Source organism: Drosophila suzukii, chromosome 2R (genome assembly GCF_043229965.1).
Source record: "Drosophila suzukii chromosome 2R, CBGP_Dsuzu_IsoJpt1.0, whole genome shotgun sequence".
NCBI lineage: Eukaryota > Metazoa > Arthropoda > Insecta > Diptera > Drosophilidae > Drosophila > Drosophila suzukii.
Window position 1 is genome coordinate 7,901,947 of NC_092081.1, and position 550,890 is coordinate 8,452,836.

The window sequence follows — 550,890 nt, forward strand, 5'->3', positions numbered from 1 at the left end:
CGAAACAGAAGCCAGAGGCGCGGGTAAAAAAAATGGTGAGAACGGAAGTAACAACAAAATTTAACCTATTAGAAATTGTAAATAATCTAGATTTAGTCCAGGGTCTCGAAGAAGTCCTGCGGATCGACAAACATCGATGGGCTGCTGTTTCCGCTCAAAATTTCCGCTGCCTCCTCCTGGCGGGCGGCTTCTGCTTCCGCTTCTTCCGCCTCCTCCTCCGCTGCCGCTGCGGCAGCCGCTGCCGCCGATGAAGATGAGCTGACCCCGCTCCTGCGACGACCCCGTCGCACTGGTCCCGCCGTTCCAACGCTCCCGCCGCCCACCGATGCCACTGCCGCCGACCGCAGCTGACTGCCCGTCATCACGGGATCGTAGGTCCGCGACGAGGGGGCATCGGTGCTGCTGGACAGTGAGGATTTGCGACGACGTTTGTTCCGTCGCCGTCGGCGACGTTTGCTCGTCTGGACGGCCACGGCAGCCGTCGAGGTGGAGGGCCCAGATCCGGTTGCGGCGCCGGCGCTGCCCAACGGTTCCGTGAGCACACTGGTTCGCGGCAGGGTCAGCGTGGTCTCGAACATCTTCAGCAGCGTCGGCGAACTGGGTCAATTTTGCGGGAACACGTCGTCGATTGTAATGAAAGCGTCCTCGCCCAGCGAGTGCTGGCCAATCACCTTGATCAGCTCGGCGGCGTGGGCCACCAGATACTCCAGCGGCGGACGGCGCTCGCAGTTGAGTGACTCTGTAAAATGCATCATTAGATTCTCTACTTTGAGAAGGGAGGTAAGGTTATCCAAGGACCTACCCAATATGGCCGAGTTGAGCGTGGTGGAGACGTTCTCACGCCGCGAGGGACACAACAGCCAGCCCAGCGGACTGGACCAGGGATTTGAGTAGGCAATCAAGCTAAATGCATCCTGCAAGTAATAATAAATTAAACATCTATCCTAAAAGTGTCCTATTTGATCCCAGTTTACAGACAGAACTTTTCAGCTCACCTGGGGATCTAGAATCTAGACTATACCTCTAACATTTGACGCTCCTCTTCAGTCATGCGGTTCTCCTCCTCCAGCTGCTGACCCATGCTGGACAGCTCCTTGCCGAACTCCAGGATCTTCTCAATCACACGGCCACAGCTGCGCGATGAGGGGGAAACGTCTACATCTGCAAGTGCTGGGGATTACGGATCTTCCCGGACAGGCCATCAATAGATACCTACCCATTTCCTCGTCGATGGCATCTAGAGAGTTGCGCACTGCGCTGGCATTGCCATTGGAGTTGGAGCAGGAGTCGCCGCCGTTCGAGTGGCTCTGGCAGGGCTCCATTTCCACGTCCATGCTGTTGCTGTCATGGTCCACGCACTTGTTGGAGTTGTCATCAACCAACATGCTGGAAAAATAAGTTATTAGATGGTTTTCCTGGCTCTGAAGCTAAATAATTTAAGTATCCTTCACATACTTCTTGATATCTGGCTTGTCGCCGCCCTGTGGCTTTATCACAGCTGGAATCGCAGTGTTGTTCTGTTGTTGTTGAGTCTGATTAAGGTTCACGTTGCCGTTTCCATTGCCGCTCTTGCTGTGCTTGAACGCCTTGGTGGACTGGATCACGGACGTCTGGTTCGTGGGCATGGTCTGGGTGGTGGCGGTGACTTTGTTGTTGACATTCTATAAAGAAACCATTTTAATATACTTATTTCTTTCATTTGTACAATGACTAGACCCACCTCAATGTCAGCTCCATTGATCATTTCTATAAACTGGCGGCACTTCAGGGCGAACCAGAGGTTTTTATTTTTCTCCAAAAGTCCGGGAAAAGAACGAAGTGTGTGCTCGATGGCCTGACTCATCTTTCCGGTCAATATGAGTTTGATGATCTCTGCAAGTATTTCGGATTATTGGTTAGATGGACTATTCAGAGGATGAAAAGGTGTGCACGAACTTTGACGTATCTTGATGGATGCCAAGTCCTCGTCGAAGGACTGATTTGTATAGCCATTGAAGGCCTCGGCGGTCTTGCTGAAGGCATTATGCACTAAATAGGTGGAAACCAGGCTAGAATATTTAAAATATAAATAAAATTAGTTGTAGTTATGGTTGAGGATTCAGTAACACTTACCGATTCATCAGGTTCTCTGGAGTCTCCAGCAGATGTGGATATCTGTCGATCTTGCGCAGCACATTTGAGCGCATCTCCTTCATCATATCGACAATCTTGTCGAACTTAAATGGTTCCTGACCAAAGTTGGCATCCACTTCCTCACCAGGAGTCTGTAGGCCCACAGTCGGGTATAACTTGGTCTAGAGAATAAGCACACAAGGAGTTAAAAGATGAAGTAGGATACAAAACCGATTAGAAACTGACTGGCAAATCCCTAAATGCGATCCCCAAATCCACTCCGTTCTTGGTGTAGAAGCACGTGTTGTTCACAAAGTTAACGCAGCATCCAATCACATCGCCGGTGGTGAAAGTGGGCCCGTAGGTCTGGCCATTCCCGGAGGAGCTGAACGAGTTGCCATCGTCGCCGTGGTAGCCGTATGACTGCTTGTCCCAACCTACTTGAAGGGGGTGTGCCGGTCATTAGGAATCATAGGGCATCTCGCCGAGCAGCACAACGCAACACAAACCTGGCAGGCGGTTCATCCGGAACTGCTGGGCGGTCAGGCCGATGCCCATGTATCCATTGCGTCCCTTGGAGATTATCCGCACCTCGAAGTAGTAGAGTCCGCAGGAGGACGGGATCGGATAGGCAGTGCGCACGGAGGCGGCATCACTGTGCTGTTTGCCAACTCCTAAAAAAGTATTAGGTGTCAGTACTTTCAAGATCTTGATTTTCTTAAATATGCTAAACTTATTTCTTTACACCACTTTTTAAAAAAGGTGGTATAAATATTATATCACCATTAGTAGTAAAAATATATATTCTATACCATATACTAACTCAAAAATTAAACACAAATTTAAAAACTAAAATATTAGAATTTTAATAAGCTCACTACTTTAAGTTAACATCTGTATACTTGACACAATCTTACAGGTTAATAAATATTGTTCTAGACAAGGTTTTAAATATATTGTGTAGAATGCATTAAATAAACATATTTCCATATCCAGAATATATTTATATATATTAAAATAATGTGTTATAAAATTTAACGATAAGATAGAAATATATATATTTCTACCATATTGTCTTGGTTACACCAACAAAATAAAAATATATTGTGTATATTATTTATAAACCCTCTATAGGCAAGTCTACACTGTTAACATACATTTTACATGTTATTCTACACTGTCAGGATACAGCTGTTGCTGTTAACTGTTTTACAGCCACGCGAATAAGCGTGGGAGAAGTGAGTAGTGAAAAACAAAAACCACCAGCACACAGCTGAGAGCACCTGTCTGTGCCTGTGTGGGTGAGACAGAGAGAGAGAGAGAGAGGAGCGGTAGAGCCCAAAAACTGCAGATGCACCTTTAACGCTCTTCTTCTTCCTAGCGATTTGTGTTACATCTCTGAAGATAAATAGATATGTATGTGTGTACTTTTGACTGATGGAAGTACAAATAAATCTAGGGTACTCAATGATTTGGTTACAGAAAATATTGTGTATCCAAGTTTAAGAGATAGTAAATTATATGCTTAGGTATTTGGCCTAATTAAAAAGGGTTCAATAAGATTCACCCTTAGGTAAAGTTTATCTGCGCAGCTTTATGAACTTTGAAATAAATCACATCACCGAAATAGTTTACTCTTAGGCTGCTTTGGCATTGAGGTGTGTTTTAAGATTGCAGTTATAATACAGGTACAAAAAATCCCAAGGATAAAAAAAAAGTTGTTCAACTTAAAACCAACCTATACCAAATTAAATAACAATTGAAAGAGTATGAAGTACTTGATTTTTCTGGGCACCTTTATAACTCTTGAAATAAAGCATTACTCTTGAATAACTTAATATCAGACTGTTCTAACATAATTATGTGCTTTGGATTTAAAAAAATCAAAGCGAGACAGCATATAATTTTTATAGAGGTTAAAGTTAAACAAATAGGGACTACTTATGCGAAGATGAAAGCATTTTTTTCAAATTTCATAGCACATACAAAATTTCATAACTATCAGAGAGATGTGATAATAGATTTTTTAAGTATACTTAGCAAATCTTAGATCTTATATGTCATCTTAAAGACTTTGTATTCTTAATAAACATTTATGGATTCTAAGTAAAAGTTGGAAACCTAAAGGCAGGACTTCTCCAGATCTTATTGATTAGCACCTTAGGAAGAGTTCAAACTTCGGATACGACTCACCCTTGTAGGTGACCCTTAGGTTGTTCTGCGACAGTCCGATGGACAAGCACTTGTCATGGGGACTCCAGCATCGTGGCAATGGAGTCTCGCTCTCGTTGACATTGGGATAGAGCAGCCGCAGAGGATCCACTCCCTGGTGCTGTGGCGAATTGGAGCTGGCTGCCGGGGTCGAGTGCTGGCGACGACCTCCGACCCTCGGAGACGAAGTCTGGGTGCTGCTGCGGGGGGCGTGACTGGGGAACATGTCGTTGCTGAAGTGACTGCCGTTGTTGCTGTAAAAATGGCGAGTGCGACGCGATGAACCGCTGCTATTGTTGTTATTATTATTATTATGGTTGCTATTATTGTTGTTATTATTATTGTTGCTCCGCGAAGCACGTGAAGCGGCGGAGTAGCGGGGCAGCACGGCCACCGAGTGCAGCCGCTGGGCACCGGAAACGGAAGCGACCTCCCCGGCTCTATCGACCCGGTCGTCTACCACCTCCTCCTCTTCATCCACCTCCTCGTCGTCGTCTTCGTAGTCGTCGATGCGCTCCACGGCGTTGGCGTCTATGGTTTCGGCTATGGCGTTGGCGTCTATGATCACTGCCGCCGGCTGATGATGCACCTGCTCCTGTTCCTGCTGCTGCTGTTCGCTGAGATCTGGCTGCGATTCGGAATCCTGGTCCTCCAAATCTTCGAGGAGCAGCGGTGGCGGTGGCTCGGCTTCTGGCTGGTTTTCCTCCTCTCTAACTTCAGCCTCATTCGGCTCTTGGTTGACTTCCTGTCCTGGTAATTGTAGGGGTTGGTCTTCCAGTGGTGCTTGTGGGGGATTTCCGTCCCGATTCGGCGAGTCTTGATGCCGGATTAAGCCCTCTATGTGAAGCAACTCCTGGTTGGCTTCAGGCTGCGGATCCTGCACTGGTGGTGGCTGCTGTTCCTGCAACTCCTGATCTTGATATTGCTGATCTTGATGCTGATGCTGCTCCGGATTCTCTCGCTGATCCTGGTCCTGCAAGGCCGGATGTGGCTGCTGATCCTGCTCCTCCTGATCCCGCTCTTCCCGCTGCGGTGCCGTCGATGGAGTCGTGGGTGGCGGTGCAGTCTGGTGGAAAGTAGGAGTGGGTGAGTGATCATGCGGTGAATTCTCGCGAGCCTCCATTTCGGATGGATTCAATGGGGGATTTGGGTGATCATGGGAAATGGGGTTATGAGGTTCAGAGGGGGCGGGTGTAGGCGTGGGCGAGTGAGAGTGCGAACGAGAGAGAGACTGAGACGAAGAAGAGGAGGGGGCGGCCTCGGCCTCTGCCTCAGCTCCCATGGCTCCCGATTGAGAGAGCTGGTGAGAGCTGCTGCTGGCGCTGCTGTTGTTGCTATTGCTGTTGCTCTCCGAGGAGAGTGGTGGGGCCTCTTCGACGTTCTCCATGTTATGGTTGTTGGTGTTGTTCTTGTTGCAAAAGGAGGGCTGAGAGGAGAGACATTCAGCTAGGGATTAGAGAGAGTGAGCCAGTACCGAGTGAGTGGAAGAGAGAGAGAGCGAGCAGATGAAATGCAGATGCAGATGCTGTGTGTTGTGTGTATACATGAGGTGGTGGCGAAGGGAGGGGGAGGATAACTAGCAAACACACAAACAACAACCTCCAAAATGCAATGTCCTTTGTCCGTTACACTGTCCACCTCTCCTCACTCTCTCTCTGTTTCTCGCTATTGCACTCTCGTTTGCTCTCACTGACCCAAAATACAAACAACAACAACAACAGCAACAGCAGTTTACAGTTGCGACGCGCAGCTGCAGCACCAAAAAGAAAAACAACAACAACTACTACAGCTACAAAACTGCATGCACGAAAATGCAAAAAATCAATAACCAAACGAAATTAGCCAATGCTTTTAGCACTCTTAAACATTGCTAGCAAATTAGTTTTTATTATTCTGCATTGGTAAATGCCTTTTACGTCGTTCTTTTCTGAAGTTTTCTTTGTTTTCCCTCTAACCAACGAGTCACTGTCCGCACACAAGCACTCGACACACACACAAGCACACACTGGGCAGCACTCTCTCTCTCGCACTCACGCATATATATGCATGCAGCACACACACACACACTGGCAGCCCCCACACGCACAGAGAAGAAAATTATCTTTTTTATTAGCTGGGCCAAATGATCTTTGTTGGGGTTTTAATTCAGCTGATGAATTCGATTTGGCTGGCATTCAATGTTGTTAAACGGATCTACGGTTGCTTTTTCCTTATATTTACCTTCGAGCAGTTGCAATGCGCTGTTAAATCTACGTTTTTTTGACTTTATGTATAGAGCTGGAACACAAAACGATGTTTGTTCGAAACTATCGATGCCTTAAAAGTCTTCATCGATACTTTTCTCTGCAGTAATCGATTGTGCAAATCGATTTTTCTATTTAGGCGCCAAGTTTAAAATTTGATAAGCGATGATACTTTATATTTTAATAAAAAACCGTAACAATTAAAAATTATATATGAAATTGTTAAGGGTGTAAGAATAAATCTTATAAATCTAAAAAAAATATATCATACAGAAGGGCTGCCAACTGGGTTTTGGAGGGATGTCCATGCTTTTCGAGTCCGAAAAAGGTACTAATGCGCGGCAGGTTTTTGTATTATATAGCACTTCTGACGGTTATTTTAAAATTCTTTCCATTCCCTTTCATGAAACATTAATATCGAAATCAAAGGGTTCAAATATAGAAATTATGGTAAGTAGCATGTTTAAAATGGGCGCCACATTTTGAATGTTCGATAACATTTTCTTATCGCAAATATAGAAACCCGGTTCGCTCTATCACTTTAGCTGCCTCTTTTTCATCTCTCTCTCTCTGTCTGTGCGTGTTTGTCTCCTTCTCTTTCTATTGATCGTACTCGTGGCCTTTCTCTTTCTCCCCCGCACCAATATAATTTTACGTCCCTCTTGACCATAAAACCCATTTTGTAAACAACAAACAACCTCGGTTGCGATAGCCAACGACAAATGGAAAATTTCCAAGTGTATAATACAGCCAAATATTTTTGCGCCTTGGGTTTTACTTCGTAACCAGGCAAGATTTTTCCAAAGACTGTACTTGCAACCCACAAAAACCTGTTGAGGATATGGCATTGTAAATAAGAATACTGAATGGAATTTGTCTCAAACGACGTATGAACACGTTGCACATTGGTTATTAAGAACTATCATAATACTATTTTCCTGATGATCTTATGTTCCTTATGGTACTACACTCCATTATGATCCGATATCCTATTATGATATTCCAAGTTGGGTTCCTTTGCTGTGAACTGACTTTTGTCTTCTGAGTTAGCGATCTGCCCTTTCGACTTCCCAAACCCACTGAATCCAACTGTGTGACCCATTGAGAGGAAATCTGCATTGGTGTGCGAATTTCCGATAGACGCACCCACACAGTCTCACGAATTCACTCGCTCTTCTCCCAATTGGAGGCTCGTTTTGTGTACGTGAACGGGAGAGCGTTGCGATCTATAGTAGTGTGCGTTTTTCCCAGGCACTCACAAATACCAATTCACTCTGCTTCGCTCTCTTGATTTCTCTGTCTCGCCATCGGTGTGCTCGTAACTTCGATTGTGTTGGTGTTTCGCCACTGAATACCAACACCATTAAATATTTAAATGCGCTCTCGTTCTCTGTTTATGTTTGGAGCCGGTGAAGCGATCAGCTGGTGCAGATTAGCTGTTTGGGGTCAGGTCCTAATAGGATTCGCATTCTTTGGACAGTTTTAGCAGACTCAAAAGGGAAAAAAATAAGCAAAACTGTACTTTTCTATGAGGCACTTCTAGAAGCATTTCGTCACAAAGTCCATAGTTGGGTGAGGCCACAATCCGGTTTGAAGAGGCCCCAGTCCAGTCCAAACAAATATGGAGACCTTGCACGAGGTCTCTTATTTCCCCTCCCCATCCCCGCTTCCACCATCTAAGAATTGTTTATTAATCTACACACCACACAACGTACTATATATGAACATGCGCGATAAGGCAGCCCGTTCTCTGTCTCTATCGCTCACCCAGATCGAACCGATCCAGCTGGGTATAAAAGGCGGCAGCTCTCGCAGTCAGTATTCAGTGAGCAACAAGAGAGCTAGCCATCAACAGCTACCAGATATACTATATCCAAGTGCCTAACTATCCAAGTACTTCAAGATGCGTTTGGGACAGACCGTACCTAACTTCCAGGCCGACACCACCAAGGGGCCCATCAGCTTCCACGAGTGGCAGGGCAACTCGTAAGTGCCATCGTACCACTCTCCCCTATTGATACTCATCCAGATCTCCCTCCGTTCCCAGGTGGGTGGTGCTCTTCTCCCACCCCGCCGACTTCACCCCCGTCTGCACCACAGAGCTGGGCAGGATCGCGGTGCACCAGCCCGAGTTCGCCAAGCGGAACACCAAGTGCCTGGCGCACTCCGTGGACGCACTCAACTCGCACGTGGACTGGGTGAACGACATCAAGAGCTACTGCCTGGACATTCCCGGGGACTTCCCCTACCCGATCATCGCCGACCCCACCCGTGACCTGGCCGTCAGCCTGGGCATGCTCGACGAGGAGCAGAAGAAGGACCCCGAGGTGCGCAAGACCATCCGCGCCCTGTTCATCATCAGCCCGGACCACAAGGTGCGCCTCTCCATGTTCTACCCCATGTCCACTGGCCGCAACGTCGAGTGAGTGCCTCATGTTCCTTATTTTGTATCCTAACTAACGATCTTGCAATCCTTCAGTGAGATCCTCAGGACCATCGACTCTCTGCAACTGACTGATCGCCTCAAGGTGGTGGCCACTCCGGCCAACTGGACTGTGAGTAATTCTGTCTAGTAAACCCAAGTAAATCCCTATTAATTGTGAATCTCCAACAGCCTGGCACCAAGGTCATGATCCTGCCCACTGTCACCGACGAGGAGGCCCACAAACTCTTCCCCAAGGGATTCGACAAGGTCTCCATGCCCTCGGGAGTGAACTACGTGCGCACCACCGAGAACTATTAAACCCCAGAAGCTATTTACATTCTCAGCTTGTATTCCCCCACATTGTGCCATAAAATAGTAAACTACATGTAATAAAGATTATTTTTAACAAACCAACTACCTTAACAGATTTTTAATTTAGCTCACACTTTTCTGTTAGCCTAATCAATTTCAGAACAGCTCTGACTGACTGACATATATGTACAATCTACATACGCACAGAGGATTTCCTTTCTTAGTGACTTAATTTCGTAATTTGTTCACGCTCTTCATTCCTTTTGAGAATTTTAATGACAATGATAACTAAGCGCACAAATATAGAAAAACCGTTTCTAAAATAGTTGCATGTGGATTATAACAACCCACCAACAAAACTTATAACCGACATTGCACTTCCTATTGCATAACAATTTAATAAATTAGCAAAAAGTTATATTTTTATAAAAACAGCCTTACTATAATACTATTTAGAAAACCTAAAAACAACTAAAAATGTTTTGCATGGAATGGACCCCGATCCTTTCTCCCCTTTTCTCCATCCTGTATTCTGTATCCTGAATCCGTTTTCCGTTTTGTGGAGCGGTCATTGTGTGGGCTTCTAGAAATCTGTGCATTTTATGACAATTTGTCTGGGGACTTAAACGCTACCATGGCTCCTCCACCCAGGACCCTTATCATTCAGAAACACAGTGCCCGCACCACTGGCCACATCCAATTTGTAACAGAATTAAACCCGTAATACATAAACAACACTAATAAGAGCTAATACAATTTGAATCATTGCTTACTGTCATTCTCATCTAGGTATTATATGACCCTTGTGATTCTTTAGAAGCGTTTATTTATTTCTGTTAACAGTTTTGAATTCCAAAAATAGCAAGAACCTCGTCTATCAGATACCTGTTTCTCTATTTACCGATATAAAAGTAAATATGCCTTTAGATGGCGCCAGGTTCATGAATCACCTACATCTGCAGGCGGCGACAGCACTAACCATATAAGACCCTCTAACTTTAATACCTAAATTCAAAATATATATACACTTTTTAGAATGATTTTTAATCAAATTAGTAGAACGGGCATGCCGTATCCTAACTTTCCAAAAATATAGACAGATATACTGATAAACAAGCAGACATTGATTGATCCTGATCGAGAATGTACATATATACTTTATAAGACGGTAGATCTTAGTCGTTTGAAACTGCGTGTAAAACTTAACTTCGGTTAAATACGAAATGCATAATGGCTTTGGTAAAACTAATCTTTATTGCATAGTAAAATGTTGTACTTTATGGTAATGTAAATACAAAATAAACAAGATGATAAAAAATGATAAAGTCAGCACTCTAATAGTTCTCGGTGGTGCGCACGTAGTTCACTCCAGAGGGCATGGAGACCTTGTCGAATCCCTTGGGGAAGAGTTTGTGGGCCTCCTCGTCGGTGACAGTGGGCAGGATCATGACCTTGGTGCCAGGCTGTTGGAGATTCACAATTAATAGGGATTTACTTGGGCTTACTAGACAGAATTACTTACAGTCCAGTTGGCCGGAGTGGCCACCACCTTGAGGCGATCAGTCAGTTGCAGAGAGTCGATGGTCCTCAGGATCTCACTGAAGGATTGCAAGATCGTTAGTTAGGATACAAATTAAGAAACATCCTTGATGAGACACTCACTCGACGTTGCGGCCCGTGGACATGGGGTAGAACATGGAGAGGCGCACCTTGTGGTCCGGGCTGATGATGAACAGGGCGCGGATGGTCTTGCCCACCTCGGGGTCCTTCTTCTGCTCCTCGTCGAGCATGCCCAGGCTGACGGCCAGGTCCCGGGTGGGGTCGGCGATGATCGGGTAGGGGAAGTCCCCGGGAATGTCCAGGCAGTAGCTCTTGATGTCGTTCACCCAGTCCACGTGCGAGTTGAGTGCGTCCACGGAGTGCGCCAGGCACTTGGTGTTCCGCTTGGCGAACTCGGGCTGGTGCACCGCGATCCTGCCCAGCTCAGTGGTGCAGACGGGGGTGAAGTCGGCGGGGTGGGAGAAGAGCACAACCCACCTGGGAAGGAATGAACATCTGGATGAGATTTAATTGGGGAAAGGGGTACGATGGCACTTACGAGTTGCCCTGCCACTCGTGGAAGCTGATGGGCCCCTTGGTGGTGTCGGCCTGGAAGTTAGGTACGGTCTGTCCCAAACGCATCTTGAAGTTTTTAGATAGTTTGTCACTTGGGTATAGTAAATCTGGTAGCTGTGGATAGCTCGCTCACTTGTTGCTCACTGAATACTGACTGCGAGAGCTGCCGCCTTTTATACCCAGTTGGATCGGTTCGATTTGGGGAGCGATAGAGACGGAGAACGGGCTGCCTTATCGCGCAAGTTCATATATAGTGTGTAGTGGGATGTGTAGAATCTACACTGTAGATTAATAAACAATTCTTAGATGGTGGGAGCGGGGATGGGAAGGGGAAGTAAGAGACCTCGTGCGAGGTCTCCATATTTGTTTGGACTGGACTGGGGCCTCTACAAACCGGATTGTGGCCTCACCCAACTGTGGACTTTGTGACGAAATGCTTCTAGAAGTGCCTCATAGAAAAGTACAGTTTCGCTTATTTGTTTCCCTTTTGAGTCTGCTAAAACTGTCCAAAGAATGCGAATCCTATTAGGACCTGACCCCAAACAGATGATCTGCACCAGCTGATCGCTTCACCGGCTCCAAACATAAACAGAGAGCACTTAAATGTTCAATGGTGTTGGTTTTCAGTGGCGAAACACCAACACATTCGAAGTTACGAGCTCACCGATAGCGTGGCGGAGAAATCAAGAGAGCGAAGCAGAGTGAATTAGTATTCGTGAGTGCCTGTAAAAAACGCACACTACTATAGATCGCAACGCTCTCTCGTTCACGTACACAAAACGAGCCTCCAATTGGGAGAGAAGAGCGAGTGAAATCGTGAGACTGTGTGCGTGGGTCTATCGGAAATTCGCACACCAATGCAGATTTCCTCTCAATGGGTCACACAGATGGATTCAGTGGGTTTGGGAAGTTGCATAGGCAAATCGCTAATTCAGAAGGCAAAAGGCAGTTCACACCAAAGGAACCCAACAAAAAGATCATAATGGAACATAGGATCATAGGAATGGATTTAAATATGCAATGTGCAACGTGTGAGAATTCCAGATACAGTGCGAGTTTTTCTATTGTTTTTCCTGTGTTACAAGTACAGTCATTGCATTTGGTAGAAAAATCTTAGTTAGTTATAAAGTGAAACCCAAAACGTGAGATCATTTTGTGATACTATACACATTTTGTGGTAATTTTCCATGTCTCGTCGCCTATCGTTTCCTCGGTTGTTTTCGTACAACAAATTCAAATTTGTAGTCAAGTGGGAGCAAGGTTGTGTTGGTGCGGGGGAGAGTGACAGAGAGAGAGAGGCCTTGCGCAAATGACCTGAATTCCTAATAGAGTGTGATGGAGGGAATGTGGAGGTAGAGAGAGAGAGAGAGTCAGAGAGTAGAAAACAAAGAGCGAACCGGGTCTGATCAACGGGCATGACATCGATAGACCGGAACCCAATCGCATTCACACGATAGAGCGGCATCTATCGAATGGGTTATTTTTATTTTCTTAAAAATATCAATCTGGCATCTTAATTAAATTTAAGGTATTCACCACACTCGTAGGATAAACGTTTATTGTATTTACTCTGTTCAAAAACGATTTAAGTTCGATGTTAACAACCTCCAACATTTCGCTGTGAAGTATGCAACGATTTTTGCAAACTGATGGCCGAGGCTTTTTTGTGCTAATCCATATATTTATAGATTAAAATACTTCGTTACGCTTATTGAAAACACCTTTAAGTCATTTCCAAATATACCAAAAATATTAAATAAAGTTTCACCGCTTTAAATTTATAGAAAATTGATTTGGCGATTAGATTTAGTAAATATTAAATATCTCGTACATATGTCAATAAAAAACCAATAAAATCGTCTTATTAAATGGGATATATTTTAACTATCTTTATTTTTCTATTTACGACCTAATAAACTAATACTATCTAAAGCGGAATACAAATTATTCATCCATATCAGCGTACCAAAACGTACGATAACGAATATCTTTAAATTTCGTTCGACGAGTTCGAGCGATAGAGACTTTTACTAAGTCATTCTCTTCCTGCCCAAGATCTGGTAGATTCCAAGTGCCGCGGAGAGGGTTCCAATGGCTCCGATTTGGAGGGTTGACATCTTACCACCCCACAAGTAACCACTGGGCAGAATGCTGACGGCGTGGACCAGATCGAGGGAGATGCGCGCAAAGGAGACCACATCCTGTCGGTTCATCTGGTTGCGATTCAGGGAAAAATTCCTTAATGTCCTCACGAGGTTCAAGTACACGGAAAGCACACAGAATATTGAGTTTGCATAGCTCCATCTCGCCCTGTTTTTCACATCCAAAACCCTGTGCTCGGCCAGCCAGCAGATGGTCTCGATGGGGTAGAAAAGTAGGTCCACCGCGTTGGACATCACCCCCAGTACGGCGGTGATGCGATCCGGTTCACAGTCACCCAATCCATACTCCAGGGTGTACTGGATCACAGGAAGATCGCCGATCAGGCGTAGGGTGGCCTGGGCTCCCGAGATCTTTGAGCTGACGGTGGCACATCGTTGCGACAGGTCTGGGTTCCGCTTGGCCTGGTATCCCGCTACCAACTTGGCACCCTGGCACAACGCCTCCATCAGGACATCCCGACCGGCGTAGGAATCGATGAGACCACAGACTTCGTTTATGAACTTGGTCATAGTTACTTAAATTTATTAGACTTTTGTATTGCTTTATGGGAGGCGTCAACTTAAACTAAAGTGCAGTACTTGCAGCGGATTATATAGCCCAACTCTCGACCGATCTCGATAACAGTACGCGGCTTTTGAAATTCGATTGCACTGAGTTCTGAGAGCGATATCGCCGATCTAACCCGGTTCGCTCTCGGCCTCCCAGTCTTTCTGCTGCCCCACTCTGTCTCTTTTCCATCTTTCTAGCGCGTGCCCTCTCCATCTCGCTCTCGCCTACAACAACACAATCTTGCTTCCCGCTCGCATGCAAAATCTACTTTGTTATTGACAAACAAATATAGAAGACCATGGAAAATTACCTCAAAATGTGTATAATAAACTGATGTTTTTGCGTTGTAATAAACCCAAAGAATTTCCAACAAATACATAGACTTTACTTGTACCTTGTAAAGAAATTACAGGGGAAACGCAATGAAGACGATTCTCCTTTAAACAATCTAAGCAATCTTTATATCCAATATTTTTAATTGATAATCCATAATTGTGATCTGATTCCAACTTTGGCTCCTTTCCTGCTCACTGTCTTTTGGCTTCTGATTTAGCGATTTGCCTATGCGATTTCCCAAGCCCACTAGATCCATCCATGTGACCCAGTGAGAGGAAATCTGCATTAGTGTGCGAATTTCCGATAGACCCACCCACACAGTCTCACGAATTCACTCGCTCTTCTCTCCCAATTGGAGGCTCGTTCTGTGTACGTGAACGGGAGAGCACTGCGATCTATAGTAGTGTGCGATTTTTACAGGCACTCACAAATACCACCACAGTGTTCGAGGCTCTCTCGCTCTCATTATTTCAGTGCTCTTTGGAAAGTGATCAGCTGTTGGATCAGCTGTTTGGGGGTCATCTCCTGAGAAGAACAACTAGTCCTGTCTTATTTAAAACTAGGGAGATATTCATATAAGGAAAAACAGAAAATAAAACTGTACTTTTCCGAAGGCAAACTTCTAGAATTTCATATCAAAGTCCGGAATATCACGAGGCTGACTACATGGCAACACACAAAAATAGAGGCGTACAAAACATGGAGGCCTTGTTCGACCGGCTATACCTAATATACATTTGCGCCTACGTATGTATGCTTGGATGTTCCTATGAGTATACACAATGTCGATAAGCGTTCTCCGTCTCAATCGCTCTCACTGATCACCTCCAAGCAAGTGGGTATAAAAGGCAGCGATCTCCCTCGATCGGTATTCAGTTAGCACCAAGCGAGCAAACTATCGACATCGAAGTCTACAGAGTTTTATCCAAGTTCAAAATAATTAACCTACGTCAAAATGAGTTCCAATTCTCTGTTCGAAACCGACGAAGATCTCGCCCAGGCCAACAAGTTGTCCAGGAAAGTTAAGGAATCCCCCTTTATGCTGGTGGGGATTGCTGGATTCGTCGCCGCTGGTCTGGTTGGAGCCTACAAATACCGGAACCGGGGAACCATGAGCACCAGCGTTTTCTTGATGCAATTGCGAGTCGCTGCTCAGGGAACGGTAGTCGGGTGTTTGACCGCCGGATTGGCCTACACCATGGCCAAGGAGTATCTGCTCCACGAAGAAACCAAGAGCGATACCAAGCCACCCAAGTAAATAAGTGAGATCATGTTGAAAAAATCTGATATCGGGGTGTTGACCACCAACCGTACTGTAAGTATATCGTTCAATAATCTCTTAATGATCGGGTACTAATTATATTTCCCCAACAGGCTTGCACAAAAACCATTCAGTCTCCTCCGAAGAAAGTATCACAACCAAACACCCTAGAGATTAGGGAAAATCTGCATTTGGAGGTGACCTATGTACAAGCGCACCACCAAGAAGTATTAGCCACCCGATTCTACCTCCATTACTCATTTATTTTCTTCACCTATTTTTCATAAAATCGTAGTTTTAAGCAATAAAAATTGTTTTACCAAAGAATCAACATCTATGATTTTTTCACTGTGCTATTTTCGACATTTCAGCTAAAATTACTAAGCCAACAATTCTTAAAACTTATAGAAATAGGTATTTTTAAATTATTTCCAAATTCGCAGAATCTTAAAAAATATATTTTCGAAACAACAAGAACTCAAGAATTACAATCTGAAAAAAATTTACAAATTCTTAAGACTTGGTTACAGGTTTAGTTGCTGATTAAAGTAATTTTACAATCAAAATAAAATGATCTAATATTAACATAGGGCGAACGCAACATTTTTAAAGGAAGAAGTATACAAAAAAATTTTGGAAGTTAAATTTGATAATCTTATGCTGAAAATATCAAATTAACTAGCACACGAAATATAAACGTAATTTTTAATGATTTCATATGAATATGTGATGATATTATATGATATGTATTATATTAATATTGTGTTTGTTTAGCGTATCTCTTTAGATTTCATCTTTCGTGTACCTTTTGCGTGTTGTTATTGGAAAAATAATAGGTATACAAATATTTCATGTCTAAAAATAAAATTTGTAAGAAATTTTAAACATTATATAGTAATTGTGTATAGTAATTTCATCAACTAATAAAATGGTAGAAAATTTAAAAAGTTAATATCATAAATAGTATCTATATTTTACTTTCTTATTATAATTTTCTAATTCCTCAAAGGAAGAGCTTTAAAAAGGAAAGGTTTAAGTGGGTCTTAAGGATTATGATTAAAAATGACAAAAGAATTCGGTTTTACCAAATGGTAAAATAACCTTTATTATATATTGTTACGAACTAATTTATGGCACAAAGTGGAATCGGAATTCAAGTTTTTAAATGCAAATAGCTTCAGGGGTTTAATAGTTCTCGGTGGTGCGGACGTAGTTCACTCCAGAGGGCATGGAGACCTTGTCGAATCCCTTGGGGAAGAGTTTGTGGGCCTCCTCGTCGGTGACAGTGGGCAGGATCATGACCTTGGTGCCGGGCTATTGGGGGATCACAATTAATAGGGGTTCACTTGGGTTTGCAAGGCAAAAATACTCACAGTCCAGTTGGCTGGAGTGGCCACCACCTTGAGGCGATCAGTCAGCTGCAGCGAGTCGATGGTCCTCAGGATCTCACTGAAGGATTGCAAGATCGTTAGTTAGGATACAAATTAAGAAACATCCTCGATGAGGCACTTACTCGACGTTGCGGCCCGTGGACATGGGGTAGAACATGGAGAGGCGCACCTTGTGGTCCGGGCTGATGATGAACAGGGCGCGGATGGTCTTGCCCACCTCGGGGTCCTTCTTCTGCTCCTCGTCGAGCATGCCCAGGCTGACGGCCAGGTCCCGGGTGGGGTCGGCGATGATCGGGTAGGGGAAGTCCCCGGGAATGTCCAGGCAGTAGCTCTTGATGTCGTTCACCCAGTCCACGTGCGAGTTGAGTGCGTCCACGGAGTGCGCCAGGCACTTGGTGTTCCGCTTGGCGAACTCGGGCTGGTGCACCGCGATCCTGCCCAGCTCAGTGGTGCAGACGGGGGTGAAGTCGGCGGGGTGGGAGAAGAGCACCACCCACCTGGGAAGGGAGGGAGATATGGATAAGATTTAATTGGGGAAAGGGTTACGATGGCCCTTACGAGTTGCCCTGCCACTCGTGGAAGCTGATGGGCCCCTTGGTGGTGTCGGCCTGGAAGTTAGGTACGGTCTGTCCCAAACGCATCTTGAAGTACTTGGATAATTTGTCCCTTGGGTATAGTAAATCTGGTAGCTGTGGATAGCTCGCTCACTTGTTGCTCACTGAATACTGACTGCGAGAGCTGCCGCTTTTTATACCCAGTTGGATCGGATCGATCTGGGGGAGCGATAGAGACGGAGAACGGCCTGCCTTATCGCGCATGTTTATATATAGTAGGTAGTGGGGTGTGTAGATTAATAATCAATTCTTAGATGGTGGGAGCGGCGATGGGGAGGGGAAATAAGAGACCTCGTGCAAGGTCTCCATATTTGTTTGGACTGGACTGGGGCCTCTACAAACCGGATTGTGGCCTCACCCAACTGTGGACTTTGTGACGAAATGCTTCTAGAAGTGCCTCTTAGAAAAGTACAGTTTTTCTTATTTGTTTCCCTTTTGAGTCTGCTAGAACTGTCCAAAGAACGCGAATCCTATTAGGACCTGACCCCAAACAGCTGATCCGCTCCAGCTGATGGTTCACCGGCTCCAAACATAAACAGAGAACGAGAGAGCATTTAAATGTTTAATGGTGTTGGTATTCAGTGGCGAAGCACCAACACAACCGAAGTTGCGAGCACACCGATAGTGGGAAAGAGACATCAAGAGAGTGAAGCAGAGTGAATTAGGATTCGTGAGTGCCTGTAAAAAACGCACACTACTATAGATCACAATGCTCTCTCGTTCACGTACACAAAACGAGCCTCCAATTGGGAGAGAAGAGCGACTGAATTGGTGAGACTGTGTGGGTGGGTCTATCGGAAATTGGCACACCAACGCAGATTTCCTCTCACTGGGTCACATGGATGGATCTAGTGAGTTTGGGAAGTCGCATGGACAGATCGCTACTCAGAAGCCAAAAGACAGTACGCCGGAAAGGAACTCTATTAGCAATAAGATCATTATGGAACATACTATCATAATAATGAATTTTATCATGCTGTGCAACGTGTGTAAAGGTCGTTTGAAGGAGAATTCCAGTCGGCATTGTTGTTTACATTGCCAGTTTGTCTATAGATTTTTGTGTGTTATAGGTACAGTCTTCCCTTCCAGTGAAAAAATATCGGTTGCTTACAACGTGAAACCCTAGACCCAAAAACATTTGGTTATATTATACACATTCTGTGGTAATTTTCCATTTGCCGTTCGTTATCATTTTCAAGGTTGTTTCTTGTTTACAAAATGGTTTTTCTGGTCAAGAGGAACGCATGATAGAGAGAGTATTCGAGAGAAAAACAGAAAAAGAGAAAGAAACTATAGAAAACATGGAGCGAACCGGGCTGTAACGTCTGCTCTTAGATCACCGATTGACCGCTAGATCTAACACGTTGTCGAAACATTCAAAATGAGGAGGGAGTCTATCGGATAGTAAGGGAACTAAATATAATTGAATCTATTTTTTCATATTTTATATTTACAAAGCAAAAACGTTTGCTTTGACTCAGGGCACCATTTTAAAATTACAAAAAAAAATTTCCCATATCAATTTTCTATAATCAAAGAAGCTCCAAAGTAGGGTGATGACTGTATTTGACAATATATGGACTTTTATAACAACTATTTTTTTAATTTGTTGAATATTATGAAAATTTTTATAATTTTTGAAATTTTTAAAGGAGAACGATAAATATCTTCTAACGTACATGCGCAGGATGACTTTGCCTTAAAGTATGCTATACAAAATTATTTTACATGTACTTGAACAACGTTTTTGTGGAGTATATCTTAAGGCGCAAACATAACCCTTATGCAATTCAAATTCTTTCGCTTACAATTATTTAAAAAAATGTAAATCCTTGAATATAGTTCATTTTTCGAAAGTATCCCTATTTGCGCATCCTTGACTGTCCAATGAGCTTTTGCGCCTGAAAGCTAACGCTCGAAGTCAGCTTGCGAACAGCTGATTTTGATAAGCACCGCCTTCGCCCACGCCGCGTGTTTTCCTTCTTTTGCTTTTGCTTTCGTTCTTCCGCTTTGCTTTTGCTTTGCTTTTGCCTTGCTTTTGCTTTTGGCGCTCCGGTTCAGTTCAAATTTAGCGATGCGCGCGTGCGGTTGTTCAGCGCTTAAAGAAATAACGGTGAACGGTCTTCGAACTTGGGTCCTATTTATCTGTCTTATTGCCTCGGTGTTTTTGGGTCTAGGGACCGTAATTCGGCGTATTCTCGTATTCTGACAAAGTGCACACCTTTTTCGGAGGAGAAGGTAAAACTTTTTCCGCGAAAACTTTCCCCCATGTTTACCCTTGTGGTTCGTTCGTGTGTGTTTGCCAACTAATCCCAACATGTGAGACTGTGAACAAATCATCTTTAACACTATATTCCCACACCACCAAAAATCACAAACCCCGACCAAAGTGATCTGATCGCCGTCGAAAAAGTTTCTTCTCTGACCAGTGGTAATGCTAAATGCAGTAACGGCTGCCACGATAAAGTTATTTTTTTGAAGAGGGGGTACCAAAAGTTGCCAACCAACAACTGTCCTCATAAAATATGCCAAGACAATTACATCCAGCCAGAACCAACTGCTTTAAGCCCTCTGGCACCCGCCGGCCATCAAAGTGTTAAAGTGCTATAAAAAAGGTACGAAAAAATACTCCCTCGACGACCATTGAATAATGCATTCAATTACGAGTGTCACCAAAAAATAAAAAACAAACAAACAAACAAGAATTTATGCACACGTGCTATGTAGGTGCAAATGTGTATATTCATACGTGGTCTTGTTTATTTTGGACTCGCAATTAATATTTAAGGGGTGCTTTTATAATTAATGCTGATTGTAATTAAAGGTTTGTTAAAAATGTATGTAATGCTCATTGTAAGGCAGGCAATTAGGGTTAAGTGTAATCCCTTAAAATATAATTAGGGTTAATTAATGAAGTAAATGTATTATTAAATATATTAATAAACATCCCTGCTGAACCTGTTTAATGCTTCTATTTGGCTTAATTTCTATTTATTTTGGAAAGTAATGGAAATGTTATCAAATATAATTCTGAAAAGGTTGGTAAAATAGCGAGTAACAAATTAATTCATGTATAAAATTAAATTTTTGTTAAATTAATTTAGTCATGAGACTTTATCCCAAATCGCTAAGTTCAGTAACTTTTTAAAAAAAATTCCAAATATTATGTGATTGAATGTTGAGTTCAAATCCTTCGACTTAAAATATCACAAATTAAGGTATATAAAGGATCAGAGAAAGCAATGCTTAAGCAATCCTAATAATATGTTTTTTAAGGGTTCCATTAAAAGGGTTTCAGCTGTACTTACCCTGATATAAATAAGCCATTGAAATATAATCAACAGCTTATCCGATTTAATTTAGGGACACAAAAGGTGACACCATAAAGCAGGCAAATCGCATTTAAATTGAAAGTCAGCCTCGGGACCCGAAAACCGTTAGACAGATCAGACCGCCATAAGCCTTAAATATTTATAAAACGATTAAGCAAACTTTGTATTTTATTTTGAGTTTTCGAAAAGCTCCATTTGCACCCTCTTTGACGGTGTTTTGTTTTTATATTTGTTTTTTTCGTGAACCAGCACTTCATGAAATGTTAATTTTAATTAAGCGTTGCTGCGCAGCTGAGAAAAGAAGTTGGAAAATAAAAAGCGGGATTAAAGCGATGGGGAAAATGGCGAAAAAAAATAAAAATCGGGTAGTATGTGGGAGTTATGGGAGGTACCTTGATAAAAGACAACCGAAAAATAAAACAATAAGTCTGCTGTGGATGATGAGCAGGTGTGTGTGTGTGAAAATGTAAGGGACAGGAAATGCGAATTTCCCTCACTGGAGAAAAGCGGGTCAAGTTTTTGTTATAAAATATTCCAAGTGTCACAGAAAAATAAACCAACGAAAATCATAATAACGAGTGGATGTTAAAAGGGGGTCGGACAGACCGCGGATGCGGCTTGTTTAGCAGCTCGGGGGTCCTTTAGTTAATACTTGTGCATCAACAACAACAATAAAAGTTACAACAACAACAAAAGTTACAGCAAAAACAACAACAACAAAGACAACTGGCGACGACTTCTTGGGGGACATTGTTTAGGCCGAAGAATAATAAAGACTTGGGAAAACAAAGACGGCAAGAAAAGCCTCCCTCGCCTACAGTGTTGATGATGAGAAACCTGAAAGTACACTTTGAAAACCTATACATAATCAAGAAAATATATACGATTTTTCCGAATCATATATGGAACTTCCTTTTGACTAAATTTGGCATAAAAGACATGAGTTATTTCTCATTTTTGGATTTTTTGTAACTTTAATTTTTATCAAATACTTAAAAAAATAATTTTTCCTAGCCAAATATTAACAGCTTTATAAGGTAAACACAGAAATCCTATTAAAATTAACTTCCACATCGTATTATAAAGATTTTAAATTTCACTTTTATGGAAAAGATACCGACTTCTTAGGCAAAATATAAAAGATTCACCTTAATAACAGATTGGTTAATTAAATAATAAAAATTGGTATCATAAAATACAATTTAATACTAAAAAATTTAATACTACATAAAAAATACTAAAATGTAATACTAACACTATTTTAGCAAACCGAGTTGAAAGGATTTAACATTTTGGAAAATTGTGTAAATATGTTAAAGTAGTACATATTTAAATATAAATTAATCGTAAAATGTATTAAAAATTATTTGTTTTACTTTATTAAGTTGGAAAAAATATTATTTTTTGAGTGTAAGAAGGAGAGGTTGAGGTCCCCGAACGGGACACGCGAGAGCGAAAGGCTTAGGAGCACAGGTCTGGGCAATTATTGTTGATGAATACACCCACACAGACCGATATGAAGTAGGTCTTCCAGCCCTAACCTCAAACCCCTTATGGGGTTGCACGCAAAGTGTAGCTTTTCCTTTTTTGGAAAATAATGGAAAACGTCTCTCCTTCCTGTGCATGGAAAACAATAATTTGTTATCTGTCCGCTCGGAGATCCTCTCACTTTTGGGCCTACAGTCTATAAATCACAAGAAACCGAAAAATATCCATCTATGCGTGGGCTAGCAAATCGTTTTGTGTGCCGGCAAAAAGATAATTAAGACATTATGGCATATCTTATGCCATGGCACATATAACAATGGGAAGGCCTCGCTTAATGTGGTGGCATTTCATAAATAATGATTAGAAATTAAATGGGTTCTGCATGGCGCAGGAAGCTTCTCCATTTACCACCAAAAACAAATTACCAAACTAACGAGCCAAATGGGAGGAAATCAATATTAGGCCAGAATAGATTATTTTCAGCAGCAAGGTATTTAAAATATTTATGTATGCATTTGTCTCAATTAAAACTTGTTTCGGTCGGAATTAAATTAAATTGTAGTTGTTTATGAATAATATGATAAATAATAAAACAAAGCTGGCAAAATGTAGTTTTCTTTTGCCATGAGGTAGGATTTTAAATTGAAGAATCATTGGGATAACAAATTGCAAGCTTGGCACTTTATGTGAATGGATAATAAATTGGTGATTAAATATTTTAAATGGTAAAAGGCAAACATAAAAAAAGATATAACTTGTTTATTTATTTCCCGGTTCAAAGGAATATTATGACTTAAGGAGTTTAAAAGAGTTTTTAAAGAGTTTAAGATACTAAAACTGTTCATGCAGTGAAGAAGTGTATTCCGTAATCATATTATAATGTTTTAAGTTGACAAGTCCTTATTAAAATATGTTTTGGAGTAATCCTTAGGGACTTCTCCTGGCTGTCCATTAATTTACGCTTGTGAGGACTGAAACTTGAATGCCGAGACAGAACACTATAAATCTAATTGAAAAACTAATTTGCCAGCGAGCAGCTGAATGATGGGGAAATTCCAGTGCCAGCTTGTATAAATTTGTTAATTTCGCCTGCGCTAATTTGCTGTAACTAATTAAAAAACACTTTAAGTGAAATATTTGCCAGTCGCATAAATATGCCAAATTGTGAAGACAGAGATACACGGCGGAGCAAATCTAATTAATGTGCGAAACAAACGGGCGGGAAATTTATATAGCGCTTTTGCGGATGGCAAAGGACACCTGGAACCTGGCCCCTGATTTTGTACCCTCCTTCATTTTCATCCTGGCGGCAATAATTGCGTACATTTTTCACAAACAGACAACAACGAGTGGGGCACTTCAAGTGCCTTCAAGTGCCTCCAATCTGTGTCCTGTGTGTGTTTTGTCTGTCTGAGCGATGATTTGATTCGGCTGCCTGTTGGTACATTCGTACCTCTGAAGCCCCAGCATCTATATATTTTATATATACACTATAGCATAGTGTTCTATGGGCCCTATACCATCCTCACTCATGTGTCCAACTGTCTGTTTGCTTATCTGTTTGTTTGTTTGCTCGTCCTTGGCGCTTGTTTGAATTGAATTTGTTGCCCTTTGACGTGAATTGGACTGCTGACGGGCGGGATTTATGGGTCAGGCTGAAAAGGCTTTCAAAAACGCCAAATCAATGCGGTCAAATCGGAGACTTGTAATACAAATTACTTGCAGAAGAGATTCATGTCGATGCTTTGGGCTGTATGGCAATCCAATTGAGAGAAATGATTGATTACTTTCCTTATTAAAGTTCTTAGTTTAACGATCTTTCATTGGATCATTAAAATTTAAAATAAAAAGAAAGCAACCACTTATTTTTTAGTTGCGTTTCCCTGAAGAATTCGCGTTTTCTTTACTATTATGTCGGATCACCTTAAGTAAACAATACAATAAAAAAGAAATCGAGAATTTTTTAGGGGATTGCGAACTAAAAAATACGGTGTTTTTTTTTCTACAACTGCCAAAAAGTTTATGTACCCTAAGCCTTTTAGAACAAGATAATCGAAAGCTATCATATTAAAAACTCCTTAGGGCTTTTCAAATAATAAAACCCTCGGAAAGATCTTTATATATCACTTTAATATTAAAAGTATTTTGATAAAGTTGTTTTCTTAGTATTATTATTTACATTTAAACACTACTTTTAAACACCTTTATAAGTGCTTTAAAGCTGCTTGTTACTTATGCCTAAAAGTATGCTATGAAAAATACCACAACGCCGTTCGGTATTTATTAATAGAACTTTCGGCTTAAAATAAATGATGGCATACTTTTAAACACCCTAAAAGTGCTTTTTAGTTGTTCAACATTTTTGCGACTCCCCCGCAATGTGAACGAAGCACTCAAGTACAACCCTAGAAATGTTGGATACCTTTTTTGTACTTGCCTTTATTGATTTCCTGTTTTCCCATTTGGTGTGCATATTTCCAGAGCCATGTCCGAACTGAGATCGATACACCTGCACGCACCTGTCGCGAGACCGTTGTAATGCTAATAAATTCTCGGGTGCCATTGGTTTAATTAAAGAACCGTCAGAGCCGGACTCCGCGGAGGGTCCTCGACCAGGCTGTGCGGCCTTTGCGGGCTGACCAATTTGAAGAGGTGGGCGGAAAGGTGGAAAGGTAAGGGCATTGTTCGACCAGGAGCATACTCGTCAATCTGTGGACGCGCCTACGCTCGCCGCGGCCCAATCGGGCCACTGGCGGCTATCTGCTGACGGGCACAAGTGCGCCGCGCGAGGATGAGTTCGTCGCAGGACGAAGGCATCTCCAGGATCAGGGCAAGGATAAGGAGCAGCAGCAGCAGCTGGGACGGCGGGCATACACACCTGCCGATGAGTGTTTAATTAATGTGACAGACTTTAGTGATATTCGCGGCGAGGCTGTGGCCCAGACCATCACCGAGCTGAGAGTGCCCACCATAACGACCACAAACATCAGCAACATCAACAGCAACATCCACAGCAACAGCAACAGCAACAGCAGCAACATCAACAGCAGCAACATCAACAGCAACGGCAGCAACATCAATAGCATTAGCAACAATAGCAACATGTCGCGCCTTATACAACCACGATATCGTTTTAGGGATCTATTGCTGGGCGATTTCTCATTCAACGATGACGGCGAAAGGTAAGTGAATTTGTCCATTACATTCACATTGCGCATACGCCCCATTGCCCAGTGCAGCACTTAACGTGTCACCATTTTGCTGACTGCCTCCTAAAAATAGATTCCTAATTACGCCCGCCAACTGCAATTGGCAAAATGATTTTCTCCTTCACCGGGCGATCGATTAATCGATTTTCATTACGATGGGGGTATAACGTCCAGACCTGTCTTCAGAGTTATTCAAACGAAGCTAATCGAAATTAAAGAAAAAGGGACAAACGCTTGTCCCTTTTAATTTACTTAAATGGTGGAAATTTATTATGGTAAGTGCTACACAAACCAGAAGGGTCTTTAAATCATTTTTAAATTGTCCGTTTAGGTGTCTAAAAGTATGCAGTGAATATTAGATGAAGTTTTGAGCTTAAACAAAATTGTTGCCTACTTTTCGACACCTCAAATTTAATTTCAAAGTGATTTTAAAACCCTGGTGTTTTGTGTGGCACCCCCGTAAATCTCGTTCTAAAAACTAGAGTTATTTCATCATTTTAATCAAAACTCAAACACGCACAGCAGTGATATTTTTTTAACCTTTCACCTCTCCCCCAATGCAATTGTTTTATCAAAATCCAGTATCTCACATGAAAACCTGTCTAAAAAGGAGAAACCCTAAAACCAATCAATATCCGCAGCTCTTGCCATTCTGTTTGAGTGTCCATTCAGTGCCACGAAAATTGCAAAAAAACACCGAAAATGGAAGGGAACTGAAATAATTTGATTTGGCCATTGTTTGCTCTAACCATAAAACAAAAAAACCATATCAGTATTTTACATATTCAGCTGGCGAAAATCTTTATGGGTTTTTAATTATTTATTTGTGGCGGAGCAGCGTTGCCCAAAATCGCAGTTAATTCAGTTGTATTCCAATGGCTGAGCACAGCATATCTACGATATTTTTTGTGGCTCTATGCCTGATTCCAATGGGTATAAGTGCTAAAGAAAACGTGTGTGCTGTTTGATATTTATAGAATTTAAAAGAGTGAATAGAACTTAAAATATTTTCAGAACCGCAAGACGAATACAACTTTCTTAAGCATGGAACTAAAATACAATAGGTCATACGTGGAATACTTTGGTTTGGCTCCTGGGGAATCTCAAATGCTGATGATAAACGTAACAAGAGTGGTGAAAACAGCATTCATGGATAATCGCATTGAAAACGAGGCCACTAACAGGACCGTATTCAATATCAAGAATTTTGCCGTCTGCAATTTTCTAAATAACCGCCTGCTCCCAAAGCTTTACTCTGCGTTCTATGAGGAACTTGTGGGTAATTTCACCGCCTTCAAGTGTCCCATTTCACCGGGTGTGTACTACTTAAAAAATAATATCAGAGAAGTCGTTGTGCCTTTTTTTCATCCACCTGGCAAGTTTCGTTTAATTGTACTGTTAAAGACGGAAATAGAAGGATCTTCTGTTGTGGAGCTCTTCTGGCGATATCGTGTTATAAGTCTATAAATTTGTTTTGATATTAATATTAGAGGCACTAAAGTTCTGTAATGGAGCTATACGGATGACAAAATAAAAATTATATTTCCATTTAAAATGTTTGGTAAACTAAAAATGTTTTTTTTTAATGTTTCCCCTTAATTAAACGGTTTAATCTGACAATTAATAGCTCGTTATTGGGTTGAAGTCAAAAGAAATGGGAAAACGATTTGTTCGGTTAGTTTGAAAATGATTTTCAATTTTTATGGTTGTTTGTGGGCCTTCCTGTGGACAGGGGTCTTCGTCTTAGCTGCAGATCAGGAGGTAGTATCAAGGTAGTTAAAAATATACTAATTCATGGATATACCACAGCAACCGCCTGTTTTTAGGAGGGGAGGATCCAAATTCATCATGGAATCTCTTCTCACCAGTTGTGATAACAACTTTGTGGACAATTTTCGAAAAGTTCCCAACACAGTGGATATCTACACCTTTCGCGTAGTGAAACTGGCTTCAGCCTTTACCATCAATATAGCTGTGAGGGTCCTGAAAACGAAGAGAGTAATGTACAAAGTGGATAACCTAGATGGGTGTCAATTCCTAATGAATCCCCTGATGAATCGCGTTTTTGGCTCTGTGTACAAGCGGTTAATCGTCAATGGCTCTTTCTTTAGCTGCCCAATAAAGCCGGGTGTGTATTACCTCAGAAACGAGGGCTCGGTGGACATGTTGCCCAGTTTTCACCCTCCCGGAAGATATCAGATCACCATGCGCATCAGGATGCACGAAAGTAAAGCACCCTTCGTGATGGAGATGCTATGGATATATAATGTAGTTCGAATAAAGTAAATCGAGGACAATGTATAGTTCAATGGTCTATGAAAGTCCTAAAATAAACACCAAACTTATGTTAATTTTTTCACTAACTTATGGACCTAGTTCAAAATAATGTATATTTGTTTGAGGCTTCAATATTATGAAATGATATTTCAGAAATAGGTTATAATGTTTTTTAAAAGAGGAAAACAATGGAATATCTTTAAAAAAAACTGTGATATTATGTTCATATTCAAAATAAAGATACAAATATTTTCAAAATATAAATGCATTCATAAAAGTACTTAAGAAATAAAAAACTTGGGTACTTAATTTGTATATATTTTGAAAAAACAAAATGTGTTTGGTCGCAAAAGCTTTTTTCCGATAGCGTTATAACGTAATCTTCCACCTGAATGATTGGGTTTGTGGTAAATTAATAGCTCATCAGTCGAATTGTGGTTGTGGAAATAAAATCATTTAAGAAGTTGTGGTTCCATGGCATTCAGTAAAGAGGTATTTTCAGTTAAAATGCTATTTGAAAGTACTATCCTTTCAGCTGCAAGTGCAAGAAAATTTTAAATAAATATTAAGGTTCAGCATATAGAATTTTAATTTATTTTTTTTTCTGTCCAAAAGTCTGTTCCTATAATTTGGTTTTAATTATTTGTTATTAATGATTGTGTTTTAAGTCAATTAATAGCTCATCATGCGAAATTTTGGCTTAGGTAATAAAGCCATTTAGTCAGTTGTGATACTATGGCTTTCAGTGGTGGTTCTGTTTTTTATATCGGCCTGTTTTGCATTCTATCTGTGATAGCAAAAGAGAAGGTAAAATCAGTTGTTAGACAAAAGTAATAATTTAATAAAATATATAAAACTTTCACAGCCCTTGGTCTTTCAAAAGGGCAACATAGAGTTTATCCTAGAATCCCTGGAGACGAATTGTGATCATGATTATGTGGAGTACTTCCAAAAGGTGCCCAACACCAAGCTTCTATATACTTTTCGGGTGGTGAAATTGGCCCCTGCTTTTACCATCAATATAACAATGAAAGTGCTCAAAACTCAGAGAGTTTTGTACAAGATGGAGGATATCAAGGGCTGTGACTTTCTGAACAACCCAGTGCTGTTCAAAGTGTTTGGCGAGACCTACAAACACCTGGTGGTCAATGGCAGTTACTTTAAGTGCCCCATCAAGCCGAAGGTTTACTATCTGAAAAATGAGGGCACCGTGTCAATGATTCCCACCGTTCATCCACCTGGTCGCTTTCAACTAACGACGAGGATAAAAATGGCAGAAAGTCGACAGCCATTCGTTATGGAAATGTTGTGGAAATACAAAATTGTACGCATCAAATAAAGTCATTTGGCATTTTTGGCTGTGTAAACGATTTTTGTCTATCTAATGATATGTTGTTACTAACTTACTTGTAATTAGTCATTATGGAAAAGGGTTATTTTGGTTGTTGGTTCGCACTTAATCGATTTCCGCGACCTAATGACAAATATTGATTTTTTTAAACATATTTTTGTATTGCTTAAATATGCAAAATTTTAATATTAAGAAGTTATTAATATATCCTTGAATGTAAATATGTTTTTATGATTTATTTGGAAGAAGATCTTCTATGAGTTTAACTTTTATTTAAACATTTCTCTCAGTTTTTCTATAATTTGGAAGTAAGAAATGTTTAAATCTCATTAAGTTAACTTTATTAAGTAATTTTCCAGCTGAATGATTGCTTTCAATTAATAGCTCATCAGTCGAATTGTTATCGAAATAACAATATAACCATTTGGTCAGTTGTGGCTCAATGGCGGTCAGTGGGAGTTATCTTTTTATCCTCTGGCTTACTTTTTGCATACTCTCTGTAGTGGCAAAAGATAAGGTATTCCCGATTTCACAAAAAATTAATTAATTACTTTAAGTAATTACTTAAAATTCCCACAGCCAGTTGTCTTACAATGGGGCAATACTAAATTTATTTTCGAATCACTGGAGACGAACTGTGATCACGACTATGTGGAGTACTTTCATAAGGTGCCCAACACGACTTTTCTATATACTTTTCGAGGGGTAAAATTAGTCTCGGCCTTTAATATTGATGTCGTTCTGAAAGTGGTAAAAACGAGTGTCAACGAGTTTTTTACAAGGCAGAAAACATGTGGGGCTGTGACCTTCTGAAAAACCCACTGCTTTTCAAATTTTTTGGCAAGTACTACGAGCATCTGGTAGTCAATGGCAGTTACTTTAAGTGCCCCATTGAGCCAAAGGTTTATTATCTAAAGAACGAGCCCTCCTTGTCAATGTTTCCCATCATCCATCTACCTGGACGCTTTCAGCTGTCGATGCGAATCAAAATTCCAAATAGTTCCTGTCCTTTCATTATGGAAACATTGTGGAAATATAATGTTGTGCGCATCAAATAAAGAACTTTAAAATATTTAACTAGTTTTTAGGCTCCGTTGCAAGGGTTCCATAATGCCCTTTTATACTGTTTTAAAGTGCAGCATTTATTATACCCGTTACTCGTAGAGTAAAAGGGTATACTAGATTCGTCGGAAAGTATGTAACAGGCAGAAGGAAGCGTTTCCGACCCCACAAAGTATATATATTCTTGATCAGGATCACTAGCCGAGTCGATCTAGCCATGTCCGTCTGTCCGTCTGTCCGTCTGTCCGTCTGTCCATCTGTCCGTCTGTCCGTCTGTCCGTCTGTCCGTCTGTCCGTCTGTCTGTCCGTCCGGATGAACGCTGAGATCTCGGAAACTATGGGAGCTAGGCTATTGAGATTTGGCGTGCAGATTCCTGAGCTTCTTACGCAGCGCAAGTTTGTTTCAGCAATGTGCCACGCCCACTCCAACGCCCACAAACCGCCCAAAACTGTAGCTCCTACAGTTTTGATGCTAGAATAAAAATTTTAACTGAAATGTATTGTTCTCATCAATACCTATCGATTGACCCAAAAAAAAGTTTGCCACGCCCACTTTAACGCCCACAAACCGCAAAAACCTGTGACGCCCACAATTTTTATGCTAGATAAAAAATTTTAACTGAAATGTATTGGTCTCGTCGATACCTATCGATTGATTAAAAAAAAATTTGCCACGCCCACTCTAACGCCCACAACGCTTAAATCTGTGTACCGCCGGTAGGTGGCGCATTTTAATCTCGCTTTGCTGCTTGCATATCTCCATTTAGCTGAGTAACGGGTATCTGATAGTCGAGGTACTCGACTATAGCGTTCTTCCTTGTTTTTATTAAAAAGTTAACAACCCTGACTGGCCTTTTTCCTCAATTGCTGTATCAAGTAATCGTTCATCAATGATTGGATTTGTGGTCACTTAATAGCTCATCAGTCAAATTGTTGTTAAATAAAATAAAATATTGTGGTCAGTTGGTCTCCATGGCTTTTAGTGGACGTTGTTTTCGTACTTTTTGGCTGTTTTGCATACTGCCAGTAGCAGCAATAGATAAGGTAATCTAAGCTTTAAAATACTTTATACATTTAAAAAATATTTATAATATATTTACAATCCCCCCAGCCAATGATATTTAAAAAAGGCAACATAGAGTTTATCCTGGAATCCCTGGAGACAAATTGTGATCACGATTATGTGGAGTACTTCCGAAAGGTGCCCAACACAAAGCTTCTGTACACCTTTCGAGTGGTAAAATTAGCACCTGCTTTCACCATCGACATCACAGTGAAAGTGCTGAAAACCCAGAGAATTTTCTACAAGATGGAAAACATTAAGGGCTGTGACTTTCTGAACAATCCAGTGCTTTTCAAAGTGTTTGGCGAGACCTACCAGCACCTGGTGGTCAATGGCAGTTACTTCAAGTGCCCCATCAAGCCCAAGGTATACTATCTGAAGAACGAGGGTTCGGTGTCCCTGATACCCGGTATTCATCCACCTGGCCGCTTTCAGCTCTCGATGCGTGTGAAAATGGCGGAAAGTCGTCATCCGTTCGTTATGGAAATGTTGTGGAAGTATAAAATTGTGCGCATCAAATAAAGAGATTTGCTTTTTCGGGTGTGTGCGGGGTGTGCAAATTACCCAAGTTGTTAGTTAGCAGTCATTACTTCCCAAGTTCTGCATACGAGACATTGCTCATTCGCCGCGTTGGCCGCACTCGTTGCTCATACGCAACGTGGTTCACACTCACTCACTCCCAAAGGTGCCATAAGCTGCGAGATGGCAGTGTGTGCTTTGCGGCACTCGCAAAATCATAACTCGCAATGGCAATGCCTTCTTCGCATTTAATGTAGCGTAAACTTTTAATTTTTTATAAGCCCAGCCGCCTCCATTGCCAATTTCGCTGGGCTCTTCCCTGCTCAGCTGACTGCGACGTGCGCAAGTGGCCGTGGCTGTTGCCTTTTATAATGCCACGTAGTCCCAGGCACTTGGCCCGGCCCATAGCACATGGCCCATGGCCCACGGCCCAGTCGGCCCAGTCGACCAGGGGTTCTTCAGTGTGTCACGGATGCCTGCACGTCCCGCTTGGTCAGGATTCCCTACCTGAAATCGGTTATAAACGGATTGTCAAGCTCCAGCGGCTGTTGGATTGTACTACGATGTTTGGGTTTATTACATATGCTACAGATACAATCCTGAGCCCTAAAAGCCTCTGCTTCGGTGTCACAAAATCCACAGAAGTGTTGGCATATCTAAAATGTTGTATTTGCATTTTATGAACTTTTAATAAGAAAGCTGCCTTTAAAAGAAGTAGCATTTGGCTTATAGCAATTTTAATAATTTAAATAAATATTTTTATTTAAATATTTATTGTTATATTAGGCTTTACAGCTTGTTATTAAATTTTAAATTAATTAGGGAACATTTATTTGTATATATTTTTAACGATGAAGATTTTATTTAAATAAAAAGTAATACCCTAAATTATTTTAAATATTTTCTTAAGCCAGATAACGATGATAATTGCAAAAATATTTAGATTGTCAATATTTTGCAATTGAATTTGTAATTGTATTTGAATTTTTCAATTTTTTATGTTCGCTTGAATAATTTATTTAATCATATTTTGTAACTGAATAAGTGATATCAATATGTAATGTGTTTAAAACATGGTTAGAGCATATCTGATTTGGTTCTTCACCCCTGGAATACCAAGTTCCTTAAAGCCTCCCAAAGAATTCCCTTCTGGTCCTGGCTTAAAGGCTTTGCGACACTGTGTATACCTTTTTGGCGAAACCCTTTTTTATGTGAAATATTTAATAAGTACGCGGGAATTACGCTTTGTTTTGTGAACGTTGACGACGACGGCATTGCGAGATCATGATTTATGGGTCCTTAAACACAACACTTTATGGCCTAATCCGTCCTTCAAGGCAGGGTCCAAACCCCAGAATACCTAATTGCTCCTCCAAATGGCCGTGGAATTCGTGATTTTAATGGCCACACGTTCGAGTGCAGAAAGTTGGCAATTTGTTGGTGCTCGTTAACAGATGAAATTGTCCGCATTCCGCGACAAATATAACATTTCCGACCTGCTAATAAAGGTCAGAGTTCGGGCCACTTGAAGTTATCCCACACAATCCACTTTGGCTTTATTAGCAAACAAATTCCCGAGAAAAATTCCTGGCACTGTGCGCACTTGAAATGATTTGGAAAATGCGCAGACAATTTTTTACTGCGTAACATGAGTAAAATGTTCAATTAGGCCAACTAGGGGTTTGTTTATCTTTTCTAAAAAAGGGTTTCCTCCGAAAGACTTTCTCATTATGTCTAAGTGGCGAAATGGCCAAAACATGAAAGAAGAAAATCAAGGGTAGAAGCTTTTTTCTGGCTGAGTTAAGGCAAATTACTTGTTTTCGCACGTTTAACACAATTTTTCCGCCAGAATGAAAAATCTGTGCACCTGATAGGTGGGCCCTGAATTCACTTGCTTTTTTTCCGCAACTAAAGTGCAGCTTTGGCCTTCGTGAAAATACTTCAGCGTATCCATTAGTGCTGATTATGCTGCTTACGAGGGGGGAATGTGTACTCGAAAAAAAGGAAATACTAAAGGGCCCGTTTGTGAAATACAATTTCTGACATTTTCCATTTACATCCGTACATCTTTCGGACACATACTTTCCGTGAGCCGACACACTTGTGTGGTTTACCATAATAACTTATGTAAATCGCTTCCTTCTCAGGGCGTTTTTCCATTTTCCACTAACATTCAACTGCAGCGCTGCCTGCAAATTATTATTATTATTCTACCAGGTACTTAGTAAAATGAGGGGTATATTGTTTTGCGCTCATTAGCAGAACTTATTGGAAGACTGTAACTTAAACTTACATATTTTTTAAAGAACAAATTGAATACCAATTACCACTTAATTTAAACAAATTTTTTTTAATAAAGTTTACACCATGCAATTTCTTACTTCATGTTACTCTTTTGAAAATTACAAATTGATTATTTAGTATTTATTTATAGTATTAAAGCTAAACACATTAAAATAGAAAACCCTGTTTTTAGCATTTTATGAATTCTATTTGGATTAGTTTTAAATATTGGGTTGTATTTTGTACACTTAACTTAACCTTATTTAACCTATCAATAATTTAATAATCTATTGAGTTATAATATTTGATCCTTGTAAACATTTTTTTAGAGGTTCCATATGCGTTCATTGTTTCTCAAATTTTGATAATATGAAAGCTAAGCGGCAGTATGTATATCATACAAATTGGGTAATATTTCGTATAAAACGTTTATATCTTTTAGATATAATAATAGGTATTATATATCTATGCTTTTATATTGAATATTATTTTTAGAGGATCTAAGTAAATCAAAATTCTTTCGTCAAATTGTATTTAAATACAGGGTAATCTGTAGTCTAATTTGTTGGGTACCTTCCTTGCTCATATTTTGCGGCTCCTTTTATGACAAGTCGGACAGGTGCCTCTCATATCCCGACGTTAATCCTGTAGTAGGTCCCCTGGCTGACGAAGGAGGTGGAGCTGGCTGCCTTAATCCATACGGCTATAATTATAATAGCATTGTGTATAACGCACCCACAGGCTGTTGCCATTGCGCTCTCAATAATGGATATGTCTGGGGCTACGGGAACATGCCGCAACCAAGGGTCCTTCGACGTACTCCTGCGGCATTAATGCTTGCAAAATGGTGTGCATTATGCATACAGTTCTAAATTTAGGTCCCCTGGTGTTCCGCTTTCAAGATTGGTGGTTGGTTTCAACCTGACGGCTTCAGTGATTTAATCCGTTGAGTAAATATAGCGCTTTGGTTCCTGATTTTCGGTGCGGAGCAAAAGCCACAAATTATTGAATTACGTTTAGGTTTAAGTTCTAACAAGAGATGTAGTGCATTGAAAAAATAGTTAGTCCAAAAAAAGGGGTTTTTAAAAAAGATATTTTCTTATAGTTGCTTTTAGATTTTCTTAATTTCTCAAGTGCTTAGAGGTACTTATTTTTATGATATGCCATAAACTTACAAATAAGCGTAGGTACTTTAGAACCAATGCAATATATAGTATATAATTGGTCCTTATAAATCGTTGTGCCTTTTAAGCAATTTTTGTTGCATCCGGCACCATAATTCTCGGCCATTAAATTAGTTTTATAAATACCATTTCACCGTACTGAGGCATTCAAAGCGGCTATCCTGCTTCCGTTTCTATTTTCCCCAACTTTGGCAACGTCACTGACTATTTTTACACCTGGCAACAAAAAAAGTGAATGAAAGGCCGCACTTTATTCGAGGTGAACCGACCTGAACCCTCACATTTTCGCATCGGACCGAAGGGCAAAAGAGCAATATAAACAGCGTTTGTGTTCATCAATGAATGAACACTCGTAAATAAATAATTATGTGTTCCACAACTATAGGCGGTGGCCCAGGATCGATGGAGGTCAGCCAAGGCGAATTCGAGTCGAACAATTGCGATGGCAACCGAAGTGCAGCCGTTTTATTACCACTTTTGTGCTGAAAGCAAAGAGCCCAAGTCAATGTGTGAATGTCTGTGAGGGTTCGAGGGTTCGTGGGTCCTGAGGGGAAGGTTCAAGGAGTTCCACCAAAAGAAAAAGTTCCAAAATCAATCAACGTGCGAAAAAGGCAATTTGTGGCTACCAGTGAGAGGCAAGGCATCCCGTTTAAAGAGTCTGTTTAAATAGGACAAAGACTTACATACCCTACTGTTTAAGAAATTTTAAATTTAAATATATATTTTTAAAGATACGGTAACATGAATGAATGATTTTAAGATATAAGTAAATAAGTTAATAGAAGAATACAAATTTTTATATTTGCCAGTGATTTAATATAGGACATAAACTCTTTTAAAGTACTGGTCCTTAAAATATTATACATTTTGGTATACTTTTTTACAAAGTATTATTTTTAAAATAATATAAAGTTCGGTATACTTAGGTAAACATTTTTAGGTCAATAGGACGAGTTTGAACACTTTCAATACAATACTAACGTATATTAAAAAAGGGAATTTCATTATAACTTCAAGGACCCTTATATCTAATTATAACTAAGTACATTTCATCTTTTATTTGATTTTAAATTATTGTATTTTCTATCTAATCATAACTAGGTACATTTCATCTTTTATTTGATTTTTAATTAATAATATTTGTATTTTTATCCACTGTTCAAATTGAATTAATTTATCATAATTATGTATACTTAATTCCAGAACTTATTATGTTCTACATTATTAAAGTAATCTATTCCTTTCTTTTTTTATAATTTATATTAAATAGTCTTTAAAAATAATATAAATCCATCTACTTATACTAAAAAGGAAAAAAAATCCGTATTTATAGTTAAGTTTTAAAAAGGAAACCATTAAATGACTTAAAAATATAATAGTTTATTGAGAAATGAAATAAAATGTCACTCAAACTGACACTTTATGTTAGCATTGCCAAAATTCACATGACCCTGACGTAATGGAGGGTATGGTCATGCCTGAAAATTCTATTATAAGTAAAGTTTCCTCGCTGCTTCCTGTGAGATGCGTTGGTGTGGGTGAAAAGGTGTTTGTGTCTGGTCCTTGACTGCGAGTGTGTGTGTGTGAGGGAGATGTACGTGTTTTTTTGTGTTGACAACTTATTTTTTTTGGTACTGGCAAATGTGGCGTAAAACATGAGCAACGCTTGACTTTTTGGGATTTGTCCAGGACCTCGTCCACTTTTTTTTTCAGCTTTTCTTCCCAACACAATAAATATTTTAGCTCGCCTGTTGGTCAATGATGCATTTAATAGCGTTCGCTTGAGAAAATGTTCGCTTTTTCGGATTTCCACGCTGTTTACCTGTGACAATGAACAATAAAGAATTTTTCAATTTCCTGCCGAAAAAGTTCATTGTGTGGGGAGATATAAATACAAATATACGTATTGAATGGCTGCAGGACCTCTGCTAATGTTTAAATTTAATTAGCAATTGAGCCATGCATGACTGCGACTGATGACAAACGACTGACGACTGAGATGTTTTTAAATTTAACTTTTACGTGGGCTGAAAAAAAAGGTAAAAGGTAGACCGCGATCTGAAACCCACAAAGGCGGATATCCTTTCCTGGATGAAATCGCATCGAATCGAAACGAAACAGTACCGCATCGAGTCAAGCCAAGTGGAAGTGAAGGATACTGCGGCCCGGCCTACTGAATCGAAATCCACCGACTGATTGTCGGATTGAATCAGGATTCGGGCCAGCAGACAGGACAATCCTGACGGCCCTAAACCGATTTCAGCGGCCTACGACTTATGCAAATTTTCAAGGGATTTCGGGCTAACTCTGCCATTTTGCGGAAAAACAATAGGGAAAACAATGGGGCGCCAGCGAATTGGAAAAATATATATTCAACGCACCTGATGCGTTATTAAATTTCTCGATTTGCTGGATTTACGGGATGGGATTTTGGCAAATAATAAAATAAACAAAGAGTTAAGTGCTTTTTTTCTCGTGAAAATACTTTCATGAAATGTGATTGCACCATTTTAAGCTGTGCATTATTTATATCTTTTAGGTGGCTATTTAAATAATATATATTGCATAGACAATAACAATAGATAAAACCATTTGCAGATATATATGTGTTAACTATTCTAAGCAACAAAAGCGTTGTTTATTTCTTAAATCGATTTAAATTTGGAATACCAATAAATATTATGTCGCGACTCTATTGTTTTCACTTTCTGTCGCACATTATTTGTTTATAAAAAGGATTGTTTATTTTAAGCGGTAACCAGTTGGAACTTGGTGACTGTATTTATGGATTTATTATGAGAATTTATTATGCTGATTTATTGTTGACAATTGTTAAAAAGTGTATAAAGCGCAGATTATTTTTCGCAAAGTTACTAGATGACAAAATGCCCAACAATTAGGAAAGTCGTTAGCGGTTTTTATGGAGCTGCTTAAACCAAGAAGACAGCTTTTTGTCTTAGAGGGACCATTAAAAACATAAGCTAGGTAATAAAGTGCTCTATCTAATGGTAATTAGGGACATGTCCGTACCTTAAATTAGCTTGAAACAGCTTTAAAAATTGTCCTGTGTGAACTCACACAATAAATATATTTAAATCTTTTTTTAAAAACCCTATTTATTTTTAATTTGTATCCAAAGAATGCAATCTCCAGAATTTTATATCAAGTTTTGCAACATTAAAGGAGCATTCCTTAGTTGCCACCAACACACTATCTTGGAAATCAGGCTCTAATTACTTGGGAAAACAAAAACGAATGTTCTGTTCTCAGCTCATTTGCGGCAAATTGAAGGCATCGCTGGGCGGTTCAGATTCCAAACACTTTCAATTGTCTTCGAGTTCCTTCCACTTGAGCAATTAAAATTAAATGAAACGTTTTGAGTTTCGAGAGGAAAGCGAACTTGCAACGCAATTGCATTTAATTCGATTGCTTGGTAATGAGTGTGGGCAGAAAATCGAGAGGGTATGGTTAAAATGGGGACTTTTATTTAAAGAAATCCTTAACAAAAAATATTTTCAGCTTTACTCTAAGCCTATACTGATTTTTGTTTACCAAGAAAATATATTTAAGACCTGAGAAAAATATTCTTAAGCCGACTAGATACTAACACAAGTATGTGTACAAAATATTTATAAGGAGGTATTTGTTTTACATAAATATTTTATGATTGACTTTATAGCATGGTCGTCCCTAAGGCCTTTTAAAAATATATTGGGTTCTAGTGTTTGGTCCAGAATTTAAGTTTATTTGCTCTACCCTTTCTTTGCCCTTACCCACATGAATGTGTACTCCCCATTGGGAGCTATAAAGGTGCTACCAAAATAGCCATTGAAAGTGAAAGCAAACATTTGGCCAGCCGGCAAAAGTGTTGAACAAAATCGAGTAGGAGGTAAAAACAGAAGGAAAAAAGCAGTAAAGTAAATAGAGAAGAGTTTTCCTACGTTTTTCTTTATATATGCGCTGTGTTGTTGTACACTTGTGACAAAGTGCACTGCGGAACAACGGGTTTATTTACACTCTGGGCCCTCTCGAGGGAGGCGTTGGCAGTGGGCGTGGCAGGTTACGTACACAGAGAGAAACAACATGGCGATTTCCACTCGAGAAGCCTCTGTCGCCTGTCCTTCACTTTTGGGCCAATACAGACAGGTAAACGAACGCCTAGGACATCCTTTGGTCCATTACTCCTTCGCTGACCTCTTGACATCCACACAGCTTTCTTTCTTTCTTTCGTTCTCGTAACCCCCCCCCCCCCCATCTCTTTTGCAATTCTCTAATGGACCAGCGTTTTAGGTTTCAACAACAAGACACCGAAATGCATTGTCAGTCGTACTGTGCGAAACCCAAAACATTTCGAAAGGGAAACAAGGACCTCCTTCTCGAAAGGTTGACATTTGAAAACGGCACGCCCCCTCGAAGGTATCCCCCTGATGCCTGACCGGGCATATCCCTGGCTGACTCATACATCAATTACTGTCCAACCAAATGGCGTTCAATTAGCCCTCAAGCGGGCCTGCCACTTGCTACCCACCCAATCCCAAGGATCTCGGGACCAGCGACGAGTCTTATTCAAAATTCAACAAGGCAGGGTTGAGTGTGGGTACAGTGAAGACGTGCTATGATGTTCTATTAGTATTTGTTTAGGAAATTAAATTTTAAACTCTTTAGCTTAAAAATCCAGTATTATATCATTATGATATGATCATATACATACAAAGTACAAAAATATTTTACATTATACAAATACTATATTATAATAATATAATTTAAATAATGAATTGATGAGGTTTTAAAGTATGTGATATATATTGAGGAATCTTGGAATAAAAATGTCATACACATACAAAGTGTACAAAGTTTGTACACTATAATATTTTGTATTATATTATTTAATATAAATAATTACTTATTAAAATATGGTATTTATATTAAGGAACGCAGTGATGTAAATCAATTATTACACCATATACATACGAAATTCAAAAGTATTTTACATTATACAAATATTATATCATGTTTTATTGGGTTTCTTAATTTTAAAACATAAGGATTCAATGTGTTTATATTTTTTCTCATTGGTCATGTTATTATTGTAATTATTTTATTTAAAGCAAAGATAACAAAGAATTTATTTTAAGGTTAGTCTTATATAATTATTGAAAACATTTTATGGGTTTCTTTATTTTGTATTATAACGAACCAGTTAATATTGAATATATTTGTAGGGTACCAGCTTTAAGGTGGAATTTCGGGAAAGACCTGTTTCTGGACCACGTAAGCCTACCCGCAATATATATAAGGTGGTTCACCACAAATGGCTCGTGCTGTAGCTCGGTGTATCCTTTAACCAAGTTCCAGGCACGTTTCGTCCTTGCATAATTGAACAAGCTGGCTAGGGGTCTCCTTCCCATTTCCTTCTGCTCTGCGATTCTTTTTTATTTTGGTTTCGGTTTCTCAAACTGGCTGGGATTCGCAGATCACGAAAGAGAATGGCTATGTGGTTTGTGTTAGGGATTTTCAGGAAGCTTCAGTTAATTGATCTGACAAGGAATGCGCACTGCTCGGGGGCCTGACCAGAATTCAGACTAAATTCGATGTGTCAATCAAAATTTGTAACCAGAAAAGAGTCCCAAAAGTCGAAAGACATACACACATGAGCGAAAACAAATATTGACAGTCACAGCGGGCAAACAACAAGAATTTTTGGGCTGACATTTTGGCAATTGTCGCGATTCGCGGCAAAACTGCCATGGAATGTCAAAAAAAAACAAGCAAAAATGAAAAAGCACGAGCATAATAAAAAAGGAAAATACGTGAAATGTTACATAATTTATGCCAGACCTCAGTTCCTTTCTGTTCCATTCTTTTTTTAGCCCCAAAATCCGAGTATCTGTATTTCATTGGCAGCCAGTGCCCCTCACAGGACTCGCATAAATATGCAATTTAGTTTAGGCATTTGAATACTTCCTTTACCGTGCCGCTGCCTTTCAATCTTTTGATGAGTTACAGCCGCGCAGGCAGCAGCTGCGTTTTCCGCTTTTCCACGATTTTCACGTCCTGCGATTCATTGGCAGCCCGACACTAATGAAAAAAGCCAAATCGTGTCGAGTGCTGCGAGTTCGAAGCAATTGGAGATATTATGCAGGCTCTTTCCACCATCTGTAGTTGGTTTTCCTCTTGAAAATACTTTATAGCTAAAATTAAATATTTATTTTCATAGTGCTTCTCAGGCTTTCTTAGTTCTTTAAGCTTGGAAGAAAGTATATTTCCTGAAGTGAAAGTAGTATAATAAATATTGTGGCTTTAATCCGTATAGCACAACATTTGTTGACCTTTTTATTCATTGACGTTGTTTTGCTATTTATATACAATTTTTTTTCATGTAATTAATATCGACAAAAAGAATGAGCTTTTTATCGAAAATCAAATTTAGCCAAAATGTTTGTCTCATTTTATTCTTTGTAGAACATTCAATCAATTACTTTTTTATTAGTCAGTAGTTAAGAAAAAAGTTAATAAACGGTTGACACCACTTTTTTGTTTATTTTTATTTTAAATTAAATTCTTACTGCATTTAATATCACATCTAAAAGGTAGCTTTGAAATTGTATGTCAAAAGTAAGAGGCTTAAAGAGTTAAGGGGTAACAGAGTTGTGACACTTGGCCCACATAAAAAATACCTTTTGTATTGGTTTCTCGTTTGACTAAATTTATATTTACACCAAACTTTGCGTGCTAATAAATAAAAGTACAGTAACAAAAACACCCCTGTCAAAATACCGCCTACCCTTAAAGTTTCGATGTTTTTTTGTAAAGCCTTGCCAAATATATGCGTGTTTGCCTCTCCCTGAAAATTGTGTTAGACACGAAGTGGAATATGTATCTGCTAATAAGTATATATCTATCATTTGCATTTTTGTGAAATTTAAATAGACAGTGGGAGGAAAGCACAACCTGTCATCCGCCTGAAATGCAATCTCAGCCCGAAGTCCCTAGAGGTGGAAATCCAATGGATGCATTGCAATTCATGTACGAATATTTCATCTCTGCCGGATGTCTAAAGTTTCTCATTTCACATTTCTTTGGGGGCTATAAATATCACAAACATTTATTTGTTGACATTTATATATATTTTTTATATTTTACTTATTTTTTTTGGCACTGCGTACCAATTTATTTATATTAATGTCTCAAGTGATTTCGGTTGCCCATATCAACAGGGTCACATCTTATGTAAGCACAGTAGGGACAGACTTTGCCCCAAGATATGATCTGTTTGTGGGACTTTTCGGCTTTCCTTTTCAATTTTGATAAAGCGATTTGCAGGGTAAGACAAATTGAATGTGGATGGTAATACATACTTGAAATCTGCATATGAGATTATTTTATTAGGGATTAGTATTTGGCTTGAGTTCATCTTATCGTTTGAACAAAGGAAAACTGCACAATTAAGTTAATGGTTTATCAAAATTTAAAATAATTTACACCTAATAGCATTTTTAGATAATTTTAGTTAATAAGAGCAAGTTCTTTTACACGTTCTTTTAAAAATGCCAAAAAAGGTATTTGATTTTCTCTCATATTCCTTAATTTAAGGGATAATAAAATAAATGAATAATGAAATGATATTTCCTCAGTTTCAAAGTAAAACTTTTAACTATTTCCATACATTTCCTAAAACTAAGGCGTTGGGAATAAAATCAAGGATTGTTTGTTCTTGATATAATAATAGATAAAAATCAATGATTTTCTACCATATTCCCAATAGTTCAAATAATAAATTCATAATTAAATTATATTTCCTTTATTTATAAGAAAAATTTTAAACAATTTCTTTACATTTCTACTTAGACGTTGGGATTAAATTTAAGAAAATTTTGTTCTTGATGAGATAAAAGGTTGTTCAAAGTTATCTTCTAAAACTACTGATGAATGATTAAAATAAAAATCAGAGTTTCTAGGAGAGTAATAAAAATGTTTTTAAAATCAAATCAATAGGTATCTTCCAGTTGTTTCGCTACAATTTTTCAGCTTCCTGTCAAGAGCTGCCTCGAGCTGGTGTTCCCTGCTTTCCATTTTCTCCTGTTGGCCTGTTTTTGAGCGAAGTCTTGTCTGTGCTGGCCATCTCCACTCGCTTTCTATTCAAACAGAAAGCTGTTGAAATATTTTTGCATCATTGCCTGGCTATCTCTCTGTGTGTCCGGCCAGCCGGTCATTTTCCTGTTAGACTTTTGGATTTTTCTTGTTTCCCGAATTGTTTGGAGCTGACAGTCAGAGTAACCACAAACTAAATGATAGGCACAGGCTTTTCTATCTTTTCTATGTTTTTTTAAAATGTTTTTTCTAAGCCACAGCTAAAAGAACATCCGGAATTGCCAGGGAATGTGGCATGTAAATTCGTTTTGACATTTTAATTACGCTCACACCCACCGAAAAGCGGGCCTATGTAAGTGCGTACGTGCTAACGGGGCTGACACATTAATGCATTCCGGCAAGATTAAGCAATCAGAGAGCTCTTGAACTCTGGCATAATTGGAGCAACCTGACAGACGAACTGCCATCGGAGGAGGAGGTGGCCAAAACACTCAATTTGTGCCGTCAGCTAGTGCCTCGATGGCCTGGTTCACTTTCTTTCCACTTTCTTCTCCTTGACTCTGCATCCACTTGACTCTCATTTAGCGCCGAAACAAGTTACCCGCCAAAAGTTCCATCTTTCTTTTTGGTTCGGCCCCATTCCAACATTCTAATTTACTTTTATATTATGTTGTGTTGATTGCGTTGCCAGGCTGCGGATCCATTACAGGATGTGTTTGCCTCCTGCCTCCATTTTTTGCCCTTATCACAATGATTCTGCTGCCAACGACAAATTGCCGGAAATTGACAACAAATTTCCAGGACACACACGCACTTATATGGGCACACAAGATGCCCATTTACTAATTCTTGGGTCCAGTGTTTGTTGAGGTTTCACATGGCCTGCTCCTTGGCATATCAATGGGTTTTGCTCCAAATATTGACCGGAATGTGTAATCGAGTCAGGAGGGACAGCTTTGAACTTTGTCAAACCCTTTGAAAGTTTTTTGTGAGCCTCTCGATGGCTATAATGCCAACTATTCTAAATATGAATTGGGCCTAAATTCAATTTGGTACAAAGGCGTTTACGTGCCATTACAGGCTTTTCTCTAACACAATCAATTTTTGCATAATTTACACTTTTAGCCTAAGGGCATTAAAGTTGGCCATCATTAATTTTGGAAAATTAGATATGCCTTCCTAAAGGCTTTGTGAAACTTTTTTGAATAGCTAACTTGATTTGTTTTAAAAAGAAAAGGCAGCCTAAACATGATTTATCACTATGGAGGGCGGTTTACGTAGTGACGATGCACACTTTTTGAGTGTGTGAAGGCGACTACTATTCCGATTATAACGAGTGATACATCAATCAAAAGATATTGCAAAAACTAAAAGTATAATTTATATCACAACTTTGGTACCTTAAAATGCGATCGTCACTATTTTTTTACATCGTTAAGAGGTGGTTTTGTTTTATTACATCATAATATGTAGACCTTTTTTTATAACATTATTATAAAGCCTTTAACAATAATATATGGTTAGTTTAGTTTTTTCTCATTTTAAAGAAACATATAAGTCAAATACCTCATTTATAGGATTTTAAAATGGTACAAAATATTTATAGAATTTATAATCGAACGAAGGTTTAATATTATTTATTTATAAAAACCAACGTTTATTTTAAGTACTAAAGTAAAGTCATAGAATTTTCGTTTGGATTAAATAATAAACGATTTCTTAATAAAAATCAATTTTAATAGAGCCAGACGTAGAAATCCGTTTTAGCCTTAAGAATTTTTTTTTATTTATAAAAACCCACATTTATTTTAAGTACTAAAGTAAAGTCATAGCATTTTCGTTTGGATTAAATAATAAACGAATTCTTAATAAAAATCTATTTTAATAGAGCCAGACTTAGAAATCCCTTTTTAGCCTTAATAAATTTTCTATTGTTCAACCCAAGCGTTTCACTTTAAAGCTGGATTATATTGAATATTAAAGCGGATTGTAATGCATTTTCGATAGCAAACTAGCTGCAGTTGAAGTTTGGGATTTGCATACAGAATGAAGGATTCCAGAGCACCCACATCTATCCACTCAACCGCTGTCAGTTGCACTTTTGTTTTAGTCCATAGACCTTGGTTTATACATATATTAGTGGCGGGTCGCATAGAATTCGGGTTCATCAATCACTTATGGAAATCAATACGCTTTCCATTATACGGAACACAAAGTGGGCGAACCTATTGTGTTTTGATGTTTTTGAATTCCCAAATGAATTGATGACGGGGTCGATGGCGCCTGCACCTCATATTTTTTCCCTTTCGTTTCTTTTAGTATGATTGGTAGTGTTTAAATAGCTCCATTTCTATGTTTACTTGGCCAATACATGTGGTTAGCTAATACGTGTCTGAAATATAAAGCTAGAGTAAAATGTCTCAGGGGCTTTCCCTTCATATTAGTGGGAAATCACTATCTTAACAGCTCCTAACTCTACAGAACTTGAACAGTGCAAGTTGTTTTCAAACTTTTCCCACAGAGGGCGCTTTTCGGTTCGTGTTTGCCTCTCACTTTTGTAGACTTTTCTTTGGCTCTTCCATCTGACGTCATAAGGCCGCAACTGACGTCACAGAAAAGCTTCAATGTTTACAGGAAACGCATTAGAATGGAATGCATACATATGTCTGTGTTCCGTTTTCGCACGTGTCTTTGGCGCCAAATTTGTTGTTTGCCATTCTGTTTTGTTGCTCTCCTTCTACTGGGTTAACGGGAACCAGAAATCGTAACTCTCTATGCCGGAGAGAAATATGGTTTTGCTCTTAGTACTCCTTGTTTCTTATATAACACGTGTTTTGGACGGCCATTGAGGCCCACCAGCACTGATAAAAATAATTATTTATACCTAAATAATTTGTAATTAATAATAATTTTAATAAAATTTATGTTTAAATATTAAGTGTGCGATTAAAAAAGAAACTAAAGTAAATATATGTTTTTTTGATTTTTACTAAATAACTTAAAAAATAAATATTAATCTTGTGAGGGAAAAATATCACTCAAAAAGGCAGTGTTCGCTCCAAATACTCTTGGGATTTTTGAAATGGCTACATTAATCAAGAGGAACCAATAATATTTGTTCATTTTTCTTGCGACATTTAGATATAAGAAGTATATTTTAAGAAAAAAAAGTATTTTGTGCCATTGAGTTACTATCTAAAAACTATATTTTATTCATTTTAAAATTAAAACCTGGTTGAAGTATACTTTCAGAACTTCTACCGTTAAACAAATTATGGAACTCATTTATCAATAATGACCAAGTTAATCGTTTAAAGTTTATAATTATTATTACTTGTATAGTAGTTTGTATGAACTATTTAAGCAGCTGTTACAAAGTAATAAATACTATGGCAAGTAATAGTGTTTTTGTTGAATAGAGTTATAGAACTGGGAATCTTTAAGCCTAACAATCCTTTTCAAGTGATTTATTAAACGAAACATTATTTATTATGCAGATTTGACCGGTTGACAACTCTAGTTAACTGCGTCCAGCATTCGCTGTTGGTTAAGAGAGCTCTACTTTATCGAAGAGCAGATTTGAAGAGCGGGCTCGAAGGACCAAGACACGGATGCACGCACACTGGCGCACTCGGTGGGTGGTGGGAGGTCCTGCTCCTGGTGGTGCGTGACTTTGTACGCCTGCTGGAGCCAGTTACAAAAAGATTGGTAGCACTGCCTCAGTTCGTTTGTGCTGCCAGTTGGATGCAGAACGCCTCGAAGACCGAGCGATATATATATTCCAAATATCCAAAATCCGTGGAATCGAGCTGAAAACATATAGGCGGGTATGGTGTGCGCGAATTAATCAAAGTGTATTTGAACGGCACTATTATGCTGGCGGTTGTTCGAGGGGCCAAACCAAGGCCACCGCCCACGTGTCGGCCCGATTTGTTGTGTTAATTAGCGAAAAATGTCAGGGCAACAATGTAAAAAATAATATAAAAAGAACGGGGCTGCAAACAGTGAAAGTTATGGTGTGTCCTTGGGACACAAGGGAAAGTAATGATGAAATATATGAGAGCATGCTGGCATAAAAAACGAAATGAAACCTTTAAAAAAAATACTGCTCCCAAAATTGCGAATTCTTTGGGAATGTCTGGCTGCAAACGAGAACTTTGTAGCACACTTTTGTGCGCAGCGTTTGAAGGAACTTCATTTTCTTTTTTTTTTCTTTTCCTGTTGGCCCAAAATTGATCCGCCCCGTTGTCCCCTGGCTTTTTGTTTACCAAGCCCAGTGAATTATTTTCAAGTGAACATTTTTATTTATACCCACATGTTGGGGGAACTGTGATGTCTTGTTTGCTTATGTGAAAGGCCCCTGCAGGTATTTCGCCGTTGTTTGTTACCTTGAAAATCGCCTTGACACATTTCGTTTGGGCCATTGCAAATTGCTCCATGCCAAGGCTCATGGGATGCTGCAGTTTATTTTGCTTATCTGTTATCTACCCAACCCCTCGACAATATTTCTTTTGCCACACCCACCAGCCACCCAGCTCATACAGATTGTTGTCAGTTCGTGGCTGAAATTTTCAATTAGGTTTTATGACACATTCCGTCGATGCAGCCACACCCCCAGCCCCTTTTGCCCATTTACTCGAAATTGGCCAAGCAGCGCAAATTTGCATACCAATTAAGTTTATATATATTTACTTTAACTTTCATTAGGCCACTTGGCAATGCGCAGCCCTATTTTTGTGGCTTGTTTTGGTGAATGGCAATAAATGGAAAACAAAGTTTAATTAGGTTGGGAAAAGTAAGGGAACTGTTTTGGAACTTGTATAATTTAAGTAAGTTTTTTATATTTTAAATATGTATTCAAATATTGGCTTCCTTTAATTATAAAGACTCACCCAGCAAACATTTTCCTTTAAATTACAATAATCTAATGGTTTTATTCCTTTACATTATTTTTACCACAATTTATTATGATATTAGGGATTTTCATACATTTTCTTTTAAGAAATAATAACGAATAGGGGTGTATTCATTTAGATTACTTTAAGATAAGATGAAAGAGAAACCAAATACATTTAAAAAATTTAATTTCGTGTTGCATTAATCAAGATTTATTGGGATTTATTTACTGATTTATTGAACCGTTGAATTTAATGTAACATTGCAGATTTCCGTTTATTTTCCTTTTGATCTTGATACATCCTGCCCATATTATAATTAAATTATAATATAATACATTTTCAAACTTATTTATGTAGCTGACAAACGAATCAGCCTCAGCCATAAATTATCGAGAATAAAATAAAAGCCAAGCGGAAGGCCAAAAGTAAGCACAAAATCGAAAAGCCACAAAACCTAAAATAATAATGAACATAAAAATTACATAAAAAACAAACTCATATTGGCTTATGCAAAGGCAAGAAGGGACATAAATGGTAGAGTCGTAAAAGTCATTTAAAGAGGGCGGCACACATGGCGTATGAGTAATATTTTGCATTTAATTCTCCCAGTTATTTTCCCAAAGGCTGCAGCAGTGATCAGGAAAACAAAACGATATGAGAGAAAAGGAGCCCAGTTCAGTGACTTGGTAAGCTGGGAAAATACCTTAAAAAGCTGAAAGTGAAAGCTTAACAAAATTGAGAAAAACCACCAAAAAGGCAGGGAAAGTGGGGGAATGCGGTGAAAACTTTTGTGGCTACGTGGCTGGGACCTTTTCACCGCCTCCCAGGGGGCGGGGCCGGAAACAGGATGTAACAGGCTAGGCTAATCCCTGGGAAGAGAGAAAGGACTTTGGCCAAAGGCTGGCAAAAGGTCGAGTTAATCTACGGCTATGCCACACTGCAAATTGTGGCCCCTAGAAAAGGCAGCAGGAAAACAGAAAGGTTGGCTATCTGGGTTAGAACTTTTACTTTTACATACTTTTTCTATGAAATATATATCTTTGAATCATTCATCAGCCCCCGTAAAGCCATTGTCATGCATTCCAAATGAACAACTTTTCGAAAGCCAAACAATGTATCCCAAGTTATGCTAACAAAGTATCTGTGTTCTCCTTCGAGACCTCCTGCAGTTTAACCAATTTATAGTTTTTGCCCCATCTGGGATTAATTAAAGTTGGCCAATCTCCACTTGTTAGCCTGATGATGATGATTTTGTTTTGCCCACACTCAGATTGATGGCTTTTTCATTCACTTGGCACTTTGTCAATCCCTCAGTGGATGGATGACATTGCCAGTCTCCACTCGTATAATTGACTAATGAGCCAGAGTTCAGGGTTCACTAGATGTTTTTGTGACATTATAGATGGCATTTTGGCTTTGCTAGACATTTGGCCATTTAATGATTGCTCGTTAAGTCAAGACTAAACGATAATCAGGCTTATTAGATTTGCCATTTAAATGGCACACTTTAATGCGCTTATCTAATGCTAATTTTACTTTTATTGATTATTAAAATATTTATAAATAGTTTTAAATCATTATAATTGTTATTTAAATGGCACTTTTTAAAGCGTTTATCTCACTTTAACGCAAATTTTTATTTCCATTGAATATTCTATTTGGTAAATTAGAAAAAAATAAAATCAAACGTCAGCTTATTTTTACACTTTCGAATTCTTTTATTTAAATTTGGATATATGCCAAAGTGTTATGGAATGGCGGAAACATAAAATATAAATCTTAAACCGTTTGCATTTTCCTTTGAATATTATCAAAATATACCATATTTTTATTTGAAAAGCTTTCAGCTGGCTTCCTTTTCCGTTTATTTTATTATACATTATACTGCTCACATATTTATATGATTTTCCTGGGTCCTATTATTCCTTAGGCAAAAAGGCTCCCAAAAAAGCATATAATCCAATCTCTTTCTGGGAAAACATTTCAACTTTTGCCTTAACTTTCACCCAAGGCATTTGTGGTTGACATTTGTTGTGGGCCCCCCAGAAAATCTTAATGCTTATTTTTATCTGATAAGTGATGACGGTTGCGGCAGGAAAAAATAGCCTGAGTGCCCAGACTGACTCGATTTCTGGTTGTTTGTTCTTGCTAAATGTATTACACGGGCAACTTATCACGCTGTATTAAGCCACCCTATATACATATTTATCCTCTGGTTCCTTTTTTCTGATTTGTCATTGGAATCTGGACACACGCCCACTCAGCTGGGGGCATCGTTTGTTTGTACATTATTTGTCTGTTATATGGCGAAGATATTTTCTCCGCATTTCTCAGATGCTTTTTTAGCAGTCGAGTGAAGTTATTTCCGTTACCATTTTCGTTTACTTCTCCTGACATTCCAAGCAAGTCAGTCTCAAAAAATGGTATTCAGCTTTAATATTAAAGATGTTTGAATTATCTATAAGTCCAAAAGTCAGTTTCGGTTAGTAAGTTTGATATACAAATGTTCAGCCGATTGCTCAAGTTGTTTCTCAACTTGTTCCCTATGCTGGCCAAAACTTTATCCCTTGAATGTGGAATACCAATTTCCGAATGGTTGCCAAACCCGTTAAGTCCTTCTTGGCTCGCAGTATCTATTTTGAAACGAAGAACAAACTTGTTTGACTTGCTAATTTTAAGCTTTTTTGGACAGGTGTGAAAACGAAGCGAGTGTGTGGTTCTTGGATAACTTTTCCTCTCATATCGAGATGCAAACAGAAAAGAAAGCTAGGCAAAGTCGGAATAAAAATTCAATTTTCCGGCCAAAAAAAGTTTAACATTTTTCCTGCAGCCACAAATCAATTTTAAACTTGGCCGAGGCAGCCGCCAAAAAAAAGAAAATAAAGAAAGAAATGGAAAAACAAAACTCTTTTATGGATGTGGGCCAAAAGTTAGGGAAAAATGTTATACCATACTGGAGATGGAAAGCGAAATGAAATGAAATGAAGAGAAAAGAAAATGGATGAAAAGCGGGCTGATGAAAGCAGTTAAGAAAACTTTTTGATAGTGCATGCCAAGCATTTATCTCCTTTAAATTTTAAGGAAGATGCATATTCATGAGAATAGATAAGCAAAGATATCAAAAGAGTTCAACTCGTATGTTAACATAAAATAACGACACAAGGAAAGTTAATCTGATGATTTTAGATAAATTTTAATTCAACTAAATGATTCTCATATTTAGTTTTCTAATCCAAACCAAGTTGTTAGTCTTCTTTATTATATAACAAGATAAATTATTGTTGTATAAATACTTAATAGAGTTATCAGCCTTGCAACCCATTTGACCTTCCTTCCTAAACCATTTGAATGCCAAAAAAGGTCATGCCTTGCGCAAAAACAGAGTTCAAAGCGCTGCTGATGAGGGTAAGATACTGCTGACAACTTTTGACCAGTTTTCTAGGAGGGGGAAAATTCATTTCACATGCAAATGGGGTAAAAAGAGTAGATCACACAAGCTCTTTTTGCTAGTCTTAGGAAAAATGTCAGCTCAGGATAATCCGCTCTTGCAAAGCGGTTTCACCTTCGCTTTAAAGGAATTTTCCTCGGCATATGGCAGGATATATTATAAGCTCATGAGTGGGCTTTGCTTTGTTTTTCCCCCATATAATTTATGGCCAACACATGCTAGGCTAACACATTTTTTATTGTGTCCGCTCGGCAAACAGCCTCCCACCAAACAATTCCCGCATGTTTACAGAACTTCTGTTTGTCAGCCATTTTGAAAGACATTTCCTTTTCGGCCCCAACAATAAATGTTCTCTGTGGTGATATAAAAAGGAAAGAACTATTGTCACATGTTTCACTTTTCCATGTTTTTTCTGCCTTTTTCCCCGTTTTCCGGGGTGAGAAAGTTCATTAATTGATAAGGCGGCAACTTTGCTCATGTGTGTCGGATATCAACCAGGGAATTGTTCTGGGGTCACCTCCAGTTAATAAAGGCCAAAAGCCTATTTTCAGACATATATTATGTATGTGCATATATATTGGTATGTGGGGTAGGAATACCAAGGTTCACAACTGTACGGAAGCTTTAACTTTAATTAGACTGTTTTTATTGCAACATTGTTGAGTACTGGTAGACGAGATACTGTAATGTTCGGCCAAAAAAACTCTGGTAACTTAAAACTTTTATAAAAGGTGCATAAAAGTATGCAAGTAAATAAAGAAAAAATTCAAGTTTATATATAGCATACATTTGGGCCTCGTTTAAGGGGATTTTAAATCTTAAGAATCATTAAAGGCGTTTAAAACATGAAATAAATAGTTTAGGATAGATTTAGTCATTTTTGCTGGTCATGTATAAAACTTTTTCATTTTATTGATGAAGATACTGTATTCTTTAGTCAAAAATTCTCTGGTAATTTAAAATCATTAAAAAAATCGCCTAGATGTATGCAAGAAAAAGAATAGAAAATTTATAAGCTTAAACGCAGCATACTTTTGGGCACAGTTTAAAGGGATTTGAAATCTTCACAATCATGAAATGATTTTGAAAATAAAATAAATAATGAAGGTTATAAGGTTTATAAAAACTTGTTCCTTTTATTGATGAAGTGTAACTTTCACATTTTTACTTTCCTTTAGCTTTGGCTGGTATCCAAAAGGTATGCGACATGAAATACATTTGTAATCATGACCTTACCAAGTGTCCCTTGAATATTTCTGTCCAACAAATATCGCTTGACTGTAGGCCATTAAATGTCTTAGTTATACAAAACTTTTGCTACCAAATCGCGTGCACCACTTAAGTTTTGGTTACAAGGAAGTGGGCGTGGCTCCAGTTTAGCACACTTTACATTTGTTAATTGTGGCACTTAGTTGGCCAAGTTATTGTGTCGCATGCAAATGGCCTTAGGGAGCTTTTCAACGCACTTTGGCCAAGAAATTCTTTAAATAACTGTTGGACAAAAAACATAAAACTCAAGTAGCCGAAAAGAGTAGAATAAAATGTTTGTTTATATGGCGAAAATATGGGGACCATCAAATGGGAGTTCCCCCAAAAAAAGAGGCAAGGGAAAATTTAATTTTGTCAATTTCTCGTTCGCGACGTCTGACAAAACTGCAGCTTTTTGTTTCGGGGTGTGCAAGGGTGTGTCTTTTTGTGAAATTTATTTTTCATTATGCTGATGAGAAGCGCTGTTCGCCACGCCTCAAACTCATTTCAGCTTGAAAAGGGTCTGAATACTGACATTTTTTTGGGAAGCATAATGAAGAAATGTGATTAATTACAAGGATTACCAGATAGCAAGAAAATTATTAACATTTATTTTTGTTATTACAATCTCGTAACATTTTTTGTTGCTTTAATACTCAGAAAACATTTTAGGATGTGCCTTAAAGTATGCATGTGAATAAATAGTGGTCTTCCTGGATGAATTAAACATATTCCTGCATTCTTTTAGTAACCTAAAATTACATTTAAAAGTTTGTTTTTCAAAATTCTAATGATTTGTTTGACACCAAGCATACATTTTTTGTAATATTTGATTTTATTTATCTATTTTTTGTGCCTTTCTTCACTTGTAATCCACGTATCACAAGAAAAGATCCAATAATAAAAGTTTTAACAGATTAGTTGAGATATATTTTGATTACTGAACAAATTCTTTTTTATTTTTTAGTGTTTTTCAAATGTTATTTTCAAAAATTTTGCAAGGGTATTTAAGCAAAGTATTTACGCTTTGAAGCTTGAATATATCATCTGTAGTTTGCAAATTCAACAAAAAAATTTTTCATTTTAACATGGAAAACTTGAACACCTGCTCATCTACAAGATGTCCAAGCCTTTTGTGAGCATTTCAAAAACTTCCTTGGAGATATTCAAGGATTTTGATTGATTGAAAAGCTGCCTGATTGATTGTCTTGGTATTTGAACCTTAAACTTTGCAAATTTTTGCGTGCTGCATGTCTGGTGCAGTCAATTAACCAGCCCAGCGAGTGTGAGGCAGATGAGAGGTCGTCGGGTCACCAATTTATCACTGTCACTTGGTTCCAGAAAAACGGCAATGTGGCTAGAGACGAGAGCGGGATCGAACGATAAAGAGCGAGGGACAGTCAATTGTTTGGGCTGATTGTGCTTAATGAAGTGTCGGATATGTCATGAGCAGAGACAATAAACAAGGCTTCGCAGTCCGCAGACGGTGTTCGATGCAGATGCATCTGTAAGATACAAAAAAAAAAAAAAAAAACCAAATGCCCGGGAAAAGTGAGATGTGAAAAGTGCAAAGTGTGCCAGGGAAAAATCCAGCTAAATTATGTAGGCCTGGTCGAAACCGGTGACCTGGTCAGAATCGTACACATATCCCGAATCCCGAATCGTCCCCCGGTGCCGGAAAATAGGAAATGAGCCAGAACCTCCAAGTGAGCTACACCGCGTTGGGCATGTCGGACGATAATCAAACCTGCAGCTACTCGATGCCCTCGGTGGCGTCGCCCACCCACAACCACCGCCTGCAGCGCAATGTCAACTTCAATGAGGACCTCAACGACCTGGCCGGCTACCCCCCGCAGCAGCTGCCCCCCGCCCCGGCGGTCCGGCGTTTCTCGAAGTCCATTTTCCAGCGACCGCGCTCCATGTCCGTTTGGAGTGACATCAGCCGCAGCAGCATGCGCCTGGATGAAAGGTGAGTGACGGCTGGAATTCGGCCTCGGGGGTAGGGGTTAGGGGTTAGGGGCTTGCGGTCACCTACACTGGGAAAATAATCCTCAAACTTAACTCAAGTCACAACATTACAAACAAGAAATTCGGCTAACCGAAATTTGTATAATCTTGCACCTATGACCCAGGTTAATATTGCTGACCAAATGATATTTCGGTTTATGTGTGGAACATTTTTTAAAGTGAAGTGCCCGCTTTGAATCTGTCTTTCAATTGCATAGAAAAACACACATGTCTAGGCATAGAAATAATTTTTAGAGCTATTGATCTTAACATGTGCCAACCCATTTAAATGGGATTAGGTTCCTTAGTCATGTTTAGGTAATGCTTAGGAAATATTATCAACATTGGGGCATTTTTCCTAAATCTAAAAAATTGCATATTAAAATTAACTATTTTTATACTAGAAATAATTAATTTTCATTCATCATTCACTATAATTCATCATTGATTATCATTCATAGTTGATTATCATTCATCATTCAATGTCATTCATCGTTTATTATCATTCATCGTTCATTATCATTAATCATTCATCAATCATCATTCATCAAATCATAAAATCATCAAATCATAAAATCATCAAATCATCAAATCATCAAATCATCAAATCATCAAATCATCAAATCATGAAATCATGAAATCATGAAATCATGAAATCATGAAATCATGAAATCATGAAATCATGAAATCATCAAATCATCAAATCACCAAATCATCAAATCATCAAATCATCAAATCGTAAAATCATCGAATCATCAAATCATAAAATCACCAAATCATCACATCATCAAATCATCAAATCACCAAATCATCAAATCATCAAATCATCAAATCATTAAATCATTAAATCATTAAATCATTAAATCATTAAATCATTAAATCATTAAATCATTAAATCATTAAATCATTAAATCATTAAATCATTAAATCATTAACTCATTAAATCATCAAATCATTAAATCATTAAATCATTAAATCATTAAATCATTAAATCATCAAATCATCAAATCATCAAGTCATCAAATCATCAAATCATCAAGACATCAAATCATCAAATCATCAAATCATCAAATCATCAAATCATCAAATCATCATATCATCAAATTATCAAATCATCAAATCTTCAAATCATCAAATCATCAAATCATCAAATCATCAAATCATCAAATCATCAAATCATCAAATCATCAAATCATCAAATCATCAAATCATCAAATCATCAAATCATCAAATCATCAAATCATCAAATCATAAAATCATCAAATCATAAAATCATCAAATTATTAAATCATCAAATCTTCAAAGTATTTAAATGACCCTCTCTTGCTTGAGCAATAATAATAATAATAATTCTTTTAGTTTTGATTTATTTACACATAAAAATCAACAAAAAGGAAATCGATTTTAAAGTGTTTCACAAAAAGCTTGTGGTTTATTTTTCTTTAAAATTTTTTTCCGATCGAAATTCCAGTCTTGTAAATTTTTGGAAAACAAGAGGAACACATAATATGTTTTTACCCAGTTAAAGGTTTTTTTAACTTTTTACATGGAAATGTTTTGCAAAACAACTCGTTCCATTTAAAATATTTTTCTTAACGTATGTTTTTAAGAAAACTGATATTGTTCCAATGTTTTCTCCGTGTGAATCAGAGGTTCGTAAGCCATTCGCGACATGTGGTGTGGTCGCCAGTTGCTTTTGTGTAGCCTTTCCTCAGGCAAATTTATGTGTTTTCTGTATTCTTAGGCTGATTGCGTGCGTTGGAATCTACATAAATATTTGCTTTTATCCGTCAAAAGGCCTGACAATGGGGATTATTCCCCGAGCGATTCCTATAGGGGTGCGTGACAGAGAACGAAGTGTTATAAGCCCAATCTGATTATAGCCAATCCATCAAGGACGCGAAATCGATTGAAAGTTGGCATTGGTTTAAGAAATACTTTTTACATAGCTTTATCACGATATAATAATTTCCTTCAGTGTTTAATACTTGATATAAAGTTAACTAAACTGATATATATATATTTGTATTTTTAAAAAAATTTACCAAAGCTAATTTACCAGAAAACACAGATTTTAATTAAATAAACAGATTGGCGAAAACACAAATGTGAATGTCCCCTGAGTGCGATTTAAGCTTTTTTAATTATCACAGATTTACAGATTTAACCGCATTAAATCGCGCTGTTCCATATTTGCCCATTTCATCTAAACACACAATTTCTGCATAATTGTTATCCATAAATCTCGCAAATATACGCAAATTAAATTTGGGCACCATGTGCCTGAGCCATTAAATTCAGCGCTTTAATGTCTGGGAAAAGCTTGAATCAACTTTGACACCCACGCAGAATCGTATACGCTTGGAAGGACCGCCTCGAGGTCAGTTTAATTTAGTTTTAGCACTTTGACTTTTATTATCCTGTTATACAGTGCTATCTGTGATTATTGTGTTCTCCCCCAAAAGCGGCTATAATGGGATTTGGATATGGGAGTGGGCAGGAGCAAGGATCTAGACTCTACTGGCTTAAGTGCTAATTTGAGATTAATGAAAATATAGATAACGATGTGGGCATCACTTTTGGAACAAAGGACTAAACGAGAAGTGTCTCTCTTTTCGAAGTGATACAAAAATTTATTACAACCAAAGACAGATGAAATCGGTATTGATGCACGGTTAAGATCCAATTGAGTTTGGTTAGTATGTAACCACATTGACCATATTCAAAGGCCATGCAACAATTCTTAAATTCTGTGGTCCGTTTATTTGTTATATAACGTGATTTTCGGAGTTATATAAAGTTTTCACAACCAAAGAAGGTTTTTGTAGTTATTTTCTTACAACTAAAGATGGTTGGAACTTGTATCGATGTTCAGGATCATGTATAAATTGTTTAATTATAAGGTCTGCATATTTGTCATTCAATATGGATTTTTGAGTAATCCAGAAATTTCTTACAACCAAATAAGTTTTTCACATTTATACAGAAATTTCTTACAACCAAATACGCTTGGAATTGTATTGATGTACGGTCAAATTCCAACTCAATTTGGTTACTTTATAACGACAGTTCTTTCGAATCTATGCAACAATGCTTTAATTCGGTGGTCAGTTTATTTGTTATTCAATGAGCTTTTCGGAGATGACCAGAATTTTTTTACAAACAACAGTTTTCGGAGTTATACAGGAATTTCTTTACAACTAAAGAGGGTTGGAATTTATATTGATGTACAAGTTCAAAAGGCTAAACTTTAATTATGTGGTCTGTATGTTTGTCAATTAATGTACTTTTTCGGAGTAGTTCAGAAATTTCTTACAGTATTTTTGGAGATATACTAAATTCTTACAGCTAAAATCGCTCGGAAATCATTTTGAAATAGTTTAAATTCCAACTGAATTTGGTTAGATTACAACTACATATCTTAGAATCCATGCAACGTTAGATTCTGTGGTCGGCATATTTGTTATTCAATGGGCTTCACTTTGGTTAGCAGGATGTGGCACGTAGCTGCCAGACGGAAATTTGGCTCAGAAATTTTTGAATGAATTATGAGTGGCATGATTGTGTGCGAAAGGAGTGGTGGTGGCCGTCATTCAAGTCAACAAGTCGGAGGGCCCGTGAGTTAGCTGTGCAAACTTTTGTGGCTTTCGCCTGCAGCACAGCCAATTTACGTCATCAGCCCGGTGTATGCCAATTAGTGTAAATAACTCAATTATGCTCGGTAGTGCCGTTCCCTTGACGGTGTGTGTAGATATCGACACCTCTCTGATTGGTGATTACACCCTCTGGGTGTCAGCCATCCTGGCAATTGGCTTGTCAGATCCTCTCTGGCTGGAAACACATTCACCAGTTTTAACCATTAATTAAGACCGTTCTTACAATGGTTTCTACCCTATTTAATGTGCGAGCGCGTAATTGAAATGAATGATTATCGCCCGGATAAAAGTGAAATGGGCCAATGGAATGCTAGATAGAGTTTAACGGCTTTTTAACGGTGTTTCGTGGCTGAGATCTCAACTATGCTCAATGTCTAGCCAAGACTCTTTGGTATCGTTTAAGCCATTTTATTGCTATAAGAACACTACACTTTACCTCTTCACCAAAAAAAACTCCTTACAATAGCCCATAAAAGTCGAGAGTGAAACGCCAACAGCACAAGCTCATATATCAGAAGCTATTGAAGAACATTAAGGGCTTTAGTTACAGGACACACCCACAAAACGTTAGTTTGCACTGAGAAAAAATATTGAAAAATAGTTTCATATCGGTTACTCCTATTGTTTCTAATGTATTTAAAACGTATGAATGTGAAATATACTTTTTATGTAATGAAGCTGTCTTATACGTATAAGACTTCTGGATAAAAAGTGGAAAAACTTTGTATATTTATAAAATTACCAGTAATTTGTCCAATAAATATACCATGATCCTTTAAGAAGCAATTCTAAAGCAAACATATTTTAAGAATTATCCAATAAAAGTATATAATATATTGGTATTTATCTGAAGTATTGTATTTTCTCTGAGTATTAAAATTTATTGTGGTTTCATAAATTCTTCTCTTTTGCTTTGCAGGTGAGTGAAAGTGTCTAAATTAACGTACGATTTTCTCCTTTGACTGCGGTAAGTAAAAGTAATAAGATATGTGGGCGGAGAATAGACTTTATCATGTGTAAACTTTGTTGTTTGTGAGCAGCCCAAGAAGTTGCTCCTTGACGGGCGTCCTATTAATAACATTTTATCTGGGGAAGAACGAACACCTTTGTCTCTGTTTGTTGTTCCATGGCGAATTCCTAGGAGGAATTTGTGAAATTTGCAAATGACTTCTCGCATTCCGAAGTGGTCTTTGCTTTTGTCGGCCGCATTTCATTTTTCCCTCCACGTACTCATAAAACAATCATAAAAAATGCCGCAAATCATCACTGACGAAGGCAGGACCGCCCCCTTGGGTTCTAGGCAGGTGTATATCTCCAGTTTTTCTGGCATCCCTAATGTTTTCGCATTGTTTATGTTATGTTTATGTCATGCCTCGTGTGCGTGCCTCCTAATTGTGTTTTACGTGCGAGTTGGATACCCCGCATTTGGGAATCTAAGGGATATATATGTATATGGTGCCACTCCCTATATAAGAACACACATTTCAGACCCGCTGATATCTCTGGCCTGTCTGATGTGTAACGATACGTCTGCAATTGGCAGTGGGTTTAATCTCCTTGGTCCCTTTGCAATTTCTGTTTTCCACAGCAGATGTGGGGGATTTTCTGTGAAAATATTTGTGTGACATGGCAATGAAAATATTGATACTGACATATTTTAATTGCTCCCCGGAAAAGAGAATTTCATCCAGAGTAATCAACCTCATTCTAAAAGAGCAGCTGAGAAATAAAAAAATTTTAAAGACTTAAAGAATTTAACAGAAGAGATTTTTGTAGTTTACTATGTTACTAAAAAATGTGAAAACTATGATGGAACTATAAGAGATCTTAAGTAATTTCTTGATACATATGACCAGAACAACAGGTATTTCCCAGTCGAAACGCAAGACTAAACCATATTTCAACTTATGTTTACAAATTTGGTCTGAATTTGAATTATGTCAGTGTTACCCAGAAAACCAACTGGACTAACTGCAGCATGGCTTTATATTTATGCCCTTTTAAAGATCGTAAAACTTACTAAGCTGCGCAGCTTTATTGCTGATGAATTTTGCGACAAATATGAATAATGCATTAAATTTCGCAGTTCATCTGATTATGAAGCAGACAAATGCCGTTGCCTCGAATTTATGGACTTGGCAATTGGGAAAACTAGTTCGCAATGCGTTTGCTGTGCAAGTAAACTCAATAAATCGAGAGCGCGTTGCCCTGCTCAACAACTTAATAACATTTTCCAAGCACACTCCATTCGAAAACCCCTCTCAGCAAGCGTTAAGCGATTCGCGCTATTCATAGCCACAAGGATAAAACCATTCAGAGGAAAATATGGTTAAAGTGCTTGGCAGCATACTTTCAGGCGGGCGTCATTGCGCACATTACGTATACGCCTCGTTGCGTCATAAGGTTTCATTAAAAAATTAATGCAACAAGTCCCCACGAATGGGTAATTTAGGCTTTGCCTAGATTTTTAAATTAATTTACCACATTTAGCTGCGTGTGCGTGTGTTAAATTCATTAATCCCAGTTCAACAGGAAGGCAACATAAATGGCCAACACCATTTGCTTTCACTGAAATTGCCAATTAGGCAGGAGGGCAGTTGCAACATCAGTGAAGGCCATCGGAGGTCAACTGGGGCCATAGAAAGGCCAGGAAAAGCTGGGAAAACCAGGGAAAAGCGAGAAAGGGCCAACGAAAATGTCAGTTGAATGCGATTTGTGCCTAAGGAATGCCCGCTCCTAGAAGTTGGCAATGGTTCGCACATGTTTCCCATTGGGTTTTCCCTCCTCCTCCCTCAATTTCCCCTGCTCCACCCTTTCTCTCTCTTTTAGATTTTCCTAACCAACCTTTCTCTTTGGTAAAAAACCATCAAATTTTCTCTTACTTTCTATACAACCACGTGTTCGTGCTGCTTATGCTTTCACCTTGTTATTCGCAGTTCAAGCTCACGGGACAGAGAGGTAAAATGCCTAGAAAGAGACAGAGAGAGAGGGAGAAGAAATGGGCGAGAGAAAGCTGTGGGGAAAGTGAGATAACGAGAGCTTCAAAGGACATTGTAAGAGTTGCTCCTTTAACGGTTAGACAGCTTTCATTGCATTTGATTCAGGGAAGCTTATTTTGGAGACTTTTGTTTTCTTTAAAAGAGCAACAGATGGCGCTGTATAGTAATGTTAAGGGACATGATAGTTTGATTATAAATGAAGACTTTTTTATTAACTAGCATACGACTAATCCATACCAACACATATCTCATAAATATATGACTTTATTAAGGGATTCTTCTTTTCTAACATTTCTACCCACCATTTGGGGTAATATCTTCCTTACCTATTTTATTCCATTCATAGCTGTCAAAATGCTTTACAAATTGCCTCCCCATTTACCAAACATGCATAAATATGTCCACATAACGATGACTATATCAACTACAGACGGCAATCGAAATAGCCGTACAGACTCTCAGCCATGCCGTTCGTCCCATTCCCAGGCAATAACATCCTTTGGCCAGGACAACTACGATTAAGATGCAAAGTGAATATTAGTATGTTAACACACTTTTGGCCCCTGTCACCAGGACCACTTTCCACTTGACTTGACTGGAGGCAGCTGCCTTGTTTTGTTGTCCCATCCTGGCTACTTGAGTCCCGTCCCTCTGACCTCATGTCCTTCGGCCTTTGGGTCCTTGGATCCTTGCGTCCTTACGTCCTGGCAAACTGTTTGGCTTGAGTGGCCATCCAGCTGCGTGCCCCTGTGTCTGGCATTCGTAATGAAATTCAGAGAAGAAATGCCTGTGCCAACCTTAAATGTCCTGTGTGCCCACCGACTTTGGTTGGAATTGATTTATTGGCTCAGCTTGGGCTCAGGCCAAGCACCTATTTGTTTTCTTTTCCGGATTACTAAATATCACTTATTTAAATATGATTTAGTGGTTAAGAAGGTGTTGCATAAGGCTAAGTAGTTTAAATGTCATTAGTGATCCATAAAGGCTTGCATAATAATAAATGTGGTTCGTCAGGTGATGAAACTTCTTTAAATATTTTATCAAATTTAACCAAAGGAACATAAGATAACAAAATAGTTAAGCAGATACGATGGGCTAAAAATTTTTATGAACTAAATGATTTAACAAGGTTTTCAAAATTTATTTTTTCTTCAATAATTTGTACTCAATACTTAAATTTAGATTCAATGAATGATTTAAAATTTGTTTTTTTCTTGATTTTTAACAAGTCATATATATATAATATTCAAAATCGAATGAAAAACTAGGTAAACTTACTGTTATTAAACATTTTGAATGTTATTTTACTTTAAAAAAAGTTATTTGAATGTTAAAATATAACATTAATTTGAAACTGGTATAAATTTGAAGTATAATTGAGTAATAGCTCATGTTTTTTAATTGAAATTAATAAAAAGTTCTAGTCTTTATAATGTCTTTTAATAGATCTGCTTGAAATGGAGGTAAGAAGGAACTGTTTCTTAATAATACTTGGCTTAAAAATTAAGAAATAGTTGGTCAAGTAGGACTTACATTTTGTATGACTTTCCTAGGCAGATATTAACGAATAATAACGAATAATTATTTCTTATTTTCATTTTGACCTCATAGATTCTTTAAGTGATTTCCAAGTGCTATTGAAGTTTGCCTTTTCTGACCAGGAATTTATGGTTTGCTGTTCTCATTTCAGTGGCTTAATGCTGAGCTTATTGCGGCTGCCACTCACCTGTTGCCGCTGGGCGTGAATTTAATTATGGCTCCATAAGTGATTTGTGGCGGGCCGCAAAGTTGAAATTCAAATCTCGAACTGAGTTCGGTGACGAATCGCAGCGAACTGAAGCCGTGTGCCAGTCGTAAACAAGCGATAATTGCACTTTGAGGTTGCACGACTGTCTATCTTTATTTCTATTTCCCATTTCCCCCGCCGACAAGTGCGAGTTATGTGGGAACCTGGCCCAAAAAAAAAAAACCAATCCAACTAACCAACTTAACATGGCCCAATTGTGGGCCGCTCTGTTAACTTGGTTAACTTGGTTAACAGAGAAGCTTTGAGCTTTTCTTTTGCACTCGGAAAATCCTCCCCAGTAACAGTAATGTTAGTTCAATCGGGATTGGGAAAATATATGTTAGTCGGTCGGCTTTGTCGGCTTTCCACGCTCGGCATTCAGTTCAGTTTGTTTTTATACTTTGCACATGAAACATGTGATTTCCCTCGAACGCTCGACGCCGAAGCCAGAGTTTTCTTTAGAGTTTTCCCCCCGCCTCCCAGCCGCAAGTGTGAGCGAGAGGGCGAGTGTTCGTGAGTGCGTTCGTGAGTTTCGTTCAATTGTTCGTGTCGTAACGTGTCGTGTCGTGTCGATGACATTTTCCCAAAAAAAGCGAGATTCTGTTTGGTAACGGAAATCGCCGGAGTGCTAATTAAATTTGCATCTGCCCTGGGTGGCAGTTAAATTTTTTAGTCATAGAGATTAGCAAATAAGTGTAATTAAATCGGTAAAGAAGAAAAACTCTGCCATAAATCGTAGCCAAACTAGTCTGCTGTGTTATTTTCCACATGGCCCTGCATAAATCATCAAGACGAAATGCAATAAATCAGCTAGTTCTGGTTAAATATTTAATTTCACACACCGAATGATATAAGTGGCAATAAAATTTCCGTGCGAATTTGTGCGCTGTCTGCGAATCCATGTGCATAAATAAATGAGGCTGTGACCAGCCAGTTGACCCGTGAGCCGTTATTTATCGTGGCATCCACCTGAGGACAACCGACCAACCCGAAAGTTTTCGCCTCCAATTTATTGCCAATGCCGCGCTCGCGCAATCCGCAGTCCTTTGGGCCTCATTCTTGGCCAGCGAAAAGAAGCAGATCCTCAATAAAAATCCTCAGACAAGGCACAAAATCATAAACCCCATAGAAACCCCGTACTACCTAAACCCAAATTTCATTGGGACCGGAAAAATGCCAAAGGTACGTTGGAACCACCGTGTAACATTCAAGTGTATTTCCGCTCTCGACTCAAGTGTGCATCCGCATCCGCATCCGTATCCGCATTCGTATCCGCATTCTGACTTAGATAAACTCGAATTCTTGTCCTTAGCAATTCCCGTTTTGCCTTACCGTTTTGTTTGTTCTACGTGGGTAATTTTTTATATCAATAAAAGTTTATCTGAACGTTCACCACACACAAAAGTAGTTTGCCCTCAGTATTTATCTGGGCTTGGTCGCGCACTCGGGAATCTTGAAAGTGATGGGGAAAGGTTTTAAATGGTGAAATAAAAATAAAGTAGTTTTTGGAAAGGGTTAGGAGTTGCAGAGCCGTTGGGGATGGTGTAGAATGCTTAACAAGTTGTCTTGATATTTGAAAAATACGACAGTATACACCATTGTGAATACAACGTGAAAAAAATGTGAGTGTTTCGCGGTTAGCAATTGCAAATGGAATAAAAACCACACTTTTATCATTTGAACGTTCGACAAATCATTTATATATTACAATAATTAATAAGTTTCAAGATTTGGTCCAAAAACCTTTTTTTAACATTTAAGTTGTAGCTTCAAATAACGCCCATATACTCGTATGATATGATATTAAATTATATATCGAATAATGTTTTGTAGACCTTTAATTACATTAGGTTTCAAATGTGAGTGTTTCGCGGTAAGCAATTGCAAATGAAATAAAAAACCACACTTGTAACAAATCATTCAAATAATACAATGATTAAATTGTTTCAAGATATGATCCAAAACAGTCTTTTAACATATAAAGTTGTTGCTTTAAATAACGTCCATATACTCGTATGACATGATATTAAAATATACAGTACATTAGGTTTCTTGTTAAAGAGAAATGAAAACTGGGTCCCTAAATAAATATGGAAGTATCTGTAAATACATACACTTTTTTTTACATTTTTTTAATCGACTTAAATAAAGCATTTCTCCGCAATATATCACCTTGTTTATCCAGCTAGCTGAACGGGATACGTTTGTATTTCGTATGTGAAAAATAGGTCAAAGTTATAACTAATTTGATTGTTGAAAATATAAAAAAAAATTTATGCCGTGTCGATTACAGTTTGGTATTTTTAGATGCCCGTAAAACGTTCTTCCGCTTAACTCTTTGTCTTTAAATTATTCTTGAACCTAATAGTCCCTAATTGACCTAAAGTTATAATTAGATAAAGGAAATCGTTTCAACTCCACTGGTTGAGCTTGCTGAAAAATATTGTGTGTTGTGTTGCCCTTTTCGTAAAGACAAAACCCCTGCTGAGGGGCCGATACCCAAAACCCCTTTGAATTCCTACTCTTGCCCCACCATTTGTGGTTTTGTACCGAGGTTTGTTGTTTCTGTTGCTTTGTTGCATTTGACATTATGCGCATTAAATGCGCTTGAAATGCTCCACTTCCTCCGGCTGCTGCGACTGCTCCTTCCTTCCACAAACACAAACTGACATTGACAGCGATAAGAGGTCGAGAAGGGGGAAAACCGGAAGTGTCGGTAAGGCGACAGAAGAGCCAGGAGCAGAAACAGGAGCAGGAGCCAGAAGAGCCAGGAGCCATGAGCCAGGAACCAGAAGACTGGAGCCTGCAGACAGAGGTAGACAGCTGCCAAAGCGCTTTGTAAATTATGTCGTTGAGGGGCTTCAGCTCGAGTGGGTTTTATGGGGAAAGTAACCAAAACCGGAATGAAAGCACTAACCGTATGGCAGGACATAAACATGTGTGTTCGAAAGTTTCCCCACTTTCCAAATGTTACAACCCCCCCACAAATGTGTTCTGCCTTTAATTAAATATGTACAAAACCTGGTGGTTGCCGCGGTGTAAAGTAATTTGAATTTAATATTCATGCTAATTTTAATATGAAAACGCAGTTCGCGGATTACAGTGCGTATACGTAATGCTTAGCCTGATTGCGGGTTTGCAGAGCACTTTAGATGGGGTTTAGATTTAAATGACATTAGTGCTGAGGTGTGCGGCTATGAATTTAAAAGCGAAAGTAACATCCGGCAGTGAAATCAGTTGAGTTCCAAAGGGCCATAGGAAATGAGGAAAGTTGGCATTTTATTCTATTTGTTGGTCAGTGGAGTGGCTTTTGCAATGGGACATCTTCAATTTCTTAAGGAATTCCTGGAAGCAGTGCACAAAGAACGAGCCTTTTCAACTATACTTCTGCTGCAAAGGGGTGTTCAAAGAAATGACTTACTTCAAGGACTGTATCCCTTAGTCTGGCCTATAATTCGTTTGAATGAAACTCAAAGCATTGAGTTGGTGAACCATTACAACAAGGAATTTCTGGCTGTGGTTTATATGGAATCCAAAGTGGACATAATGTTACTCTCAGCACTGGCAACCAACTTAAATCATATCAGAGAGGCGAGAATTGTGATTTATCTGGAGTTCAATACTTCTGAAGACCTTCTCGAAGAATTCTCGCAAGCGGTAACTAAGCAGAAGTTCCTCCATCTCTTGGTTATAGATAAAACATTGCAAGCTCGACGGCTTGTTCCCTTTCCTGAGCCCAAGTTCCAAGTGATTGATGAACTTCAGGAAGAAAACGAAATATTCCCACTTCGCTGGAACAACTTTATGGGTAAAGCAGCTGTGACAATGCCCGACTTGGTGACACCAAGAAGTTTCCTTACGACAGATCCAAAAACAGGTCGCACAAAAATCAGTGGCTGTAGTTACGAAATTATTAAGAACTTTGCAATCCGGTACAATATTACTTTGCAATTGCATAGGGCCCTGAATGATAGTATGCGTCAAACGGAACTCATAGAGAAGACCATTGGGGGAGAGATAGATCTGCCAATAACAGGGCAGTTGATCAACTTCAGACACCCCAACGGATCTAGGATTGAGCCTCTTTTGGGAATGACGGCTCTGTCAATTGTAGTGCCCTGTGGAAAAGAGTTGTCATTGCTTGAAAGGTTCCGTCTTATCTACGGATATGCATCGTCGATCATTTTTTTCGTATCTTATATCCTGTTGAGCACCATGGATGTTGTACTTCGGACCCTTGATGAAAGAATCAATCGAAATCCAACTCGTTTTAAGCTACTTAACGTAGTTTTTAACCTGCGGGTGCTCCGTTGTCTCCTGTCCATGTCGATTCCTCTGGGGAATCGCCTTAGATCCTTCATGGGACAGATTACAATGGTGATGAGCTTCACAGGCCTGATCCTGGCTACCATCATAGCCGCACAAACCAGCACTGTGCTGACCATGAAGCCCCAGTACCGACACATCATGAACTTTGAGGAACTGCGTGATAGTAAGATTACTGTGGTTTTCAACAACCTCAACTACAAAACAATAACATTGGCGATGGATGCCAAGTTTGTGTCAAGTTTTTTGCCTAATATCTTGGTAGTGAGTGGATGGGAACAAATGAAGATGATCAGTGATTTGAATTCAAGCTATGCCTATCAGACATATACGTACAAACACGACGCTTTCTCGATGCTTCAAAAGCACTCTACCCGAAAGGCTTTGTGCAGGTCCCCCAATTTGGACCTGGTCAGCGGACTCACCTATACGGCGGTCCTGCAGCAGAACTCTATTTACGCACTGGCTTTACGGGATTTTGCCCTTGATATCTGGAGTTCTGGACTTATAACTTACTGGGTCGACGTAGCGCTCGATGAACTTACGTCCACAATGCGGCATGTTCGATTCGGCAAGCTACCGATAGTTACAGGATATCAAGGCCTTAACCTCCGGGACCATCAAGGCGGTTGGCAAGTTATCGTAGCAGGTTGTACTCTATCGATTTGTGTTTTCATCGGAGAATTACTTGTTCATGGGATAGGCAGAAGGATGAGGAATATATAAATCTAAAAGAAAATGTAAACAAAAAAGTATTAAAAGAATATATTTTAACAATGCACAGTATATGCACATTATATAAAAATTTAGCATACACAAAATGTTTATAATCCCCACAAATACAAATACAATAAACAACTGTCAAAAATAAATCTTAGCATAGTCTTTACCAAGAAATAAATCTTCGGTCAATAAAATATAATCTTCTTAAAAACCTTTTTTAGCATTACCATGATATAACAATTAGTTCTTGCTGCCTTTGCTTTGTAGAAGGGGGTGAACATATACGAACTTGCATATAATATATCATATCGTAGGTCAAAGTGCGTATACGTAATGCCAGAATTGATTACGGGCTTGCAGAGCACTTTAGATGGGTGTCAGATTTAAAAAACATTAGTGCAAAGATCCACGGATATGGGTTTAAAAGTAAAACGAACTCCGCCAGTAAAGTCAGTTCAGAACCGAAAATCATGAGGAAAGTTAAACTCCTATTTTGGATAATAGTCAGTGGAGCAATGGCTTCAATGGAGCAACTTGAGTTTTTAAGCAATTTGCTTCCAGCCGTTCACAACGAACAATCGATATCTACTCTTCTGCTAATGCAAAGCAAAGTTCATGGAAAGGACCTTCTTCAAGGATTGTATCCCTTAGTCTGGCCTATAATACGTCTGGACGAAAATCAAAGAATTGAGTTGGTGAACCACTACAATAAGAACTTTCTGGCTATGGTGTACATGGAATCTGAAGAGGATATAATATTACTTCCAGCACTGGCCGGCAACTTTAATCATATGAGGGAGGTCAGGATTGTGATTTTTCTGGAGTTCAAATTATCTAAGAAGTTTATTGAAGACATATCTTATGAAGCAGAAAAGTATAAGTTTCTTAATATATTGATGATTGAAAAATCTATAAAAACTCTGCGACTTTATCCATTTCCCCAGCCAACCTTTCAAGTGATTGACAATCTGCTAGGAGAAAACAAAATCTTTCCCGTTCCCTGGCGCAACTTTATGGGTAAAATAGCTCTGACGGATGACGATTTGGTGCCACCACGAAGTTTTTACTTGATGGATCCCAAAACGGGTCGAAAAAGACACGCTGGCTTTGTTTATAAGTTTTTTAAGAATTTTGCCCGCAAGCACAATATCACATTGCAACAGCAGATATACCTGGACGAAAGTACCACCCAAGTAGAAATCATTGATAAGACAATTAGGAACGAGTTAGATCTTCCAATAACGGGCCAGATGATAAACTTAAGACACCCGAACGAAAGTAGGACAGAGGCCCTTCTGGGCTTCGTATCCATATCCATTGTAGTGCCCTGTGGACAGGAAGTGACAATGTTTGAAAAGTTTCGAATCTTGTTCGGATTTGCAAACCACATTACCTTTGTTGGATCTTACATTTTGCTAGGGATTGTGGATTTTGTCCTGAGAACACTATACGATCGATTGGAGCACCACCATTACCGTTTTCAATTTCAAAACTTGGTAGTTAATCTTCGCGTGCTGCAATGTATTTTGTCCCTGTCGATTCCAATGGGGAATCGTCTTCGATCCGTCATGGGGCAACTTACAATTGTGATGAGTTTCACAGGCGTTATATTGGCCACCATGCTAGGCGCCCAACTCAGCACTTTGTTGACCACGAGTCCCCAGTACCGACACGTCATGAACTTTGAAGAGCTGCACGAAAGTAACTTAACTGTGGTCACCAACCGCCTCATTTTCATGACGATTCAACAGCAGGTCGATCCGAAGATACTGTCAAAGTATCTGACAAATACCTGGATTGTAAGAAGCGAGGAGCAAGTGGATATGATCAAATCTTTTAATACGACCTATGCCTATCAGGCATTCACCCATGTTGGGGATCCTTTTACGAAGATGCAACAACACTCCGCTCGGAAGGTCTTTTGTATGAGCCCGAAACTCGATTTGGTCAATGGAATCTCCGTGTTTACCGTTCTGCCACAGAACTCCATTTACGCATTTGCCCTTCAGGATTATTCAAGCCGGGTCTGGAGTGCAGGACTTTTATCTTACTGGCTCGACGAAGCGATTCAAGAAGTATTGTCGTCAACAAGGACTATCCGATTTGAAAAGCTGCCATTTACGACAAGATTTATACCTCGGAATTTACAGGATTACACAGAATCTTGGAAAATACTTTTGTCCGGTTGGTCATTGGCCTTTTGTGTTTTCATCGCAGAAGTACTTCTGGAATATCTCAGGTGTAGATATCAATAGTTTATATGCTTCATTAGAGTTTTATCTTGCATAATTATATGCTTAAAAAGTTAATGAAGCAGAAATGTTATTTGTGTAATAATCTATGTCGTTTAAAAATGCTATTATTCTTTCTTTAATACACAAATTTTGATCGCTTTGCTGGAAATATTTTCCTTCTGCTGTATTTCTGTGGAACTTTATTTTATTTGCATATTTAAAAACACATTTAAAACATGAAATCAGGTATCTTAAGTACCAAGCACTCCATTACAGCACATTCTAATGTCTTGAATAAAAGCTTTAAACGTGAGTTCAAGGTGGGTTGCATCATTCCGCCGCCTTTGACTATCGGGCCCCTCATCAATGACAATAAAAACTCAGTCGTAAAGGGGGCACAAATGACATATGTGACGATATGCCAGGCATTTATGATATCCAGGCGAAGGGCCCCCAGTCAAGAAGTTACGACAACCAATGCCGGATTGAGTGTGGGAACCAAGCATAAAGTCGACATATGGGAACTGAAGTTCCCAATGGCCAACCTTGACCGCATTTAAGAATATCCCGATTCCCGGAACGCGACTATTAATTACGGAATAATAAATGCTTATGATACGATTGATGTTATTGATGAGTCCGGTTCGGGTGTGTCCAACTATTGGTCAACTACAATTAGGGAAAGTATAGATCGGAAGGGAAAACCCTCTTGAAAGTCAATCGATTGACGTCAGTAAACAAAAATTGGGCAGAGGAAAAAAAAACCAAAAAAAAAACACTGTGTAAGGTGACACAATCCCACAAAAGGGATACACACATGGGGCCACAGGGCGTATGCGTCACGTGAACCGTCGCTGTCGAAAGCCTCGGAAGGGGTTTAAGTTCTCAACTTACGCGCTGCCTTTATGCCCGACTTAACGGGTAAAAAATAAACGAAATCCCGCAGCTAAAGTTACGATTCTGCTCTTTTCGGCGTTTTATCATTTAATTAAAATTTAAATTGTAACAGCTAGCGGAAAAATCGGCGAAAAGCTGAAAGCACAGGCCAAACTTTGTACCCACAAGTATTCATATGTATGCGAAGAACTTTCTATGTGAATTATTTATATCGCATACAATTTGAATTTCTGCTATTTGCATTTGTCAGATTGTTATTTGCTGATTGACATTGTGTGCCGGTGAAGGTGTGTATTTGTGTGTGTGTGTTCCTGATTGGACTGTGTTTTCCCCAAGGGAAAGCCAGCGAAATGGACGCCTCGCATGTCAATCTTCATTCGACAGAGTGTTGAAAGCCACTGGTTAAGGGTTATGGAATCATTAGAACGAAAATCCATATATTTACATTAACTTTTTTCCAGAAAGAATTCCGTTGGGCATTGCATTCAATTGAAATCATGGCTAATTTCACTGGCAATGCAAAAATAATTAAACCAACGCTAAATTGCATTCGCATGCCATTAGTATTCATGTTTGTCGGTCAATTTGCTGTCAAAATATGCCAGACCAGCAGAAGTGGCTGGGTCAGGTCACTTAACCGCATTAAAACCGTCAGTCGGACAGCGGGCCAAAAACTCATTTGATGTGTGAATGCACTTAAAAAACACTGAAAAATTAATTGTCAGAGGATTTCACACAAGCAAAATATAGTTTAACCAGGAATTATTTTAAAAATTGAGAAACGAGTTTATTAGAATCGTTAAAAATTATTTATAATGAACAATTTGGAAAATTATTATAATATATATATATATATATTTCAATTTCACATGAGATGTTGAGTATTTTTTTTTGAATAAACAAGTATTTTTAAGTATATTTTGGGATGGTGAATAGTTCCAGTTCCCTCCGCTAGGTGCTGATCCTTAGACCAGATACTATGACCTTCAGTTCCAAAGAGATTCAGAATACTTTTCGCATAGTAAGATTTTCATTTTTGCGGTTGTTTATTTTAGTCTCCCTACCCACACTCTCGGGGCGATTCGTCACTACGTGGACTGCCGTCCACAAGGGCTTTACTAGAATTATGAAAACGAGTTCTATACTCAACTGCATTAGCATCGAAGTTTCTTTTTATTTGTACGTATTGTTTTTACTTTGATTTCTGATAAATTTGGGGCTTTCGATAACTGGACGAACAGTAGTACAGTCGCTTCACCATTTCATCCGCCTCATCCGTGGTCATGGCAAAGACCTGGAACACTCCCGACTCATAGAGTCTAGCTGACACCCCGGGCAGTTCCTTGTCCACATAGTAAACGAAGTTAGCCTCACGAAGGAATGGTTGTGCAGAAAAAGTGTGGATCCTACTAAACTCCTCCAAATTAACGCTCCAGGGGAAGCTGGCACCAGAAAAGAGACGTAAGTGGAGAAGCTTGTGGCTGGGATCGGCCTTGAAATTCATATTCCCCATGGTCTTGGCCACGATTTTGTGTAGGGTTTCGGCCAACTCTTCATTGCTTCTTCCGTTCACAATCATCACAGTGCCATTAGGCCATACCCAGCCTATCTGAGAGGACCCAGTTCGCACTTCAATCACACCAATACTGCTTTTGTAGACGGCATTCTCCCCTCTCATGGCAGCTACCTCAGGATACATATGTGTGTTCATTTGAAGGGTGCAAAACAGCCTACAGAACTTCAATTCGATGCTGAGGGACAAAGGATCGCTTTTAGGTTTGGTGGGACGTCTGAGTATCCTGATCTTCTGGAGGCACTGCTCCTGACGAACTGGTATGGGTATAAGCACCAACAATCTGCGCAAGTGCTCGACCGACTTGAAACCATATTGCTGTGTCCACTTATAGGCGAGTCGTTTCGATTGCGGATTCCTAAATTCCGACTTGTTTTGGTCAAGGATATCGTCTAAGTCCTCGAGGCGAATTGTGGCTATCCCGCTTCTGAAACCAGTGGCTCCTGGTTCTTTGGATGTTGTCTTGGTACTCTCGCTTATTAGAAGTTGCAGTTGTTGGAAGATGATTTTACTACATTGTTGGAGCCACTCCTTATTTGCTGCATCATCACGGGGCTTTGGCGGGATCGATTCGATACGTTCTGGCGTAGACTCGGTCAGTTGCTTTTCTTTAACTGGATCTACTGCAGTTGTCTTTGGAATGCCGAGTTTGGGAAGAGTTTTTGGGACCACTTCATAGTGCACTCGTTTTACGGACTTCGGCTCCACAGCATCAACTTGGCGATCTCCTACTTCGAATGCCACACGAGGCCTTTTTCTAACTACCTTTGGCTTTTTGGGGAGAGGAGGTGGCGGCTTTAACACCTTAAAAAGGACGTCATGAGTTTTCGGATAGTCCCTAGCTAAGGTCAGCAGCATATTGAATTCCTCAATGTCGCTGTAAGGGTTGTTGAGGCCCTCCGATTTGATCCAATCGTCCAAGGCCCTTTCTTCTTCCAGACCAATACTCAAGCGACTAAAGTCGAAAGGGAGATCGTTGCAAACACGAAGATGAGAGTTATCCTTAAACCATTTGCTATTTTCATCCCAGTCGAAAAGGCCGTCCGCAGCACTATTGTCTTGGGGTTCAGAGGCATTCGAGGAAGATGCCTCGGGCATATGGTATTCCTTGACTTTTGAGGGCGGAGATTTTGATTCCTCCTGACCTGCCATACAACTCAATGGCCACTCCGCTTCCGACGGCAGCACCGAACCCTCCTTCAGGCGTTCGTAATTCTTCCATATGTGCGATGACGACGGCAGATTAGGATCGAACAAATCCACATAGGACTCCACGGGTGGTTTGGGAGGATAGTTGTGGTCATTTTTCCACTCTCTATCGAAGAATGGTTTTGCCACTGACCCGCGTACTTCCGGCATCTGTTTCGCCTTCTTTTGGGTGGGTAATGGTTGGGCCTTGAATACTATAGATGATCCTGGTGGTGGCATTAGCTCCTCCACGGATCTAATATCCATGGGTTCAAAGTTCCCCTGGTTGCCCTGCAGACAAAACTTGTCGGGCGACGGTTGTAAGACCGGAGCCCTGAAATGGTTGTAAAACTTAATTACTTGCCTAATTTACTAAGGATGGCTTACCAGGACGAATGAAGATCAAAGGAGGTATCCGTTTGTAAGGGTTCAATTGGATCTTCTGTAGTCATCAGGGCCCTAAATAAAAAAAAAAGTTCTAGCTGCTCAGCCTGAAATTAAATGATCTGATCCGTTCCTACCTCTCAAAAGACTTGGAACTCTTTTTGTGCTTCTTCTTGGCCTTCTTGGACTTCTTGGTCTTGCGGCTTGTTGAGGGCACTTCGTCTGAGTTGATCATCTTAAGCATCTCATCTCTGCACAAGTATTTCATAAACTCCTCGTCTGACTCTGAATCATGCGATTCCCTATTCGACGGTTCACAAAATTCGACTTTCGACGGACGCGGCATCGTGAGAAAATAATATTTTATGCAGGACAGATCTTTACAGCTTGAAATTAGTTTTATTAATGCCAACTGTCGTACTGAATTGTCAGGCGGCAAATTTTCTAAAACTCTACGGGTTGCTTCGTTCGAAATTGTCGTTTGATAAAACTTTTGGAAATGAGTTTTAGTGGCTTTTAAAACGATCGATAGCACTATTGATTCTATCGATGGTTTTAAAATTTTGGAAACAAATTCAATACCGCTCAGCAAAATATTAAATTTTACATGATGTGTATGGTATTTTTATGGAATGAATAAGTATGTTTAGATATATAAGGTGTTTTCAATATAAATGTTCAGCATTGGACTTTGCTTGGACTTAACGATAGCTCGTATTATCGATGGTGCACAATATCAATATTTATGCTTATTTAAACATTAGATAATCTTTAATTTTGTATTAACCAAGACTTGGCAACATTTTTCCTCGCAGTGTGGGATGCAAAGGCCAACAGACTGGCAAAGATATGGGGAGAAGGGGGCCTGTTGGTTGGGGTGTGAAAAGTAAAGAACCGCAGGGCTGCCGTTGTTCCTGGAATTTGTTCCTCCCGCACACCGAGCTAGGAAAAAGTTCTGTTTAAGTCAAATATTGGCCTGGCCCGGCCACCTCCGCCGCCTCCACTTGGTGGAGGTCCTCGACCAGGGATGTTAAACGGGAAATGGCAACAGGACAATGCAGATGCAATAAAAAAATAAGAGAAAATATAATCGCTGAAAAAGGGGAAGTAGCAAAATAAAGCTGAATGACTTGCAGCCATTTCAGGAAAAAGCTTAAAGAGTCAAGTCGAAGTGGAAGGGTCTTCATCAATTATCCAAGCGTAGAATGCAATTGAAATTTTCTACTGGGGCGGATCAAGATTTTTATTATGCTTTATAACGTACAACACCATTTTCACTCCCCCTCCCCAGGCTGGAAAATCGTAAATTTACGGCTGACAGCTTTTCCAACCGAAGGAACGGGAAACGAGTCGGCTTATGTCAGGCCTGGCTAAGTGCATGACAATCACAGATAGTTGGTGGCATGAGGGACAGAGAAATGTCCTTTTTCGACCCGGTTTCGTTGTTGTTCTTGTTGTTGCAACAAAGGACCAAATAAACAAACAAATGGACAAACACACAGACAGACCAACAAACCGTTCGACATATTGCAGCCGAAGAAACAAGAGACAGTTTGATGGACAGCCTGTCAACGCGCAGTCGGTTCATATTTTACTATGGCATATAGTAGCCTGACTTTCGGATTAATGGTTTACAACAATTTGATTTTACGCCAAACACCGATAGGGCATGTATAGAGGGAAACTAAAATTGGATTTTTATTTTTGTTTTATTGATTGGTTAGAGATATGTGAACATCCTTACTCAACACGAAGAAATATTACTAATGAATAACAAGTTAAGAGCACTATCAAAAGTAGGCTATCCAGATTTACTACATTTTTCCAAGCCATTTGAAAAATTGCGTGAGGCAAGTCCTGTAAATATTTGACAAGATATGAGGGCGAATCCTTTCACAACCTTACAAAAGTGGTCATGCCTCTAAGGATACAGAGAATTATTGATCGCGGGTCAAGTTGTGGCAGTTGGCAAGGTGCGTTATCATGCAAATTAATTGCATTGCACGGCGAGGCGTATTATAAGATGGCCACTGTCACTGACACCGCATTCCAATTAAATCAACACATTGATTTAATTAAATTTCAACCGTTTTACGAACTCGAGCAACTCAGTTACCGCTTTTTTATCGTTTTTTTTTTGCCCTTTTATTGGGTTGTGGTCGAGTTCGGTGCGTGGTAGTTCAATTAAAAATACCATCGATATGCGAAACTGCATAATTTATGCAGAGGAGTCGCCAGGCACTCTTCATCTTCCAGAGCGAAGCTCTTAAATATATATTGTTGAGTGGGGATAAAGCCGCAGTATGGTAGGTGGCATGTAAAATGTTTTTTAAATTATTTAAGTTGTGGTATATCAGCAATTTTACAAGAGAAAGTTGCTTACATGGCATAAAAATAATTACCAGCATACTAGTGGTTTATAACACTTTTTCTTTGTTACCACAACAAAAGGCTCCACACTCGCACACTGACAAATGCCTTTCAAGTCCTCGCCAAGTGTTTTAATTACAAAAAGCGCGACAAGCGGCTAACAAGAAGCCATGCTCTACCCATACAATCCTAAGCCGCTTAATTTATTTACATGAGCCCCAAAACATGCTTGAGCCGCCTTAGCAGTTTGCGCCACCTAAATTTGGCTTAAATGGCTTCGAGCCACATGTTGACAGCCAAGATATAGGCCGAGAGTTCGCGCCCGGGGCCTTTGGCTCGTGTCAACAATTTATTTTTGTAATTCATGAATGAATAATTAGGAGCACACCATCTCAGCCTGTTGTGATTCACACGGACTTTAGCCGAAAAGTGGGATTTTAATTGTACAAATCCAATTTGAACCTATTAAGCAGTGAAACGTGGAAGTTAACTTTGATTAGTTATTATATTTCACATTTTAATATGGTAAAGATACCATAAATCTGTAAATCTTTTAGAAGGGCGCCTAAAAGTATGCAACAAAATATTTTGATTGCGGAATGCATTCAAAAAGGTGAAGTTTTTATTTAATACAGTATACTTTTATGCACTTTTTTTAAATAAATAACTGATTTAAATAACATATTGAGTTTGAAATCATTCACTACCTACAATTTTACGTAAGTGATAAAAGAATTTCTAATACTACAATTCAAGCGCTTGAAAAGAAAGCACACACACGAATACTCCACAAGTACCGAGCGTAAACACCTGACTTACACACAAACTACCTTTAGCTCATCATTTATTTAAGGAAAGTTTTCAGGAAATTTATTCCAACTTTTGCTCAACTATTTTTCCTGTAAATTTCCCTCTTTATTTGTATGACACGTGCAGCGATGAAATTTTATATTTAGACGAGATGGCAAACTTTTGGGCCACATAATGACTGTTGACAATTGCCAATAAGGGGGTGTGGGGTCCCAAGACCCCACCTTGAAGGACCCCACCATATTTTGGGCCTCGCTAAGTGCGATGAGTTTGCCATTTTATTGTATTAACAGCAACAGGCTGTCCAAACAGTGGGACGGGCAGTGTACACTTGAAGAAATCGCCTGGGGATCTAAGAAAGGGTCCCGCCAAACTAAATATCTTAGGGTCACATCCTTAATCACACTGCTCACAGTGCAGGACATGTTTTATTAGCAGAAACAGCAGGACAGCAAAACCGTCCACCAAATGAATTACCTTTCTCCAGTCCCCCTGAAACAAAAGGGAAATGTGTTTTGCTTGTATGAGGGGACAGAAACAACTTTCATTATTCCCGTAAATACCAAAAACCAGGGGTGGCCCACAGAGGGGTTTCAGATGGTGGGCAGAAGGGGGACTAGTGTTTGCTTAGCGACTAAGGCGGAATTCCTCCATTTATTCCGGGCCAAACGCAAATTGATTGTTTACTTAATTTCATCATCGATTTTGTCGCTCGGAAAGTTTTTAATCAACACAAGCCGGGTCCCTAGCCATGTAATTCATTGATCATCATCATCATGCAAATTGGCAAAAATTAATAACAATTATAATTTACAAGCAAAAGGCATTTTGTGGCCAGCTCTTGCGGTCACAGCTGGTCCTGTGACGTGCAAAGTGTAAATTTTCCCCCAATCCCCGAATAGTTAATTATTAATTTTGCCTCGGAACTTTGAGTTTTCACTTCAGACTGCAGCCAACTGGAAAATCATACGCTGCGTTGGCCATAAAGTGGGTGGAAGTTGTAATTTGTAATCGGAAAGGTTTCCTAATTGGCCCCAGGTACGGTGAGACCCCGGCTGAGAGTTCATCTAATTACCCGGAAATAATTTGAAAGCCTTCGCGAAATTCAGGGAATATTTAATGTGGACCGAAGCTGCTAATTCTGATTAAATAACTTTCCAATTCCTTAAAGCTGGCTCATTTAAAGCTCGGAGTGCTTAATATTTCATGAAAATAAATGATGGAAAACAAGGTACAGAGATGCTAAGTATGGGATCTACCAGTATCCAGAAATTATAGATAGAAGAAAGAAAAATAGAAAATTAAGTAACATCCGATTTCTCAATGTCGGGTTAGTGCTCTAGATTTTTATCCGCAGAGAAAGTTAACTTAAAGTTTAACTTTCAAAAAAGCCAATTTGGTTTTATCAATGTAAGGTTAATTTTACCTGTTATTAGAAAATCTAAGTAACATCCGATTTCTCAATGTCGGGTTTATCGGTCTAAATTTTTATCCGCAGAGAAAGTTAACTTCAAGTCTAATTTTCGGAAAAAATTTGGTTTTATCAATGTGAGGTAAACTTGACCTGGTATTACGACATTCAATGGGATAGAACTTGTCTTTGGCAATAATTTTTTTCGACCGTTAGTTTTAACTATAGCGTTTTCTCTAGTTAATATTTTATAATTAGAAATTACTTTTCTTTGAAACACCATTTTAATTCAATGAAAAAAGTTAAGAAGACATTGAGAAATCGGTTAAATTGGTAAAATTAATTAGTGTGGTAATTGAGCCATTTTAAAATAAATAACTAATTTATTTGACTGACATGTTTTCAACACATAGCCGCGATTTGTCGAAAAGGCTGTGCGCCTTGCCACTTTTACCTCCGAAAACTGCTCTCATATTGACTGTAGATCTCACGTGGTAATGCTAACTGACAGGTGGATAATTGAGCCAGAAAAGCAAGATAAATAAGTGAAAAAGAGAGAGCATGTGAAAGCTTTTAAGTGACAATTATGTGGCTGCTCTGGCCTGATGCGAAGTGACGTGCACAAAACTTTTGCATTAAATATTGCGGACCGAGGGCAAATTAATATTAATTGTAAGTGTTCCATTTCTCGCGCAGCCAGACAAAACAAAAGGCAGACTAAAATAAATTGAATTTATTACGGACGTGGATTGTCGGGGTCTAACCTGGATGAAAATTGAATTTGCCGCTGATTGAGTTTAGCACTTTCTTCGAATTCACATAGAGATGGAGGCATATATTTTATTAATAACCAGGCGTGGTGCTCTTGTGGATGATTTTTTATGCATTCCAGAAAATTCAAATTGCGTAATAATAATGAGGCGCGCTCCTCTCCTGGGGGAGTAGAAAACTCAGCGAATTCACAGGACAAAATTCAAATTGCAATTCGCCTTCTCTTTTGCTCTATAGCTTTCCTGTTTCTGTGTATTTTCCTGTTGGTCATAAATTCGTGTTCAATATTTAATGAGCTGAATGTTTTTGCGCTCACAGGAAGTGGTGGCAGTGGCAGCGGCATGGAGTGTGGCCTTTAATGCACGCCTTTAAATTGTTTATGGGGCGTATGAGTAATGTGCGCAACGCATTTGCCAGCTGATGTGTGGCGAATGCACTTGCCAGCGGCCAAATCAGCCATAAAACCCGCTCATACCTGCCAGGGCCACACACACGCAGGTCGACTGGCTTTCGTCCAAATTTTGGCCATCCCCTCCTCGCTCCCTGTCACATTAGCCAACTCATTTGCGCTGCATGTCGAGGGCATCAAGTCACTCAACCGGAGTGCAGAAGGCATTTCTAGTGGACAGGCAGGTAGGCAGGCAGGGATTTGGCTTCATTTTTGCCGCTTTAGTGTGTTGCAGTTAAAGGTGTTGCTGTCTTCCCTTTTTGGCACGTTTAATTTGAGTAAGTACACTATGGTATGCCCCACGTTGGCCGCCAGTACGTACGCCCCACGTTGGGCGCCATTTAGTACGTTCAGCTCCCTGCCCCACGTTGGCCGCCAGTCTTCATTGGCCTGTACAGAGGAAATCAATGAAAATACTGCATAACTTCATTTGTCCCCTGCCTTTTTCGAGTGGCATTCAAGGGGCACGTACCGACAACACAGCGGAATCGAAGCGAACAGAGCGCACACAAGGCGATTTCTCAATTTAAAGTCATTTTGCGTTTTCCCAGCGAACGCTGGCCAAGTGCTCCCTATCCTGTACTGCTGTACTGGTATACTGCTATGCTGTTATCCTGCATCCATTTTGCTGGCAAAGGACTCCTGCTCTATCCCTTGGTGACACATTTTTATCGTTGCCAGGCAACGCATTGCATTTTTATCCTCTGTATAAGTCGCACCCCGCTCCAGCTCACACCATCTTGTTTGCTAATCGCCCAACTGCAGCTGGGTTTCCTGCCCTGTTTCGCTTGGTTTCGTTATATATTCCCGGGGAGTCTCGAATTTCAGCAGATCCGCAATGTCGAGCGAAATGGTTTTCGATTGGATTTGACAAACGTATGCAAAGTGGGCACGATGTAGCAGCAAAGTGCCGTCAAAGTATTTGGGTTAGACACTCAGCTGTAATCGTATATCGCGTTGTGCGCTGGAGTTTGTCAATAAGATAATCAAACATCAAACATTGGAAAAAGAACACTTTGACAAAGTAGCAATAACCCAAAAGAGATAAGTTGCTGAGCTGGATATCTTTTTAAGCACAGCTCTTCAAGTATATTTATCTATAAGTATGCCGTTGACACGGGATATATTCGGGGTCTGCTCTGCAGAATTGTCTACTTTTTAAAATATCCATATCCAAATTTAATGAACGACACAGAAAACCTATTATCTCTTTCAATCAGTGCTTAACGAAATCACGAAGTCTCTGTGAAAAACTTGTTGCTGGGGGTATACATTTAAGTGAAAACTTTCAGACACGCTGAAAGGCAACATTCAAATCGAATCGATGGCTCTGCGACCCCCTCCCCCTTGCACATATTAATTAAAGTTTGTTAATGCATTGCCATGGCGAGCGAGTAAAAGTTACAACGAAAATTGAAAACTTTTCTCGCAATTGAAAGTTGTTTAAACATTCATAAGCTTTCCATTTTCCCATCTCCATGGGGGCATGGACTGGGGGAGGGGGGGCTCCCAGTGCGGTGGCAACTCGTATAAAAGTAACTAAACTAAACGCAACTGGAGCCAAATGGCCCGGTCAGTTGGCACTTAGCTAGTGCCGGGCCAATTATGAGCCAAGTTAGGTCAAAGGAGGGGAAAATTGGAGGGGGAAATTCTCCTGAATGGATGGCAGCCGGCGATCAATAGGACCCGTCGTCTTCGTGCCCTGTCAGTTAATGTGCTCAATTGAGTGCCGAAAATTTCGTAACCGAAAGCGTTAAATGCCAGCCAGTCAGCCAACAATGCAGGAGCATTTTGGCCAACTTAACACCGTTCGGGTTGTATTGTTGCAATGGATGCGGTGCGCTGTGGTGCTTTAATTACTCGAGACGCCCCAACTCGGGCTCCTTTGTGCATTTGGAACCCCGGCAAACGTGGCAGCAATTAAAGTAAGTGGCGCCATTCTCCTTTCAGGCTGCCGTGGCCATTTCTTTTGGCCGAGAACAGGTCCTGGTCGTCCTGCCCCGGCAGCATTAATTTCCGCTGACAAACACCCTCAGCATAGTTTCCACTTTGGTGAGATTTTTCATAATTGCCCCCCGCTCGAAAGCCGAGTTTTTCTTATTTATTCCGCAGCTTCTTTGGCATAATTTTGTGTGATCCTAAGGACTTGTATAATTATTACGGAGGCTTTTTTTAACTTTTTAAGAATAATCCCTAGTTTCATTTAACTTTAACTTTAAAAGATTTAAAACTTATTTAAAGAGATGTTCTTAAAACATTATGAAATATTTAAATACAGTGTTTTATGCTTTATAATCATTTTGTATGATCATTAGGACTTGTATAATTGTTACGGATACTTGTCTTTTTAATCCTTCCTATTTTGACACTTGTAAAATAAAGAAAAAACCCTATGCCCTTGTGACTTTTACTTTAATAACTTATTAAACTTAAAAAAAACATATTTTTGTTATTTAATTTGCCACCTCTTTAGCACTAAGCTATATTTTATTCATTTTTAAAAAAGGTACATTTCTATACTAATTTATTTATTTTTTTTAATTTTCTTTAAATTGGATATCATACTAATTACTCTTAAAAGGGAATGTCTGTAGTCTTTGTGAGGTTTATCTTCTTTTATTTGTACCAAGGGCAGGCAAGCCATGTGATTAATGAGTTCAGTATTTTTGTGCAGAGCTGAAAATAGTGTCAAATTTTGTGGGCCAAAAGCTAAGTAAAGCCAGGGATTTGTTTGCGGGAAATTCATGGTAATCCAGAAATAAACAACATTTAAGTAATGAACTCTTAAAGAATGATTTATGAAATGCAGAGCGTTTTAAAAATGAATCAAAGCACTTATAATTTAATTGGCTTAAAGCCCAGTCGTATCTTAAAGATGGTATCTTTGTGAATTTAAATCACTTTGAAACCTCAACTTTCGAAGGCACTCCCCTAATCCAATTTGAGACACTTCATTGGCACTTCCTCTGTATTTATTTCTTATTGAGTTTCAAAAGAAAATATTCAAAGTAAAAGCCAAGTTCGTAATTACTCACAGCACAGCAAACATCCATAGAGACAAATACGTGTAATTTGCCAGAATAATGTTGTGTAATTTTCGAATTCTGTTGGAAAATTGCCCAACCCCATGTGGGTGCTGTGCGGTGTGAAAATGCCAACACGGCAGAACAAATTCCGATTTAGGGACCAAAACAACAACATTGGTAACTACCGAGTGAAAACAATGGAAATGGGAAAATAAATTGAAATGAAATGATTTCTCTGTGGCTTCTCCAGCGACACTGGTCCTTGGTCCCTGGGCGGCTTTTGGTCCTTTGGATCTTAAGTTCCATCAGTCCCTTCAGTTTCCCTAGTTCCCTGCAGTTCCCTGCTCCATGTCCGTTTGGCATTTTGATCTTTAAAAATTGCTTTGAACTTTTGGCATAAAAAATCGTAGCCAGATAGCTGATGCGAAGAGCAGAAGCCCTAAGATAAACTTGTATGTACGTTCAGGGCTGATGGCGAAAGTTCCTTGGCTCTGGTGGGGTTTTTTAGGTGGGTTACTTGGGATGGTATAGTGGTCCAAGTTGAAAAGTTTGCCATATACCAAATGTGTAAACTGTCGAGGCAGCAGCAGCTGCTCTTGTCTGTGTGTGTATGTGTATGTGTGTGTCTTGGCCATAAATTGAATTTCCAAAATGGGGACAAAGCCAAGTCTCATGTTGCATGTGTGTCGCGCTTTTTGTCACTTGCAACTGCAACGAAACTAATAATCGAAGAAATTTCGTTAGTTCCACCATGTCAGCGCACACCTGGCGTATGAGCAATATTGATTTTTCTATATTTAGGCAGCTGGGATAGCCGGTCGTTTTGCAGCAGATTAAGCGCTTGACTCTCTGGCCAAAATGAATTAATTAAGCATATTATATACACTCACTCAGTTTGGCCAGCTTATAGAATGGTTAAATTTAATCAGCACCGAGTTGGGCAGAATTAAATTATTGTGGAGGAGACAAGTGGCCAGTGGGAAAATGGAAAATGGCAAGTGGCCGGGGTTAAGTGGCACAAAAGATGGCAAAATTGCTGCCTGGCACGCATTTCAACTTAAGAAATGGCCGACATCGGACTCTTCTCTCAACGGGTGTCCTTTCTGGCTGCCTGGCTCCTTTGCTCCTTTTCTCCTTTCATTATTTGCAAAATATCATGGCCATAATTTCGTTTGGCAAGCAAATGTTTCAGTTGGGCTCCCGGGAGGGCCAGCACACTTGAGTCGATGCGGATATTTAGTTTTTTTTCTCCTTTCTTGCCCCCAGCATCCATATATATTTCTCATTTGCAGCACGAACGGAGAAAACAATAAATATCAACTGGAGGAGTCCAAGAAAAGCAGCTTTAAACATATATATATACACACACGATATCAACCAGCAACTGACCAAATACACTTAATAACTAACTAATAAATAAACAAATACCTAATCCAACTGAGCGGACCAAAACGCGGAAACTAAATCTAAGCTGCAAAAAATATCAATGTGAGACTTGTGCTTGTAATACAAATCGAAGACCAAACAGTATCGGTTATACGGATCTAGTTTAGGAACATTTATAATTAGCCTAGCACTTAAGTGTACATATGACCAGAATGGAATACAAACTTGGTAAAAGCTTTAAACTAGACAACTAAGAACGGAGAGGGGCAAAACCAAACTCGAATTTTGCTGTCAATTCTCGTGTGTAAAGTGTAACTGAACGTGTAAACTGTAGACTGTGCTATAAACATATTCAACCTATTTATAAAAACACTAACTAACCATATACAATATATATATATATATCGTATTTTTGTCGAGCAAAAAGCATTTAGACCGGGCAGAAAAAAAAACAAAGACCGCTTTCAGGTAACTAACAACACATTAAACAATCTTTTCTGGGAGCTTTCATTGCTGTGCTTTGGTAGATCTGTCTATAAGTGTTCCTTATGCATTTATGTGGCCGTAACTGTGTGTGTGTGTGTATCTGTGCCCTTGCCTGTGTATCTATGAGTTCCTAGCACGTTATAGCCATCCTGCGAGAGTCCTTCTGCAAGATGAGCAACGTCGACTTTGAGCAGAACACGCCGAGTGGCAGTGGCAACGATAACAATGATAACAACAATAATAATAACCCCAACTGCAGCCGTTTAGCCAGCATTCGTAACTACAAGTTAGCTAATTGGTTTCCACAAGTAAGTTTTGTTTATCCTTTGATTTCTCACTCACCTTACCCCATTCATCCATTCGGTTTTCCCCTGCTCATCTTTGTTTGCTCGACAATTTTCACACCGCACCTGCAGATGGTTTTCATTCATGGCAAATCAAATTAAAATGTTCACTCTTTGGCATCAAATACACAATGACATAGAAGTAATACACCTGCACAAAGTAAAGGAAACGGAGTCCATTGTTGTCGCCGGATGTGGGGCAAAATACCCTGGAATGGCTTAAAAGGTTCCGGTGGAGAAACAAAAAGGCAACGAAACAGAAACTTTGTAAATAAAATAATAGAAAGCATAGTTATACAACATTCATACTTTAATTAAATGAAAAAACAGGAAACCACAGAACTTTACTTTTGTACACGAGTTTAAAAAAATGTTGAAGTTCCTAATTTAATTCTGGTGAGCTAGAGGAATTTATACGAAATACACAGTTCATTTAGCAAACTACTTCCATTACTCACTCATTTAAAGTTTAATGAAAGGTAAACATGATCAGAACCACTTGTTTTAACCTTGCACAGGGTAGTGTAATATTCGAATCCATGATATAATGCCTACTTTTTAGTCAACTATTGTGCAACCTTAGCCAATCCTTCCTCATCACCATCATCTTCATCACCCAACCAATCGTCATTGTGCACAGCTCCTTGGTTTGTGGCTCTGGATTTGGATGCATTGTCGTTGATTTTTCCATTATATATTTACTGAATACACATATATGTAAATGTTTGTTTGGTTCGGTTCAAGCTGTGCATGTGGCTTGGTTTTTTGCTTTGTGTCCTAGGTCCAGACAAACTCTTGTGCCTCGTATAATAAACTCTTAGAACCGGAGGATTTGCTTTGAATGCGGATTCGACGGTCTATGCCTTCAGTTTGTTGTAGTCGCCTTGCAGCCAGCATATTGTGTACAACGTCGACTTGGCCATAAGCGCCAGAGTCAGCTTTCGGTCCAAAGTAAACACGTTAAGAAAGACGACCTGTTTGGGATATAGGGCCAGCTTCAAGGTGAACATGGAGACCTGAAATAGGAGTTCAAAAAGCAAGTTTAGAGCGCTCTAATACAGAATGAGCTGACTTGGCAGGAAGTTTCATGGGTCAAACACTTGGAATTTAATTTTGCAGAACATTTCACAACCCAAGGAAGATTAGACTTTAAACAGAATGTCTTTAAACAAACAAAGTTAAACAAAGTTTACTAAATAATATAAAGAGATTCCAACAATACTGTTATAAAGATTATAGCCCTGCAGAAATGTCTTATATTCAGTGCTAGCAAAATTGAGATAGTTATTTTAGGGTTTGGTTTTCTGATTTCTGGTTTGTTTTGAATTTGGTTAAAACCAGTTCCTAAAGTTCCTAAATGCACTTAAATATAGATACAAAATTCCAAAGATTCTGTGTTAGAAATTATAGCCGTGCATGAATATAATGAACATAATAATCCAGAAAATGTTGTTTTTTGATTACTTGGAAATAAAATACTTCTAGTTCGATTTAGTTTTTTGAATGGTTTGATTATACTAGAAATTTACCCAAACTCTCCCCTAAAAGTATACCTATTCAAGTAAGAGCTTTTAATTTTCTTATTGAGGGGATTAAATTCTACTAAATGCTGAATAAGATAAAGTTCTAAAGTTCTGTGACCCCCAGATTACATATAAATCTACCTTTTGATTGGAAAATATTTTAAAAAAATATATATTTAAGTACTCACCAATCGATCCATGCGATTTGTCTCGCGTAAAATGCGCTGTGATTCAGCTCTATAGTTGGTGAAAATATCAGCAATGTCTGTTCCAATAAAAAGGTTGAATGCATCCAAAATGTAGCTGAGTATTACATACACTCTCATTGCCACACTTGAATCGATGGATTTCGGGGCAGCCAGTATCTGGAATATCTCGTAGCCGTAGGTAATTTGGAACCAACTTTTGCAGGCCAGAACGCACACCGAAATATATCCAAATTCAAAATTAACCTGGTCGCTTAGCAACAGAAGTTTTGAATAGAGTTTGAAGCAGTGCAGCGTTTTCTTTAAGCGATTTCTCTGTCTTGATCTGGTTAAAATCAGTGCCATTTGCTCATTTAAAAGCTTTTGAATGCGACTTATTTGCCAAAGAAAAACGTAAAGTACTAGAACAGCTGCCAAAAGCATATTGTAGACCAGCCAACAAGATACCAAATTCAGATAAAAATGAGATGGTAAAAGTCTCTTCAGATAAATCGGATAAAATAGATGGATGCGAAGCAGGGTTATCGAAACGAATGTGATTTTCATGTAAAATCGGTATTTCAAAAGAGATCCGCTTGGTTTTCCAGTAAAATATCTCTGCTCCATCTTGATTAGCCCATTGGCCAATTTTCTTATGCCCTGGGTTTTTTCCCAACAGAACTGCATGCAGAAAGCTGAAGTTCCACCCATGGTGAGAACAATTACACAAATCCTCACATTACCGGCGGTCATATAAAGCATCCATCCCAGAGCCAAAACACAGAGAATGTGGTGTATCAGGCAGTATATCTTCAGCTCCCAGGTGCCACTAAATCCATTCTTCTTCGTATTAAAATAGTAAGTATTTAGCCCATTGAGAGCCGTAAACTTTGTGATTAAACTATAAATTTGCGAGCTAGTTGGTCCCATCTTGAAAACTGGCTATTTGCATTCGGTCCCCGGTCACTTTATAGGCTTTTTAGGTCAGGCCAATTAGGTCCGTATATATAGTTTTGCCATTCATCACATGGGGAGCGATAAATAGGTCATTAGGGAGTCGTTAGTTGGCGCTGAAAAATTGTTCTCACATTATCGCTCATTTAACAGGATACGGGTAATCAATTAAAGGACATCAAAGTCATGGTTCACTTGAATGAAGAGTGTGTTACTTTCGAATATACACTTGATTAAAGTGACAGATGTACTTGTGACTCCAGTTGAAATGAAAATACCCTCCGCAAAGGCATTCAATAGATGAAAAGCCAGCGACAGATATGATTTTCAATATGGATAAATCAAATACAGAGTGGAGGCGGCCGAGAAAGCCCAATAACGTGGCACACAAAGACCTTTTGTGTGGCAAACTATAATAAAAGTATGGATGCATATATATAAAGGTCCTCGGGGGCAGCTCCTCGGTTGCTCCATGCTCTCCTGTTGGGCAATCAATACTGCTTTTTAATGAAGAAATAAAAGCGGAATGTCCACTTGTGTTGTTCGGACACTGTCGTAAAAATTGTCTACATTTTTATTACGTATCTTTTGCTGGTTGGGGCAAGTCAGGCCAGGCCAAGCACCGTGAAAAGATTGTATCCTGTCTGCCATCCGTCTGTGGGTTCCTCCCCGGGTGTGCCCTCTACATATATATCTATATATATATGGTATGTGTATAGTATATCTCCCACTCGCCAGGCTAATGGTCTCCAGGAATAAAGGCACGCACCAGCGCCTAAACGCGTGCTGAGCTGGAAAATATTCTCTTTTGTGGTTGGGAAAACCACCTAAGCCACCACCGTTCCGAATTTTCCACCAGCGACAAGTGTTTATTTTGGCATTTTTCAGGGGCTTTTTTGTTTTGTTTCCCTCCTCTTGTTTTTTTTTTAGCCTGGTCAGCGTTTGACAACGCACTCAACCCGATAGAAGAGCCTGGCGAAACCTCAATCCCTCAGCAGAGGGAGGTCCTTTGTTGGCCTAATGATTATTGCTTTTCCTTCGCTTTTTTCGATTCCTGCATCGGTATTGTTCGCCTTTCCGAAAATGTAGCACATTGTGCGCCTTCGCTTTTTTTTACGACTTTTTTCAATGGACGTGAAAATACTTTGTTGGGGGGGAGAAATCGGAAGCCTGTCCTCGGTCTGAAGGGGATTTTATGTTATTTAAATGATTTGCTAATTTGGAAGAGCTTATGGGTTCCCCACTAAAGCGCTTTATAAACAATCCTAATTGGGAGATCCTAAAGCTCTCGAAATTTAATAGAATATTAATCAAAATTATTTATTTCGACATTCTGAATAAATATAATAGTTTTATAGTAACAGTTTATTATTGTTATTAATAGCTTCTAGCAAAAACTTTTTTAAAATGTATTTATATATTTTTATATCACCTAGTTAGTATATCTCTTTGATGGCATACCGTCTTGCACTCTAAAAACAATCCTAATTAGGAGGTCCCAAAGCTCTAGAAATTTAATTGAAAATATTTATTTCGGCATTCAGAATTAAATATTATAATTTAATAGTCACAGCTTACTATAATTATTTATAGTTTCAAGCAAAAACTTTTTAAAAATGTAAATACATACAGGTCCTAAAGCTCTCGTAATTAAATTGAAATTATTTATTTCAACATACAGAATTAAATATTATAATTTAATAGTCACAGTTTATTATAATTATCTATAGTTTCTAGCAAAAACTTTTTAAAAATGTATATACATATTTTTAAACCACCTAATTAGCATATCTCTTTGATTTCATACCGTCTGGTTCTTCGAGTTCTCTTAGGTCTTCTAGTTTCTCTGGTAGATGGTAAACCACCTCTTGTTGTGGTCTGGTATTGCTCAGTTGTTCTTTTAATTTCAGCCTGTGTTGTTGCACAAGTGGTTAAACGTCCTGACTTGGCGGCTGTTTTTAGGTTTATGGGCTTGGGTTTGGGTTTGGGAGTAGGTTTGGGTTTCACTTTGGTCCTGCGATTTAGGCAATTCTCCTCACATTGCTTCTTTGAGTAACCGTCAATGCAATGAAGGGCCTCCTTGCATTTACCATCTCTAAGGACCCAGAGTGATCGCAGGGGATCGCACATTACTCGATGTCTAATTACCACCACACCCATAGTACAGTAGTTAACCCCTGAAATTGAGAGAGATATAGTACTTATACTCATATACAGTAAAATTCTTTACTTACCTGGTCGTTTTATTACAAGATGAGCCAAAACTATAGAAATTAAACCCAAAAAAACAACTGTGATGTTTCTCATAGTAATTTTAACTGACTGAATGGAGGTATATTTTCTTTCTGTTATTATAATAGGCATAACATTTCAATTGGTGAAGCTTTTAAATAACTTTTTATTTAATGTGGAGCAAATTTACTCTTAACTGCAATATAAAAGGCAATTTGGCATGGGAAATACACAGTTTTAGGCAGCTGAGTTTCCAAAGGCCCAGGGATTATTAATTGTTGGATTTTATTTTAATTTTCAGTGCCATGTGGATGAGTAAATGGGCAGTGACAAACGTCATTAGTACTAATAGGGGTATTGTCATACAAATACATCCGATTATGAACAGCCATTTATGACAAGGAACTTACTTTCTCTTTTATTTATTTTCCTTGGCTATCTTTTTGTGTAATTTGCTTTAGAGCTTCGTCATTCTGGGCTATAATAAATGTTTAGGATTATATGTGCAGCTGGGTGGCATTTAAATATTCTTTTTATTTAAGTTGATCCTTTAAAGAGAACATAATTGGACAAACAAAACTGAAATTCAACAGAAAGTAGATTTAATAAATTTAATAACTATACTGTTTAAGCTTAATGAATAGAAAGTGAGTGTCTGATAGTTGAAATTTATTAAAGCATGTATGTATTAGAAGCATTTTTGGATTTTAGAATTTTAAATTTAATTTTCCTATTTAAAGTACATACTTTTAATATTAGCCAAATCAAACGGTCTAGCAAAACCAGCTAATGATATTGCAGAGTTTTCGTTTATATCCCACTTCAGTGCCACCCACAGCCCCCTTATTTTCTGTTGGCTTTTATAATTAAGTTTCGGGTACGCAATCATTTAGAGTGTTTGGAGTATTGAGGCAGACGACGCGACAATGTCTCCAGACCAAAACAAATTTATGCAAATTTCGATTAATTTATTTTTGACACAAGCGGGAGCATTCATTCCACGAGGCTCATTAAGCAGGGAATTCGCTGGCTAATTGAACGGAAATCTCGGGCTGATGACAAGAGAATCGGTTGATTACCGGCAAATATGTATTTGCCAAACCAGCTGATTGCAGCCGATCAATCAATCAATTTGCCAACCGAATTTGCCTTGGCCTCGGGCCAATCCATAAGAAATCTCAAAATAATGAGCGGACCTACAGCTTTAAACTCTTTTGGAAATCGGGGCTTACCCACAGAACTTCCGCCATTTCCTGCCTTTTCCAAGGACATTGTGCCGCATTTTCGAAGGGACATTCTCTTGGCCAGAATGCGGTTCATATTTCAATTTCCGGAATGGTAGTAGCATTTCAGCTTTTTAGCTTTGAGTCCTCAGTTTGCGGACAGTTGCCAGTTTGTTGCTGCCTTCTGTCAGTTGGAAAGTTATCCACATTTTTTGTTCAAAAATGCCATTTCACTTGAAATTTGATTGATACTACGGAAGTTGGTTTGCGCCCTCGAGCGTGTGGCTCTTTATTTGATTTAGTTTTGCCATTAGTTTGCTTTTGTAATCTCGGGATTGTTGGGATTAAATGTGAGGTTTTTCCTTAAGCTGTTGGAATTATATGCTGCAGAGTGAAACTTAATTATTAATTTGTTCCTTTTGTTAGTTTAGTCATCTTGGGGATTTATTTTAATTTGATATCTTAAATCATTAAGAATTGTTGGATTTTCTATCTCTCAAAAAGTCATTAAATTAGTTTATTTTGAAAATTAAATAGTTGGAAATTTCAATTCATTTGGCACAAGGGCACTTTGCAAAATTATTCTATTATTCCTTGGCTTTTTGTTAATCAGCCCATAAATAATTCACCATGTATGCATTTATTTATGCCTTTGTCTGCTGTTTGTGTCCGCTTCAAGTATAGAAAGCTCCCTCAAACACCCACAAAAAACATAAATTATATCTGTAAATTCGCTGTGCTTTTACCATATGCCTCACAATAACTCATGCTTTTGATGACTATAAAAACTGCAATCGACCAACAACCAATATGAAATGCTTAACAAAATTACTAAAAATATTTGTGCAAACCCAAAAAAACCAAACAAAACCAACAATTAAAACGCCCTCGACAACAATAATCGAAAAATTGTGCACAATAACGTGGCGAAATTCGACGGAAAATCAACCCGCTAAAACAAACAAACATTGGAACTGCAATTGAAATTATTTCGGCAATCAACTCGTCATAACACCCAAAAAACACCCACCCAAAAAACACCCAAAAAACCGAACCACCACCCCCCGCAGAATGTCAATGTTCTTCTTTCGATTGCATAACCTGCAGCGCGCCGAGGAAAACAAGCGCAAGAAGCGCGTGGAGCAGCAGCGCCAGCAGCGGCAGCGGAGGGGGGCCAAGGTCTTCAAGTGTGTCAGCGACTCCACCGGCCACCTGACCCTGGCCCCCTCGCGCCTCTTCGAGCGCACGCCCATGAGTCCGTCGGACAGTCTGGACGAGATCGCGCTGCAGATCCCCAGGTGAGTGGTTAGCGGGGGACCCAAAGGGGTCAATCAATGCTTGTGGAGAAACGTCCTCTCTTAGGATTTGTAATATCATAACATGATGTTATGAACTCAATAGAACCACTTTCTTTTGCATATAGCAAAAAATAGTAATACAAACTTAATAATAATATTAATATTATTATTGTTGGATTTTAGCTTACTCATGTTTAGTAACAACATTCACTTCCTCAGCTGTTACCTGAGCTATGACATTCAACTGTTTGAACAATATTGTTATAAATACACCTAGTAAATAAGGCATTTATTTTAATCAACTGACTTTAATTTAGGTAATAATACTAACCAGTATTAACTATATATTTATATATATATTTATATATTTACTAACTATATATTTAAAGACAACAAATGGGTTTAAGTCCATATGGTATGCTGTATGACTTTGAATCTTTTTTTAGTCAATTGTATTTGTTATTCTATGTGTATGTGCAAGTCACATTGTGTTTTGTTCTAGTAGTGCCAATAATTATTGGCCTTAGGACCTACATTAACCAAGGTTGAAGAGGGTATGAGTATTACTAGTTATTGTTAGAGCCCTTTTCTTATGTGTGGAGCTTCCATGTAGAGAATTCTGACGATTTAATTTAGTAAGCTGGTGTAATTGAATGAGTTAGTTAAATAAGAAAAATACGTCAACCATCAAAAAAGTTATTCTTAGTACCAAGGATATTTGGAGTGGATGTACAACTACGGGGTCAAATTTCCCGTACGCATATTTAACTAAGAGGAGGCTTAAAACTCCCAATTTCCATACATTTCATGGGTTGTATACCTTTAGCTTAACATGAGGATGAGATTATTTAAATAGTTTATTTTTAGCATCTTTCTCAGGTGTTTAAAGTTCCAAAACGCCAAAAACGGTCACCCAAGTCTTTTAAAAAAAGAAAACAATGGGGGGATTCCGTGGCTAACCTCACCTTTTTGGTTTTGTCTGCTGCTGAGTGACATAGAAGAACCTTTGCAAACTTGGGGAGGATTTCGCTTGTGTGGTTTGGCCTGGGTGTAAATAAGCCAAATACAATTCTGCAAGTCACTTTGGATAAATGTGGTGATGTCAAGGGATGTCTTGAAATGAAACAACTTTTAGATTGGAAGGAACTATAATTGTAGAGCGATTTAGAATAATTAGAATCTTAAAATGAAATACCAATGTCTACAGTGGAAGAATCTGTACTTCCTTGATAGAAACACTCTGTAATAAGGTTTTTAGCAAATTTACGATTTATTGAAATTCAGAATTTCTTTCAAAATGACCCCAAAGCAGGCTGCCCCATTCGTTCTATCTCTTTCAATCTATCAACAACTTCAAAGTTTAAAATTTTAAGTCTTCAAAATTGCTCTATATCTATATTTTTAACCGGATTAGCTTGTTTTATACTCCCTGAAATGCGGATGCTTTGCGACAGACTTTCGGCCCTGACCGCGGGCGCTATGGTCGGTGTCTGGTACGCCAAGAATTTCCCCTGTGAAAAGTCCAAGGGGGGAGGGGACCACTCAAAGCCCAAGGACAAAGGCAAGGACAGGGCGATGGTCCAGGATAAAGGCAAGGAGTAGGGATAAGAAATAGCTAATCTGGGTGGAACTACTTAGGGCTCCACTTACCCGAAAATGATACGATACGTATGTGACAGTTCTCTTATCCAAATTTCTCCTCTAGTTACCCGTAAAAGTTCTAATAGGCAGAAGCAAAATTCAAATGTCGACGATGCAATCGGCATGAGAAGAGAAAGTTTGAAGTAAATGACCACTGACCGGATACGATAATGCTTCTGATAACGCCCCACCGGAAAAGCTCTATTGTTATCGATGCTTCTTAGGATTCAGAACCATGTTTTATTACGATTCCACCCAGTTGATTTACTCTATTCAAGAGGTGTTAGTCCCTTGGCAATTTAATAAAGATGCAAAAATGCGTATTAAATAAAAAAGAGATCTTTAAATTTCTCTTAAATTTGTGGGAACATTTAAAGTTTTAAAAAAATATCCATTTCAAGTGCAGAAGTCATGTTTTGTACTTACATTTTTCATACATTTGTACTTACTCCTGTGACCCTGTCCCCCCCAACTGATTCACATTTGGCCAAATCATGTCCTTTGTAGCATGCGGCGCCTTTGTTGTGCTGCATGCCACACAAATACACGCGAATTTCAATAAGAGTTGCCAACGGAGGTGGTATAATGGCACTTTAATTTCGCATTTTCACAGCCCAGGGACACACGTAATCCCGGCTAATTAAATTGCCCTTTGTAATCATTCAGTTAATTAAGTGTGCGCCGGGCCAAACCCAATAATTTAAATTGTATAGAAAGTGCTTCCAAGCAGGCTGTGAGATTTGGGTTAATGTGCTTTGGAATTTCAAGCTGGCATTTTTCAGTTATCCGTTTTGGCAACAGCAGTATACTTCCATGAATTTGAAAATTTTCTAAATTGTGTAAAATTTTTAAAGATCCGTTAGTAGTTTCTTTTGTTTGGCAATTACCATCTACACCATGCATTTGATGTGCGAGCGATTGACTTCGGTTTTTGCGGGCGTCTTGGTGGGTTTGTGGTACGGCAAAACCTTTCCAGAAGACACCAAGGCCAAGGATTCCAGCAAGGATAAAAAGAAATAGGTCAGATCCGACGATCCTAAGTTTCTAAAGTTCCAACTCACTAAAAAGAAAAACCCAGCAAGAATCAACATAGTTTAAGGTGGGTATTGGATAATTACAAACCTAATATACCATAATATAATATCTCCAATCTAGTAGTCGAGAGGAAAACCTTCAATCGAGTTCAACGACCTGTCAACCCGGTCGCTTTGACACAGCTCAGTAGTTATTCGGCTTTACAACCAGTATTATCAGACTTTTGACTTGCACAAAATTTTTACCGTGTTTGGTTTTCATCCGACACCTGCCAGCAATACCAATCCAAGTTTCGGTCAAAATTGTGGCAAATCCTGTCGAGCTTTTGGAGCCATGCCCTGCTGTAAGCGTACCGAGGCCCGGCGGGTGTGCCGGCCAATGCCGTCGCTCCTAGCCAGGCTCAACTGTACGCCTTGCAATCGCGTCCTGTTCTTCGTGATCGGGGTGGGACTGGGCGTGCTCTTCGTGCGCAACAAGGACGGCAAGAAGAAGTGAGGGTGTTCCACATGGGCCAGCGGCGTTACCAAGAACCCAATCCCGTCCAGTAGTTAATCGACATCGAGCCACCCGGAACCATCTGGAATCACTATGAAGTTCTCAAGCCTCAACACGGCCAGCAAAGACAAAGTACCATTCGATAAGTTTGTCCGCCGAAGAATTGATGAACAAGAAATTTCTCAGTCGATAAATTTATCAATAGAGCAATTTGTCAATCGAACAATTACCTACCATAGTTTCTACGGATTTCTTCGGTTGATCTATTCTCTATTTCTCTGTTAACTTATTAAATTAAAATATATAAATTTATGGCTGTACAGGAATTAACCGTTTAAAACTAATCGAATTTTTAATTGGGGTATCAATAGCGAATACCCATAGGGGTATTATCAAACTTGGGTGCTTAAGTATTGTGGTATGGACATCCGAGGACTAGAGTTGGAAAAATGTCAAATGTGGGTACCATGAATAGTTTTGGCTATCGATAGTGACAACCATGGATATCGATAATACCGATACAATTGTTTGTATAATGAAAACTGTATGTAAAAAAATGTTGAATCAATATTGTTGATCCTCAACGGCCATTGATTTGCTAACCTTACTTAAAGCCTAGCCTAAATATTTAAATATTAGATATCTGTATAGTTAAATACAAAATTGTAAATTGATTCATTATGGGCATTTCTATAACGCCGCCGTTTCTTAAAGTATATTAAGTAGTATGACCGTACTACCTAAAAATAGGCAATACATTTTTGTTCATCATGTTAACATTTTAATAAGTATATCAACAAACTTATAAGCCTCAATCGGTAATAACAATTTTTTGCGTAGTTTCCATTTTTGATACGGATGTTATAACAGAAGTCGCCAAAACCCCGATTGTAAAAGAGATTTGTGGATTTTGTATATTTTTCGCCACGTTATGTGCAAACATGAATGATTATCCATTATTTTATTAAGCCATTACTTCAGTCCAGTTCGAATTCCATTCCGATCCTAAGTCTTGATCTGGAAGTATTGGGGTATACACTAGATTGTAAATGAAGAAGCCGTCCATCAACGTGGCAGGGGACTGTCCAATAATAATTTTGTAGTACTTGAAATTTGGGGATTGTAGAAACGATTGGTGACTGGAATTTTGGGGTAAGGTATACTGCTCCTTGACATCTCCGGGGGATCTTGGGGATCCTTAGCGTTACTTGGCCTCCTTGCCCTTCTCCTTGCCCTTGTTCTCCTTTTCCTTCTTCTCCTTCTCCTTCCGCTCCTTCTCCGCCTTGTCCTTGTCGGCCTTGGCTTTCTCCTTGTCGGCCTTCTCCTTCTCCTTCTGCTTCTTCTCCCGCTCCTTGGCCTCCTTCTCCTTCTCCTTGGGCGACTTCGCCGCCTCCTCGGCAGCCTTCTGGGCCTCCTTCTTCAGCTGATCCCAGTATAACCCGATTCCCGCCCCGATCAAGAAGAAGAAGAATCGGTTGCAGGGCACGCAGTTCAACTTCTGCCACAAGGTGGGCGGCGGACGACAGGGGGGCGGTGGTGGAGGACAGCAGCGCGGGGGCGGGGGACAGGCGGGCTTGTCGCACATCTTCAACGGATTTGAAATCGGAGGATTCTTCGAAAAACGATTAAATTTTACGCCAAAAAAAACAACAGAAAAATGGTGTTAGCCGAATCGAAAATTTAGAGTAGTGAGGTCCGTGCTACTATCACATGGGAGCCGAGTTATTGACACTGATTTCGTAAACTACTTTCTGAAACTGCTTTTGAAAGTTTTTTCAAGTCATGCTTGTTTTAAAAAGTGAGCGGAACATACTCCCCCTTAAGTAAAAATAATAACATCTTTTAATAATAAATATAATAAATTTTAAAAATTCAAATTCATGCTGTATGTACATATATCTATATATACTCTAGACAAGTTTTCATATATTTTTTGACCACTGTTTTGACATAGACGCGTTTAAGGTTATGAGTTCCTATTCGCACACTGAGACTTTCACCCCTAATCAGCTATATCTATATAACAATATTTCCACCTATGATGTTCAGGTGATATTTTCAAGTGAATTTCGAGTCGAATTAAGTAATAAATATAGGGTGGTGGGTGGCCATATTTATACTTTTTAATGATTTCTGATTTATTTCCAAAATCTTTTTGGTAAAATCCAATATCTGCTTTTTTAGAGCACTCTAAAAGCATAACCGTTTATTACAAAATACATTTTTTTTAAGAAAGTCGCAAAATTATAGTAAAACCTTAGATTAATAAGATTCTAATTTTCGAATAAAATCAATTTTTCCAAAAAGTAAAGGCAATTTCGGTCTGTACTTCCAGGCTTATAATGTCATTTTAAAATACTTTTCAAAAACGATCACCACACTTTTCCTTCAAGGAAGCTAAAGCCTCATTTCTGTTACTCCTGGGCCAAAAATAATGGATAACTCTTGGTTTCTAACCTTTATTGTAGGCTGTATTGTGGGTTATTTAATAGGCAAGAACCATTAAAAAAGGTAAGAGCTTCCATGCATTTTCAAGTAGGCTTTTGCCCAACTTTCACTGTATTTCTTCTAGCCTTATAATTCTGATAGCCTTACAAGTTTTACATTAACTGAATTCGTTTGGAAAAAATGGATGTGGATTGGGTGATCACATTTCTAGTTGGCTGTTTGGTTGGATACATGGTGGCCAGGAATACCTAGGGGAGGATAAATCAATGGAGTGCTAAAGGAGGCCCACTACATACATTCGACGGCCAACCAAAGTACACCTGGGATTCTATGTACTTGAATATTTCTGCCTGCCTAAACTTCGAAATCTGGACTGGTTTCCAAATGTAAAATTCACTTGAATATTGGAATCAAGAATTGCAAATCCTTTTCGAATAACTCGCATCCAAATCAAAGAAGCAAAATGACTCACGTTATCTCCTTTGCCTTGGGCGTGATTATTGGAATGATGAGCTGCCGGAAGTGCTAGATCCCCCATTTATTGAACTGGAAGTGTTCTAAATTTATCGAGAAAAACTCCTGTTAAAATATAATCAATAAAAAACTAATATAATATGAGAAGTTAAAGAATCTATGTTTTAACTGTAATATATACTTAAATGCTGGCAAAAAATATATGATTATACTATCCAAGTAGTTGGCTATTCTAAAAAAGTCTGTTTCAAGATTATTCGATTTCAATTAAATTCACATTTACTTTGGCCAAACATTTGCGTAAAAATTATTATGGAGTGGATCTTAATCTTTATCATAGGCTGTCTTGTGGGTTTTCTAATATCAAAGAATACATAAGTGCGGCTTATATTAATATATCACAAAATAACAGTATCTAAGTTTGAATAAACTTCCTTTTTGAATGCGGGTAATACCTACATGATCTTTCGGGAGGTAAGTTACAAAAGTATCCACCCAAAAACTCAGATACAGTTATCTAAAAATATAATCAAATAACATATATAAAAAGTTAGCCAAAAAAATGCAGCTTTAACAACTGTAAATTTTTCAGTTTATTTTTTAACGACACCATATTTAAAAATTTTTTGGAAAAATTTTAAAAATAATTACACTAGTAGGCTTTGATTTTTCTTTTCTAAAGTTTTGGCCCGAAGTAAAATAATCATTCCTCATTCGGCAGTCTACTCGAAGTGTGTACACTTACGTGCACTAAAAACAAACAAAATTTCCCATTTCAAACCAAGAAGATCGGAGTTTTATAAGAAAATATGCAGCGGTTTATCACATTCATTGTTGGAGGAATCGTGGGTTTTCTAATTGCCAAGAATCACCGCGTAAGTCTCTGTAAATTTGCATTTTTCTTTAGTTCTACTAAAAATGACTTCTACAGTAAGCAAAAATGGCCTATGTCATCTGCTTTGGAATGGGCATGGTTTTTGGCATGTTCGTATGCCGACGTTGTGAGCCCTGATTGAGAAGACTCCATGGACTAATAGACCTTATGAAAGACCTGCAGGAATTCGAGATCTCAAGTGCACTCTTGTATAAAATGAATTTAGATTAAACAGCTCCTGATAATTTTCCTAATGTGTTTTTAACCAATCTGATGGCTTTTACCTCTATTTTTTCCAGGTAATTTATCACACTCATTTGTCAGTATAAATTGAATTATGAATTGTAAGTAAACCGCCTACCAATAATCAAACAATTCTGAATTTTAGTTTAAGTTTTCATTACCGAAATGAAATTGTTACACAAATTAGTTGTAACATTCATTCTATATTAATTAAGCTAACAACTTATAGTTTTCAGTCTCACTAAGTTTTTCTCACTAAAAAGTTCGAACTATTAAAAATTTCGTAGAGAAAATCCTTTTAACAGTTTTCACGCTGAGCTCGCCAGGGATTAAAGTCAAGTTCAATGCATTTATGACTTTGGTGAAAGTTTTGCCGCCATTCCTCTTAATGGCTGGAAAAACAAAGGCAGACGCAATAAATACATACGTCAGGAAGTGAGTTGGGTAAAGGTTGGGAAACTTAAGAAAAGACGGTAAACTTTTCATTTCCCCTATTTTTTGGGGCCCCAAAGATTTGGGGTAGTTGAGTTAAACTTTAACGGCAACCAATTTGCCATTTCATGTGTGTGGTGGGGGGCTTTGCTACCCTTTTGACCACCTTCACCTGGCCATTCATTATGATTGATTATTGCGCAAATCCGGGGATATATATGTATATGCATTCGACGTCGTCAGCCGCACAAAACGTTTAACAAATGAGAAGACAGACGACCTCCTGACACACAAATGAACTCGTTCACCATTTCAATCAGTCTTTGAGACCCCCAAAACCCCATCCACCAGATCTTTATATCCCCAGATCGAGCCGCAGCATCCGCATAAATAAATATTTTATGAACTCGGCACCAGCTCACCGGATCCATTTCCAGTTGGGTTAGGCTCGAGTGCGTCGCTCTGCATAACTTAGGGTCGGAATGTTTGTGGCAAGTCTTATCTTCGGAGCAAACAAAGGTAGAGCCCCCCTCCCCTTCTTGGTTTTCATCTGCGGTTAGGTAATTGGTTAAGGTGGCGCTCACAAGATTGACTCGCCTCCCAAATGAAACGGTTGCCTTCCGGAATGATTGATGCCCCTGCCAGGATGTGGATTCCCCTCCTCGCCGCCCAAAGGCTAAATTGCTTGGCCGTGCGGTTCGGAAACTTGGATTTATAACCCCTGCCAACAGGTGGGGGCAACTCACCCACCCACCTGGCCTTCAAATCGAACAGATTTCTTTTTTTCACTTTCATTCTATTGGTTGCCCTTTCCTAAGGCGTTTTTCCAGCATTCCAGCATGCTAATTTGTCAATAAAAAGTTTTAATTGAATTTTTGCTTAACATCCTGGTATTTAATTTATGCATTCTTCTGGCTAACAGTCGAATTTTGAATTCCTATTAACCAGTGGAAAAGCTACTGTTAGGGAAAAGCTTTCGCTTAACAGATATTTTCCCCCAACACTTTTCCGGATTTCCCCAAGCTTTTCTTTTCGCTCTCCTCGGCTCGACAAACATAAACAATAACGACTGCCGGCATCTCAGCTGTTTGGCGCCCTCGAACCTCGAAACCCACCACTGTGGTGAGTTCCCGCATTTCCGTTTCGCTTTCCGAGCCTGCGCCACTTCCTTTTGCCGAGCAATTTTCCCGAGCAGGACTTCAGTCCTTATCCCAGTGCCGAGGCGACCGTATCTAAGACAAACGCCTCTTGCGCTTCAACCGCGAGATATTTTCAAAACATAACGCTCGAAAATGCATTTCAAATCGAATTTCAAACAAAAGAATCGCATATAGAATAGAATTTGGAAAGCCTTTTGCTTGAAAATAAATGTGAATTTAAAAGTGCAACTGCAAGTGGAACTAAATACGTAGTGTCTTCTTAAAATTATATTTAAATTTACTGCATTCAAAAAAAAAAAAGGTTTTTATATAAAACATAACCAAATAACTCTTAAGAAATTAAAGTGGTTCAGATATATTTCATGAATATTTTAAGTAAAATAAATTCTAAAAAGCAATAATATATGTAAGCTAATTCATAAATATTAAAATCTAACAACTAAAGTGAGTTAAATAAAAATATTCTACAAAAATAAACTTTGATTTAACATAAATTAAAATATAAATTAATTACATAAATTAATAATACCAATTTAAAATCAATTTTAAACGGTATTATAAATAACCGGTTAAACCAATGAAAGCTACCAGCACTAACAATAACTTATCAACAATATTTATGATTACCAAGATATCAATTAATTGAAATAACAAAAAAAAAAAAACAAAATAAAATATATAACTGGCGATTAAAATAACAAAACTCATTTTTAAAATATATTAAAATATTCATAAAGTCAAAATCAAATTACGCAGCTTTAAGCCAGACACTTCTGTAATTAGACAAGTTAATGCTCCACCTAATCAGGCGCTTGCTGATGGGGATTATGAGTTTTAGTCCTGTTCCTGGCAGACTGCCATTCGGGTGTCACTGAAAATTTGCGGCAATTGAGTCAGAAGTCTGTCCCAACAAATCGACTTGGCTAGAGAAAGTTTTTGACAAACTTTCCACAAGTCGAAATCACTTATGATAACTCGACACACGCGCCACATGTTGTGGGGGGCTGACTTAGTCAAATGGGGAAGATTAATTGGATTCGATATTAGTAATCAAAGGGGCTGCCAAGAGACCAGAGAAGGGGATTTTAATTAGCAGACTTCGAAGTGTTGACAAGTCTCCACCAGCAGTCTGGCAACATGGCCGTGTAATTGAGTTATTCGCATGGATTTCAGCCATTTCTGCCATTTTAGCAATTTTATTATTATTAAATGGCTGCTGCGACAACAAGCTGTTAATGGCAGTCCATAAAATGGCATTTTCCCCAGTCTCAGTCTCTCTTTTTCTATGCCTGTGTGGGTGTGTATCTGTGAGCCTAAGCGGCGTCATGATTGTTTTAATGGCTACTTGAACGGAAATTAACTGACAGCTGCAGATAACCGAAATACCCACTCAACGCGAACCACACAATCTTAAAGCCCCATCGATTCCCGAAAAAAAAACGATTGCAGTCGGGCATGAAACATGCGTAGAGACTTTCCGCTTCGCACTTTTCCAACTTTTCCAAATATTTGCACATTCAAATGTCAAATAAGCTAATTTGGCCCATAATTCCCATTTCGTACACTCCGTGTTCTGTGAATTTCCATGTATGATAAACAGAAATGGCAACCAATTTGTCGTGAAACAGCCAAAAAAACAAAAAAACACAAATGCAAATTGCTTTTCGGCACGAAGAATATGAAAATTATGAAATATGTGCGACATTTCTATTTGCATACATTTGGCCAAGAAATTGGTGGGAGGTTGGGGGGAGTGGCGAAAGCAGCAGGGGGCGGAGAAACTGGTAAACAAAAGTCAATTGGGGCCAAAGGTAAAAATGTTTTCCATTAAAAAGGGCACTAATTGAAATTGTATTTCAATCTTTTAATAAATGATTTAATTAACCTTTGAAAGGGACATTTTCTCAATGTCATGTTAAGTATATAGTTTGTTACCTATCTGAGAAAATTAACATGAAGTTAGATCTGTTTTTTCAATTTTATGAATGACAAATATTTAGTCAGCTAAATCCTAATATTATATTAAGAAATTAAATTAAGAATAAATTAAACTTAAAGACAAGAGTTAACCTGACATTGAGAAATAAACCTAAGTTGCATATTTTCATGTCCAACTTTATTTTTTGTGTATATTATAATTTTGGATCTTCAAAGGAAACCTTGAGAAATTGATATATTGCTTTTTTTCCTCTTCATTTCTTTCTGATTGGCCGCTAATCTAGGCGCTTTCATTGATTCACTCCCTTATTTATTCACTTATGACTTCATTTTCGCAGTAGTTCATCAGAGCTCACTTAAGCCGCAGGACTTCACCTTTGGCCAGAATTTCTTTTAATGCGCTTTCCTTTTTTCTTTTGACCCGGCCATCAACACACTCACACCCACAAGCAGAAACCACAAAAGAGGGATCAAGTGAATTGTTAAAAGGAGGAGTGGAAAAACAACATGCTAAACGCTTTGTAATACGCTTTTGTTTGGCCCGAGAGCCATTAAGCTGGCCAAGTGATAAATTCGTTCTGCCTACTCAAGTTTTTTGCGCTGCTGCTGCTGCACAGAGAGAAATTTCTATGGTCCTTGCGTCCAATTCCCCCAGTTAACTCTCTTTTTATGATTTCTTCATGTATTAATCAAGATAAAGATAACATTTAAACCAAAAAAAAAAATATTTCTTTTAAAAAGTATCGATTTGAGAAATAAATTATTTAAAAATTTAAGCAATTTTTTCTTTAATCGGGAATTGTTTTTTTTTAAATAACAAATATAAGTAATATAGTTTCGATATTAAAAAACCCAATAAAAAAGAAGCTTGTCAAAATTGAGTATTATTCTAAATCTTATCGATGTTTTTTTATAAAAACCTATTAAAACTCAAAAACACCATATATCCTATTAAAATAAATAAAAATAGAAAATAGAAATAGAAAAATATTTAAAATTGAAATATTGAATCCCCATGGCATAATTTCGTTGTACCAAATTTTATTTTATCTTCCAACTTTATTAAAGTACTTAAGCGATTATTCTCTCTGTGTAGTGATGCTGGTCTTGTCTACCCGAGAAAAGGTCTCGTGCGGTTTGGGCCGAGTTTAGAGCATTGATTTATGAACGGGCTGCTGGGGCGGACATTAGCCTTTCTTCTTCTGGGCCAAGAATGTCCTGCGGCTCTTGGGTTGTTTGCTTGTTGCATGTAATGACGTCATTAGCAGCAAATTGCCCCCCATTTGGCGGCAATCGATTGCTTCCGCACGATTTAATATGCTAAGCGAGAAAGGGGGAAAGAAGCAACAGTTTGTCTCTTCGTCTTCATAGCTCCACTTCCGTTCTCTTGCCACTGTTATTCTTTCCTATTCTGTTTTCCTTCCGTTCCGACATGTCGTGCCCTACTGGTTGACGCCTACTTTTTAAACTGTTGCGCACTTTTGTTGGCCAGGAGCCAAGGCGTGCCACTGTCTGCTGCTCGAAGTCCTCCCCGTTCTCCATTTTGTGCCACAATGTCTGTGTCACTTTCACCCCGCTTTCACTGTCCCCGTGTTCTGATGGCGCGTGCCGACTTTCACGCGAAACGGAAAGCACACGCAATGGGAAAAACAACAATGGCGAAAACTAAAGTATTAATCAACAAGTTGTGGAAAATATGGCAGAATGCAGGGAATCGATGGGGCATACCCTGTAATCAATCAAAAGGGGGTCTAAAATATTTACTTAACATATTTGGGAAATGTATTCTATACATAGTATATCCTAAAAGTTGTATACTTTTATTTTTTATTTATTTTATTTTATTTTTTTTGTATATTTTATAATATTTAATATTTTTTATTAATTATTTTATTGAATCAATTATTTTGATGCATATGTTGTATATTTAGAAATAACTTAACCTATACTGATTTTATTTTTTAGCCTTTGTGTTTGTTTAATTATCACCAATGGAAATATCCTCTCTGTCTACAATTAATTAACTAAAATCTACATCTAAACTTAGTTAAAAAAAGTTCATGCTCAGTTAAATTTTCATTTATATTTTCAATTTTATTACAATTTGTATATTTCTAGTAAGGTAAACAGTGCTCTTTTCCCCTGACACTGAAAAGTAGATATAACTTCAGTACCTTGGGTACTTTAAGCCTCGTTTTCATCGTTCATATCTTAAACTTTCCAAGAACAGACAACTATTAATAAGCGAATATTCCATAAATGAAACCATTGCATAGGGATGAATAAACTCCCAAGCCATGAGCCTGGTTATTTGAATACCGTGAATGGGTCGATCGCGTGGGAAACGGCAATATGCTGCGGATGGCTTGAAACATTTGTAAGGCTAATTTGGCCAAATGCGAGTGCAACTTAGGTCTGCTCCGATGGGCAGCTGCTCAGAAGACATCAAAGCCATTTCCCTTTCCACTTCCAAGCCGATGGAATGTGCAGCATTAGAAGCGGGCTAGGATACATTTGATCCCATCATATTTTTTGGGGGATTTTGTGTGCAATCAAGATACGAGCCCATTAAAAGGCGACCTTCACTCAATTTAAGCGATTCAGACATCAAGTTTATTATGCTGCACATAAAGCCAGGACATAAACTGCCAGCAGAAATCATAAAAAGCAACGAGCGGGGTCAGGGAAAGGGAAACCAAAGGAGTTCCAAACCAAAAGAGTTCATGAACTGTGACGTCTTTGGACTTCCGTAGGAACAGCGGGCAGAACAGCCAGCAAAGGTCACCGGATTACCAATTTCTATTCGCTTGGCTCACCAAAATGAATAAAGATATTCTCGGTATGCAAATGCCAGGCAGCTCTGGCGAAACAAAGCCAAACTGTCTGGACAATGAAACAAAAGCGTGGCTCTGTGAAAATATTTAAATTTTATGCAGCCAAATTGATTTGTTTGTGAGCTGCCAGTTCAACGCTCCGAGTTTTTGCTCTAGCTACTCGAAGGACTAGCATACCATTCATCCAATGCCGAGTGCTAATGCAAATGTTTGCATACATTTAGGCAACACACACGATTTCGAATGCCAAAGGAACTTTTTCGGTCCTCCTGTCTGCCGTCAAGGATATTGGAGCAGAACAGACTGCTCTGATCTGAGCAATCGATAAACCTAATGAGCTGTGAGACAGACAGGCAGACGGAGTGTCGTCGTCACGGGCTTTGTTTTAAAATTAACCCTCATGCGGGAACCAAAAATAAACTCGAGCAGGAACACTCACAAAACTTCCTTGATGGCGGAAAAATCAGTGGAACAACGAAAAAATGGCTCATAAATGAATAAATTATTTCCTCCTGTTCGATTTTTTCATTTTTATAAAGTGGGTGGGCCTGCAGAAATCACTGGGGTCTTAAAATCACTTATAAAGGTGCTTAAAAGTATGCCGTGGAAAAAATAATGGTAAAAATCCAATGGACTTAAGGGTTCTTACAATATTGTTGCATACTTTTAGGCATTTCCATAAGTAATTTCAAAGCTTTAATGATTTCTGTACAAATTCGGTAAATTATACTAATGTGTTTACTATTTTGTTGCATACTTTTAGACACCTTTGTAAGTCATATTAAAGCTCTAATGATTAATGTAGCCCTTTGGTATATTGTATTGAGTAATTAAAGAGCCAACTCCAATCTATTATAGAAGAACAAAAGGTATAACCTTAATTTCTTATGAGTTTTTCTTTTATTTCCTCGACAGACTAGTGTTTACAACCCCATATTTGGTTACTGAACTTTATTTTTGGTTCCTTGGAATTACATGGCTAGGGTGCTATTTCTGTGCCTTGTTTCGCGGCCTTTAAGCCCAGAAATTGGGTTACTTGTCCCCCTGAGACCCACGCCGTTCGGGCCTTGAACTGGCGGCCATAAAAAGGTGTTAGTCGCGGGACAGGCCAATTACCGTAATTGCGGGGACCACGAAAAAGCGCCACATCACACAGGCATTACAGGCAGATACTTGGCCTAAACAGGGCGTATACTTGATGTGCCACAGACAGTCGGCACGCACGGGATTTCCAGAGAAGCACTTCGATTAATCACTTCGAACGCCTAAATAATTCACAGCGAGCCATTGCCATGCAAATTGCATTTGGAGACAGAATGAATAAAAGAATAAATGCATTTGAGAGTAGGAAAAGTGAATCAATCAGCGCCAAGGTGGGCGAAAGTGGGCGAAAGTGCAAGCGGTGAAAGTTCAAAGTTCAAATGAGGATGAGCTTGATAGAAGGGGATAAGAATTTCTCGTAGGTTTTTTTCAGAGATTTTTTAATTGAAGTCCCAGTCCAGCAAAGGCCATAAAGCAAGGTGGCAGATGGCTTAAGGTCAGTCCTCGGGTACTTTAAATAACTAATTGAAGCGAAATGCTGAGGGAAAAAAAGCTTAAAGAATGAGAGATTTATCAAGCAAAATGTCTTTTGAATCCCTTAAAGACTTGCCACTTGGCCCTGTCATTTGTCAATGTGTCACTTAGCCACACTTCTCGGGTCACGTCTAATGATTTGGCTTTGTGTCTGTCAGCGAATGTCAAAGGCGATAAATTTTATTGACTCTTTTGGGTTTCTTAAATCGCTCACGTAGAGCGTAACGACACTTTAACGGATTTGCTATGCCGCAGTTAACATGAATTTGCAATTAAAAAGCAATCAAAATGAATAAAAGCCCTGAATACCGCAGAGAACCTTAAATAATGTATGAATTTACAATTGAATTCCGGGATTAACAACGGGCTGTAGAGTTGGGAGGTTGGGTAATCATTCAAGTCGATTCATGCATTTTAATTAATTGCGTAAATTGAAACGGGAAGCTGAACATAATGTAAACAGTGGCCTTGGCGAGGGGGGGCTATGACGAAAGTAGTAATGCCCCGTGTGTGTCAAATAATAAAAAGTGTAAAAACAGGGCATAATGACAAAATGAGGGCACAACGCCTGCTTTATCGCCCACATCCGTTTCCGCCGGTGCCATTGCTTTTCAAGGCTATGGCCGTTAGGGCAATAAATTTATTAAATGGCCAAAGAACACACAATGGGCGGACGCAACAACACCCACATGGGCAGCAACAAAAAAATCATGTTAAACAAGCTATAAATAAGTGTGTGTGCCACAGAGTGTGTGTGTGTATATAATACTGTTCATGTCTTCTGTCCTCAATTGCGTGTTCAAACAAACAAAATTAATTGCCCAGCCAGGGCAATCAATTTTGATTAAAGTTGAAGTTGCTGCAGAAGGGCTGGAGTTAAAGTGCGATATTCTATTAGGGGTCCACCCAAAACATATCAGTATAACCATCCAGAGATCGAAAATGCAATGCAATTTCACAAAGTGATCGAAACGTGGAATTAAATAAAGTGCTTTGAGCCGCGGTCATTCGAGCCAATGGATCATCTATTATGCAACATGGCGGGCAACAGTCGCAATTCGTCCTACAATTGTCTATCCTCGTGGGACTCCTATGATCGAATACCCAGGTAAGTCCACGTTGCGTATACGCCGCCAAGGCCTCGAAAATCGCGTATACGCCGCGTGCTCCCTAACTCAATTCGAAATTCGATTCGAGCCATTAACAGGCCAAAGCTGTAGCAAGGCGTCGCTTCATAATCAAATCAGGTCTCAACTAAAAGCCTACACTCACAGAAATATTCTATATATTTAAAATGGTGTTTCGTAAAAGGAAATTTTTGAAAGTTGGCACTTGCTCACGTCAAGAAATACTCTACATTCACAGAAAAATGTAATATATAACCTAATGTTTCGTTAATGGAAAGTCCTGAAACTTAGCACTTCCATACCTCAACAAATATCCTACACTCACAGAAATATTTAGTATAAAACTATGGTTTAAATACGATTCAAACTTAATTATAATACATATTTTAATTTGTTTTGGTATTACTTTAATTTAATTTAATACAATCATTTGAGTACTACTTTAAGACTACAAATACTGGATTTCTCCCAGTGTACATCAGGATATTCTCAAGGCATTTCAGTAGCATTTCACAAAATCACTTTCCTATAAATATTTTAACAAACAAAGGACAACACTGCATTGGAAATGCCAAATGAGTGCCGGAAGCTCGTCAAACAAAATGCATTCTCATCTTGAGTAATTTCTAGAATTCCGCCCCCTTCTGAGCTGTCATCCCCCCACACACACACACACACACACACATAAATAAGTGTATATCCTGGCTAAGAGCTCTTAGCTTTTTACGAGAAGCAATCAATGCTGCGCTTCCTTAATGGACACTTCAACGGAGATATAGGGATATAGAGATACCTCATCAGGGGAGCAATAAACAAACAAAAACAAGGCCGTCTCCTGTTTTCTTCTTCTTTTTTTTTTTGAGCCCTCCCAAGGATGCAATTTGTAGCCACCTGAAACCACGCATGGGCTTGAATGGTGTCCTTTGTCCGCCAATCCTTTGTGTTGAAAAGGCCAAAAAAAAAGCCTTCTCATGGCTCCTCTTTGTGGCCTTTGATTTGCTTGGCTTCGCCGTTTTGCCTTCGACCTTCATTCTTGCCGGCACAATCTCATCAAGGAGTTGTAATCAAATCTCGACACGAACACAGAACACAGAAATCCGAGCCCACCACGCACACAAAATTAAATCAAATTTTCTTTAAAAAAAGCGGCAAATCAAAAATCAATAAAGGTAAAACAATCTAAGCACATCCAGCCGCGGGCTGCCCATTTGCCCATTTCCCATTTTAGCCCGGCTTTAAACTCAATATCTGTGGATAATCAAATGATGGCACAACAAAAACACATTAACGTGCCATTTGTCCCCGGCTCATCCTGGCCAAGGTAGTTCCCCCAGTTTCCCCCATGAAGTCCTGGTTGGGCTAAAGAATGGAATCAATTTAAGCAAAAGTTGGGGGGTTACTTTAAAAGTTCATAACTTTGCGGGTTCTCATAGGAAAATGTGAGATCCTGCGGGTATAAAACCAATTATATGAGGCTAAAAAGTTCACCCGAAAGATATGCAAACATATAAATGGTGTTATTAAAAATTCAAAAATTCTTGGCAAAAGAGAAAGCATATCTGTGGAAATTCTAGAAAACTAAGTTTACAAAATAATCTCACTTGAGTTTTTGGCTTAGCAAAATAAACATAAAACCAATATTTTTCGCTGAAGAATTTCAAATAACTATTTGCATAAACAAACACAAATGTATCTATAAGATAAGGACTTTGGAAATATTTAATTGTCATAATTTAGTTGGCAAGCCATTACTATAAATACCTTAATTTTAATGCATTAAGGAGGCACCCCATAACTTTTAGTCAACTATTAAATTTAAGTCCCAAATAAATAAACAGTAAGTTTCGAAAGAGTTCTTAGCAATAAAGTTGGTTTTATCTGGCACATCGATTTAAATGCTGAATAATTTTAGTGAACTACTTGAAAAAACAAATAATAATTTATCTATAAGATAGGAACTTTGGAAATATTTAATTATCATGATTTAGTTGGCAAGCCATTACTATAAATTTCAATTCATTTTAAAGCAATAAACAGCACCACATAATTTTTAACAACCATTTATTTTAAATGCCAAATAAATAAACAATAGGTTTCGATAAAGTTCTTAGCAATAAAGTTGATTTTATTCGGCACATTTAAATAATCCTTTATTTTCCGGCCTGACAAGTTTGGCATTTTTCCAATTCATTGGCATTCACTTTCAAAGCGGAATTTTGACCAGCCGTTTTGGCCTCCTGCAGCTCTCTGTTTTCACAATTCCACAATTATTTTGTTTATGGAAATATTTGCTATCAAACGAAATGCAAATATTTTGTAGTCTTGATTACACTTCAGCTTTGATAAATGAGATTTGGGAATTTTATTTGCATTTTGCGCAGCTATGCACTATTCAAACTAAAGACTTAAAGTGCAGAAAAATGGCCAACGAGTGATTGGTGAACCCTTCTTGGCCAGAACTTATGGCCATCTGGCCAGCGTTTGTGCCGCGTTCAATGGCCGGAAAAAAGCGAGAGAGGAATGAACCCGTCCGTCGCCGCAAACCGCAGAGAAGTGCGAAACATCCTTCGGGGGCAGGTCAGAGTTGATTGTATGCAGTGGCACGTTGGAGCTTCTGGCCGGGTCATAACTGATTGGTCACTAGCTGGGTGTGTGTGTGAGATGGCCAGGATGGTGTGGGACAAGCTCGTTAATTTCGCCACGCACTCGCAGTCATCGTCCTTGGTCCTCGAATGGGCCCCAAGGTGCCATTTCTGAGTCAACTCCGCTGCCGGGAGCCACTTGACCCCAACTATTCTTAACCCTGACCCCTGAATATGCAACGAAATCTTCCGAAATGAGCTGCCAAAACAAAGGACAACCCAGTTAATTGAATCTCCCACAGGTCTTCTTTGTCCACAATTTTAAGCTACTCCTTTGATTACTTTCAACCCAATGTCTCCGGGCAGTCAAGTGCAAAAAGATCCTGCACAAGTATTTGCTCAACACTTATGGTGCGGCTGACTTGAATATTCAGACTTTGAGACGCCAAATGCAAAACTCGAGCAGCACATAAAAATATATATATATATATGGTATATATGACACCCCGCATACACAATTGTGCAAAAAAAGCTTAAGCCACATATTTTGTTGCTCATACGCCATGTGTGCCCGAGTGGTTAAAACTCGTTATGCACTCGAGGCAGCAGTGTTGCAGCTGCAGTCAAGGGTTATCAAATATGAAGAGTACGAGGAAGATCAGCAGGCAGCTCAGGGAAACGAAGAGGGCATGCCCTATACCTAAGTTTGGAAATATATATAAGTAGAGATACAAATAAATCCTCCTTTGATCTAATTCAGTAAAACATCAATGGCTATGCTTCAGACACAGATAGATAGTCATTGATGGAAACCCATTCACGGCGCACTTTCCCGGGGAAAAGCCATTGGCAGACGCCATTCGTCCTTGAGAGAGGGGAGGGGGAGGAGGGAGAGGGCAAAGGGCGGACAGGATAGTCACGTGTGTGCAGGGCTGCCATGTGCCCCTGTCTTTTTTCCCCGCTCCACCTCATCCCTTCTGTACTTACCAGATACTTAGCTGCACGCACCAACTATAGACTTACACCGAAAGAAAAGCTTCTTTGAAAAATGACAAATTAAATTATTGATAAAATTGGCTATGAAAATACACATAGAGAAAATCAGCTGTACTAAGGAGCTTTACTACAGAAAACTTTAAAGTAAAGTGGGTATCCGCAATTCTGTAAAGAAAATTAAATTGATAATCTAATCTTTTTATACCAATATTTAATTAATATTTAACGTCTTAATATATTTAAAAATATCTTATACATTTATAAGCTTACTGTTTATTTTATTTGAAGGAAAAACAATCTTAAGGCTAAAATTTATAATCAAACTAATAAGTTGTTAGGCTAACCTAACCTAATGGGTTGTTGCTCAGCTTGACTTAATAAATAAAATATTATTTGCTTTGAAATGCTGCCTGTAATACCCTTAAATAATTTTTAATTTTTTTAATACCCTTTTATTATTTGCAAATCGACATCTTTATTTCCTATCTTAATATTCTTTAAAAACATGAAAAGCATTTTGTAACCATGTATTAAACTTTTTAAAGTATTTGAACAACATTGAGTAAAACACTTTTAAGCAGTGGTTTCTTAAGACTCTCAATTTAAAAAAACTTTACACATAAGTATCGATTTATTTTTCTCTTTAAATGTTTCATAATTTTTTTGAGTGTAATGTAATAAGGCACAGGGAAGTGTGCAGCCATCTGCGTCACTTAATGTGATAAGTAAGCGCATCAATTGTCAAGTGCAGCGAGTTGGGGTTCTGGAAACGGGGAAACGAGAACTCGATTGTCGGGGGGATAAAGGCGTGATGGGGAACAAGGGTCCTTTGCGAAAGGCTTTGTTCGACAACTCAATTTAGAAACTCAATCATCAGTGCCCCCTTTTTCGCATTTCTTTGCAGAGTTCGTGTGGAGTACTATGTGAACGAAAACACATTTAAAGAAAGACTGCAACTCTATTTCATTAAGAATCAGCGTTCAAGTAAGTACCCGCCAGCCAAGTGTTGTCTTTGAATCAACCAAAATGCTCGACTTAATTACAACAATCAACTAGGTAGTATTTAATTGAATTTGATTAGTGGCGGGATGGATGGGAAACCGGTGTATCGGTGTATCCTGTCAGGATACAAGCACAAACACATAGACAAACACACATAGATACAGATAGACAGACAGACAGACGGACCAACGAATGACATTACAAAAGGAGAATTCGATAATCTTGGGTAAATATTGATTTGGGAAGGAAATAATTGAACAGGTAAACAGGTTTCCTTAGGGCCAAAGGGAAAACCCACTCGACAAACATTCGTAGACAGTGTAATTCACTCAACTGACCCAAATTCTAACGCATTTGCTATTCCCTTATCAAAAAAAGGCCTGCGCATACGAATCGCCGATTTATTCTTTAAGTTACTGTCGTGTGTTCTCTACATAATACGTGTGATATTGGATAAAAATCCAACATTTATAACATGGTGAGTGACCCTCGTCTATCGTCTGAAACAGCTCTATGATTGATTATATATCCCAAATCCATTCAAATAGCCATGGCTGCGAAGTGGGCAACAAGACGGAGTTCATCATCTCGGCCAAACTGACGGAGGAGGAGTTCCAGGAGAACCCCATCATCAACTGGGACGCCATACTCTGGGTGAATCGGCCAACAGTGCTCTGGGTTCTCCAGCTACTTCTAGCCATGGTGTCGCTAACGCAATCCTTGGTTCTCACATATCTAGGCTATAAGGTATCTAGACCACCTAAATCTTGATTTCACCGGGACTTTAACTACTGTTTTATACTTTCAGGGCAACATCTGGCAACAGATACTCTCATTTCACTTTATACTAGAATTAGTAACGACAATACCCTTTGCACTTACGGTAGGTTCTTAAAGAGGTCCTTAAAGCGGATTTATCAGGTGGTTAACCATTTCAGATTGTTCATCCTCCGCTGCGGAATCTGTTCATTCCCATTTTCCTCAATTGCTGGCTGGCCAAGCGATCACTGGAGAATATGTTTGTAAGTTAAAATATTATAACTAAACCGATCTTGGGTTTACCTTATATTTTGAATCCTACAGAATGACCTCCATCGTGCCATGCAAAAGTCTCAGTCGGCGCTTTCCCAGCAGTTGACCATTCTATCAGCCACTTTGCTGTGTTTAGTCTTTACAAGGTATTGGGATCCCCATATATCATAAATTGTATCCCCTAATCTATATATCTCCTATCTCCTCCAGCGTTTGTGGCATCCAGCACTTTCAGCGCGCTGGTCATCGACATTTGAATCTCTTTCAGAGCACCTACTATGTGGTTGTGACCTTCTCCACAGTGGGATATGGTGACTTTGTGCCGGACATTTGGCCCTCGCAGCTCTATATGGTCATCATGATTTGTGTCGCCCTCATTGTGCTGCCCACGCAGGTGAGTTCTTCGAGGGATCCCATGGTTTTGATGCCTTTGGTTGCCCAAAGCCAAATAGTTCCGTTTAGAAGCCGTCTTATGACCGGGCAAAAAAGCCACATCAAATATTTATCCTTCATAAGCCGGGACGAACCTTATTCCCATTCATCATCTTCATCGAACTGGGGGGAGGGTCGACTTTGGTCATCAATCGATATTAATAAATAGAGGGGATGCTGCCGATGGAAATTGCTCACCATTTGCCCAGTGACCCCATCCCATGACCCGGCTGTCTGACTGACTGACTGCCATGTTCAACAATTTGCAAACAATTGTTTTATCAACAAAAACAAACGCTGAACAAGCAGCAGCAGCAGGAGAAGAGATTCCATGGAGAAATGCGAGATGGGATGGAATTGAAAAACCGAAATAAGGAAATCTAAATACCCTTAAGTGATAGTAAATAAAAATTAGGTATTATTTACTAAGAAGATAAAGGTTTAGAATTACAAAGAAGATAGATATTAAAAGCATTTAGGGCCGATTTCTCAATGTCAGGTTAAGGTTCAAGTCTGTTATCTGTCAGAAAATATTAACAGAAACTGGAATTGTTTGGGAAGACGGTGATTAACATAACTAATAGGGGCTAAAAAAGAACTTAAAACATTAAAATGTTGTTTTTATAATATTTCTAAAAACTATGTAATAAGTTTACAAGATATAGGTTTCTAGCAGATAGAGTATAAGAATACGACTGACCATTGGTCCCTTGGCCAAACGGCAAACAACAAGAGCATCCATCAACACAGTTTTTCTACCATTTTCTGGCATAGTTTGCCTTGTGGAATGGGTTTTTGTTCTCCCAGTACTAAAAGTACCAAGTGCATGTCAATATGCTGCAGAATTTATGACTTTCAGGACTCAGGACCCGCCCCTCAATAAAAACAACAAGTTGCATGCGTTTTTTGAACAAAATGTTGCAAAAATTCAGAGAAGTCACAGCACTTAAATTTAATTGAATTTATTCAATTCCAGCAATCGAATTTTCTCAACAGAAGCTATCAATAGGCAACTATGTATTTTTATTATGGTAAAAATACCTTAAACAATGTTTGATTTTAAGGCTTAACCAGTTAAGTTAAGGTTAAGATGCCAAAGGTTATTGGTGGAGTTTTATTTTAATGTTTGAAGGCTCACCTACTCAACCTATGTTTCGGTTTTATGGGGTCATTAAGCAGCAAGGTCAGAATAACCTTTAAGAATCTGCACATAAAAATATTTTTATAAGTGCCCTCTACTCAAACTCCAGGTCAGTTTTTATGGGATAGTTAAGCATAAAAGTATAACATGTGGTAAAAGGCTTAAGGCAAGTTTAATACCAAAGTATAAGAAAACCAAAGAGATATTAAAAAAAAAAATTATGTAAACGAGGCCACAAAAATAGTTTTAAGTATAGGGCTTAACTTTAATGCGAACCTTAAAGAAAAGGACCTTTCAGAACTTAATGTCAACATGAAACGCTTAAGAGATGATGTTTTCCCGTTGTGATTGATAGTTCTATTAGTTAATAACTTACCCTATTTTCTATATAGTTTGAACAGCTGGCCTTCACGTGGATGGAGCGCCAAAAGCTGGGCGGCAGCTACAGTTCCCATCGTGCCCAAAGTGAGAAGCACGTGGTGGTGTGCTCCACCACCCTGCACGCGGATACCATCATGGACTTCCTCAACGAGTTCTACGCCCATCCGCTCCTCCAGGACTTCTATGTGGTGCTGCTCAGTCCCATGGAACTGGACACCACGATGCGGATGATCCTGCAGGTGCCCATTTGGGCGCAGCGCGTCATCTACATTCAGGTGAGATTCTCCCCTTTAATCCGGCTTAGCTAAACACGAGTAAAACCCACTCTTTTTTAGGGATCCTGCCTGAAGGATGGCGACTTGGCACGCGCCAGGATGAATGAGGCGGAGGCGTGTTTCATCCTGGCGGCTAGAAACTATGCGGATAAGACAGCTGCCGACGAGCACACCATCCTGCGATCCTGGGCTGTCAAGGATTTTGCACCGAATGTACCGCAGTATGTGCAGATTTTCAGGTGAGTGAAAGAGAAATGTCCTTTGGTCCATTCCCGAATAATTCGTGCTTTTTTTTCCTCTGACATTTGCAAATGCCATCGCCAACCAATCGCACATCCTGCGGAATTTCCATTTCGCATTTCCGCTTTCCGCAGGCCCGAGCACAAGCTGCATGTGAAGTTCGCGGAGCACGTGGTCTGCGAGGACGAGTTCAAGTACGCCCTTTTGGCCAACAACTGCACCTGTCCCGGCGCCAGCACCCTGGTCACCCTGCTGCTCCACACATCCCGCGGACAGTACGTATACGCATGGTGGACATGCAAAAAGTTCTCTATCCGCCGTGCGTCATCGGCTCGCTTGGCTGGTCGGGTCAGGTCACAGCCGCCTGATTGCTCATTCAGACGTTCTTCCTCCGGCTTTTTGTGTGTATTTTTTATGATGTGGGGCGGCTAATTTAGTTAACTGGTGGTGGGCGATTAAAGCGTCCTAAGCTGGATGGTAATGCCATGATTCAGAGGTTACTTTTTGCTCATTGAAAGTTGTTTTCTTGTGACAAGTCGCAGAAGTAATGGGGTAAGAATATATAAAAATATATATAATATAATAATAGCTTTGGATATATGTGCATTACAACGAAGGTTAATTTAACTCCTGGTTAAACAATTTAATTTTAAGGTATGTGGAAGGTTATTAGTCTAATATTAATTAAAATACCAAATGCACGAATTAAAATTACAAACATATATAATATTATACTTCTTATATGAAGGGGTTATTTTGAATATATTTTATTATTACCTTTAAAAAAACGATTAATTATAGATAATAATATTATTCTCAATCTTACCAGGAAGTTAAATGTAATTTATTTAAAATAATAAACCAATCCATGATTAAGTATAGTTAACCTTAAATAGCATAGATCTTGGCGTAAAATTCATAGCATACTTATTGGCGTCATTATATTTGAAATTTTTTCGCATCCAATAATTAAATATTTAAAAAAATCAAATGCACATAAAAAGGTCTCTTAACTATTAAGACTTAATAGACAGAAAATCACTTTCTAAATGTAAAAGCAAATTAACCTAGGATAGGAAGAAAATACATTCAGTTTTAATGAGTTCACCGCAAACAACCGGATTAGTTCGCCTTCCTTTATCTCTGGCAGTTACATGACAGGAATTCAATTTAAAATTCCAGGTTTAATTAAAAGCATTTCGTGGACAGGCCAAAGAAAAACAAAAAACTTTAGCCGCCCTTGGCAAGTGTGAAAATTAGCGGGGGGTAGAGTTCCGGTAAAGGTGGTTTTGCGGAAACCTTCAATTAAATGCGGCTTTTCAGTTGTAGTTTCCATGGGCTGTGGTCGCGTGGCATGAAAAGCCGGGTTAATCAGATGTCAGCGAATAGCTAATTAGGGCAACAACTGAGCCGTGACCCCTGCATTTCACATGAGCCTAACCCGAGACACTTCTCTCTATGAATACCATCTACAGGGAGGGCCAGCAGAGTCCGGAGGAATGGCACCGGCTGTATGGCAAGTGCTCCGGAAACGAGATCTACCACATTGTCCTGGGCGACAGTCGATTCTTCGGGGAGTACGAGGGCAAGAGCTTCACCTACGCCAGCTTCCATTCGCACCGCAAGTGAGTGTGCCCCGAAATTCGTGTTCAATCCATTCAATTCCATTCCGTATTCCCCTCCCCGCAGATATGGAGTGGCTTTGGTGGGCGTTCGACCGGCGGAGCTGCCCGAATTCTACGAGGAGACCATCCTGCTGAATCCCGGACCCAGGCACATTATGAAAAAGGATGACACGTGCTATTACATGAGCATCACCAAGGAGGAGAATTCCGCCTTTGTCGTTAATCAAAATCAAACATCGGACCCAACGGCGGGGGCGAAAGAGGGAGGCGGGGCCGGGGGAGGTCCCTCCTCTTCTGCCTCCCCCCACCCCGCGGCAGCAACTGGTGGGTAGACCCTCTCTATAAGACCTTGAGTGTGCCAGTGTGTGTGTGTGTGTGTGAGGTTTACCAATTTAAAATTCAAGCGACTGAATGAACAAACTACCATATATATCCATTTACATACAAACATCAATATGATATATATAAATTATAAGCTTTCCTTATTTAGCAACAAGTTCTTGCTCCGTCTCTCTCTATCTATCTCTCTCTCTATCTTTCTTATAACATTTTTCCTTATTTCTGAGGCTGAGTTGAAAGTTTTCTTTGGTCGTTTTTCCCCCGACTTTTCAGTTCGTTTTTCGTTTGTCTGAATGAAAAGAAAACGCTTTAACGTTAATCATAATATTCGCCTTGCCCGATTTGGTTTTCTTTTCTGTGATTGTGAAACGTTTTACCTCAATCATTTTGTTTGGGTTCCACTTTGTTAATTAATATATTCCTACGAGGCAGTAACTTGACCGCTTTAATATCTTTACAACATTTATGTATATGAAAACTTATACAACGTTTGAGAAATAGAACGAAAAACACGCTTTAAGATCCTAGAGGCAATGTCCTTTAGATGAAACTTAGATCTCACTTAGGATTGGATAATTTTAGGTTAGATTATGTCTTAAACATCACAGACACACACTAACACAACACTTTAGTTTTACAACGCTACATTTAAACTCCATAACCGTTAAAATGAGTAGCCCACCGTTTCCGTTTCCGCTGTTGATCAATTTATCTCATATTTAAAGTCATAAGATCAGAAAGAATAAATGAAAATGGTTAAAATTATATGAATTTGATCAAGTTCGGAAACAAAAAAGGGACTGATAGGGAAACCTCACTTATAGTTTCATATAAACACACCACATAAACATTAGTTTGATCGTTTAATGTTATGTATGAATGTCGCCTAAGTACAACAATGAAAATAAAACTACATCATCAACTATGACAACAGCCAATCCAACTACAACAACAACAATAACAACAACAACAGTACAAGCAACAACAACAACAACAATTAGCACAACCTTCACATCATCAACATTACTATCAGCATCAACAACAACAGCAACAATAAATGCAACCTCAACCGCCGCAGCCGCACCACCACCAGTGCCGTCTGTTTGTGTGCGTGTGCCCCACAGTCCCAGTTACGATAGTGGTGGTGGCACCACTAATACCGGCACCACCCACTTGCAACCGTATCCGTATCCGCAATCGTATCCGCAAACGTATCCGCAATCGCATCCGCCAATGCAAACACCAGACAGTGGCGAGTTTGCATCACTATTTGTGCGTGAGTGTGACACCAGAAATACCGAAACCCCAAGCGAACATCTTAAAAACAAAAACTAAAAATCCCGCAAGTCAAGAAAAAACCCGCATCTTTGGAATCAAACCTAACAAAAAAAAAATTAAGCAAATCACAAATATTTCGTTCACGTTCTTTGCCTAACTCTATCACTCACCAAAATCCGATTCAGCTTCCCCCCATCCAAGCTATATCTTTCGCCGTTTCTCTCTCCCTGTCTCGATTTTGGAGCCTGAGCTGCTTTTATAACCCCCCACCCATATAGCTCACATTCTCCACTACCCATGTCAAAACACATTTTCGTCGCCATTAAAATCCGTTTCTGCATTCCTTTTTTCTCACATACACGAGTCGAATAAAAAACCCATACATGAACTCTAGGGTGGACCATAGAACAGCAAACAATTAATAACTATTCTGTCGATTTAAAAAAAACTGTTAGTTTATAAATAAAAATGTAAATATTGGTACCTTAATCTTTAATTAATCATTCATTAAATGAACGTTTGTTGTAATAATTAGTTTAACTTAATCGTAACTAAGGCTCAAAACTGAAAAACAATTTTGTATTACTCTGTTAAAAGAAATCAAAAAAATTTCCACAAGACATAAAATAATTTAATTGCATTTCAAAAACGTTAAAATGACTAAATCGATATTTGAAAATATAATACATACACATAAGCTTTTTGTAAATATAACTAGTTCCGTAACAAAAAAAAATGAGGGAACTGCAAAACCAAGGTCCACCCTAATGACCACACCCACCCTGGCCTTGCCTTTTCTCCTATTTTCTACTTTTGCCACTATGCTAAACTATTTTTGTTGTTTGCTTCATTTTTTACTTGGCTTGTTCTTCACGTTTCGTAGTTGTCTTTGCTCAGACATCACTTTTTCAACTTCCGCCCATCATTTTCTTCTTCCGCTTGTCTTTGCATTTCGTTCTGTTTGTCTTGGTATTTGTCTTAGTATTTGTACATCTGGATGTGTGAGCATGAGTTTTGGATGTCTAGAAATGGCTGTAAATAATATATCCACGTCACGCAACAATTCGTGTAAATTAGCTGCATAGAACTAGTTTAGCTTGATGTGCGTTCAAGTTAGGAACCGTCATCCCCTTAGCTCATCCCTTTTTTCCTTTTCCGGCGCCCCTGTAATTAAGTAAACAAAAACTATTGGCAGAAAGGGAAAGACAACATTTTGGCCAAGTTGCACCTTAATCACTTTGACGAAAGTTTCCCGGCCAGTGCAAGCTTGTCGAGGACTTTTAACGAGTTGTTTTCCCCAGGTTTGTCTTGTAGATTCTCCCCCTAAATTGAGACCCTCCCCCACCCCACTTTACCTATTTTTTGCCGTTTACTCTGTCACATTTTTGTCGCTCAGCTGAAATTAGTGGACATTTTATCCTGTATAGCAAGCGCCAAAGTAGATGTAATTAGAATGGATATTGATCGACAAGTCGGCCCCGACTAATTGCACTTTCCGCTCTCCCCCAAAAATTCAGCCAGCGATAATCCGACGGCTGTGATAATCTCGGACTCCAGGCAGAACCTCAAGGACACGACGGTGACCCAGACGGCGGCGACGATAACCACAACGACCTTGCCGCCTCCTCACCAAACGATGGGATCCCCAAGCATGGCGGGGGGATCTGGAGGTGGTGGAGGAGGGGGCCTGGGTTTGGGCAGTGCCCACAGCATGGGCACCTCGCTCAGTATAACCCCAGCCGCACTGACCACCACGGGCAACCACTTGGACGTGCCCTTCGCCAACAATCCCAACCTGCTCAGTCCGGATGTGCTCAACCAGCGCAGGGGTAAGTTGGGTATAGATAAAACATCTGAACTATCATTGCGTAAGAAATGCCGAAATTAGACAGACAGTCTCCACCAATTGTAAATCATCCCAGAAGGGACTTTCTCTTCAGACACTATTCTTTAACCTTTACTTTCTTGACCACCCTTATTTTAACTTGATATTTTTATACATAATTGTAATATATATACATCAATGTATTGTATATACATCAATGTAATGTATATACATCAATGTAATGTACATCACACGTTACATATACATTAATTTAATGTATATACATCAATGTAATTTACATCATTTATTAAATATACATCAATGTAATGTATATGCATCAATGAAATGTACATTATACATTATATATACATCAATGTATTTACATCAATGCAATGTATATACATCAATATAATGTATATACATGAATGTAATGTACATCACACATTATATATACATCAATGTAATGTATATACATTAATAAAATGTACATATATACATCAATGTAATGCACATACATCAATGTTATGTATATGTAATTTTAAAGTTTATCATTACAATAATTTATGTTTTTGAAAAATGTACTTTCTCAATATAATTAATCTAAAGCCTGAGAAATAAACATTTTTGACTAGAGACAATGTTTCAGTTAAATTTGACAGTCGGCCTAACGTAACTGACAACTAGAAGTTGGCCTTCTCTTCTGTAAAGATTTACGATTCTTAGACCCTTAACGGGACATCGAGAAACCGACCATAAAAAAACGTTAAAATTTCGTTATCATTTTTCTTTTAGTTTCTACTTCCAATATCATTCTTATATATAATTATTATCATCTTTTGATTAAAGTCTCCACTTTAAAATCGTTTCTCTGCCCAGGTAGTAGACGTCCCTCGATCCTGCCCGTGCCCGATATGTTCACCTCCTCCTCGTTCAGCATCGCCGGCAATGACGATGGCGAGGAGGGGGACGAGAGTGACGATGAGATCGACGACGAGATGCCCTGGCGATCGCCCTCCGAGAAGATTGCGTAAGTATAGCCCTAGAAATTCGCCTTCTTTCTCACTTTTCCGAGGCACCGTATCCACCCTTCCCCGTGTAGTGTCTTTATCTACATAGAGTTCGATCCTTAACCAGATTGTACCAAGTATATGTATCACTAACTGTTCTCCTTAGATTCTAAACTATTCCAAATTAAAAACTAACCTTGAATCTGTAAATCTCTGTACATAGACCATGCTAGTCTGTTCTCCGCAACCCAAAGTGATAGAAGTTATACTACTTGATCACTGAGGATCGCTGTGAGACCTAACTGAATGTTAACTGTATATGTTGTACTTAAGCACTAGACACCCGACCCTCTTTCCCTAATTGTAACCACCATCCTTTTGAACACATCCAACTAAAATCGAATATCGAAAACTTCGCCTCAGCTGCTTGGGCGGGCACTTTCCACAATCGCGAACCTATTCGCTCATCATGAGCTCCTCGGAGGAATCGTATCAGCGCGGTTGCAGCTTCTGCAATGCCACAGCTTCCGTTTCCGCTTCTGCTGCTTCCGCTGCTGCTGCTGCTACTGCTCCTTCTGCTGCTCCTGATTATCCAGGGGATTCTGCAGGTGAATCCTTGACAAATGCCGATTCGGTTGACTTTGCCACTGCCCTGCCATCCGAGGAGTATCTGCCGCAGTTGCGCAGGCGCGTGATGAAGAAGAGCTACAGCTGCGACAGTGAGTGCCGTTCGGTGCCCGGAATGGGAGCAGGAATGGGAACGGGTTTGGGACTGGGTGGTGGTACCCTGGCCAGATTGGCGGCTCGCAGGCGCCAGTTGCAGAGATGCTGCTCCTGCAGTTGCTCCACCACCACCACAACAAACACACCCAAAATGGCGGCAGCAGCAGCGGGAATGGCGACCGGAAGTGGGGCAACGGCATTCACGTCGAACAGTTCCGTAGAGACACGTCGACCGGTGCGTCCGGTTTGGGTCTACGACTACTCCTGGTAAGTCTCACCGATGGGTATGGGTGTGGGTGTGGGTATGAGAGGAAGGACATTCTGCGGACACACGCCATTTGTTGAAGAGTTCTTGTCTCTTGTTGTTGCTGTTCGTTCGTTGTTGTTGCTTTTGTTTGCCTGCCGCAGGACATCTTTTAATGACGTTGCCGCCGTTTACCTTGGACTAAACTCAAGAATCTCTGCCGCGACTATGGCTCTTGGATCTCGGATGCATCTGGTGCATCTGCATTTGCTTCTGCTTGTATCTCTTGGCTTTGTTTTGTTGTTTCTTATTTCAGCTTCAATTGTGTATTCATTTCTAAAGGGCTCCCCGGGAGCGCGAAAGTTTTCACCGGAGGAGGTGGAGAAGAAGGAGCAGCAGAGCTGCAGTGTCTTGGGGAAATCACACTTTAAGTTTTACCATTTTGTTAATTCGTAGTGAATGCTTTGGATCTGCTCGTAGTTTGCATTTCCCCCAACGCCCCCTTAAAACACAATTTCCCAACTCGTAGCTAAATCGTTTGAGTCCCAGCACAACCTGCTTGTTTCCCCAATTGTACACATCACCTGCAACCACCACCAACCACCCAACCACCTTGATAACCTGCAGCCCATCCAGCCTTGTCCACTGGAAGAACAAACATCTCACCCAGATTCATCTGCCATTCCAGCATTGTCAAGGGTTTTCCGCCCGTGTCACCCTTCATTGGCGTGAGTCCCACGCTCTGCTACCTGCTCAAAGAGAAGAAGCCCCTCTGCTGTCTGCAGCTGGCTCAGGTGAGAGGCACTTTGACAGGCTTTTGGCCAGACCATTTCATTAGGCGGAAAACCAATCTCTTTCGAAGGTCTGCGAGCACTGCAGCTATCGAAATGCCAAGGAGTACCAGTGGCAGAACAAGACGATCATTCTGGCAGCGGACTATGCCTCCAATGGTATATACAATTTCATCATTCCACTGAGAGCTCACTTCCGATCGAAGACCTCATTGAATCCTATTATACTGCTCCTGGAGAGGCGACCGGATGTGGCCTTTCTGGATGCTCTCTCCTACTTTCCTTTGGTGGGTTTGTTATACCATCTATATAGTTGGAGATTTCTGACTTATCTGGTGCTTAGGTCTACTGGATGCTGGGTTCCATCGACTGCCTGGATGATCTTCTAAGGGCCGGCATCACTTTGGCCGAGAGTGTGGTGGTGGTCAACAAGGAGCTCTCCAATTCCGCCGAGGAGGACTCCCTCTCGGACTGCAACACCATTGTGGCCGTGCAGAATATGTTCAAGTGAGTACTACTACAGCTAAGTAAACCCTACAAATTCCCTTACACATCAACCCCCCCCTCCCCAGATTCTTTCCCAGCATCAAGAGCATCACCGAGCTGTCGCAGAGTTCTAATATGAGGTTTATGCAGTTCCGGGCCCACGACAAGTACGCCCTTCATCTCAGCAAAATGGAGAAGGTCGGTAGCGCGTTAATCCCACGCCCCTGCTTTCAGCGGACATTTGGTTAATTTGCCGCTCACTTAATTGCAGCGCGAGAAGGAGCGCGGGTCGCACATCTCCTACATGTTCCGGCTGCCCTTCGCCGCGGGGGCGGTGTTCAGTGCCTCCATGTTGGACACCCTACTGTACCAGGCCTTTGTGAAGGACTATGTGATTACCTTTGTGCGCCTGCTGCTGGGAATTGACCAGGCCCCGGGCAGTGGGTTCCTAACCTCGGTGGGTTGTAATCAGTAGAAAACTAAGATCTAGTCTTATTATAACTCTATTGATGACAGATGCGCATCACCAAGGACGACATGTGGATACGCACCTATGGGCGGCTGTACCAGAAGCTCTGCTCCACCACCTGCGAAATACCCATTGGCATTTACCGCACGCAGGACACCTCGAATGCGGACACCTCTCATGTGAGTAACTCGCCGGTCGAGAGATGGGGACCCTTCTCGGCCTTCAGCAGACATTGTGTGCGCTTGCGTCCATCGGTGAGTCCAACGGCAGAACCGAACAAACAATCAAACAATAGCAAATCTTAAGATCCCAGGATCAAGCTTCAAGATCGACTCTGCAGGACACTCCCAGAGACATCTGTTTCTAACCCAACTAACACGCTCACTCACTCACTCGCCCACACTTAGCCTGACTATATCTCTCTGTTTCTCTATGTCTAACTCTATAACTTCCTAGCTCTACTCTAACTATAACTCTAACTCTATAGCCTTTTACTTGTCTCTTGCTCACTTGTTCGTATCTCGAGCTGCGATTAGGTACACACACACACCGAAACACAGCGAAAAGCAAAAATAACCAGAAATCGATAACTTTTTAACTTAAACTTCAGTTGCCAATTAACCAATTGAGTTACCCAGATTAAGACGAGGCCTAATCGAAGTTCCTATTGTTTTGTTTGGCTTTTGGTTTCACTATCCCTCGGTTGGTGTTATATTTTTGACTTTTGTTTTCTCAATCACACGCTTACGCTTTACTACTAACTGCATTGAGTCTCCAGTCTGTTCATCATACGAAGTTTTGCATATATTCGAATATTTTTAAGTGCATACGTTTACCTGTCTCCCTCCCTCTCTCTCTCTATTAATATATATATATATATCCAAGTATATATAATCCTATTCAATTTGTAGCCGTATATGGCCGAAATGGTAAAGATATAGCTTCATCTTATAAATATAAGCTTGATTGACGCCATTAGCAGAGAATTGCTCCCTATAAAGTAAACTCCTACATACCAAAATATATACCCACACTTTTTTTTACAAAGCATAGCGTGCTGATTCCCATTCTGATTACGACTCCCACTCCCATTGCAGTTTCGGTTCCTCATTTTGTTTACTTTTCCAGTAGCTATGACCTTGCTGCAATCGGGTTGCAAGATTACTACCCCTCTTCAGTTTTTGGATTAATTTTTGCCGTCACAGCATTCATCATCCGATAGGCATACAGATCAGACAGACGAACCATTAGCCAGAATTCTGTGAGCATATTAGATCAGGTCAATGAAATTTTACTCATACAAATTACACATACGCCCCGTTGTACCAATTGAACAATTGATTTGCGTTTGTATTGGACCTGACGCACACGCACGCAGTGAGTTCCCCGAAGCGAAAATGAAAACCGAAAAGAAACTATCCATGAAAAACTGAAAATACCAGCCACACCTCATACAATATCTCATATGCCTGCCCCATTCGCCTGGCCTCCAAGTTCGTTGTGTGTGTAACTGTGTGTAGTCTAGTCGTAGTTGTTGTTTTTGTCCCTATCCTTGGGAGTGGGTAGTGGTAGCTCCAATCCGGTTCCCTTTGGTCCTTTTTGCGTGACCTCTTGGCTGCTGCATGTTTGGCTTTTCCGGCTTTTATTTCAGTTTCAATTTTGTTTTGTTTCTGGTTCTGGTTCCGTTTCTATTTCCGTTTCCGTTGCTGTTTGCATGCCGCCTTTTAATTAGCTGATTGCATTTGCTTATCGTGCCCAGGCCTTGCAGTTGTGATTTCCTCTAACCCATTGAAAAACTCTCCCATTTACCCAAGGAACTCGTCCCTGCCCCAAAGCGCACGCTGATTGCTCATTAAAAATGCTTGCTTGATTTGAAAATCAATAAGAATCAGACGCGTGAAGGTGGGGCAGGACATTTTTGGGTTAATTGGATAAATAATTTAATTAGACTAGAACAACCTTAGAAAGTAGACAAAAAGTATTCCCAGCAGTCGAAACTTTTTTCTTCCCAGTTCCGGAATGAAAAACAAACGCCTAACGCTTGCCCAGCACCCTCTTTTCTAGAGTTTTTATCGTTTTTGGTTGAGAAACTTTTTGCTTTCTGGCTTCTTAAATCAATAAATCGCGAGTTTTAATTTCCTTTGAAGTTTTTTTTAATTTCACCGTTAGCGGAAGGGGGAAACGAACCTTTGCGTGTTTCCTTTCCACGGCATGCCTAAACAACCTAAATGTTAACAATTTTGCTAAGGCCACAACTCAATCACCATACCATACACACAGATACTCTCTCACGAACACCGAAAGCAATTTGCCATATCAATTAAAAACCAATTAAATATGTAAATCATTTTGTGTTTAACCAAACTCATCGAACTCGAATTTGCATACACCAAACAAATCATGGGCATGCCTCAGTACGACGAGGAGACCGGCACGCCCGACTCGACGAAGGACTCGACGGAAATGCTGCGCGGGGTCACCTACCGACCGCCGGGGTCGGCAACAGGTGGCGCCAGCAGCTTCCGGCCTCAGCCGCAGCGCCAGCGGTCGGTCAACTGCCTGGGCGGTTGCTCGGAGCGCAAGGGATCATCCGTAAGTAGCCCCGCCCCCTCGACGGCTTTCTCCATTTACCAGCAATCGTGGGTCTAAGATGGGGGGATTTTCAGGGTTAGGAGTAAAGTTCGGGTTAAGGTAGGTCCGTCTTGATTCCATTCAGGCTTTCGCAGCATGACGTTCTTTGTATGGTAGCATGATTCACCGCAACTAAAACAACTAAACCAGCAAGCGACGATGAAGTCCATCGGTCATTTCAGCACAACAATAACACTCAATCAGGATCAACTAGCATATAGATGTATATAACGGGCCTGTTTGGGTCTTACTTGCTTACTATTTTTTTGGTTAAGATTTGGTTAAAACTTCATGCAAAGCAAGTAACCTTAACAGGCTCGTAACTTACTGTGTATGATATACCGCTAGATATTGTGTAAAGAAAGAACCCAACTCTTTTAGTATTCCATCAACCTGGCTGACGAGGCGAGGGACAACCATGCTCAGCAGATCGAGCGAGCCGAGATTGCCAACCTGGTTAGAAGTCGGATGGAGTCCCTGAATCTGCCCACAATCGACTATGATGATGTTAGCGAGAAGCGCAACCACCTGTCCTATGTGATAATCAACCCGAGCTGTGATCTCAAACTGGAGGAGGGCGATCTCATGTGAGCTACTTAAAGTTCAACAAAAACATTCTATAATTTCAAATCAGCAAGAGTGTACTCTTAGTGTACACTAAGGGAAAAAATCAAGTTTCGTTCTTGAATGAAGTATTTTAGAAAATACCAATCTCGAGAACAGAAAATACTCGATTGCAGTTCAATTTTATAACCTTTCGGTGTACAATCAAGAATTATTCATTAAGTCTGGTCATAAAAACAAAAAATAGGTACGATTTATTAATACAGTTAGAAAGTTGCAGACATGATTTAAGGCGAATAATTCTTAAATCATTATACATACATGTATTGTAAATTTAAATTGGGTTTTAATTATATGCTAGCAAGAGAAATAAGTAATGAAATTAATATTATTAATATTATAAGTTTACTTACGACTTTCAGCTCACGGGCATAACCACTGTGTATTTTATGCGCCTTATATACCAAGCACTTTCAGAATAAACAGTTGGGAATTTTTAGAGTTGACAGATTTTTAAATCCAACGTGTGCTCAATGTAAGACCTTTTTCAGTGCCAACGGTATTAGTATAGTAAGATTAAATCGTTCTTAAATCAAGACTGTTCGTACTTGGCATGGTGTTTTTTCCCTGAGTGTACATTCTTGACACTTAGTTAGGGTTCCTACTCGGGCCCAGTGGCTAAGTCTACCGGTCCACCTTACTTCTTTTTCAATATTTTCCATATTTTTACCTTTTTTGTTTAGATACTTGGTAAGGCCGTCGCCGTTCTCGGCCCAAAAGACCTTCGAGCGACACAACTCGCGCCGCAAGTCGAACATCTCGTTCTGCTCGAACATCAACCTGGGCGCCACCTGCGGCCCCCAGATGCCGCAGATGAACATGAACATGGCCAACACCGCCGTCGGGGCTGGATCGCGTCGAGGATCGGGCATCGCCGGCTTGAACCCTATGCAAATGCAAAGCGTTCAGACCTTGGCCGGGTATGGATCATCCTCGCAGCGCTGTAGCCCCCCGATGCAGCAAATTAAATCGAATTCTCTTTCTCTACCCGACAGTCCGACGGTGGTTGGCAATCAGCGAGGACGGAGTAACTCATTGCGGGTTGGCTATTTATCCTTTTACACCCACACGCCCCAGACACACACCACCGATTTCCCTCTCTATGTTTGTTTGATTTGATTCGATTCACGTTTTCAAGTTTTCACGTTGGTTTGTTCAGCTTTTGTTGAGATACACCAAGAACACATAACTAAATCCCTTTGGAGGAGCTTTATACTGCGATTTTTATTCAAAGAATCCTTAGATATTAATCTTTCTGATCGCAGCATAAACTCATTCTTCGGATCTCTTAAGTTAGATCCTTCAAAATCTTCAGAAAACACCCCTAACTTTCTTCACACATTAGTCTAAGCTTGATTTTACTGTTGATTTCTTAACAAATTGGCTACAACAAACGAATGTGTTCACCCCGTTGCTTTTCCCCCCGTTGTGGGACCAAGCACTTGCACTCTCACACACTGAGCATCAAAATTCTGGGTACACGTTTCAAGATTCAGGCCGCAGAACACTCCACCAAACAGCACGGCAGCCACTGCAATTGCATCAATCAACAGCAGCAACCGCAAGAACAACTGCAACAATCAGCAACAACAATAAATCATAGTCATAACTCGCACCCAGAGGATAATCACTAAAGCAAGGAACTCATGATATAGTAGTCCGAATCAGATATCAAAATGCCGCATTTCGAGTTGAAGTCCATGTGTTTCTTCTTAATGTGTTAATTTAGTTATTTGAGTAACTTTTATAGTAATTGTACTAACAACAATAGCCAATTTGTATGTGTAAACGTAATTGAGTTTTGTTGGTATCATAGTTGTCTCGGTTTTGGGCCTACTAACCCCACACTTGGTGGATGTTCCCCATGCTTGCTCCTCTTGCAGATCGACAACGATATCCTGCTCCGTCGATCCTCGTCCCTGCGACAGGGCCTTCCCAGCGTGGGCGTCAGCCACGGCCGGAGAAAGTCGTCGCTGGAGGAGATCGGCATAAGTCACTTCACCACTCTCATGCAGGCAACGAACCACAGCAACCCCATCAAGATATCCCTCAACGGCAGCATCGGCATGGAGGTTGGTGTTGCATGATGATCCGGCTCCTTCCAATCCAGAAAACTAACCCTTCGATCAGAATCAAATCTCCTTGCAGGTGACCCCGCCCGAGGAGCCCACACCCATGCTGGGTGTGCCCTGTGTGCTCGGCGGCGGCGGTGGAGGTGGCATCAACCCATCCGGAGCAGGTTCCTCCACCGGCGGCATGCTGGGCGGCGGCTCCTCGCTGGCCATCAATACCGCTGACTTGGGACCCGGACCCAGTACCTCCTCGGGAGCCGGTAGTTCGTTGCAGCCACAGGATTCGCTGGGACAGCAGTCGTCGCAAGTGTCATCGCCACAGCATCTGCAGGGAACGATCGTATGATACAACCTGATGTGGGGGCGCCGACTCCGCTCCTCCATGTCGAAAAACAAATGGATATAGAACACGGCCAGCACACACAGACACACCCGTAGAGATAAGTTCTAGGCAGAGCGAAAGTATTAGGAACCCAACCAAATAAACCCACCCACCCCAAAAAATTAAGGCTGTCTGTGGTGTGTGCTCTCCCGATGAATCCATTTTGAGTCCCCTTAAGTTAGTTTCGTACGTTCAATAGATCAGTTCATCCCTAGGAAGTAACCAATAGATATTGTATATTGCATGTTTTGCAATTAGTTGTAAGCTATGAATATGTCGGCTTGGCACAAAGGAAGCTGCGTCAAATTGTGTTTTGGGAACAACAAATGTAGTTAAACTATTGGAAAGGTGGGACGATGAATTAGCAAACTGTATAACTGTATATATCTGATGCCTAGTTCTAAGCATATCCGAGGAGCCAGACGTAGCAAACTATCAAATAGATCGGGCTTAGGCGCTAAAATCCATGTATATACCTTAGGTATGACCATTTTGTTAAGCTTCAGCTCGGTTTAGCTTCCCCTTCCTTCGGGAGGAACTTCCTCTGACCCACGTAAACCCCATATAGATACATATATGAAGGTGCTATCGATGTCTTGTACTATACACACAATTATAGGAAAGGAAGATGGAGAAAAATAAACCAAGAAAGTGAAAAGGTTTTCATAACATAAATTGGAACGGGCTTTGGTATACTCTAATGCTTTACAAAAAACCAACAGAAATATGTATACATATATTTAAATAAATCAAAGAATTTGTATATAAACTATGTATATGTAAGAACCAAAAATGCATTCAAGAAAAACAAAACGAAAAACAAACTACTAGAATTTAATGAAAAAATTAATTCGAAAAACAACAGAATCTAGAAATAGAGCTAGAGTTTAGAGTTAACTACTTAAGGCTAGTTTGGGCCGCGGATGGAGTATCGGCAACTGTACCAAATTCTACGAGCTATATGAACCAGCGTTCGCAGCCAACACAACCCTGTAGCATAGTGTCAGGCAACGCAACCCACGTCCCCCTAACTCAATTCGATCCCAGCTATAGGCTCTTTAGGTAGTAGCTAAAGCAAACAATGTACCTACACAACCACATACCACACAAACATCCACACTCACTTAATAATGTTAGTTAAAGCACCTATGACAGTTTTATAAGGAAATTTTATTCAACGATGACGATGCAATGCATCCAGTGTCTCGAGAGAATACCTAGTTAAGCTTATGCCCAGCACCCTGAGAAACCTATTTATATAGATCTGTATACTTCTGTATCCGTATATCTGCAACCACATAAGCCACATAGATCGAATCGATGTCTCAATGTACAAAAGTAGTTAAATAAACCGCATAAGGCATTGGCTGCAGCATTAGAGATACGTTTAGTGCGGACTAGGGTATAAACTTGCTGTAATATTTATCGGTGCCATGCTCTTTAAGGCATGCCGAACAGAACTCACAATAAACTCAAACTATAGTTGGAAATAAATTAATCGCATTTTTGATTATAAGTAATGATTAAGTAAGTAATAATCATTGTCAAGTTGACTTCTTACATGGCAATAAATTGCTGATTGAGAGGAATTCAGTTTCTCAAAATCTTATAAGGAAAATGACAAATAAAAGTTGGCGTAGGATTTGACGATAGTCAAATTAACATCACAATAAGAAAACAAATGGGTCTTCCTTAAAACTGAAATACATGTACTATATGTTGTACCTTGAACCCTTATATGACATTGTCTTATCTTCCTTTATTGTCTTATGTTATTATTGTTTTTTAAGTACTGAATTACGTATTCTAGGATCTATTTATTCTTTTATTTCCAAAAAATGGTCGTAAATTTCAAGCTTTTATAGTTTTCGAGAACTCAGCGTTCATACGGACGGACGGACAGCCGTTAAAATGTGGTAAGTGTTCCGGATAAGTTCAAAGTTTATCGAATCGCAAATAATCTGGCATCCCTGATTCTGGCAACCCGAATGCGTCCACACTAAATGCCTGTCAAAAAATCTGACGAGGCATTGAATGCCAAATTCATTTTTTCACAACTGAAAATTGGTTTTCATTGAAAGTAAGCGCTTAAAAATTGCAATAAACCTTAATTAACCTATTCGTGGTCTTAAATAAATTGTTACGTGCTTTTCAGCAGCGGCAAGGAGCAGCGAGGCGGCGGATCAGAAAACTCACTTCGCAGACGCCTTTTTGCAACGCGTTTTGCGTTATTTGGTGGGCTTCTGGCTTTGGCAGATTGGCGAAGAAGACGGCGGTGGAGACTGCCGCCTCCTTAACTGGGACCCCATCACACCTGAGACAGGTGGTCTCAGGTGTGAAGGGGTCCCAGTCGAGGAGGGGCAATCTCCACCGCCCTCTCGTTCGACAAGTCGCCAAAGCTAAACGCACGCCATGGATTTCAACATCAGTGACGCCAACTTCCATTATTGGCCCAAAGAACTTGTTGAAGAAAAAGATTCCATTATGAAGGATAAGGTTAAACTGGTCCGTCCAGACCAGAATTCTCTAAGAGTACAGCGGGAGCGTATTGATGGGAATCCCAAGGCTATAGACAATCCTATGGCCCAGAAGGAGGAGGAAAGCAATCGACGGCGTAATCTTCGTTATGGATTGGAGTGGAAGGAGCGCAAGGCGGTCGCAAAAGGCTCTACATCCAGCTTTACCTAGAGCTGGTTCCTTTAAGCCCATGGCTCGTCGCAAATTCCCTACTATACTCAACAAATAAAGGGCATTGACATTTAATTAATAAATCAAATCAGTCGATACCCATATATGCTTATAACTTTTAAATGGTCCGATTTCTACCTTTTATAGTTTACAATATCTTTGCGATTATACGGACATACGGACATATAGGAATGGCTGATAGACTCGACTAGTAATCATGAATATATATACTTTATAGGGTCGGAAACGCTTCTTTCTACCTACCATTTACTCTACGATTAATGAGTATAATTACTCAATATATTAAGCTATTGAAGCAGTTGCGATTTAAAATGTATTGTCTAAAAAGCACTAGCCCCCAGCAATTAAAATCTGTCTAAGGCTTGTTTCTCTTTATTAATTATTCTTCGGTATTATTTATTCTTCTTTGAAATGGCACACAGGCACTCCTAGTTAGTTAATTAAATTAAGTTTAGTTTAATTCGATACCGTTCCGCGCTTTGGTTAACTTGCATTGTGTGTTGTGATGTGATGTGTATACGTATCGAAAAATAATTTCTGTTTGCATTAAGCGTAGACTTAGTAACCGGGCGCTGGGATGGTGCATCCGGTGGAGGCACTGGTGCACTTGCAGCTCTTACCGGATGGAGCCTGTCGGTTCACCAGGCAGAGCCGGGAGTCCGTGCATCCGCCGTTGTTGATCTGGCAGGCACTCTGGTACTGCGGACAGTGCTGCTCAACGACCGTCATGCCGTACATCTTGTGGCTGCCGAAGAAGGGCGGCTGGATGGGCTTCTGCCGCGATCCTAGGCTGTCAACGATCTCCACTTTTTTGCTAAACAAGACAATATATCAATTAGTAAAGCCTTTCCGGCGAAGACCATGTCCCAAACTCACGTGGTCCAGTCCGTCCAGTAGAACCGATCGTTTGTGTAGGTGATGCCAAAGGGATAGGACAGCTCGTTGGAGATGGTGCGGATCTGGCGGGACTGCGGCTCGATGCACTCAACCTTCTTGGTACCCGCATCCGCGTAGCACACCTCACCAGAATCATCCAGCACCACCAGGGAATTGGGCAGGGTTACGGCATCATTGCCCAGGAGAAGCTCGCGCCCAGTGCCGTCCAAGTTTGACATCTCGATCTTAGGCGAATCGCGGTTCCAATCCGACCAGTAAAGTTTCCTAGAAAGGTTAACAAACCATTAGTGAGATATTTTTAACCAAAAGTACGAAACTTACGCCCTGTTTGCATCCACGGCTATGCCACGTGGGTTCACCAGCTGCTTATTGATGATAACAGCCCGCAACGAAGGATCCTCCAGGCTGGCCACCTCAATGGTGTCCTTCGAGGAATCCGCCCAGTAAAGACGACGCGAGATCACATCAATGGCAATACCCTCGGGAGATTCAATGTCTAAGGATATCAAATAGTTAATAATTTCTGTAAAATATATGTATCTATCTTCCCATCATACCCGTGTCGATAAAGGTGCGAAGATCTGTACCATCGTATTTCGTGCTTACGATCTTCTTGGTCGAAATATCGCCCCAGTAGACTCGACCCTCCACACAATCCTTGTCCAGACCAATGGCCATTTGGGCCACCGAAATGGGACGCACATTACGTCCATTGAGGGGAACACGGGCGATCATCACGCCCTGGCTGACGATCAGGAAGTCCGAGTCCTGCTGTTGACGCTCCTGGCACAAGGATCCATTGCCATAGAAGCCTAAAATTGAGAAACATTTAAAAATTTAGTTTGTAATAATTATATATCAAATGTTTTTTTGATAGCAATCGTAGTATTCCCATCTTTTTCAGTCTATCCTAGGCCTTTCGTCTTGTCTACTCCCTATTTCTCTTCAAAATTTTCCATTTCCAGCTAAACCAGTCAGTAAGTTCATATCTATGGCTTACCCATACCCAGTCAATATAACCCTATATTTCATCAAGGGATGCGTCTGCTAACGAGGATGAGAAGGTCATTTGACGGGGGACTTAAGGTCAAATGCCGCTCCTTCAACCAACAGAACTTTAGCCCTAAAATTCCCGATGAGGCGGGTAAGCGTCCTACGCACTTTCAGTCCATGCGCGAATTCTTTATGCACCCGCTGACCTGGGATCGCAATAACGGATATTTCAATGTGGTGCTGGCTCTGTCTATTTTTGGATTCTGCTTCTTCAACTCGTGTGCCCCGTGTGAGCAGAAAAGGGGCGGCCTTGAGGAGCGCACAACCCGCCCACAGTGAAACCTGGCTATAACTCACCCTGATTGCAAACGCAGACGAGTCCCGAATTGGTCGATCGGCACTGGGCATTCATGTCGCACAAAGTTGGGTTGTTCAGGCAGTTCTGCTCCTCAATGCACACGTATCCATCGCCATGGTATCCAGCAATGCACTGGCACTCGAAGTTCTCAGGATCCCTGAAAATATAACAGCAGAAATATTACATTAACTTCTGTTTATTTTATTGGGGCATGAGAGTAAAGTGAATTCACCGAAAAGAATAGATAGAATATCGATTAAATTTCTAATGACCATCTTATATTTATTATAGCAAACTATCTATAGAAGCGACCTACCTATAACATAAGAAAAAGAACACACTGTAGATATACTTGCAAATGCTTTGAGCTCCGCGAATGAAAACAGTAGAACCAGCTTCGAAGTTAAGGATTTTTAGGACCTAAGTTATAAACAACAAAGAAAGCGCTCTTTTGGTCTTTAGATATCCCGCTATGATAAATATTGGTACACATGGTCATGGGGTATATCCTATGAAAAGTAATCCGAAGATTTAGTGTTCTATCATTAATTCGAATGGAACAATAGTTTATTGATCAGGGGTAAAATTTCTAGTATAAGAGTTCGTTTGATTGATTTAAATTGGAAATGCTATTTATGAAAAAGCTAATACTTCAGTCACAATCTATTGTCTAACTTACTCAGTGGGCTCGCAGGTGGCATGGATGCCGCAGTTGTTCACGACGTGGCAGGACAGGGGCTTGCTGGTGCATCCTGTGAGGGGGTCACCCTGGTATCCCTCCAAGCAGTCGCAGTACTGGACTCCCTGCGCCGAGTCCCACTTGCAGATGGAGTTCGCACCGCAGAAGACGATGCCGCATTTCCCAGCCGGCACACAGCGATCGTTGACGTCCCGCTCGAAGTCCCTTTGGCAGCGACAAACCCCATTATCGCAGAGGGCATTCTCACCACAATGCTCGGCGAACTGGCACTCGGGGGCCAACTGGCAGCGGAAGCCATCGCCTTCATAGCCCGCCTGGCACTGGCACTCGGGTTTACCCAGTTCCTCGTTAGCAACGCAGTCGGCATGGATGTCGCACATCTCAGGTCTCTGAAAGGGTTTCATATATGGTTTCAAGAAGGTCTCCCACACACAGGATATTCATGCAACTAACAATTTCACAGGAGTCATCGCTAATTGACTCGCAGTTGTATCCATCGCCTCTGAAACCCGGCTGGCAGGTGCAAATGTGTCGGAGCTCTTGGCCAAACCAATTGCAGGTGGCGTTGACATGACAATTTCTATCCACATCGCAGGGAACTGCAAGTTATGCAAACATGGGCTAATAAGCAAAACGTTTTTGTTATTCATATGAAGAATCTTACTCAGATCGGAGTTCCTTTCCGGATCATTTTCTTCGGAGTAGGTGCAGTGATCGCCATCCTCGGTGAGTTCGTATCCATAGGGGCATTGGCATGCTCCAAAAGCATCGCAGGAGGGATACACATCGTGCCTCTCGAGCAACAAGGGTTCGCAACGGCCGTTCTCCCAAACCTCCTCGTGTCCACAAATGTTAGAGCATTCGTAGCCATCGCCCTGGAATCCTTCGTGGCACGTGCAGCGTCCCACGTAGCAGTCGGCGTCCTTCGAACAGCGCTGTTTATGGAAATAGGGTTAGCTATAGTAATAAATTGAAAGTCAACTACAAACGAAACGCTACTAAATGCTCCGTAACCAAATATGTAGTCTACTTCTAAGAGAACGTTTCACCAAAGACAAAATCGAAAAAAAGGGAAGAAAATTTCTTTTCTTGCATATTCGAAAAGAAATGTTCTTGAAATCAAGAGGTTGTAATCTATTGAGTTTGCTTTTCGATATAACGCGATCTTGATAAAGAGATGGAAATAGTCTCGATTTTTCGAAACGATTTGAATATTTGAGAAGAAACGTTCTTGAAATCTTGAAAATTGTCTCGATTTCTCGAACCGATTTAGAGAATTTGAGTACTTGGTTTACTATCGAAATCCATAAAAATGTTGAATTTTTAATTTTAGACGAAAGAACAGGGAATATAATATCATGCAATGCTAATTAAAAATATATTCAGTTTATGTGACCGAAAAATTTCTCCTATTCTATGCATATATGACCTGAAATATACTTCTAAAAAATGCTTAGTTTTATTGGTAAACCTACGTAGCACTCGTCCTGGTGTTGGGGCACCTGCTCCTCAGGGTTTGAATTGGGGTCCGGTTGGGGATACTGCTTCCGTTCCCGCTCTCGTTCACGCTCCTGCTCCTGCTCCCACTGTCGTTGGCGTTCCCGTTCTTCTTCCTCTGCCTGTTCCTTGGCCCGCTGTTCTCGCTCCTGATCCTGTCCCTCCGTCTCTTCGGGATATTGGTTGGGATTGGGGTTTGACTCGGAGTTAGCTTCACCTTGGCCCTCGGCGGCGGGCGGATACTCGATGTTGTCGGCGGTGCTGTTGGACAGACACCGGTAGCCGTTGCCCTGGAAACCCTCGGTGCAGTAGCAGTTGAATCCGCCCTCTGTGTTGGCGCAGATGGCATTCTCGTCGCAGACATGGTGACCCGATGCGCACTCGTCGATGTCCAGACAGACCTCCAGGCCGTTCTCGTCCACCTGGGCGGCAAATCCGTGGTAGCAGTCGCACCGGAAGGTGTCCTCAATTGGAACGCACACGGAGTTGTCCACGCAGTCGGCGGTGCCATCGTTGCAGGCATTCGACTCGGGGGTCACGCCCACCTTGCTCATGGCGCCAATGCGCAGAGCCTCATCTCTTTCAACATAGTCCAGGTCCACCTTGGAGACCTTCTGCAGCACATTGGTGGCACTGGGGTCCGCCTCGTCATCACGTAGGCAGCTGCGGTACAGAATCCTTTGCTCCACCTGCGGTTAGTTGATATAAACATTTGGGAACTGTTTAAAAGGCTGGGAGACATTTAAAATCTTAAAAAATTATATTATGTGTTCATTCTATACACTTCTCAATCATTTTTCTTAGATATTTTATAATTTTTTTAGGACTCAAGGACTTGTTCTCACCTGAATTCCCAACACACGCTGTTCCCTCGTAATGTTCAGACTGAGCACCTGCACAGACTTGAGTTCCCCAGGCCTTTCGAATGTGTACTCCTCCACGTAGTCCGAAAGAACTAGTTCCTCTTCCGCCGCCACTGCAGGAACCTCCCCATAGATGTCGATCTTCACGGACAGCTGGTCCCAGTAGTTGAGGCCCTCGAACGTCTGGTTGACATGAAGACTCTCCCCGGAATCGAATTGCAAACGGGAAACGTGTGTGTAGACACCTCCGGTCAGTTGGTAGCCATTGGCCACTCCGCCCACCGACTTGGCGAACAACCAGGGCACGGTGGTCAGCAGGGGCAGGACCAGGCGGAGTTGGGCTCCCTGCTCGGTGGTCAGGGGATTGATGGTGGTGTAGGTGCGACCCTCACTGGTCACCACATACGACTGCAGCTTGGCCTCCTCGTTGACGGGCTGGTTGTTGAGATTTCCGCTCAGAGTTCCGGTCACTCGGATGGGTTGATCGTTGGCCAGACAGGACTGGCCATTGCCATAGAATCCTGATCCGCAGACGCAGCAGTATCCCTCGGCCTTGTCGTGGCACTCCGCCCTCTCGTGGCACTGGTGCCCGTGGGCCTGGCAGCTCTGGGCCAAGGCGGGTGACTCCGTGCGGGATTCGGCGTTGTCGGGAGTTCGCACATTCAGCTCGGGCGCAATGGGGGCCACTTCGAACAGCCAGACTCCGGGAACACCCAAATTGGTGCTCTCGCTCAAGAAACGGGCCTAGAAACGGGAAAACCAAAAATCGACTTAGATTATATGAATTTAAACAAAAATTATAAACATTTTTTAGCAAGTTGTTCAACAATTTTTAAGATTTAAGGGACATATATAAATTAAAACCCCTTTCCGATAGTTTCAACAAACGAGAACTGCTAACGCAGCAGCCCGTTGCAGTTGTAAAAAATTTGAGGTCTAAAAATTCAGTACGACATTTGGCATTAATGAAATTAATTTCAAGCTGTAGACATCTATCCTGCATAAAATATTATTTTCTCACGATGCCGCGTCCGTCGAAAGTCTAATTTTGTGATCCGTCGAATCGGGAATCGCATGATTCAGAGCCAGACGAAGAGTTTATGAAATATTTGTTCAGTGATGAGATGCTCAAGTTGATCAACTCAGACGAAGTGCCCTCAACAAGCCGCAAGACCAAGAAGTCCAAGAAGGCCAAGAAGAAGAGCAAAAAGAGTTCCAAGTCTTTCAACAGGTAGGAACGGAACCGATAATTTAATTTCAGGCTGAGCAGCTAGAACGTTTTCCATACTTATAACATGGGGTTTTTTTTAGGGCCCTGATGACTACAGAAGATCCAATTGAACCTCTACAAACGGATACATCCTTTGATCTTCATTCGTACTGGTAAGCCATCTTTACTAAATTAGGCAAATAATTAAGTTTCACAACCATTTCAGGGCTCCGGTCTTACAACCGTCGCCCGACAAGTTTTGTCTGCAGGGCAACCAGGGGAACTTTGAACCCATGGATATTAGATCCGTGGAGGAGCTAATGCCACCACCAGGATCATCTATAGTATTCAAGGCCCAACCATTACGGTGCCGGAAGTACGCGGGTCGGTGGCAAAACCATTCTTCGATATAGAGTGGAAAAATTACCCCAACTATCCTCCCAAACCGTCCGTGGAGTCCAATGTGGATTTGTTCGATCCCAATCTGCCGTCATCATCGCACATATGGAAGAATTACGAACGTCTAAAGGAGGGTTCGGTGCTGCCGTCGGAAGCGGAGTGGCCATTGAGTTGTATGGCAGGTCAGGAGGAATCAAAACCTCCGCCCACAAAATCCAAGGAATACCTGACGTCCGAGGCACCTTCCTCAAATGCCTCTGAACCCCAAGATAATAGTGCTGCGGACGGCCTTAGAAAAAGGCCTCGTGTGGCATTCGAAGTAGGAGCTCGCCAAGTTGATGCTGTGGAGCCAAAGTTCGTAAAACGAGTGCACTACGAAGTGGTCCCGAAAACTCTTCCCAAACTCGGCACTCCAAAGACAACTGCAGTAGATCTAGTTAAAGGAAAGCAACTGACCGAGGAGGAGTGGCTACAACAATGTAGTAAGATCATCTTCCAACATCTGCAACTTCTAATAAGCGAGAGTACCAAGACAACATCCAAAGAACCAGGAGCCACTGGTTTCAGAAGCGGGATAGCAACAATTCGCCTCGAGGACTTCGAGGATATCCTTGACCAAAACAAGTCGGAATTTAGGAATCCGCAATCCAAAGGTCTTGCCTCCAAGTGGGCACAGCAATATGGTTTCAAGCCGGTCGAGCACTTACGCAGATCGTTGGTGCTTATACCCATACCAGTTCGCCAGGAGCAGTGCCTCCAGAAGATCAGGATCCTCAGACGTCCCACCAAACCTAAAAGCGAGCTTTTGTCCCTGAGCATCGAATTGAAGTTCTGTAGGCTGTTTTGCACCCTTCAAATGAACACACATTTGTATCCTGAGGTAGCTGCCATGAGAGGGGAGAATGCCGTCTACAAAAGCTATATTGGTGTGATTGAAGTGCGAACTGGGGCCGCGCAAATAGGCTGGGTATGGCCTAATGGCACAGTGATGATTATGAACGGAAGAAGCAATGAAGAATTGGCCGAAACCCTACACAAAATCGTGGCCAAGACCATGGGGAATATGAACTTCCAGGCCGATCCCAGCCACAAGCTTCTTCATCTACGTCTCTTTTCCTGCGCCAACTTCCCCTGGAGCGTTAATTTGGAGGAGTTTAGTAGGATTCACACTCTTTCTGCACAACCATTTCTTCGTGAGGCGAACTTCGTCTACTATGTGAACAAGGAACTGCCCGGGGTGTCAGCTAGACTCTATGAGTCGGGAGTGTTCCAGGTCTTTGCCATGACCATGGATGAGGCGGATGAAATGGTGAAGCGACTGTACTACTGTTCGTCCAGTTATCGAAAACCCCAAATTTATCAGAAATCAAAGTAAAAACAATACTTACAAATAAAAAGAAACTTCGATGCTTATGCAGATAAGTATAGAATTCGTTTTCATAATTATAGTAAGGCCCCTGTGGACGGCAGTCCACGTAGTAACGAATCGCCCCGAGAGTGTGGGGAGGAAGATTAAAACAAACCGGCAGAAATGAAAATCTGTAACTATGCGAAAGGTATAGTGCATTTCTTTGGTACTAAAGGTCTTAGTAAGTAATATATAAGTCGATTGGTTCAGGTTAAAGTGGTAGGGAATCCGGAGAGGTAAAGCAAATCACTCAAAGTTGTAGAAAACACTTTGTTTTTATAGCAAAAAATTATAATCCCCTGTTCTGGACTATTACCAGTAATTCCCATTAAATTGTCTGTAAAGACATAACAGTTTTCACAATGTTATGTTAATTTCAAGAGCGAAAAATCTTTACACAGTCTATAATCACAGAACTCAGTGAAAATACGTCTGATTTTGTCAGCCGACAAATATGACCTGGTCATTGTCTCTAGTTAAATTGTTTTAATTCAGATAAAACCTAACATAATATTTAGAAACCGAATGTTTCCGGAAAATCAGTTTAACTCAACGACATATTAACATTAAAATTATAAATCGTCCCGTTTATAATAATTCACTTACGTTTTCCGATCCCGAACCGTTCAGGGAGTAGTAGCGTCCATCCTCAGCCACGAATCCCGCCTGGGCACGAATGTCGGGCAGACCCAGTCCAGCGGTCTCGCCCTGCAGCCAGTTAAGACCGCCATCCGGATAGATGAACTGCACAAAGGTCTTCTCTTCGTCGGCGATCAGGGCCACCTGGAAGGTGTTCAGACGGTCCGTCTTGGAGTCAAAGTAACCCACCTTGAGCCACGTGGCCACGATCACCCGACGGGCCTCGAACTCTGGCTGGCTACTGAAGGCGTAACGCACCAATCTGGTGGCTCTGTCGAGGATGTCCAGGTCCTTGGTCTCGAACAGGGAGATCGAGGTGCCCTCATCGCTGTACGAGGTGTCCACATTCGAGTAGAAGGCAGCTATCGAGGCGTAGTCCAGCGGAAAGGGCTGGTTCAGGTACTCGGGGAACTCTGAGTTGAAAGTAAGGATGCCATTGGTGTTGATCTGGGGAATAAGGAAATAAGCTGTCAATATTTTATATACATTATGGAACCTCTTAAAGATAAATTTTATCAAGCTTATTATTGTATTTAAATGAAAAGGCGGATACCATTGATACTGTCAATTTTTCCAAATCAAATAGGAAATGCAGCTTTATTATGTATAGATTTAATATTATTTTAATCTTGGTATCAAAAAAATCTGCAATAATAGAGCACTCTTAAGTTTTATCCTAATTAACAGATACTTTGGATACCAAATATATAGTTTCTATGGGATATAGCTTCTATAGAAATTCCATATTGGTATCAAAACCGATTTTATTTCATTCCCAAATATTTTTTTTAGGTGTATGGGAATAAGGAAGTTACACTTGGGATCGTTTGAAGTGGAAATACTTTGCCTACATATGGCGTGGCAATTAGTGCGCCCCGAGAAGTGCTAACGGGCCACTTAACTCCTAATGGGCCTTCGCCTGGCGGAAACAAAACAAAAACAAACCATTAACAGGGCGGCAAATGATCTGACGAAGGGATATGTTCTCGAGATGCATATAATAAGGGATCCGCTATCGGGCCTCCTAATTGAGTCCTCGGCCGACATCCGCCCATCGAATTTTCTAAATTTAGCAGCATCTCCAGCGATGCAACAGGCAATCTGAATAAACAACCCGGAATTGGAGCACAGGTGTTTGAAAAATGCCTTTCTTGTGGTTGCCGACAGGACGGAGCATAAATCATGTATTTTCTCTGGCACCACGGGTTCCATTCATCTCGGCGGGGGAACGCGCCATGTCTGGAAATTCCGGCACCTTGGCAGGTGATTTGTACGGATTTCCAACTCCACATGGATAATATACAAGCCGCAATGGATGCCAAATTGAGGTTGGGAAAGCAAACACCAAATACTTCATGCTTCGTTGGCCTAATTTACACACTTGAGGTGTTCCAGATTTGGACTAGTTTAAAGTATTTGGTAAATATTGGTCTAAATCGTTATTAAAAACAAACACGGAAGCTAACTTTGGCAAGCATTTCTTTATAGAATTGAATGTGTACTTCTGAAATACCACTATGTATATGTAAGAAAGGCGATTTTTGTTAGCATTGTCCATTGTAAGTCATTAAATTTAGAAGGATTAAATTTGAAATTTCAATATATTTTTTAATATATTTTCTTTCTACTAACACTATTTTTATCTTTTGCCTAAACATTTTGTTATTAAAAACAATTTTAAATTTGATATCTAAATTAATTTTGATCTTCAAACATATTGTTGATGCTCGAAGTAATACCCGTATCCTCCAAAAGATCAAACCAATTCCTTCAAATCTTAAATTTATAATCAATACATTGGCTTTATATGATTTTAGATCGAATCGACCGCCTTTCAATACAATCTATATACCTTGAAAATACATTTGTTTTGAATCAATAAAGAAGAGCCTGATTGTACTTAAGCGTTTTCTTATCAAAATAGGTATACTATGTAAACTCCAATACTGAAACCCTCTCAAAATCTGTACTGGGGTTACTCACACGATATTGTGGATTGATATGTGCCCAGTCTATTTATACGCCCGCCTTATGGTTTCGACACCAATTTGACCCGGGAGCTTTGGAACAGGCGACAGGCTCCTCTGATCTGTTCGGCCATTCCGTCAAGGAATGCCAATGAAATTTATGGATTTCTATGGCCATAGTGCCTATTCCGGCCCGTTTTGATTCTGTGCCGCGTGCTATTTCTCTACGTCAGACACATAAATTCAGTTAATTAACTAACAAAATGCAGAGCAGATAAAAAAGCGTTCAAAAATAGGCGACACTCGCAGAAGACTCTTCACTCGGAGAACTCATAACTTTGGCTGCCAAGTGCCGAAACCACTCAGACATTTGGATGCTGGGATGCTCAGAACTCAGAACTCTGGCATCTGGCAGTTGGCCAAGGCGGCAAAGCGACATCAATGGGTTCGGTTTTTGGTTCTTGGCTTTTAGTATTTGGTTTTTGGCCTAGGACCACCCCCATGTGGCTGCGGATATATGGCATGTTGGCGAGATTGGGACACCCGCGTGTGTGGAAATCGATGTGCGACCTGTCATGTCTTGTTTTGCCGAAAATTAATGTCGCCTATAAATACACGCGGCCCACAACAAAGCGGTCTGCCACAGAATTAGAAATATACTTGTCGAGAAACTATTAAATCGCTTTCTATTTGCATATTGATTGGGCCTTATCGACGCGAGCTTATCGCCTCGATGCGAAAATTCATTCAGTGCACAATCTTCGAGATACTTTGTAGCCGAGCCTGAACCCTGAACCAGTATAGTATTTAAGGGGGGCATATTACTCACATAGAGCTGATCGTACTGCTCGCCGTAGAAGTGAATGGGCTGCTCCAGTTGCAGCTCGAAGGTCTTGTTGTCGCCCTTGGGCAAATACTGGATGCTGCCCAGGGATCCCTCCTCGAACTCGTACAGCTCCGAGGGTTGCAGACTATCCAGGTAGTGCTCGAACTGGCCGCTCACGAGGATCGCCGAGCTGAGCAGCAGGCAGGCGAGGAATTTACTGCCGAAGCTCGGCATTATGGCGGGATATATGTAGTTCTTATTTATATCTTATTATATCTCCTCAATTCTTTGACTTTGACACGCGTGGATTTCACAATTTCGCCATAGGCATTTTCACACTAGACACAAAACCGAATTCCTAGAACACTTTTGCTTTCGCCACCTCAAGTTTGATCCAAAAATATAGGCGGTTTATAAATAAAATGTGGCACTATCTATTCAACGTGTTGTATATACATATATAATACAGAGGTGTATGCCGTGTGTATAGTTTGACAGATTTTTGGAACTGTCGCTCCAAGTGGCGGCCCAGCTCCTCTGCTTTTGCTTTTCTGACTTGCTGCTTTTCTTTTGCTTCCTAAGCACGCGAGCAGGGAAAACCGAACGAACCGCACGCCTTGCCAACAGATTCTCGACTGATTGGCCGTCGCCTCCGCAGTGGATTCTCCTCGACTCGGTGCTCATCCGTCCGTCACACTCGAGTATCTGTGTGAGCTGCTGGCCGGAGTGCGATGTGGTGTGCGTGTGTGTGTGGGTGAGTGCCGGAAAGTGAGAGTTTGTCTGGAGGCCCCAGATACTAGTATCCCCGAATAGGATCCACAAACTGCAGTCCCAGTCAGTTGATGCTCCATTATGACAGTTCTTTATTGATGTTTACCATCAACAACAATTATAGCCAAATAAAATAATCAGTTATCAATGGAGTGGTGGCTGACAAAGTCGTGGAGAAGATTCGGACCAATCCAGAAGAATTATCGACATACTGGTATTATTCAGAATCATGCTTATTAAAAAAAAATGAAAATTATACTTATTTTTGGGCAATTCTACAGAGCGATAGCAATATATCATTTTCTATATTCTACATATTGAGAATCATGAATTTCGTGGAAATCGTGGCGAACATGTATTTTGTCCAATTTTATTTTTTTATTTACATTTTTTTCGGTCATTATATTAAGTTTGTGATTAATGTTTAATTTTACCCGTTACTCGTAGAGTTAAAGGGTGTATATGATTCGTCGAAAAGTATCTAACAGGTAGAAGGAAGCGTTTTCGAGCCTTTGAAGTATATAGTATATGTTCTTTATCAGGACCCATAGTCAAGTCGATCTAGCCATGCTTGACTGCATATCTATATGTCCATATGAAAGATATGATTTCGAAGACAATAAAAGCTAGGAGAAATCGGACAATCCGTTAAAAAGTTATAAGCATAAAAATGAATCGACGCAAGGTGGCGCTGTGTACTCTTGGGAACAGTCGCTTTGCTGCTTGCATATCTCCTTATCGAGGCTATCGACTTTAGCGTTCTCTCTTGCTTTTGTATTATTATAAGGGAAATGGGAATTAAAAAAAAAAAACATTTCTGAAGGTAAACTGAACTACAATAGACAATTGTTACTTTTCTTTATTGTACAATTACACATAATTAATTCAATGAAATTAATTTATAGTAATATCCTGAGGGCATGCAGACTTTTAGTTCCTCTCGTAGCCAGGTTACTCAGTCGCCACTTCTTCTTCCTTAGAAGGAGCCTCGATGTGGGAGGTGAACGTGGTGGCCAGATTTGAAGTAGAGTTTGTCATCTCCTGATTCCTGTCTTGTGGATCCAATAACTTCTTAGTCGATCCGGTAAGAAGTCACGTAGTTGAAAAAGGAGGTCCGAAGGTCCGTCTTGTGGATCCAATAACTTTGGCGGCATAGCCAGTGGAACTGTACCTGAGCATTTTCGAACAGCTTCGGGTGGAGCTGGTTTCTTCAAGACCTTGGTTCTGCCTAGCTCACTGATGTTGTTCTGGTTAGGCTCGGCATTTTTCATTTTTCCACTGCCGACAATCCCTGTTTGGAGAACTGGTGCTCTTGATCTTGCTTGAGCACCGCCTGCAACTCACGGAGCTCGTCAGTGTTGCAGGTTTTGATGAGGTGGAGCAGCAGGCCTCTTCCAAAAGTAGTTCCTTCTCCACATGACAAAGATTGCGCAGTCGATTGGTTTCCTTCTCCTTCTGGAATATAGGATTATTTATTACCTTAAGATTATCGCGCTCCTGCTGTATGCTTAGAGAATATTGATTAGCACGTACCAATTTAACTCTATCCGTCATAATGGAGTCTTCCTTTTGGTTCCTTTGGTCGATAATTGAAGATGGTGATACTGTTGTTGAGATCCCTGGTGGGCTTTTGGGACCCCTTCAGCGGCGTCCCCTTCACACTTGAGACACCTGACACTGAGGTGTCAGGCCATCACATTCTCCTTTCCCTACAACGAGGCTTTTCACCGTCTCGACAAAGAAAAGCTATTGGATCCGGAAGACAAGGAACAGGACATGGCAAACTCTACGCCAACTCTGGCCACCACGTCCTCATCCCCAACCGAGGTTCCTGCTAACGAAGAAGAAATGACGAAAGTCAAGTCGGACACGATTGAGACGCCTGGCCATGAGGGCAACTAAAAGTCTAATCTGCATCTTTAATGCATGTTTTTGTGAAGGTGTCTCAAGTGTGGAGATGTCGCAGCCGAGGCAGTAGCAATCTCCGTAGCCGTCTTTTTCGCCAAGCTGCTAAAGCCAGAGGCCCACCACATAAAACAACAGTCATCGTTGCAAAAATGCGTCTGCGAACTGAATTTCCTGATCCGCCGCCACGCTGCTCGTAACACCTTTACTTAAGACCCCGATTATGTTAATTAAGGTTTATTGCAATATTTAAGCGCTTACTTTCAGTAGAAACCAATATCCAGTTGTGAAAAAATGAATTTGGCATTCAATGCCTCGTCATATTTTTTGACAGGCATTTAGTGTGGTCGCATTTGGGCTGCCCGGATCAGGGTGTCAAGATTTTTTAGCGAATCGATACACTTTTAACTTTTTCGGCAAAAGAAATGCCCTGGAATTTTATTTTTATTTTATTTGAAATTCGAAACAGAGTTTAGTCGAGAGTTTTAACGTTTCTTTTATAGAAAAATAGGATTTACAATAAATATAAATAAATATATAAATATTTTTAAAAATTTATTTTGTCCTTCTAAACGTTTAAGCCACATCACATTTGCATGAAAAAAGAGATTAGAAAAAATGGTAATCCTTACTGCCCACCTCAGCTACATATGTCTTTTGTAGATGCCGAAAAACCGATCACTAATGCTATCATATTTAGAATAATATATGACAGTGATTAATGTAATATTTATTTGTTTCCCAAATAAAAACATGCACAAGGAATTTAGTGGTTTTTCTTAATGAGTTTTTCAAAGACAGAGCGTATGGCCACCTCAGATGTCATAATCCCCACTCCCTAATCCAAATCCATTGATGCAACTAGTTAGTTTCGGACGTTTCAATTCTAGGGAACTAACTTGAGGCGGGCACGTGCCGCTCTGTTGCTCTTGCCCCCCAAAATTCCCCAACGCATGCCACCGTGAAGCGCCGCGAAAGAAGGGAGGAGCGGTTACCTTCTACACAGATATATCCGAGTCCACACGCATATCCACACCCATTCCTCAAGTCTGGTACCCCCACTCCAAGACTTTTTAAACAGTGGTGCCTGGTTGGATATTTCTGGATTTATTTAAGTATGTGACAACAAGATTACAGTCAATACCAAAATAGAAACTAATATGTATATTTATAAATATTATTTTTAAATACTTTTATTAATTGGTTAGTCCTTTAGGTGCCAAACAAAATATTAACTCTGATATATTAAAAACATTATTAATACATTTTAGTTTAAAAAAGGTATATACGAGTATAATAGTAAAATGTTGATGTTTGGCATTCAAATTTTATATTTTCGTTAATACTATACATAAGAAATAATGTTTTCGATATATTCATTTTAAAAAAACAAAAACAGAATATAATTAATATTTCTTTCTGGAGTTAATATCTTAAATTTAGTAAAAACCTAAAAAATTATATCAGGTTTGTGCTTAGCATAGGGATACTGAATACCAAGCTGATTTCGTATTTCAACAAACATCACTGTTCCACTCCACTCCCTTTCTTCGGACGGGGTGAGTGCGAGTCGAAAATAAACAAATGGTAAACTTCTGAGGCAGCGACGCAACGTCTGCGCCCTGACTGATGATCATCGGTTGCTGGCGAGGAATGGGGAGCTGGAACCCAAGATGCAACTGGAACCAAATACGAAGGACGGGGGGGACGGCAGTTGGACTATTTATGATGTATTTCTCGGTTAATTAGTTGCAGCTGAACGCAGCGGAATGGGTGTGGGAATGGAATTGGGATCGGGAACGCTTCCGCATGCATTTGCTAGACATCAGCCCAAAGACCAAAAGAAAGTGCGTGGCTCAGGGCCCTGGGTAATTTTTGCTATATTTGGATATTGCGCCGCTTGATCGGTGATGGATGCCTGGGCCTTTTCATCGTTTATCTTCGAGTGCAGCGGGCTAATGGAACTGCAATGCGTTTCCAGGAACTGGAGCGGAACAATGACGACGACGATGGTCATGATGACGCTGCGCCCGGGCAGACGGCTCGGCCAATTTCGGGTGGAGTAATTAAAAACGTAAATTAGGCTCCAAATTAAAAGCCATCAAATGTTACGCAAAATTAGACTCTCAAAACGACTAGTGAGTTATAAAAGCCATTGGCTTCTAGATCAAATTAACCCTGGCATTGCAGAAAATGTATGGATTTCTGCTGCTGCTCCAGACTGTTTGGGTCACGGGCAGAATTATTACACCGGAGTTGGACGAAGACTGTGAATTAAATGCTGTCGATACAATGGTAGTTTGTTGTACCCACTAACCGACTTCAAAAAATACAACGAGAATATTGAAAGTACATACAATTTTATAAATTATAAATAACCAATTTAAAAGTAGTATATGCAATTGTTGAAAATTCATAGTCAGACAAAGAAATCATCTTATAGAAGTTCAGATTCTCCACAACTTTTTATTGCAGCATGATTTCGCTGCGACCTGCACGACGAAAGTTCGCAATTCAGCGACTGCCAGATGGAATGGCACGAAAAGATCCAATACAAGACGGATGAAGAGGAACAGACGTACATGTTTGTGAGTTCAGTTCAGGAGGATAAACAAATAGTCAACTAATTGTGTGCTCAGTGCACCGCAGAGTGCAGTTTTAACAAAACAGAGTTCCTAGGCAGGGATCGACGTTCGCTGAATCTCGTCGAGGTAAAGGAACACTTGGAAAGCGATCTGGTCAACGATGCGGATGTGGAGCTTCTTTACGACACCTATGTCAAGTGCGACAAGCATGGTACGTTCAAGTTGCAGGAGGTATTTCTAAACTAAAGTAAGCCTTTCACAGCGCTCTCCCTTTTGCCGCGCAAGGCAGTTAAGCAGTTAGCCACACGCCTCTTCCGCCACGGCTGTCAACCGTATCCCGGTTTGGTGCTCGAGTGCGTGGCCAACGAGATGATCCTCCACTGCCCGACAAAGCGATTCCGTCAAACCGCCCAGTGCGAAGAGGTCCGCATCCATCTGAAGCAATGTATGCAGTACCTAAAGTACAAATCCTAGAATTTGATTAAAGACACGAACAGATCTTGCAGCTTACACTTTTATTGTCCTTCGATGTAAATTAACTATGTCTAAGGTGGGATACTTGGTTAACTAGCAATCTTGACCACATCGCCATCTATTTGCAGGGAGTCGGCGAGCTTGAGTTGCTTGTCGAAGCGTTTCTGGAACTTCTTGGCCTGCTTTTCGGTCAAGTCCTCGACGGAGAGATGCTTGGTGTACTTCTTGAGCAGCTTCTTCCGCAGCTTTTCCAGGAAAATACCATCAGTCTCCTTGGCAACGAGCTTGGTTAGCTGGGCAGGCCAATCAAAGTCGGTGGAAATGCCATTGGTGCTCTTCTCGGGAGCAGCATCCTCGGTGGCCTCCAGTTTGGCCTTCTTCTTGAGTGGCGCCTCCTCCTCAGCATCTTTCTGCTTCTGCTTCTTTTCCGCCTTCTTGGGTGGCGCCTCCGCCTCAGCATCCTTCTTCTGCTGCTCCTTTTCCGCCTTCTCCCTGGCCAGCTCCGCCTGCTTGGCCTCCTTCATCTTGTTCATCTCTTTTTCCAGGATGTCCCACACCTGGGTGGCCTGCTGGCGGGGAATCTTAATGCAGTTGGCCACAAAGTTCTCGAACTTGGCCCTCTTGCGCGGCACGTTGTCGACGCTCTGCAGCTTCTGGAAGGCCGATCTTACAGGCCCCGTAAGATTGTACTCGCTACTGTCGAGGATCGCACGGATAATGTCCATCCAGCTCTCCTGCTTTTGGGCATTCTTGTTGCGCGGCTCCTTGGCGGAGAAGCTGCCGTTTTGGCTGGCGTACTTCTGGGCCTCGGAGATGCACTTGGTGTGGGCCACGTACTCATCGCCGTAGAAGTCCTTCAGGCAGTCCATGCAGGACACGTTCTTCTCGTTCCCGCGACACCGCATCTGGTAGTGCTTCTCCACCGCCGGCTTCTTCACCGACTCGCCGCAGATGTTGCACGTGAAGAAGACCATGGTTCCTAAGTGGCTGGTGTCTTAGTTTTCGGGGAATCCTTGGGGTTTCGAAGGATTTCAGTTGAATTTAATGCCGGCGGAGGGCCAAACAAAACGCACGTGGGTAATAAAGTAACCGCACTCGGCAGAAATACCGAAGTGTTAGTGTTGGTCAACGACAATTCCAGGGATGCGAATTATTCAAAAAATGTTTTTACTTATTTAAAATTAGCAAAAGGTAAATACATTATTTATTTATTTATATAAAATTATTAAAAAGTTATCCAACTAAAAAATGTTGATATAATACTTATGATTTTTTGCTTTCAATTAATTCTTAGTTGTTCACGCCAAAAGCGAGTTTAATTTCAGGAGACAGTGTCGAGCGGCAGTTTTATCCAGATTTCTATATCTCGCGCGCTCGCACTGCCGTCCGCTCTCCCTCTCCATCTCTCCCCTAAGTCTCCGCTCTGCTCTGGAGCGCTTAAGTTAAGTTAGGCTTAAGCAGTTCTTGTTTCAAAGTGATACAATAAACATCTACGCCCGTCGCGTAAAAACCCCAAAGTACCCGCGTATTTTTATGCGTACCACTCGATCTTGGGGCTTCAATTATTTCAGCGATCAAGCCGCACCGCCCCAACATAGTAAATAGAAAACAAATTGAAATCTTTAAAATCTTTGTCTATTATAAAACTGTAATGTTTATTCAGGAGGGTTCAATTAACACCTTTAAAAGCTTTAGTTTTTGTTCATCTAAGTAGTGCCGAATCGTAAAAATGTAATGTGAGATTAGTTTACAGGGAAGAGTTAAGAGCTAGCAGGTCTATGAAAGAAATTTCTTTGAGCGGAATTCTGGTGAAAGTTGTATTAAAGCATTCCCCAAATATGTTAGCAGACACAATATTTAGTTTTTGATTTTTATGGTTAGTTAGTTAGTTATGATTGCTCGCAGGCAAAATCGAAAACAATTTTTTATATTTCTGAACTATCGCACCGTCGCCAAAGCTTGTGCGATGTATCATCACTAATGGCAACAGCTGTTCGCAGTCACGTTGCAGCGGCTGACGAAACCGAAGCTAATTGTTTGGGTTAAAACCCGGTTTCTCGTTTAATTATAAACTATAACTATATAAACTATAACAACGACCCGCGATTGCAAGCGCCGACGAAATACGTATGTATTTAGTGAGATCCACTCGGTCGCCCATCCAAAGAGCTCTGCGAACCCTGACGACGAGTAAACCGATGGCGGCCACAATAGCCTCCGCCAAGGATCCCCTGACAGGCCCCCGCTACGAGCGGGAACCGAATGTGCTGAAGAAGAAGCTGGCCTCCGTGGTGCCGGGCACCGTGAACCTGCAAGTCTTGGGCTCCGGCGCCAATGGAGCCCCTGCCGCTGTCTACTTGTTCACGGATCAGGCTCGTTACTTGTTCAACTGCGGCGAAGGAACCCAGAGATTGGCCCACGAGCACAAGACCCGTCTCTCCCGGCTGGAACAGATCTTTCTCACCCAAAACACCTGGGCATCCGCAGGAGGATTACCCGGTCTCACGCTGACCATTCAGGATGCCGGAGTGCGCGATCTGGGACTCCATGGACCACCTTATCTGGGCTCCATGTTGCAATCAATGCGACGCTTTGTGGTGCTGAAGAACCTCCAAGTGCGGCCCATCGACTGCTCCGAGGGCGCCTCCTTTGAAGATTCGATCCTCAAGGTGGACTCCCTGCCGCTGATTAGCTCAGAAGATCCAACGAGGAGTGTAATCAATTACATTTGTCAGCTGAAACCGCGTGCTGGCGCACTAAACCTGGTCAAGTGTGTGGAGAAGGGTGTGCCTCGTGGACCTCTCCTGGGAGAGCTCAAGAACGGAAAGGATATCACTTTGCCCGATGGAACAGTGGTGCTTTCAGCTGACGTCTCCGAGCCCAGTGAAACTGCTCTCTCCTTCGTTTTTCTGGATGTTCCCTCTGAGGACTATCTGCCGGGACTCCTCACACATGGCAAAAGGCTCAAGCAGTTGGGCGAAGAGAAGTTAACCGAAGTGGCCCTGGTGGTGCACTTCACGCCTTATCAAATGGCCTCTCGGCAGGAGTACAAGGATTTTGTGGAAGAGAATTTCACGCCTGACACCCACCACATCCATTTAAGTTCCCCATTGAATCAATTCTCCGGCTATGCAGCTGCCCATCGCATCCAACACCAATTGCATCAACTGGCCCCGCAGGTGTTCCCATTGCTGGGCGAGCAGCTACCGTGTCAGAGTCAGAGCCTTAGCCTTAACCTGAAGAAAACCAAGCTGAATGAGGCCGATGTTGAGGATAACGCGATTGCTAAGGACGCCGAGGAAGAGGAACAGGGTGTGGTAGCCATGACTAACTTTCATCTGAGGCCAAGAAAGGGTGGGTACTTTTATTTCATAAAATTCAGATCAGAATCAATACCAACGGAATTGTTTATATATTACCAAAGGTCTGGATCGCACCCTGGAGTCCAAGCTCACGCCGGAGGAGTACGTTAAGGAGACCCATGCCGTGCCCGGCTTTACAGAGCTCTTGGCCAAATATAAGGAAGATTATAGTTTCCCCAACAACTCTGCTCACAGCTTCCCGAAGATTATATTCCTGGGCACTGGCTCCTGCATTCCCAACAAGACACGCAACGTTAGCTCCATTCTGATAAAGACTGCGATCGATGCCTTCGTATTGTTGGACTGTGGAGAAGGCACCTATGGTCAGATTGTGCGGCTCTATGGACGCGACCAGGCGCAGCAGGTTCTTCGTCAACTGCAGGCTATTTATGTGTCACATTTGCATGCCGATCACCACATTGGATTGATTGGTCTGCTCCGGGAAAGAAGGCAACTGGAACCCAAGGCTGAGCCACTGATTTTGCTGGCGCCTCGGCAAATTGAACCATGGCTGGACTTTTACAATCGGCAGATAGAAACGATTGAGGATGCTTATACGCTAGTGGGCAACGGCGAACTTCTAGCTAGTCCCCTAGCCGGAGAGAAGGTTGAACCTCTGGGGATCACATCCATATCCACCTGCCTGGTGAGGCACTGCCCGAACTCATTCGGAATAAGCCTCACTCTGGCAGCAAAGTACAAAAATGAGCCCGTTAAGATTACCTACAGCGGCGACACCATGCCCTGCCAGGACCTGATCGATCTGGGCCGCGACTCCACAGTGCTCATCCACGAGGCCACCATGGAGGACGATCTGGAGGAGGAGGCTAAGTTGAAGACGCACAGTACCGTGTCGCAGGCTATTCAACAGGGCCGTAATATGGATGCTCGCCACACGATTCTTACCCACTTTTCGCAGCGATACGCGAAATGCCCGCGACTGCCGAGTGACGAAGATATGCAACGAGTGGTTATAGCCTTTGACAATATGGAAGTGACCCTGGAGGACTTACAGCACTACCACAAGCTCTACCCCGCTCTCCTGGCCATGTACGCCGAATATACGGAAGAACTGGAGCAGCGGGCGGTTAAACGCGAGTTGAAACAGGAGCGAAAGCGCAAATTGGCAGAAACGTGATCGCGATTGGTTCAACGGATGTGCAGGATTATTTATTCAATCAGCTACTGTTAAACTAATATTAGGGATGAGTACTAATTGTTAAGTTGTAGCTATGCCTTGGACTCATGAAATGTACCCAGAAGCAAAGCGAGAATATATAGATTTTATATATTTGTTAATACATGCCATGTTTGCATACCACTATGCATTTAAGCGGTAGCCTACATATGGCATTTTATTTTTTATAAAGACTTTTTTGGTCAACTACTCAATATTTTGGTGTTTATACTTTCAATTCCCCCGCAAGTCCAATAAAATACTACAATCCTCGAATGTTTTTTAGTTTCTTCTTTATTTACTAAATACGCTTGCAACAGTGTCTGTGTAATAAACGCTTTTGTAATGATTTTAAAATGGTTTCTGTTGGTTCGGACTCGACAATATCATCATAAATAATATTAATAATTATCAATAATAATTATCCACTTAGCCGACCCAACAAGGGGCACTTGAATCTTAGCACTTTTTTTTTCTCATTTCTTGATTTAATTTTTAGTCATTTAATTTTCAACTTTAAGGCACTTTAGTTCAACGGTCTCCACTTTCATCTTTTTTTTTTGTAATTGATTTTCTTTTTGGAAATTAGCTGTGACTAGTTAAAATTAGTAGGTAAACGACAAAGTATATATATGTATGATCTTAATTTAGGTCCTTCGATATTTGGTGTGTGTGTGTGTGTGTTTGGGTGAACGGGGTGTCGGAGTTGGGAGGGTGGAGGGGACAACTTCTGGTTAATATTTGCATCTCATAAATAAACGTAATTCCAACATTGATATAATTAATGCTCTGTTTAAAAATAAATAAATAGCTTTAAATTACGGCAAAACGAAAGCAGCAGAATTAGCGGGATAAGAATTATTCAACAACAACATAAAATAATCCAGTAAAACCAAGTCAGAATTAATCATAGAACTGCCTTCGCCCCGGCCACGCTGATTCCTCCTCACATTAGACTACAAATTCATTAAGATTAGAGACGAACGGCGATCCGGGGGCAGGATCCTCCGACCGATCTCCTCTAGGCCCGTTCCACGTAGTTGCCGGGGAATGTGCCGAAGCAGCCGGTCCTCTGGGAGGTGCCCACGAACCATCCGTCGTCGCACTTCTCCAGCACATGGACCACATCTCCCTCGAGCAGTTCCAGTTCGTCGGAGTTCTGGGGCCGGTACTTATACAGGGCGCGGTACCTAGAAGAAATATAAAATTAATAATATTTAAAACATATCCTTATCAAAGATATATTCAGTCGCCACAGAAATCTCTTAGGTTTTTAAATTCTTTAAAAAATGGTGCCTAAAAGTATGCAGTAAAAGTTATACATCCTCTTACTGCATTCTTCTGCTTTAGTGGAATTTTTCGTAGCATACTTTTAGACACTTTTGTGGGATTTTCATATTAATTGGCTCCTGTCTCTGTATAACTTACGCCAATGGCTCGGAACTGGTGTCCACGTGGAGGGCGTCCGTCTTGTGGAGCGTCCGCGTCTCCTTGAGGATTCCATTCGGTGGCTGGGCTCCATTTTGCGTGAGCGTGTTGAACTCATTGTTGATGTTTGTGCGCAGCACATCGAGATTAGGCCGCAGATTTGTGGTGCTTTGGGTGGTGATCACGGTTGTCCTGGCCGCAATATCCTCAGCACCAATATCCGTGAGTACCTGTAGTTAGAAATGGGTATGAGGTATATAATGGATAAGGTTTGTAAGTCGAAAGACTCACCTCCACGTAGGAGCACGGGAAGATGCCCTTCCTGTTGGCAATCTTGCCCTCGAACCAGTTTCCATCCACTCGGCGTGTCAGGGTGACCAATTCGCCCTTGTTCAAAGAGAGCTCGATGCCCGATTGGGCCTGGAAGTTGTATTTGGCACGGGCCTGGCCCTCCGATGGCCGCTTGGATGGGGTACGGGCGCCATCTCGACTGACAATCTGGAATGGGGTAACATTTGGATGAGGTTATCAATTAATGAGAGTACTATTACAATATTATAATAATTTAATTTATATTTTTTTGTTTAGTTTATTTTTTTGTGCGCTTGTTTTTTATTTCAGATCAAAAAAAGTTGATTCATTTGTTTGCTAGTTTTTTCCGGTATGTCTAGTCATTGGAAACCCTATATTTTCTAGTAGCAACAGCGTGAATGAATGTGTCATTGGTCTCTCAAAAGTGTTTGGTCTTTTGTTAGGATCTTATCACCAATCTTTATCCACCAAGATATTTTTTAACTTTTAAAATTCTATTTTGATCTTTTAGGATATTTAATTTAAAAATTCATAAGGTCCTTACTCATTAACAATCATAACATAATGATAATGAAGACGAAAATGTAACATAAAACAATCAGAGGTTTGATACTCCAGTCTTCCTGGTTTATATTTTAAGCACAGATAAAGAAAGTACCAGGGCTACCCCACAGTATCTTCAAGACTACCTTTATCCACTATCTGATCCACTCACCTCAACATAACTGGCTGGGAGCAGTCCAATCATAGCATTGTGTTCGCCCTCGTACCAATTGGCATCGATCTGTCGCCTGATGTAGATAGTGTCGCCCTTGCGGAAGGATAGCTCCCTGTAAGGAACCCGAATTTAGTATTGCTCAAGGAAAGTATTATATTTGAACACACTTGGAGCTCTGTCCCTGGAAGTTGAAGAGAGCCCGGGCCACCGTCTTGGGGCCCACCAGCGACTTGAGGGTCACGTCCGTGGGGAAGTCATCGTAGCGATTGAGGGCGATGGGCGACTTCTGCGACGGCGTGAAGTTGTCCGTGTGGCGGCGCGAGTTCATGTCCTGCAGCTCCTGTAGATACTTGCGACGGCGCTCCTCGTGGTAGAGCTTCTGCATGTGCTCCGCTTGGCGAATGGCTAGTTCCTCCTCCGGCACGTTCTGGCGCTGCTCATGCCTGATCGGGGTCTTGAAGTGGATGTTCACGTCTGTGGCATAGTAACGATTGGGAGACTCTGTTCAGATGAGAGGCACAAAGCGGGGTTTTCAGGCTCAAGCATAAGCGAAGCGGCTTTGGTTCCCCCAAGTAGCCCCATAATATTCTCAGTTCTAATGTTTCTTATCAACCAGGGAGATATTAATGATAACCAACCCATGGTTCGAGTTAGGAACCCAGTTTCTTCGAGTGTACTCGCTGTTTACCCTAGCAATAGCAAACTGTTGTCGCCATCGTAGTTTTCTGAGTCGTAAGACGATCTGACCGCAAATCGTCGTTACTGCCGACGCTTCTGTTACGAAACACTGGCTTATCTGAGAGTCGGGTGCGGCGTACATATCTGTCTGCCAATTGGTAGGCAAATAAACAGCCAACTCATAGCCCCCACCCACCTCAAAAAACCAGTGAAAATACCCCCTACCATTTTACAATCTCAAATTGAATTAAGTAGCTCTCTCAAATGGAGAATGAGCTGCAATTGAAGTTAATGCTCGTTAGCCTAACAACCTGATAATTGGGGTCTGAAGTAAAGGCAACAGCTCTACGGAAGAACTCTACTTGGCCAGCTGGTCTCGCGATAAGGCTGTTTCTTATATGAATGCGAATCTCTCGGAGTTACTTATTGCCTTAATATGCCCTGATTCCATTCCGTTCAATTGATGCCATAATGGAATTGCGCAGCAGGCGGCCAACTGATTAAGATGGAATATAACTTCAGCATCTATTGACCCCATTAGGGAAAATCTCAAGGGGAAAACCTCGGGGTAGGTGGATGTGGAAGTGGTTGTGGTGGGGCAGCTGCACAAATATTTTCACGGTAAATAAACCATGAACCGCGAAGCTTTGTCTTCGAACAACAACAATTAACAACAGTTTTGTACGTGCTGTTTACGCCAAGTGAAGAAATGGAAAGAGAGGTTTAATTGACACTCGGGGGATTGGGATTTTCACTTTCACTGATTCGCTGCGGCATATTTTCGCCAGCGTTTGAAAGTGCTTGCACAGAGAAAAATCGTAGTGCTATCAGATTGATAGTGTTATCTTCTCTTTTAAAGAGTTTTAGCCTTATTTTTAACTATCAAGGTAGTTCTACCTGTAGCACATTCTTGTCGACTTTTGTTGTTTTAATACATAATATATAACAATGATATCATTGTGATTCGCAGAACTAAAGGTTTCAAGGAAATCTTTACCAGGGGTTCGCCCAAATGGGATAGTAATGAACCATCAAGAACGCTTTTACTAATATGGTATCCCTTAAATGGAAAACCTTGCCTGTTTCTATCTTTCTTTTAGACACACATATACACACTTAGGCTTTCCAAGGCTTTTTCTTGCATTTCACGCTCAATTAACTTTTTAAACGTTTGTCTTTAGTGTCTTTTCTTTACTTCCTCGGTGAGCGCTCATTAGTCACAACAATCAATCAGAATCAGAATCCGAATCGAAGGCTAGGCCAATTTTCTGATAGAGCCGAGGAGAATCACAGAGAGCCCAAACAACAAAGCTTCGCGCCTCACTTGAGCCGGAGAAAGAGACGGGGAGAGAGGGTGTAGAAAGAGAGAGGGACTAATAACCGACTTTACCGTAGCACGCGTAGCGCTCAACTGAAACCGAAATCGAAATTGAATGGGGGCCCCAAGGCAGCTAAGCTATATGGAGACAGAGAGATAGAGACAGATGGGGAAAGAGAAGAGAAGAAAGAGAGGGAAGACCAGAAGACGAAGCTTCGCGTAGACTCTCTGCCAGAGATAGCGGCGTTCGTATTACTACAAGTTCCGTTTTCTTCGGCGCCGCCTCACGTTTAATTGTTGTTGTTGTTGGCGGTGGGGTGTGAGAATTGCTTGTTGGTGGCACAGTGGCTCAGGACAGTTAGAAATAGCTCAATATATCAAGACCCGGAGAACCCATATAACATTAAATTCGGATTGGGAATATCACACAGTTTTTAGAATTGGGTCTTTTTAACATTTTTGCCTGCGCACCTTATAAAAATTTTCCAAATGCTGTCGAATTCTAATACGAAATATTTGGTAGGTTGCCAGAGGAAAAAAAACATGTATCATCCCAAATATTTTGGTGGAAAGGTTATATTATATGCAAGTAAAATATTGTCAAGCCAAGAAATAGACCCTATGGGCATTACAATCATCTCCGATTAAACAGAAAATACTCCCCACTGTGGCTTCTTCATCTTGATCATAGTAAAATAAAAGCTTTTCCCTGCATTTACTGATACAGCTTCAAGCTTTTATCAAAGACTTTGGTGCTCCAACGTGAGGAGCGTAGCCAAAAACTGAACTCTCTTTTGGCCACCTCTCTTCAGCAATCTCGGGCGGCCCAGGTGATAACGAGTTTTTACCTTTTTTTGCAAAAGAAAAACCGTGAGAAAGTGCAAAACAGGAAGGTCGCTTAGTCAAATGAGAAAGTGCAAAGCGAATGGGGCGGTGGGAGCTGGAAAGGGGGTTCAATCGATCGCTTGACTTTCTTTTATCTCGCTGGGGCCTCTCATATAGCGCATTAACACTTGCGGTTGGGATATAATAATATATGATAAATTAATGTTAAAAAGGGGACAGGAATGATTACAAAAACATTTCATTTTATACATTTTGTTTCATATAAAAAAATTATTTTGACAAATGAAGGAAGAAAACTTGTATAGACTTGCAAAAACAACCTTGACAAGACAAAGTAAGAGCATTTTAAATTCTACTAAATAGGTATACTCATTTGATATGAAAGGTACTGTCCACAATGGAACTTTGTAAAGGTTTCGAAGCCTATAAAGCATATCCTAATCTGGTTTCCCTAGTTGTCCTCACTATTGGTTCAATACTAACTGCTTGGCCACTGATGTTGCAGCCTCTGGTATTTTTGCTGCTGCCGCTGTTGCAAGTGCTGCTGATGTTGCTGCTGCTGTTGCAGCAACTGCTGCTGCTGCTGCCAGAGGAGCAGTGGCATGGAAGCCCCAATGGCCCGCTGGTTGGCCAGATAGGCCTGCCTCTGGTCGGGCTGCGGAGTGAGGGGCAGTCCCACCACGTGGTAGCCACCTGCACCAGGAACACCCTGGTAGTTTGAGGGCGATGGAGGTCTCAGGGGAGCCGGTCTCTCGTAATTATATCCCCGGCGGTGCACCCACAGGATTTTTCCGCAGTTGGGTATATCGCAGCCATTGTTGTTATTATGGACATTGCTGTCAGCTCCACTGCTTTGCGGCCTTTGCCAGGGATTTTCATTAATCTCCGTGCTGCGCCACAGACTTTGCGGCTCCTGAAAACGCTCATCCTCCCGCTCCAAATCGTTGCAGCTGCGATGCAACTTCTGTCGCCAGTGGACCGCCTTGCTCTTGGAATAGCTGGAGGATTGGCTGCGGTGCGGCGCCAGCGTTTGATGGATCATATTTCCCCAATTGCGTAAGACATTTAATTGCGATTTTCACCGAGCGCCGCCCGAAAGACACGTTTTTTTGGCACGGAAAAGTGAAACTGACTAACGGCCGCGACAGGTAGTGTGTGTAGTTCCCAGTTTGTTTTGTTGACGGCATCGTCTTGGCCATGGCAACGCGAACGAACTGCAGGCCGGCAAGGTGAGCCACCCCCAGGAGAACACCAGTGTTACCACCCGAGCAGGCGGACAGGTGGGTGGGTTCCTGGTTCGGTGGTTAGGTGGCACGGTGGTGAACTAAGCGGGTCAGGCCCGTCCGCGTGGCCGGCATTCTCATTGGCGATATCGATTAATTTGGCCAACTAACACACGGCGCGCCTTCAAAGCGAAATTGCACCAATTGCGGAAATTGCCCGTCGTTGCGGTAGTAAAAATGCTTTTAACAAAGGTCAACGAATGACAATGACTCGGATACAAGGGGTACAGGGGGTGTTTAGAGGTCCTGTCTTACAGCCAAGCAGCTAACTAAAATTAATCCACTAACTAGTCTTAATGGGGTATAAAATGGGTTTATTTATAGTGCACATGGAACTATAAAATTGGTTTCGCAGGTAATAAAGTTCTTCTTCGGAGAATAAGGGTACCACTTCGATACACTAGAATTTTCTAAAAAGAACCATAACCTCAAGGTTTTTAAAGATTTGATACCTAACCAAAAAATAGCTTATTTTACAAATTAAAGTAGAATTGGAAAATACATGTGCAGGATTCTTTTACATAAGATATCGAAATGATCTTTCATAAAGAAAGTGATTATTTTTACCTAACTTGCAATCAAATACTTATTTGGGCAATAAGGGTATCAATTCCATATTCTGGAATTTCCTAAAAAGAAACATAGCCTCACAATTTTTAAAGATTAAGTACCTATCTTAGAAAGTACTTCTTGTGATCTTTCTTAAAAAAGCTGTTTTTTGCAAAAATAAAAGTAACACTGGGAAATACATGTGTTAGATCCTTTTAAATAAGAGATCGTAATGATCTTTCATTACAAAGAGTCATTAGTTTTACTCCTATACATGCTTTTAGACTTTTAAGCGCTCTTATAAGATAGAAATTTCGTCCCAACTTTTTAGTAAGATATTTGTCTTCCTTTTCTTAGTTTGGCTTTTAAGCGGCTTTGGGAACAATCCAGGGAGCACCTGCATCATCGTCACTCACCTGATCCGTCGACGGTGTCGGTGTTGTACGTGAAATCGTAGATAGAGTGACCCTTGACCGGCGGCTGGGGGGGAATGGGGGGCGCGTTCGGGTCGAGATCTGCGCCAACGATTTCAAATAAGAGACGAGTAAAGGGATAATTTCGAATAGTTAAGACCAATGAGGGAGTACCCAAAAGCAGCAGCTAGCTCTACGAGATCTACAAGATCAGGCGACCAACGAAGCATAGTCTATAGGAAAGGTGAATGGTTGCCCTGGCTTCTCCTGTTAAGAACCCCCAATCACTGCTGCCTAAAATTGATTTTTGTAAATCACCTTTAAAAGTCACCATGGCTGTCTTCTTGAGGCGCTCCAAGGTTCCATTATCCTTGCTCTTCTGATGGCCATTCTCTGCCCCATCGGGCACATATCGAGCCTTGGGTCGATGTTTATTCGGATCGAACTTCTGGTTGGCGAATATATCCTTCATGCAACTGGTTAGCTGGGAGCTCATCTGGTGGTTCTGCGATCTGGCCGGTCTAGGTGGCGAAGTGGAGCTGGCCCGCAAAGCTCTTTGAGGCTTCCTGGGCAGCTCCTTGGGTTTCGAGGGCTCCGGATGCCTGTGGGCCACCCAGTCGGCACTCAAGTGCGGCGATATGTCATGGACATCCCGCATATCCGGATGCGAGGTGGACAGATAGCTCTGGGTCTGTGGTTCCGGCGATTCGTAACGCATCCTCAGGCGCTCAAAACAGTGACTGTTGCTGCTCACACTCCTCGTGGGACTCGATCGAACGGGTAGGGATAATTCCCTTTTCAGGGCCGCCGTCTTGCTGATGATATCGATGTGGGGCATCAGTCTGTCCTGGGCGCTCCTCAGCCGCCTTCTTCCCCGCTCCGGTGAGGGCGTGGCTGCCCTGGACTCGAACTTGTGGGTCAATCGAGGCACCTCCTCCTTCGACACCGCCTCCGTAACGGTGTCCGGGGCGTCTTTGGATCCCGCATTCATTTCGGGATCGCTGCGCGCCCTCCGCAGCGAGCTAAGCCCAAAAAAATCACGCCGCTCGTTGGATGGCTCCCGGGATGGTTCCCCCGACTGTTGGATACTCTCGAAGTGCTGGCGCATCTTCCGCACCTCGCCGGTGTAGACCCTCTGCAGATAAGAGCTGGAGCAGGCGGAGACCTGGGATTGGGGCGACAGACTGCGCGATCGGTAGTAGGAGTCGGAGTAGAGCTCAAGACTGCCTTCTCCTTGATCCGGTGATCCGTTCCCAAAGCTGATAAGCTCGGTATCGTCGGGCGGACGGTCGGGCGGGCTGTGCAAGTGAAAATTTACCCTGGCCGCAGGACGTTCTCCGAAGACCCCACTCAAGTCTGTTAGGGAATTACTTAGCTCCTGGTGGTGATGCAGTTGCCTAGCCCTTTGACGTTCCTGCATATTCTGATTGATGAGTCGCATGACCTCCGCCTCATCCGGCGATGAATCCTCGCGAGCGTGGTAAATGGTCTTGGGCGGCTCATCAAACTGGCGCTCCTCGAAGTACTGGATCTTCTGGCTGATGTCTTCGGCTGGTTCGCGAGATTCCACCTTGGTTTCCGCCTTGGGAGGGGCCTTGCTTTTCACCTCTTGACTTGCAGAGGGCTTGGGTCTGGGTGGCACATCTGGTGGCTTGCACAGGGTCAACTCTGCATTCTTGGCTGCAATGGCTCCACGGGTTTCCCTAGCCACCACCACAGGCGATTGGCTGCGAGTGGCACGGGGCAAGGTCTGATTGGACTGCTGCTCGTCCTTCTTACGCTGAACTGACCCCAGTAACTGATCCTTGGAGATGGTAGAGTTGCAACGCACCTTCAGGCCATTTGGTCGGGAACCCTTCTCCACGGTGACCACATACTGCTCCTCGACGGCGGGTACCTGGCGATTTCCCGAGTAGATCTCGTTCAACTGCTGTGTGATTTTCTTGATCTGATCCTTGGACAGAGTGCTTACCAGATCGTTATCTAAATGCCGCTCCATCTCAGGTTCGGCTGAGGTCTGGTGCTCCAGACTACTGGCCAAATCGGCCACCGTGTTGCGCCTCCAGTGGCGATGCACTGGCTCCGCCTGGAGCTGCTGCTGCTGCCTGAGGAGATTCAGCTGCTCGAAGTTGTCGCGCAGATCCTCCACGGACTTCTTTTTGGCAACCAATGCCTGGTCCGCCTCTTGACGCCACTTGATGGAGTCCACGTCTTTGGAACGGAAGTGCAGATCCCTTTGTTTCTGATCATCTTGCAGTTTGCCGACTAAGTAGTGTAGTTCCTTCTCAGCTCTTTCATGGAGTCGCACGCGACGCCACTCATCAAAGTCCAGGAGCTCCGCATCCTTTCTCAGGGGATGGAAGCTGCTGGAGGAGGTGGCCCTCTCCAGCTGACCCACTCTCTCCAAGGTGCTGTAGAAGCGATTCAGCTCGGTGAAACGCTCGCAGTTGTTGCGATACCGACAGCTGGGACTATGACGCTCCAGGTGGGTCAAGGAGGTGGCACTGTGGGCCAGCTCCCCACATTGGTAGAGTCCATTCGAGGGAGCAGGAGTGGCCCTCCTCCGTTCATCTGCGCTGCTAAGACTACTAGCCCTGGCCAAAGACTGCTCCTTATCCTTGGAACGCAGACTATCGATGCGACGGCGAGAGGGGGATCGCACCTCCCTGCTGATCTGGGGCACCCTGACCTCCCTGGTGGGCGAAAAGCGACGCTCCTGCTGCCCCAATTGAGGCGATTGTGGACGAGCTATGTCCGTCACGGTCACCGGTTTCGGAGGACGCTGCTCCTTGCCCTCGTACTTCCACACTAGGTCCTCGATGCACGGCTGCTGTACTGTTTGACTCGCAAAATCGCACACATCCTCCGGACAGAAGCGGTACTCCTGCGGCAAGGACATGGCCTGCTTGGCATTGTACTCGTTCCAAAAGTTGGTCTTCTCCCGCACCGATTCGCTGTAGGAGTGCACGGTCACTGGGGGTGGTGGCGGTGGCTTGGAGTTGGCCTTTCCATTCTGACGCTTCCTGGGAACATGACCTTCGCTACGGCTGTTCTGGAGGGGAACCACTGCCTTTGATAAGGAACCCCTGGACTTGCTCACATACGTCTTGGGCGGAGCAATGGGCACAAACTCCTGACGCACCAACGAGTCAATGGAGAAGGTGGAGTTGCTCCTGGGCAAGCTGTCATTGGATCCATTCTTCGCCTGACCCTTTCCTGTCTTTGAGGATGACTTCCTCAGCGACCTAGTTCCACAATCCAAAAGGGTCTGGGGTCTTACTTGTGGAAAGCACATGGTCTGCCTTGTGGTTGTGCTCACTGTAGTGTGACGAAGTCTGGGCAAGGACTTGCTTCTCGAAGTGGCATACGAACGCACTGCCTCCCGTACTTCTTGAGGGGATTTCAGGGAGGGATCCCTCAGTATATTGGTGCTGGCCTCAAAGTTGGTGCGATTAGCTGGTAAGGTGTTCTCCAGACGCTTCTTCTCCTCGGCAAAGCTTCGCTCCTTGGAGATGCTCCTGCCAAAGGCCACGGGACTGCGGCTGGAGTGGCGAAGGGCCAGAAGACGGGCGGGTCGTCTACTGGGACTGGAGGACCTCAAGCGGGACTGGAGCTGCTGCTGCTGCTGCTGCGGCTGGACGCGGTGACGGGTGAGTCGGGTCTCCTTGGTGGCCGTTAGGGTTTGCAGAAGGGTGGACACCGCTCCAGCCGACTTTGATCGACAGATGGGCTCGCGACGGGAACAGCTCGAGGTGGCCACCTTCCTCAGGGTGATGGTGGATACCCCCGGAGTACTTCCATTTGGCGGCTGGAAGCACTGCTCATGACGAGACTTCGAGGCGGAACTCAAGACACGCACGGTGCTCTTCGTGCAGCTGGACTTCCGGTGGGGTGGCCTTGGTGCTGGGTCATCCGGTTGGGAGACTTGCTGCTTCTTGCTCAGGGGAATGAACGAGGGCAGAGTCTTCGACAACTGCGAGAACATCTTCACCGGTTTCTTCTCCCTTCTCCTGGTCAAAGATTGAGTTGGCGGTGGTGGTGGAGGAGGTGGTGGTGGCGGCGGTGGGTTCGGTTGATTTGGTGGTTTCTTCAATGGCTCCTCCTCCTCTATCAACTCCTTGGTGCTTACACGAATCTTTGTGAGCGTGGGAGTGATCTGTATGAATTCGAATTCCTCCACAATTTCTTGAGAAAGGCAATGAATCGTATTTGAATTGGTTTCTTTTTGGTTGGTGGTGCCTGTGACAGTGCCATAAACGGTGGTGCTCTTTTTAGTGGTGTCCGCCTCCTCGAGGGCGTTCAAATACAACTTCAGGTGAGCAGTGATAGTGGGTGGAAGGTATAAAACCAGGGCAACAGGTGGCAAAGAGTTTACAGTCTTACATAGTTTGAGTGTACGAAAGATAGACCTTGGAACCAACACCGTTTGCAGAATTAGTAAGTAGAATAGCCCAGCGACTTATGACTAAGTTAGATATTAGACTAGAGTTACGGGGAAGAGTAGCCCAACAATAGAAAGGGTTATCCACTCACCACGGGGCTTCTCGGGTGCTGGTTTGCGGAAGCCGAGCAGTGGAGGTTCTCCGCCTGCCTGGAGACTCTTGTAGGCCTGCTTTTGTTCAACGGGACTGAGGGGACTGCTCACGGGTACCTCCTTCTTTCGGAAGACCAGGTTTGAGTCGCTAGTATAGCCGGATTCCTTGGCCAAAGCTCTGGGGAGACAAGAACTTAATGGTACACTGATGTATAAAATTGTAGTTGGTTTTTGCTTACCTGGACAAGTTACCTTCAGTATACAAGGGCGATAGTTTCGATTGTTCTAGATTCTAGATCAAAGGAAAAGAGAAAATACGTTAGTCGGCATTTTCTATAATAGGAAACTTCAATTGATCGATTGGCTTCTATTAGTATTTCTTGTGCCTTTTGCAATGATCCCTGCCTGGCTTTCTCATCATCTCTGACAGACCGATGGATGTTCTGTCCGGGGAAACTTACTCCGATGCCGTCGAAATCATCGACGAACTCTATGATAATACGAGGGATGCGTGTATGCTCCCTAAGCCACTTTGCGAACGATATGGATAAGGCATTTTGGCAGGCGGTAAATGGTAGGCAAGAAGGGATATAATAGTAAGCAGATAGTTCGGAACGGATTAGTTCACGTTAGAAAACGGAAAACGGTCTCGAGTAACTCAATCGGAAGGTATAGGTATAAACTAAAACTAAATCTAGATTATATAGTAGAGATCATACCCCGTTAAAGATGTCCATCACTTCGTCCCACCACTAGAATTGTGAATAGAATAATTGCTGTGAGTTAGAATATTCGAGGCGATCTGAATGGCTGATTATGGGTGGTGAATGTAAACGTGAATGCTATATGACTAAAGACCCGGTAGGGTCTTCTATGCTATTATAATGGTGTTGTATGGGAAGCAGGGGCAGTAAGCTAATATTCAACAGTGCTGGGGGTTAGGCCAGTGAAATTGTTTCATGGGTTTAACGTTGATGGTTGTGAATTGTACCAAAATTATGAACATTTTGGTAACACTGATGAAACTTTTATGAGGATAGTACTGCTAGTACTTACCTCCTTCTTTTCCTTTTCGGAAACAGAAGAATGACCTGTCGTATAGTTCTCGATGCGACCTGGCTGATTTTTATACGAGTTCTGTGCTGACTTTATGGGATTTGGCATAGTACCATACAACCTGGGGATTAAGGGGTGATAACTAAGTAATGGTATTATAAAAATAAATCCAGGTAAGTACTAACTTTTCGTCCTGATTAAGGTTGCGCACATTGACAGCCGATGAGACGGACTGCATGCGATGCGGATTCTGGGTGCGGTACCTCACCGTGGAGTAGTCGGAATCGTAGTTGGGTTCTGGCTCTGAGACGTAGCCGTTGCTCTTGTACGAAGGACGGGCTGATGGATTGTAGAATTACCGATTAGTTGGTGTAAATATGCAGTCGGGTTAGCATCAAGCGGTTTCTCAAGCTCTACTACATAACAATCATTACTTTGTCTTGGTGGTGTACTGGCGGACATGATGTTAGCGTTGTTGGGTGAGTTGGGCCTTAGATTAGGTTAGTCTTGAAATTTAGTACAAGCTTCCAAATTTTCAATGAGCTCTAGACACGGGAGTATGAGAGAAATCATATGTAGGTAAACCAAATAATACAGCATGCATGTAAATCAAAAATAAAAGCTCTCTATTTTTTAGAGGTTAGAGAGGGTTCGAACCCATCTATACTTATGTACAGGCAAATGCGGGTAACTAAAGGGGAGAGGCTACTGGGGGATAGCATAGTTTATAGATCAAAGAATCACCTCTGGGACACTTGTAGCGAATCACGAAATCATCTTGAGGCGAAAGCGAATGGGGAAATGAGAAACGAGAGTTTTTGAAGAGACCATAACGATAAGTTGGAGATCAGATCAGACTGAAGCATTAGAGGGATTGGGAAATGGACATTTTTGGGGACTGGGAATGAGTTGGGATGGGAATGGAAATGGGTGTTCTTGGGAAGTTCGTAATGCTTCAGACCAAGGGGAAGGTGAGAGACATTTACCGCCGTTCTTCTGCTTGTGAATCGTCTGATACAGACGCTTGTACCACTCATGCTGATGCGGCTCCTGGACCTCCTGCATGTGGATAGGGATAAGGAACAATACTCGTATCAAATCTTCTCATAACCCCCGATATGCCCCAGTTTATTGGGGCTGCCTTTACCGATCTGAGGATGATGGGCATTCCATCGTTGGTCACCGGACCGATGCCGTCGTACTGCCTTCGCCCTAACTGTGCCATTTTCCGAGGACGATCGCTGCCCGTCTCCGGTTCGCTCATATACTCGTGCTTGACCTTGTAGACTGGAAACCGCAGATGAAGTTTGGTTAGTGATTTGGGGTTCTCTGGGGGACTCGGGGCACTGGTTTAGGCGGTTAGGGTTAAACGAAGGACACAAACATCACGGCCACATTCAGTGTTGTGCGTCGACATGAGCTCGCTTCACCTGGTCACTTGCCCTACCCACATCGGCTATACTTACTGACTTCATTGGGCCTGTAGGCCGGGCGACTGCCGTCGGACAGCTGGCGCCGCACAAACGGCCTCTGCAACTCCGAGTTGGAAGAAGAGCGCTCGAATGCTTTTCGGGGCGATAAACGACAGTTAGGCGTTAGCGAAATCGAAAGAGAAAGATAGGGGACGGAAAAGTATGTTCCAAAGGGGGGAATTGACAAGAAGGATGTAGCCGGTAACCCGTCCTCGTAATACCCAACACTCAAAGATAATTACTATATCATATGCAAAGTTCCGTACCATTTAAAAAAAATCATAGCTTGTTAATTAATAATAAGTTTATAAATGGATTTTTGGAAAACAAAGAAGATAAATATATTCCTCCAAAAAAAATATTTGCCTAGCAGTTATGGTCTAACCATAATATAACATAATACTCCATTCTCTATTTTATGGGTAAGCCTAATAAATAAGATATGTATATAATGTATTGTTTTAACTAGAATGTTATGGTATATTTCCTAACTGATGCTTATCTCAATGAAGTCATTTATGGGTACATATTAAGTATCCATAATAAGAGTGTGTATTAAAATAGCAGCCGGTAATTGATATTTGGTTATACCAAAATAGAACACTCAATATTTCGTATTATGACAAATAATACAACGTGAACCATAAAATGTGATCGTTTTGGTCGGTACTAAAAACTGTGGCCTTTCAAATTGTTATTAATGGGTAATACCATAGTAAGTATAGTGACTTCATATAGTAGTAGTTTAATGCCAAGACATTAACCTTATAAGAAGTATTATTTAATGGTCAATATTGTACGTATGTACATCTAATCATCCGCATGATAAAGTAATGGTAGCTCCTAAACATTCCTTACGTTTTGTTTAATTTTTAGTTTAACCTGCGGTCTAGAAAATAGGCATAAAGGCCACTAAAAGTTCCTTAAACTTAATGTATTTGAGTGTTAGACCAGAGATAGAGGAACCCGGCGAAATACTAAAAGGCAAGGACAGCTTTTTCTGGATATAATACTTCTGATCTTGTCGGAGACACTGGCACTGGGCGCCACGGGAGCAAAGTGTCCGGAGCAGTCGGTTTCGGCGTAGTCCGAGCTGGAATTCACGGAGTTGAGGGATGCTGGTGCCCCTCCGTTCTCCGCAGGTGTCCACGGCGGGATCGTGGTCGTCGTCTTCTGTTGTGGGGCCGTGTAGCGACGTGGCAGAGTGGGCGACTCGAAGCGGACCGGGCGGAACTCCTTGCGTCCGCTGAGCACCGGCGAGGGCTGGGGCGTCCAAACGGGCAGCGAGGGCGGCGGCGGGGGCGGGGGCGTGGCCGAGGTGGCGCCCGATTGATTTAGATCACCAGCGGAACCGTAAGGTGTCCACACGCCTGTCGAAAGTTCGTATTCAGAGGGTGAGCGAGTGTGGGCGTTGGGCTATGGGCTTTCTTGGGATATTTCATGGTGGCTGATGACATTTTCAGGGGCGCCGGCGAGTTCAGAGATTGAGTTTCCCGCCCCGACATTTACACTTGTCAACAAATTTATGCTCGCTGGCCATGCTCAAACCGCAGATCTCCTCGAAAATAGCTTCTTGGGCAGTCAACAAACCGAGCGAAGACAAATTGACAAACAAACACAGCGACGTGGAACAGCCATAATTAATACGACGGCGACCGAGGAAGCCGCCATTTGGCAGCCATTCAAAATTTGGCCAACACACATAGGCCCACTCACACAGCGGCGCTCACTGACGCTCCTCTCACACGGATGGGATGAGTCATCGCATTTGGCGCATGTTTAGCATTCACAAAAAGCACACACATTCAGAGAAATGGTATAATTTTATATTCCCGAACCGTTAAAGAACTGGGCGAGGTGAGATACTAGGGTTCCTAAATGGTAAATTACCATTTTTGTGTTAAACGAGAAATAGAAAATAATGAAAACCTCTTATCTTGGTACCAAAAAAATAAGATAGTATTCCAGTTCTTAACTTACATTGATAGTTATATCTTTATCTCACAAAAAATATTTCAGGAAAAGGTTTTATTAACTCAAATCTTTTCTTAATGCAATGGGATCTTTTTTAAAAAGTAACTAAGAATTAATTTAAAAGGCTCAAAAACTAATTTGAAAAATCATTAACAAGTCCCTTAAGAAATCGAAGACTTCATAAATAGATTACCTCGCAGTTCTCCAACCATTAATAGTACGAGTAGAATATTAATTCAATTTTTGCAGCTCTTAATGGCTCATAAAATTCGAAGCTAATCTTCCATTCTGATCAGTGGTTAACCAATTTAAATCGTAGAAAAACGTTTGCTAATCTTCTTTATAATGACAATAAATTGCCTTCAATTGTGACTTTCTTCTGCGAGCATAATCCTATTACTTGTCGACTGACCCCCGCGATGTCTGTGCAGCTTTGCATTGGGTCTAGCCAAAATCTTTCATTCTACAGATTTATTTGCCACCTGTAAAAAAACAAAAACCACAAACAAACACCCCGAGATCACAGATACATTGGCCGATTCAGATACAGATACAGATACAAATACAGATACAGATAGAGATAGAGATGCCCTAGGCGCATTGCCTTCGAGACATTGACACGTATTTGGCCGAGGAGCCTCTAGATTCGTTAGCGGATTTCTTGGGTTTCACGGGGGTGGTGATAGAGGGGTGGAAACTGTTAGGGGGCGGTGGTGAAGGTGGTGCTGATGATTCTTATGTGGGCGCGCTGACGTCTTTATTCAATCACCACTTAATTGAATTATACAATCGAATCAAAAAGAAATTTCTCCTTGCAAATGTCAATCAAACTTGCACACACCGCGATCCTCTGAGTCACTTGGATCTGTTTAGATATATCTGAGGGATTTACCTAAGGAGATGCACCGATACGATTACGGTTAAGGGATAGACCAACGATTTCGAGAGCGATTTGCTGATTGAGTTGCTGACTCCGCGCACGGCTCGAGGCGAACTGAATTTTGCGTGACTCGCCAGCGTCGAGCAGAGCTAAAAAGCCCGGGAATGGGGATGGATTCGGATTCGGAATCGGATTCAAATTCAGAGATTCCGAATGGGACTGGGAATGCCTATGGGCTGTGGGCAGGGGAAAACAAAAGCCAAACACACCCAGTTTTGGCTACGGTGGCCCCTCCGCCCAATACCCAAATAGCAGATCAATTACGATTCTCGCTGCTCGGTGCTCGATCAACCGGAGAAAGGAGACAGGGGACAGGGAAACCTCGGGGGGAGAACGCCAATTATGCGTGCAATGCGAAATGGAACGGAAGTGTGTGCGGCGGAGTACAGTGAAGCAGCTACAAAAGACTAACAAACTAACAAACCCCATAAAAAACAACTCTTCGGCAAAGCCAGACAAAAAGCAAAGCCAAAACAATGCCAACTCGATTGGTTTGGCTTGACTTGGCTTGGCACTTCCGGTGGCCACTGACGCTACTGCTGCCTTGCTTTGCTGCTTTAGAACAAATCAGACGGAAAATTCGAAAATTCGCTTGGAAAAATGTTAATAGTGGCACTTGAGAGCGCGACACACCCGCCAAGGAGCGCCCGCAGTCGAGCAGAAGCCGCATTTCGCTGGCTTTCGTTGTTCGAGGCAATTCATTTCAAATTTATCGATTTGCGAACAAGAAAAACATTGGAAAAACAACAGAAATGGGGACTCCACTGAGGGAAAATCTTCTGGAAAAGAGAATTTTAGTAGTAAGAATTTAAAGAACTGTGAAACTCCAAGATCCAATTAAATATGATATGGTTTTAATGAATAAGGGTTGGCCATTTATAAGAAATGTATCTAACTAGAAGTAAAAGTGTTTCGGATATTTAAATATTTTGAGATTGACATTTAGAATAATATCTTTGTAAATTCTCACCAAAGAACTTTATAATAAAATCTTTTTTAAAAAAACTAGTCAAGAAGTTACTATTTTAAATAAGGAGATATTGCTATAAATAAAATCTTTGTAAATTCACACCTTATAATAAAATTGTATTTAAAAAAATAGTCGAGAAGTTACTATTATAAAGCCCACAGAAACATAAAAATCTCCTAAGTAAAGACAAAAACTTTTCTCCCAGTGCACCTGCCATGAGGGAACCATTTAATTTTAACTCTGGATAGTTTGTAAAATGTTTTTCCAATAGCGGAACCCATATGCTCGCTGCGGCCTTGTAAAATCACACAAAAGGTGATGGAGAAAATAGTTCGGGGGGAGTGGCTGGGGGATCTGTGTGCAACCTGTCACAGATTGGAAAACGGGAGTTGGGATCGGGAGTTCCGAGTCAGAGTGCGACCTGTCAATTGGAAATGGAAAATGGGAATGGAAATGAGAATGGAAATGGGTGCGACTGGCTCTGGCAAATTAAGAGCATTTCCTGAGTTGATTTATGTGGAATTCAGGGGGAGTGCGTCTGCGTGTGGCTTGTGGAAAAGGCGGGAACTCCCCCATTTGGGATTATTTATGGAGTGCATATTTGCGGTTCAGCCGGAACTGATTGGAAAAGCTCTAGTTGGAAGCCGCATAATGGGCCATTCGATAAGAAGGGGGATTAATGATCATCTTTTGTAATACAAATACAAATCAAATCATAAAATTATCCCTTTTAACTATATTTACAATAACATACACACAAATTATAATCTCATTTCAGCCACTTTCGCAAAAATCTTTGTATTTATTTATCTTCCCACCTATTGACTCATGAATTCTTTTCCAATCTACATTATTAAGTTCATCTTTCAACAGATTGATAATCCCAGAAGGCAACGTCATCAAACAGAATTAAATCGCTATTTCTCGACCAGCAGCAAAGGCAAAGGAATCGTTTCGTTCAAGTTCAACTGAATTTATACCGATCTATAAATTATTTTCACTCACTAAAAGTCTTCAAATTTATATTTTCCATTCTTTGGCATGGGCAAAAAAAAAACAGAATATTGTACGAGCCGAAAAAAATACGAAAGGGGAAAATGTTAAAAATAACAACATACAAATTAATGCTTTAAATAAATGTGTAGGAGATCGAAATTGCCAAAGCATAGATAATGCCATCAGATGACGCCAATCTGGGAAAGAAAGTTTTGATGGATTTCCATGCGCCCCCGTAAATCCACAAAGGGGTTTTATGGCCCACGTTGGTTTCCGCTGAATGGAAAATGGAATGGTTTCAACGGACTTGGCCGAAATTGTTAGAAACAACATCAAATGGGTCGCCATGGCGACATGGCCGAGTACTCTGCTCTCGGTGTTGATCTTATTTAGCAGGCATTTTTATTTTTATTGGAGACTGTAAAAGGCGGCAGCCGCGTGGGCGACCAACACGAAATAGCGAACAACAATTGGGAACATTGCAAATATTGTAATAAATGTTCCACATTCTCTCGAGATCCCTCCGATTTTACGTCATTTCGTATATTTAGCAATGGCGCACCTCGTTTCCAGTTTTTGGATTTTCCAAAAAGCGTTTGCCTAAATCATGTGGAAATTTTCGTTGTGTGCACAATTAACATGAACTAATGTGAAATATTTGAAATAAACAATCGCAACTGCCAAAGGCTGAATCAAGTTCAGAAAAAAAAAATCATAGATGAAATGAAAGAGCTAACACAAAAAATAATCTATAAATACGAGCAATAAATTTGGATATGAATAAGTCGAAAGGTGGAAAGTTGACTGGGAAATCGCGTCGAAAGAGCCACTCAACTCGCCTGCCAGCGGATCATCAAAGACGGCCCACTGAAAACGTCATGTTGGCCATTTGTCACACTTTTGGTGGCTGCACATCCGCGGGATGCGAAACGCATCCGTCAGATACGAGATTTACCTGAGCCTGGTGGCGCGCGCGCCTTGAATTTGGGTGCAAACATCGTGCCTTGTGTGTGCTCTGCAAAAATCAAATTGCAAATGTGGCCAAAAAGGCGATTTAAAGTCGGGAATAACACTTCACTTCGGCTGCAGTTCGTGCAACTTTTGTATCTTTTCGATACTTTTCCACCGAGGTAGTGGCAACGAGCACAAAACAAATTCGTTTACAAAACACTCAACTAACCCTGCCCCATTTCTGCTGCCTTGGAAATATAGAAGCGACTTCTTTTTTCTCGTTTTCTGATTTCCGACTTCGGACTTTTCTATATTTTTCCTATTTTCTATTTTCTGACCCGTCTTCGCGTTGCTCACACGACTTTAACACGACGACGACTACGAAACGGTTGAATTTTCGATTTTCGGGCAGGTTGCTTGGACTTTCGGATCGCCGAAAAAATCTCAATTTGTGTGCGAGCGCAAGACAACAAATTTGTTGAACGTTCTCGTACTCAGATGAAAGATTCGTGCTTTTTTTCCGTTTCGCCCCAGTATAAACAACAGATTTTTTTTATGCTTTCGTAAACAGAGAAAGGAGAGAAGGCCCCCCCGAAAAAAAATAAAAGAGCGAGTGAAAACGAGAGATCTTCGACTCAAGTGGGTCATAAATTATGGACACAGGGCAGAGATAAAGATACATATGTAAAGATGTGTGGCAAGTGACCAAGGAGAAGCCTTCATGTCGTATACGCAATGTGCTGAAACCAAAAAAAAGGGCGAATTTCGTTGCCTACTTTCAGGCAGTTAGGTGAAATTGCCCATGTATAAACTGAATTTTGGCTAAAAATAAACTTAACATAATTACAGATATGTACATATCGAGAAGGGGTTAGACAATTAGACAGCAGGGGCGGGGCTGGGAAGGGGTTAGGGATTCTGGGGGCTCTTGACACACCATTCGCGTAGAGGAAGCCCTTGGCCAGCTGCAGCTCGCTGTCGATCTCCTTGAGAAGATCGCTCTCCGACCAGCTGCGCCGCTGCCTCTGCTGCTGCAGCTGCTGGGCGTTGAGGAGGAAGCGCGTCTGCTTGGGTGGGCGTGGTCGCAGCCGGACACCCATTCCCGCCATTCCCGCCTTTGGGTCCGCCTCCTCGGATGCGGTGGCTCTGTCTGAACGATAGCATTCGGTTAGATCTTCGCCAGCCAGCGGAGTCCGTTCGTCGCCCCGTCCCTGTTCCAATTTCAGCATGCACATTCGCTCGTACACAGAGAAAAAAGGGGTTAGCCTGTGTTGGGCATACCATTTTGTAAACCCCCTTTTCTAGCTAATATTGCTGTTATTTACTCATGGGCAGTCAAACCACAATTATTCGACTTCGTTCATTTCATCATTCATCATTAAGTAGAAATTTTGAAAGGTTTAAGATCTAACACTAAGAATGTCTTTTTAAGGGAGCTTTTTTTAAAGATATAATGGTACTCAAAATAAAAACTAAATTTAAGATTCATCATAAGTAGACGTCGAAATAACTATTTAAATTTCAGTTTTACCCCTTTCCTAGGACTAGAACTAGCTAAACAATTTTTGAGTAATACCGTAATTCAATTAATTATGAATCTATTTTAAAAATGTTTAAACAATCAAGTATTACTGGAAATAGGATATTAAAACAATGAATATTTATGACTCATAGAAGGAAATGCATGATGTTCAGTACTTTTGTATTACTTTATTGAGAAGTTAAAAAAAGTTTTTCAAAAAACCTTTTTTTAAATATAGTGCACTACATATATAGAGCACTTAAGTCTTTGAAAAGAAGTTTTTCTGGAAAAAAATTTGCATTTAAAAAAGTTTTTCAAAAAACTCTTCTTAAATATAGTGCACTACATATATAGAGGACTAAAGTCTTTGGAAATAAGTTTTACTGAAGAAAAATGTTCATTTAAATAAAACCGATATTTCTGAACCATTGAGTATTTATTAATTTTAAAAGTCGGTTTATTATTTAGAAAATGAATTTTCGAGACTGTAATGTACTGCCCACATTCACAATTGTTCAAAATATAATTTTGAAAAAATATAGTCCAATTTTTCTCTGTGTAGACGCTCTAGCTCAATTGCCCCCGATTCCGTAATTCTCTTTTTAAACAAACGGATCGTCTGTCGGACTGCACTTTGTGTCCATGCAATTGAATGGAATTAATTTAAAATTTCCGCTTAATCGCAATTTCGCTTGTCTTTTCCTTCGTGCTCGTTTCTTGAGCTTGATTGCAATTCTTAAGGGGGAAGATTCAGATAAGTCGGGGGGGGAAATAGGGTAGAAAGGGTGATTTTGCGATGCCGCGGATGGGTTAAGCCGATTTTAGCCCTCGGGCATTTGAGCACAGAGCCTTAAGCGAAAGCCAGCGGATTACAAGCCAAATGATATAGTATCTTAACCTAAGCTTAAGATTAGACAGATAAGCAGGGTGAGTTGGGGAAATATCAGACAGTAGGGGAACACTTTGAAAACAGAACTGAATATGGTTTCCAAGTTTTAATAGTCGAAGTACTTTACAAAACTTAAGGTACCCATTTAATTGGGTATTCTCTCTTAAAGCGTAATTGTTGTATACAAAACATTTCCCCAAAATGATGAGTCGATCGTTTATAGATCTTGCGTATATCGCCCAAACATTTTGTTTACGCCTGTCTGAATATTTCCCAACCGCACCGTCTGCAAATCTCTGTACACTACACACGAATATATGGATTAGTTTTGTTTTTCAAGCACATCGTCTCTCTCTTTCGGGACACATCACACAACTAGAAGGAAACACATGCGGAATATATATACAAATATTGGATGAATGCAACGAGAATACTCGAATCAAGTAAACAAGTTTTGGTTAATCAAATATATAATTTCGTTTATTAAACATTAAACAAACAACACTAAATATAATTTTCGGCTTCGTTTTATTGCTATTATATTAAGATTATTTCTTTCAATGTTTTGAACATTTAACAAAGTTTCACAAACGCAATTTGGACAAATCTTTTATAAAGTTTATTATTCAACATGAGCTGAGTGGGGGGATGCTGCATGCAACTGCAGGGGGGAAAGGTGGGTAGTAGGGTTCAGGGGTCAGGGGTCAAAGCTTTCGGTTTGTGGTTCAGGATGACCCTAGAAAGTGTTCGAGGCGGAGTGCTCGAAGTTTCGCCAGTACTTGTCGAACTCTTCGAAGATTTTCGATCGGAAGGGCGAGCTGGCGAAAAACTCGTTCAGGTTAGCACCAAATTTTCCCGGCTGGGGATCGCTGGAGCGATTTATCTGGTGGTTTGTGGTGTTCCTGGTTTCTGTGGCCTCGTCTGTGTGAAGGAAGTAGGAGGAATTCGCGCACAATGAACAATCAGAAGATAGAGAGAGATAGAGAGATGTACAAAAGAGAGAGATAGGACAACACCAAATATCTACGGTATATGCAGGTGAGTGTGTGTGAGCGAGATGGCCATAAACCAGATAGAGAATTACTTTCAACTTGATATTAACAGATGGAAATTTGGTATGGTGCTCTAAGAAAACATAATATTTCGGAAAAAACATTATATTGATACCTTTTAAGATCAAGTTGGAAAAATTTACCGTGAAAATATAATAAAATGTGGGATCATCTGAGGAAGTGTGTGTGAGAAATGAGGGATTACTAACTGAACTTGTTCCAGGCGGTCAGCAGGGAAAGACCCAGCAACAAAGCGGTGCCCAAGATGCCGCCGGCGGTGCTGGATGAGGGATTCGGAGGTTCAATGGCTGGTGCAGGGGACTGTACTTGGGATGGGATAGAGAATGGAGGGGAGGTGGAACCACAACCGGTAGGGGAACTGGGATTGGAGTCAGGCGATGAGCTGTGGTTACTGGTTAGTTCCAGGGGGATGTTATGACTCACGAGCCGCGTCGTTTGCGAGCGTACGCGATAAGGACGACCGCGCTTTCCCCCGGAAAACTGGCCGGGAAACTCACCCTGGACGGAAGGCGGCAGTCGGGACACCTTGTACGTCTTCACGATGCTGGTCTTCTTGGTGGCACTGCTGTGCGAATTGTCGTTGCCCTCCTCCCGGCGTTCCTGCTCCTCGTGCCGCTCCATTTGGCCGCCATCCGGCAGCTGCTCGCTGGTGGAGAACTTGGCGAACTCCCTCAGGTGACGCGGCAGCTGGCGGAGATTGGCCTCTGCCTGGCCCTCGAGTATGCGAACGGGTGGCGCCTCCACATCCGATTCCGGTTGGGATTGCCCAGCTGGCTGGGGCTGCGACTCCGCTCCACTCTCCCAATCGCTGTCCGCCGGCATGGCCAACTTGTGGCGACGCTCCTTCACCCTGTCCAGGAACTCATCGCTAATGGTCGCCCTGTCCACCGTGGAGTGATCCTGCTCATCCTCGATCTTTGATATGCGTATGATCTTGTGCTGACGCCTCTCCTCCCGCTCGGCCACCTTGTTCATCCACTCCTCGGCCATTTGCTGCCGGAATACCTCATCCTCGCTCAGGGTGGGCAACTTGGCGGTGGGTCTGTAGCTTTCCCGCCTCTGGGGAGCAGGCAACACCGGAGCCCGCTGCATCTCCTCCATCAGCCGACGGCGTTCCTGCTGCAGTCGCTCCACCTCGAACTTCAGCTCCTCCTCCTTGGACAGGATGTACTTCAGCTGCTGCTCGTGCAGCTCCCTGGGCAGCGAGGATCTCCTCTGCTGGCGATCGTAGGCGGGTGGTGGCACCTGTGGTGCGGGTGCAGCCTGTTGCAGTGGAGCAGCTGGTGCTGGACTCACGCCCCTCCTCGAGGTGGTGCTGATGTACCTGGGATTGGGATCCCGCTCGATCATGGAGTAACAACTGCCGTAGTGGGGACGCTGCTGCTGTTGCGCCTGGTTCAACATGGGAGCATGGGTCCTCCTGCCGCCATACGCATTGAAGGTATCATAGCTGTAGTGGCTGGAGCTGCTCAGGTCATTGGTGCTGGCCGAGAGCCGCGGAGCCCGGATGCCCTGGTGTGGTGTCCTCTGATTCTGTCGCTGATAGCAGATCTCCACCTCCCGGGCAAAAGGTCGAGCTATATTCTCCGAGTAACCCAAATCGTTGGCATACCGCGACCAGTCGTCCTGCACAGCCGTTGGATGATTGTAGTGACCCACTGTGGTGTGCGGACGTGGTGGTGGTGCCTCGTTCAGGTTGCACAGGGACTCGGCTCGTCGGGATCGGGGCTCCAGTTCGATGGGAATCTCGCGGGTATGCGGCGGGGTGGCCTCCATCTGCCGCGGCACCGAGGACATGCGCTCCTGTCGGGATCTGGCAGAGCGTTCTATCTCCTTCTCCAGCTCCTGCATGTGGGCATGCCGCCTCTGCTGCAGTTCCTCCAGCTTGGGATGCTGACCCGTTCGGGTGAGGCCACTCAGATCGTACAGGGAGGCGGACTTCTCCCGCTTCTCCCTGGTGGTCTGCAGTTCGGCGTGCATCTGCTGCGAAAGCCTATCGAAATCCTTAAACACGCGGTCTTGGTCCAGGCCATTCTGATTCCCCTCCCTCTCCTTCGGATCTCCAAAAGCATCTGCGGCGGCCTTGGCACGCTGCCGAAATTCCTCATACGTACCGTTGCCGCTTTGGTTCTCTTTCGATGGCTGGCTATTTTTAAGCGCCACGTCTCCATCAATGAAAGTGTTACCGTTTAATTTCGTTGCTGACATCATGGGCGGCGGGGGGATAGGCGGCACGGGCTGTTCCTTGGGCGGATCACCCTGCTCCTGCTTCTCATGGCTGGAGGTGCTTACATCGTAGATTACCTGACCATTCTCCAGGCGCTTCTTGGACTCATAGCTACTCGTCTCGATGTTGGAGTAGCGTTTGGTTTGAGTGACTGGATTTTGATGGCTGGGGAACTCAATATTGGAGAAACGCTTGCGCTGCTCCTCGAATATATCGCTCTTGTGCTGGGGGAACATCTTGGCCAGCTCGCTCTCCATGCTGTCCAGCGTGGGAAACTTGGACATGGTCTCTGGATTGATGGTACTGCTGCTCTGGCGGTGCTCTGCCGACTGCTGCTGGCCATCAAGATCAGCTGCTCGCCTTGGTTTATTTTCAAGCGATGACGATTCGATCTTCTGCTTTTGCTCGCTTGCGTCATCTCTCTTGGCGTTTTCATGAGCGGTCGCCTTGGCCGCCGTTTCGGCGCTCTTCAGCGGCACAGGCGGTGGGGGGAGGGGGGGCGCCGGCGGCGAGAGGCTCTTGCGCAACTCGCGCATCATTGCCGCCGTCCTGAGCATCTCGCTCTGCTGCTGCTCCTGCTCCCGCTGCTGCTGATCCTGCTCGAGAACCTGGGCCTTGGACAGCTCATGGTAGCCACGACGTTCCACGAACTTTTGATGGGCATCGAGCAGGTCATCCGGCTGGGTCTGGGCATCCAGGAGTTCGCGCTGACCAGGTGAGAGGCAAACGAGGAGCTGGGGATCCGACTGAGTGGGCAGTCCCAGCCAGGCGGAGGAGGAGGACTTGCCCTCGCTGGCGTTCAACTGCAACTCCTTGATGTGTGGCAACTGGGGCAGGGGATAGGGCATCTTGCCCTGACTGACTGGCGATTGATCTGCTATGTTCTGGGCCACGCTGGCTAACTCCTCGAGCACCTGTTCGCCATAGGGCATGGAGGCCAGCTGCTCGGTGCACAGGAGGCGCAGCTTCTTGATGGCATCCGTATCCGTATCCGAATCTGCAACTGAAAGCTCTGGCTCTGATTGGGGGGTGGGTGCAGCGGGTGGAGCGGGTGGAGCGGGTGATGGTGTTGGTGGTGGTGCAGGCTTTTGTCTGAGTGGCGGTGTGGGTGGCTGGGTGGTTGTGGGTGGTGGACTGGCCATGTGGATGGCCGTGCATTGGCTGTGCGTGGTGCTGTCGGAGCAGTGGGAGTCATTTGACTCCTGCCGCTTCAGCTGCTGGGGGGTCAGGTGGAACGAGGACAACTCGGATTGGGGACTGTAAGGCGGTATTGTGGCGGGGGGTGGGGGAACGGGCGGTGGCTGAGGCGACGGCGAACGCGGCGTTTCACCTTGCTCCTCCTCGCGGCGCGTCATCTCGATCAACTCGCGCACTTTGTCCATGTTGCGAACGAACTCCTCGCGCGTGGCCGCTAGCGGCGATGCTGTCCCGAAACTAACCGCCGATCCGCCAGATACATTTGTATCTTTTGCTAATTGCTCGCGTTCGTCGATCGTGGGCGTCGCTGTCGGCGTCGGCGTCGGCGTAGCGGCGCTCAGCAGCGAAGAAAGCGAACTAGCAATTGTCGGGTTAACAGGTGTGCTCTCGCGACTCTCCTCGGCCTCTACCCCATCCTCACCCTCTCTCTCCGTCTCCGTTTCCGTTCCCGCTTCCGTCTCACTTCTCTCCGCCGTCGTGGTGCTGGTGCTGCTCATCTCATCATCCGGCCGATGAATCAACCGACTGGCATCCGTATCCAAATCCACCAGTGCCCGCTCCGCCAGGGCGGCCGCCTGCTCCAGTTCCAGTTCCATGAGGTCGGAGACACTACTGGAGGCCGAGGAGCTGAGGTACACCAGTTCCGCATCCTCGGATTGCGGCGACAGGGCGCTCTGCAGACGGGTGCAGCTCTCCAGATCAGCTGACTCCTCCAATAGCTTCGTTTCCAACTTCAGAGGCGTGGGTGCCTCCTCCCGTCGCTTGTGCCGCCGACTAAAGTCCAACTGACTCCTGGGAAAGGTCTCGTTCAGCTTGGGCGTGCGATTCCCCGCCTGATCGCCACTGCCACCAGAGGAGGCGGAGGCCGTGGAGTTGCGGAAACTGGTCGCCTCGCCGTTCTCCTCCAGGATGCTGTCCAGATAGCGCGGATTGAGCAGCTGCGGCAGGAAGTGCGACTCCAGAGCGTTCCGTTTCTGGGCACGCTTCTGACGCAGCTGCTCCTGCTGCTCCACGCGACTAGTGGACGGCACCTGCGGATCAGACGGAGATCGCTCAGCTCCCAAGACTGCAGATCCCTCTGATTCCGAGTCCGCTTCGCAGACGAGCGGCGATTGCAGTGAGTTGAACTCCCCAGAGCTGCAATCACTGGTCAGTTCCAGCTCCTGGATTTGCACATCGCGGGAGAAGCGGGAAAACTGACCACCACTGGATACATTCTTGGGTGACTCCACCAAATAGCGGGGTGGTGGCGATAGGGTTCCGGCCAGAGCGCCGGAAGTACTGCTGATCTCCTCAAAGGTGGGCTTAGCCTTTCTTTCGCGGTCTTTATCGTTGGTTTCTACGTGTATCTGGTGGATAATCACTTTGGAGGTGGTCTGTTGGTTGGGCAATTGCTGGGAAAGAGGATTTTGAGCTTGGTAGATTTGCTTTTCCGGGATTTTCTCTAGGGATTTTGAAGCTATTTCAACATGTTGCTGCTGGTCCTTCTCCAGTACAGGTGCAACAACAACATGTTGCTGCTGTGATTCTTTTTGATCTTGTGTTGCAAGTTGTTCTGGTTGCTGTGCGTTTGTTACCAAGTCTCCTGGCTTTTGATGTCCTTGCACCGCAGCAACATGTTGCTGGTGTGCATTTTCTACAAATTCCATGGCTTTTTCAAGTTGCAACACATATTGCTCGGGTTCTTTGGGCTCCTGTTTTAAAGGTTCCTTTGCATAATCCACTTCATCTGACTTTTGGGTGACCTGTTGATCATCGTTTTCTAAATTAGTAGATTGTAGATTTTCTTCAACTGCATCGTGTTGCTGCTGTGCATCCTCTAATAACTGACTAGTTTCAGGAAGTTCCTGTTGAGTTAGGGGTTCCTTAGTCACCAGTTCTTCCGACTTCTTGGGTTTAACTACCTCCAATTGTTGCTCTTTGGATTCCACAACCTTGTGTTGCTCCGGTGATTCAGCTTTGCCATTTGCCTTGTCCTCTTCCCTCACCACACGATGAACTATGACCTTGGCTTGACGGGGGCTGCCGGGTGGCCTTCTTATAATGGTGGGTGGTGGACGCACTTGCTCTTCGGCTTTTCCATTGGCCGCCTGTTTATCCGCCTTTTCCTTGCGATGTTTTGAGTTTTTGGCACCCATTTCTGCGTCCAAATCTTCTTCTTTTTGGATGACTGTTGCTGGTTTCTCGGATGATTCTTCTTTTTTTTCCTCCTCGCTTTTCTCAAGAGTATTCGTCACCTTTTGGATGTTTTCGGCTGGCCCATTTGAAACGCTGCCAGAATTTCCATTATCATCTAAGGAGGATAAAGATGTGACTACTGATTCGATTTGTAAGTCCTCCTGCTGCTCCTCCTTCCGATCCTCCGCCCCCTCTGCCTTTAGATGATTGTTTGTATTTGGGTTTTGATTTTGAGTTTGATTTTGGTTTCGATTGCGTTTGTTGCGACTGCGATTGCGATTACGATTGCGGTTATTGGGCATCGTCTAAGGCACTTTCGCTCGATCCGAACAAATGCAGTTTCCTATATGGATTGAGATATGTGTGTGCGCGTTCGAGTGCTTCGTGTTTCGTGTTTCCTAATCAGCCAGAATCTACAGTACAACTAAGTTTTGTTTCGTTTTTTTCGCTTATTGTCGATGTCGCTTATTTCTAGTGCCCTCTGTGTGTGTCACTCGTCGCCAGAAACTCAACCAGAACTGAACGGAGAACCGACGACCGGCGGCATTTTGCTGCTCACGACGACAGCCGGCAAAAATACAAAAAAAAAATAAAGGAAATAAATAAAAAAAGAGCACTACGTGGGGAAAATCATATAAAACAGCGACGTCGCTGTCGCTGCTGGCGTCGCTGCCGCCCCGCCCACCGCACGCCGCCCACCGCCTGGCACGCGTCCGAAATCGTTATGTTTTGAGGTTTATTTTTTGCCGCCTTTGTCTCCGATTGTCGCGAATTGTTTTGGCCAAATTAAATTGCGTTTTGAATACAGAACTTTGGCTGCGAATATGGGGTGATTTGAATTTTTAAAAAATGTATCTTTTTTGATTTTAGAATCGCGTTTCCCGCTTCTCGTGGCGCTGGCAACCGACGGACAAGGAATGGCCCATGGGCTTTCCACGATCTCAGCCGGGAGCCAGCTCCCCACTCACACACTTTCACACACACACAGCCCCATTCGGGTTGCACAGTGGCAAGTATTTGAAAAATATACACACAGAAAGGAAAATCGGGAAAATTCATAACGATGCTCATTTTCATTTTCAAAATACATACAGAGAAAACAGAAAAAATAGAGAGAATGGGAAAAATAGAGAGTGTAAGAGTGTTCTGGGAGAAATGTGCAAAACCAAAACAGAATGCAGGGTATTGTAAAGACCCCATAAAAATACCCAAGAGACCGAAAAAACAACAATATGACTTCTAGGTCAATGCAATTTCCACAAGCCAAACAAACTCATAAACTGAAATCACGAGAAACGTATCCTACGTTTCGAAAATGTATTTGACGCATCCATAAATATTAGAATATTCTTTTGGAACACGTACATAATTTGTTTGTGGAATTTCAGCTAAAGCATATATGCTTTCGAAAATAAATTTTTGAAAATGTCACAAAGACATTTTTGTTTCTTGAATTTCAGTTGATAAATGCTCAAGAATGAAAGATGTCAGGTATTAAGGGAAAATACATTATTTAAAGGTCAGTTAAAATCAGAAAAACTATCATTAGGCAATTTAGGAATGTTAAATATTATATATTTGAAGTGTTTAATTTGGACAAAAGCTGCCTTGCAATATGCCCAAAAAAAACAAATGCAGGGCATTGAAGAAGAGAACTCAATACGGAAATAGTTTGCCACAGTTCGAGTTTGCCTATATCTTCTAACCAATGTGTGTGTGTGCAAGTGTATCTGATGAGTCTGCGCCGGCTGTGTATCTATATACAACTTATGGCATTTTCAAGATATTTTTCGTGCGTAATTTCTTTGATTTCTGTGGTCACAAGTCTCTGCCTGCTGCTCTGTACTCTTGAATAATTGAAGGAGCATATATCCACGCGTATAGGGTATATATATAGAACTTGCATGTATCATCCCAGTGGGCCATGCGGTTAGTAGTATTTCGCTTTTATTTTTAAAGGTACTTAATGGCTTTCAATTTCTCTTGTTCTGTCTGGCCTCTCCATCAACTTCCTCATCCCAGAAAAAAACTAAATTGAAGTGATTTCAGTGGGTCTGTCAGGTGCCAGACGATCCATACACGTGATGTGATGGGGTTTTTGAGCCCGGGCATTATGCAATTTCTGCACTGGGTGACAGTCACTGGGTTCCCAATTAGGAACCACTAAAACGATCACTTCCCCCAGACAGAACCCACACTTAATACTAATGTATGTATTCTCAATTGGTTTGGGTTTCCGTTTGACTTTCGTTTTGGGCCTCGTTAAGTTGCCCGAATCACTGACGTACACCCAAGTAGCCGCTATCTATATCTATGAGGAACCGTTGTAGTGGCTTCTATTTTTCTGTATTTCTTGCCCCGTAATTTCAACAAAATTGATTTCTCCGCCTCGTTTTATTTGCCCGTAGAACATCGCACATTTTAGTTATCTTTTCTGGGCTATCGCTGATAAATTTTGCATTTTTTGATAAAGAAAATGGTTTGCTTTCAATGGAATCGAGGTTGGTTGGCTTAATGCAGTGAGGTGAAGTATGCTTCTTGGAAATTGATTAAAGATGGGACTTTTATTGCTAAAAAAGCATAGAGGGGGTCATCAAAAGAAGTCTTTCATTAAGATTTAGTTCAAAAAGCTGGCATGGCAGAAGATCTAAGATTTGCTTTTCGCTTGGGAGATTCTTTGGAATGAATGAAGTATTCATTTTTCGTGGTTAAGATTTATGTATGAGTCAGAAATGTAATAGTTTTTTATATCTTTTTTTGTAATAAAAATATTTTACTGAGATTTTAATAAAAAGACAAAAAAGACTAATGTGTTTTTCTATTAGAACTACAATGATATCAATCTTTGAGATATGAAAGCATAATAATAATATCATATGATTAGATCATAGCTTTCAAAGTTTTCTAAAAGCCTAACTTGATTATTTCTTCGAGTTTTATAATAACATTTTAATGGGTAATTTGATTGAACTTAAACGTTTTTCCTCTCTAAATTTTCCTTTCACTGAGTTCTTTCCAATGCTTTTCGCCACACTCTCCATTCACTCAGCATTCACTATTTGTCATTTGTGTTTTTTCAGGGTATTCCGAGTGTTTGGCTGCCTGCCGATTTGTTGGCTTTGCACTTATGTTGTTTGGGGTATTTATGGGTATGGGTTCGAGATACATTCGTACTCTCGGCTACAGATACAGATACAGATACAGATACACTGGGCTCTTCGCCTTTGTTGTTATTGCTGCTAATTAGCATAGGTTTTTGAGAGTCTTGGTGCTGTTTGCTTATTTATTTGGGCAGCGCCGAGCGATTTGTTCTCCCATAACGAGCCGAGCACATGTCTGTTTTCCTCTCTCTCCCTACTTATTGTTTGTTTGCCTTTTACACAACACACACACATAGAGAGTATTAACACAAACAATCTGCTTAGTACATTAATTTATGAATCGCCCCACAAGAACATCGAACCCGCTCTGACGTCACGTTCTTACAATTTAATTCCCAATTAATCGCAAATCGTCGGCATCGGCGAAAAAGCGAAGAAGCGTTGCATCAAAGGCCGCGAACGTGAGCCAACTGAATTGCAAGTGCTACAAAGAAACCGCCGACGACCCCACTGTCTCCGCCGCACAGTGGGCCTCATTCTGTTATCTCCGCCACACATTCTAAAATCGTATAATGATCTCAGTGCCTCGCATCCAAGTGCCAAAGTTTGCGCGTAATTGCCAATGTTTTTCGCTAATAACAGTAGTTCTATTAGGTTGATATAAACAAACACACTAACACTGCCCTATTGCGTCAGTTTTCGCAGGTTTTCCCAGTCGCTTTTCCTTGGCCGAAGTTAACACACACACACAGAGGGAGTTAAATAAAGAAAAGCTAAACAAAAAACACAAACACTGGGGTCTATTTTTATTCGGCGACTCGAAAACCACAACTGGGGGTAAAAATCACTACAATTCCGGTTGCGAGTGTGTAGTGCAGTGTAATTTCCGATAGCTATACTATATCTATAGCTCTCGCTCTCGATCGACACAACGTCAAAGTCGAAGTTCTAGTGCCCAACTGAAGCCGAAGCTCCGAAAGCTCCCCCGTACACCTGGAAATACACGACACAAGTTGGGCTGTTGTAGATAAGTTTCTGTTCCGACGAAGCCTTCAACTTTTGCTGATTCTGATGGTCGGCCATCTCGCTCTCGCACTGGAATCGATTGCAAATCGGCTTCCGACAGCTTCTAATTTGCTGGGCTCTTGGTATCGGACATTAGAAATGTTTTGGCACTGCGCCAATCCGTCAACAGCTGGAAGCAGCTTTCGATTTCTGGAATAAACAGAGGGGTCTCGACTTGCGGAGCATTTGGGGAGTGCTATTCTGGCTGGCTGCCATGAAATCATAAGCAAAATATAAACCTGATTAGATGGGAAAGTTAAGGTTAAACGGGTTGTTTTGAGTGCTTTGATACCCCCTTACTTTCAAGGCAATGCAATTTGTTAAATGTTAATAGTAAAACAACTATAATGAGCTTTGTTTATGTTAGGTTTCCGGCAAGTTCTTCAGTTTTTACATTTGTTTACCTATCTTGATTGTCTTGCGGTGCTGGAATTTTTGAAGCTAGTTCAACTATTAAATACAAATATTTGGAATTTCAAAGTCATATAAACGGAAAAAAAGTGGTAGTAAAACCTAATGGAAACAATTTTAATGAATTAAATATTTAAATGTAATAAAACAAGTTTAAAGCAGAAAAATCTCAAGTGATTTTCATAACTAGCTCAACATTTTTAGAGATCTTTGTTACTTTGTAACAAATTTTTAAATTATAGTTCTCCATATTTCTTAGAGATTCTATGAAAACCGTATCATACATTAAATTGTAAAAGTATTGCATACTTTTTGGTGTTTTTCTGTGATTTTTAATCAACTCAGTTTTCATATTTGGATAAACACCTATGCTTTTAATTAATTTTCACCATTCACAAGTTGTTCATCACTGGGGTTTTTACTAATCTGTAACCACATATTGATCAAGATTTATTAGGACATCATTACCACATTTTCCACTACTCTCTAATCACTGATTTTCCTTTGTTGTGGCATGATGTTAACTTATCGTACAACATAGGCCGACACAAATCAGGAAAAGATAAGAACATTTCGCACAGCAAACTCAAAAATGTTTATCAGTATTTATTCAAGCATTTGCTTTATAATTTATTTGAGAACTTGGACCGCAGAGCAACCCACGAATTATATAACCGAAACGTTAGCAAACCAAAATTCTGAAGTCATTTCTTAGCAAAATAACAAATTCACGTTGATTGCATTGTCAAAAATTCCGTTTGTGCTGCTCTTTCAGACTCTGAATCACAATTCAATACTGAAATTCTGTTTATTGCCAAAAAGCCAGTCGGCTGCGTAAGCTGAGCGGCGGCAAAACGACTTTATAGATAGCCACAAACCGGCTGGCAAAATTATCATAATGAAATAATGGCCAAGCGACACAATGGTCAACGGTTTTGGAAAGGTTCGGTGGGGGTCGAACTGCGGGGGCGCTACCAGAAAAGTAAACCTGACGCCATTAGCAGACCGCTTTAAGTCGAGCTTTTGGAGGTAATCACTGGTCTAAATTAGCCGCAAATGAAAACAGAAACGGAGAGGCGGCTTTTAGTCGTTTTATGGTTTTTTAGCCATATTCATTCTCACTTTATGGCATTTTATTATTCTCTTAATTTTTACAGGTACCTTTATCATCACATTATATCATTTTACAAGAAAAGGTTGTTTATATATTAGCACTTTGAAATATTAATTAAGGTGATGAATTTGATTATTCAGAAGTTCTTAAAATATTTTTTGAGCTTACAAAATTGAAATATTTTCAAAGTAGTCCTATAAACATAAAATCCTTTCACCACAAATTACAAATATGTAAATATGTGGTGATACGAATGTTTGAACTTTACTTTAAAAACAATTTTGCATTCACCTAAAAGTATGCTTCACAAAATGTATTTAAAAATAATAAGGAAATGCAACAAATGCATTGTTGCTATGGATTAACAATAACCTATTCTTTTGTTATCAATAAATAGTTTGATTGTTGATGGAAATGAACAACAAATACAATAATTAAAAAATATAAATTAAGTTATTGTAAATTCCATAGACGTATAACCACAAACACATATAAACTCAAAGAGAACCGAGAAAATATTAATTTTAATCTTTCTTTCAGACCCCTTTGAACCTCTATTAGAAGGCGGAACCAAAAAACAAAAGCCCCTTAACCACAACAATCGATCGCAATCACTCATTTATGCCCCCTGGCTAAGCAAAGTGACAAAATCCATTAAAATTGATACCCCACAAACAAATTGAGTAGCCGCACAGGGGCAATTTGGCCTAGGTAACCAGATATAGCAATACCTACATACCACCCAAAATCTATGGATTGAGCTGGCCCAAAGGGCACCAATTGATTGAGGAGTGTTTCCCGAGCCAATGACCCCACTAGATTGAGTCACCACCGAATAATGACGTTGATTTCGTTAAATTGTGTACGAATTATAAGTGAGTTGTCTTGGGACAAAGAACAGCTGGTGGTTAAAAATTTAGGTGAGGCTCTCAACTAGGTCGCCTTTCTTTTATAATCGATTGAAGTAAACAAAGAGCTTGTCGCTCTAAAAGGTTCTTGGTAACAAAACCTATTGATTTCAGTTTATTTTTAGTCATGGCAAAGTACTCAAGAAGGCATTTCCGATTTAATGTGAAATAAAATTTTGGTGTAAAGAGCTCTACAACCTCTTTAAACTTTTTAATGGTCTCATGAATGGCCGAGCCAGCCTAAATAATATTTTTTTAAACATTTTCTAGTACGCGCCAGGCACCATCAGACTCTTTCCATCTCCCTCTTTTAGTGTCTTTTTATCGCTTCTAGCAATTGACAATAACTTTTGTTTGTGTTTTGGCTGGGCAAATAAAAAACCCAAACACACACACATGGGGTAATAACAAAAATTTTGACTTTTCGCCAGCTGAGGCTTATCAAAAATGTAGCCCAGCGGTAAACAAAAGCAGAATAAATAGTAGTAGTACATAGACAATGTTCGCTATTTGCCTTGGCTTTCTTTCGGTTCGGCGATAGAAGAATGCCGAATTGAGAATTATAATTAATCGTGAGCGAGCTCGGGGAGTGCCGGACAGCCAATTGAATTACGAATTCCACTCGGGCTGACCCACTGGGACCTAAATTAATTATAAAAAATATAATTTTCACTATTAAATCAAACCCGAATTCCGGGACATTCACAATACCGGCTTCATTTGCATGCACCACACACTCACAACACTGACATCCGGTCATTAGAGACTTAATTGAACTGTGACCAACTGGGGGAAAAAAGGGTTGCACTGTATAATTTAAAACAAATTATAAAGATATATATATGCACAGACAGATCTATATAAGGCGGTATTTGTGCCATTTTTGGGGTATGATTATCAACAGACGCACACAGGCAATGATTAACCCAAATTCGGTCTGCATTTGCCTATCAGCTGAATTTTAAATCGGAACCCGATAATCAAATAGAGCTCCATTCGATTGATTTAAATACGTAACGAAGACCAGAAGGTATGACTGGCTATACTGGGTCAATAGCGTCTTGGCCCAGTGACACGAAAAAAGGGCGCCAAACTCAAGCTCTGAACGGATTCGAATAGTGGGGCTTAGAATACGAATAAAACGGGCAACTCACTTTTTTGGCCTGATTGTATTACGTTCTTTTTTCGCACTCAACGGTAGTTGGTAGTTAATACATTTCACGCGCCCGTTCTAAATGTTTATGGTTTATCTTTTTTTTCGCCACTGAACTTGACTGATCGCCCCGCAAAAAAAAAGCTAGCAAAAATATATAGATTTTCGCTCGCGACAACTTGACTTGGCAAAACTTCTGTAGTAACTAAATCGCTTGGGGAATACGGTATCGTATCGTATAACACCGACACACCGAAGGCAAAAAGCACGCCAGCAGCGGGCAGAGCAAAAGCAGACCGAAAGCAGAGCAAGAGCAGAGCAAAAGCAGCGCAGCAGCAGCAGAGCAGAGAGCAAAAGTCGCCTGTTGATTAGAGACTTGTTGCTGTTTCTGCCTCAGCCTCTGCCGGCGTCTGCGTCTGCGCCGACGTCGACGTCGGCATCGAGTGGTGGGTGAGGACTACGGACTGAGGACTGGTCGCTGTTTGCACTGGTAGTTGTAGTTGTAGCCGGCTTAGAGCCGTGACTTGTTGATGTTTTGCCATGGCGATACCCAGTAATCGATGGCCCCAAGGGAGTATTGGTCTGGTAGTTCGAAGTGGAAGTGGGTTCAACAAAGATATTTATTTATAATCGAGGGTGCCACAGAGATTCTTTATAAAGGTGCCTTGTTTTAAAAAGATACCTTTGTGAATTATTTTAAAATCCTACGGATACCCAGTAATCGAGGGAAGTGGAAGTGGGCACAGCACAGAAATTCATTTATTATAAAGGGTGCCACAGAGGTTTCTTATAAAGGTGTCCCAAAGTATTCAACAATATACTTTAAAAATACATCTTTGTATCTTTTAAAACCCTACTGATTGCGGTTAAAGACTTGAAGGATGACTAAAATAAGGTATATATTTTTATCATCCAATATAATATCTGTCGTTATATTTGATAGGTTGATATTCATAGTTGTAGTACTTTAAATTCCCATATAAGTCTTATTTTTATAAACAATCCTAATATCATATTAATACTATTTTAAGAAAATATATACCAAATAAAGGTATCATATCAAGTTTCATCAAAATCATTCTATAAATATTCTTTTCTGCATCACACACAGAATATCAAGGGTACTCCAAGATCCGTACCCCTAAAGTTTTGTTGTTCTCGGTGACTTTGTCGTCGTTGCTCCCCCGATTTGCGTTCTGCGTTCGGCGGGCACGAACCACAGATCCGATATTTTTCAAATTTGTATGCATAAATTCACACACAAATGCACAGCGAGGGTCGGGGGGTCAGTTTGAGTGGGGGCGCAGCAGGGCAGGGGTGGCGGTAGCCAAGGGAAGGGGAAGGGGGGCCAGAAAGAACTCAGAGGCCTGGCCAGCAAACAGAACAAAAGAATCCAATCATTGTCAGTGCATTGTGCCGCCGCATGTGCGCATCTGGTTTAGGGCAGCGGCAGAAGCTGCGACTGAACTACAACTGGAATCGGAACTGGGACTCGTGTGGATGGGGCTATATCACTCACGCTATAGTCACTGCTGGACGGGCACAGACATATGTCTGGAGTGGAGGCAGTCGATGAATGACGATGACGACATAGCGGGTGGCAGTGCATGTGTCCATAGGGAGAGTTTTGAGTTCTCACTTTCTAGTCGATAAGCGAAATTTTTTCAGATTTCCAGAAAGCGATAAAAATATTTTTTGTTTTAATTACCAAACACTTTGATATCACCCCTAACCTCAGCTATAACTCATAAATGTAAACACGTAAATCATCGCCAATTTATATTTCATAGAAAATAATATTAGTATTTTACTAGTCATTAAAATAATATATTTTATCACTATATTATGACATTTTCTAAATATAATTGTGTGAAACAAACTTGTCAATTATTTTGACGACCATATAAGCTTATTTTTATTAATATATTTCTATAAATAACCTAAGTAGGTAATAATATCCACGTATTTTTGAAACTTTCCTATACCAATTAACCACTTCTGGATCGCCCCTCGCATTTTATGTTGACTTTTAGTTGGTTTTTTACGTTTTTGCCGGCTTAGGCAGTGACCACTCATTGAGCCCCCTTCTGTTAGGCGGGGGTCGTCCCTCCCCCGAATTCCCTTATTCCCGGGAACCCCCTCCACCACCATGTCACCCCCTCCCCCGCCTGTCACACTCCGCCGTAAACACATAATGCCAGCGTCATTGTCATCGGCGCGTCGTTCGCTTCGTCAAGCTCCAACAGATGGACATGGGCGCTGTCAGGGGGGTTAAATGAGGGAGAGGGGCTTGGAAGGGGGTGCTTCGAAGGGGGAAGGTCCCTGAAAGGGGTTCGCTTTGAAATGGTTCGGCGTGCACTGTTAGTTATTATTTTTCCAATACCATTTGCGAGGGAGTGAGCTGTTTTCTGCTCTGTTCTTTTCCCACTAAACTGTTTATGGTTTTGTTTTCGTTTATGCAGGGGCAGGTCTTATGAATAAGAGATATAAAACTTTCCATTTAGGGTAAAGCAATTATAAACTCTTGTACTAGAGTTGATATACAGAAAAAAACAAAATGCATTGTTTCTATTTCAAAGGTTTTGGAACTTAAAGAAACACTACTTAGAGAATGGTTTATGGAGCACAGTTAAAGGGTATATTTAAGTTCTTATTCTTGTATATATTTTATAACTAATCTTCAGAATTAATTTATCAAAACAAATTTTTTATACAATCTATTCTTTTTAAAGTTTTAAAAGATTACAGTATACTTGGTACATTAATGTGTTTTTTTTCATAAACCCCAATTTGTACTCTCCCGGGAGCCCCAAAAATGTAGAACATATGTATGCCCTGGTCCCTAAAAGTGTTCCGCAGTGATAAAAAGTCCCTAGAGAATATTTGTCATGAATTGTTGTTTGAATGGTTGGTCTGATTTGTGTGACATCAGCAATTAGGGGAGGAAATGTTACCGTATAATTGTTTATGAACTAGACTTTATTAGTTTAGCGTTGGTTGTCGTCGAGCCCATGATGTTTAATAAATTCAATTATTTTACACGGTGTTAGTGAAGGCAAGCAGGATGCGGTTAGCTATGGGACTTGCTGTAATAAAAGCCACCCCCTATGGCTCACCTGTTGTTCCATTTTCGACCACCTGTGGGTTTTCGAAGGGGGTTCCGCACTTCCGGCAAGTTTTCGCTTGATTTCCCGTCCCCGCGCTGAAAGTGAAATATGGCGAGTTCTGACCTCCGCGGAAAATACCTTCCTCTATACGAACTGCTCACCTGCTCAGGGCCAAAATCAAAGGACCTCGCTCCCGCTGAGCCTGGAGCACTTGGAGCAGTTGGGCGTCATTCAGCGGGACATCCTTCAGTCGCAGCGATGACTAAAGGGTTTGGATGGGGGGGTGGTATATAAAGAAATGGAAACCAAACACTTTGGATTACATCACAAATCACTTAAAGCACAATTTATTACGGCATAACACTTAGAGGCGAACAGCTAGGACTTATATTCTAATTTGTCGTACACTCTTGGCAACTTTGGGACCCGGAATCGCAGGCTCCTTGCTCCTTCGCAGCGAGCAGAATTTCAGCATGTCGACGGGCGGAGGCCACGAGTTCAACTGACCCGAGAGATCTCTGGTTTTTTTAGGGGGCGTCTGTCGAAGATCGAACCACAGATTGGGGGCTATACCAGATCGCAGATGCCGCGGTTTAGGAAAACTTCGAGGCACGTGTTGTCCACTCGATCGAAGAGCAAAGAGCCAAATCTTCTGGCCGTATAGTCCACGATCAGCACCATCTTGCAGTTGATGCACTTGTCGCGATAGTGAAATAGTAAGCCCACCGTGGGATGGACCACATGATCGGCGAATCCAGGGGCAGAGCGGTAGACCTGGTGATTGCCCATCTCCACAATGGCCCTGGCATTGACCACCACCTTGCTCCTTACGTAAGCGGGCAATACCTCCAGGGTCCTCCTGACCTTGGACTGGGTATACAGCAGCCTATTGAGCACATGGGCGGGGGCGTTGAAGGTGTCGTTGCTGTCCCGCCTGTGGAAGAAGACGTTGCGGAAGACAAAGCCCGCGGTGCGTCCCTCGTCGCACTGACGCAGGTAATCCGCCAGAGAGTTGTGCTTCAGCGGCATCATCACCTCGTCCAGGTCCACCACCGCTGCATACCGGAAGTTGTCCACCACATTGGCCCGATAGACGCAGTCATTGAACTGCGCCACTATGCCAGCGTAGTGGAGATCCCTCAGATGGGCCTGGACATTCCACTCGAAGACATCCGCCAGTCCGATCCGTTGGTAATGCTCCAGCACGCTACGCACCTCCTCGGTGGCCTCCACGTAGTAGAAGTAGAAGTGGGTGGCGCCCTGCAGGCGGTACATCTCCACGAACTCCACCAGGCGGAGCACATCGGAATAGTTCTCCTGCAAGGGACCCACGCACACGGAGATCGCGGGACGGGATCGGCTAAACAAGTTGGTCATGTTGCGGGGATAACTAGGGGAATACAATGAAAAAGAGTAATTTTATAGATTTATATTTACGTTATTATATGGTTTTTAAAATTAATTTCCTTATTAGGATGAACTACAACACGCAACAGAGTTATAAGAAAATGCTCATTAGAAAACCAAATTAGATGAACTTTAAAAGTACTCGTACATGATTGCAATAGATATGGATAGATTGGGTACATATGGAAGTTTAACTTCAGAAGGTATCTTGTCTTAGTTATTAAAACTTCGATTGTGGGAAGTTCGTGTCTTGGTGTACTTTACACATGATATGGTGTGTTTCTAACTAATCTAAATAATGGTAAACTTATATGACTCTGTTGGTTACTATGTAATATATACTTTTTACTTAAGTTTTTAAGAAATTGGATCTATGGTGAAATCGACTGAGCTTTTTATATACCCATGATATACACAGTGGAGTCATACCTGATCTGAATAAAGGTTGGACTTAGATGACTCAGTCGGTTGGAGGCGTAGGCCAAGGCCACCGCTTGGGGAAGTCGCAGGGGGGCGCGGCGGGAGGCGTGCAGCGGACACATGACGCTCCACGCCGCAAAGGTGTTGTTGTGCACATCGTGCATGGCCCCCGCCTCCTCGGCCACGATCTCCTGGCTGGTGAAGTCCGAGAAGCGCACGATGCAGTTCACCGAGGAGTCGCGCAAACGCTCCGGCAGAACGGCGAAGACACGAAGGGATCCTATGGTCATCTGCTCTTCATCGAAACGGACATTCCCTAAAAACATAAAAACATTGAGTTATCCGATTAAAATTATTAAAGCTATTTACTATGGGTCTGAAAAGTAATCAATAAGTTTTAAATAAAGTCTCCTACTATCTCTATCTCACCTTCCAACTCATATTCATACTCAAATTCAAAAAATAACATTCCAAACTCTAAGGCTATTCTATTTGGTGACCCCGATCTGTCATAAGTTTTCCGATATTCTTATCCCCGTTTCTTAGTCTTCCTAAACCCTAAGTTACCTTATATTTCCTATAACTATATGTTATATTTCGAGCTGAAGGCCTGTAGCTGCTATAGCTCATGATCACTGTTAGCATTTAGTTTACAATTACTTGTTAGCATTATATAAATAAATAAATAAATATGTTATATTTCTAGCTTACCATATGGACAAAGAAGCGGGCATAAGAATATAGGCTAGTTAATGATAAGTCAGGGTCACCAAATAAATAATTTTGAATACAGAAAGGAAACAAGATTAAACTAACATCGTAGGAACTGAAGGATCATATTAACGAGGCCCTCAGGACTGTCAAGCGCTTCTAGATAGCGGATAACATATTTTCCTGTCGTCTTTTACCATCTTACCTATAATATCCGTCCTCACATCGAAGTATGCCGAGTATATTTCATGTCTGAGCGAGCTGTTGCCTATCCTGCGCCAACTGTTGCTGTAGTCCCAGTGCGGATTGGGCCGCTCAAAGATCAACTGGCGCTGCGTTTTGGCCAGATCCTCGCGCAGCCGTTCGTTCTGCAAGAAAAGATGGCCCAAAGGATGAGTCAAGGGATCCCCAAAGGACAAAAAAAAGCTATTCCACCACACTCACAAGGCTCGAGCGCATGGATATGTAGACCAGGACGAGCATGGCGCTGGCCACCAGGGCGGATAGCGCGAAGTACACATGCTGGAAGCGGTTCTCCTGGACGACAAGCATTTCTCGAGTGGGGGACGCACAGCACTCGGGACTCCGCTCCTCAGGAATCGCCGACGGCAACTGAACTAAACCTGTTTATTTATTTTCTAGCTGCGCGCTGCGTTAACGCCGACCGAGAAGCCGACGTCTTGGGTCTCGGCTCTACGGATTCTCGGACTTGGGGTCTTTGCGGGCCAACCCAAGCGGCTCCTGTTGCTTATTTGCTTAGTGCTCTTGATGGCCGGCCATCGATTAGCGATAGCACGTGTGTGTAGTTGTTGTTGGTGATTTTCTGTGGGGGCGTCTCCCTACAGTGTCATCACCGCCGACTGCCACTACGAATGCCGCCCGTCCTCGGCATTCTTTGGCCACCACCCCAATGACCGACCCAGCCACAAGTTCACTTGGCGCCCCACAGTACGCAAATAATTATGGCTCACTCACACTGGGAGAAAAAGAACACGATTGGCCTTTGGTGATAAAGTGATAAATCAAAGCGTTTAATCCCTCAAGACAACTGGGAAACCACTTTTATCAAAAATAGATCTGTAAATTTTTTATATTATATTTGATATATAAAATGCTCGGTTCCTAGTATAATATAATATATTTTTTGACACCATTGAGTTTTTTTCTTCTAAGCTAAAAATTACTTCTTTTATTAATATTATTTTTCTGACTTAGGTACCTTATGGATTTGTAGGTATTCGTTGAATCTATCACTTTTAATTTGCAAGAATATGAGATGCAAATCTTAAGCAAAGCACAGATCCTTGGTATAATACAATATTTTTTAATAAAGATGAGTTTATTCCTTCCTTATTGTCATGAACCTGATTTTTAATATGGTATTCGGTGTGGCAGAACTCGTAGTTTGTATAAGTCTTGGGTTCGGTGGATTACATATATTACAAAGTATTAGCCAACTTAGAAGTCAAGACAGGTAAGGTACCTATAGTTTTAAGTTGGAACTAAATATTGGGTATTTTTCGTATCACTGCCTATAAAAACACATCCCTGATCTCATCTCATCACATAAACAAAAGAAATTAACTTCTATCGACCGTAACCCTTTGGTTGGCCCTATTTTCCAACGATTAAATGCATATTGAGGAGTTTTTCCGCCGTGCACTAACGAGGGGGTGGGGAAAGCGCTTTCCCGCTTTTCTCCAGGACGCGTATGCAACAAGTTAATCAACGCACGCCTCGCATCAAACTGGCGCCTCAGTCCACGAGCGCTGTCATCAAATGGCGGCACTCGCCGGCAGCGCAGCAACTGCGCATTAGCAGCGCGGCGGCAGAGCTTCGAGGGCCTTGTAAGAGTACTCCCTGCCCCCAAAAGTGGGCGGTGGGTGGCGTGGAATTGTGGGTGAAGGGTGGTGGGCGGTGGGTGAGGGACTTAATAAATTGTACGCTTGTCTCCCGATTGGAGTGTCCATGTCCATGTCTGCCGGTTCGAGTGAGTCAGAGCCGCTTTTCCATGCTATTTTTAAGTTAATACGGCCAACATCCTCCACTTTTATTATCGAGAATGAAAATATATCAATTATACATAGCCACATGCCAGCACACACAGAGGCGCTTTCCTTTTATTCGGACACATGTTTATGTATAATTGCCACATTTAATACATTCGTCTTGGGCAGGGGAATCGAAAGTGAACGCAGGCGTTGACCACTTGATGCTTCAGCTAAAATGATTTTGGCACGGTGGGACCAAATTTTTAATCTCATACGGAAATATCAAGATAATATCTTGACTTGCCAGAATTTTTCGATTTTTATGCATGGCTTAGAAAACCATTTGCTTATAACTAATTGCGTTTTCTTGAATCGACTTTTATGTAATGGATTTCATTTTTAGAGATTTCAAAAAGAGATTATATTTTAATTTACCAAGAATTGTATTACTTTTGATATTATTTATTGTTTAGTAAAGAAAACTATTTTTACAGATTAACATTTTTTTGTTGCTACTATTTTTGAACATATATATTTTTATTTAATTAATTATTAGGTGCTAATGAAGTGCTAATGTACATCTAACACAATTTCTCTCAAAAAATCGTTCAATAATGTGAAAGTTCAGAATGGTTGAACAATCGCCTAGGGTTTTACATTTAATCAAACATTAGGCAACACATTTAATTTTTGTCCATAAACCCTAACCCACTGTGCCTTTATATTTCGAATTTTTTCTTCACAACATTTTCACATGAAAACAACATGTTTATTTTGGTATGCATTTATTTTATTTCGTGCTACCCAAAGCGAAATATTAATTATTCAAACCATTAAGTACGCTAAGGAGCTCCGGATGTGTTTTTGACAGAGCCTATTTGTAGCTAATAGAATGGAATCTAATTTGTCACACTCACTTGTAGGAATTTATAACTGACGAGAAGGAAAATGTACACAAAGAAGACCAGAAATGCGAAATGCGTCACCTTTGGTCGCTGCCAGAAGGAAATCCGACGCATTTTCACCAACAGCGGGAAAATCACGGAACTAAAAAAACCGAACAACTATAATCCAAACGGAATGGAACTAAACTGAAGCATAGTGCGCCTGCCTGCCGATGAGTTCCCAGTCTTTATCAGCATGGTCCCATTGATAAGATGTGCTATCGCCGGAATTGATACGCACCTACAAACAAAGTTGTGTTGCTCAGGTAGCGAACACGCTCTCAGATAGTTTTTGGAGAGTTTTTATACCTATGTAGAAACCTATCCAGTGTTTTTTCTTTTACTAAACATATTTATAGATAAAACCTTTTAGTGAGGGAAAAACAAGACAATTATACCAAACAAAATTTACTTTCAGTCAACAAAGTGGTCATTAAGTTTATAAGGTTTATAAATAGTTTAAGCGTTTAATTAAGCAGGCGATGATATATTTCTTCAAAGAAATTATTTGTTTTGGATCCTTTGATGTTTATCTATCTATTATCTATTATGAAATTCATTTATAATAATATATTAGGTTTGACATCAAAGTATAAAGGAAAGTACTTCAGTTAACCTTATTACTTCAGTTTTTCATTTGAACTATTATTAATAAATTATTTTTTTATCTCACTAAGTAAAACAATTATAGCTTAAACAGTTTACAAACCCAATTGTGTTCTAAAATATCTCCCACATTTTTAAGAAACCCTCGTCCCTGCAGCTGCACCTTTAGCTCATCCTCAGCCCGCATACTGCCAGTAGTCAAATCATGTCCAATTGATGATCCCACAAGAGTCCTAAATGAAATTAAATGCAACCAGCATAACTGAACTACCAGTAGCTACCAAACTGACACGGGAGCTGGCATAAAACCACCCTAATGTTGATATACCCCTGCCCAAATAGAAATACAAATCCAAATCCAAGTGCTTTGTTATCAGTTCTTTGAGAAAACCTTTGGGTGAACACCTTTCAGGGGAGATTTTCGCCCAAGGACCAAAAGAAACCCCGCAGGAGCGTGAGAAAACGAACGAGAGAAATCTTGACTAATTACTATGCACTCAACTGGTAGCTCTAGATCAGTTCGGTTCCCATAAGGCAAAGTCGTTCGAACTGGGGGTGACATAACTCGATAACCCGGTAACCCTCCACTGGGAATCGGAATCCAGAGCCAAGAAGTAGAAGTAAAGCGATCTCGGGGACAGTGCTGACATACCAGCATAAAAATGAAAAAAACCATTTTCAATTCAATTCATTCCTTGAGCCTAACCCTCGTTTTATTATTGTTATGGCCCAACGGCACGCACCCGGTTCTGGGTTCCCAAGTATCCAAAATCGTACCCCCATCCAATATTTTTCATTCCCCCTCTGCGGGCACGCCTGCGTCATGCGAAAGTATTTCCAACAGTTAACGATGGTGGTGTTTTGGTGGTGGATTTTCAGCACAGTATAAAAGACCGATCGAATCGGCATTACGGCACAGTTCAGTCTGAAGTTTCAAAGAGCTACGACATCGGTCTCAAAGATCGCTGAGCCGCCACCATTTTTGTGTGGCGGCCTTAGCCCTTCATTAAAGTTCGTTCGTTAATTAAAAGCTATTTCACCATTGAAGACCCATGGAATTCTTAATGGAAAACTGTAAGTATTAAACTAGTGAGAGTGCTTAAATTATAAATAACATTAGCTTGTTTCCCTATTGCAGGAATACGAACAATAGTTTAACTGCTTGTCACCAAAAAATACTTAAAGCTCACATCAGTACATAACTTTGGTTGTGATAAAAGCAACAGGAAATAGATTAAAGATCGAACTCAAACTCAACAAGTTAAAAGAAAACCCATGAGTCACCAAAAAGTCAATATTATTTCCGACAGCACTAAAACAATATAGCAAACATGTGTAATTTCCAAAATTGGAAAAAGAGAAAAATTATGTGGAAATGAAGGTCTTAAAAATGTTCTTTAAAGTTAAGCAACAAAGAAGTGTCCACGGCAACAAGCGTTAACAGAAAAAAATGCAAGAAAAATATTCGAAGTATTATATAAAAATGATATATCAACATTTGAGAGCTACATCAACACCCAACACGACGCCCACCAATACTACTAGAACACAAAAATATGGAAATTTCTTATGGGTTACTAAGGATTGGAATTTCGTGCCAGAAAATCTACGAGCAGGGATATGTTCCTTTAACAAATAACTCAAAAAGGAATAAGTTCCAAAATAGGCATTTCATCATCATTATCAACTACCAACAAAAGAATATATCTTCCAAAAATCTTTATCGAACGTATCTACAGATTTAAAAATCAAGTTTAGTTTAAAATGTATTTGTGCCTTTTTAGTTTCCTTCTTTTTTTTTTGTTTTTGTTGACGTTTTTTGATAAATCAATTTGAAAGCTATAAATTTGTTGGTCTAACAATATCCTTGATAAAGGTTTCCATTTTAAATATTTCTAAAGTAAAAGAATAACCATTAGGAAAGTTTTCTCAATGTATATTGCCAATAGCAAAGCGTGTTTTTGTTGCAAAATGATTGTTTTATAAATGAGGTTCCCCGAGCTCTTACTTCCATCACTTCATTTCTGATTTGATTTTCATTTATCAAAACGTTATGTTCTGTGATTATTATTTTTTAAAGAGTTTGTTTACTTTTTTTTCGGTTTTTACTGCTATGTTTTTAGGATACTTGTGTGATTTTTTCGGTTTATTATTTTGAATTGGTAAGTATTTTACTTTTATTATTTTGCATTATTTTTTGTACGTATTCTTTTAGTTTAAAGTTTCTTTTTTTAGTTTTGTTTAGCGAAAACTTACGTTTATTAGTTATTTTCTTTATTATTAATTTGATAAATTATAGTCTTTTTGAAAATTTTACTTTTAAATTTCTATTTCGATTTTTAAGGTTTCCCGAGTTTTCAATTTTCAATTTTAATTTTATTTAATTTTCTGATTTTATTTATTTTGTGATTTTAGTACATTTCTTTTTACTTATATTTTTAATTTTAAGTACAGTGTTTTTTGATTTACTTGATAACTTTGGTATTTTTATTGTTTTGTATAAAAGATTTTATTTTTTCTGTTTCATAAACTTAAATATTTTTGTATCCCTTCAATTACTTGAATTTTTCTTTCACTCTTTATTTGTTTATAGATTTTATTTTATTTTTTTTTTTTGTTATAGATTTCATGAAGCCTGCATCATTTTTATTTATTTTTTTTTATTTAAAAACAAGTTAATATGATTGGTATTTTTATTGTGTTTTATAAAAGCTTTTTGCTTTGTTTTCTTAACTTTAATATTTGTTTAACTCTTTAGTTATGATTAAATATAAAATATTTTTTTTGCCCTTTAATTTTTTTAATATTTTTTAATAAATAATTTTTATAGAGACCTTTAAGGCTGATTTGTTCTTATATTTGTTTCTTCTTATTCTTTGTTTCTGTTCCGTTTCTTTTTTTATTTATTTCCTTTTGTACTTTATTTAATATTTTTTAATATATTTGTTTTTTATTTTAAAATTTTTTTCGTCTTTTCTGTTTGCTGTTTATAGTAATAAAATTTTGTTTATTCAAAAATGGTTTAATTTATGTTTATCAAAAAATAGTTTAGTTCAGTATTTACTATGTTTTTCTTAAAACTACATTTTATTATTGTGATTTCCCTAATTTGTATTTACTTTCGTTAATTTTTTTCTACTTATTATGTTTGTTTTTTATTTTAGTTAGATATGTATTTATTTCATATTTTTTAAATTGTTATATATTTTTTAATTTTTTATTCTTTTTAATATGATTTGTTCTACTTGATACCGATTTCTTTTGGGAACACCAGTTTCTTTTTTGTCATTTTCTTAAGTTCTTTATTAAGAGCTTAGGTTTCTCTTTTTTATGATTTTAAACTTATTTATTTATTTTTTTTAAATTATTTTAACTTAACTGTGTGTGTCTACTTGATTTTCGTATTTTTTTGTTTTTTAAAGTTTAATTAAACTTTTTAATATTCAGTTATTTTCACTTAATTTCTTTGTATCTTACTAAGTTTTACTATTTATTATTTGTTTATTTCTTCATATTATTTTCAAAATATTATTTTGGTATTTATTTATTGTTGTTTTATTTTATTTAATTAAATTTATAAGCCAGGCTCTGGGTCTCTCAAAAAGAAAGTTTATTGTATTAATAAAAGTAAATGTATTACCTCCTAGCTAAGAATGAATCACATGAACAATAAAATAACCTGTACTTCCAACTGAAAAATATTGCTTGTTTTCATAACCCTCACGAAAACAAACAAATCGTTTTGAGGATCTTTGAAAATTGTTTATTTGAGCAAAGCTGTGCCACACATAAATAGTTTCTTTGGAGACTTAGCTTACGAATTACACATAAATACGGACGGTAGGTTACACTAAGCCCGGCCACGCCCACCGGGTGGGCCTCCCGCCCAGCCGCTGCACTGCATCCGTTCCTGGATCGGGATGTGGATTTGGTTCTGGATCCTGGTCCAGTTACTGACCAGCCGAGCCGGAACTTCCCTCGGCGGCTGTCTGGGCAGCTGGTATGGGCATGCTCTGACCACCAGCACCACCACCACTGTTGCCTCCACCATTTCCGGCGGCACTCGCCGTGTTTCCTGTTCCATCCGACGGAGTGTCCGCGTCCCGTTCGAGCAGATAGCTGACGCCTAGAGGACGTGCTCGGCCACCATAGGAAGAGCTACAAGGGGCGACAAGAGGGCAAGCCTATCTTAATGCCGTGACCGATTCCGAGGCCGATTACGTGCGGAGAACATGTGTGGATACACTCAGTTACAAATAAATAGCCCTGAATTTCTGGGGTACTACCATTACAGTTTTGAGAAAACAATTATTTCGAGAAGTTGTATAACTATTTAGGAAATACCCTGAAAAATATCCCAAAAATCTTTCGATGGGATATTATAAAATTAAAGTTTTTATCATTTAAGTGTGTATACATATCTTTAGTTACCTCATTATTTTTAATGGATACAGAAAAAAAAAATTATAAAGGAAATTAAAAAGAATTCTGATAAAGTATTACAATGTTACTCGGATTTATAGGTATATCCATATAAGTGGATATAGCATGAATTTATGGTATTCATTTTAAGACGTAGTATACTTTAAAGAGACCAATTTTAAGAACGGGAATATGTATAATTAAAAAAAACAATTTCTGATAATGGTGAATTTTTCCATTTTATCGATCACGGTAAAGTGGACCATGACTTATAACTAGCTTCATATTTATCGCTAGCTTGAATACAAAAATGTAGAAGATTTTGTAGGGGTTTAGTATACTTTAAGGGTAAATAGTTTGGAGTATGAAACTAAATATTTAAAAAGTAACAAAATTCCTCAAATTAGTTTCTCAAAGTCAAGGCTATTTTATTTGTCTGAGTGCGCTGATGTTGCTGTTGCAGGGGCAGCACCCACTGCAACTTACCTCTGTGCATCCCGCTCCCTGTCCCGCTCCCGTTCCCGTTCCCGCTCCCGACTGCCGCCGCTGCCGCTTGAGCCGCTGCCACTGCCGCCGCTGCTGCTGCTGCTGCTTCCACCTGATCCGCTGCTGCTGCCGCTGTTGCCCCCCACCTTATCCTGATCCCCCAGATAGGTCCAGCTGCCGGGACCTCCCTCTGAGCCCAGGACATTCGTGTGGCCACCCACTCGCGAACTGTCGCTGCCAATGGCCGAGGAGGTGACCTTGGAGCCGCCGGCATAAGGACAATTTCCGGAGATTCGGCCGCAGGGTGAACTACTCATCGAGGAGGAGGGTCGGGAATAGGAGTATCCTCCGTATCCTCGACTCCTGTCACTTTCGTCCTCATCGGTAGCAAAGTAATAGCCACGTCCGGAGTTATCGAAGCCGGATTGACCCCTGATGATCCGTTTAAGGTTGTTGGCCCAGCGGAAGCGGAAGCGGTTGTCAACGGGGCGGATACGGGTTTTTCGGGCGGAAAATAGTGAGTGCAGTGGCAGTTTTTGGAGTGCATTACGGATTTTGTTTGGATTGGTTTGATTGGCCAGCCGTGGAGCATCCGCAGTGTCCACAGTGTTGTTGTGGTTGTTGTTGTGTGGTGTATTGTTCATGTTGTTGTTGTACATGTATGGTTGTTTGGGTGTTGTTCAGTTGTTTGTATGAAAGTAGAGAGTAAAAACGAAAAGAACTCAGAGATAGAAAGCCGACAATGCAGAGATAGCTGACAACATGGATATAAACAACATATAGACACAAAAGAGTGCGACGATACCTGTAGGTCTCATCCCAAGGGCGATAGTTGCGAAAATCATACCTGGAGTAGTAGCGATCGTACGGATCGTATCGCTCATAGCCGCCGGACCTGGAGCGATCGTAGTAGCGGTCTGAAAACAAAGTATAATCATTAAGGGATATATAATTCCAAAAATAAAAAACTTCATTTCATTGAAACATTTTTTTATGAAAATAATTTACTTTTAGAAAGGGATAACTAAACGTACCTCTTGAAGACCCCTCGCTATAGCGATCACCACCATAGTAACGATCCCTGTTGTCATAACCATAACCTCGCTCCCGATCATAGGATCCTCCATACCCGGATCCTCCATACCCAGATCCCCTTCTGTAATCTTCATAGCCACGCCCCTCGTACCGATCGTAGGTCCTAGGGGTATACCGATCGTCGTAATAACGAGATCGATCAGAGTACCGGTCGTAATCCCGATCCCTGCTGCTGCTGCCACGATCATCATAACCGGAATAGTACCAGGCACTGCTGCCGCGCATATCGTCGCCTGTTCGACTGGAATATCCGCCATAGTACCGATCCCTGTCCCGATCCTCGTAGCATCTCACGCAGCGCGACTGGCGGCTCTTTCCTCGGAGCACGGAGTCAAGGATTCCAACGCTCGTGGTGGCCAGCTGCTGATCCTTGGAGTTCACACTTGAACGAGCTTCAGGTCCTGTCACCGCTGACTGGACACAAACGAGCAGGGTCAGGCAGGATAACTGGAAAGAAAGATGATTTTAGCAAAAACTATAAATATTTCATAGTTAAATTTGTATTTAGTTAATCGTATCAGTTACTCACGAAAAATACTCTAAGGGTAACCACAGTTTTTTTAGGATTATCAAGAACATGATTCAAGTCTAAACAAGTCTAACCCACAGTTTTTTAGGATTATCAAGAACATGATTCAAGTTTTATACAATTATAAACAGTTGTGGATCATTTCTTTAATAATGTAAGGTTCTTTATCTCAATTAAAAGTAAAAGTGTGATTTATAATTTATGAATATATTACAATACTAATTGACTATGACTAACTGGTTATTGCATTTCATCTCCAGTCATTTCTAAAGCATTATATCATGAATAATTTTTATTCACGATGAATAGGGTGGTGATAGAGTGGTGATATCATTCTTTAGATGATTTAGAAAAAAGAGCACATAGTTCTAAAGGTTAATAATAGGTAATTGTATAAATAAATTGGGTCTTAGAATGTGAACCACTTTGGTTTATTTGACTTCAAACTCAGTGATCTAGTTCTAGCAATAGATAAGATCCCTTAAAAGCATTCAATTAAACATACATATATATGGTCCATAGGTGATATTCTATTCGCTGTATGAAAAGCGCGATCGTCATTACTTGATTGGCTTTAATTGCCGCTGAGTACGGGGCCTATCGCAATCGGCTAAGCCGGGGAATCAGCCAGCCAATACATATCTCACGGTTCAGGGGCCAACTGGGCCAAAACCCAGAGCCACCATGGCAGCCTCCGATCGTAATTGAGGCGCCCTCCGCCCACAGATGAACACCGGCAAAATGGACGACAACGCCGTGTGGCCAGTCGGCGTGAAATATGATCAGCTACCCCAGCGATTATGCAATGGGTTTTGGGCCAGGCCAGATGCTTCTGGCCCCAGCACCAAGTACTCGGGGTGGGCCTCATAGCATTGACATCATTTTGTGGGCCCCACTCATGGCTGCATGAATCAGTTTTGGATTCGGAATCGGAATCATAACTCCACTGGAATATGTTAAAGCCGAAAAAAAATCCGAGAATGACCAGCCCAAGCAGAGTTAATCATGGAAAATATTTTGCTAGCTGGCCGCCACGCTTTGTTAGCCAAGCATCAGGAACAACTTCCGGCCGGGTCGATGGTGTTGGCTTTGGCATGTGGGGAATGGATCGACGCGACTTGTCACTGACTCTGGCCAACTTCATTAGAATAATTATATTTCGAGCGAGTACCATATGAGTGGTGTAAATTGTTTTGCTGAGAACGGGTCGTTGCCATCAAAAACTTATGAATGGGGCCCTACTGGATTTGGTCTTTTTTTGGTACAGCCAAATTTACATAACATAATCGTAATATTTCGGTGGTTGCATAATGTGTTCTACGAATGTTACATAACACCATTTCGGGGTCACTTTTGCAGAGTCCCACGGGTAAACCAAGATGGGAACTAGGGAGGATGTGCTTCCATTCAAGACGGATTGTCCTTGCTTAACTTTTGTTTTACAAAATCTCTTTTGATGGGGAAATAATGGTTGTCAGAAATGGATTTATGTTCCATTCTACATAAGTCTTTTAAAAAGATCTTGGGGTAGTTCTTTGTTATGAACAATAAATTAAACGTAGTGCACGATCAGTGGTTTTATATGGGTTTCGTTCATTGAGAACGACTAATATTAAGATATTAATAAATAAGATAGATATAAATAAATATGATATTAATAAATAATTAAAGAAAACATTTATTATCTAAATATTTTCTCTACCACAGTGTCTGAAACTGATTTTTCTTAAGTCCTAATATTTTAAACATTTATTCTCGATATATATTGCCATAACACAGTGTGTAAAAGATGAAATTTTGTAAATCCTATTGTACATTTTTTATATGTGGCTTGACGGAATTTCTGAAGAGCCTAATTGACCGTTTAATTATAGGAATTTAAGCCATTACAAGATTCATAAATTTAATAAACTTTTTAAGGTTCTTGAAAAATATGTAAACTATTCCTAGCTCAGTCGAATGTAATTTTTTTAAGAGACAAAATATATTTAGTGGCTTTCTTTATTTTGAGGATAGACGATATCAAGAACATAAGTATATTTAATAAAAGGGGAATAATTATCATTAAATCAAATGGATTTTGTCTATTACTTTATAAAACGATTCACCTGAACTATTATACTACACAATTCGACATTAAATCCTGTTACTAAACAAAAAAGATTTAACGAATTTATTAAACATTTTTAAACTTTTTAAGGTTTAAAGGTTCTTAAAAGATATGTAAACTACTTATAGTTCAATCGAATTCCAAAGAACTTCACTAAATGTCATTTTTTAAATGAGACAATATATATTTTAGTTGGTTTCTTTATTTTGAAGATAGACGAATATCCAAAATTTAAGTAAAATTAATAAAAGGGGAATAATTATCTTTAAATCTAATGGATTTTGTCTATATCGTTATGTAAGGATTCACCTGAGCTATTATACTATTATTATACTAAGCAATCCGACTGTAAATTCTGTCGCTATACAAAATAGATTCATCAAATTTATCGAGTATAAACAAAATGCACAGATAAAAAATGTAATCTATGAGCACTAAATTTAATCCCAGGAAATTAAAAATGATTCTCTGAAGTATTCTGTTTGCATTCCTTTGCTTGTGTAGAATTCTTCGCCTCCAGAACTCACCAACATAATAGCACGCATGGTGACCCCGCTGCACTTGGCTCCACCGAATCGATCACAAATTTAGCACCTGGCACACGATGTGCCTCTCCAATTTTTGGGGGTAAGACCGAAGATATCCTGTTCACACTGTATCACAACGAGCCAAAGCTTCTCGAACTGGCGTCAGACCGCGAATGATCTGGCCGGAACGGATGGCTCCGTATTTATTTCAACTCTAACCCAAGCTTTGGGTTCTGCCCGAGCCGAGAGCACTGAACCGCGATCCCAGCCCCGGATCATCGTGGCTATTAGAGGTGGTTTTGGTTTTCGGTGGTTGTGCTGATGGCTGTGGTTCGCTGGCACTCGTGGCTAAGGTGTTGGCACCTGGTGAGTTTTTTGAATTTTTTTGGACTGGGCTGGGGCGTCGATTTGTCACTTGGTCTGCTCCAACACCTTGGTGGCTCTCGTTTCATGGTCAGTTTGGCTTTCGGAGAATGACAGGGAGGATGTGCCCGAAAAATGCCTTGATTGTCTCATCGAGAAGCGGGTTAATTATGCGTCTGTTGCGTAATGCCCAACAGAACACTCCTGTGAAATTATCGCGGATTATTCCGGCTTCTCGGGCGGTGACTCACTGAGACTTCAGACAAAAACTCAGCATGAGATTAGCATTTCCACTTCAAAATGGAACAAAACACTCTTCAGTGCTTACATAATCCAAGACCGTGACCATGAAAAGGCTTTCCACCTGAAGACGTTCCCAATTGAGATATCTTTTGGGGTTACCCAGAGACTGTGAATGCCCTTGTCCCTCAACCTTGTTAAAATAAATTTAATAAATATAAATGATTTCATTTATCAAAATCCAAATATAAAGTAAACTTCTTATTGTTATAAGTCATAATTTATGACTTAGATAATATTATAATTCAAATAATTATAATTTAAATAGATGAAAGACAAGACTAAATGCATATTTAGAAATGGTTAAGTCAAAACAAAATTTATACAATCTGAACTGCTATAAAAATTTATAATCTACCTTAAATTTAAATTCAAATATGGGGAAAGTAGTACAAATAAATAGGTAACTTAATTAAATGATCATTTTTAGAACCAGAATACTTGGTTGGATGTGCAAAATGACCCCTTACTACAAATCAATTTGCTGTAAAAGAATTTCCGCTATCAAAGCATGACAAATTACCTTACCAAAAAATATATACTCATGGTGGGGGGTTGAGCCGGAATACCACAGGTGGCGCTATGGATCACCTTCTTCGGCAGCCTGCTCACTGAACCCAAGGCAAAGGTCGTTGGCATCGTCCACCAAAATCATAACCAACCCATGAAAAAAACAACAACCAGGCGACAAGTTTAATTAAACGATTTAATTTAGTTTTTACAAAGCGCGCAACAGTCTGGCAGATTTGTTAGGCTCAGTTTGAGATACAGATTCGATATGGTACTCGAAATATATAGTTTCTTGGGCTCTGGAGATTGCATCTAGTTTGCTTCATGGAAGAACAATTTGTGATGTGTGTGGTGTGTACAGTGCGTTTCGTCTTTGTGTGTGGCTCTCTGGAGGGCGCAACAAGATCAACAATTAAGCTAATTCAACGATTCTGCTAAATACGAGTTATTGTCTCAAGTTGTACAAACTTTATAGCCTACAGTATGCGTGTTTGCATGTGTGAAAAAGTGGCAGTGTTCCTTACGATTTGGTTATACAGAAATAGTTAATTAAAGCAGGCCAACAAAAACCTTGATATAGGAAAGTAACTTAAGTAAGAATTATCACAAGTACCTTTATATTCTATCTAAAAAAAGTCAAAATTAATACGTAGTTGATGAAATTAAGAAGACAAAAACACTAGTTTTATGCTTTTTTAAACTAAAAATTCAAACTGGATCAATGAAATATATATATATATAGGTACAAAATAAGTAGCCTAGATATTTTAACTATATCACTGCTATCCTTTCACACACACTTGAATGTCCGCCGTAGATAGAAAAGCCAAGCGATTAGGGATACATGGGGGATAGTCGGGTATCACGATAGCATCTTGGCCGCATTAGCGGCTGCTATATCATCCCTGAAAGCCAGGAATCCAAGTTGGGCGTGCGAGGCCTCGTTTAAAGCCCTCGATCGTATGCACGCGCGGTACTGATCGGCTGTCAGCGAACTAGAACAGATCTATAAAATAACAAAAAAGATATAATTTGTATAAAATGAAGTTTAATAAATAAGACAATACCTTGGTGTGCCAGCGATGGAAGATTCCCGGATCGGTGGCCCTGATGATTTTGATCTTGGAGCGGACATACTTTCGGTAGAGCATCACATCCTCGCCGCCCCATCCAACGATCTCCTCCTCATCGAAGCCCCGTACCTGCAGGAAGTTCGAGCGGTACTGACACGTCATCCCGTAACCAAAGTCCCGCCAGAATCCCGTGTCCCTTGAGATGACCAGCTGTTCCTCATCACCAGGCAAAGGTTTGCCCTGCAGCGAGTATACCACATGTGGATTGTATAGACTAAAGACCACCGGGTAGTAGACCTATGTATTATATGAAAAATATTTATATATGTATTAAAACTATTTTTTTAGTCTTTCATAGTAAATTCATTTACCTTTTTGCCTGGAGCGGCATTCCAGCGACAGCGCTCAAGAAATCTGGTGGTGAACATAATGTCCACGTCGCACATGAAGAGTAGTACGTCCTCTCCTGAAGGTTGAATATGCTCCGCTCCCAGTCTCAAAGCTTTGGCTGTAAGTAATATAGCCTCGATTAATTACACACATTCTAAATCAAATAATATAATATATAATGTAATATATTTACGGTAGATTAATTTCAATAGACCAAAGCAAAAATATTCATTGTATTTTAATCTTGATTTTTTTTTTTTTTTTTGAATTTACCATTAAACATCTAATGACATATTACATGATTTTACTTACCCCTGCTAAAAGTCTCATTGAGAGCCAGAAACTGTGTCCTTTCTGATCGTCCTGCCAATCGTTTGGCTTGGGCTAACCCATTTGTACCAAAATACACCACAATGAGTTCCAATCGGCGATCTTCGAGCTTGGCAAACATCTGCAGGAAGCTGCGAAAACTGTGCAGACGTCCTGACAAGGGCAGTATCACATGGATAACGGGCGGACTGTGACTTGGATCGGCACTACCATTATTTGAATGGGATGACAACTCCGATAGCTGTACGGTTTGTAGGGGAGCAAAGGGTCGCATGACTAGGGCCCTTCTCACAGGACTCGCCTGGTGCTTAACACTCTGGAAATAAAGCTCGTACTGGGTGCCCGTGGTGGGCTCATTACGATATATGCCCTCGATAAAGTCATCCAGAGTGTATTTAATGACATCCGAGGGGTAACCTCCGGCAGAGCCAGCTCCCTTTGCTCGTACCCTTGCTGAATGGTTCCTATTCAGGCTCTCCAGGGCTTTGTTTACAGCTTCAATGAGATCCCGACGTCTATAGCCAATGGGTTTCTCCACCACCCGCTTGCCCAGACCCAAATCGATGGGATACACCCGGGTGAAGGTGAAGTGATTGTAGGGTATCAGCTCATATTCATTATTCAGCGGCAGTCCATGCAGTATTTCGGCGGCACCCACCTGCTTGCGAATATAACTACTGCAGTCGTAGTGGTGACCCAGTGGAGCGGTTGGTGGACCCACGGTGGTTTCTTGCAGCTGGAGACTCCCATTGGATGTCTTGGCAGCACTGCGATTATTTTGTAGAAACAAGATTTGAGTGCGTAGACCTAAGACTTCCTGTTTTAGCCGCTCAATTTCCGCCTCACGTTCACTTAGCGCATAACTAAATCCACTAGATTCACTGGGATTATTGGGTTCCGTTTCCCTCGCCGTAATTTCGTCGAATCCGCATTTTGTGAGCACTACTATAGAGGCGGCTGTCACCAGGGCGAACAGCAGCAGCAGTCGCAGCAGCAATTTGGAAACCAGCGAGTTATGCATTTTCCATAGTTTCCTTAGGGTTTTCTACCTAAAATGGGAATAATTCCAAAAGACGATAGGGATTTTATAATATTTTTGCAATTTTCTGAGGCGGTCTTAACAATCGGTTCTACTATATTATCGCTTAAGTTATTCAATAAATTATAATATTAGAGTCTTTAAAATATGATTTCCTTCGGAATTCTTCAAAAAAACGGTGGAACAATTCTTAAGGGTGCACATTTCTTTGATCTACCGGAATATTAATACATATATCTTCTATAAAAAGATTTAAGGTTCTAAACTAATTTTCATAAGATAGGTACATTGCTTTGATTTTTTGCACTTTGCTTTTGAGCTCTGAAATAACATCTGAATATCATATAATCACAGACAATAACGGATCCAAAATAATTTCGTGTAAACACAGAGCACAATTCACCATCTGTCATCTACCATCATTTTTAAAGGCGCTCTTTTTTATCATGGTTTTTATTTTTGAATCAAGGCGCCAAGTGTTCTTCCTCTTCGTGAACATGAGTCATAATTTTCCTGAGCTGGTAACACCAACATCGTCTTTCTCTTTGACCCCCATTACATCTTGACATTTAGGTAATGTAATGTAATCTTACATATGTAAATAGATCTACATTCACCTTACATGCTATTTTGACATACCCTGGTTTGAGTCTTCGCTTAAGTGCGGTTCCCTTTTTTAAGACTTGTGATATGTGCAAAGGAAAATACCTGTGATCTCTTGCTGGATACTTAATACATTTTCTTTTTTTTACTTGTTATTAAACCAGAATTTCTATATGTAAACTAACCTTAATATAACTTATAAACTAAAATTCCTTTTTTTTTCACAATTCAGGATTTTAACTATTTCCATGCATAGTATCGAAAAATGAAAACGGTCACACTTTGATCACAAGCTGATATTTATAAAAGAAATTATTGCGTTATTATAACGTAGCCTTTGAAAAGCCGAAATAACTAGCAGTATTCTAGAGGCATATTGTCGTGGTGAGTGCTAGGGCGTTGTTTTTCTGTTTTTGTACCCAAGTAAACAGAGTTGGTTGGCATTTGCGAGCGCAACAAGTTCCTCCATCGCCCAGAAGTAGTGTATGGTGTCGACTTTCGGAACCGAGTGAATCATTCCAACAAGCAGATAAGGTGGTCGCAGCCTTTTGTTTTCTGCAATTTCTAGTTGCTACCTATTTCTGGGTGTGCGTGTGACGAACATTGCATTTTGCTTAATAAAACAGCGAATTGGTTCCTTTTTCCCCCCACAGAAACTTTATAATGGAGAACAACGAAGCCCCCTCCCCCTCCGGATCCAACAACAATGAGTAAGTGGTGGAATTCCATCTAATAAGAGCACACAGGCAAGAGAATTCCGATGAGACTTGCTCCGGATATGACTATTCTTGAACCACTTGGACGACCTTACTGCAAATATAGGGATCTAAAGATTTACGCTGGCTCTATAAAGACAGCAGCGGAGAATTTCGAACCAGCGTCGCAACGCTGGAAGAAAATCCGAAAACCGGCCGCGTCATAATAGAGATGAGAGCGTGACTACTTTTTTCGGCACGACACGATACGCCTAAAAATTCTCAAAAACAATAATTCTTCAATTTTTTTCTAAACTGAGTTTTAGAAAAATCTTTAATTTTTTGTTAGAAGAATGCCATATCAATTCGTGATTTTTTTTTTTTAAGTTTTTAAAAACCTTTTAACCATTTTTAACGTTGGTTTCTTTTTGACTAGCGCAATATACTTTAAAAAATATATCACATTATAGCCGGGTGTTTAGCAAACTTAAACAAGTTCAAATGAATTTTAATTAATTATGCGAAGAAATCAAAAATTCGTTTCTATTTCACTTTAGGTTATTTTTTAAACCATTGTGTTGAACCAAACCCACAAAATTAACTTGGTACCACTGAAAATGCTTTACCGGAAGAAGTTCCTAAAATGAAAAACGGGTGAAGTTTGGTCATGCCACTATTTCCGGTGTTTGAATTGAACTAATTTAGCTGAAACCTAAGAAACTAAAGACTGTCAAATATGCTAATATTTTATTGTTATTTTTATAATGAAAGATCTTTGTAAAGAAAGAAAGTACTTACAGTATACATGTCGCATAAATCTTGAAAGTAAATTTGTATAGCCACACAAAGACACGCCTTCATAAAAGAAAGTAATAACGATAATTTCTTATCGGACAAGGGTTTCCCTACATATAAACGATATACGTATGTCCATCAAGACTCTTGCTTTTGTGCTCTGTATCTGAACGATCTATCTGCTGCTCTTCATAAGTGTAAGCATCCCCCACAAAAACACATAATATTGTACAGTTTTCCCATACTTCCGCCGCCGCCGAACGCGAATGACAACCACTACAACCAATTCGGGGATCATCAAATCAGCAACAACAATGCAAACAAGCGACTCCAGCAGACCCAGGCCAAGGTGGACGAGGTGGTGGGGATCATGCGGGTGAATGTGGAGAAGGTCCTGGAGCGGGACCAGAAGCTATCGGAGCTAGGAGAACGGGCGGACCAGCTGGAGCAGGGAGCCTCCCAGTTCGAGCAGCAGGCCGGCAAACTGAAGCGCAAGCAATGGTGGGCCAACATGAAGATGATGATCATCATGGGCGTCATCGCCGTCGTGCTGCTAATCATTGTGCTGGGTAAGTTTTCCTATTCTATACCGCTTTGGCTTTCTGGGGCTTTTGGTTGTGGTTTCTTCTCGATCAGGCTAAAGAGAAGTAGTATAGCTAGGTGGCTGGTTTGGTTTTGGTTATATTATTTCTAATATCGCACTTCGACGCCCTGCAAACGCCCTAATCTTGCTCAACTTGTGGTCGAGGTTCTCTACCAACTAATTCATGTGGCCCACAGCTAACCAATCCAATAACAGATACTCGTTCTCATACTGATGACAACCCGTTGTGAATTTCTGTTTACTTGCAGTGTCGCTTTTCAATTGATACAATTAAACACACACAGAAAAAAAACTAAAGCAAAGCCTACAAAAAAAGCAATACAGTAAGGTTAAGGTTCAGATTGATCGTTAAATATGATTGTGTACGTGTGTACCCGGCTCCTACCATATACACTTAAAATTGTATATTATATTTTATAAACGTCTTAAGCTAAGCAACTCTAAAACTCTGAAGGTAATTGTTGTTTCTGTGTCTGTACTAAGTGTTAATTATCATTATATTTGTTTAGTCTATATGTGGGAAGATTAGAACCTCGTTGTATAAGTGTGTAGATTTTACACGGTAGAAAGAAAATCATTCGCGTAGTTTGAATTTAAAACAAGTCAAGTAATGGATTCTTAAAAACCTATGGAAAGGGAGAAAATAATAATACCGATAGATTCCAATTTTGGTACCAAGTTTGAAAAGGATTAAAGTAAATTCATACGTTAAGAAATTATTGCAACTTCAATTTATTTTACAGTATGTTATTTTATAGTAAGTAATAGTATGAATTGTTTTATAAGGCAGGCGTTATCATTTTTTCATCAAAGAAAACATTTTTCAAAATGTAATCACTGTAAAATTTTCTTTACGCTGTGTGTTTAGAATTTGATAAGTAAATATTATTGTGACTCATATATTTTCAAGAAGTAAATATTTTTAGGGGGCCTAAAGATCGATGATTAGGAACTTCCTAAACATATGACATTTTGTTTGTAAACATCTAACTATGTGTTCTCCCCTTTTAGTGTCCGTTTGGCCAACTAGCAGTGACAGTAGTGGTGGAGGAACTAAGGCCATAGCCACCCAGGCACCGCAGCACTAAAGGCATCCAAGGAGTGAGGTAAACACACGGATACGAAACGGAAAAGGACCAAACAACCAGATCTGGGACGGAAACCTTTGTGGTCTTTCCGAACAGGAGAGGAAAATCAAAATGGAAACCTACTAAAAATTTCTTCTAGCATATATTCTATTTAAGAATGTAATTATTAAAACTTAATGTTACACCTAACACTTTTATGTATTGTAGCCGAGACCAGAAGTCCCTTTAAATGTGTATTGCATATGTACAATTATATATACGTGTACGTAATCCAATTGAAAATACATAATTCCACATACACTATAACCAGTCCAAGGAAGTCCGCATGACTTTTTACAAAACGTTTCACAGACAAAGCCATTTATTTACATTCAGCGACGATGGTTAAATTGCGATTATCGATTTTCCGGCAATCCGAATCGAATCAAGACGACTGAAGTCGCGCCACCCAGACAAACTTGTCCCATCGACACATCGAGACACTGAGCAACTGAGAGGAGGAAGTCTCTTTCCGCGTAAACAGTCCGTCCCAGCTGTTCCGATAGTCCGCGCATGCGTCCCGCTCACTCGGTTTCTTCTCGATAAAATAGGTACTTGAATATACCCTCAACGTCCGCGTCCCATCCCATCAGCTCCAGAAAAGACGCGGTCGTCCATACGTAGCCCATGTACAGGGCGAAGAAGTTGAGGTAGTACAGCTGACCGATTAGTATATAGTCCCCGTTTGAATCGTGGTGATAGAAATGGGGCCTTCGCAGGGAGGCGGCAAAGATTACCACGAACTGTGGGGCAAGAATTGGATCTACATTGTAATTTAGATTGGAGTGACAGATTAAGATGGATGTATTGTATTATTAAATCATTTTATTATCATTTAATCTACGTTAGTTCAAAATTTATTCTTTAGTTTCATCTTAAACTGTCAGAACTTTGAAAACATTAGTGTCATTACATTTTCAAGTCGCTTACCACATTCGAGATCATGGTGTATAGAAGCAGGGTAGGAAACTCAATGGCAACGCGCTTCATTTCGGCGCATACTATGATGCCAAAGCAAGTCAGCACGAAAATCCTCTCGCTCCACAGGATCACCTTGTTCCGGGTGGTCTGAGGTGAAACAGGTGAGTGTCGGTGACCACATTAAGTGCCTTACCTACGAAGAGGCCTCTTTGGTGCTTTATTGCCTTGTTTCCATATATTACACTGATGATCATCATGAGGAAGGTGAGGAAGACTGACAGGATGAGGCTTAGGTACGGGGCTCGTTTGGCGGGCTTCATGATCGACATGGTATTCACCTCGTACTGAAGATTGGAATAAAAATTAAGGTTCAAACGAATTATACAGGCTTCGACTATCCACTCACCGTCCAGAGGCCCGCCAAAACCCGTACCCACATAGGCTTTTTAACGATGAGGTGGTAGAAGAAACCGTAAAGCTGGATGGACAGGAAGCTGATGAAGAACTGGACCAGGCTGAGGTAGTAGCGTTCCGCCAGAAAGTCCTTTAGGGGCTTGCTGGAGGGCGGGATGATGGATTGGAAGCCCTATCAAAAGGCTGTAGAGGCACTAACGCGAATCACTACTCACATCTCCATGGCCACTGAGACCTGAATCTGCCCGATGACGAGCATAATAATGGTCACCTTGTATGTGGGTCCTATCAAACTCTTCCGGCGCGGTTGGGGGTTTTCACGCAACATATGTACAGACGCTCTAGGTCTGGAACTGTTTCTGGAGTGGCTTGTTTCGATTCACATCTAAATTTATGAAAAAAAACATCAAACTATCAGAAAAATAAATGCCAACTGTTCTGACCGCCATCGGGATCGCGATAAGTCGGAATTTACCTTTTGCTTGATTTTGCGGTTCGAATACTCCCTTGCAGCTTGTAAAAGGCCTGCAAAGGTAATACTATATGGCGGATATAGTATGTTGTGTAACTGGGTAACTGCCATTTTCAATTTTGTGACTTAATATTCTTAATAAACAATACTAAAAAGACCTGGATATCTGGGTTCTATAAAGTGCTTTCAGAATATTTTTAAATACCCCCTATTTTGTATACAGTATACAGCCGATTTAGGAGAAGTTATTGGGAAATTCATTCACTTGGGAAAGGTGATTCAGATAAGATCATGATAAAAATAATATAAGATTTAAAAAGAAATCAAAGTATAAAACCTCCTTACCCTTATATCACAATGGCCTTGACTTCTCCATTAAGTTTGAACGTAGTTGCCGTTGGTTTCTGTATTCCTTACCCAGACACAAAACCCGGGCCACGCCCACATCGCCATGGAGGACCGCCGACTGAGGATGCGGGCCTATAGAAAGGCCCGCCGGAAGTTCGCCTGTGTCGTTTATATGGTGACCATAGCCTGGATGGTTCTGGCTCTATTGCAGTGGCTCCTGGTCAGCCTAATGTGAGTGGGAAGATACTGTGGAGCTTTTTTATATCATCTCAACTTTCAGCTCAGATATAACCTTGGTCTTCATTAATCTGTACTGGATTAGTGTGATCTTCTTTGCCTTGGCCATGGTTATGGTCACACTGTTCATATTCTTCGAGAAGATCCGCTTCATCATTGGTCTCAACTGGCTGATCACCGTGCTGATAGTGAGTATTCCGTGAACAGATTCTGCCTGATCTCCCATTTCGATTCCATCGGCTAGGTGGAGTTCGTGATTATAGGTATATTCGCTCTGGTGGCCCGAACTCTTTGGCCAGATCTTATAATGTGGTTTTTCATCTGCGTGCTACTGGTCTTCCTGTTCGTTCTGCTGGGTTCTATAATACCAGTAAGGATTATGGTGATTTTTCTTCTGCTTCTTCTTGATATCTTTTCCCCAGCACGATCTCACATTGGACGTTGTAATCCTGTTTGTAATGGCCTTTATTTTTCTGATCGTCACCATCTTCTTTGTCATGATGCACATTCTGATCGCTATGCCCTATTCCTTTGTAGTATTCCAGATCTTCATCAGCGTTATCGTGCTGTTGGTAAGAAGTTTTAACGTTAAGGGTTACTTGTAGGTAGGGGTTAACCTATACTTTCGCCACCAGTTCGTGATGTACCATGCCCAGACGATCAACGGTGGACGCTTCGCCGAGATGCGACTCAACGATCACCTGCTGGCCTCTCTCATCCTCTTTCACGACTTCATCATCATCTTCCTGCTGACCTTCTATGCGCAGATTGTGTACCGTGTCGCCTCGAGAGCCTCGACAACCACGGGGTCTCCACTTTTTGGCACCTGGGCTGACACGACCCCGATTATTGAGAATATCGATGAAGAATTCGCGACAGAAGAAGACAGCGAAGTTGACGGTGAACCTTCTCGCGAACTATCACCCGACGAAGAAAGCGTTGTTTTCTTCTAATGGATGTGTATTACATCTCTGGGAATTTACTCATGGAGAGACTAATTGCCCGTCGACTTATAAGTTCAGGATTCAAGGGTCTGGCGTCCGGAGGGTATCAATAAACACGTTCAATAAAATAACAAGATTCTTATAAAACGTTAAGCCTGTGATTTTTCCCATTCTTTGGTATGGTTTTCAATCGGGAAAGCGGCTTTTAAATCTGAAAAGTTAAATATTTAAAAAAAAAAGTAGTTCCAAAACCATCGGGAATAAAAAAATATTTTATTTTAATGAACTAAATATGGATAAACCCAGGTAGCCCAGCTGATATTTTAGTTATCAACCACAATAAAACAAATTCACGTCAAGTTTAACTGGAACTTTGAAACTTTAATCACTCTGACATTGACTAAGTGTGGATATATGTAAGCCGGTAAGTTTTGGAGTTTTTTGTTTTTTTACTTGACCGCCAATCAGTTATCTTACAATTGGATATAGATATGGGCATAAATATTATACGGATATTACGTACGACGATTGATTGCATTATTGATTGTTTGCACAGCAGCGTTGGATGACTTGCCCTTCTCCCCAAACACACTTATGTACAATTAAACTGAGGTTACAAGTGATATACCTTAAAAATGTTGTTAAATATTTGCTTAACAGTAAAATTATATATGAGCTTGCAACTAAAATAATGCTTACATAAATAATGCTGATATAAATAACACATCGCTGGGTTCCGTATTTAAAACAATATTTTCTTAAAGTGCAAATTAAACTTCCTGTTTAGGGTTTAGGGATAGTCTTTTAGAAGAAATTACCTAGAAATGTTCCAATATTTTGGTTTATAAGTTCCTAATCAAATATAACTAAAGAAGCATATTTATAAGTTAATAGCAATAATAACCTAAGACTAAAGTGACTCCATGGATGAGGTGGCCGAGCAAACGGTGGCATCGGAGTCGCTTTCCCGTTCCCGCAGCCCCTCCTCCCCAATTCCATGGGCGGAGAGCATGGGCTGCGAGGAGGGGGAGGCGAAGGACAGCAGCAGTGGGGTCACCAGTTCATCCAGGCTGCTCAGGGGCGTGGGTGTGGGCGTGGCACCGCCGCTGAGACTGCTGCTCTTGGTCGAGGAGTTGTTGCCCAGGGATTGGGATTGCGAGGAGTAGCGCTCCAGGAGCAGCTGGCTGAAGGTCTTGGTCGGCCAGTCGGGATCATCCGGTGATTCGCGGGTGGGCGTGGCCAGGGGCGTCGGGAGGCGGCAGATGCTGCTGCTGAAGGAGGCGCTACTCTGGGCCAGACTCTCGAGGGGCTCCAGGAAGCGCTTGCCATGGTAAACGTTGCAGGTGGTGACGGGGGTCAGGAGGCTGTCCACGGACACGGTGACATCGCTTCTGGGCAGGGGCGTGGGCAAGGTCATTCCACACAGGGCAATGGGTCGGAAGAGGTTCGCTGGCGGGGAGTGGGTCAAGGAGTGCGAGGTGGAGCTGCAACTGCGACTGGGAGTGGACAGGGAGTGGTCGTGGTCGTGGTCATGTTCATGGTCGTTGGTGGGAATATTACTGGGCCTGCACAGAGACAGCAATTCAGATTCTGGAAATTTAAAAAGAATAACTGAAATGGTTAGGAGGAACTTTTAAAGTCTTGACCAGTGAAGTCACATTTACTGAATTTTATTCCTACCACATTCCATTAGAACTTTAAAAAGTGTTTTATCAAACCCCTAGACTTATAAAAATCTGAATTGCACTTTGAATTCAACTTTTAGTTGTAGGTATTTAAATTAACTACAACAACTCAATTTTTAATACAAACATATTTCAGTGTAATATCTAAATTGAAAATATTTTCATTATGGTACTATACACAATGTCAGTCATATTTACTTTAGGTATTTTTAATAATATCAAAAATACTAAAGTTATTACTAATTATATATTTACTAGGAAATATTCTAAAATATGAGGAATCTTTACTTTTTAGAAACACGTAAGCAATTTAAGAACCCAAGTCTTAACTCGCAGTTCTTAAAAATCAGTAATAGACATCACTAGTCTGAATACTTCTTGGGGTTTCTCATATGCAAACTAGCACTGGCAATACATCTAAAGGGACGACTACACTACCTGGGCTTCATACCTTCCGGCGACTCCTCGTTGTCCTCCTGGATGCTCGCCTGCTTCTCAGTCTTTCCCTGGACCGCCGCCGAAGTGGTGCGGCCATAGGAGTTGGTGGAGTTGGTCCGAGTTGCACCACTGCCTGCGTCCAGGGTCGTCTGCACCACCACGTCCATGTGCGAGTCCAGCGAGAACTGCTTGCCCGACATGAGGATGCCGCGCACTCGACGTCGCATCGATGGGGATTCCTGGTGCTGGAAGATCGTAAGTCCAAGTTCTGCGTGCCTGGCTAACCTACACTGACTTACCGCTATCCGAACACCCGCATAGGTCTTGGCCAGAAACTCATCCGCATCGAAGATGGCTGCAAATGACCCATTAACCACCTTTGGAGAAAGTGGAGAGTTCGAGAGCAGAAGACTCGAGCCAAAGGCTTCGTTTTTCTCCTTGGTTTCTGCGGGGTAACAAGATGGGATCAAAAAGATTAAGACCTTGGTTTTCTGGCAACATAATAAAATAAAAGCGAACTAAAAAATTATAGATATTTAAACCCTAAAACCATGAAATAAATAAAGTAACATCGATAGATGTTGTTAGATATTGTTCTATACATTCTTCAGAACATCATTTTCTCGTTTTTAAAATAATTATTCAAGTTCCCTAAGGAAATCCCATTCAAGTCTCTGTGAGCTCCCCTTACTTCTCAACGCCGACAGTCTTATCAAACCGAATATATTTATAAATAAATATAAAACAATATTATAACTCAAAAATTAAACAATACACGCAAAGCTCAACCGTATATTGGTCAAAACAACGATTTCCGGTGCATCTGGGTGCATAAACAAACTAAAAACATGAACGGAAACGGAAACAGGAACAGGAACGGGAACGGAAGTAGAAACGGTGACTACTTCAGGCGGTAGGACTTGCGTTTACCCTTGAGATAGACGCGGTTCGAGATGGTGATGTTCATCTCCTCCAGCACAATGGAGGCGACCTGCCGTATCTCCATCCAATCCTTGACGATATCATCGAGGGTTGTGTGCGTCGAGGTGATGGTGAACCGGATGACATACTGTCCCTTCAGCGACGAGGGGATGCAGTGCAGATTGCCGCGATGGTTCAACCTCTTCAGGAGCTTCTCGGTGATCTCGTTATCGCCCCGGATCCGAAAGACCACCAATCCCAGATGCCGCTTGGCGGGCAACTCGAACCGGTGATCGGCTAGGACGAGGGCCTCGAACTTCTGAGCCAGACGCACGCCCTCGCGGATGTGGCGCTGCAGTCCCTTGATCCCGTAGGATCGCAGGACGAACCACACTTTGAGGGCCCGGAAGCGACGACTCAGCGGAATCTGCCAGTGCATGAAGTCCACCGCCACGCCCGAGTTCTCGTGCTGCAGATACAGGGGCTCCACGTTGAAGGTCCTGTGCACCGCGGTGCTGTCGCGCACCCACAGCGCGGTGGCATCGAAGTGCACCATCAGCCACTTGGACGGGTTGAAGGCGATCGAGTCCGCCCGCTCGATGCCGCGCAGCCAGGTGCGGAACTCCGGGCAGATGAAGGCGCTGCCGGCGTAAGCCGCGTCCACGTGGAGCCACAGGTGGTGCTCAGCGCACACCAAGCCGATCTGGAGGAAGGTTTAAATATTATTGTATCTTAATAGAATAGAAAACCAAAACTGATATTAACACCTATTATTTAAATCAATAATTATTGTTTTATTAAATTCAAAAATATTTTTCCTTCAAGTTTTGATTATTGGACTAAACAAAAAAAAAATGGTCATCGAAATTGATACTAATTATTATTTTGTGCTTATTAATTGTCTATATTTTCATTTAAAATGAAAATTTTGATATTTTAAGGGTATTTAAAAATTATATTTTTAAGTATTTTTAAAGCCATTTAGCAATTAACTATAATTACGTAGTAAAATATTGAAATAAAAATTTTGTGTTGCAATAAAAAAATGTAAAATTTAATTTGGAAAAATATTCTTTAAATAATCTTTAGTTGTTCAGTTCGATGTTTTCATATTTAAATTTAAAAAAAAAACCTGAATGGTTAAAAAAAACGGAAAATATATTCAACGTTTTCTTATCAGTGTAATAAAACGTCTTCTTACTAATCTTCAATATTAACCTACCATTATATTCTTATGTTTCTATGTTTATAAATCTTTAAGGTTGTGATTTAATAATTTTAATCAGTCGCCTTTCCTAAATAATGCTAAATATCCCAAAGCCTGTATAACATTTTAATATGACCGATAGTATTTGTTTGAGTGGCCAGTTGATTAGGGACCTTGGACTATATCTTGCTCCCCGTAATTACTCCCCAAACACCCACCTCCTCCAGGTTGTCGAAGCTGCAGCTGCCGGTGGTGCCGAGTGTGGCGCAGACCTAAAAATAAACCACCGCAGGACACTTAAATGCTGACATGTATTAATTGGCTCCAGTGGGAGTCGCGAATCTGGGGTCTCCAGTCGGGAATCAAGAATCAGGAATCAGCTGGCTGCGGAAGGCGGGCCAATTAATTTTGACAGACTGCCACTCACCCAGAAGGGGACCAGGCCCTGCTTAATGTCATCCTCGATGGCCTCGCGCAACAGTTTGCCGCGCATCGCCAGGTCCTCATCCGCCTCGATGTACCGCATCCTCACGAGTCCTGCGGAAAAAGAACGGGAGTGTGGCTTAGGCCGTAAGCGGCTTAAACGATGAAGCAGCTATGGTCGAGGAAGCCGACCTTTAAGAAAGTATGGCTGTAAAATGGCTTCGGCATAAACTAAACTTTGTTACATAAAATATATAGATCTCAGGCTGAAGTCGGTGGTTAAGTAGATTATGAACTCGGAAATATACGATTCAAAGTTCTGCATAGAAATCGGAGGGAAAATTTGGGAAGGTCTATAAAATATGGGATCTTAAGTCTTTAGAGGGTATTAAGTATCTTAGATCCCGGAATCTAAGGGTATATTCTGGTATCTAAAAGAATTATAGGTACTACCCACTCTGGTATCTAAAAAGATATTAAATACTGTATATCCTAGTATTTTAATAGTTAACCAATATATAACCAATATGAACTAAATATGGTATTGAAAAAAGTATGAAGTACTCTATACCCTGGTATCTAAAAGGGAAACAAATACTTAATATCCTAGTATCTAAAAAGTCCTTAAGTAGTATATATTCAATAGATAGTATATAAGCCTGGTGTCGAAAAGAGTAACAAGCACCACACACCCTTTTATCTAAAAAAAAATATTAAATACTGTACCTAAAAAATTGTTAAGTAGTATATACTCAAAAGGTACTATTTATCCTGGTATTTAATAGGGTATCATGTACTCCAAATTCTGGTATCTGGAAGGATACTAAGTTGCCTATTGCCTGGATTCAAAAATATAATAAGCCATACACCTTGGTATCTAAAAGCATATTAAATACTGAATATCCTAGCATCTAAAAAGTCATTAAGTAGTATATACTAATTAAGTACTATATATCCTGGTATATAAAAACCCTTAAAAGGTTGGTTAGACCCACCAATAAGTGCCGCCTTCTCCACACTTGAGTGCGCCTGATCGGAGCAGTAGGCCACCAGCCGGGCGTTGATCTCCGCATCCTGGTAGCCAGGATGTCGCTCATGGAATCGCTGGATGGCACGAGTGCGTCCTGCCAGCAGGCAAACTAGCGTAGCCTCACTGGCCGTGGTCTGCAGCACTCCGCCGCCCTGGCTCTGGGAACTCAGGTGGAGAAAGGCATCCGGCAGACCGATCATCTTGCCCAGCCAGTTCATCACTATGATCTCCAGTTCAGTGCAGGCCGGTGAGCTGGCCCAGGTGAATCCCAGGCAGTTGATAGCATCCGCCAACATATCACCCAGTAAAGAGGGCATCGAGTTGAGGGCCGGAAAGTAGGCGTGCATGTGCGGCGACTGCCAGTGGGTTATGCCGGGCATCACGATCCTCTCCACATCCGCGAATATCTTTGGCCAGGGTTCTCCCTCGATGGGAGCCGATTCCGGCAGTAGTTGACGCATATAGCCGGGACTCACATCCGGAAAGACACGACGTTCCCGTATATTCTCCAGATAGTCCGCTATGTAGTCGACCATCTCTTTGCCTACAAATATTAAAATAGTTTCATCACATTACAGTGCTATATATTTCGACTACATAATATTTTTTAATTGCTCAAAATATTTGTATAATATCCTATCTAATATTTAAAAAAATGTTAAAAATTATCTTTCTTTCTCTAACTTTTTAGGAAGGTTCACTTTTCATTTACTTAAAAACCAGTCCGTATTTGAAAAAGGTGTTTAAAGTAAAATTAAACTTTAAAATCACTTTGCTAGTAGTAAGCTTTTTAAACATTTGAAAATAAATTCCATATTATATTAATTTTGAATGTATCTTTTAATAACAAAAACTAAATAATAATTTTGCTAGATTTTCTTTACGCTGGAAATACAAATACTATGTAATAATAAGCACCGAATAATTAGTATTGTCATGCATTACACAAAAACAGCCATGTAAGCTGGTGAGATGTCAATAAAAATTGATTTGAAAATATGATACTGGTTAGCCAGGATTTCCCCCCTGTGTCTGGGCCATGTGTTACTGGCCATCAAACGAAGACAAACGGCCGGGACAAATCCGCCCTGGGGCCAATCAAATATACGCCCCGTTGGATTGGATTTCCATCCGGTATTTACATACTTGCGTCTGCCGCTGTGCACTTTATGGCCCAGATTTGGCCAGCACTCACCCCTTTGGCGGTATTCCTTGAAGTCCATGCTGCAATCTCTGCTCTTAACCCTTGCTGACGTAAATACTGTGCAATTGTCGCACGCAATCAGGGCTTATAAATTTATTTGCTAGCGTTTCGTTTCGCAATGAGTTTGGCCTAATCCTGTTGGACTTCTCGCTAGGCCACCTCCATTTTTCGGGGACTTGGGCTAAATTGAAATACCAAATGGGAACGTCAACCGTCTGACCGCTGCGGGAAAAATAGGAAAAACAAATGGAAAACAATATAATGGAATAGAAACTTGGACACTTCCGATATTGTGGGGCTTCTGGTGATGGCTGGAAGGGAAAATGGTATAGAAAAGAATAGAAAATCGCTTGGAAAAGCGATGAGAAACGCTGCCAGCTGTGAAAACACAAGGGTGGACCTCGGCCACTGGAAGGGTTCACACTGGATGGGTCACCTAATTACGGCTGCGATAATATTTGTCCTATAACTAGGGCTTTTGGGATAGAGCCCTGCTTTTATACCAAAGTATAACCAATCCGATAAGGGATGTGTTGGCAAGTTGTCGGAACATGGAGCTCCCTAATTGGCCATCCCACTGGGAAAACACGATATGAGGGGGCTAACTCACGGGGGGATGCACTCGGATCGCAGCTGATCACCAACAAAATTCCGTTTAAATTGGAAAGTGCCCTCTAATTGTTTATGCTTGCTGACTCGCATAGCTTGATTATATTTTAAATACCGCAAATTAAATATATCACTCGATCTGCAGCGCGTGTGCATCGTTCATACCATATAGGTGTACCCATTTTCCAACTGCATTTTGTCATGCATTTAGAACGAAGAAAACATGAACTTGAAATCATCGATGGAAATGTCGGGCAATCAAATTAAAAATGTTGATAGTCGTTGAACCGCAACATTGTTGCTTTAGTTTGGGTTGTAGAGCAGGGAATTTGGAAAAATGTTAAATACCAATATTCTAGATAACCACAAGATATTTCTATTACATTTTCGAAACATCTACAATTATTTTAGGGCTGAAAGAACCGAATAATTACTTTACATTAACATAAAGTTCTAGCAGTTGTCAATTTGAAATAGATTTCTTTAAAAATAACTATTATATTACCAAGCGAGCACAATCACAACACAATAGAATTTTCCACGCACAGGACTCGAATCAAAGTCGAACTGAATCGAATTGTAGTTCAACAGGACCTATTTATACCCGGAAACTGTTGCTTTGCTGCTGCAGAACCAAAGGACATTGGGCCAAATGAAAATGCCATTAAACAGCAGGATGGCTATTTTCCTAAAAAGAGTGACGACAACAATAAGCTTATGAAAATGTGTGGGTGTTGCAGCAAGACTTTGGATACACTTTCGTTGTTTCTTTTCATCAGAAATTACAAGTAAGTTTAGTAATTAATTTGTAAAAATGTATTATTTTGTTTACGAATGTTGCCTTTCTTTCCGCCTTATAAATTCAAAACAATGCGGTCTATTATAAAATTAATTTAAATTAAACTTTTAAAATATGACTATCTAACCATATATAATATATTATATAAAACACCGATTTTATAAAAAACCGACTTTATACATACATTTTAAAAAGCATTGGTTTTATTATTATGACCTTAAATAAAATTATTCCTGATCGCCGCATAACAATTTGTTAAATATCAAAGATACCTTTTAATTATTACTATACATACATGTAATTCATCAATATAATAAAAAAAAACACAGATACTCAATTTCAAAGCTTTCCAGATATTCTATCTTTTAGTTACGGACATTCCCCTTCGAAGAAAGAGTGTATTTAAAACGGCAACAGGCGGTTGTGAAACAAAAGGACATCGAAAACAAAGCACAGAGTGAGGGAGGAGGAAAAGGCAACAGCCAATGGGAAGAAGTGTCCTTTGGTAGGAAAACATATTCGCTGACCAATCGTGGGCCAGCAAATGCAAACGGGATCAACAGGCTGTCCAGTGAATTCCTCCCTCACATCCTGAGTAATTCGCTTGTGGGCTTAATGATAAATACCACATCTGGCCAGATTAAAACAAAGTTCCCCAGGGAAAACGAAGAACATCAAGAGTCGCACAGGAAGAAATAAAAAACCGAAAATGCTGGAAACTTGTGTTAACTGAAAGCCCATCTTAAAACGCCCAAAAAATTACAACCTTAAATGAAATCAGGCCCTCATACCCCTCTCATTACACACTTGTTACAAGGGAATGTGGCAGTAGAGAGAAAAGAGAAGAAAGAAAGAAGGAAAGACAGAGAGAGAGAGCTCGAGGTCAATGAGCTTTGTACTCGTCTCGAGACTCTGAAAATTTCGACAAAATACCGCTACATTGAATGGCTTTTGCACGTCGCATGAATATGTATCTGTAGTTGTAAATATATCTGTATCCGCGAGTGTGTATTACCAAATATTGAGCAATAAGAATAAGAATTTCGGTTTCTTTTGGTCATGAGACAGACAGTTACAAAGCGGCTTTTGTTGCGCTCCCTCGCTCTTTATTTGTTGTTCTTTTTTTAATCTGCGGCTAAAAATACACTTTTTGTAAGCTTTTTAATTTACCTGTAAGCAACAGATAAATTCGTTTCAAAAGTGCATGTGCATACAAAAAGATACAATAAAAGATACAGATACAGTCTCATCTCTCTTTGTGCTTATCTCGTCTCTCTTTAGTGGCAGCGCTTACCTGTTGCGCTCTTAAAGCGATCGCCTGGCTTTCTCTCTCTTTGCGCTTTCTTTACTCTCTCTTACGCTCTTCCTCTCTCCCTATCTCTCTTGTCTTTCTCTCCGGGTTTTTTCGTGTGTTTTGATTCCTTCATTCTTGAGCGCTAAGAACGTTCGTTGACCTCGGAGAGTTGGGGCCTCCGCTTAGCGGTACTTCTCAACCTGTTTTTCCCCTCTCTCCAGCTCTCTCCCGCTCTCCACAGGGCGTGAGTATGTGTGTGTGTTTACCGTAGAAGTCTTCCTGTTTGCTCAGCGATTAAAGGTGCAACTGAGCGAACTGCGATCCGATGACGGGCCCCAAAGATACACAGATACTTGGAGAGTAACGTCACGGGTTTCGGGTCCCTGACTCTTTCGAGCCCTACTACGTGTATCACTCGGAGTAACAGTCGGACTCTCGGACATTCGGACATGACATCCCATCTCTGATGAAATGCACGCATGACTCCGCTGGCATGTGTATCTCTTACCAGTCGATACAGACCAACATCCATAAATCAAACTCATATTTCTAATTTATTTGTATCTCTAATTATACGTATCTTGAGTTTGCTATTAGAAGCTAAACTTAGTTATGTAGACAGGCTTTATCTTTCTTTCTCTATTTAATAGCTGATTAACTTATTTTAAAAAATTGTTGTAAAATCTGAAAAAGTAATTACAGATCTTTTGAGAAAGCTTAGAAAACCTAGTCTTTTCCGGTCCATATCATGGCTTTATAAGGTATGACAAACACCTTATATCTTCTTGAACATAATCTTATATATTAAGGCGAACTAGGCATGAAAATATTATTTCCGGCTTAAGAGAAGAAGATTTAAGCCCAATATGGGAATTCTGAATTAAGTTTTGGAATAGATACATATGTCAGCATTTGTTTTCTTTTGGTTATACTAGCTCTCAAGCAGGAAATCATTTATTTTACCTGGTACTAGGCCATCATAATGTTGTTCTTATCTAAATAAATATGTAATACATGTTTTGTAAGATGTTGTTTATGTACGAATCCCACTTAGGAAGTCGGGACTGTATCTTTTTGGTTGCTGCGCGGATATTTTTGGGCAGTGATCACGCATTTAATTAGCAGGAATTGTGGTGAGCGCCCCCCCTTTTGCAGGTGTGTTGGTGAGCGCGTGTGCTGAGGTGGGAACTTCTTGCAGCTCCTTTCTCCTTTCTCGGCTGAGCTTCTGTTTCTGTTTCTGTTTCGTTTTGGGTTTCTGCTTGTATTTCCCGCTCGCCTCCGCACACAGGTTCCCGCCAGAGGACGATGATTCCACATCCAATGAAGAGGAACCCAAGATGATAATGATGGCGATCATGATCTTCGGATGCAACGGGTCTTCGACTCGGTCTCTGGCCATTTAGTGTGCAATCGTTTGTCCCCACGTCCAGTCCAGTCCATTCGGATTCTGGGCTCTCTCATCGGATCGCTTCCAATCCGGATTAACCCCCCGCTCTCCATCATCCTGATCCGTTCCACTCCGCCGGCCGCATCATCATCATCTACGCCGGCTAATTTCACCGTTTGAAAACCGTTTGATACGATACCATCTCAGAGACTCGAACTAATTCGCGAATTTTACGATCATGATCTGGTCGAGTGATGAGTTCAGAGCCTTGACATTGATCCTATTAGTTTGAGTGTATGAATGAAAGTCCATATCCATTGATGAGAGCTAAGAACCCGGATAACATGCCAAGCACCATCAGAGGTTAGTATGAAGAGGGGGTTCTATACATAAGCCTTAGGATAGTAATGCTATTCTTATAAGATTCTCATATTGTTTAATCTTTATCTTTTATATGTTTTTTATAATATTTAGGAATGTTAAGCTTAAGATGCTTATAAATGCAAGTTACAAACAAACTTATGCAAATTAAAGCCAACTTAAAATAATAAGATGAGTCATATCATTATGATTTATCATGTTTCTTTAAATAGTGTTTATCTATTACAAATACCCACCTTCCGATGAGGCTGATATACTATTTCTTCAACTTATTTTCTGCCGAATATATTTCTTGCAAATAAAGATCTGCACATTTATTGAAGGTTTTTGGAATTTACCACTTTGGTTTTTAATGTTTAAGCCAAGTTTCTCTGGCAATCAAAATATCTCTGGTGATATTTTCAAACATCAACCTTGCCTGGCTATAACCAACTAATGGAATCATTAGGCTGGCTAAGAAAATACAAAAAAAAACCTAATTGATTATAAAAGGCAACGGCTTTCAATAGCCGCAAATAAATGGATGGGATATGCAGTCGAGCTGCAAGACATGCAATGCCGTCTTGCTGCTGGATTTCCGATTCTAGCCAAAAGATTTTACCACATCTTCAAGGCAGCGGTGGTAGTGGCAGTTGGCAGTTGTGCCAGCAGAACAACAGTAATGGCCCGGCCAACTGTTGCCTCATCGACAGTGGGGCTGCAATAAACCAGTTGGAAGTCGCAGCTAATCTTGCAACACAGTTGCGCAACAAAGAATCCGAGGCAACGGTACTAACGTGTTTGCTGTTGCTGTTTCTGCTGCTATTGTGGCTATATGCCTTGGTTCTTAGCTCTGTTCTTTTCTTTTCTGTTTTTCTTTTTTGTTATTTGTTATTTTCTTGGCAATCAGCTCTCTGAGCCAGTTGCGTGTAACAGGTTTTTCCTCTTGAATAACTGGGACTTTCTTACGGGACTTTTTCGGAGAGTTTCTGCAGAAAACAGGTTAGAATCGGCACAGACTTGCAATAGATGAGGCAACACAACAAGAAGTTTACAACGGTGAGGCACACATTTTCACGTTCACGTTAGAACCAACGGTGTTTTAGCCAAGTTTAGCTGCAAGACGCTGGCAGAACCAGTTGGCTCTTGATTGTTGTTGCGCAAGCGGCAGCTGAAGGCAGCGAAAAATAAATCTAACATGATTTAAGCAACGGAAAAACATGAAATATTAATGCCGATGGTTGACTCTTGGCTCCGAATCCACCGTAACGGCTGTCTCTTGGTTCGCCTTCATCGGCGAACCCCCCACCTTATAGATGGCCCTACTGCCTACCAGTAGTACCTACTAATGATGGCTCCGATCCGAACCGATCCGATCTGTTAGGTTGGTGCCCAGTTAGGCGATTAGTCCAAATTTGTTCTGTTGGGCAATGCCCGAGTCCAAGTTGTTCTCCCCTTTTTTTTTGGGTAGTCACTTGGGGGTCATTGTGGTCATAGCTGTTCTGGGATTTGTTTTTACAGACATCACCAGCTCATTTGGCTGCAGGGAGCTTTAATTAACGATATTGGAAATTTGGTTCTTTGATTATCGAAGTTCTTACTAAATGTATATGCATTTAAATGTAATGGTTTTTGTATATACCAATGTTCAAAGAGCTTTAACTTGGTATTAAACGAGATTCTTTAAATTTTAAGAATACCTTTTGATCTGTTTAATGTACATTTACATCTTTTTTATTAAGGGAAATAATTTAAAATCTGAATATTGTATATTTAAAGTGAAAATATTAATTTTTTAATACATTATTTATGTTAATTTAATAATTGAGCTTTGTAAAGCACCATATAAGTTTGATACTTAAGATAATTATTATATTTTTTTATATATCTGCAAATGTTGTATACTTTACTAGTGTTCTAAATGTAACCATTAACCAAAATACTTACATTAAACAACTGTTTTTGAGTTCAGCTTAACTTTTTCTCACCCCAATAAGCATCATAAACAGGTTACGAATTTAAAATGTTGAAGAAAAAGATATTCTTTTTAATTTGGTGGAGTTAAGAAGACTTATAGATATTGATTAACTTAATTCAATGAGGATCAGTTAAGTAAGCACATCATACTGGCTTTATTTCGACTAAAATACTATATTTACTTTAAAAATGTTAAAAAATGTAGGTACCCATGGCATATCTGAATATAAATTCATAAAATGTGATTTAGATTATGTTATAAAATATAAATATGTTTAACTGAATTAAATCAGTTTGTAGAAATTTAAGCAAGTGTCATAGGGCTATAGAAGTTACTATAAGGTAAAATTTCAGGGATTTTAAACATTCGACGGATTCAAATTCTACCGCCCTTGGAATTTCCACCACGGGCGTGCAGAAATTTCCCGTGACTCTTTCCCACCACGGCGGGAATTTCCCTGGCCTGTGCGCCCCCTCCCACCCCACTTAAAATCTAAGGGTGGAAAAGCTGCGCAACAACGTTCGCCTGTGCTCGTTTTCCCTCGTGCCGTGGCTTCCAGTTTTTCCTGGCTATGCACTTGGCATTATGCCTACTAACCCTATTTTCGCCAGCAGTTCGCAGCGAGTCCCATTTTTCAACTTGCATGCGGATATACACACACGCACACACACACGAATGCCAGGATTTTCCCAGAAACTGAGGCGCAACCCCCACGAAACGGAAAGTTTGTGCAGCGGCAGAACGAACTGTGTTTGTGGCACTCGAATTTGGGACACATTCCTGTAAAGGACGCAGCTCCGGTCAGCTGCTACTCCAAATCGCAAAAAAAGGAGTCACAAAAAACGCGCGCGGTGCATTAAGCCCTTAAAAATCTGAAAGTGAAAATACTGAAATAGGAAAATTCAAATAGTGTATGTCAACATTTTCCAACCCCCAAAACACAAGTGCAATAAACTACATAAATAACTAGTGTATCAATTAAATAAATAAAGGATAAAGGATAGTAAAAGATACAATATCTTTTTGGAAAAGCGAAAGCTATATGCTAGTGCCTGCCAAATATTGATTGCCAAGTGTGCCGCTGAAAAATCGATTATTAAAGCCACTTTCCACACACACAGCTGGTGGTTGTTGTTGTTGCAAGGATGGAGGTGGCTTCCGAGGTGGTGGTTGCATAGGGTTGCGTGCCGCAATGTGGGAAATCAACAGCAACATTGCCACATCCACAGCCACATCTATATCCACATCCAGATCCCGAGGCACACTTCCAACTGTTTTGACGTGGTCGAGTTCCAATGGCGCTGGCAAAAGCGAATGCTGCAGCGCAGCCTTGCAGCCATCCAGCGGCGACGCGTTGCATGTGCAGCAGCAGCAGGAGCAGCAGCAACAGCAGCAACAGCAACAGCAGCAGCAACAGCAACAGCAGCAACAGCAGCAACAGCAGCAACAACCGCAGCAGCAGGACACGAAAACGAGGATGACAACGGTCAAATGTGGAGAACACAGATACAGAAACAGGCACAGTCATCAAAACACAGCCACAATTGCTGCATAATAGTTATTAAAAAATGAAATAAACAATAACAATAAGAAAGACTAAACAAAATGTACTCAAAAACCAAAGCATTAAACTGAAACGCAAACTCAAACTCTGGCCATCGCACAAAGTTACGTTAAGTATACGACGCGTATTTCCAGCTGCAAAACGAACCCAAAACGAAACCGAACGAAACGAAACGCACAGGTGCATCTGTAGACCCCACTACGCCCCTGAAAAACCCCCTTTCAAGCCACTCCCCCCCCCCCCACACCTCCCTCATTTAAACACCCCTCTCCAAGGGGTATCTACACCAATTGACAAGCAATCGAGGCAAATGCAGAATGAATGAACTTGTTTAGTCGTTGACAATTTTTTAAGTGCACTTTCGTAAGGCTGATTTTCAAATTTATTTCGATGTTGTGCTTCTACACCTTATAAAACAAAACAAAAAAAAAAGAAAAAGTAAATAAATAAGGGAGAAAATTAAGCAATCAACCAAAGTGAAAGTGTGTGTTTAGTGTTTAGTGTTCTAAGAGCTGGGACATTTGAGATACTTTTGGTGAAGAAACGGCCGCCACAACGGATAGGCCGCGAGATCTCCTGCTGATACAGCAGGCCAAGTCCGCCGGCGGCAGCAAATCCTCCAGCGGCGGACCGCAGTTCATCGGTACCGATGCCGCCACAGCGGCGGCGGTTGCCAATCTGCGCAGCAAGGTGCCCTCCATCTCGATAATCCCGCTGCCCGTCTCCACCACCATTGTGGCAAGGAGTGCAGGTGGTGGTGGTGGTGGAGGTGCCAGTGGTGGTGCCACTTCAGCTGTGCCACACCTGATCCACTCGGCGAGGAGTGGCGTGTCCATGACCAGCAAATCCACGGGCACTTCTCCCCCTCTAACCTTCATTTCGGAGGGAAACGGATCGGGTTCCGGAACTGGATCCTCTGGTGCTCCCGCCCTGGCCCTCCTGCCACGCCCCCAGCAGCAGCATCAGTACCAGCAGACCGACAAATGCACCGTCCTCAAACTGGACGTACTGAAGCCCCAATCTGGCCTGGCTTCCAATTCCAGCTCTAGCACCTATCTGCAGATAGAACAGCAGCTCAGCGAACTGGAGGCCGCCGACGAGGAGGAGGAGAATATGGCCAGTTTGCTGGGCAGTGCACCACCTGCCCAGATCCTGGCCAATCAGCCCATTATCGTTAAGATCGAGCCCACGCAATCCTTTCACATAGTGGATGAGGGCGATACGAGGGTGCTGAGTCTGCCCCTTAGTGATGCGGATAAACTGGGTGCCAGTTGGATAGATCTCAAGGATATAGCCGGATTGCAAGCCGGAGGAGGTGCCACTTTGCTGGACGTCTGCTTCGAGCAGGCCAACGAAGAGGGCACCATTATAGCCACTGTCCAGCCGGATTTGGACAACGACGATCTCGAAATGGATGGGAAGGACGAGACCGAGGAAGAGACTGAACCAGAGCCACCGGCACCCAAAAGATTGGCCACCACCAGGCCAGCACAGTCGCGGCCACAACAACAGCAGCAGCAGCAGCAGCAACCGCAGCAGCAACAGCAACAGCAGCAGCAGGTGAAATTCCTTTCGGATCCACCGGCCTTGGCGCGTTCCAGCAGCTTCAGCAGTCTGAGCAGTTTCAGCAGCATCAGCAACATCAGCTCCGTGTGCAAAAACATGGCCAGCAATGCCAGTCAGGAGGGCAGCCTGAAGCGGTCCAAGGAGCGAACTCCACCGCCCTTAGCCCCACAGAAGCCCGCTGCAACATCAACAGCCACATCGGCAACATCGGGGACTTCAGCCAGTGTCACAGCAGCAACATCGGCCAGGGACAACAGCAGAGAACACAGCAGCAGCGGCAATGGCGCCATGACAGGTAATTCTAATATTAAGAGATTTAAAACCGTCTCTATAGATAACCCCTCTTTAGGAATATCCCCTTGGATACCCAATTTCTAGGTATATCTAAATCAATTAAAAATTTTAAGTCAAGCCAGTGGTCACCAGCAGGAGCAACTGCTAACCAAGGGTTACAATCTTTTCTCTGCCGGGGCTCTGCCGCCACACTGATGGTGCACATCAGCATATTTTGCTATGTAATTTACAGCATGTTTTTCGCAGTGTGGTAACCACTGATTAACATAAAAATTATTCACACTTAAACAAAGAGTTAAGTTTAAGCAGGTGGTTAACCCTTTACTTAATATTAAATATTGTGTGTGAACTAAAAGGGATCTTCTTGTCACAAATTTATATGAAATCACTCTTTCGTTACATTATGGAGTCTCTTTCGGAAATATATTAATGCAATAAATAACGAAATATTTAATTTTCACTCAAAATTCGAGTAAAAGAATATACATTCTAAATTAATTTTAATAGGAGTTATACAATTAAACAAAGAGTTTTGATAGCACATTGTAATACATTATGTATGTATAAACTCTTAGCTTTTTCCTGAGATTTTACATAAAAAACTCATAAAAGAATTCTTCATCAACTGTAATGAGTGATTGTCGCAAATATTTGAAAGATCTTAAGTCAAGGATTCCTCAAATGATGCGTTCACACCCCATAAAACCCAGCAAGCATCGAGAATTCCACTTGTTGCTAGTGCAGAAGAACAACAGTCGGTTAACCACAGTGAGCACTCACCCAGAGCGACCACCGACGATCAGCGATGGTTCAGATAATCGCACATATATCCCCATAAAGCACCCTCTCTTTTCCCATCCCCACAAAGAATCCGAGCTATGCAAATGAACGCTCGCTCATTGCGCAAGCATCCAGCGGCAATTAACAGGCTGACACATCAGCAACACATCAGCGACAGCAGCAACACCAAGACACCAAGAGCAACAGCAACAGCCACAACAGGTGTACTTGTGTACAGTGAACAGGGTACAGTGTACAGTGTACACACCCCATGCTAAAAAGAATTTCAATTTACAAGCCTCGATTTATTGGCTATTCACCTTTGTGTGGCTGCAGCAGCAACAGCAACAGCTACAACAGCAACACCAGCGGCTACGGGCATGTGTCCCACTTTCCATAGTCAACAAACAGCAGCAACACCAACAGCAACAAAAACATGTTTTGACATACTAAATAAGCCGCTGCTAGGCTGACTAGCTTTTGGCCAAGTCTAGATGGTGTTCTTTATCATTAGGTTCTGTTAGCCGTTTTTTGCGATTCTCCCTGCCTCGGCATATTCGCTTTACTGCTGTTGCGGCAACGCCAGCAACACCAAGAACCACAGCAACACCAAGAGATACAGCAACACCACCACCGTTCTTCTGCTCGACTCCTCATATTTTTACCGTAGCACGAACCTTAGCGGTAAAAACGTCAACTACAAACTATACAGTTAACTGAATGAAGTCTCGAACGGAGCGAGCGGGACGGACTGAGAGCGAAACTCAAGCCCAAGAGTATCTGGCTAGAACAGAATTAACGTTTATGCACTGAAACAAAAGTAAGATTAATATCATATCGTATGATAAAGTATCATAAATACATTATTAGATACAGAACTAACGGTTATACAATAAGAAAGGGATTGAAGTATCATATCATATTATTATGTATAATGTATCATACATATTCTTTAAGATTGGTAACATGGGAAAGGTAGAGATCAGGCTAGATTATTTGAAGATGATTAGATGATTAGATACAGAACTAACGTTTATACAATAAGAAAGGGATTGAAGTATCATATCATAAGATTATAATGTATCATACATATTCTTTAAGATTGGTAATATAAGAGAGAGATCAGATTAGATTACTTGAATAACAAGGGATATTTTAAAATACTACAGCTTAGAGGTGGGATCAGGATAGTACCACCTTTTTTATGATCACATATATAATTCTAATGGGTACCAAAAATGTCAGATATTTTTACTTTTGATATTCGGTATTTGCGGTATACCATTGAAAGAGAAAGGTCCTAATATTATAATACATTATATTTAGAAAACAGTACAAATGGTTTGTTTTGACTTCTTGTGTTCGGTTAAAAATCTTTTCTGGGATAGAAGCATATCGTAATATATCTAAAACTATAATAAATAGATATTTTTTCAGTGCCGAGAGTGGGATAAGGGCGAGGGGGCGGCTAAGCTGAAAAATTGATTTGGTAGCGCCTCGGGCCAGCGACTTGATTCTGCTCCCTCGGCTTGGCTCACTTGATGACTACAAATGAGTGTCAGGCACTGACACGACTTCTCATGCAGAAGCCCTACAGTTTCGGCCAAGATTGATCTATATTTTATAGCTTCTGTTGATATCTTTGCTCTGGGGGCCTCCGTGTCTACATGCATGGCTCATTAGCAGGCTGGGGCGGTGACCAAAACGTCGGATTTTCTAGTCTTGTGATTGATGATCGAGGCGATGAATCGTTACCTAATTGCTGTACCCACTAGAACGAGAATAGATCATTTCGATTTGTTTTCAGATTTTCTGCTTTCTCAATTCCAGAAGCTGAACGATCGATCTTTTCTGATAGAAATTCCTTTACAGTTACCGAATGCCTTGAAGTAATGGCTTTCTAAGGCATTCCGTCTTGTAGTCCGAAGACATTTTTGTAAACTATACCTTACATGTATTTTAACATTTCATTTTGTATATATACAGATACAATCTAAAGCGTTATTACCTTATAATTTATATAATATGCATAAGAGTTATTTTTAAAACTCTACCAATTTAAGACAGTTTGAAAATGAGATATTTTTCCATTATATTAACTAAATACCTCTAAAATGTCTAATTTCAAGGGAATTTAAAAATTATTGATTGTTAAAGTACCTGTGGCGTGAAATATCCAAAATTATTTAAATCGTTTTTAAAACCCGTTCAGAGCCCTCCTCTTCACAAGCGGATTTGACAATGATTAGCCCACATAATGGTAGTTGGCAAAAAAAATGTAAAACTAAAAACATAAAGGTTTTCTTCATCCGAACCTTTCTGCGGATGAGACGACCCTGAACGTGGTCGATGGACTTTGGCAGTCCGCCGTTTCTGTCGCCGTCGTCGAAGATCTCGCAATCGTGGGGATTACGAGATATGTATCTGCGCCACTGGGACTCACACTATCACTTTTGCGAAGGGGCATATTGGCGGGGTTTATTGTTGTAATTTCCCATATGAATCGGAGCCAGGTTCATTATAATTTGGTTGGACAACGCTTTGCATTTCATGCATGAATCTTCTGCTTATTGGCCGGCCGTCTGGACCTGGATTGGATCCGTGGCTATTAGCCAGGTCAGCGCCGCATGAGATTTCGTCTCCAATCGAGCGCGGCGAAGTTTCATTATCATATTTTCGATTTTGCCAAACTTCAACGATTTTGCCTGGCGATTTCGTAACCCAACCGTCTCATCTCTTTCTCGTCTATGCAAAATCCAAATTATGCTGCACACACATGTATCTTTGTATCTGCGAGATGCAAAGTTAATGGCTTTAGTATCGAAAATACATAAATTAACGTAAGCGAAATATTAATTTATAACTTGAGCGAAGTTTGTTTCTTTCGTGTTTTCAACATTTACATGGAAACTTACTTTTTTATTTTTGATTTTTTCGCATGCTTTTCATTTTGGCAAACTTCGAAAGCAAATTGCAAAATGATTTAAACTAATTTTATCATTTTTAATTGGCCAGCAAACTCCGTGTGCAGTTCACCTTGATGCTTGGTGATTTTTTTTGGCTTTTTCTATTTTGTGGACAACGTAATGGGTTGAATATTCAATATTCAATATTCACTCGTGGGGACTTAACCCAATTTCTTATGTCTGCATTATTTAAGAACTTGGGATATTATACAATACTTTTTTTTTACTTATTTATGTATTTGTTACTTTCTATTTTAAAGAAAATCCATATTGCTGAAAGAAGCAGTATTTTATTAGCTTACATAGGTATATTTTACTGGTATATTTGTAATATTTCCTTAATCATGGAGGTTCTTACAACATTTTTGAACCTTAAATTTGAATAAATATTTTATTTAAGAACCCTCGAATACCTCGAACCACATACGACTTAGAGTTATAAAACCTATTTTAAACTTATATTGCCAGTAAAACTAGTTCGACTTATAAAGACTTCGAGCTAGAAATAGCGACTGTATTACTTTTAAGTATAATGAATGATATATATTTAGTACATTTAAGTAATATTTAATAAATTTCAAAATACTTAAAGAGAGTACGACTACAAGATACCCGTTTCTGCTGTATGTTAAAATGTGTTGCCTACCTTATGGCGCGTTTAAAGCAACCATATGTAACCACTTTCCTGCATTTAATCAGCACTATTAAAGGCCCACAGAGAAAACTCAATATCCGAATGCTTGTTGACAGGACTCAGGCGGTATAATTTAGGGCCAATTTTCCACTTCCGCCCCGCAAAAGGCATTCGAGACAATTGGCCCAGTCGCCCGTTGAAAAGTAAGAAGTGCAATTAAATTGCAACTGCAGTGCACACATTTTGGCCTAAAAAGCAATTGACCTGCTAATTGAAGGAAGCGCCAAAAGCTCCCGCTTTCTCTCTTTTTTGGCCCAAAGAGAAGCGCAGGAACTCCCCAGAGCGAGAAGAGAACGAGAGAGAGGAGAGCCCCCGCGATAACAGCTGATTGTCGACTCTTTCGCTGGCGAGCGGTTGCCATAGCGAATGAACGGCACAAAGCGGACGTTGCAAAAGTGGGTGGGGAGTGGCGGTGGGTTGGGGCAGCGAACTGAAGAAGAAGTCATCGGCACAGAGACACATATACCCACTTCTCTCTCTTGCGCTCTCACTCCATCTCGTTGCCGCTCTTTTTTTGGGGAGCACCTCTGCTGCCGCATTGCGGCGCTGCTGCCGCGCGGCCGGCGTCGCTGCCGCCGCCGCACGACGACAACGAACAGTCGATAACATTTTGCGGCACTCTTCAGCTACACCTCGTATTGAGCGTTTCGCGGCGGCGGGTTACGATGCGTGGCGCGTTGTATCTTTATTATTAATTATTTGTTGTTGTTGTTTATACTCTGTACCGTTTTATTTCCCATCGCATCGCTCGTGTGTGTGTGCGCGCGTGTGTCTGTGTCTGTGCGTGTGCCTATGCGTTTTGCCCCCCAAATCCCTCAAAACGCCTCACCACCACCCCCCCTCTAACCACTCTGCCGAGAAAAACCCCCCGAAAATCAAGAAGAAGAAGAAGAAAGATTACTCCACAAAAGGCAAAACTTCGAAACGCGAGTGTGTGCTAGTGAAAGATATATAAATTAGAGCCTTGCAACATGCGGCGGCAGATGAAGTTTGTTCGGTTTCAGATCAAAACAAAATCATAGGATATATCGCTATATATACAGTACCAGTCAATCAATCAATATCGTGTGCATTCAAATTCCACATCGTGCCTAAAACTGCAACTGCAATTGCGCGCCCTCTCTCTCTCTCTCTTTCTCGCTATAAAAAATAAAAACACACAAAACGGAAACGGAAGTGCCAGTGACGTAATACTCCCTAAAAAAATCCCAGGAGAATCCCTCCCACAACCTTCCCCTCAAGATTGTGCAACAAAAACAAAGCCTATTTCCGTGTATGTGTACGTTCCATCAGCCCAAGTGTGTGTGTGTGTGTGTGGCACAAGGATAACACAAAATATTATTAACAAAAATAAAAATCCATCGAGAAAATCCCTCATCGCAACACGTCGCCCTCGCAAATTGGATAATTTATTGGAATAATCTATTTGCCTCTAATTGGATAGCTAACCACCAGTTTTCGGATATATCACACGATCGGGGATTTAATGATTGGGAAACGAAAATTTATGACATCGTTTAGGCTTGCTTGTTTTATAGGTGCTCTATAGGTTCTGGCACTCGGGGGCTTATTAAGTACACGTGCCTAATACTTGAATAACTAAATGCAAAGCGATGAAATTTAATTGAACAGTTCGATATTTTGTAGTTTTTTTGACTTAAAGTCTGACATCTACAAGTTCAACGACACTTTAAAGTCAAAAAGAAACTTTAAAACAACGAGTAACTTGGAAATATTTTTTATAGATTATATAGACCCAAATGATATTTCAATAGTTAATAAGCTACTAATCTATTTGGGATTCGTAATCTTTTAGTATTTATAATCGAAAATAGAGTATAAAATAGAAGAAAAGAAAAGAAATTACTTTGTTCAGTTTCTACTTTTAAAAGAACTTTAGGTTCTAAAAATGAAAGTACTCCTTTGAATACCAAGCCGAAAGATCTTTCTCATTATCTTACGAATCTTATGAGTTTTGTTTAAAAGGAGGATAGAAAGTTTTATATTTGGATAAAAATAATATTACAACTGATGTTTCTCTATAAACCGGATGCCCCGAGTATGATTCACAGATTGTAACCATGTGATTCTAACAACGGTGTTATCCCCATTGGCCATCCCATATAGGAAATAGTTTCCCCCAATTAACAACCCCTTTTCGAGCAACTATGGCCAACTGTCAGCTGAAAGCTTTTCGCAATTTTTCATAGGGCTCCCGGTATCTGTTACTGGGGGCTTCTGGGTCCATTGTCTTAGGATCTTAGGAGACCGAATACCGAATCACGAGATGCTATGCCCTTTTCTTGTCCACAGCTTCTGGCCCCTTTGTTGCCGCTGCAGTTTTCTGTCTGTGTCCATTGTGGCAACTTATGATTATCAACAATTGTTATTGTTGTCGTTAGAAGCAGTTTAGAGGCGGCAGTACGAGTGCTTGCACCGACTTTTCAGTTCAGCCGAGTTCAGAGCAGAGCAAAGTCGGTCGTCGCCAGCACCACCCACTCTGCGCCTCCTTTTCCATTGCTTCCACTGCCACTGCTGCCACTGCTGCTTCTCCTGCCTTTTTAGTCGACTGTTTGCATTACCGTTAGTGGAACAACATTGCTAAGCACACACACGGGCGGCACACACACTCGCACACTCCATGTGTCGCCCCATAAGTGTGCCACCCCAGCAACAACAACAACTGGGGATGCACGTAGAGAAAAAATTCCAACAGCTCCATTCTTGGAGATATTTTCTTGGAATTATAGTATATGTTTGGAGAGATATCCTTTATGTTAATATATATTTATGAAGCACTGTGTTTTGATTTTAAAAAAAAGTTATTTTTATGCTTAACTTTTAAATTAAATGATGTGATAGTGAACTGAATTTTAATGATTACGTTTTGAATAGTTTCAATGATAACTATATATGACAAATATCTATGAACTATAGGCCAAGAGTTAGGAATTTATTTTTTAGAATTAAATTAGATACCGAATATGAAAACCTTTTTAAAATAATAAGAACCCTTCTAAGATTTTTAAGCAATTTTACAAATGGAAAACATCTTAGAATTATAAACAGAGAGTTAGGAATTTTTTTATCTAAGATTTACAAACATAACGTTAGGATCTTATTTGTTTTTAGGAAAATATTTGACTATTAAAGATTCTTTATAGTTATGAAAGGATGTTTGTTAAATAGTAGTTTCTTATGAGAAAACCTATGGGGTTCAGAGATCATAACTATACAGATTTGTAAGGGAAAAAGGATTTGAGGAGGTTACCTTTGATTACATGATTACAACCTCACATGTAAGGATCATAACTAAACACCTTACCTTTGATTACATGATTACATATGAGGTTAAAAGATCATAGATATGATAAACAGATAGATAGAGAAATATGACTTAAAGGTATTACCAATTTCGATGAGCATGTCGTACTGCCTTTCTGGCCGTGTAGAAGCGGAAAACAGCCTAAGCAGAAGTCCCAGGCGGAAAAGTGGGGGCAGCGGCATGGCCCACCCATAGGTCATTGGTCTTTTTTGTCGGCGTCAACGTACTGCGACGGCAGCAGAAGCAGCAGCAGCAACAACAACAACACAACAGCAGCAGCAGCAACAGCCCCAGCAGCGCTGCAACTGCGACGCCGGCAGCGCTGCCTTGTAAACTTTGTCGTCTGCTTTGCTGTCGCTCTGTTGCTGTTGTAACTGTAACCGCCTTCGGCTTCTGCCGCCCACCGCCCACAGCCCCCCTCTCTCAGCACTCTCTCTCTCTCTCTCTTTCTTTCTCTTTCGCCCTGCTTCATCATCGGCTTGACCGGCTCGTTAGCTTTAGTACCGTTAGTAAGTTCGTTGTAGCTGCGAGAGAATTTTTCATTTCCACTGTGGTGGGGCTATTCATTTTCATTTTCCTTTCAGCGTTTTCTTTGCGTTTTGTCTATATGTAAATTTCTCTCCCGCTCCCTCTCCCTTTCTCTCTCTCTTACTCTGTGTTTCTGAGCTGGCACAATTTCAGTGTTGTTGCTGTCGCTTTGGTGACGTATTTTATATGTCTGCCAGAGGCTTCCGCATGGCCACCCAAAGCCACCCCCAAACCACCAACAAAGTGATTACACTCCCCCTACCCCCCTAGCCACCCCAAAAAAAAAAGAAAGAGAGAGAAAAGTAAAAATGTTTTTATATTCATTGGGTTTGCCGGCTCGTTTGTCGCTCGTTTTTCCACTGTGCATGTGTTTCTGTGTGTGTGTGTGTGTGTTTGAGCTTTGGGTCATAGAACTTTTTTCTATGTTTACCCACACTATCAAACGAACACACCCACTATGCTAGGCGACGAGATTTATGCGCTGCATTTCACAGTTTTTCCCCATCAGAACCGAACCGAACCCCCGCCGTCTGTCTGGGCACCCTTAAATCCCATTTCTCTATCGATTTTCCATGTTCACGTCCATATAGTCATCATCAGCGGCCCAAAGGGAGTTGCCAACCGAAAAAAGGGAGAGCTATGTAGGGGTTATGCTCTGGGGTTTGGGGTTTGGGGTTCGGCACAGTTCCTGAATTGCGAAGCCTGCATGGGCGAAATATGGGTTTTCAATTATGAGATACATTATGTCATGTGCTGTATCTGTTGGATTAAATAAAAACATAGGTTGGTATAGACGGGGCTTGAAAGGATTTGTTGAATCATCTGGTAAATGTTGTTATTATAGGATTATAGATTTTTTTGATGTTATGGTACTTTAGTAACTTTAGGTATGATACAAGCCTTTGATCTATTAAGACTTTAAAGTTTTCGTTCTAAGGTTTGGGGTCTTAATTCATTTTTTATATTGCGATGAGGGCGGATTATATAGTATGATATGATGATAATATAATTGTGCTTTTGACTTTCGTCGTAGGCTTCTATAAAGTTAATCTCTTAACCAAGATGTTGATTAGAACATTTAACATAATTTACTTGAACTGAATTTTGAGAACCTATAAAAACATAGATTTTTTTGTATCCAACTTTCAAATCAATCTTGAAACATGTAGAGCTTATCTAAAACTTTTGTTTTGTTTTTTTCCTTCTTTTGATAAATGAGAGTCAAAGCAGTAAATAAATAACGCCACGCACACACGTTTGGGCTCACATCGATCAATCTTTGGTTATCGACCAATCGAAGATCTTTGGTTAACGACCAATCGAAGATCTTTGTTTATCGACCAATCGAAGATCGTGCGATTTTCTATATCGATTTCCCCCTTGCAGACACCATTCCCGTGCAATATGCTGAATGCCATGATTTGGCCATGGCTGACAGTGCGTAGCAAGAGTATTTACATAACTGGCCAAACCATTTTGTACATCAAAGTGTTCAAGCGTAGGGCCTGAATAAAAGACGCATATTGAAAATAACAGATGAACGTTTCCAAGGCAGCGACAGTTCGAATCGATGAGAAACAGATTGCGCCTAAATGTCTTCCGGAATTAATTGTCGTGAAATTTTCGTATTTTTGGAAATTTTGATTTGGAATCAAGCAAAACAGAGAAATCGACAAAACAATGAGCATAGCAACAACAAAGGCAGCAGCAGCAGCAACAATAAGGAAACCAGCAGCAACAGCAGCAGCAGCAGCAACAACAACAGCAACAAGCAACACAATAAAAATCACAGCAACCGTAGAAGCAGCAACAACAGCAACAACAACGCAGTGAAAGTGATAAAGCAGCAGCAGCAACAACAACAACAACAACTGCCCAAAGCAACCAAAAACAAAAACTACAGCAGCAACAACAATAGCAGCAACAGCAATAACAACAATCTGCACATACTGCAAAAGGGTTAAAGTTGCAAGTTCGATTTAAATAGATATTATCAAATCATAGAGAATTGCTTTAAATAAACGATAACGATAACGATAGCGATAGATAACTAAAACAAGTTTAATACATACGCGAACAAGTGTCTTATTAACAAATAGTTTGATAAACAAAATATAAAAAAAACAGACAAATAAGCAGATAATTAAGCGGCAGCAGCAGCAACATATAACATCAGATCCAAACAACATCAACAATTTAGTACCTACAGGCCTGACAACGTTAGATCATTATATACATACATATAGATATAAAATATATAAAATATATATACACATATATATCGATTGGCAAGCCCCTCACACACCGCCCCCCCGCCCCCGTCTCACAAAAACAAAAACAAAACAAAAAACACCCACACACACTGTGATAGTTCTTGATTCACACTGAATGCGAAAAGCGCTGAAAATTCATTCATAAAATAATAAAATCAATCTGCGGACTAAAAGCTAAAGACCAAGTGCAATAAGACGATTGATTGGCTAATACAATTGGATCCGAAGGGCAGCTACATATAAAGTTATATATATATATCTATATATTAAATACTGTATACAACGTTTTACATATTTACAAAAAACCAAAACCCAAAATATCGAATTCATTCAGCTGCAAAGAGCAGAAGAAACGAAAAAGATTGCGCATACGCCGCGTATGGCCGTCTGTGTGAGTGCCCGTGTTCATCGGCGGTTGCAACAACTGATAGCAAGTGTACATAACCGTAGCTACAACTATAACTATAACTATTTCACCAATCAACTGCAGCGGCAACAACAACAGCAACAGCAAACGTTACAAACGTCACCAAAGCTTCGCATTTCCCATTAATAATTATGTATACGCAACGTATGTTTGACATGTGGAGCAGCGTCACTTCGAAACTGGAAGCACACGCAAACAACCTCGGTCAAAGCAACGTCCAATCGCCAGTGGGACAAAACAACTCCAGCGGTTCTATTAAAGGTAAACTACAGTCTTTAAAACAAACACAGTACTTATTTACCCTGCAAAAGAATAAAAAACCCTGCCAAGAAAATGGTATGGGACCAGATTTGTATGATATAAGATGTAGATCTTAAATAGTAAAAGCGGTATTAGTTAAAAAATATTAAATAAAAAAATGCTATTACTAAAAAGCATTCAAATCAGTCATTATTTACTCGTAAGTAGAAATAACCCTACAAAGAAAATGGTATAGGACCAGATTTGTATGATATAGGATATAAGTTTTAAAGAGTAGAAAAGGTAACAAATAAAAAAAAGCTGAAATAAAAAAATACTTTTATAAAAAAGTCCAATCGCCAGTGGGAGAAAACCACTCAAGAGGTTCTGATAAATGTAAACTACAATTTTTAAATGGATATCAGTTCTTTTATAATCGTATGTTAGAAGTATCCTGCGAAGTGAACTATCAATCATTATAAATGTTAGATAGTAAAAAAGGATAACATTAATTATAAGATGAAAAAACAAACACCACTTTTATTTAGAAAGCTGTTTGGTATTTTATTATATTTTTTATTATTCAGGGTTCTCAAAAATCTTATAAATCGAAAAAGTACACCATGGAAATTAATAGGCAAAGAATAAGCCAAACTTTAGTGCACTGAAAGATCATACATTTTAAGATCTATTAATATTAAAAGCACAACCAGTTATAATAGGATAAAATATGTTATATATTATGATATATATATCATATATTAAATGATATAATATACTATATGATATTATGAATCACTATGTGATATATATGATATAAATTATATTATTATTTATGATATGCATTTTAGAAAGGCATATTTGTAAAACATACCTTGTCATCTTCTTTATAAAGTTATACAATATTTAAACTGTCATAATCCCAACCACAGGCTAAATTTTATCACAAGTATTAGTTCCGCTTTCAAAAATATTATGCAAGCTTTTGGCATATATTTTGTCAAAACATTTGTGAGTCCTTTAAAAAAATCTATCTTTTATTCAGTTATCCCAGAGATAGCAAATGAAGTAACCGACAAGTGTGAACTTTCATCCCGCTAAAAGTAACAAGAGAATTACACAAAACAGCAAAAGCAAAATAAAGTATAATTTTAATGAAATCCAGTTAACTTGCTGGTTTTATGTGGCAGAGTCACTCAGTCAGTCAGTCAGTTGGTCTTTTTCGTTATTTTTGTATTTTCGTTGGCAGTGAAAGTCACTTGGGTTTCTCAACCAGCAGCAACAAAAAAAAAAAAATTATTTAAGGGAAATCCATGAAATTCGTAAATGAAGAAAGACAGCCAAATGAATATTACGAAACCCAAAGCCACTTGCGTGTGTTTTTGGGCTGGTGTGCGAGTGGTTTGTTGCCTTTTTGCATTGACAATTCAACTAATTCGAAATGGCAATCAGAGAACAGGAAAGAGATGGCCACAGACCCTTTCTTCTTTCCCCAGCCAAAGATACAAAGATACAAATTGTATATGTAACATGGTGGTCATAAAAAGCGTACAGCTGGAGATCATAATAAAATAAAATGGAAAAGAAACTTGCGAATTAAAATTCGCGGACCAGTCATAAAAACATATATGTATATATATATATGCGATATTGTAATGCCAACAAAGTTTCAACAAGCCTTATAAATAAATATTTTACTATGTGAGTGATGGATGTTATATGAATTGCACATTTTAGAGCATGCATTTGGTTCGTAGGTATTAGTTAATTAGCTTATTTCATTTTATTTTACAATTATTGGGCAGATTTGTTTATTTTTTTCCTCTTCACAGTTGACTTAATTGTATTTTTGGAACTTTTTACTAGGTGGGAAAGAAAGTAAAATCTTGAAAAGAAATCAATCACTTTTTAGGATCATTACAGGATCAATATATCTTTTCCTGATGGATCTTTTATATCAATGAATCATCAACAAAACTTGTTTTTAAGTTGACATACCAATTTGTGTTTAATTAATAATGAGTTAACATTTTATTATTACTTTATATAAAACTTATAAGTTAAAATGTACATTTTGTATAGTACCTCACTTCTTATACCCCAAAATAAAAGTTGAGTTTCCAAACTTTAGTATAAATATTAACTCTAACTTCAGTGGGTTAACTTAATGGACTCAAGGACCTAAAGTTTTAGGGGGACGAACCGAATTAATTCGTATTTAATTGGGGTGCTTTGACCCCTTAGCAGGTCAACTGCGATTGCAATTAGGGGTTTGGTGGGTAAAAAGGAGGATATTATTTCTAACATAAATCTTAATCGCGGGCGGCAATCTATCCCCGGTTTTCAAAGTTGCGTGTGAGTAATTAAGGGAACTGCATGGGTGTCGAAGGGGGGTCAGATTTTTTTCACTCAGGTCACTGTTACTTTTGGCATGCAATTTGCCTTTATGACTTCCGCAAAATCAACTCTTATTTTATTATTGAAATTTTCACTTTTTCGCTGTTTTTGCCTTTCTTTCGGAGAAACAGATAGAAACGTAGGCAAAGTGAAAGAAAGAAATTTTGCGGCGTAAACAGAAAGCGGCCAAAAATGAAATTTAAAAAGCGAAAGAGTTGACAACATTGGCCCTTTGCAAGAAGAAAGAGAGGGGGGTAGAGAGAGGGAGAGAGAGAGAGAAAGATAGAGAAGTGGCAACAATAAAAAATATTCAAAAACGCCAGACCGAAAAAGTTTTGTTAAAGTGAAATGCTGCTGTTGCTTTAGCTGATTGTGTAGTCCGCTCACAAACACACATGCGTACCAAATAAAACAAAAAGAAATGTGTGGAAAAAAGCGACCCATGCAGGCCCAAGCCCAAACCGGCCCCGCCCCCTTTCCCCCCCTATCCACCCAACGCCCCTGCGAGATAGTGCGAACGCCCGTTTAACACTCGAAACAAACGAAAACCAAAAACTATGAAGCTACAAAATTTCTGACTGCCTGAGAAAGTGTGTGTGTGCACAGTGGCGTAGAAGGGGGTTTCTGGAAATGGATTTTTATAAGGTTTAGTTAAGACTAAGGAGTGAATTTTTAAGGTAATTTTCAGATATTAAAGTTAATTTGGTATAAAAAAAAATTAGATTAATACTACTAAACTCTAAAAGAGTAATTTTAAAATGTATGGCAGAAGTGGGATAGAATAATATAGGTTAATCCAATAGTTGAAATACCAAGTATTTTTTATCTAGATAAAATTATGAAAAACATTTTAAAAACTGGTCTTATTTTACGATTTTGTAATATTCAACAATTTATTCCCGTTAAATTATGATGACAAGTTATAGTAAAATACCAAAAATATGAAAAATATTTTTAAAACTGTTTTTATTTTAGGATTTCGTAATAATTAACAATTTATTTTCGATAAATTATGATGACAAGTTATAAAATTCTTATTTTTTGGCCCCCAAAACCCCCCTTTCAAACGCCCCTGTGCATGAGTAGTTTCTTTCAGTGTGTCTGTGCGAGAAGCGCCAAAGCACACACATCCATACAGTCATACATTCACACATCCACAATCATCATCGCCAGCGTCAACATAGTAAAAGTCTAAAATCGAGGAAAAAATTATTTTCGGCGGTCATTCAACTCGCACGCATGCACACTTACGCACTTTCTGATAGAGCAAATGAAATGGGGGGAGAGTGTGAGAGAGAGAGAGAGCAGGAGTGGGAGAGTGGGAGAGAGTGCGTGAGAGCGGAGCGTTCGTTGACTGTTATGCGGGAGCGTGCGTCGACGTCGACAGCGACGCCGGCAGCGCTGCCCAAACCACGCACATTACAACATCAAAAAAAAAATATACAAAAAAAAAAAACAACAAACAATGGGCAATACTACTTTCTATGGCTTTTTCCACTTCTCCCCCATTTTTATACCCGTTACTCGTAGAGTAAAAGGGTATACTAGATTCGTCGGAAAGTATGTAACAGGCAGAAGGAAGCGTTTCCGACCCCATAAAGTATATATATTCTTGATCAGGATCACTAGCCGAGTCGATCTAGCCATGTCCGTCTGTCCGTCTGTCCGTCTGTCCGTCTGTCCGTCTGTCCGTCTGTCCGTATGAACGCTGAGATCTCGGAAACTATGAGAGTTACAATACTGGGATTAGGCACGCAGATTCCTGAGATTCCTGCGCAGCGCAAGTTTGTTTCAGTAGAGTGCCACGCCCACTCTAACGCCCACAAACCGCCCAAAACTGTGGCTCCTACAGTTTTGATGCTAGAATAAAAATTTTAACTGAAATGTAATGTTCTCATCAATACCTATCGATTGACCTAAAAAAAGTTTGCCACGCCCACTTTAACGCCCACAAACCGCGAAAACCTGTGACGCCCACAATTTTTATGCTAGATAAAAAATTTTAACTGAAATGTATTCGTCTCGTCATTACCTATCGATTGACTCAAAAAAAAGTTTGCCACGCCCACTTTAACGCCCACAAACCGCAAAAACCTGTGACGCCCACAATTTTCATGCTAGATAAAAAATTGTAACTGAAATGTATTGGTCTCGTCGATACCTATCGATTGATCCAAAAAAAAATTTGCCACGCCCACTCTAACGCCCATAACGCTTAAATCTGTATACCGCCGGTAGGTGGCGCATTTTAATCTCGCTTTGCTGCTTGCATATCTCCATTTAGCTGAGTAACGGGTATCTGATAGTCGAGGTACTCGACTATAGCGTTCTTCCTTGTTATTTCTCTTTTCAAACAAACCGAAATTATTATTTATGCAGTCAAAGTTTTGGAGCCATAAAAGCGAACGGGAGAAAGAGAGAGAGAGTGCGAGAAAGAGGAAGAGAAAGAGGGAAATTCTTTGTTTGACAATTATTGCGTGAATTTCCACGATTACGGCTTCTATCGCTCATGTAAATGCCGTATTAATTGCCCATCGTAGAAAAGTCGCCGAACTTTTGACTTCCTTTTTGGACTGGACGGCCGTTAACTTCTTCGATTGAGCACAGACGATAAAAGCTTATAAATAGGATTGTACCATATATGTGATCAGTTAATGCGGAGTTATTAGAAAACGTGTAGGATGAAACCTGATCTATGTTAAAAATAATATTAACTGTAAGAGAATTTTTAAAAACTAATCTGAAACATTTAAAACAAATTTATATTTATAATATAATATAATATAGTATAATATAATATAATATAATATAATATAATATAATATAATATAATATAATATAATATAATATAATATAATATAATATAATATAATATAATATAATATAATATAATATAATATAATAATATTACAAATCTCCATTTTTAATAATACCATACCAAAACTTTATAACAAGATGCTAGAAATGTACATATATGTATAAAGGAATAAGTTGATAACAGGACCAGAAAATAATACACGCTAGAAAGAAATTCTTTCTGCCTCTTTTTTTAACACTTTGCAAAAGAAAATAAGAATTTAAGAAACACGTCAATATTAATTTACAAAATAAATAATGATCTTAAAGACAATTTTCCAATAACATGATTCATTATTATAATTTCCAACATAAAATTTATGAAAACAATTTTTGTTATATGTTTATCGAGTCACCAATTTATTGTTATTCTTATAAAAGTGATACAAATATGTTTAGGTATCTTTTACATATATCTATAACATATATCTATAACTATTTATTGATCTTAAGCTTTGATTAAATTATATTATAATGCTATTATGTGAGCTTACCAGTGGTTATATTAATAGTAAGAAAAGTGTCTTTGTAATGATAGTTCGTACACACAAACCCAAGACTTTTAAAGACATGGTAAAAAATCGTAAGGAACTCTTGGGTCTTTAAATTCCGGCAAAATTCCCATTATTTGACAGATGTTTGTAATGAACATGGGCGCACTTAAGCACACAAAATTCGGCGAGCATGTACAGGCATCTCTCCATTTCCAAAAAAAAAAACTAAATTTGGCTTGGAATTTCCCATCAATTCCCACCCCCATGTATCCATATAGATTCCGTATGTGGAGCATGCAAATATTTTGAAATATTCTGGTCTGTCTGCTGGAGGCAAATAGAGTAATGTGTTATTTTCCCTGGTGTTGTTATTGTTCCCGAAAAGTTCATTCGCTTGTGTCCTAGAAAACCATGAAATGCAGAAACCATATATATTTATTTATTCTGATAATTTATGGAAACTTGTAAGAACAACAGTGTGGCCAAATATATGAGTAAACAGGCGATGGGTTCAACGACCCCTGGGGCAACATAATGGTGCAGATAGTGACAAGTGACAAGGAACATTTACGGACACTTGTCAGAACCACAGCCCCACCCATCGAATTGTCTGGGAAATATCAATTGATTTAGAGGAAGATATGGTATATTGACTCAGCGGCAAGCTTAAAGTTTGGCTCCGATCTGAAACGATTGATTGCTATAGGTTTATTTTCGGACTATGATCAACGACAGAGATGGAGCAATCCCTATCTCTTTGTCTTTCTCCACAAACTATTGTAGTCTAGCCTTACGTACAAGTAAAGCAAAAATAGACTTTTTACATATACAAGAGATAAGCTTAACCACAGAATGTGTGTCATAAGGCCACCGCAACTTCAATGCTATATACGAAAGCTATAGACAAGAATTCAAAATAGAATACTAGACTTCCAGTGGTGAATGAAAACCAGAAGGTTCTATAGATAAAGGCGATATTATCAAAAAACCTGTTTTTAAAAAAAGATTATGAAATACCTTTACTTCAAAAAATACTTTTGATATATACCAAAATCTAAAAATACTAAAAAGAATTAAATAATTATAAGTACGTATTAGCTTCTTGCTCCACATATAACTAAGTACTACAAACGTATTATTATTATTATTATTTCTGACAACGAATCCTTTGAGTTTTTGTTTATAGTCTCTGTCTATGCCTGTGAATTGAGAACTTCTCAATATAATTTAACGCTCTGTAATATTAGGTTAATTGCTGTTTCTCGAATGTGAAAATATGCACTATACACCACGAGAGCATATAATGAACATCCGTTCAATAAAGTACGCTTTCGAAAAAAAATGTAATAACCGAAATGACAAACGTTTCCATTATGTTAGGCAGCGGCGAAAAAATAAATTAAATGATATTATTCTAGTAATTATAAAGCAGACATCAAATGCGATGCATGAGTGGGCCCCTTTCGCCTCCCCCTCCCCCCAAACCAACCACCCAATGCAACAGCCCCCAGAAAAATACCCCCCCCCCCCCCCCTACACACACACACACACACAACTATTATCCCACAGCTGCGTATCTTATCTATGCAACTCTTCGCATAGTTTAACGTTTTGTGCGTGAGTTTGTCACAAATATATACGAGGTATATATCTGGGGGATACTGTATGTATGTATCTGTGTATTCGCGTGATTACTTGTGAGTGTGTGTGTGTATATATGCACATATATATATAGGCAGCAAATAAAAGATTGCATGTGCCCCACAATGCAGACACAAACAGATTCACAGACATTGCATTTGAGTCGCGTCGCCAAATGAATAGACAAATATACATACATATATACACACGAAGCACGCACACAATTGCAGGTTAGCTCCAAGCACACACACACAGATACTCACACACACTTAGACAGAATGCAACGCCAACATTTGTGGAGGCAAAGCGCGCCAACAAAATGCGAAAAACTGGGACAAAGTTGAACAGACGAGCCAAGGACGGATATTAGTGCGACGCGGCGCGAACAGTTGCATGATGAAGCGAAGGGGGTTCAGGGGGGTTTTGGGGGGCCAGAGGGGCCCAAAAAGGAGGGGAGCGGCGGGGCGGGGAGGGGGGCGTCGGTGAAGTTGGCAGCGAAAAGTGGAAAAACAAAATGAATGTTGTTGCTGGTCCAACAGCAAAGTACAGTGGAGGTACACTGGGCCACCAAAAGATACAACTCCATTTCAGGGGACTACATAGTAATAGATATTTGAAAAGATATGCTATGAAAACTAAAAAAATAAATATTATGTTCAATTTAATAAATTTATATATCATTTATTCGATTGTCTTTAAAAATCATATACTGAAAGTTATCAAACTATTTAATTTTTTCCCCCAAAATGTACTTTAGATGCATCGATAAGATACCTTTCAAATTATTTAATCTTTAATGAATGGTACGACTTTAATTTAGGTACATTCCATTGAAATTCACTTTAGCGATTAATATGTACCTTTGCAATAAAACTATAAAATAAAACTATAAACTAAAAAATAAGACTTTACCTTCTATCTTTTTGTTTTAGCTTTCTTTTTTGTTATTAACTAAAAATGTAAAATGACTATTATCTAAGATGTAATAATACTAATGTATTTAATTCTCGGTTATAATGCAAAGATGATACGAAAGGACTCAAGTTTTTTTTAATCCTCTTTTGGAAATTTGGAGTAATATATAAGACGGAAAAATTGTAAAATATAGTAATACTCAATAATCTGTTGATATATAAAAGTTTTATTAGAAAATAGCTTATAATTCTTTTGGGAATTGCAAAAGATCATATATCATGGAAAAATTTTAAAATGTAGTAATGCTCAAAAATCTATTTTTATTTCAAAGTTTTATGATTTAGTTGTGACTAGCATTTTAAATATAAGAATTAACTCTCATTGCTAGAAAAGTAATATATAATAGTTATCAAAATAGTTATTTGGAGTTCTTAAGTTTAGACTTTTTAGGCAGAGCTGGATTTTAGTTACTTTTGGGTTTCCATCAAGTACTCAGCTCGTACAGTGAGTTCAGCCATTTAAAATATATATATCTTTGGGATACTTTTAAGAACACATTTCCCAACTAGAGACGAGTGCTCACTGTGCCTGCAGTATAGTTTTCAACTCTACAGAAAATTTTGTTGTTTGTTGATTACAATTTGCATGACGCCAGCGGCAGCGGCAGCGGCATTTTCAGTACAGCCAACAGGGCGGATAGAAGCACTTTATCTGCCTCTCGTCCCGTCTCCCTCCCTCACTCGCCCCCTCTCGCTCGCTCTTTTGGGTTTTTCCTCTGCCTCTTTTTTTTTCAGTAGCAAACTGCAATCGTTGTTGGTTTTATAATGGTTGTTGTTAATTTTGCAGACATTTCAGCCGAAAAAAACAGAAGAAAAAAAAACGAATTTTAATTAATGGTGGAAAAACGAGTTTGCCTGGTTTCCATCAAACCAACGACCACTATGAATGGATTTTCCTCAAGAACTCTTTTTTTCCCCACACACACAGATTGCATTTTTCACAGACAGTTGTGTGTGCGACTTTTTGAGTCTGTCTTGGGCTGGCTCAACTTGAAAATTCTTGTTTTGGCCAAATTGCAAGCTGCAAAACGGCAAAAGTTGATGCTTTAGTCAAAACACTTAAATACCATAAATAATTGGCTACTTAAGTGCATTTGTTGCGCAAAGCCGAAAAAAAAGAAAAACAATCAGAGACCAAAGAAGTCAGTCTACAAGCTTTGTGTGTGGCTTTTGAGGTTTTCAAGGTATTTTCCAGGTGTTTTTTCTATATATTTCTGTATTTTTTTTTGTTGAGTTTCATTTATGCTGCAGCGTAGCTGGTGCATTTGAAGCGTGCATAAATAATGCCGCAGGCCTACTTTTTATGCTGTGGCGCGGTTGGGTATTTGTTTTCGGGGTGGGGTAAATACACTCGTCGATGTCAGGCACATAAATATGCATTTACCCATACGAACCGGCGGCTGAGACCATTGTTCAGGGAATTTTCCAGGCTATTTTAAGGCTTAATGTGGGTTTCCCTACGAATCAGTCAGATTTAAAATCTTGTTTACCTTCTGTAAAGCATATAAGTAAAATCTGTAAATGTATCTTTAGCTTTATGTTAAGTATCTTATCAATAACTTAACTTGTAACCAAAATATAAATACAGCTATACAACTATACCATATTATACGTAGTAAAATATGCCAAAGTTATCCAAAAGGGGTCTTAAAATCTTATCTTCCGAAAAAATAGTATTCCCAATGCATACAAAATATTTTTTTTTGCATTTTTAATATTCCCGAAGCAATCTTATGATTTTAAAACTTATTACATTCTGTGAAGTAAGTGCATACTAAAAATCTATATATGTATCTTTAGCTTCATTAACAATCTTAGCAATAATGTATCTCGTAAAAAAAATATTTAAGAAAAGAACGTATATAACTATACCATACTATACATAATACAATATTCCCTAAGCAAATCCAAAAAGGGTCTTGAAATCGAATCTGCCGAAAAAATATATTTCCAGCTGCATACATATTATTCTATATTTAATATTTTATTATTACCCAAGCAATCCTAAGTCAGAATATGTGTACAAATGCAAACAACATGTTTTGTGTCGAACTCAGCAAATAATTGGTTGTAAATCTTAATCGACATTTTACAAGGAAATTTTCCACCAAACTGTGATTCATTTCGGAGAAAACTAGTAAATTTCACCCACTCTCTGTGCCCCTTTCTCCCCGATATTTTTGCAATTGTTCTCGCCTGCCATCATCACGTGAAGCGGCGTATACGTGATGTTTGGCAAGCAATATAATAAATTGCGCATACGTCATGTATCCATCGACCTGACTAATTGAGGTGTACTCGCATATTTTTTGGTCATTCACTTCGCTACTTTGTATGAAATACCGTATAGAAAGCGATCGGATTACGAAGAGAAATTACATCATTTGGTGAAAATGCTTAGCATTTCATTAAAATCGACTAAAAACGGCAAAATTCTTGGGCTGTTTCTTCAGCCTCCTCTTTATTTTGTTCCGTGGGTCAATAAACTTGTGGGCCCAGTCAAAAATTTGTATATGAGAAATTCTTTTGTTGGCAACAAAAGAACCAGCGCGTCACGTACGCCGGCAGTGCGACAGAGAGGGCAAAACAAAAAAAGAGACAGAGCGAGTGCGAAATGTAAACATTACAAAAATGCCAAGCCAACGTCTTCATCATGTGGCCAAAAAAAGAACCGAATTCGTACGGGTCCGTTAGCCCAAAGTTTATAGCCCCAGCTGCCTTATTATAATATATTATGTATCTTGAGATGAATGAATTTTGTATCTTACGAAATTCTAACGGCATTCTACGGAGCTTTCGCGAATAAAATGTTAGGTAGGGGTTAGGAGAAAATAGCAACAATGAGCTGGCCGAAAAGAAAGCGACAAATTACGTAGCCAGCATGCTAATGCTAATGCTCTTTCTTCCCTAACGGCATTTCGCACAGCCGGCTAAAAGGCTCCCCGCTTAAAGCCAATACCCCACCCCCCCTCTCTAACCATAGTGTGTTGTTTTATTTTTTGTGAAAGCTGAAAACCAGTTTTCTATTAGCATTTGCTTGGCGGCAAAAGAATGAAATACGACAGCAGAAGAGAAACAAAGGCAGAGAAGAGAGCTTGGCGCTCTCTTCGGGGCTCTCTTTTGGCCACAAGGCAGGCGACTGGTGCATTGACCCCACAGCTAGCTGACCCACTTACGAAGCTGCTTTTCGCCACTGCGAATGCGAGTTGCGAATTGCGATTTGCCGACGCGGCGCGCTCGTGCCGCAGTCGACGTCGCTGCCGGCAGCGCCGACGAACAAGCAACTTGTGCAATAGTCGCAGCAGCAGCGGCAGCAACTGCAGCGGCAGCAACAACAATCGCAGTCGCAGCAAAGTCGACTGCGCTGCCACATGGGCAACTCAAAATCTACTGTGCTTTACTCTTTGTCTCTGCACAGTGGTTGAAAACAGGTAAAAACTGCATTTGATCTAATGAAATATATCATTAATTTGGAATTGGAATTGATGTATTTAAGCATATTTAATGCATTAAGTGATTCCTGTGAGACCTTAAGATGTTATATTGATTTGTTTTGAACAGTTCTAGCCGGAAAAACTTAAGAAAGCTGTATTCTTATGATGTTTTTTTTTTTTTATCTTTTCCCAATTTAATCCACATCTATGGATGGTAACAGCGCTGATCGTGATTAATATTACCAAGCTTTTTTTTTAGTCAATCTTAACTAAATTAAAATCTAAGATATCTTTGAAAAGATACAAATATTTTAAAATATTAAATGTAACTAAATATTATTATATATATTACATTGATAAAAAATTTAAATTTTAAAATAAAAAAAAACTGTTTAAGCTTAAACGTAACTACAAATAGAAATGAGAAGAACCATTTATCTAAATTCAAATTTAGCCGGTAAAAACCGAAAAGTTATACCATTTTGTTGCAGATGTTGTAGAGTATTTATTAGAAAAAATCAAGATTAGTTTCCGATTAATTAAGGTATATGGGTAGAAAACTTTTCAAACTCTAATATTTAAGGAAACTAAAATTTGTTATCATATAACATAAATTAAGTACAATTCATTCTGTATTGTATTTGCTGTAAAAATAAGTTTTACAATATTTATTGCCTCTATAGGAAATATATTTTTTTTTACTTCCAAACAACCCTATTCTATAAAAAATTATCGCCTTTTTTCCTGCATTTGGTCAGACTGTTTGTGAGGTATTATATGTGCGTTTTTTTTTATATCATTGCTATAGTTTCGGGCGCTGTTATTGTTATTTTATTTGACTTTGCCGTTCGCCGCAGTGCCAAAAACTGCAATTCATATGCAGCAGCCCCCCTCCCCTGCGGCCGGCGGCCCCCCTTCCCCCCGCCCATGGCCACCTTACGTCCCGCCCGATCTCCCGGGTTTTTCTACATACATATATATATGTATGAATGTGATTTTTTTTTTCGTTAGCACATGTCGCTGCATATTAATTTTTCGTATGCAAGTGTGCACACATGCATGTGCGAATGCTTTTTACACTTTTTACTCGGTTTCTGCCGCCCCTTGGCGAACTGCATTTTTTGCGGGCATGCATTCGCAATAAAGAAGAACATATTAATTTTGACTTCTGGTTATTGCTGCACCCAGCAGAAGTAGAAGCAGTGCAAAAAGAAAGCCCCGCCGGCAGTGCAAATAAATTGCATATGCAAAATATTTGGGCGGTTTTCCGCATAGCTTTTTATCATATTCTTTTTTTTTCCTGTTTGCTGGCGTTGGCCATTCAGAATTTATTTTATTGAGCCGCTTTTGGTTGGCTATTAATTTTATTTTAGGCGTTGCAAACTTGTTGGTTGATCAACCACAAAATGCAGTTTTCATTAGTTGCAACTTGTTTTTTATACCCGTCAACGGTGCGTGTACGTGATGATGTGGAATTACCTAATAATTGAATGGATGCGTTTTCATTGAGCAAAGGCGTTCGTGCCAATCGCAAAACATTAATTAAACAGTCGAAGTTAGTTTTTAAAATTTCTCAAAACTCTTATGCATTTAATATTTATGTTTGCATAGACTAAATTCCATGTTTTATTCCTGCCTTTTACCTCTGATCTGCAAACAATTTCACCCAATATTTGCCTTTATTTTGTGAAAAGTATGTCATACATTTTGTTTTCTCGCCGTCAAAGTACACAACGCAAAAAATGCCAAATAAGACAATAAAATGTATTTCATGACACACTTTTCCGCACCGGGTATTAAGTAAATATTTGCGCCTGATATTTGTTAACCCAAATGCGGGCGAAAATGTGCGTAGGTGAAAAGTAATTAACCTGAGGTGACTTGTTACCATGTAAGTTTCGGCCAGACATTTTGGCTTCATTTTGGCTTCTAATGATAAGATGGTTTTTAAAATTTTTTAAGGTGTAAAAAAGATATTAAAAACAATTTGTAGCAATAAAAATATTGGATCTAAACTATAGTCAGCTAAGGAATATCTGTTTTACTTGTTAAAGATACATAGATACAAAATATTTTTTTGCCGAAAAAAAGATACTTCCACCTTTAAAGGTAAGTGAGTAAGTGATGTCGCCTGAGTTATCGATTTCCTGAACTGCATACAAATGAGTGGGAATGGCCTGTAAGGTTTTGAAGCTTTTACTTGTCATAACGGTAAATGCGCCCCTCTCTTTGCCGCGCTCTTTAGTGCAGTTACCCCCGACTTATCTGTCTGAAGACCCATAAACACGCACATTCCTCTGGTACTTGAGATAAAGATTTATATGTTTTCGGGGGAAAGGCCTTACAAATACTGCACTTTCCGTGCAAGTATTTCGAGTTGTATTTCGTAATGCCCGAGAACGATAAAAGTTTAAGGCGGCTTAAGTGAGCCCACCACCACCCCCCCTTAAAAGACCCCATTAAAACCCCTGTTTTTCACCGATGACGACACACATTCTATTATAATTAAATATCTGTCTGCCCGCTCAGTTGCAACGAAAGAGAATGGCTCTGTCTCTTAGGATCTAAGAGAGAGCCCCCACGCGAAAGAGAGGGGTAATCGAAGAGAGTCTCCGGCGCAGAGAACTTTCTTTTCGATTTTGTTTTTGTTTTCTTTTTCTTCGCTCGCCGAGAATGCTGATGGCATCTGAGTGTGTGTGTGTGTGAGATACTGCCGTGTGGGAAAAGTTCATTGACACTTGAAAAACATTCAGTCACTCACTCACACAAAGTCAGTCGGGTTACTCACTCACTCATCATCTGTCACACATTTCTCCGATCCGATACAAAAAAAAAAGAAAAAGAAAAGAAAAAAGCGTCAGCGCTTGGCACATTTTTCAAGCTGCGCTGTTGTTTTTCTTTTTTTTTTGTGAGCCCCCCATTCTGCCGGCGTTGACTGCGCTGCTGGCGTCGCTGCTGCTGCGGATGCTGCTGCGTCGGCTGTTGTAGTTGTGTGCGTTCGGTTCAGCGCGCATCTTTCATCCTCGTGGGTAAACACAAACACAAATACGCAAGGCAAAGCGCCTAGATTACACAATACCGCCGCCAGACGAGACCAATCTGCCCGCTCGTTCTCTCTCCCTCGCTCCTCCACTCTCTCGCTCTCGCGTACTGGCTTTTAAGTCTACACTAGGCTGCAAGAGTTGGGGCTACTTTAAAACTGAATCGAGTGTTAGATGCATGGGATAATGCGTAATCTGAACAACTACAACATCTTAATTTGTAGATATGTTTTTCATATATTTGAAATTTTTACCTAAAAGTAAGACATTAGTTACCTTTCGGATTGAAATAATACGATTGAACTTTCCTAAATCAAGGGAAAATCTGCTGCATAATAATGTGGAATAATGGAGACAGAATTATAGAATACATTACACGGCATTGAAGACACTGCATTTATACTATCAATTGCTGACTATCTATCTATCTACCTTTCTGTCTATCTATCTACCTATCTTACTGTCTTTCTATCTTACTATCTATCTATCTATCCATATACCTGTCTACCTATCTTTCTATCTATCTATCTATCTATCTATCTTTCTATCTATCTATCTATCTATCTATCTATCTATCTATCTATCTATCTAAATATCTTTCCGTGCATCTAGCTTTATATCGAACTGTCTATCTGTCTTTCTGACTTTTAATAGTCTTCAATGAAAGGAACTTCGAGTAATGGAAATTGAAATAAAATTCATAAGATACATATTATGTGTTATAGATTCTTCATTCAAAGCTTTAAAATTCATATTAATCAACGATGATTAAAAACGAGTTTTCAGCTACATATAAATTAATATTTATGTCTAAAATGTAAGATATAAACTAATGGGATTGTTCACTCAAACTGCCAAGAATACTTGTGCCTTATGCCGGCCAGTGTAAATTGCGGCAAATTTTAATTCTCTTCGTGAACCAGTTCTCAGCGATGCGATGGTGCACTGCTGTTGATCAGGAAATTGCATCACCGCTGAAAGGATTGCGGATTGCAAGGGAAATCCGAACAGCTGTCGCACTATCTCCCTTCCCCCTCTGACAATCCCCCCTCCCTTTTCCGCAACTGCTGTATGGGTATGGGTATTCTTTATTGTCTGGGCAGACAAGTGGCTTAAGGTACCGCCTGCATTGTGCTGCATGGATAATACATTACAATATTGCGCAATAGTTCTCTGGGGTCGAAGTGGCTTTGTCTGAACTCCGACAATGGATAGGCTGGCATCGGGAAATCCATTGATTGTAATTGCGGGGCGTTCACTATCGGAAATTACTTGAGGCCCCCAACTTCAAGATATTAGTGGATGAACATAATGCCTTAAATGCTGTAATGGTTTTGAAACTTTACTTTAACCATTTTTATTTAAGATAAATATAACATATTATCAAGGTAAAAATTTTTAACAATTTTTTAAGGCACAAACATAATTCCTTAAGAAGATTTTTACAGTTCGAGAACATTTTATAAATTCATATTTAGGTATTATTCTATTCTACTAATCCAGTCAGTTATTTCAAGTTTGAACAAGTGTCATATGGTCATAATTACATATACTTTATAACATTGAAAGATTCGAAATGTATATGATCTAATATAAACAATAGACTCGTTTTGTTATAAAGCTATAGGCAAATACTCTCAAACTATACAAATTCCTAAGTATTTTAATTATTATTTAGGATCCTTATTATTATTTAAATTTAGATATATTTAAAATACCTCTCTAACACACTATTTCCCATCCTATCTTTGCAGCTCAAATTGAGATAATTCCGTGCAAAGTCTGCGGCGACAAGTCATCCGGCGTGCACTACGGCGTGATCACCTGCGAGGGCTGCAAGGGGTTCTTCCGAAGGTCGCAGAGCTCCGTGGTGAACTACCAGTGTCCGCGCAACAAGCAATGTGTGGTGGACCGTGTTAATCGCAACCGCTGTCAATACTGTAGACTGCAAAAGTGCCTAAAACTGGGAATGAGTCGTGATGGTCTGTAAAAAGTGTTGAGCAGAGCACTCAGGCGAAATTTTTAGGGAGTTCAATTGGTTTTCATAAGTTTTCCATTTTTAGATAAAGTATATATTTATAATTCCCTTTATGGATCTCTTCCCAATTGAACTGCCTCATTATTCCCTGGGTGCCAGTGATCTTTGTCAGCACTACATTAATGTATTAATCCCGCCCCCTTGACCACACCCCCTTTGCAGCTGTAAAGTTCGGCAGGATGTCCAAGAAGCAGCGCGAGAAGGTCGAGGACGAGGTCCGCTTCCACAAGGCCCAGATGAGGGCCCAGAGTGACGCGGCACCAGACAGCTCCGTCTACGACACCCAGACGCCCTCGAGCAGCGACCAGCTGCATCACAACAACTACAACAGGTGCAGTATGACCGATATGAGAATGACCCCCCATATTGATTCGCCCCTGAACCACCGCCCCTGCCCCTGCCCCTGACCCCACGACCTTTGAACCGTTATCCACCTGGTGACCTCGCTCTTTATCTCCCTCCTCTCGTCTGCTCTTCTCTCCCCCGCCCGCCATCACCGATCCCGACCCGTAATGCCCTTCTTGTCACTCAGCTACAGCGGCGGCTACTCGAACAACGAGGTGGGCTACGGCAGTCCCTACGGATACTCGGCATCCGTGACGCCCCAGCAGACCATGCAGTACGACATCTCGGCGGACTACGTGGACAGCACCACCTACGAGCCGCGCAGTACAATAATCGATCCCGAATTTATTAGTCACGGTGAGTGGGGATGTATCTTCAGGGGATTACCCAAAAAGTGTGCTAAAAAGGATTGGTATTTACAAACCTTTCCTCTAGAATCCAAATATAAAAGTTATTTTAATAGTACAATACAATATAGTTACTGTTTTATAAAGAATGCTTATAAGTAACTTAACTTTACTCGAATGTGATTTATACTTATTTAAGTGTTCATAACTTCTTCTTTTTAAAGAAATATCGCTTAAACTAGTTCCATGGTAGTATTTTTAAAACAAGAAAAGAAAACTATAATAAAAAAGTATTAAAAATATGACCCCTCTAATAAATCTTATTATTTTAAATAGGCAAGTGACTTTTAATTGATTAACTTTTCAAATATTACAAAAATATTTACTCCCTATGATGTTGTGTTTTTAATTGCTTAACAAATTGGTCGAATATTTACCAATAGTAACTTAGCTTAAACAGACAGTTTTTCAGGAATTCTGTATATTCTCTTTTTAATTTCGGGTTGAAAACATAGTCAATACGAAGATATACCAAAATAAAAGTAAGGGGCGTACTGGTGAATGAAGCCTTTATTAATAACTTTTAAAGTTTTTTAAATCATCTATAATAATTTCTCTATATACCTCCTTAGCGGATGGCGATATCAACGATGTGCTGATCAAGACGCTGGCGGAGGCGCATGCCAACACAAATACCAAACTGGAAGCTGTGCACGACATGTTCCGAAAGCAGCCGGTAAGATTTTATCTACAAACCCCGAAAGTATACCTTGAATAAATACAAATTGCACTGTTTTTTGCTGTGTAGGATGTGTCGCGCATTCTCTACTACAAGAATCTGGGCCAAGAGGAACTTTGGCTGGACTGCGCCGAGAAGCTTACACAAATGATACAGAACATAATCGAATTTGCTAAGCTAATACCGGGATTCATGCGCCTGAGTCAGGACGATCAGGTGAGTGTCATATCTTTAAGCCCAATGAATAGGTTATTAATCCCCTGTTTATTCGCAGATATTACTGCTGAAGACGGGCTCCTTTGAGCTGGCGATTGTTCGCATGTCCAGACTGCTAGATCTCTCACAGAACGCGGTTCTCTACGGCGATGTGATGCTGCCCCAGGAGGCCTTCTACACATCCGACTCGGAGGAGATGCGTCTGGTGTCGCGCATCTTCCAAACGGCCAAGTCGATAGCCGAACTCAAACTGACTGAAACCGAACTGGCGCTGTATCAGAGCTTAGTGCTGCTCTGGCCAGGTGGGATTATCTTATTTCCTATATGATCTATCCATATCTAATATGTTTTGTCTCTAGAACGCAATGGAGTGCGTGGTAATACGGAAATACAGAGGCTTTTCAATCTAAGCATGAATGCGATTCGGCAGGAGCTGGAAACGAATCATGCGCCGCTCAAGGGCGATGTCACCGTGCTGGACACACTGCTGAACAACATACCCAATTTCCGGTAGGTTACTAGGAGGGATAATCACAGTGCTTTTCAAAAAAGTACCTAAAAAAATTAGTTAGATAACGATGTTAGATTCTACAAGAAATTCAGATTTGGAAAGATCTTACTGAAGAATAAGCTTTTCCATAACATCATCCACAACGCGCATACGAATTTCCGTAATTTTATATTACTAGAGATCTCCAATTTACCTTGGCAAATCAATTTAGTGTTATAAAAATTAAATGAGATTCAATCTTATGATAATCCTTAAAGTGAATTTTGCTATACTTTGATTCTTAGTTTCGGGAGGATAGCTTTATTTAAATAGAATTGGATTTTCCAATTTGTAACCTCTAAATAAATCTTATAAAAATACTGAAACGACAAATTTTTTATAAATATTATGTGTAATATTATAAATGTGATTTGGACAGTTCGTAAGTTCATACATTGGTTTCAATATTGAATACTGTCTTATTACATTTATAATATTACACATAATATTTATACAAAATTTGTCGTATCAGTATTTTTATAAGATTTATTTAGAGGTTACAAATTCGGAAAAAAATATACCTATATAAACTCATTAAAGCATTGATCATTACAATAAAATCCTTTAATTAGGGATATCTTTGGATATTATTCTTAGCAACCAAAAGATTGAGTAGAATACGAAATTTTTTATACATGCATAGGTAAAATCATTTTTTTAAAGCACTTGTTAGGAAGGTATCCTTATAAAAGCACATACTAATGACGAAACATTTTTTATAATTTTCCAGCGACATTTCCATCTTGCACATGGAATCGCTGAGCAAGTTCAAGCTGCAGCACCCGAACGTCGTATTCCCGGCGCTCTACAAGGAGCTGTTCTCGATAGATTCGCAGCAGGACCTGACATAACAAGAGCAGCAGCCGTTCCTGGAGACGACCGCGGACGACGTTGCCGAGGATGCGGCTGCCACCGGATGTGTCCTGCCGCCGGTGGCGCCCCCTGCCGGACAGCAGCAGCCAACGCTGCTCGAGGACTGAGGGCCGCAGGATGCGGCAACAATAATTATTTGCGTAAAAAACTGCACTGCACTGCGATTGCGATTGCTATCGCGAATGCAGCAGATACAAGAGAACTTTATCATGATTTAAGCTAGCATACAACCAAGGATGTGATCCTCGCCAAGGATTCACTTAAAAAAAAGAACTCTATCTATATACATATATATATTATATATGACAGAGCGGATGACGCAAAAAAAGGGAAGGGAAAATATTTCAAAAATATTGTTAACTCAGTTAAGACTTTTGCTTCGTAGAGAACCGAAACCGAAAACGTAACCGATTGCATTTCGAGCAAGGGGCATCAAAAACTCTGATTTTCGAGGTTATACTCTATACACCAGTATGTATATGTAACTTCCCAACTCTCATATCCAGACCCGAGCAAATCAGATTGACTAAGTACTTAAAACCAAGCGAAATTCTCTACACCGCATTCGCCAGAACCAGAACCCATGGGTCAACCATTAAAACTTTAGTTCGGTTAACGTTAAACCCCCATTTGAATCCCGATTCCGATCCCGCCTAGGTTGTCTTTGCCTTACGTTGTAACTAAAGTATGTGTATTATATATACTGCAGATGTATGTATAACTATGTCTTATCGGTTATATGCCCAACAACATTATTTCTTTGTAAACAACTAAATCGAATATCTCGGAAAATGTGTTCTTATAATTATATTGATTAATGCAATTACAATATATTTACAATTTACCGTTACGTTTTTACATTTTACATAAGACGAAGAGAAAGGAAACAGAGAGAAGAAGATTAAGGATTAGGAAGCAAAAAAGAAAGTTAAGGAGGTGAAGAAAGTAGCAGTTAAAGTGAGCGAGAAATCGAAAGAAAACCAGAAAATTTCAAGCAAGCACATAAAAGTATGCAATATTTTGTTTAAAAACAACTTTTTATTAGTTTCTTAAATATAACATAATTACGTACATACACACACGTATATATAGGACTATATATATCTATATATATATATATATATATATACATGATAGAAAAATCCCAATCCGGTTCCAAGGTTTAGTAAAAATAAAGTGAAATAAAACGAAAAACAAAAACTTTTGATATGAAATCCTACGCATAATTACAAACTTTTATTGTTTCTAAGACTTAAACTTAAATAAAATGAAAACCAAAACAGACTGACGGACCGACCCCGACAGCATGCCACGCCCCCTCCCCACGCCCCCATCCTTCGCAGATCCTGGCAGAAATTCAAATGGAGTTCAATACACAAATCGAGAAAAAATGGGAAAGAAATCTTCAGAAAAATAAAAAATATAAAGACAAGCAAACGGCAACTTTTTTGGTTGATACATTTAACTATATACAATTATATAACTGACTGACTATACAAAGACGTTACACACACACACACGCATACACACACACATACACGCATATACACACATGCTTACATTACATAAATTAGTTAAACTTAGAGTAAACGAAACAACAACAAACACATTGGATAGTAGGTGATAATTGGTGTGTCTTAAATAAACCCCGCCCCCTTCCCGCCCGCCCACTTGCTTAATGCCCAACGCACCCCCCCCCCCCAAAAAAAAACCCCACACTTTTACTAAATTTAAAGCTTAATCAAAACATTTTTTGGTAAATATTCAAGAGGAAATTTCAGCAGGCAGGCATAAATATTAATTAACTTTAATTATAGCAAGGAAAATTATAAATAAAATGTATACAACAAGAACTAAAAACAAATGAAATAAATTACATTTTGCAAATTCCACACAAAAAGAACAACATTATTTTGCAAATTCTCTGAAAATCCTTTCCCCCAAAACCAAGCGAGAAATATTTACACTAGCTTACATAGAACTGGGACGAGGACATGAATATTTCAATTGAAACAAAATGTATGTTAATGTAATCGATCGATTTGGACATATTTAAGTTCGACATTTTTGGCCTTACAAAACAAAAAACAAAAAGAAAGAAACCTAAAGTACTTTATATATATACAAACCATATATACAATATAGAGAATACAAAACTAGTTTTAATTTATACAAAGCAAGGGAGCAGCTTTCAAACTCAAAACAAAAATATCCCCAAAAACAAAACAAAAACTTTGTTAAAAATTACCCATAATAAAGAAAATTAATTAAATAAACCGACGACACAAAGTTAATCTATAATATAAATTGAAGTTAAGTTGGTTTGAGCGGTCGATGGCAAGAAAAACATAAATGTATCTTTAAATGATATATGTATTGTTAAATTTGTATGCTAAGTTTTTAGAGAGAGAAACGGTTAAATTTTTAAAGAATAACAGATGATCGCGAACTCGACAAGGTGTAAAATGAGTACATTTATATTTAAATTTAGCATATATACGGCATAAATATTATGTTACGATATTTACATTTATATAAAACAGAAAAACAAAAACAAGAGAAACCGACAAAAATCAGAAGTCCCATATTAAAAAGTGAAATAAAATGAACAGAAGCTATAAAACTGAAAGGGGAATTCTGGATCTAAAAAAAAAAAAACAGAAACCGAAAGAGGTAAACAATTAATTATACGAAACCAAAAAAAAACTTATAAAGAAGAGAAGGCAAATTATATATTATATATATGATTAAGTAGCATTAGGCCGACTGTTGCACATAAACACACACCTCACACACAGATACACACTCTCTCACAAACTCACACAGGCTAATGGGAAAAGCTGCGAGTGACAGTTACAAATTATCAAGTGCAAACAGGAGCTTTCTCACACACATTTGCATAAAATCATTCATTTTTTACGGTGCACAAAGAAGCAATACGAAAAGGCAGTCGAATAAAATAAGGGGTACAGTGAATATTGGCGAGAATGAATTATATAACTTAATACATTAAAATCATTTGATTAAGTTTGTTAAAACTATGTTTAATTTTAAAAATGGTTACTTTTTTATTGCCCAATTTAAAGTTACTAATCTGGAAATATAACAGAAAAATTGGAGTTATTTAGTATAATTTAAATATAATATAATATGATGCAATATTCCTAACAATTTTTAGATAAATTATAAAAAATTCGAAGTACAACTTTTACCTTATTTTTTTTTAAACAAGTAAATTTATTTTCTAACCCAATAATCACTGTACTTCTTAAGTGTTCAGAACTCTTTTCAAGAACATTATGACTTTCCCCAATCGTACAACGTGGCGTATGAGTAACATCCATTGGTCTGCAAATTTTGTTATTTATATTTGGGCAAGGTAGACTCAGAGCATGTTTAATTTCAAACAATACTATTCAGTTTTTTAATGCCAGGGCACGAACATAAATAAAACTGAAATCAACAGATAAACCAATATATTATTTGTGTATGTAGATCGGTTGTAAACAAATACAAAGTTGGAGGCACTCAAATGTTGTATAAAAACAGAGACAGAGTAAACATTAGCCATCAAACAGGAATAAAAGATATGTTACCACGTGCATAAAAAGGCTAGGAAATCATTTTTTTATAAACTATCACACACTCACACTCTCACAAAAACACAACACATCACTCACACACACACACGTGTAGCTTTAGTTTACTAGGTGAATTCGTTTTTATATATTTGTAAATTGTTTTTAGGTAAATCGAATTATATATACACACATATATATATATATGAATCTCGATACATATACACGCATATATATGGAACAGATTATATATATATTATGTCATTCTGCATTATGATTATTACGATTATTATGATTCAACACAGAACGCAGAAAAAGGCAAGCATCAAATGGTGAAACCAAGAAAATCCCAGAATATCCGACAAAAAAGTGCTGGAAATGCCTTTCAAGCCGCTATTGAAGATGCAGAGTTTGGCAAAGAGCCGAAGTAATTCAATTCATTCTTAACAATAAAATGTAATCTGAATTATACAAAACGAAACAAAAAAAAAACAACACCAAACCAAAAGAGAAAACAAAAGAAAATCATAAAGAAAACATTTTCAAAAGCGTTTACTTGGGAAATTCGATGGATGGCGGGTCAGGGGAGAAGACGACTTTTAATGGCCTTTATTATGACGATTTTCCAATTAAAAATTTTATTAATTGGCCAACGGCATTGTTCGATGCGCTTATAATCCACATTAATAAAACGTCAATCAGTTCGGATGGGAAGTGCAGGCATTGGCCATCAAAGACAGGAAATGTGTCGAGATATTCGCACGGAAGTGGACAAAGGGGCTACCCCCATTATAAAGTGGCTATAAATCAGCCAACTAAAATTTACTGGAAATGAACAGTAAGACATCTGGGGCTTACAAGTGGTATCAAGTAAGATTATCCGTTTTTTCAGCTTCTTTAAGTTTAATTTTAAGCCAACATGTCCGCATCTTTACTTGAACAAATCGAAAAGTTTTGCAGGATTAACAGGATGGAATTAAACATACTCTGGATATTTTCATTATTTGATGATTATAGTAAGGTTGTTAAACTTAATGGTAGGATATAAATTAATATTAGATATCTACACAGAGGGAAATATCCAAGAACATTGTTCTTGAATTGAGAACATTCGTTCTTCAAAACCGTGTAAGTACATTTTGGTATGAATGTTCTCAATATTAGAACGAAATGGTGAGAAGAGAAAAGTTAAATTGAGTTTATTTAACAACTTTTGATAAGTATACACTACTGACTGGACTAATAGTTTTTTTGTTGAGATATACCACCAATTCAACTTGATTCGAGCAAAATAAAAAGAAATTTCAATTTAAATATGTTGTTTTATTTTTAAGAACATTTTCAATTCAGATGAGAACGTTAGAATTTTCTCTGTGTACGTACGTACTTAGTAATAGGTATATTATATAAAATAATATTATATACCCACCTATATGTATATATAATTATAGACTGAATTTTGAACCATTCAATGAGAGAACGAACAGCATGTAAATAATATATACCTTAATTCAGAGACCTCAAATTGAAATGGTTGAAATATTGAATATTTGGTTAACTTTAAACCTAATTCCGAATTAAGGGCCATACAAATTTGGTTGGTATTTGCTTGAAAGAGATTTGTGCAGCACACTTGAATATGTAAATTCAATTTTGCATGATATTTAAATGGTTTTAAACAAGTTATTTACATTTCTTAAGACCGAAAACACACATAAGCACCAAGTTAAATAAGCCGGTGGTAAATAAATCAGGGGGACTAACCTCGTAAAGCTAACTCAAAGTCATTCTAGAGGAATGGTTACACAAATTCCCATGTTATTTAGGTCGATTGCAGTCAAGTGTATGCGATCATGGGGCCATGGAGGGAAAACCCGCTGGGCGGAGGAAAATGTCTCCAGAAGGCCAAAACATTGTGGTCGATTTGGGGACCCCAGTAAGCTGGATTTCTGCTAAGTACAGCAAACTTGTGGGGCCGAAACCGAAATGCTCAATCGTCTAACTCGCTTTTGATGGCCATAAATTAATGCACCCCCATGTTGGTCAATTGGCATCCTCAGTTTCTCAGTTCTCAGTCTCTGAGGCCATAAAAACGTGCTGCATACGAGAGTCGAGAATGTTGTATGTTGCTTTTCAATACGCAAGAACAGAGTGGCAACAACCACAACGACACCTGCGTGCCCCGTTAAAGGCAAATCCATGTTTTAGCCAAAGTAAAACTTTTGCACCACTAGCACCCCCCCTCGAAATCACACACACGTACGCATGTGGCCAGCACTAGATTTATGGCCACTTGTACATACATACATACTTAGAGGCAAGTTGCCGATTCCGATTTCCATTGCGATTCTTGTGGCAAGGTCACTTTTCATGATGTCAGCAGGGCAAATAGTTTGCCATGCAAGAAACACTCCAAGTTTATCCTTAAATCTTCGCAATTGATTCACCGGCAGATGGGAATCCCAGTTTCAAGGACGTCTAAGGAATTGCTGATGCTGCTGCGACAAAAGGTTGAATTTATCTACTTTATTCAGATCGTACTGGAATAGTTGGGCCAAGCACAAAATTGCTTTAATTTAAAGCTTGGATTTTAAGATCTTTATAAATATATTCATCAGTATAGGTGATTTTTAACTTTTTAAATGATTTTTGCTAGTTTTCCCTGTATAACACCCAAAATCATTTTAAAAGCTTAAACCTGAAACTGTAGGTTTGTTTGACACTTATGAAAAATAAAAGAGTTGTCACACAAGTTATTTAGACAGTTAGTATAATGTCTTTATATTTCCTTAAACAATCTTGAGACAAAAATCACTATGCTACCCAAGTATACCCATACCCATAATTTTAAAAATAAGTTGGTATAGTTGGTAATAACTAGTTCGATTAACCCAAAGGCACTATTAAATATATACCAACTATTACAAAAAAATCTATTATACAGACATAACAAATAGAGACATGTATAATACCTCTCCAAACAAAAATATTTGGTTTAATCAATTACGAGTCTGAAAATTCCTTAGATATATATGCTAAAATTAATTGGTGATTAACACCACTTATAGCCATAGCTACATAATAAAAACTTGTACTTGTTTAATTAAGGAAAAGCGTGTGAAAAGCGTTATATCAGCCTTCCTTCTTTCGAAACCTGATTCGTTTTCTGGTCAAAAGTAAGGCTTAATCCGAATCGAACTCTTTAATATGGTCATCAATTACAAATGGGTAAATGAAGCGGGAAACTCTGGCGGCTGCCGACTGGCGTATGCAAATGCATAATGCATACATAAATTTTCACTTTGCTTCCACTTTGATTTTCCCCAAGCATGTTTTTTATTTCATTTAGCACTGGTTTGGCTCTGCAATTTTAACGCGCTTCCGTCAATTAAACTTACGAGGCGTAACTGGTAAACTGGAAAATTGTGTCACACACAATAGTAAACCAACCAGCCGCCCAAAACCCACCCACCGGAATGGGGTGGTGGTCGGAAAAGTCGGGAAAACTCGGAAAAGGGGTGACTGGTGATGTTGCACATGAATGTTGCATGTTGCATGCTGCATGCTGCATGCATTCGCATATGCGGCGCTGATCGACATAGTTAAGTGAAAATTTATTGCGAAAGGAAGTGGGGAGACAACCTGGCCAGATGTATCGGTTTCCGGGGCTTTGGCTTTCGGTTGGATAATCCTTGGGCCGGCCAATCCATTCCGCAGTGAAAGGCCGCGGGCACAACAGGTTAAGCAAATTTGGCAGCGCCACTTTCGTTTGCATTGGCGGCCTCGCCCCTGGCCATCTCCAATATTCATCTTTGGTCAGGGTGCGAAAAGTTCGCCCTGGCCTTGTGCCAAATATTAAATATACATAAACATTTCAACTTGGCTTACACTTTTGCAGTTAAACTCAAAAGTTAAGAGAATATTAATATAATGCATAATGCTAGCCACGTCTTTAGTTGAAAAAGTAGAGTCGAACTTCTTGAAGCTCTATAAGTCGATAAAGTTATATTGACATTAGAAACACAGGTAAAATAAATTAACTACACTCAGAGAAGTATTCGACATTGGTCAATTTTTTTTATAAATTATAAAATGATTATAATTTATTTTAAATAAAGTTAAGTTGTTTTTTAAAAATAAAAAAATTCTTCTGCCAAAATTAAATTATTGTAACACTCTAAACTTACTAAATAAGCAATCTTATTCTAAAAAAAAAATCACCTTTGACTCAAAGTTTTAGAAATTTATGGCTACTTTTTTTTATAGGGATACTTTCAATATATTAAATATGTTTGGTAGTAACATATGAACTGCTTAACTAAAGGAATAATCTTTTAATAAAATGCTCTACAATACTTACTTGCCCAAGAAATAACCCAAAAACATCGCTATCCTGTGGCATAAATGAAAAATTACCTAAAATTAAATTGGAGGCCATGGTCCAATTATGGGAAAATTTTCCTGAAACATAAATACCGAGAGATTAGGTTATTTTGCTTTCTTTGCATATGTAGTAATTAAACAACAATTTTAAAAATATAACAGGGGGTCTCTGTATAAATTCAGTAATAAATATAGTTGAAGTACAAGGGTCTTAAAAATTCCATTCCATTCTATGATATGATATATGAAATATATGTTCATGAACTTGATGTCTTTTAACGGCTACAATGTTAACTATTTTTGTGAAGATTTAATAATACTATGTTGTTAAGCCTGTTATATATTTTTTATTTATTCGCCACTCTCGATCTTTCTTTGGCATATTAATAGAAAAGTCTTTTCAGCTGATGTTGCCATTAGCCACGCGAATGTGGTGCTAATGACCCCATGTCAACCAACAACCACATCGAATCGAGCCACTTTGTATGCAATTAATTTTGACCATTTTTTCGCAATTGCGCGATCATGCTGGAAAAGTGGCCCGAACCGGTCAAATGGCCCGATCAAATTTCTCGCTTTTTTTGATTATATCATCAAAATGTGTGTGTTAATTGCCCAACTTCTGGCGATGGAACCCCGCGAGGAGAAAACTTTCCTCCTCGATCATCAACAATTGCAGACCATGGAAGTGGGTATCAAAGTTATATCATGTCAGGCGGAACAGTGCAGAAAAAGCGGCCAAAACTAGTTGGATGTTAGATGAGCCCGTCGCCATCGAGGCGAAGACAATGACCAAGTGTCGTGCCGGTCTGGATTTGTCATTGTTATGCAATTGCGGCGTGCCAGTGAAACCAGTTGATTAGCTGGCTGAAATGGTAGAAATGGCCGAAATGGAGCGCTTCCTGCATTACATTCATGGCTATGGCTAAAGTACCTACGATTCGGGCCCAGCGGCCAGAATGGCCAATCAAATGGATTGCCATCGCGGTGCACATTTAAATTGCTATCAAATGCAGGTCGGTGCGGGTGCAGGTGCACTTCGAAAAAATTCGTTTAATTTGCATTTCAAGAATTTAAAAATAATTTAGATTTTAAATTACCAATCCAAAAAATGCAATAAAATCGAGTCTTTAATTAACATTTCAAAAATGTTCAAAAAACCTTACATTTCCAATATTTGAAAATAATAAAATCTTAATACCATCTTGATTCACGTTATTAGTTTAAAGTAGATTTTAAAATGTCATATTTTCTAAGTATTATTTTTTAACTGAGATATAAATAAATAAATGGTACTAACATAAGTTATCAAGTAGGTCTAAAATCTTGTTTTAATAAATTTCTTAGCATTTCTTTCAAGCTTAGATATAAATAGATAAATAGTATTAACATAAGTTAATAAGTAGGTCTAAGACTTAAGATCATCTTAAATATTACTGACATTATCGTTACTTTCCGACCTAGGTCCCTTTAACTATTTTTTAAATATGAAGTACCAATTTATTGTACAATACATACATATGTTATTCTTTTTCCATAGTAGCTGTCAGAATAAATAATAAAACATGCAGAAAATAAGTATTACCCACTTCTACATCTTTTTTAATATTTAATATTTGCAAAAGCCCCAAAATTACTAATAATTTCTTTTAATATGTGCAAATATCCTGGCTGACAAGTACTAAATGACGACTAACAAACCGATTAAATACCACCCAAATCACCTTAAAAAATAAATGGCAATTTAAAACGCTTAAGAGAAAAAGTATCTGAAAGATGCAATCAATCATAGGTTGAATCTTTCAGATACTTTTTCTCTTTGTGGAAGTGCGGTTGACACGACGACATATTTCAGCGCACAACTCAATTTGCGACAAATGAATGCGAGTCGAAATGCCTAACCAGGAAGCTGGCCAAATCCTTGCCACTGCCACTGCGGCAGCCACTGCAAGTGAAAACTGCCAAATGAAACTGAAAACTGCAACTGCAACTGCAAACGGCTGCCGGCGCCAGCACCCCTCCCCCTTTGGCCCGCCCCCTCATTTTCCGAACGCTGGAGGCGGGCAGACCGACATAATCGCTGCGTTTAACTCAGGCACAGGCTTCAATTACACGTGGGGCCCCATCTCACTTGCTCTCGCACTTTGCTTCGGAAAAGTATCTTCATGTTCGGCGGCTTTTCCACCGCCCCGGCGGATATAGCGAGTGCGAGCGAGAGGGGGACAGGCGGTACGAGAGCTTGTGGCTTTAGGCCTCAGTTTTTCTGGATGGCCGTTGTCGTCTAACTTTGCTGGTTACTGTGCGTTTGCTTTTTGGCTTTGTCTCGGTTTATTTGCGCCGTTTGTTTTCACTATCAAGTCAGGATAACTAGATACCCTACTAAATCACAATTTGCTGAAGTTAATGGAATTGTAATAAAAATTATATACCAATCTAACATAAATTTTAATTCAGTTGGTAAATATAATAAATACATTAAAAAAGCTAGAATGTTTTAACATTTTTACTAGACTAATAAAATTATTATAATCTCTACAAAAAATATAACATTTACTTGTAATCATATATAAATATTACTTAATTACTATCAAGTTTAATACTGCTATTTAAAGCGGTTTTACTTATTTTTCGTCTTGATGGCCTCACACAGAAAAAAACGTTCTCAATAACGTTCTTGTGATCTCTAAAGTCAGCCAAGATCAATCTTAAATTTTAAAAATTCGAGATGAAGTGATTTCAATATTATCTCGAAAAACAGAATTGGGATTACTTTCATCTTGCATTCAAAATTGTTTCAGCAGCTTCGTCTTGATATCAAGAACATTTCTCCTTGACTTAGTGGAAAGTTCAATGCTCAAATTGGGATCAATTGAGCTTGGCCTCTTTCGTTTCCAACTGTATATATGTATTGTAAAGGTTATTTGAATTTAAATGCTTTTTATTATTTTTTTTTAGTTATAGTTTTAAGTATTCTATAATACACTGCTAAGTTACAACAAATTGCTTTAAACAATTAAGCCCAATGAAAAAAGATAGCAAAATGTTTGGATTAGCCCATTGTTATTGTAATGACCTGACTTACTGCAGCGCCTTTGGCAAGTCGACCAGATCCGACTGATTTGGCCGACGGCAACTAACATGGCCACAAGTCCGAACCCGAGTTTTAGCCAAGACCCCGCCGACCGGCCACTTCCGCCGCCCCTCCGCCGGCTCCTGGGGCCAAGTTGATTATGTTTTTGTTTTTACTTCGTTTCCAACTCAGCAACTTCGTGTCACCGTCACCGCACTGTGGCTGCAAGTGCTGCCAAGGCGGCCGTCTGTGGCACGTTTCACTGTAGCTCATAACTTTTTTCTTCGCTTTTTGCCTCATATTTAAGCGGATGCAGGCGCCGCGTCCCAGAGCAATTCCATTTCTACGCCCGTCGACGATGGTTTGCCGAAATCCGCACTTTTAATCCAATTAAACAACAGCGAGCAGATAGCAAAAAATAAACAGAAAACGAGAAAAACATCGCGAATAACAATGCATTTGCCCCAAGGAGTAAGTGTTAATTACATTTTCGAAACGAGCAAACAATGAAGAGGCACGCGTAAACATTCAAAAAATACATATTTGTGTTGGCATGCAAAAAAAAAGGAGTCAATAAAAATAAATATTTAAATTTAAATCCAGCTTAGAAAGTCCCCAACATAATTCCGCGTTAAGTGCACGAAAAATATGCAAATAAAAAGCTTTCATTTCGGAACGAATTCATTGACTCCAATCCTCGGGAAATGAATAAAACAAGGCGGAAAAATAAAATGAAAATAACCACAAAAACTTAATTTGTTTTTTATGATCGCCAAATGTGGAAACATGAAAAGAACTCTCAAGTTGGCCATAAACGGTTAATTGAACGAAAATGTGCAACAAAGGGAAAGTCACATTTGTGAAATAGTAAAGGGACCAACAAAGTGAAAGGGACTTAATTTGTGATTGTGAAAAGGTCGGAAAATTGAGCAAATATTTTCCCAACCAAGTGATAAGCTTGTGGAAAATATGTCAATAAACTGCTTAGTAAATGAGTTAAATTTTTTTGATTTGGAAACATGTATAGACAACTTTAAAAAGACTTCGATTTAAAATTGGAGTTCTTTAATAATCTTTAAACTTTAACTGACAAGAAAAATCAACAACTCGAATTTGTAAATAGAATATTACTATTTTACGTCAAATTTTATATGTATACAATAGCTTAATATTTTAAGCTGTTATCTTAAAATAATCTTTTTCTGAAATGGTTATGTTAGGCCTTGTGACTAGACTATCGTTTATCTTTTTTAAACTCTAGCTATTAGCTAAAATTAGGCTTGAGGACTTTCAGTTTCTAATGGAGCAAATTTAGAAAAATACTTCTTTATTTTTGTCTCGACCAATTTGGAGTTGACCAGGCCCAAATGGTCCTTCCTGTGCGACTGACAGCCTCTGTCACGCCCACATAAGAAGGAATCTGAAGATGAATCGTTAGATCCGCCTGCCAATAATAATAAGCACAGGGAGATGAGCTCCTTGGATGCGTATTATTATGCTAATTGTATTGTTTGGATGTTTATGAGCTGTTTGGGGAAAAACAGGGGGCGATAACCTCTTTACGTTGGCGACCCAAACGTAATCTTTATACTTGTTTCCGTTGCAGGCATTAAGCTTTCTGTTCATCACATGCATGATGTTCGCACTGGCAAACGGCCATCCATCAAGCGACAAGCTGAAGTAAGTAACTGCCCACCAGCCACGCCCCTTTAACGACCACACTGGGAAATAATACGCAAGAAATATTAATAGGAATTATATGTTTTGCATTCAACGAAATACCTTTCTCTTAAGAACAACTGAATTAATAACAGAGATAAGCAAAATTAAAATTGAAAAAAGACTATGTTTTGAAATACCATTCTTTTTAAATAGATAAAATACTAAAATATTTATAGAAAATACTATAAATAAATACTAGTTTTTAATTATTTTATTTCTTTTATTTAATGCAAAGATGAAAAAACTAGAAATCTTGTTTTAAAATAAATGGTGTTTTTGGAACTAATGGATTTCTTTTATCAAATGCACTTCAAGTTAAAAATAACTACTTAAACGGAAAACTGAACTATTAGAAAAATACCAAAGGACCAAAAGAGTTCTTAAAGAACTATTGTAATATTTTTACCCTTGTTCATAGTGAAAAAAATTAAGTCTATTTATATGCAACATAAACATAAAAAGCAAGAAATTTAAAGATCATACAAATTAGCTGTCAATTTCTCCGAGTGCAACTGATAGACTCCCTTCCTTTGTTTTATATATTTTTTGCTGTGCAACAATGTTCATGGGCCATTCGACCATTTCCAGGATCCGAATACACGTGCCGGTGAAGCACCACACACATGTGCACACGAAGACGGTCATTAAGAAGGTCCCGCTGCCCATTCCGGTGCCGGTCAAGGAGCACCACCACGAGCCGAAGAAGCACCACAGCAGCCGGAGCCACCACCACCACCACCACAACCACGAGGACGACCAGGACGACGATTTCGAGGGCTACGAGTACCCCATCAAGGCCAAGCGGCGCACGCGGCATCCCTTTGTCTGAGCCACTGAGCCACTGAACCACCCACTCAACCACCCAACCACCCACTCAGCGGGTGGAAAATGAAATCAAATGAAATACAATTTACGCAGATTAAGACGAAAATAAACCAAAATACGAGGCAGCTTGAGTACGATACGTAAGGGAAGGCCAAGAAAAAAAAACAACACAATCCTGGGTCTGATTTGTCACTGTTTTTAGTGCGTAAGAGAAATACGTAAAAATAAAATAAAGAACCCTTAGATGTAAGAGGAACATTCCAGTGCAATAAAATAAACAAATATTATACTTAAGCACAATTTAAAGCCGGCGTCGAAAAGTTATTTCTTTGCTTTTGGGTTCAGTTTCATTCGCATTTCAGTCACGACAACGTTTTGGGAGGTAAACATGTGTTTGGGGCCTAAGTATTGGAATCTGAGTGGGTAGTAGGCTGTAGACATATGTTACTAGTTTACAACATCAAATAAACATTCAAATAACAAAGTTCATTATTTTCCTAAGAATATATGGTGTGCTTTAGTATAATTAACGACTAAAGGTAAGGAAATATCATAGTATTATAATATGAGGTCCTTTTTGCCGTCCGCATGTGATATATGGAAATTTAAATTTACATATATTTTTATATGAGCAGGTCTTAGAATTTGTAAAGCGGTTTTAATTTGCATAACTAAAAACTGTTTTAGAGACGGTAGCATTTCATAAAATATTTCATACGTGCATAAGTATTTTAGGAGTATTTTATTTTATGCTTTTTACTAAAATGTTTATTTTCGTATTCAGTTTAAAAAAATTAAAAAAATCATTTTGCAGTGCCTAAAAAAATGTTATAATAGAAACTGATTTTGTTTTTTGAAATACTTTGTTTTGAAGTACATTTTACCTCCTTGAGTCGGACAATAAAATATATATACAGCATATTTATACTGTCATATTATAGTCCTGAAATAAAAACTTTTGCGGCAGAAAAATCAGGGAAATTCCCATTTCCTGGGGACTCAGCCAGGAGATTTAAACTGATTGAATTGAACATTTCCAGCTGTTGCTGTTGCTGCTTTCCGTGATGTTGCTGCTGTTGCCGTTGATGTTGCTGCTGTCGCCGTGGTTCTGTGGCTGCCTCACCACCTGCACCTTCTGTGGGATATTTGTGCATAAATAAATGAGGCGAACGACATGCGAAACAGCAAAGTAAACCCAGTGCCGGGCTGTTTGTAATGATGTTGTGGCTCCAGTGAATCCACCTCCTCTGCCAAGAGGATTGTGGATGGAAAGGGAGGTCCTGGGACCAAACTAACGCCATGAAATATGCATGCTCAGCTGCGTCCCGCTCGCGTTTCTCTGTCCCGCTCTAACTTGGGGCGGCGAGGCGACGAACCGGAGCGGAGCGACAGCACGTGCTGGGGCGTCTAGTCAACAGCCAGGCTGAAAAGAATGTCAACAACTGCTCGCCTGTTGCCTGTTACCCCCAGTCAGCACTGGAAAAAAGGATCATCCAATTAAACTTCTTAAAATCATTCAATAATCATTACTACACCTAGGAAAAAAAATGCTAAAATCAAGTACAAACAGCCTGGATCTATGAACAATTTCATGCTTACCATTTAAGAGCGTTCAAGCTGAAAAAGTTCTCACATTGAGCACATTTTGGATTTAAATATCTGTCAACTCTAATAACTATTCTCAACTGTTTATTTTGAAGATGCTCGCTATTTTAGGCTCATAAATTCATGTTTGAAAGCTGCATTTTGTTTTCGGGATCTGCATTTTCCATGCTTAGAGAAGTTTTGACACCGAAAATAAAGTATCAAGCACAAAATACTTTTTTTTAGAGCAAGGTAAACCTACTTTCATTTTCGATAACTTAACGGCCATATGAAATTTACTTAAGATTTGACTAAATTAATGTATTAAATTTAAGAAGTTAACATACAGCAAGTCTGTTAACATGTAAATTTGTTTTGATTTTATGTTCAAATTCATTAAATGTGGAGCTGTTTAATTTAAATAAATTAAGAAGTTCAATCAAAAGTTAAGCAAGTGTCATAAAGCTATAATAATGTGTCATAAGGCCATAAATTAGTGTCATGACCCATAATACAAAATAAATAAGTTTAAAGCTTTATTTAAAATATTGTTATTTAATTAAAAACATTTAAATGTATTCAGTGGCACACTAAATTCCACAATATTTTAACAAAATTCTACAAATATTTAACATATTATTTTACTAACAACTTATATATATAGTTTTTTAGGGATTTCAGGAAATGGATTTTGGCACAGATCCTTTCTGGTCTTAAACTTAAAGCACATTACCATGAGACAAAATTCCACATGCTTAAATGAAGTTAAAATACACAGATCTAGAAATTAAAAGAAAAATCTATTTTATTTTCCTTTTTTCTTATCCCCTCATTTTATTTAAATTTACATACGTAGCTCCTTGTTTTTCTGAATGTATACCGAGTTTTCCTTTCGCCTGAGCAAACATGCCCGGGGCGGCAGCTGTTGATGGCTCATTTTCCACGACTTTAGCGCCACTCAAGTGGCAGCCACTCAAAGCCGAGGCGAAAGCTTAAGCAGCAACAAAACCGGCAACAAAACCGGCAACAAAGGCGGCCAACGCAAACGCCACTCGTCATGTAGAGCCACTCAATTTACGCAGCACTCAGCGGCTCTGTATGAGATCAGCGGGCCAATCGGCCTGGCGGGGGGTCTAATTAATACGACCACCCACCTCCGGCCACCCAACCACACCCACTATCAACCCACCCACCACCCACTAACCACCTGCTGGCGAGGCACACTTAAGAATGGGTGTTGTGCGAATGGAAAGGAAACAGAAACTTAATCACCAGCGGGAAAAAAAAGCAAGTCGATAAAGCAGTGTACACTGCATGCTGTTAATTACCAGAGACTGAGCCTCTGTTAGCTGCCAGCCTCTGTTAAGTGATCTCTTTTAACATTTACAGAAGACAGTCACTTTAAAGCTTTTATGAAAGAAATCTTTATAACTACTATATATAATATAAGAAATGTGTTTATCATTTATTGCTTTATTTTTATTTTTTCTGCTTATAACAAGAAAACCTATATGTTAGTATTTCAATGTATATGCGAGGATCAGAATAATAAAATGAGCAACAAAACACATAAATTCAATTAATTATGATAGTTCAATTGAATCACATAATATATTTTACAATTTATGGCACCGTATATTCATTAGTTATTTATTTTAAGTCAAAATAAAACTAAATAAAGAAATAAAACATATTTTTGCGAAATATGAATATAAATATAATTTAGAAAAGTAAATGAGCTTTATCCACACATTTTGATCAAAAATCTTAATAAATATATTGGATGAATTCTTAAGTTGCATATTTCACATTTTCAGGAAAAAAACATAATAATACTCTTGGTAAGATTTAAAAAAGTTATAGTTGGTTTTCCAATTCTCTGATTTTTATTAGGATTAATAAGAAATTTATCTGTTATATATACTTGAATATACTTTTTGAAACAAATATATTAATTATTTAATAATATACACTTTGAGTGACAGGAGGTTGAATCTGTGTGAATAAAAAAGCGTGGCAAATCAATGGAATCCAGTTTAGCCCAGGATCTTCAACCTTGTTTAGGGAACAAAAGGCAAACTCCTGAAAATTTTTTGGTGTGAAGCCCATATATTTACTTAGCTCTTCGTGTGGCTGCGTTTGCTCCGCCAGTTGTTGTTGTTTGATTTGGGCGCTTCTATTTGATTAGGCCTCCTAAGCGACCTACGTGCTTGGGTTAATTTGTGGCCCCAAGTGTTGGCCCAGGGTGCGAAAGTCATTGTTAGTGGGTGTGTATACACATATATATACAAATGTGTGCCTATCTGCGCTGATGTTTGTGTTTGCGGTGACAGCAAATAAATCGCACGCATGTGCTCGACGCCCAGCCATCCACTAAAAAAAATTGCACTCGAAAAAGACACTCTCAATTTCCCCTAAGAAACCTTTAACATAAATTTCTACAAGTACAAATTTTTTATATTGTTATTTTAAAGCTCCGTTTAAAGACTATATTTTAACTAAACTACTTAACATCTATCGATTTGAGTACAAACATAAGTCCTTATAAATAAGATACTGCTTATTCTAAAATGCTATATATATACTTAGAAGGACTTTTTTTAAATAAACTTTTCCTAAACTTTGACAATTATTTTTCTAAGTGCAACAAACAAACAATACCACAAGCACAAAAATTGTGCATAGCACGCATAACAATGAGAGAACATTTCGAGTTCGGGGTGCCATGGTGAATGGAAATGGGCCTAGACAAACTACTTTTCGGCTACTTAGTGATAAATATGCTGGCTAATCGAATGGGAACTAGATTTGCGGATTAGCCTGAACACGAAGTTCGTTGGCCAAGTTACAAATCCTCTGACTAATTTCCATTTATCGCCATCGACACAAAGTGGGAGGATTTATCTTAGGTCTTGGGATGAAGCATTTGATGAATGCTTACATTAAATTAATTTGGTAATGGTTAGATTAAATTATATATCTTAGGATGGGTGTAACAATAAAAATAATATAATGAAAAATACAAAAATAAATAAAAAATCCACACAGAATTTCTAAAGTCTAAAATTTATAAAAGCTAAGCTTAAAATGTATTTAAATGTCAATTTATTAATCAAATAATTCTTAATAAAAAACTAAAGAAAATAAAGATGCAACAAAAATATCTATAAAAATCCTAGACTCTCCAATTATATAAAAGTTTGGACTAAAATGTATTTAAATGTCAATTTAAAGATCAAATAAAAATAAACGCTCAAAGATGTTTGCGTTCAAGGCCATCAATAAGGGGTCATTCATCGCTACCCTTTTACTTTTTCAACGCAATGAAAACAAAAATCAATTTTATTATGCCTGGATTAGGCCAACGCACCCCAGGGTATACATCATTCCACAAACCTTCCCCACCAACCATAATTTTCTAGTTGGTCAAAAAATAAAGCAGCAGCTTGGTCCAAAAGGACATTTGTCTCGAGTGGCCGGCCATCACTGGAATCCCCATAACCCCATCTCCCTGGTCATTTTTGAAATACAAACATAAAAGATACAGATTTGCTGACTTCAGAGCATAAAGCAAGGCAAACATAGTCAACATAAACAGATTGTTAAATATAGTTTATGCCTCGAGCTCAGAAAAGGAAATGGGCCCCGACTTTTCATATTTCTTTTACGATGCTGGGAGGATGTCGAGCTGAATGAGCAGAAGCTCATCATCCTGGGGATGGGATGCGGTTTTATTGCCCATGGTTAAGAGGATGCGGTATGATGGGAATGGAATCAATGTGATTCGGGATTCGGTTTTATTATTTGCATACTGGTTTTATGGCCCCCCATTTAGCGATGGCAACTTTACGCCGCCCGTTTAATTCCCAATTAATTTGGGATTTGGCCAGTGCTCTGCGACCAGTTAATTAGATGGCCATAAAACGGCCGCTAAATGCCGCCGAGAAGGACGGACAGCATCTGCCGCTTGCGCCGCAATTCCGGCAATAAATGCGCTCGTCACATGCACAAATTAATTACAAATAGTTGTTTTACCCCCTGGCCCAGCTGGCGAAACCGAAATTTAGTTGCATATTTTACGGACTGGAAATGAAAGTTTCAAACGCACCACGCCAACCGAAGGGAAAACAAATGCACCATTACCAAACAACAAATTGGCGACTCATTAAAAGCCAAATGGTATTTTTCAGCTTACGGGGAATGCGAATTTTCGGGGTTTCGTACTACCTGCAGGTGCGAACGGAAGGGAACTTTATGCTTTCATAAATAAACAGAAATATTACCCATTTTTATTGGAAAACTGGTTGAAATTGTGCGAAAATCATTAATAAAAATATTTTTGTGGTTTTTAAAATAAATAAATACAGTAATCCTTATGAGTAACTGAAAAAACGGAGTTTTGAAGTTAAATATAAGCCAATCTTTAAATTTATATTACTTTCATTAAAGATATATGGGTCACCAGAACAAATATCTTAGCCCATTTAAATCCTGAAAATGTATAACTGAAAAAACAGAGTTTTTAAAATATATGTAAGGTAATCTTTAATTTGATAATGCTTTCATAAAAAATATAAGGAACATCAGAACAAATATCTTACCCCATTTATATACTGAAATCATGTTTTACTTTATATTTTTCTTCAACAATTAAAGTGGAATGTCCAGGAAATACCTCAGTCTACTGCCAAATCTAAAATAAATTCAAAGAAGATAATACTTTCTTAGAAAGGCTGTCTTTGCCTGTCCCATATCTATTCTTATTCCATAAAAATAATTGCATTTTTAGGCTTAGAAATTGTGTATCCATAGAATATCACAGCTAGAAATGCCAAGGATATACCACGAAACCCTTTCAATCAGGACTTATTTGTATTTACTGATGGATTGGCACTAAGAACCCTTCCAAAACTAACTTTAGTCCAGCGAATGCCATTATATTCGAGTACAATAAATAAACGAACCGAACCGAACCCTTTCGAGGATAACAAACCGCACAAAAGAAGCCAAACGAAACCGAACTTGTGGCATCACGTGCACTTTGAGCGGATTCATTAATACGCATTTGCTGTTTTGGCCTCAAGCAATTACCCCGAAATTCTAAGGGGGGTTTAACTTGCTCGGTCGCTTGGTGGTGGCTTGTAACGGTTACGGATACAAGCGAACGAAACTGTTGCGTTAATGAACTTATGAGTGGGTACGGCTACACAGATACAAAGGTACAGATACAGATACAAATACACAGATACAGATACAGATACAGATACGGTGACCTACCAACCTAGCAACCTACAAAAGGCAACAGTTTCGAACGGCAACATCGAACATGCAACATGTTGGCCGCAACGATGACGTAGTCGAACGAGCCAACAGGGCGGGTGGTTGATATTGTTTGTCGGCATCTTTTGGCATCGCAGAAAACAACACTTTTTCGCACAAGTAACGAGCGATGACGACGATGATGTTCGACGTCGCAACTTTTATGCCATCGAACGCCTTTTAGAATTACGCTCACTCGCTCGCCAACGCTGCTGCTGGCCGCTACGTGTCCGCTCCGCTTTACGTTACGTTACGTTACGCCAGCCTACGTTTCGTTCTCTGAGATACTTTTCCCCGGTTTTACGCGATCTCATCCAGTGGATAAGAAGCCGGCGGACGGCGATAATAGCCTCTGTTCGCAGCGTGAAAATTATCAAGTTCAAAACTCAATGCGGCGCGGCGAGGGATAAAATAATAAGCAAAAAAAAAATATACAAATAAATCCCAAACAAAGATCGTAAAATAATAAGTGTATTTTTGTGTGCCAGTGTATTCTGTGACGCTCAAACAGCAGTGTAACCAAATAGAAAATAAGAGTAATATTACTCGGCCAAAACGAATCGAGTGGGTAAACAAACAAGTTAAGTTAAGCAGCCAACGCGAAAACAGCAAAAATCCAGTCAGAAAGGTGCGTGCAAAACTTATTTAAACAAATAACAAATAGAAATAATGCCAGCTAAGTAAATTGCAAATAATGCATTACCAAAAAATTTTGGTTGAGAATTTATTTACGCAAAGGAGCGCGTTTATTTTTGTTGGAAAACGTTTTTCGGTCTTTTTGGCGGCGGAAACAACGTCCGATTTTATTCGATATAGTACAGCTCTATATGTCTGCCCCTGCATTGGGGATCTATATAAATATATGCGTGCGAGGCACGGATGTTTTGTATACACCACAATACACACATTCGTATTTATAAGATTTTATTTAAATATCCAAATATTCAGTTGTTAACGGCTCGTTAAAGCAAATTGTGCAGCATTCTTGGCCAGCAGCAGAACATAGCAAATTATCGTTAAAGATCCATCGCAATTTCTATGCTCGATTTTGATTTGTAAGTAAAGAAAATACTGAAAAACTAGGCAAAAATAATTCGCAACCTGTGAGTCTTGTATCGAAAAATTTAGACCCATATCATCATTAAAAATTCCCTAAGAATGCGCCAAGTAAGCGCCAAAGACAAATGAAATGTGCTCATAAAATTTAGATATAAAGACTGTTTAAATTTAATCAAAACTTGCTTTTGGCCAAATGAAACTGTTGATACCCTTAAAGAAATTATGTCAGAATTATATCTCCTTCGGTGGGGAATGCCATTTATCTCAGCTAGCCTAGAAAATCCCATTGGCACATCTTATCGCAGTCATAAAACATACAACTATAAGACAGTTTAAAGTCGAATTGACACTTTAAGATAAAGTTCAACCACTACTTGCTGATTTTTGTGTTTCAACTAGAGACGCAATTTTCAGATTTTTATATTTCACTAAGCAACAAAACTGGATTGTTGATATTTTCTGCATAAATAAAAAATATCAAGGTATTAATTCAAAATTAAAAAATTTAATTTAAATACAAAGAATATTTTGTTTATGTTGTACTAAAGGTTTCTGCAAATATTAGTTGTTAGGAATCAAAAAAATATTGACTACATTTTTATATTTTAGCTAAAACATTTTGAAATTTACAGGGGTGGTCAAAAGTATTTATTTCATTATTATTTTTATTTTTTTGTATACTCATAATTTGAACTTACTTTACACTTACTTAAATTTTGGCATCAATGCAAAGGTCATTTAAATATCGTTTAAATGATAGAAGACTTTTCCTAACCCATTCATTAACTGTTTGAAAATGCCGAATGCTGTGAATTTCTACTTTTTTACTTTTTTCCACGTCTTGAAAACTAAGATTTTTTGATGCAAAAAGTTTCTCTAAACAAAACTAATAGTAACTGCAAAAAGAATTTTTCAAAAATCCTTTTGCTTATACTTTTTATGATTTTTTAAAAATGTTTAGAATTTTTGCATTTGAGCCATATTTGTCGCTTTTTTATACTACTTTTTCCTGACATTGTCACGTTCAAAAAATAAAATAAATGATATTTTTACTATTAAAGCAGCCGTCATATTGTAAATGAGATTACCTTTAATTTGCAACTAAGTTTAAAAAATAGTTGACAAAACTGAGGCAGAACTATAATAGACCATCCACAGGGTATTGAAACGTGTTGGATTCCTGGTCCGAAAAAGTATTTTCATGGGCAGAACGTGCTGGGGATTTTCAACCGAGGGTAAGGGGGTCCAAAACTGAAACTGAAACCCGGCCTATTGGGCGGGAATATTGCTCTGCGCCCAACGTGCCCTTTGCGGTTGTCAAACCAATTTACTTAGCCCCCTTTCAGACTGCGATATGGCAATTACAACCGAAACAGCAACAGAAACTGAAGCGGAGACACAAATTTAAAGCAATGAAAACGCAGGGGGTTGTGTATATATATTGTATATATACAAGGGGGTTAAGGATTGTGTACGTGCCTGAAATTATATCGCCTGGCTGACATCCAAATTGGGGCCACAACTCCGGCTCTCCGGCAGATTGAAGGGTTAGGAATGACATTTGCATTTGGTAAATCAATTACCCACCCAAACATTTGGCTACGGCCCAAGGACGATTTCTGGGTGCCTGCACTTCACACGTTTGCACCCATCAATCAGACAACTGGTCATCTATATGGCATGACACCCCGTCTTGGCAACAATTGCAGTACAATCAGTTCGATTGGTTCCCCGGCTAATCCCAGAGACAATTCCATCTGCTGGCCTGGTTAGCTCAAGCTAAGCTTCCTTGGCCATTTCACAGTTGACAAATGTCAGGGATGTTGCCAACGAATGACCCCCCCAACTTCCAATTTCCCAGGCTATCTTTGTGCTGTAAAAAAACGCAAAGCTCCCATCTAAATGTAAACCCAGGCCATGAAGGTCAAAAGTGGGAGTAATCAAGCCATGAATGAGACAAAAAAAATATTTGGTTGCGGATTAATGTCCGCATTCATTGATTAAACCCACGAATGCATAGATAAAGTAATCCCAAGTAAGTAGCCCTTGATAAAAATTAATGAACAAAAAACCGTAGCTTTGAATGGGTTTTCTCTTTCTTTTTATGCATTTTAAAGAAGCCAGTGAATTTACAGTGTATAATAACGACTTTGAATTGTTGTTCTTGCCCAGCGCACAACGAAAACGAACTTGTCAAACTGCATTTGCTTGATAAATGCGAATGACTCCGAGGGGAATCAATGTGTCGTTAACCAGAATGCGAATTCAATTGGATTTCCAGCCAAGTTACAAAGTATTCGGAACCATAAAAATCTCCAACGTCAGCAGAAACCTATTTGGGTTAATCAAAACCCGTCAAAATGTTTAGCCCTTAAGCAATTTTTAATTGATGGTGGGGGAGTAATTGTAAAAGAACTTTTGCATAATCGCATAAAACCAAAATCGATGATTTTACAAGCGAGGGTTGTTCGTTAAGTATGGTGGATTAATGACATTTTAAAAAAGGTTTATTTTATAAGAAAGTTTAGCTGCTCAGCATAGCAAGCGTATAAAAATTGAAGATTTATTGCGAGAAATGCAGAAAATTTGCTGATGCCATAATAAAGTGTTTCATTAAATAAAAATGAACTTGGCATGCCAGATTAAAAAGTGAGTAATTTAGGCATAATAAATTCTTCATTGCCATTACCAATATGAAGAGATTTTCATTTAATCAAATTTTGTTTATGCTTATAAAAGTCTAGACATTTTTTCTAGCAAGTTCAAAGAAAAATTCATTGCACAAATGATTATTAAATGGCCAAATTGAGTTTTTCAGCCGAATATTTCTTTATTTTTACTTGGAATTAAGTCTAAATAGCTTTATACGGCAAAGTGCAATCTGAATATTTCAAACAATTTATGACATATAAAGAAATATTTGTAATGCAAGAAACTTTGGCAACGTGACATAAATCAAAAATTAATGGGACTTTGGCTCTCTGAGAATCTTGAATAATGTAAATTTAATCAACATGCATTTATACCAGACCTTATTTATTGCAATACTTGGAAAGTCTGCCTCTAATGATTTAGGCTTAAAATAAATCAGATTGTGACAATATTTCGCCTTTATTAATCATCCTTAAATGCAGCTTAAAGAACAAGTTTTGGCAAGTGAATTGGAAAATAAGTGGAATAAGACATATTACTATAAATACTGGGCTGGATTCCTTTGCTTATAGCCAGACTTCCGTTGACTCGGCAACTATTTATCATCGCCAGTTACCTTCGGCCAGAAATAATTCACTTTTGTGCATTTCCCGCTGCATTCTTTGGGAAATTCTTCAGAAGGGAAAAGCAAGCGAAAAGAGCCGGAAAACTTATGTTGAAGAAACGAAAACTTTTGCACCGGCACGAGTTCCGAAAGTCAGTGGAGAACAAAAAGTTCGGAAAGGAACTCGCCGATTTCCCCCTTTTGCGCTGACCACAAGTATTTCAGCGTGTAATCCATTCAATGACGCCCAATGAGGCATTAATTAATTTGATAGTCCTCGACTGTCAATTTTTGAAGTATTTACATAAATTTGACATTAATAAACCACAAGCATAATGCCCGGAAGGATCACAAATTGAGTGTGAAAGTGTACGCACCATTTAACAGGCCGAGTGAGGAGGAGATTCTTTTAAGGTGAAATACGGAGAATTGCGGGTTCTCTTAAGCTCGTAAAGCATTTAGCCCGTCTGTCAATTACCCAAAAATAAATTATGAACACGCCCTCACGCGTCTGAGGGGGCGTGGAAATGGAACCAGGCCAGAAGTGAGGCCAAATAGACATGTTCCTTCGTCGTCCTGTATGTACACTTATATGTATGTGCAGACGTTTTGGAATTATGCTGATATGTTCGCACATGTATACATAATTTTCGCTAGGAAAAACGCTTTCCCGATTCCTTTTTCTCGCTTTTCCCCCCTCCTCTTTCCGGGGCAAAAGAGTTTCGTTCTCACTTAATTGTTGCCTCATATTCCCCACACATATATAAGGATGAAATGTCTCACAAAAGCTGCCAAGCAGAATTCATCTCGAGATGAAGCAACTTGAAATTATTTTTGCGCGAGCATCGCGAAAATAAAAACCATTCGCTGGCATTTAAATGGTTCAACATCTCATATTACCCATACTTGGGGTGAACCCAGGGGAAATATTCCCGGGGGTGTCGCCATTTCGGGTAAACACAAACCCTGAATATATTAGCCAAATCAAATTTATCGCGGTTTGCATATTTGCTGATTTCAAAGGCGAACAATTTAGTAAAAATTTAAAAATAATGGAAATATCTTTAATTTTTGGTTAAATTAAAATAAAATATTTTATTTATAATGAGCTGATATGTAGCTGAGTTTTTTAGATTTTTGTGGGCAAAAATTCAGTTGAGTTTTTATTAAACATTTAAAAAATAATTACCATTTCCGCACAGAGAAAATTCTGACGTTTTTATCTGAGTTGAAAATGTTCTTAAAAATAGAACGTCATTTTTAAGTTGAAATTGTTTTTGTTTTGGGTCGAATTAAGTTGAATTGGCGGTATTTATGTACATTGTATATCTCAACAAATAAACTATTAGTTAAGTCTGTAGTGTATACATAAAAGTTCTTAAATAAACTCAATTTAACTTTTCTCTTCTCACCACTTTGTTCTAATATTGAGAACATTGATAGCAAAATGTACTTACACGGTGTTTAAGAACGAAGGTTCTCAATGTTCTCAAGAAAAATGTTCTTGGATATTTCTCTCTGTGCGGTTGTATTATTTATAAATATTTTAAAAACAATTATGAATTCTGGTTATAAGATAAGTAGTTTTAGTTTACAGCATCTTAAATCTTAATTTAAATATTTTACAAACTAAGCTACTTAGTTAATTTGGCTTTAATAACTAAACTAATAAGTAAAGAGCTGAGTTTGTTTAGAATATGTTGGGCATATTTTCAGTTGAGTTTTTATTAAGATAGCTCTATCATGATACCCACAGATAAAAAAAATATATCATTTACGGTTGCCATGTAAAAATTATATTTTAAGAACAATTATAAATGCTGGTTCTTCGATAAGTGCTATTTGCATTTTTGATATAATTGAAAAAAATATAGGCAAGCCCTAGGGAGAATGAAAAGTTCCATTTCAATATGCATATCGAATGGCATAGATACATTTCGCCTTTCGCCAGTCGACTTCAATAATATAAAACATTCACATTGGCATATGGCCGGGCTTATTCCCTTTCTCCACCTGATGCTCTCAGGAAAGTATAACCCACACACGTGTAAATAAGAGCCTTAGACTTCAAAATCGCTGACATAGGTGGGCGGGATGGAGGGAGTGGGGGTCTGCTCCTGCCTGGATTTCCTTCACCTTTTTTACGTCGTAGCCGTCATCTTGGTCTTATTGCCAGCATTTTGTAAATGAATAGAAGCCCACATGCACATATACATTTACATTTACATTTACTTGGGCCCAACACTTTATGTTTGTTTACAATTTCGTTTCTCTCTTTTTCGCCTCTTCTCTGCACATTTGCATGTGTGTTTATACGGGCTAACACAGATACACACACACACGCACACACACCGACACGTGTTTATTTGTTATTGTTAACCTCAAACACATTTTTATGACATTCAATGGCAGCAGCAGCAGCAGCAGAATCAGCAGCAACCAACGCGGCGTATACGTAATTATGCAGATGACGTCACAAGACGCTAGTTGAACAGACCATCAAACTTCCCTGTTGCAACTTATAAGTTAATTTCCATCTCAGTTTCGGCACGCCAGAACTTCTTCGTAGCAACTTCAAAGCTATTTGCCTTGATGAATGAAAACTTTTTACGTTGTCGGCTTTTGCGGCCAGGAAAACCCTTCACAAACAGTTAAGGGTAGTTCTGGGGGGGGGGGGGTTTATGACGTGGTGGGTGGGGTTCTTAAGTTCCTCTGACTCGCTGCCGTCGCTGAATTTTCAATATAATTTTCCCATCATTTTGCACGAAATTGAAAATTTACGCCCAACTTTATTTTCGATTTTAATTTGTGTGCCAATATTCCTTCCCCTTTTACAGCCTTATTGGGTGAGACACACCCTGTCATAAACAGGGTGCTGCATACACTTTAAACAAATTTGTAGCATTTGAAAAAAATATTTCTTTAAAAAAAATTATGTATGCTACTTAAAAATACATTTCTCTATACATTTAGATTACTTAAATAAAATCTCAGGAATATTATAACACCCCATGAAAGCTAACATACAAGATATGCCGCATTTTCTATTCTACTTCAATTTGTTATTATACTAAAATAATATTTTATTAGGTTTGTACATTTATATAATTTAACTTAATTTATTTTAATTTTATAGATTTCTTTAAATGTACCTTATCACAAGTTTTTAAAATGTGATACAATTTTATATTAAATTAAAATGTTTATCACAACATCTTGAACAGATCTTACAGAGATCTATATATTTTTAAAAATTCATATTTTACAACAAAGTTAGAAATTCATAATGCTAACTTTTCTATGTTGAAGCCAATTTTATTGTTAATTTATACAACTAATACACATTCATAAATTAGAAGTCGAATTTTTTGAGGAACAATGATATATGCTCGCCAAAAATTAAAGCCTTACAAATGTATTTACCCCTATATGAACAACCAAAATCTTTCTTACAAATGATTTAGTTTAATAAAAATGTCGTATTTCATAAATATATTGGTGCCAGATCTTAAGCTATACAGTAAAGTATGCAAATTATTTCTGTACTCAATTTAAGATTCAATCTTATCGACGATAATATGCAATTACCCCAAATTTGTTATTTTCTCCAAGTGGTTAATCACGTGTGCGTACTTATCAAAATTTGCATAAAACACTTGAGGGAAGGGGACTCGCAAGGGGGTCCAAAATTTATGTTCAATTGTTATCAGATTGATTTCCAACTGGGCCCAAGTATAAGGGGTGTGCAATTTGTATAATTGATTTAACATAGCGTGTTCCTTAGAGTCGCGGATATAGCTCTTAATTGGGGAAAACTACGGGGTTTTCCCAGCCCGGGCAAATGGGTTACCGAAAGTCATTGGAATTTCACATAATCTACATAATAACTTGTAAATGTTGACGACTTTTAGTTCGCGGTGCTCAGTCCTCAGACTTGATTCGTGACACATTTTTGTTTTCATTTTCGTAATATTATACAGCCGTTGTGGGGGGTGCTCTTTTGTTTGGAAAGTCCCGACGCGAAGAAGGTAGCGATAAGGCACGTCTGGAATTGGGTCGTGTTTTGCTCAAATGTTCATGGCAAAAACTTTCCTTTTCCCCAGCCAGGTTCGCACTTTTATTAGCCCCTGGCATGGAATGCCGCTGACTTTGACCGAAGTTACTGCTCCACTTTGCCACATTTCCACTTTCCCTAACCGAATATGATGGAGCAAACAATAAAATGTGACATTTCCCTGCCAAAATTATTTGCTTTTCGCTCTAGGTCGCGGACAATTGTTTGTTGCCCTGGCCAGAAAAAGGGAAATGGAACAGGAAACTGGGTGGACGCAGGCCAACCCTTCCAAATCGGAACACAACAAAATGTGTGGCATACTTTTGGGCGCAAAAATGGGCTAAACGGGGGCGAAAAGCCAAGGGATAAGGCTAAAATAAAGCTTAGCACTTGGGGGATTCGAATGGATGGTCGCACTGATAAACCTTTCTTAAAGAGAAATTTTATTTGAAATATATTTAAGCTCTTTGAATAAAGTAAATTCAACTAAAAATAAATCCAATCAATTTTCAATATGTATTTATTTGTACAAAGAATAACAGCATGGCTTAAGTTTAGTTTGCAGAAAGTACAAAAACCACTTTTTCCAATAAAACAATATATTTAAGCCAACAAAAACTAAGCTCAAACAGAAAACGGTTGAAGGTAAACTTTCTATTTTAGCTTTCTGTGTTGCCCTTAACGAAATAGTTTCCAAATACAAAGCCCTCATTTTCTGGACACAAGAGAGCTGTAATTAAATTGCCAAAAAACAAGAAAAGAACTTGGAATAGAAGCCCGAAAAGGGAGTTGCAGCCTTCGACACGAAAGCAATTTCAGAGCCACCTATTGTTGCAGCCATCCATAAAATATGAAACATGGAAACTAAACGGGGGAAACACTCGAATGGGCGGTGGGCGGTGGAAAATGAGTAACTTTTGCAACATTGCGGCCGTAATAAATGCAGCATTGAAAAGTGCACTTGAAGCACCGTGCATCGATATTTCGAAAAATAATGCCAACACTTCAGTGGAGTCGAGACCACGAGGTACTTTCCACTTTCCCTGACCTGACACACATATAATTTCCCTTCACCCCATGCAACATTTTTCGGCTTCCGTGAGATACGGATCACGGATGCCACGGTGAAAAAGTTTGGTATTGGGGTCCGAAACCCGAGCTTAAATAACTTTAATAATAACATGTGGGTGCTGGCTTTCATGGACAGCATTTTTGTAAAGGCATTTTCAAGCGTGATTATTTTATAAGCTGATTTAAAAAAAATTCCTGCAAATATTGTTTAAGGGTTTTAACAAAATTCGTTTTAAAATGCTCAGATAAATAAATAGATTACACTACTCTGATGCAGCATGCACTGCATTTTCTTTACAAATTTTTAAAATTCCTTGTCTGGTTTGTCGATAAACGAACAAAGAGCTGGTTGCTCCAATTACCGTGTCTCTGTTGATATTGATTAGGCCTACGAGCCTGATAAATTCATGAGTCTTGCAAATTAGAGAGTTCTAGATCTCCATTGCTGTGCACTTTGCCCCCAACAAACAACGTGCCACGACTTCACTGGGTTCCCTTGAGAACCGCCGCACTCCCCATTCCAAACCCCTGGCTTAAGGACCTGCCTCATCTATCCTTACGTGCAAACATACCCTTACCCTTTGCGAAAAGTTTCCTTCACTTGGTGAGCTTGTCACCTACAAAAGATGGGATATATATATTTAGCACTCTCTCTTTAATTAAGAATAGAATTAGGAAGCACTCAATTGATTTATCTAATTCATTTCCATCGGTTTCAATTTGCTCGCCAACAATCAGCTTTAATAGCCACAATACTCCAATGCTCATTTAATTGCCTCCATTTCTATTCAAAACTCGGTATTTTGGCATAATTTATATACACAATTGTTAACACCACAATGACACATCAGTTCATTGTGTTTTCAGTTTGTATTTGCATTTATTCCCATTTGGTAATCCAATTAAAGGCATAAAATCAGACTAATTTACTGTTTACTTTTAGGTGGGAAATTTGAAATATTTAATCCAAATTGATCTGCTGTAATTAAGTTATTTTGTTTCATTTGTTAAATAAATGCAATGTTTATTAAATAAATAATTAACAATATTAAAATGAGCAAGTAACAAATCATATCTTATTACTTACTTGGTGTTATTTCAAAAAGTTTTAAGGAATTATTGGGTAACTCATTTATTTTTCATATTTAAAAAACAGAACAAAGAATAGTTTGTATTTTGTAAAATGGAAAATACATTTAGTAGAAGCCCGTTATTGAATTTCTGGTAAAATATTCATAGAAACTACCGTCTGCTAAATTCACACTGAATAATTTAGCTGCCAATCCCTCCCAGTGGGCCAAAAAATGCACAAAAAATATGACCAAAAATCGCGAGAGTGGCCAATTGCATATTGAAAGGGCATTTCCGCTTCGTTGGCTGCCCGGTGATCAAATGGCATTCTTGTACTTGATGTTTTTTTACGCTTCTTGCCCAAGTTGCCCCTTTCCCCCGACGCTTTTCCTCGACCAGGAGAACAGGAATAGAGCGTTTCGTTAGCTTCAAACGAGCATTTCGGGCCCGCCAGCAAAAAGCTGTTCATAAATTGCATGTTGGCTTTTGTGTTGGCATGTCGCTACCGAGGACCCCGAGGACCCCTTGGACCCCCCTTATCCACCTTATCCGCCCCATCATCCAGCTGGATATGTGCCGGTGTGTACTCCATTTGGTTTTTTAATAGACCCTGCTCGCATTTAAACTGTTATGCTTGGCCTGGTCCGATGGTCTGCTCCGAACTGGGCACAAAGGACCCAGCTCCTGCTGGCTTTATCGTTTAAGCCAAATCAGTGTCGAGCTTTGGCACATATTCTTGCCTCAGGTATGTGCACAGAAAAAAACCTGAAGGTAAAATTGACCAATCTAATAGTAAAATGGTCCTAACCCTCTGAATTGTGAATTTAACCAAAGAAATAGTCCCTCTTCCAACAACAAAATAAACAGAACTTACCATTTTATGGTAGTTTTACTATTAAATACTACTTAGATAAAGGCTTCAAGGGATAGAAACACAAATTTCCATTTATATAATAATAACAAGCATAAGAATCTTAAAATGTATAAATAACAATACCCATATACATAAAAAACAAGAATTAAAAAATAGGTAAAAGTGACTAATATAATAAATTAAATCGTGTGAATCCATTGAATTGATCAATTTGATCAACGAAATAGTTACTCTCCCAACAACAAAATACACACAACTTAACATTTTACAGCAGTTTTACTATTAAATGGTAACCAAAGTTACAATAATATACATGCAACTTACAATTGAACGGTAGTTTTACTATTAAATAGTAACCAAAGCCACAATAAAATACACTCAACTTACCAATAAACAGTAGTTTTACTATTAAATAGTAACCAAAGCCTTAATAACTATTTGTAATAGTTGTTAGCCTTTTCTAAAAGTTACGTAATTGATTAATTTTAGCCATATAATTTTTTTGCGTGTATGTATGTAGGAATCGATGGTTTCAGGTAGCTGAAGCGCCACCAACTTTGGTATAAATTTACAATTTCAGTACCTGCCCACGGGATCTGAACACCATCAATTTCAGGTAATTCCCTCGCGCCTCGTGGGCGTTCCTCACCAGCAATTAGCACTACCTTACGGACACATATTAATCGTTTCGTTCGCCAGATGTAATTAAAAACCAGTTAATTAGTACAGTTTAAGCTAGGGTAAATATTAAACTAAAAGTTCCCTTGATTACCCACATACCTACTATTAAATATTAAAAACACCATTCGGTGCGGTTAATTAGCAAAGGCAAATAACAACTCTATGTGTATACATATAGTTCATAGCATTTAATTTTCGACCGATTGCTAAGTGGCGTGGGCAGAATTCGATAGCGAGGCAATGTGCTAAGTGATTTATATTGACGATTAGAATCGAACACGGAATGAAAACAAACATACAATATGAGGCATTTCTAGTCGGGGTGTTCGATAACGTTTATATCGCCACCATTACGGAATGACAAATGACGTGAAGATAGGACTTTGAGGTGATGGAGCAGTGAAAATAATTTATTAGCATTAAAAGATATCCATCCGTCTAACTACAGCCTATAAAACGCTAGTTCAATAGTTGTTTCTCCTAAGATTAGGTTTTTTTCGGAGGGGGGATAGAAAGGAAAAGTGTTGAAAGGGGCTAGAAAATGCTGGGGGGGGGGGGGGTTTATTGATTAAAGAGTATTTGTTATCTGATCTATAGTTATGGTAAAACCATTGTTATTCTCTTATGACTAGTAATAAAAGTAGTGAAACTGTTTTTATTCGAGATGGTGTACTATTATACTTCAGTAATTTTAATCTATTAATCTTTGATGATAATAAAATATTGTGAATTTGAAATATTTAAGTTGTTTTCTTTAAATGAGAGGATTATTGATATAACGGTATTTATTATCTGGTTCATAGTTATAGTTGCCTATTAGGTTAGTAATAAAAATATTAAAACCGTCTTTACTTCAAGTAGTGTATTATAATACTTTTTGGAATAACATTAATCTTCATAATATTGATGATAATAGAATATAATAAATTTATTTTTATAAAATGTTAGAAGGTACTTAAAAATCGTCACCCTTTAGTGTTAGCTATATGAATTGTAAGTAAATTGATATTTTAGTTATTATACTTTTTAGAACTTAAATAATATTAATCTCGAAACCTTTTATTATAATAAAATATCATACATTTAAAATACTAAAATTGTTTTCTTGAAATATTGAAGGGTATTTAAAAATCGTCACTCTCAAATATTTTCTATATGAATTGTTGGTAAATTGCTCATTCATACGGAGGAAACCATTCAATTGATTTTCCGGGAGCTCTGCAGACTAAAAATCCTCAAGAGGCTCATTAAGAACACATTTGGCCTACAGTTCAGTTGAGTGAGTCCTTAAGAATAATAAAACATTATTTGCCATAGCTAAGTGCTTTTTAAAAATATTGACAATACAAAAATTGCACCACAAATAATATAAAAACAATTAGCGAAACAAATAAAGCTAGCAAAAAAAGTGCAATTCAATCATAATGAAATGAAATGCCAGGCAAACAAATTACTCAATTAGCAATCGAAATATATTTCGCCAGCATATCGCGTTAATGAGGGCCAGCATTTGCCATTGCCTGAATTAACTATTCATTAATTAAAAAGCCACAGCACACACTGTCTGTGTTAGTTATAGCAATTAAAATGAATTTCCACCGGAAATGGAAAAGTTCACAGTTTACAGCACTTTTGTTGTAGTTGCCGTTTTCAAATCAAATGGTTTTCTGCTGACTGCAACACATGACGTATACGCAATGCGGTCACAGTTATTATTGGGTTGGCTAAAAACACGTGTCACTTTGTGTGTATAAGTGTGTGTGAGTGGGCCAAGAAGCAGAACACGTTTTCAAGTGTTTATTAGAACTATTCCCCTGTGGTTTCAGTTTGCATTGTTATGGCTGGCTGTTAGTTATTAGTGCAGTTCGCTGTTCGTCCTTTGGCTTCTGGTTTTCGGTATATAGCATTTGGCTTTTGTTTTTCCAGTTAGTCGTTATTGCGGCTTGTTGTGTCAAGGGGTTGGCGACAAATTTCCACGGAAAACCCCCCCTCGAAACCTCCTTGTAACCCCCCTAGGTTTTCTATGACATTGTTAGCCGCGTTTCTGAACATTTGTTAGCGCCATCAGAATGGCGGCTGAAAATAGTTCAAAGGGAAAACTCACCTGCAGGCAACATTTTTGGCTTGGTTTCATTAATTTGCATATTTAGCAAGTCTCTCGAGTTGCAAGCCAGTGCACTTTCAATTTCCTTCCCAGCACTTTTCCTCACTTTTCCGCACTTTTCCATAGTTTTCCGCACTTTATTTTTAGCCAGCCAGCTAACTGCACTTCGGCGCTCATCAAAATTCACTGTCGGAAGTGGTTTTCCTGCCAAAGGAAATCTGCACTTGACTCCGTTTGTTGTACTTGGCCATTAGAAATCTGCATAAATACGATATGTATATATACAAACAGATAAACATATATAAGCAGCTATATGGGCAGGATGTTCCCTAGCAGATTGCTTCTGCACTGCGGCATCAGCTTATGCAAATGACTCTAGTCAGCCATCTATCATAGGTCAGCAGATTATGCTAATGTTTTGGATCCTGATACCTGGGAATGGGAATCGGCATGGCAAACGTATCTATTTCAATTTTCAGTAAACCCTCATCGGCTCAGGTATCTATATTTGAATAGTTTTGCCTGCCGATAAGCTCAAACCAAAGTCATCTATTTGGAATTCATAAGTCAATTAGTGAGTGCCAGAATAAACAAATCTTCATTGATGGCAAATCTGTCTAATAGTTGAATTAATTAATTTAAATGTTTTTGATCTCGTGCTCTTTGATTCATCTCAATCAAACTTAATTATCCACAAGCCTGCTCGGTTATTTGAAATTCTAGAAAAGAACACAAATATTTTAAACCCTTTATCGAGCTATGAAATACCATTTTTTAAAAATGAAATAAACCTTAAGACCTTTTAAATAATAATACTAATGTTTAAAAAATATCTATTTAATTTAAAGATCTTAAAGTTCACCTAACTTGTAAATTTTTTATTTAATCTAATACCAAAAATATAAAAGAGACATGAAAATGGGAATATTTCCAACTGATTTTTGAGCTATTTTAAATACATATTTTAATATTTAAGATCTTTAAATTTATCTGACATTATTACATTATAATTTTAAATGAATTTTAAAAATTTAACCATGGGTTTTAGTAAATAGATGAATACATTACAATCTTTAGGTCCTAGCAATTATTCCTTATACGGGTAGTTATCATCATCATCAATTATCATGGAGCAATCAATGCACTTACTATAAATAGGATATCTATCAAAATTGATTACCGTTCGAGAAGAAAAACAAACGTTCGATAGATTTGACTTAAACGTCGAACAAGTTGAAATCTTCTTGAAACTTCTGCAAGAAAAACTTTCGAACTTATGCTTCGCTGGTTTCAAGGGGATGATGAAGAGATTTTGGGTTGCACAACGAAAACAATTATTATCAGTGAATTTTCATTTTCACTTCCTGCCCCCCTCCCCCCTCTTTAATCCCCCCTCTTAGAGGTTTCCGCTTTTCATCTTATTCTTAACCTCGAAATCAATTATTCCCAGTTCGTTTAAATCATATTAATTATAAATTGAGTATAACGAAGCGGGGCAAAGCCGCTTAAAGAAAAGAGAAACTGAAATGCAAATTCACCCAGAGGCTGGCTGAATATCTGATTACTTGACTTGCATTTGAAATTCGCTCGGACCGAGCTTACGAAAAAAGTTGTTGGGCCAAAAACTTCGAACAAGGCAATGCAATTCGCCTCCGTTAAACCAGCTTAGCCCGATTTTTCCGCACCCCAAAATCCTGAGAATGTGCAAGCATAAGGAAACCCTAATCGGATCAGAGTTTGGCAAACTTCAGGTAGACCAAATGATTACCGAGAAGTAGTCGAAAAAATAGTTGGGAATTTCGGGGGCGCCACATGAGAAACTTTCTGGGGTTTTAGAGACACTTGGAAAAAGTTTTATGGATGACAAGATGATTTTTATTTGAAATTAAAAATAATGAGGGGCAAGTTTTAAATATATGTTAATGAAACTTAAATTGATTTTAAGTTTTGAGTATCATTACAATAGGCAATAAGGTATACAAATTTGTTAATGCAATTGAAACCACTTTAAAATGTTTATTACTCATCATATAATTTTATTGAAATAAATTAAATATGAACTGATTTCTATTTCAATTTGTTTACAATTATTATATATTTTTGAATATATGTAAATGTTTTTAAAATTTACAATTTATTAATAATTAAACATAAAATATAAACATATGTTAATGCAATAGAACTAATTTTAAATTTTATATTACAAATCATATAATTTTATTGACATGATTTTACTGTTTTTTATATTTGTGCACAATCTGTTGGATTTTAGGAATTATTGTTGTTTTAACATATATTCAAAATTGTATCTTAATTATATACAACTGGTAATATACAAGTTTATTTATATAAACTGTATCAGATAAAGTTTTGAATATATGTTAATACAACTTAAAATATTTTCAATTAAATAAAAAAGTCTAAAAATTATACAAATGCAATGGAACTCATCTAAATATGTTAATTGTGAATCATATAATTTTATTGAGATGGTAAAACTGTTCTTTTTTGTGTTTGTGCACTATCAATTTGATTTTGGGAATTGTTATCGATTTCAAGTTGGTATCTATTTCTGTTATAAATACAATTAAGATTGACATTTCAATATAGGTTAATGCAACTGAAATCGTTTTTAAATTTTAAATATAGTTATAATTAAGATTGAGGTACACAAATATGATAACTCAATGCAACTCATTCAAAATGTTATTGAGACGATTTAAACTGTTTTATTTTTGTTTGTGCACTATCAATTTGATTTTGGGAATTGTTGGCCAACGAATGGCAAACATTCTGCTGGCTTTGTCGGAGCACTCGAGTGTGGTATCAGTTAATTTTGGAATCTGTCAAAAAGCATTCAACGAATTAAACCCAATTGGCACAGCCACCACAGGGAGAAGGAGTTTCCTCAGCCAGCAGGCAAATAAACATGGCACATGACACTGGATTACATTTCATTTCATTTCACATTTCACATTTCCCAACCCACAAAACCACCCACCCCGAAAAAAAAGGGGTGGCAGACAGTAGAGGAAAAGCCAAACCGGCAAAATGGCAACTGGCAAACTGGCAGCAGTCAGGTGGCGCAGAGACTGCTAAATTTTCAAGTGCAGCCAGGCAGCAGCTCTTTTAGGCGCAGCTCGTGGAAATTGGACATGAAAATGAAAGGCGCCAAGGGGAGGGAGTGGGTGGGTGAGAAGCGGGGGAAAAGCGGAGGAAAAGCGCACGGAACGTGGCAGTAATGCAGCAGCAAGTGGCACAAGTAGCAGCTGCCACATTTTGCTGCAGAAGGAAACAAGACCGGACTCCCCAACGAACTTGCGATGCCCTCGAGGAGATTGGGGACCCAAATTAGATGACCACAGCTTGCCGGGGCACAACAAAATCTGCACACTTCAAAAAGTCGAAAAGTCGACATGTGATGATAGTAAAACGAAATGATAGAACAAAAATCATTAATATTTAAGTAAGCCCAAAGAAAACATTTTCATATGCTTCTAAAACAAAAAAATACCAAGAACTTAATAAATTTAAACCACAAAAAAAAAACATATGAACAAAATATACATTAGGAAAATCTAAATGAAGAAAAAAATCTTCAGACGAAAGAAAAATACAAAGAACTTGTCTTTGAAAATATTTTAGAAAAATCTACACACTCCAAAAGGCTAAAATAAAATCATAAGATAATAACAAAATGATATGACAGTAATAAAATTTCTTAAAATTAAAGAAAGGCCTAATAAAAGAAATTGAAAATTATCTATTAATAAAATACAAGGTGTCAAGAACCTATCTTTATAAAATGAAAAATATATATTTTGTGATACCATAAAGAAGATTTTAGTAAATTCTAGTTATGTAGGGGAGCAAATGGCCTTTTCTATTTATATAACTTAAAGAATATCTTTGGTTTTTTTTTACAAAATCGCTTGAAATTGTAAGAACTTTCGCTTCATCACCATCAAATAGTAGCATCAATCACCTTCTGGCCATTAAACTTTCTTCATCATAATAGAATTTTATTTGACCAAAAAATAATGCCAGCCTTAGACCAAATAATGCCAATGAATTCGATGAAAGTCATCAGCGATAAACACTTTTTCCAATCGCTGATGGACTTTCACTTTTGCCAAGCCATCGAGCGAATTAGCCGGTACATTTAAATTCCCAGCGACTAGATGAGGGATTTAAGAAAGGGAAACAAAGAATATTTATGGCAGAAGTTTGCAAGTGGGAGGAAAAGCAGCGGGGTCCTAAGCCGACCAGTTTTCCCAGCTACCCCGATGGACTTTAGAGTGCATGGGAAATGCGGAAAATGGACCGTGGCCCACTCTAAGTAGTTCGTCTGCTTTTGCCTCTGCCCAAGTGTCAAAGCGTCGCCAGCCGCAAGTGTAGCATACTTTTCGAGCGGTCAGTCCGTATGTACTATATAGTATATATATCTCACTGTGTGGGGAATTGTTTCGTTTTCGTTTCGAAATGAAAGAAAATGCTGTTTAATGTGCTTTTTATTATTTACATCCGCGGCCCGAGGAGCTGGGAAAACGGCCCCTAACAAGCAGACTGCCCCCCTTTTCCCCATTTCCACTTTTTCCTCTAACCGCAAACTCATCAACGTTTCTTTATTTTTTCTGCATTTTCCCCTCTTTTTTATGATTTTTTTTGTTTCTTGTGGCACAGTTCCGGCTGCGAGGCTTTCATTTCTATGCAAATTCTTATTACCGCAGGCACAAAATGTTTTTATTGTATTTAGTGGAATTATTCACGCCAAACTAACTTTTGTCAGGCCTCAAAAAATTAGGGGAAGTGGTTCATATGTCTTGGCTTTGTTTTGGTTTTCGGCAGACGCAATTTCTTTGATGCCGGCACGTATTCTTAATAGATCGAATTGGTCTTTGTGGAAATCCCCATAAAAAACCCCCCCTTTTACGCATCGTCTTGGCTTAATTTCCATCCGAGGTGTTCCGGAAAAACTGACATGTGCTTTGAGCTTTTTTGATTGCCAGCAATCAAGTGTAATGACAAACAGTGCAAATATTTTCTCAAATCACTCGGTCGCCCTGCAAAACCCCGCCATAATGCACCAAGAAAGGGAAAATAGCAATAAGTCGTGCAAATATCAAATCAATATTATCGATCCCGGCACTCAAGCAATGCAAACAAAATGTATATATATCTATAACTATAAATGATTCCCATGATACAATTATATAATTATTGCCTTGGAAAGAGGCGACAAGGATTTGTCAAGTTAAAGGAATTAAATGGGGTGCTAGAGAAAGTTAGGCATTGGAACTTATGGTATATTTAAGTTAAGCAAATATTAGAAATTGCCGCTTTTATATGTTTAATAACCGATAGTTAGCAGAAATACATATAAAGTACATTACATATAAAGTAGGTATACAAGTGATATATCTCTTGATTGGCATCCCAAAATAAGCAATATGTAACTTGTTAGATAAAGATAACCCCCTCTGTTTAATATATTTTTATATCTTTAAGCCGGCTGGATTTTTGTGTTAATAACCGAAGTCTTTTTACAACATTATAAATGTAACCAATCTATTTAATATTTTGTTATATCTTTAAGCCTGGTGAATTTCTGTGTTAATAACCAAAGTCTTTTTACAACACTACCAACAAATGTATCATATGTAATGAAACCAATCTCTATAACCCCAAAGATACATATATAACCTGGCGAATCGGGCCTTGTTAATTAATTAAACGAAGCTATCTAAACGAACTAATTGAGGGTCGGCTACCGCAACCTGTTGTCCCGCCTGCCACCCACCTGCCAACTTATTGCACAACCTGATATCCCCTTCAAGCGACGGCGAAATCTTAATTGTCAATCAATTTCAGCTTATTTAACATTCATGATCCGAGTATCTAGCAGAATGGACAATGTGGGAACGAGAACGGGAACGGGAATGAGAACTTGAGCTCAAGAGATGCCGCCAATTCCTGGCAAGCCATCTCTTACGTAACCCGAGTCGCACTACATGTGGTAATATATGGTACTATATGGTACTATATGGATCTATATGGCGACGGTGCATGCATATCGGGGTATATGGTGCATGGCTGGCAGCGACAACGTTGCGTATGAGCAACTTTGAATAATTAACTCACTTCAATGGCTGCCAAGCGTTGCTGCGGTGGGTCCTACATTTCACATATATCTTTATATATATATATATCTACCCTTCCCATACCCTCGATATATCTCAGTTCCCGTCTCTTGATGTGGAACGTAATAAAGTGACAGGGGAAAAAGTGCGGGGGTGTGTGCGGGGATATTTTGCTGACAATATAAATTGCATTTTGGCTATTGTCACTTGGCTCAATAACTTGGCAGCGAAAAAGTTCCAGCAACAACATGCCGAAAACCATAAAATAGTTGAAATATTTTTAATCAATTTGGCAGCGGGTGACCTTTAAAAAAGTTTCAATTTAAGGAAAATGTGTAAATTGTTTGGCACTTTACACAAATCAACGACCCGGGAAAGTTTTCCTATTGAGTGAAGCCAGGGAAAATCTAATTATTAAATTCTTCTAGGGCAATATTGACTTTTGACGGGCAGGGAAATGTATGTTATTGTACTATGAGCCATGATGGTGTGCATGAATATTAAAGATAAAGCATGAGGAAAATCTTAAGTAAATTTAAAGTGAAACGGAATTTGAAAAGCTATCTGTAACTAAGATGTCCCCAATAAATGTTGCCTAAAAAATACTATCAGAAGGTACCAAAAAATTATGGTATACATCGATATAAAATGATATCACCTTATAGTTTTCATTACTTATAAATAACTTTCTTTACAAATTAAAGAAATAGATTTTCCTGGCCTTGAAAAAAGCTGATGATCTGCTAAATTCCCGAATCGATTCCATCTTTAAAGGTTAGTTTTTGTCACGAAACGCACTGTATGTGAAGCTAATCAAATATGTGGAAGTAAAATAATTGCCCGCCGAAGCCTGCTGAGAATGTAACGTAATTTGGCGATAATTAAAATTATGCCTGCTGTTGGCCATCTAAAGGGGGGATTTACGGGTGGGATGTGTCACGAAGAACGCTTTAAGCGGCTTATAGGCCTCCTAGTCCCCTATCCTTAGAACCGCCCCCCTTGAAAGGAGCAAGGCCACGTCGAATGTAATTATCATTAGTAGAGACATTGCTGAACAATTTTTGCGTGTCCGCACGTACACGGTGTTCAGGACTCAGGACTTAGGACCCGAGGACTTTGGAGTCCTCGGACAAACCAACCTAATCCCTGGCCAAACAATGGCGGCCACGCCCCCCCTCCCCCCCTTTTGGTGTTTGCCCTTGGCAGCTGTTCAAACAAATTACAATAAATTCGCAATTGTTCTTACAGAACAGCGGACATTTGATTGATGAAAAGGCATCAACAAGTGCGGCAGCAACAATGGCATTAAGATCTTAACAATTTAAATCAACAAACACCAAAAATAAATTTCAGCAGTGAAAGGGGAGAAGAGAAAGTGCCAATAGGGCGAGTAAAATTAGCGCACTTAAAGTGATTCATTGATAAGTTTTTGGCACGCCATCATACAAAGTCGGTATGGTTATAATCCCCAGACCAATCACCATCATCATTATCATCATCATCAGCGGAGCAGGTCTAATCAGTGTCACACGCCATCGAAGTGGGCCAAAAGCCACCAAAGCAATATTCCAAAATAAAGGCCAAAAGGCAGGGGGGGGGGGGGGGGTTGGCAGGTGCATGGATAATGGGTTAATGGCATTAGGTGCAGGGTAATCAGGGTCTGGGTTCTGGGAAAATGGGTCTGACACAGTTAAACCGGCATTTCCTCTCTCGACAGATGCAACCGATGCGCAATCACACTGATTGACTGGCTCTCAATCAACATTAACTGCAATATGATTGATTACCCCATTATGTTTTATTAAATTTTATATAAATGTTTATGTTTAAAATATACTATATAACTACCGTACACAGAAAAAATTCTAACGTTCTCATCTGAGTTGAAAATGTTCTTAAAAATATAACGACATTTTTAAATTGAAAATATTTTTACTTTGCTCGAATCAAGTAGAATTGGCGGTATTTGCATAGTATATCTCAACAAATAATCTATTAGTCCAGTCAATAGTGTATACTTATCAAAAAGTTGTTAAATAAAATTAATTTAACTTTCCTCTTATCACCATTTCGTTCTAATATTGAGAACACGGTTTTTAAGAATGAATGTTCTCAATTCAAGAACAACATTCTTGGATATTACTTTCTGTACAGGATTCTTGCAATGATTATCCCATTATATATTTTATATTTTGTATAACAGATAAGTTGTTTTATTTATTTAATTTTTAACATTTAAACATAATTTTGTAATATATAATTATATACTTCTAAAATTTCGTTAGGAACGTAGGATTCTTGGAATGCCACAGAATTATAGGTCACAAGCAAAGAACAATACAGGAATATGAAAACCTCTTTAAATTATAAAATATGCTATATTTCTGCATATATCTTTAAAGACACGTTGAAATAATGAAATAAACTTTAAACCCATGGTATGCATTCTCATACTTATCTTCCAATTTGCATATATAAACTTAAGTGAACAAATTAAGGGCAGGAAACCGCTTTGCCATCGAGTGCTGTGTAAACAAGTCCTGCCATGAATCACTCATCCCTAAGCAAATCAAAAACCCGAGTCCGGGGAATCCCCATACCATTGAAATCATTTCCCTTACCTCGCTCCCTTTTCCGTTGAGTGGGAGTTGAGAATATACACTCGACGTTGCCAGGCATTTTAGTTTGATTAAAAACATGGCCCAGGAGAAGAAAGTGGAGCTGTGGGTGGCAGGCAGTTGGGTATTATCTATAATGCCTTATACTACACAGTATCAGTCTGCGCCTGCTGGCGATTGATATGCAGATACATATGTGTAATGGGACAGGAGCGGATGGAGTTGGATTTACCGCCAACACCTTGGCAACTCTGCATCTGCCAGGGTTGCTATGTAGGCCACGGCAAAGTCTTTGCAAACAGACTCAGAATCGCACACCTGGCGAATGGAATTATACTATTGAATGCCAAGGAAAATAAAACACGAAGAAACTTTTTCCATATGCACAAGAAAAATGGAAAAATGTAAAGGAAAAATCAGGTGTGGGGGGGGGGGGGGGGTTGTTGTAAGGAGGTAAGGGCTGAGTGCTGTATGCAGTCAACTGTCAACGATTTTCCTTTTGCCAGCATTTTGTCCCAGATTTCATTATTGCCAGCAAATTAATTGCACACCGAGACCAACACAACTCGCTTGCTACCCATACACTTAGAGAAAAAGGTGCTCATATTTGTCAGACAACTAAGTCTAACTAACTAAGTCCTAATTAATTTTAAAGAGTTTCCTTTAATTTTAGTTATATTTGTTTTTTCTATATTTGTTTGTATTATTTTATGAAAACAATGTTATTTAGTGTAGCATTCAAAAATAAACTATCAAGAAAAACCACTTTGAGAACACTTTGCTCTTGATTTCAAGAACGATTCTTCTTGAATATCTTGGCTTGTATCAAGGCTTTTTTTCCTTTTTCAGTTTTACTGTTTGTAAAAGTTTCTTCTGTTAACTTTTTTAAGTGCAACTATGGGTTATGAATAATTCTGTTTGCTTGACCGACTAGACACGCCCACGCCTGCCAAAGGACGTCTACTAATTGCCCGTAATGAGCCACTATTGCGGACCAAGAAAGGGTTTTAAAGGCAGTGCAAAGTGACCTTCTTGGATACCGCTTTCTCCGCCTGCCGTTGATTTTATACCCCACCCATTGAACAAATGATTCAGTTAAGCTATTTTCAGCCTAATCAAGTTGACTGTTATACGAGACATTCCCTGGCATTATCTGCAAACTTTCCCAAGAACTCTGGCGAAGCCAACCAGCCAGCATAAGCCTTATCAAGGCTAAGAGGGTGCGACTGGCTCTCAGTGACTAAACCGAGTATTACGGCCATAAAAATGTTACTTTAAGCTGATAACAGAGAAAAGCAAGGAATGGCAGTGGATGGTGGCAGTCGAGCATGCGAAAGCATAAATATGATCTCATTGAGAAAAAATATGGGATTATTGTAAGCAGAAATACTTAAAAAGCACTCTCAGACATATTTAACCAGAATATTCATTTACATGCAGTTGATCAACAGAATTTATAAAGAGTATTAAAGAGTGTAACATGGCTTAAAAAAGATTTCATTAATATGAGTTATATAAAAAAGTTATTATATAACTAATCGGATGGATATTTAATTATTAATGCCACCTTTAATGCAAGTGAAATTTTAATCGGATTATTTGAGCAAACAAAAAATCAAATATGTTAATATGTTATATAATGTTCATTTGAATAGAATAAGGTAAATGGTATTAAAATGTTTAATTAATTACTTTACAATCTAAAATTTGAAGTAGTCTAGTTATAATAGCAAAAACTATTTAATCCAGGGTATGGGATCCTTGCAGGTACACACAGTCCACAGGCACACAGAATATACTCCACATTTGCATAATAAATTCATTATCGCTGTCCCTGAATGTCGCAAAATTCATATTTCATGAAAGTGAGCGATTTTCATTACACCCGCCACTCCTTAAAAGTGATTCTCTTGGAGTGCTTGCATTTCATAAAAATGCGTGATGCTCAACTATGGCAACCATCATCATCGTCATGATGACAAACGATGAGCAATATACCAGACTGACTTTCACCCCTTTCCCACAATTTCCCCCACTGGTAGACCAGCGAAAGTGCATAAAGTGCATTGCTTAAATTGAACTTTTGCGCTGCCAACGCAATCTGCTGCTGCCGCTGGAGGGTCAGACCGCAGAGACACCTCCCCAGGAAACCCCAGACCCATTCCCAGACCCCAAGTTCTCGAGTCCCCGACGTTCCGAGTTCCCAGAACATGACACCGCCGGCGATAGCGTAACCGATGAACCAAAGTCTTGGGAACGGTGGTGGTGCCTGACCGAAAAGTGCAAATGTCGCATATTAAATTAACGCTGCTAGTTGACAGGCACCCTTTGGACCCGACCCATCTACACCATAAAACACCCCGTAGCCCCGCTCTCGAGGTCCAAAACAAATTAGTCGAGGCGTGAAGAAGCAGAGCATAACAGCCACAACGATAAAATGGAATTAAAAATCGTTGATCGAAAGTAAAAAAGTGTATATTGACTTGTCATCGCTGTAATTTGTTTGCTCTTATCGGAGGAAAATGGTTTTTTCTTCTATCCTTTGATTTGCTTTTCCCTCCCAGAATTTACGACCCAAGCTTTTGTCTTCTGAGAAGTATGTCAACGAGTAATACTTATCATATCATTTTAAAACAGCAAGGATTGGAACATTATATCAAGATTTGCAGAATTACTATAGCTCGAATTCTGAAGTTCTTAAAGTCAACTAAAAATGGGGAAGTGATAAAAGTTGCAAACTTAAAGATGAGTCTCAGAAAATATTTATAAATAATGTGGTTTGAGATTTTTTTAAACGCTTTCTGGGATAAATCATAAGGTTTTATAAAATTTTTTTAAATTAACAGTATGGGTATATGGGTAATTACATTCGATTATATTTTTACCAAAAGATATACTACAATTTTCTATACATATTAGAAAATATATTATATTATGTTACGTTATTATGGAAGTTCATATTTATGAAAGTATCTAGAAAAACATTTTAAAGCAACCCTTTCAGCCAAGAAATATACGTTGGTATGACAAAATATTAATTCAATGTGACAGCCATTATTTTATAGTCTTATTATGTGACTCCCAACTGTTCATATATCACAACCATTGGATGGTCCCGCAGACCTCATTTCAAATGCAGCCCATGGCGGCTAATCATAATGAAATTACTCATACGCAAGGTTAGCCGCCGTCGAGACACATTTACTCCGAACCACAGAGAGTGGATGCTGTTGACACTGGAAACATCATGCAATAATTCAAAAAACCGTCTAGACTTCAAGTGAGACAAAGGAGATGAGAAATAAAGATGCTGCCCAGGGAAAATTGTGCCATTTCCATATCATTGTTTACGCTGCCATTTCTGAGGTTCTGTGTGTGCCATTCGCTTTAAAGTCGTTAAACGTCGCAGACACCGCACAAATCGCACAATTTTTAGAAACTTTACGACCCACCCACAAAAACTCGTCTAGTTTCTGCATTAATTGACGCAATCGATTTGAAAATTCAATGGGCTGGATTATACCAGGCCTTTGCGCCGATCCCATGTGTAAACAAAAGCCAGCGTTTCTGTGGCCATAAAAGCAATATTTATACCGCTGCAAAGCAACAGAGAATTCCTAATTACCTCCAAACGCATCCATCTTCATGAAAAAGGCCCCAATAAAGGCAAATCAATGCGCATATAGATCAGCAAATAATAAATTTGGTTGATATACATGATGCATGATATGTGATACATGATATAATATACGATGTTGATGGTCCGAATGACCTGTGGCCCAGAGGACTTGACTGAATTATGGACCGGTCACTGGGGAAAAGTCAAATGGAATGAAAATTCTATTGACAAATGACTTATTCGCCCGTCTACTTTCGCCGGCAGACCATAACAGAAAATTATATTTTCAACTATTATCGCACAGAACGAAAATGCCAAGAAGTCTAAGCGCAAAAGTCTCAACGATTTTGGTTAAATATAGATACTTAGGGGTGCTTGGAATCGGCTAGGTATATATATGTATACAAAAAAAAGCGCATGTAGCGTATAGCTAATGAGCGATGTGGGTCGTCGACATAATTGATGACTTGATAGATGCAAACACACACGAGTCCTCATCTTGGCTATATGGCCCAGGTTCAGGCCTACTTAAGTGATTGACTTCTGGGGTTAAGAGCCCCATAAAGAGAATGGTATAGGAATGGTCAGTGAATGTTCACTTCCCAACGTGGCTTTTAATGCTTTTCGATGACAAAGTGTGTTTGAGAATGCTCTTGTGAAATTAACTAAGAATTTAAGAAAATAACATTTTTTATAAGGGTCACTAAGGTAATTATTTGTTTTATTATAAAAGGTACTCTAAGTATTCCCAGTTGCTAACAAAATATTTTTTTGTTTCAATTAAAATTTTTATAAATCTTAAACATATTAAAGAACATCTTTCCAAGGGTGATATATCCTTCATCTGCTGGTAAATAAATAAGCAATCCATTTTATATGATTTATAATGCCAGCATTTTGAGCAAAATTCAAGGTACTTTAAAATGCACGCCCGCATGATACAGGTATTTTTTCAAGCTGTCAACATTTTTGACTTTTCCATTCCTCATGTTCCCAAAATGCTTTTCATACAAGTACAATAGGCAAAGAATGGAAAGCGAAATATCGCTGGAACCTGATTGAACCCAGCTCAGGCATTGACCAATTTGCAACCGGCTGTCAATCCGGAATATTAGCTTGCATGTGTGTACACTGTACAAGCACTTTTATCTATGAAGCATATTTATGGCCGCCTGCACAGTGAAATATTCGCAAATTGTCTTCAGTCATGCGGAACGGTGGCGGAAAAAAAAAACCAGAGCCAATGCAGTTGAAATTCTGTAACAAGAAATACAGAGAATTTAATTTAAATTTGAAATTGAGTTTTTAAAGTGAGCTTGAAATAATAGTACTTCCACTTCAGTAAACTTGAATTTATTTGCTCACACAAAGTGGTGGAAATATTTTAAAGCAATATATCTTAAAATTCCATTCTCAAATTCTTGTATTTCCCTTAAATATAAAAATGTTTATTTACTAGCACAAACAAACTTATAGGCATCATTTGTAATCTTAAGATTCGATTTTCAAAACAGCAGTGATATCTCTTTATTTTGGTTCTGTACACATCCACAAGATGTTCTATACTGAAGCTCTTAAAAAGTAATCAAACAAAATATTTAAAGCATAATATAAACAAAATACAAGGCAAATATACAGCATAACAAATCAAATTTTTCCGGATAGATCCATCTTCATTTACTCTGAAGGTCGTACAATTTTGGAAAAGAAAACATAAAAAGGTGAAAAAATAAGTATTAAGAAGTAGTAAGAAAATATTTTACTTTAATTTAAAAAACATTGTAGCTTTAGTATTTTTTAAACGTTTAACAAAAATATACAATAGTTATTTGGTTTTGATATATGCAGTTAAGCTATGAATAATACATACAATATTAATACTCTTAAAATAACAAAACTTTTTAAATGTTACATTTATTTAAATTTTTTTAAACTTTGTCGTACTTTTTATCCAGTCCTCACTGTATAGCGAAACCTTCGATATGGTGACGGTGTAACAACAACTAAAGCCATAACGCCCCCCAATGACAAAGGAAAAGCACAAAAAGAGCGGACACAGTGCTGCCATCTGTTTGCTCTTTGTTTGTTGATTGGTGTTGCACATGGCGCGAAAGCTTTTTGGGGTGTCCAAATTGGGGGAAGGCTGTTGGGGGTGTGGGAGCTTTTCTGCCCAAACACAATCAGCTGGTGGCTGGCAAAGCTCCAGCACAAACGCTGCGTAATTTTTTGTTGTCCATTAAAGCACCGTAATGCAAACAAACATGTGAGTGGTGATTTCCACTCTCCCCCTTTTGTTTGTTTTTGCTTTGTTTTCGTGGGACAACAAGGCCCAGCTGAGTGGGGGATACAGAGAGAGAGAGAGAGGGAGAGAGAGCGAGCTTTGTGTGTTGTAAATTGGCGCTCTGCGCTCCCGCTTTCCGAAACCCTCTCAGTTTGCTCCCCCTGCTCACCACCCCCTCTCTCTTTCTGATCTCTCGCGAATCTATTGCGCACCTTTCAAGCTGTAAAGTGGAACCCCTTTGACATGCAATTCCTACCCCCCATGTAACGGCACTTTATGAACTGCAAGGTCACACAAAATTTAAATCAATCTATTCAATTTATTTATTTGCATTGCCCCATGCCATTCGCAATTGCTAGTGTCACTTGTCATCACAATTGGCCATGTGTCACTCGTAATGAGTACCCACTGTGGCATGACCATTGACTTTATAACTGGTTTTCCTCACGGCCCACCAGAGGCGAATTCACTTTCCACGGGTGAAACTGGGGCGACCAATTTGACAGCCAAAAGAATGTATTATCTATTTCTATTTAATTTTTTTGTGTATTTTCTAGGGCACCTGTCAAGTGCACACGGGACAAGGTCATTGTAAATGTATTTATTTATTTTTAATATTTCCCCTACTGATGGGCATTCTATTTGTGCTCTGGCCTGCGCCAAAAACCCCAAAAAATAAGCGAGAGCAAGCCAAACAAATAATTTGTTCTGCCGTCTTAGTTTAAACAAAATTTCGTAATTGAAACAACGTATTTATTTTTGTCGGCAAGGTCGCTGTCAAATCGTTTACATGGGGGGCGGACGTACGCAGCGCCCAAAATTGGGCCCACAGAGAGTCGATTTATAAAATAATACTACTTACGCTTCTACAATCTTCTAATTTGTTTTTAATGCCTTAAGCCCTTGTTTTCTTAAGATAAAATATTTTTAAAATAAACAAAGAGTTGTGCGATGTTTTTAAACTTCTATGAGAGCTCTCTTTGATATCATTAATATGATATATTGGTATTGTTTACTATTTCACAATATTGAGTTGATAAATTGTATTGTTCATGCAGGGTGACTTCAAACCCTACAAAAGGGGGCCGTGAGAAGTACGCCCCAAGGGTTGGTTTTTTTTTTTAGTATATTCTGGGCTTAGTCAAAATTAAACGATAAGTTCTTGTCTGATCGGATTTCGGACGCACATCAGACGAGAACTTATCGCAGTTGGGTTAGTGAAACTTCCTCCTCCAGGATCTAAAATTCAGAGGGACTACCCCTTTTCATCGCCGAACCGCTCCTGTGCGCATGTCGAGCGACCTACACACAAAAAGCACTAAACAGGCCAGAATCCGAATCCGAATCCGAACACGAGCACACGATCACCCATATACACTCGACTATACGTATATACGTATAGCCACTGCACCGCCGAGGAGTTTTCGCGGTTCTCGGTGGTTAGTTGAGCGTTTGGTGGCACTGCGAGCGGACAGAGAGCGTTTGTGGAAAAGCAGAAAAACAGAAAACCAGAAAGGCAGAAAAGCGGAAAAGCTGGCCACTGCGACAAAGGTTAAACAGCAGCAACAACATACAAAACGACAACAAAGGGAAAACGCATCTAAGCTGGAGGAGAGTTTCGAAAAAAAAACACAAGCCCAGACCAACGCACTTTGGGTTTCTTTGTTACAAACTTTTTTAACATTGAAGCACTTTGAAATCAACAAAAATAAAAGAGACTCGAATTAGTGCGCAATAGTTAACAGTAGAAACAAAAATACAACGAAACGTGCGCAATAATTTGTTTAAAATCAATGAAGACTGCAACTGCGCAAAACTGAAAAATTGCATCATAGCCAGCACACAGAACGAACGGGCTAGGAAAAATTCGTATGAGCTTGGAAAAGTGGAAAATCAATAGGGGGTTAAAAATAAGAAAAAACCCCATCTAAACATATAGTGGGGGGAGAGACTATCCAAAACTATCCCATACAAAACTATACCCCTCCAAGAGAAGTGCATTTCGCCATGCCTTCGCTGCTGGAGGCGCTGGAGCGCAAGTATTTCGCAGAATGCGAATTCGAGAATGCCCACCAACCGGAACTCCACAAGCGGAGTGACCTGCCCAATGACTTTACGGTCACCAAGTGCGGCGGACGCATGGAGTTCTCCATCTTCATACCCCGCCTATCGCCCCTGACCAGTGTGCCCGCTTTGTTGGTCCTCAACGACTGCGACATCGATTCGGCCGGGGACTTCGAGAGCATCCGGGAGAAGTGCCAGCGGGTTAGGGAACTGGATCTGGCCCAGAACAAGCTGAGCGACTGGTCGGAGGTCTTCAGCATTCTGGAGCACATGCCGCGCATCGAGTTCCTCAACCTGAGCAAGAACCAGCTGGCCAGTCCGATTAGCACTTTGCCCACGGCCCCCACGATTAATCTGAAGAGCCTGGTGCTGAATGGCACCTATCTGGACTGGGCCTGTGTGGACACACTGCTGAAGCACCTGCCCGTGCTGCAGGAACTGCATCTCAGCCTGAACAACTACAGGCAGGTGCTGATCGATGCCGAGGAGGCGGAACAGCGGCTGCAGCAGAAGGAAACGCCCGAGGAGACGGAGCGGCGTATAACCAAGGCCCATCCCGCCCTCAAGACCCTGCACTTCACCGGTAATCCCGTCGAGCATTGGCAGGAGATCTGTCGCCTGGGCCGGTTGTTCCCCAATCTGGAGGCCCTGGTCCTGGCCGATTGTCCCATCCGAACTCTACAGGCCGAGGAAAGCGGCGAGACCCACAAGTACTTCCCCAGTCTGAGACTACTCAATCTCAGTTCCGCCCAACTGGACAGCTGGACGGCCATCGATCAGTTGGCCAAATTTGGACAGCTTCGTAATCTCCGCGTGAAGCACTGGCCCCTGTGGGAGAGTCTGGAGTGCACGGAGCACGAGAGGAGGCAGCTGCTCATAGCCCGACTGCCCAATGTGGAGATGCTCAATGGCGGAGGCAAGATTACCAACGATGAGCGGGTGGATTCCGAGAGGGCCTTTGTGCGTTACTATATGGACAAGCCGGAGGACGAGAGACCCGAGCGCTACGAGGAGCTCCAGCAGATCCATGGCAAGCTGGATCCCCTGGTCAATGTGAGCCTGAAGCCTGACAAAAGGGTAAAGGTCCTGTTCACCTACAACGATGTGAGCGAGAGTCGGTTCGTGGATATCTATCTGACCGTCAACGATCTGAAGGTGAAGCTGGAGAAACTAGTTAGCCTGGCGCCCAACAAAATGCGGCTTTACTATCTGGATCAGGACTACAAGGAGTTCGGACCCGAGGAGATGCGATTCCCCAACAAGCAGTTGTACAGCTATAACATCCAGTCGGGCGACGAGATCATCATCGATGCCAAGAAGTGAGACGGGTTAAGGCCCCGTAATCCTTCCGGAACTGGAGAGGATTAGCATTGCCCCCGAGCGGCGCTTCGTGTTCCCCCCGCCTGGTGCTACAATTTGTGATCTTGTACGCGATTCATCTATACTTAACGTACTCTACTGCTACTGTTAATGCCGTTCTGTTCTCCCCAGCCAACCACTTTGTAAATACGTTCTTGAGAAACGGCCAAGCGAACATTATTGCGCACCCACATCGTATATTTTAATTACTGCCTAACCTAAGCCACACACACAAAAATACAAAACTATAAAATACAAAATACAATACAAAAGAAAAACAAAAAACAAGCAAGAATGCATTAAACAATTTTAAAATTGACCGACTATCTTCGTTTTATGGTGATGGGCAGCACTTTCCGTTGGGGATCGCTGGAAGATAAGATATGAGTCATGGAGCGGAATCAAAACAACGCAACACAAGCGCATTTCCACGGATCGTGGATAGTGTGGAGCTTTCGCGATCTATATGTCGATAACGACTGCAGCACAATTATCTCGCCGAAGCTTTGAAAAGTTTCCTGAAGAAAAGAAACCTGAGAACTGGCTCTCCAGCTTCCCACATACAATTAGCAGAGTAATATCAATCTCTGATGGTTATATGTCCACTTAGCATACCTATGTGCAGGGCACAAGTACTTTGGCCATTTAAGAAATTATTTATAAATATCCAGAATTATTAAAATTACCTACTTATGTGTTTTAAAAAATCTTGTTCATATTTTCATAAGATGCACATTATACCAATATTATTGTAATATACATTTGAATAAAATATACACTTATTCTTTTACATACATTTAATTAACATTTAATTTTAGAAATATAGTGTTTAAGACATTAGGTCTCTTTTGTTTATATGGGGTTATAAGAAAGGACAAATGATAATTTAAAGTTACTATTTAAATGTTTGCAAATATATTTACGTCATAAATTTGGAAGTGAATTCGCAGGAAATTTTATCTCTTTAAATTTGTTTTCGATAAGTATAAGTTTATTAGGTTATTATAATAAAGTTATCGTAGAGGAAAATAAAAATAAAAATATGAAAACCACCTGTAGCTGTATTTATCTACATACGCACATGAGAATAAAATGTATGTACTTCATTTGTAGGGGAAACTATCTGGTTAGAGAAATCACGATATTTAGCGTGTCTATCATCGGTAGTTGTGTTTTTAGCTGATTCATATCAAATTTGCATTGATTTATAAAGTAAATCGAAGATGAGCCAATATAAATCTTTCCTTGTCTAGTTTTTCTTTGTTTTGCTAGTAAATAGCATATGAAATGCATCAATATGGATTGCACAAACTATTTATTGGGATTTCCTTGTTATAAGATCTTTGTTTTCTCAGACAGAGTAAACTAGAAATATTTTCTTAAGAATATCAATTTGAAAGAAGCGATAATAAAGTTCATTTTCTTTTCCAATGATATAATAAAATATGTATCTTCCATTTTGTTATAGTTTGTCTATGCTAAAAATGTTTGCAGTTCCGCCATGAACATTTATAAACATTCTTTTATTTATGAAGATTTGAACAACTAACTATATAAAAATTCCTTCTGAAAATTAAAATAATATACAACTTAGAGTGAATTTATAAATAAAACTAATTATTAATTTTGAAAAATAAAAAAGTGTAGTATGTGTTTTACCTCACGATCTCAGAAATATTGTTTTTATTATGCGATCCTATGTGTTTTTTGTCCGGTATTATTTTTTACATTCTACGAAGGAATTCTGGACTCCAATATCAATATTCAATGGAACTCTCCCCTTGGGCTGGTAATTTTCCAGCACACCCGAACTAATTGCCAAAACTCACCCATATTTGGGTTGTTTGTGGGGTATGGGTAAGGCAAGTGCCTAATGTTAATGACGTACGATCGTTTGGCAGCACGTTGGGCAAAGACAAAGTCGGGAGATCGTGACTAAAGCGAACCTGACCCGCCCACAACGGCGAAGGAGAAACAAAACGAAAACGTCGCTAAAATACGCGAAATTTTATGGCACTTTGTTGATGACGAGGTGCAATATACTTGGGTATATAGGGTATATATTAAAATAAAATCAAATAGAGGTCTACGCAGACTTGGGCTATCGTAAAAATGCAAGGTGTGTGGAACGAAAAAACTGTTTATGTAGATAATTAATAAAATTTACACATGGGGTTTTGAAAGTCTAGTTGTTAGGGAAGGTTTTTTAACCGGCTGACGCTCAGCCGTCGATCGAGTTGCGGTTCAATCGTCGTTCGAGCCAGACGTGTCCAAAGTGTCAAAAAAATATTAGCCGAGATTTACCGAGAACGCAAACGGGTGGAATGAGATCACAATGGATCCGGACAACGATATTTATGCCTTCTACGACATAAGGGGGTACAAGGGGTACACTATAAGCCATAATAACAGCTTACGTTAAATTTTAAATCAACAAAAATAAAAACTAAGAGGATCTTTTTGGATTACAGGAAATGTAGACCGGGCAGGCCGAACTCGGAACGAATCCTGCAACCGCGAATGTCACTCCTAGGAAAGCCGCTGAACTACAACCGCGGCACCCGCCGCGATGTTCGCTACCGGCGCCTCCAGAGTCGCCTCTACAACTTCCTGGAGCGGCCCCGCGGCCTGCACGCCATCTTCTACCATGTGATGGTGTAAGTACACTCCAGATACCATTTTTAATATGTATACCACTTGATCATTCTTGGAACTTTTATAAGTGCAACTAAAAGTGATAAGAAGATACTTGTTTTGATGAAATGACGTGTTATTATTAAGTTCTTACGCTCCGTATTACTTTTTTCCCACATTTTCAATATCTATTTCACATTAATTAATAGTAAAAGTTATACATGAGAATGTTAATCTTAAAAATCTAAGCAAGGTGTCTCCATAATAAACAAAATTTTCAAAAAAAATTCAATGAACATTTCGAAAATGCTTTAAATTGTTTTATCATATTTCATTTTTATTTTAACAACACTACAGCTCTGCACTTAAATAATAAGTTCGTTATTCAACATAGGAAAAATGTTGTTAAAGGTTAAATTTATTTTGAAGTTTGGTTAAAAACACATGTAACTCATATAAACTCGAAGTTCTTCAGCTTTTTTCTAAAAAAAATATTTTTAAAATATACCTTTTAGGTTTAAAATTTAATTTAAATTCTTCCTGTCTCCGTTAAGATTTCTGATGGTGTTCACCTGCCTGGCGCTCAGTGTGTTTTCCACCATCAAGGAGTACGAAGAGGACGCCGTCTACATCCTGTTCCGCATGGAGATCCTGGTGGTCATCTGGTTCACGATGGAGTTCGGAGCTCGACTTTGGTCATCGGGCTGCCGATCGCGATACCAAGGATGCCTGGGTCGGATGAAGTTCGTGAAGCGACCATTCTGTATTATAGGTGGGCTAACTTTACCACTCAAGAGGTCTAAGGAACTAAAATGTATTTCCATGTTTCAGATATCGTCACCATTTTAGCCTCAATTGTAGTATTAGGGATGGGCACCTCGGGGCAGGTGTTCGCCACGAGTGCTTTACGTGGCCTCCGGTTCTTTCAGATTCTTCGGATGGTGCGCATGGATCGAAGGGGCGGCACCTGGAAATTGCTCGGATCGGTTGTATACGCACATAGACAGGTGGGTTAGCTAGCCATTTATCAAGAAATTAAGAACAAAAACTATGTATATAACTAAATAACTATATATGGTCTTCATACGTTGAAATTGATAATAGTAATAAAGATAATAAATAGATAGTAGGGCTTTTTAATCATCAAATTAATTCGTTTGATAAGTGCATTAATAAATTTGACATTAAAACAAACTTGTGTTATAAAGATCACTTACATATATATTTGTTGTTATATCTTCATGCAGGAGCTGATAACAACCATGTACATAGGGTTCTTAGGTCTAATCTTTGCATCATTCCTGGTCTACATGTGGGAGAAGGACGTTAATGACAAGTTTAGCAATTTCGCCCAGGCCCTCTGGTGGGGAGTGGTAAGTTATTACAATCTCTAGTAAATATATATATTATAAGCTCACTATTCGCTGTTCTAGATAACGCTCTGCACAGTGGGCTATGGAGATATGGTGCCAATCACCTGGCAAGGCAAGCTAATTGCCTCCTGCTGTGCTCTTCTGGGAATCTCCTTCTTCGCTCTTCCTGCGGTAAGTCATTTTATATATGTACTAAGAGATATCTTCTACAAAGTATATTAACAAGTTGTAGTTTGATATAGTAATAATGGTACTACCTTCATGTAATCTACCTTCTTTTAACATAATGATAGTGCTGGATTTTTATGATATGATTTCAATCACTTATTGTCAAATCGTACCTCATTCTAGGGCATCCTTGGAAGTGGGTTTGCTCTGAAAGTGCAGCAGCAGCAGCGACAGAAGCACATGATCCGGCGTCGCCAGCCGGCGGCCACTCTAATCCAAGCCGTGTGGCGATGCTATGCGGCCGACGAGCATTCCGTGTCGGTGGCCACGTGGAATATCCACCGGGTGGCCCTGCCCAGTCCGCCGGCTTCGTAAGTATTGAATCAATTTCGACTGATACTTTGTGGGGCGGAACATCTGTATGAAACTGAAGTCTCTTTTGGGGATATTTTGCAGACGAGAAGCTCAACGACTTTTGTACAGAAACGAAAAACACTTACACAGTCCCAAACTCTCGCACACTCACTTACACGAACACAAACTGCATTGGTGTGCATAACCAAAGAAAAAACTTAAAGGTGTGTCTATGAGCTGGCCAGCTAGAAATTGTGAGAAGCGCATAGAAAGGCGCTGAATTCGGTAAACCGCGAGGCTACAGCTCAGGGCATGAAATTGGAAATTTTGAAAACCCATTAACATGTGTACAAAACAAGAACACTGATCAACCTGAAACACTCAGCATAGGTAGAACTAGAAGTATTCAGCATATATCTAGAGTGTAGCCCGATCAACTATACCCACCCGACTGTCTCTCTATCCGTCTTTCTTCTCTCCACCCGATTAATCACTTATGTTCTATATAATTTACTTATTCCCATAGATAATATAATTTTTGTAAACATTTTCAGTTCTGAAAACTGGGAGCGATTATTAAAAAACATAACTGAATATAGGTAAAACTTGATAACCATAACAAAAAGCAATCAATATCAAGCCAAGCAAGACTCAAAGCAATCTGCCAATCATTCTGTACGGGCGGTGCTCCTCAGCCCCCTAAAAAGCACCCACATCCGTAGACATGGCCTCCCACATCTAAAATCTAAATCGAATCAAGTTAATTCGCAGCTTTTTTACCATCAGCACCAGTCTCTATCTATCTATCTATCTTTCTGTCGCTCTCGATCTGTCGCCTCGTCTTTCCATCTCTGTCTTTCGCTGCATTCGAAAGAATTCATTGCTAAATTTTTGAAACTTTTCTCAATGACCGAAGTACGATTAATCAATGTGATACGAATTGATTCTCATTTTGTGTGTTCTGCTGCCCCGCGCCCAAAAAACTCCATAAAAATGCATATAAATGTGTGTATAATCTATAATTAACACGTGAGTTCAATGAAGCCAAATGAGTGAAAAGCTTTTTATTCGATTCTTTCTCTCTTTCGCTCCTTTACCCCTTAAAACCATGCCAAATAAAGACTCACCCACTCACTCCTTCCCTGAACTTTTACGATTTTTGACCCTGGCACCTCGACCTCTCTTATCCCACAGCCCGGCAATTCAAATATCAAAGCATCGTTTTAAGAATCTAAAGATACAGTCCAGTCCGATAGTATGAAAAAGTATGATAATTTAAAAATTAATTATACCTATATAATGCATCTTATTTAAATAACATATTCATAAAATATTCATAAATTTTCAAACAATGGTTATAAAAACGTATCATATTTTCCTTATATTTTTCGAATAGTATAATTTTTAGGAAAACAAATAATGTTAAATAGTCTTCTATGTATGTGCAATGTTTTAAGCAAAATTTCCGTTTGCCGAACAAACGTATGTGTAAATATTAGTTCCAAAGACAAATACAATAGAAACAGTATTTAGAAGGTGAATCATAGTTAACACTCAGATGAAATATATCAATATTTGTAGAGAAACACGAAATAGCTTATCAGTTAACAGAGATATAATAAGCGATGCTTTTACTTTGAGTTACGGGAAAGTAGTCGGAAACTCATCGACTCCTTAGCACTTCATTTCTCTCTTGTAACTGTTGGAATTAATATTCAATGTTTTTGCCTCAGCACCAAAATGCCAAGTTTAAATAATCTTACCCTCACCCCTCTATGTATGTATGTATGTACGCTCAATTACACAAAAACACACACACGGCTACACACCTACACCTTAACTTTGAACCACAGTCGTATCCTGTTAACCAAATATTTGCCAGATAACCTATCTCCGTACTATAAGTACAACTATCTGATAAGTGTTAATATTTGAGTGTTGACTGATAGACCATTTCTTCCCACCCCCCTCGATGCAGACGGGCGTCCTCCAGCTTTAAGCACAACACGTCCTTCGTGGCCCGGCTGCCCACCATCCGGCGGCACAAAAGCCAGACGATCCAGACTCCGGGCGGAGGCGACGGCGGCGGAGTTTCCAAACCTCCTGGTTCCTCGAGGGCCTCCACGAGGTACACCCGCACCATCCGGGACATCAATGCGTCCGTGGAGAATCTGGGTAAGTTGGAGGGCCATCGGGCGGATCCTTCCGATTTCCGTTTATGTTTCCCATTTCCATTCCATTGCGAATTTCTGTTTGCACACAGCCCACATGCACACACACACACACAGCTTTCGAGGATACAAAAGTGCGTTTCGTGGCTGTAAGACAGGGTTTTGAAATACTTCTACCATTTCACATAATATAATATAGGTATTTCTTAAAATTTAAATGGTAGAAAGGACTTTAACGAATTTACAATGTCCCACAATCTCATTTTTGATAAAAAATTTCTGCGAATTTATTCCTATTTTATACAAAACTTATTTTTCGTTGTTTATAATTAAGTTTTTATTTTATTAAACAAGCAATTACTATTATAAATATTAAAAATATTCCTTAAATAATCCTTAAAAAACATAAAAATAACTGTTTCTAAAAGTAAAAGCCCAACATGGCCTTAAAGTAACGAAACGCACTGTTCGGCCCAAGCATGTTGTTCTTTCAAACTTTATTGTTGAACAAATAATAGCAGAAAACTCAAGATTTCTTTGGCTATTTACACAGTTCCAAAAATTTAACAACAGCTTTGTTCGTCACTTGTAAAAAAAGATGACTTGAAAATATATCACGTATTAAATTGGAAAACATTTGGCTTGACCGAACCTAAAAATGTTATCTAAGGCCAATTTTATTTCAAGAAAACTTGCTTTCCTCCGTTTCGTTTTGTTATGCATGCAGCGTTCTGCAATAAATTCCACTTAAATAAATTGTCAATAAACTACTCATTAATCAAACAATAAAGCATTCTAGTCGGTTTTATGCGATAATAATTGAAATACTACAGTCCTGTTTTGTCTGCAAGTCTATTAGAACAGTTTTCGAATGGAGTAATCACATGATTTTTTTGGAAACCATTAATAAGAGATTAAGCTTTTGTTGTTCCTTGTTTGAAAAGATATTGTTATTATAACATCATCAAGAAAATTGATAAATGTTCTACTAATATTTATATTAAAACATATAAGTTAAAAAAACAATAATTCAATTTTTATAATAATTACAAGTTACTAAAAATGTTTAAGGAATTTTATTTTGATAGGCCAGATAATTACTTTCAAGCAAAAATTAATATTCAATTCAATAGGGTAAAAAATTCATTGGAAGCCATAATCTATCATTAACCCATACAAAATAAATTCCCATTAAGACCGAACTCTTTCTTAAATTTACCAACAAACAAATGCAGTAACTAAACTAATCTAAAAAAAACAATTAACCACTTAAAAGAATTAAGTTTTCGTTGTTGTTCCTAGAAGTTGGATGTTTTGATTTCTCACTGTGGCGCATTACTTATGATTTGTTCTCGCAATCGTGTTAAATGGTCCAATATTGTACGACCCATATATAGAGTGTACCGTACCGTGTCTCTCGAATCGCAGAAATATATTGGCAAAATTCCGATTCCAGTTACAGTTACAGAAACGCTGTTCCGATTCGCAATGAGTGGAGTTTTGATTGTCGAGTTTAACGTTTGATTTGAAATTTTGCAGAGGTAGTACAAAACGGCAAATCCATGAATCCAAGTTTCAGCGAAGATTCAGTTGCTGAAACCACTTGCTTAAAAAATATTAAAAATTCAGACGGTAAGTCTACAAGGTCCTCTCCCCCAGGTCCTACAATACGAATAACCAAAAAAAAAAAAACAAAAAACCAAAGATAAAACGATTGTTATATCACACTATTATTGTATTTGAGTGTTGTGGTTGTGTCAATGTTGTGAATCCAATGCATCCCAGAGATAAGATTGATTGAACTTTGAATTGATGTTGTTTGTTGGTTGGTTGGTTGCCTAACACGACTTCTCCCCCCCGCCCCAATGGGTCCTATAATCCAGAAATCTTAACCTAACTTAGCCAGCCAGCCCGCGTCGCTGGCCAACTGCCAGCTGAGCTCGAGTGCCGGCTCCCTGGCCCAGTTTCCTGATCGGGATCGGGTTCAGGATCGGAATGGGGATGGGGATCAGGCTGAGGAGCAGGCCAAGGCAGCAAGTGGTTCCTGGAGAAGCCTCACCATTCCGGTGGTGCTATACGGTTTTTTGCACGGCAACTTCTTGGGCTCGACGCTTTCGCTGCGCAATCCACGGGTGGCTCCTGCCGAAGATCGGGATCTGGAGGCTGGCCGGGAGGAGGAAGAGGTCCACAAAGATACTTGCCAGCGGAGCAACACCTTGCCGCTGCCGGTTAAGCCGGGTAGTGGGAGTCCCACTTCCAGTCCGAATCCCAGTCCGGGCCATGGACGTACAGGTCGCTTTTTTGCGGCTGCATCGCACTTTCTGGAGACCGGATTCAGCAACCCAAATCCGACAATCGAAGTGGCAAGTGCGTGCTAACCAGAGAAACGTATCTCCGAAAGTATCTCGAAAAGTATCTCCTCCGCCTGCGCTAGGGTTGCATGCTGTCTACCACCAATAGTGTATCTCCCCATTTGATTTGTAGTTGATGTAGGTATTTGTTACCACCTTGACCCACCTGACCCACCTGGTATCCAGACCCCCCCCACCCCCTCCATCACACTGCGACACCTCACACCACAACGCTTGCTTCAGTATCTGGGCTGGAGGATCCTTTGGCCTCGCATTAACTAACTAACTTACTAACTAACTAAGCTCTCTATCTCTATATATATTAATGATAATCCATGTGTATTTACTAATTGTTTCATATATGTGTGTAACGGTACTTTTGTATGTGTTGTTGTATATTTGCGTTGACGTTGACTTGATTAACCATATCCAAAAAAAAAACCAAAAAAAACCAAACCAATAACCAACAAGCGAAGCTAGCAACCCAAACCTAACGCAAAAGTCAATCTCTCTGATTCACAAATTGCCCGCAGATGAGGAGGACGAGCCGCGCTGCACGCAGCTAACCAACCGGCACAAAACCGCCATCAGGTTTATACGCAAGGTGAGGCTCCAGACTGCGGGGATTCCCTGTATTACCGTGGACTTGAACTAAAACTCGGGTACTTGTCTAACCAACAGCTCAAGTACTTTGTGGCGCGAAGGAAATTCAAGGAGGCCTTGAAACCCTACGACGTCAAGGATGTCATGGAGCAGTATGCAGCCGGTAAGTTGAGATTAGAAATTATATTATAAGCTATACCTATATATAAACATAATACAAATAAATCAAAAAGATTCTAAAAATTATTCTAAAAACTTATTATGAAATTGTTATTAAAACCCTATCAATATGATGTATGTGCAATACATAAAAACAATGTTGAGATATTAGTTCAGTAATAATATGGTTACCATAGGTTATGATAGGATAGTTAACAGAGTTCTTTAAATATTTATACCCGTTACTCGTAGAGTAAAAGGGTATACTAGATTCGTCGGAAAGTATGTAACAGGCAGAAGGAAGCGTTTCCGACCCCATAAAGTATATATATTCTTGATCAGGATCACTAGCCGAGTCGATCTAGCCATGTCCGTCTGTCCGTCTGTCCGTCTGTCTGTCCGTCCGGATGAACGCTGAGATCTCGGAAACTATGGAAGCTAGGCTATTGAGATTTGGCGTGCAGATTCCTGAGCTTCTTACGCAGCGCAAGTTTGTTTCAGCACTGTGCCACGCCTACAGTTTTTATGCTAGAATAAAAATTTTAACATAAGTGTATTCTTCTCATCAATACCTATCGAGTGACCCAAAAAAAAAATTGCCACGCCCACTCTAACGCCCACAAACCGCCCAAACCTGTGACGGCCACAGTTTTCATGCTAGATTAAAAATTTTAACTGAAATGTATTGGTCTCGTCAATACCTATCGATTGATCCAAAAAAAATTTTGCCACGCCGATTCTAACGCCCATAACGCTTAAATCTGTCTACCGCCGGTAGGTGGCGTATTTAAATCTCGATTTGCTGCTTGCATATCTCTATTTAGCTGAGTAACGGGTATCTGATAGTCGAGGTACTCGACTATAGCGTTCTTCCTTGTTTTCTTCTCCTTTTTCTTTGCCATATCTAAGTAACAACTCTTTTATTTAAGGACATGTGGACTTGTTGGGTCGCGTTAAAATGCTACATTTGCGGTGAGAGTTACACAAAAATATCCCTTTGGTTAACCTGTATTAACTAAACCAAAACTAACCCACAGCTTGGATCAAATCCTGGGCAAACAAGGCTCCAAGGCCAAGGATGTGTATGCATCCAAAATAAGCTTAGCCTCCCGCGTGGTTAAAGTCGAGCGGCAGGTGAGCAACATCTGATAAAGATAATTCTAATATCTTATAATACCTTTTTAATAACCCCCAATAGGTGGCTGATATCGAAGAGAAGCTGGACGTGCTGATCAAGGCGTACATGGAGGATCGTGATAGATTCCTGGCTCTTCCGCTGCCAGCCAAGCCCAAAATACATTCCATTAGTCCTAGCCACAAACCCCTGCACCACGCCCACAACCTGGCGATGATCGATGTGTGGAAACGGACCGCGGCACTTAGTGTGCATCCGGAGCAGGTGACCACCACACCCTTGCTGAATGCCTCGGCCACGGATGGCTCCGAGCTGCGATCCCTGACATCCACGCAAACTCTGACGACGACAACCGATGCGATCGCCACACAAACCCCCATGCCGCCGCACATGCAGCATACAGCGACCAATACAAAGGTAGTAAAATAGTATTTATAAGGTATGAATTCTAAGTGATCTTAAATGTTATCTATATTTACAGTCTTCCGTGCTCAACTCATATCAGCTGGGGTCTGAGAAGCAGCAGCACAATGATGTTTTTATGACTGAATTAGAGAATAGAACCAAAAAACGTGTTACGTTAAGGTGAATACCGATCTTTATAAATTATAATATTTATGTGTATTAATATCTTTAATCCTCAGCCTACATAGATCCACATCGGAGCCGTATAGCAAGCAGGAGCAGCGGATCAATATACCCGATGAGGGAGCCGAATCCCTGGACAGCAGTGCTAAGCCAACGCCGCCAGATAGTTCAAGTAATTAAAAATTAGTTAATATTGTTTTCCTAGATCTTTATTATTTAATTTACATTACTAGCAAACTTAGCAAATTGCTTGCCGAACAAAAGAAAATATAAATAAACACCCTAAAGGATTTAATTTGGCTATTTTTTTGGAAAATTGGTTTTTTATTATTTAAAAAATCTGGTATTCTTTTTTATGGCAAAAAATAAAAATTAAATCGATCCTTAAAATTGTTTATTTTTTATTAGTACACTTAAATTTTTTCTGTTTTACAACAACTCTTTGTTCAACAAAAAGAAGAGGGCTTGAATAAACTTTACAAATCAAATCTCCCATTTAGTTATACTAATCGATGAGTACGAGGACTTCGAGGAGGAGGATCTGAACTGTGAGGGCGAAATGGATCATTTCCCCTCCTGGGAGATCGACAGTGATATTGGGGTGGAAGTGGACGTGGACGCGGATGCCGATGGCGACTGTGATGAGTCCACTGAGGACACAGCCCTGCTGCAGTGTGCCACGCGCACCGCCATTGTTATAACACCAATTAGCCCAGTAAGTTTTGGAAAATCTCCCCAATTTGTTTTGTAATCGTTTCTTAAAACTTATAATTCCTTTTAGGTAAGCTCCGCACACAATCTTCAGCAATTAAATGACCAAACTACAACGCTTAATAAATCAAATTTGCTTCCGCCAGACTCTGGCTAGTTAATTGCAATTAAAGTTAGCCTAAATGTAGTTATTACATTATCATTAGACTTATGTATTATGTACTATGGAAAACATATTAATGTCATTTTCGGACATCATTTGTGTTCAATTAATTGGTAGCAAACAAAATGAAAACCAAATGAAATAAATCTGCTTTAGCAAAAAGTCTTACATCACCGAAATTTGTTAGCCTCAATTCTTGGTGTCTTCTTCTGGTATCTCATCGATGAACTCGTCTTCCTCGTCACCCTCTTCCATCTCTATGCCATCCTGATCATCTCCAACCTCTTCTATAAATTCAACATTGTCATCGCCGATTCGAATGCAACGCTTTTTGGAAGTCGATGGCATATCGTCGGCGGTGTATTCATCCTCTTCGACCACATCCTCTTGGAGTAAAATGATTCCCTTGTGCACCTTTCGGACATGAACGTTCAACTGGGAACTGTTCACAAAGGTGCGTCCACAGCCATCCTCGAAGTAATCACGGCACATTAACTTGGAACCATGAGATCGCTGCATGTGAGTATTCAAGCCCTGCCGACGGCCAAACCTCTTCTTGCATTCCTTGCATTCAAAGGCAAAACGCTTGTAGTGCTGACCAAGGATGTGAACAGAAAGCGACTTCTTGTTCCTGGTGATGAAACTGCACTGGTCGCAGCTGTAAGACTGTCCATGAAGCTGCAGGAAAGGTGGGGTAATTTAGAAAACGTTTATATGTAGCATAATTTATAGTCACCTTCTGGTGAGCCTCCATTTCACTCTTGTGATAAAAACCCTTCTGACAGACACTGCAGGAATAGCGCTTCTTGTTCGAATGCACCACATTTACATGAGTGTCATAGTTTCTTCTATTCTTGACAATTTTAAAGCATTCCGGGCACTCAATGGGTTCATGCCAATAGGCATGGTGTTTGGCCAGAGCCTCCTGGCTTTTGTATGAAGCTTTGCACAAAGGACAAACCACGTTGTCTAAAATGTACAAAGATTAATTATGAATTAGGTTAGTTTTGAAGAACTCCGAACTCACCATTATTGTGGCTCCTTGCCACATGAACGGACAAGGACATCTTCGAGCGGCACTCCTTCAGACAAAACTGGCAAATCCATTCTGGGGCAGTCTTGGAGTTCTTCTCCGCCTGCTTTTTCGAAGATTCGTGCGTGCGTCGCTTGTGTGTGTACAAGGAGTTCCAGTTCACATAAGCCTCTGAGCAGTTCTGTAATTACGAATTCAGTTAGTTTCCCATTTTCGGTGACCAAATATAGGGCGTCTTACCTCCTGATCGCACATGTAGTACACACAAATCTCAAGCTTGCGATGTGTCGAGTCCGAACGAAGCTGTTGGTAGTTGCGCAGGTGATGGCGGTACAGTTTCATGTGCGGAAAGTCCTTGCCGCAGGGCTGGCACCAATACAATCCATCCTTATGAACTCCCGAGTCCCGATGGGCTTGCAGATTTTCCTTGGTTTTGAAGTACGAGGAGCAGTACTCGCAGATGTAAGCATCCCGAAGAATTTCCACGTATCTCTTGGTACCAAAACAGGGAGACTTTTCGGAATCCACATGGGCAAGTAGCGTATCGCGGCTGTCACTTAAAAAACCACAATTTCCGCACACATGAACATCACGTTCGATGATCAGATGCTTCTTCATGTGTATGTTGTAGGTGGCTTCGGTGGCAAATTCGCGGGAGCAGAGCTCGCAGCTTATAACGCTGCCATGCATTGCCCTCTGAAACATATAAATACCAATTAAATATTAGATAAATCTTTAGAAATAAGATGTTATATTACCATGTGACCGTTTAATCGACCACGGGACTCAAAGTTCGCCATACATTCCCCGCAAGAGTATGTTGTGCTGCTCACATTGGCATGCGACTTGTTGTGCTCCATGAAAACTGCCGGATCCCGGAAGGTGCGGTCGCAACTAGATTAAAAAACAACATTAGATGGGGTAGACAAGAAATAATTCAAGCCACTGACAGGTCACAAAACAAGGTGCCCACTGGCTCATGGGCGTAGTTCAAATGCTGGAAAAGCTCATCGATGTTGGTGCTGGCAAAATCGCAGACGAAGCAAGCGCGAGGTCTATGCTTCTCCAGGTGGAATTGGTTATGGAAATTGAATCTGTAAACGGCATTTTAAAAATATGTTCAATTATGCATTATTAAAATAGATAATTCGACTTACCGCTTCCAGGATGGAAACTCCAGGGAGCACATTTCACAAAACGAGCGAATACCTCTCTTCTTTTTGATTACATGAGCACAAGAATGTTTGTTGTACTGCAAAATGTTGGAAAATGTCATTTTACATTCCGGACAGCTTCCGTAAATTGGAATTCTGAGGACAAAAACTCTAATTAGATGATATCTGATATATATTAATAACGATATAGTTACTCAGCCACAGGTGCGTGCAAAAGAACCAGATGCATGGCTAGGAACTGCCGTCCTTTCAGCTCCTTGTTGCAGCCCTCAATAGGACACTGAAATACATCTCTTCGGGTTTTGTGGGTCTTTAAAATGTGACCGAAAAGGCTTTCAAATGTGGGACACTTCAGGGAGCAGTGCTTGCACACAGTACACCACTCAAATGTAAGCTTCTCAAAGCTGGTCTTCACCACGGTGGACAGATATTCCGGAATATCATGAATGTCATCCTCTGCAAACAAGATTTCAAAGGGTTAAGGTTTGTAATTCTTTTTGCAGATCGTGTACCTACTTTCTTTGATATCAACGAAGTTGAATAGAACTATATTGCTGGGCTCCCCCTCATCGAGTTCTCCTTCACTTTGACTTTCCTCTGCTTCAGCTATCAATCTTGATGGACGAACAATTGGTTTCACCTTGACGTCCTTTAAATTTGGATCTAAAATGTCTAATTATGGGGATTTTAAGTTGCAGTTCATGTTTTATGAAAGGAGCATATATAATAAACAAACCCTCTTGCTCGTATATGTACACATCCTCCTCCAGATTAGGATCTGCAGCGGATTCGCTGTTCAAAAGAACCATTTGTTCAGCGGTTTCCGATTGCTCGGCGAACTGGGGATCTTCACAGGTCACCTCTTCAACTATGGACTCGTCGTTAGCAATAGCTTCGTCTTCGTCCAGGATGTTTTGCATAAGGACACTGATTTGCTCCTGATCTGCCAGCTTGGCTTCACTTTTAGGAGGAGGAAGATCCGGCGAAGGCTCCTTGGCTATCGCAGGAGATCGAACTGGTTTAGGTGTTATCTGGGGAGCTGGAACTACTGATTTCCTTAGCCGGGCACTTGGTGCTCTAGGGGGAATAATGGGCACAGGACGCAGGACCTTGGCCAGAGGCTTTGGAGGCGCTTCGTTCTTGGCGGGTCTTGCAGCTGACGGAGATGCCTGGACCTCGGTGATGACAATTGGTTCCTCCTGCGTGGGGGCCTCATCCTGTACTTGGACTTGGATCTGGTCCTGGACCACCTCCTTGGCCGCATCCCTTTCCCTCTCCAGTTCATCGATGTCGAACAGGCGGATGAGATTGTTGACGCACACCTCGCACAGGAGCTGCTGTTTCTGCGGATCGGGGAACACATCGAACTGGAAGTGCTTGGCCAGCAGGGATTGAAGTCCCAGCTCGATTCCAAACTCATCGAATATCTCCTGGTACTGGTATTTCGTACTGAATACGCTGCAATGCAGGCAGCTATTGTTTTTCGCGTTTTCCGACATCTTAATCTTTGTCCGTCAGCAGATTGAAGGCGTTAAGGCATTTGTAGGTTGTTTTTATTTATGTACCGTTTTTTCCCGCCGCCAATCTGGTATTTTTTCAGAGTGACCGTATGGCGCCAATTTTTAAAGTAAACCCGTTAGAATTGTTTCTTGAACCAAGTATAAAAACATTTTAAAGGCTTTAAAGTATATTATGTTCACTACATTTTAATTACATTTGTTTATGTTTTAAGGGTTTATATAAAAATTTACTAGAAAATCTCAATTGCAACAAGCTACTTCTACTAACAAGTGATTAACTACAACATTTCTTTGAACTCTACTTTTTAAGGTCTCATGTTAAGAAATGAGTATTTCATCTAATTATGTTCTCCAGATTGCTTCTCATTATGCGAAAATATTTCATCCAAAATGTAGAACATTCCGATTTTTCGTAATCTAACTGTTGACACGCTTGAGCAAGGCGAAATAGCTGTAAGAGCAGTTTACAATCTGGAAAAAAAGAAATATAATTAGTTATACCAATAAATAAGAACCTTTCAGCTGGCCTACAGAACCAAAGGCCTCCAAGCTGAAAACAAAGGTGGGATTAAAGGTGCGCAGGACCATCGGTGAATTGAAGCGCTGCATCATGAGCAGAAGAATCCGGCGGTTCGATCTATTCCATCCCGTCCACTGGGCGCTGTAGATGCCGTGACAAAGCCTGGAGCTCTGAACAGTCACATCGTTGGAGGCGTAGCAAATGATGAAGATCTGCCAGAGCATAACCAGTTGGTAGATGCAGGTCCTGGCCATAAAGATGGCATCCCCATTGGCAACGGACATGGTGGACATGTCATACAGATTGGAAACCAGTACCAGCACAGAGCACATGAGCTGCACAGATCCCGGGACCTTAATGAATAACTCCACTAGATTCTTGAACTGCACAATTTTGTTGTAATAGGCGGCACATTCACGCAGCTCCCTGCCGATCCTCTCATGATCTAGTTTACCATAAGCAGGTCCCAACTTTTGCAATCTTAGGACCAGCACTTGGAGCTGAACCTTCAAGAAACAGAGCAAGGAAAAGGCCACCGAATCGTAGGTTATGTTCAGGACACAAGTCGGCAGCAGGGAAATCGTATGGAAGAGGTACTGCAAGCCATAGCAGAGCCTTCCCTGAATGCTGCACACCTCGAGCATGGCCAGCGGGAGCTCCTCGTAGTTTGCAAAACAGGGAATCAGGAGGATCAGCAAAGCCGCTCCCCAGGACGTGATGCCATAGAAGTTCCTCATATGAACAACCGCCTGTCTAGCCGATTCCAAAATCAACCTTTCCTCCTCACTTTTTACGGTGAAATCCTCGGACATCATCATCTCAACCAGGCCATCAAGCTTACGGCTCTCCAACTTCAAGTGCAATAGTTTGGTCATGCAGGATATTTCGGTGGCGAACATGAAGAATACTTTCAGGATCTCCCGCACTTGGGAGATATTACTCAGCAGTTCCAATGCAAAGAGCATAAGCATTATGCACAGGATAATCAGGATAATGATAAATCTCATCGACTGAAAACGACGCTGGTGATCTGTGGCAGAAATAGGCAGCTGCCAAATTCCCAGAACTTGGAAGTACCACACCTGGTACTTGTAGAAGTCATCCGTTACCATTTGATGCTGAGACATGCTGACGATTTTCACTTTTCCTGCTAAACCCCTCGAGGAAAGCCTTTTATAGGCCACAAACCCAAGCGGCTAATGAGGCTCATTATGGAAATTGGCTACAGTGCACAAAATGGTAGAACGACAAAAATAACCCACCGAGCTAAAAAGCATTAGATCGAAACCCAGGCTGGGGTTTAAGGTCCTTATTCTCAGAGTCGAATGAAGGCGTTGCATAAAAAGCAGCACAATCCTTCGTGAATCCTTGTTCCAGTCCACCCAAGATGTTTTGTAAAGCTCATGGGGCAGGTCCAAACTTCGCTGGGTTACCTCTCTGTCGAAGGGGGGAAAAAGATTACTAATCTGAAATAGATTTGGAATGCAGTTATACCCACCCGGCATAGTAGCACAATATAAAAATCTGACTCAGCATGCACGCCTGATAGGTAATATATTTAAATAGCGCCAGCTTCTCGTCGGACAACTAAACGTATGTATATGGAAATTTCCGTTTGTGTTTTTTGAAATTGTTATTGTCTTAATATGAATTATATTTATAGGACCTAATAAATGCAACGCATTAAATGCAGTCAGTATATATATATATACGTATATATTATGTATATATTATAATACAGCATTAGCAGATATTCTATCTTTTAAAACCCTCACCGTTTTTTTTCGCAACCAGTGCGAGATATCTTATACAAATACAAAATTATAATCATTTTAATATAACAATATCTTTGTTTATAATGTTTCTATGAGGATTAATAAGTTGGATAAAATTTTTAAAATTATCATAAACTAATACCGGTTATATAAGGTTAATAGCTGACTTTTATCATTTAGTAATTGTGATTAGTATGTTAGAATGATTCGAATTTCAAAGCTCAAGATCGTAAAATAGTAAATACTCTATCTATATAGCTTTTTAGTGTCAAAATCTGTATCTTTATCATACAACTGCCGATACTTACCAGAGCTATAGCATAGAAATTGGCAGTGAGAACCAAAACGGAGCAAAAGATCTGCATCGAAATCGGCTTGCAAAGAAGGCGCTCCACAGTTGCTGTCAACTCCACAATGGCCATGTGGTACCGGATATTCTGCTTCAGTTGCTGCTCCACGGAGCCACCGGCACTGTTCCACCGGCCCATCTTATCCAGTCGCACCGCCAGAAGATCCAGCTGGCACTTGATGAAGATGAACAGCGAGGAGCTGAGGGAATCGAAGCCTATATTGGTGACACAGGAGACGGTCAGGGCCAGGCATTGATAGCAATAGAGGAGCCAGTAACCGGGTGAACCAGGATGGTCGGCAAACGGATTATATGTGCCCAGTGGAAGTTGGGACCAGTCCACCACAAATTGGGGTATAAGGATCATGGACAAGGCGGCCACCGACAGAGCGCCATAAAAATCCCTAAGCTTCCTACTCCTTTCACAGGCAGCTGCCAGAATCAACTCCTCTTCAACGCCCCTTGGTCGAAAATCATCCTCGTCCAATCTCTTGAAGAGCTCCTCCAGTTCCACATTATTGGCCTTGATGCTCAGCAGCTTTGTGGTGTGTCCCGCACTGGTGGCCAGGACAAAGATGGCCCTTACAACCTCGGACATCGAGCTCAGGTTGCCCACCACATGCATCACGAGCAGGAGATCAAAGAGCAGCACCCAAAATCCCATCACATGCACGTGGTTAACCTGATGAAAGATTCTCCAATGGCGTTCGTTTTGGGGCCAAAGCGAGAATACGTTCAGCAGGGCCTTCTGCCCCTTGTAAAAGATTTCCACTCTGTTGCTCATTTCCTTTTGAACTTAAGGAAAATTGATTTGGTCAAGTTTTTATATGATTCCCCTAAAGGCATTTAAAAAGTCGTTAGAGGGTTTCTAATTGTTGGCTAATCGACCTGGTGTGGTTTAAACTAACCATTGTCTAATCGGGTTAAGGTAACTAAATTATTAAGATTATGGTAGTTTTCCAATACTTAATCCAGAAGAAATAAAACGCTGTATCGTAACAAACCTTAAGGAAACGACAGATCGTAACTTTTTTCAATATTTAACAGGGGCAAAAATAACTTTGATCTTTAGTCTTGGAAAAAATTTAACTCACCAGTTACATTATGAGACATTGGATTTTAAATATCTACAATGACTTTGGCCCAACTTATCTAATTGTTTCATTAATATAAACAGAAAAAATTTTCCAGATGTCTAAATACTAGTTTGCTTTTATTAAACCCCTTTTTTTGAAGTGCATGTGCCTTGGCAAAGGACTTTCGCCATTTTCTGCTCATGTGCGTCTGTTAAATAAAAATACTAAATTATTCAGCCGGCGATTATTACGCAGGACAATTTGGCATAGTCCTCTGATGAAATATGCATACATGTTTTCCTTCTTAGAGAGGAAAGTGCTTGGGATCGCAACAGAAGGTGAATCCCTCAACAGGATTATTCGGCAGACCCAAGGGGCAATTAAGTGGATGGCAAATATCTAGGCATTGCGGTCTCTCCCTCCGGAAGGTATTATTATAGGTGAGGAATACGTATAGCCCATTACCACTGGCATCCCGCACCACCTTGTAGGTCCACTCGGGCACTGGAATCTTGGAGCCGGCAAGGAAGGCCGACTGAAGGAAGCCCCTGGCATCCGGCAATGTCAGGATACCAATTCCGCCGGACTTGATCCGGAAATAGCTTGACCCCGGAATCTGACTACGCACCCATCTCTCGATTTTCTCCCAGTTACCATCGTTAATCGACTTGAATTGCGGCACCACATTCAGGTAGCGAAAGGTACTGCCCATCTGATCCGAAAACAGAAAGTCCGCCGAAGCCACCAGATGCCCTCGGTTGATCACCAGAGAGCGGGGATTCGGTAAATAGGACTGGCCATCCCCATAAATGCATTTGAAGGCGAAGTATATGTTGGATTTCATATAAGCTGCGGCCTCTTGGGGGCTGAACATCTCATCAGCTACAAATTCCACGAAGGGCCTCCTTGGAACTTTAAAACGTTTATTATAATAGAGATATAACAAGAATGATTTTTAGTTGCACTTACAAAAACTCTTGTAGTAGACATCACTCTGGGAGTACAAGACCCTTCCTTGACCAGCATCAAAGCAGGTGCGATATAGCTCTAGATTTTTGCCGTCTATCGTATAACCCACGGCATATAAGGTACCCGAACATTCGCTATCCCGAATCCGCGTTGCCATCGGTTTCATTGGATTGTAACAACTCATAGGGAGCGAAACTGAAAACTGTCCATTGTCCTGGCATAGGGTTTCCACCATATCCGTGGGATTGCAGTACATGCATAGAGTGACACCAGATGGAACAGTTTCCCTACGCTGCAGCTGGAGGGATCCGCTGGCATCGCGATAGGTGAAGATGCGATTCGATTGCTCCACCATATACTGGGTTATACGACAATCGCCCTGCACTTCCCACGCTGTCAAGTTTACACAGAATCATAAGAGATTATCTTCCGTGATATTTGTTTAACTCACCCAGCGAGCAGATTAAAAATAGGTAAAAGAGTATGATGATATTAAAACCATCCATCGGTTTTAGAATTTTAAATACTTGTAAATTTTGAAAATTTTAGGACACGAACTAAATGAATGATATAAATTTTAGGGGATTCCCCACAAAATAGACTTCTATCGACTTATTTTAGTACTCCATGAAATCAAAGTCCTGGAATGTAAATCCGACTCCCATTTTCAAACATTCGGCTCCAGTACCCATTTAAATATTCATTAAAGACACATAGACCATTTTTTTTGACAGTCCACTTGTGGATAACACTTTATTGCTTCTATCACATACAAAAGTTGTTGTTTGGTTGCTAGTTGAACTCTGCTTCGAAACAATTGCTCAATTCTTGTATTCGTGGTACTGTACTTGAAGATAATAATCATTATTGTAAATTTATGTTGCTTTTTTTTGGGTTTTTTTCTTTCTACTTCAAATAATTGATATTGGTTGGGTTCTACAAACAAATATATAATCGTTATATATGTGATAAGCAAACGCCATAGAAATAGAAGAAATTAAAAGTAGAGAAGAAAGAATCGAAATGCAATCGCATCGGAGAATTAAATGTGCATATGTAGTCGTATATCGTAGGTGGTATAAAATACATATAAAATAAACAAAACTTAAAGTGAGGACTGAAAACGAAATCTTAAATATTTTGCACTAGTTCTTTAACGAAGATTTGGGGTGTTTTTTTTTTGTTTTTAAGGGGAACAGGGTTTTCGGGTTGCTGGCTCATTACTTGTTCAAAATTGCTGCGCGAAATCTCATACAAATTGAAGCTTATATAGAAAACGATTTCGATGTACTAATCGAACTGCGTGTAAATGCTATAAACTATACTTGGTTGCTCGGGTGGTGTCTACTACAGTGGATCTACGTAGCCATAAGATCGCTTAATTGTTGTCCTGCTTGTTGATCAGCTTGAGGATCACCTTGCCGGCCTGCACCTCCAGGGCATAGAGGCTGCCGTCCTTGATCTCGTTGTTCAGCACCTCGTCGGTGACGGTCACCAGGATGCCCGATGGCCCCGATATGTACACGCAGCTCTTGTTGGCGTCGTTGAATATGTTGGATCCGCTGCCCGAGTACTTGGAGTGCATTCCCCAGTTGTTGAACAGGGCGGCAGCTGCAGCCGCGGCAGCTCCTCCGGCTCCATTCTCCTGGGCACTGGCCTTGGCCATGAACTCATAGAATCCCGGCATCTTGAACAGCTTCTGCTGCAGCTCCTTGGCTGTGTTTGACAGCAAATATATGGCATTGTAGCTGCAGCCATCCAAACTTGCATACAAAGTTAGCCGGGGAGCAATGGTCCTATAGCAAGATAGATAGATAGATTTAGAAAAGCTTATCGAATTCCCAAAAATATAAACACTCACTTAGCGCGCAAAATGTTGAACATACGTATGCCATCGGCCAGGCCGCAGATTTGAATTAAATCCTCCTTGGACATGCTATAAATAAATCACAGAATATAAATAAATCACAGCCAGACAAATATGAAATATGCGCGTTGCGGGACGAGATAAAAATAGCAGTTTTATACATAAATAAGCCATAAAAGCCCCATATATAGACCACAGGGTAATAACTAGAAACCATTCGAGTATCTTATGCGGTAGGACAGCTATCTTATCAAGTCATATAATAATCAAAAGAGTTTAGGGTCCGTTATAAATTGGTTGTGGAATCATGGTATCCTATAGTTATTTGCTATTCGTTCGGCTATCTTTTAGATGTCAGTCAACAAGATTACCCAAATAGTGGTTAACTGATTGAAACTTTGTATTAAATTGCCCGATCAAATGGAATGGTAATCAAAAACACTCAAGTACTCTTAGTTTGCCCGACAAAGGTGTTCTTGTTGACAAATTGTCTGGGAGTTAACCAACTATTCAAAACTTATATAAGTGTTTTTTTGCGTTGTAACTGCTATCATAGTGGGTATAACAAACAATGGTTATCAGGAAACCTTTTTGATTAGAAAATATATTTGTGAGTATTTGAGTTTTATTATGAGTGGCTATAAAATGGGGTCACTAGTTGAAACTAGTTGAAGACTTGCTGATAAATTGAAGAACTTTAAGGACATGATATAAGAAAAAAAAGAAGAAAGTCTTAGTACTTAGTAGTAGAAGTACTTAGTAATATTTGTTAAATTGTTGATGAGAAATTAAGAACCGTGTTATAACCCTATATATATATTATTTAACCCCATGTACTGGATCACATACCGCATGATATCCGCTCCCGAGAAGTGTGTGAACGTTGAGAGATAGGATGTGAGGCGATGATTGGTCAGCCACTGCGTCACTTGCGAGGGCGTCGATTCCGGCATTATGTTCTGGTTCTGATATGGACAATAAAGGGTCGTTTAGTTAGTTAACTAGCTTGATTTTGTTTTTGCTTTTTGGGGGGGCAGTGGGGCGATGACACCTACAAAGTCGTCCATGTCGGCGGGCACATGCTGCGGTGAGACCATGTTGGTGGCGTCCATCAGCTTGAGGGTGGGCGAGTTGGTCGACGTCACCGAGTTGATGGCTATGGGACTGCTGCTGGTAGCCGGTGATGGTGCACTTGGCGCAAATGGAAGCATCCCATCGTACTTGGGTATGTGCACGGGCGAATTTGGCCAGAGTTTCATACTGCAAAAGAGGTACCATAAAGAAAGGATTAGTAAAAGTCAACCCGGAACCGGTTCCTGCAGATCCTACAAATCCAATAGAGCTCGTTCTGTATCTGACGTTGGCAGGAGCGACGATCCTTCAGATGCAAGCGCATGTTCACGAATGCGAGGGACTCCTCCATCGCGGAATTCGCATTTCAGATTTCCCATCGCCCCGCTGCCCGCTAAATCTGGTTTGCTCTTCGGTGAACCACTCGCCTTGTTTACAAGCCACCCGATACGCCCTGTTGCGGCTGATTGGCCATTCAAACCCGTTTCGAAACTATTTTATATGGCTGCCTTTCTATCGGGGAAACTTTTCCAGACTTTCGTCTTTTGCCACCCCAACCCCGCCACAATCATTTCCGGTTTTTTGAATGGATAATGCCCGGCTGTAGGATGGCTTTTCTGCCGCTGATCGATATAATCGATCCTAACAAAACAAGACCTTATACAATCCCCATATCATTTGCCATTATTATCTATAGTGCTCGGCCTGCAAACAAACGAAATCATTGAGCAGAAACGAAAACCGAAAACCGGTTAAAAGCAACTTTAAACTAAAAATAGCTTGGAGCAGACGCAAAAACAACAAAGTCCATGGCACTAAATGCTCTTACCTGATCTCTTAGCGCCCAATGATCCTTCAATAGCTCTCTACTGATCTCTCGAGATCTCTACCCTCTCACTATATCTCTTTCTCCCGTTTCTCCCGATCTCTCGCCAATAGAGAAGTACTCTCCGCTTATATCTATCTACTATACTCGCTCTCAATTCGATTGATCTTTATGATTTGGCGATCATGCAAATGACAAACTAAATGATTTCCTCTGCCACTCGTTATGGGGAATTTCCACTGGAAAATGCGTTTCGTAATTGTAGGGCCATGGCTCATATGGTATAAATGAAGATGGTCCTTTGTGGTCCATCTCTTATAGAAATTATACTGTCTAATTCTAAGCAAAACACATTTTTGATGATACCACAAAATCGAAAGTGTGTTGGCTTGGATTGTTTGTTTATATTTCAAATTCATAAATATGCATATGATCTTTGTACTCAAAGATTTTTCAGTTCAGACCCAAAGCAAGACAGTACTACTAGCACCAAAAAAGGAATGAAAAATAATGATCCTTTCAGTATTTACTTCTATTCTTCACCTTTTAATAAAAATAAAATGAAAAATATTACAGCCGCCGATTTTTTTCCTAGATAATACTACTTGAAAAGAGCATAGTACTTGAAAGCAAAATTCTAAAAATGAATATAATTGTATGAACCCGTAAATACTTGGCATAGAAAAATTAATTGAATGAAATTTAAATGAAACTTATTGCTCCCTTCTAACCCTAACCTATATACTAGATCTGTAAGGTACTTCATCTTAACATGGTCGAGACCCTACCTTAGGGCTCTGAACCGCACTGTACGAACAGATAAGGAACAAGTATCTACGTGATACGTAATATGCACTTGATCTTAACTGGATGTTATGTAAATTGTTGGGACTGCAGTCGGTTGGTTCGTAAATCAAAAAGCTCGGGCCGTAGCTGTCACATAAATAAGACTTGTGGAAAAATTTGCGGGCTCAATTGGAAGATTGCGGGACTGCGCAGCGAAATAAATTGTTGCTAAATTCTGGAGCAGAAGCTATGCCAGCTGGAGAGATTCGCTCTCCCCCACAATAGCTCTACATGTAGCTCTATGCTTCTCTAGAGAGTCAATATACTCACTATTCTGGACTGTAGCAGCCAGTGGTGGTGGCTGGCATCACCAGATCCAGGGATATATCGTTCATGATGGTGCACTCGTAGCTGGGCTGGAACTTCTCCTGTTCCGATTGCGGACGCTTCTGGATCTTCTCCCGATCCTGCTTATGCTTGCGATCAGCTCCTTTTAGCTTGAATACCTGTGAATAGTTTAGATTTAATATGGGATTTCCATGGACTTTAGGTGGGAGATAAGCGGACAGCTCTCTTGGGCGGACAAGCCGATATAGTTGAAAGTTTCCCATTACATATTTTTCAATTCAGAAATTCCCGCTTATCTTTATCATTTAACAATCTTAAAGATAGCATACGTTTAAAACAATAAAAAGCATATAACTCTAGTATAGCTGTTAGTCACACATATGATTATTTTTATAGGCTTAAGGAAATTATAAATTTTAATGGTTGTTCTTTTTTATGAGAAAAGGTACATACACCTCATAAACTAGCTTCTGTTTACCAACTCTCTTGGAATTTAAAAACACAATTGAGGACAAATCTATAAATTTTAACGGGCAAAACAAAACTGTTTTATACGGACAAGATATTGTCCGCTCAAGAGAGCTTTGGCTGATGGACACTCCCCACTCACCTTGATCTGGCAGGCAGCTGCGTGGACCGCCTGTTTGGCATTGTTGCCACCATTTGGAGTCCGTTCCGGAGATCCTGGTGCAGTGGAGCCACTGTTCCCGCTGGCGGTGCTGTTGCCGCTGGCACTGCCGCTGCTGTTGCTGCCGCCCGAGCCGCTGGTGTTAGTACTGTTTGTGTTTTCTATATAGGTTTCAATCTGCAGTCGGAAGGGCACACCCTTCTCGCCGCCGTGCTTCTTGGGGGTAAATTCGGTGGAAATGCAGTTGACCTTGATGTAGACGCCGACCTCCTTCAACGGGTCCCAGAAGATCTCGACGGTGTTCAGTGAGCCGGAGCTGAGTGGCTGCGACACGTGGCAGAGGCCGTACGAGAGCGGTACGTCCACCTCAATGATGCGTTCGCCTGGGCGGGATTGCTGCCATTGCTGCATCTGCTCGCGCTCCATGAACTGCAGGCGGCGCTCGTGGAAACATATCTTGATCACGCTCTGCAATAGAAGTCCAAAGGGGGAGATGGGGGTGTTGTGAGTGGTGTCAAGAAGTGAAGTCACTCGGAAAGTTTATTTTTTTCGCACACGCAGATTTCACATGTACATGGTGGAGCTTGGGTTTGGGCTTGTTTGCCTCCTAGTCAGATCTCTCAAGTCGACCGGCTTAATTGGGGCTTATTAAAATCAATTGAGCCCCCCCAGATACACACATTCGGTCGCACAGACTCGATGACCAAGTCGCTCACTCGACAGTCGAATAATTCACCGCATCACATGACTCTCCGGCTCAATTGGAGGCTGCGGACAGGGACTTTGGACTCACCTTCAGTATCTTATCCCTGTACAGGGACAGGTCGCCGATCTTCTTTAGCTTGATCTCATAGCTCTGGCCCTGGTTGAGGTACGTCAGGGTCTCCTCGTTGTTCTTAGTGGCAATAGAAGTGGCCGCTGCCAAAATGTACTGAAATCTGGAAGAGCAAGGGAGGGATTATCATCTGGTGGTCTAGTATTCTATGCTAATCAAATATTAGATTCTAGGTGTGGCAGAAGTCCACTTTAATTCATTATTTCTGCCACACTCCTCCTCTTTAAGAATTTGTAATACTTACTTGTGATCCTCGGCATGGGTAGCTCCATTGGCCGAGACGAGCTCGATTTTAGCTGGGTCCAAAACGCTGAGTTGCTGCTGGGGCTTGCCCTTCTCGTTCAACTCGTACTCCGTGTTGGCCAATGGCGAACCCTGCGGTGAGCCACATCCGCAGATGAGCCCGGAGTTCACATCATGCTTGCCATTGCCAGCCGATCCCGATCCAGTGGCCGAATCCTGGCCCGGAGCAGCCTGCTTCGGCGAATTCTGGGCCTCGTCCAACTTGGCAATGGCCACGGCTGGCGATCCTACGGCATTGTCCAGAGAAACCTTGGGACTCGGCTTGATTTGCTCCGTCTGGGGCTCCTGCTTCAGGGTGGTCAGCGTGGGCGAGAACGACAGGAAGTTCTCACTGATCGCAAGGGAGGGGTAAACATAAATTAGCTCAGATTGAATTCAGTTGCATTCGGGGGATTATCTTACTTGTTCAAGTACGAGTTGCTGTTGAACTCGGCGTTCAAATCGAAGCCAATATCATCACTCCAGCTGCTGCGACCTGTGAATTCGAAGAATACCAAAAACTATATTACAACCCATATCTGGCACGTTTGCGATTTCTTTTAGATTTGAACTGTTATCACAGAGTGACGCTCTCGACAACCATCAACGACCTTAAACCGTTGACGTCAAACAAGTGTCTTGGCCAAAATAAATTCTGTGAGGAATTTTTAGCATGCGACATTTGTAAGGCCAACTTATAATTAATTAATAAACACGTAACTATAATTTTATACAGCTTCAGCTTATGCTATTTTAGAGACGGGTCCCCTATTATAATGTCGAAATACATTCTTGTGAGCAATTTTGAAGTTGGTTTTTCTCTTAAGAACAAAAATAACGTACAAATATTTCAGAGATGGTTCAGTTATTACCATGTGCATCTAATTTAAGAACTTTTCAATTGAGTAGACCAATAATATCCACCTTATCTAAGTACCCACACTTAAAGAACTGATTTTTCCGTGCATTGGTCTAGCGATAAGAAAGCTAAGACTTAGGTAAACTCATCTTATCTTTAAAAGATTTTGATTAATTTACGAAATGTGAACAATTCTAACCCCCTTCCTCAAAAGTAAAATAAGCAATACAACCTAGAATTTGAAAGCCATTACTTTTAATTGCTTTTACAGAATTCCTCGAAAAAAAACATGTACTTTAATGAATACATTTTTTGTGATGCCTCGTCAATTGATTTAATCTTCCTACAGACTGAAAATTTGGATGTGTGGGTTCTATCGGACAATACACATCTCGATCACAATTGATTCAGAGTTATCCAAGACCCGAATGACGCACATCGAATTGCCGCTGCCCAGTCACATTTCACAGTCGCGATAGTTTCACAGTCAATTGTTTGATTAAAAGTATCTGTAAATGTGGACATATAGGCGCACCAAATAGAATGGATGCTCTCGGTTAGTTCCCTTGACAAATGGCAAGGGGAAATGGCTTCAATATCATCTTATAGCCTTCGCTTATATAAATGTGCGAATGTGGGAAAAAGCTGGGACAAAAGAGGGGGTCATTAGGCCCGTCGAATGATCTAAGATCGGTGGGTGTTTCGACGTTCGCCCTATAATCGTGAAGTTTTGAAAAGGTTTTTTCCTAATAGCGGATTGTTGTTCGTATGACAAAACGCTAGCATTTAGTCTTATCTACGCCGAGTGCCGCCTGGTGGATGATAAGCCATCAGCGAGAGAGGGGCCGAGCACTAGATTGGAGTCCAAATTATATGGTCGGGTGCCCCACACAAGCCTGTCTACCTAAATCTGTTTGTTCCGAAGTGTATCAGTGTGCCAGTCACTCGTTTCGGGGTAATTAGTCCGGGGACCCTGCGTGATTTTTTTGGAGCAATCTCGAGGGCATATCTACAGAGTTTAAAGGGTTTCGGTTAGGGGCTTGTTCGGGCCATTGGAAAAGTACTGAGAGAAGATTTTTATTTCTTTACTGGCATTCTATTATTAAAGCTCCTATTGATTAACACAAGCGGAGGTGCTAAGTTAATTACGTTTTTATGGCGGTGTTTTAACCATCGCAATCTGTTAATTTCATTACTGCTACCGATGCTCCGAAATTAAAATCGGTCGAATGTTAATCAGTTTATGAAACTATTTAAAGACTGGGTCTTTCGAAGTGCACTTCACCTGCGTCAAGTTTGCTCAACTTCGAGAAACACTCAAATCTCACAGTTGAACCCTATTCCGAGCTCAACCTTTAATTGCGATCTCACGCATAAGTCGTATAACTCCAATGTCTGATAGATACAGACTAATTAGCGATCATATTCCATTGTTTATACGTCACTTAGCACCCAACAACAGAAAGACTCACGTTTGTCTTATAAACTTACGATCGAATTAGTCGTTAGATTGGGTACATCTGTCTAGCATTCCAGTATATATATAGTATATAGATATATGCATATTCGTACTTGTACAGGGCTGTATAATCAAAGAGGCGCTACTAAGAAACGGGTTTATCCATTACGGCGGCTTCTAATTTACTCGCACACGCGGGGGGCAACAAGTTTCTGACTCGCTCCCAGATTCCAGCTGCAATCCCAGGAAGAATCATCAAGTACGATCAAGGCTACTTTCATTCTTGCTTCTTGCTTTCATTGATTGTGGGTCACCCTACATTTTATGCAAATCACCAAGTTAATTTACTGAACAGCGATCATAATAATGACACTTTTTTGTATAATTTTATTTTTTTAACGTGCATTGAATTAATACTTTCGTATTATCTTTTAGACGAGAGAGTACCATCTTAAATTTTGAATTTTTTCAAAAGTATTTTCGGCTTTAATATGATTGCGGGGGACCTGTTTTGAGCTGGGGATTAAATTAGCGGAGAAATATTACCAAGCTTCTGGTCTTTACTTAGGATCAAATGAAATACCTTACTATACTAGCTTGATCAAAAATCAGAGAAAACCAAATCTCCACTTTAAAAATTCTTAAAGCATGGAAACCAAGGCCCTCGAAATTTGGTGATAAGAGTGAAGTTTGGTTAGGGGACTTTATATGTATGACGATTAGTCACTGTGGGGAATCCCAAATCATCCCATTTTATTCTCTACACAGACATTTAGGACCTAAGCTTATGGCACAAGTTACCGGTAAAAATTGGTATATTATAATGCTCTGATTCCAGGAAAGCATCATATGTATGACTAAATGGGTTTCTTTTATAGTTATTTGATGTATATAATGGGTTGATAGAATCCTTACCAGAGTGCTTCTCCCGCTTGTGCTTGTCCTTCTCCTGATGGGCCACTTTGGTGGGCAGCTCGCCGCTCTGCGATGCTGTGGGTGAGTTTTCACTTTGGACAATGTCCAAAGAGTCCCAATCCATTCGTCTTTTGCGTGAGCCGCTATTCAGGTAAATGGTCTGCACGTCGATGATCTGCGGTCCCGGCGAGTCCTTCGACTGGGCGTCTACGACAATTGTAATTTGTTCGATTAGCGAGCTGCTCTCTACGAGATCATTGGATGTGGGAGGAGATGATAATGTCGAGATGAGATGAGGTGAGCTGGTAAACTGATTGCGGCATTGTCTTACCTGTCCACGATTCCTCAGAGTTTGGCGGCGAGTCAACAAAGTTGATCACTTGCTCATAATCCGAACCAATATGCTGATGATGATAGCCGCTGATGAAGTGGCGGTTTTGGATCTGGAAAGCCGAAACGGAGGGATTTTAGTTCGAAAACTGAATTTCGACGCCGTAATCAATTGTAGAACCTATTCGGAATCTGAGAAGCAGCCACAAAGCGCGTCTAGCCGCCAACGAGGCTATGCCCTCTCAGCATTATCTCTATAGTCCAGCTGGATTACTATATATGTGGGTTCGAACCTTGCTGATAAGGTCGCTAAAAATCTCTCGTGAGCTCTTCCCAATCCCTCTTTGTCTCTTTTTTTTGGGAGAGAGAGTGGGTAAAAACACCCATCGATTCATGTTTATTTGCCGATGAGGACTCGTACTCGGCTTGATTCCATACATTTATGCGTTTGAAAGATAAGTTCGAACACGCTCGATGTGTGTAAACAAACGGAAAACGGTTCAGCTTGAAGAGCTGGGCAAAGAAGACCCAGAACTTGTGTGGCTATATTTAAACGTACATCCAAAAATAAGGAGAAAAAACACATATCGACTCGACGACTGAGGCGGGGACTGTTGACGTAACATTTGCAACTTTTTATTAAGCGCTGTTCTGTTGTTTTTCCCTCTATCTGTCTACCACAACTTTGTTATATGATACACCATGTCATATAGTATAATTAGCAATTGAACTATATATTTATATTTGCCCCAAGGCAAACAGATTTAGCTGGCAAATCTCGAAAAGTTTTCTTACTAGACTGTAGGGAATCTTAAAAAAAATAAAAATAACGTTGGCTTGGAAAACAGTTGTATAAACATAAACATGTCTATAACTAGTCTGGATTCTGTAGAATTTATTATTTATTTGGTTTTCTAACATGGAAAAATACCTTACACTGAGAGTAACGTTTTATTAAAACGTATCATTCGAGCGAGGTGCTTAACCAGCATCGTGTTCTCACTTATCGAGATGAAAAGTTCTTGAAAGCTAGACGATAATACTCTCGAAATAGAGATAAAATTAAATACTTTGAGATTGAGAGAACGTTTATAGGGATTTTGTTCAATTTGCTTTAAGTCTTATATTTTATTAGTAGTATAATGGCAATACTATGGATATCTAATACTGCATCCTAATAAAAACAGGCAAACTACATCGTTGGTGGCCTTTAAACTCACCTGATTAAGGTTTTCACTTACACTGTTATTAGTGTTGGTGTTGTTGTTGGTGTTCTGATTATTGCCACTGTTGTTGATGTTGTTATTCTGATACTGATCTCTGTTTAAATTGTTGTTGAATTCCATTTGGTCTAATTCGTTGAATAGGTTCAAATCGAACTTCGTTGAAAGGGTGCGCTGTTGTTGAATGTGTTCCTCTTGTTGTTGTTGTGGTTGAAGGTGATGTTGTGGGTGGTGGCTCAAATGTTGTTGTTGTTGTTGATGATGATGATGCGTATATTGTGGATCAAATATGCTTTGTAAATCCAACAGACCGGAGTTTTGCGATAGAAACGAAAGCGCCATTCGGTACGTGAGTAAACGGCGTTGGAATCGCGTTCTTTTCTGCTTAGTCCTTTATTATCCTCTTTATTTTGATAGATAGCCGCCTGAATTATTGGAGTGATTGTGTCCAACCGATATATAGAACACAGCTTCCGACCGGAGTCCTTTCGCCAGCAATTTTGCTCAAGTTTTTCGGTGCAACGCGAAATGCAACCAAAAGTATGATTGATGGTAATAGTAATATTCGAAGTAGAAAACGTTTATTGATCGACTGACACTTACTGATTACTTGCTTAGGTTAACATTTTGGCTTGTTCAAAATGCTCATATGACACACTTACTAAATCGTTCGTCGCACAGCACTTGGATATACGAGGGCTAACAATATGCACTTGACGTGAGTTCTACTAACAACCAAATAATATCTCTAGTTTATTCATTTAATATATATGTATTTAATATAGGTAAAACATGTATAACTTGCTTTATATATCTTTTTTTTTTTGTAACTTTTTCTAACTTGGCTCACAATTGGAGTGGAATTGGAATTGTTGCTTTTGTGCGTATTGTGTTCTTGGGGCCTTTGAGAGGGTCGGGGGTGGCCGGGGGCAAGTTAAAACAATACGAAAAACGAATTGTATAGTTTCTTGATACCGGTGGTCTCGCGCTGACGATGGCTTCGAAGTAGGGTGTTTTCGATTTTTAACAGCATTTTGGTCCGAAGATACATATAGCTCGATTGCGACTGATATTCATTTGACATGCGCTGCAGTCGTATTTCAGATTTCTCCATTTATTTCTGAATCGGTTTGCCCGGTTTGCAAGTTCAAATGTTTTGGATTGGTTCCTACGTTACAGGTTTCACTCGCTCTGGTGAAACTTGTCGTCTAGCTGCTGTGATTCTTCTCTAGCTGTTTTTCGCTGGTTGTTTGGACCACTGTCAGATGGCGACGGACATTATATAGCAGTTGTTTACGCTGGAATCGAATATATATATGTATATATCACTGATAACTCAGGGCTTCTCGGTAGTTTTCCTGGGCGATTTGCTCACGACGCTTTTGAAGTTAGTTCGCTGTTTGAGTTCTTTTCGGATTTATTTCGGGGGTATCTTTTGGGTTTCGTTGCTTTTTTTGGTCACTGTCAGATATGCGACATTCCAATTAGCAGTTGAAGCTATGGACACTTGTGTGGTTTCGTTTCCGTAAAAAAAATTGGATTGGATTGGATTTTCAAAGTTGGTTATGTAACTTTTGTATTTCCTTATTCTCTTTTTCAGGACACTGTCAGAAGGCTGACATTATTTCGCAGTTATTGGCTCTGAAGACTGATCAATGATGACGAGATTTTATGGGGGTGGTGTTTTATTTTTTTGGTTATAACTCTTCGGTTCGACTTGGAACGATTTTAGACACAACTACTCGGTTTGCTCGACGTTTTAGCTCTGGCTTGCACTGAGTTTGCGACGTTACTGTGAAGTTGATTCGCTGGATTGGATTTTCGCTCTTTTTCTAGTATGGGTGTTATCGCGGGCTCTGCGTTTGTATTGGGGTGTTATATATCAAGCGGGGCGAGATGCCAGTTTGTTTCTTGGATCGTCACTTTTTTTTATTGCGGGCCTAATTTTTGCGGCTCCGAACAGGTTTTTTTCGGGGCTAATTATTCACACACAAAAAATGCTCTCGTCTTTCATTAGGCGAATTAGGGAGTTTTTGTTTTTGTTTTTTTTTTTTGATGGCTGGTTCACACGATTTAGCACTGTATTTACGACGAAACGGAACGGTACGTTGTTTTTTATCTTGTGGATTCTGTTTTCGCGATAACGATAACGGTGTGCACGGTGGGTGGTGATAACTTTGGCTGCCAATTCAATGGGTTATATAGATTGTTTTGGGTTTCCTTTTTTTTCAGGATTGGCCGGACTTGTGTTTTTTTTATTTAGTGTGCTAGAGGAGCACTTTTAGTCCGACGAAGCGAGGCTTCGAAAAGCCCAAAGAGACGAGCATTTTGTGCGGCAGAACCTTGGTCGAGCGGCAGCCAACGCGGACACGAGGTTAAAATATCAATGAGTTGTGTGAATTTTCGCCGTTAGCGGGAAACTACAGATACACCAGTTTCGGTTCGGAATCAGTAAAAAAAAGATGAAGAATTACGAAAAATGTACTACGGAGCGTTGTTCCAATCAAGACGACGGCGCTGTTACAAATACAACGAAAGATTCCCAGATCGCGGATCGCGGCGGACGAGTCCGGCAATAACAACAAGCACATGCGATTACGGAGGCGGAACGCGGAACGGGAGCAACTACGCTCACAGTGACACTTTTCGGAATTAAGCCGAAGCCCGAAGATGCTGCTGCTGCTGCTGCTAGCAAATTGATGCGGATGCTGCTGCTGCGCTGCTTTTGCCTCTGCCCGCTGCTGCTGCTATCACTCTAATTGATTGTGGCAACAACAAACTGGCGCTGGTACTCGTATTTTTATTGCAGTGCACACACACACATTAGTACGTATAACGCTTGGCTTTCTCTCTCTTTCAATTGAAAGGGCTTTGTGCTGTTGTTGCTGCTGCTGCTATCGCTGCACTTGTTGCTCGACGTTCCGTTACTCTCCGTTTGAGTCTCGTCTCAGCTGTTTGGCACGTTCTTTTGTGTGGCCGCGCTTCCTGGCGAATGGCAAATAAGCAGAAATGCTACTACACAATAACAAGTTAATTAATTCAAATTGCTGCTCTGTTGTGTTGTGTATTTGGTGTTATGGAACTTTTTCCTCAATTTGTTGAACTTTTTTTTGCTTGCTCCTGCAATTGAATTCAATATTTCGCTTGGCTGTGTGTGTGTGTGTATCAGTTCTTTTTATTATTTTTTTTGTTCGATGTTTTAAGGCTGCGCGCGTCGATGACGTATTTAAATTTTGGCACGCACACTCAAAGACGTAAAGACCAAGAGGAAAAAAAGATTTCGGGGTCTCGCTAGTACGCGCTAATTAAGCTTTTCCGCTCGCGATAAACACTAGTAGAAAAACCCGTGTCAACGTGTTAAAATTTTCTGCTGCTGTTGATGATGCTGCTGTTGTTGTTTTTGCTGTTGTTGCTGTCGCTGTTGTTGCTCTTCCAGATTAGTTTACACTCCCGCACAAAACGCTGAACATGTGTTTTAACGCCAAAAGTACAAAAAATACTGATTTGGTGAGCGTACGGTCACAATGCTAATATTAAAACTCACTAGCTAGCCCGTTATATCGCTCTCTCTCCTCTCCCGCTCTCTCTCTTTCTCTCTCGCTCCCGCCCGCACGGCTCCAAAAGAGCGATAGCAACACCAACAACAATGCAATTGACGCTCTTCTCTTCGGCCCCACAAATACCAATGCCGAATTGGTTGCCCCCCAATGCGTGTGTGTGTGCGTCGTCTTGTGGAATGCAATAAAAACAAAGGCAAGGCTAATTTGCCCTGGCACGCACTTTTCCAGGCTAACTCATCTAGCCAAACTTTCTCGTATTCGCTTCCAGTCTAAAGTTTTTTCCGGAGGCTGACTTGCATTTGCTAATCTCCAAAAAGGCAACAAAGAATCTTATTGGTATTTATCAACAAGAACAGCTGTTGCCGTTAGTCGCTGCCCCAAAGAGCAGCTACTAAAGAGAGTACTTGCAGAGCGCACCTGCGTTTCCTGTGTGTGGGCGACAGGCGCTCTTCAGAGTGGCTCAGGGCATATGGCGTCGATCCATGGCTAGAGTGGACCTTATAAGCACTTTAAAACCATTGGAATGGACTATCTAACTATCAATGTCTGTTCTATTTCAGTTATTTCTCTAAAAGGACCTTAAATCATAAAACCAATCAATTTTAATTTTATTAACTACTTTATTTTTTACATAAGTACTTGGTGCACTCATCCTAGGATTGGTTTTCCGCCCCTCCCGATGATGATTCTTTAATTGTAGATCGCATTCTTCTATTAAGACAACTCCTAAGCTGCCCCATTCTGAAAATACAAAAACAACAACAACAAACAACCATTTACGAATTGCAACTATAAAACATACATAAGTAAAAAACTCAGTGTCTTTCCTCACACACTTTTTTTTTGTTCCTGCGGGTCAGTCCCCTTAATATTGTAAGTCATTGATTAAAATCCTTGACTAAATCAACCTGATCATATCTTTTGGTTCCAAAGAATTGTGTGGACTTAATCGATTTGAAATAAAATAGCTCTGAATCTAGTAACGGTACTCTAATGCCGACTAATTATTGTCTACCGATTCCATTCATCTCAAGATCTCAATCTCCAAATACGGTGCTAATTGAGGTCTTAATTGACCAAAGCCATGTGCCGAGTTGCCGAATTTTTGGAAATTGACTGGACTCGGCTTTGTTATTATTCCCTTTTGTAGTGCTTCCTTTTACATTTCTTCAATTGAAGGCAATATTAAATATTTCTCAATTGTTTTTAAATTGCCATCAATAACGGGGACCCAAGTGAAATTAATTTATTTTGCACAATGAAAGTCAAAGACGCAATTTGCTGCAATAAATTGGCGCGCATGGAAACGCTTTATCGATATTGGATGCACGTTTTGTTTTTTTTTAAACCATAACTAAAGCAGCATCTGTCGCTTAGGGTTTTTTGGGGACTTTAATTAGCGCTCTCAATTCGCACAAATTAGCAGCATTGAGCTTAAAAATACTCTTTATGGCCATTGATTAAAACTGTCGGCGGCCATAAAGAAAAGTTAATAAAAAATTATAAAGCGTAATAAGAAGTGAATGGAGCTACAGGTTCGAAAATTAGCACAGAAATTAGAATAATTAACATCTGAGTTACTTCGGGGTTACCGATTTGAATCGGGCGCTCAAAACAGAGACTCTTGCAAAGCTGAGTGAAAAAGATTGGCAACGCCGATCACTGGATTAATCAGACCAATATTTGGTAGACTTCAAAAAGATTTGAATATTTCGTAAGAGTTCATGGACTTTTTGAAACCACGAACTTAGGTTCTAAAAAGTGTCTTTGCCATTTCTTGTCAGATGATAGGGTACTTTTCTTTGACGCCTGTTTAAATCCCCAATAGTCATCTTAAAAAGCCCATTCAATGATTTACAATGAGTTACTTTCAAAAAAAGATGTTTTCCTAATTTTAGTTTTTTTACAACCAAAAACGGTATTGTATTTGAAATTAAATACAAAGAATCCCCCAACTATTTCTCCTTATTGATTTTGGCGGGACTGAGCTTTGGTCATCTGGTCACACTACGCTATAGGGCCAAAGTTTGTTTATCATTGCAAGTCGGCACTTTGACCGTCAAAATGAGCTCCATTAAAGTAAGTACCCATCTTCCGGAACGGAAAACACGCTTTCATGTTAAAGTATAGATTGAATTTGCAGTGCAAATGCGCAAAGACGATGGTGCCTACGTCGGAGTGCTCCGTTCGGCGCTGGATGGCGTGGGTCAGGTGGAGATCGACACCCAGGAGGGCCGTGTGATTGTGCAGACCCAGCGACCCTGGTCAGAGATTCACGACAAAATAGAGGCCACCGGGCGCAAGGCCGTACTTTCTGGATTCGGGGGTCAGTCGGCAGTGGCTCTCATCAACACCACCGGCAGTGTGGTGGACAAAACACCGATCCAGGGAGTCGTCCGATTTACCACCATCACGGCAAAAGAGCCAGGAGTGGTGGTAGATGGCGTGGTGGACGGCCTGACGCCTGGTCTACACGGATTCCACATCCACGAAAGCGGTGACACATCCTCCGGCTGCGCTTCCGTCGGAGATCACTACAATCCCCGCCAGTCGCCACATGGAAGCCCCGCAGCTGGGGCAGAGGACCGTCATGCCGGAGATTTGGGCAACATTCGGGCCGATGAGAGCGGTAGGGCCACCTTCAGATTTGTAGATCCAGTGCTGCAGGTCTGGGACGTCATCGGCAGAGCTGTTGTCCTCACAGCCAATGCCGATGACCTGGGACGTGGTGACAACGAACAGAGCCTGGTCGATGGCAACTCCGGGGAGAGGTAAGTGAACCATTAAGCTTTTCCTTATCATTATTTGAGTTAACTTGTTTTCCCCACAGGATTGCCTGCGGCATAATTGCCCGTTCGGCTGGCATATTGGAGAACTTCAAGAAAATCTGTGCCTGCGATGGAGTCACCCTTTGGGATGAGCGGAATAAGCCACTGGCTGGCAAAGAGCGCTCCCAAAAGCTTTAAACTTGTACCATTCGTTGACCTTGTAAATAAATTATCTTTTATACAAGTTGCTTGTCATTTATACTAGTATATGATAAGAACTTCTTCTAACCTTAGGTTCTTAAGTATTTGTTTACCATTAAAAACCCTTTCCTTTCTGAGACACCAAGACTTTGCTTTTAAAGTTTTATTTAAAATATTTCTTTGCCGTTTTTGCTTTTTTTGTTGTTTTTCTTAGTTAAAATTAATTTGCTTTTAAATTATTATTATCTGTTTTGCTCTGCCAATAACTACGGGATTGTGTGTTGTTCGTGTAGTGTGGTGGTTAACTAGAATTGTTTTTCGCGGGGCGTTAAAACCGAAGAACATACAGACAAGTTTCTTGTACTTGATAATAATAATAATGATTAATATTCGAAATGCCTAATGCATTTGACATTAATAGATATATGTGTATATATTAATTTGATTCCTCCGTTAACACTACGGCGCATGCCCCGGACCCAAACCCGCATCCTGGGGGTCAGGTGAACGAGGGCATGCACGCTTTATATGTAAATAAGTGGTAAAAAATATGTAAAGTGTATATGCGTATGTCCTAATGCTTATTTACTGCGTTTGCCGGGCGTATTTACATATCTGTTGGCCTTTTGTACTCTACGTGCTTTCTTCGCCTCCTCCGGCTCCTCAAGAGCCTCCGACCCGGACGCCACATTATCCGATGGCGTAGCCACCGCCAGATTCTTGGACACTGGACTGACAATCACGCCGCTGCGCTGATGATTGCCGTAGAAGAGTTTGGGGGAGTAACCGCCCAAAGCTTTGGCAGCTCCTCCGTTTACGGTGGCCACCGGCAGCAGCTGGGACTGGGCAACCTCCGCTGCCTTCGAGGTGGACGCTATGGCATTGGACTGGCTCTCTGATGGCAGCTTCCGCTTCAGATTCTTGGCCGCGGTGCTCACGGCCAGCAGCTTGGCCGTGGTGGACTCGTCTGGCGAGGCAAACTCCTTAAGCTCACCCACGCTCACATCGCTCTCGGCATCCACATCCTCGTTGGTGATGATAAAGTGCTCGGGATCAACACCCTGGTTGACCAGAACTTGGAAATCCTCTGGCGGCACAACAGGTGCCACCTTTTGATTGCACGAACTGCACACGGCAGGAATGGCCGGACTTTTTGACCGCCAAAACTGCAGCTCTGTCTTGCACTTGTTGAGCTCCTGCAAAAAAAATGAAAATCAATGTCAATTTATGGAAAATCCCTTCTTCACTCACCTGTAAAAGAGTGGAGAACTTGCGCGACATCTCCTCGTTCTTCTTGTCATTCTCGTCCAGCCGATTGGCATACTCCAAGGTCTGCTTCTGTTGCTCGGCCAGGAGATTCGATTGCTCCGCCAGCTGCTTGCTCTGCTCGGCGGCCTTGCGCTTGCAGGTGCGAAGCTCGGTGCGCAGCACCGATAGCTGGTTGTTGTACATCTTCATGCCCTGTTTGATCTTGCGGATGCCCTTGCGGAGCACCATGTGGTTCTGGGGCGGCGAATTGCTGGCACTGTCCTCGAGATCTGAACTGATGGCAAGCGTGGCTGTGAGGTGGAAACAACGATTAGTTTCAGAGAAACCAGAAGAGAGATCAGGACTCTTACGTCGCTTTGTGGTGGTGGGCAGCGTGTAGAAGTCCTTGTTGAAGTACGCCAGGCCAGGGAGCGTGGACTCGATGCGGTCCTTGAAATATTCCATGGCCATGGTGGAGAGATCAAAGAGCTCGTCGGTTACCCGATAAGGTCGCTGCAGCCTGGGCGTAATACTGATATAGTTGAGAATCGTCTGCACCTCGTCTAGAATCTGAAAGTGAAAACCCTTCTGATTAGATCTTGCGGAGATGGTTGGGTTAATTGCTCGACTTACGGCGCCCGGAAAGAAGCAGCAGTGACCCCGCTCGATGTGCTTCCCCATGGACATCTGCAGCAAGGATAGGCGCATGTAGCACGTCTCAATGATGTCGCACTCGCAGGCCAGCGGATGATTGCGACGGGCGGACTCCCGACGCGGCATGCTGGCCTTGATCGATTGGAAGCGGCTGAACGTGGTCTTGATCTGCCTGGAGAAGGCTGCGTTCAGCATGGCCATGCAAATGTCGTTCATGCGATGGGACACCTGCGAATAAGCACATCCGGGATTCGAGTTAGCAGGGGGTACAGAGATAAAAATGTTCGGGGTTTTGGGTTAAGCTAAGATTTCAAATTCGTTTTCGGCTGCTGTGCCCGCATCCATTCACCAGCTAGTGGTTCTGCCTCTTATTAAATTATATCAGATTACATTTGTCGCCGCTACCTACAACAAATAACCATGCATACATACACAACGCGTTGTGGAAGGGAGACGCGGGTGCAGGCAAAAATGCCATCGAGAAACAAGCGCCGAAGTGTAGTTACCCTCAGGACCTTGAACTCGAGCAGTTCCTCGAAACACATCAATAGAACTATTTTTTACCTACGCTAATTATGACTTTGTAACTGAGTTACGTTAGACATTTCCGAAAACAATCCTGTTTTAGGACAATATTTATAAAAAAAAAAAGTCCCAGTTATGTATATCCAATTAAATTATAATAAGATTTTTATATTTTTATAGGATCTTTAAAGTTAATCATTTAGGTAGACCCGATTGACACCAAAAATAAGTGAATTTTCACTCTAAAGTAATAATGTTTTCTCGAAAAGTGGTAGGAAACATGTTCATTTCACATATTTACTAAAAATAATAGTGGTTTTGTATTGAAGTGTGTGTGTATAAATTTCGTAGTGCCTTAAACAGAACATACTAACAAATAGATTGATAATAATAACATCGAACGTTAATATTAATATAAAAAAAGACCCTGGAACTAAACATTGTTTGGAATGGCATTTTATCTCATAAGCTCCAGTTCTAATTTAAATTGCTGCGTTAAAAGAGTCAGTTTATCTTTTAACCGAGAGCACATGACTTTTCTAATGAGAAATGGCATTCATTTAGTGGGCTTTAAAACACAAATTCGTAAATGGCTGCAAGGCATTCAACAGAAATGTGGAAACCCCTAAATGGACCTGCTAAAATATATGTTTTATTAGCCCGTTCTGCCCCCCAACCGAAGTCAAGATGCCGAGTGCGCTGCTAAATATAAACAATTGCAAGTGCATGTGCCCTCGTGACAAAGTTTTAATTGCCTCCTGCCAAGGGAAATTCGAAATCCGTTGAGGGAAGTGCGACGCATGGCGAAAATAATGCACATAACAGCAGAATATCAGAACAGGCATACAAGTGCAGGTAGTTTGTTGGTTGGATAACCGGGCCCACGGTACCACGCTTGCACTTGGGCAAATTGCTTTTTATTGATTTAATAGCCAACGTTTTGGTTGGCACCAAAGGGGGGCGTGAGGTCTTGGAATCAGTGCACTTACCAATCTAAGATTTGATACTTTCTTAAAGTCCATGTAGCTGAGGATCTTCTCAATCAGCTCGTTGGGCAGATCTAAGAGATTGACCGCTGGTGACCTCTGCCGCTGCATTTGAATGGTGTACGAGTGGTGGCGGGTCACCACGCTGGCGGAGTAGGCCAGGCTGGCCGGCGAGGTCACCTGCCCAGATCCCAGGCTCTGGTGACCCTGATAGCTGGTGGTTCGCCGCAGGACGGAGGTTCGGTTTGCGGACGTCTCGGCGGGCTCCTGTAGCCCAGAGGATCCCGATCCGGTTGCCACTGGCGATCCGGATGCCACTCCACATCCCGATCCCGAGCCGCCGAAGGGGGGAACCCCCTCCGAAGCGGTCGTACCGCCTCCACTGCACATTTGGCGGGTGGACACCATTTCTTCCCAGTGGCTCTTCGGTTCTCAATGGACAGAATTCGTTTGCAGCAGCGTCTTGGAGTTGCTGCAAAAATGGAGCACACACGAAAAAACAGAGCGAGTATATCCATTAATACCACATCGTATACACATATAGCGTCTCTTTGCTAGTCTTTCCCCCCCGTACAAATTTCTTTGAAATTTCGTGCTACGCACTTCTAAAAACTCGATTTCGAGCTGGCTTCGTACCCGTTTTACTAAGTGGTACTAGTGCATTAACATCGTTTTCAGCCGCACTTCACTGTGGACCAAAATCTCTAGTACTTTCGGGCGCAATTTCTCTACGCTGACATCCACTTTAAGTCAGTTTTTTCGAGCACAATTAAAACTACATACACAAATCCGTGGCAAAAAAAGTCAAAGTGGCTAGAGCTGGCCGATTCCCGATGGCACCATCGATTGCACCGATAGTTTACAAACATTGTGGTTGCGGGGTCATCGATTCTTCGTTATGATCGGCTTCCACTGCAGCACTTTGAATGTATTTGTTTTTACTGCATATGGTAGGAATTGCAATAAAGCACTGGCTAATCTGTTGAAAAATACTAATGGGCAGACTACGTATTACTTTATCACCTACAGCTATGGCAAATAATTACCCTTGTGGAACGTTTAGACAGCTTCTACTCAAATATTCGGAAACATGCGAACTCGCTAGTATGTATAACATGTTTCCACTGGCACTCCATTATACCTAACGCATATTCAAAATCTAAAGTGAAGAGTAAATTGTGGTTGTCACAGAAACCTCTTTGGCCAAAATATGTTGAGGCTATTCCTAAATAACAGTAGAAGATCGATGAATCTCTTTTATAACCATTAAATTTCAAAATCCTAAAATTAGGTTCATTTAAGCAAACCGGAAGTTAAACTGGAATACAGGTCTCACCGCCCAAAACCCATTAAAACACAAATCTGGCTTAAAGTGTGCCTACAGGTCTTTGATTATGTATTTAGCACGTCGATACAAATAGATCTTTGCTTCGTTCGATAACAACACTCGAAAAACACTTTGCAGATAGAATTTGTTCCGTTGACTGGGTAATTTGTGTAAATACTTTAACATTTAACTTAGTTGGGCTGAAGAACCAACAATTTACGATAACATACGAAACGGGGTCTGCTAACAGGTCCGTATACTCTTCGGAACGGCTGCAATGTAGAATCAACTATTAACGTTATTCAGTATTCGAGACACAAGGTTCAAGAATACACGATATTTGGGAAAATCATAAGAAAATCAACTGGCGGGCAATATAAATAAGTTATGTATTTGTGCGTATTGTATGCGTCTGTTGATATGATGAAATACTTTCGTATGTGCTGCTGTCATGGGCCTCTTCGTCTGATCGTAGTTAAAACCATAAGACGGATTGGATGCGGTGCCAAAACAACTGAAAAAGCGAACACAGAGACAGATTCGAGGGTGCGGATAGGAGAACATGGATGCTTCGATGCAGCGATGGAGGCGGTAAGCGGAAGTGGGGAATTTTGAATCCGAATCCGAGTCCGAGTCCGCTTAGGCGACGGCGTCGGTGTCGCACTCCTCCTCGACGGTGATGTACATACCCTCCTCCTCGTAGGCGGAGTCGTGCTTGGCCAGGATCCGGAGCAGGGGACGCAGGCGCAGCCACCACTGCTTCTTGGGGATGCGTTGGCTGGAAGAAGAGTTGGTAAGTAGTCCCAATTAGTTTTAATATTTTTTACAAAATGATATACTAGTTATGTATAACATATTTGGAGGAAAAATTAAAGGACTATAGAATTTTTCATTTTGGGGTACTTTGGGGTAGACTATTGTACCAAATAAATCTTAAAATGCTGTTTTAAAATATTTTCGAGTTTCGTTCTTTTTAGATTTTTATGTTAAATCGTTAGGGGGTACATTTTTTTTAGGTACCACTTAATTATAAAAGAAACCTGAGATATCTCATCTTGTTGCAATACTTTTGGAAGATTTTTTTATGGAATGGATGAAATTGGATTCGTTAAATCTATAAACAAAAAAATTTACCCCCCTTTTAAGAAGTATTTTATACTTTTAATAATGTAAGAAAACCTGAGATATCTAAGAATTTTTTGAGTAATGGATAAAATTTGATTCTTTTAGCAAAAAATGTACCCCCTTTATACACAGTATTATATATTCTTCATAATACAGGAAAACCTGATATATACCATCTTGTTGAAATACTTTTTTAAGAATTTTTTGTTGAATACCCAATAATACCCAATCCCAAAACTAAAAATACTCACTCGAAATTGGTTTCGGCAATGAGCTCGACCAAGGGCGAGAAGCGGTACTGTCGCGACACGATTCCCAGCAGGGTGGCGGTTTCCGGAGCCTTGCAGTTGACCACTCCGTTGGCGTCCACGTTCGCCTTGATCTGGGTGGCCAGCCAGTCGACGCACTTGGCGGCCATCTTGGTGCCCATGTTGCGGTCGAAGGGAGTGGGGGAACCGCCCTGCTGCATGTGGCCCAGGATGTTCATCCGGCACGTAAAGAGGCCCTTACCCTCCTCCGAGTACAGGCGGTAAATGAAGTCCGTGCTGTAGTTCTCGCTGGCCTTCTCGTTGCGCAGGATCAGACCGCGCGAGACGCCCTCGGCCATCTTGGAGGCCATGTGGTAGACATCCTGCTGCAGGTCCTTGATGGAGAACTTCTCCTCGTAGATGTAGGCGGCATCAGCACCGCCGGCCAGACCGGCCAAGGTGGCCAGGTAGCCGCAGTAGCCACCCATCGTCTCGATGACGAACACTCGGCGCTTGGTGCCTTGGGCCGACTGACGGATACGGTCGCAGATCTCCGTGATCTCATTCAGGCCAGTGTCACAGCCCAGGGAGAACTCTGTGCCGGGCACGTTGTTCGAGATCGTCGATGGGATAACCACGATTGGGATGCAGAACTGCGGGTAGTTGTCCCGCTGATCAGCAATCTGTCCGGCGGCATGGTAACTCTCGAAGCCACCGATGATCAGAAGACCCTGGATCTTGAACTCCTTCAAGCGAGCGGCAATCTCCTTGAACTTGCCCTCGGGCAGAGTACGCTTGGTGCCCAAGTAGGCGCCACCCTGACCAACCCATCCCGAGACATCGGACCTGGGGAAGGGGTTTAAATTAAAGTTTGCTCTATAGGGAATTAGATCTTGAACTTACCAGCCCAGCTCGCGGACATTTCCGGCAATCAGACCCTCGACACCGTCGTTGATTCCATAGACCACATCTCCCCGGTAGATGGCGTTGCGCACGAAACTGCGCACCGCGGCATTCATGCCACAGGCCGGAGCTCCAATGTGCATCACAGCTAGGCGGTAGCCCTCGATACCTTTGCCCTCGGCGTCGAAGTTCTCCTTGGGGGGCTTCAAGCGCGTCAACATCTTGTAGGTCTCCAGGTTCCTCTCGAAGGAACGACCGCGCAGCTTGACGGCATCCGCCCAGCGCTTCTCCTTCATGGCCTTGGCCACCGCCTGGGTGCGCTCCACGCACTCCATCAGCGGCACGCGAACCGCCTGGTTGCCATCCAGGGAGATGACCACCGGCACCGACTCCTTGGTGGCCTCCATCAGGGCCAAAGTGGCCTCGGCACCCATGCGACAGGCCTGCAAGGGAAAGAATCGTTATAGTTTACTATTTCTCCAACATAATAAACATATCGTAAGACTATCTTAACCACACAGACTTCAAAACGCTGCATCGTTTAATACCAAAATACCATTTTAGGCGTTCAAAAGTATGCTACAAAAACGGAATTATAGTATAACGAAGTTTTGTTTGGTATAGTCTTAAAAATCGCATCTTTCTCATAAATCTTCTTTAAGTTTGAGGGTATTATTTCTCCAAAGCGATAAATTAATATCTAAACCTTACAGACATCGAAACTCTGCATCGTTTACAATAATGTTGGCGTTAAAAAGTATGCTACAAAAATAAAATACCAAGGATTACGAAGTTTTGATTGGGATAAAGATGAAATCGTATATTTAGGATATGACAAATATGACAAATGAATATATAAACCACAAAGACTTCATCGCTTAATATTGGCGTTAAGAAGTATGATACAAAAATAAAATATATCAAGAATAACAACGTTTTTATTGGGATAGTGAAAATAATCGCATATTTTAGGTAATACTTGGGATTTTACTCACCAAAATACGATCGAAGGCGCTGGGATTGCCACCGCGCTGCACGTGACCCAAAACCGTGATGCGGGCATCGTGCTTCAAGCGCTCATCGATCACCTTCTTGACATCCTCGGCAGTGATGGGATGACCCTCCCGATCCATGGCACCCTCGGCCACGATCACGATGTTCAGGCGCTGGCCAGCAGAACGCTCCTGTTAGGAAATCAGTAAAAATACATGTTATGGTACACATACAATATTCTGTTGTTTGATGATACAAAAACTACAACAGCACAAACAAGTTATGAAGAGACTAGATGAATAGACATCATCTATTCTACGATGTACGTATATTTTATGTAGGCTTTGCTTTTGATGTGTGAATTATGTATGTTTAACCAAGTGTGTATCAGCAAGCTTATGATTGCAGTACGTTACAGAATGATATGTGCTTCAGACATATATTTAAAAATTAAATGAAATTATGGCGATGAATGATTTCATTCTTTCTAGTGAAAAGGATTTTATTTGAAACATACTGGTGGTAATTAACGTTATAAAATATGAATAAAAATCACACAAGTCGCAGTAAGTCGAGAAGTATAACATTTATGAAGAATTACAGATCGATTAAACGAGGATGAGCGTTAGTGGAGTTGGGAAAGTTAATACAGGAACTCAGTGACATCATGAGTACATAAAACAGAGACCCAAAGACCCAAACAAGTAATTCAAATAGCTGTTAAAGCCGTTTATCGCCATGGAAATTTCGGCACACCGAAAAGGTCAAAAAACAAAGCAGTGAAAAATTTGAAAACTTTAAATTTAGACAAAATATTAACGAGAAATTTATCGGATAGCGAAGGACTCTAGGCCTGACCTGCTGGAGCTTGGCACAGATCTCGTCCTTCCAAGTGACGGACACCGGCTCCTCGGGAATGAACATAAAATCAGCCTCAGTGGCTATGGCTGTCGATATGGCTAAGTAACTAAAAAACAAAAGATTAAGTACTAAATAAAACATGTGTCACAAATGTAGGGAGGATCATTATTTGGGGATTGGGACTGTCTGGGATAAACTTAAGATTAGTTACAATATGATTTGGATATGCTGGTACAGACAAAAACTGTGCGTAATACATTCCGTATCTCTGTTTGTATATAGAGAAGAAATCGTGTGTGCAATAGGCAGAATATATAGTATAAAGCTTTTGTATAGCATGTGTCGCTCTAAATCAGTGTCTTTAAAAAATGGTGTACCAGTGTACTACTTAGGCATTGAAATCTAAATTAAGCGACAGCAACTGCACTGAAGTATAAAACTTTTATCTAAAAACAGGAATAATGTTTCGACAATTTTTTTTTAAGTAGCATTATTCGATCTTTTGTTAAAACCAGATATATAATGAGGAATATTATTATTTTTTAATTTTAAGCATATTCACAGAGAACATCCAAATTATTTGAGTTAATGGTTATTTTTTATATCATATTATAACTTAAAGATTTTTTAAATATTAAATTATATCATTGAAATTTGAAAGATCGAATTTAGCTTGTTTCCGGATTCTAAACTGAAATATATTGTAATATATCATTTTTATAATGAATATTTAGTTTTTTTTTGTTGTCGAGATTGTATTCCTGATACTATAGCAATTTTCTCAGTGCATAAGAAATGGTTAATAGAGCTGCATCTTGCCTGGGCCAGCTGAGAGCAGAGCCTGTCTGGCCAATCGACCTTGGGCGGCATTTCGGGAATGAAAATGAAATCCGCCTCGCACGCCAGTCCGCCCACAAGAGCTAAATAGCTGCAAAAATACATTACAAGATATTAGTCAAAGGGGGGGTGCAAAGGGGTTCTTTTTCTTGGGGTTGGATGGGGACACTAAGATCGATCGACGGGGTGTCTTTGCCATAAAAACAGAAATGGGCGAACGAATGAGCCGACGACACTCAACAGATTTCCGTTTTTGGTCTTGCCTGTTCCAACTTGAGGACAAGTCGATCGGGCCAATCTTGCGGTGGAGGAGACTCGGGCAGAAACACATAGTCTGCCTCGGAGATAATGCCGGCTACCACCGGCAGATAGCTAGAGATATTCGTGGCAGGATATTAGCTAAAATCCCAATTAATCACTGACACTTAGGCTTAAGCAAGGGCAGCCCGAATTCGCTTGAACATGGCATAGAAATCAACTTACCCGCAATGACGACCCATGACCTCCATGATGAAGGTGCGCTGATGCGAGTAGGCGGTACTGGAAATGGCGTCGATGGCCTCGATGATGCGGTGCAGGGCCGTATCCGTGCCGATGGTCATGTCCGTGCCACAAAAATCGTTGTCGATAGAGCCCACCTATGAATAAATAGCTATAAGTATCTATATCCAAAGAACACCCCCCTTTATAACATACCAATCCAACGATATGCAGCACATTGAACTTATCCTGCTGCTCGGTGGTAATGGTCTTGTTCTTCACCAGCTCATCCAGCAGGCTGGGCCACTCCTGACGGAACAGATTGGCACCGGTGAGGGAGCCATCGCCGCCAATAACCACCAGATTGGTGATGCCCTTCTGGATCAGGTTGTTGGCAGCCTTCAAGCGACCCTGGCGCTCACGGAAGTCCTGGCAGCGGGCGGATCCAATAATGGTGCCACCACGATGGATGATGGAAGAGACCGAGGCCCAGTTGGCTTCCTGGATGCAATCGCCTCCATCAACCATTCCCTGGTAACCCTCGCGGATGAAGTAGACCTTGGCAGAGATACGAAATTTTTGTAAAAATTATGAAAACCAGAAGAGTTATCTTTATAGCGCATGACATCATTAGCAAAATTTAACATGAATCATCTACAATTAATGTTAATGAAATTCGCGAAAAAAATAATTATGATTAATTTTCACATTGCTGAGATTATAATATTTGTATAAGACTAAGGAAGTCATTGTTTAAGAACCCATTAAAGTTGACAAAATGACACTGTATGCGAAATGTGTCTTGTACATTAAAATGTATTTAATTATTTTTACTAAATTAAAACATTGCTAAAGAAAAGTTACAGTTTTATTCTTATAATTAACCATCAAGTTGATGTGAACAAAATATTTTGATCTCTAAAAATGTAAATCTGAAGCTCCAAAGCAAAAACTTAAAAAATAATATAAACAATAATGATGCCATGACACTTTTAGATTATTTCGATCAGATTAGTTAAACCGCCTAGACGCCATTTAAATAGAAAAGTATATAGCATACTCATGGAATGTATTCAACTTTTCAATATAGAAAAGCTAGCCAATTGCCTTTCGGCGCGTGTCATTAATTTCACTTTTTTTGACCCCCATTAAATTGAATTTAAATAAATAGATGTTAATCAATTTAAATTGGGCACCAATTGACAAATTATTTGCCTATTTTAGAGGGCAAAAAAGGTGCTTAACAGACAGAATTTCCCTATAACATGTAAGAACTCTTTTGAAAAGGAAAATAAACCGAAACGAAACCAAAAGCGACAACAAAAAGCGAAACAAATTAGCCGAATTAAATCGCATGTGAAAGTACCGAAAATAAACCCAATGTCAATGTGCATATACACATATATTCTTGAATTTCTTTTCGCACCGATTAGAGATTATCTAACTGGCTTAACAGACCGATTGCCGTGGTTCATTGCCTGCTGATAAGCAAATTACCAGGTGTTTTACGTAAAGTTCTGAGTTCACATGGGGTTGCTTTTGGCGTTTTTTTGGGGTTTGGGTACACGCTACACGATGCTGCGGGGGCGGAAAGTACTTGACAGAGGTCACCAACTCACCTTGCAGCCCAAATAGATGGCCATTCGCACACAGGCTCGTACGGCGGCATTCATGCCCTGGGAATCCCCGCCGCTGGTGAAGACCGCCAATCCTTTGTCCTTCTGCGAGCCGCGGGCCAGGAATCGTTGATTAATCTCGGAATTCATGTTTTTTAATTATATCTGTATCTCGGATTTTAGGGGTATATCTCTCACTAAGCACCACACACACACTATGGACAACCAACTGTTATGCACTAGGGTTCCCTATTGATCACTTATCAGTTTTTTCCTTTTGAAATATTTTAACCACGCAGCTGGAGAGCTGGCTTATATCCAAATGGGCTATAAATACTACTACTGCTCCTTTCCGTGGCTTTTCAGTTACTAGCGATATATATTCGGAGGCGGTATTCACAAGTTTCGCTTTTGCTTTTGACGTTTCAAGGTGACCTTCAGGCCAGACGCATACACAACACACACGCACACAGCGACGGGCTTTCCGTGAGTGCGTACTGATGCAATGCAAACTTTGGATGGTTAAAATCCTCTATTTGCTAACCGCAACACGATTTTTTCAACTTTTTTGGTTTAAGGTTGAAAATTAGTGGATTCTATCTGTTATGAACGGACTTTTCGCGAGTAGCAACGAGCGGAAAATAGCGTTTAAGCAATTTGTTTACGTTCAGCCCACAGTCGTTCAGCTGTTGATCAGCTGTTAATCACTGGGCGAGTAAAAGCTTTCGCGAGCTTTCACCGCTGGGAATGGGGGAAATTTTGGAGCTGTTTTCATCGGTGGGTTGGGTGTGCGATGAGGGATATCGATATGGGAGCTCTTTGAATTCTAACTGGTTTTTGTGGGTTTGAAAGGATTTTCAAAATATTTATTTCGAAGATAAATAAAATGTATGGGCTAAGGGTGGTTATCCAAAAACATTTAAATACTTCTTATTAGATCTTAAAAATATATGCCGAAAAATCTGTACTATAAGCTGTTATTTTACACGAAATTTCGTTATAAACTATAGATATCCTTTATCCGTTCCATGTGGATTAATTAAATTGATGAACTAACATACGGAGCACTTTTTATTTTAATTGATTTTTCGGGGCTTATCAAAACTAATAATTAGGTCTAATAATGCTAATAATTAGGTCTTTAAAATATATGTCGAAGAATCTATACATTAATCTGTTATACTACACGAAATATCTTTATAAGCTATCTTTAATCTATTTTTGAAGATAAATAAAGTAGGTTGCCTTAGGCTGGTTAGTCAAAAACATTTAATTACCTCTTATTAGATCCTAATAATATATATATGTCAAAAAATCTATACTTTAATTGCTATATAACACGAAAATTCTTTATAAACTGTAGATACATTTTATCTTTTCTTCATAAAATAAAAAAATAGAAGAACTTACATAAGGCTTATTAGGATGTGCACAATCAAGAACATCTTGATATGTTTTTAAGCTCTTTCGCAGCTCATCAAGGTTTTTACTACATTTCTTTTTCGGTTCATCCTTCTTTTTCTTTCTAGCAACTTTTTCAGAATAGTTTTTGGCATTAAGAAATCCACTGTGCAAATTGGTAATAACTGGAATATGTCGTCCACATGGTTTTGGAAATCTATATTCTTTGTCATTCTCTTTAGCAGGGCCATCGTCCTTTTGATCACCGGAATCACTGTACGACTTTATGAAAAGCAGCTTAACATTTTTTTTGTTCTTTAAAAAAACAACTTTTTTATGGCTGAAAAAGAATAGAGTTTAAGTGTTTCTAAAAATGAAGATATTACATACGGCTCAGAAATTAAATCGCCCGAACGACTTTGTGTGCAACGGTGATCGGTCCTTGGAATGGTCAACTAATGGGCAAAAAATCCTTAAAAAACATTCGATTATCCGCGGTTCTTTACCTTTTGTCTGATTAGACGGTTTTTGGTGGTGCTCCGTGGAAAAAAAGTTATAGGTTGTGGTCCATGAAAAATACGCCCTTTTGGTATTGCCCCATTAATTTCCAAACAACTTTAAAAATAAAAAACTTGAATATGAAGAAATCTTGTATCCAGATACCAACTTACAATGATTTAAATTTAGTTAATACTCGAAATTTAATTGAATGCATGCCAAATTAAATTTTGCCCCTAAATTTTTAACATTTTTATAAGCTTAGCAAATTTTCTATATATCTTTGGCCTTTAATTTTTTTTTTTAATTTTTGACATTTTCGATAAAGGAACCTCGATTCAAAAATAAACTCCCATTAAAAAGCGTTCGCTTGGTTTTTTTTTGTATTATTTATTTAATTTTTTGGTTTTTTTGTTGGTAATTAAGAAACTGTAATTTCAATAAACTTAAATATTCCACTCATACATCAATCTTTGCCTCTGTTATATGCATACAATTTACGCCTACACCCGGTATTTTTTTTCATCTGCTTGTTAATTTCTCTGTTTCATGAATGTATTGCAGTTTCACAATATTATTATTTTATATGTTCTGGGATTCGACTTATTAGCGTTGCGGCAAAAGTGTTTCTTTTATTTAAATATATATTTTTTTGTTTGTTTTTTATTTATATTCCTCACATTCATAATATAGCGATAAATTCAATTGCGAAAATATACATTTACTTGTATCATACATACATATGTTCTGTATGTTACCGTTTTGTTGGACAATAATATATTTTCTTTCAATACACATGCAAAGTTTTTTCTTGTATTTAAATTAAAAATTTGAATAGTTTTAGTTCACAATATTTATGTATTTTGATTCGATCTTCATTTAATATTTTTTTGTTTTGTTAATATTTCCATTGCTGATTTGCAGGCTGCAATTGTCATATATATTGAAGAAGTCGAAAACATTTTCGAACGATAAAATGAATCGTTAAGAAACAAACGCCAGATTTTAGGAACAATTGATGGCTGTTTCTTAGTTTGGGGAAACGTTTTCTCTGGGCTTTCAAACTTCGAATAGTTGCGCCCAACCAACGAAATTAATTGGAAGATTGTGCAGACATTGCGCACAATAAAACTCGTGCTTTCGCCATGTTGCACATAAAATAATAGACATGACTTGACTTCCGCCATCGGTTAATTAGACTTCCATTTCGATTTGGAATAATTCATTTGACAGACAGCTGGCTATATGTATGTATTATATGAGTTATGCTTTTCACAATTGTTTATACCAAGAAAAAACAACAAAGAAATTGCAATTGTAGATTTAACCCTTTTGTTTTATGTAAGACATGTATAAAAAATAGCAATGAACAATTATATATTTTTTCTGTACTTTTCCGTTCTCTCCACGTTCCTTTAACAGATATGGTTCCTGATTCATGGGATTTGAACCGATTTCCGCACGTGCATTATAAATGCAGCCCTGTCTGTGTGTGTCTGTGTTTGCTTCTGTTTCTGTGTGTGTGGGGGGAGGTTGAAAAACGAAAATTCAAATTAATTTCGAATTCAAATAAAACATAAAATGGGAAACTAGGTTTTTTTTTGGTTTTATTTGTTTAGAAAAAGAATTACAAATAATACATAAGTTTTTGTTTTTATTTTTGTTTTTCTCATTTGGTTCGCTTGGTTGCTGTTGCTCTTGCTGTTGTTGTGGCTGTATCTTTTGCATTTGTTTCTGGTTGCCATACGAAAATTAAATAATTAATTTAGACTCTTGCAAAAAACATGTATAATAACCGATTATCTCATTTCATTTCTTGTGTATACAGTTAGGAATATTATTTATTTGTTTGTTTTGTAAGGAGGAAATCCACACGAGGCATCGCCAGGGCGAACAAATTCGGAGCATCCAGAGTTTGGTCGTTTCGATTTTGGGGGGGGGGGGGAGAAAAACACTCAATTGCGAAATTTCTTCTACATTAATTTGATTCAAAAACCGGAAATATCCATCCAAACTCCGAAATACTCCGCATTCACTTGGCCCGCACAGCGATGCTGTATTTTTCTGTACTTCCTAAGCAGTTGCAGTGGCTACATTTGAGTCAGATCGACCGGCATCTCCTCCCATACATTTTGACTATATGTATACAGGAGGGGGGCTAAGAAATACCCGTGAAAATCGGGCGAAAACAGCCTCAAATGCCGGCCCATCGGCCCCAAATGAACTGTGAAGCATCCTGCCCTCAATTCGTATGTAAATGTCTCAAATGTTCGCGCTTTCTGCCTTCTGCCTGCCTGCCTGCTGCTCTCTCGCCTGGATTATCGTTTCATTTCAAATTGTTTTGCTTTGCTGGTTTTGTTTGCGTTTTTATAATATTTGTTTCTCTTTGTTGTTTCTGGTTTTTGTTTGTTTGTATTACTGAATAATATTTGCATAGTCAAAAAGGAAACATTTGCTTAGTTGTTTGGTTAGTTGTCGCCGCCCTCCTGAGGCTCATCGCCGTCGCCTTGGGTGTCGGACGTCCAGAGGGTCAGGTTGTCCCTCAACAGCTGCATGATGAGTGTCGAGTCCTTGTAGGAGTCCTCGTTGAGTGTGTCCAGCTCGGCTATCGCATCATCGAACGCCTGTATAGGTTGCCAATTAAAAAGGGATTTATATTAGTGCTTATTTATAAAAGGCTTCATGTCAAAGGAAATGTTTGGCAAGGCGAATGCAAGTTGGTAGAACAAAAGCATTTTCAAAGTGGCGTTAGGTTCATCATACATTCATAATTGGCTTCACTAAAACAACTTCATCGAACTAAACTTGAAAGCAGAGTGTGTAAATCAAAATAAAAGTAACAAAAGTGTATGTTTTTTGACCTTAACGAAATAAAAAACGAAAAGTGTTCACCAGCAAAGGCCGCAAGTAAAGTATTATTTCACAGGCAAAGTTTTTGGCATTTCTCATGCAGTTTGGGGGAAAAATGGGGAGTATACATGACGTTTCAGAAAGTTTGGAATTTCAGTAGAGTACAAAAAGTATGTTCGTTAAAAAAAATAGTTGCCAAAGTTAGTTTTAAACATGTTACTGATGTGAAAAAGTAGGAAGTTTAAGCAGTCCAAAAGTTTAACATTTTAATTGTCATTAATTAGGGAAATGTGATAGCAACTGTCTGGAAATTCTTTCTCTTTTTTAACTTTTGAAACGCCCTGGTGTGTTAAACTTAGTTAAAGCTCATTTAGTTCATTAGTCGCTGGATTTCTTACTCGGTTTAGTCACAGAACAACACAATAATTGGTATCTTTTCATCGGATGATTAGTATTCGTAAGCGAGTTATTGGGTATACACAGAAGAGACATGTATAAGTTGAACTGAACCTGTTTAGCTAAGTGACAAGCCCTCGCTGGTGAATTGATAATTTCGTAATAGAAGACGGAAAAGTTGAGTGCAAGACCTAATCTGATTGGATGTGTGGGCTGCATTTTGGTTTTTGCAATATCGAACGCCTCCTGATAGGCTTTTTTCGAGTCCTCAACGACGGCTTAACGATTTACACACGATTCAGTTATGTAAAAAAGTAAGAAACAAATACCAAAATGTTAGGAAAACCATTTTAAAAAAGAAGGAAACGGAAAAGTTCTTAAATATCGATGGAGAGTGATTAGATTTTTGTGTGCCTTGCTCGCTTGCCATACATTTCGATTTGACGAGCCAAGTCCTCAGAGTATTTGCTATTAACCTGTTTAGCCAATTGGCAAGCTTTGTCTGGTGAGTTCAAAATCTCATAGTAGAAGACTGAGAAGTTAAGGGCCAGACCCAAACGGATGGGATGTGTTGGCTGCATTTTACCCTTGCTAATGTCAAATGCATCCTGGTAAGCGGTTTGCGAGTCATCGACAACGGCTGTGTTTGCAAGAATATTTGTTTGTTTGGTTTATAAAAGAGTTTGTTATCGTATATAATTTGGGGTGTATCATTGGGATTCGGGTGTTTTTGATTGGATGCTCCTCTCCAAGATACTTACTGTTGCGTGCGTCTCCTGTGGCAACCTCGGCTAAATACCTGTAATAATCACCCTTCATCTTCAGGTAGAACACCTTGCTCTCGGGATTGCTCGCTTTTGGAATAAGGTATTTGTCCAGAAGTCCCTGCAAGTGAAAGAGAGAACAAGCATTTCAATTAAATTCCGATCAATTACGCGCCTCGACCGCTACAATTAATCAAATAAGCCCAGTGGCTTATATGGTAAACTCTGTTCTGGCTCATTTTCCATTTAAAAACCCATCAAGCACGCGTTGAGTTTAATCCAATATAAGAGCCCCAATCAAAGGAAATCGAATGGGTGGGGAGAAACCCCAAGTTCAACCCTGGCCGTGGTCTATTTTCTGATCCGTGTATGGCAATATAAATTCCATATACACACAAGCCAAACCTTTGTGTGTGGGGAAAATGTGTGGAAAATGTTCATTTTATAAATAGATTTATTGATTGTAACAAATTTTATATTTCACTAGAGCAAGGAAGAAGAGCAGAGAACAGGGCCCACCCTCTGGAAAAGACACCCGACCGACCGACAGCTGAGCTTGCCAAGGGCGGGGGTCTTTATATATGTATATATAATATATATATTTAGGAGGCTGACAGGTTTGCTAGCTCCATCACCGCAAATTGAGAAGAACACCCAAGTGAGTTGTGGGTATAAAAATAATTAGATGGACCAATTACAACCCCATAAATCCGTCAGAAAGAGACTTGCGCAGAATTATGGACCATCACTTACCAAAACTTCGTAGCAGATTTCCCTCAGCTCCTTCTCCACACGCTCTCTGTACTCACGGGCGAGCTGCTGTTTTCTAGCGGATGCCTCGGTTTTCTGCTCGATGGAGGAGATGACACGCCACGATGACCTGGTTTGGGCATGTTAAACACACACCCGGAGATGGGGGCATGGGGGGGAGAAGAAACATACAGTTTAGCACTCGAACACCAATCTACGCTGCGACATCAATCAAGCGGTGATTGATTGATCGACTCACCTGCGGGCACCGACCACATTTTTGTAGGCAACGGAGAGCAGATTTCTTTCCTCATTTGAGAGCTCAACGCCAGTCTCTGTGACGGATTTCATGGCCTGGGCCATGTCATCGTAGCTGTAAAAAGAACACTCAATTAGTAATTAAAAATACATTTAATCTGGCATAGCACAGAAATAGCTTTTTATAAACAAGGCCCTAGAACTTCAGTCTTACTACGAAATGTTTAAGGAGCTATAAAACAATTATGATATCACGACGTGGTATTCAAACCAATTTAGTACTATAAATTCTGTGATAATGCAACAAAGATTGTTTTTCTAGAATCTAATCTACTAAGTAGGTTACTAAAGTAATTCAGCAATTCTGCAACATGTTAAGATCACATTTAGGGGACTCCAAACTTACCGTTCTGATTGCTCGGCCAGTTTAGCCTTCTGGACCAGCTCTTCCTTATCGACTGTCGACATTTTGTTTGATTTTTTTTATCGGTTACTTCACAAAACTAATAAAATACGCCACACAGTTCGATATGCCGTTCAAAAGTTGCTAACGATGGCTTTCTGGAATAAATAAAATCGTAAACAAGAGTATTAGTAGTGGGTTTTTCTTTAGTGGAGGAGAAATGTAGGTGAGGCCACCTTTAAACGTTATCTCGGCCAACGGCTCTTGGCAGTTGGCCTTTTACAAAAACACCTGACTGACTAACAGACTTCTGTTGCGAACTACCTGGCTGTTATTTAGCTTGAATTCCACAGCCACCAGTAGTTACACAACACTGCGAATTTTTTATTGGTCAATAATTTCTGTAAAGTGAGGTACCCACTAAAGGGGTATACTGGGACTTTTAAGGGGATGACGAGTCTTATAAAAAATGTATCTTCTTAAATGTTTTTGTGAAATTCTATTTTATTCCATACTAAAATCGCAATATTTTATAATAAAATCATATATCATAAATACTATAATATCAATTCATAAATACTTAGTAGAATAACGTTTTCAAAGGTACTGGATCGTTATTCCTTATACTTGTTAATACGAATTATGGACATTTTTTCAATGGTATTTTGGGTATGTAATTATTCCAGCTACCTTCTTGTCCCACATACCCCAATTGCACTTGCACCAAGTATTCCAGGGTATGTCGTACGAATTTAGTTTGTTGTCATGCTTCCGCTTGACGAAAGTGTTGAATTTAAAGCTGCGATGACTCATGGACTCGCAGCAGGTCTTTATTGACTAATCGCTGACGGAATGGCTAATTTAAAAAGGAAAAAGCCAGCACAACTGGACATGGCCGCACGTGTGACAACTGTGCGCAACTATTTAGAGCCCAGTTTATCGGTTATGGAAGGCCGAAGGTGGAGAGATAGAGATACAGAGAGTATCTGGCAGATAGATGTGAAAAAAACACAAGTTCGACAACAGCGATAAAAATAAACCATGAATAAAAAAAGAGAGAGGGAGAAATGGAGCAAAAGTCGGCTCGCCTTAATGCGTTTTCATATATTTTTGTGTGTGTGCCAAAGATAGATATTTATGTACGTGCATAAAGACTGTCTGTTTGTATTCCCCGCACAGTGACGCACTCAATTAGTTGCCCACTCAGTGAACTTCTATCGATTAAACGTGTTGTAATTATTAGAACACAAAAAAACGAAGAGAATAAAACTGAAAAATATGCAACAGTCATTAATCCACTCACACGTAATGCAATTAGAAAATTTCCGCGATAGGATCTATCCAAACTTTCAATGTAGGATCAATTTCCGGCTTGGATTTTTTTTTGAAAGGGACGTGAGGGAACGAAAATCGATTAATTTCCGCCCGAAAGGGAAGAAAGCTTGGTAGCCAGAACTCATCCCAAAGAGGGGTGAAAATCGGTGTGTGGAAATGCACATGGGCGTTGCTGGTATTTTTAGACAACTTGCGCTCTGGACAAAAAACATTTTGTTTGCCCGCCCCGGCGGAAACCTCGAAAACCAAGCACAAGAATGCCAGCTAATGCAGCCAGCCGATGATTGAAATGGAAAAATCTCGGCACATAGGCGTCATAGAAGCACCACCACCGACCATTCCGCAAATACAGCGTTCAATTGGATTTACAGGCCAGCTTGGCTAACTGCGACCACAACATGTGGCCCATAAAAAGATCCAAGAGATAGAGATTCAAATATATAGAAATAAACCTATGAGCTCAGTACGATGAACAAAATAAGTTTAAAATAAATAAAAAAATATTTATACTTAAGTTCTAAAAGTGTGTTAAAAGATATTGAAGTTGAAACCTGTTAGAACTTGTAGATACTTTAGTTAAATAGTGAATGCTGCGCAGTTACATAGAAATCATCTGATAGATGTTTTCAACATGTGAAAGGCAAGTTGTTTGTTTTGCGATCGACCTCCAAATTGAAAAAGCATTGACCCTTTGTCAAAACAATAGGCGGCAGGGCGTGGCGAGGGGAGAGGTGGGAAAAGGGTGGGTGCGGTCTGCCAACGCGTTTTTAGGTCAATTGACATGTTTCACTGGCTGTTCGGCAAATGCCAAAACATTAAGCCAGGCGTAACGTAAATTAACGTAACACTCCCCTAAATGGGCACAAATATGTTTGTATTTTTCAGCGGCTAAATCAAAAAGGCCAGAAAAAATAAAAACTTGTTTCAACCACGCATATTGCTCATCTGCTTGAATGAATAAATTGGTAAACAGGGGGGAAATTTACAGGTGGGATGAGGTGATTTAGGTGTTATTTAGTTACACCCTTTCAAAAGGTAAACCCATATGGTTAGGCCAATTCCGGGGCTAGAGAACTCTGCAAAATCCATGTCGGTACTTTGGGTACTTTAAACTTTATCTGCGCCGGCCGACACAGCATGCGCAGTAGCTTAAGAACCCCCCGAACCCAGAACCCAGTCCTCATTCCTCCCCGATGATGTAGAAATTCCTCTACACTGTAGATACCGCTATACGAGTACGAGTACGGCTCTACATGGAGCGAAAAAGTTACTAACTTTTCTGGGGGCTGTGTGCGTGCGATTCTTTACGTTCGTGTGTGTTGGTGCGTTCTGGGTGGTGTGGTGGGGATTGTGATTGCTGAGATGGTGTTGGTGGGGCCGCCAATCGTGTTTCCAAGTGCGGCGCTACAGAATTATAAAAATAATCGGGAGAAAGGGGGTGTGGGGGTTGGGCGGAGAGAGAGAGAGAGAGCGGAGAACGCCGCAGCCAGAGAGAGCGGAGAACGCCGCAGCCAGAGAGAGCGGCCAAAATGTATCTACCACAGGCGGCCGCCAAGTGTGTTGAGTTTGGCCAGCAAACCCACCTAACCGCGTGTCCCCATCCAAGTTGAGATATATATATATATCTATCTTTCTTGCCGTACTGTGTGTACATATAGCTGGCTATATATGCGTATATATAGAAGTCGGCTATGTCCGCCGCCTACAACTTAACCGATGAACCGCTGATGATGATGATGATGATGAGAAATCCGAAGCTACAAGCGAATCTCACCGCATCACATACATGCACCAATACTCGAGCAATTCGGGAATGTTCTTTTCTTTCTTTCCTTCAATTTTTTTTTCTTTTTGCACAAATTCACACTTTTTACTTTTTGCGTAGAATTTTTTTTTTTCAACTTTGGATCGATGCCTGATGGAGGTAATTCGATTTTCCTGCGGGCCGAAGTATAGATGCATGTAAGTGATTACTCATAGGCGGTTTTACACGTGTGTTTCTCCTTCGGATATTTTAGCAATTTTTTCGTTTTATAATTCCAATCCGCACACTGGCAGGCGCACACACATAGATACAAGGCACTCTGGGCCAGCAAAAATGTTACTTACATTCTCGATTAACTGAAACTGAAACGACAACGAACACCTACCAACGAACGAATGAGAATGACGGACGGCAAAGGTTGCACACATTCGCCGCGCCGCTGTATCTGTGTTTCGGCTCTCTTTCTCTCTCTCTGCCCACACTCACACAGCGGCACATGCGCCGCCAAAGAGAGGGAGCGAGCTTCAGGGTTGCCAACCTGCCTGTGGAAGTAATGTTGCCAGGTGTGCAGGTGATACTTAGAAAACCAAACTTTAAGATACAATTTTTATATATACTAATTAACAGCCTTGTACGAACTTGTAGATAAAAAGCTTACAAAAAAAAAAGAGCCAGCTTTTATTGTCAAGTCTGCGCATTTATCAGCTCATGAAGTAATAGTTTACAGTTCGTTTCCAACCTGTTGAAACTTTCTTGCGCTTATCTCGCTGCCAGATTACGCTTTTATCTTGACTTTATGGCCTCCGCAAGGAGGAAACTAATCGCGAGATGTATGCCACTGATAAGGGGGTGCGGTAAATTGCCTTAATTCTAATTTGGATTTCATTGAATTCGTGCACTCACACATAGAAACGCGATATCAGCGGCACTTATGCTTTTTACGAGACGTGAGCAAGGGCCGTCAATTATGGGCGTGAAGTTAAGATGGGCATTTCGAACTTAAGTTTTAGCTTGACCTGAAGAAATTATTAGTTTTTATATTCTTATTTTTAATTGTCATGCTACCTATAATAAGACTTTCTTTTTAACTTAAGTCAGGAATAGGATTTAAGGAATTTGGAATATTAGCCAGCTTTTTCTTAAATTAAAAACTAAAGATGGGACAACTTTTAAGGACTTTTTATAAGTTCTAGGAAATGCCATAAATGTATGACAATGCGATTATTAAGGACAAAAGATCTTATACACATAAAAATATAAAAAATATTTTCATATAAATAAAAATTATTTGTGATTCCCCAACTCGTGGCTGACGCGACACAAACTTTGCTCACGCGCCCATCTCTACTTTTTACTACAGCTCACAAAGAACAAGACGGAGAAAATTACGTCATCGGCGTCCTATTTGCTTGCGGTAATGAAAAACTGCTACGTCCATTTCCACTCGTAATGGGATTTTCGCAATGCGAATACATCACGCAACGCAATATTGAAGGCCCCGCGGGCAGCTGGCATCCAATTAGGAGGCCATCGAATCGATAAAGTGCGTGGGCGGCGCAGTTATTCGGGGAAAATTTCTATCCGCCGACAATATGGCGGTCGCAAGCCGACACACGACGCACTAGCTGAATTTACTCACTGCGCCTGGGTTTTCAAGCGTTTTTCGACTATCTGCGTGTTCCCTGGGCTCACAGCACTCGAAGTTTAACTTAGTTTTTAACGGGCAATCACTTATTAATTAGTTAATTCACCTCTTACGGCTCGGACCTGAAGGTTCTTCTTCTTCTTAACGCGCAGCTGTGTTGGAAAACGTCGAAACTCTGAGTAGGGATGGGCTTGCGGGAATTTTCCAACCCAACCCGCGCGGTTCGGAATTCCGATACACAAGACCACTATCGATAGTTGATTGCACACACTTCTACCATCTCAAGCAAGCCGCACGTGTTTACGTTGTGTGGGAATAATTTCTTGGTTCTAGCTTCGAAAAAGTTTGATTTTTAACACAAACAGACATGCCGCGCTCCAAACGTGATAAGAAAGGTGAGAGTTTGGATATTCAGGTATAAGATTTTTAAATCTAATGTTTGCTATTTTCATTCCCTTAGTTTCCCTGACCAAAACCGACCGCAAGGGTCTGGCATGGAAACAGCGAATTGTGGACGACATTCGCTTTTGTGTGGGCAAATATCCCAATATATTCGTTTTCCAAGTACAGAATATGAGAAATAGCTTGCTCAAGGATCTGCGACAGGAGTGGAAAAAGAATTCACGCTTTATCTTTGGCAAGAATCGTGTGATGCAGATTGGCTTGGGTCGCACCAAAAGCGAGGAAGTGGAGTCGGATTTGCACAAGGTAATTGCTAGATAATATGTATAAATTATATCTTATTTTAATTATATTTATCTAAACTAGCTCTCCAAGCGTTTGACCGGCCAGGTGGGTCTGCTCTTCACGGACAAATCCAAGCAGGAAGTGCTCGATTGGGCCGAAAACTACTGGGCCGTGGAGTATGCCCGCAGTGGCTTTGTGGCCACGGATACTGTCATCCTGCCAGCTGGTCCCCTAGAGGACTTTGCCCACTCCATGGAGCCGCATCTGCGATCGCTGGGTCTGCCCACCAAACTGGAGAAGGGTATTGTCACACTGTACAGCGACTACACGGTCTGCGAGGAGGGCAAAGTACTGACGCCCGAACAGGCGAGAATCCTCAAGCTGGTGGGCAAACCCATGGCCAAATTCCGCCTGACCATGAAGTGTTCGTGGACCAAAAGCGATGGATTCCAACTGCACGTCGAGGATGATGTGAACGATGAGGAGCAGGCAGATAGCGCCATGGAGGAAGAGGCTGAGGCTATGGATGACAAGGAAGACGAAGACGACGATGATGACGAGGAGGATGATGAATAAATTAGTTTTAGGCGTAGAATTAATTTTTTTATGTATATATCAAGTACAGAAAATATATATACGTAGATTTTTAAAGTACTTTACATATTATCTTACGTTCAACACAGATAATACTTGATTAATGGTAGCTTATACTAATAACTAAGTAAACAAAACACTTAAGAAGCATTTCAGATATTGCAGCTAAGACCAAGAAAGGCACCAAACTTCAGGTTGCATCGTCCGAGAGGATGTAGAGCACCAAAGGCCGTTCGTTTTCGCTATCTTCCTCCAAAAGATCGCTGTTGCTGAGGGAGATGTCCTGAGAGGCAGCGGACTCCAGCTCCAAGGCATTTGTGGTGGCACTTAGAAAGAGCTCCAGAGGCATAGGCTGCTCAGAAACTTCTTGATTTGTTAAGGCTTTGGTCTCCAGTGCCGCTGGCTCCTGATCATCCTCCTCCTCCCCGGCGGACAACTCCAAATGTTATTGGTCCGTCGAGTTGGGCGGAACTGTGCAACCGGCGGCAATGTGATCCATTACCTGTTGCTTCAGCTGGGCCACATGGTCCTTGAGGTTCTTCACGATGCTGCCCAGATCGACGTTCTCGCCCTTGAGGATCTTGACACGGTCTTCCAGCTTAGAGATGCGCTCCAGCTTGCGCTTGCGGCACTTGGAAGCGGCCACACGGTTGCGCTGCCTCTTGCGCTCCAGCTTGATCTTCTCCTGCGTTTCCATGTCGATGGGACTGACGGTGGGCGAACCGGCTGGGTTGATGGGTTCGTCCTTGATCACCGAGAAGCCCTCGGAAAGATTGGCGTAGGTAAAGGTTCCCCCGCTGATGCCATTGTTCACAGCCGTCATGGCTGTAGCAGTTGTTGTGGTATTCGGCGCGGGGTTGACGGCTGGAAAAGCCTGCGAGTTGGTGTGCAGATTCTGCAGGGCTTCCTCGAAGCCCTTGCCGAAGGCCTCCTGCTCCACGGTGACGGGGCCTGCCTTGGTGGGGAACACCTTGCCCGGTTGCGGTGTCTGGATGAGATTGTTCGACAGCAGAATCTTCTCCAGATCGGGTGTGTTCAGGGTTTTGGCCTGCAGATCGGGTGAGTTGATGACCAGCGGTGTGAAGATGCGCTTGTTTTTGGCACCCTTGCCATTCAGGTCCAGGGAACCCGGTCGCTTGTTGGGGTTCGGGGTGGATGAGCTGAGGTTGGGCGTCTGGAAGTCCAGCGACATGGGGGCACCTTCTTCTCCGACGGGCTCTGTTTTCGGTACGATCTGCACGGCGGTTGCTCCGGCACTGCCTGCGTTCGAGTTACTTAAATTCGCTGCTGCGGAAACGGGGGTTTTCATCTTTGCCTGCCCTGCAATGCGGTGACGTCAAGCGGATTCGTATGAAAACAGAAAAAACAATTCTGATAAAAACTCGTTTCGCGATGAGTCATGCGAATAACTCGCTCTTCTTCTTGCTCACCAGAGGGTGGGAACGTTTAAGGTCGCGAAATGTGATAAGAATAATCTGTGTTTGCTCGCTTTTGTTTAAACTGTTTTTAATCACCAGTTTTAACTCACTGGTTTTTTGGTTGCTTAATTGCGTTTAATTTATTTATAAAAATATTTATTACGCGCAAAGTTGTTGTTTTCAGAGTGGTTGTTAGATAGAGATGTGCAAAATTTACAAAATATTAATATATCGATGTCTGAACATCGATATTTATGTCGATATTGAAGTGTGTATTCGCTAACTGTGTTGATGGGCAGCATTGTAAGCCTAGCGGAGACTCAAACCATATTGGCAGTACTGCCATTCAAATTCAAATGTTTACCGCCAATTATAGGAAACAACAAATTCTTAAGATTTGGAATTTCTTTAATGCAATGTTATGAAAGGTGAGTACAAATATGGTTTTCGCTAGTCCCTCATAGCTTTCTTCACTTTTTTCGGATACTTTGCAGTAAAAGAAGAGGCCACAGATCTGTTTAATAGTTTAGGTCGACGGTAAATAGGACAGGAAATGCGTTTTGGATCCCGGATGTTATAATATTTCTTCTCAACAGGAACCAGCCGCTCAGAAGGATCCATTATGTGGGAAGGACCAGGAAAATCTTTATGCTCATGATTTTGTGAGATGCAAGCCAAACGAAAACAAAATTCTGACAAAGAATACCCAGCTATCTTGAAACTAACTCAAAACATCCCAAATAAAAACCATCGATCTTTGGGTTATCCCCGATATATTTATATTCGACATTTATGATAACTGTATAGCAATAAATATTTTCAAATACGGCTTTTTTTGTGTGTTTTGTTTTTCAAACTGTAGCATATACATCAAGTTCAAATATATATATTCGTTTATGTAAATACATTAATAATATTTTGATTTCGCAACCAAACGTCTTGCTGTTGTTCAGATTGGTATAAGTATATGCTTTGCCCTAAAAGATTTACACATTTATTAAACTCCTTGTATATTAATAATCACATCTATAGATTTGTTAGAGCTTTAAATATTTGTCTTAGTTATGTCCATTTATTGTAAGCACGTTGAAACACATTTATGTATATGTTCATCTGAAGAGTAGACAAGTAATGCGGGGCGAGAGAGAAGTCTCTGATAGTAAGTTACTCCAACGAGTAGGCTAAAATCGTTATATATTGTGTGTTTGGAGATGTGGTGTGTACGCACATCCAAGTCGAACCGAATTGAAGCATTCTAATTCTATCTCTGACTCTGAAGGACTAGCTGCCAATGTGAGCTCTGCTTTCCAAAGAATGTCAAGCGAATTAAGTTACTTAAAAAGCTGCTTGTGGATTAATTACTTGTATATCTTGGTTATGCATATGTATATGTATGTTTCGGTTACGATCACGTTTGTACACTTAAACACCCATAAAATATGTTTCGAAAAAGTCCATTTCACACTGAACATTTAAAACGATATCAATCGGGCCTCAATCGGGCGTCTACTGCGATGAACTGAATCAGAACTGTGTATATATATATCTATGTATCTCTTTAGGTATCTGGTAAACTCTAGTTGGCTGCTGCCGCCTCGAAGGGCGGACAGGAAAATCCATCAAAATATTATGTCTTTATATGTGACGACTATTTAGTTTTGAATCAATTGTTTGATTTTTGCTAGTTCAGCATGGTTTGTATTGTTTTTTTTTAATATTTTTTTTGGGCTCATATTTTTATCTTCTCTCTCTGGGTTGCATTACGGTTTTTTCATTTTCATTTAAACTTTTTCGATTTTTGTTTTTCTTTTTAAACGCACACAAAAAGACGTTAGGAAAACGCTGGGCGGCAATCTGGAGTAGACCGCTTAGAGTCCGATCTCCCGCATGGCCCTGTACAAACAGGGGTTCTTCAAGCACTCCCGAGGACCCAGCTGCCGGCCGGGGGATCCCCGCAGGATCATCAGGATGGAGCGGGCCGCAGACTGGCACTCGTTGCTGTCGCCGCAAATGCCATCCGCCTCCGCCAAATACTGATAGTCGCAGGCCACCTGCGAGGCGCCCTGTAAAAAGATTTTCTTTAGTAGTTCTTATTTATAGAATTTTTGGGGTTACAAAATATTATAACAACTAAACTACAACCAGCTGAATTAAGTATCATACTACCTTTAGCAAATCTTTTTAATTTATAAGGTATATTTAAAGTTATTAAGAATGATTTCTTATTGGAAGGGTTTAGATCAGTATATTTGAGCTGAAGAATTCGCGTTTTACAAAATTAGGATTTTATAAATCCAAAGATTTAATAGGATCACTTTTAATCTTATTTATTTGGATATAGGTACTCCCCTATTATTAGGTAGTACTCTTAATTCTCTGAGGAATTCGCCTTTTGATATATTTACTCCCCTATTATTATGCAATACTCTTAATTCTCTGAGGAATTCGCGTTTTGATATAGGTACTCCCCTATTATTATAATATCTATTACAATTTAAATATTATCTAAAATCGTTCAACTTAAGAACAATGCAGGGTAAAAGATAATTGGTAATCTAATCTGATTTGAGCTGAAGAATTCGTAGATTCCAAATTTTGCATTCTATATTTCTGAAGAATTCAGTATACAACTTTTAATCTTATTTCTCCGAGGATTTCGCGTATAGGTACTCCCCTATTATTATGTAAAACTCCTAGGAATATCGTAAATATGATCTAAAATCTTCTAACTCAAGAACAAATGTTTGTTTTTGGCAAAGAGCACTTACACATAGGTAGCAAATTTGGTGAACCCCGCAGAGTGGCAGTAGCTCCTGGTTGATGTCCCCGGAAATGAGATCCACGCCCCGACAGCGCTCCGCCATGGACTCAATTATGGGGCACTGGTTGGATCCCACGATGTAGTTCTTGTTGCCCAGATAGGCATCGTTGAGGGTCTCGTAGGGAGCACTGCCCAGGCTGAGAGCCTCGTCCATGGTGTTCGGTTGCTCCGGGTAGCGCAGGTAGCCACTTCGCTTCTTTTTCTCCATGTCCTTGGGGCGCTTTAAATCCCTGGAGGATTGGAAACCATTTAATATATATTATATCTTTATTTTTTAATATATTTAAAATATATTCCACTACTTACTCCGCCTGTTGCTCGGCCTGCTCCTTCTTCACGGACTTCTTGATCAGCCAGTAGTTGGAATCCAGTGCGTTCTCCTCCGATTCCGGTTCGATGGTATTGCGCATGAGATGGTTTTCGTTGTCCACCGATCTCCTCAGCTTGTCCAAAGCCCTTCGCATCTTCTCCAGGCTGTAAGCGGTCGCCAAACGGGAGAGGACATGGTCCTTGATCCGGCGAATGTCATCCTTGCTGTTCAGACCCTCGTGGGCTCCCGTATACTTGATGGTCTCGTCGATGATGAAGTCCTCGATGGACTGTAGCTTCTTGTCCATGCTGTCCAGTTTCTCGTTATCGAAGTCTCGCTTCTTTTTCTCCGCCTCGGAACTTTCATCGTCGTCCTCGTCATCGTCGTTGGTGCTGCTGTCATTTTCGCTGCGTTTCTTGAGCTCCCTGTGATAAATTTGAATTAATTAATAATAACAATTATCAACTGTTAAAAAAAATGTTAATCTATAAACGATAAAATAAAAATCAAGGGGAAAATATTTTAATTGACTATGATATTAAGGAATTATATCAATGTATTTGCAGTACTCACTCTTTCTTCTGCACGGACTTCTTTTTGCGATCTAATCCAAAGTACTGCGACCAATCGATGGACTTTTTGGCCCGGAGCATCAGGTGACCCACAGTGGGGGCATGGAGTCGCTTGGAGCCATCATTGCCGCCGGATAAAGTGGCTGCAGCCCTCTTCTTCTTGCGCCGTCGCTCCTCCGCCTCCTCCGCCTCCACATCACCCTCGCCATCCTCCTCGTCGAACTCGTCATGGTCATCCTCATCGGAACTCTCCTCACCCTCCTCGTCGTGCTCATCTGCCTCCGGTTCCTCGACATTCTCTCCATGCGCATGATCACTGCGTTTCCGGTGGCGATATTCGGGTGACATTCCAGGGACATGACCACCATGATGACCAGCGTGACCACCATGTTGCACCATTTCACCGGCGCCCGCAGGAGCAGATGTGGTTGCCTCCTTGGGCGTGACATTCACCCGCTGGAAGTTGATCTCCAGCCGCATGTCACCCAGAGCCGTAGCCGTGGCCGTGGCTGGCGGGGATTCGGGAAGATTGGTGGTCACCTTTGGCTGGTCATCTGCCGAACGCTTGCGTTTCTCCTCGGGATGCGATTGGGTTTCACCCGGCTTGCCGAACAGCTCGCTCAGTTCCTGGGCCACTCGCTCGTCGGTTCTGCCCAGCGGTGCCTCCGGATTGGCATTGGTGGTGCTCCTCTTGGCCACCGGGAAACGCTTCCTCTTGTCGCCATTGTAGGGCAGCCATGGGAGAACCGGATAAGATCGCTTCTTCTGCATCAACAGGTAATACGGGGGCACTCGCATTCGCTTCTTCTGCTCGAACAGCTCGGCTTCTTGGGGCTCTGGCTCCTGTTGGTTCTTGGCCTGGTCCAGGTGGTGCCACCACTGGCGCACTGCATCCCGATCCCTGGCCTCCTCGATCTCGCGCAGAAACTGATCCGTCAGCTCATTGTGCGCGGGCTCTGCGTTCAATGGCTGGTTCTCACGCTCCCGGAAGGCCGAGGGTAAGGATCCATCTGGAAGAGATTGATGGGAAGGTATATCCAGGGTTAAACCACTGTTTTTACTAATTTACAGCATTTTTAACCAGAATTTAAGCTTGAAAAAATTATATGTTTTGATTAAAAGGGTTTTTTTTTTAATTTCTTTATAGCTATAGATAGCATTTTGAATATAATATTAAAATATATCATCTACATAAATTATATTATATCATTATAATATTTAGGTTGTAGGTAATCACTGTAAAGCCATAATTATTGAAAATGTATTATCAACTTAAAAGAATACATCAAATGTGCTTTAGAATACTTTTGATTTTAAAATGTAGTGAACAAATAAAAAAAAATTGTAGGATAATAAGCGCTGTCCAGCCATATTTATTAAAAATTTATGATTAACACTAAAGAATATATGAAATTTAATAAAGTGCAATTTTCCTTTTCAAATGCTGTGGAGAAACAAAAAGAAAAGTCGATTTAGAAAATTAATTTGGAAATGGTTACACATAAAAGCAAAACCCTCTGCTTTGTATAAAATTTATCTCACTTTAGCTTCAATGAAATACATTTCCCATTATACCAAGATTTTAAACATGATAAATATCTTGATTTTCGACCATTACTTCGCCACAATCAATGAGCAATGACTTAACTTTGACCTTGGCAAAACCAGAAAGCCTGTCGATAAATCTTGGCCAAGTATTTTTGTGTGTGTGTGTGGAGGACATGCATCAAGTTGTTGGTTGGGCCGGCCATTAAATCAAATGACAGGAAGACAGGCAGGATCTGTCGGCTCGGAGCGGCTTCCAGCTGACTGCATTCATCATCGGGACTCTGGAGCGGACCCTCAGCCATCGTCCCACTCACCACTCACAAGTTAATCGGAGCTAAGTGGTTTTAGCCAGCCCATTGTTGGCCTTATCCACTCCATGCTCCCACCATTTCCATTTGAGCCTCAAGTGGACACATGCTCGCATGGTTAGCCGTCCACAGTTCGGGCCAGGATAATAGCACTTAAGGACTGGGACCCATAAATTATTTTCGGTAATTCGCATTCAAAAGTAGCCACTCTAAGAAGGTGCTAAAACTTTCTATTAGTGCGGTCCTCAATCAAGCTTTTCGTAAAATATTTGTGCTCATTCTCTTAAGAGCTTTGGAATTTATTCAGGACATTCAAATAAGGTAAACATAAAATGGGAAACATTTCAAAGCAGAATAAAGTGGAAACATTAATAACATATATACTTAAGTATCAAATTAGTTATATTTTCTATTTGGTTTAAAAAAATTGTATAATCTTAAAAAAACTTTACTAGTATCTTATTTTAAGTATATCCTTTAAGTGCAAAGTATGTTTTCAAACTGTTTTTAGATTTTAAATTCTAATAGCTGATTTAAATGAAATGGGAATAGCATACTACATTTATATTATTTCAACTTTCACAGAGTTAAAAAAAAATTTTTTTATATATTTCTATCCTTTGGTGGTGATTGAACTTTGACGAACCTACTGTTACTACTTCTAGTCCAATTAAACCGATGAAACTTAGGTATCGCAAGGTAAGCAATCAAATAACAAAATGAAATACAATATCTTAGTTTAATAATACAAAAAGTAATGACTAAGGTGCAGTGCTATTTGAAGGACCTTCATAGTGGGTATCCATTTCGTGGTGCGTGCTTTTGAGTGCCGTAGTTCTTACTTACCGAACTGCTCGTCACGTTCCCGAAACGAGGAGAAGCGCTTTCTCTTCTCCTCGGCCAGTTGGAGATTACTCGGCCCCAAGTCGCCGCCGTCCTCGAATCCTAGTCCCAATCCCAGACCCAGGCCCAATCCCAGGTTGCGATCCTGACCGTAGTTGTCCTCGTCGCGTTCTAAGTACTTGCCAAGTGCCTTATTAATTCGATGGCGATTCCGATTCCTATTCTTGCCAAATAAATCGCCATCTGTGCGGGGGGTGTGGGGAGGTGGTAGTGGTGGTATTGGTGTGGCCAAAATAGAAAGGAAAAGGAAAAGTAACATCGGTACATGTGACTGTGGGGGGGGAAAATCCGGAAAATCTGTGCTTAGGGTTTCGGCTATCCAAGGCACGTGCACTCCTCATGCGGGCTTCCTATTTTTTTTGCTCCTGCCTTCTCCATCTGCCCGAGATGGATATCATTTTCAGATTTCCGCCACGACCCGCGTTTATGTAACCTATATATACAAGCGGTCGACAGCCCATCCTAAGCCCCGGGCACATAAATCTAATAATAATATTATAGCAGCATGTCTCAAAATTGGCATGTAGATACAAAAATGCATCACTGAACACGAAAACGTCAGTGGATTAAGTTTAAACGGCTAATGTGTTATGTTTCCTAAGCGGGAGGTGATATTTTTATAAATATAAATGAAACTATAAGATATGTTTACTATTATGTATGCACTAAAAAATACCTTTATGAATTATACCACATTTTTTTAAAGAATTTCTGGGTTTTGGGCACACTATAATTGAAATTAGTATTTCTATAGCTTGATGCCTTTATCTAGATTGATTTACATTTACATTGCTCGCTACAAACAATAAAGGGATATAAATAACCTATAAACAATTAATTATCCAGCTACATAGTTCTTCGTTTAACAAAAACAGGGTAATTAATCAACGAATACAGGGAATGCTTTAGATATTAGCAAACTTCTACAAAGTAAGAGCGTTTAAGAGGTCTCTCCCTGCGTTGCCTTGAAGGTTAATCAAAGTTCAAATTTCTTGGGGGAATTGCTTGATTAACTTACGCCAGCTAACGTGTGCGGAAAGGTGAAGGTCTTGGCTTTTCCCCGAGGGAATTCAATTTCCCGGCCAGATTTTCTCACGCCAACCCACCCCCTCTCACTCACCTTCATCCCAGTCATCCAAAGTGGGTGGCGGCGGGGCGTTCAGCGGGTACTTGGCCGCCTCCCGTCGATGCAGTTCATCCACGGCCGCCTGCAGCGAAAAGGCGGCGGTGCGCTGCGGAACCGCTTGGATGCACTGCACCACCGCCAGGAGCACCACCACGGCGCCACTGGGGCCTACAAATCGGATGGTCATTGCCGCGCTAGCTGCTGCCTCCTCGCTCTATCACTAGGGTTCTAGTTCTAAATCTGCAAGTAAGAATAGAAAATAATATGATGATATTATAATAAATACTATTGCCAAAGCAAGTACCATATAACAACATAATGCTATTATATAGGTATTTAAAGATAGTTACTGTAGATTAATAATTGACCTATAAGCTGTGGCATTATATGATCTATTTATAATCAGAAATGTAAATGTTTTAATATGGCTTGTTTGTTCTTGAGAATACTTATAACATAAGTGATCAAAACATTTACAAGAAGATAATAATTGAAGAACAATAATTGACCTATATGCATAAGCATCATATGGTCTTAAAATATGTAAATTTGTATTAATTTTAAGAATAACTGATGAAAATGTTGAGATTGTTAATTTTTGCTTTGAATAGTTATAACATAAACGATCAAAACATTTATAAGAAGATACTAATTGAAGAATAGTAATTGACCTAAGAAATATGCTATGGCATAATACGGTCTTAAAGTATGTTGTTATATTTCTTTTAGTTTCCATAATAAGGGATGTAAATGTATATATTTTGCTTGATTTCTCAGGAGTATACTTGAAATATTAGTGATAAAAAAATCCATGTGTTGATTACGAAAATGTTTCCTTCTAAATAAATCATCTTTTTGGTTCCCAGGGTTGATTTATCATTCGCGTGTTAATACAAAAGTAGGTTTTAAACTGAAATTAACTTACTTAACTAGTTTCCTGTTCTTTTTACATAATGATAATAATGACAATAAGTTATGCAATAAAACCTTAAAATCAATAAATCATTGTTTTTTTATGAGAAATAATACGTGAGTACTATAATAATAATAATAATTATTTAATACCTTTTCTACTTTTGCTATTATTTTCAAAAGATTGTGAATATTATTACTTAATACAAAAACCATTATTGCTTTTTGAAAAACTCCATTGAATGGAGGAACTTTTTCCATCGATTAAAATAAATGGGAAAAGCTGTGTTAGAGAAAAACCAGTTAAACGGTGGAAAAAAAGGCATTAAAAAGGATTTCAATGCCCGACACGTTTCCGACAGGTGCGTAAAAAACTTTTAATTACATTTGCACTTTAAAGAGAGGTCCTTTTTCTGCACGTATGTGTGTGTGTGGGTGGGTGGAGCTTGTGCTGGTATTGGTGAGTGTGTATCAGGTGTCATCTTTTCGCGGCCACTTGATGGCGTGTGAAATTCCATATTTCCCCGCTTAATTATGCAAACGAGCAGCAGGTACCCCAAATTCCCCACTATATAGTATCCTGGAGAAGGTATTTGAATAATCTGCCCATCTCACGGTGACTGACTAATGAAGCGAATCCCTCAGCCTCATGCATATAGAAAGGACAACCAGGACATCCATATAAAATAAATCAATAAAATTCCAATGTGCCTGCAAATATATAGCATTGTTGGCAAATTAGAGGGGGAACTTTTAGCATTCTTGGTCGCTGACAAAAGCCAGGCTGACAATTATGGGAAAGTTGAATTGCTGCTCGGATGCCAACTGCCATTGAAATGCTCATCCCGTCTTTCTCCACTTTCTCTACGCTTTTTCTTCACTTTTCTCCGGGTTTTTTCTCGGTTTTATGGTGGCGCACATAAGTATGCTACGCATTTCTGAGAGCAGAATGTATGTGGGACTTGGAAGGAAAATATATGGTAATCACACAGGGCCTCCCACCACTCGGCTCCATAGTTCTTCTCACTTATCTCGTACCTGTGTGGCCACGCTTGCTTTTCATTTTCATTTCTCCCCCCCATTAAATGTCAAGGCAGCCGCAGCCGTCGCTTTTCATTCGCTTTTCTTTGGGTTTTTCCTGCGCTTTTCTATGGCCACTCCCGCCTCGGTTGGAGAACCCTATTTGCGTCTAGCCCCCAGCTGTTCTGTGGGTTCGGTTCTGGTCCCCTCATTGTATTACTGCTGCTTGACTGGCTTTTGTCTAAGGCAACCAGTCCCCTAGTTGTTGATGTTTTTGTGTCTGTGCCTCCGCTCTAATCCAGATTAAACGCAGCTGCATAGAGCAGATTTCATTTCCCTTCAATTGCAATGGGTTTTGCGTTCAAGATACTCGCCTGTTGCTCGGGGTGATGCAGCTGCAGACCCTCTGAACTTGCGGAGCACTTAAGTTGTTCAGAGGATTTCATTTTAGTCACTCTGTATCACAACTTATGAAACGGAAAATTAGCACTCATTCTACTAGGTCTAAGAATGCTTTAATAGTCCCAAACTTAACTCAAGTTAACTTAAAGTGGTTATCTTATAGAATTAAGTCAAATGACTTACATAACTTTAAGTATTATTTTCATAAAGCATTAAAAAAAAAATCCTATATAAATCTATGCTTTTCCAAACTTAATATTATTTTTTGTTGTTTTCCTAGCTTTTAAAAATTATTAAATGGACTCTTGTGAAAATCTTAAAACTCTAACATTGTAAAAAAGTATTTATAATAATAATATTTCAAACTGTATAGGTAAATTATATTAGAACTATCTTCTAACAAAAAAGTTTTTGGCGGCCAGCAGGGCGTATGATTAATATAAATATGTGCTGTTAAACCCACAAATCTGTTTTGAATTACTTCTGCAAAAACAATATTAAAACTATTAAATATTTTAAGTGGCAAGTATTTAATGCTAACCATTTTCTCCGAAACCCACATATAACTATAATATATGATCTAAATAATACATTAGTCATTGTAAAATAATAGTAATAAATAATTACATTTAGATATATATCTCTATAATATACCTTCTGTTAGCTAATAGTTTTTACTATAAGATAGCATTAGATAATAATAATTATTTAATAAAACAAATACATTGTATCTAATTATAAAAAAGATTTAGTTGTGCAGTCAAATAGGTTATTCTGCAGAGTGCGCCATTTCAAAACTGTATTCAGGACGCATGAATTATATAAAGCCCTTGCTTTTCAACCCGTACATTAAGTTCCAGGAAATAAAGACTTCAAGATATACGGGCTAGCATGGGAACCAGAACATCCAGAGCAGCACGGGGCGTATGATTAATATTGATTGATGCCTGTGTCTTCTCGGGTTTCCCTACATCAAACGGAGTCAGTGCTAATAATTTATCGAGTTTCAGTGGAAGAGCATCTCCTCCCCGGCAATCTGATTTCCAGACCGAACAAATGCGACCCAGCAGGGCATTTAAATTAGCGCCCTAATTGAATTTGTCGCAGCAACCATGGATACTACCATTCTATATGTATATATACGTATTATATGCCAGATCCTTTCTGTGAAAATTGGGACAAATTGAATCGGGCTTTTGGCCGGCGGACTAAGTGAATGCATTCTGTCGGCAGAGGAAGAGTCTAATTAGGGGGCCCGGAAAAGCTTTCAGGCTTTAAATATTTAAAGCCAACGAAGGCGATGTCCTGTCCTCGGGGAGGCTAGCAACTTGTTAGCCAAGTTTTTTTGCCAGCATGTGTGTGTATGTATCATTTATTCAGGCCCAACTGCCCGAGGTATTTTGTCAACAGGCCAACAAACAATTCCACAGTTCCATTGTCCAATTAGCGAGTTCCAGGGAGTTGCAAATAATAAATTATACGCAATTGTTTTGCCTCTGGTTGTTGCTCCCACGCATAAAATATATATATATATATATACCCGTATGCACACGCCCACCAATGGAAATGGAAAATCCTCTGCAACATTTGCGTAATTTTCCTGCCCTCCGCACACACACAAAACACTGCCCGAAAAATTTGCACTTTTCTCAACTCACTTGGATTGCTTTTATTATATTGTTTGTTTTCGCGTCGTTCGAGTGCAGTTTTCCGTGCGAATTTTCAACTTTTTTGCCAGACACTTTTCACAACATGGCGTCACGCCTACGCCAGAACCACAAAGGAAGCGCTCGTCGCTGTTAGCCAGTTGCCACTGTACCTGTATCACCTCTGTGCTCAGCCAAGGCGGAACCAAGAGTGTCGACCAGTCTCTGGAGCTTCCATGTTTTATACAGGACCCGCGAGGACCGACAGGACACGAAGCTCTTCGGGAGCCCCTTCCTCGTGTGTGGGAGTCGGAAATGGGGAAAAGGGGGGGAAGGCAGGAGGGAGGCACGGAGAGAAAGCTTTCAGCTGCAGCCAAGCTTCGGTGAAAGACACTGGAAAACATGGTACCATATTTTATTTCAAACAATAAAAAAAAATCGAATCACATTCCATAAAAATATGTATTATAAAATATCAATGTGTCAAAAAATATGGATAAAACTTATGACATTATTTGGAATAGTTCTCCTTGTGTTATAATTTTTAAAGAAACCCCATGTCGAGCATTCGAATTTTTAAAAATTGCTTAGAGGGCGGTCCATGTATTAAGTAATCAATATTTTGTCGATTTTCAAAATCCCCATGTATTAAATTTATGCATGACAAAAAAGTATTTTTCACAGGATAAATTAATTAACTGAACTCTATCTACGCCATTTTTTACACCAGTAGATTCGTAGGAAAGTATTTAATAGGTAGAAGGAAGCGTTCACGACCTTATAAAGTAAATATATTCTTGATCAGGATAACTAGCCGAGTTGAACTAGCCATGTCCATCTGTCTGTCCATATGAAGTTAGAAAGGACTTGGTATGCAGATTCTTGAGGTTCTTGCGTAGCGCATAACGCTAAAACCTGTCTAGGCCGACGTTTTTGATGATTTTGACACAGTATAATGATATTTAGTTTTTATTATATACCAATCTACATGCTAAATTCTTCAAATTTGTCCAACCATTAAAAAGTTAAAACCGAATAAAGGAATCAACGCTAGGTGGCGCAGGGGATTGGTGTGTAGTCTTAGGAACAGTAGCATTTCTGCTTGCATGTCTCCATCTCCCTCGCACTCCGCCTAGCTGAGTAACGGGTATCTGATAGTCTAGGCCATCGACTATAGCTTTCTCCCTTGTTTTCTAATAATGATCTACCTTTTATTTAGTTTTCAAAAGCAAACTTAACTTAATACATACAACACATGTATTGTTCTAAGGAGAAATGGGAAAAGCCACTCAGTTCATTGTGGGCATCATCGGCGCCATGGGCGCCTTTTGCCTGGGCGCTGTGATCGGATGGTCGGGACCCGTGGAGACTGAAATCAAGTACTTTGGGGCCTACGAATTTTCCCCGGACACAACGGAATGGGGTCTGGTGGGATCCCTGATGACCCTCGGAGCCGCCTTCTCCTGCATTCCGGTGGGCGTGCTGATCGGAAAAATCGGTAGGAAGACAACGATGCTGAGCCTGCTGCCACCGTTCTTCATCGGCTGGCTGCTGATCATCCTGGCGGTGCACATATCCATGCTGCTAATTGGACGCTTCGTGGTGGGATTCTGCGGCGGAGGCTTCTGTGTGGCGGGTCCCATGTACACCACCGAAATAGCCGAGATCAGGTATCGCGGCATCGCGGGCTGTTTCTTCCAGCTGTTGATCGTTAATGGCGTTCTGTATGCCTTCATCGTGGGAGCTTTTGCGAACACCCTTTACTTCAGCATTGCCTGTGCCATTTGGCCCATAATCTATTTTCTAATATTTATGTGGATGCCGGAATCGCCCGTTTATCTGGCCCAAAAGGGCAAGACGGAGAAGGCGGAGAAGTCACTGCGGTTTCTTCGGGGCAAGGATGCGGATGTGAGCGGCGAGCTGAAGGACATGTCCGCCGAGGGCCAAAAGGAGACGACCAGTACTGGAAAATTGCTCTGCCGAAAGGTCACGCTCAAGGGCCTCTTCCTCTCCATCTTTCTGATGATCTTCCAGCAGATGACCGGCATCAATGCGATCATTTTCTATAGTACATTTATTTTCCAGACAGCGGGATCCACACTGGAACCTCGATTTTCTACGATTATAGTGGGCGTGGTGATGGTGGTCTCCACCGTGATCTCGATCCTACTGATCGAAAGACTGGGTCGCAAGGTATTGCTGCTCATTTCTTCTGCCATGATGGGTGTTAGCACCCTTATAATGGCCCTTTACTTTGGCCTGCTGATGACGTCTGGAGTCGGCTGGTTGGCCCTAATGGCCGTCTGCTGTTTCATCATCGGCTTCTCGGTGGGATTCGGACCCATTCCCTGGGTGATGATGGCCGAGCTTTTCGCGGAGGATGTGAAAGCACTGGCAGGATCGATAGCCGGAACTACGAATTGGTTATGTGCTTTCATTGTTACCCTGCTGTTTCCGGTTTTGAACCTACATATCGGAGCTGCCGCCTGTTTCGGAATATTCTGTGGTTTTGCGGTGGCCGCCTTTTTGTTTGTACTCTTCCTGATTCCCGAGACGAGGGGCAAGACCCTCAATGAGATTCAGGCCAAGTTGGGCGAGAAGAAGGAGTCTTGAAACCCGGAAACTAACAACTTAAACCTTACTCAAAAAGTTTCAATAATTATATTTGTGATCAATACTCTTGCCAAAATTTACATCAAGTACGTGTAATATTCAAGATATTTATAGACTGCTATAGCAAATCATTTGTAAATTTTTTGGTCTCCAAAGAGACTTATAAACAAGAGCTATATTACATTATTAGTATTTACAGGACGAGGAGTAACGGTGTTTTTTATTTTGATATTTTTAAATTGAAGCAAATCCCGTGAAAAAATCATTCAAATAAATAAATCTGGATTTATTTATACGTTGGGTAACTTTTTCTAAAGAATTTGCTGCTTTTATTGAAGACGGAACAATGGCGACCTCGAATTCTTCAGTGAAGAATGGCCAAACAATCCATCGATTTCAATTTATATATTTTAGATCCAAAATGTTGCTTAAAGGATTTCTTATTCCTATAACCTATATATGTAAACTTTCAAAATTGCTTATCACTTATTTTCACCAAGTTTATAGTGTACAAGCTGCGTAATAGAAAGAAAGAATAATATTTCGAATCACAGCTTTGATCGAAACATTCTGTCAATTCAAGCAGAGCTCTATCACAAAAATGTATCAATCCCTTAAGATTCTTAATTCTTATGTAAAAAAACTGTTTTTTTAAATCCAGTTTTCAATGATACTTGAATGGTATGACATTTATTTTAATAAATTATAATTTAAGCCTTAAATAAATTATGGTTTTCGACAAACAATTTATAACCAGTCTATAATGGCTGGAAACGGAGGTTAAAAAAATTATATCCCAAATAAGCTGACGTCTATTCAAAATCAATTGAAATATATATAATAAAGATTCATAATAAATCTTTCTAATACTAAAATATAACATTTAATAACAACATTTAGTTGTCACCTGTTGACAGTCATGATAACTGTACATACAGGATGCTACCCACACATAATCTGTTGACTTACCATTCCGGACAGCCCAGTCCTTGCAGATCGGCCAGCCAGGACTATACTTGCGACACGGAATAAAAGTCAACCCGCACTGCACCGAAACCAGAAAAGAACTGTAAATTATCTGGCTGTGCAACCAAAAATAAATGCACATCGATGCGAATGAAATGCGAGGGGTAAAAAGGGAATAGCCAGGTAAATAGGCGAAAGCTTCCCGGCCGACTCACTAGCATTTCCCCATCGATTTCGGGTCCGGGTTCGATTTCCCGGCCAGTGCGCATGGCCAGGAACATGTGACGACGAAGCTGCAGCTGGGGATTATGTACACACGTTCTGTACGTACGTTCTGGCCAGGCCGAGAGCACATACCGATTCCGGGAACGAACTGTTGCTCCCCATCACCAGGAGCCCAGTCATTTACCAGCCCTAACCCAGCCACCTGTTACTCCGCCCGCTCTCCAATCGGCCTGCATTCGCCATACAATTATTTCCGGCGCTGGCAATCGACATTTGCTTCTGGGGTGGACGTTACTGGAAAATAATCCCCACTTGAATTGCATTTACTAACAAAATAACGACGCCTAGAGCACTCGAAAAATGTTTATGTACATGGAGTAGTCAGGAGAACCACTCCAAATCATAAAGTATACGTTACTTTGATTTATTAGCTATTATAAGACATGGTGAGAAGATACTATTATTACAATAAAATGATATAAGTGGAAATTAAGTTCTGAAATTTAATGGGATTTCCACATTTAAAACCCATCTAAATTTATAATAGAATAGAATTTAAGGGTTGCACTTGAATTAAATAAGTATTTTTTTCTTTATTTAGTATAAATGGGTCAAAATACTATTGTTATTAAATAAAATATATTATTTAAACCTTTTTTTAAACCTACCTTACTTAAATGAAATTTATCAATACAAGTCTTAGTTGCTGTGTCAATTATTTTAACACAATTGGACCACACAATATCTCTTTCTACGATAGACGTTTCAGTAATTGATTATTAGAGCAATCAAGCTTATCACAACAACAGCATAATATTTTCATGTGCATGCTATGTGTATGCGTGATTTATGTATAAACTGATGACTGTACTTTTGGACCCTGGTAATCTCCGTCATTCGTTCCCCTCCTCGAAGGTCCAATTGTCGGAGTTCCGGGAACCGGGTGGGCTGGTTCTCCAGGTGCCCGAAAAGGAAAGGGGGAAATCCGGAGCGCGATGCTTTCCTGTGGTTACCATGACAATGATGCAGATGCTGCCCGGGACAGGAGCTCCCGCTCCGGATATTATCCAGCTGCACTGCAACTCCCCTTTGACGAATCTCCAATTACAATTTTTAATAAAGAAGACCACATGCTGGAATTTCATTTAGGACAAGCAATGGAATCAAAACTATGCGGTTGAATGCAATATATTAAAAAGCTATCTAAACCTAAATAAAAATATTTCAGATTGTAAATACCCAACTTTTAATCATAATTTATTATGAACCAACGTTTTAGAGACATTTTCCTTAAGTTAAACTATATTTTTTATTCACTTTTTCATCGTACAGTTAAAGTCGAAGGAGTATATACAAAATAAATATGAAATATGATTCAGATTGAGATTAGGTTATGAGTGACTAAGACTAGGGACTACAAACTAATGGATCCACGCTGGCGATGAATCGCATTCACGAGCAGTCGCGGGGACTACTAAAGCTTAGGCTGGTACTATCTGTTTTGACCACGGATAATCTCACATTGCATTACACCTTGAAGATGCCAAAGTAGCTTCGGTTATTCGACTCCCGCAGAACAGCATTGCGATCGTTGTGGATGTCCTTTAGGTGGATCCGCTCGTTCCTTTCCAGGTGGATCAATCCGCTGGTGTGACAGGTGTGCACTTTATTGGGCATATTCGTGGGCACCGTATTCAGGCACTGCAGGAAGGGAGTGTCTCCTTGGAAGACGATGAACCCGTTCTGATCGTGCGAATTGTTGTAGCATATCTGGGCGTATACGTAATATAGGCCTGGATTCATCACCGTCAAAACGCCATCCCGCGTTTGAAAGTGTCCCTGATAGGAGTTATTCTCGTTATCATTTCCGATATACATATCTCCATGATAGCCTGTCGGATTTAAAAGGGAAATTTATTAATCTAGAGAATTAGGCCTTGTCAGATGAAAAATCCTACCCGAACTTCCTTGGTGTCGTCTTCTGCTGCTCAGGTGGAAATGGGCGGCTGGCTTCGAGTCCTGGGATCTGGCTGAAATAAGAGATTCACCTGCAAAGTTAACAGAGGTGCGAATAGAGATTTGGTTTTCGGTTTCTGCCAATTGTATTTCGGTTTTCTGGACTACACACCTTTTCGGACCAACAGGCGACGATGACGGGAATGCATTCTGCGACGATGATGAAGGGCAGTCGAGCTGTAGATGAAAGATTAGGTTTAATAGTTACTATGATAGTTATGTATTAACCTTAATTTACCCTAATGCTATGATTTATTTATTCTTTATTTGTTATAAAATAGGATTTGTAATCATGGTTACAAGACATCTTCACCCGAATATTTTGTTTTAAATTAAAAATGTACATATTACATTATTGTTATTGTTATCATATGGCAAAGTAAGAGATATAACTAATTTGTTCATGGGAAAATATTGTACTATATTATTTTATAAAATGCCTTTTTTTAAGGTAATACATTTACTTTGTTTGTACTAAATTCACAGTGTTCCTTTTATTGAAAAGTAAGAAATTGTTATGGTAAAATTCTGTATTATGGCTTATATTCTTATTTATTATTTATTCTTATTTATTTGTTTTATTAGGACATATGTTTTTATTGTCGCTTAATTTAAAAATAACTTTTTCTCACCTCTCCTTGGAAACGGCTTCATTGGATGACTTTTCCCGCAGCTCCGTGTGATTTCCCTGAATACTCTGCTGCTCATTGCTAACATCGGCAATCGAGCGAGATTTTCTGTGGTGGGGGAAATCATATATTATTTTAAAACTAATTAAAATCCTTGAAAAGTTCCGCCGTGCTCACCTCTCGATCTTCTTTTTGTGTGCATTATAGTTGGTAAAGTCATCGAAAACATTGTCATCATTGGAGGCGGAGGAGGAACTGTCCGTATCGCCCCCAGTCTCCGCTGTGGTCTTCGATGTGGGCGTGGTCTCAGTGTGTGTATAGTCGTAGTCGTCGTAATTTGGGACGCCATCATCTACAGAGCTATAGCTATCGTCGTCGTCCTCCTCCCCAACTGCCAGGGGATCCAGACCATCATCATCATCATCCTCATCGTCCTCGTCGGCGGTGAGGCCATCCACCTTTTTCGGATAGTCGATGAGCGCATTCTCGTACTGCAAGGAAGAGATGGGGTCAGCATTTTGGGTCAAAACACTTGGCCAAGTACGTGACTGCAGCTGGCACAGTCCTGGCACATATATCACATTCATTTGGGACGTTCATTTTTAGACACACGCCCGCGGCGAAAGCTGTTTCGTCATCATCCTAATTGATGGCGCCTTCCTCAGAAACATATTATATATATATGTATATATTTAAAAGCGAAAAAACAACTCTCAAGAGAATTGCCTATACAGATGCCCAGCCATCAAAATATAAATAAATCTTAAAATCTTGAAACGATCTCTGGCCATTAGGCCATTTGATGAGATCCGATCAATCGTCACATAAAACCGAAAGCAATCGCTCGCCTTGAACGACTATATTTACGGATAGTCTCTTCTAGTTTTCCTGAATTATTGGGGCTTTTGCCTTTTGTCACTGAGGATTTGTATCTCATAAATTACGTGGACCGGCTGGCGCCCTATCCATGCCAAATGTATATCATAATTTAATTAAGTGTTTCTCTGGGAAAAGAGACATTATAATACAAATGATCTATCACAATTCCCCACACGCATTTTGTAAGGGAGCTAAGAAACAGCTGTAGAACAAAAAAAACAGATGAAATCGCTCCGAAATTATATTTTAGCACATATTTCTATAAATATTTGTCTCGGTCCCACACAAAAACCACAAAGTATGTCTGGCTATTTTTTGAGGCATTCTTTTTAAATGAGGAGCGCTTGCCTTACCGACTGAAAAATACCTCATGTATATTTAGCCATAAAAAAGTAAATAAAATCTTTAAACCGCATAAAAACAAATTGTTCAAACCTTAATAATTACACAACAGACCAATATACCCCCATTAAAAACTCAAGTATTCGCCTCTGGGAATAACAAAATTATTTCCGACTTTGTAAACAATGTGAGAGATCTTTATTTGCCTCAGGCAAATACAAAAAATGATGCTTGAGATAGCTCACCTCCTTTTGGAACTCGTCGAACTCATCCAGATAGTTAATGCCCAATCGCTGTTGAAGATTATCGACGACTCGCTTCAGACTCTTCAACTCCTTGTCCAAATGCGTGACCCGCGATGTCTGCCAGATCTGGAAAGTAATTCAATTGATATAGACTTATCGCAACTCGTTTCTAATCATTTAGTCATTAGCACTTTGGCAATCAATTTAATAAGCTCCAATTAAACATCTATAGTGTGTGTATCAGCTCATCATATAACACCCAGGGCCGCGAACTTTTGACACCCGAAAATATATAAAACATAACTGAACAAACAGATAGAAGAGAGACGAGACTTTCTGGGGGAATACGTCGGGGTTCCGACATCGCCACTCAGGCACATAATCTGCTTAATGGATCATTAACATTCGGGCGGCGCAAAAGTCTTATATACAGACACTTCTCATTTTTCCACTGGCACCCGAAATCAGAAAAGAATGGCTCAACTTGAGCCACCACATATGTAGGTACAAATAAAAACTTGTACTGCATTCTTGTATAAATTATGGACAGTACGGCGACCCGAGAAACTTGTTTGAGGCTTGTGGCTGGCGTTACGGATTCCAGTAAGCCACTTTCCATTAGGGCTTATCGATCGATCTGTAGATCGATTGTAGCGCCTGCAGTGTGTCACTTTCCCAGAGACCTCCATGTAATGAGGGTCATGCGTTGAGGTCACTTTCATTGGATGTCAGGAGATGAAAGGAGGGGCAGCAAAATTGAATTAAACCCAGAAAAACTTCAAGACTTAACAGAGATTTATGAGGAAAACCAAACTTATGGCAGACGTCAGTGGCTGAAGCCAATCATTTACAAGTCAATTGTCAATTGTACGATTTCCGTTCACTTAAACCAAAGTTGAGTGGGTCATGTGGGATTTTTTAAGGAAGCGGTCGATTCAGCTCTTAATTTTTTGCAATTCAAATCCGCCTTTCCATAGAGTCATTTAAAGTTATCAGCAGAAAAACATGACCCAACATCCCAGTCAAAGATTTATCGGTTTTGAGTGCATGAACAGAACAATCCCCAGTGGCATTTAAATTGGTTCAACGAAAACAAAACAGACATGTACCGATAAACATTTCTCTAGCATCTGCATCCGCTTTATTTGGATTGGCCGGATCATTAGAAACCGATTTGGCCTAAAGACGTGTCGGTGATGACATCGCTTGATCAGCCAAGAGACCGGCGACTCTTCTGCTCTAAATATAGTTCCATGCCAAATTATAGTTAACCTATCTGCGACGGTCACGGATCATAAAATCTGTTTTCATTTCAATTTATGCATCTGGGGGTATTTCGTTTTTAATTTGGCATCAACAATGACTTTGTGACAAACAGATCTATAAGCAGAAGCGTGCCAGAGGTTAAATATTCAATTTTAGATTGCGATTTCGGGGGTGTCTATATATGTTGAACGATTGTTAAAGTCCAATTTGCATTTATATTTATACGCAATTTATTTTTGCAAGCTACTGAAATAAACATTTCCGAAGAATAGGAGTATAGAAGGCAGTTCATGGCTAAATGGGCTCTTTTTGTTTAACTGAAAAAATCTTCTTTCCAATCTGAAAATAAAACTCGTTTCAGACAGATAGCGCATACCGTCATCATAGTCATAAATTATTTTCTCTAACTAACAAAGTTAACCATTCCTGGAATTGTGATTAAAACTAAGCCAAAACTCCTGTCAACTGCTTAAATTTGCTTACCGTAATATTTTAAAATGATTGTGGGATATTTATCTGGTTTTAAAAATTATCTTAAACGGTCATACGACGCCCAAAATATAATTTAACAACAAAGTCAATAACTGGGAAACACCCCACTATAACTGATAGCCCTCACCTTTGAAATTCAAACCAATCATTGATCGCCACACGGTAACAATAAATTAGGTACTTTATAATGCAAATACCTTATCAATTTGAAAACAACTAATTATAAACTCTTTTTTTAATTGTACTACTAACATTTTTCATAATAATATTTTAGAACAATAAATGCGGAATTAAGTATGAAGAAAATGTAATGAAACCTTATTTACTTATGGTTAAATAGCTGAAAATCTTATCTATGTTACTAAAAGATAGAATAAAAACATTATTAAAAATGAAAACATTATTACAATCGGGGTGCACAGAAATCTCTTCGGCTAGAATTCCTAATTAAACCAATACAAATTCGAAACGAATTCGGGTCGCTTTAGATTTTTCTGCATTGTCACGGTTAAGCTATAGTTAAACTTCAAAATTATAAAGAGATAATATTATCTGATCGTAGCAAATAACATATTTAGTATTATTTTTAACAAATATCAAAAAAGTTGGGACTGTATCTATAACTTAAAATGAGATTGGTGAGAAAAATCTTTTGGTACTTAGTATAGATAGTATAGATCAGTGGTCGGCACACACATACCATCACAAGTTTGCCTTGCATTAGTGTGAGTGTAACAAACACGAAGTTTGCGCGCGGCGTGCTGAAGCGAGACGTTTCTCTGCTTTGCACTGAGATCCTCTGCCGCAGCAACAAAAAAGCGCGCCGAAGTTGAGAAAAAAATTACCCGAAGACCCATGCCGAAGTCACACGAACATGTACGTTATACGTGAGCGAGCAGAGGATGGGCAGAACACTTCCCTATGCTCACTAGATAGGCCGCTGCCGACCACTGGTATAGATAGATAGATAGCTCATACCTCAAAAATGATAATATTTGAAATGTAGGTATGGCAATCAATAAGTTAAAATATTTGATCTTGGCAGATCTGTTGACTGTAGTATCTTCTAGGGCTGGCTTACCGTTAGAGCTAGAATGGCAACGACCAGACCCAGTCCGATGAACCCCAAAACAAAGGGGATCATCTGGCGGGTGCGTCGCTGGGCGGTCGCCGTGCTGGCCGCCTTGGCCGGAAAACCATCGTTGGCACTCGTTGGCGTTATGAACGGCTTGAGGGTCTCGGCAGTCATAATTGATGAGCACTGCGGATCTTAGAGCGGCCGGGGCCGGGGCCTCCAGATACGGATGATATTAATGACGATCTCGCCCACCCACTCAAGGGCACTCGACAGCTGTTCGCACTCGAGCTTTGTCGCACTATATATGTACACTGTATGAACTTTTATTTATGTACCATATAACACAAGCACTCAGAACACCCTCACCAAACAGATGATAAGCTGTAACATCTATATAGATAAACCTCTCGGGCTGCTGGCGATGCCCTTATGAGAGATGATATATTCTTTGTCTAGACGGGCAGATTTTCTTCGCGCTATGGCCTGTTTTTCCCTTCCGCGATCGGCAATTTGCACAAGAGAGCTGCGAGAACGAGTTTCGCGAGATATTTTTCTCGTTTTATCAGTTCTTGTCTTGGCGATAAAAAGCCAGGCGAAAACACAGTGTTTACGAGGAGCTGCACTTTGTATTTTTAATAATTGGCCCGATGGCGAAATTCGATCTTGGTAGTTAACTTGGAAACTTGGTAACTGAAACGGTTCACTTTTTTCTGCTGAGCACGCACGCACGCGCTCGCTTTCGATCTCAGATTTTACCGGTTTTTTTTTGAACGTCCGCTCGCGTCTGCGATTCGAAAGAGAATGATTTGAATCGAGTTGAGAACGGGAACTGAACTGAATTGAGCGAACGGCACTTGATTTCTCATGCGCGAGCAGGCAGGCGAGCGAGAGAGATAGAGAAAGTCGGCCCATCTCCCTCTCGCACATGTCGAGGATGCGGGGCATACTTAAGGGCGCCTGCGCTATTTACTTTGTGTAATTAATTTTTCGCAAGGCTCTCCCGGGGGTGGTGTTTCTGGTGGTACAGTGGGTACTAGATAAAGGAAACAAGAACATTAAATTTAAAAAAAATATTTCTAGTAAATGATATCAGAAAGATTGTAGCCAAGATGGGAACCTAAATTTTGAAATATTTTTCCAGCTTCAGTCTTTTTTTTAGGATTGGTTGAGGAGTTAATGATGGCTTTTCTTGTATTATATATGTACAACACATTTAGAAAACATTATTTGATATAATAATTCTAAGTAATATCAATAAAATACCTTTTCCAAGATGAGAACGGGAATGATAGTCCCACACTTTGAAATATTTTTTTAGTTTCATTAAGTTTTTTCATAATCGCTTGACGTTATGGTATCCCTTTATTTGTGTATCCTTCTGGCTTGTATTCGCTTTAAAATATATTTTAGATTTCAAAACTATCTAAAAAAATGTATTTAAATATTTTCTTAGTTAATATATACTGTCATTCGATTCCCCTTGGCGATCGTAAGTAGAAAAGCGTGTTTGACTTTTTGCGCAGTGTTTTCCATTGATTCCTTTATTTCTTTATAAATGTGTGTTTTGGGTATTTAAAACCTCCCCCTGGGTTTGAATAGGGGTTGCTTGATTGCTTTTTGAAAACTGCACCACAGCAAGCAGTTGGGCTTCACATCCCTAGGGTTTCTTTTTTTGTGTGGCTTGCTTTGTTGAGGCTCCCTTTATGACTTTGACATTGAACAGATCCCCGAACTTCGATCCCCGAGGCGCAGCTAATTGAGTTCCGAAAACCGTCGAATCGTTGACGAAACCCGTAGATAAGCCACTGTACTTTTAGAATTTCATTAAAATCGTATTTGTTATAACTAAGCGTGCTCGTCGGCTTATCGCCGCCATTGGTAAGTACGGGTTCTAATTGCGGGAGAAGCGGGGAAGCCATAAACATAAACCTAATGCTGATCCGATCCGATCTGCCACCGTCGCGACAATCTGTCTGTCCGGCCGGCTGCCAAAAAAGTAGCGTATCGTAAATCTGACCGACACCCTTAGAGAACCGGGATAGATGCAAATGCCGACGTTAATTAGTTTTAAATCGCTGGCGACGACAGGTAGCCACAGGTAGACTTGAGGCCAAAACAGCGGGTAGCGGAGTGCCACACGCTTCCGGTGCTACCATTAACCCATTAATCTCAATTTTCTCAGGACTATCAACAAATTTAGTCTTTCATAAAAATAAAGAACCTTTTTGAAAATATAATCTTCGAAAAAGATTTTATATAGGCTTTGAAAAATAATATATCATAATATATAATATTTCAGTTTCTAACTTCCCTTTCAATATTCAAATTTAGGTCATATAATGCATATAAAGCAATCTTTTAAAATATGATCTTTAAACAACATTTTATAATCCACATAGCTTTAAATATACGTATATTATTGAACTCCCTATCTAACATATTTCAGTTTCAAATCCCCTATCAATATACTAATTTAGGTCCATATAATGCTTCACCTTGCATGATTTTGTAGATACACATGTCACGTGTTTACACAGAGGGTTAACCCGAGACTCACATAATCGAGCATAGCCAAGAAGCAAGACGATCTCAAGGCGCACTTTTCAAAGTCAATGCCGGGCAATTGACGTGGCAAATGTACAGACACACAGTCATTGAATTATACATATGTGTTCCATCCCCTCTATAGAACAGCATGTGTCGGAGCTCCAAGCTCTTGTGCTTTGTTTGGATCAGATACTCTGGAACTCGGTCCCAGAGTGTCTTCCATATTGTGGTTTCTTTATGTGCAAGTCGTTTATCGACAAAATTTATTAGACAAGCACCCCAACAGCCCCAACGATGCCTGAAATGAATTTCTCTGCAACTATATCGCGAGGCCTGAGGTCTCAGATCGGTTTAATTCGGATTGATTCGCATACTCATCCATGTATAATGTACGTACATACATTTGGGTGTGTGTCTTTATCTCGCTCTGGGGTGATGGGAATTGGTTCCGATAATTAATATACGACAAGCTATTATCTGTTTCAACGAAGTGTTTTCAATGTCGACGCGCCAAATGGCAAAAGCTTAAAGATAATGCTATCCACTTTATCGGGCGATCGCATTTATTCAATGACCAAACCAAACCATAATACGGTTAGTGTTCAATAACAGATATAATGTTTTAAACTCCATTTCAATGATCTTGTAGAGAGTAAATCATACTAAGATAACGAAAGTTCTAATAAAAATGTTATAGTAATTGCAAATAAAAGCGAAAAGTTTTAAAACGATCTTTTAATTTTTTAACTAAGCAAAATCGTATTAGGTAATATGTATATTTATATTTATTTTTAATTTTTATTTATTATTTATTAAAAAATAAAATATTAGTTATAACGAAAAGATTGAAAACCGTTATTTTATTAGTATTTTGGCGGTAGTTTTTAAAATTGAAAAGTATATTTTGGTATACTATCGTGAGCAGAATGGTATATGTATACGGTCATACTGTAGCCCGTATTCAAAACGAAGTGCAGCCCTGGTCACTCTGGGCACGTAGTCAAAAAATAAAATGAGGTTTTTTTCCGGCGTATTCCTAATATTATTAATTAAACTTTTCCAAAATGCCCACGCCGGCGAGGTGGAAGTCGTCGGTTGCGGGGGATTCATCAAGAGCCACGCCGACATCGACTTTTCCCGGGTGGAGATCAAGCTGTAAGTAGCAGTTCTCTTCGAACGGGGATGACCTGATAAGATTTTAGGCGCATGGTGGCCGCTAATTGAATAATAAATTAACCGACCCGTAGATATGTGATTAACCTAATTCCAACCTTCTTTGCAGACTGACTAAGCAGGGATCCCTGAAGGACAAGACGGATTGCTCACCCTCGAATGGGTATTACTTTCTGCCCATTTACGATAAGGGCGACTACCTGCTCAGCATATCACCGCCGCCGGGGTGGAGCTTCGAGCCGGAGCAGGTGGAGTTGAACTTTGACGGCAAGACGGACGTTTGCAGCCAGGGTCGCGATGTCAATTTTGTGTTTAAGGGCTTTGGCATCACCGGTCAGGTGGCCCTCGCCACCGGCGGCGGAGCCCGTGACGTGGACGTGGAACTCCAGTCAGAACAGGGCGAAGTCCGGCGCACCAAGAGCGATGCCAGTGGCGTCTTCTCCTTCACTCCCATTATTCCCGGGAAATATGTAGTCAAGGCCTCCCACTCGAGGTGGCACTTCTCCAAGGCGGAGCACAATGTGGTGGTCGTCAGTGGAAATACCGAACTGCCGGCTAACTCCCTTGTGGTCTCCGGATTCGATGTGGTCGGTCGCTTCGATTCTAGCGCACAGCTTCCCGGAAATCTGGGTGTGGCCCTGTACAAAAAGAAAGGAGTAAGTTCTGACCTCTCAAAATGTTGGTTACTAACTCAGAGTTAGTGGTTGTTAAATTTTGTATAAAATTTTATAGTAGAATATTTATTATTAATATTATTTATTAACATAAATTTATAAATTTTTTAGCAATCTCTAGTGCCAAAATGCGAGAAATCCTCCTCAGCGCCGGCAAATAGTGCCAATAGCGCCTTCGAATCTGCAGCCTCATGCTTCTCCCAGTTGGACAAATCAGGAGAATATAACTTCAAGAATGTTCCCTCCGGCAAATACCTGTTGAAGGCCATCAACCTGGATTCTAAACTTAAGCTGCACTTGAGTCCCGAGACTTTGGAGTTAGAAGTGGGCAAGGACACACTGCAATTAAAAGAGGAGTTTAAAATCACAGGCTTCACAGTCTCTGGTCTGGTTTTATCCTCAGCCGGTGGTGCGCCTCTGAAATCGGCGGTCGTTAAAGTAAATGGAAAAAAAGTGGCCGAAACTGATGCCAAGGGATTGTATACATTGGAGAACCTTAAGGCGGGCACTGTCAACATCGAAGTGGAGTCCTCCCAGCTTCAGTTCTCTCCCCTGCAAGTCAAGGCTCAGATAAACACCGCCTCCCTGCCCACAATTGTGCCATCTGCTTACGAGGTGTGCGGCAAAGTAGTATCGCCGAAATCACACAATGTGGGACTGACCAAGACCGGCTCCACCTTCCACACGACGGCCGTTACAAAGGCAGAGACTGGAAGCTGGTGTGCCTTCCTCCCTGTGGGCAAATATACCATTGAAGTCCTCACCACGGATGCCGACAAGGCAGCTGGAGTGCAGTTCTTCCCTGTTCAGCAGCAGACGGAGGTGCGCGATGCACCTGTCAACGGCATTACCTTCTCCCAGTTGCGCGCCAAGATTCGCGGCGAACTCCAGTGTCTGTCTGATGCCACCGCCACCTGTACATCCGCTGAGGTCACTCTGCAGGCCTTGGATGCCACCGGTCAGCCAACGGAGAACAAGTGGAAGGCCAAAGCTCATCGTAAGGTTCCTTTATAAAATCGTTGTATATATACTTCTAAATTATTAAGCCTTAGAAACTATAAGTTCAATTGCAAGTTTGATCCTTCGACTTAACAGAAGAAATAAGGGACAGTACTTTAAGCAACATATCATAGAAGACCTAAGGAGTGTTTTGGATAAGTGTAGAGGTCTGCTCTAATGTGAAATTGGAGTGACAATTACGGAAGAACTTTCAAATTAGTTTGATATGAACAATTTCCTTGCAAACGTATTTTGAACATTTTTTACTTACCAAATTACCACATAGCCACTTGACTCTGATAAGTATCATAGATTACTAACATAGATAAAAGTATATTTAGATTTATTCAAGGTAGTCTTCCGCTTTACTAATTCTTATCATAGAAAACGATATTCTGGCATCCAACTAACGCTTTTGAATCGCAGGTGGCAAGTACGTGTTCAAGGATATGCTGCCAGGACCCTATGAACTGACCATCCCACAGGGAAATCTTTGCTACGAGTCAACCCGCGTTTTTCTGAACGTTGCCTCCGCTGAAGAAGATGCGCCGCCATTTGTGCACAAGGGCTACGAAGTGTCCATTATCTCCAGCCATCGGGCATTGGTAAGTTATATAACATTACTAAAACTTAGTTACTAAATTACGTATCTCTCTCTAAAGATGAAATACACTCACATTACTGGGCCCTCTGAGCCAAAGGCGCCCATTGAAACCCTGAAGATTGCGTCAGGTGTGAACACCTTCTGCGTGAACAAGTACGGAAGCTACGATTTCAAGCTGGAGGGCTGCCACACGTATGACAGCTCGCTTCCCAGCAAATTCATCACTCCGGAGCCTGATCAGCTTCAAACCCTGATCATCAATGCAGTTGCCCACAAGACTGGCGTTCGCGTTCTGTCCACAGAACCCACTGCTGACTCCATTAAGCTTGTGCTTGAAACGGAGTCGGTGGGACAGGAGATCATCACACCCACAGCGGAATCTCACAAAGTAGATGGCAAGTTCGCCTATCGTTATGACACATATCTGAAGCCAGAACAGGTTCTTCGCATTACTCCGGTGAGCGATGTCCTGCTGTTTGCGCCACAACAACAGGAGATTGTCGGAAGCAGCGATTGTGTGGATATTGCCTTTAACTTTGTGGCCACCAGGGGTTTAATTCTGCGTGGAAAGGTGGTTCCCGCCATTAAGGATGCCAAGATCACACTGTCTTTCCCCGATCAGCCTGAATTGCAGAGCCTGGAAGTTTTCACCTCGGTTACTGGAGAATTTAAGTTTGGTCCCATTGAGGAGTCTCTGGCCTTTGACCTCAAAGCCGAAAAAGAGTCGTATGTGTTCAGTGACTACAACCGCCAGTCGGCTTCGTTCAGCGCCCACAAACTATGCGAGATTTCCGTAGTTGTCAAGGATGAGGCTGGTCAGACATTGAGCGGAGTCCTCCTTTCGCTAAGCGGAGGCGAGAGCTATCGCAAGAATCTGGTTACCGGCGATAATGGTGCCATTAACTTCCACTCCCTGTCGCCATCGCAATATTACCTGCGTCCCATGATGAAAGAATACAAATTCGAGCCCAACTCCAAGATGATTGAGATTAAAGATGGCGAGACTGTTACTGTAACCCTTACGTAAGTACAAGTAACCAGTAGTTCTTCAGCAAATCTTGTAATGCTTCTCCTTAATTTTGCAGTGGCAAACGCTATGCTTACTCCATCTTTGGCTCGGTGTCTTCATTAAACGGAGATCCCTTCGCCGGCGTGAATGTGCAGGCCACCGCCGAGGAAGGCTGCCCCCAGCAGCAAGAAGAGGCCACCAGCGAGGCGAATGGACAGTACCGCATCCGCGGTCTTCAACCTGGCTGCAGTTACTCCGTTCGTGTGGTGCCCGACAAGGAAACCGTTGAGCGATCCATTCCCGCCCAGCACACGGTGAAGGTGGGCAGCGAGGATGTGCGCGACATAAACCTGGTGGCTATTAGCCCCCTGAAGATTGTGGACATCACCGCCAGGGTGACGGCCACACTCAACGACCACTACAAGACCCTGCGCATTGTGATGTACCGCAAAGGAAACTCCGATTCCCCGGTATTCTCACAGCGTGTGGGCACTCCAGTGAATCCTAAAGCCAGACTGAATCCCGGCATTACCGTTTACTTCCCGCGCATTCCTTTGGACGGCAAGAGTTACGTGGTAGAGCTGCAGTCCACACTGTCTGATAAAACATACACCTACAAGCTGCCATCGTCTACATTTGTGGCTGACCGGGGTTCCGTGTTCATCCAGCTGGAATTCAAGCCAGAGGTGCGCGCCGCTGAAGCCGATCTTAACCAGAACTCCATCTCGGCTCTGGTGCTTATCGGCCTGGTGGCCATTGCCTTCTTCAAGCAAGATCTGGCTACCAACTTCCTCAGCTTCGTGTGGAGCAAACTGAACGATGTGGCCGCCGATCTCGCCCAGCGACAGAAGAGCAAGGCGCAGGTGCGCAAGAACGAACCGATCAACCAGCGCGAGATCGAGCAGATGGCCGACCAGATAAATGCCATCAAGAAGAAAAAGACCAAGAAGATTTAGTCCCGACTGATAGTCGCATTAGTTGATCAATTTAGTCACATTTCGAGATATTCGCGGTAGGTATTCATTCGGTTTTGTTTTCTGTGAGATTTTGTTTAACCCTGTTGTAACTTAAACCTTTAATTTGAATTGCATTTAAGAAAGACTTTGTAATTTTTTTTTCATTTTCCATACATAGATTGAGGCAAGTTTAATTTGTGTTCGTTATCCACTCTTATAGCTAAAATAAATAAATACAAATAAATAGATTAGTTTAACACGGCTGTTCTACTGCGTCAGGATGTGCTCGGCAACGGAGCTGAGTTTGCGATTCTTGTGCTTGGCATGTCGCCTTTCAGCTTGCAGGTTGATCTCGTTCTGGGAGTCCTCGACTGCGGATTCCTCGGTGGCCGCCTGCTCCTCCTGTTGCTGCTCCTCTTGATGCGGTTCCGCCTCTGGAATCTCCTCGGGGTTATCGTTCTCTACGAAGATGCACTCGGGATTAACGGCAGCACACTCGCCAAAGTTGGTGGCCCTGGCCTCAGGGTTCCTGGCATTGGTGTACTTCTCAAAGAATCCGCGGCCCACAATGCGGAAGGCCATGCTGGTCATGGGATTCAGCTTGGAACGGAACTCCATTTCACAGACAAAGCGACGACGACAGGCCTTGGAGTCCAGACCCAAGAAGGCGAACATGAAGTCGGCAATCCTGGAGAGAAGTGATATTATTGTAACCAAATATAGTTAATCATAGATTCCTAACTTACTGTTCTTCGGCGGGCATTTGGCGAGCCACACTCTCTGAAATCTCCTCATCCACAATTTCCACTTGCTCCTCCTCCTGCTCCTGCTCCTCATCATCCTGAATCAAATGGGCCTGATCTTCGGTACTACGCCTGCCGCGACGACGGGTGTCCACAGGGCCAGTTGGGCCTGGACCCGAGGGAGAATCGCCGTGGTAGTCGCCGTGCACATCGGAGACAATGTCCGATCCAGCATAGCTGCTGTAGCCGGAATAGGGCTCGAAACTGGCGCTGGAGTCAAAGGAAGTGGGGGAATCATAGTGATCCGAGTGATCGTGATCCAATGAGTAGGGAATGTGATCGTGATGGGAGAAAGACGAAGGACTAAATGGGAAAAAAATATTAGTCAATTGTCGAATATCATATACCATTTATAAAAAACAACTCACGGATGATCCAGGATTATCTCCTGGTTGCACCTGGCATGAGGCCAGAAGTAGCGGAGACCCAAGTAAATAGCGCTGCCCACAAAGAAGGATACGATGACCACTTTTACCTTGATCCAGTAAGCAATGGCAATGGGCCACAGGTGGCGATCTATTATAGAAGATATACAAACATGGAGAGGATTAAATAATTTTCCATTGCATCAGACCTGAGAAACTTTCACTGCTCGATATTCTACAATTTAAAGAGGGTTTCACGAAAATGTATTAAACAATATCAATGCCCAAGATTGAAAGTGAAAAGTGTTAATTGAGAGCAATACGTGATCGTCCAATTCGGATGAGGTGCGTCTGGCTTGGCTCAAATCTATGGGGAAACTTTCCAAAGAAAGTGAGATGGTTCACGCCCAAATGGTATGATTATATTGATCCCAAACGATCAAAATAATGGTAATACTTGCTCGCTAATTGTTATATAAATTGGGCTTTTTTGATAACATCTGAAGGTTGTTAGGATATTTGCATCCAAAAGTTTCTTAGTGATTATTAAGAGTAATCTTGAATTGTTGGTTACAATAAAGAATTTCCAATTCAATAAATTCTTTTTTAAACTATCTGATTTATCACTTTTGAAGTCTAGACTATTTTTTTTATTTTACTTACACCACATGTGATGGCGATGGCGGCGGGTGCGTCCCTCGAACTCTATCAGCTCCCGGCCGAGATTCTCCCAGGTATCCTCCGCTTGGTTATCCAGTTCTGCCAGTGGCTCCTCGTTCTTCGTCTCCTCGCAGAAGACCAGGGTGAAGTAGACGACCAAGAGCACGGCTCCGTACCAAATGGTGTTCTTGTGCATGTTGTAGATAATATTATAGTTTTCCGGCGTTACGAAGATTGAAAGCTGGTATCCCTTTGGCTTTGGATGGTCTCTGCAGAACCGAATGATGCAGTCCGATGCCGGCTATCTCGCTTTTATACCACCAGCCATCGGCGAACAGCTCCAAGTTCAGGGTGATAATTAATCCGCCGTTGTGGTGGCTTTGCGCGCAGATTTTCACACATGCGTATGGGCGGCTATGACGAGTTTAATGTCCAAGACATGCATTTGAAATTTCTTTAAACTGGTGCAATTTCACTTTCATAAGTCGTGCCGGCGTTTCTAGCCGCCTTTGTTTTCGATTCAATTAGTAGCTATTACAAAACATGAGCATACATTTCAGGTAATTGTCGGTTGGCGATTTTCCCAGAACAGATTTCAAAAGTTATATAAATGCGCGCCAACGGCGCAACCGATTAACCTTAGAAGTTCTAACGGGCTATCGAAAGCGCAGGCTGTTATCGGACAAGAACCTCCATCTCTAATACAATATTGTAAACATTTTCCAACTTGTCTTGTAAATAAATGCCGGTTTTCTGAATCATGTCCAGCTTAAAGTCGAGTGATATGGACACCAATCCGGCTCCGGATCCCCAGGCGCCCATAACCCGTAAGGGCTTCCTCATGTCCCTAAACAGCGGCACTCCAATGCCCATTCCCGAGCAGAATCTGGTAAGCTGGCACGGATCTAGGTAATCTTTTCTAGAATTTTGTATATATCGGCTTTTGTTTTAGTTTGGCCGCTGTCGTCCTGTCTCCGAGTTCGAGAAACTAAATCGCGTGGGCGAAGGCAGCTACGGAATTGTTTGTAAGTTGGGTTGAATAGGCGGTAAAACCACTGTTAACCTGCAATCCTCTAAAGATCGCGCACGTGATACCCGAAGCAATGAGATCGTGGCCTTGAAGAAAGTCCGCATGGACCAGGAGAAGGATGGCCTTCCCGTCAGCGGACTCCGCGAGATTATGATTCTGAAGCAATGTAATCATGAGAACATTGTCCGCCTGCGAGAGGTGGTTGTAGGTAAAAGCCTGGACAGCATCTTCCTGGTGATGGATTTCTGCGAACAGGACCTGGCGTCCGTGCTGGACAACATGGCGAAGCCTTTCACAGAGTCCGAGGTCAAGTGCATCACGTTGCAGGTGCTAAATGCCTTAAAGTACCTACACGCGCGGTACATGATCCACAGGGATCTGAAGGTTTCCAATCTGCTGATGACCGACAAGGGATGCATCAAAGTTGGTGAGTAGAGGAATCAGTTGGATGTCAACTATTGACTAACCCAGTTCCAATCCCCAGCTGATTTTGGCCTGGCCCGTATGTTTAGCAATCCACCGAAACCCATGACCCCGCAGATGGTTACTTTGTGGTACAGAGCACCAGAACTACTCCTGGGCTGCCGCACGCACACTACGGCGGTGGATATGTGGGCTTTTGGCTGCATCCTGGGAGAACTGCTGCTTGGAAAACCACTGCTCCCTGGCAATTCAGAGATTGCTCAACTGGACATGATTATAGATCTCTTGGGAGCGCCCTCGGAGTCCATTTGGCCTGGCTTTGCCGACCTGCCTGCTGTGCAGAACTTTACCTTGAGTCAGCAGCCATACAATAATCTTAAAACCAAGTTCCACATGATTGGCCAATCGGGCAGGAATCTCCTGAACATATTGTTTATCTACAACCCAAATACCAGAGCCACAGCCGAGGAATGCCTGAATAGCAAGTACTTTGTGGATCCGCCAGTGGGTGAGTTTGGTTTATACATAGGCTAACAAATGATTATTTCTAACAACGCAACCATTTTGCCCCTTAAGCCTGCGATCCCCGCATGATGCCCACTTTTCCGCAGCACCGGAACAATTCTGCACCTCCTGCGCCTGCCCAGCCGCCCGCAGACATTCCAATTTCCGATCTGCTCAATGTATTCATCAAGCGCCAGCGTATGGATTAAACGAGAACGAATTTATTTGAACATTATGCAATGCACTGGTTGGGGAAAGCTACAGATACGGCCGGTCCATCGGCGTCTGCTTGGCCTTCCTGTCGCGGGCACGTGGAAACCAGCGGTGCTTGGTCGTGTGCGTCAGCTGCATCAGCTCCTGGCGCGCCACCTCGGGATGCTTGCTCTTGAAGGCCTGCATCGCCGTCTTCAGCGCCGATTCCTTGACCACCGCAGAGCTCTGAGTCTCGGCGATCTTCGGAAGCGGCTGGGTGTTCTCGTAGGGATGGGGCGTGTCCGGATGCCAGGCCACAATGGTGCGCCCACTCCTGGTCACCGCCACAGCCTCCACCAGGCTCTTGCCACCGACGGCATTGCGCTGCACGGCGCTCGAGGAAAATTGACGAAAACCTCCGTATAAACGTGCCGCTGACATTTTCACAGCTAGAGATGGCAAGCAGCTGAACAGCTGTAGGACTATCGGAGCAGCAGTGATGCTAGAAGTAGCTAGATTATATATAAAATGGTTTTGTTCGCGTCAGTGACCTATCATTAATAATTTCAACCTTAAATATAATTATAATTTATGAAAAATAATTGTTTCCAAATAAAACTGGCGTCTACTGATAACTTAAGTTTATTAAGTACCAAAGCAGCAGCAGTAATTCGAACAGTACATTCTAACTCCAGATTCAAAAGTTGTTAAACAAGTACAAAAATTGCTCGGATAGAAATAAATTTACCTACATTGACACATAAAAATAGCTATTTTACATGTAAATATACATTTTACATTTACACCCACTACTTCCAAGAATCGGACATCACTGACTGCTTTCCAGTCCGGTTCGAGTATTGGATACATCTGACAGCTGATTGGCATTTGAAAAAAAATACAAATATTAATATTCCGGCCGAGATGTGGATTGCCTACGCCCTGGTGGTCCACGTTCTGCTCCTGGGCTCCATATTCGTGATCTACTTCCGCTCGCCGGTGATCACTGGCCTCACTCCGCAGAAGCATCCCCTGTACTATGGTTTGGAGGCGCCGGCGAATCGCTTGGTGCTGATCGTAACCGATGGATTCCGGGCCGACTCCTTCTTCGAGGAGAACTGCCGCTATGTGCCGCACCTGCGTGAGATCTTCCTGCGCGAGGGCTTAGTGGGCATTTCCCGCACCCGTGTGCCCACAGAAACCAGGCCCGGACACATAACCCTTATCGCCGGACTCTACGAGGATCCATCGGCCGTGCTGCGTGGCTGGAAGAAGAACCCCATTGACTTCGACACGGTGTTTAACCGTAGCGCACAGACCTACGCCTGGGGCGCCGAAGATGTAATCAGTGTGTTCTCCCATCTGTCCGGCAGCGGGAAAATGCACTTTCGCTTCTACGACCACGAGCTGGACTTTTCGCCGGGCTACGATGCCTATGAGCAGGACGAGTGGGTGTTCAAGCGGGTCAGGTTCCTGCTCCAGCGAAAGGGCGAGTCCTTGCAGCACACCAAGAACGTGGTCTTCTTTCTGCACCTCCTGGGACTGGACACCGCCGGACACGTCCACAAGCCGGGAGCGCCAAAGTTTCGACAAACAGTGGATAAGACGGAAAAAGGAGTTTACGAAATCTACAAGGAGTTCGAGCGGGTGTTTCCCGACAAGCGAACTGCTTACTTGATGACCGCTGATCATGGAATGACTGACTCGGGTATGCAATTATGGTATAACTAGATATTTAAAATATTTTCTAATGACGGTTCGCATAGGTGCCCACGGCGCTGGTTCCCCCCATGAAACGGACACTCCTTTTATCCTCTGGGGCGCTGGAGTTTCCCGCTCGGCTCCTAATCCTGGAGGTCGAACATTTATGCCCAACAACGAAGGTCCTGCCATGCCGATGTACGAGTTGGAGCAAGCGCAGCTCACACCCTTAATGTCTGCTTTGGTGGGTCTTCCACCGCCCATGAACAACTTTGGAACGTTGCCCGTGGGCTACATGAATGTCAGCAAGGAGTACGAGGCCATGTCTGCTCATTTGAACGCTCTGCAGCTTTTGGAGCAGTATGCGGCTCTTCAAAAGCAGCACAAAAAAGGATTTTTCGCAGGGGTCTTATCGGAGTTCGAAGTTCTCCCATCTGATGCAATCAAGACATACCAGGAAGGAATCCTAAAACTGCACAAGGAGAGAGAGTACTTACATTCTATAGCGAAGAGCCAAGTCATCATGTCGCAAGCTCTTGAGGGAATCGACTATTATCATGGATATTACCGTAGAGTGCTTTTACTGAGCACCACTTCCACTTTCCTGGGATGGATATTCTACCTGTACCGCCTGCTGTCCAGGAACAGGTCTAGCAAAGTGGAGCTGATCCTCGAGAGGAACACAAAGCTGGTGAGAGTAAGCCTGGGAAGTTATGTGATCCTGCTGGTGATATGTCTGCTAAGCCAACGAACACCGATGGATATATCCTTTTACCTGCTCCTCCCCAACTTCGTCTGGCTGAAGGCGTTGCAGCCTTGGAACCTCAACTTCTCTACCTCGCCAGCATCGGCGTACAGTGTTCCCGTCCTGCAGACTACAATATGGCAGCTCATATTGATCATTGCTTGCGCGGAACTGATGGTCTTCACCTTCTTCGAGCGCCGCCTGATCTCACTTGGTTTCTTTGTCTTCGCCTGCTACAATGGTTGGTCCAGCTTTCCACCAAAGTCCAGGGAGTTCTTCTCCTGGCTGGCATTGGTCCTGATCTTGGCCTGCTTTCCCCTGCTGCCCTTGTCAGTGGGTTATCAGAATGGATACCTGCTTGCAGCTGGAGTTATTACGATCCTCATAAACTCACTTTGGAATACGAGGGCGAGATTAAGCTACAAAAATCACACCAAATACTGCAATGCCCTGATGCTGCTGCAAACAATAGTGTGTGCTTATCTTCACTCAATCGGAAGGAAGACTTCGATTTCTATTAAATTGTGTAGCTGGATGTTCCTGATATACGCTTTCACATCCATTGTGATGAGCAAAGAACCAAGACTGGAGCAGCGTCTAGCCCAGATTGGTTTTAATCTGGGATCCTTGTACGCAACACTATGTACCTCTTACGAAGCTGTGTTTGTCCAGTTGCTGGCCCTAGAACTGGGACTCTCGCTAAGGGCACAGAATGCCCAGGCTGAGAGGTCAGTGCTTCGACTGGCCTTCACCCTGCTGCTGTACACTTTCTTCTCGCTTTTCGGATCCGGAAACATAGCCTCGATCAGTTCGTTTGACCCGAACATCGCTCGTTGCTACCTCAGCCACTTTGCACCCTTTGTGATCATGGGTCTGGTGCTGTTGAAGCTTCTGGTGCCGGTGATCCTGGTCATGGCGGTGGTCTATGCCCAGAGCGAGTTTGTTCGCCAGCACGAGGAACAAATCTTCATTTGCCTGCTGCTCATTTGCGATGTGATGGGCCTAAACTTCCTGTTCCTGGTGCGCAACCAGGGCTCCTGGCTGGACATCGGTACGTCCATATCCCACTTCGTCATCATGGAGGTGACCACGCTGGTGATCCTCCTGCTTTTCTACACCGCCAAGCAGTTGCTACGAGTTATCCCGTGGGAGGAAATGGACATCAAAAAGCTGCCATTGCGCTTAATACACTGGGATGTGATTAGCGCCAAGCATCAGTAGCCTTAAAACCGATTTGACGAAACTTGTAGCTAAGCTTAAACATTTATGTCCGATAATATTTACAACACTAATTAAGAATTAGTAACATACACATGTAAATTATAGAATCTAATGCTAGGAATGTGTCTGTGTGTAGGTGAGCGTAAGGGTGAATCGATTTTATGGACCACATATTCTGGGCTTAGATATTAAAACTTTCTTAGAACCAAAGAACATGTATAATTTATGACAAACAATTTAACATTTAAAACCTAACTGATCCAGTTAATGACATACAAACTATCAGATATTCCAGTATTGTTGCATTTTTACATTTTTGTGTGTTACATATTCGATTAAGTCTCTTGTACCATTTTTTTGTGATTAAAATGAAACAAAAATCTTAAAAATTAGAGGCTTAAAATATAAAAAAATGGCGAAAATTATAAATTAAGGTTTATCGTATTGTTCTTTTAATAAGGATCTTCAAAAACTCCATTAAGAAATTATATTTCTTTAAGAAAAAAAATAGAACTGCAAAAATGTCTACATTTTCAGAGTTAATCCAAAAAATCGACCCACCCTATTGTGGATGTGTAGGATGTGTTTTCGTGTGGTTTTGTGTGTGTCATGGCACGACGACATCTAATGAGTAGTAGTAGCAGCAGCACGGATAGGGAATCGATATTCCCAGTTAATCTTTCAGATATCGCTCCACCGGATTAACCCCCTGGAATTTTGGACTGGCTGTTTCATCTGAAATTTGTCTTAAGTCAGTATTGAGCCTATATATTTTTGGTAAGGATAACCCACTTGACTGTGCCGGCTTGGCTGTGGTGGCACTTTCCCGCGGGGTTGCCTGCAGACAGTTGAGCCACTCAGCCAGCGAGATCTTCTTGTCCCCATTGACATCGCAATAGCGCGGCATCTTCTTGCCACACCTGCGCAAGTTGCTGTTGGATGGGATGATGTATAGGGATGGGGATACAAATGACAAGACAATGATGACTCACCTGGCACTGGTCACCAGATCGCGGAAGTTCTTCCACTCCCTACGATCCCATGACTTGTTTTTGTTCTTGTCCAGATACACAAAGCTCAGCGTGGCAATCCGCTCGTCATCCGTCTTCCACATGGTGGAATTGCTGCTGCAAAGTGCCATAATAAGGATTTTATTATATTTCGATCGATTATAGTATCAATAATAATTTATTAGATTACAATAATATGTTTGGGATATATCTTTAGTTTAGAAAAAAATCCTAACTAAAAAATAGTTTTAGTATATAGAGCCACATAGAACTCCTTTCTTAAATAACATCCTAAAGTAGATGAGCTGCCTATTATATCTTTCGTTTTCGTATAAGCGTTTTTAATAGGATAGGTTTATAAAAATATGAACAGATCTAAAAAACATTGTTTTAAATTTGTTTAAAATGTAATCTATTTAAAAGTAAATAAACCTACCCGGTGGTACTGCTTGGCAGGAGCGAGGTGTTGAGGTAGGCCTTCAGTTCTTTGAGGAACTGCGTCTTGCGCGGCTCGGTGCATCCCTTCATGGGTCGCACCACCACACTCTCGTCGCACTGAGGCCGCTTGTTCTTCACCGATGTGCCCGGAATGCTCTTGCCCGTATCCTCGTTGACGCACCAGCAGTACGAGGTGGATGTGGAGGAGTAGCACTGGATGCGCTGATAGCGACCATCCGGCAGGCACTGGGGCACAAAAAGCACGTTCTTTCCGCCGTGCTGTGAAGCAATTATAAAATTAGAAAATAGTTTCCTTTAAGAGAATGTGGTATAGCTTACACCCTGCTCCTCCAGCGTCACCGACTGATCCATCCAGCAATTGGAGTCATTCTCTATGTCCTGACTAGCCGGCTCTGGCTTTGAGTTGAGCACTGTAAAGATTTGCGCGTTAACATACATTTTATTCTGCCCTTTGAAAGCATGCAGAATAATAATGAACACAGAAGGAAAATTGTATGATATGAGGGTCAATCGCATGCTTAAAAAATGCTGACATGCAGTTAAATGGAAATGTATATGGTTCATTATGATAAGGATTTGAAAATTGGTTAGTTTGCACTCAAGTCAACATACTATATAATAATAATATAGGATAGGATAGGAACATTAAGTTTTTGAAAATGGTTCCAAAATTCTTAAGATCGATTAAACTGTTCATTATTAAAACGATTTGGAATTGGGTTAGCTTGCACACAAATCTACGTACTATATAATGATGGGATGTGGGTTCGGGAGCTGGGCAGATCCGATCCTTGAGAATCGTCCTCTTCGCCTCCGTAGCCCGTCCCGCTGTCCTCGTAGTTGTCCTCGTGCTCCTCACTGCCACTCGCATCCTCGGAGTATGTGTGCGGACTGCTTCCACTGACGATGGTGTTGGTATGACCTCGGTGATGGTCATTGACGTTCGTGTTGTGGATATTATAGTGGGTGGAGTGGGGTGGGGCGGTGGCCGCACTGCTTGCCAGAAGATTTACAACAGCACTACCTGGATTTAGATGACACACAAATGGAAGGAGAGGGTTTAATGGCTGGGATAGATGGATCATGATTTCCCGCTTGGCAAATCCAAGTACATGCTGCCAAAGTTAGTATTCTATCTAAACCAAGGCCTTGTCTAAGTAATGATACCTTTAATGGTTTAGAGATTATAATGATTACACGACCTATAGAGTACCTAAATACTGCATTTTTGTTAAAGATACTATAAATATTAAACGGAATTATTAATGCGCAAACTTTTAAATTTGTATTTTACGCAAAAAGTCTTATTTACAATTTAAATGGAATAAGAGAAATTCAAATCTTCAGATGACGAATAAATAAAGATTCCCATTTTTAAAGGACCTGATATTGTAAAGTTCAATTAATGAGCTGTTGTAATTAAGCCCTTAACATGCTACATCTCTTATCCCCATTCCTTTAAATCTAGTTATACTCACGGTTATGAAACTCCTTGGTAAAACATATGCTCCACTCCAACCAATTTAAATTCGAATCCTTGATAACATCACAGTATTTGCCGAAGGTGCGTCCACATCGACGAGGTTTAACGTTCTAACAAAAATCGAAAGGGATTAATTGGTCATTCGGACCAAAGAATCAAATTACTTACTCGCCTGAGCACCTTTTTCAGTTCTCTAACCTCCTGGCGGTCGAGCAACTTGTTGCCATTCGTGTCCAGCTTGGAGAACTTCCACTCCAGGATGTGGGAGTCAGACAAAGATGGCTGGCGGAAAAAGCTCTGAGCCTCGTTTCGGAACATGCGCATCAGGTTAGTGTTGAATAGCAAGCGATCGGATTTACTACAGGGTCGGTGGGCTGTAGATCCTGCCTCGGAACTTCCCTTGGAGGCCGAGGTGTCCGGATTATAGCCTATCTGGTGCGATGCCAGGCGGCGACGACCGCGTCGATTGGCCCTGCAGCGGAGTTTTCCCTTCCGTCGGATCTGCTTGGTGGCATCCTCGATGGGTCTACCCTGACTGTCGCTGCACCAGCATCCGTTGTTCCCGTAGCACTGCATCGCCGCAAAGTTGCCATCCTTCCGGCACCGGGGCACAAAGTAATCCGGATCACGTTCCTGCTGACGACGAGCAAACTTCACCGCCTCCAAACAGGCTAAAATGGTATAACATTAAAGGATTAGATGGTTTAGTCTAAAGAAAATATGTAAGTAAAGGTTAACATTAAATCCTTTGTAAAATAAAAATCCTTTCGTTAGGGTCATTTAACTTTTTCGATTGTTTGAATTTAAGTGAATAAGAAGACTAATCATTAAGAATAAGTTGAATATTAGCAATTTATAGGCATCCAAAAGCATTGAGAATAGAACATAGATAAATCTTTATAATTTCACAAGTCGTTTTCTAACTTATTCGACTACACAGAGAAAACTATCTTAGAACATTGTTCTTGAATTGAAATTATTGTTCTTAAATTGAGAACATTGTTCTTGAATTAAGAACATTATTCTTGTATTAAGAACATTCGTTCTTAAAAACCGTGAACATTTTCAACTTAAAAATATCGTTCTATAATTAGGCGATGTTAAAAAAGGTATTAAAGTAGTCTTGATAACGCTTTTGAGATTGAATGGATCTTTTCTCACTTTTGAGTTCGAGAGAACGGTTTTGTAACAGCTTTTTTTCTGACTGTGGGTAAATTAAAGAGCTTTTAAAGATTTGAAGTTATTAAGGCTTACATCGCCTGACTTTAAAAAATGTCTAAAGAAAAAGATTATCTAAAAGTACTTACCATTGCAGGAGCCGCTGTACTTGAGGCTCACCTGGTGACCGCCGCACTGCGCCCGCAGCAGATGACACCTGGTGGGATAGGTTTGGCCATCGGTGCCGCAGACGGGACCCTCGTTATCATCGCACTCGCCCTGTTTGGCAGCGCAGGCGGGGAGCTTCATCTGCAGGTGAAGATCGGAAGGAGGAGGAGGTGTCAGTCCAGGTCTCTCGGCTATATTGTGGGGTACTGCTCGTACCGCTCCCCCTTTGGCAAACACGCGTAAAATGATTTACTGCATTTATGGCCAGGTCTGCGAGTCGCCAAGCGTCTGGGCTTTTGCCGCTGACTGGAATACGAATGTTGGCAACGTCTGGCAGGGGCGGCGCATTTGAGGGGCGCAAAAAAGGGGTTTTGGGGGTGGGCTGCCCGATGCCCAATGCGCCCCCTGTCCGCCACCCGGCTAATGTGAAAATCAAAGTTGTCAGGCCCATAACTCGAACGCCCCGAAATCCGCACCAAAATTATGGCTCTCGACCAACTTGCTGCGCTGAGTGCGCAAATTCTTGTTTAGCCCAGAAAATCGCACATACGCGTGTATGTAAATCGCAGATATCTGTATCTATATGTCTGTATCTAAGTATATATATTATACACATATAGATGGGGAGCACTTTGGGATATGGTATTGCAGTGCCTTTTGTCGCCAATTTGCTGCGGCCAGCCCACAGATATTTATTTGTCGTGTCACTCGGACATTAATTAGTTTTCGCTGTTATTGAAAAGTGAAATGCGTCAAGCCATCTAAATGTCCCATAACTGAAACATGTTTCGGATAAGATATGAGCATACTAATTGAGGTGCTCATGGTAGTTAAAGTATGAGAGCTTTGCAGCTACACTCCAACGATTTTACCATTTTCGGATCATTTGGCAAAAGCACTTGTTTTAAGGATCCAACTTTAAGGGTCATTAAAGATATTTAAAAAAGATAATACTATAAAATGGGAAAGATTTTTTTTGGTATTACAGAAAGAAAAAGCTGTCCATAAATTCCACAGAGTATCAAATGAAGAAGAAGGTATTATAGCTATCAGAATTTCATAATCCAGCTTAGTAATTTAATGCCCAATGATACTAAACACTAGAAGCTCGACAAGAAATGTTATACAATTATGAGAAGCACAAATATTACCTGTCCCAGTGTTATCTTGTTGCCCCAACATATATATACAAATAATGTAGAATGTCTGTAAACAATTCGAATTCTTTTTGTGATCAGCGAAGCACGCGCTGGAAACCGGAGTGCGCAGGTGATTTTCGACTCCCGACTGGGCACAGACAGATATCGGACAAAGTATATAAATACAGACAATATTGCTGCAATCGGCAGATCGGTTTGCTGTACCTAGAATTGGGGTGTGGGGCACATCTGGTTATAATGTTGAACATGAATAACTCATTAGCCAATTAGCAAATTTGGGTACTGAAAAGATAAATACCTATAAATGCATTTTTAAGTTATAATCCTCTAATTATTGTAGAGCCCTCTCGAAATATAGATTTGCTATACCTCTGCTTTTGTGAATGTCCGATTGGGAATGCAAATGACAGTTTCGCTTGTCATTATCTAAGTTTTAAATAGGGCGTTATCCCGAATTTTTCCAATTTGCAAATTCGGGTACTGAAAAGCTAAATACCTATAAATGCATTTTTAAGTTATAATCCTCTAAATATTGTAGAACCCTCTTGAAATATAGATTTGCTATACCTCTGCTTTTGGAAATGTCCGATTGGGAATGCAAATGACAGTTTCGCTTGTCATTATCTAAGTTTTAAATAGGGCGTTATCCCGAAAACGTGCCTGGATTGAAAATCTCCCCATGGGCACCCTGTTTCCCCCGCCCTTTTTTCGCCCTCTGAGCCACAAATTATAAACGGAGACAGCTCAAGGATTGTTACCAAGATAACGACAAAATTATTGACTGACAGTTCTCACGCCGCTTGCCGAACGAGGAGGCGAAGAGAAGGCTGCGATAGGCGGAGAAGAATCACAGGAAGAACAAGCTCCACACTTTAAATACTTCTTCACACTTTGTCATCATCAGCCAGCTTAGTGGCATTGGCAAAAATAAACTTAAAAAAGTAGAATTAATATTAAAAGGGCTGGTAGCTTTTTAGGACGAAGCTGGGATGCTCTTTAAGAAAAACGTATCATTCCAAAGACTGTCTTCTTATCTTCTGGGTAAGCTATAGCAAATAAGTTTAAGTCTAGCTAGCTTACCTTTGAGACAAGAAAACTGACCTAAGGCTGAGCAAAACAAATTGAGCCCTGCACGCTTTAAGCAAACAGAACGCGAATTCTTCAGCATATTTTGGCCTTAAGTTATGATAACCCTTTAAAAAAAGGGTATGGAATAAGGGGAGCCAAAAGGCTGGAACAGAAATCGCTTTTTAACTTGTGACCATTTTGTGTTCTCCTTTTTTGCGCCTCCTCTTATTATTCTTCTTCTTTTTTTTTCTGCAGGAACAAGAAACACGTTCGTCCGTCGGTCAGATGAAACAAAAACAAAAATCAAGGTGTGGGTCTGAAGACAGGAGAAGAGAAGATCAGAGGAGGAGAGGACGAGGAGAACGAAGCCGGCAGACTCTCTTTTCGGAGTTTGGCAGACAGCGCGGCGGCGTACAAGCTGGAGAAAGAGGAGGAGAAGAAGAACGGCCGCAGCTTCTTCTTTGTCTGACTTTTGGTACCTTTGATACCTGGAATATTCAAGTGTTTTCTTAGGATTTACGAAGTGATCATTTTTACACATGTATGCGTGTATATAAGAAAGTCTTGGCAGAAAGTTTGGCAGGGTATGCTTACAAGCACAATAATTTTCGTAGTATTAAAAGTTGAGCTTAGAGTGCGTTACCTCAATCAAGGACTATCTTTTTTCGACATGCTACCCATCTTGTTTCATAGTGTTTATATGTACCTACTGGGTTCAATGGCTCAAGGCCCTTTTTTGATTCGGAATATAATCACAATTCTTAGACTTTGGTTATAATAATCATCATTCAGGATGATCTATATAGAATAATTTTACTTTAACGGATTGGCAATTTCAATAAACTGCATCTTTTGTATGATAATTGAATTCTTGTTTTAAAAACTTACCAACTGATCGTCCGTTTTCCCAGTCGCGTTGCAAACCGCCAGCCAGGTGAGAAACAAAATACATCTCGCCAACATTTCACTTTTGCAGTTTGAATTCTTCAATTAACTGTTCTTGTGGTCACGGATTTTTTAAGTACGACTGCTTGTTATATTAAGTGCGTTTCTCTCATTATAATTAACGTTTTTCGTTTAGTTCACCATCTTTTTCGCAAAGTCGCAATTAGATTTTCTTCCTAGAACTTTTACTTTGCCGCTCTCCGATTTATTTATTTACCGATTTCCGTGGGCTATTTATAGTGAGAGAGGTGTGTGCGTGTGCATTAAGGTGTTGTAGATCTTCTGTTTATATAATGACTCTTTATGTGTGCGATTTTTGGTTCGTTTCGATTGGAAAACCGCCCGAAAACGATCAAGAAAAAGCGAGGAACTAGGGGCGAGTAACACTGAGCAAAAAGGCAACCGTTCGTAGCCGAGTCCCACACAAGACTGGCCATTTGCCTTGGAGTGGAGTGGCCCAAAACCCCAGAGAGAGGCCCCGGAGAGGTAGTGGTAGTGGGCGAAGAATCGGAATCACGCAGAGAGATCGGCGGAGAGAGCGGGATCCCGTCGCCGCCAGAGTGTCTGGCGTGTCGCTTCCAATATCTTATCTTTGCCACTCCGACTCTTGGAGACTGGACGTCCAATACAGTGGAACGTTCCTAAGTTGCACCACTAAACACTAGGGTAAGACTCAATAAATTATAACTATATCTTTACATTGAAACTAGCATAAGGACTCGAATTTTATATAAATGTATTTAATATGTTCCGCTAAGAACGTGACTTTTTTAAATTTAATATCTTGGTTTTTCCATTTTTACCAAAAAAATTTAGCCGCGAATTCTTTAGATCTCCCTCTCAACGTAGATTTCAACCACAAAAGGATCCAAGCTTACAAAATTGGAAGAATAATACTATAAAATCTGTTAGAACTAGCACCACTTGAAAATGGGAATGGGTATTTAGTTTATAAAATGTAATATCCTCTTTATGAAACAACGAGATGGTTGTCTATAAAATGATTTGCAATCAATTCAAGTCCCTAGAAATTGTAAGATCACATTAGCGCAGTGATAAAGTCAAAGAATATATATATACATATATATATGTAGTTGGTAATAATTTTAAGTGATTTTGAGAAGATCGATTGATGTACTTAAGTAGAATTGTTTTACTTAGAGACGTTCTACTGTGGCAGCATAAAAACGATCACATTCACACACCGGCAGACAGAGAGAGCACTTGTGTGTGCGTGTGAAATTTATCTTCCTTTGTGCATCTCAAGAGGTTGCCTCACCAACAAAAGCAACAAAAAACATCTAAAACAAAGCGGCCAACAGTTGCACCAGCTGCTCAGCCAGCGGGGGAGGGGCAGGGGCGTCGGAGGAGGGGGTCAGGGGAAAACGTGAGCCGTCGAGGGCCCCGCTCCTGTGATTTATAGAGCCGCTGGCTAAGGAGTCCGGCTGGTGAGGATTTCGATGAGGGGGATGAGGAGGGGCGAGGAGCAGTGGAGTTGCCGGTCTCCGTCTCCGTTTCGGTGTGAAACCTGCCAGACAGTCTGACGGCGGCGATAACTGCCCCCCCCCCCCTGTTCCACCAAATTTAAGCCCCAACCCCTCGAACACCCGCCCCTGTTGCCCCTTTGTTTTCGGCTGTGCCACACTCCGTTTTGTGGTCTTCTTCGAAGATCACTAGGAAAAAAATACCCAACGAAATTCGTTTTAATATCATTTAAACTCATAAAAATGTTAGAATAATAATTAGTATTTCGAACTACTTCAATATACTGAAGAACCATTTTATAGTAATCAAATCGTTGTAGCATATCCATATTAATGGCAATATCTTGGGACCTTTAGGAGCTAGAAATACGAAATTTGGGACGGGATTTGGGAATTGTTTTAAATTATGATCACGACCACTTTCGTCTTTAGATGACGTAAATATGAAGCTTGAGACTGACAAGTAAAGTTTACTAAGCTAAAATAATAATAATAAAGAATCCTAATCCTAAACATGTTTTATATGAAATAAGTTTATATCAAAGAAAATAAAGTCTAACACAAAATTATGGTTACGAATTTCTGATATATTTTCTCCTCGTGTAAGGACGGGTAAACGAAGAAGACTCTAGACGGTTATAAGGGGCTGGGTAGAAACTCAAGTGGAGTGGACTGGCAGACAGTATGACGCCAAAATGCAAGACAAGACAACCTGGTCGATAACAAAGGTAAACAGGCAACGGCCAACGGGCAACCAAGGAGCAGAGCGACTGAAAAAGCCTCGGTCGTGGGATTCGATCGGGATTGTCGGCTCAGCCCAACTGGGTTCAGAACCAGATGCAGATACAGATATAGATACACGTACGCGCAGATACGGATTCAGATACGAGCACACCCGCCCCTGCCGCTGAGTGCCCAACTAATCATTGTGTGATTCTTGTTTGTTTATTTGCCCGGCTTTATGAAGAGACTTTTCGGTAGAAATTATTTATTGTCGCTGTGTTTATGTATCTGCGTATCCGAGTATTCGAGTATCTCAGTGCAACTGTGTATCTGTGTGCGCAGCCCTTCGAGTGGGACACAATTAAACAGTTAGCTAGAAATCGAGGCGATTACGGATTCCCCTAGATCAGCGAATTTCAACTATTCGGGAGTGACAAAATCAAAAACGGATGTCACTTATTTATGAGTTTTCATATCCTGTAAGCAAAAGGATAACCTGAAGCTAAAATTGTAATACTTATGGATTCAAATGAATTTTCTTGTTAAAGAATCTGTGGCTGTAGCTTTCTGTCATATACATCATCATTCGCTATACTACTGCCTAAAATTTAGGGTCCATAAAAAACTTGACTTATTGCAACAATTCGCTTTGCCAATAATATTTTCCTGTTAAATATGAAAAACTGTCAACATGCCCAAGGCAAAGTAAATAAAACTGTACTCCAGTCAATGGTTTCTCCCATTGTCAGTGATCTGAAAAAATTAAAAACCCCCGGAGACGTGTGTTCCTGCATAGCAAAAGAGACAATGGAAAAGAAATTCACCGATGGGGATCCCTGGGCCAATCGATCTAGCTGCCGGATCGCTATATAAACTCAGTAGAACCACGATCTGCCACAACAGTTTCTCCACTGATATTCCATCATGAAGTTCTTCGTATTCTTCGCTATCGCCCTGGCTTTGGTGGCTTGTTTGGTGCAGGCTCAGCCCGTTCCCGATGAGGATCAGACTCCAGTGGCTAATCCTCTGGTTGATGAGACAGTCCACCAGGAGGTGGTGGAGCACAGTCGCCAGAAGAGGGCCACCTGTGATCTTCTCTCCAAGTGGAACTGGAACCATACCGCCTGTGCCGCCCACTGTATTGCCAGGGGAAACAAAGGAGGCTACTGCAGCGACAAGGCCGTCTGTGTGTGCCGTAACTGATTTGGATTGGATTGGATAGTCTGGACGAAATACACACATCCGGAAGACTATCAAGATAAAAATATTAAACACTTCAAAAATTTTAAATATCTTAGAAATATGCGATCTATTTAATCATTCAATTTACAAAATTAAAGTATTCAAGAGAAATATCTAAAAAATAAAAGCTCAGACTATGCTATTAGTGAAATGCAATCATAAAGAAAAGACATGGGTCCCTTATGCAAAAAAGAAAAATTAGCAAATATATTTTAGAGAAAGATGAGTGGATTAAAATTATAAATGACTGTTAGGATGTTGTTCTACTGAGTCAAAACAAAGTACTCTTTAAGAGCTCAACATGGTCTTCTTTAATTGGAGGTTTGAGCCTTAAAGCAATGTGATAAAATAAATTAAATTATTAAAAAAGATGAAAGATTGATTTTAGGTTAGATCTATTAAACTTTAGAATCTAAAGTTTAGACTTACAATGTCATATAACGACTAAATTTGTCAGTGTCTAGTTATGCACTAATCGGAAACTGCATTCGTAAATACTGTTTTCCGCATAATTTTCAAATAAACAATGCCATTAGGCAAACTCTTACAACAAATAGACTTATTATCATAAACCGGTAGCGGTTAACTTTACTATAAAAGACAGTTGAAAGCTGAACCAGGTAAATAGTTCTAAATGTGATATCACACTATGAAGATCACAATTATCCTGGCTTTAACTTTCGCTGCAGTTTGCGCATTACAGACTCAATCTATTCCGGAGGATCCTCTGCAGCAGGATATTCAAAGAAATCTCTTCCAGGATGTGGAGACCAACGCGCGCCAGAAACGGGCCAACTGTATTCCTGCCGATTGTAATGCCGTCTGTTCAAAATCGGGCTTAAAAGGATACTGTTCAAGGAGGTGCCGTTGCGCATGATTTTTATTTTCATAAAGGCTTATGAGAAAATACCTATACCAGAGAATATATTAGTTAAGAATATTCTGAAATCTTAACAAAATCAAAATAAAATCTCTCTTAAATTCTCCCAAGAGCCAAACGTATTCTTTAGTAAGAATAATGAATGAACTCTTATCGCCACTTTCCGTTTAGCGGGGTCAAAAAATTGAACCGAAGCAAAAAAAGGTATAGCAAGAATTTCCGCTGCATTTCCGTTTTTCTACGGTTTTTGCTATATAAATATGGCAAAGTGCGACTACAATTCGTTCTTATCAATTAACCGAACGAACAGTCGTCTAGAAATGATCGACATTGCAAACAAACTGGGGAAAAAGAAAGAGAAACACGCGCAGAGAGCGAGATACACGACACTTAATTAACGCCAATTACAATGGTTATTAAGAGTATGTAGAAATAATCGCTGAACGCGGCCGACTTGTGGGTTTCTTTTAATTTCCGAACGTTTTGGCGGCTATTTACACGGTTCTATTGCCTTTGCCCTTACATGGCAAGTGCAACCACTCGCGAGCAATTCCCCATTTGGACTGACTCTTCAGTTATCAGCACACTATATAATCTCAAGATGGCAGACGTTCTCGATCAAGAGCTAGAGAAAACACGAGATGAACATAGCGCAGCTCTCCCGAAAATTTGTATAGTTGCACATTCTTATTGCTGTGATGCGAGAAAGGCAGAGATTTGAATTTGGCGCGCAGTTTAACTATCGATATTTTAACGGTTTTCAAAAAATCATGATTGAAATAAATAAATATCTTTGTTAATACAAAATAGATAGATGAATACTATTTTCTATAATTTTTAGTTTGATAATTTTTGTAATAAATATTATATCTTTAGAATAATAAAGTATTCTATAATAAATTTTTATAAGAACTTGTACGTACGGTAAAAGTTGTATCATACATTAAGTTTAAATACTATATATATTACACATAAAAGCTAAGGTTAAAAAACAAATTATTTAGAAAGTGATGTATTTTCAAAAACCCTTTCATCTAAAATTCCGAAGAGACGGTAACCTTAAAAATATTTTAGAACTAAAAGTGACGATTGATAAAGTCTATCGATATAAGCTTATATTACCTATAAGGTTTCTCAGAAATATTTACTAGAATTATTTTGACAACTGACCGAACCACCGTCACCCCCCGCCGACTCCTCTTGGCTATAAATTAAAAGAATTCCACACTTATCGCCAAAGAGCATTAAGGACCACGTCGCTCTTAAGTCGTCAATATACAGCACACGACTTTATCAACGCCGCACTTTCAAACGGAACGCGCTTGTGCTGACGTGGTGGCTGCAATTAGTTTTCGGAATTATAATATTTAATCGATCAATTAAAAACATGCTGACAAAGGCGCTAATCCTTCTTGGCCTGCTGGCCTTGGCCCAAGGATACAGCTTCACCTCCCGCGAGGTCAAGTGTCACGGTGAGAAAATAACCTTTATAAATCAGCAACAGGCGGCTTTGCACTTGTTGACCCTGGTACCCATATAATCGGGATTCTATTAATTATAGTGTGCAAGGCCGTGGTTACGGAACTGGAGGAGGCCGTCGCCAAGGAGGATTCCCATAAGATGGCCGATGTCAGTGGCTTCCGCCTGGATGCCCAGGGAAATTCCATTAGCAAGAAGGTCCGCCTCGTGAAATCTGAGATGTACCTCACCGAACTGATGGAGAGTATTTGTGAGTATATCTATCTTTCCCAATTTGGTGCACTCAATAATAATATGTTGACTAAAGTATAAGTTCCATATTACATTTTCACTTAACTATTGTTCGTTTGAAGTAGAACAGAAGGTTAAAAATGCACTCAGAACCTGTAATGTTAATGAGTCTAAACTTTAAACGAGTTTATCAATTATTATACTATTATAGAACTACTTTTTTTAGACCTCAAAAATAGTGATTTATTTTTATTTTATGAAATCTACTAAATCCTGTTTTTAATTACTTATACTATTAGGTGAAAAAATGGACGATTACCTGAAGGCAACCTACAAGAGCAATGGTAAATTCACACTCCTGAAGATGCTCGTCAATGGCCAGATGAATCCCGAATCCTCATTGGTGGACTTTGTGCAAGACGGCGACCTTAACAAGAGCCTGGGACACTTCTGCAACGAGGTGCTGGAGGACAACGATGAAATCTTCGTGAAGGCCTTCCAGGCCGATGAGCTCGGCAACGATCTCGACATCAAGATCTGCTCGGAGCAGGCCAGTTACTGCGATGAGGCGCCCGTCCAGGAGGAGTACGACTTTGATGGCAAGGAGGAGCTGTAGCTTGTCCCAGTGATAGCCTAGTCAATTAACGAATTTCCTTGATCGCCGACGGTGCTGATCCTTGTACTGATCTTTCGAACGAAAATTATTTTTAGCTAAAGTAAATCAAAACCACCAAGCCAATTGTTATCAATTAGATACGACAATAAATTCAAAGTGCAATGCCTTTAATATTTTATTAACTAGTAAGTGCTTAATATCATTTTCGGTTTAATCCTCCTTGCTGTAAAGCAAACGTGTTGGATGAGATGTTTCTCGGATCACTCCGCTGCTACTTACGGTTCATCGGTGACATTACGCAGCATCTGGTGGCGGATCACCAAGAACGGAGCTCCAAATCCGACGATTCCCGCAATTAGATAGCACACTGTGAAGCGCATCGGACTGTCCAAGCCAAAGGGCAAATTCTGTAAAAGATTAAAGAAGCACTAAGATTGTAAATCCCCGATCGAACTAAGATTACCGCTCCGGGACATCCTCCTCCATATCCGTGTCCACGGCGCTTTAGTGGCCCGCAAAACTGGCTAATGGGCTTGCGAAGTGAGGACCACATAATTAAATTTTAAACAACTTCTTAAGACTGAAATATTAAGTTCTTTGATAGCTGGCGAATGAGAAGTGAATCCCTGATTTCTATCGACTGAATGACAGTTTCTGGTTTTGAATTATAGCCTACTAATGCTAATGTCTTTTTGGGTATGTTGAGAAATAATAGGGGTCTTAAGCTAGATATGAATGGTGTACTCTACAACTACATGTTTTAAATTTTAAACAAACATAATTTTAAGCGATAGGAACACGATTAGTTTCTTTATGATATTGTTAAAACATTTGGGTACTATACCAACATAACTTCACGACTAGATACATATATTAACGCGCAAAAACCATTCCAATCGGTTGATCCATATAATAAAACCATCCTTTAAATGAAAACATCTTTTGCTCGGTTCTACGGTTAGGGGTAACTTTATTTCGTTTCCACTTTTGACTTAAATTTAAGCTGTAACACACTGAAATGGCCTCCCGGCTGCTTTACCAGATAACGCTACATCTGAAAAGTAAATAATTCTTTGATAAACGGAATACACATTTAGAATCGTCCAAACTAACCTTACATTTGTTGTTGCTGTCGCCTAGGGAGCACCTTACTTCTTGAGCAGCTGGTGCCTGACGATCAGGAAGGGCGATCCGAAGCCCAAAACACAGCCGATGGTGAACAGGGCGGTGATCCTGTACTTGTTCGTCAGGCCGAAGGGCAGGTTCTGAAAAAATATAGTTTTTTCCGGTGTTAAGATTGATTTTCCACCCAATCCTATGTGGTCACGAAAATTATGTAACCCGCGGCTAGCGCCTGTTTTCCGGTACTCACCTCGCCGGGAACTCCGCCGTGTCCGCTAAGGCGAACCATCGACTGGGAGAAGTTGCGTGCAATCACACTGCTGCGGCCCAACATTTTGCAATTTGGTTTATTTCAGAGATAATTACAGAAAAATATAGTTCGCAGTTGGTTCGCGAATTAGAGATGACAGACGGTCGATAGCTTTCCTGCCGATTACAGTTCGTTAACAGCGAATGGGGGTGCTGTTAACATTGCCTATCGGTATTTATATCCTTTCAAAAGATACATTTTTTCAAATGCACAACAGAATACAGATTAAAAATTTTTACACATAACAACATATACTTTTTTTTTATAATTTCGATTTTTTATTTATTGAAATACGCTTTTTTAAATTGTTAGGAACAAAAATTTAAATGATCACTGTTGGACCAGTAATTTGGGTTCAGGTTTGCTTGGCAAAAAAGTATAATTTTTTACTTAAAGAACTGCACCAGACAATTTTAAGGTTCTTAACAGTCACTTTATAAACAAGTTTATTTTTATTAAGAATGCGTGTGAAAAACTTTATCGGTTGCCACCGCAATTGCAGCATAACGCACAGCAATCGTGGATGCGTAAAAATAAAAAAGGCGTAAAGAATAGTAAAGAATTTTTCCCTAATTAATGGTTTTTTAATAAGAATTATTTCACCTATTATCACCAGCAGTTATGTATAAAAAAAAGGCAGCTTTCTAGTTTTACGCTTTTTCTTACATGTGCGTTCAGCAGAACTGTCATAAGAATTCCAACAGTGTCCAGTTATCATGTTCTTCTGCTGAACGCGGCCAATCGATTCGGGATTTGGGTCTATTTAATATTCTCTCCAGATCAACAAGTATAGAAAATCACGAACACTGATTATAGTTTGACAAGTGCAACTATCGCTCAGTCACTGCTTTCACTTAAGCAGGTGCATCGCTAAGTGTGACCGTATCCGCGCATGAAAACACTGAGCCCGTGGATAGCCCATTCCTTGTGATCACGATCAGTTGTATGAAAATAATTCTCGGCCAGAATGGAAGAGGATCCGGTGGAAGAGCTGGAGCGCACTTTTATATTCGACCCGATCGGTTTCGGGTACATCAACATGTCCCACGGAATGCTGGTGGAGATCTCCGAGGAGCTACGTGCGAAGTTCCCAAAAGAACCGCGTCTGCAGTTCTCCCAGCTGAACAACCTTCACCTGGCGTCCCGAAGTGGCGAGATTTTGAGATTCGTCGAGATTCTGAACTCCGTTGGTGGCCGGGCGATGCAGTCCCACCTGGTCAATACAGTGAGTACCCGATGGACGAGACACCTTGTTAATGGAATGCCTTTTTGCGTAATTGTCTTAATTTACTACTGCGTCATTAATGAAAATCGCCGCCGCATGTATACGTATTATTCGGTTTATATGTAAAAACCAATTCTGCTGTCGAATAGAGCGGGTCTATACGCTCCATTGCTGGTTTTTTGCTTTAGGTATTTACTTGGTTTGTCATTGTTTATGAGAGAGAACGAGGGAGAGAGCGGGAGAGAAATAGTGTTCTTCCCGTTGTACAGGGAACACCAGCTAACCGGGAAATATAATATTAATTTATTTTATTTTTCACAATAATAAAATTGTTTCCTCACTTATTTTTTTAAATCAAGAAAATAATACTTCATAAAAAATTAAATTATAAATTAAAAAATCAATAATGGATGCTCGAAAATTTTTTAAATAGAAAAATGTAACTTAATTCTTTGTTTGACCAAGAAGAAAAAAACGTCATATCTGATCACTTTCTTTTGATATACCTAAATTTTTCATTCAAATATTGTAATACTTTGGTTATACTCGTACTTTCATCATAACTTAATATGAAATTTTCTTAGTGGGAATATAGTAGTAGAACCTGTGCTTGTTTTGTTTCTATAACTTTAATGTCTGCCAAAAAGACAAGCAAAATCGCAGACAATTAATGACTGAACAATTGAAATGAAAACCCTATTTAAGGCGCCTAAAGTCACTTTCACAATCAATTGTATATCAAACGGATGACACTGGGTCCATCTTTAACCAATTACTCAGGGGTGGCATGGCTATCTGGACACGGAATTGGCCTAATGCCAGAACCCGAGTGCTTTGCAGTTTCCTGAAATCCCAAACGTGCGTTTTTATTAATTTGTTTATTGACAAAATGTTTTCGACACCTTTGCTGCTGCGCCGTAATCTAATCGAAGTGTTTGGAAAAACATACATAGGTCTCATAAATAATGCTACTTCATTGCATTATATTTATAGAGTTGAATATTGATTGAAGATAAAGAATCAGAAAAAAAATTTCATTTTTGGTTGACCCCAAGATCTAATTTTTTAGTAGTTCTTCTATTTATATGGAACATTTCTTATGAAAAGGCAGTTTCTTATCGCATTTGGCATATAGGTATACGATTTATGTACCAAACATTGGTTTCGAATATGACTCAACTGCTGATGCTGATCCAAAATATTGCAATATTGCAATTTGAGTCCCTTATAAAAAATAAAGTATTTTTGGATTATAATTTAAAGAGATTATACATCTTAGTTAAGCTGCTTTAAGATCTATCCTAGCTTAAACTTTTTTATTGCAATCATTCCGCTCTCTATTAATAGATTTGATTTTTTTGAAATGAGATATATTTATTGATATATCAAAATATCAATAATTGTTTGCTGTGTAGAAATGTGGTTGACTTTGGTTCCACACCCCCTCTTGTTTGTCTCGTTCTCTTATTGAGAAATGGCTCACAGGAATGCAGGCGAACAGCTGCGGGCGGTAAACAAACCCTCAAGGACCTCTCTCCGCGAACAGCTGTTTGCTCCTGCGCAGGATCTATCGCTCCCTCTCGATGCGTTTCTTTTCCCTTCAAAACGATTCAACCCCCAAAATAACTGACAGCGTATGCAAACTTAGGGTTGAGAATGGAATCGTGAGCCTGGCGAAGTTTTATCGAGTTTTTGCTCGGTGCTCGGGCCTCCACTGTCCAGGCAGCTGCCAGTTAAAATTCAGATTCCAGGCCATGCACGCGGAGCTGTATCGGTAATACTTAGATGGACTTATTCCCTGCCTCAGCAAGAAAAGCCTTCAAATCAATCCAATTTTCCCCAAACTAATTGCAGCACTCGCAAGCGCTGGTATGAGTCCGCCTGGCCAGGAGCCGGATTCTGGCGAGGAGCTAACGACACGCTGCCCGTGACCAGCTACATCACGTATCCGGCGGTGAGTGTTCCTGGCCAGCAGTTTCTTGACCCAGATCCAGATGCTGCTATTGCTATTTCCGTGGCACAACGCAGTTGCGCCAAGTTAATGTACTTTGGCCTGGATGTTTTGCTGTTTTGCCCGATTTTCGCCCATGTAAAGCTAAAGCACAAAGAACAAAGAAAGCATGCACGTTTTCCCACAGATCTTATACGTTACATTTATCACTTGCGACGCACTATTTTCGTCCAACCTTGACTGTGAAACGGCTGCGCACGCACATCATAAGTTCTCTACGGCCCCCCGTGTCTAACGTTATATTTTATGTACTCTATCCCCCAGAATTTCGATCAGCCAGATGGACAATCGCTGACCCCGTTAACCATGGCCGCGATGTCGGGAAATGTGAAATTCGTCAAGACCCTGCTGTCGCACTACGATGTGGACTTGGAGCGGGAGTGCAATGTCATCTTTGATGGAATGGTGGTCTACGGCGCCACTGCCCTGTGGGTGGCTGCCGGAATGGGGCATCTGCCGATTGTCAAGATGCTCGTCCAAGCAGGAGCGGCCATCAATCACAACACCAAGGCGCAGTCGTCGCCGCTGAGAGCTGCCTGCTATGAGGGTGAGAATCGATCGAGGGGGATTCTCTTCCCAAATACAAACCTTATATATTGATCTATGTTATTAATAAGAGCTACCCCCACAGGTCGCTTGGACATCGTCGAATTCCTTATTCACAATGGAGCCGACGTAAATGCCACAAATTTGTTCAACAACAACACGCTTATGATTGCCGCTTACAAGGGTCACCACTTGGTGGTAAACACTCTGCTTCAGAACGGATCTAGGGCCAATGATCAGGCCCTGTGTGGAGCCACTGCCTTGCACTATGCGGCGGAGAGCGGGCACCTGGATGTGGTGGTGACTCTGCTGGACCATGGAGCCACTCTTAAAAAGAATGAACTAGGAATCACACCCGCCCTGCAGGCAGCTGAACGACTAAACGAAGATGTTCTCGAGGCATTTATCCAGCGGCCAGGACTGATGAGCTTAGAGGAGCAGATCACAGCATTGGAGCTAATGGGAGCCACCTATGCGAATGACAAAACCAAATACGATGTGAATAAGGCTTACAGCTATCTGCTGAGAGCCATGCAGCTGCGTTATAGCAATCCACGCGGTGTGATCCGCAAGAAAGTTCAGCCCACGGTGCCCGCCTACGACAATTGGTTCGAGACTGAAAACCTGCCTGAACTGTATGCCATTAAACTGAATCACCACTCCATCCACATGGAATCGCTGGCCATAAGGGAGCGCATACTGGGTCGCAACAATCCGGAGTTGCCTCAGGCAATCATCTATCGCGGAGCTGTGATGGCGGATCAAGGCAGATTCTACCAGTGCCAGGTGCTTTGGAACTACGCCATAGATCTACGAATGCGTAATAATGTGAGTTTAACCTTGATATAATAGTGTGTAGGTAGACTTTATGATCATTCTTTGTTTAATCTTTGCCAGGTTTCGGTGGATCGCGATCTCTTACGTTTTGCCCAGCTATTCGCTCAGATTTTGCGGGTAGAGACCCACAACCTTACGTTGGACCACGTTCTGCCCGTTTTGGCCAAGTGCCAGCAGGAGATCGAGAACAATAAGTTTAAAATCAAGGAAGCCAAGCCGAACACTTGCCCCAGACTGTGGCAGGATCAGAACAATCAGAACTGCATTACGGCGCTGTATCTGATCAAGATCGTTACCCATTTAGCGCGACGCAAAAATGACCAGCACATTGACGAGGAGCACATCCAGCAGCTGTTCCTGGTGGTGCGCAAGTTCATACAGAACGACACTCGTCTGCAGGACGGACAGACATTGCTGCACATCGCAGTCAACGGAGTGATGCCAGTGGATGAGTTCTATACCAATGAAATGTGCCGGTAGGACTAAGCTTGATGGATGTTTAATTCCAAGACTAAACCTTTTGTTTCCACCAAAGATTCCCTTGCTATGCAACTGCTTTGGTCCTGGTGCACTGCGGCGCCTCCGTGGTAGCCGTAGATGCAGCTAGAAACACCCCGCTGCACATCCTAGTGACCAAGATAAATACCGCCCAGGATCGGCAGGCGGAGATGGCGCGCATCCTGCAACTGTTTGTGGAGGCAGGAGCCCACTTGGACGCGGTTAATGCGGCGGGACAGACAGCGGCCATGGCCTGCAAGCTACGTAAGTTATTAAATATGATTCCACTTAAACCTATTAAAACAAAATTTTCACTTTGCAGCTCTCTTGGCCAATCGGCTGCACGCCCATCAGAATGCCCACACCAGCCTCAAGTGCCTGGCTGCCCGCACCATCGCCACCAATCGGCTGAACTTCAAGGGTCTGATACCCACGCAACTGGAGGCCTTCATACAAATGCACAGCGTGCACAAGGTGCTCCCGTAGATTGCCAACGGCATGAAACGCAACTGAAGTAATTAGAACTGTGAATACACTGGGCCACGTGGGAACACATTTATGTATCAATATGTACAAGCTTGGGTGTCTGTATGTACGATATATATATCGAATTTAGCGACTTAATTTAGCCAAAAGAATGCAAAGGAAAATGTTTTATTTTTTTTTTACACATTTTATTTAATATTTTTCACTCTTAGTTTATTTACAATTACAATCTGTAACAACTGCACACGTGGACTGACTGTTTGTTTGTAATCATTAATCATAACCATACCTATGTAAAATCATTTTGTACATTTTTTATGTAAAACTATTATTCGCTGTGCAAGAGGGCGCAGGCCACCTAAGTTGAATCAATCGAATTGATTATGTTTTTTGGGTGCAAGTGAAATAAAAGAACAAACCAAAATAATTAAATCACAGATGACCAAGACGAAGTATACATGCGTATATACAATTTTATAATCGGGGGAAATATGGGCTAGATGTCAGCATCGCTGATCTTGTGGTTGTTGTGGCGCACCTGAGGATACACCTGTGGCTGGCGCATCACCTCCTCGTAGGATGGTGGCGGGGCTTTAGATACAAATTATTAGTACTTGCTAAAAAATAAATAAGGAAACCTCAACTCACCATTGATCACATAGTCCTCATCGTGCATAAAAGCAGGATTTATCACCGCATCTGTGGGATATGTCCTTTCGATTGTACGCTCCTCCAAGGTGGAGCGTTGCGAGCGATGGGAGTACCGCTGCAGATTCTCCGTGTTTCGGTGAAAGTTGTTCATATAATGATCTTCGCGCTCCACATCATCCTGCTGCAGCTGGATCACATGGACTGAGGGACGTCGTTCTGATAATATAACAATCATTTGAGTTATTAATGTGATTCTAATTTTAGCTAGCTGATAAGGACGATATGAAGTACTACTTTGGTTATCACCTAATGGATGTCAGGATAATATTTATAGACTAAGAGTTGTGATGTGAGATTATTTAAATGTTAGATATATTTATATATAAATAAATAAATATATTTTTATTTCTTCTTTTAAATGATATACCCTACCTGGATCGGCGATGGCATCGGTGTAGTTTTCGCCAAAGCGAAAGGGAGCGGCCAAGGACTTTTTGCACTTGAGGAACAAGACGATTAAAATCCAACCCAGGATGAGAACCAGATAGACGAATCCCAGCATGCTCATGTGAAGGCCGTTAATCAGACCCAAAGGGTCTGCGAGGCTGTTACTTTTCCTAGACTGCTCCTAGCGCTCCACAGGGGTAGCCAAAAATCGATAAATGCTGTCACGTTGGCGGCGTCTAGTGGTCATTGTTGTCGCCCGACGACTGGCACGGAACAAGAACAACTGACCCATAACTGGCCAGTTAGCCTGAAACTCGGAACAGCAAAGGCTCTGCCGAGGGACCGTCGCCATATCAGCGGATGGCCACAACAGAAACCCAGTGGAAACAAGTGGGAGGTGTCCAAAGGATGGGGGCATTCAGAGTCCGTTTCCAGTGTTTGTCAACTTTGATTTCTGGATAAGCATTAAAAATTCCCTATATGTGTGACGATAAATAAACCCCTGAATGATAAGGGGCAAAGTAGAGTACCCAGGTATGGTTAAACACTCTCCCCCGGGAACAAGGGGATGAGCTATGAGCTCATTTGAATAGAAATTAACTAATTCGGTTTACGGCTCTCCACATCGCATATGTTCGTGCCAAATGCGACGTCATGGTTATGGGGTTAATAGCCCACTTAGCATTATGCGGCCTTTCGGCCGTAACCTGCCCAAAAATAGACCCCCCAAAAATTGCCCAACTGACCTTAGGAACTCCGATTCGATTGAAATTGGCTTTTATTTCTCTTTTCACTTTTATTTACTTGATGTTATGTTTTTCTTTTCTATTGTGTGCTTTGAATTTGTTAATAAATTATTAAAGCCTTAATTCTAAGGGGTCATGACTTACAAGCTCCATTCCTAACCAAAAGGAGGCGTAAACTAAGTTAACACTAGTTCTTGAGGAGACCGGAGGGGTCTCCGATTGAGAAATTTGTTACAGCGGAGGTCAAAAGAATAAATGGAAACGATTAGTTTATAGTTTAGCTTTAACAATTGAAAGGTATTTTGATTTATTTTATAAAGTGTAGAAATGGATACGATCTATCAGGATACTTAATATTCGGTCTTCTGATCCTAAACAATTTCGAAGACTAGATTTTATTGCCATTCTTTTGACCTCAGCTGTACATTTCCTTTTGATATATGGGAGTTTCGGGATACGTATCGATTAGCTTATGGCACGAGTGGGTTAGTGTGGGCCAACTATTTGGATTAGTGCAGTGGACCTTAGGGCTACGTATGTATATCGCTTACAAACTACTCAAGTCGGTACAGTCGGAACCGTACTATCACATGGTTTATTGAGTGGGCAGGTGCAACATCCTGCTGCTGCTGCTGGTTGCTTCTGCTGCCTCACAGGCTCGTCGTGGCCTGCAGCTTGAGGTAGCGCGTCCCATTCTCCGCATCCGCCAGGCGGGCTATGTGATCCGAGGCGGCATAGCAAGTGGTGGCGGTTGGAGTGCCCGGCCTGCTGTTATTATTATTGTTGTGCATGCTGCTGCTGTTGCTGCCAATACTATCGTTATTCCTGCTACCATTGCCATTACCACTGCCACCCGTCTGCCGAATCCTTGTGGCTCCCCAGATCAGGACCAGCACGGAGGTGACCAGCACTCCAAGGCCCAATCCCGGCAAGAAACTCTTGTTCAGCGAATCAATCACCGTGTAGCTGTGCAGCAGAGTCGATTGCTGAGTCTGTTGCGGTTGGCTTCCGACCACCGAATTGAAGCGACGTTGATTCAGCTGGTAATCCTCACCAGCTTCGTGAGCTGCCTCCGGTTTAAGCTCATTGGCCGTGTAGTAGGGACGTCGCTGGTATTGACGGGACACGGGAACGGAGCCCGGACTGCTCCTCTCCAGCTGGGTGATGTTGGAGCAACCGATGTTCAGTTCCGCCTCGGGTTTCTTCTCTTGGATCATCACCAGACAAAAGCGATAGCTGATGGTGAAATGGTTAGCATTAGTTAATTAATCAGGTAATTTAACTAAGGGAATCTCACCTCTCTCCTATTTCCAGGGATGAACTATCCGGCACTATGACACTTACTGTGTTCTGACCATTGACCACTTTACTCTCGCAATGGATCTATAAACGATAATATTAAAGAATCAGATATATGTACTTTATGTTAAGTTTATTTCCGCTAATTACCGGTGAATTGTCTATAAGAATTTCGTTGATGTGCTCCTCCTTGTAGACAAAAATGGCATCACACATATAGTCTTTCTTGCTAAGATTCAGAAGCCAGGTGAGGATCAGGCCATAGTCTGCCGAGAAATGCAGCTCATGTAGAATAATCTGTGGGTAGAGAATTTTGTTTTACATTTTGTATTTTTATTATTTTATAATAGTTTATAATGGTTTTTGAAAAGCAGTAGTAAATGGCACAAATTGCTGAGTAAATAGCATATATTACTTGGTCATTGCTTTAGTCGGGGAATCAGCTTTGAAATTTTTTAAGCTTTATGATGCTTTAGATAGTGCTTGTCCAAAGTGCAAAACTATACTAGGCTACAAAAAAGTCGCGAATAAAAAAAAACCTTGAACTTGTGATAAGAAAAACTTCGGGAATTCTGAATGGAACCTTAATAAAGATCTATAAATGGGTATAACTGCTTTAATAAATACCGAATTATTGTAACATTTATAAATAAATGGATAAATAACTAAATAACTAAATTTTTTCTCATTTCAATTTAGATATTTAAGATATTTAGCTTTAGAAAGAGCAACCCTCACCTCCTCGGAAAGATCCTTGATGGGAGACGTCTGATTGGGTTTGGCCAGCGTCTCCAGGTGCTGCATGATGTTGTTGTTATCCTTCTCCACGTTGTCCATGTCGCAGCTAAGTGTCTCCACGGGAACCTGGAGAAGCGGAGCTCCCTCCAGCCTTGGCGGAGTCACACAGGAGGCACTGAGGCTGGAATGGAGCTGGGACTCCTGCAACCACTCGGCGAATGGCCGGATGCTGCAGTCGCAGGACAGCGGATTCTCCTGCATCTGCAGACTCTCCAGTTCCCGAGCTCCGTCCATCGCATTCCGGGCCACAATAGAGATATCATTCCCCGCCAGCCGTAATTCCCTGAGAGATGGTAGCGGTGCTATCAAGTCGGAGGTCAGTGCTCGCAGGAAGTTGTGGGTGAGATCCAGTACGGTCAGACGGGACAAATGCTGCAGCGAGGCACTGGAGATGGCCACGATGCCGTTGTAGCTTAGATCTAGGCTGTCCAAAGCTCCCAAGCCGAAGAAGGCGTGATCCTGCAGGACATCGATTTGGTTGTGGCGCAAGGAGAGGCTCACCAGCCTCGAGAAGTTGGCCAGAGCCTTGTTTTGGATGCTCTTGATTAGATTCCGATTAAGATTCAAGCTTTCGAGATTCTTCATGCCGGGCAGAGTTTGCTCACTCAACGGTCCATTCAGGTTGTTGGCCTGCAGATCCAATTGGCGTAGACTGAAGCACTGGCTCAGTGATCTCAAGCTCTGGGCATAGTCACCCAACCGATTCCCGCCCAGCTTCAGCACCTCCAGCTTCCTAAGATTTCCGAATGTGCGCTGGGAAATGCTTGAGATCTGATTGTTGCTCAGCTCCAGATAGACCAGGCTGGTCAAACCCACAAAATCGGCGGTGCCCAAAGCCTTGATTTTGTTGTTGGCCAAGTCAAGGCGCTCCAGGGCTCCCAGCGTGGACAAAGCGTTCCAGGGCACACTCATCAGGGCGTTTCCGGGCAGACCAAGTGCCTGCAGAGGTCCGCGGATTCCCAGGAAGGCGGACTTGTGGACCCGCTTGATCTCGCCCGAGGAAATTACCAGACCATGTAGCGAAACGCCATCAAAGATCTTGGCGTCGCTCAGGAAGGTCACGTTGCGCAAGGAACAGTCCAGCAAGGAGATCGAGTAGGGAGAGGTACGAAGTCTGTCCGCCAGGAGCTGTAAAATCCAAATCAAAGATAGAGATAAGTTAGCTATAAAGATATATATATATATTTGGATAAGGTTAGATAATAACTTCATTTAGCTAGGCCGGACGCATACATTTTTGTTTTGAATTTAATAACTAATAGTGGAGCCTGTACCTATCATATCATTATTTAAAATATGTTTGTTAAATAGATTAAGTGATTTCTATTTGATGATCACAAATATGAAGTGCAATATTAACAGGACTCCGTGGCGCAATGGTAGCGCGTCCGACTCCAGATCGGAAGGTTGCGTGTTCAAATCACGTCGGGGTCAAATGTGGGAAGTTTAAACTCTTTTTTTGTATCCTAACCTAACCTTAAAGGTCTTAAAGGTAAAGGGATATATATATATTTAAAAATGTATTCCCACAAATAATTTTTGCTTGGAATGGGCCAACGATCTACCAATAAACTAGATCTGGCTGACTGTTAAGTATTGAACGCAATACTTTCTATTAGATGACATATTTTCATGACATAATAATCAAGCTATTGTTTTTGTATTATTTATAAGACTAACGTGGTAAGAAAGTGGGTATCTCATAGCTGATTGCACCTATCTTATAAATTTTTCTAAAACGTTTTTGACTTATAAACTTTAGTAATTGATTAGTTCAAAGAAGAAATATACATTTAAAAGGACTCCGTGGCGCAATGGTAGCGCGTCCGACTCCAGATCGGAAGGTTGCGTGTTCAAATCACGTCGGGGTCAAAGTTACATATTTAAATATGTTTGATTTTTTTTATAAAATACCTATACAGAAAGAAGTGTCCAAGAACATTGTTCTTGAATTGAGAAAATTGTTTTTGAATTGAGAACATTGTTCTTGAACGGAGAACATTCGTTCTTAAAAACAGGAAAAGTTTTTTTTTTTAATATAATAATATATAATATATATTTCTTTTAAAAAGGCCTTACCAACATCCCGTGCAGGTCAATGTTGCACCGGAGTGTGTGTGGCAGATCGCATCCGCACTCGAGTTCCGCGTTCCGGGTGCCCGTGATATTGGGGCACTTCCACTCCATGAGGCCGTCGTCCACGGGCAGCGGCAACGAGGACACCTGCTCCGCCTTGCGTTTCCTTGGAGCGCTCTTGTTGACATACTTTCCGGATGAGGACTTGGGCTTTCCCCTTTCCCTGGGAACAGGGGCGGGAACTGCTGCTGCGGATACCACATAGGCGGTGGGCGTGGTGGGAGAGGAGGAAGGAAGTGGCGAGGATGAGGTGCTCGTGCTGGTCGTGGTGGTGCTGTCCTCTAGCAGATCCTTGAGGTCACTGGCCGCTGCCAGGGCGCACAGCAGCGAGAGCATGAGAATTGGGCTGTAAATGGAAAAATTTTCATGGAAATTAGTCGGACAAGCATTGAAAAGCGAAAACACTTGGAATCTGGGAGGGATGCACTTGCTCTGGCACTCCCCCACATCCCTCGCACATCCACAGATCGTGCGTTTTTAGGTCAAGCCGCAGTTGTCACTGACACTCTGACACACAAACACCCACGCAGTGCATCTGTGTCCAGCATCCAGTGGATGTGGATGCGTTTCGGTCTAAAGATTCCCATTGTTATCTCTGCAAGACAATTTGCCAATTTAGAGCTTAACGCAATCAAAGCGATTTATTGAATGCACTGAGAGATTTGTCTTGGTATCTTGTTTATCTTAGATAGTATAAAAAAAGAATATATACTTTTTACGATCTCATATCATATATTTCCTAGAGATTTTTAGGAACAAATGTATCTTAAAGACATTTGCTTAATATATGAGTCACCCCTGTAGGCGAGTAACCCGTACATTTTTCCCATATCATCAGACCGCTCCCGAGTGCCGCCTCCCACTTCCAGAAGAAAACAATAACTGCGTGCGAGGCTTTAAAAACCCAGATTTCGGGCGCTACGCATCCAGTGCCGTAGAAATAATTCCGCAGCAAAGTGCCCAGTACTCGCAGTTGCCGCGGAGGGAAGCGCTCTAGAATCTCTCCCAACCAAAGGATTAGCAGTGGTCCCAATCCAACTATACCCCTGTAACGAAATGGCCAGTCACTTGCCCAAAGGTGGAGCCCTCGTCCTGGTTCTTAATCTTCTCCTGCTTTCGCAATGGGAGACGGAGTCCAAGCTGCTGACACGTTGTCAGTTGGCCAAGGAGCTGTTGCGTCACGACTTTCCCCGCAGTTATCTATCCAATTGTAAGTATAGTTAAATATATCGAATATATTGGAACTCTAAAAATATAAAGTTTGTGAAAACATTTGTGTAACAATTTTTAAACGTTTAAAAAGTGTTTTTTAAACCAATATATCAAAAAAAGTTTAAATTTTAATGATTTCGGATTAAAATTTTATAGGAAATGTGAATAATAGCATACGAAGCTATTTTCTGAACGGCTCCCTGTATCGTAGTGCAGTAAAATCCCAATAAGCAATATCATTTTCAAATTTGTATAGTTTTTAATTAAAGAAGCATTTTAGGATGTCGGATTTATATTTTAGTGGACATTAAATAATATAAAAAACAAAGCTAATAATAATAACAATAATATAACGCATGCTATATTGTGTTGCAGTAGAACCTTAATAAAGTTTTACAGGCAATAAAGTGTATAATGACCTACTCTACTACTATCTACTACTATCGTGAATACCAAATGTATTTATATTTAGATAAGAAAATAACTTAAAATTTTGTAAAAAAAACCATAAATACAATCCCTTTTTTTATATTAAGGGGTTTGTCTAGTGGAGGCGGAGAGTGGACGCAGTACGTCAAAATCCATGCAACTGCCCAACCAGAGCGTCAGCTATGGACTTTTTCAGGTGCGTTAGCCATATATCCCTATCTACTTGGGCCAGTCTATGCTAATCCCAAAAATTTCACAGATCAACAGCAAAAACTGGTGTCGCAAAGGTCGTCGTGGAGGCATATGCAACATCAAATGCGAAGGTGAGTTCACATTCCGCAAAACGCCCACGTAAAAAATATGAATTTGGAACCCCCTTCCATTTTAGAGTTCCTCAATGACGAGATCTCGGATGACTCACGCTGTGCCATGCAGATCTTCAACCGCCACGGATTTCAGGCCTGGCCCGGATGGATGAGCAAATGTCGTGGGCGCACGCTGCCCGATGTTTCGCGCTGCTAGGACTGCTTTTCTACTCGATCTTAGCCTTAACTAACTCTATGCATAGCTACTAAATCATCACATAAAGCCTAAGTCACTATGTCTGAAAAAATGTGTGTTTATTTTTCGCATGATTAAAATATTTTCAGTATTTTCACGTTATCTGTTGCACATGCTATCGCAAAGCTTGTGTTTTTCCCCGAAAGCTAATCACTCATCTTTGACAATTAAAAAGTTATTATACAGAATATTCATTTTATATGTTTCTTGGAAACATCGTTCATCAAACCAGCATCAAAGAGTAAAGCTTACACTTTATTTAGGAAGTGAATTTTCTATTTTTAAATGTTGCTAATAAAGAAAGCAATTATAAAAATAATGACTTTATAAAGCACTTTTGTATAGATTGTCTCTTACTTATTATACCAAGTCTTGGGAAATAATTTCGCCCACTTTGATAACCTTAATAAGCCCGAGGTGAATCGTTAAAATTCTTATGAAAATCTAAATATAGTTGGTAATCATAAACCATTAACTTATGCTAAATAAAGTTCCGTGAAATACCTTAGAATAGATAAAGATCATAAGATTGGATCATTGAACTCTTTCTTATTCAATTGATTACTACAGTAATACCTTTTGCAAATATTACGAAAAAAGTTCTGAGAATTACAGACCCACCCGAAACCCGGCGATTCTCATCCCGCCTCTCCGAATCACCCTAAATCATCAGATTTGTCAGAGAGTTCAGGTAGCAAGTCAACCGTGACAACCGCGCACCTTATCAGCTTTATCATACTGCCGAGCAAATTCATATGGGCTGTGCTCGGCGATCGGCGTTTTGGGAGAGAATTACCTCTACTCAAAAGCAAACTGAGTCGCAATTGTATCTGAGAAATGCTTGGGCGTTCAGTACTTAAACTCGGGTCAGCAGCGTCGCACCGGCGGGCTAGCTTCTCATCGGATCCGAATCCGATCGGTTGTACAAATCATATGTATTTGAAAGCACGCCATCGCAAAAACGAAACTCACGAAACGGGGTAGAAGATACAGATACAGGTAGAAGATACGCATACTTCCCCCAACAAACTCGTTTCCTGTTGCCAAGATCGCTGTTGTTCTGCGTTAATTAGGTAAACAAAGTGAACAAACAGTTTGCTCAAGTAAAAGTGTTCTGCCAGAGGAAGTAATCCCAATCTCATTATTACATTCGCTTGCATGCGAATCTTGAAGAAAAAGTGAAACGTGTACAGTGCGTATACTCAATTTAAGAACGTTAAGAACGAGCACAAAAACATGAATTTGCTTTTTGGTTTGCGGTGACCTTGAAAAGTGTATTTGTTGGAGGATACATCATGCCTTTGCCTTTTATTATTTACATTCAAATGATATGCTTACTTAAAATGAAAGTCGTTAAGTCCCCCACTTTTATGGCTTGAACTACACGTAATCAACTAGGCGTAATATACAACTTGAATATATTGTTTAAAGGTTTCATTGTAGTGCTAGAACTATAAGAACTATAAAATAAAATGTTAAGTTATGGTTGTAAACCGGTATTCTATTAAAAATTAAAACAGATAATGCCTTTACAATAAGTATTGTATTGTGGGTGTACTTGCATATAACTTAGGTAGACAGACATGATAGACATATCTTTAGATAGGATGACTGATATAAACACTGATAATAAAAAACAAAGATGCAAAAACAAGAATAACACAAGGCCATTGAATCGCGTGGGGGTAAGCAAAGGCATAAATAATGGTAATTTGTTAGTGGGTTTATAATTAACCAGAAATCAGAGTTTCTTGTTTGGTGTTCAAAAGAAGAAATGCCATGCAAAGCCGTGAAAAGCTAAAAAGCTGCGAAAGAATCTTCCCCAAAAAGGGTGCAGAAGTATTTTAACACTTTCAAAGATCGTTAAATGCACGATCTAACGTAGTTTATATGTATTTATCAAGCTGAAATCAGGTGTTAAAGCTGGTAAATGGGAAAGTGCATATAGAAGAAAAAAAAATTATGCGCAAAGCTGAGTTTTTTGAACTGTTCAGGTGAATGGTTAAGTAAGTCCATAAATAATGAGGATCGTACTTTGCCATGCACCTTATAGTCTAAATGATGGGCCTCTACTTTTAGATCAGCCAAAAATGAAAACTCTTTGTTTGTGGCTTATACCAGTGCTGATCCTACTGCTGCTGGGATCAATCCAAGTGGAATCCAAGAAATATCAACGATGCGAACTAACTCGTGTACTAGTGGAGAACTACAACTTTGATAAAACTTTTATATCCAACTGTGAGTGATTTGCATATGAGTTTAAGAACTTTATTACTAAAGATATTATGGACAGGGATCTGCCTGGTGGAGCACGAGAGTTACCTGGACACCAGGAAGATAACGAAGAAGGAGAATGAAAGCAAGAACTATGGTCTGTTCCAGATCAACAGCAGGGATTATTGCTCCGAAGGACGAAAGGGAGGACAGTGCAATATGAAATGTGAAGGTGAGATAGATATATTTTTTCTTTTTTAAAATACTGGGAGGTGCATTAAAAATGATATTCGTTTTTCAGAATAAATTCATTATACTCCTAAGTTTGAAATTTACACATTTTCGACATCCTAAGTTTAAAATATATTTTCGACATCTAAAATGCGGTTATTTACTTAAACTTAATTTCAAGGCTATTTTCAAAACAACAATGGACAATAGAAAAAATATATGCAACACTTAATAAGTTTAAAGGCAATATTCATTATATAGTCTACATTAAGCTCCATTAACTTTATTAGATTTCTTAGTTATATCCAATAGCGTGGGTGTTCAAAGTTGAGATTTTATTAAACTAGTTAAGGCGGAGACATTTAAAGTTCTCCCCAAAATATTTAAATTTTTTCAATCATGTGTTATTTAATTTTCTAGTTTCTAAGTTAAAATCAAAAAGTAGTTAATACTTATATCTAAAAAAGGTAAAGAAAAGATCGGGTACAAATTTAAAAACTTCCTTATTAATCAAAATATATACATATTTATGTTTAATAACTAAATTAGAAGTTATCTTAATTGTACGTCAGCACTTATTTTATATTTATAATTCTGTTTATTTCCAGACTTCTCCAATGACGATATAGGCGACGACATCGCCTGTGCCAGGATGATCCAGGAACGCGAGGGCTTCAAGTACTGGAAGGGCTGGGATCGCTTCTGCCGCAATCCCCAGAACCTGCCCAATCTCCGCGTGGTGTGCAACCTGCGGAGCCTGTCTCCTCTGCGGTCACCTCGCGGTTTCCTCACCGGCTGAACACCTATTCCTATGTACTAACTGAGCATCTAACTTTAGAGATATATATACAGACATACGTGAATGCTTTGCATAATTGCTTGTTTGGATCTGCATTTGTTAAGTGCCCACACAGGGAGTGCGAATCGGAGACAGAGGGCTTCCAAGTGGGCGACCTGCCATTCTGTTTGGGCGTTGGGATCTTAATGGTACTTTCCAATGACATCTGCGTCTGTCAGTGAGGCCTATGGTAAATGATAGTTGTAGCTGCATCCATTGCAACTCGAGACCCATTCAAAGTCAATCATATCAACTTGGGTTCTTGCCACTGCCCGCCCGGCGAACAATATCATTTTGCATTTCCGCTCAACAAAAGGCGGCATTTCCGTTTCTGTTTCTGTTTCTGGGCAATGACAACAATTGCCAACGCACCGCAGGGCATCAGCATCAGGGAAGCGTGCAAAGCCAGAGCCAAAGGCAAACAATAACAGGTGGAGGCTCAAAAATCAGAGCGTAACTGCCAACTAAAGTACAATGGCCAAACATGGGGAGAGGAAACACTGGCTCGCCGGTTCCATTAGAATGGGTTTTGCATATGTACGTGGTCAAAATAAATCAGAGTTTTGCTGGTTACATCACACAGGAAAAAAAGGGCAGGATAATTGTCATCGAATTGCTCATAATACCCATGGTAATTGGATAATTGATTACTTTTATTAAACGAGTTTTCTAATGGAACAAACATATCAAATGATATTTGATAAATCTTATTTGAACGTTGGTTTATTGATAAGTAATTCAAAACGCGGGAATCGCGTAAGAAATGTCGGTAAGCGTGGCGTTCACAACATAGGTGGTGAGTACCATGCTTACCACTCACAAGAAAATTCAGCACCAATCCCATGAATTTTCCCGTTTGCCCCCATACAAAAGCGAAAAGAATGCGGAATGGTCCGACTGAAAAGCTAAATTAAGTTGTAATTCCGATTAATAACATTCCGATCATAATTTATATCTAAATCAATATTTTTTAAGTCACACTGAAATATTCAATTCGAATAGTTTTAAATTAATAAATATTTCTTTCTGTGCAACAAACATCGAGTCAAGTGTTTTGTTGACCATTGCGTACACACCGGCCACATCCTCAACAATAAAAATATTTTAAAATGCAGCTCAGCTTAACTCCACCTCTGTCACGCTAACTGGTCAACGATTCGAAACGTTTGAGTGCCTTTAATTTCCGCTCTACCCCTGTCCGATTTTTTGGTTTCCTCCCCGTCCTCAGTGTGGCTAATTATGCATAAAATGCCCCGCCTCACACTTCCCACTTCCCACCTTCCAGGAGCGGAGATCCCAGATCCCAGATACGAGAACCCAGATATCTTCGCTGACCTGTCGCCGGTGACTCAGCAGGAGCACTCAATCAAAACACATCCCATGTCCATTGGCCAACTAGCTGCCTCTTCGGCAACTGTTTGGCTTTGGACTTAGCACGGACTCGCTAATCAAGCCACCACAACCAGTTGGGCTCCTCTGAATCTTTGGATCCGAAAAAAAACCAAAAGCAGTCGTCGCCATCCCGTCACCTTTATGTGTGCAGACTGGAGACGCCAGTTTGGGTTGATTATTCAAGAGCTGCCTGCTCCCACACATTTAAGTGGCCAAGACGAGCTCTTGGCGAATTTCAAATGCCCTATAATAAGTATTACGCTTTATTTATATTATAATATTTCTAACGTTTTCTTAATGGTGTTTTTATAAAAACTAAAATTCTAAGTCTACATACAATATATGTAGATATATCTTGACTGTATTACATTTTTCATAAAAATGTTTTTTTTAGTGATCAATATAGTTGGCAGAGAAAAGAAATGTATTTTTAAGGACTTCCTTCTTCAGGATATCATCCTTAACAAGTCCTTTATACTTTTATTAATTACTTTAAATTAAAAAAAATTAGTTTTTTAAGTTTGTATATTAAGTATATATATATCGTAAAAAATTAGCAAGGTTGCTTGTGGAACCAATTATAAGAACACACTTCTGATCAAGCCTAACGATCCTCTTACTTTTAGTAAATAAATTAAACTGATATAACCTGAAAAGCTATCCTTATATATTGTAGTGGCGATCATTTTAGATCTCTATATATAATTTCTTGGGAGATATTTATTGTACCTAGATTTTATTTATGTATCTTAGCTAAGAAACCCCTTCTTCTGAGATCTCTAAATCTGTGTAGGCGCTCGGTTCATAGCGCCATCGTCATCGGCGTAGCCATTATCATCATCTGGGCAAAAACAGAGAGCCAAACACCAGGAACAACTGAAATGCGGCAAGAGCCAAAGAGCCAGACCCAAACTGGCTGAAATTAAGGCACGTCAACGGAAATAAACCCTCTGGTATACCTACATGCACACATCTTAGGCGATGGTATATCATATATGGTATATGGTTGGAAGTGGATGGCGTTGGTAACGGCATTGCAACGTTTTCTTTGGAACGGAACGGAACGACTGTGCTGCCTGATGATGCTGCATGAAGATCGGGAGATACAACGATATGATAATGACGCCGCAAAATGGGTGTGAGTGTGTATATATTGCAGCTGACTCTGAAAACTTGCCACAAACTTCAAAACTGATTGGAAATTTCAATCATTCGCTAACAACAAATCGTAAAAAACAACCGATTCTTATTTATTTTGCACATAACTTGAGGCTTAACTGGCACAAATTATTATTTTGTTTCTTGTCTTTATTCTTCTAACCGTTTGCTAAACATTTTTGAGCTCCCAAAATGGCCAAAACATGCGATAAGCCACCGAACAATTAAAAACGCGTTTTTCGTTAGCTCGCCTTCTTTGGCAATAAATGAGAAAAAAAGCTGGTAAAAGATAGCAAGTAATTGTAGATAGGGGGAAAACGAATGGTAGTTGCTCTTTGAGTTTAATAGATTAGTAAAACGACAGATAATTGATATTATGGGCAGGGTTATCATAATTATCAGGTTCAATATTCAGAAATTTCATTCTTTGGAGCTTTTTAATTTGATTATTATATATAAAATAACCAGATTTATTTAGTAAACTGAATTTTTTCCGGTGCAGCTATTTGTGCAGTGCAATTTTGGCGTCAGCTGCTGTTGTGTTGCCTAATTATTTATTCGTAAAATATTTTTCTTTTATTTTTAAGTAGCTTTAACCGCAGAAAAAGAAAAAACAGCTGCAGCAACAAATTAGGCAACATGTAGCTAATCATAATGACAGCAACATGTTGCATAGGCCAAAGGCGAAATTAGCAATTTGCTATTTTATTTTATTATATTTTTCGGTTTGGTTTGGGGCATATTGGATATCAACCTGCTGGGGCATTGTTCGAGTGTTGAAAGCGCATCGAAATGCGGCACATACTGTGTGTTTGTGTGTGGCAAATGAAATTTATGCCTAGCTGGAAATAGTAAAAGTTGCTGCCAAAGCCAGCCAAAGGTCGAAATGTCACGCAAAAGTGGCAACCACAGACGTGAGGCACATAAAAAACGAAGAAAAAAATTGGAAAACCAAAACAGCTGCTTTCGAAACTGAAGTAGCCACACCAACATCAAGCATTGTGGTCTGCCTGGGTATTTAGCATGCCGAAAAAGGGAATAAACGAGTAGACAAAGGGCACCGGAAACAGAAAACACAGGATTGTGTGGGGAAGCCTGCTAAAGGGATTTAATTGTGATGATATACTGGTCCCTTGGTTCCGAATCCCTTTCTCAAGGAGCCAGAAACGAATGCGAGAATGACTGGACTCTTTTAATCGTCTTTATATTTTGTAAGACGGAAGCGGATGCTGACATTCAGAAAAGGATTTCAAATATTATATTTCCTTTTACAATTATGAGTCAAAATATGTACGAGTTTTACTTTATTTTTATTCATTTGACAGTCATCTGAAACGGTGGCAAAAACTGTCAGGTTTTAATCTAATATTGCCAATTATTAAATCTTAAAACCACTCTGAAAACTACACTTTTGCTATGATAAACATTTAACTTTAGTGTTGTTTTTATTACTTTTTGTTGAGGCTTGTAAATTGCAAACAAGTGATAAATAATCATATATGTTTTTAATATTCAACTGAAACCTATGGTCTTTATAAAAATGAATTATTAATGGCTTAGGGAAGATATAAAGCCTAAATATTTCAGAACCCTGATTTACTAAAGATCTAAAATGATATCAGAATATTAGTATAGTGTTTAATTTTTTAAGATTTCCGTAATTCATACTTATAAAAGTAACTAAAGTTTAATATACCAGATATGAAATGTTAAGTATGAGCTCTTTTTAAAAATAAATAAGCTGTAACTTTTAAGGGATCCCATTAAATAATATGATTGATTTCAGCTAATTTATAGTTGGATTTGACTCCAAATGCCTTAACTTACATGTAAAGTATATCTTTTCTTTTAACAACATCTGTTTTTATGTGGGTTCGCTGGTATTTTCAAATGGCTGGTAATATTGTCAAAGCGAACTGCAAATCACAGGTCTGACAAACTTGTTTCGGTTGTAAACGACAGACGACACAAAAGCAACAAATCCGAGAAATAAAATTAGTGAGTATTATTTTTAAGAGTGGGCCGACGACAAGTCAACGGAAACGTGTGGGTGGCACTCTGTCGTCTCTGGTTTTGGCCGTTTTTTTTCTGCTTTTTTGTTCAGATGTTGCTGTTGTTTTTACTGCTTTTGCTTTGTTTGCCAAGTTGCCTGTGCTGGGCAAATTACTTTTTAATTGAACACACACGTGGGCAGCTGCTTGGCCAAGTACCAACACTCGAACAATTAACCAAATCGCAGACAAAGTAACCCATAACTGACAGCAATGCTTGCAAGTTGACTCTTTTGTTGGCTAAATCTGATGAGGGCAATATGTAAAACAAAACAAAATTGGGTAAAATAAAATTTTTAAAAAAAGGTGCATATCCGAGGGAAGAACAGTTGGCTAATCCGATCCGCTTCGAAGCGATTTTCCCTGGGGCAAGGTAAACAAACCATTCGACCATTCGGATTTTAAGCCATTTAAGCCGGGTTTTGTCCGTTTGCATTTTTCTTTACCAAATCTTGCACTTTATGGCCCGCTCAGCCTCCGCCGAACATGAACATGAATGAACTTGGACCAGCCTGTGTTTAATTTAAATTAAATTGGATTTTTTGTTGCCTTCGTTTGGGCCCGAAAACTGTTTTAAAATCCGAGTGTGCCTGACTTCTTTTTCTTATTTTTTACTTTTTTGTATGCCATTTGCATATGAATATGGCCGACGGCAGCCGCTGCGAACAACTAAAAGCAATTTGAGCTCGAAATTTATGGACATTGTTTGGGTTCTGCTCGGTTCGCTCCTGCAGCCCATTTCACTTGCCTTTGGGTCATTTATTTAATGCTTATAAGGGTATTTTAATATTCTTAACGTGCAACGATCGCCATACTATATAATAAACGAAAACATCATAATAGCGGACAGGACAGGAAGAAATCATTAGGCTTAAATATATATTCCAAATGGGTATATGATGCCAATATTGGGTAAAACAAGAAACCATTATCATACCATTTTTATTTCTCCAATAAAATTGGTTATTTATTTACCGAAATGTTCCATAACATTGCTATTTTGAAGATCAAGATCAAGATGGTTTCATATAAAAAAGCCCATTTAATTAAATTCCAATCCAATGGTTCAGAAATTGGTTTTATGAAACATTTAGGTATATGTATTATTATTATTGAATCATTTTCGGTATCCCCGCCCCGAGATATATGCCACCAAAAAACCTGGTGTTCTGCCGAATCTTGATCTTTAAAAAAGGAATTTCAGGATCAGAAATTTCAAGATCAAGATAGGTTTCTACATATAAAACACATTTAATAAAATGTTAATCCAAAGAGTAAGTAATTGTTTTTATAAAACATTTAACATTTCCTATTATTTCATGATCGGTAGCCCCGCCCAGAGATATATCCCACCAAAAACCCTGGTGTTCTGTCGTATCCCTACTTATCCTCCCCGAAGACCTCCACATCCGAGCAAACAATAAACCTAAAAACCAAGTTCACAGCCCACGCAAATCTGGGAAATCCAGTCGAGAGAAGCGGAGACCGCCAACGCATGTGCATAATGCAAAATCGACTGTTAATTGCGACATTTCGAAAGCCGAGACAAGTCGAGCCAAAACAGACACAGAAAGCCAATAAAAAATGGAAAACGCTGCTGGCTCGATAACAAAAATCAATGAAAAATTGGTAGGAAAATATGGAACGGCGAAGAAAGCCGACAGGGCAGGAAAATGGGTTTGGAAAATAAACTAAATTAAACATATTATGCGACATCACTTGGCAGATAGATACCACCAAGCTCGAGATCTTGGTCTAGCCCACACCAAAAGCTGCCCACACACGAATGCAAATGCCAGACGCAGACCGAAGTTGTATGGCAAGAAATTGCTCGGATGCTGCGGAGGAGTATGCTAAGTGAATGGGGGGCTGTATAAGTTATGCCATGCACTGCCAGAAAATAGTGGAACTGCCCTGCCTATAGAGAAGGGTCCTAACAGCATAACATTCTTAGTCAGCGAAGCATCATCTTCATCTTTTTGTTTTTCTTGCGATCCAAAGAAACATTAGCTCATTGGATCATTGTCAGATGACAGCGACACACTTTGAGCACAAAAAGTAAGTGGGCAGCATTCAGCTGTTGTTGCGCTCCCATTGCCAAATTTGGCAACTGGTTGTGGAGCAACTGCGGCAAGTAAGTAGCACAAATGTCTCTTATTTTATCTCTTTTTCTTGGCTATATATATATGTATATATATATTTTGTCCCGCATCAAGCGGTCGCCCACGGTTGGCGAAACAAAAGACTTAGGCAACGAACTTGCCGTGAAGAACAGAAACCCAGTGCCTATAGCATCCGAAATCCAACAGCCAGGCGGCTAATGAGCCGCATGTAAAGCAGTAAAAAATTATATAAACATTAATTATGAGCAATCTCTTTCTTTTTTTTACCCCCTCTGCTTTCATTGTTATTGTGGGCGTTCGAAAATGAAATGTAAATAAAAAGTTATTTTTCTTTTTCGTATTCCCCATTGTCGCCGTAAGTTGAACCCGAAGTTCCAGAGCTGCCCGCTGTGAAAATGATGAGTTATATGAAATTAGAAGAGGTTGGAGAAGGCAGCAACAAAGCGCTAATTGCGCGTAAACCGAGCGGGGAAAACAGTGGAACCCTCGGCGTGTGGGTTTCCTCGATTGTCTGCCTGTCTCTTCTCTCTATAGAGCCCTCGAAAGGTGCGTGGGCAAAGCCAGGTGAATTGGGAAAACATTAGCCCGTGAAATTATACGAAATTCGAGACGAACACACAACGGAAGTGCCATGCGCTGGGCGGCGTTAAATGACTTTTAGCTGATTGAAATCATTATATCTTTTGAATTTTAATGCGAGCCCGCGGCTGAGTTAAGTCTACGTTTGGGTTGCCTTCGAGTCCGCAGCTATTATTAGATTAAAAGGTGCTAATTTTCTAGAGAGTGTGTGTTTGAAATGGCGATCAGTCTGATTTCTATCGCATTAAGCAACCATAATGACTATTTGCCATTAAATTAACCCAAAAACGAGAGTCTCGACTCACCTGAGCTTTGGCCACATTCTGAGGGCTGGGCTGGGCCTGGAGGTCCTCTTTATCAGCGTGCGAAACTTAAACAGAGCGATGGCTCCAGCAGCGTTCATAGAACAATAAACCGCATTAACCTGGCCGGCCCCGATGTTTGGTTTCCGTTCTCTACGTTCTCTACCTGCCTGCCTGCTCCAGAACGTTTGTATATTTAAAATGCGATAAAGATCTTCACGGTGCACCGGCGACAATGCGATCGGTGGGCCGACAGTTGACACCGCTGGAGTTCGAGTTTTTGGGCTCAAACTGGACTTGCGGCACTCACAACAACTCACTGGGACAGGCACAGGCACAGGCACACTCGCGCACACACGAAATTAAAATTTCATTCATGAAAAACGACAGCGACTGCAGCAGCAGCAGCAGGTATGGCTAATACAATCAACAGAAAACAGAAAGAACCGGAAACGGATGCGTTGTTTGTGTTGCCCCCCGCCAGGATTCCCAGAGTTTCGAAGGGCTAGGTAGGGAGGGATGATGATGACGATGACGACGACGACGACGACCAGGTAGCACTAGCACTGTGCACTGAACCACTCGAGTATTTGGTCAAATTTGCATTTTCACAGAGCCGAGACGTACTTGGTTTTCGAGTTGCATGGGGCAGCTACAGAACCTTTGGTTTTGTTTTGTGTTTTCCAGCGCAATCAACTGCCACGAACTGAACCCGACGACGTCTGAAACTCGACTGAGCGGCCTACGCTCAGGTAAGGCAGGTCGAGCCGCCAACAGAATGATTTCATATGCGTTTTCCTCTCCGTTTCTCGTTTTCGTTTCGTCTGGGGTGTTGTGTATTTGTTTGCCTTCGCAGTCGGTTCATTCACAAATACTGGTCCGATGAATGGACAGACGACTGCCGCCTCCGCCTCTGCATCTATATCCGAATTGTGTGGGCAGGCACAACGTCGAATTGAACATGGCTCGATTCTCTTTTTCGGCTCGCCAAAGATCGCATACCGCGCTTCTGCTGGCCGACCTAACCCAAATAAGAGGCCACTAAGCGAGGAGCATGGCTATGTAGCTGGAAAATAAATCAACCACTGGGGAAAAAGTTCTCACACTCGACATGGCATCTGCTTGGCCAACGTTGGCCGTGGGCTATTTGATTTTCACATTGAGTGTGCCGCAAAACAATTTTCTTGTTTATCCATTTATTTCCCCATGCGGACTGGGAGTAGCGCAAATGCACAAATATGGACAGTGGAAAACGGGTTACAAATGATTAGCACGCCGCACACACCACGGCGTCTGGAGAATCTGAGTGGAAACGGGCCGCGTTAACTTAATTAATTTGTGCTATTGTCCAGGGCTTCGGTCTTGATGGGCACCAGTGAGGGCGGGATGTTCAGCGTCTGCATTGATTAAAGGAAAACCAATTAGCCACCTTTGTTAAGATGCATTGCGGTCTATAAAGTCTAGCGACTTACCTTCCCCGGACAGGCGGCCTCATACTGGTGTTTGAGGCTTTCCATCTCGTAGACGCAGGTGGACAGGGCCGTGCGGAGCTCGCAGAGCAATACCATATCGGAACGCAGTTCATTGAAGGAGGTGCATATCTCCTCCGTGGGCGGCGGAGCGGGATCTACAAAGAACAAGCCAATTAGCGACAGTGGGTGAATGTCACAGCGCTCAGTACTCACCAACTTTGAACTCCTGGATGGCCTGCTCGAGGGCCTTCACCTTGCGCTGACCAATGTTCGCCGGTAGCTTCATCTTCTGCGAGCGCAGAGAGACCCCGGAACCGCGCAGGTCGGCGAACTTGATGCCGCTGCTACCGATCTCTATGGCGTTCACCACCGAGTCCACCTTGGAGGGCCGCGGCTGGGTATGAACCTTCTTCTTGTGCAGTTTCTTTTCGTATTTGCGAGTGCTGGGCGTATTTGATGCGTGCTCGTTTTGCTGATCTGCTTGCGAGATGAGCTTTTGCAGGTCCTGCGTCTTGCGCTCGCGCTCCTTCTTACGGGCCTCAATCTTCTTCATCTCGTTGATGAGCATTTGCTCCTCCTCCACCTGCTGGGTGGTGCGTTTGAACAGCTTCTCGAGCTGCTCCTTGCGCCGCCTCTCGTGCTCGGCGTCATAAACGAATACTTTCTTCTCACTAGTCTGATTCTTGGCCTTGGCGAGCAGGGCCACCACCTCATAGTAGCGCTCCTTGAGCTCCTCCACGGTCTTGGCGCCATGCTGCTGGCGGTTCCAGCGATCCGCCATCACAATGAAACGAAGATCGAATCTGAAAACCATAGACGATGAGATTTGTGCTAATGAATAAGAGATATGTGGCTTACCGCCTGGCCAGGTCGAAGAGGTGATCTGTTTGCGCCTTGCTCCAGTTGTTGATGTTGTTTCTAAGGTGGGCATTGTACTCCGTCATCGTGTACGAGGGCACCTCCAGCTGTTTGTTGAATTTGGCGAAGGGGTAGTCGGTGGAATTGTCGGTGACCCGTTTCCAGTGATGGAAGACGGCTGAATCGTTGCGAGCCGGATTCGAGAATGGAGCCCACTCCCACTTGCGCACCTTCTTCATTCCCAGACGGGCTTTTGTCTGCTTGTAACCGGCTCCAATTCCCAAGGCCGTGTCCGTGGGCAGGAGTGGAGGTGCATCCTTTTTGTCTGTGTAGAGCAAGGCGAACACCTCTCGGTGCATTCCCTCCGGGCGACGGGATGCCGTCTTGGTCCTAAAATAAAATACATTTAATATTTCTTAAACCACAACCATGTGAATTTATTTGTTTACCGCTCGAAGTTGCGCTTCTTGGTGGCCAGAAAGGAATCCCTAGTCACTTCGGGCGTGTTGGCACGCTCCATGTCCAGAATATCGCGCACATCGGCCGACATGATTTAATACTTGTAGTTACTAACAAAGTTTAACTCAAATATCTTTTCCAAATTGTTTATTTTGATATTTTGATGGAAAATCCAGGAATATAAATCCGCTGTCTCTCAGTGTGACCATGAACACACAGCAGGAAAATATCTACCCGTCATCTCTAAAATATACCAAAAATCTAATATATATGTCTGGTATATTTGAAGGCTACTACGTTTTGAAATGTTAATAACGGTCACCAAACGGACCGTTCTATCTATTTAAATATGTATGTACAGATACTTATTTTATCGATGTGCATTTCAAAAGTGAAATAATATTATATCTATAATTAAAAACAATAAATGTCTTCTTTTCATAGATTATAGACTAAAAGCTTTACTAGTATACTTATTTTACCAGTTATCGGATAACTGACCATTAAAAGAGTTATGATATACATATAAAAAGTGCAACTGAAATACTTTTAACAAATATGTTGGTTTCAAGGATGTTAAATCACTTAATGTTCAAGGACGAAAAAATACCGAAATGTTACATTCCGCTAAGGGTCACACTGCTCTTAACATGCGCCTAACAGCACAGTTTCTGAAAATGCTATGAAAATTGTCAACTTTACAGGTGTGGCAACGCTCGAGGCAATAGGGCAGCCATTTTTTTCACGCTTTGTAAAAAGTTTTTTTAAAAGCCGTGGAAATCGCAGAAAAGTCAACAAAATAGCGCTTGACTAGTGTCAAACTATAGTGTGGACCAACCAAAGTATGCAAAACTAAAGATTGTGTGTGCGCGCCGTGAGTGAACCGAACAATCGAACATGGAAACAGTGGTTGCCTTTAACAATGAGGTAAGCTATAGAGCATTTTGCAATGAGGTGAGTTCTAGAGCCGGCGTGGTTATACAATCCCTGCTAAAAGTCAGGATTGGGATTAGGACACGGTGGGCAGGAGAACACTAGAGATTCTCCCGGGGGCGCAGGAAGAGCCCCGAAATTTTCACCGACCAGGGTTGCTTTCTCGCGAGCACCCGATAACGATAACCCCAGATGTCCCAGCAAACCCGTAGAAACTTTATATGTGTACCCTGTACTAACTCCTTTCGTTTTGCAGCTCTCCGGACTCTATGACAGCCGGCCGCCCATTTCCAAGGCCAAGATGGCCGCCATCACCAAGTCGGCGATGCGGGCCATCAAGCTGTACAAGCACGTCGTCCAGAGCGTAGAGAAGTTCATCCTGAAGTGCAAGCCGGAGTACAAGGTGCCCGGCCTGTACGTGATCGACTCGATAGTGCGCCAGTCGCGGCATCAGTACGGCATGGACAAAGATCTGTTCGCACCGCGCTTCCAGCGCAATCTCACGGAGACCTTTGCCAACTTGTTTCGCTGCGCTCCGGAGGACAAGAGCCGCATCATTCGTGTGCTGAACCTGTGGCAGAAGAACAACGTCTTCAAGTCGGAGGTGATCCAGCCGATCTTCGACCTGGCGGACCCCAACCATCCGATCTATCACCAGATGCCGCCGGTGGGCGTTGGTGGTGGACAGGGTGGCGGAAATGGTCCCGGTCCCAGCAGCAGCGGAGCCCTCACCCTGGCGGACATATCCAGTGGACCGAACGGACTCAACAGCTCCGCCATGGAGCTCAGCATGAACAGCTCCGTGGGCGAGGATAAGATGGGCGGGGCCATGCCCGACTTGTCGGTGAGTTAAGCTCCTGGTGCAGGCTTTTAGGATTATTTGGTATTGGACTATGGCTAACTAACCCACCATCTTCCATTCTGCTGCATTTACATTTCTCTGTCTCTCATGTCTTGCCCACTAACCACACTATTCGCACCTCACCAATCGCTAGCTGGGCCACGAGAAGTTTAGCGGTGGCAGCAGCAGCTCGAAGCGCCATTACTCGGAGCAGCACTACTCCAAGCGCCAGTCGGGGGCATCGTGCTCGTCCAAGTCCAGCAAGTCGCATCATCATAAGCGGGAGTACGTCAAGAGCTCGCACGACCTTGACTACCAGGTGCGGGAGATCATCGAGGACGAGGATGATGGCATGCAGATGATGATGGCCGATGACCACCACTGCATGGGCGACGACTCACCGCCGACCTCATCCAAGCTGTTAGACGTATGGCGAGCTCCATTTAACCCTTCATTTAGATGTATTCGGTTTAGTTTTAGTCGCTTTAGTTTCCGTTTATTGCTAGCTACTCTTGGTTGAACCGATTTAATTAAATATCCTTGACCGACTCTTGCAGGACAACAACATCAAGCAGCTGCTGAATGATCCCAATGTGCTGCGGCAACTGCAGACGATTCAGAACTTCCACAAGTTCAAGCAGCAGGAGGAGAACCAGAAGCATCGCTATCCGGACGAAGCATTGCAGCAGCATTTCCAGAACGTAATGAAGGTACATTTCTCTTAATAATCTTGGTTATCCCTATTGTCATAACAATATACTTTCAGGGAAATGCTGGTATGCCGCCGGGCATGGGAATGGGAATGGGCATGGGCATGGGCATGAACATCAACATGAACGACAGCATGGACCTCAACAAGGATGTCGAGTTTGTATCGGAGCAACAGACCATTGAGGTATAACTTTCAACTATTCCTATCTATCTTAATTCCTGGGGACTTGTGTGTATGCTTTTCACCGAGGCCATGTTGCCATTGCTGGTTAAAAGCATAAACATATTAGATTGTAATCGGTAGATGCCATTTGCCTTGTGCTGACGTGAAGTTAAACCGGTTAATGTGCCCAAAATGTTGTTATAACCGATAGAGTATCGGCGTGTTCGAGTCCAACTAAGTTGAACCGGGGTGGTTTTAAACTATTTACTTAATATCTATCATCATATACTATAAAACACGCAATCCATTTATAGTGATTGCCTTAATTAACTTTATTACTTTGTGAAAAAGATGCCGCCTTTGCGCAATCCCTTAACCAGTTCCTTGAGTCAATATGAATGTCCCTAACGATTGCCAATATTTAAATAAGTCAATGAAAATTTAAATTGTAAAAAAAACATATTAAAGAGAAGCCAAAGGTAAGGTTTTAAATGCCACGTCCGGCGGAACAACCCGGTACCCGATGCTATAACAACGTTTGGTAAGTTCCTAATATGTAAATCAAAATGTTGCTCGAAAACGCAAAATGCCAACTAGTCCGAAAGAACTATAAGAATCACCAAAGTCTAAAGCGAAACAGAACCACACGTCAACACACGCCAAAGAATGCAGTTTATTCAGTCTATAATATCGTTTTTTCCCCATGTGGCCAGCCACTAATCCATTCACCAATCCCAAACCCTTTTTCCTTTCCATATTTCCACCACCAGCCATCCCGGACCCAATCAATTTTTATGCTTACCAAAATGTTAACGTTTTTATCACGTATCACTTCTCTCAAATTTCTTGCCAACACTCCCGTCTCCGATAGGTGATCAATCTGGATGGAGCCGATTCACGCAGTCCGACGCCAGACCGCGATCGCTACAAGCGTAACCGCAGGAGTAGTCGCACCCGCTCGAGATCTCCCCGTGGACGTGGAGCTGGAGGTGCCGGAGGAGGTGGAGCCGGCAACGACCGACGGCGACGCAGCTCTCGCTCTCGATCGCGCAGCCGATCACCTCGTTCCAGCCGTCGTCGAGGATCGCGGGACCGGGAGCGCATGGACCGGAACAACCGGGACAAGGAGAGGGATCGCGAGCACGAGCGAGAGCGACGCAAGAAGGGATTGCCGGACATCAAAAAGGAGCACCTCAGTGGTAACTATGAAGCACCAATCGAAAAGTGGGTCTCAAAAGGCTATGAAAACTAAGCTCTTTAAGATCCGTTTTTATCGATGTTTTATTTTTTAATTTTTTTTTACTAATTTGAAAGTCCTTTTTTCTCTGCAGCTCCTTGTCTCTGTTGACGTGTGTGTGTGTTTTGCTTTAGTGGTTCTTGATCTTAGTATCGGGAACATTTTTTTAACTCCCCTCACTCTAAAAATATGCGTTTTCGAGCAATCTATTTGGGACTATTCCCGATTTACATACTTAAACATAAGGAGTATTTATTATACAGATCTAAGTTAAAGGTTTTTTGCCGCAAAATTCAAGTTTTTAATTAGAAAACCATTAATTGAATACTGTCAATTTAAAAGAGAAAAAATAGGCTGAAATTAGAAAAAGAAAAATTCATTAATGAAATAGAACAGATCAATTATTATGAAAATATAATTATTATTTAACCTGAAAAACGACAGATAAATTATATAAGCATTATACTATCTTCAATCTAAGGCCTAGTATTCAACCTAACAAAAAGTCGTTAAAAACCAAAATCGTTATATAAAAAAAGTCACATTTTTATTCGAAAAATTCAGCTCGCAAAATTGGTTATTTGTCGTATGGTTTTTTTGTGCTTTAGTACACAAAGTTTTGTGAGAGATAATTATACTTCTTTAAGAACAAAGTATGGTTAATTGTAAAAAAGTTAGCAAGATTATTTACATTAACATTAAATAATCTACAATATCTAGATAAATATTACTTTCTCATTATATCAACGGAACCCACAGTTTTCCGATTTTTACAGAGTAGAAAAATGTTAAGACAAGGTTACATATAGATATTCGGAAAAACGGCAATATAGGCCATTTTAGATAGGACTACAAAAAAAAAAACAATTACCAATCAGGTTGACATTTTAACTGGTGACAAGGGTCATCGGAATTAAACAGTGTACATTGTTTAAGTTTTGAAAAAAATTAAATTTTTGAATAAGCTTTTAAAAAAAAAAACGCTTTCAATTAAAGTTTTACTTATAACTGAACTTATAGAATAATTGGGATTTTACGAAATTAAATGTTGTAAGAGTGGAGTTTTTAGGCACGCACAAATATATTCCATCGTAATTACCAGCTATTGGCTTTTAAATTAAACTGATCGAATTGCCAAACAGATGCCGTCAGTTACAATCTAATTAGTGTGTCAAGATATGTATTTGTATTACACCAAGATTATAATTGGCACGCACACCTCAACAAGGCAAACGAGCTTCTAACACGTTTATATATTAAATCCTAATGTTGTGTTCAATTATTTTTGACTTTCAGTGTGCAGCACTACACTGTGGGTGGGCCACCTGTCCAAGCTTGTTTACCAGGAGGAGCTGTCTGACACCTTCGGCGAGTATGGCGACATAGTGAGCATCGACCAGATTGTGCCGCGCGGATGCGCCTTCATTGTAATGAATCGGCGCCAGGACGCCCACAAGGCCATGCAAGCGCTGAAAAACCACAAACTGCAGGGACGCGCCATCACCATCTCGTGGGCCGCCGGCAAGGGTGTGAAAAGCAAGGAGTGGAAAGACTTCTGGGATCTAGAGCTGGGTGTTACCTACATTCCTTGGTCCAAACTTAGTCCGGACACGGACTTTGACGCCCTGGAGGAGGGTGGCATGTTTGACGAGGACACCATGCCCATCCAAATGAAGCAGAAGATCAACCAAGCGAAGAATGCCGGCAAGGACAATAAGGGTGCATCTGCTGCAGAGGCAGCTGGTGCGCCGGGGGTTGGTGTTCCACCACCAGGTCTGATCTTTGGCATCGATACGACTCAACCACCGCCGGTTGGGCCAGTTGGCCCGGTGGGCCCACCACCTGGTCCTGGAGCACCACCTCCTCCGGGACTATTGGGCATGGTTAGGGGACAATTCCCGATGGCCCCACCCATGGGCATCAATATGCCGCCGCCCATGATGATGCCGCCAACAAATATGCCACCACCAATGATGATGCCAACGACCAATATGCCTCCTCCGATGATGATGCCACCGGCCATGATGCCGCCTGTTTTTCCAGGTAGCTATAAATATCTTACAACTGATCTTGAAACTTATTTCCATTATTCTGCAGGCATCGGGGGACCCCCGCATCCTATGGGCATGCCACCCGGAGCTCCGTTCCCACCACCTGGAGCTGTGCCACCGCCCATGCCCAGCGTAGGGCAGTCGTCGGCCAATAGTGGCAGCGTGAGCGATGATCAAATGGACATTGAGATGGATTTGGAGGATGCCCCACCTCCGCCGCCGCAGCCGCAAGTTAACTTTAATCCGTCGCCCAACAATGTTGAGCTGTCACCAGCGACCTTGTCTAACGAGATGTTCCAACAACGGGACAGAGAGCGAGACCGGGAGAGGGATCGCTCTCGAGGCCCGGGAAGCTCGCGTTGGGGCGGACGAGATGATGTCGTCGAAGCGGCAGACCGTTGGCGCGCCGAAAATGGTGGCGGCGGAGGTGGTCCAGGACCTGGCCCTGGCCCTGCACCTGGACCTGGACCAAATGCTGCCTTCAACGAGGCACGAGCGCGACTCAACTTAAATCCTATTGATCACGGAATGCCAAGGCCGGACTTTATGGGTAAGTAAAGGATTGAAAGGAAGGATTGAACTGTTCTGGTAACAAAACTACCATTGTCTTGCAGATTTTGACAATCGCGGTGGACCACCGGGTGGACCTCGGGGAATGGGACCACGTGGAAACCACAACGGCGGCCCTGGAGGCGACTTTTTCCCGCCCAACATGAATCACAATCGATTCAACCAGCCCACCAGCCTGATGCAGATGCGCATCCCACCACCGGCCTCCTTTAACCAGCGCATGGGCGGTCCACCTGGTAATGGTGGCAACGGCGGTGGTCCCATGTTCATGCGGAACCAAGGAGGAGGAGGTGGTGGTGGACCAGGAGGTGGGGGACCCAACGGCGGCCCAGGTGGACGACAGCAGGGACCAGGTGAGAAACGAGGATTGAGAAGGAACTTTAATTCAAGAATGAGAAGACGTGGCAGGCATTTCTCTTGATTATTTTGAACCAAATTAATTTGTTAACAAGTGTACAAAAATGTTGAATATTGAATTAAACTTCTATTGAATTAAATTTAGTTAGCTTAGTTTTCCGTTATTATTTGAAAAACCCTTTGGTTCAACTAAAAAAACTGCAAAAGACGAATAAAAAATGCAAATCTTAAAAAAATGAGGAAACCAAGTTACACATAAGAAAATGTTAAAAGTTTTAACTTAAAAAATTGTTATATAAAATATGTCAACCTAATTAGTATTTAACGAAATTGCATGTTCTTAATTGCATCTGCCTGGTCTTAAGTATTATGTATTGAGTATTATGAGTATTAGAAAAACAAGTACGGTATCAAGAAGTACATTTTTATTACACATCGTGTATAATTTTCTCCCTTTCAGATGATAGTCTGGTTCGGCATAATAATGCTCTGTTACTACTTACAGGTTTCTTTAATCCTCGGAATCCCTTCAATGACAACCAACGCGGACGTGGTGGCCAAGGCGGTGGCGGAGGCCGTGGCATGGGCGGCGGTGGCCCTGGCGGACGCGGACGTTGGAGCGACGATGAAGACGAGGGCGGAAACAACTTTAAGCGGCGTGGTGGTCCAGGTGGGCCTGGCGGTAATCGATTCCGTGGCGATCGCGGCGGCGAAATGGTGGACGATCGTCGCGGTAACAATCCAAGAGGCGGTCGCGGAGGACCGCGCGAAGATCGGGAACGTCCAGGCTTTGGAAACAGACGCGGCTCACGAGACGACAGCAATCGTCATTCAATAAGCTCCACGGACGATGGCAGCAAACCGACTCCGGAGCCTGAGTCCCGGCCAAAAAATGTTGGAGCTGCATTAGCTAACGCCAACCCGGGAGCGCCCCCTACGAACACTAGGGTGGACACCGAGGAGGACTGGGATCAGGAGCTTCAGGACTACGAGGCGAGAATGGAGGCCCAGAAGCCTAGTGAAAATGCTTCTCAGTCCGCGAACAGTCCGCCACAGGATAAGGTTCCTGCTGAGAACCAAAACTTTGCCAAGCCAGCTGACGTGTCTAGCGATTCCTCTGTTCAGAAATCCCAAACGGATGCTTCAGCCGCCTGCACGCCCCTGTATGACGAGCTGCCACCGCCAGCGGTTACCCAGGCCCAAGCTCAGCCCTCGAGGGAAGCTTCTCCGCCCCGTCCGGAGCCGCAAGTCATTCACACAGAGGCTGCGCCCAAAGAGGAATCGGTTCCAGCGCCGGCTGCTGTACTCCAAACGGAGGCTCCATCTGCGGAGGAACCCAAAACACAAGCTGCTTCCGCCGATGTCGCAAGCGAAGCCGATGCATAGGCGACAGACAGATCAACAAGGAAACAAACGCATCTTTGAGCAAATTCAAGAGAAACTGTAATTTATGATTTTCCTTACCAAGTAACTTAAGTGTAACTCCATACATGCAAAAATTTTACCATTTTTAACCTGAGATTACGCAGCATTTGTTGACTAAAGTGGGGCGGTCGCTTTTAAAATCAGATTCAGTTCACTTCGCGTAATTTAACTTATCGTACAATAGGAACCACAACTACCAAGGACTACGTGGAGCAACAGATACACACACAGATATAGCAAATAATTAGCAAAGGATACGGATTGTATGGACAGGAAATTGACAGGGGAGCTTGTGTGGAAGAAGAAGCCCAATCATAAACAAATCAGCAATCGCAAAACTTGAAATGTTTATTATTTTGTTATGTATTTAGTTTTAAGAGTATATTTAAAACTCAAATTGTTTCTAATGCGCAGATTCTAGGTACACGCATAATAATGTACAATTCAAATATACCTATATTATCAAATACTATAAAATAAAAATTGAAAAATATCACTCGCATGTGTATTTTAACGGTACGTTGCACTTATGCTTTGCAGAAGGATCTATTATCCTACAGCAATGAAATTAAATTTATATTTTATTTGTTATGATCCAAAATATTTTTAAATTAATTTCGGAAAATAAACCAAATAAAAAATAAACCTGTTGACCCCGACGTGATTTGAACACGCAACCTTCCGATCTGGAGTCGGACGCGCTACCGTTGCGCCACGGAGTCTACGTGGAACTGTTCGACCAATGTTCCACTGTACCCCCGATGTACAGTGCACAATGGGCCAGTGGATCCGAATTTACTTAATTAAGATTATTTCTAAAAAGATAGTGTAAGGCCCTTAAAAAAAAGTATATTGCATCGGCCGGGAATCGAACCCGGGCCGCCCGCGTGGCAGGCGAGCATTCTACCACTGAACCACCGATGCTTTTGAAATTCGGAGAACCATTCTTTTAGACATTGCCAGGGCCCATGATCTTCTTACATTGCGTTAACCTACCAGCCTTTTTCCGTTCTCTTATTTAAAAAAAAAACTACAATGATCTTAGTGTATGATCGACGATCGTAGCGACTCAACGATGCCTAGGAAAACAATCTTCCCTTTAAGCAATGTAAAGTTGCATAACAAGTACTACGAATGTTTAAACATTGGGAAGTGCCAAAGATCTCTTTCACTCAAATTCTTCTAATAATCCAATTGTCTTTGATTTTAAGAGATCGCTCTATTAATGGTTTTATTATCGCTTTGAATTTGTATTGTGGTGTTTGTAGTCATATTTAATAAATGCGTAAGAGCATTATGAATGTATAGCAACCATCTTTGGTAGAAGAGATTTCTGTAGTGCTTTTGACTGACATCAACTGGCATTCTATGAATGCGTAAAACTAGAAGTTAATATTTGCAATCTACTACAGTCCTTGAAACCAAGGGAGATATAACAATGTTCACCTGAGCAACATCAAAACTTTTCCTTGGGCTTAAAAATGGTTCAGACTGGACATCTCTTTATATAAATCGAGGTATAACACGATGCTCGCAGTGTAAAAAAAGTTAGATGCATCGGCCGGGAATCGAACCCGGGCCGCCCGCGTGGCAGGCGAGCATTCTACCACTGAACCACCGATGCTGTTGAAAAGCTGCGATCCATTCTGCTTGAGGTTCTACTAGACTAAGCTCTAATGATCTTCATTTATTTTTTGGTAACTTATCACACTTAGTTCTCTAGTAATGTTTAAATAAACACTTAGTCGACAGTTATCAAAGTGTATGATTTTATATATTTCGTCCATTTGTCACGATGCATTAACTCATTTGATCATTTTAAAGTATACGAAGTTTGCCGTTTCCCTCGAAATTAGGATTATTAATTAATCGTATATTTATTAATAATTGTATAATTTATTATATTAAAATTCGACTATAAAAAAAATGTTCGGAAACGAGTCCCTTGGAATTTCTTTTCAATTAATAAAAAAAATCGTTACAAGTAAAAAAATTAGTTGCATCGGCCGGGAATCGAACCCGGGCCGCCCGCGTGGCAGGCGAGCATTCTACCACTGAACCACCGATGCTGTTGAAAGGTTCAGTACCGTTATAATTCGGGTTTTACTGAAGTCCTGATCCTGTGATCTTTTGTTTATAACGGATATTTCACACCCCTCCCCACATCTGACTCCGTGGCGCAACGGTAGCGCGTCCGACTCCAGATCGGAAGGTTGCGTGTTCAAATCACGTCGGGGTCAATGTGTTATTTTTTAAGTTTTTTTATTACGGTTTTTTTCTATTAGGTTCAAATGATAAAAAATAGATATATAAATATGTATATTAATTTGAGACGGATCGGTAGATAACTACGGTTTGGAAACCCGCTCGTGCCATCGGAAACCGAATTTCGACACCAAACGATGTTTTCCTTTTGCTTGGTTTATTTTAGGACATGGCTAACAGTCGATTATCGAATAAAAATCTTGTGCACTATACTCAAAATCCGGCATAGCCACGAAAATAATTAAATAATATTAAGTTTAAAGTGTTTTTTTAAGATCTCTTTGAATCAAAGGATTTTTTCATGTTGCCATCTCAGCGACATGATTTCAAAAGTTCAATATTCTTCATTCTATAGTTAGTTACAAAATAATTAATTCCTTGAGGTTGTGTGTTGTTTCTCACTTAGTTTTGTCCTTTTTTGTTTGAAATATATTTCTAATTTTATAATCTAATTTTACATTTCTTACACATTTTACACGGAAACATTGGCTAACATGCACATTTTCTACAAGGGCTATCCACCATTATGTAAATAATATTGCGAGAAAATCTACAAATATTGCCTTTTGATTCCCAGGGAAGATATTCAAGACTACACAAGTTATTAAAAAATAGGATACCAAAGGATCTGTTAAAGTAATCAAGTTGCTTTAATAAATTTAAAAAAAAATGTACTCGATAAAAGTCACAATTTGCTATTTGATAGTTTCAGGGAAAACATCGATATAACCAAATTACGGTCAGCATCGGTATCGGTGGTCTCTCACAAACATCGACCCATCTCCAACTTCGAGTTAAAATATACAAAACGCGAGTTAATCGATCACCGGAATATTTGTGCACAACGGAACGGGTTACGGTTACGCGAATAGAAAATGCAGTGTTAATTGAGTGTAAGCATCCCAGGAGTTGTCAAAGTGGAAAAAAAGAGAAAAATTTTCGGGTGCTAAAGAATCCATCCGTACCACACACACACACAGCCACATAGCAGGCACGCAGGCCGAGACACATACACATGCTCACGGACACAGCGCATTTGTTAGAAATGTGCAAATTGTATCAGAAATCTGCTCGAAAGTAAATAAGTTGAGCAGCAAACCCAGTGAAAAAACGAGTGAAATAATCAGAAGCGCACGGTGTGCGAATGAAAATGCCAAAAGCGAGCCCAAAATACTGAACAAAACGTGTGCAATTTTGCAGTGCTTTTTGGCTGTGTATATCGTAGTGTTCGTGTAGGTGAGCAGTGTGAAAAAAAAAGAAACATATAGGTGTATACATAGGTGTCCCTGTACGTGTGCCAGCCGCCAACAAACCACACACACACTCGTGCATACGTAACCGCAGTCGGCGCTGGCAGAGAAGCGAGAGAGAGCAAAAAGGATGCTTCCTGGCGAAGAAGCAGAGGAAAGAGAGAGAGAGCCAAAAAGGATGCTTCCTGGGCTAAAATGTGGATGCTGTTTAAAAAGCTCATCGAAAAGCCACTTTTCGCATTTTCCCCCTTTCCCTTCCGTCACTTTTGTTGTTTTTGTTTTTGCTGCTCTCTGCCTGCACAAACATGCATACCCACACACACACACGCACACAGATGTTTTGTTTTATTCTAGCTATTTTCGGAAGAAAAAAAACGAAGGTGATCAAGCCAACCGGCATGAATGGATTTCGCTATTTATTTGCTTTATTTATTATCTAGTTGCTACTTACACCTGATAAGACCCCCAACCCAACCATAAAAAAACCAAGGCCCAACATTATTGGAGCCGCTGCTATCGCCAAATTCGCCCAAGTTATGCAAAAAGCAGAAAAGAAACCGAATTACCGCATTTTATCAAAGTTCTTTAGCCTTTTGTTGCGCGTCGAATCTTGTCGCCCTGACGTTGTTGTTTTTCTTGATTCGCTTTTCGTTTTTGTTTTTGTGGCTTTTCTAAATGCGATGAGCGCTATATGTGTGTGTGTGTGCACTGTGCGTGGGAGTGTGTCAGTGCGATCTCGTTTTGGCCAACGAAATGCAATTGGGAAAGTGTGAAACAAAAGAGAGAGGGAGAGCCAGAAAGAGCGATGGGGAGAGAAACAAAACAGGCGAGAGCGAAATCAGTGCACTTTATGAGCCGTTGAAAACTGTGGGTCATTTTAATGTTACAATCTCGATCATTTCATCAGATCATCTCAAGTAAAGAACCTAATTATATGGTAACTGTAGGAACGAGCATTTTTCTTATCTTGCTGTGGACTGGGTTCTTATCTTCCAAGGGTCCTCTAAGTACGAAGATTTTGGGATCCATAAACATTGTTTTAGATATTATTTTGGAAAAGAAACATTGTTTTTGAGAAACATACACAACTCTAAGGGGTGACACAACAATCTCATTAGACGAAATTACACTTGAAGTTCTTCGGAAAAGATTTCTGTGTCATCCGCGATAAAGTCTGTTTGTTTTTGGTTTAAAATTGTATAGTATGTAGTATATTTTAAAAGAACCACACAATTTTTACATTTATCCTAATCATGTTAAAAAATGATAGTTATAACTGAAAAATTTTAGTTATCTGTCTTAGTTTCGCGCAAGCGGTAATAAAGATGATTCCACTTTTTTTGTAAGGAGCCTCAGGCGCTACTTCTTAATAAACATTTATCAACAGTCAAATGTAGCTTTTTTCATTTTTAAAAAGGTTAGTCACAGAAGCTCTTGTTTATGTAAGGCCAGACGCTGACTTCAACCAAACTGAAGAATCGGGAATTTTCATACTATATAGTATAGTAGCAACACATACAACAAAGAATTAAAGAAATTGTTGGTAGAAATTTATTGATGACTTCATTACTACATTTCAAGTGTACTTTGTTAAATCATTAAACTTTTTAATTTTTTACTAGTTAGGGTAAAGTTAGGTTAACTAATTTTATTGCGACTAATGGGTTCTAGATTTTTGCAAACCTTGGGATATTAAATAAAGCTCTTTAAAAGAATCTAACCCTTTTGATTTTTGTAGGTAAGGTAAACCATAAATACAATAATAAAGAGACTTAAACAACCTATTGTATTATGGCAAGCACTTTATCAGAGATAATTTTAGAAATTGTATAGTGTCAAATAGGCACGATGAAATTAGGCCCAATCTGAGACAACCCTTTGGGCAATTATGTATATTCGACTGCCGATGCAGACGGGGATTCCAAAATGGCGGATACGAACACAACCCGGAAAACAGTGGTGAGAAAGGGAAGCCCATTGAGCATTCAGGTGTCCATTTGTGGTCCGTCACAGGACGAGAAACCGAAATAGGAACGGGAACAGGAACAGAAACAGGACATTCGAGCAACAGCACCAGACGTCATCGGCAATGGGAGCTTCCTCTTCCTCTTGCTCCATCTCGGTTTCTGTTGCTTTTGCTGCCATGTGGCCATGCGATGGATGCGCTCCACTTTTGGATGCTATTTATAAACCTTTTCACCCGTATACATACACACAAGGATGCCAGCCAGAGCCAGGCCAGTGATTCTGCTCTGCTTCCTTGAAATCTGCATAGTTCCGCTTCCGATTGAGTTGGCGCAGTCGCATTGGCACGTCCGTTCCATATCCATATCCCATATCCAAGCCATAGAGCTCTGTAGCCATAGCCGTAGCTATATCCATATCCATCAAACCTTGTATTGGCGCAACAGAGAGTGTATTTCATGTTCCACCGAATTTACCGGGCAGCATCCACATCCACATGTTGAAAAGCAGTGGGCACATCGCATTACCCTTCCCGGATTGCCGTACGTACACCAAAACTCAACTCCCACACTCAAAATACCCGTCGTTGCATTGATTTGTTTGTGTTCGCCAGTGAGTGTGCGTGTTCTCCGTCTGCACTTGTATTTTTCAAGTCCTTTCCCCATTTATTTTAGTGCTTTTCCATCGGCTAGGCCTGTGAAATCGTTTTACCACCGAAAAAGTTATTTCTTTTGAAATAGTGATGTTTTAAAGTTACACAAAAGCTGGTAATTAAGCGACAATGTGTCCTGTTTGATTGGAAAAAAATAAAAAAAAAGATCCATTTCTTGGAACTAAGATTTCAATAAGTAATCCCTATATCACTTGCTGATGAAAATAAGAAAATAAACATGTAATTTCCAACACTAAGTTTGCATTTCGAAAATACAAGTTTTCTTTGGAGTACATTTCATCCCTTGAATATTTCCCTAAATTAAAGTACTGCAGAGTCTTTAATGTCATCCGAAATAACCGAATTCCATCAATCTCCAGCAATTCGTAGAACGCCTTATTGGCACGTATCTGAGTACACACACCTCCATATAATCTTATTTTCTCTGGCCCACAGGTGTGCTTTTAACGCTTTTTCAATCTCCCAGAAGCTCATGCATATCTTCATGTATAAGCAATTTTAGTATTGGGAGACTACTTCTATAGATATACGGTTTCGATTGCATATCTGGGTTTATTTAGCATTGCCATGGAATTTTATCAGAAAAATCTAAATCTTATCTGAAATAATATTGCATCGGAAGGTGATATTCCATTCAATAACATAAATATAAAAGTTCTTTACTAAGAGTACCAGCATTTAAAAACACATATATTTCACCAAATTTTTAAAATTAACATAATTTTAAACCACTTGAAATTGAAAAACCTATCTTCCATTAAATCAGTCAAAATAGAAATGGTTCTCCTTCTCTCGAGTGTGACAGTTTGTACAATTTGACAAATGACAATTACTCATAATATTTTCGAAATTGATTACTTAACAACCCAATGAGTCAATTTGTTTGGCTTCTTAGCCATTGTTTTCAATTGTTTTGGCAATAGTTGGGGCGTTGAAATTTGGATATCTTTCAAGTGCTAAACCGCCTCTCTGAATTTCAAACGCCCGCACTTGTAACAAAGCGAAAGTGCATTCAACAGAATAGCAGGCCTAAAAATAACATATTTGCTTTTACTTATTATACGATATAAGATGCTTGATGATTTTAAATAGGAGTAGTGACATTTGTTTAATTTCGGCAGAGAATTCAATGCCAAGAGGATCGGATCGTATCAGATCGTATCGGTCGCACATATTCTCACGTTTTCTCTGGTCTTTGCTCTCGTTGTTTCGCATCTCTCATACTCATCCCCTGCTTTTTTTCTTTTTCTTGTGTCATCTGTTTGCAGTGTGAAAAGCCAAGAAAAGCCGGCTCAGCAGGAGGCGAAAAACATTTTCCAAACGCATCAGATGTAAATGAGATGCCGTCGCGCCGGCAGCAGAGTCACCAGCAAGCAAAACCACGCCGACATCGCCTCCGGAAATACCAGGAGCCCCAGCAGCATCTGATTATCAAGTGAAGAGTGAAGTGTATTGGAGCGAGGACTCAATCCGTTCGCAGCAGTCGATAGGTTGATATAGGACATAGGATATATACATATAGCCAGGAAGCCAGGGAGAGGAGCCAACTAATCTAGGGGAAGCAGGGAGAGATCGAGCATTTCGAGCGGAGGACACACGCCGCGCATCCAAGATGAAGCGACGCAACGCGGATTGCGGCAAACTTCGGCGGCCGATTAAGCGCAACAAAATCACAGAGGGAATGTACGGCAGGTGAGTCAATAATTGCCTAATAACAATATAAAAATCCATTAAGATTCGACTTAAAACATGATAGTTCTTTCCCAAACTGTATCTACTCTTAAAGGGTTTTGTAAGGGTGCAACAGCTTGGAAACTTTGCATACTGTAAGAAGCCATATTCCAAAAAGAATATAATGTAGTCATTTCCAAAGCAACAATGTTATTAAAATGTTTATTTTTACCGTCATTTAAGTATTTTGCGATAGCATTTAAAATGAACTATGTGCTCTTAAGTTTTTCTTATCTGCAAACTTTATATCTCAATTTGTTTTAATTAGTTTGATAAACAGAAGACTTTTAATGAGTAATACTTAGTAGAACTCGATTCTCTTCTTTTTCAAAGTATGAAAGAACAATACAATCACAAAAAGTTGCTCAGATTATGATTATATCCATAGTACTGAAATGTGTTAAAATAAATTGTTCGATTTCACATATACCAAACTATTGGGATTGTTTATTTCCAATGAAATAAAACTTTAAATCTTTTCGTACTACCAATAGCTCTCGAAAATCTTTATTAATTCCAAGACCAATTGAATTTGGTCACAGCCCATCAATTAAATTATTGTGTATCTTACGATAAGGCAACTTCTTAATTGAGGTAATAAAGATACTTTTCGATTTGTTGGCATGCGAACTGCCCCCCAAGTCAACTTGATGATTTGATTATCACATTTCTCGAGTCGCAAGAGAACAACCACCGAAATTCCGAGAGTGTGCTGCTCATGAGGAGGAACTGGTGCTCCTCTGCTCACGCTTTTTATTATTTATACGTTTGTTTACTTTTTGATTGCGCCTTAGTGCTGTTGTTTTATGATGTTATGCCTGAATCTATTTGGACGCTACTCGTTTTTGGCATTTTACCCGCCTCTTAGCGCTTCTGTTTTGTTTCGTCGGATTTCTAAATCTTTGACTGTGCTCATCTCATTAAACATTTTTTACTGCCTGATTGATGGATGCTGATTCCTATCTGAGGTCTGAAAACATGTTGTCAAAGCTGACCCCTATATGTTCAAGTTTTGATTGCTTAATGGGACACAACACTTGATTAAAAAGCATACGGATGACAATTTAAGACGAATCATGTTGGGTTTTTAAATAATTTGATTGTTGTCGTAGACAATTAAGAAACAACTTAAGAAACTTAAAATATTGTAATACAGATTTGCAGTATTACGAAGTTATCGCGAAAAATAACGTTAATCTAATTTATATTGCTTCGATACTGGCAGTCTTGACTTTAATTAGTTGCCAATTTGATTGGCTCGTCGACCTTATAAAGCCAGGGAAATTTTGTTTATGAAAAAATCTTACCACCCAGCTTACTTTATGCCTTTCAAGCATTATGTATACCATATGCTTATATTTGAGTTACCAGAATTCTAAATAAGAAGTAAAGATTAAGGGGATGATTAAACATTTTCAAGGTTGTAGAGTACCTATGTAGCATAATGAGAAACCGAATAATATTCATGACAAATCAAATCTATCAATCCACACTTTCTAACCCTTTTTCTCCCTATCCATTGCAGCACAACAGTTTTGTACATGAAGTTTCTGATCCTTTGGGCCATCGTAATGGTTGCCGACTTCATGTTCATGTTCCGCTTCGAGTACTTGTGGCCATTCTGGCTGCTCCTTCGCTCCGTGCACGATTCCTTCAAGTATAAGGGACTGGTAAGTGGAATGGAGATGGCTTCATCGCCGGACTGAGTGAAACTCTATAGGGGCCAATTCCATTTGCAGGCATTCTCCGTACTGTTCGTGTGCATAGCGATAACGTCAGATCTGGTCTGTTTATTCTTCATACCCGTTCACTGGCTGCTCTTCGCGGCCAGCACATACGTTTGGGTGCAGTACGTCTGGCACACAGGTGAGTCATTCCCCGCCAGTGTCGGTTCTCCGAACATCTCCTTACTTGCTTACCCATTTACTTGCAGATAAGGGGATCTGTTTGCCGACCATAATACTCTGGATGTTATTTGTCTACCTAGAGGTGGGCATACGATGGAAGGACAGTCGCCATATGCCGCATCTAGATCTCTGCCGGCCGTTCGCAGCGCATTGGTGAGATAACTAATGCGTAGGGCTGTAGAAGAACCTTCTTGTAATCATCTCCTCCTCTGCTTTTAGCATTGGCTATCCGGTTGTCACGCTCGGATTTGGCTTCAAAAGCTACGTGGGCTACCGAATGCGCCAGCGGAAGCAGCGCGAAGTGGCCAAGGACAATGAGTTCTACATGCAGCTCCTGCAGCAGGCTCTGCCCGCTGAGGAGGCAGCCGAGGAGGCGGCTGCGGGGGCGACAGCCACATCCAGCACCGTGGTGGTGGCCAACGGATCGGCCACCACGCCGGCTCTGGTCGCATCATCCGGAGCAAACGCGGCAAATGGCATTTTGGCCACTGCCACGCAAGCACAAAACCATCATGAGCATCATCACAGCGGCGGCGCCGGCGCCAGCAGCAGCAACAGCTCGAGCAATAGCAATCATCACCATCACCACCATCATAACAACAATAGTGGCAACAGCGGCAGCAGCCACAACAGCAACAGTAGCAGCGGCGGCGGAGGCGGCGGCAAGGACAACAGTACGAGCGACGGTACAAACGCGGCCGCATCCTCGTACTCTGCAGCGTCATCGGCAACGGGATCTGCGGCTACTGCAGCGGCGGCGTCCACATCCTCTGGCTCATCCTCGTCGTCGTCGGCGACGGCGGCGGCAGGCAAGCAGTCGTCGGCGTCTGCTGGATCCACGGCTACAACAGGTGCAGCAACCACTTCTTCCACTCCCGTCTCAGCTCTCTCTGCTTTGGCTGCAAGCTTGACGACGCAGCAGCAGCAGCAGCAGCCACATCAGTTGGGGGCCGGCGAATCCCCGGCTACTTCTTCTGCCCGTTCTTCCTCCTCGACTTCCGACGGTGCCGATGCTGACGGTTGTTGTGGTGGTAATAATGCATTCTGCTGCTTTCTGCTGCCCCTCACAACAGCAACAAAGAACGAACCCATTTATTTGTACCAGACACATTTGTATGTTTCTGTATGCGCATGTAACCCACGAATCCATCAATATATATATATCTATATAGTAACCGCCAGCGAGGCTTCCTCGCGCGATATCTAACCCACAGCAACCACAGTCGGCAGAGTTGTCAGCCCTTACCTTCATATCATTATGTTCCTGCTGCAATGCAAATCTAATTTCGATTGTCAGCAGGAGGGCGCGAACAACTAATAACGTCCGTCCCCAGACCGACCCCATTCCCTCACGAATCAATAAACACACAATTATGTTGTACATCAACGTGTATAAATATAAATATAAACATGCACTTAACGATCTATTAATATATCCCCTTTCAGCAACCTCCAATGGTCACGCTGGTGGTTCAAGGAACCATCGTCGCAGCATGGACAAGGATAAGCATCGCAACAAGGGTGACGCTGCTGATAGTGAGCACAACAATGGAGCGCGACACGGGGGTAAAAATAGCAGCAACAACTATCACCAAGTCGATAGTGGCGCTGCCACAGCAACCACAACAGTAACAGCCACATCAAGTAATAGTAAGGATAAGGATAAGGATAAGGAGAAGTCAGACTGGGATAGTAGCACCAACTATCCACAACAACAACAGCAGCAGCAGCAGGGAGGAAAGGAGAAGCACGGTGAGTGGCTAGCACCTAGATTTGATTGCCTTTAAAAGCGCAACCAGATAGCTATTAATCTTATCGATTCTATTTATTAACGTAACTAAGTGTTCAATTAGAAAGTGTTTCCCTTGAGAGGAACTCTTAATGCTTCACCATTTCCCTTATCTTTGGTAGCTCGGTGAAATACATCTCTGATTGTTTAAAGCATAAATAAAGTCACTCTGCTTCTGCAGTTTTCAATAAATATTTCGGTTATAGCTATAAAAATAGCATAGGGTTAATTGTTTTGATATCCATTTAATAAAGACCTTCTACGTTTTCCATTTTCAGACAAAAAGGCGGGCAACGCTGTTCCCAACGGAACTGCCAATCACGTTGAGGTCGAGGAAGCGGCCAGTGTGGAGCCAGCACCACCTGCTGAAAAGGCACCCAAGGGTAAGAAAGGAACCGACGGGTTATAAAGTGCATTATGACTAATCCTTATCTCCATTTGCAGGTCGACGCAATCGCGGCAAGAAGGATAATGCAGCAAAGGACAATCACAGCCATCAGCAGCAGCTGGCTCAGCAACAAAAGGAGAAGGACAAGGAGAACACGGCCAACAATAACAATAACGACGCCAGCTCAGTATCATCGTCGGCGAGCTCCACCTCGAGCAATGCCATCGCCAACTTGGCCAGCAAGGTGGTCTCCAAGATCTGCGAAACCTGTCTCAAACTGGAGGCCGATGTGAAGAAATATCGCACTGAAATCAGCCATATGAAGCAAATCGAAAACGAACTGCGCCAAAAACTAGACGCCAATCTCACCAGCAAGTCAACGCTGCAGGCGAAGCAGAAGGAGTGCGACGAGCTGGAGAAGCGAATCCAGGAGCTGAACAACGCTCGACATGCCGATATGCTCAATCTGCAGACGGTGGAGAGGCGACTCAACGAGGAGCGCCGCCAGAAACAATCCCTGGACTCTCAGCTGGCCAACGAAAAGAAGGCTCGCAAGGTGGCCGAGGACAAGGCGTCTCGTCCAGAGTGCAGCTCCCAGTGCAAGCAGCGGCGCCAGCAAATGGATGAGGAGCAGAAACGACTGCGGGGCGACCTTAAGCAGACGGAGGAGGCCAAGCAACTAGCCGTCGAGCACGGACGAAAAGTGGAACAAGAGGTAAGCAGTCAGACTATTAGTTTGTTTGGCAAATTATTAAGGAGTTAGTTAAATAATATTACATAGCTTTATATAAAAGTTCGCTAAGCTCAAGAAATGTATTTCATATCTTTAGTACCGCATGCTGGAGGCAAAACTACGGAATCGCGAATCTTCACAGCCTGACCCAGAGATGCTATTGAACGCCCTCGCTGTCGTCCAAGAAAAGAACGCAACGCTGGAGAAGAATCTATCCGCGGAGACGAGAGTCAAGCTGGACTTGTTCTCGGCTCTAGGCGCTGCCAAGCGCCAGATTGAAATATCTGACAGTGAGTATTGAATTCGTTGGGTTGAGACCTCATTCATTTCATTATTCTCTCCTTTTAGACCATCGTCGCTCCAAGGAGGATGAGGTCATTGATCTCAAGGCAAAGATTGCCCAACTTCTGGCCGTGATGCCAGACAATTTGTGCATGAACACAGGCCCACATGGACCGGCGAGCAGCATTCTGCGCATGAACGACACGCCGCCGCTGCAACAGTCGGGTCCCGGACCGTCCTCGCCCATGCTCAGTTTGAGCGCTGCGCAGGAGTACCAGCAGCATCAGCAGCACCAGCAGCAGCAGCAACAGCACCAACAGCATCAGCAGCATCAGCAACATCAGCAGCACCAGCAACACCAGCAGCAGCAACACCAGCAGCAACACCAACAGCACCAGCAACATCAGCAGCATCAACAGCATCAACAGCAGCAACACCAGCAGCATCAACAGCATCAGCAGCAACACCAGCAGCATCAGCAGCAGGGTGGCGGTGGTCCTGGCTCCCAGCAGCAAATGGTGCCGGTCAGCGTGTCTGCTGCCTTTCAGGTTGCCGCTGCCAATGCTGTTGCCGCTGCCAACGCTGCTGCGGCCAACGGAAATGGCGGCTCAACGCTGGATCCCAATGCTAGCGTGTACACGCCCAAGACGGGCAACATGATGGTGGTGTCGCCGGTGGGCATGAACCCCAACGGGTCGGATGCCTGACGCCAACAGCAGCAGCAGCAGCAACAGCAGTCCTTGACGTCGTCATCGTCGTCGTCGTCCTCGCACCTGCATATGCGACGACAAGTTTGAGATTATTATACTTTATATGAATTAGGGAAAACAAACGCAAACAACCGTCGCCACAGCAAACGATGAGCAGCCCGAAAACCGGAGCCGGTTCCATAAAGTTTGCATACAATATCTGAATGTCCGTAATATGAATAAGCAGTTTCCTTTAAAATCTAAACACCGCAACAGAAGCGCAGGCAGCACTGATGAATGCAGCTCAAAATTGCTGAACATTTTCAAAATCGTTTCAAAATCTCCAACCCAACCAGATTCCCCATAGAATTTGGCATTCCAATTGAAATTCTTTCTTAAAGGCCTTAATGACTCACTCCGATTGAAAATTCTCGGCTCATTTCAACCCACTGTTTTGAATCGGCTGCCCCGCCACCACACAAAACACACAACACATTCAGTATCTCCCCCTCTAACACGAAAAGTAAATGATTACTTTAACCAGATGATTCGATTACTCGAAACACATTTGAAAACAATAAGAACAACACAAATTTCTAAAAATAATAACAAAATGAAAATGGCAATTCGTATTTTTAATTGATGAAGAAGAAAGCCAAGGAACTATCCAATATTCTTTGTACAATGTTTTTCATTTTTTACCAAACGCTGTGAGAGAGTTGGACCAACCATAGTGATGGCCTTGATCTTGGGGCGGTGGCGACTGCCCTGCATGACCCAAGCCCCCTGATTCAATGGAATATTTTTGAAGTCTGCGCCCTTGATTTATTATCTCATTAAATTATTTTTGTTATAAAACCTTAAATGTATGCTATTACTTAGAACTTATAATTTTTGAAACAAACAAACATCAAACGGAAAACGATTTTCTTTTAAGTTTTAATTTATTTCTGTTAAGTTCTGCTGTTCCTAAGAAACAAAAAATCGAAAAGAACTAAGAAACACGCTTTGGTTTATTTACGAGAAGTGAAAAGTCGACTATTTTGTTTAATAATAAAATAACCTTTCGCTGCGAGAAGCAAGTACATATGATTTTGATTACTTATACTTTTTGGTTTCATTTGATTTAGTGTATCACAGCAACCTAAGGCTTAGTCGTAAGATTCGGTTTCATCCAACCGATTTCATTGTCCAGTTCCATTCCACAAAGCAATACATCTCGGATATTCAAGAAAATCAATTTTCAAAATGTTGCTAAACTTAGTGTATGGTATGCTGGAAACCATATCAAATGCAATATACACAACAGTGGCCACCGTTTGGAGTATTGAACGTAAGTGAAAGGCTCTCGGCCATGTTGATCCTCTTCATCTGAACGATCCAAACCTACAGAGGCAGCGATCAACCTGATGATGTCCACGTTTCTATTTGTGCTGGGCGTAGCTTGCCACCCCTTAATGTTGATTCCTATGCTGATGGGGGTCTACTATATTCTGCGCAACTGCTGGTACCGTCGCGGCAAGAGCCCTCGGTTGGAGAACTCGTTTGATAGCGATGGCGGGCTGAAGGCTGGGATCCGTAACATGCCCCGTACTCCTCGCCTTCCCGCTTATCGCAGCTTCGGGAACCTCTCCAACCTTGACAACGATGCACCCACTGATGACTAACCAAAAGGATGAAGCAAAACGAACACACACTTCATTTCCTTGGGTTTATAATCTTCAGAAACACTGATTAGCAAATACATGTACAGATATGAGCGCTCTTAGATATATTATAATTTATTTTACCATGGATTATGGGTTTCCGAATGCGTAACTGACCAAAAAAGTTTAACATAACGTGCAAATATATGATTTCCTTGGGTTTATTATCTTAAGTTATATTACAAATACGGGTTATCTTTAAGCTAGAGTGTCTATAAATACTGTCTAATCCTTAAAGGGGATTATTTTAGGGCTTCAGCAGGCAACCGGTGTCCACCTTGCGCAGAGCTTCTCGTGTCTTGATTAATGTGACGTTGTTCGGCTGATTAGCAAGTCCGGCCAAGTGTCGGATATACTTGTCAATGTTGCCCACACTAGGACCACTGGGCTCCAGAGGAGGCAGAGAGACTCCACCGAGAGCTGCCACCAGTTTCTGGCGCAAGCCCCGCACGTAGGTCTCAAGGCGTCGATTTTCCTCCATAAGCTCGTTCACCTCGCCCATTACCTTGGCATAACCTGCCTTTGTGTTGTCCACATGCTGTTCCAGTACCGCATTCTGCTGCTCCAGATCGGTCTTGGCCTTGCGCAGTGTCCTCAGCTCGTTCTCCGTGCTGCGATTGTGTTCGATGAACTCGTTGGTGTAGATGGGAATCTCACCGGGCTGCAGAGGTCGTGGCGCTGGTGCCACGCTGCTGGGAGCGGGCTGAACAGGAGCCGGAGGCGCTTGAGGTGTTGGAGGCGGCGGTGACTGGGTACGTTTCACCTTGGCCAGGGGCACGTCATCCGGATCCTCGCTCTGCCGCTTTAACGGCTTTGCCTTGGTCTTTTTCGCTTTTCCCATGGTGGACTCACCCTTCGGAGTCTTCTCTTTGGGCGAACTCTCCAGCTTGGTGGCCTTCTTGGCCTTGGCCAGTTCTCTGGCCACAATTTCGGGGTGTTCCTTGAGAAACAGTTGGAGCTGCTCCTGATATCTAGGGAAATTCAGACAAATGAGTTAAATTTCTGAAAGTTGTGACTATGAGTAGGCTCTTACATGGCCTTATCCTTGGCGGCTGCCTCCATGTAGGGCACCTTGCGCTCCTCGGGCAGCTGGTGCCACTCCTCGCCGATGATCCTTGTGTGCTCCAGGGCAGTGCGCTGCGGCTGCTCCCGACGCAGTTGCTCGCGCCGATCGTTCATGAAGCGAACGTAGCCGTTGAGTGGCATTTTCGGAGCTCCAGCAACGTTGATCCGCCGCTGAGCAAGCTTCTTAAGCTCGGAGCCCAGGTCGGATTCCGAGTGGCGACCCTTTGGGTTCTTAGTTTTCTTCTTTGCTTTCAGCGGTTTGTCCTCGTCGAACTCTTCTATGGCGGCGGAGTCCAGGGACTGAGAGGCGACTGGCAGTGACACGGGGGATTCCATAACCGCATCGGGGGTCTCTTCGGCTGGCTCCGTCATAGTTTGTTCTTCCTAGTCTCTATTTGCTTAAAAGATTGTTTTGATTTGTTGCAAACTATGCAGGTAGACCACCGCTCCGAAATCTGGTTCAATTCTATAAACAACTTTTTCGGAACTAGTTCATAAGTGAACTCGAATTCTAATCTCATTAGGGTGGCTCGATATTTGTACTTGCTTTTGTTTGAAAATATAGTTATTTTAATGAGTTAACATTATTGTTCTAGCAAATAATAAAAAAAAGAGGTTAATTGGTTTAAAAATATGTAATACAAATTTCATTTAAGAAAGGTCGAAAATAGTTTTTTAATTACTGTTTTTGTTTTACCATATTATAGGTATCATTTTGTTAGCAATTCAGTAATAGTTCCTTTCTTTCTAACTAAGTTCTTTGATTTTTTAAATGTTGTAGTAAGTAAATATATGTTAGCATACCCAATACTGAACTTAAAAAGAGCAATTTCTTACTTCGGAGAACATGTGTTGTTTTAATTTCATTTTTATATTTTATTTTTAGTCATACAAATGCAACAATGCGCAGTCTCAAAATATAGTGCGTAATTAGAGGGAAATGACTCATTGTATTACATTTAAAGACCCACCATCTACGAGGAAATGGCGTCAGAAAATATGGCGTGATGTAGAAAAATGGCGTGATTAACAATTTTTTCAAACGCATTGTACAAAGTAAAGATTTTTTCTAGAATGAACGGAGTAAACAAAAACAAATAGTAGTTGTGGTTTGGTTTGGTTTATATTTTGAATATATTATTTTTTTTTTCTCGAATGTTTTCGCAAATTCTTTGAGCACAATACAAGTAAACGTAAGCCTATGTGGTTAGAGATTGTTAAACATAAATGGAAACCTACAGCTAAACTTAGCGCCTCAATTACAATATCATATATAAAGCCTTCGATTAAGATTGTATTTACAGCCTATCAACTAAGACACTTAAACAAACGGCGGCCGGCCAAACTTAACAATACAAGAGAGACAGAACTAAGTTTTCGGCTGGGAAAACTTAAATCAAACTGGGGAACAGCTCGTCGAAGTTACTCTCCCACGAGAAATCCTCCTCGTCCGTGGGCAACGTCAAGGCCGAGGACATGGGTGAGCCCAGTATGGACTCGTAGCCATGATCCGAGGTGGCCGAGTGGAGGGACAATGCGGGTGATTTGGCCAGCGGGGAGATCGCCTTGACGCGCGGACGGAGGAACCGCTCGATGGGATCGAAGCTGCTCTCGTCGTCCGAATCGTCGGTGGCGTTCAACACGTTGAGGTAGACCTGTGACGGAGACGTCGCTGGCGGCGGACACTTCATGATCACGTCCGTCGCGTCGTCGCCAGCGGTGACGCCATCACAGTAGATCTCCTCAACGGCCTCATTCACCGGCACCGCATCGCCGTCCATCACGATGGTGATCGAATTCGTCTTGGCATCGTAGGTGCCGTACACTGTGTCCGGAGTGGCTTGTAGTTGAGGGGCGGCCGCTGTCGCTTTGATTGTGGCTATCGTTGAGGCTGGCGCACCTGTCGCCTGCTGTGGGTTTCCATTCATCTCCAACATCTGCACATTTATGCTGACCGTTTGCTGGGGCTCCTCCGGTTGCTGTTCCTCCTTCAGGCCATCACCTCTATGCCCGTCGGATTCCAGGCGCTCTGCTGCGGTCCCCACCACTGGTCCAAGCAGTCGCTCTGCGTTGCCTGAATCTTCGGCAGCAGCTGGGCTGCTCGCTCCAGCGCCTGTTTCCAGGTCTGTTGTGATATCTGCGAGCAGACTTTCGGCCAACTCTTCGAGGCGCTTGACGTCGAACTCTTCGTCGTCGCCAAGCAGGTCTTGTAGAGAAGGCAGAGGGCCACAACCTTCCAGAGTGAGGCCAGGCTCTTGCTGCTCTTCAGCTGCTCCGCCAGCGGACGCGCTGACGACTGTGTGTCCACCTGTTGTATACCCTGCGGCAGAGGGTCAGCTTTGGATGCTGCAGATCCAAGGTGTGTGGACGCACAGCCCTCAGCGCCTGCGATGGCGATGGATTGGCTGATGCTTCTGGTGTTGTGCTGCTGTTGCTGTCTCAGTTCGGCGAGTTCCTGGCGCAGGAGCTCCAGCTCCGAGTCGAGCTTGTGGTTCTTGGCCAGCAGCGACTCGTTGATGGCCTGTAGGCTGTCGCATTTATTCTGTAGTATTTCTGTCTTGTCAGTGAGTTCCTTTATTTCGTAGTCCATCTCCTCCATGCGCGCCTTCTTGCGGTCGCGCGATGTCTGGGCGGCCACTCGGTTCTTTAGCTTCCTGTGGGTTGAATGGACTTAGTAAGGCTAACACTTTGATAAGGGATCAATGAACTCACTTTCTCTGCACTTTCTCCTCCCAGGTCAGATGGTCTAGGCGACGCTTCTTGGCCTTGGGCGGCGAGGCAGCCAGGCTGTCGTCCTCCATGTTGGTTGAGGATGCGTATCCCGAGCTCGAGGGCGTCGGCGAGGCGGAGGGCGTGGTCGCAGCCGCCTTTAGCAGCGCCGCTGTCAAGGGGGCGGGGCGCAGTTTGGGCAGATTATTCGATGTGATTGATGTCCGCGGCACGGCTATAAGCACTGTATTCGCTGTGGGGGCCATGGCTAACTGATTGGGGCTAAATCAAAAACTGCTGCGTGTGCTGGGTCAATTGTGAAAAGCGCTTTTCCACTTAGATTTGCATCGCTTTCCGTGCTTTAACTTGTGTTGATCTTAGGTCGTCTCATGGGCTTCGACTGCGCTTCTCGGACGCTCTGCGGGTTTGGACCTCTTCATCGCCTCCGGCTCGGGGTTTTCTGGCTCCGTCTCACGCAATTTTCTTATCCACCTTTGCAATAGTGACCAACTGGTTTTCCTTTCTGCTGACGTGTTCTTTTCCGAATGGCTGTGAAAAGATGACGTGTTTTTCTGGTGGTGGGTCTAGGGCTGGAAAAGCGCCGATGGCCCATCGATAACAACGATGTTTAATAAGAACCATAAATCATATATAAAAAATATAAATCGGAAAATTGGACCTTTCAATTCATTTTTACCAATCGCTTTAAATCTAATAAGACTTTTCAAACCAAGCTTTACACATAAAATAGGACTTTATTTAATTTAAAAATTCACTATCGTTCTGTCATTTTCAAATAGTTAAAAAATACCGATAGTTCCACCACTGGATTTGGGTGTGACCATCTAGTTCAAAATGCGGAACTGTGGAAACGGGAGATAAAATTTCAAAAAAGTACGCGCCAAAAAATTATTTCCTAAATTATAAATTTATTTAAAGCATTTCTCATTACGCAGGATTTTGTACATATAAACGAAATATTTTTTGGTCCGCAGCTAAAACATAGTTTGTTGGGGTTTTTTTCCCTTCTCCTTTTCGGCTTGGGCCAATTCCTCTTTGATAACCTCGGCGATTTCAAAGATTTTTGGTTTGTGCTGGGGATTTAAATTCACAATTAAAAGTATAACTTGTAAATAGTGTGCCTCACCCTGAGTTGATTGATGTAGAAGGTAAAGGGAATATTTCCAGTGATAGGATCAATGGCCACCGGCCACATAGCATCCAGTTCCTCTTGGGTAAAGGGTTCGCCCTCCTCCGCCATCAGTTTCCCAAAGTACTCCTTGGTAAGATACTTTTTGTTCTCTGGATCTAGGATCTCAAAGGCCTCCAGAAGTTTTTCAGACGAAGCTGGTTCCATTCTGAGGAATATAGAAAATAAACTACAAGTTTCCTTTTTATGACCTTATAATTATATCTAACTGGCGGTCCATGAGCAGTTGGGAGACGTGGGCTATAAACTTGAGGATATGAGTCTCCCCTGGGTAATCCGTGGACTCCGTGGCCTTGACTACTTCTTCAACCTCCTTCTCAGTGGGCACGCAGCCCAAAAACCTGAGGACGTTGCCCACATTCCGGGTATCAATATACTTATCGCCATGCGTGTCAAAGATGCAAAATGCCTCCGAAATCTGAGCCTCAAGTTCGTTGTTTAGGGTAACTATGGAAGGTGGGTTCCTTAAGACCAGAAAACAGGGTCCATTCTATACATTTCTTACCACCAACTTCCATGGCGGTTATAAGTTTTAATAGCTATTTAATTTAGGTGGTACTTCCAAATGGTTTTCACTGATAATTTTTAATTTACTTTTAATTTTTACCGAGCGTTACACGTACTACAACTGAAAGAAATCTAAGGGCTTACTGTTTTTTACTGAATTTGAAAATTTCGATATCAAATAAAAGAAGGCGCCAAATATCGGTTATCGGGTGCATGGTCACACAACCGTGGGGAATTTAACCGATAGGCGACAGTCGATAACTGCCTGGCATGCAACCGTGTTGAGCGTCGCGTTATTTTGTTTTCTGTTTTGTTTTTCGTTTCGTGTTTTTAGTTTACCTCCAATTCATTTCTAAGTTTATTTGTGACAATTTTAAAATAAGAGGTTTATCTACAACGAACTAGTGAAATTTCACTTTAATCCTCTGCCCTTTGAAGGACAACGAAGAGTGCATTTAAATGTTGCTGTCGGTGTGCAGTTGCCTCTGTGTGTGTGAGCCAGCAGCAACAGGTTTTCCAACTCAACTCAGCGCGCCACCTCAGTTTTCATTTGTTTTCGATATTCCGTGGTGTTCGGTTCGCGTTGCGGGAAAATCGAATTGCAATTTAATGCAACGTTCGGTGGAAAACGAGACGAGCCATTAGTTGGCAACCCGTTTTTTTATATTCGGCATCGCAGGTGTGTAACGTCTCTCGGCGATTCCAACGGGTTTTCCAGGAGGTTTTTGGCCCATAACAAGTTAAAACTTGGCCATAATATCACAGTTAACAAGTGCCACCGCATCTCTGTGCTGACAAGTGTATGTGTGTGTTTGAAATACGCGTTTTCGAAGAAAAACCTTAACTCAAAACACGTAAAAATCGAAATGAAAATGGAAAGTGTTCGACGACCATCACGATCATCAGTTTAGGCCCGTTTTTGAGCCAGATAAATAAACAAACCAACCAAACGGCAACAAATACAAGGTGCGAATTTTGAAAGTGACTGAAAATTGTTTTTATCATCATTATCCTCATTGACATTTTTCCAATATTTGCCCATGGCATTGACCACCACTCGATAGAAAGTTTATCTCTGATCGATGGCAATTAGCGAGGCGTGCTTGAAAAGATAAATATTTGCCAATGTTTATGCCACTCGACTGTTGAAAGCTGACCAGCACGATTGGTTATAAATTGGCTTAAAGTTTTTAATTCAAAATAACTGAATGTTTATTTTAATTAAAATATTATTTTTGAACTGCTCAAATGGTTCTGATTTGTTATTCCAATATTTATGAAAAAGTCTTTGTTTATCATGAAGTTAAAAATGAATTTGTGTCATATGGATCATAAATAATAGTAATAATTGGACGTCGGATTATGTATGAAATCATTTCTTAAGCCTCCTCTTTACCGCGAATCTGAGTGGTTAAAAATGTGTTGTAATTAATTAGAATGAATTATGATATTATGAAATACATGTGTAACCAGTAAAGTATCACTAGATATTAGGTGTTAAAAAAATGATTTCAAGTATAATTCTACATGGATAAAGTCCCTAACTGGTGTTCTCAAAAAATATCTGAAGATTTCGTTTTTTTTTTTAAAACTTTCCTAAAAATCCGTTGTTTGAATGAATTTAGTGAATTTAGACTTTGCTTTTGAGTAAATTTTGAAATATTTTCTTTAGCTTAATAGGGTTTGTAACACCTTAAATAATTAGTATTTCTTATTTTTGGCATAGGGTACATGATTTTGGAAACATACTCAAGGGTCAATATTTTTTTGAGTCGTAATTCTATGATCTAAAGATTTAAAATATGTTTTAAAACCCCTTTTTAATGTTCCTAAAATATAATGGAAAATATATTAAACAAGTGTAAAGCACTTCTTGAAAAAGTGCCATTAAACGGTTTTGCATCTCCATCCAACTGCACCTAACTCACTTCGCAGAAAACCTCAGACGGTCATAAACGCTGATGATGAATTTTCCCCACGGAGTGAAATTGTGGGCCTAACTATACGGTTTTCACTTGGTTTGCACTCGCCGCTCCCCTTGTTGACTGCCTCTCGCTATTTTGCTGGTCGTGCGCCGCCTGGTCTTCGAAAGTGGCCCGCTCCTCTTTCCTTTCCTACCTTACCTTAACTTACTTTCCTATCCGCTCCTTCCGCGGCTTTTCTCTAATGCTCCGAGCAGTTTTCGCTGTCCACCAAACGACAGGTGGCTGGGCACATTTGCGGTCCGCAAAAGGTCTCGGTTTTAGGTCTCTTTGTGGCAAGTGGAACCACCACCATCGGTACCAGCAGAAGCAGATCGTTCCTGTTACGTGTTCGTACAGAGAAAGAAATGATCTCGAAATCTGGTACTATCCTTATTTATAAACTAAAATATTAAAAATACTTATTTTTAATAAAATCAGGATAAAAGCTGGCATATGAGACCAAAACTATTTAGCTAGAGTAGGTCCTTTAGTTCCTAAAAGGAAATGTGCTTTTGAGAAATAATTTCTGTAAATGCAAACCCTTAAAAAAAATTTTCCTGGTTTGTTCGTTCGCTTACTTTTACTTTTTTTTAAAGAACTTTCTTAATTGTGAATCTTATTCACCTTACCTGCATCATACCCTATTGTAATGCTATGTCTACACCTTGGTAGATAGTGTCCTATGAAGAATAGTCTTTTCTCATACCTTTCCTAAAATAAATTTTATGAATTTCTTAATACAATACTATTGCATTGTATGACTTATTTGATATTAATTTAACGGATAGACCTATACTATTTGACAGTCTCTAACTTTATATTTGGGTAGAATATGATCACTAATCCTTATGAAATTACAAAATTGTTCAAAATAATATGGGCTATAACTTTTAGAGCCACTTATTTTTATTGGATACCATTATTTTCCCTTTGTGTAGTTGTGGGGGTTGCCTTTCGGTTTTTAGTTTTCGGTTTTCTGGCGATCTGGTGGCATGCTCTGAAAAACTCGTTTCTCGCCGCTGTTGTTTTGTTTGTCGTTCTGGAATTCTTGGTCGGCGGTGCCCGCAGCTCTTTTGGTGTCTCACCCGCGCTCCTTCTGCCCTCCATCGACTCCTCCATCGTCGATCGTCTTCTGGCTTTTTTTCTCATTGGAGTAAATTTTTCGCTTGAGGAATTTTATGTTGCTGCCGTGTTTGATGCCCCTTTTTTCGCACAGTTAATTTTCTTATTCTTTTCCCATCCCCTCGCTCATAATTGTGTGTCGTGAGTCAACATTTTCATATTTCTCTCGGGGAAACCATCACTTCGATTAAATATTTATAAATACATATTTAAAACGAGCGAGAGTTGGGAAAATTGGTTCAATCTCCTACTAAAACGAATACAGTATTTAAACCAGTTCACTCAAAAGTTTAACTACAACAAATTAAACAAAGAAAGTTTATTATATATAAATCCAAATAAACGAAGCGGTTTTTTTGTTTTTATAACCCACTTGAAGACCGCAAAAAATGGCTTTAACTGGCGAAAATTTAAGAAAAACTTTGCCATGGAATGCACAGAAATATAATTATAATTATACGTCTGTCATGGGAAAGTCGAAGCAAACCTCTGTAAAATTGCAGTGTCAACAATGGGAGGGGGGGTATTCGGGATTGGCGAGTGACTAGCCTAACTGAACAATCTGTTGATTGGCACCACTTGGAACTGCAGTCTGGAACAATGTCCGCCGAACAATGAGCTTGTCTGGCCTGGAGCTGTCCAACTGGATAGTTGGCTTTGGGATTGCGGGACTTGGCTTGGAGGAGGAGGAGGTCGAAATGGGGGTCCAAACAATGTTAGATATTCAAAGTATCTGACGATGATTTTAAAGCATCTTAGGCGACGCAGTTTAAATTGCGAAGATAGTTGAAGGCCGAAACAGAGGAGTGTCTTAGATCTTTAATAGATTGTGGTTCTCGGGAGTTTTAGTTTTAATGGATACTAAAATCCTAAGATTTGTATCTATAAAAAAAGCCTTAAAATGGTGCTATTGTATAATTGCTTTCTTTAAAAATTAAACCACATAACGCTAAATATTTAGTTTTACGCTACCATTTTAAATATATTTTTATTTTTCCAACATTTTGAGCTTGGTTTTTGTGTATAAAAAAGAAATAATAAACCTTAGTTTTATCAAGAGATACACAAATCGTTAGCATCATCTGGTTATCTTTCTTAGGAAAATTTTTGATGTTGTATAATATTTAAGTTATAAAAACATATTAGATGGCTTTTAAATATTAAATTTTCTAATCAAAGTCAAGATAATTTTTTGCAAAATAAATTAGCACGTCGAAAATTTAACAATAGCGTTGTTTATAAGTTTATTATAGTAGTTATAACTATTTTATTGTTTATATACATGGTAATTGTTCATGCGTATTATTTTGCATATTGCTAATTAATGGTTTTCAATTTATAAAAAACTTTATAAAACTGATAAGGTATGAAAACTTAAAAAACAACTCTCTTTAACTTGCTAAAAATATTATTTACCTGGCACATTTTAAATAATATTTCCCGCTCAAAGTCCAGCTATTTTTTTCCAAAATAAATTACCATGTTGCAAAGCCAACAATAGCGTCTTTCTTAGTTTATTACTGTGGTTATAACTATTCCATTGTTTATATAAACGGTAATTGTTTATATTACTTTGCATATTGCTAATTAATGGTTTCTCTGTTGATTGTTCTGTTTTGCAGCTTCTCCCAACCGGAATGGAAGCTCAATGACAAATGAATTAATAAAACGGCAAAATGAAGAAGCGTTCAAAGTTTATCTAAACATTCCCGCAAACAAGCGAAACAAAGCGAAACCAAAACAACAAAAAACAAAAAAAAAAAGTGTTAAATAACGATACTCGAATGCAATGGAAGGAAAAAACGCTAGTTGTCGTTAAATTGTATGAACAATATTTCAATTGTGTGAGGGAGCGTGATAGAAGCTAAAGATACGAACCGGCTTAAAATGCCAATAATCACGGCCACGACAACGGCGACAGCCGGCGGAGGAGCAGGTGTGGCAGCCAGGGCCGTGGTCACCGCCAAGTCGCCCACCGATTACCTAACGCTCCAGCAGCAACAGCAACAGCAGCAGCAGCAACATCAACAGCAGCAACAGCACTTCGGCAATCACTTCTATCAACAGCAGCAGCCGCAACAGTTGGCGCCTCTGAATGCTTCCCACCAACACCAGCACTCCCATCCACATCCACATCCACATCCTGTTGCCGCTCCGACCAGTTTTGCAACATTTAACGGAAACTCGAATCTAAATTCTAGCCTTGCCAACGGAAGCAGCAGAAAATTCAATTGCAGCCGCGACAACGTGGACGATAATGCCGATGCCGTCGAAATTGCGGCAGTTTCCCAGACATTGTCCGCTGGCTCAGATGTGGTTGGTAACGGGAGCGGGATGGGGATTGGGATTGGGATTGGCAACGGGAACGGGGAGAAGTCTGCCGGCTTAGCGCCACCATCAGGTGGCCATCATTTGCGCCCGCCACCGCCGCCGGCACTCAAGAAATCCAACGCACCCGCCTCGGCAATCGGGAGTTCCGCCTCTCGCGAGGATGTCGCCTCGTTGAGTGGCACCTCCTCGCTGAACAGCCAGATGTCGGTGCATAATCAGTTCATCTCCGGATTGCCGAGCAACGGCATCGGCATCGCCAGCAATGGAGTCAACGGAGGCCCAGCCACCGGACGAGGAGGTCCACCCAGCAGCATTCTGAAGGGCAGCAAGGGTGAGAAACCATATCGTTAAAGACCGTAAAAACATATATTTATGGTAGATTTTCCGAGATTATTGTATAAAAAGACCAATATCTCCCATGGCAGATACATTTATTCTTTTTTCTTTGATTTTTAATATCTTTAAACATAACATATGTATCTCTAGTTATAAGTGTGTTTATATTATAAAACAACAAAGTTATATACATTTTCCATTCATTTTCCGATTGTTCGTAAATCATCTATATGATATTACCATATGGTGTTGATAAGTAGTGATATCACATTTCTGAAATATTAACTACATTTATAGGAATATAATTTGAAGAAATTATAGAAGTATTGCCCAAATAAGAACTATTTCATATTTAGATTCCAGATAATCTTGAGAACAGCTAAATTCTGTTTATATGACAATTAAATATGTAAACATGTTAATACAAATTTACTGTCGCTTGATGCTATCAATTATGTAGATTGCTGTGGTTGTATGTAATTCCCCAAACCTCTGCTCCAAATCGAATTTCCATTTTCGTTTTGCCTCATAAAATATTAAAATTAATTTGCACTGGGCCGGCTCTTAAACCTAATTTAGGGCGTTCGTCTCAAGTGACTCATTTCCGCCCCCATATGGCCAAGAGAGTGATTCGTTCAAAAATAAAACACACACTCCCACTTTGGTTTCAGTTTCAATTACGTTTTCGGTTTCAATTTCAACTTGAAATGCACTTGTAAAGAGCCATTAAATTAGTCTGCTTTCGGCGGGTGGTTAAAGAAAAAGTACACACAATGTTCCCAAAAAGCAGCGGGTAGAACTTTTGGGGCAGCCACGTGCCGTAAAAGAAATGCTACAAATGTTTCCACACCACTTTCTTGTTAACCCTCTTGTGGGTCTTCGTTCTTAGCCAGTTCTTAGAGGACTTTCAATATTACACTCGGTTTCACCCCACTCGGTTGGCCAGCAGGCACTACTAGCTACTCTACTCCCGTTTCATTTAATCCACACCTGTCATCACTTTCTCACAGCTGCTAAGACTTTGAAGCCCCATGAACCCAGTTGATCCAGTCTTTCCATCTAACTAACCCAAGTGGGCTGCATTGTTTCGTGTCTTTCGTCTCTCGAATGAATTATCGTAAGACGACATTCATGAATGAAACCCAGAAAGCTGGTTTATTTCAGAGCCGACGAGTGGGACGCCGGGGGGAAATAGGTAACCTCGATTTTGTCGTCTAATTGCCAGTCTAGATCAAGTGGGAATGTGATATTATAACCAATCGACATTAAACTTGTAGGTGTGATTGGGGCTATTAAATTAAAACGTTCAACCAAATTATTGGCTACGGCATTTCCATATTTGTGCTTTAATAATGGGTGTTTGAATTTGGCTAACCTGCGGTTAAATTCGATATGTGATACCTAAGAATTTCATAACCCTATAAGAGCACAAATTCCAGTCCAATATTAACGTGTTGGTGTTTATAAACACTCTTTAAGTTTCACATCATCATCCATTTAAACAACAACCCACACATTTTCGTGCTTATTTCGGTATATATTTTGGACAACACCATCTAGGTGTAGATGGGAAATCGCTTTCGGAAGTTGGGCAAGTTGTGGTGGTTAGTATGCATCTGAATCATCTGTTAAGCGTTTGCCGCTTGGCTTAATTCCCTCTTTCCATTCTGTCCCATTGTTAAGTGGTTTACTCTTTTTTTTGGGTGGACTGCTAAGCAGCCCGAGTTCGTCTGAGTAAAGTTGAGCAACTAAATTAGTGAAGCAGGTGTGATTTTATTAGATGAATGCAAAAGGGGTGGTATTATCCCAGGGTCTGACCCAGGAATCCCAGGAGTTTCAATGGCCCCAGCTCAAGTGGTGGCAACGAACTTGTCGTGGACTAGTCGAACTCACCCAGCTGGAGAATCCGCTCACCTTTCCACACCGCACATTGTATCTTGCTTATCATTTACGCCTCACGTCAGTGGCAATTAGCAGAACCTTCGGTGGCGTCGGCGTTCAAGTTGAAGTTGAAGTTGAAGTTGAGGCTCCACTGTCCCCTGCATCACATGCTGCGATTATTAATTTCTTGATTGCGACAGCAGAAGGGTAGCTCGTAACTCTAGTTTATGGCGTGCCATGTGTAAGCCAAGTTAACGAAGCAGCAAAGCCAATTAGATGCTATCATTAGGTGGAGCAGGGAGTCCGTGAAGGAGTCGTCGTCACAAATGACACAGACCGCACAGGGCCGACCTTTTTTTTTCCCCTGGTGAGAACAAAGACATTGACTCTTGTGTGGGGAGGATCGACGGCCCGATGACATCAATTGCTTGGAATGGTCTTTGGACGCAGTTCCTCTGCCAGGAGGCATTGCATTCCAAATGCGGGCGTTGTAATTGCCGGGGAGTATTCAATGCAAAATATTCTCCGCTAATTGAACCTCGACGTGGAGTCATCTGGAGTGCTTATTGCGTAACTCGGGAAATTGCACTGGCCAGGCCATCCAAAACTAGCGGTCCAGACGGGACAGAAAGCGGCGGAACAAGCATCCCATTACTGGCTAATTTATGTTGACGTTACTCCGGAATTATACAAATTAAAGTTGGAGCGACATGGGGCTTTCACTTTAGCGTTTTTAAGTTCTTTCTAGTCGAGAATAATAAGAGAACCAGGAAATAAACTCAGGAGAGCAATCGCAATTTAGAATAAGAAGGAAAGCCACAATCGACTAAGTGATACCCATTATATATGGACAAATTTAAAAATTTAGAGCTATTTTGGGAAATGGAAAATGACAATAATAATTCAGGAAGACATTTGTGAAAAACCTTCTTTTGGTCCATTGAAAAGCGGTACCAAAACGCTAAAACGCACTTTACTATCAGATACCCATTACTTTGTTGACCGATTTCAAAATAAACGTGATGAAGTAAATAGTTAAAAAGACATACAGAAAGTTATAGTGAAGTGACCTCACTTTCTCTCTTATTTAAATTCAAAAACAAATTTCCTTGAATTCTGGTATTGTCAACTGTTCACAAGATCGTGCATATAACCACGATCCGAATAACAACTTACAAGGGAAAATTCGAATGTACATGAAACAAATTCAAAGTGGATGCACAGTTGTAATAGATTGGTTAAAAAATGTTTAATTTAGCCATAGCTAATAGATTTAATTACGGATTCAAAAATCTATTATTTCGATTAAACAAACTTGTATAGCTGTTTATTGACGTGCTGCAATTCACATGTTGTAATGGTGCACAAACGGTGTTAATTTGGAAACACTTTTACGGATCTGAGTAATCGTACAAAGATATGTAGAGGAAATCAAAGTGGGTAAAATTGGCAATTAGGTAAAGGTAGTTATACTACTTTTTTAGTACTGGGGGTACTTAGGGAGCTCGACACCGTTACCGTCACGCCCCCTGGTACTCTGCTCATGACCCGCCACGCCACCCGACCCTCGTAAGACGCGTGCGTAGCTTTTCGTTTGACTTTTGTTTTCCATTTGGGTCAAAGTCAATGAACTGGCGGGTATTTCGGTTCGACTTTACGTAACTTGTGCACTGCACATTCGGGCATTGTTTGTGGCTGCTTCAATTGCACCACATGTTCCCCGGCTCTTTTTTTATGTTTTGTTTTAATTATTTTTAGACTTTTACCGAAGCATTTATGCACTCTCGATCAGGGTTCAGATTGATCTGTCCAGATATGATCTTGGCTAAATGATTCCCCGAATTTCTCTTTGAATCTCGTGTGCAATTAGCCACAATCTCGGGAAATAATCGGTTGTCAATCATTACCATCATCATCTGCTCTGACTACGGCAATCCCTGTTATTATGAGTAATGGATACTCATATAAAGCCTTGCTTCTCGTTTTCGTCTCTTTCCTTTTAATGTCAAGATCCATTCGGGCCAACATTCCCAGCAGATGAGTCACTTTGTGTACAGACTTTCAAGATTAGCGATCTTTTTGGGCGAGTGAGCAATTTTTATTGATTGAGCAGGGGCTATTTTAAAGGAAGGAAATATTTTAAGGTTTTTTTCGGCTTTTTTTCTAGAGATTCTCGACCAAACTAAGTTTAAATTTTAGACAGATACGTGAGACTTAAGCATTTCCGCTAAGAAGATATTTAAAATTCTTTTCTCTTAACAATTTTGGCATCATATTTTTTCGCGATCCTGTATTATCTATTAGAGAGAAAAACATTTGCATATCTTATCGAGAAGGTGCAGATAAGAAAACATGTCCAGCAGATTTGGAGCAACGTTTGCCGCATATTTGTTTTACTATATTTGTCCAAGAGCTGGAGATAAACGAAGAGCAGCGGAAATTAAAGCCACATTGGGTGCTAAAAAAAATGGTATGGGGATAGGTGAAAGGTAAACAGCATTTAGTTCAGATTCTTGTTTGTGCTCGCAGCCCTGGTTCATTCCACATACAGCTGTGAGCATTATTTCTGTGCTACATCTGTTGATCAAATACGCCCTCTCGCTCTCGCATTCTACAAATATTTACACAATGCAGGCAAGTGAAGTTGCGAACGAAGCGGCAAAGGAGAGCAGAGTGGGTGGTGGGAGGTTAGGGCAAACTGTGCCGCAACAACTTCCGCGCTGGAAAAACTCTCTTCGCCACGTCCACCCTCTCTCAGAACCCTGTTCTTCAACACTCTATGGATTCTACAGACTCCACTAGCATAAGCATGTGGACTGCACACGGAGAAAAATTAGATTAGTTTTAATCGTTCTTTTCATTTTGATTATAAATTTTAATGCACAGCCATTATAATATTTATTAGCTTAAAAAAGCCTAGCCTAGTACAAATGATATTGATTTTACAAATATGATACCAAATGCAGGCGGTATCTATTTGTTCTGTTCATCAAATTTACTTAAAATAAGTAAATAACGAAACATAATAATTTCAATCAATATAGACATTTCATGATAATACCCCAATAAGTATCTTCTGAGGGTTTTACGTTACTAAAAAGATACGAAGAATATAAATATCAATGTTATGTGTACGTTTCTGGTCTAAATTAAACTGTTCAATATCATTGAATTAAATCCTAAATTGATATATTCTTAAAATATTCTAGTTGCAAATTCTTTTCATGCTAATAATTTATTTTTTAATTATAATCATTTATTTAACCTGGATTTTTATTATTTTATTTTTTCTCTGTACTTATTCAAACGAGCTTCTGTCCATCTCTATCGCACTCCCTTTGCCCCAATGCAAACACGAGACGATGGCGCTTTTACCGTTTAAAGATGTGTCACCTGCCCTCCCTTTCGCTCCCCCATTTCCGTGTTCCAATTGGAAGTGTCTGGCATAAATATTCATCTTCCTATGCAAATGATTCGCAATATGTTTTGAATGATGCTCAGGTGGGTTTTTCGATCTCCGACAGTCCCGACATTCGATTAGCCCTATTCGCATGGCTTTATAGCTGGATGTATATATATACAAACATATGTATATCTGGGTTGGGGCATGCACCTCAAAAGGGGTTAACGACTAGTGGTCTACAGCAAAGCCGGCTTTACATCCATTTTTTAATGACCATCGAAGCATAATTTAGCATAGGCTTAGGCCTGTCATAAGCGAGTCTAGGTCTAGTCATAGTAACAAATAATTGATAAAAGTTTTAGAAGATTACTATTTCAGAATGTTATAACTAAGATATACTTAGCTTTCTGTTATTTTAATATTTTTGTATTATAAGAACAGTTAGAGGGAAATAGGCCTTACCAAAAACTGGATTTACGTAAAAACATATTCAGTTTTTACATGGTTAGTTCTGAAGCGATTTTCGACGAAACCTGACTCATACGCAGAGCTTATCATACGATCATCTTTTAACGGCTTGTCAAGCGAAATCACGTCGGCCTTGGTCAAAAGCATAGGCCACTCTTTCGCTCGGCCATAATTAAAATTTCCCCATTACTCATTCAACTTGAGTGGGGGACTGTGAGTGCTTAGTGGCCATCTCGTCCCATTATCGCCGTGGTCCTGAAAAGTAGGTCACAGTCTAACCAGAAGGCTTAGCCAACTGCTAATAATAATTATCATTCTGGCTTGCCCCAATCGAAAACGCTTTACGCTTCACCGGATCCCCAATAGAGCTGGCTGGCGGGGAATGGCCAAATGGCAGGAGATGCGGACTAGGGATTGGGGTTCGCTTTTGTGTGCGGTTCGATTTCAAAAGACCACACCAAACTATTTGCGCCTGGCTGAGCATCAACTCCACCAGCACGGCGACTCGTTTTGGCCAAAATCCCACCTGCACAGTTGGGTTCATTGAACGATTTGGGTTTGGTGATTGATTTCTGCAGCAAATGCATTGCATAGATGCACTGATGGATAAGTAACTAATCAAGTTTCTCATATATTTTACAGAGAACCTGCTGCAAAACACCTACTATAATGGCGAGACAGGGGACAGCAGTCTGGGCAGCGAGTGCGGAGTGGGAGATGTCCAGCACCAACACCTTGAGAACAACGATGACCCGGGCGACGGATTGGGACCGCTTCCACCCAAATGGGAGACTGCCTATACCGAACGCGGTGAACTCTACTTCATCGAGTGAGTATAACACAACCTTCTTTTCCTGGAAATAACTACAATCCCTAAAGTGTGAAAATCCGTCTTAAACATACATTAAAATCGATGATCATGACTAATCTTAGATCCACTCCCTTGCAGTCATAACACTGGAACCTCCCACTGGCTGGATCCGCGGCTTTCTAAGTACCAGAAGAAGTCGCTTGAGGATTGCTGCGAAGATGAGCTGCCATATGGATGGGAAAAGATAGAGGATTCCATGTACGGGATGTACTTTATCGACCATGTAAACCGGCGGACACAGTACGAGAACCCTGTGCTGGAGGCCAAGCGACGGGCGGCCGAGCAAAGCCAACAACAACAGCAGTTGCAAGAGCAACAGCAACGTCAGGAACAGCGCTCCAAGACACCCACTGTGCTGCCAGAGACACTGCCCACAGAGGCGGCTGAGGAGCAGGAACAGCAGGAGGAGGAGGCCCCCATGAAGCTGCCCTACAAGTTCACCCGTAATCCTGCAGAGCTGCAGGGTCAGCGTGTCAACACCACGCTGCTGAAGTCATCACGCGGGTTGGGTTTCACCATTGTGGGAAGCGATGGAAGCGCTGGCGGGGATGTAGAGGAGTTTCTGCAGATCAAGACTGTGGTGCCCAATGGGCCCGCCTGGCTGGATGGTCAGCTGCAAACGGGTGATGTCCTGGTCTATGTAAACGACACCTGTGTGTTGGGCTACACGCATCACGACATGGTCAACATATTTCAGTCGATTTTGCCAGGCGAGAGGGCATCCCTGGAAGTATGTCGTGGATACCCGCTGCCCTTTGACCCAAATGACCCCAACAACGAGGTGGTGACCACCATGGCGGTGGATGGACGGGAGTCGGAGAAGCAGCGACGCCTCAACATGGACGGCAACTACAATTTCTTGGACTTGTCCGGTGAAGGAGCCAAAAAAGCGAGTGGTGCCAGCAGTGGCTTCATTCTGATGAAGAAACCTGAGCTCTACACTTTCTCAATCATGAAGGGCTCGATGGGTTTCGGCTTCACCATTGCCGATTCCGCCTGTGGTCAGATAGTAAAGAAGATCCTCGACCGCAACTGCTGCACCCAGTTGATGGAGGGAGATGTCTTGCTGGAAATCAACGGCTTGAATGTGCGCAACAAGCCGCACTTCTATGTGGTGGAGCTGCTGAAGGAGTGCAGCCAGACGACGCCCACAGCGGTGAAGATTCAGCGAACGCCGCCTGACCAGCCAACCAATAATACGCTCGCCCAACTCAACCAGGTGGGCAATGTGGCCAAGTTGCGGAAGAACTTTGTTGGCAGTGGCCTCTTCCGCAGTAAGACGCCTACAGCAGATTTGTACAGCACTCAAGTGAAGGAGGTGCTGCCCATGCGCCCAAAGACCCCCTTGGTGGACACGCGGCGGGCACGGGTTCAGACGCCCAGCAATGAGATTGACGGTGTTGGTGGCGATGCGGCAGCGACGGAAAGAGAGGCCAGGCAACCGCTTCAGCTGCAGACCCAGGGCAAGTCGAACAGCAGTCTGCAGGAGCTGGACGACATACCCTACATGGATCCATATCCCAAGATTAGCCGCCTGAGCGAGCGTCTAGCGGAAGTGACACTCCAGGGAGACGCAAATGGCGGCATCTACGGGTTGCCGCCCAGTATGCAGCCACTGCCGTTACCACTGGCTCACCACGAGTCCTGCTACTGCTATGACTGCCAGGCGCAGCGCTACCGCCCAGGGTATTTTGTCCAGGCCCAGCAGGCAGCCATGTCGGCAACCACCGGTCAGTACTCGCCGCTGCAGACAGCGCATCTCCAAAACGAGCGGATCCAGCGACGCGTCAACGAGCTGCTCAGCGATCGAAGGCGCGTGGGCTTCGCCAACCTAGATCCTCCCCACCACCAGCAGCAACAACAGCAGCAGATGCAGCACTCGCCCAGCTGGCGCAATGGAGCTCTGCTTGACGCCTCCGAGGATGCGGACCAGTGCGAATTGACCGAGGTTACCCTGGAGCGCCAGGCTCTGGGCTTTGGATTTCGCATCGTTGGCGGCACCGAGGAGGGTTCCCAGGTTACTGTGGGTCACATAGTCCCGGGTGGTGCCGCCGATCAGGACCAGCGCATTTCCACCGGCGATGAGATTCTCAGCATAGATGGCATCAACGTGGTAAGTGAACCCTGGCCCCCCAGTCAGTCCAAGCATAACTAATCCTCCTTTTTAATTCATTCAGTTGAACTCTTCGCACCACAAAGTGGTCTCTTTAGTGGGGGAATCCGCGCTTCGCGGGCAGGTGACCATGATCCTTCGTCGGCGCCGTACTCAACTGCTCCAGCAGGCTCCAGTCAGCACGCAATTGCGTCGTTATCCATATGACGTGATTGTCAGCCGGCATGAAAACGAGGGCTTTGGATTTGTTATTATATCATCATCGAACCACTATTACGGTTCGACAATAGGTATGTCAATTATTCAATTCTTCTTACATATTTTCTAACCTACCTGCCATTTCAGGAAAACTTATACCGGGCAGCCCGGCGGATCGCTGTGGAGAGCTTAAAGTGGGCGATCGCATAGTGGCAGTGAACCGGATCGAGATAGCCGGCATGTCGCACGGCGATGTGGTGAATCTCATCAAGGAGTCTGGTCTTCATGTGCGACTCACCATCGGTGTTCCGCTAAAGGAGGGCGGTCCCAGTCCTGGAGGCAGTAGCGCCGGGGTGGCCAGCAATACACCCATGCAGGCATCTCCCAGTCTCTTGAAGGCACAACTCGCCCACCAGCAGCAACTCCCGCAGCAGCAACAGCAGCAGCATCTTCAGCAGGCACAGCTGAACCACCACCACCAACATTTGGAGATGCCAATGTCGATGCCCATGCCAGGAAATGGAACCTATTTGGAGCGACCCAGTAACAATATCGCCGCCACATTGGCGCTGCACCAGCAGCCACAGTTATGACTCTGAGATCTACGCATTCGGCTCTACAAGAGCTTTCTATAGTGTTGGATCGATTGCAGGCCCATAGTTTGTACTTTAGACCACAAAGTACTAACCCCAAAGACTGAAATTAGTAGCATATATAAGTCAAACCGATTGCGAGTCCGGAAACGGTTAGCTATTGCGTTATTTATACCAGTTTTAATAAGATCCGATTTATCGTCTTAGGCTTAGTTATTGCTTTTACTTAATCGTTTAGAGAATTGGCCAGTTTGTGAGACATTTACCGATTTTTATACACTGTTTTAGATACATAAGAATTGTACAAATGTAAAGGACTAAAATATTTTACCTTGAGTATGTATGTTATTCAATCACGCTAGACATTAAGATGCATTTATCAAATATATATACAGGATATAAAGTAAATATTTGGTTTCTTAGTAATCGTATGGTAATTTTGTGTATTAATTGCCTTACTCCCAGTTTATATAGAGTAACCTCTATATATGTAGATGCTATTATAGTAGAGTGAGCATATTCCCAGAACCATAGGACAAACAATTTTGTGTAGCTTCGTTTCTCTTTGTTTATTTTATTTGCAACTTGGTACCAGAAACGAATTAAGGAAAATGAAAACCATCAAGTTGCTCTTCAAAAAGATGTTACTTCTTGGCATATCTATGGTTGATATTGACGTAGTTGTAGGTGACACTGTTGGGTGGAGCATTATTGGACAATGCCCGAGTGATGTGCCCGACTTCCATAGCAGCCCGGCGATTGTTGGCTTGGATCTGCCTAGAAGTCGCCGCGCTTGGCTTAGCCACTTGATTGGAATAGGTTGTCTGCTGGTATTGGTAACAGTGGCCCTGGCCACCATTCCAGTTGTCCAGTTGTCGACCGCTCATCTTGATTTCTAGGACGAAATATTATTGCTTATACTGAAGTAACTGAAAGTAGATTTTACGAACCAGATAAAGTTTTTATTTTAGAAACCGCGTCTGTACCCTTTCAGCTTCGTCAAGCTACTGAAAGCTGCTGATGGATGAAGACTGTCGATCCTTACAGTCGGATTTGCTGTTTCAGCAGTTCGGCTCGGTTCTATATACATGAATATAACTATGTACATTGGGGAGGTCCACATTCGCTTGAAAATTTACACATACTCTCACCCACGTATTCGGTGCGCATATAAGGCATTTAATGCACCAAAAAAAGAAGATTTGAGAAAATGGGATGTCACGAAATCTTTTATTAAATTTACGGTACAGTTAGGCTCTGGTAAATTCAACAATTTGTTGTATGCATATTGTATATAAAAACCGAATTTTAGAACTTCTTTTGTAAAGAGATATCAACATTATTCTATGTGTTCCTGGGGACTTTTAGCTTGGATCAGTTTCCATTCAATTTTAAATATTAGAGAACAGGGTGTGAAGTGGATGATAGTGAGGTTGCAGTGGGGTTGTAATGGTTTGGGTTTGTGTAGAAATAATACAAAGAATATTTTTTTTTTGTTATTTATATACTATAATATTATGCATGTAATTTAATCTAAATTCTAGTCAAATCCAAGCTGAGTTTTATTTATCAATTTCCTTGTTATATTTGCATGTTATCATCATCATAATCATCATTAATGTAAAGTAGATGGCGTTGACCTTGAGTTATAAAGAAAAGGAATTCGTGCTGATTTTCTAACCATCTCTGATTTCGGACTACATCTCATTAAGAATCCAGTACAGAATGCAAATATACCACATTTTAAGGAAGCGAACAACGGTTTAGTTAACCTCAACATGCAGTTGAACACTACTGGTGGGGTTTAAAAGGACATTGCGTCGCAGATTTATGCGTTCTCGAGACCCTGTTGACAAAAGAGAATATCGCCGTGCTGAGGTCGATCCTAAGAAACTTTTGCTTAGAACCAAGAGTGAATTCTTCACCGACATGCTCAGCAATGCTGATCCCACAAAGCCGTATGGATTCCATGTTTGGAGAGCATCAAGGAATATAAAGCGACAGCCCCCTGAATTCCAGGGTATACTATTTCTAGTTCTCCTTTTCAACTCCATGTTACGTATCCACTATTTTCCCAACCAGTGGAAGCGGAAAATGTCTCTGTTATAAAATCATTAAATTTTCCCATTTCTGTTATGTTTCATGTTAGTTTTTCTTTGTTATTGGCATGCGTTTTATAACCACTAAGTTGGTTGATCAATACTTAATACAAATTAGTACAAAATAAAAAACTTTTGGTCTGCTTACTATCCCAGTTCCTGAGAGCGTTTATATAGCCACAGCCCTTGTTATCTTGGAGAAAAAACGTTTTTTTGCAGCGGATGCATTTGGTTATTTTTTTTTAAGCAAAAGAAAACTTTGATAATTTTTCACTAGCATATGTATATAGAGCGTTTGAACGTGGTTGGTTTGCATAGGCATTATTTTTTTCAAACGATCCTAATCATTCGTATACTTAAATTGATGTTGTATTACATTAAATGCATCTACTAAGAATCCTTCAATGCGACAACAATTACTATGAAATGATTCATAGCTGTTTACGAAAAAAAATAATAAATTGAAATTTTGTATGTTCAATAAATCTATTGCACATACTTAAAACCAGAGCTAAGCCCCCAAAAATCTGGCCTCCAAATAAAAAATATCGCAAAAATAAGGTGTTAAACTTTTTCACACCATTTGAATAAGTGATTTTATTGAAATCAATTCAAATTAATATTCATGATTAATGTTCACGATGTTTACGACAATGTTTTTGCCGTCCGATTTTGATGGGCTTGAGTCTTGCGAAGAAGATTTCGATGCATGGGAGATTTCAATGAAACCGGAACTGGTTGTCTGCGGTTTAGTGCCCTGGGAAGTAGACGGATTATTTCCCCGAGCAGCACGCGATCCCCGCGAGTTGGAGCTCGATGCCTTGGGTTGGGATGTGGATGATCTGTTTCGACCTCCGCCTCGGTTGTTTCCATTGCCATACGAGTTATATTGGTAGTCGTTATTGGCGAAGTAGCTATAAGGGTCTTCGTCCTGGTCCCGGTATTCGTATTGATCCTGGTAATCATATGGGTTCTGGTCTTCAAACTCATCCTGGTAATGAGAGTCCCAGTTGTTTAGCTCCCAGCCACTCATGATGAAATCTGTGAAGGATAAGTGATTTGTTTCGGATTGTTTATGAAGTCTGGAAGATCGCTGCACGAACCAAGTTTTCACTGTTTAGGATTGGGGTCCGCCTTGCTTAAGCTGCTCCTGAGCACTGGAATAAGAGATCCACTCTGGCTGTTTTCAAGGCTTGAAAAGTCGCCTCAGCGTTTTGATCGGTTTCCTGGTATATATGTAAAAGACGAACCATATATGTACTGAACTTTACATAAGAATCCGAGCGATTTTTTATGGTTGCTTCTGAGTTCTCTCCACAGGCTCATAATGCCTCCTAAGCTATAATTTTAAAGGGGCGTTCTGTTTGCAAATGTAAACATCTCGTATGCTCTCAGTCATTTATGTTTATGGACCCTTCTGGAGTACAGCTCAAATTTCTGTTTATGACTGGGATCTTTGCCCTTGTGAAATCATTGAAATCCGATTTCCTCTGTAGTCGTTATGTATTCCATAAGCTGCTGGATACACAAACAACTTTATTCTGATTATATATCATGCGGTTCGGATTGACTGTTAAATATGTATCTGCTCCAAAGAGGGGATTATTCTTCAATCATTTTTTATTCACTGTAAACTGTACACAAAAGTACGACGTTATAGCTAATACAAGTACAAGTATTGTAGAGGTTCCATTACAAAATACAATGCGTTTGATAAATAGGCTATGTTTAAGGTGGAAAACATGGCTTATATGGGTTTGATCTTGAAGTGCAGGCCGATGAGTGAGAAGACCAGGCACTTGAGATCCTGCACCAGGTAGTAGAAGCACCTCAGTCCCTCGGGGTCCTTCGACCGGTTGACGTCCACCAAGGATCCAGTTTTGGAAGTGGTGAACGAGATGTGCTCGTCCCCGATGACGATCTCCAGTTCCTAAAACGGACGCATGATTAGTAAGGTTACCTCCACTGCTATGGAGAGCCGCAAAACCCACCTGTCGACCCACGCGATCTGGTGGTGGCCACGGAAGATCGTCCTCCTGCATGATCTCCGAGTCGATGATGATCCGCTTCAGCTCCTCCATCACGGACTGATGGACGAAGGCCTCCTTGCGGATCATGGTGTCGTTCTTGTAGTTGGAATTGTTGGCGTACCGCAGCTTGCCGTCCGGCCGGAACTCGAACTCCAAGAACTCGTGGCCGAACTTGCCCTTGTGGCCGACGTAGTAGCGCAAGTAGAAGTCCTCCGTGGACATAATGACGCCTTGTCTGTTATGGTTCTTTGGGAAATCTCGTTAGGAAAATTTCTGTTTTCTTTTCCTTTCCCTCACTTTTTTTTTCGGAAAACGCGACAGAGATGGAAGACACACGATAGAACTATTGCCGCATATCGATAAGCGTTCGTTGTGAATGGCTGGCGGAGAAGAGGAAGCTACCTATTGGCGTATCGATAACACAACAACAATCCAAGTCCAAGTCGTTGCTGGCTCTGTTTTATAAAAATGTAACTTAATTTTGTGGTCATGGAACTACCTCAACAAGTACGTGATGGACAGAATAGCATGGGCACTGCCCGGCTTATAGATTAGTGAACATCTTACCCCGCAACATTGTAACTATGGCTAAATTGCAACAAAGTTGGCAAATCGGGTTTGTTTGCTCCCATTGTGACTGTGTGCGTGTGTGTGAGGCCACCGCCGTTGTAATGGCGGTCCTTGTCCAAAATGGGAGAGGACACGCCGCTCTCCGGCTCCGGCTCCAGCTCCAGCGCCCTGCATCCATCACCAGATCCTTCGCCATGTCCTTCTCCGGCGCCCGTATCTCGGTCAAAGTAATTTTACAAAAACACACACGACCATTAATTTGCGCCCGGAGAGCGGGAGAGCAGTGAGCAGCAAGAGCGACGTCCTGGCAAGTGAAAGTGCAAGGATGCGGGAGCGCGCATGTGCCGCTCGTGGCGGGAAAATGGGAAAGCTCTAAACGGAGCACGTGCCAGCCCAGTCGTCCTTCGGGAAAAGTCGGTCGTGCAACAAAGTTGCCCTCAGCTGAGATTCAATCCTCTCGTGCTCCGGCTCCTACTCCTACTTCGACTGCGCTCTTTACGAGCACTTACTTGGTGGTGGTTTGTTTTGACTGCCCGCCCGGAAAATCGATGACATTGAGTGCAACATTGTGGCATCCGCCCATCTGCCAATCTGCCCAACGATATGCCTCGCCTAGTAATGGTCCCGGTCAGGAGCGGCGGGTTCCCCCAGTATTTACAACAGTTTATGCAAACAAATCTCTCGCGCGCGCTCTCCGTCTCTCTAAAGTGCTCTCCGTCTCTGTACTTGTACGTATTCCAAGTCCGGATCCGGAGCTCTGTCGGGCCGCGGGTTACAACTTTGTTAACTTCGGGCCTTTGTGTGAGCAGTCGGTAACCAGGACAGTAACCGGGAAGGAGTTACTTTGTTGCGCATTAATTGATTTTTTCCGCAATCAGTTTTTGCTTCTTTGTAGGACTTATAGTGCTCATAAAAAGCGGTAGAAAGTTTGTCATTAAAACCAATTTGAGTCGAGGGAAATCGGTGAGTAACGCCACGGGGGGACTACGGAAAGTAAGAGGAGTTGGGTGTGTATCCACAAAAGTTGCAAACACCTTACATATAGATTACTGCACAAGTTTGTTTGTTGGGGGGGGGGGGGGGGGGGGGGGGGGGGGGGGGGGAATTTCCTTTTGAAAATAAATATATGTAGCATAGGAGGGTTTCCTTTCGGGAGGACCGCTTAAAAAAGCACTTCCTATACTTTAAACGATACAAACTAATACATGCCTGTGTACTTAACCAACTAATGTTTTTCCCATTTCCCCACTCCTTCCAGGACATCTAGGGACCTGCCTACCGTGGCTGGGTAAAACCCTGCGTGCAACACTTCGCCGCCTGAACGAACCATTATGGATACATGAAACCTTTCACGAAGTAACGCGAAGTCAACATGTCAACGAACCCCAACCCCGGAACCCATCAGCAAGCACCACCCTCAAGCTCGCCGAGGGAACGGGAACGGGCTACCAGCTCCTCGCAGCGCAACCTGCTCGAGTTCCTGTGCATTTGCGTTGCCTGCATCGCCTGCTATTACAACAGCACCCAGTGCGGCCTGGTCTTTGACGACATCAGTGCGATTAGGGACAACAAGGACCTGAGACCCCACACGCCACTGCGCAACGTCTTCCTGAACGACTTCTGGGGCACGCCGATGCGAAAGGAGCAGTCCCACAAGTCGTATCGCCCGCTCACCGTGCTGACGTTCCGCTTCAACTACTTGCTGCATGCGCTGGAGCCGTTTGGCTACCACCTCGTCAACCTGCTGCTGCACTTGTCGGTGTGCCTGCTGTGGCGTCGGGTCTGCCGGCTGCTGCTGCGCCAGTGTGCCTCGTCGAGCAGTAATGCTACCTCGGCCCTATCCTCATCCTCAGCCTCCCAGCTCAACACATGCGCCTTTGTGGCCTCGCTGCTCTTTGCCGTGCACCCAGTACACACGGAGGCCGTTACTGGCGTCGTCGGGCGCGCTGAATTGCTCTCTTCCATTTGTTTCCTGGCCGCCTTTCTCAGCTACGCAAAGTCCGTCGGCGACTCGGGCTGCCCTCGTCGGACAAATTGGCTGGCGCTTTTCGCCTGCTTTGGCAGTTGCCTGTTGGCCTCCATGCTGTGCAAGGAGCAGGGCATAACCATCGCCGGCATCTGCGTGGTCTACGAGTTGTTCGTGGTGCATCAACTGCGCCCGCTGCATCTTTGCCACTTTGTACTGCGCCTGTTCGAGGATCATACTGAACAGCAGTCGCCAAAGCTGACAAATACCTCGGGCATCCGACGATGGTCCTCTTCGACGCTATGGAAACGTCTGACATTCCTGGCCGGCATTACGTTGGCCCTTCTGGTGGGACGCGTCTATGTGATGGGCTCCCAGCTGCCCATCTTTACGCGGTTCGACAATCCAGCCTCTGCAGCGGATACGCCCGAGAGGCAACTTACCTACGGCTACCTCATTTACCTGAACTGCTGGCTGCTGCTTTGCCCCTCAATGCTCTGCTGCGATTGGACAATGGGTGAGTAACATGCTTACATATTAAAATAAACATATTTTTAATTTAATTAAACTTTTTTTCAGGCACTGTCCCGATGTTGCAGGGATTTGCAGATGCACGGAACTTGATTACCATTTTCACTTTCCTTGGTCTAGGAGCCTTGGTTGTCAAGGCATGCTTCACACGAAATCTGGCCCAATCGCGGACGCTCATTATGTGTCTCGGCTGGATGGTGCTGCCCTTTCTCCCAGCCTCGAATCTTTTTTTTCCTGTAGGATTTGTGGTGGCAGAACGCATTTTGTACATGCCATCGATGGGCTATTGTCTGCTGGTGGCCTACGGCTTCGAGCAGCTTCAGCGTCGAGGGAGTCTCAGATGGAGTCGCTTTGGACAAGCAACTATGGCTATCCTGCTCCTCACGCACGCGCTAAAAACGCATCAACGGAACTCAGACTGGCGAACAGAGTATTCCCTTTTCATGTCTGGCGTGCACGTTAATCAGCGCAACGCCAAGCTGTACAACAACGTGGGACACGCTTTAGAGAATGAAGGAAAGTTTGAAGAGGCCTTGCTCTATTTCCAGCAGGCCGTGCGCATACAGACCGATGACATCGGAGCCCACATCAATGTGGGTCGCACCTTTAATAATCTCAAGAGGTATGCCGAAGCGGAGCAGGCTTATGTTCAGGCCAAGTCTCTGTTTCCGCAGGCCAAGCCGGGGGTCAGCTACCATGCCCGCATAGCGCCCAATCACTTGAACGTGTTTATCAATCTAGCGAATCTCATAGCGAAGAATCAAACGCGACTAGAGGAAGCTGACCATCTGTATCGCCAGGCTATCAGCATGAGGAGTGATTATGTTCAGGTATGAGCCCTTGATTTGTTACATGGTTATCAACTTAATCACTTGACTTCGTTGGCTTACAGGCTTACATCAACCGCGGTGACATCCTCATGAAGCTGAATCGCACAGCTCAAGCACAGGAGGTGTACGAACAGGCTCTTTTGTACGACAACGAAAATGCAGATATATACTATAATCTGGGAGTGGTTTTCCTGGAGCAGGGCAAGAGCCAGCAGGCACAGGTGTACTTTAACAAGGCAATCGAACTGTACCCAGACCACGAACAGGCATTGCTCAACTCAGCAATACTCCTGCAGGAGCTGGGTGGCGAGGAGGCGCGCCGTGTGTCCCGCTCCCGTCTGTACAAAGTATTGGCCAAGGATGATCAGAACGAGAAGGTGTATTTTAACCTGGGCATGCTGGCCATGGACGAGTCGAGCTTTGATGAGGCTGAGCAGTTCTTCAAGAGGGCCATACACCTAAAGTCAGACTTCCGTAGTGCACTGTTTAATTTGGCTCTGCTACTGGCAGATACAAAACGACCCCTGGATGCGGTTCCATTCTTAAATCAGCTGATTCGACATCATGCTTCGCATGTCAAGGGTCTGATCTTGTTGGGCGACATTTATATCAACCACATGAAGGATCTGGACGCGGCTGAGAAGTGCTATAGAAGCATACTTCACTACGATCCCCACAATACTCAGGGCCTGCACAACCTCTGCGTCGTGTTCGTGGAACGCAAGAGGCTGGCCAAGGCCGCTGCCTGTTTGCAGTACGCCCAGCGCTTGGCACCTGCCGAGGACTATATCGGTCGGCATTTGCAGATTGTTCATGCACGTTTGCAGAAAATCAACAAGTTACCTGAGTCGGCGGCAGAGCGGAAGCTTGCGTACGAGGACTATGACCCCCTTGAGTTCAAACTGCCCCAGGATCGACCCTCGCACAAGCCGCGTAAACGATCGTAGCAGAAGTAAGCGCGACTTAAAGATCAGTATAAGCATGTAAAAAGACAAGAGTTTAGTTGATGGAGCGGAAGGTTCCACGTTCTGTGAAATATACAGAGTCTGATAAAGATAACACAAAGTGAAAAAGTGGCGCATTCCACATAATTCCGTTGTACTTATTAGTTATTATCCCAATACTTCTATTATATACTCATTTTGAAGATATTTATACAACTTTTGTGTATGAATTTCCGGTCCTCTGCCATTTTCATTGGGACAACTAATATTTCTTTTGTAAATAGATTATCTAATTTATATGTGGTGGGTTAGCAGTCTTGCATTTACCGAAATAACGTAAGAACGTGTAATAAAAATAAATGATACATATAAAAAACATATTGTGGCCTTGACTATAATTTGGTTGATGTTTTTATTACCAACAATATGATACACATTTCAGAGCTGCTACCGAATCACTTAGTTGAAAGCTTGCATTGGTCTTTCATCACCCTAAATACTACCTCTTTTAGAAGATGTTGAGATACTATTTTAACTAAACTTATTTTATATGATTAAATTTGGGCCTTTAAGGAAGTATACGCATCACCATTTCAAAGATATTCGGCCGGTATTCTATTTGCAATTTCGGATGGCTAAATTCATGAAAAAAATCTGCTTTAGTATCGAATCCAAATAACTCTTGTTAGAGAAATAACACTGCTCGACAGTGTTTTCGGTGCAGGCTTGCATGGCCATTAAATTATGTTAATACGACGGGCTGAGTGGCGATATTTCTATCGGGCATACCTAAAAATAAAAAAGACACAAGTAATTTCGTTTTTCAGTACTGCAAACAATTTGCATGTGTATCGTTTGTGTAAAGTGTGCATTTGGTTATTGTAAGAGTAACTATTATATTGATTGGTTCGAACCCATAAGGTATATATATTCTTGATCAGGATCACTAGCCGAGTCGATCTAGTAATGTTCGTCTGTCCGTCCGTCCGTTTGAACGCTGATATCTCGGAAACTATAAGAGGCTATTAAGATTTGGCATGCGGATTCTCGGGCTTCCTGCGCTGCCCAAGATTGTTTGTTGACGCCCACAAACCGCCCGTTTAACGCTTGAATAAAAATTTTAACTCAAATGAATTGTTCTCATCAATACCTATCGATTGGCCCAAAAAAAGTTTGCCAAGCCCACTTTAACGCCCACCAACCGCTCACAAACTTCAATAATTTGTACATATGAACGCAGATATCTCGGAAACAATAAAAAATAGAGAATTGGGTTTTCAGATTTAGATTCCGTAGCCTTGTACGCAGCGCAAGTTTGTTACGCAAATATGCCACGCCCACTCTAATGCCCACAAACCGCCTAAACGTGTGGCTCCCACAGGTTCAAGCTAGTAAAAAATTTTAACTGAAATGTATTAGTCAACCTAACTATTTTATATCTGTTTTATGTCATACAAACCAATAGGTCGGAAATGAATTCTCCCAGTAGCGATACCATATTCATCGGTGAGGGAATAACGGAGGTACAGGGACCCGGGATTCGTAAAGATATATGGAGAAAGGTGGTTGTTGTATTCCTATCGGCACTAGGAAGTATTTTCAACGGGCCTACTGTGCTCAGTGCAGAGCTGGCTTTGAATAAAGGAGTCGGGCATATGGAACAAGTTATGTTGCTCGAGCCGTTGGCAGTTACTTGGAACCTGCTCTGGACTCCCATCCTGAGTTGCCCAATCATCCATACCCTTGGTTGCCGTTTAGCCTGGGTACTCGCTAGTTGCGGCCAGGCTATCATCTCGGTGGTTCTTTTCTTACGCGTGAGCAGCTCGTTAATAGAAAATGGAGATTTCTTGAGTGTCCTGCTCCTGTCATTTATGAACTCACTGGTGTACGTTCTGTCTCACATCCAAACTATCGTGGTGCGGAAGTGGGCCTCTACGAAGCTCCAGCCCTGCAATGTTCGATATACCTCCATTTGCATTGGAGTTGGTCAATATCTCGGCTTTACCCTGGTTTTCTTCGGCTGGAACTTCATCATCAAAGTCATCATCATTATGCAGCCCGGTTTCAGCGGCTTAACATTCCTTGAATTACCTAACTAGTATATTTTTTAGGAAGGACAATCCACAAACAAAGGATAAAGAACTCAACAGAGAAAACCAGTGGCATTTTCAGGATCTAAAGAATCTGGTGTGCACGTGTCAGGTGCAGAGATTGGCCCACTCTAACACCCATAACGCTTAAATCTGTATACCGCCGGTAGGTGGCGCATTTTAATCTCGCTTTGCTACTTGCATATCTCTATTTAGCTGAGTAACGGGTATCTGATAGTCGAGGTACTCGACTATAGCGTTCTTGTTCTTTGTACCCGGCTAAACGTTTTAAAGGCTGTTTGCAACCATTCTTTTTACAATTTATTACTTTACTGTATTATGCGATCACCTTATGTCCCGAACCAGAGAGATAATGGAATTTATAAAATATTCATTACTACTCTATTGGAAAGTGCAGACGAACATTAATTTTATTCCTTGACGAGCTTCATTTCTAGGTCTATAACACTGAAACATTATGGATAAACATTAATGATAATTAATGAATCCAAATTCCTGAAAGCAATCCAAAGAGTCGAAAACTACCAAGGAAATATAATGAATGTGCTAAACAAGAGATTAATTACTATTAATCTTTTTATATTATATATATCTAAATAAAATGGACATTAATGATAATTAATGAATCCAAATTCCTGAAAGCAATCCAAAAAGTCAAAAACTACCAAGAATAAAAAAAATTAATGTGCCAAACAAGAGATTAATTACTTGTAACCTTTTTATATTATATATATCTATATGAAATAAGAGAATAGTTATTTTCAAAATTCAGATCTCACAGCCAAAAGACTTAAAAATGTAATTTAAAAAACCATATATTTTTAAGATTTCGAAATTGTTTCCATAAATTATATAATGAAAACGTTCCTTACAATTTCAACCTGCAATAATAGTATATAATCCTGCGTGATTAATTATTTGGTGATAAATTAAAGATTCCGCATAGCGATCAACAGCAGATGCTCAACCCCAGAAGTATTTATTACTATTAGCAGTTCTTACTGAGACTATTGATTCGGCCATCAAACTTAATACATCTTCTGTTATACTTTATAAAAATAAAAATTTTATGTTTTTCCACACACACAATGAAAATATATTCTTTGATTTATAGCAGCTTAAGTGTATTTAGAGCCTAGCACATGTAAGTAGTTATCTTTTACAGACTAATAGTATCCGCATTTTTAATAGTTTACATTCGTCAATGATTTGCTGCTATATGCTGATTATAAAATTGATATTTACCTTAAATGATATTTACCTCTGTTCGCTTACAAGTAAACTTATGCTAAGCTAGGGGGCACAATAAGATTTACAAAGTTATAGGACTTGTCCTAAATAATTTCCTATAAAATCGGTGAGCACATTCTGAATAAATGACATATAATGTTATATACTACATATCTTATATCAACGATGTTCTATCGATCCCGACATAAATTGATGACGGGCTTCTTCGAGTGACTAGATTTTCGATACTATTTGCAACAATGATCTGGCATGAAATGTAGCCGATCTCCAGAAATATAGCTGTACATAAGGCAGCGGGCCAACCCAAGGATCCTAGCCAGCTCACTCGCAGGCTATTTTGCCATCGAAACTGCTGAGGGCTATGGCAAAGGCCTGCATGGCGCACAGTGGATAGCGATAGTCCATGGTGAAGACGTCCTCCGAGGTGCGACCGAACTGCATCACAATATACTCGGGGTCGGAGTCGTGGACCAGCTGAAAGTTCTTCACCGACGCCTGGGTGACGCGTCCATGAAAGTTGAGCACATACGACTGCGTTTCGTCGTTCCACACCGGCGTCTTATTATGCAGCTCTACAATATTATCCATGTTCTGTAAAGTGCGTTTAATTAATATTTGATTTGATTTGTGATTCTCCCAATCCTCTCACCTTCATCTTCCATAGGTCGAGAATGCCTTGCTGTTTGGGATCCGCTGAACTGATCTTGACACGCTGATCGTCCTCAGTCATGCCCGGCAGTATAACAGTCATGTTGCGAGGTCCCTTGAATCCCAGGATGTTGGTGTCCTGTAAAAAGGTATTACATATAATACTATGTGATATTAGGTAACCGTGCTGCTATGGCCATACTTACGTAAATGATTACGGCCAGGTCGAGTCTAGGACTCTCCGTGCTCTCCTTGTTGCCATTGTCAAAGACGGTGAAGGACGTGCCAAAGACATTGGAGCGGAGCTTGCCGCAGAAGCCATCGGCATTGCGGGACAAGTCCGTAGGATCGCAGCTGACTATGTAGTTGGATGTCTTGCTCTTCTTGCGTTTGCGACCTGTGGAAATAAATGGTTATATTAGTTGAGGGGACTATAGAGGAGTAGGAGTATCCATTAACCCACCTCCCAGCAGGAATATCTTCTTGCCGTAGTCCCGTTCCAGGTGCAAGTAGTATATGGGAAAGAGACCCCGATCCATGCCCTTCCGATCCCGGGTGATCCGGCATTTGTAGAGGACTCCCTGCGGTGCTGGCTGCATCACGAACTGATCGATGTTCCCGATGACATCACCCTCCGATTCCCCGCCAGCCCCGTTCCCCGTTCCATTGGTGCTGCCGTCCAGCGTCGCATCCTTGTAGGGCGACGAGGCCATGCCGGCGGGACGCACTGGAGCTGCACCAGCCACATTGCGATTGGTGTAGTCGTCCTCGTCCAGGTTGTCGCTGAAGGAATGCTGGCGGGCAGGCGGCTTCTGCGATTGCGTCGAGTTGGCGCTGTGGGAGGCTGGCTGCTGCTGCTCAATCACCGTCACCGGACTGCTCTCCTCGTCCTCCAGCTCGTGCGATGAGATCTCTTCTATAAGATCAGCTGTAGGAGTGCAAATCAAAATCCCATGACATTAAGAATATTCTTGGATTGATGTGTAGAAACTCATTTATAGACTTTGGTATACAAGTTTCATACATATTAAGAAAATCGTATATTTCTAAAGTTTTTTAAAGTACTACTAAATATGGCAATGTTGGAACTTAAAACAAAAGTGCATATGTTTGTATATCAAAGTGCAATACCTTTTCTTCGGGTGTACGGCCACTTACCCTCCTGGTTGATGGTGCTCAGGCTGCGCATGTTGTTCGAATGGTTGCGACTGGTGTTGATGGCCACTGGAGCGATGCCACCGGGACTGCCGTTGGTGAGTATCTGGTCAGGATTCTGGGGTGAGCTGATGAACTGCATGGGGCCATCGTAGGCGTGCAGTTCCCGACTGTTGCTCCGCATTCCGGACATCGGCCGGTTGATCTGCAGATCACTGGCCTGGACCATTCCCGGCGAGGCCCTTTTCTGCCGGATGTAGGCCTCCATCAGCTGGCGCTGCAAGCAAAGAAAACCAGAAAAATAAATATTGTTTTCGCCACGCACTAAATCTAAATCACTCAAAGATAACCTAGATTACGAACCACGTGAGGTAACATGTACAATAATAAAATAAATCATTACGATTTCAAGTATCTGCTATAAACATATCTGCTGATAAACATATTTGTTGCGGCATAATCGCAGTTATATTATGATTCTCTAAGCGATTCTAAGCAATTTGCAAGCGAATTTCTGAAAATCCAATTAGCCGGCCCAGTTTCAAGTTGCAACAAATTGCTAAACAGAATTTACACCCACAGAGCGGATAAATGACCGCAATAAATGCCCGAATATTTGCATATGCATGGATACCCCCAATCCCCGCCGGAAAAAGCAGCAAATCGCTCTGCAGGTAATTGGCCCAGCATCATGCCGAAGGGGGGAAAAAAGAGCACCAAGCTGATCCATCATCCACATCCACCGCCCACTACCCACCACCCACTACCCACCGACCACCCCACTCAATGCAAATGGAAGTGGGTATAAACCCCCATACGAATGACATGTGGGGCAGCGGTTGATGTTGATGGCAATGATTTCATTAAAGATTTAAATTTCAAGTTCACGTTCATGTTTATCAGCGCAAAAACAAAGCCGCTTCTGTCAAAAGTTGCGCTGAAAATGCGCATATAAATCAAGGGAAATATCCCGAGTTTAATGGCATCTCTTATTCTTTTCGCTTACAGGACACAAAAGAGGTGGGTATCCCAGTGTAATACCAACAAATTCCTTTTAATATTTAATATCGAAGCTGAGTCAAACGGAAAAAAGCCATCAATAGATATATATATTTAAATTTTACATTTTATATGGCTAATACTTTCAAGCTTAGGAATGGCCCCGTTAATTTATAAACGTTAAATAAATATATTACAAAGAAATATACCAAGATATGTCCTTTCTAGATCGTTTATTGCATGTACTATATATCTCTACAGAAATCTGGGACTACAGGAAGTTAACGTTACTCAGGATGCTCTCGATGGTGGCATTGACCACGCGCTCCTTGGGCGCCGGATCGCACTGTAGCTGGAAGTAGCCGGGCAGATCCTGCTCCGCCGCAAAGGCACTCGTCCTGTTGGCGCCCAGCCACACGTCCAACCGGTCATAGATGACCCCAGTGGGTCCCTGCTGCAGGAACCAATCGATGGAGTCGCGATCCTTAATGTCCGATCCCCAGAGCAGGACGATGGGCACCTGAGCCCTGGCCCGTTGGACCAATCCCGGATTCGCCTTGACAAAGACGGCGTTAGGGGAAACGCCACCCAGATCGAGGGCCTGGGCAAAGTTGACGCTCTGCTCCACGGTGCTGGTCCGTGGATCGGTGAAGGTGTTCTCCTTGCTGCTGGACAGGAAGAGCACCGGGTACATGTGCTGCTTGAAGCGCAGCAGGGTGCACAGGTCGGCGTCGAAGCTCTTGATCACATTGAGCCGCCCGCAACCATATCGCCGCACCACCGCCAGGATGCGATCCGCAAAGAGGTTCTTGTCCAGCGTCTGGACACTCTCGTACGTTCCATCCGCCTTCTGCTGCGGCCACTTGATCTCGATGTCGAATCCCGTGGTCTGATTTACCCGCTCAAAGAAGTCCTGCAGGGTGGGAAAGAGTCGCTGCTCCGGCGGCTCCACATTGTTGTGTGCCGGATACTCGACGATCTTGTTGCCCACGATCTGGTAAGTCTTCAAATCCTTCAGCTGCTCATACGATATGTCCTTTAGCAGCACCTCGGTCAGGTCAGCCCGGCTGGTCGGCGTCTTGGAGTCGATGCAGACGCGTATGGAGAAGTCATGATGGATGATGGGCACCAGGTCGCTGGTCAGCTGCACATCGAACTCTACGAGATCGGCACCCATCTCGGCGGAGGCCAGCATGGAGGCCACTGTGTTCTCTATCAATGGAGCTGCATTCGTGGTGACCGTCAGGGATTTGCCCAGCCCACGGTGGCCAATCTCCAAGGCTGTCCAGTTGGTGCGCCAGTAATGGGCAAAGCTGGTGCGCAGATCGAAGCCATCCTTCTCCATGGGACGGATGAGAAGGTACTCCAGCTGCAGAGTGCCCACCACGCGCTGCCAGAGCGGCGAGATGAGGTCCACGGAGACCTTGCCCTCGCTGCCGGAGAAGGAGGTGGGCTGCAGGTGCGAGTAGCCCAGCAGGCGGACCAGGCCCTCCTCCGCCTCCTCGGCATACACTTCCACCACGTAGGCCACTCGCTCCAGCTGCTCCAGGCTCACATGGAACATGAGGATGTCGCCGGAGGCGTAGGGCACCCCGTACTCCGGCGGCACCCGAAGTTTACTGTCTCCATAGGACATTCGCACGTACTCCACACTGGCACGTGCGGAACTGAGGATGGGCGACAGGGTCTTTGGATCCACGGGCTGCAAACGCAGGCGCAACTTTCCACGACCCTCATCCGCAGGCTGCTCCTCCAAACTAAGAGCCTGGTGGAACACCTTCAGTTGCAGTATGCTGCCCGAGTCCTGGAGCCAACCACGCGACAACCTGCGCTCCCCGCCAATAAGTCCAAATTCATCGCTGCGATTGCCATGGAACTTGGTGGTGTTGAAGGTCCTGGCCTGGACATGCGACTCCCAGCGGCGGATTTGCACGGCTCCATGCTGGCCAACGGCGGCGGCAAAATATCGATATTCCACGCTGCTGTTCTGCGGAATCTCCACGGAGCCCGTCCACACATTATGGGCAGCCGTGCGATTTAGGAGCACCGCCTGACCCGCCTGCCAAGAGCCCAATCCCGGCAGGTTGCCCACCAGGGCGGGTCGCTCGAAGGAGGCCAGTTGCTCTGCATCCGGCAGGGTTAGGGTGAAGTTGAAGAGCAGCGGTGCATTCCGCTTGAGGGGCACATAGCGACGGGCCGCATAGTACTTCTCGTAGTAGGAGGTGTCGCAGAAGGTGGCCACGGGCAGCAGGCACAGGGTGCTCAGCCAGGCGACGGTGAGAGCCACGAAAGTCTTCGACCAGGACACCGACATGTCTGCGCTCCACGGCGATCGCGTTACAACTGGGGACTGCGGTACAACTGGGGACTGGGGCTTTGGAATTTCGACCACCAATCGGTATCACTGCCTCGAGATTTATGACACTGGCCACATCTTCGAGTGGTCGCGACGATAAGAAGTCCACGCTATCAAAGTCTCGGCGCGAATGGGAAATCGGTCTCGTCTGGCCGGCGGTCAAACCCGTTCTGTTCATGCACGTGTGCCCCAGACTCGTGCACTTACAGATACAGATACATATATATATAGTTTGAGATACAGATACAGATACAGATACGGATTCAGATCCGAAAGCTTTGGGGTGGTGCCTACGTCATCGTCATCAGCGGTGCCAGTTTAAATGAATTTGATTTCGTGTATTGCGCAAAAGCTTCACCTTCAATGGATGGGTTCGGTATGGTATTGGAATGGCATGGAGATGGTATAGGGTGGCATGGGGTGGCATGGGATAGAATGGAAGACCAGAAATCAGAGCTCCCCTTATGTGGTGGCTGACCCCCAGTCGAGCAATTTACATGGTGAAAGTTTGTCAACGTCCGTGTAATTTATCCGCTTCGCTCAATTACGAATTTCGTAACATTTTGTTTTGCTTTCGAGTGGGCAGAGCAGAGGTGGCTCTGAAATAATAACAATATTATGTGGCTTGGGGTTCCATTTTCCCACCGTGATATGCAGCTCCTTCAATTGCTGGCCGCATCTCAAAGGTATCTACTCTCCCGGGGCACGTTCACTAGGTGTCCCCCTTTATTTTTTTATTTTTTCTCTCTTTTTTATACGAGTACAGGGGAAAATGCGATTATGTGAAAATTTGAAATCAGTTGGCTGCCAAGGAAAACTCAAGCAGCGAACACGTACAGGAAGCCGTGGGGGAAATGCAGAGGGGGTAAAAAACGAGTGACGTCGCCTTGGGAGATCCGGTGGGCTGGTTGGGCTGGGAAACTTGGGAACTCGAAGTGGAACACCGTTTATGGCCCCACATAAATAACAACTATAAAGCAGCGAATGCATAAAGTTGAGCTGCTAGCCGATGAGGCAGTCAATGATGCAAGGCATTAGGTTTTATTATGCCATATGGTTATCAGGCGTATCTGCTTAGAAGTTTACGACCTAGTCATCTATTTCATTATTTAACTTCAAACATGCCATTAATTTAATTCAAATGAATAAAATTTTTATATTATTATCTCAAGCGCTGTATATCTTTGTGGCTTGTCAATAAAAAGATATTCGTCTTGAGAAAACTTAGAAAATTACAATAAAACTCATGTTCTTGATCTCTAAAAACTTGCCTAGTTTCTAAATTTAAATTTAATATAAATGCTCGAGGCTTTTTCTTAGCTTAAAAGAAACCATTAAAATGATTATAATGATTAAGATTAGATATTATTATCTCAAGCACTATAAATCTTTAAATCAAACAGTAATGTTTGAGGCATATCCTTAACTTAAATCATACTATTAAAATGATAATAACAAATTGGATAATTATTATTAATTATCTCAAGCACTATAAATCTTTAAGGCTTATCAATTAAAAGATATACGTGTTAGGAAAACTCAAAAATTCGTCATAAAATTCATATTCTTGAGCCGTAAGCCTTCGCTAAATACCTAATCATATGGTCTTGTTATTTTTCAATTTTCCACCCAAGCTCGTATTAGGCGGGAAGTCAAATTAACGAAAATATACGACTTTGGGAGGACGAGTGTCGTAAACGAGGAAATGTGCAAATGTTTCTCAGCAACTTTTTGGGCATGCTTAGCGCATTTATTTTAATTTGGGGCCAGACAAATTTGCGTATACGTAATGTTGGGGTCGCACAAAGAACATCCAACACACACACACACATACGTATATGGCAGAAAGGTCAACATGTGTTGGCAACTGATATTCGCTGTGCGGCTTGCTTTCGGGGGTCGCGTAATAAAATGATTACTCATACGCCCCGTTCGCATAACAAGGAAATTGAGAGCGTCAGCAAGCCAAACAGCAGCCCAGAATCACAATGTACAAGTATTGTGGCTTTTTTGTTGCCGCATCTTGTTTGTTGTTTGCAAATACGAGAAGGGCCAGGACAAGCAAATCAACCCCATCATCATCATCCAGCTCTCTAGTTGGCAAGGACTCGCTGCTGGCTGCCGATGTGTTTTGGCATAAAGGATTATAAGCACGTATTACAGCGGCTTAAGTGAGCTTCCGCATGCCAAAAAGCCGAAAGGCAACAAATACACGCCCAAAAATTGCGAAATCCATTGCAAACTTGGGGTAAGTACAGTGGGTATAAAAAAGGAAGAAGCCTTTTAAAAATCGATTTATTAGCACGTCAAGGAGAACATAATAATCTTAATCCATAATCTTGAAATTGAATTTGAATAATAAAAATATTTTTAGGGATACAAATATCTAAAAACCTTGTATTTCACTTTATAGGCAGCTGACTGATCTTTCTGTAGCATACTTTTTGAGGTCATCACTTATACGCCACGTAAGCAAACTAACGCATTGTGTTAAGGGTTATGGCTTTTTTTTTGGCAAAAACACCTTTTTGTGATATCTTTTTTAAACATACGTGAATTGGTATATTTTATATACATACTTAATAAGTAAGTAATAAAAAAAAAATTTGAAAAATATCAAAAAGTGCTCATACTCCAAAAAAAAACAACCACCCCGTCGACACCATCATCGGAAAATCAAAATTATATTTTTCTGTTAGTTTATCTCAGAACTTACTGATTAAACAATAGATTTAAAGAAAAAATAACATTTTAATTTTTTAGTCATTTTTGATTTTTGAATATTTTAAAAATACAGCATTTAAAAGCACTTAAAATGTACAAAGTTCATTTATAATGATGAATTTTTTCTCTCAGCTACAAAAAAAATCACTATTCAATTTTCATTTGACTTCTGATTAAAGTAAATCTCTGTATAGCATACTTTTTGGGGACGCCCATATAAATTATCACTCATACGCCCCGTGCCCAAAACAACGAAAGCCAAAAAAAAAAGTTAGCAATTTAAGACAATAAACTAAAATTTTCAATTAAAAAAATCAATTTTTCCGAGTGTACAACAAAGGCTTGATGAAACGAGTGTAAATCGCTCTAATTTTTCAAAACTTTAATAGAATTTGGCAAGGGCTGTCCAACTGAAGGATTTGCTGGCCCAACTATATTCACGCACGCACGGCAAATCGAATTACCGATGGTCTGGAAGAATGCTCATCAATTTTCAGGCTGGCCAACAGGGAATAGATATAGCCCGGCTATCTCCATCTCCACGATCCGGCCATTAACCCCTGGAGAGCGGGGGTTACGGGTGTCAAAGCTGCGTGGCAACTATTACGAGGGGCATCAACGCCATCCGGACCTTGCCTTTGACCTCCCACTATGCCACCTCATCCGGTTATTTGTTGCCACAGCTGCCCTTGTTGGTTTTGGCCATATTGACATTCATTTACGTGCTCGCTTCATTAAGCCATAAGCCATGACCATGTCGGGCGTGTCATGTTCGCATTGTTCTCCTCACAATGGAGACACAATCCCCAATCGCAAACTGGAGGATGTGGGTTGGTTTCGGTTAAATGTGTTCCCAAACTGTGATAAAGAGCTCAAGAATTTGGCTGCCAAGCAAAATGCTCGACCATTTGCGGCAATACAAGTTTTCAACAGCAGTCTATCACTAAGCGGTTCTTTCGCAAAGTGAAACGGAAAATGTATTTTGCGGTTAGTCATTTCTCATTTCCCAGAGAAACTTAAAAATTTAACTTGCGAAATAAAATAAATAAATTTGACTAGTTGATCCATGCCGACAAAGCGAAAAGTGAAATAAAGTTTAGTCTGCAAATAGCAAAAAAAAATGCATATGAAATTTTGCGATGGCCGACTTCCGGCGGTGAAAGTTGGCAGCTTTTGATTGCTATTCAACATTCATTTTGCACAGTCATGTATGTTTTACTTTCCATGTGGTTTTGTAAATAGATTAACACATGGCTGAACATGCTGCTCAATATGGGGTTGTAATAAAAATATAATGAGCATGTTTTCGTCTACTCTTTTTTTGGTCGTTTTAGCTTTGAGCTTGTGTGTTTAAGGTCAGGTGAATTTAATTTCCGGCTTGACTAAGGAACAAGATAATTTTGTGATCCCTGGAATCATTGGTATTTGGGAGGAAAAGAAAAAAAAACATATGTTCAAGTTACATAAGGATTTGTTATGGATATGTGTACATTGATACATAAATATTGGCTATACACACTTTAGATTTTCGGTTGAAGTATTGAGTTTAAATATTATACAAATTATGAAATAATATAATAATGAAAAAATGCATCAAAGCCTACAATTTTTAAAAATAAATACCTATGAAGACCTTGAACTCATGCCTTAATGATTAGTGAAGTACAATATACGATTAATATGAACGTATTTAAATTTATTAAGCTGTTTTACTTTAAATCCAAATAAAGGATATGATGCGTATCCATTTATTGTTTTCGAATCTTTAAGTTCCAATACATTGTTCCACATCTAATGACTATCCTACCTAGGATTGCATGTAACCAACTGGCATCCGAGGCTTCCTTTGTGCTAGTTTGCATCTGTGTGTCGGAAAACCGCAGGCCAAGCAACAAATGGGAACAAGAAAATTGCTGCGGTTCTCCAAGTCTTCGTCCTTTCCGACCCCTTGGCACATATTTTTGCTCCTCTTTGGCTCGATGTGGCAGCCAAGTACTTTGATTTCCGCCTTTGGGGGCCTGACAAGTGCAAATTCCTTTGCCACAAGCCCACTGACAAAGTTCCCAAGTCTCGACAAAGCCACTTAAGGACCCAAAGTCCTGTCACAAAACACATTTGAGACGCGTGAGATCCTCGGGCGCAAATTAGTTACGTTTTTAGTGTAATTCCCCCCCTTTGCATGCCCGCCCTTTGTTGGCAAAATTCCGAACAATAACAAGAATAACAAGAATATCAACAAAAGCCAACAACAAACGACATTGACTGCGGCCCTGCATGCATGTGTGAGTTTAGCTGAGAGTGTATGGGTGGGCGCATGGGAGTATGCAGTGAAAAGTGACAGGGGGCAAGTGACTGAACAAGTGAAAAGGAATAGAAAACAATCGCGATGACACCTTGGGCTGCACACTGAGTACACTGAAAATATAATAAATTTAGAAAAGTTGAATTTAGGAACTTTCATTAAATATTATCTTGTTGAATTCCAGAAAAATAGCAAAAGTTCTTAACCCCAAGAATCAATGGGTAGTGTTACTTAAGTCAGATGAAAATCTTAAACCTATGTTAATACATTTCATTAAATATTTTCCTTTTTTTATTTTTATAAGACAAAATTTTCTTTAATCCAGCGTTCTTATCGATTCGTGTTCTATGACTGCTGTTATACGCTGTACGTGTGCCGGCAGAGGCCAAGCAATGCACTTCTGACCGCTGCTTTAAACCAAAAATTGTGTTCGTATCTCTTTTAAACACATTTTTCTAATAACAGATCATTGTATGTGCCAGTGTACGATTGTGCAACTTAAAGATATATTTTCTGTACTTATATTTAGTTCTCAACTTAATGTAAACGCAGCCTGAGCCACTGTGCCATGAAGTCAAAGTAACACACCCTGCGGCGCCTCCAATCCTTTGTTCCACATATTTGTGGGTGTCGGAAGGTATGTGTCCGCATGGAGAGGAGAAGGCTGACAGGGCAGTGAGTCCATGACTTCACTCGTTAGCGCCAAGGCTCCATGCCACCTGCCTCCTGCCCCTCCAGTGTGGCAAGTCCTGTTCACGCTCCTGCACCTGCACCGGGACATTGAGCAAACAGCCGGCAGCCCACGTCCCGCGGAAAGGTCAAATCAGATGCCACCGTGTCCATGTGTCCGCCTGCCAGTACCTCCATCCGTGTGTCCCACGGAGCCCGGCTCCCGATTCCCAGGATCCACATGCACCGCATTCCCCGGCGGGCGCTCGGCGAGAATTGTTTGCGAGGGGCAAACACAAAGAGTTGGCAGGTGGCGACGACTGAATTGGTTGCCTGGCTATTGTTGCCACGGGAATATGAATACCAAGACCACATGAAGGTACATCGTACGTACACTGGGAATAACTTATAAATTTCTGTTGTATATTTACATTTTAATATCAAATTGGGAATATCATTATTCCACCCTTTCTGCTATGATATAAAATCAGATATACCAAAAGAAATTTTCAGAAATAAAATGCGTTTTAGGGTCAGCTCATCGGCTTCTAAGTTTATTACTCAAACGTACTGTTGACTTTGATCAATCAATAATTTTAATAAAGGTAGCATAGACTTCCACAACACACTTGTTATTTAGCTCTTACTTTCTAAAATAATAATTTCTATAAAATCAATATTCAATTAGAAATTTGAGAACGGGACTACGTGTCGTATGAGTAATTTTAACTGGAACTTTAAGACCACCTAAACTTAGCAGCGTCTAAATCCTAAAGGTTTCTTAATACATTTGTTGAACACATAAATCTACCATATTAAAGAGTGTTAGTAAGATTTTATTAGCGTTTGGATATTGCATTTATTTTATTGTATATTTATTTATTAAAATCTACATTATTTAATGGAAGAGCTATCAAAGAAGCTGTTTTAAAAAGCAGGTAAAACCATCTGAGTTTGATAAAATGCTTCTAAAAACCTCAAAAAAGGGAAAATGCTTATTTGTTCCCAGTGTAATTGTAGATTTTCCTTCATACTATGCGCTTTCTGGCCGATGGCTGTTTGCAAAGAGGTATATGTATGGGGATAAGACAGGAGTATAAAGCCAAAGGTGCTGGCAATCCAAATATTAATGGACCTGGTCTTCTGCTTTATTCATGCAGGTAGCGCAGATGTGGAATAATTCGAGTAATTAAGTTAAAGAGTCTACCATTCTTGTCCGAACCTTGAATAATCTGGAGTAAATGTGCTTATAAAATAACAAGGAAAAGGAAAACTTTCCCTGGAAATTACCAACTTAATAAAAGCCACATTTTCCAATTATTTCACGCATTGTTAACTCCAGACCAACTTTCATTCTCCTCCCTTCTTTTTCCAATAATTGTAAGTTGCTACGGTGGTGAACACGAAGGTAACGAGCAGTTTTAAAAAATGTGTGCCATTTCTCTGGAGGGATATTCTTGCATGAAACATTAAAAACCAAAACCATATTTCTATATCGAATGTATACACACAAGTTCTGCTCACGTTGCGCATATAGAAATGCGAATAAAAATGCAAAATTGAAAAAGTTTTGATTTCACCCATTGCACACAGTTGCAAATGGTTACAAAAATATTTTTATTGCAAAGAAAAAAAGTTTTGCTTTGTTCTTGGCCAGGCAACTTTCAGCGATTCAATAGTTTTTACAGCATTACAAAGTTTGAAGCTCAACAGGAATAAGCTTAAGTTGCGAAAAAGTAGCCGAAAAGCAAACAAATTTTAATTAATGAAAGTGTAAGCCATTGTTCGAACAAAAATGTTGACCACGAAGCCGTTGAAAGACCTTAAAAAAGTGCAGAGAATTCTCTAAGGTATTCAGCCGAAATTGCAGCCAGGTCTTTTGTTTCATCGTTTAACCATCCGCCAAGCCCCCCCCCTTCCACTTTTAACAACCTCCTCGTTTTTTTGAAGTAAATGGCGAATGAGCATCTGCAGCTGTTTTCCAGTTTAAAGTCCCCGAAAACTGCGGCATTTTAAGGACCTTCGTTATGTGGGCACATTAAATGGGGCGAACATACACACGCAGACGTGCCTTGCATCTCTCCATGTCCTGGCAAATAATACATACGAAGGACGAGCATCTCCCCACACATCCTGCTCAATTCCCCAGTTAAGTTTTTCGAGCTCTGCTGGTCGTGGTCTATTGGCAGAGTTATTCGGTTTTCGTTTTTATTTCCCCCATTCCCAATATGGAAATCCTACTTCTGTTCCCGACATCCTCACATTCTTATTTGCTACTTACGAGATATTACTTCTACGCTTCTTCCTTTTTTTTTTTTTGCTAGATAAATTTACTTTCACAAAAATGACTGCAAAATCTGGGCTTAAGATATTCCTGTTGCATAGCAAAAATGTTTTTCTGGTTCTGAAGTTTTTGTGTGAGGTTAACTGAGGTGAGGTCCTGGCAGGGGATTTGGGAACCTTTTTTTGGGGTCTCTGTGCTAAGTTCCTTAAGGTGACAAAACTGTGCGGAATATAAACAAAGTTGCTGCGAAAAGCAAGTGACAAATGGCAAGAGATATTTGCGGTTGGGGAGAATAAGATAAATACCATGTGGGGAAATAATTCAGTTGAGGGTTGCTCTTTGTAGGTAGATAGCTTAAAGTTGTCTCAAAAAACTAAAACAAAAACTGAAAACGTGAAAGTTATGACATAAACATCTTAATGATGAAGACTTGTTTTCTTTTCTTTGAAGAAAGAAATAAATAAAGAAAATCTCAAGTGTTTTTGGTCTTATTTTTATGTTCAACCTTGCTAAAGTCTTTTTTATTTCTTCTATAAACATTTTAGTGGGGAACACTTGTTAATATTTATTTCAACAAACAGCTCAATAAAAAATATTTTAAAATTCTTTAACCTTTTTTTTTAATCATATTACAACTATTTTATAGTGTTTGTAATAAAATACCTATTTTATTTGTCCCCAGCTGAAAACTTTTCAGCTTTCCCTTGGCTGTAAAGAAAAAATCCATGTCGAATAAAACCCTAACATATTGTGGCAAGGCAGCCCAAAAAACTGTTGACAAAGGTTCTTAACTTAATCGGCTTTAGTTCAAACATATATACAAATACTCCTTCTTTTTCTTTAATTTCGCAGAAGAAATTGAACTTTTTTGGACAGCATTGGCAGAAGGCAGGATGTGAGGGATTGTGAAAAAGCTGCTATGCCATTTCGCAGCCAATTGGGAACTTTCAATATAAATGCTTCTGTGTGCCTTTGACTGCGGTAACTGGGAAATGGCAATCCGAATGCGAATGCGAGGGAAACTTTAGACGTCCGGCGGGACCGGACGGATGGGGCCATCAATGGGCCATAAGGGAATCGGGAAGTTCCATTTCCAACCTCCATCCCCAAATTTTCATCCTCCAATCTTCATTCTCCGCCACATTTGCCATACCCATTGAACACATTTAATGCCAATGAATATGGCCAGCAAAACCATTCGATTGAATATTCATGGGACGGGAGTGGGGATGGTTTGGATGATACAATCGTTTAAGCCCCAAGGGAAAGATTTGCTAATTCACTTGCAATTATGACAAAGCATTGCGGACAGCGATTTAACCGGCTTAGCCAAATTGTTATTTAATTATGGTGACAACCGAACCGAATCCCAGCTGGCCTGTATTTACGTTTTAAGATCCCCTTAATTCTTACTCAGAAACCCAAGCCAGAGATTATAGAAACAGCATTTCCGCTTTTCCTCTCTTAAGCGCGAAATTGTAGCCTACTTAGCAGGGCCCGCTGCCTTGAGTACGAAAAGTTTCCCTTTCATCTGCAAGTCATAGTCCTGATTACGCATCCTTGAAACTGTTGCAGTGGCATTCATCAAGTGACGACAGTTTTAAGCAGACAGTAATTATTTTAATTGCAGACGTGCGTGCGGCAATGCAGACAGCCCGCTTGTGTTAATTAGTTGGATTACAACTTATTAGGCTGCAATTTGAATTGAATAATTTAAACAACTGACACATCCGGCATTTAAGATAGGAGCAAGACATTAGGCTGGCCTATAAATCATGCAGTAAAGGTCGTAAATAAACAACGATTTTAAATATACAATTTGATTGATGGGCTCAAGGATGAGCGGTTTCTCAAAACTACCTGCTGACACGCATCCTTTTTTATGTACATACGAGTAGTATGCAAGCAGGATAACAAATACAAGGATATCGTTGCCTTGGCTTCACTGGGGCAAAGTTTTATCAATAAAAAAGAAACTCCTCGAAAGTTGCTGCTGCAACATGCAACACTATCGCATGTTGCTGCTGTGGCAGCTGCAATGCCAACTTCCAGGACTTTTCCTCGACTTTGGCTCACTGCTGTCGTGTCATTTTCAGAAGTCGAATGCTTTCCGCTCGCATTCAAAACGGAATTCGATGTGCAATTCCATTTCAGCATTTCATTTTTCCACCTTATAAAGAGTACGATATGAGTGACGAGGGGGCGATAACAATGTGCCACAATCCGCTGTTTGTGTGCGCACTCAATATCTCATTTTTGAATAGTTCTCCCTCGTCCTTTGGATCCTTAACGAATGAGTGAGCTGAATTTCCCTTTTCCAAGGAACAACGCAATTCGATTATAATATGCAAATGTCATTAGGGAATTCGATTGGATTTCCATATTAAAACAGAAACGTATACTGTACCAACCAATTAATTCTCCAGCAACAAATTACTTTACCCATTAATTCCGTCTTATCAAAGCTGAATTAATGGCTGGGTCAATCGGACAATAGGTTTGTCATATGTCACACGGTAAATCATTAATTTTGATTCGACATCGTTAATGGGAAATCTCGGCCTGCTTTTGTTTACTGCAGCTATAGACGGGAATACAAAAGTCGTTGTCAGAGGCAACTGTATAAAAAAGAGATTAGACCTCTTTGCTGGGTGGAAAAAATGGAATGCAATGGGATTGATTGAAATGCAATCGCGCATACGACGTGTGGAACGTTGCGACATGACAAGGGGCGTTCTTTTCCCACTGGTTGTTATTGCGTTTGTGGTTCAGTGTCAAAACAAACAGAAAATAGGGGGAAAGGGAACAAGTGCCCCGCTCAATCGATAAAAAACACACCCAGTCAGTGGCGCTGTTAAAAGGGGGGCTTACGAGGATTACACGGAAATCAATTCAGTGCAAAGTGGCAGGAGTTGTAGCCTGATGTGGCACTAAGAATTGGAAAAAGGAATCCGTAATCTATTTAACTAAGAATGAAGCAAGTTTTTAACATCTAAACTCAGCTATACGATCGATAACCTACTGAAACCATCGATGTTTCCTAAAATTTAAAACTATCGAAAAAATCGATGGTGTTATCGATAACATTGAGCTTGTAATATTGTATGGTAATCATTAGATAAAATGTTGATCATATATTGAATGAAATAAATTTTGCTTAATAATGATCTAAATGTTTGATTATTTAATTGGTTGATTTCCCATCTGAAAGTCAAAAGACACGCCTATGCAATCAAAGCACCAAAGCTCGTCAAAGAACTAAGCAAACTACAGGTGCAAACCAATGGGAGTACGGGAAATGGGTGGTGGGGCGGAGAAATGGTGCTCTAAGGGGAGCCTAACGATAATCGAGCTAATCCAACCTGAACGCTGACATGCCTGAATGGCCCAGCGAGCGGATGGATGGATGAATGAATGGGTGGATGAGTGAATGACTGAATGAGTGAGTGACGGGAACTTTGCCTTGTCCCTGCCAAATGAAAGGGGCCAGCAGGACGAGTTCCCATTTCTTTGAACCAACACCGAACTCCCTGCACACCCATCAATCACGCATGTGGAACCTTCGATTTTTCCAACTTGACAGACCGCGTTCCAATTTCAATGATAGTGCCTTTGTTTAAGTTTGGCCTTCCGCTGCGGTTCGTGTAATTAAGGTGAAAGTTGAGGACTTGCCTTGACCATTTCTCCTCGATTCCGGGAAGACCTTCCCACACAAACTCATTTAGTGGCATGAAGAGGTCCTTCGTCATCGGTTTATTCACAAACTTTTTAGGAATTGATTTTTCATCGAAGACTGTAGAAATCGGTTCGCCCCACTTGACTTGATTTATGCAAATGAAGGTCTGGGATTAACAGGCCATGATTTTCTTATCCTTAAAATGACAAGGGGGAATCTGGCAAACTTTAAACTGGGATTTTTATTAGGAAATTTTTACATCAGTTTTGGTTTCTTTAAAAATATATTTTTCTATATATACAAAAGAAGTACATGACTTTTTTATTGTATCACCATAATAAATCTGAAAATGAAAAATATAACAATCTTTAAGCTATTGTTCTTACTAGGATAATGGTAATGATCATATTTCTTCAAATATATATTTTCCTATAAGTAAATGATTTTATTGACTCTGTAATAAATCAAACTTAATATTTAGATGATTTTTTGCATATTGAAACTGTTTTAAACATATATTTCTCTGCTACTAAGCGATGAATAAATGTTTTATGCCAATGGCAACAATCCAAATAACCAGATAAACAATTTTAATTGATGTTTGCTCAATTTGAATATCCTAATCTAATTGCCAAGTCTAACGAAGTGACAGAGCCGACTTTATCCGGCAACAAATCTCAGTGGAAACAGTAAAACAAGTCTACCACTAATTAGGCCAGGGAATAGAGGCGGTAATTTCGGGGTAAATTCGATGGGGTTGGCCAAGGCGACACAAAGTTCTCGTTTTGAGCCGCTTTAAGGTTAACCTCAATTAGCTGGCGGCGGGGGGCGTGGCCCTGGGGGAGGCGGTACAGTGGAACCACGACCAAACAAACAATCAAAATCAGAGGCTGGCCGCAAATGAGAGGCGGGGGGGGTCATAGGCCCTAGGCCACAGGCCACAAAACAAGCGGCGGGGCTGGGGAAAATGAGGAAAATGTGTTGAAGAGTCAGAGCCCCAGGATCCTGCCAGCGGGGAAAAGTGGGCGCAGTGGGCGGGGCCAAGATGAAGCACTTTAAGCGAGTTAATTGTTGCACACTTCGAGGGGCAATCAAAAGTTACTGACCGGAAAGCCAACACTCCATAAATAAATTTATGCTGATTTCTTTTTGTTTCAAATTATGAAAAATATATGAAGGGTTCTTTTTTTCGCCTGAAGACTCAAGGGAAACCCATTTACGGATGTCGACAGCTCGTCGCCCGGAATTGTAGCGCACAAATCTCCGGAGAGCCGCTAAAAATGGCGCTGAAAGTGTAATTAAGAGGGGCTTTAAGCCAAATGCAGCGGATAAGCGACCACTGAAAAGCTAGTGGGGAAAAAAGGACAGCCACCCAGGAGATTCAAAACGGACGGAAAAGCCCTGTTCCGCAGTCGTTCGATGATTTTCCTCTTTTATGTTTGGTTTACTGCCGTTTTACAAGGCTGAAAATCGCCCGAAGGGAAAATGCCAGGCATCCGGCGTTTTATTTCAAATGCCTGCCACTAGCGCCGAAAAGTCGACGGCAATAAATGTTTCATGGTTGCCTCGATTTTATAAACCCACCCAAGTTTCTAGCGCAAAATGTCTCGATCTGAAAACTAAACCATTATCGAGAATTACAGTAGTTACGTTCACAGAACATTAAATTTACAGCTTTAAAAATATAGAGTTATTTAGCATTTACATCTAACTTCGTTCAGTTCAAAGAAAACAAAATTTAGCATCAAGCTTTAAATCATAAAATAGCTTTAGCTGTTAAAGACTTTTCGGCTCCAACATTTTATAAATCAATAATCCATGCTTTTATTTCATTTGAATTGTTTTTAATTATCGCTTAATCGGTTTCACTGCTAACAATTTAAATAGGAAATATATAGAGATAAAAACAAAATGTTTTGCTAAATAAAAAGTAATCTACTCTGTTTATTTTTAAATCAATAAACAGTTTTATTAAACGCTTTCAGCTTAATTCACTTTGCCGCCTAAACCGGAAACTTTAGAGGTAAAACAGACACTCAAAGTGGAATTTAATTACCCAAATGAAAACAGAATGTTTATATGATTTCCCCCCGCTGCTTTTAATTAAATTTCTATTTTAAGTGAGGGACAAACGTGGAGCTCTGTCTGTTGGTCTGTCGGTTCTTGACGTTGCCGCGGGGCAACGGGGCGTATAATGAACATTTAATTAGCTTACAACTCCGGTACGATGTCCACTTGCTAAGGCAAAGGACACTTTCCCCTGGCGAGGGCTGCTCAACGAGTTCTTTTGCCCCCCAAAAGCCTGGCAATTAATTTCCAAAATAAACGCAAATCAAATTAAATAAATACAGATATTTGCTTGTGACAGCTACAAACAATATTTGCCCAGAGGGCCATCGCATGGCAGCAAATGTTGAAATTCGAAATTGCCATAAATATTACAGAAGTCATCACAACACAACGTAAGCAAACAGAACAGGCGGCAGAGTAATTGGATTTGCCTTTTCTGGTCCTTAAATGCCATGATTTAAATGCAAATTGAAGTGGTCTTTCCCAGCCGGGCTCAATTGGGCTTGCAGCAGTTTCTCATGCAGCCATTCACGATCTGAAGTCACTTGAAAAAGTTCTAATCTCCGGCCAAACATTAAAAAAAAAAACGACACAAAAAGCAAGTGTCATAAATCTGACGACTTGTGCAAGATGGCAACAAGGAATAATCTGACTATTAAAGTCCATTCGGACATTTTCATTTCGTGTGACAAGAAGAAAGGCGGCAAGGAAAGTCTCAGTTGAGTGAATGGCAAATGGGGGGCAATCTTACCTCCCCATTTTCCCCATCCACCCACCTGAATCTCCGAAGAAAAACGTAGTGAAGGACACTCGAGAAAGGACATGGCAAGTTGGCCAAGATATGATTTTGTAATAAAGCAAAGTAAGTCAGCGAGTTCCTCTTTTTTAAGCCATTTGTATTAATGTTTCCTCCAGCTGACTTTCCACTATCCACTACCAATTTAATTTCACAAAAAAGCCATTATTGTATTTCACCAATCACCTCTCATAATTTCCCAATTGAAATTCATGGCCATGGAAAAATCGCTTAAAATTGGTCGTGCAAAGCCATATTATTTTCATACCTTTATGCATTCCAATTAGTTGACCAGATAGCTGGCCTAATTAGTTTCCAATTGAAAAAGACAAGTGCAAATAATCGCCCCAGTGTTGTGGGCAAACAGAATTTGCATAAATATTAAATCAGCCATAACAAACAATTTAGCAGAAACAGAAATTTCACAAATAATCCTTTAATTTATGTCGAAACTCTCGTTGAAATTGCTAATAAAGCCGTGAATATTCTTGTTGAAATGCTAATAAAGCCGGCTAGAAGGACTAAAAGCCATCTTGATTGCAATGGTAGGAGTGGAGAAAAAAAGTGTTTGGCTTGGTCAGGGATTCTGTTTGGAAAAGGATGGACCACAGACCGCCCGACCACTTAATCAGTGACGTGAGCTCGGCAAACTGTCAGCTGCAGTTTCCGCTGCAGCAAGCACGGCAAACCACAGCAAACCACAGCAAACCACATCAAACCACATGTGTGACAGCCCACCCCAAACACAACCACTGTGCTGAAGGCGATTAAAGACATTTCAATTTAATTGGTCATTTTTCAATACACAGAAAAATAAAGTTCCCTTGATTGGCTACCATATTTCCCTACAGAATTACATTAAAATCAAATTTTACCTTTTAAAAAAGCAATGGAATATTTTGTAGAACTGTTTATTTTAGGTTAAATATTCCAATTTAAGCAGGTTTTGTTATTTGGGGTTACACTGTGAAAAACTGTATTCCAGGAAAAAACCCTATTGTGGGTTTTTCCCATTGTACAAGTAGAAATTCAGAGGAAACAACTTACATAAATTATTTAGATTCATAGTTACATTTCAATTCAATTTTATAATTTTTCAATACTCTGAAAAAAGTGTTCCTAAGCTTTGCTAGCCAATTTTCATATAGAATTACACTAAAAGCGATTTTTACCTCTATGCAATGGGAATCAGAAAATCAATCGAATATTTTTTAAAATTGTTTGATTTTGGTTAAAAAATGTGTTCCAGAACAAAAGAAAGTAGAAATTCAGAGGAAACAACTTACATTAAATATTTTGTATGCGAGTTTGCTTTATAGTTTAAGGCGGTTCAATTTAATTTCGTAATTTTCAGTGCACTGAAAAAAAGTTTCAATGCTTGGCTATCCAATTTTATTAAGAAAATCTACTTTTACCTCTATGCAATAAATTTATAATGCAATTGGCCTTTAAAAAGCAATGGAATATATTTTTGAAATTATTCTAATACAAATATGGTAGATTTATATTGGTTTACAAGTAGGAAAACTGTGTTCCTAGGAAAATGTTTAATGTATTTTCTATTTCACAAGTGGAAATTCAGGGGAAACGGCTTTCTTTTGTGCGTTGTCTGCCAATTATTTACGCCATAAAACATTTCGCTTTCATGTTTGCTCAATATTTCCGCCATTGTCAATTAAGTGCTTCTGGCTAGATTCCGGTGAAATATTAAAATTAATATGACAAATATAAGCCACTTCAAAAAAGCTGCTGCCCAAGTTTGGCAACTAAAACGGATTTATTCATATTTGCGATGAAAGCAAATTGTTTAGCCTGCGAAATCGCGAAAATTCGTGGCAGTCTGATGGCGAAAAACCATAGTGAAAGTTCTCAGCTCCCTGGGATGTAATTAATTTGCAACATGCAGAGTGCTCCTGCTCCTCAAAATCCTCCATATGCAAAACTTTCCCCAGAGTGGCTGATGGTGCTGCCGAAACTTTGCGCCTGATAAATTGAATCAGGTTTTCCGCCCACGGTTACAGTAGCCCTCGGTGCGACTCGCCGGCAAATTGCAGTTAATGGAATCTGCAATTGAAATGAGCTCCGGCAGGCATGTCGCCGCATTTAAAAGGATCACAAAAACGTCACAATATTTTCCATTGTCACAAATTACATTTCAAATGGTGACACTTTCACAGAAAAAACCGAGATTCACATTCAATTCAATATGCATTCATTAAGGCACGAATTTTTTATGTTTTACAAAAACAAATGTTACTGGAAATGGAACAAGATTTTTTGTTATTACAAATTACATTTCAGGAGGTGAAATTCACGTTCAATAAATATTATTTAAAATGCAACAATAATTATTATTATTTAAAATTACATTTTAAATGGAATCAGAGAATCACAATCAATTTAATATAGATTTCTTAGGTAAATCAAAGAAAAAATACATAAATAAATGTAAATATTACTATATATTGATAAATATGTTTTATTTTTACAAATTGCTTTCTTATTACCTATGCAGAAAAAAAATCGAAGTGCAAATTTATTTCAATGTAATTTCTTTTTTTATTGTAATATTTTACAAAAATAAATAGTTTTTAAAATTGAACAACACTATTTATTATTACAAGTTACATTTAAAAACCGAGATTCAAATCCAATTCAATATATATTTCGTCAGACAAGGATATTTAATATTTTACAGAATAAGTTTCAAAATAAAAAAACATTAAATATGGTAGTTCTTGAAAAAAATTGCATGTTTTTTTTTTAATTTCTAGCTAAGAATATCACAATATTGTGTGTCAATAGATAGAAGAGGTTGTACAATTTCTGTTCGTAATATTTTCTGGCTCTTGAGTGATATCCCTCTTTCTTTAACCAAAAGCTTAAAGCCAACACAGCTGATGAAAAAGCTTCTATCCTGCTATTTATTGCCAGCTATTAGTATATATATCAAATTTGGCTTGTTCTAATTGAAAATGAATGGCTTTTTGGGTAACCCGAGTGCTCCGCTTTGTTCTAAGCTCGTTTCAATACGTGGTTTCTTTTCATCAAGGAATTTCCATACCCCTCTGCCATTTTCTTTGTGAGGAATTTTATGGGAAAATCTTTCGGGATTTCAGTTGGCTTAGGTGCGAAATGTTGGCAAAAAGCCAGACATGAATTTTAAAACATCACAGAACTTTTTTTGACTTTGGCCTTGGGAAAAGGTTAAGTCAAGCAGAGTTTTCCTTTTCCCACTTTGGCCAGAGTTCAGTCAGGAAAATTGGAGACTGGGAAATTACCACAATATTGTTAATCAAATAGTTGTGAGTGTTCGACACAAAATGGCTATTCAAATAATTGTGGTTATGCTATGCTTTCTTTTAAAAACCTCAAAAGTATTTTATTTCAGAGAAAGAAAATAGCACTCAACGAAACAATCAATCATTTCCTAATGACAGCTCCAAATGGACATTTAATACCTTGTCTCATTCCAATTTAAGACTCATTAAATATTAAAGCCCTGACTTTGGCCATCAGTCGAGAAGTTTGGTAAAATTCGATTTCATTTTGGCCGGCATTTCCCTCTCGTTGGGTCAAGAACCT

At 40.7% G+C, this 550,890-nt stretch overlaps 79 protein-coding genes, 5 long non-coding RNA genes, 7 other non-coding genes and 2 pseudogenes across 217 annotated transcripts in view; 46 read left to right on the forward strand and 47 right to left on the reverse strand.

The window, feature by feature from the left end:
• Window positions 1–341: 341 nt before the first annotated feature.
• On the reverse strand, window positions 342–6,646 carry RanBPM (Ran-binding protein M). 4 transcript variants are annotated; one of them, XM_017074148.4, is made up of 12 exons: window positions 6,544–6,646; window positions 4,306–5,749; window positions 2,622–2,786; window positions 2,359–2,552; window positions 2,113–2,294; window positions 1,936–2,048; window positions 1,721–1,872; window positions 1,456–1,661; window positions 1,217–1,386; window positions 1,022–1,155; window positions 803–914; window positions 342–739 (listed from the first exon to the last, which is right to left on the reverse strand). In XM_017074148.4, the coding sequence occupies exons 2-12, from the start codon at window positions 5,708–5,710 to the stop codon at window positions 603–605; spliced, it is 2,970 nt and encodes a 989-aa protein (XP_016929637.3). In that variant the 5' UTR covers window positions 5,711–5,749; window positions 6,544–6,646; the 3' UTR covers window positions 342–602. The 4 variants fall into 4 exon arrangements, with proteins under 4 accessions (XP_016929637.3, XP_016929635.3, XP_016929638.3 ...); XM_017074146.4 differs by having other exon boundaries at window positions 1,022–1,161; window positions 6,544–6,644; XM_017074149.4 differs by having other exon boundaries at window positions 343–739; window positions 2,359–2,549; window positions 6,544–6,643.
• A 1,722-nt stretch (window positions 6,647–8,368) lies between these two features.
• Window positions 8,369–9,405, forward strand: LOC108008524 (peroxiredoxin-6). The gene is made up of 4 exons (XM_017072394.4): window positions 8,369–8,552; window positions 8,614–8,988; window positions 9,046–9,121; window positions 9,181–9,405. Exons 1-4 carry the CDS (start codon window positions 8,470–8,472, stop codon window positions 9,307–9,309), a joined length of 663 nt encoding a protein of 220 aa, XP_016927883.2. The 5' UTR covers window positions 8,369–8,469; the 3' UTR covers window positions 9,310–9,405.
• A 1,133-nt stretch (window positions 9,406–10,538) lies between these two features.
• Prx6b (Peroxiredoxin 6b) lies at window positions 10,539–11,575 on the reverse strand. The gene is made up of 4 exons (XM_017074570.4): window positions 11,402–11,575; window positions 10,966–11,340; window positions 10,826–10,901; window positions 10,539–10,766 (listed from the first exon to the last, which is right to left on the reverse strand). Exons 1-4 carry the CDS (start codon window positions 11,482–11,484, stop codon window positions 10,638–10,640), a joined length of 663 nt encoding a protein of 220 aa, XP_016930059.1. The 5' UTR covers window positions 11,485–11,575; the 3' UTR covers window positions 10,539–10,637.
• A 1,702-nt stretch (window positions 11,576–13,277) lies between these two features.
• On the reverse strand, window positions 13,278–14,667 carry LOC108009869 (peroxisomal membrane protein 11C). Its single transcript, XM_065863162.2, has one exon. It carries the CDS (start codon window positions 14,088–14,090, stop codon window positions 13,449–13,451), a length of 642 nt encoding a protein of 213 aa, XP_065719234.2. The 5' UTR covers window positions 14,091–14,667; the 3' UTR covers window positions 13,278–13,448.
• A 651-nt stretch (window positions 14,668–15,318) lies between these two features.
• LOC108009870 (HIG1 domain family member 1A, mitochondrial) lies at window positions 15,319–16,058 on the forward strand. The gene is made up of 2 exons (XM_017074573.4): window positions 15,319–15,781; window positions 15,841–16,058. The coding sequence occupies exon 1, from the start codon at window positions 15,422–15,424 to the stop codon at window positions 15,722–15,724; it is 303 nt and encodes a 100-aa protein (XP_016930062.3). The 5' UTR covers window positions 15,319–15,421; the 3' UTR covers window positions 15,725–15,781; window positions 15,841–16,058.
• Window positions 16,059–16,801: 743 nt separating this feature from the next.
• On the reverse strand, window positions 16,802–17,833 carry Prx6c (Peroxiredoxin 6c). The gene is made up of 4 exons (XM_017074569.4): window positions 17,677–17,833; window positions 17,241–17,615; window positions 17,101–17,176; window positions 16,802–17,041 (listed from the first exon to the last, which is right to left on the reverse strand). Exons 1-4 carry the CDS (start codon window positions 17,757–17,759, stop codon window positions 16,913–16,915), a joined length of 663 nt encoding a protein of 220 aa, XP_016930058.3. The 5' UTR covers window positions 17,760–17,833; the 3' UTR covers window positions 16,802–16,912.
• A 7,766-nt stretch (window positions 17,834–25,599) lies between these two features.
• SLO2 (slowpoke 2) lies at window positions 25,600–133,772 on the forward strand. 17 transcript variants are annotated; one of them, XM_070995079.1, is made up of 31 exons: window positions 64,157–64,815; window positions 85,087–85,974; window positions 93,235–93,425; window positions 114,184–114,263; window positions 114,660–114,759; window positions 114,830–115,028; window positions 115,090–115,164; window positions 115,220–115,303; window positions 115,365–115,459; window positions 115,524–115,707; window positions 117,279–117,542; window positions 117,603–117,781; window positions 117,917–118,057; window positions 119,258–119,407; window positions 119,472–119,731; window positions 120,681–121,022; window positions 122,542–122,853; window positions 123,726–123,876; window positions 124,280–124,846; window positions 125,512–125,617; window positions 125,686–125,901; window positions 125,958–126,121; window positions 126,187–126,298; window positions 126,372–126,557; window positions 126,617–126,823; window positions 128,985–129,161; window positions 129,582–129,787; window positions 130,508–130,744; window positions 130,820–130,865; window positions 131,708–131,896; window positions 131,955–133,772. In XM_070995079.1, the coding sequence occupies exons 2-31, from the start codon at window positions 85,837–85,839 to the stop codon at window positions 132,240–132,242; spliced, it is 5,646 nt and encodes a 1,881-aa protein (XP_070851180.1). In that variant the 5' UTR covers window positions 64,157–64,815; window positions 85,087–85,836; the 3' UTR covers window positions 132,243–133,772. The 17 variants fall into 17 exon arrangements, with proteins under 17 accessions (XP_070851189.1, XP_065719232.1, XP_065719233.2 ...); XM_070995078.1 differs by having other exon boundaries at window positions 64,147–64,815; window positions 126,381–126,557; window positions 130,508–130,865; XM_070995080.1 differs by having other exon boundaries at window positions 64,155–64,815; window positions 126,617–126,748; window positions 130,508–130,865.
• Window positions 25,619–27,299, forward strand: LOC108008196 (uncharacterized). The gene is made up of 2 exons (XM_065863163.2): window positions 25,619–25,734; window positions 26,776–27,299. Exon 2 carries the CDS (start codon window positions 26,806–26,808, stop codon window positions 27,226–27,228), a length of 423 nt encoding a protein of 140 aa, XP_065719235.2. The 5' UTR covers window positions 25,619–25,734; window positions 26,776–26,805; the 3' UTR covers window positions 27,229–27,299.
• LOC108008195 (uncharacterized) lies at window positions 27,526–28,050 on the forward strand. Its single transcript, XM_017071987.4, has one exon. The coding sequence runs from the start codon at window positions 27,556–27,558 to the stop codon at window positions 28,045–28,047; it is 492 nt and encodes a 163-aa protein (XP_016927476.3). The 5' UTR covers window positions 27,526–27,555; the 3' UTR covers window positions 28,048–28,050.
• On the forward strand, window positions 28,736–29,423 carry LOC108009213 (uncharacterized; annotated as a pseudogene).
• On the forward strand, window positions 29,832–30,447 carry LOC108008194 (uncharacterized; annotated as a pseudogene).
• Window positions 31,500–32,644, forward strand: LOC108009216 (uncharacterized). Its single transcript, XM_017073377.4, has one exon. The coding sequence runs from the start codon at window positions 31,566–31,568 to the stop codon at window positions 32,034–32,036; it is 471 nt and encodes a 156-aa protein (XP_016928866.2). The 5' UTR covers window positions 31,500–31,565; the 3' UTR covers window positions 32,037–32,644.
• Window positions 66,041–68,860, forward strand: Ir47a (Ionotropic receptor 47a). Its single transcript, XM_017071888.4, has one exon. The coding sequence runs from the start codon at window positions 66,895–66,897 to the stop codon at window positions 68,683–68,685; it is 1,791 nt and encodes a 596-aa protein (XP_016927377.3). The 5' UTR covers window positions 66,041–66,894; the 3' UTR covers window positions 68,686–68,860.
• On the reverse strand, window positions 72,729–75,372 carry LOC118876984 (uncharacterized). Its single transcript, XM_036813759.3, has 3 exons — window positions 75,096–75,372; window positions 74,962–75,033; window positions 72,729–74,908 (listed from the first exon to the last, which is right to left on the reverse strand). Exons 1-3 carry the CDS (start codon window positions 75,302–75,304, stop codon window positions 73,006–73,008), a joined length of 2,184 nt encoding a protein of 727 aa, XP_036669654.3. The 5' UTR covers window positions 75,305–75,372; the 3' UTR covers window positions 72,729–73,005.
• On the reverse strand, window positions 86,514–88,710 carry Gr47a (Gustatory receptor 47a). Its single transcript, XM_017073372.4, has 2 exons — window positions 87,722–88,710; window positions 86,514–87,026 (listed from the first exon to the last, which is right to left on the reverse strand). Exons 1-2 carry the CDS (start codon window positions 88,646–88,648, stop codon window positions 86,868–86,870), a joined length of 1,086 nt encoding a protein of 361 aa, XP_016928861.3. The 5' UTR covers window positions 88,649–88,710; the 3' UTR covers window positions 86,514–86,867.
• LOC108008098 (uncharacterized) lies at window positions 90,360–91,026 on the reverse strand. Its single transcript, XM_017071887.4, has 2 exons — window positions 90,907–91,026; window positions 90,360–90,849 (listed from the first exon to the last, which is right to left on the reverse strand). The coding sequence occupies exons 1-2, from the start codon at window positions 90,977–90,979 to the stop codon at window positions 90,455–90,457; spliced, it is 468 nt and encodes a 155-aa protein (XP_016927376.4). The 5' UTR covers window positions 90,980–91,026; the 3' UTR covers window positions 90,360–90,454.
• Window positions 94,743–95,403, forward strand: LOC108009217 (uncharacterized). The gene is given in 1 exon segment (XM_036813761.3): window positions 94,743–95,403. A coding segment is annotated over 1 exon segment (354 nt). The 5' UTR covers window positions 94,743–94,859; the 3' UTR covers window positions 95,214–95,403.
• On the forward strand, window positions 95,824–96,363 carry LOC108009215 (uncharacterized). Of its 2 annotated transcripts, none has more exons than XM_017073376.4 (2): window positions 95,824–96,165; window positions 96,225–96,363. In XM_017073376.4, exon 1 carries the CDS (start codon window positions 95,964–95,966, stop codon window positions 96,084–96,086), a length of 123 nt encoding a protein of 40 aa, XP_016928865.1. In that variant the 5' UTR covers window positions 95,824–95,963; the 3' UTR covers window positions 96,087–96,165; window positions 96,225–96,363. The 2 variants fall into 2 exon arrangements, with proteins under 2 accessions (XP_016928865.1, XP_016928864.1); XM_017073375.4 differs by having other exon boundaries at window positions 96,222–96,354.
• Window positions 96,435–96,922, forward strand: LOC108009214 (uncharacterized). The gene has a single exon (XM_017073374.4). The coding sequence runs from the start codon at window positions 96,435–96,437 to the stop codon at window positions 96,594–96,596; it is 162 nt and encodes a 53-aa protein (XP_016928863.1). The 3' UTR covers window positions 96,597–96,922.
• On the reverse strand, window positions 97,355–98,329 carry LOC108008097 (merozoite surface protein 9). The gene has a single exon (XM_017071886.4). The coding sequence runs from the start codon at window positions 98,179–98,181 to the stop codon at window positions 97,801–97,803; it is 381 nt and encodes a 126-aa protein (XP_016927375.4). The 5' UTR covers window positions 98,182–98,329; the 3' UTR covers window positions 97,355–97,800.
• LOC108009218 (uncharacterized) lies at window positions 99,975–100,657 on the forward strand. Of its 2 annotated transcripts, none has more exons than XR_001767436.4 (3): window positions 99,975–99,992; window positions 100,240–100,393; window positions 100,450–100,657. It is a non-coding gene; the product is annotated as an uncharacterized lncRNA (long non-coding RNA). The 2 variants fall into 2 exon arrangements; XR_011603763.1 differs by lacking the exon at window positions 99,975–99,992 and adding an exon at window positions 100,052–100,067.
• Window positions 133,773–135,343: 1,571 nt separating the features above from the next.
• Ndg (Nidogen) lies at window positions 135,344–147,385 on the reverse strand. The gene is made up of 12 exons (XM_017074758.4): window positions 146,748–147,385; window positions 143,919–144,398; window positions 140,278–141,039; window positions 139,411–140,121; window positions 138,600–138,870; window positions 138,389–138,534; window positions 137,915–138,324; window positions 137,235–137,392; window positions 136,442–136,696; window positions 136,206–136,380; window positions 135,864–136,148; window positions 135,344–135,801 (listed from the first exon to the last, which is right to left on the reverse strand). Exons 1-12 carry the CDS (start codon window positions 146,976–146,978, stop codon window positions 135,546–135,548), a joined length of 4,140 nt encoding a protein of 1,379 aa, XP_016930247.3. The 5' UTR covers window positions 146,979–147,385; the 3' UTR covers window positions 135,344–135,545.
• Window positions 136,744–137,422, forward strand: LOC108009986 (uncharacterized). The gene is made up of 2 exons (XM_017074760.4): window positions 136,744–136,861; window positions 136,921–137,422. The coding sequence occupies exon 2, from the start codon at window positions 136,923–136,925 to the stop codon at window positions 137,214–137,216; it is 294 nt and encodes a 97-aa protein (XP_016930249.3). The 5' UTR covers window positions 136,744–136,861; window positions 136,921–136,922; the 3' UTR covers window positions 137,217–137,422.
• Window positions 147,386–151,389: 4,004 nt separating the features above from the next.
• On the forward strand, window positions 151,390–152,479 carry Obp46a (Odorant-binding protein 46a). The gene is given in 6 exon segments (XM_017071983.3): window positions 151,390–151,494; window positions 151,587–151,715; window positions 151,896–151,902; window positions 151,905–152,008; window positions 152,060–152,216; window positions 152,268–152,479. Coding segments are annotated over 6 exon segments (714 nt in total).
• Window positions 152,480–152,505: 26 nt separating this feature from the next.
• Window positions 152,506–153,531, reverse strand: LOC108008530 (cell growth-regulating nucleolar protein). The gene has a single exon (XM_017072401.4). The coding sequence runs from the start codon at window positions 153,451–153,453 to the stop codon at window positions 152,569–152,571; it is 885 nt and encodes a 294-aa protein (XP_016927890.3). The 5' UTR covers window positions 153,454–153,531; the 3' UTR covers window positions 152,506–152,568.
• A 950-nt stretch (window positions 153,532–154,481) lies between these two features.
• RNaseZ (ribonuclease Z) lies at window positions 154,482–157,294 on the forward strand. Its single transcript, XM_017072981.4, has 2 exons — window positions 154,482–155,833; window positions 155,904–157,294. The coding sequence occupies exons 1-2, from the start codon at window positions 154,609–154,611 to the stop codon at window positions 156,977–156,979; spliced, it is 2,301 nt and encodes a 766-aa protein (XP_016928470.3). The 5' UTR covers window positions 154,482–154,608; the 3' UTR covers window positions 156,980–157,294.
• On the reverse strand, window positions 157,295–197,922 carry CAP (Cbl-associated protein). Of its 36 annotated transcripts, none has more exons than XM_036813130.3 (19): window positions 177,686–177,816; window positions 177,461–177,520; window positions 172,639–172,995; window positions 171,620–171,718; window positions 171,301–171,440; window positions 171,140–171,212; window positions 170,898–170,930; window positions 170,339–170,492; window positions 170,154–170,274; window positions 169,817–169,849; window positions 169,559–169,627; window positions 169,337–169,389; window positions 169,097–169,275; window positions 164,882–168,748; window positions 159,644–159,977; window positions 159,474–159,588; window positions 158,738–158,944; window positions 158,447–158,676; window positions 157,295–158,208 (listed from the first exon to the last, which is right to left on the reverse strand). In XM_036813130.3, exons 1-19 carry the CDS (start codon window positions 177,693–177,695, stop codon window positions 158,040–158,042), a joined length of 6,303 nt encoding a protein of 2,100 aa, XP_036669025.3. In that variant the 5' UTR covers window positions 177,696–177,816; the 3' UTR covers window positions 157,295–158,039. The 36 variants fall into 36 exon arrangements, with proteins under 36 accessions (XP_036669025.3, XP_036669031.3, XP_065719237.2 ...); XM_036813136.3 differs by lacking the exon at window positions 164,882–168,748 and adding an exon at window positions 164,567–164,665 and having other exon boundaries at window positions 159,644–159,950; window positions 177,686–177,773; XM_065863165.2 differs by lacking the exons at window positions 171,620–171,718; window positions 172,639–172,995; window positions 177,461–177,520; window positions 177,686–177,816 and adding exons at window positions 178,394–178,606; window positions 181,438–186,966; window positions 190,436–190,549.
• LOC108009011 (uncharacterized) lies at window positions 197,721–203,026 on the reverse strand. Of its 3 annotated transcripts, XM_070995091.1 has the most exons (5): window positions 201,607–201,813; window positions 200,384–200,915; window positions 200,145–200,307; window positions 199,238–199,544; window positions 197,721–198,791 (listed from the first exon to the last, which is right to left on the reverse strand). In XM_070995091.1, exons 2-5 carry the CDS (start codon window positions 200,489–200,491, stop codon window positions 197,969–197,971), a joined length of 1,401 nt encoding a protein of 466 aa, XP_070851192.1. In that variant the 5' UTR covers window positions 200,492–200,915; window positions 201,607–201,813; the 3' UTR covers window positions 197,721–197,968. The 3 variants fall into 3 exon arrangements, with proteins under 3 accessions (XP_070851192.1, XP_016928472.3, XP_065719244.2); XM_017072983.4 differs by lacking the exons at window positions 200,384–200,915; window positions 201,607–201,813 and adding an exon at window positions 202,848–203,026; XM_065863172.2 differs by lacking the exon at window positions 201,607–201,813 and having other exon boundaries at window positions 200,384–201,030.
• A 4,194-nt stretch (window positions 203,027–207,220) lies between these two features.
• Window positions 207,221–212,835, reverse strand: LOC108008642 (uncharacterized). Of its 6 annotated transcripts, none has more exons than XM_017072525.4 (5): window positions 212,650–212,834; window positions 209,423–209,930; window positions 209,236–209,305; window positions 208,389–208,820; window positions 207,221–207,638 (listed from the first exon to the last, which is right to left on the reverse strand). In XM_017072525.4, exons 1-5 carry the CDS (start codon window positions 212,665–212,667, stop codon window positions 207,431–207,433), a joined length of 1,236 nt encoding a protein of 411 aa, XP_016928014.3. In that variant the 5' UTR covers window positions 212,668–212,834; the 3' UTR covers window positions 207,221–207,430. The 6 variants fall into 6 exon arrangements, with proteins under 6 accessions (XP_016928014.3, XP_016928013.3, XP_016928017.3 ...); XM_017072524.4 differs by having other exon boundaries at window positions 209,194–209,305; XM_017072527.4 differs by having other exon boundaries at window positions 207,426–207,664; window positions 212,650–212,835.
• Window positions 212,836–214,004: 1,169 nt separating this feature from the next.
• Csgalnact (Chondroitin sulfate N-acetylgalactosaminyltransferase) lies at window positions 214,005–220,975 on the reverse strand. Of its 2 annotated transcripts, none has more exons than XM_036813327.3 (5): window positions 220,809–220,975; window positions 215,598–216,664; window positions 215,267–215,403; window positions 214,890–215,192; window positions 214,005–214,828 (listed from the first exon to the last, which is right to left on the reverse strand). In XM_036813327.3, the coding sequence occupies exons 2-5, from the start codon at window positions 216,634–216,636 to the stop codon at window positions 214,685–214,687; spliced, it is 1,623 nt and encodes a 540-aa protein (XP_036669222.3). In that variant the 5' UTR covers window positions 216,637–216,664; window positions 220,809–220,975; the 3' UTR covers window positions 214,005–214,684. The 2 variants fall into 2 exon arrangements, with proteins under 2 accessions (XP_036669222.3, XP_070851195.1); XM_070995094.1 differs by having other exon boundaries at window positions 220,739–220,974.
• Syb (Vesicle-associated membrane protein synaptobrevin) lies at window positions 217,488–220,745 on the forward strand. Of its 7 annotated transcripts, XR_005013874.3 has the most exons (5): window positions 217,488–217,641; window positions 217,911–217,967; window positions 218,982–219,316; window positions 219,600–219,805; window positions 220,363–220,745. XR_005013874.3 is itself a non-coding variant. In XM_017074700.4 (4 exons), exons 2-4 carry the CDS (start codon window positions 217,921–217,923, stop codon window positions 220,437–220,439), a joined length of 459 nt encoding a protein of 152 aa, XP_016930189.1. In that variant the 5' UTR covers window positions 217,490–217,641; window positions 217,911–217,920; the 3' UTR covers window positions 220,440–220,745. The 7 variants fall into 7 exon arrangements, 6 of the variants coding, with proteins under 6 accessions (XP_016930189.1, XP_016930194.1, XP_016930191.1 ...); XM_017074700.4 differs by lacking the exon at window positions 219,600–219,805 and having other exon boundaries at window positions 217,490–217,641; XM_017074705.4 differs by lacking the exon at window positions 219,600–219,805 and having other exon boundaries at window positions 217,492–217,641; window positions 219,054–219,316.
• Window positions 220,770–222,439, reverse strand: LOC108009950 (uncharacterized). Of its 5 annotated transcripts, none has more exons than XM_017074697.4 (6): window positions 222,289–222,438; window positions 222,029–222,198; window positions 221,806–221,956; window positions 221,597–221,743; window positions 221,409–221,546; window positions 220,770–221,221 (listed from the first exon to the last, which is right to left on the reverse strand). In XM_017074697.4, the coding sequence occupies exons 2-6, from the start codon at window positions 222,139–222,141 to the stop codon at window positions 221,003–221,005; spliced, it is 768 nt and encodes a 255-aa protein (XP_016930186.2). In that variant the 5' UTR covers window positions 222,142–222,198; window positions 222,289–222,438; the 3' UTR covers window positions 220,770–221,002. The 5 variants fall into 5 exon arrangements, with proteins under 5 accessions (XP_016930186.2, XP_065719388.2, XP_065719389.2 ...); XM_065863316.2 differs by having other exon boundaries at window positions 222,029–222,224; window positions 222,289–222,402; XM_065863318.2 differs by having other exon boundaries at window positions 221,089–221,221; window positions 221,593–221,743; window positions 222,289–222,439.
• Window positions 222,440–222,650: 211 nt separating this feature from the next.
• LOC108009958 (uncharacterized) lies at window positions 222,651–223,913 on the forward strand. 2 transcript variants are annotated; one of them, XM_017074714.4, is made up of 5 exons: window positions 222,651–222,864; window positions 222,914–223,058; window positions 223,115–223,240; window positions 223,293–223,442; window positions 223,506–223,913. In XM_017074714.4, exons 1-5 carry the CDS (start codon window positions 222,737–222,739, stop codon window positions 223,821–223,823), a joined length of 867 nt encoding a protein of 288 aa, XP_016930203.3. In that variant the 5' UTR covers window positions 222,651–222,736; the 3' UTR covers window positions 223,824–223,913. The 2 variants fall into 2 exon arrangements, with proteins under 2 accessions (XP_016930203.3, XP_065719547.2); XM_065863475.2 differs by having other exon boundaries at window positions 222,738–222,864; window positions 222,919–223,058.
• Window positions 223,914–224,169: 256 nt separating this feature from the next.
• On the reverse strand, window positions 224,170–231,140 carry Hdc (histidine decarboxylase). 3 transcript variants are annotated; one of them, XM_017074711.4, is made up of 8 exons: window positions 230,714–231,140; window positions 229,484–230,062; window positions 228,493–228,602; window positions 228,284–228,337; window positions 226,868–227,561; window positions 226,237–226,382; window positions 225,951–226,176; window positions 224,170–225,404 (listed from the first exon to the last, which is right to left on the reverse strand). In XM_017074711.4, the coding sequence occupies exons 1-8, from the start codon at window positions 230,739–230,741 to the stop codon at window positions 224,725–224,727; spliced, it is 2,517 nt and encodes an 838-aa protein (XP_016930200.3). In that variant the 5' UTR covers window positions 230,742–231,140; the 3' UTR covers window positions 224,170–224,724. The 3 variants fall into 3 exon arrangements, with proteins under 3 accessions (XP_016930200.3, XP_065719519.2, XP_016930201.3); XM_065863447.2 differs by having other exon boundaries at window positions 225,951–226,182; window positions 230,714–231,139; XM_017074712.4 differs by having other exon boundaries at window positions 225,269–225,404; window positions 225,938–226,182; window positions 230,714–231,137.
• A 3,893-nt stretch (window positions 231,141–235,033) lies between these two features.
• Window positions 235,034–274,415, forward strand: Hr3 (Hormone receptor 3). Of its 4 annotated transcripts, none has more exons than XM_036813483.3 (9): window positions 235,034–235,174; window positions 268,398–268,625; window positions 268,844–269,012; window positions 269,214–269,383; window positions 270,006–270,109; window positions 270,182–270,328; window positions 270,387–270,630; window positions 270,688–270,838; window positions 271,609–274,415. In XM_036813483.3, the coding sequence occupies exons 1-9, from the start codon at window positions 235,108–235,110 to the stop codon at window positions 271,727–271,729; spliced, it is 1,401 nt and encodes a 466-aa protein (XP_036669378.2). In that variant the 5' UTR covers window positions 235,034–235,107; the 3' UTR covers window positions 271,730–274,415. The 4 variants fall into 4 exon arrangements, with proteins under 4 accessions (XP_036669378.2, XP_016930103.3, XP_065719279.2 ...); XM_017074614.4 differs by lacking the exon at window positions 235,034–235,174 and adding an exon at window positions 239,391–240,574; XM_065863207.2 differs by lacking the exon at window positions 235,034–235,174 and adding an exon at window positions 239,391–240,574 and having other exon boundaries at window positions 269,220–269,383.
• LOC108009897 (high mobility group protein DSP1) lies at window positions 237,840–238,704 on the forward strand. Its single transcript, XM_017074618.4, has one exon. The coding sequence runs from the start codon at window positions 238,342–238,344 to the stop codon at window positions 238,702–238,704; it is 363 nt and encodes a 120-aa protein (XP_016930107.3). The 5' UTR covers window positions 237,840–238,341.
• LOC118876945 (probable DNA replication complex GINS protein PSF3) lies at window positions 245,635–250,830 on the forward strand. Of its 2 annotated transcripts, none has more exons than XM_065863208.2 (2): window positions 245,635–246,292; window positions 250,253–250,830. In XM_065863208.2, exon 2 carries the CDS (start codon window positions 250,459–250,461, stop codon window positions 250,828–250,830), a length of 372 nt encoding a protein of 123 aa, XP_065719280.2. In that variant the 5' UTR covers window positions 245,635–246,292; window positions 250,253–250,458. The 2 variants fall into 2 exon arrangements, with proteins under 2 accessions (XP_065719280.2, XP_036669379.3); XM_036813484.3 differs by having other exon boundaries at window positions 245,635–246,286.
• An 8,680-nt stretch (window positions 274,416–283,095) lies between the features above and the next one.
• Window positions 283,096–285,629, forward strand: LOC108008987 (uncharacterized). Its single transcript, XM_017072930.4, has 3 exons — window positions 283,096–283,253; window positions 284,389–284,462; window positions 285,093–285,629. The coding sequence occupies exons 1-3, from the start codon at window positions 283,236–283,238 to the stop codon at window positions 285,331–285,333; spliced, it is 333 nt and encodes a 110-aa protein (XP_016928419.1). The 5' UTR covers window positions 283,096–283,235; the 3' UTR covers window positions 285,334–285,629.
• A 6,860-nt stretch (window positions 285,630–292,489) lies between these two features.
• On the forward strand, window positions 292,490–337,072 carry KCNQ (KCNQ potassium channel). 16 transcript variants are annotated; one of them, XM_065863103.2, is made up of 19 exons: window positions 292,490–292,860; window positions 326,955–327,140; window positions 327,672–327,889; window positions 327,949–328,124; window positions 328,365–328,490; window positions 328,551–328,661; window positions 328,842–329,029; window positions 329,567–329,611; window positions 330,991–331,187; window positions 333,086–333,550; window positions 334,068–334,138; window positions 334,216–334,300; window positions 335,226–335,268; window positions 335,334–335,430; window positions 335,495–335,848; window positions 335,913–336,016; window positions 336,076–336,191; window positions 336,520–336,734; window positions 336,801–337,072. In XM_065863103.2, exons 2-19 carry the CDS (start codon window positions 327,004–327,006, stop codon window positions 336,885–336,887), a joined length of 2,835 nt encoding a protein of 944 aa, XP_065719175.2. In that variant the 5' UTR covers window positions 292,490–292,860; window positions 326,955–327,003; the 3' UTR covers window positions 336,888–337,072. The 16 variants fall into 16 exon arrangements, with proteins under 16 accessions (XP_065719175.2, XP_036669372.3, XP_065719172.2 ...); XM_036813477.3 differs by lacking the exon at window positions 292,490–292,860 and adding an exon at window positions 326,716–326,871; XM_065863100.2 differs by lacking the exon at window positions 292,490–292,860 and adding an exon at window positions 326,716–326,871 and having other exon boundaries at window positions 331,006–331,187.
• mlt (tubulin folding cofactor E like protein mlt) lies at window positions 322,489–324,802 on the forward strand. The gene has a single exon (XM_017073513.4). It carries the CDS (start codon window positions 323,068–323,070, stop codon window positions 324,445–324,447), a length of 1,380 nt encoding a protein of 459 aa, XP_016929002.3. The 5' UTR covers window positions 322,489–323,067; the 3' UTR covers window positions 324,448–324,802.
• LOC108009282 (zinc finger protein 761) lies at window positions 336,773–340,630 on the reverse strand. Its single transcript, XM_017073512.4, has 10 exons — window positions 339,838–340,630; window positions 339,618–339,773; window positions 339,296–339,557; window positions 339,084–339,236; window positions 338,877–339,020; window positions 338,685–338,820; window positions 338,167–338,622; window positions 337,921–338,107; window positions 337,630–337,862; window positions 336,773–337,571 (listed from the first exon to the last, which is right to left on the reverse strand). The coding sequence occupies exons 1-10, from the start codon at window positions 340,598–340,600 to the stop codon at window positions 337,083–337,085; spliced, it is 2,979 nt and encodes a 992-aa protein (XP_016929001.3). The 5' UTR covers window positions 340,601–340,630; the 3' UTR covers window positions 336,773–337,082.
• A 146-nt stretch (window positions 340,631–340,776) lies between these two features.
• On the reverse strand, window positions 340,777–344,064 carry Or46a (Odorant receptor 46a). Its single transcript, XM_036813051.3, has 5 exons — window positions 343,225–344,064; window positions 342,640–342,728; window positions 342,404–342,578; window positions 341,153–342,337; window positions 340,777–341,092 (listed from the first exon to the last, which is right to left on the reverse strand). The coding sequence occupies exons 1-5, from the start codon at window positions 344,047–344,049 to the stop codon at window positions 341,039–341,041; spliced, it is 2,328 nt and encodes a 775-aa protein (XP_036668946.3). The 5' UTR covers window positions 344,050–344,064; the 3' UTR covers window positions 340,777–341,038.
• Window positions 344,065–344,468: 404 nt separating this feature from the next.
• Window positions 344,469–345,880, reverse strand: LOC108009279 (uncharacterized). Its single transcript, XM_017073498.4, has 3 exons — window positions 345,762–345,880; window positions 345,311–345,703; window positions 344,469–345,253 (listed from the first exon to the last, which is right to left on the reverse strand). Exons 1-3 carry the CDS (start codon window positions 345,814–345,816, stop codon window positions 344,646–344,648), a joined length of 1,056 nt encoding a protein of 351 aa, XP_016928987.3. The 5' UTR covers window positions 345,817–345,880; the 3' UTR covers window positions 344,469–344,645.
• A 466-nt stretch (window positions 345,881–346,346) lies between these two features.
• Window positions 346,347–357,081, reverse strand: gem (transcription factor CP2 like gemini). 5 transcript variants are annotated; one of them, XM_017073497.4, is made up of 13 exons: window positions 356,737–357,081; window positions 355,518–355,629; window positions 355,187–355,432; window positions 352,377–352,449; window positions 351,916–352,305; window positions 351,630–351,774; window positions 350,819–351,304; window positions 350,191–350,366; window positions 348,507–348,635; window positions 348,233–348,437; window positions 348,027–348,142; window positions 347,172–347,246; window positions 346,347–347,106 (listed from the first exon to the last, which is right to left on the reverse strand). In XM_017073497.4, exons 1-13 carry the CDS (start codon window positions 357,079–357,081, stop codon window positions 346,689–346,691), a joined length of 2,916 nt encoding a protein of 971 aa, XP_016928986.3. In that variant the 3' UTR covers window positions 346,347–346,688. The 5 variants fall into 5 exon arrangements, with proteins under 5 accessions (XP_016928986.3, XP_065719178.2, XP_016928984.3 ...); XM_065863106.2 differs by lacking the exon at window positions 348,507–348,635 and having other exon boundaries at window positions 355,187–355,393; window positions 356,758–357,081; XM_017073495.4 differs by lacking the exon at window positions 348,507–348,635 and having other exon boundaries at window positions 356,758–357,081.
• Window positions 357,082–357,337: 256 nt separating this feature from the next.
• LOC118876946 (uncharacterized) lies at window positions 357,338–357,853 on the reverse strand. Its single transcript, XM_065863113.2, has one exon. The coding sequence runs from the start codon at window positions 357,851–357,853 to the stop codon at window positions 357,674–357,676; it is 180 nt and encodes a 59-aa protein (XP_065719185.1). The 3' UTR covers window positions 357,338–357,673.
• A 4,371-nt stretch (window positions 357,854–362,224) lies between these two features.
• Window positions 362,225–363,413, forward strand: Ccs (Copper chaperone for superoxide dismutase). The gene is made up of 3 exons (XM_017074822.4): window positions 362,225–362,378; window positions 362,430–363,070; window positions 363,130–363,413. Exons 1-3 carry the CDS (start codon window positions 362,364–362,366, stop codon window positions 363,263–363,265), a joined length of 792 nt encoding a protein of 263 aa, XP_016930311.3. The 5' UTR covers window positions 362,225–362,363; the 3' UTR covers window positions 363,266–363,413.
• A 3-nt stretch (window positions 363,414–363,416) lies between these two features.
• Window positions 363,417–367,492, reverse strand: dmpd (F-box protein dmpd). 2 transcript variants are annotated; one of them, XM_017074819.4, is made up of 6 exons: window positions 367,318–367,492; window positions 366,685–367,153; window positions 365,150–365,398; window positions 364,888–365,086; window positions 364,520–364,827; window positions 363,417–364,464 (listed from the first exon to the last, which is right to left on the reverse strand). In XM_017074819.4, the coding sequence occupies exons 2-6, from the start codon at window positions 367,087–367,089 to the stop codon at window positions 363,850–363,852; spliced, it is 1,776 nt and encodes a 591-aa protein (XP_016930308.2). In that variant the 5' UTR covers window positions 367,090–367,153; window positions 367,318–367,492; the 3' UTR covers window positions 363,417–363,849. The 2 variants fall into 2 exon arrangements, with proteins under 2 accessions (XP_016930308.2, XP_016930309.2); XM_017074820.4 differs by having other exon boundaries at window positions 367,285–367,491.
• A 556-nt stretch (window positions 367,493–368,048) lies between these two features.
• Pfk (ATP-dependent 6-phosphofructokinase) lies at window positions 368,049–375,729 on the reverse strand. Of its 4 annotated transcripts, XM_070995099.1 has the most exons (9): window positions 375,075–375,729; window positions 373,672–374,013; window positions 373,459–373,613; window positions 372,136–372,244; window positions 371,280–371,468; window positions 370,285–370,727; window positions 369,385–370,227; window positions 368,698–368,786; window positions 368,049–368,280 (listed from the first exon to the last, which is right to left on the reverse strand). In XM_070995099.1, the coding sequence occupies exons 1-9, from the start codon at window positions 375,219–375,221 to the stop codon at window positions 368,252–368,254; spliced, it is 2,346 nt and encodes a 781-aa protein (XP_070851200.1). In that variant the 5' UTR covers window positions 375,222–375,729; the 3' UTR covers window positions 368,049–368,251. The 4 variants fall into 4 exon arrangements, with proteins under 4 accessions (XP_070851200.1, XP_016929678.1, XP_016929677.1 ...); XM_017074189.4 differs by having other exon boundaries at window positions 368,049–368,786; window positions 375,075–375,728; XM_017074188.4 differs by lacking the exon at window positions 372,136–372,244 and adding an exon at window positions 372,958–373,066 and having other exon boundaries at window positions 368,049–368,786; window positions 375,075–375,728.
• Window positions 375,730–377,340: 1,611 nt separating this feature from the next.
• 14-3-3zeta (tyrosine 3-monooxygenase/tryptophan 5-monooxygenase activation protein zeta) lies at window positions 377,341–387,380 on the reverse strand. Of its 5 annotated transcripts, none has more exons than XM_036813782.3 (8): window positions 387,243–387,379; window positions 382,395–382,549; window positions 381,990–382,103; window positions 381,734–381,860; window positions 380,978–381,101; window positions 380,693–380,856; window positions 380,331–380,459; window positions 377,341–379,594 (listed from the first exon to the last, which is right to left on the reverse strand). In XM_036813782.3, the coding sequence occupies exons 2-8, from the start codon at window positions 382,454–382,456 to the stop codon at window positions 379,439–379,441; spliced, it is 876 nt and encodes a 291-aa protein (XP_036669677.1). In that variant the 5' UTR covers window positions 382,457–382,549; window positions 387,243–387,379; the 3' UTR covers window positions 377,341–379,438. The 5 variants fall into 5 exon arrangements, with proteins under 5 accessions (XP_036669677.1, XP_036669679.1, XP_036669678.1 ...); XM_036813784.3 differs by lacking the exon at window positions 387,243–387,379 and adding an exon at window positions 387,131–387,155; XM_036813783.3 differs by lacking the exon at window positions 387,243–387,379 and adding an exon at window positions 385,836–385,877.
• Window positions 381,121–381,760, forward strand: LOC118876991 (uncharacterized). Its single transcript, XR_005013930.3, has 2 exons — window positions 381,121–381,638; window positions 381,698–381,760. It is a non-coding gene; the product is annotated as an uncharacterized lncRNA (long non-coding RNA).
• Window positions 385,315–386,195, forward strand: LOC139352548 (uncharacterized). The gene is made up of 2 exons (XR_011603765.1): window positions 385,315–385,688; window positions 385,785–386,195. It is a non-coding gene; the product is annotated as an uncharacterized lncRNA (long non-coding RNA).
• An 11-nt stretch (window positions 387,381–387,391) lies between the features above and the next one.
• On the forward strand, window positions 387,392–388,477 carry RpLP0-like (ribosomal protein LP0-like). Its single transcript, XM_017073587.4, has 3 exons — window positions 387,392–387,531; window positions 387,597–387,844; window positions 387,905–388,477. The coding sequence occupies exons 1-3, from the start codon at window positions 387,504–387,506 to the stop codon at window positions 388,397–388,399; spliced, it is 771 nt and encodes a 256-aa protein (XP_016929076.3). The 5' UTR covers window positions 387,392–387,503; the 3' UTR covers window positions 388,400–388,477.
• On the reverse strand, window positions 388,414–390,049 carry Jra (Jun-related antigen). The gene is made up of 2 exons (XM_017073586.4): window positions 389,848–390,049; window positions 388,414–389,737 (listed from the first exon to the last, which is right to left on the reverse strand). Exon 2 carries the CDS (start codon window positions 389,724–389,726, stop codon window positions 388,863–388,865), a length of 864 nt encoding a protein of 287 aa, XP_016929075.3. The 5' UTR covers window positions 389,727–389,737; window positions 389,848–390,049; the 3' UTR covers window positions 388,414–388,862.
• Window positions 390,050–390,123: 74 nt separating this feature from the next.
• LOC139352549 (uncharacterized) lies at window positions 390,124–390,740 on the forward strand. The gene is made up of 2 exons (XR_011603766.1): window positions 390,124–390,263; window positions 390,330–390,740. It is a non-coding gene; the product is annotated as an uncharacterized lncRNA (long non-coding RNA).
• LOC108009803 (transcriptional regulator ATRX homolog) lies at window positions 390,592–401,616 on the reverse strand. Of its 2 annotated transcripts, XM_017074475.4 has the most exons (7): window positions 401,416–401,616; window positions 397,418–397,663; window positions 396,241–396,480; window positions 393,540–394,548; window positions 392,963–393,391; window positions 392,604–392,886; window positions 390,592–391,898 (listed from the first exon to the last, which is right to left on the reverse strand). In XM_017074475.4, the coding sequence occupies exons 2-7, from the start codon at window positions 397,608–397,610 to the stop codon at window positions 391,704–391,706; spliced, it is 2,349 nt and encodes a 782-aa protein (XP_016929964.3). In that variant the 5' UTR covers window positions 397,611–397,663; window positions 401,416–401,616; the 3' UTR covers window positions 390,592–391,703. The 2 variants fall into 2 exon arrangements, with proteins under 2 accessions (XP_016929964.3, XP_016929966.3); XM_017074477.4 differs by lacking the exon at window positions 396,241–396,480 and having other exon boundaries at window positions 401,416–401,615.
• A 1,009-nt stretch (window positions 401,617–402,625) lies between these two features.
• sut4 (sugar transporter 4) lies at window positions 402,626–404,198 on the forward strand. The gene has a single exon (XM_017074478.3). The coding sequence runs from the start codon at window positions 402,679–402,681 to the stop codon at window positions 404,014–404,016; it is 1,338 nt and encodes a 445-aa protein (XP_016929967.2). The 5' UTR covers window positions 402,626–402,678; the 3' UTR covers window positions 404,017–404,198.
• A 2,293-nt stretch (window positions 404,199–406,491) lies between these two features.
• On the reverse strand, window positions 406,492–412,962 carry egr (TNF superfamily member 12 eiger). Of its 2 annotated transcripts, none has more exons than XM_017072151.4 (7): window positions 412,158–412,962; window positions 409,319–409,444; window positions 408,030–408,343; window positions 407,856–407,960; window positions 407,336–407,400; window positions 407,166–407,237; window positions 406,492–407,099 (listed from the first exon to the last, which is right to left on the reverse strand). In XM_017072151.4, the coding sequence occupies exons 1-7, from the start codon at window positions 412,323–412,325 to the stop codon at window positions 406,735–406,737; spliced, it is 1,215 nt and encodes a 404-aa protein (XP_016927640.3). In that variant the 5' UTR covers window positions 412,326–412,962; the 3' UTR covers window positions 406,492–406,734. The 2 variants fall into 2 exon arrangements, with proteins under 2 accessions (XP_016927640.3, XP_016927638.3); XM_017072149.4 differs by having other exon boundaries at window positions 407,166–407,255; window positions 412,158–412,961.
• Window positions 412,963–415,671: 2,709 nt separating this feature from the next.
• On the forward strand, window positions 415,672–420,373 carry LOC108009964 (BOS complex subunit NOMO3). Its single transcript, XM_017074725.4, has 6 exons — window positions 415,672–415,856; window positions 415,984–416,530; window positions 416,660–417,545; window positions 417,974–418,152; window positions 418,210–419,174; window positions 419,237–420,373. The coding sequence occupies exons 1-6, from the start codon at window positions 415,714–415,716 to the stop codon at window positions 420,114–420,116; spliced, it is 3,600 nt and encodes a 1,199-aa protein (XP_016930214.3). The 5' UTR covers window positions 415,672–415,713; the 3' UTR covers window positions 420,117–420,373.
• LOC108009966 (uncharacterized) lies at window positions 420,189–422,436 on the reverse strand. Its single transcript, XM_017074726.4, has 4 exons — window positions 421,948–422,436; window positions 421,288–421,435; window positions 420,863–421,222; window positions 420,189–420,804 (listed from the first exon to the last, which is right to left on the reverse strand). Exons 1-4 carry the CDS (start codon window positions 422,138–422,140, stop codon window positions 420,384–420,386), a joined length of 1,122 nt encoding a protein of 373 aa, XP_016930215.3. The 5' UTR covers window positions 422,141–422,436; the 3' UTR covers window positions 420,189–420,383.
• A 182-nt stretch (window positions 422,437–422,618) lies between these two features.
• Window positions 422,619–424,125, forward strand: Cdc2rk (cyclin-dependent kinase 10). The gene is made up of 5 exons (XM_017072327.4): window positions 422,619–422,833; window positions 422,897–422,969; window positions 423,024–423,401; window positions 423,459–423,905; window positions 423,974–424,125. Exons 1-5 carry the CDS (start codon window positions 422,705–422,707, stop codon window positions 424,108–424,110), a joined length of 1,164 nt encoding a protein of 387 aa, XP_016927816.1. The 5' UTR covers window positions 422,619–422,704; the 3' UTR covers window positions 424,111–424,125.
• mRpL42 (mitochondrial ribosomal protein L42) lies at window positions 424,101–424,559 on the reverse strand. The gene has a single exon (XM_017072328.4). The coding sequence runs from the start codon at window positions 424,532–424,534 to the stop codon at window positions 424,160–424,162; it is 375 nt and encodes a 124-aa protein (XP_016927817.3). The 5' UTR covers window positions 424,535–424,559; the 3' UTR covers window positions 424,101–424,159.
• A 395-nt stretch (window positions 424,560–424,954) lies between these two features.
• Window positions 424,955–428,149, forward strand: PIG-N (Phosphatidylinositol glycan anchor biosynthesis class N). Its single transcript, XM_017074011.4, has 2 exons — window positions 424,955–425,801; window positions 425,860–428,149. The coding sequence occupies exons 1-2, from the start codon at window positions 425,018–425,020 to the stop codon at window positions 427,758–427,760; spliced, it is 2,685 nt and encodes an 894-aa protein (XP_016929500.3). The 5' UTR covers window positions 424,955–425,017; the 3' UTR covers window positions 427,761–428,149.
• magu (SPARC related modular calcium binding-like protein magu) lies at window positions 427,791–440,096 on the reverse strand. 8 transcript variants are annotated; one of them, XM_017074013.4, is made up of 11 exons: window positions 439,995–440,096; window positions 435,155–435,441; window positions 432,020–432,179; window positions 430,881–431,383; window positions 430,708–430,822; window positions 429,975–430,253; window positions 429,548–429,678; window positions 429,207–429,487; window positions 428,753–428,887; window positions 428,553–428,692; window positions 427,791–428,495 (listed from the first exon to the last, which is right to left on the reverse strand). In XM_017074013.4, the coding sequence occupies exons 2-11, from the start codon at window positions 435,227–435,229 to the stop codon at window positions 428,434–428,436; spliced, it is 1,881 nt and encodes a 626-aa protein (XP_016929502.2). In that variant the 5' UTR covers window positions 435,230–435,441; window positions 439,995–440,096; the 3' UTR covers window positions 427,791–428,433. The 8 variants fall into 8 exon arrangements, with proteins under 8 accessions (XP_016929502.2, XP_016929501.2, XP_016929503.2 ...); XM_017074012.4 differs by having other exon boundaries at window positions 439,949–440,092; XM_017074014.4 differs by having other exon boundaries at window positions 440,039–440,056.
• Window positions 438,309–438,787, forward strand: Def (Defensin). Its single transcript, XM_017074017.4, has one exon. It carries the CDS (start codon window positions 438,343–438,345, stop codon window positions 438,619–438,621), a length of 279 nt encoding a protein of 92 aa, XP_016929506.3. The 5' UTR covers window positions 438,309–438,342; the 3' UTR covers window positions 438,622–438,787.
• A 585-nt stretch (window positions 440,097–440,681) lies between the features above and the next one.
• On the forward strand, window positions 440,682–442,048 carry sel (canopy family protein seele). The gene is made up of 3 exons (XM_017072215.4): window positions 440,682–441,012; window positions 441,102–441,269; window positions 441,550–442,048. Exons 1-3 carry the CDS (start codon window positions 440,928–440,930, stop codon window positions 441,864–441,866), a joined length of 570 nt encoding a protein of 189 aa, XP_016927704.2. The 5' UTR covers window positions 440,682–440,927; the 3' UTR covers window positions 441,867–442,048.
• COX7CL (Cytochrome c oxidase subunit 7C-like) lies at window positions 441,550–442,516 on the reverse strand. The gene is made up of 3 exons (XM_017072216.4): window positions 442,330–442,516; window positions 442,146–442,273; window positions 441,550–442,089 (listed from the first exon to the last, which is right to left on the reverse strand). The coding sequence occupies exons 1-3, from the start codon at window positions 442,417–442,419 to the stop codon at window positions 442,077–442,079; spliced, it is 231 nt and encodes a 76-aa protein (XP_016927705.3). The 5' UTR covers window positions 442,420–442,516; the 3' UTR covers window positions 441,550–442,076.
• Window positions 442,517–442,816: 300 nt separating this feature from the next.
• COX7C (Cytochrome c oxidase subunit 7C) lies at window positions 442,817–443,439 on the reverse strand. Of its 2 annotated transcripts, none has more exons than XM_017072219.3 (3): window positions 443,239–443,439; window positions 442,985–443,131; window positions 442,817–442,920 (listed from the first exon to the last, which is right to left on the reverse strand). In XM_017072219.3, the coding sequence occupies exons 1-2, from the start codon at window positions 443,320–443,322 to the stop codon at window positions 443,015–443,017; spliced, it is 201 nt and encodes a 66-aa protein (XP_016927708.1). In that variant the 5' UTR covers window positions 443,323–443,439; the 3' UTR covers window positions 442,817–442,920; window positions 442,985–443,014. The 2 variants fall into 2 exon arrangements, with proteins under 2 accessions (XP_016927708.1, XP_016927707.1); XM_017072218.4 differs by having other exon boundaries at window positions 442,980–443,131; window positions 443,239–443,438.
• Window positions 443,440–444,188: 749 nt separating this feature from the next.
• Window positions 444,189–449,353, forward strand: Fem-1 (protein fem-1 homolog B). 2 transcript variants are annotated; one of them, XM_017074941.4, is made up of 7 exons: window positions 446,209–446,297; window positions 446,378–446,477; window positions 446,799–447,081; window positions 447,166–447,908; window positions 447,978–448,393; window positions 448,453–448,679; window positions 448,738–449,353. In XM_017074941.4, exons 1-7 carry the CDS (start codon window positions 446,278–446,280, stop codon window positions 448,899–448,901), a joined length of 1,953 nt encoding a protein of 650 aa, XP_016930430.1. In that variant the 5' UTR covers window positions 446,209–446,277; the 3' UTR covers window positions 448,902–449,353. The 2 variants fall into 2 exon arrangements, with proteins under 2 accessions (XP_016930431.3, XP_016930430.1); XM_017074942.4 differs by lacking the exons at window positions 446,209–446,297; window positions 446,378–446,477 and adding an exon at window positions 444,189–444,523.
• On the reverse strand, window positions 449,068–450,335 carry LOC108010118 (uncharacterized). The gene is made up of 3 exons (XM_017074943.4): window positions 449,985–450,335; window positions 449,550–449,768; window positions 449,068–449,492 (listed from the first exon to the last, which is right to left on the reverse strand). The coding sequence occupies exons 1-3, from the start codon at window positions 450,118–450,120 to the stop codon at window positions 449,398–449,400; spliced, it is 450 nt and encodes a 149-aa protein (XP_016930432.2). The 5' UTR covers window positions 450,121–450,335; the 3' UTR covers window positions 449,068–449,397.
• Window positions 450,336–450,759: 424 nt separating this feature from the next.
• On the reverse strand, window positions 450,760–468,867 carry Lrt (Leucine-rich tendon-specific protein). Its single transcript, XM_017074784.4, has 6 exons — window positions 468,072–468,867; window positions 454,922–455,324; window positions 452,783–453,970; window positions 452,195–452,341; window positions 452,043–452,128; window positions 450,760–451,981 (listed from the first exon to the last, which is right to left on the reverse strand). The coding sequence occupies exons 1-6, from the start codon at window positions 468,167–468,169 to the stop codon at window positions 451,396–451,398; spliced, it is 2,508 nt and encodes an 835-aa protein (XP_016930273.3). The 5' UTR covers window positions 468,170–468,867; the 3' UTR covers window positions 450,760–451,395.
• On the forward strand, window positions 454,205–454,276 carry TRNAW-CCA (transfer RNA tryptophan (anticodon CCA)). Its single transcript has one exon. It is a non-coding gene; the product is annotated as a tRNA-Trp (tRNA).
• TRNAW-CCA (transfer RNA tryptophan (anticodon CCA)) lies at window positions 454,643–454,714 on the forward strand. The gene has a single exon. It is a non-coding gene; the product is annotated as a tRNA-Trp (tRNA).
• LOC108010001 (lysozyme) lies at window positions 456,035–457,141 on the forward strand. Its single transcript, XM_017074788.4, has 4 exons — window positions 456,035–456,188; window positions 456,727–456,815; window positions 456,879–456,942; window positions 457,008–457,141. Exons 1-4 carry the CDS (start codon window positions 456,035–456,037, stop codon window positions 457,139–457,141), a joined length of 441 nt encoding a protein of 146 aa, XP_016930277.3.
• On the forward strand, window positions 458,041–460,500 carry LOC108010000 (lysozyme). 2 transcript variants are annotated; one of them, XM_070995103.1, is made up of 4 exons: window positions 458,041–458,179; window positions 459,260–459,418; window positions 459,474–459,626; window positions 460,234–460,500. In XM_070995103.1, the coding sequence occupies exons 2-4, from the start codon at window positions 459,271–459,273 to the stop codon at window positions 460,422–460,424; spliced, it is 492 nt and encodes a 163-aa protein (XP_070851204.1). In that variant the 5' UTR covers window positions 458,041–458,179; window positions 459,260–459,270; the 3' UTR covers window positions 460,425–460,500. The 2 variants fall into 2 exon arrangements, with proteins under 2 accessions (XP_070851204.1, XP_016930275.2); XM_017074786.4 differs by having other exon boundaries at window positions 458,063–458,253.
• Window positions 468,868–469,247: 380 nt separating the features above from the next.
• Window positions 469,248–471,049, reverse strand: DMAP1 (DNA methyltransferase 1 associated protein 1). Its single transcript, XM_017072412.4, has 5 exons — window positions 470,848–471,049; window positions 470,399–470,788; window positions 469,754–470,343; window positions 469,541–469,695; window positions 469,248–469,465 (listed from the first exon to the last, which is right to left on the reverse strand). Exons 1-5 carry the CDS (start codon window positions 470,946–470,948, stop codon window positions 469,400–469,402), a joined length of 1,302 nt encoding a protein of 433 aa, XP_016927901.1. The 5' UTR covers window positions 470,949–471,049; the 3' UTR covers window positions 469,248–469,399.
• A 500-nt stretch (window positions 471,050–471,549) lies between these two features.
• Window positions 471,550–479,239, forward strand: Isha (Insulator su(Hw) mRNA adaptor). 3 transcript variants are annotated; one of them, XM_070995097.1, is made up of 10 exons: window positions 471,553–471,784; window positions 472,047–472,634; window positions 472,786–473,058; window positions 473,189–473,341; window positions 473,398–473,526; window positions 474,377–474,704; window positions 476,039–476,785; window positions 476,840–477,343; window positions 477,408–477,716; window positions 478,226–479,239. In XM_070995097.1, the coding sequence occupies exons 1-10, from the start codon at window positions 471,755–471,757 to the stop codon at window positions 479,104–479,106; spliced, it is 3,942 nt and encodes a 1,313-aa protein (XP_070851198.1). In that variant the 5' UTR covers window positions 471,553–471,754; the 3' UTR covers window positions 479,107–479,239. The 3 variants fall into 3 exon arrangements, with proteins under 3 accessions (XP_016929699.3, XP_070851198.1, XP_070851199.1); XM_070995098.1 differs by lacking the exon at window positions 472,786–473,058 and having other exon boundaries at window positions 471,554–471,784; XM_017074210.4 differs by lacking the exons at window positions 474,377–474,704; window positions 476,840–477,343; window positions 477,408–477,716; window positions 478,226–479,239 and having other exon boundaries at window positions 471,550–471,784; window positions 476,039–476,395.
• A 556-nt stretch (window positions 479,240–479,795) lies between these two features.
• On the reverse strand, window positions 479,796–479,867 carry TRNAW-CCA (transfer RNA tryptophan (anticodon CCA)). Its single transcript has one exon. It is a non-coding gene; the product is annotated as a tRNA-Trp (tRNA).
• A 131-nt stretch (window positions 479,868–479,998) lies between these two features.
• TRNAG-GCC (transfer RNA glycine (anticodon GCC)) lies at window positions 479,999–480,069 on the reverse strand. The gene has a single exon. It is a non-coding gene; the product is annotated as a tRNA-Gly (tRNA).
• A 629-nt stretch (window positions 480,070–480,698) lies between these two features.
• On the reverse strand, window positions 480,699–480,769 carry TRNAG-GCC (transfer RNA glycine (anticodon GCC)). The gene has a single exon. It is a non-coding gene; the product is annotated as a tRNA-Gly (tRNA).
• Window positions 480,770–481,143: 374 nt separating this feature from the next.
• TRNAG-GCC (transfer RNA glycine (anticodon GCC)) lies at window positions 481,144–481,214 on the reverse strand. Its single transcript has one exon. It is a non-coding gene; the product is annotated as a tRNA-Gly (tRNA).
• A 99-nt stretch (window positions 481,215–481,313) lies between these two features.
• On the forward strand, window positions 481,314–481,385 carry TRNAW-CCA (transfer RNA tryptophan (anticodon CCA)). Its single transcript has one exon. It is a non-coding gene; the product is annotated as a tRNA-Trp (tRNA).
• A 762-nt stretch (window positions 481,386–482,147) lies between these two features.
• LOC108009463 (macoilin-2) lies at window positions 482,148–493,904 on the forward strand. Of its 3 annotated transcripts, none has more exons than XM_017073839.4 (11): window positions 482,148–482,303; window positions 486,567–486,990; window positions 488,555–488,699; window positions 488,769–488,895; window positions 488,963–489,089; window positions 489,156–489,967; window positions 490,383–490,688; window positions 491,004–491,108; window positions 491,170–491,828; window positions 491,944–492,136; window positions 492,195–493,904. In XM_017073839.4, the coding sequence occupies exons 2-11, from the start codon at window positions 486,911–486,913 to the stop codon at window positions 492,833–492,835; spliced, it is 3,195 nt and encodes a 1,064-aa protein (XP_016929328.3). In that variant the 5' UTR covers window positions 482,148–482,303; window positions 486,567–486,910; the 3' UTR covers window positions 492,836–493,904. The 3 variants fall into 3 exon arrangements, with proteins under 3 accessions (XP_016929328.3, XP_016929331.3, XP_016929330.3); XM_017073842.4 differs by having other exon boundaries at window positions 489,156–489,787; XM_017073841.4 differs by lacking the exon at window positions 482,148–482,303 and adding an exon at window positions 482,376–482,646.
• A 61-nt stretch (window positions 493,905–493,965) lies between these two features.
• On the forward strand, window positions 493,966–494,585 carry LOC108009465 (uncharacterized). Its single transcript, XM_017073844.4, has 2 exons — window positions 493,966–494,150; window positions 494,210–494,585. Exons 1-2 carry the CDS (start codon window positions 494,066–494,068, stop codon window positions 494,482–494,484), a joined length of 360 nt encoding a protein of 119 aa, XP_016929333.3. The 5' UTR covers window positions 493,966–494,065; the 3' UTR covers window positions 494,485–494,585.
• On the reverse strand, window positions 494,515–496,066 carry Hmg-2 (High mobility group protein 2). Its single transcript, XM_017073843.4, has 2 exons — window positions 495,557–496,066; window positions 494,515–495,494 (listed from the first exon to the last, which is right to left on the reverse strand). The coding sequence occupies exons 1-2, from the start codon at window positions 495,958–495,960 to the stop codon at window positions 494,771–494,773; spliced, it is 1,128 nt and encodes a 375-aa protein (XP_016929332.3). The 5' UTR covers window positions 495,961–496,066; the 3' UTR covers window positions 494,515–494,770.
• A 626-nt stretch (window positions 496,067–496,692) lies between these two features.
• Xbp1 (X box binding protein 1) lies at window positions 496,693–498,859 on the reverse strand. The gene is given in 3 exon segments (XM_017072102.4): window positions 496,693–497,918; window positions 497,921–498,242; window positions 498,301–498,859. Coding segments are annotated over 3 exon segments (1,524 nt in total). The 5' UTR covers window positions 498,564–498,859; the 3' UTR covers window positions 496,693–496,979.
• A 376-nt stretch (window positions 498,860–499,235) lies between these two features.
• On the reverse strand, window positions 499,236–500,164 carry LOC108008815 (dynein regulatory complex protein 8). The gene is made up of 4 exons (XM_017072720.4): window positions 500,013–500,164; window positions 499,717–499,954; window positions 499,445–499,655; window positions 499,236–499,391 (listed from the first exon to the last, which is right to left on the reverse strand). The coding sequence occupies exons 1-4, from the start codon at window positions 500,023–500,025 to the stop codon at window positions 499,293–499,295; spliced, it is 561 nt and encodes a 186-aa protein (XP_016928209.3). The 5' UTR covers window positions 500,026–500,164; the 3' UTR covers window positions 499,236–499,292.
• Window positions 500,165–500,292: 128 nt separating this feature from the next.
• On the forward strand, window positions 500,293–515,702 carry Magi (membrane associated guanylate kinase, WW and PDZ domain containing protein magi). Of its 2 annotated transcripts, none has more exons than XM_017074873.4 (6): window positions 500,293–500,980; window positions 504,723–505,762; window positions 512,162–512,348; window positions 512,469–514,503; window positions 514,568–514,793; window positions 514,849–515,702. In XM_017074873.4, the coding sequence occupies exons 2-6, from the start codon at window positions 504,988–504,990 to the stop codon at window positions 515,292–515,294; spliced, it is 3,669 nt and encodes a 1,222-aa protein (XP_016930362.3). In that variant the 5' UTR covers window positions 500,293–500,980; window positions 504,723–504,987; the 3' UTR covers window positions 515,295–515,702. The 2 variants fall into 2 exon arrangements, with proteins under 2 accessions (XP_016930362.3, XP_036669110.3); XM_036813215.3 differs by having other exon boundaries at window positions 500,293–500,693.
• Window positions 515,703–515,848: 146 nt separating this feature from the next.
• Window positions 515,849–516,503, reverse strand: LOC136116524 (uncharacterized). Its single transcript, XR_010653490.2, has 2 exons — window positions 516,245–516,503; window positions 515,849–516,189 (listed from the first exon to the last, which is right to left on the reverse strand). It is a non-coding gene; the product is annotated as an uncharacterized lncRNA (long non-coding RNA).
• A 1,447-nt stretch (window positions 516,504–517,950) lies between these two features.
• Window positions 517,951–518,656, reverse strand: LOC108008887 (putative uncharacterized protein DDB_G0267716). The gene is made up of 2 exons (XM_017072792.4): window positions 518,497–518,656; window positions 517,951–518,434 (listed from the first exon to the last, which is right to left on the reverse strand). Exon 2 carries the CDS (start codon window positions 518,424–518,426, stop codon window positions 518,010–518,012), a length of 417 nt encoding a protein of 138 aa, XP_016928281.3. The 5' UTR covers window positions 518,427–518,434; window positions 518,497–518,656; the 3' UTR covers window positions 517,951–518,009.
• A 315-nt stretch (window positions 518,657–518,971) lies between these two features.
• mago (mago, exon junction complex subunit) lies at window positions 518,972–519,758 on the reverse strand. The gene is made up of 2 exons (XM_017074503.4): window positions 519,385–519,758; window positions 518,972–519,323 (listed from the first exon to the last, which is right to left on the reverse strand). The coding sequence occupies exons 1-2, from the start codon at window positions 519,643–519,645 to the stop codon at window positions 519,141–519,143; spliced, it is 444 nt and encodes a 147-aa protein (XP_016929992.1). The 5' UTR covers window positions 519,646–519,758; the 3' UTR covers window positions 518,972–519,140.
• A 31-nt stretch (window positions 519,759–519,789) lies between these two features.
• Window positions 519,790–524,642, forward strand: Tmtc3 (Transmembrane O-mannosyltransferase targeting cadherins 3). 2 transcript variants are annotated; one of them, XM_017074501.4, is made up of 4 exons: window positions 519,790–519,930; window positions 521,252–522,476; window positions 522,539–523,320; window positions 523,383–524,642. In XM_017074501.4, exons 2-4 carry the CDS (start codon window positions 521,366–521,368, stop codon window positions 524,265–524,267), a joined length of 2,778 nt encoding a protein of 925 aa, XP_016929990.3. In that variant the 5' UTR covers window positions 519,790–519,930; window positions 521,252–521,365; the 3' UTR covers window positions 524,268–524,642. The 2 variants fall into 2 exon arrangements, with proteins under 2 accessions (XP_016929990.3, XP_016929991.3); XM_017074502.4 differs by lacking the exon at window positions 519,790–519,930 and adding an exon at window positions 520,817–520,956.
• Window positions 524,643–527,075: 2,433 nt separating this feature from the next.
• The window catches only part of ktub (Tub domain-containing protein ktub), a 28,354-nt gene continuing 4,539 nt past the window's right edge, over window positions 527,076–550,890 (reverse strand). Inside the window, exons 2-6 of the mRNA XM_017074674.4 lie at window positions 529,433–529,706; window positions 528,738–529,202; window positions 528,481–528,671; window positions 528,276–528,413; window positions 527,076–528,217 (exon numbers count right to left, since the gene is read on the reverse strand). Of these exons, the coding sequence (XP_016930163.2) occupies window positions 527,948–528,217; window positions 528,276–528,413; window positions 528,481–528,671; window positions 528,738–529,202; window positions 529,433–529,706 (1,338 nt within the window). The 3' untranslated portion in view covers window positions 527,076–527,947. The remainder of the gene's footprint in view (window positions 528,218–528,275; window positions 528,414–528,480; window positions 528,672–528,737; window positions 529,203–529,432; window positions 529,707–550,890) is intronic.
• On the reverse strand, window positions 530,647–532,778 carry LOC108009931 (glycerophosphocholine phosphodiesterase GPCPD1). The gene has a single exon (XM_017074673.4). The coding sequence runs from the start codon at window positions 532,740–532,742 to the stop codon at window positions 530,700–530,702; it is 2,043 nt and encodes a 680-aa protein (XP_016930162.3). The 5' UTR covers window positions 532,743–532,778; the 3' UTR covers window positions 530,647–530,699.

Coding starts and splice junctions, on each gene's coding strand:
- RanBPM (XM_017074146.4), bottom strand. CDS start 5,710: ATGGAGAACGTCGAAGAGGCCCCACCACTCTCCTCGGAGAGCAACAGC. Junction 1,387..1,455: donor GACAAGCCAGATATCAAGAA/GTATGTGAAGGA, acceptor TTATTTTTCCAG/CATGTTGGTTGATGACAACT. Junction 1,162..1,216: donor TGCCATCGACGAGGAAATGG/GTAGGTATCTAT, acceptor CAGCACTTGCAG/ATGTAGACGTTTCCCCCTCA.
- LOC108008524 (XM_017072394.4), top strand. CDS start 8,470: ATGCGTTTGGGACAGACCGTACCTAACTTCCAGGCCGACACCACCAAG. Junction 8,553..8,613: donor CACGAGTGGCAGGGCAACTC/GTAAGTGCCATC, acceptor CTCCGTTCCCAG/GTGGGTGGTGCTCTTCTCCC. Junction 8,989..9,045: donor TCCACTGGCCGCAACGTCGA/GTGAGTGCCTCA, acceptor GCAATCCTTCAG/TGAGATCCTCAGGACCATCG.
- Prx6b (XM_017074570.4), bottom strand. CDS start 11,484: ATGCGTTTGGGACAGACCGTACCTAACTTCCAGGCCGACACCACCAAG. Junction 11,341..11,401: donor CACGAGTGGCAGGGCAACTC/GTAAGTGCCATC, acceptor ATTCCTTCCCAG/GTGGGTTGTGCTCTTCTCCC. Junction 10,767..10,825: donor CCACTCCGGCCAACTGGACT/GTAAGTAATTCT, acceptor AATCTCCAACAG/CCTGGCACCAAGGTCATGAT.
- LOC108009869 (XM_065863162.2), bottom strand. CDS start 14,090: ATGACCAAGTTCATAAACGAAGTCTGTGGTCTCATCGATTCCTACGCC.
- LOC108009870 (XM_017074573.4), top strand. CDS start 15,422: ATGAGTTCCAATTCTCTGTTCGAAACCGACGAAGATCTCGCCCAGGCC.
- Prx6c (XM_017074569.4), bottom strand. CDS start 17,759: ATGCGTTTGGGACAGACCGTACCTAACTTCCAGGCCGACACCACCAAG. Junction 17,616..17,676: donor CACGAGTGGCAGGGCAACTC/GTAAGGGCCATC, acceptor CTCCCTTCCCAG/GTGGGTGGTGCTCTTCTCCC. Junction 17,177..17,240: donor TCCACGGGCCGCAACGTCGA/GTAAGTGCCTCA, acceptor GCAATCCTTCAG/TGAGATCCTGAGGACCATCG.
- LOC108008196 (XM_065863163.2), top strand. CDS start 26,806: ATGGAACTAAAATACAATAGGTCATACGTGGAATACTTTGGTTTGGCT.
- LOC108008195 (XM_017071987.4), top strand. CDS start 27,556: ATGGATATACCACAGCAACCGCCTGTTTTTAGGAGGGGAGGATCCAAA.
- LOC108009216 (XM_017073377.4), top strand. CDS start 31,566: ATGATATTTAAAAAAGGCAACATAGAGTTTATCCTGGAATCCCTGGAG.
- Ir47a (XM_017071888.4), top strand. CDS start 66,895: ATGAGGAAAGTTGGCATTTTATTCTATTTGTTGGTCAGTGGAGTGGCT.
- LOC118876984 (XM_036813759.3), bottom strand. CDS start 75,304: ATGCCGCGTCCGTCGAAAGTCGAATTTTGTGAACCGTCGAATAGGGAA. Junction 75,034..75,095: donor AGTTCCAAGTCTTTTGAGAG/GTAGGAACGGAT, acceptor TTTTTTATTTAG/GGCCCTGATGACTACAGAAG. Junction 74,909..74,961: donor TTTGATCTTCATTCGTCCTG/GTAAGCCATCCT, acceptor CAACCATTTCAG/GGCTCCGGTCTTACAACCGT.
- SLO2 (XM_070995077.1), top strand. CDS start 85,837: ATGAGCAACGTCGACTTTGAGCAGAACACGCCGAGTGGCAGTGGCAAC. Junction 121,023..122,541: donor GTTTGCATCACTATTTGTGC/GTGAGTGTGACA, acceptor CCAAAAATTCAG/CCAGCGATAATCCGACGGCT. Junction 126,122..126,186: donor GCCGTGCAGAATATGTTCAA/GTGAGTACTACT, acceptor CCCCCTCCCCAG/ATTCTTTCCCAGCATCAAGA.
- Gr47a (XM_017073372.4), bottom strand. CDS start 88,648: ATGGGACCAACTAGCTCGCAAATTTATAGTTTAATCACAAAGTTTACG. Junction 87,027..87,721: donor CAAATCGCATGGATCGATTG/GTGAGTACTTAA, acceptor CTCCTATTTCAG/GTCTCCATGTTCACCTTGAA.
- LOC108008098 (XM_017071887.4), bottom strand. CDS start 90,979: ATGAGAAACATCACAGTTGTTTTTTTGGGTTTAATTTCTATAGTTTTG. Junction 90,850..90,906: donor TCTTGTAATAAAACGACCAG/GTAAGTAAAGAA, acceptor TCTCAATTTCAG/GGGTTAACTACTGTACTATG.
- LOC108009215 (XM_017073376.4), top strand. CDS start 95,964: ATGCATTTGATGTGCGAGCGATTGACTTCGGTTTTTGCGGGCGTCTTG.
- LOC108009214 (XM_017073374.4), top strand. CDS start 96,435: ATGCCCTGCTGTAAGCGTACCGAGGCCCGGCGGGTGTGCCGGCCAATG.
- LOC108008097 (XM_017071886.4), bottom strand. CDS start 98,181: ATGTGCGACAAGCCCGCCTGTCCCCCGCCCCCGCGCTGCTGTCCTCCA.
- LOC108009986 (XM_017074760.4), top strand. CDS start 136,923: ATGCGTCTGCTAACGAGGATGAGAAGGTCATTTGACGGGGGACTTAAG.
- Ndg (XM_017074758.4), bottom strand. CDS start 146,978: ATGCCGAGCTTCGGCAGTAAATTCCTCGCCTGCCTGCTGCTCAGCTCG. Junction 138,325..138,388: donor GCGATGACTCCTGTGAAATT/GTTAGTTGCATG, acceptor AAACCCTTTCAG/AGACCTGAGATGTGCGACAT. Junction 135,802..135,863: donor TACTGGACGGACTGGACCAC/GTGAGTTTGGGA, acceptor TGTCTTGTTTAG/CAAAAAAGTGGAGATCGTTG.
- LOC108008530 (XM_017072401.4), bottom strand. CDS start 153,453: ATGGTCTTCTTCACGTGCAACATCTGCGGCGAGTCGGTGAAGAAGCCG.
- RNaseZ (XM_017072981.4), top strand. CDS start 154,609: ATGTATTTAGTGAGATCCACTCGGTCGCCCATCCAAAGAGCTCTGCGA. Junction 155,834..155,903: donor TCATCTGAGGCCAAGAAAGG/GTGGGTACTTTT, acceptor ATATTACCAAAG/GTCTGGATCGCACCCTGGAG.
- CAP (XM_065863165.2), bottom strand. CDS start 186,844: ATGCCCAATAACCGCAATCGTAATCGCAATCGCAGTCGCAACAAACGC. Junction 171,213..171,300: donor TGCCCATCATCCTCAGATCG/GTAAAGGCAGCC, acceptor ATCCACATGCAG/GAGGTCCAGGAGCCGCATCA. Junction 169,390..169,558: donor ATGATTTCGACGGCATCGGA/GTAAGTTTCCCC, acceptor CCTTTGATCTAG/AATCTAGAACAATCGAAACT.
- LOC108009011 (XM_070995091.1), bottom strand. CDS start 200,491: ATGCTTGTCGTCCAGGAGAACCGCTTCCAGCATGTGTACTTCGCGCTA. Junction 199,545..200,144: donor TGTGAGGACGGATATTATAG/GTAAGATGGTAA, acceptor TTATGTTTTTAG/GGAATGTCCGTTTCGATGAA. Junction 198,792..199,237: donor CCAACCTTTATTCAGATCAG/GTATGACTCCAC, acceptor GTATTCCCCTAG/TTATCCCCGCAACATGACCA.
- LOC108008642 (XM_017072524.4), bottom strand. Junction 209,306..209,422: donor TAGCGAGGGGTCTTCAAGAG/GTACGTTTAGTT, acceptor CTTTGTTTTCAG/ACCGCTACTACGATCGCTCC. Junction 207,639..208,388: donor AGGGAGCGGGATGCACAGAG/GTAAGTTGCAGT, acceptor CGCCCCTTGTAG/CTCTTCCTATGGTGGCCGAG.
- Csgalnact (XM_036813327.3), bottom strand. CDS start 216,636: ATGCATAACTCGCTGGTTTCCAAATTGCTGCTGCGACTGCTGCTGCTG. Junction 215,404..215,597: donor CAATGAGACTTTTAGCAGGG/GTAAGTAAAATC, acceptor TATTACTTACAG/CCAAAGCTTTGAGACTGGGA. Junction 215,193..215,266: donor ATGCCGCTCCAGGCAAAAAG/GTAAATGAATTT, acceptor TATAATACATAG/GTCTACTACCCGGTGGTCTT.
- Syb (XM_017074700.4), top strand. CDS start 217,921: ATGGAGAACAACGAAGCCCCCTCCCCCTCCGGATCCAACAACAATGA. Junction 217,968..218,981: donor TCCGGATCCAACAACAATGA/GTAAGTGGTGGA, acceptor AATATTGTACAG/TTTTCCCATACTTCCGCCGC. Junction 219,317..220,362: donor GCTGCTAATCATTGTGCTGG/GTAAGTTTTCCT, acceptor CTCCCCTTTTAG/TGTCCGTTTGGCCAACTAGC.
- LOC108009950 (XM_017074697.4), bottom strand. CDS start 222,141: ATGTTGCGTGAAAACCCCCAACCGCGCCGGAAGAGTTTGATAGGACCC. Junction 221,957..222,028: donor GTCTCAGTGGCCATGGAGAT/GTGAGTAGTGAT, acceptor CCCGCCCTCCAG/CAAGCCCCTAAAGGACTTTC. Junction 221,744..221,805: donor TTTTGGCGGGCCTCTGGACG/GTGAGTGGATAG, acceptor TCCAATCTTCAG/TACGAGGTGAATACCATGTC.
- LOC108009958 (XM_017074714.4), top strand. CDS start 222,737: ATGGAGGACCGCCGACTGAGGATGCGGGCCTATAGAAAGGCCCGCCGG. Junction 222,865..222,913: donor TGGCTCCTGGTCAGCCTAAT/GTGAGTGGGAAG, acceptor CTCAACTTTCAG/CTCAGATATAACCTTGGTCT. Junction 223,241..223,292: donor TGCTGGGTTCTATAATACCA/GTAAGGATTATG, acceptor TCTTTTCCCCAG/CACGATCTCACATTGGACGT.
- Hdc (XM_065863447.2), bottom strand. CDS start 230,741: ATGGACTTCAAGGAATACCGCCAAAGGG. Junction 230,063..230,713: donor CAAGGAATACCGCCAAAGGG/GTGAGTGCTGGC, acceptor TAATATTTGTAG/GCAAAGAGATGGTCGACTAC. Junction 228,338..228,492: donor AGGGCCTGGTCCCCTTCTGG/GTGAGTGGCAGT, acceptor GTTTATTTTTAG/GTCTGCGCCACACTCGGCAC.
- LOC108009897 (XM_017074618.4), top strand. CDS start 238,342: ATGTGGGAAATCAACAGCAACATTGCCACATCCACAGCCACATCTATA.
- Hr3 (XM_017074614.4), top strand. CDS start 239,548: ATGACCAGCAAATCCACGGGCACTTCTCCCCCTCTAACCTTCATTTCG. Junction 269,384..270,005: donor TCCCGAATTTATTAGTCACG/GTGAGTGGGGAT, acceptor ATACCTCCTTAG/CGGATGGCGATATCAACGAT. Junction 270,839..271,608: donor AACAACATACCCAATTTCCG/GTAGGTTACTAG, acceptor ATAATTTTCCAG/CGACATTTCCATCTTGCACA.
- LOC118876945 (XM_065863208.2), top strand. CDS start 250,459: ATGTCTTCCGGAATTAATTGTCGTGAAATTTTCGTATTTTTGGAAATT.
- LOC108008987 (XM_017072930.4), top strand. Junction 284,463..285,092: donor CCATCAAGCGACAAGCTGAA/GTAAGTAACTGC, acceptor GACCATTTCCAG/GATCCGAATACACGTGCCGG.
- mlt (XM_017073513.4), top strand. CDS start 323,068: ATGCCTTCGCTGCTGGAGGCGCTGGAGCGCAAGTATTTCGCAGAATGC.
- KCNQ (XM_017073500.4), top strand. CDS start 326,819: ATGGATCCGGACAACGATATTTATGCCTTCTACGACATAAGGGGGTAC. Junction 328,491..328,550: donor AGGCCCTCTGGTGGGGAGTG/GTAAGTTATTAC, acceptor TCGCTGTTCTAG/ATAACGCTCTGCACAGTGGG. Junction 336,192..336,519: donor AACGCCGCCAGATAGTTCAA/GTAATTAAAAAT, acceptor TCTCCCATTTAG/TTATACTAATCGATGAGTAC.
- LOC108009282 (XM_017073512.4), bottom strand. CDS start 340,600: ATGTCGGAAAACGCGAAAAACAATAGCTGCCTGCATTGCAGCGTATTC. Junction 338,623..338,684: donor GTCGATTAAACGGTCACATG/GTAATATAACAT, acceptor TATATGTTTCAG/AGGGCAATGCATGGCAGCGT. Junction 337,863..337,920: donor GGCAAGGAGCCACAATAATG/GTGAGTTCGGAG, acceptor TGTACATTTTAG/ACAACGTGGTTTGTCCTTTG.
- Or46a (XM_036813051.3), bottom strand. CDS start 344,049: ATGAGCAACAGAGTGGAAATCTTTTACAAGGGGCAGAAGGCCCTGCTG. Junction 342,729..343,224: donor ATTTCTATGCTATAGCTCTG/GTAAGTATCGGC, acceptor ACATACGTTTAG/TTGTCCGACGAGAAGCTGGC. Junction 342,579..342,639: donor ATATTGTGCTACTATGCCGG/GTGGGTATAACT, acceptor CCCCTTCGACAG/AGAGGTAACCCAGCGAAGTT.
- LOC108009279 (XM_017073498.4), bottom strand. CDS start 345,816: ATGGATGGTTTTAATATCATCATACTCTTTTACCTATTTTTAATCTGC. Junction 345,704..345,761: donor ATTTTTAATCTGCTCGCTGG/GTGAGTTAAACA, acceptor TAAACTTGACAG/CGTGGGAAGTGCAGGGCGAT. Junction 345,254..345,310: donor TGTCTACTACAAGAGTTTTT/GTAAGTGCAACT, acceptor AACGTTTTAAAG/TTCCAAGGAGGCCCTTCGTG.
- gem (XM_017073497.4), bottom strand. CDS start 357,081: ATGGCGCTTTCGTTTCTATCGCAAAACTCCGGTCTGTTGGATTTACAA. Junction 348,636..350,190: donor GGCTGCTACAGTCCAGAATA/GTGAGTATATTG, acceptor TTTAGCGGGCAG/CGGGGCGATGGGAAATCTGA. Junction 348,143..348,232: donor CCGCCGACATGGACGACTTT/GTAGGTGTCATC, acceptor TGTCCATATCAG/AACCAGAACATAATGCCGGA.
- LOC118876946 (XM_065863113.2), bottom strand. CDS start 357,853: ATGGAGAAATCTGAAATACGACTGCAGCGCATGTCAAATGAATATCAG.
- Ccs (XM_017074822.4), top strand. Junction 363,071..363,129: donor GATGGCAACTCCGGGGAGAG/GTAAGTGAACCA, acceptor TTTTCCCCACAG/GATTGCCTGCGGCATAATTG.
- dmpd (XM_017074819.4), bottom strand. CDS start 367,089: ATGGTGTCCACCCGCCAAATGTGCAGTGGAGGCGGTACGACCGCTTCG. Junction 365,399..366,684: donor AAGTATCAAATCTTAGATTG/GTAAGTGCACTG, acceptor GCTTATTCGCAG/GTGTCCCATCGCATGAACGA. Junction 364,828..364,887: donor GCCCACCACCACAAAGCGAC/GTAAGAGTCCTG, acceptor TCCACCTCACAG/CCACGCTTGCCATCAGTTCA.
- Pfk (XM_017074189.4), bottom strand. CDS start 375,221: ATGAATTCCGAGATTAATCAACGATTCCTGGCCCGCGGCTCGCAGAAG. Junction 374,014..375,074: donor CCATCTATTTGGGCTGCAAG/GTGAGTTGGTGA, acceptor ATCTCTGCCAAG/GTCTACTTCATCCGCGAGGG. Junction 373,614..373,671: donor TGCTGCATATCGTTGGATTG/GTATGTTATAAA, acceptor ATTTATTCATAG/GTGGGCTCTATCGACAACGA.
- 14-3-3zeta (XM_036813782.3), bottom strand. CDS start 382,456: ATGTCGACAGTCGATAAGGAAGAGCTGGTCCAGAAGGCTAAACTGGCC. Junction 382,104..382,394: donor CTGGCCGAGCAATCAGAACG/GTAAGTTTGGAG, acceptor TTCTTTTTACAG/CTACGATGACATGGCCCAGG. Junction 380,857..380,977: donor CACAGGAGACGCACGCAACA/GTAAGTATCTTG, acceptor TTGCAAACACAG/CCGTTGTCGATGACTCGCAA.
- RpLP0-like (XM_017073587.4), top strand. CDS start 387,504: ATGCCGCGCTCCAAACGTGATAAGAAAG. Junction 387,532..387,596: donor CTCCAAACGTGATAAGAAAG/GTGAGAGTTTGG, acceptor TCATTCCCTTAG/TTTCCCTGACCAAAACCGAC. Junction 387,845..387,904: donor TGGAGTCGGATTTGCACAAG/GTAATTGCTAGA, acceptor TATCTAAACTAG/CTCTCCAAGCGTTTGACCGG.
- Jra (XM_017073586.4), bottom strand. CDS start 389,726: ATGAAAACCCCCGTTTCCGCAGCAGCGAATTTAAGTAACTCGAACGCA.
- LOC108009803 (XM_017074475.4), bottom strand. CDS start 397,610: ATGACCATCCGATTTGTAGGCCCCAGTGGCGCCGTGGTGGTGCTCCTG. Junction 392,887..392,962: donor CAGGCCGAGCAACAGGCGGA/GTAAGTAGTGGA, acceptor CCAATCCTCCAG/GGATTTAAAGCGCCCCAAGG. Junction 391,899..392,603: donor ACCAAATTTGCTACCTATGT/GTAAGTGCTCTT, acceptor ATCTTTTTACAG/GGCGCCTCGCAGGTGGCCTG.
- sut4 (XM_017074478.3), top strand. CDS start 402,679: ATGGGAAAAGCCACTCAGTTCATTGTGGGCATCATCGGCGCCATGGGC.
- egr (XM_017072149.4), bottom strand. CDS start 412,325: ATGACTGCCGAGACCCTCAAGCCGTTCATAACGCCAACGAGTGCCAAC. Junction 409,445..412,157: donor TTGCCATTCTAGCTCTAACG/GTAAGCCAGCCC, acceptor ATTACTTTCCAG/ATCTGGCAGACATCGCGGGT. Junction 407,256..407,335: donor TCGCCTGTTGGTCCGAAAAG/GTGTGTAGTCCA, acceptor TTAACTTTGCAG/GTGAATCTCTTATTTCAGCC.
- LOC108009964 (XM_017074725.4), top strand. CDS start 415,714: ATGAGGTTTTTTTCCGGCGTATTCCTAATATTATTAATTAAACTTTTC. Junction 416,531..416,659: donor CCCTGTACAAAAAGAAAGGA/GTAAGTTCTGAC, acceptor TAAATTTTTTAG/CAATCTCTAGTGCCAAAATG. Junction 418,153..418,209: donor TCTCCAGCCATCGGGCATTG/GTAAGTTATATA, acceptor CTCTCTCTAAAG/ATGAAATACACTCACATTAC.
- LOC108009966 (XM_017074726.4), bottom strand. CDS start 422,140: ATGCACAAGAACACCATTTGGTACGGAGCCGTGCTCTTGGTCGTCTAC. Junction 421,436..421,947: donor CCATCGCCATCACATGTGGT/GTAAGTAAAATA, acceptor CTTCTATAATAG/ATCGCCACCTGTGGCCCATT. Junction 421,223..421,287: donor GAGATAATCCTGGATCATCC/GTGAGTTGTTTT, acceptor TTTCCCATTTAG/TCCTTCGTCTTTCTCCCATC.
- Cdc2rk (XM_017072327.4), top strand. CDS start 422,705: ATGTCCAGCTTAAAGTCGAGTGATATGGACACCAATCCGGCTCCGGAT. Junction 422,970..423,023: donor AGGCAGCTACGGAATTGTTT/GTAAGTTGGGTT, acceptor AATCCTCTAAAG/ATCGCGCACGTGATACCCGA. Junction 423,402..423,458: donor CAAGGGATGCATCAAAGTTG/GTGAGTAGAGGA, acceptor TCCAATCCCCAG/CTGATTTTGGCCTGGCCCGT.
- mRpL42 (XM_017072328.4), bottom strand. CDS start 424,534: ATGTCAGCGGCACGTTTATACGGAGGTTTTCGTCAATTTTCCTCGAGC.
- PIG-N (XM_017074011.4), top strand. CDS start 425,018: ATGTGGATTGCCTACGCCCTGGTGGTCCACGTTCTGCTCCTGGGCTCC. Junction 425,802..425,859: donor TCATGGAATGACTGACTCGG/GTATGCAATTAT, acceptor CGGTTCGCATAG/GTGCCCACGGCGCTGGTTCC.
- magu (XM_017074013.4), bottom strand. CDS start 435,229: ATGTTGGCGAGATGTATTTTGTTTCTCACCTGGCTGGCGGTTTGCAAC. Junction 430,254..430,707: donor TACCAAGGAGTTTCATAACC/GTGAGTATAACT, acceptor ATCTAAATCCAG/GTAGTGCTGTTGTAAATCTT. Junction 429,679..429,974: donor CCACATCCCATCATTATATA/GTACGTAGATTT, acceptor ATGCTTTCAAAG/GGCAGAATAAAATGTATGTT.
- Def (XM_017074017.4), top strand. CDS start 438,343: ATGAAGTTCTTCGTATTCTTCGCTATCGCCCTGGCTTTGGTGGCTTGT.
- sel (XM_017072215.4), top strand. CDS start 440,928: ATGCTGACAAAGGCGCTAATCCTTCTTGGCCTGCTGGCCTTGGCCCAA. Junction 441,013..441,101: donor CCGCGAGGTCAAGTGTCACG/GTGAGAAAATAA, acceptor TATTAATTATAG/TGTGCAAGGCCGTGGTTACG. Junction 441,270..441,549: donor CGAACTGATGGAGAGTATTT/GTGAGTATATCT, acceptor TTATACTATTAG/GTGAAAAAATGGACGATTAC.
- COX7CL (XM_017072216.4), bottom strand. CDS start 442,419: ATGTGGTCCTCACTTCGCAAGCCCATTAGCCAGTTTTGCGGGCCACTA. Junction 442,274..442,329: donor GAGGAGGATGTCCCGGAGCG/GTAATCTTAGTT, acceptor AATCTTTTACAG/AATTTGCCCTTTGGCTTGGA.
- COX7C (XM_017072219.3), bottom strand. CDS start 443,322: ATGTTGGGCCGCAGCAGTGTGATTGCACGCAACTTCTCCCAGTCGATG. Junction 443,132..443,238: donor ACGGCGGAGTTCCCGGCGAG/GTGAGTACCGGA, acceptor ATATTTTTTCAG/AACCTGCCCTTCGGCCTGAC.
- Fem-1 (XM_017074942.4), top strand. CDS start 444,266: ATGGAAGAGGATCCGGTGGAAGAGCTGGAGCGCACTTTTATATTCGAC. Junction 444,524..446,798: donor AGTCCCACCTGGTCAATACA/GTGAGTACCCGA, acceptor TCTATCCCCCAG/AATTTCGATCAGCCAGATGG. Junction 447,082..447,165: donor GAGAGCTGCCTGCTATGAGG/GTGAGAATCGAT, acceptor CTACCCCCACAG/GTCGCTTGGACATCGTCGAA.
- LOC108010118 (XM_017074943.4), bottom strand. CDS start 450,120: ATGAGCATGCTGGGATTCGTCTATCTGGTTCTCATCCTGGGTTGGATT. Junction 449,769..449,984: donor CGATGCCATCGCCGATCCAG/GTAGGGTATATC, acceptor TTATATTATCAG/AACGACGTCCCTCAGTCCAT. Junction 449,493..449,549: donor TGAGGACTATGTGATCAATG/GTGAGTTGAGGT, acceptor TTGTATCTAAAG/CCCCGCCACCATCCTACGAG.
- LOC108010001 (XM_017074788.4), top strand. CDS start 456,035: ATGGCCAGTCACTTGCCCAAAGGTGGAGCCCTCGTCCTGGTTCTTAAT. Junction 456,189..456,726: donor CCGCAGTTATCTATCCAATT/GTAAGTATAGTT, acceptor TTTTATATTAAG/GGGTTTGTCTAGTGGAGGCG. Junction 456,943..457,007: donor ATGCAACATCAAATGCGAAG/GTGAGTTCACAT, acceptor CTTCCATTTTAG/AGTTCCTCAATGACGAGATC.
- LOC108010000 (XM_070995103.1), top strand. CDS start 459,271: ATGAAAACTCTTTGTTTGTGGCTTATACCAGTGCTGATCCTACTGCTG. Junction 459,419..459,473: donor TAAAACTTTTATATCCAACT/GTGAGTGATTTG, acceptor TATTATGGACAG/GGATCTGCCTGGTGGAGCAC. Junction 459,627..460,233: donor GTGCAATATGAAATGTGAAG/GTGAGATAGATA, acceptor GTTTATTTCCAG/ACTTCTCCAATGACGATATA.
- Lrt (XM_017074784.4), bottom strand. CDS start 468,169: ATGAACGCTGCTGGAGCCATCGCTCTGTTTAAGTTTCGCACGCTGATA. Junction 453,971..454,921: donor TTGACCTGCACGGGATGTTG/GTAAGGCCTTTT, acceptor TGGATTTTACAG/CTCCTGGCGGACAGACTTCG. Junction 452,342..452,782: donor TCAAGGATCTTTCCGAGGAG/GTGAGGGTTGCT, acceptor CTCTACCCACAG/ATTATTCTACATGAGCTGCA.
- DMAP1 (XM_017072412.4), bottom strand. CDS start 470,948: ATGTCGGCCGATGTGCGCGATATTCTGGACATGGAGCGTGCCAACACG. Junction 470,344..470,398: donor CTCTTCGACCTGGCCAGGCG/GTAAGCCACATA, acceptor TATGGTTTTCAG/ATTCGATCTTCGTTTCATTG. Junction 469,466..469,540: donor AGGCCGCCTGTCCGGGGAAG/GTAAGTCGCTAG, acceptor TAATCAATGCAG/ACGCTGAACATCCCGCCCTC.
- Isha (XM_070995097.1), top strand. CDS start 471,755: ATGGAAACAGTGGTTGCCTTTAACAATGAG. Junction 473,342..473,397: donor ATTTCCAGAACGTAATGAAG/GTACATTTCTCT, acceptor ATATACTTTCAG/GGAAATGCTGGTATGCCGCC. Junction 476,786..476,839: donor GATGCCGCCTGTTTTTCCAG/GTAGCTATAAAT, acceptor ATTATTCTGCAG/GCATCGGGGGACCCCCGCAT.
- LOC108009463 (XM_017073839.4), top strand. CDS start 486,911: ATGAAGCGACGCAACGCGGATTGCGGCAAACTTCGGCGGCCGATTAAG. Junction 488,896..488,962: donor GCAGTACGTCTGGCACACAG/GTGAGTCATTCC, acceptor ATTTACTTGCAG/ATAAGGGGATCTGTTTGCCG. Junction 491,829..491,943: donor GACGAAAAGTGGAACAAGAG/GTAAGCAGTCAG, acceptor TCATATCTTTAG/TACCGCATGCTGGAGGCAAA.
- LOC108009465 (XM_017073844.4), top strand. CDS start 494,066: ATGTTGCTAAACTTAGTGTATGGTATGCTGGAAACCATATCAAATGCA. Junction 494,151..494,209: donor CACCGTTTGGAGTATTGAAC/GTAAGTGAAAGG, acceptor CCAAACCTACAG/AGGCAGCGATCAACCTGATG.
- Hmg-2 (XM_017073843.4), bottom strand. CDS start 495,960: ATGACGGAGCCAGCCGAAGAGACCCCCGATGCGGTTATGGAATCCCCC. Junction 495,495..495,556: donor GCCGCCAAGGATAAGGCCAT/GTAAGAGCCTAC, acceptor GAATTTCCCTAG/ATATCAGGAGCAGCTCCAAC.
- LOC108008815 (XM_017072720.4), bottom strand. Junction 499,656..499,716: donor CAACTGCTCATGGACCGCCA/GTTAGATATAAT, acceptor TATATTCCTCAG/AATGGAACCAGCTTCGTCTG. Junction 499,392..499,444: donor TCTACATCAATCAACTCAGG/GTGAGGCACACT, acceptor TTAAATCCCCAG/CACAAACCAAAAATCTTTGA.
- Magi (XM_017074873.4), top strand. CDS start 504,988: ATGCCAATAATCACGGCCACGACAACGGCGACAGCCGGCGGAGGAGCA. Junction 505,763..512,161: donor CATTCTGAAGGGCAGCAAGG/GTGAGAAACCAT, acceptor TATATTTTACAG/AGAACCTGCTGCAAAACACC. Junction 514,504..514,567: donor GCATAGATGGCATCAACGTG/GTAAGTGAACCC, acceptor TAATTCATTCAG/TTGAACTCTTCGCACCACAA.
- LOC108008887 (XM_017072792.4), bottom strand. CDS start 518,426: ATGAGTGGCTGGGAGCTAAACAACTGGGACTCTCATTACCAGGATGAG.
- mago (XM_017074503.4), bottom strand. CDS start 519,645: ATGTCCACGGAGGACTTCTACTTGCGCTACTACGTCGGCCACAAGGGC. Junction 519,324..519,384: donor CAGATCGCGTGGGTCGACAG/GTGGGTTTTGCG, acceptor CGTCCGTTTTAG/GAACTGGAGATCGTCATCGG.
- Tmtc3 (XM_017074501.4), top strand. CDS start 521,366: ATGTCAACGAACCCCAACCCCGGAACCCATCAGCAAGCACCACCCTCA. Junction 522,477..522,538: donor CTGCTGCGATTGGACAATGG/GTGAGTAACATG, acceptor ACTTTTTTTCAG/GCACTGTCCCGATGTTGCAG. Junction 523,321..523,382: donor TGAGGAGTGATTATGTTCAG/GTATGAGCCCTT, acceptor GTTGGCTTACAG/GCTTACATCAACCGCGGTGA.
- LOC108009931 (XM_017074673.4), bottom strand. CDS start 532,742: ATGTCGGTGTCCTGGTCGAAGACTTTCGTGGCTCTCACCGTCGCCTGG.